General features: G+C 44.2%; 1 protein-coding gene across 1 annotated transcript; it reads right to left on the bottom strand.

Annotated features, from left to right (window-relative positions):
* Positions 1 to 122,919: 122,919 nt before the first annotated feature.
* MAPKAP1 (MAPK associated protein 1) lies at positions 122,920 to 445,672 on the bottom strand. Its single transcript, XM_040323013.1, has 12 exons — positions 445,570 to 445,672; positions 414,537 to 414,856; positions 371,083 to 371,172; positions 360,679 to 360,827; positions 309,566 to 309,738; positions 283,137 to 283,313; positions 261,545 to 261,654; positions 216,890 to 216,997; positions 196,309 to 196,449; positions 165,856 to 165,993; positions 133,113 to 133,210; positions 122,920 to 123,503 (listed from the first exon to the last, which is right to left on the bottom strand). Exons 2-12 carry the CDS (start codon positions 414,790 to 414,792, stop codon positions 123,384 to 123,386), a joined length of 1,560 nt encoding a protein of 519 aa, XP_040178947.1. The 5' UTR covers positions 414,793 to 414,856; positions 445,570 to 445,672; the 3' UTR covers positions 122,920 to 123,383.
* Positions 445,673 to 563,898: the final 118,226 nt, after the last annotated feature.

Genomic DNA, 563,898 nt, shown 5'->3' with positions numbered 1-563,898 from the left:
CATTCATGTAACTGCTCCACATGTTCCTTTCTATTGTTCCCTGGGCCATGTTTAATGCTGCCCTAGGTACGTGTGAATGATGACACTCTGCCTTCGTGGCTCCACCTCTTTTATTGGTTCATAAATACACCTGCAAAAATGAAAAAGACCATAAAAGAGAACGGTAGCATTATGTTAAAGGAGAACTCCAGTTGGAAAAAACATACACTATATTGTCAAAAGTATTGGAACACCTGCCTTTACATGCACATGAACTTTAATGGCATCCCAGTCTTAGTCCGTAGGGTTCAATATTGAGTTGGCCCACCCTTTGCAGCTATAACAGCTTCAACTCTTCTGGGAAGGCCGTCCACAAGGTTTAGGAGTGTGTCTATGGGAATGTTTGACCATTCTTCCAGAAATGTGAGATCAGGCACTGATGTGGGCGAGTATGCCTGGCTCACAGTCTCCGCTCTAATTCATCCGAAAGGTGTTGAGGTCAGGAATCTGTGCAGGCTGGTCAAGTTTCTCTACCCCAAACCCATTCATCCACACTATATGGCAAATGTATTGGGCCACCCATCATTTGGCGGAGGGGTAATTACGGCGTGGGGTTGTTTTTCAGGGGTTGTGCTTGGCCCCCTAGTTCCATTGAAGGGAACTCTTAAGGCATCAGCATACCAACACATTTTGGACAATTTCATGCTCCTAACTTGGTGGGAACAGTTTGGGGACGGCCCTTTCCGGTTCCAACATGACTGTGCACCAGTGCACAAAGCAAAGCCCATAAAGACATAGATGAGCAAGTTTGTCAGTGCCTGACCTCACTAAATGCACTTCTGGAAGAATGGCCAAACATTCCCATAGACACACTCCTAAACCTTGTGGACAGCCTTCCCGGAAGAGTTGAAGCTGCAAAGGGTGGGCCAACTTAATATTGAACCCTACAGACTAAGACTGGGATGCTATTAAAGTTCATGCACGTGTAAAGGCAGGTGTCTCAATACTTTTGGCAATATAGTGTATCTAATATGGTATGTATTCTTCTGTTCCTTTGCGGGTTCATTGAAAAAGTTTAGGGCCCATTCACAACACTAAAGGATTACTGTTCGCGTTTTGGCTTATCCAAAGGAAAGGCTCATTTACACTTTTGTTGGCCTTCTGAAGAGCGACATCCACTGGGTGGCTTTTCAGAGGGCATTTTACAAACGATGAGGTGGCATTATGTTGGCTCCTTACCGCCATGTGTAACCCCTAAAAGCCTGCAGAACCACATTGCAACCACGTGTATTGCAAACGATTACAGTGCAGTTTCTTCCATTCACTTGAGCAGTACCACCAGCTGAATGCGGCAGTGGAATAAATGTTGCCATGTATGGCTTCCTTTCTAACGATAAGTGGTTGGGGGAGGTAAAAATATGCAGTTAAATGTGTGGCCCTGCTGGCTTGACAAAAGTTGATTGCTTAAAGGGGTTATAAAAAATGTATGTTTTTTCTTCTTAATGCATTCTATGCCTTAAGGTGAAAAAACACCCGGCAATCACCGCCCCCCCTCCCCCCAGCCCCCACGTTTTACTTACCTGAGCCCGTTCACCTGCTCTGCGTGTCCCAGATGTCCCCTTCTCCATGGAGTCCTGGCGTCAATTGGATTAATTGATAGCATTGACTGCCGCTGCTGTCAATCAGATCCAATGACGTTGGCGCTGGGGGTCGGGGCCAAGTCATACACTATGGACGCCAAGTGTATGACTCAGGAGCGCGCCCGCAAGGTAACCCCCTCAGGAGAGAGCTTCCCAGAGGGGGTTATTAATGCTGGGAGGAGCCGCCGTGGGACCCCAGAAGAGGATGTTTGGGGCCACTCTGTGCAAAACGAGCTGCACAGTGGAGGTAAGTATGACATGTTTGTTATTTTTTATTTAAAAAAACAGGGGTTTCTCTGCATTTCCCCGTTGCGTCAGAGGGGGGCGGGGTCACCCGCACATGTGACGGGTGGCCCCGCCCTCAGCTATTTAAGAGCTTTCACGGCGGGTGTAGTGTAATTCGCCGGGCGTCTCCCATGGAGGCGGATCGAGTCAGCATTTTTCTTCTTTCTTTTTTTTTTCATATCCTCCACTCGAATATGGATTTACATCGCTAGATTTATTTATTTATTTTTTTTGATAAAGAACTTGTCCCAAGCAGACTATTGTGTTTTTTTTTTACACTTCTTTTTGTGAAATGGTAGGGGTACCCTCGTTACCAATTCACATGGGGGGGGCCGGGATCTGTTAAAGGGGGCTTCCAGATTCCGATAAGCCCCCCTCCCGCAGACCCCCACAACCACGGGGCAAGGGTTGTGGGGAAGAGGCCCTTGTCCCCATCCTCCCCATGTTGAGGGCATGTGGCCTGGTACGGTTCAGGAGGAGGGGTGCTCTCTCGCCTCCCCCTCTTTTCTTGCGGCCTGCCAGGTTGCGTGCTCGGATAAGGGTCTGTTATGGATTTTTGGGCGAACCCCCACACCATTTTTTTTTTATTTCCGAGCGGGGTTCCCCTTCAGATCCATACCAGACCTGAACTCGCATTGGATTCACACAAAAAAGGTGCAGGGACTTTTTTTCTCCGCACTGGAATCGAATAGCACAGTTCACACTGTGATCTGAGAACCGACCTGGGGGTTGTATCAACTTTGTAATGACATCCACAGCGGTTTGCAGCGGGCTTTGTGAACTTCCTGCGGGAGAAATGCAATGTGGGAACCGACGCTAGGATCGCACTGGTTCCCGCATCGCTATAATGTGAACCTGGGCTAAAAGACAGGCGAGAAAATTTCCTACCGAAGCATGTGTACACCACCGGACACTGTCACGTTTGATGGTCACTACCACCCACCAAATGCAACCCATTCAAATGAATGGGGCGGTGCAGCAAATGCATATAATGCATGTGGTTGCAGCAGAGTCATCCAGCCTTTGGGGGTTTAAAACAGGCAATGAGGAGGCGATACAACACCTCCTCACTACCTGTCAAATGTTCCCTGAAGAGTAATCCCCATGTGGATCGCTCATCAGAAAGGAATGCAAGTGTAAACGAGGTGTTAGGGCTCTTTCACACAGACAGTACATTTTAAAGCAGCCGTTAACACGCATTCATGCACCTATAGTGTTAATGAGTGTTTTGGATGTGTTGCACAGGCAACGCTCCTTTAAAGATTTTTTTTCACATTTTTTTTTTTGGCAAACTATCACTTTTGGTGGTTTGCAAACTACACCTTAAAAGGTTGGTAAATGATATGGGTGCTTGCCGAACGTTTTTAATAGAAGCAAATGGCAGTAGCTGCAAAGCATCAGTGCCTGCCTCACCGCGACATGAGGCAATGCTAACCCTGCAGTGTGTACACCTCCATCCGCTCCATATTTGAACAATTGTGAGTGGCGTTAATAGCGATAAAAACATAACCCAGCTGCCTATTTTTAATTGCTGTTTGAAAGAGCCTTCGATCAATATAAATCATTGAAATATACAGTAAGGAGTATTTTTTTAAAATACAAATATAATGTAAATGTGATTTTTTTATATTTTTTATTATTGATACTATAGGCTCACTTGAAAATGTTTAGGCTGGATTCACACCTATGCATTTTTTGTGCTTTTTGCATTTTGCAGATTTGCACTACAATCCATTTAACTATGGAACACCTTCTGTAGTGCAAATATACAAAATGCAAAACACACTAAAAAAGCAAAGGTGTGAATCCAGCCTTAATGAGAACACATTGGTGAAGGTAATGGTAGATTTTATGATTCTACGTAGACAGAGACAACATTTTTATCTTCTGCTTTAGCCATAAAAATATATGCCACATACTTACGTACACAAGGTTTTAATTGCATCAAAACTGGTCTTCCTCTATACATGCAAGTAGGAGTGCAAAAGCACCTGGATGCAAATTAGAAGGTCAAATGTAGATCAGAAGGAGCTCAGAATCACCTGTGAAGAAACTCAGAAGCATCCATGCAAGCTGAAGGCACCTAAAGCATACTACATTGGCCAATCTTCACAAGCCTAAGGGTGGCCGGAGACCCCCCAAAGAATGTCTTTGGTTTCATCATACTGGGATCCTCTCATAGAAGCCAACCTACATCCATGAACCAAAAAAGGCACAAAGGTAAATAACTTTTTATTTTGCATATTGATGGCTGATATTTGAAATTTGCATGAAGTTCTGGTACATCTGAAAATAAAAAAACAAATCGTATTATTTTAAAGCTCAACTTCTGGTTTAGACCCACAGCGGCTGGATGCCCCCAACCCACATTACCCTCTGGAGGCCCTCTGCCAGTATTTATGCTTTTTTTTTTTTTCTTTTATACCTGCTTTTTAAGGAGCTCTTCGGGCCAGAGTAAGAGAATGTATACAACCCCAATTCCGCAGACTGCCTCCTGCAGGGGGTGGTCCTCAATGATCAGAGTAATGTGATGAAGTCAGTGCTGCCTGTGCATCATTACAGTGCATGGTGACAGGATGTCCTCAGTTTTCTGGGTTGAATGACATTTATTGCAGAAGATTGAGGGCATCTTGTAATATAAAAGAAGCTGCATGAGACGGCTCTGAAGTGTAAGGGAGAGCCGCTTTCCTATTTTAAATCCAGCAGTGGGACCATTTAAAAAAAAAAAAAAAAAGGACTTTGGCTTTAAATGTATTCATTTTCAGTTTTCCATTCTTGCATTGAAACAAAAGATAAAATAAATGTTTTCACAAATGTGATAGGTTCAGAATGTGACAGTTTATATAACGCTAAAGTTGCAGCCTTGTGTTAACCCTTTCATATTCACAACCAATTGGTCAGAAAGGGATTACTTTGATGCAGTTGGCCAGCTGTATTGCTAAGTGATGTTTCACACAGGGGTAACCCGACTTACAGCATGACTTTGCAAGGTGATTTCAGTGCAACTTAAAGTTGCCTCCAGGACAGGCGACTTTGGCTGTGGCCAATCACAGAATAATCAGCTCTGTGGGTGGGAGGGGTTTGCCTGAGTAAACTATTTTCTCTTCCTGTAAAGTTGCTTCAGTTAAGACAGAGATCCGACTTTGGAGGTAACTTCCATTGAAATCAATGGGTAAAAGTTGCCTAGAAGTCGCCTTGAAGTAGTATAGGAACCTTTTCTGAAGTCGGAGCGTACATTAAGAGGGCTCTCATTCACTTCAATGGAATTTCTCATGTCGTGCGACTTGGGGCGACACAAGTCGGATCCCAAGTCGCTGTAGTGTGAACCAGCACTAAGGCTGCTTTCACACTGCAGGCGCCTGAGAGTTAACGTTAAAGCGCCACTCGTTTTAGCGTTGCTTTAACACTGTTATAGCAGCAATTTGGCGCCACTATTCTGGCGGTAGGGGTTAAAAGCTCATGTTGAGGTGCTTCCAAAGCATTTTTCAGCTGCTTTGGAAGCGCTGCACATTCATTCCAATGGACAGGGGCGGTCTGAGAGCAGTGTATACATCCCTCCTAAACCACCCCATAGATGCTGCTTGCAGGACTTATTTTTCTAATGTCCTGCAAGCGCCCCACTGTGAAGGAAGTTTTCAGATGCTTTGCAGGCAGTATTTCTAGCGTGAAAACACCTGAAAACTGCCCCAGTGTGAAAGGGATCTTATAATCCCTGTTTGCTTTTTCACAGTCATATCTCCATTTCTACCGCACAGTGTAGGCCAGTAGTTAAAAGGCAGGGATGCCTGAATTTGCTTAATAGATACATTCATGGTCTGTACTGTTACCCCCTTCAGGGGCAGATCCAGAGTCTAGTCTCGGGAGGGGCACTATCAGATTTTTTTTTGGGGGGGGGGGGCAATTTATCAGGGAAATCACTGGTGTTAGCGCATTATTTCTATTATTACATTGTTATATAGAATGAAATAGTTCAACTCACCATAATGCAGAATAAGTGGAAGCCCCGAGTGTGTCACTTGCCACGTCACCTGCCACAATATGCAGATTGTCACTTGCCACGTCACCTGCCGCACGTTGCGGATTGTCACTTGCAATGTCACCGGCCGCACGTTGCGGATTGTCATATGCCACGTCATCTGCCACATGTTGCGGATTGTCACTTGCCACGTCATCTGCCACACGTTGCAGATTGTTACTTGCCACCTTACCTGCCACACCTTGCAGATTGTCACCTGCTAAGGTGGTGTTTTGCTTGTCAGAGTCAGGCAGCAGAGAGATGATGTAATCGCTCTACTGCCTGCACAGTGAGGGCGGAAGTTACTGCAGGCTTGTTGATTGGTCAGCCTCCCGCACACCCACAGAGCACAGAGCCAACCAGCTTGACCGCTCACTCGCTGCAGCGGAGCCGCCCACGAATTCTGCAACTAAAATTAATTTCTCGGGGGTGGCAATTGCCCTGTTGCCCCCCCTGGATCCGCCCCTGACCCCCTTCAATTTCTATTTCTATTTTATATATTAAAAAACAATGATATTGGTTGCCTTTGGTATCCCTTAAATTGGTGGCTGGCGGGAAAAAATAATGTCCCTCACGCTGATGGTCAGGGGGAGCAAGAATGCCTTGTACATTAGTTTCAATGGGAGCAAGAATGCCCCTTACGTTGATGGTTTGCAGGAGAATGAATGCCCCCTACATTTGTGGTTCGCTGGAAGAATCTTAGGTAATACCTTTTTATATTCTCTAAATGTTTTTATGCTAGTAGCTTGAACATCAATGAATTCAAATAGATTTCAGTGCATGGATTAGTAATTTTAATCAATTCCTTGTATGAAAGCATCGTTGATATCAAGTAAACACAATGGTGAAGATAGGGCTAACAGGGTCTGAGTAGAGATGGGCTCGGGCATGTTCAAATGCCCCATCCCGCCAGGAAGCCGATACTGCACAGGGCTAATCATAGGCAGTGAGACATTTCCCGGTCCTCAGCTGCAGTGATCGGGAAATGTCTCCCTGCCTATGATAAGCCCTGTGCAGTGATGGATTCCTGGCGGCATCTAGGTCTCAGTTGTGTACCTGGGTGGAGGGGGAACCCATCCCAGGTACCGCCAGCTGAGGGTGCTCTATGTCTGCTCCAACACATGAACGCTACATGAATGCTTATTTTGTTCTCCTCCTCTCTGCCGCCATCTTAAATAAAAGAACTATTGATACCAACAGAATGCCAGTGCTGTCCTGTGTTCTGTGTACTCTGCAGTTTCTCTCAAGCAATGTTATCAGCATTTCCCAGTTCACCCCTGTGGACTATAGAACACCTCCCCTTTGCTAAAAAGATGAGGAGAGGCTCTCTGTAGTCGTAACACTGTCCTGGTCTGATCACCTGTATACCTCGGCTGCTGATCACAGCCATAGTGACCTTTCAGACTGAATCTGGGCCACAGATAAGAAACTTGCACCAGGTGTGATAGGAGCACTGCATCTAAAAGGGAAAACACATTTGATCACCAATTGATGGCTGGCAGGCAGCTCTCTGGTATGCAGACCCTGGGGGTCCCTAATAAAGTTCAAGGAACGTGTAAGTAATGAGAGTGACACATGTTATTTCTAGTCAAGTTAAAGGCTATTATCTTTGCTGGAAATTCAGATGACAAAATTATTGTATTTTGGGGCTCAGGGATCCCCCTTTATCAGGGCCAAGAAACAAGAAGCAAAATCCTATAACACAGAATACCTAAAAACTGCAAGCACATAATAAATATACCATACAGCTAAGACAGCTGATTGGAGGAAAGACACGTGCCTTTCCTCCAATCAGCTGTCTTGGCTGTATAGCCATCTCTGTGTATCACCTTAGGCTGTTCACTTCGCTGGGTATACGTGAGAGTTTACATTCACTTTAAAGAAATAGCGCATGTGGTATTTTAGTTGTGTTTTTAGTGAAAAACACTGAAAAACACTGAACTTTTTTACTGCTGATCTTAAAGCGGTAGACAACATTTTGTGAATTGAGCCCATTGCCATTGGCTGGGTGAGTGAGTGAGTGACTTGTATAGCGCAACAAATGCAAACTTAATCGCCTCAAGGCGCTTTCCGTCCAGAGTCGTACCGGTCCTTCAGAAGAGGTGGGTCTTTAGTTTTTTCCTAAAGCCAATTAGCAAGCCCATAGTCTTCTATGGGAGTAATAGTTTGAGACATCAGCCATATAATATTTACACTATAATGGATGGTTATACTACAGATCCCAATATGCACTGTGCAGTAGGAGGAGTGGAGAGATACATTTGATTAAACTGTCAGAGAAAGTTCCACCTCATGGCACCGAGCGAGTAAGAGAGCACCTCTGAATATTCTTTGCCTGCCAGTTGGAAACTATACCAGTGGAGATCCAAATCTGGGACTGTAAATGAGGACACCCGGGCAGCACAGCATTGTCCACATCACAACTTCTGTACCACTCCCGTAAGGAGACTAGAGTGTCCACTCACCCTCTGCTTCCCACTGCTGATCATCAGAGGCTTTTGTTGAGAGACCAAGGGGAACCCCCTAATACAGCGAAAGGTCACTGCAGCATCCTGGGGACTGGTGAGAGGGATTATTTGGCTATTGCTGATACTGCTATCAGGGACTGAGCTGCTCAGAGTGGGACACAGGGTGTCCATACCTATACTGCACTCTATATCATACCTATTCCAAACCTAGACTATACTGCACTCTATACAGCACTTATTCCAAACCTAGCTTGCACCTATACCACACCTTCACCACATCTACCTTACACCTCTTCACTCCAGTACCTATACTGTATGCAGATTAACTGGAGCTGTCATTAAGTGCATCAATGCTCTTAAAGGGCCCCAATGATTGCTATCAGAGGAACATCTCCAATCACTGCCACCCTCTTAATAATTATTCTGTGAACCCTCTTTGTTCTCCTGCCCCCTCCGCTACCATCCCCCTTCTTTTGGATAGTGCATAGCTTGTCGGTGTAGGACTAGCATTGCCACCATAAATGCGCTCTGGCAGTATAGTTTCAGCACTTTAAACTTTACTACTGCTCACTGCTGAACTACAGTTGGTCTTGCAACTGTTTATGCTGATCTGGATGCCAAATGTCATCTTATGCCTAGTCCTTACTGTTCATCACTTTGTATGCAACATTGTTACTCCATTTTTATGCTTGCCTAGTTACCAACCATATTGGATGGCAATATATTAAAGGGAAGGTTCACCCTAAAACGACTTTCTAGTATTACAATGTCCCGACACATTACAATACAATTATGCCTATTTTGTTTTTTTTTATGCTGTACATACCTCGGTACAGTTAATTCACCCACGGCTTCCGGGTTGCGAATTCCGCGGGAGTGGGCGTTCCTAACTTGCTGGTGATTGACGTGATGACCAAAAACAAGCTCCTCCCCCGTCACGTAAGCTGCGTCACGATTGCCGAAAGGAGTCGAACGGCGGTGCGCAGGCGCAGTATAGCGCCGACTCGCCGTTCGGCTTCTTTCGGCAATCGTGACGCAGCTTATGCGACGGGGGAGAAGCTTGTTTTTGGTCATCGCGTCAATCACCGGCAAGTTAGGAACGCCCACTCCTGCGGGATTCGCAACCCGGAAGCCGTGGGTGAATTAGCTGTACCGAAGTATGTACAGCATAAAAAATAAAAAAAAAATAGGCATAATTGTATTGTAATGTGTCGGGACATTGTAATACTAGAAAGTAGTTTTGGGGTGAACCCCCGCTTTAAGTTTGCTTTTTACTACCTGATTTGGTGCCTGTTTTTTTTTGATATAGCGCTACTATTTTCTGTCCTCCGTTTTTTTTTTTTCTTTTTTCAATACTGTTTTTTCTTTTAAATACGGTAGCATTATTAAGTATTACTTTCAGTTATTTCCTGTGATAGTGAATGTTTGTACACTCTGATGTGTCAGAGGGGGTGGGGTTCTAGAGAAGGTCAAGGCAAAGAACAGAGGGCCCATCCTATACAGCGGTTCCTATGGGGTTAGCGCTCCACTTCATTAAAAAAACGACTACACTATTGCAGCGCTCTTTGCTGTTTTTAAAAAAAAAAATCTGGGATATTATTTAAAGCGTGGGAACCCTATAAACTGTTTTTTTTTTTTTTTTTTAAAGTGTTTTCTTAACGGTTGTATTTCCATTTTAAAATAATGCTTAATGGAGCCATTAAGTACTGCAAATAGCTTAGAAAGCCTTTCACCTGGGAAGAAAAAGTTCATGTGACATTGAGCGTAAAAGGCTAAAATAAGAAAAATGTAACTAAAAGAGTGTGTAATTTTAGATTTCCAGACAAAAATAATGTGATTTTTTTTTTGTTCGTCTCTGAGACTAGCACATCAGGCCAGTATTTCTCTCCCGCCTGCCTTGTACACTTCTTCAGCGCTCTGCGTATAACTAATCACCTTTCATTTCTCCACCCTGGGAATTTGCTCTGCCAAACTGGGGCAGGAAAGTGGGAGCATTGTTGACAATTTGCATTTTGTATGCAGCCAGTCATTAAAATTGGTATCTCCTGAATCATTACCAGCCTAGCTTTCACCAGACGATACCAGACTGTTCTTTTCTAAATGTGTTAAGGAGCCCCGGCAGGGAGCAGGTAAAGTCAGTCAGTGAGCTACTAATTCTATCAACGAAACATTGCAACCGCGCTAAGGTCAGAAAGTCCTCTCAATTTGCCTTTGATCTGTATTGTGTACAGCTTTTGAGTCCCATACAATTTCTTTCAAGCCAGAATCACAGGGCTTCTAACAGGCCTTTTTTGGCGGAGAAAATACACTATATGACATTGGCACAGGATTCCTTTTTTTTTTTTTTTTGTCATTCAGCCCATGTTTAGGCTATACATTTTTGCTATAAATTTTTGTTTTACTTTGTGCAATTTCTTTAAAAGCAATGTGAAGCCTCGTACACACGTTCAGTCCATCCGATGACAACGGTCTGAAGGACCGGTGTCATAGGTTAACTGATGAAGCTGACTGATGGTCCGTCGCGCCTACACACCATCGGTTAAAAAAACGATTGTGTCAGAACGCGGTGACGTAAAACACGACGTGCTGAAAAAAACGAATTTCAATGCTTCCAAGCATGCGTCGACTTGATTCTGAGCATGCGTGGATTTTTAACCGATGGTTGTGCCTACTAACGATCGGTTTTGACCTATCGGTTAGGAATCCATCATTTAAATTTAAAGCAAGTTGGCTTTTTTTTAACCGATGGTTAAATAACCTATGGGGCCCACACACGATCGATTTTGACCGATGAAAACGGTCCATCAGACCGTTGTCCTCTGGTTAACCTATCGTGTGTACGAGGCCTGACAGGTACCAGGCTGTCTTGTGATTATTATAGTATCATTTAATGAACATCAGGTAATGAGCAACGGAAAGAGCAACAAATTAAAGAAGGGTCGCTGGATATGGATAAAATTGTTACTTGATCCTGATGGGTTTGTGTTCAACAATTCAGCAGATAAATGGGGACCCCAAGAGAGGGGGTTCATCTGAATCAAGAAGAAGTACAATGTGACTTGTTAGTGAGCGTGCAGACAAAGGGTTCACACTGCTTCGACATGAAAGTCACGTGACTTTGCTGGGCCTTCAACGTAACTTCAGGGAATGCCTGTGTAATCTTCCTGTGATGTTGGATCCAACTTCCATTCAATTCTATGGGCTGAAATTGTACAGAAGTCGGACCAAAGTAGTGCAGGAACTTTTTCCAAAGTCGGACCAACACAAGTCGGACCAGCTAAGACGGCTCTCATAGGGAAAAATTGATTTTTAAGTCGGAAGGTGAAGTCGCACCAGTGTGAACCAAGCCTAAGGCCAGGTTCACACTGCTTCGAAATAAAAATCGCCCGACTTTGCCAGGCGACTGCCTCGACTTTGAAGCCGCTTAGAAGCAACTTAAGGAAATGCCTGTATAATATTCCTGTGATGTCGGATCCAAATCACCTCAATTATGATGAGAAACTGAATTGGATGCAACTTCCATTTAATTCTGAGGGGGTGAAATTGAACAGAAGTCAGACCAAAGTAGTGAAGGAACCTTTTTCAAAGTCGAACCAACACAAGTCGGACCAGTTAAGATGGCTCTGAGCCACAAGGCTTCACTTCCTGATTCCCTTACTAAAGATGGTGGCGGCAGCACCCGAGAGCCGAGGGAGAGATCGGCTTCGGGTGCCGACATCGCGGATGCCCAGGACAGCTTCAGGATTTGTAGCTGCTGACTTTTTTTAATATTTATTTTATCGGCAAAACTCCGCTTTAACCCAATTTCACATGTTAACATAATCCATTTTGTCTCCTAATACAAAAAATAGAACACCACTCCTAAAGCCACATCTGTATAGGTTAAAGACTCTGGATTGGACTTTGTAGGCACAATGGACAAGAGTATAGTAAAAAAATATATATATTTTATTAACAACAGATCATATACAAACAAATCAAGTAGAGAGAATTAAAAAATATATACTTAACACAACAAAATACATAAAACTATGGTGTAAACAGGAGGCTGACAATACAGTCCCCCCCCCCCAATACAGTGGCCCCCTGTCTCTGTGTTTTATGAAAAAAATCCTCCTTTACCGTATCTCACGGCCAGGGCCGCCATCAGGGGGGTACAGGCATTACACCTGTAAGGGGCCCAAATGTTCCCAGGGGTCCGGTTACCCCCTTCTCAGCTCGCGGCTGAGAGGAGAAAACTTTCATTTCTGTAGCCCCCTCATGACGTGGCGAGAGGGGACAAAAGACTTTCACTTACAGCTCGCGGCCAGAGAAAGAGGTGAGCGAGTGTCATTTTCGGCAACCCCAGCCCCCCCCCCCTGGTTTCTTAATTCGTGGCACCACCCCCCCCCCCCACCCGGTTCTCAATTCATAGGCAGCTTCCCCCACCCGGTTCTCAATTTGCAGCAGCGACCCCCCCCCCCCCCACCCCCGGTTCTCAATTGGCAATGTGCTTGTTTTTGCTCCCTGAAAAAAAGAAAAAAATGGGCGCATTGCTGCTGTATGTAGAGAGCACTGAATTATTGGCTGAGACCTGCTGATTGGCTTGTGCTGTAGAGAATGACAGCACAGTCTTCTGGGTCCATGTGAGCATGACCTGGAATAAAGTTGCAACATACATGTTTGTGATTGTGCCTGTACGAGCCGACCTGCCGCAGTAAATGCCTGTATGAGCCAACCTGCTGCTGCAATGGGCCAGCAAGCAGCTAAAGACAACATGAGTAAGCAGGCAAAACACATTTATTTTATATCTTATGAGATTTATATTCAACTGTAGGTCATAACAGAATGGCACAATCATAAAATAAACATAGTTACATAGTAGGTGAGGTCGAAAAAAGTCCATCAAGACTAACCTATGTGTGTGATTATATGTCAGTATTACATTGTATATCCCTGTATGTTGTGGTCGTTCGTGTGCTCATCTAATAGTTTTTTGAAACCATAGATGCTCCCCACTGAGACCACTGCCTGTGGAAGGGAATTCCAAATCCTTGCCGCTCTTACAGTAAAGAACCCTCTACGTAGTTTAAGGTTAAACCTCTTTTCCTCTAATTTTAATGAGTGGCCATGTTTCTTGTTAAACTCCCTTCTGCGAAAAAGTTATATCCCTATTGTGGGGTCACCAGTGCAGTATTTGTAAATTGAAATCAAATCCCCTCTCAATCGTCTCTTCTCCAGAGAGAATAAGTTCAGTGCTCCCAACCTTTCCTCCATAACTAATATCCTCCAGACCCTTTATTAGCTTTGTTGCAACAAGTAGACAAATGAAATAACCTCATTCAAAAGTCTGCCTACACCAGGGGCCAGATCCACAAAAACCTGGCACAACTTAAAAAATCCCATTAAGTTACACTGCCTTAAAATTTCTACCTAAGTGCCCGATCCACAAAGCACTTACCTAGAAATTTCAGGCTGTGTAACTTAAATCCGGCCGGCGCAAGGCGTTCCTATTCAAATGGGGCGAGTCCCATTTAAATGAGGCGCGCTCCCGCGCCGGCCGTACTGTGCATGCGCGAAGTTACGTTACGCCGAGTTTTGTGGATCGCGCCGGCTTAAAAAAGTTGCGTCGGGGGAAAAAAAAATTTGACAGCGTCGCTCGGCATGCATTCCTGAGGGAGAACTCCATGCCAATTTTCAAATAAAAAACCGGCATGGGTTCCCCCCCCCCAGGAGCATACCAGGCCCTTAGGTCTGTTATGGGTTGTAAGGAGACCCCCCCTACGCCGAAAAATCGACGTAGGGGGTCCCCCTACAATCCATACCAGACCCGTATCCAAAGCACGCTACCCGGCCGGCCAGGAATGGGAGTGGGGACGAGCGAGCGCCCCCCCCTCCTGAGCCGTACCAGGCCGCATGCCCTCAACATGGGGGGGTTGGGTGCTCTGGGGCAGGGGGCGCACTTCCCGACAACCCTGGCCGTTGGTTGTCGGGGTCTGCGGGCGGGGTGCTTATCGGAATCTGGGAGTCCCCTCAAATAAGGGGGCCCCCAAATACCGGCCCCCCACCCTAAGTGAATGGATATGGGGTACATCGTACCCCTACCCATTCACCTGGAGGAAAAGTGATAGTTGGTAAACACACAACACAAGGGTTTTTAAAATAATTTATTAGTCTGCTCCGGAGGCCCCCCCTGTCTTCTTTATTAGCTCTAATACCAGGGGGGGCTGCTTCTTCCTCTCTCCGGGGGTCTTCTCCGCTCTCCGGGGGTCTTCTCCGCTCTCCCGGGGGGGGGCTTCTTCTTCCGCTCTCCGGGGGGGGGTCTTCTCCGCTCTCCGGGGGTCTTCTTCTATCTTCGCCGCTCTCCGCTGTTGACTCGGCGCACCCCGGTTCTTCTGCAGCTGTCCGGTGCCCTCTCCTTCAGCGCTGGCTGCCTGCTATCTTCGTGTGTTAGCTCAATTACTAGCAGGCAGCCAGCGCGGTCTTCTGTGACGTCATGTTCTTCTCTTCTGTTCTTCTCCCCTCTTCCGATGTTGACTCGACGCCTCTTCTCACTGCAATGATGGAAGCGCGCCTTGCATCCCATTTATATAGGCATCACCGTCCCATCATGCTCCGGTAGGGTGCCTACCCACGTGCACCCACCACATGGGTACCTACCGGAGCATGACCCCCGGAGAGCAGAGAAGACCCCCCCTGGAGAGCGGAAGAAGAAGCCCCCCCACGGAGAGCGGAGAAGACCCCCGGAGAGCGGAGAAGACCCCCGGAGAGCGGAAGAAGAAGCCCCCCCTGGTATTAGAGCTAATAAAGAAGACAGGGGGGGTCTCCGGAGCAGACTAATAAATTATTTTAAAAACCCTTGTGTTGTGTGTTTACTAACTATCACTTTTCCTCCAGGTGAATGGGTAGGGGTACGATGTACCCCATATCCATTCACTTAGGGTGGGGGGCCGGTATCTGGGGGCCCCCTTATTTGAGGGGACTCCCAGATTCCGATAAGCACCCCGCCCGCAGACCCCGACAACCAACGGCCAGGGTTGTCGGGAAGAGGTCCTGTCCTCATCAACATGGGGACAGGGTGCTCTGGGGTGGGGGGGCCCGCAGTGCGCCCCCCTGCCCCAGAGCACCCAACCCCCCCATGTTGAGGGCATGCGGCCTGGTACGGCTCAGGAGGGGGGGGCACTCGCTCGTCCCCACTCCCATTCCTGGCCGGCCGGGTAGCGTGCTTTGGATACGGGTCTGGTATGGATTGTAGGGGGACCCCCTATGTCGATTTTTCGGCGTAGGGGGGGGTCTCCTTACAACCCATAACAGACCTAAGGGCCTGGTATGCTCCTGGGGGGGGGGAACCCATGACGGTTTTGATTTTACAAATTGCCGTGGAGTTCTCCCTCAGGAATGCATACCAAATGCCGTCGCTTGAATGGGCATTTACATGGTGTGACTAACTTTACACTTTGTAACACCAGCCCTAGTTTTACACTTGCAAACTAAAACTTACGGCGAAAAAACGAAGCTGAAAAGCTTTGTGGATCGCCCTAAGTGCTAATTTGCATACTAGAAGCGGCATTTCGACTCGAAATGCCCCCAGCGGCGGATGCGGTACTGCATCCTAAGATTCGGCAGTGTAATTCAATTACACATGCCGGATCTTCTGCCTAACTTTGGAAAACTGCTTCTGTGGATCAGTTCCAAAGTTAGGACCAGGGATACGATGGAGTAACAGCAGTTACTCCGTCGTATCTCTTTTGTGGATCTGGCCCCAGGTTCTTAAAGTGGACCTTCAGTAATTTTTCATCTATTAAATCTTCTGCCCTTGTTGTTTTTAACTTTTTTTTTTGCCAGTAAATACCTTATACAGCCCACTTCCTGTTTCTTGTCTGGTAAAAAGCCTAGGCTTATGACATCATGCACAGCTCTCTCCCTCACTCGTGTGAGAGTTTGCCAGGAAGGGAGGGGGGATGAGTCATAATAGGGCCAATGACAGTTGCAGAGCTAGAGGTGTGTCTGTGTAAATCCAGGAAGTGAACAGGCAGCAGCTTCAGCTGCCCACAGTTAAAATGGATGCAGCCAAACTCAGTGGAGGGAGATTTATGCAGCATATTTTGGCAAGTACAGAATCACAGTATATATAAAATAATATGCAATGGGGTTAGAGGGAAGCTTCAGATTGGCAAAGATGTTTTTATTACAAATTATGTGAGCAGACTGCAGTTCCTTTTTGATACTGTGTGTTGCCCCCTTTTTAGCATCAATGGCAGCATGCAGTCTTTTGTAATAGTGGTCTATGAGGCCCCCAAATTTTTGCAGGTGGTATAGCTGCCCCTTCATCTTGACAAATGCTTCCAGGTCCTGCAAAGTCTTTTGATCATCTTGCATGAACCGCACATTTGAGATCTCCCCAGAATGGCTTAATGATATTACGGTCAGGACACTGTGATGCCCACTCCAGAACCTTCATTTTCTGCTGTAACCACTGGAGGGGCAACTTGACCTTGTGCTTAGGGTCATTGTTGTGCTGAAAATTCCAAGAGGGTCCCATGCGCATCTTTTGTGCAGGAGAATGCAAATTGTCTGCCAGTATTTTCTGATAACCTTTCAGCTACAACTTACCCACCAACTTTGGTGATGGTACCGTATGCCGGACAGTATTTGCATCATTTATGATTTGTACATTGTATATTTATGTAATTTTTGATATATTTTTGTATATGCTTAATCGATTTTTGTAATAAATTGATATAATTTTTTATATATTTTGAAACTTTTTTGTGTGTTGCCTACATAATCCCACTCCATGAGGTATATTCGAATATTTTCAAGTACTATGGGATGATGGCAACTACATGCCGTCATATATGAGTTGGTCCTTTTTCAGTATTTTCTGATAACCTGCCGCATTCATCTTGCCATCAATTTTCACAAGATTCCCCATGTCTTCACGGGACTGGATCAGTTAAAGCGACGCTGTGCTGTATCACAAAAAAAATGCTCTGGTCATTAAGGGGGTAGAATCTTCCGGGGCTGAAGTGGTTAAAGCCCCTTGGACAGCAAGGTGATCAAACCAGTCAATCCTGAAGGAACTCAACCATGAATATTCACTGGAAGGACAGATCCTGAAGCTGTAATTCGTATACTTTGGCCACCTAATGCAAAGAGGGGACTCAGTGGAAAAGACCCTGATGCTGGGAAACATGTAAGGAAAAAGAAGAGGACGACAGAAAACAAGGGGGTAGATTCAGATAGCAGATACAACGGCGTATCTACTGATACGCCGTCGTATCTCTGAGTCCGGCCGTCGTATCTATGCGCCTGATTCATAGAATTCAGAGAATCAGGTTAGGCATAGATATCTCTAAGATCCGACAGGTGTAAGTGACTTACACCGTCCGTATCTTAGGCTGCAATATCACGCTGGCCGCTAGGTGGCGCTTCCGTATTTTTACGCAAGGAATATGCAAATGAGGATTTATGCCGATTCACAAACTAACGACCACCCGGCGCTTTTTTTTTTTTCGTCGTTTGCGTTCGGCTTTTTTCCGGCGTATAGTTACCCCTGCTATATGATGCGTAGCTAATGTTAAGTATGGCCGTCGTTCCCGCGCCGAGTTTTGAATTTTTTACGTCGTTTGCGAATACGGATGGACGTAATTTACGTTCACGTCGAAAGCATGACGATTTGCCGACGTCATTTGGAGCATGCGCACTTGGATTCAGTCGCGGCCGGCGCATGCGCAGTTCATTGGCGCAACTTTACAGGCAAGTGCTTTGTGAATAAAGCACTTGCCTGCAAAAACTTGCGGCGGCGTAATGTAAATAAGATACGTTACGCCAGCAGAAAGATTCGCTGATCTTTCTGAATCTGGCCCAAGATGGATAGATGGCAGCATCAAAACAATGAACAAGGAGTTAAGCAAGCTTCGGGAGGTCAGAAAAGCCTGGCGCGCTATGGTACATGAGGTCACAAAGAGATGGACACGACTGAACAACAACTAAATATAAATAAATTATATATATATATATATATATATATATATATATATATATATATATATATATATATATATATATATATATAAATTCCTTTTTAAAATGTTGACGTTGCACCATCATTATTCTTTCCCGCTGTTGACAGGTAGCACTATACAGCAGCTCAGCCTAATTAGTGTGGAGCTGATCAGTGCTTATGGTAAATGAGCTCTTGCAGGAAATACTTTGTAATAAATATGTTACATTTACACTTAGCATTGACCTTTTGCCATAGGAAACTAGATTTTCCTTGCTGGGAATGGTGAAGAAGGTCAAAAGGTGGTGGAGTCACCATACAGGGAGCCGTGTGCAATACATTAAAATGACTTACTATACCCTGGCTGTATTTATAGAGGCACTGATTGGCTGGCCCATAGCAAGAGCAGAGTTATTACCTCAGAGCAATGACTAGGAGGATTAAGAGGTATTTATGGCAAATGTTTAGTAGACTTGGGAACTTGATACCAGCTTCATTTTTAAACTTTAAAATAATGGACACAATGAACTGCAATTATGACCTAGAGAACATGGAATTTTAGCATCTGGATTTCATTGTGCGTTTTTTTTTATTATTTTTTTATTTTACAACGTGCAAAATGAGTAAATTAGCAAGGATGTGAAAGTGGAAACTGCTTAGCGTTAGGTAAATGAAATGGATAAGGTGAGAGATGATTACTTCCTTTATTAAACATTGAGATATTGTTATTAAATTCTCACAAAATTATTGTTATTATGTTTTGTTCTCAATGAACAGCTTTACAAGGCAGGGGCTGAATCCCAGGGTGAATATTGGTTACTTATAATCACAGAAGAGTTTGAGCTGCTGTGAGAAAAATGCAAGCATTGTATTAGTTCCCGCCATTTATCTGTCTAATGGAGGACTCAAGTTTACTTTGCCCAGCTAACCCAGGGGATTTGAAACTGACAAGTGGAGCTGGCTAGCCAAGAAACATTGAATAAGGATTGTTGAGCGGCCAACGCTACCCCAGAGCTATTCGTTGTTGATGAAACAGTGCACTAATTTTCTGTGTTTTTAACACTCCGTTTGCAGAGATACCTAATTTGTTGACATTACCAGTTTTCTCTAACCTAATTTTTAAACTGGCAAACATTTAATATTATGAGTATTCTGTTATTTATGGTCTGTAAGTTCTACTCCACCAAAAACAAGTGCTATAGTATAAGTGGACACCAGTTTGTTAAAATTCCCATCAATATTTATATTCCTGTAGGTTGTTGAGTTTATTCAAAATGGTTGCAGTTTTGGAACATGTTTCCACTGGAGGTATTTAAAAATTCGCAATTTCAATCAACTTTCATCTACCAAACTAAAATGAGATCAGTTTAGACTAGGGTTAGCTTGACTGGCAATCAGTGGCGGCTGGTGCTCAAAATTTTTAGGGGGTGCAAACGAAAAAAAAACAAAAAAACAATTGCAGCCTCACTGTGCCCATCAAATGCAGCCACTGTGCCCATCAAATGCAACCACTGGGCCCATCAAATGCAGCCACTGTGCCATCAATTGTCACCACTGTGCCATGCCATCAAACGCAGCCACTGTGCCATGCCATCAAACGCAGCCACTGTGCCATCAATTGTCACCACTGTGCCATGCCATCAAACGCAGCCACTGTGCCGTGCCATCAAACGCAGCTACTGTGCCATCAATTGTCACCACTGTGCCATGCCATCAAATGCAGTCACTGTGCCATGCCATCAAACGCAGCCACTGTGCCATCAATTGTCACCACTGTGCCATGCCATCAAACACAGCCACTGTGCCATCAATTGTCACCACTGTGCCATGACATCAAACGCAGCCACTGTGCCATGCCATCAAACACAGCCACTGTGCCAATTGTCGCCACTGTGCTCTTTGTCGCCACTGTGCCCATTGATGCCACTGTTCCCATTGTCGCCGCTGTGCCCTGTAAAATGCCCCTCCCCGCCCGGCACTTACCTTTCTGGGGGTCAGCCATCCTCCTTTCACGTCCCTCGATGTCTTCTCCCGCCCTCGATGACGCTTCAGCCAATCAGGTTACCGGTAACCAGAACCGGTGAACCTGATTGGCTGAGACGCCTGTCAGTCTTATCCAAGGAATGCACCCTCCGTACGTCCCTTAGATAAGTTTCCTGAAAGCGGACTACAGCCTGAGGGCTGTACTCGGAAAGCCTTTGGCTCTGATAGGCACTTCCACACAGCCAACCAGCTGCCGTTATTCAGGTGGCCGGCGCTCACCATTTGGCCATCTGAATAATCAGCGGCAGCGGCAACAATAACCTAGATTCATGCAATGCATGAATCTATTTTATTGTAATCAGTGGCAGTGCGAGAGCCAGAGGGAGCGGCGCTCCCGGGCCCTCTATAGATGCACCGCCACTGCTGGCGTTTGGTGTCAGACCTTTTTTTTTTAATTCTCTTTATTACAAAATTCTTAACTGGAAGCAATTGTTATAGTTCCTTGAAATGACAATTGCAGTTTGGGAGTTAACCACAAGGGGGTGCTGAAGGGGTTAAGTGTGACCTCATTTGTGTTTCTAATTGTAGGGGGGGTGTGGCTGTAGGTGTGACGTCATTGATTGTGTTTCCCTATAAAAGGGAACACACGATCAATGACGGCACCACAGTGAAGAACGGGGGTCCCGCAGTCACAGAGCTTGGGACCGGGTCGCAGGCGCGCGTCCGCGACCAATGGCTAGGCACTTGAAGAGGACGAACCAGTACGTGCTTGTGCCCAGCCTGCCATTCTGCCGACGTATATGTGCAGGAGGCGGTCCTTAAGTGGTTAAAATGTATTTATGCATTCGTTTGTAAATTTGCGTTAAAAAAAAAACTGCTGCGCAAATACCGTATGACATTAAAATTACAAAAACCCATCATTTTATTCTCTAGTACCTCTTCTACAAAAATATATAGGGGTAGATTCACGTAGATCGGCGTTTCTTTGTGCGGGCGTAACGTATCCTATTTACGCTACGCCTCCGCAACTTTTACAGGCAAGTGCCGTATTCTTAAAAGAAAGTTGTGGCGGCGTAGCGTAAATAGGCCGGCGTAAGCCCGCCTAATTCAAATAGTGAAGAGGTGGGCGTGTGTTATGTAAATTAGGCTTGACCCGACGTGATTGACGTTTTTCCCGAACGGCGCATGCGCCGTCCGTGGAATTTCCCAGTGTGCTTTGCTCCAAAGTACGCCGCAAGGACGTCATTGGTTTCGACGTGAACGTAAATGACGTCCAGCCCCATTCACGGACGAATTACGCAAACGACTTAAAATTTTTTAAATTTGACGCGGGAATGACGGCCATACTTAACATTGGTACGCCGCACTTACGCCACCATATAGCAGGGGTAACTATACCCCGGGAAAAGCCTAGCGTAAATGTACTGCGTCAGCCTGGCGTACGTTCGTGAATTTGCGTATCTTGCTGATTTACATATTTCGACACGTAACTCGGCATACACGCCCCTAGCGGTCAGCGGAAAAATGCAGTTACGATCCGACGGCGTAAGAGACTTACGCCGGTCTGATCTAATAGAAATATATGCGTAACTGGTTCTATGAATCTGGCGCATAGATACGACCGGCCGGACTCAGAGATACGACGGCTTATCTCCAAATACGCCATCGTATCTTGTCTGTGAATCTACCCCATAATGTTTGGGATTTCTAAGTAATTTTCTAGCAAAAATACAGATTTTTACTAGAAAAATTGCATATAGATTGCATACTCCTTGGATGTTGCATACTCCTTGGATGTTGCGCCTCTCTATGTGGCTGGGCTGTGAAAAAGTCTCACACATGGTATCGCAATACTCAGGATGAGTAGCAGAATGTGTTTTGGTGTGTAGTTACATGTATGCGCATGCCGTGTGTGAGAAATAACTTGTTATTTTGACATGTTTGTGAAAAATAAATAAATGGATTTCTTAATTTTCCAAATGTAGCACTACCCCCGAAGGAGCTGCTGGTTTGTTTTGGGTGGCATGTTACCTCTATTCCTTCGCCGTATACGACGAGAGTTGAGAAGAACTGCAATGTTCACACTTTAGGTGTTTTTTTTCTGTGCTTTATTACCCAACAGGGTAGAAGAATAAAAGTAGTGGCTGAAGAGATAGAAGGGTCATAGATTCAAGTGTATAACTTTTTTCGGAAACAATCTTGCTTCCAGCATTGTAGCTTTCGTCGCCACTCTAGCCAGAGTTTGTATTGTGCACCTGGATAGGCCTCTCTCACTAGCCTAGCAGCCAGGGTGTCACACGGAAACTTTAGCAAAATCTCTGCCACAGACCTTCCCAAAGGTGGAGATGTATTCGGTCCAGAATCCTTCTCAACACAGGATTAAGCACCCGGATCTCTCTTGAATAAACTTTTTGTGAATTCAGAACTGAAAACAAAACAATACAGTCAGCGGTAGCTAAATCTCTGACTACCCTCTAAATTTAAGGCAGCACCAGCTATGAAAGTAGCGGGCCGCTCCACAAAGAATTGTAGGAAAAAATTACAAATAAAAAAAACTCACCATGCCTCTTACTAAATACATTGGTCTACTTTCCAAAAAGGGGTAATTTGGGGCATGTGTGCTGTCCTGGCATGTTGGGGCCTCAGAAAATAATATAGGCCCCCAGTAAATCAGGTGTGATCAATTTTCAAAGATTAGCACCATAGCTTGTAGACTCTATGGCCCAGATTCACGTAGATGGGCGTAACGTATCTGATTTACGTTACGCCGCCACAAGTTTTTCAGGCAAGTGCTTTATTCACAAAGCACTTGCGTGTAAAGTTGCGTCGGCGTAGCGTAAATCACCCGGCGGAAATTCAAATTCGGCGGGTAGGGGGCATGTATCATTTAAATGAAGCGCGTCCCCGCGCCGAACGAACTGTGCATGCGCCGTCCCTAAAATATCCCAGCGTGCATTGCTCTAAATGACGTCATTGGTTTTGACGTGGACGTCCAGCACCATTCACGGATGACTTACGCAAACAACGTAATTTTTTTAATTTTCGACGCGGGAACGACTGCCATACTTAACATTGACTGCGCCTCATAGACCCAGGAGCAACTTTACGCCGGGAAAAGCCTAACGTAAATGTCGTAACTTTACTGCGTCGGCCGCGTGTACGTTCGGGAATTTGCGTATCTAGCTAATTTGCATACTCGACAGGGAAATCGACGGAAGCGCCATCTAGCGGGCAAAAAAAATTGCAGTTCAGATCCGACAGGGTAAGAGACTTAAGCCTGTTGGATCTAATGGATATCTATGCGTAACTGATTCTAAGAATCAGTCGCATAGATACTGTACGACGGCACAACGCTGAGATACGACGGCGTATCTGAAAATACGCCTGGTCTCCGTGCACTAATGAAAGGATAACCTTGTTAAGGCGGATGGCAAGTACCTTTGCAAGTATCTTGACATCCACCTGGAGCAGGGAAATGGGACGATAAGACTCCGGGAGGTGAGGATCTTTACCTGGCTTGGGTATTAAAACAATGGTAGCCTCCCGCATGGAAACTGGCATTTCAGAGGTCTCAAAAATGGAGTTGTACAACGCCAGTAACCTAGGCAACCACATGCTCTTACAACTCCTCTGCTCCCCTATACTTTATCCTCCCTCTGAGAGCGGGCAAGGAACTGCATACTGACATTGCTCACTGTTTCCACAGCCCCTTAGTCCAGAGATATGAGATAACTCCCTCATATGGGCAATGATGTTTCTGTGTTCCCACTTCTGCTCACAGCATTGACCAGCCTGTGCACATTCTGTTCCATTGCTCCTGTGTGTCCCTTTGCATGGAGGGGAGGGCACAAGATATGTCCACCTTCACCTCTTCAATCCTTGCTGTAAGGGTGGTCTGGCAGGACATGACTGCTTCCTGGCAGGCTGTTATGGCTTGAGCTACCTCCTCCCCTCGTGCAGTGGCGCCATCTTGGTCCACAGGATCAGCCTCCGCATGGCAGTATTGCGATAGCTTAGCGATCGCTCCGGAGGTTTTTTTTGGCGGCGACATGGTCCCCTGGGGTGCCCGGTCCAGGGGGTGTCCACAGAGGTCGTTTGTGAGACGTTAGGATCCAAGGATATTCGTGCAGGATTTTCGGCCAGCGGAGCTCAGCTCACTCGCGTCCTATCCTATCCTATGTATCCCATGCCGTGGATATATAGGATATTGTCAGATCGGTTTCTACTGAACTGTCCCATCCAGGTTTGGGGTCCCTTTTTTTTCTTGAGTTGTGTTTTGTTTAATGTGATTCTGTTTGTATAATTTGTCTGTATTGTCTCAATGTTGTTTGCATATAAAAATACTAAAAAGGATCTGATTTAAACAAAAAATATACGTTGATCTGTGATGATTCTAGCTGGTTTCTGCAGAACCCACTAATGCTGAACCTATTTCCAGCAGTGTGTGCGATGGTAATATGGACAATAACACCTGCTAAAGGCCCAGCAGCAGTAACCTCTCTGTATGTATCACACGTACTCCTTCTTTTTTTACCAGTGGTTGGGGGCATGTGGCCGGGTTCAGGTGGGGGGGGGGGGGTGGCATTCGTCCACCCCTCCTTTTCCTGGCTTGTCGGGCTGCATTATCCAGATAAGGGTCTGGTATTGATTTTGGGGGAGGGCCCCCATACTGTGCTTTTTCTTGCTGGCAATTGTTTAGTTTACATTCAGCTGTCATGCGTTGTTAAGAACGCGGCGGCTGGCCCGCTCCTTAACAACCAGATATTCACTGAATTTTAGGGACGCTACTCTTCCTAAAAACTTTTGAATATTTTACTAAACCTTGCAAAAAGGCTGGCAAAAAACACGAAATGTTACCATCTTTCCCTCCAGTGTTTTTGTGGCGGTTTTTGAGCGTCTAGTGTGTATGGAGCCTTTAAAAGTAAATTGCAGCACAACTGAGCTATAGCAAAGCTATAGAGCTATATACTAAATTTAGCCAGAGCAGGGGCACTACATCTATTTGCTCTTGGGAATAATATTTTATATTCCGTTTTTATGTTTTGCATATCAATAAAATATATTAAGTGTAGGAGCCCTTTAAATTTTCGAATAAGTGTTCCACCTGCTTAAAACTTTCAAGGCTCTAGACTTGGTAAATAAATAAATAAAATTATACCTGCTTATATTAAAATGACAGGTAATATTTTAATTAAAAAAAACTGCAATTGTTGCAGAAGTCCATCTTGTTTTCAGTTGTCTGGCAACATTTACCGTTTACCATTCTCTCTATTATATTTTTTTTCTTTTTACGTATAATCCATGTGCAGGTTTGGAACACAGCATAACCTGATAAATTGCAGATTAAATGACTGCTATAGAGCACTTCAGTCCCCCAGCTGTTAATTTCACACACTGTACAATTCGCCGCTTCTCAAGCTCTGTCAATTCCGGCTAATAGCAGTAGGCAGTAAAATACTCTGGCCCTGACAGTCCCAGATCAGGCGCTTCTAAGTCCTAACTCAGGTGGATTGCACTCATCACTTATGCACAAATCAGCAATGTCCCAGGGAGAAGGATTATGTCAGGTGACGGCGCAGACATGTGCTGCAGATAGAAGTCGGGCCTGGTGTCAGCTCGCCCTGACAGATTACATGGAGGTGCTACGCCATTTATAAGGAGCCTGGCGTCTCTTCCTCTCCCTTACCAATAATACCCCTCCTGGGAAAAGTATATAAAATGCTGATTTGTTCCCTGGTTCTTCTGGTAAATTTAACAATTCCTCTGAACAACGTGAAGGTTTGGGATGAAGTGCTTTGCGATCTGTGCCCAGAGCAAAAAAAGGCCAAACCCAGTCTAGAAAAAGCTATTTTTTATTTACTTTTTTGTAATGTAGATTTTTGCATGTAAAATTAATTGTTACCCTGTGCATAGCAACCGATTTCTAACCAAATCATAATATTTAACCTACAAAGAAAATGCCAGTATCTGTCCCTCTTTATTTATTTTATTTCTGAAAACTTTGGTCCAAAATTACTTCACATTTTATCTACTGCGCTTCTTGCTGCTGAAAATGGGTATCAATACACAACTATGTAAAGTGGACCTTCACACTGAAATCAAAGGGCCAGATCCACATACAATTGGATCGGCGCAGCGTATCAGAGATACACTACGCCGCCGTACCTTACCTGGCGTATATTTGAATCCTCAGCGAGTTTGTGCCTTAAGTTACGGCGGCGTAGTGTATTTCTGGCGGCGGATTTCGAATTGGGCGAGTTGGGGGCGGGTTTCATTTAAATGAAGCGCGTCCCCGCGCCGATTGAACTCATGCTCCGTTTTGAAATTTCCCGCCGTGCTTTGCGTGAAATGACGTTGCAACGACGTAATTTTTTGAACTTAGACGTGAGTTACGTTCATCCCTATTCACGGAAGACTTACGCAAAAAAAAATTTACATTTCGACGCGGGAACGACGGCCATACTTAACATGGCAAGTCTATGTATACGCCGCAAAATACCAGCTTTAACTATATGCTGGAAAAAGCCGACTACAGACGACGTTGGAAAATGTGACGGCCGCGCGTACGTTCGTGGATCGTCGGAAATCGCTAATTTGCATACCCGACGCGGAAAACTACGCAAACTCCACCCAGCGGGCGACAAAGTATTGCATCTAAGATCCGAAGGCGTACGAAGCCGTATGCCTGTAGGATCTTACCCAGATACTGTCGTATCTTGGTTTGAGGATTCAAACTAAAGATACGCCCGTGTACTTTCAAATTTCCCGTGTCGTATCAGTAGATACGCCGGCGTACTTCGTCTGTGGATCTGGCCCAAACTTTCCACCTCACCAACCCTCCACACTGCATGAAAATACTCCCATACATTTTTTTTTTTTTTTTTACCTTTTTTTTTTCTTATTTATTTTTTGCATGTTCTGTACACACACACACATTCTCCATTCTTGCATAGGCAAGAATGGTGACTTGCTACATTTCCAGTACCTCCAGAGACCTGTGTCGCACATATCCAAGGGGCTATCGGCTTCTAACTATGGGAGGAGGAGGAGGGATTAATAGAAAATAAAAAATAGTGAAGTCCTTCTTTGAATAGAAAAGTTAAGCATTTCTGTTAAATTGGTGTATGTTGTTTCGTCATACTTAATGCTGCTTTTGTAAGACCAAATAGGCTCAATATTCTTAATGGTGTTCAGTACTGCAATCTCAGTGAATAGAGGGAATTTTTAGTGAAGATAGTTTTAGTATATGAAAAGGTCAGTGCAAGTTTGTAGGGAGTTAATAGTTTTAAGGGTTAGGTTAAGGTTAGCGTTGCTGCATTAAGTGTTAGGTTAAATTGTAGGGTTTAAAGACATTTTTATTTTTTTTAAATAACAAACATGTTATACTTACCTCTACTGTGCAGCTCGTTTTGCACAGAGTGGCCCCGATCCACGTCTTCTGGGGTCCCTCGGTGGCTGTCTCTGGTCCTCCCCGCAAGAACTACACACATTCATGCGAGAGAGCTTGCATTGTGTGTAGTCCTTGCGGGCACGCTCCCGTGATACAGCGAACGGCCATAGCCGCTCACTGTATCACTCAGCCCCGAACCTCGGTGTGCCGCATCACTGGATGTGATTGACAGCAGCGCCAGCCAATGGCTGCGCTGCTTTCAATCCATCCGCTCTAGCCAATCAGTGGCCAGGCTGAGCGGCGAAGAGGATGTCGGGACCGAGCGCGGGACTTTCGAGGGGTCAGGTAAGTATAACGGGGGGCCGGTGGAGGAGGGGGTGGCGGTATACTCTGAAGTTTTTTCACCATGATGCATAGAATGCATTAAGGTGAAAAAATGTTTTCCTTTACAACTCCTTTTTAAAGTTGTAATTTGTAAGGAGATATTTATCAAAACCAACCAATATGACTAAATAATAGGTAAGGTGAGGTTTAAAAAGCTATTAATATGACTACAAAGACCACCATTTTAAAACAATACAAAAATAAATGAATAATCGGCATTCTCAAATGTCCCCCTACATAAAGCTTCTGTGCAGGGGAGACAATGTTTAACCTATCCATATATAATGTAGGAGCTTAACCAATAAATATAAAATGTAAGAAGGCAGTGCACCATACATTATAATCCATAATACAAAACATGGGTAAAATTTTATAGCGTTATACTAAACTAACCCCCCCCCCCCCCCAAAAGCCATCTTTTGTGACTACTACATCTGTCAATCACAGAAACCATTTGAGGCGAGTGGTACTGTTGAATTTGACTCCTTAACATCTGAGTAGCAACTGCATTTCAGGAATCTGAATTCCCTTCATCAGGGCTAACACCAAGCGTATTGATATTAATAAAATAGAAATATGTAATTCTAAAGAAAAATGGGATGCAGATACCTGAAACACAATGGCTCTCCTGGGATCCTCACTATACAGTATGGCCCACCCATGCCCTTCTTTGTACTTTCTCCAGTTCACCAATATCCTCTTTGTGAACAGGTCCCCAAAACTGAACCAGATGAGATGTTAACATTGATTTTTACAAAATTCTCTCTCTCTCTCTCTCTCTCCCTCTCCCTTTAATACAGGTGCTCTCACACTTTGAATGACAATTACAGTCATGCAACACTGTACCCATATGAAATTTGCATCCTTTTTTTTCACACAAATAGCGTTTTCTTTTGGTGGTATTTAATCACTAGTGGGTTTTAATTTTTTTGTGCTATAAATAAAAAAGCCAAAATATTGTGAAAAAAAACGCATTTTTCTTTGTTTCTGTCATAAAATTTTGCAAATTAGTAGTTTTTCTTCATAAATTTTGGCCAAAATGTATACTGCTACATATCTTTGGTAAAAATAACCCAAATTACACATCTCATTTCTCAACCACCTATTGAAGGCCCTGGAGCACCAGGACAATGGAATTTCCCACAAACTGACCCAATTTTGGAAAGCAAACAAGTATAATCTATGAGGCATAATGAGTCTTTTGAACGGTTTATTTATTTATTTTTTTCAGGAAAAAATGAACACTTTTTTTTTTTTTTTTTTTTTTACACAAAGTTGTCTATCTATAGATATTTCCAATACATAGCAAAAATGACACCCCAAAATACATTTTGCTACTCCTCCTGAGTATGGAGATACCACATGTGTGAGACTTTTACACAGCTTGGCCACATACAGAGGCCCAACATCCAAGTAGCACCATCAGGTGTTCTAGAAGAATAAATTACATATATAATTTCCTGGCAACCTATCATTTTTGAAGGCCCTTCATATTTCTAACACATAGCATGAATTGCAATCCAAAATAAATTCTATTGCGGAAGGGGTAAAAAGAAAAGTATTACCTATGCTTTTAGTAGTGTCCACAGAGGAGAGAACTGGTCCAGGCAGCAGGCAGGGATGTGCTTAGTGACAGCAATAGTAATTATCCAGGCAGGCAGCAGGCAGGAATATTGTCTATATTCAGCACAAGGAAATTGTCAGCACAACCAAAGCATTTGTCCATATAAATTCTCCGGGAGACAGCCAGCACAGCCATAATATTGGTCCTGGTACACGGTTTCCTGCAGACACTCATTATTATACCGCTTACCAGCCCTTCATAAACATACTGCCTCCTGCTACAGCTAATTATTTGCATAGTCCAGGTAGCAGGCAGAGGTGTGGTTTGTTCATGTGGCAGGCAGAGGCATGATGGCAGTTAGGCTACTTTCACACTGAGGCATCGTCGGCAAATAAAGGGTTAAAACCGCCCACAAAGCACCGCTGCAGTGCTATAGCGCCTGCAAAGTGCCTTAGTGTGAAAGTAGCCTATGCCAGCAGCAGGCTGAGGGCCGCAATCAGGTAAGACCTGAGCACAGGGGTAGAGGCTTTGCCCACCCAAATGTCTATGAAGCCTCCGGAATCCAGACCCTAATCACAAAATTGCCAAACCCAGAGAAAACAAAAAAAAAAATTCTCTTATCGTCCATGGACGGACACAGCCTCTTCAAGTCTTGACACGTGGGTTATGTTCCTGTTGTTTACAGGAGAGGACTAGGTAGAAACATGTTAGATATTCAAATACATGTTATTTTAACTGAGTTGAACAGCCCCGCCTTTGGGGCGGTCCCTCCGGGCATAGCCCACCTCCCTGCAGTATGCAGCCTCAGTTTATTTCTACCTAGCAAAGGAGAAGGACGTATGGCTCCCTTTGGGCCCAGCGCACTAAGGAACATTTTTATTTTATTTTTTCTTGAAAGAATCTTCTATCAACTGTCGATTAAGGGTCAGCACAATAGCTTACTGTATACCGTATTTATCGGGGTATTGCGCGCTCCGGCGTATAGCGCACCCCTAAAGTGGACCCGCATTCCTGTAAAAAAAACATTTTAGTACTTACAGTTTTGGTGTCTTGCGCGGCGGCCTCGTCGGGTCCGGTGTCCTCGTCGGGTCCGGCGTCCTTCTGCGGTGTCCTCCCCGCTTCCTGCGCTGAGTTTGAACCACTGCGCCGGCATATACCGAGCGCAGTACACTCGGGTATAGTCGGGTAGGCTCGGCTCCTCTCCCGGTCACGTCCTGTACGTCCTGTACGTCCAGGACGTGAGCGCAGTGGTTCAAACTCGGCGCGGGAAGCGGGTATCGGCGTATATCCTGCACTCACGATTTTGCCCTGATTTTCAGGGCAAAAAAGTGCGCGGTATACGCCGATAAATCTGGTATTTACTTTACTGGAGTCCGGTCAGTGCATGTGGTTGAGAATGTAGTCACATACATAGGAGAGTGTTTGTTTTCTGTACATGTCTCAGGATTTTGTTTTCATAAATTGTATACATATACAAATTTATTTTATTCTCATTTCTACTCTCGAGACATGTTTACTTCGTTCTACTTACGGATGACATGTATGGAGGTACTGCACACAAATTTTCAGTATTTGGTCTATACATCCATATAAACACAGATTATATCAGAATAAATATATGCTACATCTTTAATACATGCACTGTATATGGATACCCATACCTGTGAGTAGATGGACTCCAGTATGCCATGGGCAAACAAATATCCTATATGTGAGGTATGCTCAGGAAAATACTGCATACACGCAGGTATGTGATCTGTGACTCTGAAGTCAAAGATAGAAAAACACACAACACAAACATTTATAGTCTGCACACTATAAATAAGGCCAGCATCCATCGCTGCCCCCGTGTACAGCGCGAGGCTGTCTCCTGGGGGTCACACTACGCAAGTTCACTGGCTTAGTAAGTACCACTAACGATCTTAGGCTCTTGCTCTGGTTTGTCTTTATATATTTTTTTTCATATATACTTTATATATCTAGATTTTCCCGGCTGCATCCACTCAATAGGCGGACTCCCTGATACTAGCCTGGTTTGGTTTCATTTGACACCGGATGTTTTATCCTGTAAGGGTGCGGACCTTATGTTTCTTTGTGGACTTTTACCCCCATAAAGCGATCTACCGTCATTGACTAAGTAGGTATTCCATCTGTCCTTATATGGCTAGAATCTTTATTGCTGGTATAACATGGATGCTTATGTACTCCCCTTTGTTGTGTGTGTGTGTGTGTGTGTGTGTGTGTGTGTGTGTGTTTTTCTGCCTTTGACTTCAGAGTCACGGATCATATACCGGCATGTATGCAGTATTTTCCTGAGGATACCTCACATATAGGGTATTTGTTTGCCCTTGGCATACTGGATTCCATCTACTCACAGGTATGGGTGTCCATGTACAGTGGGGCAAAAAAGTATTTAGTCAGCCACCAATTGTGCAAGTTCTCCCACTTAAAAAGATGAGAGAGGCCTGTAATTGCCATCATAGGTATACCTCAACTATGAGAGACAAAATGTGAAAACAAATCCAGACAATCACATTGTCTGATTTGGAAAGAATTTATTTGCATATTTGCAACGGTCTGAGTCAACTAACTCTCAGACTACCCTCTAAATTTAAAGCAGCGCCAGCTAAAAAGTAGCAGGCCGATACATACATAAAGAGGTAAATGAAAAATAACAATGAAAATATAATAATGTTTTTTTTATTAAAGCGGTTGTATACCCTCTCTGCCCGCTTGCACCTACAGGTAAGCCTACATTAAGGTTAAGGAGATATTTGCAGAAAAGCGGGCCTCACTGAGCGCAGCGGCTCTTGATTGGGAGCCTGCCGGAAAGTGCCAGAAATGTGCACATGCGCGGGGATCGTGCCGTTCCGCGGGCATGCGTGGGAGTGACGTCATTGCCGCTCCGGCCAGTCACAGCGCCGGAGCGGTGATACCCAGAAGTCACTCCAGGTATCATGGCGGCGACAGAGGACGTGTCCGAGGACTGCTGCAGGGTTTTGATCCAAGGTAAGTAATTGATAATGAGCTAGTATGCTAGTCATACTAGCTCAGGGCCGCTGTTAGAAATCATGGGGCCCCCTACAGCCTATCTGATGGGGCCCCATTAACCCCACCCACACCACTGACCACGCCCCCTGTCCCCACCCACTGACTCGTATGCATTCAGAGACACGGGCACACCCACATTATATATTGGATACAGTGGCTGTGTCCCAATAGAAATGGACAATAGGACATGCCAGAGGGACTCAACCGAGACAACTGTCAGTGTGTTACTCCTATGGCGCCAAAGCCTGGTGGTCCAGGCATACCCTTCACAACTGGTAGCTGCCTTCATGGCCCTGGTCATGGTAAGCTCCCAGGAATGGCAGAGTACCATCTCTGCCTTGCCATAATCCAGATGTAATTGGTACAGCTCCGAGTGTACTAGGGGACCCGGGTCGGGTAACCAGTGCCTCAGAGAGACCTAGGTGGCTTTTGATGTGCTGAAAATCAGGCAAGCTACTTGCCTGGGTTCCGGTATTGCCACATGAAGCCAGCGCTAAGTCTACAGATAACTCATGGAACCCCTGCATTGAAGTACCTGCTGTTTTGAGGGACGTGAAGTACAGAATGCTGTAGATCTCAGAGAATCTGGCCAGCAAGAGACCCAGCTAGTTGCTTGACCCCAGTCAGTCACCTGACCCAGGCTATTGGACACTTTGGATCTTGGTATTTCACTTGGAACTCGGCACTTCAGCCTATGAGACTTTTCCTCTGGGCTCATGTAATTCATGACTGTCTGTCTTTTATGGACTGGTTCAGCTATGGCTGTTTGGAGTGTCTGGAGGCCGCTCCTTAAGGGGGGAGTCTGTTTGAGTTCACCTGCTGGTGGCACCGTGCTGCTCTGGGCTGTTTGCTGCAGCTCCAGTGCCCACCAGCAGGTGTCTCCCAAGAGCCAGCAGGCTGGAATTATTAGTGACACCAGTGTTCAACTGCCAGGTGGATATTTAAGAGCCGGTTCACACTGGGGCGACTCGTCGGGCGACTCAGCCGCCTCACAAGTCGCGTCCTATTCTATTCAATAGAACCGTTCTAATAGGAGCGACGCAAGTCGCTCCGACTTAGAAAAAGGTTATTGTACGACTTTGGGGGAGACTTACATTGACTTCTATACAGAAGTCATTTTGCAAGTCGCCTCTGAAGTCGTCTTTAGGACGCCTTGCCTAGTCGCCCCCGCAGTCGTGCCGCCCCAGTGTGAACCGGCTCTGAGGCTGATGCTCCTTTCCCCCAGCTGGTCACAATCCTGTTGATTGCTCCCTTGCTACCAGATCCTTGTGCTTCCTGTATCCCGATCCTTCCTGCACCCCTCTGCCTTGCTCCTGTTCCCTGCTCTTGTACCCAGTCATGATTCTCTTCCTTGCATCCCGGTTACCTCTTATATTGTACGTATATAGTTAGTAGTTAGATTTATTATTTATTTTTTGTTATTGTTTGCTGGAGTGGTTTATGTTTTCACTGGTTGCTGGTGTGTTCACCAATAATACATATCACTTTAAGGATATATACATTGTTTGGTCTCGGTTTCTGGGTGTAAATACGTGTCTGGTCTCCTTGCTGCTTATTCCTGACACTTATTGGCTTTTGGGTGACAAAATACAGCTTGATGGTTGAGTTCCAAGTACTGCCACAGTGGCAAGCACGGCTTGTGGTAATTGGGGGAATGCTGGGCTTGTAGGGGTTAACTGGAGATCAATAAAGAAGAGAAATGTCACTGCTGGCATACTGATCTGCTCAGTGAGAAGGCTGAAGCAGGTTTTACCAATTCATAATGTGAGTGAGGAAGTTTAGGTGCCTAACCACTAATTGTCAAGGCTCTGGTACTAAATTCATGGATCTCCTTGTTTTCTCATGCTGATTGTAAAAGCTCCATTCAAGGCTGATCTCATTGTTGCTTACACTGGAGCTGGAGCTCAAACTATCTATGTAGCAGATGGTCACCTATTATAAAGCTTTTCCACTGCATTTGATGTGTTATTAAAATGACCAGATGTTTGTTCTGCAATAGGTGCCATGTAGTGAAATGAATGACCTAGGTATTAATAACTCATTTGTCACTGTGTTTTTTTACCGTTTGCCATTCATTTCTATTACTTTGTCTCTTGCCAATTATTTCATCCATAAAACAGTAAACCTAATGTATTTCAGCTGTGTATTAAGCTGATTTGCCCAGAGTTTCACATTATGTTTCTATTCCTGCTTTTTTGACTGCAGCCACTTACCTGCAGAACTGACCAACATGTGGAGCTGGTTGAAGTGGGTCTCCAACATGTGGTGGTTGTTAATTTCTGCACATCATTTGTCAGCATGTGTGAGCCCAGCAGTTAGGAAGCAGAGAATTTAAAGAGGGATGTTTCAGGCAGTGCAGAGACAAGATCATCAAGTGTGAAATGGACAAACTGCACAATTCCCCCTTCCCATGATGTACGTGCCTGGTGGTCTTCTGGAGCTGGGATCCCATTCCCAGCTGCCATCACATATGTCTGTTTCACTAAGCAACTCAAGTACTGATTACTTTTGGATATGCCTGAAACCTGATTGATTTCTTTGCTGTGTGTTCTCTGCTCCTGTTAGGCTCCATGTGCTGACTGTGAATAGTATCGGACCAGTCAGAGGAAAAACATAAGACGGGGCCTCACATAACCAGCCCAACCCCCATGAAAACACTGTGCCTGGGAAGCTTCCCCTCCTGCCCCCAACTTTGTAATGGCCCTTGAATCCTATCTGACTTAGGCAGCGTACACACGATCGGTCATAACCGATGAAAACGGACTGAAGGACCGTTTCATCGGTTAACCGATGAAGCTGACTGATGGTCTGATGTGCCTGCACACCATCGGTTAAATAAACCGATCGTGTCAGAACGCGGTGACGCAAAACACACGACGTGCTGAAAAAAACTAAGTTCAATGCTTCCAAGCATGCGTTGACTTGATGCTGAGCATGCACGGCCTTTTGACCGATGCTTTTGCATACTAACGATCAGTTTTTACCCATCGGTTAGGTGTCCATCGGTCAAATTTTAAAGCAAGTTCTCTTTTTTTTGACCGAAGGATAACTGACCAATGGGGCCCACACACGATCGGTTTGGACCTATGAAACGGTCCTTCAGTCCGTTTTCATCGGTTTTGACTGATCGTGTGTACACGGCCTTAGAGTGAACTTACAGTACATACAGTTGGGGAAGTACTGTGTGTTCTGTCTCTGAATATGCATACTGCCATTTTTTGTTGTCACACCAGAAATTCTTCCTTTACATAGGGGATTAATGGCACTTCTCCATAGACTGCGCTGTATCAGCCACCTTGCCTTGTGATAATTGAGGTTCTGCAAATCTTTTCGCAGTGGAGGTCTTGATCTCCATTCCTTGGCTCTCCTCTTCTTTGTTGCCCATGTGAGATTTCTCCCTAGCCGGAGCCTGGGAGATTACCCCTGGGCATCCAGTGTTACTATTTCTACCACCTCTCTGTCCCACACTTAGAAAGTCAAAATATGTGGTCTAGTATTTAAATGTTGCCTCCACATTGCGGAACATACCTTCATACCCCATCTAGAGCATTCAGTCTGTGGTGCTAGGTGGACTAAGCAGGGTTGCCATTATAAATTATGGGGCCTTCTACAGCCTACCTGACAGCCCTTCCCCCGTACATGAAGTGTTGCAAGTGGCCTGTTCACTGTCTGATTGACAAAGCAGGTCTAACAAAAATATTTCTTCATCTGGGCATTTTGAAAGAATAATTATGTTTTGTTATTTTATACATCCACTATAAAGTACACCTTTAGGCAGGTGCAATTTGACCTCCATTAGGTGGCACTGTGCCACTATACAGATGGAGCTCAATCTTTAGAGTAAAATTCTTCTGTAAAAGATGCCATAGTTGTTTTAAAGGTTACAGCTGTTTGATTGGATGCGGCAACTTCTGATGACCTCTGTCAGCCATTGTGGTGTTCCTGCGCCAGTCTCTGGCTGGCCAGCTATAGTGGTTGCATTTAGGGGTAGGGTGAAGAGTTGGCCTAAGGATTGGGTCCAAGCAGGAGTTCTTCTGTATTCAGACCCCGTTCATTCAGCATCTGGTGCCTTTTTGTACCTTTCTAAAATGTTGTATTTGAAGGGGACTAGGTTCAACTCCACTCTACAGAAACATATGACATCTGGTTGCATGCAAGTTCAGTATTTTTTAGGGTCTTCCAAGGTGGCTTGGGAGATCATTTGCACGTGTATTTTGCTGAAAGAAACAAACAGCTTCTGCCACAAAGGTTTTCTAAATGGGTCCCTTTAAGCTAGTGCATTGTTGGTTCACTTAACTTTTTCTTCAATTTCCCTTCTAAATGTTTTTTTCTTTGTTTGAATTTCTCACTTCCTGTTTCTCCTCAGTAAGCTTTCCACCATAATCCGAGTGGTGGAAAGTCATTTCGAACACCTTACTGTGGAGGAACAGGAAGTGAGAAATTCAGACAAAGAAAAAAACATTAAAGAAGGGAAATCGAAGGAAAAGGTAAGTGAACCAACAATGCACTAGCTTAAAGTAACCTATTTAGAAAATAAAAAACTAACCTTTACAACCCCTTTAAAGGGTCACTAAAGGATTTTTCTTTTTTTAGCTAAATAGCTTCCTTTACCTTGCTGCAGTCCTGGTTTCATGTCCTCCTTGTTCGTTTTTGCTGTAATCCTTCTCTGTTCTGAACACTTCCTGGTTGTCTGTTTCCTGATGAAAAAGTCATGGAAGCTTTCTCTCTGTGGTCACTAATCAAGGAGGTGTGATTACTGTGTGTCTAAAACCCCTCAACACCAATCAGTTTCGTTTTCCAAACCATCACTGCCCTGTATTGGCTCTGTGCAGCAGAGAAGCAGGAAACATGCAAAAACGAAACTGAAACTGTAGGTACATTATATGATTGATTTTTATCTATCAGTTAACTATTATGTCTCTATACCCTGTAAACAGTAATTTCAGCAAAAAAAAAAATTCCTTTACAACTCATTTAAGTATTGGACAGAACATCTGCAGAAGGATCTGTGATTCTCATAAACGTGCACAATTGTTTCAGCCAAGCATGTAAACTTTTACACTTAGAAGATTGCAACCTTTTCTTAGAGAAATAATAAAAAATCTTATAGGAAAATGACCCTTGGATCACCTGGCCAGGAATTGCAGGAGCTAAAGCGTACCCGTACAAAAACACTTGTTTTTTGATCTGACGATACTCATACCTCCCAATTTTTTGAGATGGGAACAAAGGACACCTATTAGCAAAAGTATGTAGGCATAGGACACACACCCTGCTACGCCAAATTAAAGAAGAGTTCTACAAAAAAATATTACCAGTAGTTAAAGCCCTATGTACCGTATTTATCGGCGTATACCGCGCAGTTTTTTCCCCTTATAATAAGGGGAAAATCGTGGGTGCGTGATATACGCCGATACCCGCTTCGGTGGTGTCCCGGCTTCTGCCACGCTGTCTCCCTGTCGCTTTCCGCGCTCAGTTTGAATGCCTGCGCCGACATATATACCGAGTGCTGTACACTCGTCTACATTCGGCCAGGCTCGGCTTCGCTCGTGCTCACGCATAAACGTCACAGAGCGTGAGCACGAGCGAAGCCGAGCCTGGCCGAATGTAGCCGAGTGTACTGCACTCGGTATATGTCGGCGCAGGCATTCCAACTGAGCGCGGAAAGCGACAGGGAGACAGCGTGGCAGAAGCCGGGACACCACCGAAGCTGCAGACGGACGCCGGACCCGACGAGGCCGCCGATGGATGCAATCTTTTTGAAAGATTAGTAGCATTTTATATACAACTATATAGATCAGACCACTATGAGGGACAAACAAGGAGGAAGGAAATCCCCTGTTTCCTCGAAATCGGTGACAGTTGGGAGCTATGCATACTGCATAATTGGTAATGTTGAAAAAAGTCCATCTAGTAAATAGAAAAAAATATAAATATAAATAGAAACCATCAATATACAGAATCCATGATTGATCCAGAAGAAGGCAAAAATAAAAAACTACGAAGCCTGGTCCAAGTTGCTGCAGCAACGGAAAAACATTCCTGCCTAACCCCTCAGAAGGCAATTGCATATTTTCTGAATCAACAATCTAGGATGTTATTACGTATAAATGTTAATTATCCAGTTATATTTTATGTATTTAGCTCTTTTTTTATAACTATATACTGAGCTGACTAGAACTTTTTTTTTTTCCTGAATGGTCATGCCATGTCACTAAGTAACCAGTTTGGACTGACAGATCACAAAATATTAATATTATTTCCACACTAATTATCAATAGCCAGCTCTTTTGCCTAATGCCTTGTGCCCCGTATCTATACAAGCATTTTCCCTCCTGTGCAGCAAAACAGTGAACATGTAGCTTCCGTTGCCACAAGAGTGGGATTTTATTTTCCAGCCTTTCTTCTGAAATTGCAATGTTTTGGAGGATTTTACGGTTTTATGTACTGTACAAACCAGTTTGATTACTTGAGACAATTTAAAAATAAATATTTTTCCAACAGTTTGGGTGCACATTTGGGGGAATGCAATCTAAACAAGACACAGCAGTTTTTGATAGTGTGAACGATTGGCAAATAAGAGAAAAATTACTACTTCACAAAATATGGCTTAGTCGGCAGTATTAGGCATTCTTCATAATTTTTCATTTAAATTAAAAAAAAAAAAAATATGCGATGCAAATTTATTCAAGCAGCATGGAAAAAAATGTGGACATGTCTGATTAGGTATAATTTTAGCTCTTCGGCTCTTGTGTTAACACTAAGCTATGGCTTATTCTGTGTTCGTTAAAAGTAAAATTAATGGCAGGCAGGCAGCTTCTCATTTATAATTGCTTCATTATGCTGTTGCATACTCTAGACAATTATGACTTGCTGCTATTGTACGGGTACAATGCATACAGAGACAAAGCAGAAATGTGTACGTAGGTCTCTGTGTATACAAAACAACAAACTATACACTTATCATGTGATATGATCATTAAAAAAAACGCAATGTATATTTTATACACACATTTGTTGGTGTGATATATGTGTATATGAGGCTGCCCAGTCAACATGTTTGCTAAACTCCTGCTTTTGCAATCTGGAAAGATTTGCTCAAGGACATATTTTCATTTTCAGTCCAAGCTGCCCTGCCCTGACCTGATTTTTACACTATGAAAAGTCTAGAAAGAGCTGGGAAGGAAAAAACTGCCTACAAATTACCATGACGGCCACTCAGGTCTGTGCATATTGCCGCAAGCCACAATGCTTTGAGGCAAAAATGTACTTGGTATGTCTTTTTTGGCAGGTGGTGCTACATGCCAAAAGTTCCCATTGGAATCAATATATGACATTACAGTTGCACAGCATTTAAATAAAATCGCCCTTGAGATTTGGATGAAAAACGCATTTAGTATGCCTGAGGGACTGTTGTGGAAGGTGACAATCCTTACAGTAGTCAGCGCTACTACAGGGATATCCGCAATGTTCCAGATCCTGTGCAGGGCCGGTTCTACCACTAGGCAAACTAGGAAACCGCCTAGGGCGCACTGCTGCCTAGGGGCGCCCGGCCACTGGTTTCCCTCCGCAACTGCATGATCTGCAGGCTGCAGCATGTAACTAACTCATTCTCAGGCAGCTGCTCTATCCGACCGGTAGTGTAATTAGAGGCGCAGTGCAGCACTGGAGCCAGCACTAGAGGAAGCAGAGCCGATGCTTCCTGAATAGTGCCACCTCCTGTCACATGGGCAGGGCAAATGGGTGGAGTCAATGGGGTGGCAAACTTAGGTTCTGCCTAGGGTGTCAAAAATCCTTACACTGACCCTGATCCTGTGCTGAGTGGTTTCCCTTCTGCATATTGACCACAGGGTCTTGCTTACTTGCTACTGCCTCCATTTACAGAAAACCTTTGTATTTTTTCAATAAATACTAAGTGATCTCTGGACAAGGTGGAGATCATGACTGCCCTGCTTCTCCACTTCATCCAATCAGAAAATGCCTTGTGTACATAAAAAAAAATTGTGTTTTGTAACTGCAGGGTGTACTAAATGAACAACCACTTGTAGTCACTATGCAGAATGGAAGCTGCTTAGCACAAGGCCTGGCGTAGTAGCAACGACTACAATTGTCACCATCTACAACAATGGTTCTTAACCTCAGGCCTCAAGTACCCCCAACAGACCATGTTTTGGGAATTTCTCTTAGGCCTCGTACAGACGAGGGGACAGTCCGCTGAAAACTGTCCGCCGGACCGTTTTCAGCAGACATGTCCCCTCGGAGATTTCTGTCTGATGGTTGTACACACCATCAGACAGAAATCCCCGCGTACACGATATGCGGGGACGTGGCCGCGCCGTCGCCACGACGACGTGCGCGGCCCTGGAAGTTCAAAGCTTCCACGGATGCGTCGAATCACTTTGACGCATGCGAGGGATGGCGGCCGATCGGTTATACGCAGGAGGCTGTGGATTTTTTTTTCCTGAACCTGCCCTATCAAAGGGGTTGTAAAGGTTCGTCTTTTATTTTATAAATTGGTTCCTTTAAGCTAGTGCATTGTTGGTTCACTAACCTTTTCTTTCAATTTTCCTTCTAAATGCTTTTTTTCTTTGTTTGAATTTCTCACTTCCTGTTTGTCCTCAGTAAGCTTTCCACCATCATCTGAGCGGTGGAAAGTCATTTAGAACAGCTTACTGAGGGTGAACAGGAAGTGAGAAATTTAGACAAAGAAAACAAAGAAAAAAAACATTTAGAAGGGTAATTGAAGGAAAAGGTAAGTGAACCAACAATGCACTAGCTCAACTACTTGCCGAGTGGACGTCTTTGGACGTCCTATTGTTGTCATTCCCTGTGCGCGCCGCTGGGGGCGCGCAGCGGGGAAACAACATGCCCGGCGCATCGCTCGGGAGCCGATGCGTGTGCCTGGCAGCCGCGATGTCCGCCAGACACCCGCGATCGTCGGTGACAGCAGGGACATGGAGCTCTGTGTGTAATGATGGGGTGTAAACACAGAGCTCCACGTGCTGTCAGGGAGAGAGGAGACCGATCTGTGTCCCTTTACATAGGGACACAGCATCAGTCACCTCCCCCAGTCAGTCCCCTCCCCCCACACAGTAAGAACACACCCAGGGAATACATTTAACCCCTTCCTCACCCCCTAGTGTTAACCCCTTCATTGCCAGTCACATTTATACAGTAATTAGTGCATTTTTTATAGCACTGGTCGCTGTATAAATGTGAATGGTCCTAAAATTGTGTCAAAAGTGTCCGATACGTCCGCCGCAATATCGCAGGCCTAACAAAAAAAACGCAAATCGCCGCCATTACTAGTAAAAAATAAAAAAATAAAAAAATCATAAATCTATCCCCTATTTTGTAGGCGCTATAACTTTTGCACAAACCAATCAATATACGCTTATTGCGATTTTTTTTTTTTTTTTAACAAAAATATGTAGAAGAATACGTATCGTCCTAAACCGAGGGAAATTTTTATTTTTTTTTAAAAAAAAATGGGATATTATTATAACAAAAATTAAAAAATATTGTTTTTTTTTTTTTCAAAATTTTCTTTATTTTTATGTTTATAGCGCAAAAAATAAAAATCTCAGAGGTGATCAAATACCACCAAAAGAAAGCTCTATTTGTGGGAAAAAAATTATAAAAATATAATTTGGGTACAGTGTTGTATGACCGCGCAATTGTCATTCAAAATGCATCAGCGCTGAAAGCTGAAAATTTGGCCTGGGCATGAAGGGGGTTTAAGTGCCCAGTAAGGAAGTGGTTAAAGCAACATATTTAGAAAATAAAAAACGAACCTTTACAACCCCTTTAAAGTTAGGGTGCGTGTTATACGCCGATAAATACGGTAATTTCATAATCGATTAGTTGTTTCGGCCCTAGTCTGAATACACTGTTCCAAGTTGTGATTTTATGTGTCACTAAGCTTTAGTAATGGTAAGAAACCTAAATGTTGTTTTTCCTACACAATGTTTGACCACATCCATACTGGGCACTATTGCCCCCGTTCCTTCCCAGACCAATTTTCTGCTTTCATCGCTCTCGTACTTTCAATGCCAATGCGTGGTCATGCAACGCTGTACCCAAATGACTTTTTTATCATTTTGTTCACACAAATAGAGCTTTCTTTGGTGGTATTCATTCATGTATTGTATTTTTTGCAATATAAGTAAAAAAATTGCGGAAATTTGGAAAAAAATACAATATTTTCTTCTTTCTATTTTAAAAGGAAATCCAATAAAAATCGAATTTTGTCATAAATTTAAGCCAAAATGTATTCTGCTACATGTTTTTGGCAAAAAATCCTGTTAAAGTGGAGTTCCACCCTGAATTTAGCGGTTGCTATGCGGAAGTCCCTAATCTGCCTCTTCATCCTCCGTGGCTGGTCTTCTTCCCCGTCCTAGTCGCGGTGTCTTCTGGTCAATGGGGCGCGCTGCCTTCTGGGAACTGTGTGTTTCCCAGAGAGCAGCCGGCCCATTCACAAAGCGCCGTGTGACTCGCGCATGCGCAGTAGGAAATGGGAAGCTTCGCTGCCTGTTTTCATTAGTGAGGATGACGGCACGGGGACCTGCCATGATCAAGCGTTCGGCCTCTGGGGGGCCAAATTCACAGGCGCCTAGGACAAGTAAGTGTCCTTATTAAAAGTCAGCAGCTACAGTGTTTGTAGCTGCTGACTTTTAAAAAATAAATAAATCACGGGTGGAACCCCGCTTTTAAGTGTATAATTGGTTTATGTGATCTCGGACATATGTACGCAGATGATCATGTACAGATGTGCGCAGGTGATCATGGACATATGTGGGCAGATAATCATTGGGACATGTGATTTTTGCTGTTATATATGTGGGGGGAACGGGTGTTTTTACTGTGTTGGGACGTGTGGGGACATGTGTTTTGGGGACTTATGTGTTAACATTGTGGGGACACAGGCTTGTGATCAGTGTGTAAAAAGCTGTGAAAAAACAGCTCATACTCACTGATCACCAGCCGGCTGCAGCGATCCCTCTCCACTCCTCACTGACAACTTCTGTGTGAGGAGAGGAGAGCCGATCGCCTAGCATCCGGCTCTCTATTTACATCACATGACGGCTGTGATTGGACACAACCGTCATGTGATCAGGAGGACCAATCACAGAGCCCTCCTGCCGATTGGAGATGTACCGTGTCTATGTGACACGAGCGCATAGGGATCGCTCTGTTGCGCGGACACGCACGCAACCCCCCTCCTTCTGAGGGACGTTCCTGAATGTCCACTCAGGAGGAAGCAACCACCCAGCCGTATGTGCACAGTGGACAGGTGGGAAGTGGTTATTGTGGTACTATAGGTAAACCTTTTTTTTTCATTTTGGATAGAGTTAGTAGAGTAAGCCCGGTCAGTTTATTTGTTGCCATCTATGTCCCATCCTGGATATTTACCTTCACTTTCTGTCCCATAGCCAAAACAGGAAGTGAGAAAAATCTCTACAAAATAAGGGAATTCATTGGGGACCTCTAGGTCACCAGAACTAGTTCTCCCATTGGTAGCTTAATCCACTACTACTTTTCTGGGAACAATTGAAAATTTGGGATTTTCTTTTACTTTCACTTTCGATAATCATAGTAAACAGGACAAACAGAGAGGGTGAATCTCCCTATTGGGGGCACAAACTGCAAAAAAAAAGCCTAATAGGTTTTCTAATCCTTTTTAACTATATCCAAAACTAAAAGTATATAAATCAAAATATCATTCTGCACAATCTAATATAATAGTGCAAAATAAATGAATAAATCAAATAATAATAGCTGCTATCACGGCTTAACAAAAGTAGAAGTAACGAAAACAGTGCTGCGCTATTAATGCAAATAAATAATCAATGCATACATCTAAGTACCCAATCAATAATCCTTTAAGGAAATATATGTGCTGTAAAGTTCATATGTTATATCCAGTGACTGATTGAAGTGAATTCAGAAACATCGATAAATCAATAGTGCAAAAAATTCAAAGTGATCCACCAGTATCACAGCCTGTTCACCTCACCCCACCGCACCATGGTGCTGGTAATCGCCTCCTCCACCTACTCCCATGGGACATGAACCCCGATCGTCTCGCCAAATAGGATGGGTATGCAAGAGAAGGAAAGGCAAAATCTAGTGTTCTCTGTGTTAAAAATATTTGTATATGAAAAAGGTAGGTATACAACTCACAAGGATGGCACTGTAAGCTGTGCAAGCTAGAAATACATTCAGACACAATAGGTATCAAGACGGCCACGATGTGATGTCAATACTCAAGCTCCGCCTCCTTCTTGTGAGTTGTATACCTACCTTTTTTATATACATATAAATATTTTAAATGGAGAGCACTTTATTTTTTCCTTTCTTCTCTCGCATACCCTCTCTCTCTCGCATACCCATTCTATTTGGCGAGATGTTCAGGGTTCATGTCCCATGGGAGTAAGTGTAGCGGCCTTCTCCTGTTGAACAGGCGCTGCTGTAAATTTAGTGGGGGTCTGAGCTGCTATTTGGCTCAGACTAATATGATAATGGCAAATTTAGCCTCTGTTCCAGCCATGGCTGTGCTGAGAGTTCCACCATTGTTCGCCTGGGGGTGTCATTACCACCCCAGGCCAAGGGTGGCAGCAGCAAGGTCAGGGTGTATTGGGTGTTCCCCTCAGCAGCGAATCGGAAATGGTTGCCCCGCTGTGCATGCTGGGGAGGGGTACTTAAGGGACAGACGCCATTGGCGGGGGGTCCGTTGTTCACGCCTTGTGGCCCACCTGGCCTGAGGTGCGTGTCCTGAATCCTGACTACAGGACCATGTTGGTCCGGGGTCTCAGCTTCGCCTGGTAGGCCCAGTAGTCAGACTGGGGCCTGCTTTTGCAGAGGTGATCCTGTATCGTCCGTCCTGCGGGAGGAGGTCGCTTGATGAAGGAAGCCAGGGGAAGACCTATCCTGAAGGGGGCCATGCAAGAGGCTGGTACCTTGGGAGAAAGCCTGGAAACTACATCAAAGGATGCACCAGACACTGAGAGGCTTGACGGTGTCGCCTGCTGGGCTTAAAGTTCTATCAGAGTTAGGCTGGAGAGATCCGGGTGCTGAATCCTGTGGCAGGGGACTCTGGACCAAAAGTGTCTCCTCATGGAGGAAGGTCTGTGGCAGAGACTGTACTTTATTCCTTGCGCCATCTTGGCTGCTGGGCTAGTGAGAGGGACCTATCCGGGTGAGCAATGCCCACTCTGGCTAGAGCAGCAATGAGAACTGTTTGCTGGAAGCAGGAGTGTTTCCCATTTGTGATTATACATCTGAACCTACCTATCCTTCCACCCCTTTCCACTTCTTTCTATTGAAGTTCTACAAATAAATCCCAGAAAAAGAAGTGCATTTTGTGGACATTGAAATTCTTTGGACTCTCCTTTCACTCGGGACAGCGAGAACATAGAGGTAACGTGCCACCCAAAAAATACTCAGCAGCTCCTCCGGGGTAGTGCTACATAAGTATCTTGGAAGAAGCTTTCTCTATTATCCCCAGGGGGATCACTGCTGATTTAACTCAGATGAGAGGTGAGCAGCCTGTGATACTGGTGGAGGAAAGCACAATAACTTTGGATTTTTTGCACTATTGATTTATCAATGTTTCTGAATTCACTTCAATCAGTCAGAGGATACAACATGAGCTTTAAAAAAAAATATGTGCTGTAAAGGATTATTGATTGGGTACTTGGATGTATTCATTGATTATTTATTTGAATTAATAGAGCAACACTGTTTTTGTTATTTCCATATCCAAAATGAAATACAAATAATTGCCTTTAGGTGTACTTTAATATCATTTTCTGAAGCTCATTGAGAGCCAAACACAGAATGAACAGTCTGAATGTAACTTTTAGAACATTCCACTCAAGTTTTAACACAGCTGGCTTTTTTTAAAGGAGTTGTTAAGGAAACATTTTTTTTGCTGAAAAGTTTACAGGGTATAGAGACATAATAGTTAACTGATTCATTTTAAAAATGATTAACCTCCCTGGCGGTATGATTCTTTCAGAAAAAACATGCTGAAAGCGGTACCATTATTTGCAAGGAAATTTGGCGTTTTATATTGTAGGTCTGTCATTTTTAGAAATAACTCACTTAAATCTGACCAAACAAGCTTCTAATAGGCATCCCGGGTATGACATTTTTTTTAAAACAAAATTATAAATTATAATATAATAAATAATTATAAATAATTATAACAAATAATAATATAATGTAATCAAATCAAAATCACTGAAATTTGCTCAGTTGCAGAATTGTTGCTGTCATTATTTTTATTTTTTTATGACGAATTTCCCCACAAATTGCTATCGCACAATTCTGCAAGTGATTATAATTTATTATCGCTGTTTTTTAGCTGATCTAAAACTATTTTTGACATAAAGGGACACTTTTGGTTGCTATGGACAATCTACAGTTTGCAGGGAGAAAGAAACGTTTTTATTATATAAAATGACATGCATGACACAGGACAGACCACTAGGGACAAGGGGGGTGTGTTTTTTTTACATACAGTACTGTAATCTATAAGATTACAGTATACTGTATGTATAGTGTTTGTTTACTTTTTTGAATTTGGCGCCGTTCTCCGTCCCCGTGCGTCGTAACGTCGCAGGGAACGGAGATCAGCGTCACACGGAGGCACTGTGTGAATCGAGCGAGGTCCTGCTCGCTCACACAGCGCGGTGGCATCGCTGGATCCAGGGACAAGGTAAGTAAAACTCCCTGTACATCCAGCGAGGCGAGCCCGAGTCTGACTCGGGGTTACCGATCCTAGCCCAAAAATCTCACCCCGAGTCAGACTCGGGAACACCGCCCAGGAGGTTAAAAATAGATAAAAATCAATCATATAATGTACCTGCAGTTTCTAGTTTCGTTTTTGCATGTTGTTTCCTGCTCTGTGATGTACAGAGCCACAGAGCCAATACAGGGCAGTGATGGTTTGGAAAACGAAACTGATTGGTGCTGTGGGGTTTAAGACACACAGTAATCACACCTCCTTGATTAGTGACCACAGAGAGAAAGCTCCCAGTACTGTGGTCATCAGGAAACCAGGAAGTGTGGAGATCAGAGAAGAATTACAGCAACTCGAGAGCAAAAACGAACAATGAGGACATGAAAACAGCACTGCATTAAGGTAAAGGAAGCTATTTAGATAAAAAAAAATCCTTTACAAACCCTTTAAGTGATTGACTTTACTCTATAGCAGTGGTTCTCAACCTTCCTAGTGCCGTGACCCCTTGATAAAATTTCACAGGTTGTGGGGACCCCTAACAGTAAAATTATTTTCGTAGCGTGGATTGTGAGCACCCAAGGCAAGACAAGCCATTAACATTTAGAGCTCCTTGAGTTCCTTCTACTTGTACAATATTAAAACCCCTTTGTGGTGTCTCGTAGCAGTGACACTTTCGCCGAAATCAGGAGATAGGGTCTTCTCCAGCCCCTCCCACTTCACATTCATCACCAGTCAGCTGACCTCTAGTCTCTGCCCCCCCAGCCATGCTGAATTGGCGCCTGCGAAGAGGCAAAAAGGCTGGGAGAGCGGTGCAAGCTTTTGGAACAGCCCAGGATTTGGTGACCCCTGGCAAATCATCCTTCGACCCCCGAGGGGGTCCCGACCCCCCAGGTTGAGAAGCACTGCTCTATAGGCTGCAATGTCTTTTTATGGTTTCTTTAGTCTTTCTCTCTCTAACATGGTTCATTTTCCCAATGTTTGGCAAAACAGGAACATGGGCTAATAGTGAGTAAACCGCATATCTCTGACCATAATGAAAACCCTAAACAATCCACTGGTTTTACCCTGACACTTTACATTTTATAATTATGAACCAGACTATAAATCTATAAAGTCATGTTTTATTCCCCTTTCCAAAAATGTACAGGACAAAACTGATACTTTTATTTTACAATCTACATAACAAGTTTGTTCACATCATATACAAGGCACCTTTTTACACAATACTTGGGTCTCTGTAAGAAGAGATAGCAGCACAGACATTTTCAGACTCAGAAAAAAAAAACGAGATATGATCCTACACACATTACATCAAGTGTTTGCTGCTGTCGGAGAGAGTTGCTTAAAACAAAAGCCTTGTAGAGAATCCCCAGGAGGCTCTCCAGCTAGTTATAAAACAGAAACACAGTTCCACATTTCAGCAGCAACGTCTCTGCTCCAGCATCTCCCTCGCCATACCCTGTGATCCTTAAAAAGTTTAAATTAATGACAACCCTGGAGTAGCTCATTAATAATTGCTTCATTATGCAATTGCACACTCTTGACAATAACGGTGTTTGGTGGTGTATTTCTAATTATGTGGCATTTTCAGCTCGCTAATAAGGCCTGGATAATTCCGTGATGGAAAAGGGTTTGCTCCCCCGAGTGTCAATTTTCAAACTCCGCTCATAATACAACACTGCTGCCATCCCCCCGCTCAAGGAAATTTGAATCCCACTTGGATGATGTGACCTGCTAATATTATTTATTCTAAAAGGTTTGGAATTCCTAACTGCATTGTAATGTAGCCATTCAATTTTTCTTTTTGCAAGGAGACAAATTAAAGCACACCTCATTTTAGACCCGTGTTTTAAGCTGACGTTGGTCCAGGCAGTGAGGAAAATACATTGAGTTAGTAAATGGACAGCAAACACGCTTTTGCTACCTGAACAAAATGGAAAATAACTTGTGAAAACTGCATTGCATATGCAACGTTAAAAGCTGCTAAATACTATTTAGTCAATAATATTCCTGTAAAAACAATAGCTAAAGCAGAACTAATGGATAAGTAAACCCGTATGTAATAATGTCTGTGTGGCACCCTCCTAGTTAAGAGTAGGCTGCTAGAAATATTTAGTTGGCTCCTTTTAGGCAGAGGAACATAGGTTGATTACTTTGGGCTGTTCCGTGTCTTACAGGATGCGGTTATGCTACTTCTCCCTGTGTTCTGGATATTTCTGGAAGTATAGTGAGAAGGAGAGCAGAACAAGCTGCTTGAATATTCATGGGTCTCTAGCCAATTCCTGGAGAGTGTTGTCCAGTATGTGGCCGGGTCAGTCTATACATTTTTTGAGGCCTGGTAGCCAAGGTGGAGAGTTTCAAGTTCGAGCCATCTGGAGAAGACCCCTCTCCTGGAAGCTCTGCCTCAGGGGCGGATGCAAGAGAGGGAGAAGCCTCAGGAGTCTGGTGCAGACTTCAAGGTCCCAGCTAAGCTTAGATGTGGATCCTACCAGAGAGAGAGAGAGAGAGAGAGAGAGAGAGAGGGAATGAGTCTGAATAGAGGCCAGGAGGTCAAGTGTGAGCAAGCTCCACTATTCTCAGACTGAGTGAGTTCTTGATTCTGTTACACAGTGGAGAAGTGACTGTGGGGTGATTCACAGTACAAGTCGGTGCTTGGAGCAGCCAAGAGTGCAAGACAACCAGGAGTGTGCCATATGGAGACAGTGCTTGGTAGAGTCAGGAACTGTGCAAAACAGCCAGGTGTTGTACTGAATGACCAGGAGAAAGTACATTCTAGCTTAAAGTTGTGCAATGCAGCTTGGACAGAGCAGTCAGAAACCTAGTAGTTCTACAGTTTCACAGTTAGGGGTATCCCATGATCACCATCCCTATCCAAGTTCCTGTTAAATGAAAACCCTAAAAAGAAACCCCTAGACTGATTGAGCCAGTGAAAGAATGCCAGAAAATGCCATGTGCCTGCTTGTGCATGCTGTGGATGGGGCAAGTAGGCCCAATTACCAGTGGCTCCTGCAGGGGTAGCACTACATCTGTGAAGGTTTTTATTTATGAAGGTAATAATATATATACTGTAGTATAGTAGTAGATACACCTTCAACTATAGTTGTTCTGTAATGCGTAGCGTAGATTACCATGTCCCGTTGCACATCAGGAAGATACCCCAGCATTTATAGCTATTATTGGACAATCAACATCTACAGATTACATGATGACTGAATTAAGGCATGTTAAAATGTGGGTATAGAAAAGAATCCCCTCCCTGCAAAATAATCACGTTTTGCAGCCTGGAATGAAGACGGACACATTTTTGTTTTATACAGCTGTATTTACTCAGTACAACTTATATATTTCACTTGGATGTTATAACATTAACATGTCAGAAAAAAACCCTCAAAAACAGAATCACTGAGATGAAAAAAGGATCACCTCCCTCATAAAAATTACTTGTAAACTCAATCAGGTGTAGCTAATCACATTCTCAATGGCACACAAAGCCATTTGACTTTCAACTGTGATCAGCTGTGGTAATTTTGATTAGCTCAGCATGCAAAGAGCTTTCCTGGATCATTGCAGTCCCTGGTAGTGTAACTGAAGCAAACAATCCACTATGGGTGGCAAGGCACTGTCCCGGGGATCTCTGGGATAAAGTTGTGGATAGGCACAAGTCCGACTTCACTGTTCTTCTTGGCATTGATAAAGCCTTTAACATGTTTTTGTACCCAACTTAACTAACTATTATTAAGAAGTGGTTTTTGGTACAACACAGACCCACCCTGGATCAGGACGTCGCTCCAAACTGGATGAAAGAGCCAGGAGGATACTGGTCAGAGAGGCTACTAAGAGACCTACAGCAACTCTGAAGCCGTTGCAGGAATTTTTTGACAGAGTGGTCATTGTGTGCATGTGACAACAATATCACAAATTCTCCACAAATGTGGCTTGTATGGGAGGATTGCAAGAAAAAACCCACTCCTCCAGAAAGGCCACATGCAGCCATGACTGAGCTTTGTCAAAACCACACTTTTGAATATTCTGTGGCCATTGGAAAAAGGTATTATGGTCAGATGAGTCTAAAATTTTATTATTTGGCCTCAACATCAAACGATATGTCTGGCATGAATCCACTTAAGCTCATCATCCAAATAACACCATTCCTACAGTAAGGCATGGAGGTGGTAATATCCTGTTATGGGGGTGTTTCTCTGCAGTAGAGACTGGAGCACTTGTCAGGATACAAGGAAAAATAGACAGGGTCATCTTCTCCGAATTACTGGCGTTGCAACCACCCGATGGGAGAATTCATTCACATGTTTTGGTCTTGTCTGGAAGTTACCCAATACTGGAACTCCGTGATCTCATTGACAACATCTCGGGCATTATGTTCTTACCCTCTCTACGGATATGTTTGCTGGGCTTGGTAGAAGAGTTTGCTCCCACACTTGCAGAACGGACTCTACTTCTACTGTTTTATCCCAGGAAAGCCATCACTCTCACTTGGAAAAAAACATCCTCTCCAATGATCACATTCTGGCAACAACTAGTTAATAGAGCTCTATCTATGTACAAAGATACCTATTGTGACAGGTCACCCAAAAAAGTTTGATAAAGTCTGGTCTAAGTGGCTCCAGGACTACTCGTACTGCTCATATGTAGGTGACCGTTTAAAGTATGTATTCATTACTGCTGGTGTCTTGTTATTGGAGTAGTGCAGGGGGGGGGGGGTGTCTCAGGACAGGCTTGGCACACACACACACATGGGAAAAGCTACTTTTGGTTAAGTTCTTATTTTCTTTTGTTGGATGTTGTAAATTGGCAGTGGCTATACTCTGCCAACTTAGCGGGCATATTTTATGTACTCTTCTTGAAATTGATGATCAAAAGAATAAAATTGGATGGGGCAAAATACCATCAAATTCTTGAGGAAAATCTGCTGCCCTCTGCCAGAAAGTTGTCAATGGGAATAAAGTTTATATCCTGCAACAGGCCCACACATTAATGGGTCTTCTAACCATTGGAAAAGTTGCTCTTTCTGCACGATTCCTTGATTTTAAAATTGTCTCATGCCCCTAATGTCCCCCACACGTGCACGCAAATTATGGTGGCAGACAGCTCACGATGCACACCTTATTTGCATCATCCTAAATTTTTCATAAATGTTGGGAGAAATGCGTAATAATCCAAACACAAAAAGAAGGCATAGGTAGATTTTTAAAATATTGAACAGTTTTCCATGTGTTCCTTGTTTTGTTGGCATTAGTTGTGTGTGTGTGTGTGTGTGTGTGTGTGTGTGTGTGTGTGTATCAGGGGTGCCCAACCTTTTACACTGATGCACTGCAGTTTACCCTCACCAAGGGGGCAGGGCAGTGCACCTGTAGCTTTGCTGCAGGTTAGCTGTACTTTGCCATAGACTTCTATTATATCCTTCTGGAGTGGTGCACTTTCAGAACGCGCACCAAAATCACAGGTAATAACAGAAGTGTATGGCTCAGTGCAGGTAACCTGCAGGTGCACTGCTCTGCACCTGTGGATCAGTTTGAAAGCAGCCCAGTAACCATTGCAGAACAGATATGCCCATATATACACTATGATTTTAGTAATAAACGTACCTTTAATAACAGTACTCTATTCCATCTCAGAGCAGGAGGTCGTGGGCCACATCAGAGGGCTCTGCGGGCCACTGGTTGGGCACCCCTGGTGTATATAGAGCAACATTTTAAATGGCTACAAAGCATTCATATTCCATATGCGTAAACATGCCAACTAACATGGTCCTTCTCGAAAGTACTATGCATTAGGGTTTAAAACGCCTGTATTGTAGCAAATGTTCCTGGAAAATATTTTGAACTGAAACATCACTGACCACTGATTTATCAGCTTGGTATGGAGTGGAGCATGGATTAATCTCATGCAAAATATTTATTGGAGTTTAGTTAATACCATGGTAATTAACTATAAACTCCTATAGTGTAGCCACAGGAATTGTCGTAACAGAGAAATAATTTATCTATCATGTGACCCACTAAGGCCTCGTACACACGATAGGTTAACCAGCGAACAGCAGTCTGAAGGACCGTTTTCATCGGTCAAAACCAATCGTGTGTGGGCCCCATAGGTTACTTAACCATAGGTTAAGAAAAAGACAACTTGCTTTAAAATTAACCTATGGATTGGTAACCGATAGGTCAAAACCGATCGTTAGTAAGCACAACCATCGGTTAAAAATCCACGCATGCTCAGAATCAAGTCGACGCATGCTTGGAAGCATTGAACTTCGTTTTTTTTCAGCATGTCATTGTGTTTTACGTCACCGCGTTCTGACACGATCGGTTATTTAACCTATGGTGTGTAGACGTGACGGACCATCAGTCCGCTTCATCGGTTAACCTAGGACAACGGTCGTTCAGACTGTTGTCCTCTGGTTAACCTATCGTGTGTATGAGGCTTAAGACCTTATGGAGATCGACTCCTCCTCTCTACCCAAAATGTTTCTTTTTAAGATCCAAGCAATTATAGGGCAAAATATGTCATTTTGCCCTATAATTGCTTGGATCTTAAAAAGAAACATTTTGGATAATGAAATTTGAGGTAAATGTCACATAGTGCTTTTGAGTATCCAGACCCATTTCCTTTACTGGTAAAAATGTTAAAAAAAACTTGGTATAGGCAGAACATTGTTATTGTAAAAGGATGAAGGGAAGTGGGGTGTCCTACAATAATTGTGCTTTTTGCATAAACATGCTGAAGTCAGTTACACAAAGAACTGAGGTTAATGTTAACTTTACAATAAGGAACCACAATTCTTCACAAACCCCTTTTCCCTTCTCTTATTATAATTTGATAGTCAAACTAATTAAAATATTGAAGCTGTTGGGGAGGGCACGTAATGTGCTAATCAGGACTGAGCAATTCTACCTATTGTGCTAGAAAATGGAGTTTCTCTAAGAATATCCGCTAGTTTATAGCCTTATGAACTTAAAGCTCTATTAAGATCATTAATAAAAGTGCTTTCTGTAGTGGGTTTAATTAAAATCCCTAACGTTGTAGTAATTTATTAAAAGACTGCAATCCGCCTACAATACCTTTTTGTAAAAGAGATACAATTACACTTCTCTTCAGCGCAATATGATTATTTAATATTATTTTAATCAAGGCTATTTCATGGAGTCTGCCAAGCAAGATAATGTGACTAAACACATGAAGATGCCACGTTGTCTTTGAACGATAATATCAAAGTTGTCAAATATCTGGCCTTACACAGCATAACAATGGGGATGGGAAATCTGCATGCTGTTGCATGGCCTTTCTACCAATTTCCCCAATGCTTTGCTCTATTGTATGAATAGATCAGAGATTGACCATCTTTTATCAGCTGAAGACATCACGCATTTGTTATGGTTCACAGTGCTGCCCCTATGCGACCTGATTATCTCACAGGTTAAAAATGTAATCCAATGAAATGTATTAATTATAGGTGGTGTCTTCAATATTCCAACAGCAAGATCTCCATGCTATGGGGCAGATCCACAAATAAATTACGCCGGCGTATCTATTGATACGCCGGCGTAATTTCAAATTGCCCGCGCCGTAGCTTTGTTTTGTATCTACAAAACAAGATACGACTGCATCTGGGCTCGATCTGACAGGCGTACGTCTTAGTACCCCGTCGGATCGTAGGTGCATTTTTCCTCCGGGCCGCTAGGTGGCGTTTCCGTCGAATTACGCGTCGAGTATGCAAATTAGCTAGATACGGCGATCCACGAACGTACGTCCGGCCGGCGCTTTTTTTTACATCGTTTGCGTTCGGCTTTTTCCGGCGTATAGTTATAGCTGCTATAATGAGGCGTACTCAATGTTAAGTATGGCCGTCGTTCCCGCGTCCAATTTTGAATTTTTTACGTTGTTTGCGTAAGTCGTTCACGAATAGGGATTTGCGTAGAATGACATCACCGTCGTAAGCATTGGCTTGTTCCGGTTTAATTTCGAGCATGCGCACTGGGATACCCCCCACGGACGGCGCATGCGCAGTTAAAAAAAAACATAATTTACGCTGGGTCATGACGTATTTACATAAAACACGCCCCCATCACAACGATTTGAATTGCGCGCCCTTACGCCGACAAAGATACACTACGCCGCCGTAACTTACGGCGCGGATTATTTAAGGATTCGAAAAAAAAAGTAAGTTACGGCGGTGTAGTGTATCTTAGATACGCTACGCCCGGCGGAATAATGCGCCGCTGACTGTGGATCTGGCCCTATAAGTCCAAACTTTACCCATGTCCGGCTTGGAATTCTGAATGTAACTTATTCAAACCACACCTGCTTCATTTTCATGGTATAACATAAAGCAATGATTTACATTGTTCCAACTATGGTCTTGAATGAAAAATAATCCTCCTATTTGTGCAATATATAATGGAAAGAGATATGTGAATACCTTCTGTTTTAAGAAGGCTTTGCCGTGATTCAGTTGGAGGTCTTTTTAATTACTTTAGTCCCTTCTCACCATAACATGTATGGTAACACAGTTTCATAACATAAATAATGTAATCTTATGGGCAACAAAGGTCATTAAGGTACTCGACCATATATGTGGGGACGGGGCTATCCTGCCCTTTAACACTCTCAAACAGAACCATGACTTACCCAATAGTTACTTCTTTAGATATCTGCAGCTTAGGCACGCCTTCTCTTCCCAATTTGGGTCTCAATCATTATTACTTTTTCACTCCGCTTTAGAATCCCTCCCCTGAAATGACGGGCTGGTAAAACCCCTATCCACCATATACAGGGCACTACTACCATCAATGCATTTTGGGCTTGAAACTCTCCAGGCTAAATGGAGGGTGGACTTTCCTGAACTAGACACAGAAGATTGGGAGGATATGTGGGAATACCCCTTTCTCCAATTAGTGGCCGTTAAGGATCGCTTAATTCAATTCAGGATTCTACACCGGGTGTTTTTATTTCAAATAGTTTTTATTGAAATTTTCAATGTACAGTAATACAAACACATTTGCAAGGTTTAAAGTTTTCCATAGAAATGGCAGTGAACTTGCCTTGAACAGTGGGTGGGTACTAAGTATGTGCCAAGGTTCACTTGTGTGAAGGTGGCAAAGCATTTGTAACTACAGAAAGAACAGACCAGACCAAGAGGAAGGGTCTCGATGTTAACACATTATGCTTAGTGTCAGAAACATAACATAACATAGAGGGGGGGGGAGGCAGGGGAGAAAGGAGCGGGTGGACTCAAGTCAAGGGGAGAGGGGAGGTAGGAAGGGGAGGGGGGGGAAGGGAGGGAAGAGCACCAGTAAAGATCACAATATAATACATCAAGGGTGTGTCACTTGGCGTGTCACTTGGTGTAGGTGTTCGTGTACCAAGTGGTCCAAGGGTTCCAGAGGGCGAGCAGTTTAGAATAAGTGGGTTTCCCCCGGGCTAAGATAGTTTCGTATGTGTGGTGGGTTTGCACTAGGTTAATTACTTCAGTGAGTGTGGGGGCATCTTTTGTTTTCCATTTTCTAGCAATCAGTAGTTTCGTCGCTAGAAGAACGTGTGTGGTCACCAGTCGGTGAGTCGGTGGTAGGTCGTCAATAGTAAGGTTGAGAATGGCTAGGTGGGATGACAGGAGTATGGGGGAGTGTAGGATGTCTCGTAGGGTCTTCTCAACTGCAGACCATAGCTGCCGAATGCGTGGACATGTCCAAAAAATGTGTAAGAGTGTGCCAGGTAGGTTACATTCTCTCCAGCACGTGTCAGATGTGTGTGCATAAAACTTGGCTATCTTGTGGGGTGTCATGTACCATCTCATTAGTATCTTCTGGGTCAGTTCCCATAGGGAGGTACAAGAGGTGTATTTGTAGACAGATTTAATTGCCGTTTGCCATTGCTCGTCAGTAAAGAGAGCTCGGACATCGGTCTCCCAGTCACCCAGGGGTTTAGTTTTGTGGAATAGGGTCTTGTCTTGAAGAGTGGAGTACAGTATGGAGGTGCCTCTAGGTTTAGTAGCATCACCTAGGAAGTAGTTCCATATGTGGATTGGTAAAGAGCCTTCTAGTGAGGGGTTAGCCGTTAGGCATTTTTGCAGTCTATAGTATGTAAAGTAATCCTTGGTCGGAGCAAAGAATTGTTGTTGTAATTGTAAGAAGGAGGTAGTAGCCACAAGGGAACGTAGGTCGGAAGTGGAGTGCACGTGTGCTGCAAGCCACGTTGGAATGGTCAGGTCGGGTGACAGTAGTTTCAGTGTGTCTAAGGGGACCGGTATAGGTTTGGTCAAGGAATTCGGCCATCGTGTGGTGTGAAGGATTTTCCATGCCTTAACAGAGGCCTGTATGGTAGGAGAGTATGGAGTCAGCGGTGTGTTTTTGGTGGTCGTACTGAACAGCCAACTGGTTAGGTTGGGTCCCGGTGTCGCAGTGTTTTCTATGTCTCCCCATAGTGTAGATGGAACAGTGGAGAACCAGTCTCTCATTTGGGAAAGTATTGAGGACAGATAGTAGTCCCTAATGTCTATGTGGCCCATCCCGCCCACTGACCTGTGTTTAATGAGTTTGGAGTGGCTACATCGAGATTTTTTACCTTGCCACACAAATCGATTCAAGATGGATTGTAGAGAAGTGAGATAGGAGCGTGGAAGAGGCATGGGTAGCGTGCGGAAAATGTACAACAGTCTGGGGAGCAACATCATCTTGAACGCCGCGAGGCGACCTGCCCATGAGAATTCATGTTTAGATAGGTTACTTGTTTCTTTGATCAATGTTTGTTTGATGTTAGTGTAGTTGTGTTTTGAAGTATCTTTCAGTGATTTACATAGTGTTACGCCCAGGTATTGTATGCCCTTGTCTGCCCAGGAGTACGGGTAAGTGTTTCTAAGTAAGTTGCTAGTAATGGCGTCCAATCCTAGGTCTAAAATATGAGATTTTTGTTCATTCACCTTATAATACGAAACATTACTAAATCTTTGTAACAGCAATTGTACCGAAGCCAGGGAGGATATTGGGTCTGTAAGCAATAATATCACGTCGTCCGCGAAAAGACTAATTTTATGGTCTTTTGTGCCAAAGCGGAAGCCCGCTATGGCGGGGTGATTCCTGACATGTTCCGCAAGCGGTTCCATGACCAGGTTGAATATGAGCGGGGACAGAGGGCAGCCTTGGCGGGTGCCATTGGTTATGGAAAATGGTCGTGACAGCTTTTCTGAGGTGTACACTTGGGCCGAAGGGGAGGAGTACAGTGCCATTATGGCCGATAATATGGGGCCTTGGAAGCCAAATTTAACAAGAGTCGCTCTCATATATTCCCAGTGGACTCTGTCGAACGCCTTCTCCGCGTCCAGGGAAAGGAGCAGAGAAGGCGTTCGCGCGGATCCTGCATCATGTATGATGTTGAGAATCCTGCGGGTGGCGTCAAACGTTTGTCTCCCTTTCGTGAATCCTGATTGGTCCTTGTGGATGAGTAAGGGCATCAGGTCAATCAGCCGGTTGGCTATGAGTTTGGCATAGATTTTGGTGTCCATGTTGAGTAAAGATATAGGACGAAAGTTTTGCGCGTGGGTGGGTTCCTTGCCTGGCTTCGGCAATGTAACAATCAATGCGGACAGCATTTCTGGAGGGAGAGAGGAGGACGAGGCAGCGTCATTGCATACATTAGAGAGGAAGGGCGCTAGAGTGTGTCCAAAGATCTTGTAGTATTCACTAGTGAGCCCATCAGGGCCCGGGGATTTGTTAGAGGGCAATTTTGTGATAATTTGTAGGATCTCTTGAGGGGTAAACGGGGCGTTCAAAGTCAGAAGTTGATCGTCAGATAGCTGGGGAAGGTTAATTTCTCCCAGAAATGATGATATATCTTGGGGGGAGGGTTGTGGGACAGAGGAGTCCTCTTTTAAGTTGTAGAGGGTATTGTAATAGTGGCGAAATGCATCGGCAATGGCAGAGGGGTCTATCAGTTTTTGTTTAGAGGCGGGATGGTACAGGTGGGCGATCCTGGTTTTGGCATAATGCCCTTTGATCCTAGCTGCCATGGCCTTACCGGCTTTATTGCCCGTGGAGTAGTGCTTAGCCCCAAAGCGGGTGTGAGCTTTCTCATAGGAGTCTAGAAGATGGGATCTCAATTCTTGTCTAAGGATGCCTAGCTTATGTTTGAGGGCACTGTCGGGGTGGGATTGGTTTTGTGTTTCTAGTGCTTGGATGTCTGCTGTCAGGGAGTCTAGACGCTGTGATCTCCTCCTCCTCTCCCTAGCTCCCAATTGGATAAGAATTCCTCGTACGAACGCTTTATGAGCATTCCAGAGGACTGAGTTATCTGTAACAGAGTCTGCATTTAATGCAAAAAATTCCTCTAAGCAGTTCTTGATATGTTCCGAATACAGAGGTGAGTTCATGAGAGTTGAATTAGCCCTCCAAATCCTTGTGGCGGAGGCGGAGGGAGAGTCACTAGTAACCAAGGCAATAGGTGCGTGGTCTGACCAAGTGATGGTACCTATCTCAGAAGCTGAGGCAGTGGGCAGGGTCCATTTGTCGACCAAAAAATAGTCAATTCGAGTGTAGGAATTGTGACACGGAGAGAAAAATGTGTAGTCCCTTTCAGTAGTGTGGTGGCATCGCCACACGTCGTACAGATCGTGTGAGCGTATGAAGGTTCCCATAGGTGACAAGGTTCTGTTGGGTCTGGAGGAGGCATCGATTGAATTGTCTGGAACAACGTTGAAGTCCCCGCAGATGACAAGGCGGCCTTGTTTAAAGCGGTCTATTTGTTTCATCAGTTTAGACAGAAAGGGGATTTGGCCCTTGTTTGGTGCATATACTGACACGATGGTGTATCTGACACCATTCAGAGAGCAGTCTAGTGCTAAGTATCTTCCATTAGGGTCGATGAGGGTATTATGGATATCAAGAGACACTGTGTTCTTGAAGGCCATCAGTATGCCATTCTTTTTGTCAGGTCCGGAGGCTTTAAGTATGGTGGGAAAGTCCTTATTTGTACATTTGGGTTCAGCAGAAATCTGGAAGTGTGTCTCTTGTACACAGAGGATATCGCATCTGGAGTCACGAGCTGTTTTCCAGAGCGATGCCCGTTTGGCGGGGTGGTTTAGGCCCTTCACATTAAGTGAAATAAACTTCGGCATCTTTCAATGTGGTGTTGTGTATAGCTGGAAGAGGGAGTACTCACAGTTCGGTGGCGTATGATCAGGACCGAGCAGGAACTTGCAAGCCCTTAGGTTCCGGAGGGTCACGAGGATGGATTCTTCAGTAAAGGCTGTGAAGTGGTAGAGATGTGCTCTTCCGGTATCAGGATGGGTAAGGGGGAAAAGAGGATAACAGTTATTGCAATAGAACACAAATGCAACAGGGTCAGATAGGAAAACTGGGTGAAGGAACAACAAAAACGAACAAGGGTCAGTGGTATATCAGCAGAACCACTGATCGTTGGTGGAGGGTATAAGTTCGTGAACTAACTGCACGAGCAGGCACTGGACCGGAGTGCGTACTGAAAACTTGAGCTAGGACAGCACTGAAACCTGGTCACTTGATCCCATTGGAGTGAGGACTTTTATTGAGGGGCAGATGTTTCTCTGCAGTAGGCATGTGGAGCAATGGTTCCCCATCCGGGATGATTTTCCATTTTTTAAGTAGTTGTATTCCTTCGTCCACTGTGTGTATGGCATGTTTCACCCCGTTTGTGGTCACTAGGAGTTTGGTCGGGAACCCCCATTGGTAGGGTATCTTGTGGTTGTTGAGCGGCTTGGTGATGGTTTGCAATTGCTTGCGCTGTTGTCTGGTGTATTGGGAAATGTCCGCATAGAGTTGTAGTTTGGAGTACGGTGGCGGCAGCTGTTCTAGGCGCTTATTTTTTGCCAGGAGCATGTCTTTGGTGTGAAAAAAATGTATTTTCATCAGCGTGTCACGGGGAATTTCCGCTGGCAAGTGGGGGGGCTTAGGGAGGCGGTGTATGCGGTCTATTATAGTTTCCACTGGGGGAAGGTCTGGTAGTAAAGTGGAGATCATTTTTCTGGCATAGGTATTAAGGTCAGCGGGAATGATCGATTTGGGTATTCCGCGAATTTTGATGTTGTTGCGTCTCGATCTGTCTTCGAGGTCCGCCATTTTGGCCCTCACCCACTGTTGTTCACTTCTGACATGATCATGGGCATCGACTAGGTCATTCACTGTTTCTGTCATGGCGCTCATCTGATTCTCAATGTGCCCCATTCTGTTTCCTACATGACCCATTTCCAATTTAAATGCAGCGAGCATTGTGGATATGTCACTGTGCAGGGAGCTATGTATGGAGGTGAGCATGTCCTTGAGCTGCGTATCCACTACAGGCAGGCCTGAGGTGGGGAAGGCCGCAATGGGGGATGGTGCGGGGGGTAGCGTGAGGAGAGTGTCTTGTGCAGGCCTTACCTCCGGTGGCTGCAGGCCCGAGTCGAGCCGCATCCGCGTTTTCGCCGGACTGCTGGATGTGGATGGGGGCCCAGGAGCGGAGGAGGGATCCGGGGATGTCGCTTGTGGCCGGGTGAACAGTTCCTCCTCGTCTGGCAGGTCAGTGTAGGCCCGATCCCCTCGCGGGGAGCGGTCGCGGGCGCCATCTTGGATTTGTCCTCCAGGCGCTGCGGCGAAGAAATCCGTGAGTTTCCGAGGGATCCGGTATTCCTTCCGTTTGCGGGAGGGTCCGGGCTGGTTCCCCACTGTGTGGGGGTCCTGTTGATGCATTTCTGCGGTCGGGAGCAGTGCTTTGTCGGGTCGAATCTCCGGTCAGTGCAGGAGCTGCAGAGTCAGCCGTCCATTCAGCTCGATGGCTAGCCACGCCCTCCCACCGGGTGTTTTTAATGCCACAACGGCTGAACAAAATTTATCCTGGGGCCGATCCTAGCTGTTGGAAATGTGGTAGTCTAGAAGCCGGTTTCTGTCACATGTTGTGGTCCTGTCCCAAAGTGCGCTCTTTCTGGGTAGAGGTGATGCAATTTATAGCCTCGGTGTTGACAATCCCAATCCCGCAGACTGTACCAGTCTGCTTGCTGGGCCTGGTGGGCTCTTAAGCACACCGCACGGCAACTAAGAATAGGACTTTTGCTCTTTTACGCCAGTAAAGCAAAATTACTAAAATGGAAGCAATCAGATGCGCCCTCTCTGAACCCTTGGAAAGCCTTGGTCGATTCTACAATACCATTATATAAAGCCACATATGACTCCCGTGGGTGTATTGCTAAATTTGACAAAGTGTGGAAACTATGGCTTGACTTTGCCTCCACTAATGCTGCTCAAGAATAGATGGTTTATCTGATACACGTTAACTACTCCTTCCATGCCAACACCTTCTAAGATCCTCCTGATGCCCCTATAGTTGACCCTTAGTATTCTAGGCCTAGTGCCGGAGCTCCCTATTTGGAAACCTTATCTCTATCGAAGACAAGTAGCACATTCTCCTTTTTCATAATTTCTCAGAATGGAGTGGCTGAGCAATGATGTTTTATTGTTTAAACCTTGTTTTTGTTCTTTGTTTTTTTGGTTTGTTTTATTGTTGCTTACAACACTGTTTAGGCAGATAAACTGTTATGTACTGATTTATTTGGTACTTTTTTGAGCCGGGGAATGCCCCAAGGTTCTGTTTTTGTAAAATTATTAAATCAATAAAGAGAATTAAAACAAAAAATAACCTATCTAACAGGATGCTTGGAGGCTCCTCATAGTGGCCAAAGCAAGTGTACAAACCTTGAAATACAAGCACAGATATCTCGCAAATCCCTGAGCGTTAGATAGAAACTCCTAGGTGGCCCAAATGAACTTAAGGTTTGAATCTGTTTTATATTTCTCCAGTGCATTAAAACAAAATGCATGCAAAGTATTTATATTTTTTAGAAAACAGACACTTCCTGAGTAGAAAAGCCTGTTCCATCCCATATGCTGCAGAGAATAAGGGGCAGATCCACATACAATGAGATACGCTATGCCGCTGTAACTTACTTTTGGCTGGTTCGAATCCACAAAGAATTTGCGCCGTAAGTTACGGCGGCGTAGTCTATCTCTCGCGGCGTAATGGCGCGCAATTCAAATGCGGCGAGAAGGGGGCGTGTTTCATTTAAATGAAGCGCGTCCCCACGCCAAACGAACTGCGCATGCGCCGTCCCTAAATTTCCTGCCGTGCATTGCGCTAAATGACGTCGCAAGGAGGTCATTGTTTTGACCTGGATGTAAATTACGTCCATTCCCGATTTCATGGACAACTTACGCAAAAATAAAAAATAAATTCAAATTAAACGTGGGAACAACGGCCATACTTAACATAGCAGGTCTAACTATACGCCACGAAAAAGCAGCTTTAACTATACGCCGGAAAAAGCCAACTAGAGACGACGTAAAAGAATGCGACGGCCGCACGTACGTTCGTGGATCGTCGGAAATAGCTAATTTGCATACTCAATGCGGATTACAACGTGAACGCCACCCAGCGGACGCCGAAGTATTGCATCTTAGATCCGAAGGCGTACGCCTGTCGGATCTAACCCAGATGCCGTTGGTTATTCAAACAAAGGAGGATTCAAAACAAAGATACGACGCAGGAAATTTGAAAGTACGCCGGCGTACTTCCTTTGTGGATCTGCCCCTATATCTGCTGTTTGTGTGAAAGCAGTGGTCTCTCTGCAAAGATGTATATCTATCAACATCTTGATATATCTCAGATGAAGATTTCAAGTAATGTAAGTCTATCTTTCCGCCCACAAAGCAAAAACAAATTGATCTATGTGTGTGGGACCTACTTTGCTGTTCTGGCTAAGTGACAGAACCATTTCTTATCAAACACAAGCTGTTATGTATCAAGTTGTGAAATAAGCTGACATTTCTGTAGGCTTTTGTATGCACATCAAGGACATCACAGAGGTACAGTGGAGTTCTAGGAGATGTTGGTCCAGATATTTATTTAATGGATCATATAAATATTTCACAGCTGGCATGACTAGGGTCTGATGTGATCTTTATACTGTTTAACGTAGTTGTTTTAATAACACCTATCGGCAGGATTGTCAGTGTGACAATTAAGGCTGGGTTGGGGGATTCATAAAAAAATAGTAGTTTCCCCAGGGTTCCGATGAACCTAAGGGTTCAACAAGTGGTGGACCAGGTCAGGGTTTAAGGGTTTTAGTAGCTTATGTTCCATTTTAGCAGCACAAACACATTGCTTTCATCTGCAAAAGGGAGGTGTGATAGATCTGCTGTGCAAATTAAATTGCACAATCTGACAAAACGTTGAGTATATATTCCATTTGTAAAAGAGCGTATGTAAGGCCGGGTACTAACGAGCAAACATGTACGATGAAACCGGTCCGTCGGACCGTTTTCACCGTACATGTCTGCCAGAGGGCTTCTGTACGGTGGCTGTACTAACCATCGTACAGAAGTCCGCACGTAAACAATACGCGGGGCGTGTCCGCGTCGTCGCCGCGACGATGACGCAGCGACGTGGGCGGGCCTGCCATTTAAAGGCTTCCACGCATGCGTCGAAGTCATTCGACGCATGCGAGGGATGGCGGGCGCTCGGACATGTACAGTAGGTCTGTACTGACGACCATACATGTCCGAGCGGGCAGGATTCCAGCGGACGGTTTTAAAACACGTCCAGGAATATTTGTCCCGCTGGGAAAAGGCCCGGCGGGCAAATGTTTGCTGGAATTCGGCCCACTCGCGCCTACACACGACCGAACATGTATGAGCATACATGTTTGGTCGTGTGTACGGGGCCTAAGGGTTTTGATTTGATTTTTTATATGTATGTGCATCTCCAACCACATCTGAACTTCCTATGGGTGTCCCAGGTTAATTTGGAATCTTAAGCCAGCCATAGACTGTTTTTTTTTTTGTTTTTTTTTTTTCAATCTCGGCCAGTTCAGCAAGAACCGTCTGAGATTCGAGCCATGTATGGACAGGCTGAATGTATGTACCCAAGTACATGTGATTCTTGTTAGCGGCTGTTATAGCTGATAGCAATAATCACTGCCCTCACAGCTCACATGATACCACAATGCCCAGGGCAGTCTTCCCTCCTGCCCACCCCTTGTCCCAGCCCTGCTTATGTCATGTACTGTATAGGCATGAAATACCTTCTCCTATTAAGCTGGAAGAATGATTGAGAGAGTGAACTTCTTCTTTAACTGTAAAGAGGAATCATCTATCTGGCTGTGTTGTATGAGGGACCTGTGTACGTTTCAGGAATGGATGGACAAAGGTACAACTGTTATGGCAGGTAAACAGTTACTTTTTATTTGTATTTCATCTGTGTGTTAGGCTGGAATTTAGCTTTAAAGTGTAAGTTTAGGCAAAACCTAAAACCTGCTCTCTGCCACATTCTAAACCTAATCTATCTAACCCTGTAAAGCAAAAATCACTGTACTCACCTATTCTGCAGTTGGTCCGGTCCCAGCATCAGCTGTCAGAAGCGGCTTCAGTGTGGAGGTGGGTGCAGGAGAGCCAGCCCCATAGCAAGTCTTTGGGTAATGTAACTTCTCGGGGCATTTCACAGTCATTTTCGGTCCTCTCCTGCACACAGCTTCCGCCACTGAAAACCTGACTGGATCAGCTATGTTAAGCAATTTTTGCTTTACAGGGTTAGATGGATTAGGTTATAACTGTGGCAGAGAGTGGGTTTAGCATGTGTTTGTGTTAGTTTTTGCCTGAACTTACACTTTAACCGCTTCCAGACTGCCCAACGTACATGTACTGCGACAAGGCGGCCCTTCAGTGCGAAATCGTGTACATGCACGCCTTTTTCAGTTCTGGGGCATGCATGTGCGCCACGGCTGACCCGCTCCCGCTGTGATTGGACACAGTGGGAGCCAATCAACGGGTCAGGCGGACCCAATGTTCGCTGAGACCAGGTGATCTTTCCAGAGAGAGGCAGAACGGCGGTCTACCTATGTAAACAAGGCAGATTGCCATTCTGTGAGAGGGAAAGATGGAGGTCTTGTGTTTCCACTAAGCAGGAACATGAATCTGTCTTTCCCCAGTCAAAGCATCTCCCACACAGTTAGCAAGCACTCCCAGGCAACACATTTAACACTTTGATCTCACATGATGTTAACTCCTTCCCTGCCAGTGTCATTTATACAATAACAGTGCATATTTTTTAGCACTGATCACTGTATTGCTGTCACTGGTCCCCAAAAAAGTGTCACTCCATTTCAGCGGACATGTCCGCCCGGAGATTTCTGTCTGATGGTTGTACACACCATCAGACAGAAATCCGCGCGTACACCATCCGTACACCATCCGCGGTGACGTGGCCGTGCCGTCGCCGCGGCGACGTGCGCGGCCCTGGAAGTTCAATGCTTCCACGCATGCGTCGAAGTGATTCGACGCATGCGAGGGATGGCGGCCGCTCGGACATGTACGGTGAGTCTGTACAGACGACCGAACATGTCCGACGGACAGGATTCCAGCGGACATGTTTCTTAGCATGCTAAGAAACATTTGTCCGCCGCAAAACGGTCGGCTGGACAAATGTCCGCTGGAAACCTGTCCGCTCGGCCGTACAGACGAACGAACATGTCTGCTGAAACTGGTCCGCGGACCAGTTTCAGCAGACATGTTCGGTCGTCTGTACGAGGCCTGAGGCCCCGTACACACGAGAGGATCGATCCGCTGGAATTGATCCGCGGACCGGCTCCAGCGGATAGATCCCCTGGTGTGTACGATCCAGCGGATCTGTTTCCGCGGATTTTTGTCCCCGGGGATGGATTTCCAGCGGATCAAAATTTCTTGACATGCTAAGAAATCGATCCGCTGGAACCCAGTCCAACGGATTGATCCGCTGGTCTGTACAGACTCACCGGATCAATCCGTCCGAATCCATCCCCCGCATGTGTCGTAATGATTCGACGCATGCGTGGAATTCCTTATATGACAGCGTTGCGCACGTCGCCGCGGCGACGGCGCGACACGTCACCGCGGACGGAATTCCGCGGGGATTTTGATCTCATGGTTAGTACAACCATGAGATCAAAATCCGCCAGGGGACCGTTTCCGCGGATAAATCCTCTCGTGTGTACCCGGCCTAAGTGTCCAATTTGTCCACCGCAATGTCGCAGTTCCACTATAAGTCTCTGGTCGTTGCCATTCCTAAAAAAGTAAATAAAAAATCCATAAATTTATCCTGTGATTTTTGCGTAAAAACCAATCTATATACGCTTATTGTGTTTTTTTTTTTTACCAAAAATATGTAGAAGAATACATATTGATCTAAATTGATGAAGAAATTTGATTTAAACCACATTTTTTTCAATTTTTTTTGTTTATAGTGCAAAAAAATTTAAAAAACGAAGAGGTGGTCAAATACCACCAAACTAAAGCTTTATTTGTGGGGGAGAAAAGGACCTCAATTTTATTTGGGTACAGCGTCGCATGATCGCGCAGATGTCGGTTAAATAATTGTATTGCAAAAACTGGCCTGGTCACGAAGGGGGTAAAACCTTCTGTGGCTGAAGTGGTTAATGTTAACAGTAGTTTTTTTGCAGGTGACTGTTGCAGTAATTGCAAAATGGGACTTGAATAGGTGTCCCCCTCCTCACCCTCTTCTAAGCAATGGAGGGTACCTCATTATCCACAAAGTGCAGGAAAGTGATGTAGACTTAATTATGCAGAAGATCTGCTGTCATTAATGCCATGGCCAAACCATTAACCTGCTAACTGGCATTTATAGAATATCACAGGCAAAACTTAAGCAGACTTCAGTAAGAAAGGAAAAGCAAAAAGGAAATAATTGTAACAACTGTTTCAGCACTGCATTATTGTACGACGAGTATTATTACACCTCGAAGAGAACATTTGTTTTCATTTGTCTTGTGAGACGGTTTCTCCAAATATTGTAGGAGTGTTGAACCATAAGTAATTTTTTTTTTTTATTAACCATTTTAATATTGGATATTTTTTACCCTCTTCCTTGCCCAGGCCAATTTGAATGACAATAGCGTGGTCATGCAACACTGTACCCAAACTACATTTTTAACATTTTGTTCACAACGATCTTTCTTTTGGTGGTATTGAATTGCCACAGGCTTTTTTTTTTTTTGCTAAATAAGTTGTGAAAAGACGAAATACTTACCTCGGAACGAGGAGAAGAGAACTTACCTGGTCCACACCGAGCGAAATGTCATCTTGACTCGGCGTGTCTTCCGGGTATCGCCGCTCCATCGCTGTGATTGGCTGGAGCGGCGATGTCGTCACTCCCGCGCGTGCGCGCGGGAGACTTAAATTCGGCAAGGTCCGGCGGCTGCCGGTCCTTTAGCCGAGGATTCCCCCTGCAAATGCTTATTATAGGCTTACCTGTAGGTAAAAGTAAAAAAAAAGGCTATACAACCACTTTAATTTACAGCGCTAAATGCTGCTATGTTCATGGATGCAGGAGTTGGACACAAATATGAAAACGCTACATAATTTGCAGGTGTGAAAGCGACGACATGTTTCGTGTTGAAAGCAGAAGTGATGTAATATATTTTGCTTCTGCTGTGTGATGAGACACCTAGCTAACAGGTGGGAAGCCTCACTTTCGCCATTCACTGCGTGCGCTGCTAGTAATACAGAGTCATGTCAGAGCTTATGGAGTTTCAAAGAGAGCAAATTGTTGGTGTTTCTGTGAATGAAGTTGCCATTTTATTTGCGGTGTCGTGAGGTACAATTTTAAAGGTTATGACAGCATATACAGTTTCGGGGAAACCTCGCCTGATAAGGATAAGCTTAGTCAACATGATCAACTGTCTCTACAAAAAGGACATTGCGCAGGATTGTGACCCAGATTTTTAGAGTGGTATTAGATTCCATTTTCCACCATCCAAGACTTCTAATTGTCAATTCCCAGTAGAATTTAGGATGTCTTGGATGCCAAAGGCAGTTCAACAGGATAATAACCTCTTGCCGACCGCCTGCTGCAGATATTCTGTAGCAGGTCGGTTCTATTACGCGAAACGATGTACCTGTACGTAATTTTGTCCAATAGACGGTGGGAGTGCATGCGACGATTGGACAGAGAGGGAGCCAATTGGCGGGTCCAGTGGACGCCATGACCCTCTGATCGTTCCCCAGAAAGGCAGAATGTAAACAGGGCAGATCGCCATTCTGACGGGGGAGAACATGGAGATCTTGGGCCAGATTCACAAAGAGATACGACGGTGTATCTCCTGATACGCCGTCGTATCTGACTTACACTGGTCGTATCTATGCGCCTGATTCATAGAATCAGTTACGCATAGATATGGCTAAGATCCGACAGGTGTAACTGTGTTACACCGTCGGATCTTGTTTGTAATTTAAAAATGGCGCGGGGGGCGTTCCTGCTGATTTACGCTGAATAATATGTAAATCGGCGAGATACGCAAATTCACGAACGTACGCGGACCCGACGCAGTGTTACGACGTTTCCGTAGCGGCTTTCCCGGCGTATACTTACCCCTGCTTTTATGAGGCGCAGCCAATGTTAGGTATAGCCGTCGTTCCCGCGTCGATTTTGAATTTTTTTTACATCGTTTGCGTAAATCGTTCTGTAATACGGATGGACGTCATTAACATAAGCGTCGAAACCACTGACGTCCTAGCGACGTCAGTGGGAGCAATGCACGCCGGGAAAATTCTCGGACTGCGCATGCTCATTTAAATAGTACACTCCCCCTAGCCGCAGAATTTGAATTCCGCCGGGGGATTTACGATCCGCCGCCGCAAGTTTGGAGGTAAGTGGTTTGTGAATTACCCACTTGCCTCTAAAACTTGCGGCAGCGTATCTTAAAACAGATAGATTTTGCGGATCTAAAGATCAGCTGATCTTTCTGAATCTAGCCCCCAGTGTTCCTGCTAAGCAGGAACACCGATCTGTTTTCCCCAATCAGACCATTCCCCACACAGTTAGCAAGCATCCCCTAGGGAAGGGGTAGACAACCTGGGGCCCTCCAGCTGTTGTGGAACTACATTTCCTATAAGGAATTACAAGGCTGGCAGTTACAATTACTCAGAGAGGCGTGATGGGACTTGTAGTTCTGCAACAGCTGGAGGGCCCCAGGTTGCTTACCCAAGCCCTAGGGACACACTTAACACTTTGATCACCCCTGGCGTTAACCCCTTTCCTGCCAATGTCATTAGTACAGTAACAGTGCATATTTTTTTAGCAGTGATGACTGGAATAATGTCACTGGTCCCAAAAAAGTCTCAAAAGTGTCAGCTAGGTGTCTAATTTGTCCACTGCAATGTCGCAAGTCCCGATAAAAATTGCTGATCGCTGCCATATCCCATAGTTTGTAGACACGATAACTTTGGCGCAAACCAATCAATATACGCTTATTGGGATTTGTTTTACCAAAAATATGTATCAGAATACATATTGGACTAAACTGATGAAGAAATTGCATTTTTTATTGTATATGTTTTATAGTAAAAAAAATGGGCCAGATTCAGAGAAGAGATACAACGGTGTATCTCCTGATACGCCGGTGTATCTCTGAGATAGGATTGTCGTATCTATGCGGCTGATTCATAGAATCAGTTACGCATAGATAGCCCTAAGATCTGACAGGTGTAACTTGTGTTACACCGTCGGATCTTAGGCTGCAATTCTAGGCCGGCCGCTAGGTGGCGAGGCCATTGCGGTCGGCGTAGAATATGCAAATGATTAGTTACGGCGATTCACGAACGTCCGCGATGCCCGTCGATCTAAATTTACGTAGTTTCCGTAGCGATACGCGTCGTAAAGTTAAGGCTGCCTCCTAGGTGGTCTAAGCAATGTTAAGTATGGCCGTCGTTCCCGCGTCGAAATTTTAAATTTCACGTTGTTTGCGTAAGTTGTCCGTGAATGGCACTGGACGCCATTTACGTTAACGGCAAACCAATGACGTCCTTGCGACGTCATTTAGCGCAATACACGTCGTTTAATTTGACGGACGGAGCATGCGCAGTACGCTCGGCGCGGGAACGCGCCTAGTTTAAATGGTGCCCGCCCCATTTGAATTAGGCGGGCTTGCGCCGAGCGGATTTACGTTACACCACCGCAAGTTCACAGGTAAGTGCTTTGTGAACCAGGAACTTGCGCTGTAAACCTGCGGCGGTGTAATGTAAATGGGATACGTTACGCCGCCACTGTGCAACGTAATTCTTTCTGAATCTGGCTATATATATATACATACATATATATATATATATTATTTATATATATTATTTTTTTTATTTTTTTTTCAAAATTGGTGCTATTTTTTGTTTCTAGCACAAAAAATAAAAACTGCAGAGGTGGTCAAATACCACCACAAGAAATCTCTATTTGTGGATAAAAAGGACATAAACTTTCTTTGGGTACAACGTTGCGTTACCACGCAATTGTCAGTTAAAATAACGCAGTGCCGTATCGCAAAAAAATGGCCTGGTCATTATGGGGGTAAAACCTTTTGGGGCTGAAGTGGTTAACGATTTTGTTCTTTTGCCATGCTTGTTTCCATCATTTTTTTCCAACCCCTGTTGTGTTTTTGGCGCCCATGTGCATGAGTCCAAAATGTTATTTCTCTTATTTGCCGTCTACCTACAGAAATCCCCATGCACTACTGAAAACCTATTACATATTTCCATCCTGAGCGTTGCATAAAAAAAATGCATGCAAATCTTATTTCATTAAAAGCAACACTTGCACGTGTATTGCTCCTGTTTTTTTTTATATAAGAACCACATGCACATGCAGTTCCAACAGACATGTTAAATAAAAGCTCATTCTGCAGTTTATTATAAACACACAGGCTCGTTAAATGAAGCCCATTCTGCAGTGTATAATGTACGCTCCGCTCAATCGCAAGGTAATGATGTGGAACAGCTGCTGTACACCGAACACCTCTAAAATACATTAATCCATAGTTCATACATCACACTCCAGCCAGCTGACTATACATAATACACAAAAATATACATTTATATACCTATGCTGGCATGCAACATTAAATCCACTAAGTGTGATTTAAAAATGATGGCTAGCAAGGACGTCGTAGGAATTTCTGTGGATTTATTAGATATGGAGTATTTTGCTCTCAGCCTTCAATAAGCAAAAACAAATGATTATAATAACAAATTATAGTAGATCCCAGGAAAGGTGTGCCTTAAAAGTCAACTCGGCTGTTTGACAAACGCATTGTTCCATGATATGACACTAAAATTATAGATCTCTTATTAAATTAACAAATATGAAGGAAGCTGCAAGGTTGTGCCACACATGCTAAAATACTTCAGTGACATACATGACTAATTTCCAGCCTATTCTATATTTTTTGAATCTTTATTTTTTACATTTATTATACAAAAGGGCTTAACCACTTAAGGACCCCTTCACGCCGATATACGTTGGCAGAATGGCACGGCTGGGCACATCCACATACCTGTACGTGGCCCTTTAAGACCAGCCGTGGGGTCGCGCGTGCTGACGGCCCAAAGCTCCGTGACCGCGGACCCGATCCCTGCCGGTGTCCCGCAATCGGTCCTCCGGAGCTGAAGAACGGAGAGAGGTGTGTGTAAACACACCTTCCCTGTTCTTCGTTGTGGCAGTGTCATTGATCGTGTGTTCCCTAATATGATGTCACACGTCCAGCCCCGCCCCCTACAGTTAGAAACACATATGAGGACACACTTAACCCCTTCAGCACCCCCTAGTGGTTAATTCCAAAACTGCAATGGTCATTTTCACAGTAAAAAAAAAAACATTTTTATAGCATTTTTTGCTGTGAAAATTACAATGGTCCTAAAAATGTGTCAAAATTGTCCGATGTGTCCGCCATAATGTCGTGGTCACAAAAAAAATCGCTGAATCTACGATACGTTACGCCGCCAAACTTCTATGTGAATCTGGCCATTAGTCTCTTGAGAAGAGGAGATTGATATGATCAATACATAACTATTCAACACAATATGTCACTTCTGAAGTTGTTACGAAAGTTTTCGTATGGTGAGTAACCTCTTCACTTTCGACATGAGACTAGCATGCAACACAACTCGGTATAGTACTTGGTGTTGAATTATCCACTTTTGTCATTACAGAGGAAAAAAGGGGCACGCATTACATCTAGAGGAAAATAGATTTAACCTCCACGTACGGAAAGGTTCGTCACTTAAGAGCTGTGAAAATGTGGAATAGACTCCTCCACGATCTATGTCTGACCAGCTCAGTATATTGTTTTAAAAAAAAAACGTTGGATGCATTCCTAAATGCACAAAATATAACCGGATATTAAAATTAGGAGGTAGTAACGACAGGGAATATCCGATTGCCTCATGGGGGAAGGAATCTGTTTTTCCCCTATGCGGTGAGTTGGATAATGCTTTGTTTGTTTTTTTATTTCCTCTGGATCAATTGTGGGTATAGTATTTTGTATATAGAGAGAGTGTGTGCGTTTCTTCTTTTTCTATTGGCTGCTAGTGTCTTTTCAACCTGACTAACTATGTAACGATTGATAGCCAGCCTGGCTATGTTGGGTCAAGCATTTTACAGATTGTCCTGCAAGCCACTTATCACTTGATCATGGGATGTCTGTAGGCTACAATCACTGCAAGCCTTGTTACTATACTCATAGTTTTTGAACTATCACAGTAACAGCCAGTACAGTTAATGGCCAAGAACAGTCTAGGTAACATAGGTTACAAGGCTAATGCGAAAACCTGCAGCAGTCACCACTAACACCTGTATATAGTGCACAAACCCTTTCACTACCATAAACAAACTCCAAGCTAAGCCAAGGGGTTAAAGCTGTGCGCCCCAGGCTTCAGTGCACAAACTTTCCCAAGTGTGAAGGGAATAATAACCCCCGAGGCACCAGTGTTGCTTTCACAGGGTTAGCTCTGCTGTGACAGCAATCACTGCCGACTGAAAATCTTAATTAGTTGCAGAGAAGAGTTGCGCTCAGATAAGTCCTAAGTTTGCTAATTACCAGGTAGCTATGTAATTTTCTGTCTCGCCCCATGAGGGCTATGGGATTCAGGGCTGTGATTTTAGCTGAGTCTCAAGGATACGATAGAAATACAGCTCTGTCTGAAATCCTTCGAATGTTAACTGGGAGTTTTGGGCCTGAGCCTTCGCTGGCATAGATTGCAGTGCTGGAGAGAGTTCCTCTGTGTATTAGAAGCTACATTGTGCACCTCGCAGTAGTGTGCAGTAATTACCGTTTAACTTTATATCCACACTCCAAAAGCAAAGCTCTTAATCTCTTCTAATTTTACATTCATTCCTAGCCGATTTGCATACACATTGATACTCCCAATAAACTGATTAAAAACGCCAGTTAAATTAAAAAATGAAAGCAACTTTCCACTAGATTAGCATGGAAAAAAAAATCATTCTAGTATTGTTATTGTAGTTTATACGATTATATAGGTTGCATGAGGCTCAATTCACAATGCTAAAAAAAAACAAACGCATTAGGATTCTTATTTTGAAAGGGACAGGCTAGGTTCACACTGGCAACAGTCTCTACGGTTGATTGTTTTTCAGGGGAAGTTTGCAGGCATTCATGTGGTGATACTGTTGCAGCCTGAATCCCATTTTATTCTTTTTTTACAACCCAGCAGGGATTTTACATTGAACTACTGTGCCATAGTTATGGCTTGGTCCCATTGACTTCAAAAGGCACCGCTTGCCAAACTCTGCGGAGTTAAAATTGCCGCACCACAAAGTGAATCATTACAGGTGCTACGTTGTGTATTCACCCGCCACCATGGAGGTGAGCGGTCAGGGAGAAGTAAAAATGGTTAGTTAATGAGTCCTTATTGTAGCCAATAAAGTTTAAAAATGACAGGCATATATTAAAATAAAGATCAAAATGCCGTGTACAAATGATCATTTTTCGGCATGAAAAAAAACCTTGTTTTTCAGCATGTCCAAAAAACGAAGTTTTCCCGACTTCATCATTAAAACGACGTTGCCCACACACCATCGTTTTTAAAAAATGATCTAGCAAAGCGCGGTGACGTACAACACGTACGACGGAAGTTGCATTCGCCTTTGGGCTGCTTTAGCTGATTCCGTGTTAGTAAAAGACGATTTGCGCTTTTCTGTCTGTTACCGAGTGATGAATGTGCTTACTCCATTATGAACGGTAGTTTTACCAGAACGAGAGCTCCCGTCTCATAACTTGCTTCTGAGCATGCGCGGGTTTTTTACGTTGTTTTAGCCCACACACGATCATTTTTTACAACCCGAAAAACGACATAGTTTAAAACGACGTTTAAAAATGCAGCATGTTTGAATTTTTTTTTTTTTCGTTTTTCAGAACCTGAAAAATGATGTGTAGCCCCCACACGATCATTTTAAATAACGTTTTTGAAAAACTACGTTTTCTTCATTTCGAAAAATGATCGTGTGTATGCGGCATTAGTCTTGTGTTCAAGATTTTTGAATTAAGCTTATTCACACATATGTAATGATAAAATATTATACCGATTATTTTTAGATTGATAACGCTCTTCAGGCTTGGGTAGAAGCCTAGATGTTGTATAGTACATTAATTATAAACTTTGGAAACACAGGAGGAAAATCTCTTAACTCTAAGATTAGCCATACACAGCTCTGGGCTCATGGGCTGAACAAGAGAAATATATTCATTCATCTATTCTAAACAGATGGAGGAATCCCATGTTGTGTTCAGACAGTCACAACACCCACAGTTTTCTGATTACCTGAACACCGAATGCATCTGATCAGATTTAGTCACTGAATGGCCAACAATTTTCCACCCTGCTCAGTCAATTTTTAAATCCACTTTTGTCATGTCAGATGAAATTGGTGGGGCCACCTATAACTAGCATAAAGGAATGTTAATTTTTTTCAATATTCATAAATACATTTTCCCCTTAAGGGGGAGTAATGTCAGGTGGTGTAGGGAGGTATGTTGGATACAAGAATCCAAAATTTTACTTCAAATAATACCACTGATTATGTTCAGGAACCTCAAGAATGTCAAATGGAGCAAACTTCATGAGAGCAACATGGGAGATGTTATGAATTCTCGGAGATGAAGGAGGTTTCACATTGTGAGGAAATGGAAAATAGGCCTGTAGGTCTGAAGGTAGCAAAACAGAGGCATGTTTGGGCTTAAGCTGGAATGATATCGCCAACCTGGAAGATTAGACCTAATTTGTGTTTTATAGTGCACAAATCAGACCTGTTGAAACATTATTCATAGAGTCACGGAAATAAAAGGGTGGACCAGGGAGGAGGAAAGCATATTTAAAGGAGACATCCCAGATGAGAAAGTTTATTATGGACAAATTCAGAGAAAATTGAGTACTGTCCGTGATACTTTTTTTAACATACAATTTTTCAGGACAAGCTTTCAGGGTATGTCCCCTTCTTCAAGGTCCAAGCAGTACTCCCTGAAAGCTTGTCCTAAAAAATTGTATGTTCTGCAAATAAAAAAAAGTATCACGGACAGTACTCAATGTTTTCTGTCACAATTGCACAATACGGCTACAATCACGTCAAGGACAAATTCAGAAAAGACAAGGGACTGAGCTCACTCATTTTGATGACTGGAAAAATAATGTCTCAAAAACTGGTCTAATAAAAGGTCTGTATGCTCCTTCTGGCCATTTTGTATTTGGATGATAAGCAGAGGAAAAGGATGACCCAAATTTGAAACAAAATGCCCAGGTCTTTAACCATGTTATCAGCTGTATCCAATCACAGCCGGTCACATGGAGATGACGGTAATTGGCTCTCATCGCCTCACACTGACGGTGTTTGACGAGGAGAGCCAATCAGCGGCATCTCCTCGCAGGGGACATCCAAACATGTAATCAGGGCACTGATCATCAGTACCCTGATTACAATACAGCACCACCAGTGTCAGCAATCAGTGCCCACAAATGCCAACAATCAGCGGCCATTAGCCAGTCCGTGCCACCCATCAATGCTGCCCATCAAGGCTGCCATCAGGGGGGTACAGGCAGTACACCTGTAAGGGACCCAGAGGTCCCCAGGGCCCCGGATGGCAACCCCCCCTTTTTTTGTTTTTTTTATTAAAGGGCCCCAGAGGTCCTCAGGGCCCCCGGATGGCAACACCCCCTTTTTTAAACATATTTTTTATCTTATTAATGGGCCCAGAGGTCCCCAGCCCCCCCCCCCCCCCCGATGGCTACCCCATTTTTTTTATAATTTTTTTTATATATATTCTTTGTAAGGGGCCCGGAGGTCCTCAGGGCAACCCCCCCACCCCTTTGTTTTTGTTCGTCAGCACCCAAAGCTACACGACCTCAATTTGAGGCGGCAGCACTCCCCGCTTCTCAATTTGAGGTGGCAGCACCCCCCCCCTGTTCTCTGCTCCAGGGGGCCCATGCCTGAAGCTGTGTAAGGGGCCCTATAATTCCTGATATCGGCCCTGCTTTCCATCAGTGCCACCTATCAGTGCCCATAAGTGCTGCCTCATTAGTGCCCATCAGTGCCGCCTCATCAGCGCACATCAGTGAAGGCAAAAAATCCTTTATTTACAACATTTACTGACAGAGAAACTAAAACTTTTATTTTCAAAATTTTCGGTCTTTGTTTTTTTGTAAAAAAAAAACACAAAAAAACAGCAGTGATTAAATACCAACAAAAGAAAGATCTATTCGTATGAAGAAAATTATAAAAAAAATCCTATGGTTACAGTATAGCATGACTGCGCAATTGTCATTCAAAGTGTGACCGTGCTAAAAGCTGAAAATTGGCCTGGGCAGGAAGGGGGTGAAAGTGCCCTGTAGGCAAGTGGTTAAAGATGTGATCAATAACTAAAGGAGGAGTCCAGGGATTGCTGCACTTGAAATGTATTAATTTCACATGTATTAAATTACATATTTTTCATGTTGCTCCAAATAACCGCTTCGGACTACAAAGCTTACGCCCTTCTTCAGATGTGAACAGACTGACATTATTCCCACTTCATTTTATATTGTTACATTACACACTAGAAATCCATTAGGCATCAATTAATTATTATATACATATACAGTGCCTTGAAAAAGTATTTACACCCCTTGAAATTTTCCCCATTTTGTCATGTTACAACCAAAAACTGTAATGTATTTTTTGAGGATTTTATGTGATCGACCAAAACAAAGTGACACATAGGGGCAGATCCACATACCTCGGCGCATATATAAGGCTGGCGTAGCATATCTCAGATACACTACGCCGCCGTAACTTACAGCGTATTTTCTGTATCCACAAAGAATTTGCGCCGTAAGTTGCTGTCTTTTAAGTATGAGGTTAGATCAAGAAAAGATGAGACGTGCCTAATGTGGGTTTAATTACTTGGCTCCTTTTTAATATACTTTAAATTATTGGGGTCAGTAAAGACTGCAATGAGCTGAGGTATTAGCTCTTCCTTGGGCTCCCCAGTACTTCAAAATTTCAAAGGACAATTTAACAGCCAGTTGTTACCAGATGCTAAAACCATGGTTTCTGTTAGCAAGAGATCACTTCCAAGAGAAGTAAGCATAAGGGTGGAGGAGCTCTGGGTTACCTGAATCATTGCTTTAAGAGTATCTGGCCCAATCCAATTATAAAGCTTCCTCCACCGTGGCACAGGTTTAGTGCCATGGAAGAGGAAGCATTATAATCAACATCAGCAATATGGAGGAATATAATTAGTTAATTCTTTAGAGTATAGCTCAGTAAAATCTTGATGTTGAGATGGCAACACAGGTGACAAGCATTATCGTAGTAGACAGAGGTGACTTAACAATTCCCCAAGCAAACAGTGGGCTGTGCTTCCACTGATACTGTTGTGAGTGCAGAACTGTGACCAACTCCAGAACCATTTGCAGCATCAGGGCCTTCAATTCAGGGCGTTCAATTCAGAGCGCAAAACAGCTTTGACGTACATGATCCCCTTCTATAGCAAGTGGTATTATTTTAAGTTTAAAGACATTGGGCCAGATCCACATACATTTAGATTGGCGCAGCGTATCAGAGATACACTACGCCGCCGTAACTTACCTGGCATATATTTGAATACTCAGCGAGTTCGTGCCGTAAGTTACGGCGGCGTAGTGTATTTCTGGTGCCGGATTTGAAATTGGGCGGGTTGGGGGCGGGTTTCATTTAAATGAAGCGCGTCCCTGCGCCGAATGAACTGCGCATGCGTCGTCCCGAAATTTCCCGCCGTGCATTGCGCTAAATGACGTCGCTAGGACGTCATTTTTTTTAACTTAGACGTGAGTTACGTCCATCCCTATTCACGGACGACTTACGCAAAAAATATACGCCGGAAAAAGCCGACTACAGACGACGTTAGAAAATGCGACGGCCGCGCGTACGTTCGTGGATCGTCGTAAATCGCTAATTTGCATACTCGACGCAGAAAACGCCACCCAGCGGACGCCGAAGTATTGCATCTTAGATCCGAAGGCGTACGAAGACGTACACCTGTCGGATCTAACCCAGAAGCCGTTGTATCTTGTTTGGAGGATTCAAAACAACGATACGACGCGGGTAATTTGAAAGTATGCCCGCGTATCAGTAGATACGCCGGCGTACTTCGTCTGTGGATCTGACCCATTGTATACTTTATCTAGTTTAGCCAATGGTTCGAAAGGTACACTCAAAAATGTAGTAAACGACACATTCATAAAATTCATACTGCCAGAAAAGTCATACAATGCGGTAGCAGAATGCATCAAAGATTAAAATGTAATGTCCTAGCAGTAGGCAATACACTTGCACTTATTTGCCAAGAGATATCTCAGGAGACAGAATTTATACAGTACAACATACTAAAAATAATTGATTTTAAAGGCTCCCCTCTCCACCTGGTGTTAGTCATTGGTAATGCAGCTTTTTATGTGTTGGAGAAGGCTATGTCACAGAGCAGTAATATGGACACATACAGACGTATTCAGAAGAAAAATGGAATGAGCAAAGATAATGTTCAATGCAATGAGCAATGACCATGTGCAAAGTGTGCTAATCCTTTGCATATGCATTAGCTAAAACAAAGAAAGATGGCTTTTTTTTTGTGAGACACTGCACAATGCTTGTTGGCCTTTGCCTATTTGGATAGCAAGGACCAATGTAAGTCCGCTTTAAATATATTCATGGTGGATAATGGATAATACATTAAATATTTAGGGCCAGATCCACAACGAAGTTACGTTGGTGTATCTATTGATACGCCGCGTAACTTCTAGGTTGCTCCGGCGTATCTTTGTTTTGTATCCACAAAACAAGATACGCCTGAAGCTGGGCTAGATCCGACTGGCGTACGTCTTAGTACGCCGTTGGATCTAAGGTGCATATTTACGCTGGCCGCTAGGTGGCGCTTCCGTCGATTTCCACGTCGAGTATGCAAATTAGCTAGCTACGCCAATCCACAAACGTCCGTCCGTAGGTAAGTTGTTACCGTTAAAGCCCCACCCTGGGGGATTTCTCCTTTTCCTATTCAATATAGGGGTGTTGGTAACACACACAGGTCTTCCTTTTTGATGTGTTTTTTTTTTGTAGTCATTCTCATTGGGGACTCAACCAGTGGGATGTGCAGTTACCATTATGTTTTTATGAATATAATAATACTATAAGAAATGCATGTTTTTACCAGATTTATTATATTTTCTGTTTTTGCTTTGTGGGCACTAAATCTCCCATTTTCTCATGAATTTTCCTTATATTCGTGTACATGAGGAAATCTCTATATTTACTAATCATTTTTTTATTGATCATTATGCCGCAAAAATCACTGTTAAGTTTGCTAAGACTCTAATGCTATTATTATTTGTCTGTATGCCCGGGGAGCACTTTATAAACAAAGTGGGGAATTAATTATCAATGGATCATCCAATATTCACAGATCTCCTCAGGCTACAAATCAGCTCATGTCAAATCTGATTGATTTGCTGCTCACCTCTGCTTAATATTCTAACATGAACTTATTTTATCTATATGACAATTTTGCTTCCTTTTGTCTAAGAGCTTACATCTGAGATGCATTTGATTTATCCTATCTCAGGTGATGTTGCTGCAGAGCCTGAATGGCTAGATAACTTGAGCCATTCAGGCTCTGCAGCAACTTCACACGAGATAGGATAAATTAGGCATGTGCCTATTATTTAGCCATCATCAGTAGAAATACCTGTACAGGTATCTCCTATATTTACACATTGTGACAATTTTCAAAGACAGACCAGGATCTAAAAAATATATTATATATATATATATATGTGTGAAGATGGTTATCCTTGGTGAGGGGTGCTGCTTTGTGTGCCTGCAGGTTCCAGCTCTGGAAAGCAAGTTTTGAATAGCCATGTGGCCGCAGTGTACTTAGACTTATGCCGCGTACACACGATCATTTTTCGGGATGAAAAAAACATAGTTTTTAAAAAATTTCATTCAAAACGATCGTGTGGGGGCTTCACATTATTTTTCGGGTTCTGAAAAACGAAAAAAATTTTTTTCGAACATGCTGCATTTTTTAACAACGTTTTAAACGATATCGTTTTTCTGGTTGTAAAAAATGATCGTGTGTGTGCTAAAACGACGTTAAAAACCTGCGCATGCTCAGAAGCAAGTTATGAGACGGGAGCGCTCGTTCTGGTAAAACTACCGTTCATAATGGAGTAAGCACATTCATCACGCTGTAACAGACAGAAAAGCGTGAATCGTCTCTTACTCACATGGAATCAGCTAAAGCAGCCCCAAGGGTGGCGTAAATCCGCATGGAACTTCCCCTTTATAGTGCCGTCGTACGTGTTGTACGTCACCGCGCTTTGCTAGAGCATTTTTTTAAAACGATGGTGTGTGGGCAACGTCGTTTCAATGATGAAGTTGGAAAAACGTCGTTTTTTTCTACATGCCGGAAAACTTTGTTTTTTTTTCATGCTGAAAAATGATCGTGTGTACGCGGCATAAGTCTAAGTACACTGCAGCCACATGGCTATTCAAAACTTGCTTTCCAGAGCTGGAATCTGCAGGCACACAAAGCAGCACCCCTCACCAAGGATAACTACCTTCACACATCATAGGCGTGCGCAAGGGGTGTGCCAGGGGTGCCTGGGCACACCCTAATCCTGGGGTTGGCAACCTGTCAATGGTGGGCAGGCGACAGGTAAACCACAATCCTTCCTTGACGGTCCTCAGAACCTTGACAGGAGAGGCGGCGAGGGTGGAACCGATCTGTATTTTCCTCCTGCAGCAGCTGAAAGTAGGCTTGTCCTCCTCTCCCTTTTGTCAACATTCAGCTTCCACAGGTGGAAAATATAGGGGATCAGTGCTAATATATGCCACCCCTCCTTTCACTGTTCCTCTTCCTTCTGTTGCACGGGTCTCCCATGTACTTCCTTGCTCCCCCTTTCTCCCATTGTTTCAGGGTGGAGATTGGGGAAGAGGCCGGTAAATATGTCAAACGCATATGTGTTGTATGTTTGGGGTGCACACCCTAATGCATTAGGCTGCGCACACCTATGTCACACACATATATATATATATATATATATATATATATATATATATATATATATATATATATATATATATATATATATATATTTTTAGATCCTGGTCTGTCTTTGAAAATTGTCACAATGTGTATATATAGGAGATACCTGTACAGGTATTTCTACTGATGATGGCTAAATAATAGGCACATGCCTAATTTATCCTATCTCAGGTGAAGTTGCTGCAGAGCCTGAATGGCTCGAGTTATCTAGGATAAATCAAATGCATCTCAGATGTAAGCTCTTGGACAAAAGGAAGCAAAATTGTCATATAGATAAAATAAGTTCATGTTAGAATATTAAGCAGAGGTGAGCAGCAAATCAATCAGATTTGACATGAGCTGATTTGTAGCCTGAGGAGATCTGTGAATATTGGATGATCCATTGATAATTAATTCCCCACTTTGTTTATAAAGTGCTCCCCGGGCATACAGACAAATACCTCCATGATTGCATGGCCGAGTAAGAGAAGTATGGAGGAAAATATAGAAGGAAGGGATACAAGTGAGACCTCTTTATGGTGTTGTATTTTGAGGAATTATTTGATGGTACCCGGAGTAAAACCACAGTAATGCCTCGTACATACGTACGAGATTTCCAACGGGAAAAGTTCCCGTCGGAAATCCCGAGGGGAAAGCTGAGAACCTGCTCGGTTCAGTATTTCCCCTACACACGGTTGGTTTTCCCGATTTTTCCGGTTTTGTCCGCCGAATTTTGGGCAGTTTTCCCGTCGGAGGAGCATACACATGGCCGGGATTCCCAGTCAAAATCTCTCCTCACAGTTTTCCCGTTGGGCAATTTCGATTTGCATGCAAATGTAAATATTGGATGCTGACCCTCAGTCATTTTAAGAAACCTGACAGATGTAAGTACATTTACTAAGACTAAGCCGAGATATCCAGGCCTAATTTACCACCACCAATTTGCGTTGGTTAAAACTCCATGACTAATTTGCACAAATACATTTTTTTTATATATATTTTTAAACAAAACAAAGCAGGATTTTATACATTTGATAAATAAACAAATATTTTAAAATCAAGAAAAAAAAAACATTTAGAAGGGAAATCGAAGGAAAAGGTAAGTGAACCAACAATGCACTAGCTTAAAGGAACCTATTTAGAAAATAAAAAACAAACCTTTAGAACCCCTTTAACCACTTAAGGACCGACTAACGCCGATATACGTCAGCAGAATGGCACCGCTGGGCACAATCACGTACCTGTATGTGATTGTATAAAGCCCAGCGGTGGGACACGGGCGCGCTCCCGCGACCCGGTCCGAAACTCTGTGACTGGGACCACGGGACTCGGGGACCCGATCGCTGCTAGAGTCCCGCGATCGGTCCCCGGAGCTGAAGAACGAGGAGAGCTGTGTATAAACACGGCTTCCCCATTCTTCACTGTGGCGCTGTCATCGATTGTGTGTTCCCTGATATAGGGACGCACAATCAATGATGTCAGACCTACAGCCACACCCCCCTACAGTTGTAAACACACTTATGGTCACGCATAACCCCATCAGCGCCCCCTGTGGTTAACTCCCAAACTGCAATTGTCATTTTCACAGTAAAACAATGCATTTTAAATGCATATTTTGTTGTAAAAATGACAATGGTCCCAAAAATGTGTCAAAATTGTCCGAAGTGTCCGCCATAATGTCGCAGTCACTAAAAAAAAAAATCGCTGATCGCCGCCATTAGTAGTAAAAAAAATGTTTTTTTATAAAAATGCAATAAAACTATCCCCTATTTTGTAAACACTATAAATTTTGCGCAAACCAATCGATAAACGCTTATTGCGATTTTTTTTTTACCAAAAATAGGTAGAAGAATACGTATCGGCCTAAACTGTGGAAAAAAAATGTTTTATGTTTTTGGTAGGGCTGTTACTGATCAAAATTTTTGTGCTCGATTAATCGATTTTTTTTTTTTAATCGATTAATCGACTAATTCCAATTAATTATAACGCACATACAGATCCAACTACTTTTAGCTGATCTCCTTGCAGGCTGATTCCCAGTGCAGCTTCCAAGCACTGGAAAAATGAATAGCAGGATACAAAAAACACACAAAGGCAGCGCTCGATGGGAATAGCATTAAAACTTTTATAGTCTTCAAGTAGGTAACAAAATAAATATTGCACTGGAGATAAAATCGATGTAGCTACATAAACTGTAAAAATGGTGCGAGTAATACCAAACGGTAGCAAAAGCAGTCATAAAAACATGTAGCCAAGTATGATACTGGTATAAAAATGTGTACAACGATACCACTGCTGAATCCAAATGCAGAGAGGTTAACATCAGTACATCGGCATGTAGATGTCCCGTGAAGGGAACTATCACAACTCCCACTTGATGGTTGTAGAATCCCAGGTTGATAAAGGGAAGTGATAGAGGGAAGTGTAACAGCCCTCTATGTGGCAGATAGTAAGGTCCCGCTGGCATGCAGAGATGAAGGCACAGCAAAGGAGCCCTTTAGATGGACACGGCAAGCCCCGCCGGTGTCTGTGACGTCACCGGATCTGCGACAGAACTTCCTGAAGCCGGCGGAGAGGTGAGTACCAATCAAAAAAATTTTGATCGATCAAAAAAATTAAAGATTAATCGATGAATTAATAGTTAATTTCCACAGCCCTAGTTTTTGGGGATGTTTATTATAGCAAAAAGTAAAAAATATTGAATTTTTCTCAAAATTGTCGCTCTATTTTTGTTTATAGCGAAAAAAATAAAAACCGCAGAGGTGATCAAATACCACCAAAAGAAAGCTCTATTTGTGGGGAAAAAAGGACGCCAATTTGGTTTGGGAGCCATGTCGCACGACCGCGCAATTGTCAGTTAAAGCGACGCAGTGCCGAATCGCAAAAAGGGGCCTGGTCCTTTACCTGTATTTTGGTCCGGGTCTTAAGTGGTTAAGGTAAAAAAAAAACTTCAGTATGCAGCTCCCCGCCTCCCCCAATCCCTCTGGGCTCCTGAAAGTACAAATCCTGATCCAGCAATGTACACGGGAGCAGAGGTTACTGTCTGCACTTTCTCCTTGTTGGCTTAGATACAGTAGCGGGAGCAGGGGGCGGGACTGATCGCCACTTTGCCTGTCTTATGGACACAGAGAGTGGGTTGCAGGAGTGACACTAGTGAAAATTTAATGAAGAGTAAGTTTGGCCTTCAGTTCTATTTTAATATCTCTTCTAATATGTGAAGTTGTACTCCAGCTTTCTGCACCAGTCACGGGATATTGAAGTGAAGAGGCGGAGCATAGTGGAAGCGGGGTGCGGTTTTGTACACATCAAATAAATGTCCCAGCGCGGTTGCCATCACATTTTGGAAATGGGGCTCTTTCCTTGACATTGGCCTCCTTAGATTAGATTAGTTGCACGCAAATCTAAATTGCCCAAAAGACCTATAGGTAGATTCAGTAAGAGTTAGGCCGACTTATCAGTAGATAAGCCGACCTAACTCAGAATCTACGCCGACTTATGTTTAAGCGTATGCTGAAACAGAGATACGCTTAAACATATCTAAGATACGACGGCTTGCGCCGTCCTATCTTAGATTGCAATATTTTGGATGGCCGCTAGGTGGCGCTCCCATTGCGGTCGGCGTAGAATATGTAAATGAGGAGATACGCCGATTCACGAACGTACGCCCGGCCGACGCAGTACGTTTACGCCGTTTACGTAAGAGATAGGCCGCGTAAAGTTACAGCAAGGCCCTATTGGAATAGTAATGTCAAGTATGGCCGCCGTTCCCGCGTTGAAATTCAAATTTTTTACGTTGTTTGCATAAGTCGTCCGTGAATCGGGATTTACGTCGTTTACGTCCACGTCAAAATCAATAGGCCCGTGCGGCGTACTTAGCCGCAATGCACACTGGGAAATGTAGGCGCCCGACGCATGCGCAGTAAAAGAAAACGTAAAAAACGTGAGGTCAAGCGCATTAACATAAAACACACCCCCTCAAACACATTTGAATTAGGCGCCCTTACGCCCGCCGATTTAGGCTACGCCGACGTAACTTAGCAGGCAAGTACATTGTGAATCATGTACTTGCCTCGCTAACTTATGGCGGCGCAGCTTAAATTCGTTAAGCTACGCCGCCGCAAAGTTACGCCAATGTACCTGAATCTACCTACTATTGTAGGCACAGATTTCAAATACTGTATATATAGTAAGCTCCTTGCCTCACATCGTGGCGTTCCTAAATTTAGTGCATCTTGCTTTATAGCCAATTCTAAAACTTGTGCTATGCAGACATTTTTAAATCTGTTAAGTGCAATCGAATATAGGAATTTTACAAATAATTAAAATCGCCATATTGGCATTGCAGAGCGAACAGACACATACACTTCATTACATTGCATAACATACAACAGTGACAACTCTCTTCTCCCGCTGTGTAATGAATGAACTGGCAGAGCACCAGACGTCCAGGTGACATTGTCGGCACAGCACCCAGATTCTAAACACGGCGTGTTTGTGTACAGAAAGGCACAGCTTATCTTAACCTCTTCCTATGATAGATGTGTGTGTGTGTGTGTGTGTGTGTGTGTGTATATATGTAGATAGATAGATATACACACACACACACACGCACAAATCAGACTAGAAAATTGGTCAAGATGGTAAATATTATTATGAATGGATTAGAATTATTTTAAGAAGTGCACAATGTACTGTTAAATACAGGCTCATTCACTAACCTACTATACAAATATATGGTTTTAACTAATGAGGGATGACTTGGCAATATTAATTTATTAGTGTCCTAAAATATAATGACAGCGTGATGCAATTGTTTTAATGAGGAGGATTGAGGTGATTCAGTGCCTGATAAGATGAGCCGGGTTTCTGGGGACGATTAGGTTATAAAAGGGTTTAGGTATAATTTATAGTTAAGGTTACAGCTGAACTCTAGGTAGATAGAAAAACCAATAATTAATCTAGATATTTATTCATTACAAAATCATTAACGAAGAAATCTTGCTTCCTTATTTTTTATGTGTCTTCTGTTCCCAAGGAGAAAAAGTGCATATAGGACGATGCATCGTCCTTTCTTCCTATGTGCTGTCTAAAGCTAGGAACACATGGGCTAAAAAACGGTCAGTTCGGCAGTTACCAACCAATTTTCGGGCCATGTGTGCAGCTCATCGACCGGCTTCTGTCGAACGAGCATGCTGGAAAACCTGTGCTGGTCGGTCAGTCCCCCTGTCAGAACACAATAGCTCAGTGGGGAGATCACCACACTATTATCAGATAGTTATTACAGCGATCTGTACATTTTTTTTTTCGTATTTAACCCACTGGGTTAAACCAAAAAATACTTACCGTGTTAACCTGGCTAGCTGTGAGGTCAGAAAGGGCAACCTCCTCCCTCCATGACTATCCAACAACACAGCTAGCAAGGAGAGGGCTGCTCTGATGAACAGAAGTTTTCTCAGATTTTAATTCCCTGTACACACGATCAGAATTGTGGACCTACACAAGGCTGAAATGGGCTACAAGACCATCACCAAGCAGCTTGATAAGAGGATGACAACAGTTAGTGTGACTATTCGCAAATGGAAGAAACACAAAATAACTCAATTTCCCTCGGTCTGGGGCTCCATGCAAGATCTCACCAATGATCTCAAGGCAGCTGGGACCATAGTCACCAAGAAAACAATTGGTAACATTACGCCATGAAGGACTGAAATCTTGCAGAGTTCACAAGGTCCCCCTGCTCAAGAAAGCACATGTACAGGCCAGTCTGAAGTTTGCTAATGAAAATCTAAATGATTCAGAGGAGAACTGGGTGAAAAGCCTTGTACAGACGACCGGTTTTCCCGGCAGGAAAACTGCCAGGAGAGCATTTGGCCGAGAATCCCAGCGGTGTGTGTGCTCCCTAGCCGTTTTCCCATCAGGAAAACAGCCGAGAATCCCGATGGGAAAATAGAGAACCCGGCAGAGTGTTTCCTGCTGAGAAAACCATTCGTCTGTATGCTTACCTGTCCCAGGTAAACCTGTGCATGCTCGATAAGAGTTTGACACATACGCGGTAGCATACACGTTTAGTGTGGGGTGTAGCAAGATGGCGGCGACAGCATCGAATGTGACGAGCGCCGGCTCGTCGTAGTCTATGACGTCACTGCATTCTTGCCATTCAAAAGAATGGCGGTTCTTTTGAATGGCCATCTGTATGCACGGCTTTGCAAGACAAGCTTGCCAGGAATCCCATCAGGAAAACCAAAGTTTTTTTTTTCCTGACTGGTTTCCCGGCTGTGTGTACAGGGCCAAAGTGTTGCGGTCACTAGGGATGAGCCGAACACCCCCCCCCCCCCCCGTTCGGTTCGCACCAGAACCTTCAAACGGACCAAACGTGCGATTATTTAGAACCCCATTGACGTCTATGGGACTCGAACAATCGAATTCAAAAGTGCTCATTTTAAAGCCTAATATGGAAGTTATTGTCGTAAAACGTCTTTGAGAACCCGGGTCTTGCCCCAGGGAACATGTATCAATGGAAAAAAAGTTTTAAAAGAAGTCGTTTTTTCAGGAGCAGTGATTTTAATGATGCTTAAATTTAAAAAAAATAAATAAATGAAAAATTCCTTTAAATATTGTACCTGCTGGGTGTCTATAGTATGCCTGTGATATCGTCTTTAAATAGCACAAACACCTGCCTGCCAGTAAATTAGGAAGAACTGATCTAGCTAAACTATACAGTGTATAAATATATGTACAACACCTGGGATGTATATATATCCTCTACACACTATAACATTAACTGGCCTACCTGCCTGCTCTATCTTCCTGCAAAAAATTACACTCTGTCTCTGTTAACTGCCAACACACTACACAAGGCTGCCCTGCAGGCGGCCTTTTATAGTGTGGGGCGTTTACTAAACCCCCTGAGCTATAATTGGCCAAAGCCACCCTGGCTTTGGCCAATTACGGCTCTCTGTTTTTTGCAAGCTGTGATTGCCCAAGCATGCGGGTCATAGTGCATACTTGGCCAATCATCAGCCAGCGATGCCGTAGTTGAATGATGGTCTGTGAAAACGTAACTCGAATTTGGCGCGAACGACCCGCTTTGTTCGTATTTCGACGAACATACGATGTTCGAGTCGAACATGAGTTCGACTCGAATACGAAGCTCATCCCTAGCGGTCACATGAGACCAAAATCAAGCTCTTTGGCATCAACTCAACTTGCCGTGTTTGGAGGAGGAATGCTGACTATGACCCCAAAAACACCATCCCCACCGTCAAACGTGGAGGTGGAAAAATTATGCTTTGCAGTGTTTTTCTGCTATGGGGACAGATTGACGCTGCATCAAAGGGACGATGGACGGGGCTATGTACCATCAAATCTTGGGTGAGAACCTCCTTCCCTCAGCCAGGGCATTGAAAATGGGCCGTAGATGGGTATTCCAGCATGTCAATGACCCAAAACACACAGGCAAGGCAACAAAGGAGTGGCTCAAGAAGAAGCACAATAAGGTCCTGGAGTGGCCTAGCCAGTCTCCAGACCTTTAATCTTATAGAAAATATGTGGAGGGAGCTGAAGCTTCGAGTTACCGAACGGCATCTATGAAACCTTAATGACTTGGAGAAGAGTGGGACAAAATCTCTCCTGATGTGTGTGTGTGCAAACCTGGTGGCCAACTCCAAAAAACTTCTGACCTGTGTGATTGCCAACAGGGGTTTTGCCATCAAGTACTAAGTCTTTTTGTTTTGCAAAGGGGTCAAATACTTATTTTACTTGCTGAACTGTAACTCTGTTTATAACTTTTTTGAAATGCGTTTTTCTGGATTTTTATGTTGTTCTGTCTCTCACTGCTAAAATAAACCTACAGTTAAAATTATAGACTGATCATTTCTTGGTCCGTGGGCAAACGTACAAAATCGGCTGGGGATCAAATACATTTCTTCCCTCACTCTAGTGAGGGAACTCTCCTTATAGGCTGTTGACACTGTAACAGGTGTCCCCATTGGAACAGTTGTAACCCCACTGGAAGATTTCTCCTGCTACCTGCCAGTCCAGTGACAAATGTAGAGTTTTGGATGACCTGTCTGGTCATCGGATAGAAGTAAATAAGATAAGTTGAAGTATTTAGGGAAAATGGTTTCAGATATTTCTTCTTCACCATGCGTCCTGGCACTGGCTGCATATTGCTGCATTTTTATATTAGTCAGGCAGTAATAACACCCATGTTATGACAGACACTCTGTCTGCGTGTGCCGGTCCTTGGAGTATGCGATGCACCCGCTGGGACTTGCAGCCAGCAGACCCCAATCTCCCAGAAATCTCATTAGTTTGCTGAGCAATCCTTTACCGTAATGAAAACAATAGCTTGCAGTAAGTACTAAATCAATCCTAATTCCATTCATTTTTTGCATAACTCACATCTTGGTCTTTATTTCTCTCTTGCATAAATTAACCATTTATTTACAAGAAATGGTTATAGAATAGTTATCGGCTACAGATTTCTAGTGATGACTGTTGCGGCTGTAAGCATCATTTGTTGATAGATGACGGTCATTTGCTCTATATGAATTTGACAGGAATGAGCATTGATCTGTATCTCTTGGGTACCCGCAGACCTTACCAGACATCCTAATCTGACAGATATCAGATTTGATAACTTGTTACCTTGAGATAAGGGATCGGTGTGCATACCTTTTGTCTACTACTAGCTAATAAACAAACCTGCCAATGGTTGACTGGAATCCAACTGTATACATTTTTTTTTATTATATTATACTCTGTTTTAAAGGGGTTGTAAAGGTAATTTTTCCCTAAATATCTTCCTTTACCTTAGTGCAGTCCTCCTTCACCTACCTCATCCTTCCATTTTGCTTTTAAATGTCCTAATTTCTTCTGAGAAATCCTCACTTCCTGTTCTTCTGTCTGTAACTCCACACAGTAATGTGAGGCTTTCTCCCTGGTGTGGAGTGTTGTGCTTGCCCCCTCCCTTGAGGGGGGAGGGGCGAGCAGGAGAGTCAGGACGCCCACTAACACACAGCTCCTTTCTCTATCTGCAACCTCTTTCTTATGGCTCCTCTGACGTACAATACTGCTCTATGTTGGCCTTTTTGTTTTTCACTCTCGGGTTTGAATGTGTGCGGGGAGACCTGGCAAGTCACTGTCAAGTGAAACCTAATGGAGGAGTACATCAGAGGAGCCATAAGAAAGAGCTTGCTATAGAGCCACATGCGCATTTGATCTTTTTAAGATCCACCGGAGTCGGTAAGCAGATCTTTTATTAAAGGTGGAGGTGTCTTTCGTTCTGCCATATGACTCTGCTCCCTGGACTGTCTTCAACACACTATGGGTGTATCTGTGATTCGTATGGGATATCCACAAGTTTTATAGCTGTGAATGTCACGATACTTTGGACTTTATCTATATTAGTGTTTAGCACATTTTTTTGTACATTATGCACATTGAATATATCACCATTGGTATATCTGTGAACTAACCTATATGTCAATATTTGGTTGGTTATGTCATTTTGTCCACTATATTTTATATTTTATACTTGCAGCGCAGCTTACCTCCATATAGTTATTCTTATTTATGTTTATCTGACATATTTTTGCTGCAGCAGCTAATTTCACCTTATGTGTAATATTTGATATTGTATCAATATTACCAACCTTATATAGACCTGCGCAGTATTTCTTCCATATATAGTGCTTCCAAGGCACCTGAAAAGTGCTTTGGAAGTGCAGCAACATGGGTGTTTTTAAATCCATGAAAAGTGCTGCTAAAGCGCTGCTAAAATGAGTGGTGCTTTAGCCCCATTGTGAAAGGGGACTGAGTTCTACATTTGTGCGTTTGTTTTAATTGTCAATGCACATAGAGTTTAAAAAACAAAATTGTCTACGCACATTAGGATGTTAATACAAGAAGAAAATATGTTCTTTCTTCTACCAAAACAACAGACATTTTTAAGCCCAGTCTGCATAGGCCCTAAATGACACTGCAGCAGTTCATCTGTAGTTATAGGGAAGATTGCGCTGCATGTAATCCAGATTGTGGATGTGAATCGGAGGTGATGATGGAAATCCAGATTTCACGCATCACAGAATAGCAGCTTCTATCTAATGTTTCTTACAAACGTTTTGCAGACGTCAGAAGGCTTACATGCAAAATAGAAAGACTTAGTTAGACTTACCAATGACGCTATTTCTAAGAAAGAGCCTTGCAGGACAACCTTGGAGAGAGCGTTGCTTCGCCCATTTTCCAGGAAAAACATGCAGCCTTTAAATCCCTCCTCTTCCACCATGGCCTCAGTTATTGTGTGGTCTCTGACATGGTGAAAGGCAAAGCACAGAAAAGCAACAAACAACCATGACAGATACTTAACCCACTTCTAAGATAACAGGGTGGGTAGTAACGGTTGTCGTGAAAGCCTCTTAGACTTCATTGGACTTACCGGTGACCTTATTTCTTTCTCAAATCGCCTTTTGGGACAACTTTGGAGAGGATAACTGAAAAACTTACCCTAGGGTGGGACCACTTCCTGCAGCACATTCCTACCGAAGGCTTGATCTGTGGAGGACAGCAGGTCCAAACTATAGTGCTGGAGAAATGTAGAGAAGTTGGACCAGGTGGCAGCTTTGCATATTTGTTCAGGCCTGGCACCAGCCTTTTCAGCTCAGGAAACTGCCGTTGATCTCGTAGAGTGAGCAGCGATACCTGAATGGGGTACTTCTCCCTTTGGCTTTGTAGGCCTCTGTGATTGCCAATTTTAGCCACCTACCCAGAGTGCTCTTGGAAGCTTTCTCCCATTTACGAGGTCCTGAGAAGATTACGAAGAGAGCATTTGATTTCCTAAACTCTTTGGTGACTTTTGTGTAGCAGGCATCTTTTTGCATTCAGTGTATGAAAAGCTTCTTCTCCTGGATTGGCTGGAGCTGAGGAGAAAGTGGGTAAATCTATTTCTTGTGAACGGTAAAAAGTTGTGGAAACCTTGGGGAGAAATAGGATAATCCGATCTGAAAAAACCTGCAGAGAGGTTCTGTGACTACCAAGGCCTGAAGCTTACTGACCCTTCTGGCTGACGTGATGGCTACTAGAAAAATCTTTTTAAGAACTACATTTTTTAAGGATGCTTTCTGTAGGGGTTCAAACGGAGCTTCTGTGAGACCCTACAAAACAATAGACTGATCCTAACTGGGAAAAACTTTAAGGGCTACCCCTTAGCTGAAAGGGGGGAAAAGCGTAGGACAGCTGTTAATGCCAGGGAGGGCGAAAGCATCTATGCATATGGTGCGATCTTCCCGGTGGAGTGAGAAAAACATCCGCACTCTTGAGTTCTGCTGGCTCGCAAACAGATCTATTTGAGGTTGTCCCCTCGCTTCGGTGACCATCAAGAAGACCTCTTGATTCAAACGCCACCCTGCTTCTACCACTCTCCTTCTGCGCAGGTCTGCTAGCAGATTCTGAGACCTGATTTGTTTTTCTAGAGGCTCCTGGTGTGACCATAGTTCAAAGATGTTCACCTGGAGCGGTTGGGAATGTAGTCTGGCCCTGAACTGGAGATGCCATATTGAACTCCCCAGGTTGAAAGCTAGACGTAGATGTGCAGATAGGCATCCCTTAGGTCCAGGGTTGACATAAAGCAACTTGTGTTCAATAGCTTTGGTATCGAATAGATCGTGTCTATCCTGGTGGAGGAGGTTTAGACTTTGCTGACACTTTGACCTAGAAAAGACAAAACCAGAATCACCCAAGCGTCCTCACTGTATAAATACACCACCATCTCCTTAGTGAGACAGCCCTCCACCAGGACAAAAGGAGACCCGTGTGCCCCCAAAAGGTGCCAGACCCTTAGAAAACGCCCCCTGTCCAGGCTGCAGGGTCCAAGCGGAGCCGAGAGACTCCCCAATGGGAGGTACACATACAAAAAAACATAAACCCATAAGGAAAATATAGAGGCACCACCATACCCCGCTTACCTGGGCCTGACCTGTGCATGGGGCGCCTGCTTCTGCCAAGACTGCGGGTCTCTTGTGCATCTTGCATAGAGCACAGCATCTGGTTTGTTAAATACCCGGTTCCGGTGTCATCCACGAGGGCCGAACCGTAAGTGCCGGCCGGAAGATCCGCCCCTGACCTCTGTGTTCCAGATGACTGGAACCACTGTCACCCCGCCAAGAAGATGCACTGCCAGATGTGACGTCACCTGCAGCAAGCCACCTGAGCCCATACTCTGCGGAACCAGGATGTGCCACCTACTGCATGCCATTGCTCCTCTGAGCTGGAGAGGCTGGGAAAACTGGAGCAACCCCCTGCCAGTACTGGGAGGGGGGGGTAGCTGGGCTTGTCGCTGGAAGAAAAAAAAGAACAACGCCTTAAGGTCAGCCGTCCACCTTGGAGAGAGCGCAGCACTATTTGATTCCTGCAGCGCTTCCACCATGGTGGAAGAAACATAATAACTGAGGCCATGGTGGAAGAGACGAGGGTACAGGGGCGCTCTACATGTGTTTTTTTTATTTTATTTCCGTTCTAATTTTTTATGTTATTTTTTGCTCACTTTTATTCCTATTACAAGAAATGTAAACATCCCTTGTAATAAGAATAGTGCATGACGGGTCCTCTAGACTGGAAAGCCTGAGATTCCAAAGAATAAATAAAAAATGATCAGGGTCAAGGGTTTAAGGGCTTGCTTACTCTAGCTATTTTAAGAGTGATCTGCAGTGGATTGCTTTTCAGAGCTTGTTTGACAGGCTTTATTTTGCCTCTTAATTGCCTGTTTTAACCCCTAAAACTCTGCACCACTGTGCAGCAACTGTGTGCATTGCTTGCAGTTACGGGGAGCCCTGTTCACTTGAATATGTTGTGTTCAGTGGGTGTCACTGCTGAGAGAGAAGGTTTTTTTTTGCGGTGCCACAATGCAAAACATGTGTATACCCCCTGCATGGCTGCCTTTCCAGCTTAGAAGGGGCAGTAAAAAAAAAACTGCTCAACTTCAAGTGTAAACTATTACCTCTGGCGATCCTGAGCTGTCAGCACCTCTGAAGCATGTCCAGCAGTTTGGAGGTTTGAAATCGCCACTTTTCACTGTGCAGCACTTCCAGGGCGGACCAGATTGATTCACTGTGACAGCTCTGACCAATCAGAATCAATCTTGTCGGTCCTGGAAGAGCGGCACAGAGAAGAGCAGTAATTTCAAATCCCGGGACCTCTAGGTTGGCTGCGGTGGCACTGACGGCTCAGGATCTTTGGAGGCAATAACACCAAGGAGTGGGGAGAGTGTACGTTGTTCACTTTTACATTTTTTCTGTATGAAATATAGCTAAAGCCAATTTTGTTCTATTTTTATATTATCTCACCTTTATTTTTTGGGGGCTATCTTTATCCCATCGGGGGAATGTCCCTTCACTTCTCGTAAACGCAATAGGAAGTGGGAGGAAATCTCCACTTACAGTTGTCACCAATACAAATGTCCTCCATAGAAGACTTGCCCTATATTAGGGCCTGTTCACACTTCCAGAACAGTTTAGTGTGTAGGCAGCTGTCTGTTGTGGCTGCAGTGAGCTGGCAGTAGGGGTGGGGTGATGTGTTTTTTTTTTGGGTGGGGGGGTGTCACTAGGTACTTTATCACATCATTCATTTCACCACACAGTGTGACATGCGGAGCCAACCAGTGTTGTGCGACATCATCCAAACATGCTACATAACATTGCAGATCTTTGGAATGCAGCGAAACATTGCGTTCTGTTGTGAACACGGCATATTAAAATGTTTTTGTTTTCAACGTGTTATTGCAGTTACTACCTGTGTTTATTCAAATATAGCATGCAATATGAAAAAGCTCAATTTACTATAGGTTAATGTGGTATTTTCCTCAAAACATTGACAAATACTGCCTAATTCTACTTCAAAACAAACTAATGTAAAAAAAAAAAAAAAAAAATGTAACCCAAATCTTTGTTAAAGATTAGGGTTACCAAGTGCTATTTAACAAATACTAGCTGGTTGGAAAGAAACTAGCATCAGAGGGCAAAAAAAAAGAAGCTTGCAGTTTCCGTCCAAACCATACTCTTGTTGCTCCCATTAGGATTTGTGTTTAACATTTACAAACTAGCGTTGAACGGGACTTTAAAAGCTTTAACAAAGCTTGCTGTTCACATTGCCTCTGATGACGTGTGTGTGTGTGACGAAATGCATTGGGGGGAGTCTGGTCATGTGATGTTGCTATGCTTGCGGTTGAAAACATTCCTAGTTATACAAGGATTTACACTTGATTTTAACTACTATGGCCCGGATTCACAAAGCACTTGCGCTGACGTATCTCCAGATACGCCGCGTAAGTGCAAATATGCACCGGACCCACATACTAAGATACGCCTAAAAACAGGCTTCATCCGACCGACGTAACTTGCCTACGCCGGCATATAGTGGGCGCATATTTACGCTGGACGCATTTGGCGCTCCCATTGATTTTCTATTCAAATATGCAAATGAGGGAGATACGCCGATTCACGAACGTACTTGCGACCGTGCCTTAGTTTGTGAGTATTTTGTCTTTTTTTTTTATTAATACTTTTATCAGTAATACTGCCCAATGAAGTCTCTCCTTGCCTATTCCCATATGCTTATGCTGTGAAACCTTGTCTTTGCTGGATCAGTGCTTAAGGAAATTCTCATCTTACATGTGTGGCGAGCTGGAGTTAAAACATTTCAATCACATTTGACTAAAGGAGTCGACCCATTTAGGGTAAGGGTCAGTATTAAATTGTGTTCTTGGTGACCAATCCTTCTCAGCACCCTTTGTGTGGACCAGCACTTATTGGCCCTTTATACGTATGAGATGTTTTACTCTCCACATGGACTATAATTAGTGTATAAGCACTGCACTTATATTGTCTTATACAAGCTAAAGACCATGTGAAACAGGCCTAAATGCCTGTCCTTATGAGGTATGGGCAGACAGGTAACACTGATTCTGCAGGAGCCTGAAATAGCAACTGTGATCTTCTGATCATGGATGAAATGGTTTACAGGCTCTGAATGAAAAAAATACATGCATTTTTTTTTTTACATGCAAAAAGATGTGCATTTTTTTTTTTACAAAGATGAACGTATCCTCTTACACATTTCTCATGAGGTAAAATGGAGATGGTAGTTCTCCCAAAGACCCCTTTCACACTGGAGCGGTTTGCAGGCGCTATTGTGCTGCTGTTTCTACAGTGTGAAAGCCTGAGGGCTTTCACACTGGAGCGGTGCGCTAGCAGGATGCGAAAAAAAAGTCCTGCTACAGTAGCTGTATCTTTGGAGCGGTGAAGGAGCAGTGTCACTGCTCCCGCCCATTGAAATCAATGGGCCAGCGCGGCTATACCGCCAGCAATGTGCCTTTTCAGAGGCGCATTGTGAGCAGTTATAACTCTTTCTTGGCCGCTAGCGGGTTAAAACCGCGATGCTAGTGGCCGAATAGCGCCGAAAAATTAGCAATAAAGCACTGCTAAAAATAGCGGCGCTTTACCGCCACTGCACCTCCCGCCCCAGAGTGTAAAAGGGGTCTAAGAGGAACAGTAATAGGAACCCAGCAGAGGTTCTTAACGTGAGGACCTCCGCTAAATAGGTGCACTTTTTTTGTTCCTGCAAAAATATTTGCATTTCTTATTACTGTGAGCTGCATGTCAATTAACCTGTGCAAAACGAAAATAAAAAATAAACAAAAAGAAGAGTTTTGGCATTAAAGACAAAAAAGTACAAGTATTCCATGCATTTTAAACTGCGAGGCTGATTTCACAAGCAGGAAACATGACTGATCTAAGCAGACGTTGCTCACAAAAAAATAATAAATAAAAATATGAAATGATGTGTTTACCATTCAGTATAACAATGTAGCATAACTTAATTTGTTTAATTAGGAAAAGGATGTTCGGCAGACACATTCCAAAGGTCAGTAAATTAATTTTACATTACAGCGAGGACAAAAATAAAAAAGTTTGTGAACCCTTTTGTATTTTCAGAATTTCTGTGTGAAAAGCTCCCAAGATGTGATCAGCTCTTCATACAACTCATAATGACACATTGAGGCTAATTTACTAAAGGGGCTGAAAATGTTCACACAAATTGTGAAAAAATTAATTTTAATTAGCTAATTGTGTGGAGATAAAATAAGTAAACAGGAATTCGCTTTTCACATCATTGCCTAATTGAAATGAATAGTCCCACAATTTATTTAGTGAACATCATCAACTCCTTTAGAAAATCTGCCTTATTGTTTCCACAGTTGGTGGCCGTCAAGTAGCTCTCTGTTTGTTTTGATAAGACAAAGTGCTAGACATATTTTGCGTCCAGAAAATCTTATGCAACTGATGAGTTTTAATTCTTAAAATGAATTAAAAAATCCCTGATCTTCATTCTTGTGTGCATTGGTGAGACAGCTGCTTTGGAATAATAAGGGCTTAATTTGTCGGCACAGTAAACATTAAACTTTTTAATAAGGGCTTTTATAACAGCACATTGTGCATTGTAGGGCATGTGTATTTTGGGGGTTCTATTGAGAATAGATTTGCAGCAATGCATTTAACCAGTGGCGCCAGGTGATCAATGAATTGCCCCCCGCATAAAGGTTTGGACCAGCGAATGGGAGGCTAAAGGCCTTGGAAAAGGGACAATGCCAAAATCTGACCCCTGATTGTACTCAAAGCCAATCTGATTTCCACAGCCGACTGTAGAAAAGTGAGAATTCTCCCAATCGTGTATTACCGAGTGTAGCGAAACGTCCCACACGAGTGCTTTCACCATATCCCGCTTCCTCCTAGTCTGAATATAGATATCAGATATTTCAACCGCTAACAACAACACAAGACAATACTTGTTTGGCTGCTGAACAAGAAGTGATTTATTTGAGATAACACGCAAATATATACAGCAGGCTTACAATACAAACTGTAACCAGAAACCTAATTAACAACCTAGTTTACTAAATCATTTTCCCAAACTAGGTGACTCAGAGATATAACCTTTTAGGGTAGACTTCATGTCTCCTAGCTCATAGGCTATACAATACACATTATCATACCTATCAACACAGAGCTCCTTCATACAATAGCAGGGTTAATTGGCACAAACAACAATGGGTGAAATACGCTTACACTAGTAGACAACGGGAGACACAGGGCTTTCCAGATCTCATTAAACAGCATTACTTTCACATACATCTACTATATGAGTCTCAAGCATGCAGAGACCATCATAGCCTCCTTAATAATGTCCTTTTGCATTACATAACAGAACATCTTCCAAAATGCTTGTAGCTCCCTCAAATGCCAGGGCCCATAGTCGGTAGGCAAGAGGCTATCATTCAGTCCCCTCCAAAAGCCTCTGTCCCGAGTGAGTCTGTCACACCGAGGATGCTATTTTCTGGCTTCACATCAAGCAATATAAGTTTTCCAGATGTTATAATAGATCTTCTTAGTGACCGCTTTTGTGGCAGTCACAAGGGTAGACGCCACAATCCTTCAACACCCTGGCTTCAATAGCCATGCTGTCAAATTTGGAGACTGTAAATTGAGGTGGAATATAGGACCTTGAGACCGTAGATCGGGGCGGTGCGGAAGCATCCACGGCCCGTCTATTGCTAATCTCACAATCTCTGGGAACCAGGGCCTTCTGGGCCAGGCCGGTGCCACCAGGATGACTGGAATCCCCTCTCTCTGAATCCTGCTCAACAAATGTGGAAGGAGAGGGATTGGGGGAAAGTCTAAACCAGGGAGAACTGGCTCAGTGGAACTACCAGAGTGTCTGCTCTGATTGCCAAGGAATCTCTTGTTTGAGTTACAAAGTGATGTAGTTTGGTTTTGAACCCGGATGCCAATAAATAGACATCTGGCCATCCCAAATGCTGGGAAAATTCTGGGAACACGTTTGGGTGTAGGAACCATTCCCCTGGACAGATCTGCTGGTGGCTGAGATAATCTTCTTTCAAGTTCTGTACCCCTGGGATATGGACTACTGATAGAACCGGCACATGTCCCACCACCCAGGCTAATGTGTGATTCACCTCCTCCTGAGATGAATGGCTCCCGGTACTGCCCTTGTGGTTGATATAGGCCACTGCAGTGGCATTGTTGGACAGAACCCTGAAGCTCCACCTTTTATGACCGTGTAGGGCCAGACGTACTGCCCGCAACTCTAGGATGCTGACGGGCAGGCTCTGCTCTGCCCTTGACCATCTCCTCTGAGCTTTGAGCCCCTCTAGGGTCGCTTCTTAGCTTGAGAGACTGGCGTCTGTGGTCAGCGCACTCCAAGACACTGGGAGGAAGGATCTTCCCCTTTGCAGGTTCTGATCGCGCAACCACCAGCTTAAGCACGCCTGGGGAGATAAAGACATTGGGCAATCCAGGGCTTGCGCGCTCTTACTTCAAGCTGACAAGATGTCTTGTTATATAGGCCTGGAATGGAATTGGACATAGGGAACTGCCTCGAAAGGAGGACACCATGCTTCCCAGAATACTAATACAGAGCTGAATGGAGGCTTATCTGGTGCTCCTTACCTGGCGAACCTGATCCTTCAGGGCACAGATCTTTATGGTGTCAAAAATATTCTTGCCTGCACCGTATCTAGGACCAGACCTAAATGCTTCGGACTCTCAGCTGGTCTCAAGGCTGAATTTTTGGTATTTATGACACGGTCCAGGTTTTCTAAATACTGCACTGGGCAGGCAATGCTCTGTTCTAGGGCCTGATGCGAGTGATCTCTGAGTAGGAGGTTATCCAAGTATCCAAGCACCAGGATTCCCTGAGTCCTTAAGAGACCTAGTACTGGAACTAGAACCTTTTGTATATGCCTGGGGTGCTGTGGCAAGCCTGAAGGGCAGAGCCACAAACTGGAAATTAAGTTTCTCCACTGCAAACCACAGGAACCCCTGATAAGGTTGAACGATAGGTATGTATCCTTGATACTGATGGCGGCTAAGTGTCCCATCTGGAGTGAGGCTACTACAGAGTGGATTATTAATCCAGTCCTTTTGGATGGAGTCGGATAGCAGTTTCAGGGATCTTAGATCCAAAATGGGCCTTGTGTCCCTATTTGTTTTTTTAACCGTGAACAGGTTTGGAAAAAAACCTGCACCCTTTTCGGTTACAGGGACCTGTATAATCACTCCCCGATGCACTAAATGATCTAGTGCTTGAAATAATTCTCAAGAAACAAGTCTCTTTTTTGAAGATCTGAAGGAATGCTGGATTTTAGAAACCTCTGAGGAGGAAACTCCTGCAATTCCAGCTTGTAACTGCAGGATGCTGTTGAGGTGGCACACTCTTCCTGAACCATTGTTCTCCAAATGTCCACAAAGTGAAGCAGCCTCCCCCCCCACACACACCTGATAGAGTGGGGGTGTCCCCTCAAAAGGAGGGCTCGGTGCTGGGTTTCGAAGAGTTTTGGACTCTGGGTTTCTTCTGGCTCTAGTGCCTGCGGCTTGCCCCTGGCTCTAGTGCCCTGTTGGTGGCGGAACTGCTTTGACGCTGAGACACAAGGAATCGGTCCCTTAGGTTTTTAAATCAGGGACACCTGGTCCTTCCATTCACTGCAAGTATAGAGCTCTTCCCTCCTGAATTCTTTGGTAATGATTTAGACAAATATATCCAAAGCAGGCATTCCCCATGGAAGGGGAACCCAGCCAAGGACGTCTTCCAGGGAAGCTTGGCTGACCAGTTCTTAAGCCACAGAGGTCTGGATCTCATGTCTGTACAAGCGTGCAAATGAGAGACTTGGTGTATTGAATCCTTCTTCCAGGCATCTACAGCAAAACACAGTGCTCGAGGTATATCTGCCCTACTTTCAGCAGGATCATCCTCCTCGTTAGATCTGTCAGGCTGTCTGATCTGATCCTTTAAGCACTGGCCAAAGAAAAGAAAGTCCTTAATAGTGACTCCAGTTTCTTGTCAACCGGGTCCTTCAAGCCCTGTTCGCAATCCACTGGGCAAGTTAAGTTCTCGTTTAAGGAAAAGACTGCCGCATCTACAGCTGGCATGTTCCATTTCTTAACAAACTTTTCCTCCATGGGATATACTGTAAAAGTGAAAACCTCTTAGGAGGCCCAAAAATCCTGTTGGGATGTTCCCAATCGGCATACATTGCCTGTGCCAACAGTGGGTGCAAGGGGAATACCTGTGCAGCCTGAGGAGGCTTCAGGGACCAGGGAGGTTCAGAAACCTTCTGCAGAAGGTAACTTAAAGGCAGAATGAACCATCTTGGTAAGAGTATGGATCAAAAGCATCTGCGACTGAGAGGCTGATACCAACTGGACATCTTCTGGCCCAGATTCCTCCAAAGCAGGTACATCTGCATGGCCCTCCACAGAATCCTTAGCATCAACCCATTCCTGCTCCAAGTTAGGGAAATCAAGGGAGGGGTATCTGTCATGCTTCTTGTCCCCCTGTGAGACGGAGGCATCAATCCTGTATTGTAACCCGGCTAGAGCTAAGGACAGATCATTCCTGGTGACAAAGGCTGAAGCAGCAGTGTTGGCAGTAGGCACAACAGACAGCTGCAGTGGCTCAGATTGCCTGGAAGTCTCTGGTCTCTCAGGGGATGAAACACTAGGGATTTGACTAGGCTTCTCAGGAGCTGCTGACAAAATAGATGTGCCCTGCAGCATCTTTTTTGAAGACCTTGCCAGCCACAAAAAGGAAGTACCTAGGTTTAGTATCTACACCACCCCAAAAGGGAGACCTTTTAATAGGGCTCACCAAGCCCTGATGCAACAAAACACCTTAGCCTGCCAACCAACACCCGGAGGGCTCATGAGACCTGGGTAAGGAGGAATGGACTGCTGAAAGTGAATGCTTCAGACCCCGCTCTGTGTCCCACAGCTGTCCTTTGGAAGAGCTGAATGTGAGTCGCCTTCTGTATAAAGTTAGGACCCCAGATACCAGGGTGCCGTGACGAGGCTCTGTGGCTTACGCATGTATTTGCAAATGTGTGCAGACTAAATCCCTGTTTTAATGCATACTGTTAGATAGGTTGATTTGGTTGTCAGTGGGCTGGCTGGTGAGTAAAGCTTGGATCTTTCCTTGGTTTTGTTTATATCATATGTTGTCCTCCTATGTGTGCCACAGTGAATCTTTGCACGCACACAGCCACATGTGCACTGTAGCACTTAGTATGACGCACACTGTTCTGCATGGCCAAGATGTGTGTGCCATGGCCAATCGGCAAAGCTGCAGACCTGTGCGCTCTATGGTGAACTATTGTGTGCAATGGTAAACCCCTATGTGCGGACTCATCTGTCAAATTGGCAGCCAAAGCACTAAGAGAAAGCTATTCCTACCCAAACACCTGCAGCTAGCCCAAGCTCCCTCTGTGGTTACTGCCACACAGGTGTCCAGCCTTTTGCTAGTTTGACAGATTGTTCCAACACGCGGGGCACCCCACAATAAGTGAATTAGGAGGTTACACTTTGCTGTCCAGGTGCAGGGCAACCTTCGAAACTAAGAGTCCAACCCATTACAGTGGGTTCTGTCACCTGGGGACCCTCAAGGGCTGGGTACCCATTTAATGTTTTAGGGTCAACTCCCTTGGACCTGTACCAGCACCCTGTCTTAGCTCTGTAGTGTTCAGGATTCCACTATGCAGGATCCAGTGCATAAAGTCTGTGTTACAGGCAAAACTTAATGCAGGATCCTTGCGTCTTCTTGGGGCTTGGGTACCATTGTTGTTTGACCAATTCAATCCATTTGAAAAAAGCTCAGAGGCTTAATCTTTTGATTCATTTAAGAATTGTTTTGGGACCTGGAGCTTGAGAGAGCTCCGTCAAATGTGCCTATCCACCTTGCAAACACTGTTAAAAAAAAAATGGAAGTACTTCCCATATGGGAGGGGTTATATAGGGGTGGACTTCCTGTTTAAGACTTTGGTTTACCAGTGTACATTCACCTAGAGATGTCATATGACCTAGTAATTAAGGATCAATAGCTTAACTCTGTGTCCTGTGATGCATAATGAAGAAAAAAATGTTTTCAGGAATCTCTTAAAGGTGGACAGGGTAGGGGCTCATTGGACAAACCAGGGCAAGGAGTTTCAGAGGATTTAAGAGGCTCTGGTGAAGTACGGGAGGTAAGCATGGGAGGAGGCAACAAGGGAGTTTGAGAGGATGATTTGGTTGATATCTGAAGATGAGGTTGGTAAAGTAGTTGTGGGTAATGTTGTGGATGCCCTTGTATGTTGCGATTAGTATTTTGAAATTTTATATTGGGGGGTAGTAGAAGCCAGTGAAAAGCTTGGCAAGATTGGTTAGTGAGGTGTATGAGTCTAGCAGCATTCATAATAAATGGAAGGGCCTGTGTAAAGGTAGGCCATTAAGGAGAGAGTTGCAGTTGTTGAGGTGGGAAATAGGCAAGGAGTGACTAAGTTGCTTTGTGGTGTTCACCTAGGGGTGCGTTCTGGTTATGTTTTGGAAGTTAAGGTGGCAATATTTAGCCAGCAATTAGATGTGGGGGCTGAAGGAGAGTTCCGAGTTGAGGATTACACCCAGCATCTTGGCACGTGCTGCTGTTCCTAATGGTAAAGTCATGGGGAGGGGCCTGGGAAGGAGGGGATATAACAAGCTCAGTTTTAGAAAGATTGAGTTTGAGAAAGTGGTGTGGCATCTATACCGATATGTTATTCAGTAAGTTTGTGATCTGTGAGGAGGTTGAGGCATGGAGAGATAGATCTGGTTGTTATAGAGGTAGTATTGTAAGCCATGAGAGGTTATCAACTGGCCCAGGGAAGAGGTATAGAGAGAAAATAGGAGGGGCCAAAGAATGGAGCTTTGGTGCACTCCAACAGAAAGAGGAAGAGGAATGGAGGAGATGGAGTTGTAAGTGACACTGAAAGCGTGCCGAGATAGGTAGGAGGTGAACCAGGATAAAGGTGAATCTTGGGGGCCAAGGGAAGTGGTTTGCCGAGGAGGAGCAGGTTGTCAACTGTGTTGAATGTGGCAGGGAGGTCCAAGAGTATGGAGTACTGGCTGTTGGTTTTAGCAGGTAGTAGGTTGTTGGTGAGTTTTAGTAGGGCAGTTTCAGTGGAATGTTGTGGGTGGAAGCTGAATTGTAGGAGATAGACAGTTTGTTGTCGGTGAGGTAGCAACTCATTTGGTTTTGGACAAGGTGTTTGATTAGCTTGGAGGCAAATGGGAGCAAGGAGATGGGTCTTAAGGTATTTCAACAGTTGTGGTCTGTTGAGGGTTTTTTAAGTATTGGGTTAATCTGTGGCTGTTTGAGCGGGGAGGGAGAGGTTGAAGATGTGGGTTAGAGAGTTTAGGATAGATTGGGGAAGGTGTTTGCAGTAATTGTAAGGAGAGGGGTCCAGGGGACATGTGGTGAGGTGGGCCACGGAGAGGAGTTTATCAACTTTCTCAGTGGTAACTGGGTTGAAGGAGGAGAGTTTGGTTTGTGTTGTTTCGTTTTGTTGTTTTGGTTTGGGGGAGGGTGGAGTTGGATGCTGGATATCTCCTTGTGAATTTTGTTGATTTTTGCTTTTGAAATGGTTGGCAATCTTCTGATTGGTAAGCAAGTTGGTGGGGTCTGAAGTAAGGAATTGGGGGTATAAAAGCATTGATGAGGTTTGGATGAGAGCGTTTTCGTCAGAGCGTTTCAGTAGGTTTTTTTAGCGGCCTGGAGGCAGGAGTTGTATTTGAGAAGGGAATATTTGTAGAGGGTAAAGTTTAGCGGGAATTTAAATTTATGCCACGTTTTCTCAAGAGCATGACTGTGTCTCTTGAGATTTCTGGTGTTGTCTGTTTACCAGAAAAAGAAAGTGTGTGTTTGAGAGGTTGCAGGGAGTGCAGCGATGGGAGCACTCGAGGTCAAGAGTGTTGCCATTGGAGCGAGTGGTGGTTTGTGTGAGTGAGTGAGAAACTTATATAGCGCAACACATGCAAACTGAATCGCCTCTAGGCGCTTGGTATCCATTCCCTGGGCCCTCAGAAGAGGTGTCTATTGCATTAGGTTAAAAGGGGAGATTAGGTTAAGTAGTTGTGGTGTCAACATTGATTGGAATGTTAAAGTAACCTAGGATGACGGTAGGTACTTCAGAGGAGAGAAAAAAGCTTAGCCATGTGGAAAAGTTGTCCATAAAGTGTAACACTGGTCCGGGAGGCTAATAAATGACAGTGACCTTCAGACAAGTTGTAGAGAAAAGATGAATGCAGTGCCCTTTGAAAGAGTGAGAGGGAGGTGTGGGAAAAGGAGAAGTCTCCTTTTTGTCCACTGGGTCTGGGTGAGCGAGTCTAGCGAAGGCCATTGTGGGAGAGGGCAGCTGGAGAGGTAGCGTTGAATTCCTGGAGCCAGGTTTTGTTAATGGAAAATAGATTAGCTACCCTGGGGGTATGATTGTGTCAGCTTTTTGTGTCTCCAAGCGGTACATTGTTTTGCCTAGAAATTGTGCGTTTTATATTGTAGGGCCAAATCCACAAATATCGGGCGCAACTTAAATCTTCCGATTTTAGTTACACCGCCGCAAAATTTCTCCCTAAGTGCCCGATCCACAAAGCACTTACCTTGAAATTTGCGGCGGTGTAACTTAAATGTGTCCAGCGCAAGGCGTGCCGAATCTAATGGGGCCATTTAAATTAGGCGCGCTCCCGCGCCGGACGTACTGCGCATGCTCTGTCGGGTAACTTACCCGATGTGCATTGCGCTAACTGACGTCGCTCCGACGTCATTTGCTTAGACGGTAACGTAAATGACGTCCAGCGCCATTCACGGACGTCTTACGCAAACGACGTAGAGTTTGAATTTTCGACGCGGGAACGACGGCCATACTTAATAGGGCTTAGTCAAATAGGACTCAGCCCTATTTTTACACGGCGTAACTCGACATAAACGACATAGCATTAGAGCGACGGGCCCGTCGGAGCGTTAGTGGATCGCCGTAAGTGTTCATTTGCATATTCTAGGCCGGCCGCAATGGCCTCACCACCTAGCGGCCGGCCTAGAATTGCATCCTTAAGATCCGACAGTGTAATTCAATTACACATGTCGGATCTTCTGTCTATCTCTTGGAAACTGATTCTGTGGATCAGTTCCAAAGATAGAAACAGGGATACGACGGCGTATCAGTAGATACGCCGGCGTATCCCTTTTGTGGATTACCCCCGTAATTCTTAGTAATAACACACACATTTGTCCAAACAAGAGTCTAGTAGACATTCCAGGTATGATCAAGTTTGAAACACAAAATCTTTAATTTTAATCTTATAAATGATTTAAAAAGAAGAATAATAATAATATTAAACTTAATTTGCCCATGAATCATTCTTGCTCATTTGTGCAAGTGTTCTAATTTATTATTGCTGTTTTCTAGCTGGTCTAAAGCCACTTTTGGTGTAAAGGGACACTTTTCTTTTTCATACATCATGGGACACAGAGTCAGTCCAATATTCATTACCTGCTGAGTTATATGCCATCATCAGGTGAATGGACACTGGTAGACCAAGGTCTTTAGACAGGAAGTGATCCCCTATAATAAGCTCTACCATACAGGAAGTTAATTCTGTTTTTTACCAGTGTCTACAAGGTGGATGGCACGTTGGTTTGAGCTTGCCGAGCTCCAGGTCTCTATTCCCACAAACGATTCCAAAAATGAATCAAGGGTTTGACTGATTGGATCCATTTGACACAGGCTATATGCTTAGATAAACGGTACCTGAAACATGCAAAGAAGACTCAAGATCCTGTGAGGTTTTGCCTGTAAGCTGCCTTTGGGCACTGGACCCTGCAAAGTGGAATCATGGACATTACAGCGCTAAGGTGTTCCTGCAGAGTTCTGTACAGGTCCAAGGGAGTGGACCCTAAACATGAAAAGGCTACCCAGTCCTTGAAGATCCTTACGTGACAGCAACCTGCTGTGATGGGTATGTGAAACCCCTTTATATATATATAATATATTGTGGGGTGTCCCAGTGATTGTAACAATCAGTCAAGTTAGCTAGAGGCTGGACATGTGTGTGGTGACCATATGGGGGGGGGGGGGGGTTTAGGGCTAGCTGTGGGTGTTTGCAATGTGTATCTTATTGCTTGTGTCTGTCTGTTTTTTTTACCTGTATAATGGCGCACAATGCTGTGCCATTTTTGCCTTGGTTTTACTATGGCGCACATGTTTACAAAAGTAATCATAGTGCAAGCGCATTTGCAAAGGTGCTGCTGAAACTTACAGTTTATTTGTTTGACAGCCAGGGTGCATGTGCAAGAGTGCTGCTATTTTCGCCAGTTGTTGCCTCACAGCCATGGCACACATCTTTTTGCAAGAGCGCTGCTATACTCGTGAGTGTTTGCTGGCAGCCATGGCGCATGTGGCTTTGCTGCATTGGCACAGTAGCCTGATTGGGTGCATGAAGGTTTGTGTCATGCCAAATGTGGTGCTTCCAGGAGACAGCTGTGGGACACAGAGATAAGGTATCTCTGAAGCTATCCAGCCGGTATCTGCCTCTCAATCACAGAGGCTCTTGATCCTGACTCTTATCAAAATGGTTCGCTCTGCTTTTAAGTTGCTTCTTAGTCAGGTTGAAAAAAGACACAAGCCCATCAAGTTCAACCATAAAGACTTTTTATAGAAGTCACTGAGCCTCCCTGGTCCTCTTTGGGATCCCTGAGGCCACTTCAGGCCACACAGGCTTTCCCCCTACACCCCCTGTTGGATAGAGGCGGTGTATGCCGATTGGGAACATCCTGACTTTTTGTTCCTCCTAAGAGGTTTTGCCTTTCATATCCCATGGATGAAAAGTTCACTGAGAAATGGAGCATGCCAGCCATAGATGTGGCAGTCTCTTCCTTAAACAAGAACGTAACTTGTCTGGTGGACAATGCACAGGGTGTGAAGGACCCTGTTAATCAGAAATTGGGGTCATTATTCAAAGTTGTTTTTTTCCTTAGGCAATTTTTTTTGTTATTCAGCCAGCTGTTGCAGCAATTGGTATCTGCCAATCTGTAAAGGATTCGATCAGATGGCCTGACAGGCCTAACAAGTAGGATGATTAGTCTGAAAATAAGGCAGATATTCCTTGAGCTCTGTGTATTGCTGTTGATGCCTCAAAGGATTCAATCCAGCAGGTTTCTTGTTTGGCTCTCATGTATGTACATATGCGCTGACTTTTGTGGCTTAAGAACTGGTCAGCTGAGCTTCCTTGTAAGAAGTTATTGGTAGGTTTCCCCTTTTAGGGGGAATGTTGTTTTTTGTGATCCCTTGGACAAATATATCGAAAAGATTTCTGGAGGGAAGGGTTCTCTACTACTTGTGAAGAAAAGTAGCAAATGTCCTTTGTTTCAAACCGCAGGGAATGCTTCCTCCAATGTCTGAGCACCAGGGTGGTTCTCCTGTCAACAGAGTGCTAGAGCCAGAGGCAAGTTGCAAAGCCAGGGCCAGAAAAAGCCCTGGGTCCCAGACTCTTCTAAACCCAGCATCAAGCCCTCCTTTTGAGGAGATGCCTCCACTCCATTGGGTGGGGGGGGGGAAGGCTGTTGCATTTTGTGGACATTTGGAGAACACTAGTTTGGGACGAGTGGGTTGCCCCAACTATATCCTGCGGTTACAAGCTGGAGTTTCGGGGGGGGGGGGGGTTCCCTCTCAGAGGTTTTTAAGATCCAACATTCTTTTGGAATCCTCCAAAACGAGACTTACAGTATTACTTCAAACACTGTATCAGTTAGTGCATCAAGGAGTGATTGTAGAGGTACCTGTACTGGACTGGGGCATGGGGTTTTACTCAAACCTTTTTACAGTTTGAAGACCAAATGGGGACACAAAGCCCATCTTGGACCTAAGATCCCTGAACCAATATCTACTGATCAAGTCTTTTTGGATGGAGTCTGTCTCCTCAGAAGTAGCCTCACTCCAGATGGGAAACTTTCTAGCCTCCATTGATATAAAGGACATGTATCTCCACGTACCTATCTTTCAACCTCATCAGACCTTTCTGTGGTTTGCAGCAGAGGGACGTCCCTTTCAGTTTGTGGCTCTACCCCTTGGGCTTGCTACAGCCCCCTGGGTGTTCACAAAGGTCCTAGCACCAGTACTGGGTCTTTTAATGGCCCAAGGGATTCTGGTGCTCAGGTATATCTGGACAACCTTCTACTCTTAGATCACTCACTACAAGCCCTAGAACAGAGCATACTTTGTACAGTGTGGTATATTTCAAGCTTAGGCTGGATCATAAATCCTGCAAAGTCAAACTTGAGACCAGCTCAAAGTCTAAAGTATCTAGGTCTGATCCTAGATCCAGTCTAGCCAAGAGTATTCTTGCCAGCCACCCGTGTGAGTCTGTGCCCTGAACACTCAGGTGTTTTAGATAAGAGCCACCAGACACCCCTCCATTTGACTTTGTATGAATCTTCTAGGGAGGATGGTCTCCTCATTTGAGGTGGTGCTTATGTCCAGTGCATCTTGTTGGCTTGGAACAGGAGAGGCATGCTTAAGTCTATGATGGTGGTTACAGGTTTAGAACCTGCAAAAGGGAAGATCCTTCCTCCTGGTAACTTGGAGAGTACTGACTACAGATGCCAGTTTCTCAGGCTGAGGAGCGACCCTAGAGGGGCTCACAGCTCAACAGAAATTGTCAAGGACAGAACAGATCTTGCCCATCAACATCCTGGAATTATGGGCAGTATGTCTGACTGGCACTACGGTCCTGGATGATGGAGCTTCAGGACTACCCTATTGGGGTTCAGTCAAATGATGCCACTCCAGTGGCTTATATAAACAACCAAGTTGGTATCAGGAGTTGTTCAGCTGTAAAGGAGGTGAACCACATACTAGCCTGGGCAGAGGGATATGTGCCAATTGTATCAGCAGTCCATATCCTGGGCATAGAGAAGTGTAAGGCAGATTATCTCAGCTGCTAGCAGATCTGCCTGGGGGAATGGTCCCTACACCCAGGGGTGTTTCTGGAAATTTGCCAGTGTTGGGGATGGCCAGAGGTTGACCTACTGGCATCGTTTCACTAACAAGCTACAGCAATTTGTGTCCCGAACAAGAAATCCTCTGACAATTGGAGCAGATGCTCTGATAGTTCCATGGTGCCAATACTTACTGGTTTATGCTTTCCCTCTGATCCCTCTCCTTCCACATTTGTTATGCAGGATTTGGAAAGAGGGAGTTCCAGTTATTCTGATGGCACCAGTCTGGCCCAGAAGGCATTGGTTTCTGGAGCTTGTGAGACTAACAATGGATGTGTGGCCCACAAAAGTTTAATAAAGTGTGGACATGTTGGCTAGAAGATGCCACCACAGCAAGTGAAGTACACAAGACCTAAATTGGTATTATATTTAAAAGTGAATTGAGCCCAGATATTCTTATTTTTAAGTATCCTGATAACACCAGTTTGAGCACAGATTCCCCCTGAACTGAACCTCTCCCCACATTGGGGTAGTAGTTAGTAGTCTGTGTTAAGTTGTACCTACAATTCAAGTTCTCTTATGTTGCTGTAACAGGTTTTACCCCTGTGTGGGCTAATATTGTTTTGTATGGAACTGAAAATTCAATAAAAATTATTCTTCCATAAAAAATAAACCATGGATGGGTGATGGATGCTTCCACAGTGCCCCGATCTACTGTCTTTGGGTCCCATATTGCAGCCCTCAAAATTTCCACTCGCCTACTAGCATTTGGCGAGTAGATTTAAGCTGGGGGAGAGTGATGACAGGGCTGCATGACCAATCTCCCTCCAATCTGTGCCTACACTTCGAGTCCAGATGAGATTGGTGGCTCAAGAGGAAAGGTGCATGCTCGGGAAAAGTAGTCTGGTGAGCCATGCACAGGCAGAGCAGTACACCCGTGCTCTCCTTACAATTCTCATTAAGCCATGGGACCTAACAGTATGACCTCTCTGAACCTGCCCCCCTCCCCCGGGCCCCGACCAATGTAGCTGGAGAGCAGAAAGTAATGAGTGAGGTGGAGGATTTTCAAAAATTACCACTCTGGTGCAGCACTCACTGAAAGTTGCCCTGACATGAGAGCGGCAGCCTTCTAGTTTGCAGTTTTCTTCTCCTTGTGCTCTATGTAAGTGTCCAACAGTTTAGCCTGAGCACTGTGAACAGACTGGTCTCAATGTGTGCTGTCAGTGTGCGCTGTGCTATGGTGTCAATGGCTGTGCAGTTGTGTGGATCTCAGCGCTGGATTGTACTCCCTCCCGCTGTGCTGCAGCTCCTCTCCTCTCTGCCAGCCTGATTAAAAGGGGGAAGTGGGGACATGCAAGTGTGGAGCCGCACACACAGGCTCCTGAAGATGAGATGAATAGGAGAGGGAGAGAGAGAGAGAGAGGATGGATGGGAGTTGCAGAGGAGACAGCAAGAGAATGGGGGAAGAGACCCAGTTCTAGTGCCCTGTCCCTCTGGTCTGCCCCCAGTGCCCTGTCCCATTTTATTAAAGTTGTTGTTGGTAATATTTAATTTTGTAACTTGATTCTGCATAATACATTGTCATTCCATGAGATAATCTACGAGGGCGTGTTTACGGGTGCAATTGGGCGCAGGGCAGTGTATGAATTAGGCGGGGCAACTGGTGGCGAGTAACTTTTGAGGCCTGGCTAGTAGCTCAGGACTTGAAATTTTGAGCCCTGCCATATTGTACCCTGGTTTACAGTCTCTGAAATTTGATGGCATTGCTATTGGACTGTGGCTTCCTGGGACCAGTAGTGTCTATCCTAGTAAATGCTAGAAAAGCTGTTACTAGGAAGATCTATCATAAGGTCTGGAAGATGTGTATTGCTTGGTGTGAAGCCCAAAAAATGGCATCTTTGAAAATATGTGATTGGGAGAGTTCTCTTTTTTCTACTGTTGGCTGTGGAAATTTTAATTGGCTTTGCGTACACATTTTTAATTGGCTTTGCGTACACATTTTTAATTGGCTTTGTGTACACAGGTCAAGTTTTGGCTGTATCAGTATTCTTCTGAAGCCCTTTTATGCTCACATTGACTGATTTGAGCCTTTATGCAGTAGGAAACTTGTTTTCTTCCCCCCATTAGGTCACCTATGTGTTCTTGGGTCTTAAACTTCTAAAAATTTCAAAAATATGTGGAAAAATGTCTCTGTGTCTTATTGTCTGAATGTACATCAGGCACTGCCCCTTGCCGCAGCTGGTAACTCCCCCTCACCACTGCAAGAAAGCTGCCCCCCGCACTAAACCAGCCCCCCACGAGTTCTGACGGCCGCACAAATAGAGTCCTATAAAGTGGATGTCCTGGGGTGGTCCACACTCACCTGGGCTTGGCTATACTCAGGCAGGAGGGGGCGGTCCCCGCTCAGATGGGCTTGGCAATACTTGGTGACCCTTTTGGGAGGGGGACGGTCCCTGCTCAGCTGGGCTTGGGTGGGAGGCGGTGGTCCCCGCTTAGTTCACTTTGGCTGTGCTTGGGTGGGAGGGGCCAGTCCCTGTTAAGCTCACTGTGGCTGTTCTTGGCTATGCTTGGGTGGTTGGTCTTGATGTCGGCTTGGCTCAGTCACAGTGATGTAACATGTAAGTAATGACTGACAAATGTATTAGAAGTATGCTGACTATGTCTGCAGCCCCTGTCCATGTCCATAGCAAATATTTTAGTAGATTTAAAGTAGCAAATATTTTAGTACACCATTTGGTTTTCAATATATATTTTCTTGTTTTCCTCCTCTAAAACCTAGGTGTGTCTTATGGTCAGGTGCGTCTTCTAGAGCGAAAAATATGGTAATCTCTTGTCATGACAGGGTTGTATTACAACCTGTTCCATCCTTTTATAGTAAAAGTGGTGTTGACTTTTCATTGATTGGGATAGTGGGAGGAGTGATAACTGCATTCTTTGGATGTTGTCTTGACAGTCAAGGTTTGTCTATTTCAATTTGTGGAGATCTGAGGATCAGGCTTTTTTTTTTTTTACCAAAGGGACCCAAGACAGGGCAGGCAGCTTCCATTGTCAAATGGGTCTGTCATTTTGTCATTCAGACCTATGGTCTGAAACCAAAAGCTCCTCCTTTTAGGGTGAGAGCTCAATTTACCAGGGGTGCAGGAACCTCCTGGGCTTTTTGCCATCAGGTATATATGGTCAGATTTGTAAGGCTGCTACCTGGTCTTCAGGGCATATGTTCACCAAATGTTATCAAGTGGATGTTCAAGTAGCTGAGGATTTGGCTTTTAACTGCACTGCTGTATCAAAACTGATGGCTACTGTTTGGCAGGGTGTCTCCCTCCACTCAAGGCTTTTGCTTTGGCATGTCCCAGTAGTTAACGAATATTAGTCTGATTGTGTGTCCCATGAGTACTCAAAGAAAGGGATTTTACAGGTAAGTATGATTAAAAAGAATCCTATTTTTGGTTGCCATAAATAATCTAAAGTTTCCAGACCGAAAGGGTTGTATATATAAATCTAATAATGCATGTGGGGCACTGGACAAAGCATTGGGGACAACAGGGAGGTGTCATTTTTATATGCAGTACACTGTAATCTTACATTACTGTATGTGTTTAGTAGTTTTTGAATGTGTGTTGTGATGCTTGCAGGGAATGGAGCCCAGTACACAGAGCATTGGGTGGAGGGCACAGCCTGCAGACATAGTGGGGGCATATTGCAGAATCCTGATGACAAGGTTTGTATATTGCACTAGGATCCTGCAATCAATCCCAGGTGTGGTTTGGGGTTATTGCTAATGGGATTGAAATGTAACTGTTAATCTAAGAGAGTTGGAGAGGAAAAAGGTACTACAAAGTAGTAGGAGGGGAGAGTGTTAAGGTGGGAGTGGGCTTGATATGAGGGAAGATACTGTAGTGGAGTGGGAGTGGTGACATTGTGTGGGCTTAAAGTTTTTGAAAAAGTCTATTCCACCACTTTTACTACAGGTGAGTCAATAAACTAGGTTTACTTGTAGTTACTTTGAATATCTCCTAAACTTTAATTTTTTGGAGATATTCAGTAGATTTGTTGGTGGTGATATTATTGGTGTATGTGCAATGAAGTGGGCTGCTGGTGCCTTTTACTGTGTAGCTGTGTTGTGACTTGTGTCTCCTGTGTGCACTTGTATGATTGATGTCATCATGTATTGGGTCACTGGCAGTGCTGGAGGTGCAAACCTGGAAGTTATTCTGGGGGACGATGTGTTTGCTTTTTTTCTTTGGCTGATGCTGATTTGAGCATTGCATACTAGATTTTTGTTTCCTTTTAACATTCTGGTCGTATGGAGGATGTGTGGCCTGGGCTCTTGTGATTGTGCTTTAATATGCACAACTGATGGCCATTCTAATCTGACCTATCAAGCACTTGGTTTACCAGGATGTTCCATATATATGTAGGCGTGCTTGTGTCATTGGCCATGTCTCTGATGAAACTTGTCAGGCTGGCTGATACAAGCACTTTGTGAGCTGCAGATTATTTATGTCATGATGATCTTTGTCCACCTATTGCACAATATATCTATTGTCTGAGTCTGTGAATTTCTTGATGTTATGTTGATCGATTTATCTGGCTTTGAATATTGTTTTCTCATTAACCCTCTGCATTGTATGATTACAACGCCTGTTGCCTTTATCATCTGGTAAGCAGATTATTAGCATGGTGGTGTTGTGTGTTCTGCCTATGTTTACCTTGAAGCTGTGGTGGAGGTCTTTTATCAGCTCTATTAACTGTCCCTTGCATTGATGATACTTGGACTGTCACTTTATACCATTTGAGTGCAGCACTATTTATTTACGTACTAGACTAATGTTGACTAGATCATTCTGTCTTTTATCATCTGTTGTTTTTGTGGTTTACAACTTCTTTAATATGACTATATTGATCAACTCCTGCTATATATATATATATATATATATATATATAAACACAAAATATATATATATATAAATAGTTTGTGGGATGGGGAGGTAATGAAAGGACATTTTGAGGAGAAAGGATGGTATAGGAGATGAGGTCAGCATAGTCATATTTGAGGCTAGTGTATTGCAAATATAAGGTTTTCTATGAACATATAACTGAATTTCCCTTTCCCTCAACTAATGACAACTTCATTTACTTACCATTTCCAGAAGTGCCTTAGTCTAAGTGCGCTTGTTTAAGTGCCAGACACTTAACGCCAGAGTGACACTTTACACAAGGAGTGACCAGCCTTACCCTCGCCAGTCGTCCCTAAAACTAATCCAAATTTATACTAACAGGATGTTGGGGAAGGCAACTCATTATTTCAATTAGAAAGAGATAAAACCTGGTTCATGGAAAACATGGAATTTGAAATCTAAATTGAACACAAGGAAATGTAAGAGGAGACAATATTGCGTAGATAATTGAGCTTAACCGAGACAAAAATTGACAAAGTAAGTGTCACTTTCTAACTAAGAAACACATCTAGACAGTAAGTTCACATTCTTATCAAGGCAAGAGATGGAGTTCAGATAAGCAATGTAGCCTAGTGTTGAAAACAAAAGTCAAGTCTGCACAGTTCTCAGAAGGTAGGGAAAGGCAGGTGAAAAATTCTTGAGTCAAAAAATAAACAAATTGCAAATTGCCCATTTCTTGACTATAGGAGCTGCATTAATAATTTTCAGCCTTTTCCCTAAACTATACTTCCAATCTCTCCAGGTAATCTTTTCATTTACACATTACTTTAGGCTAGACTCACACTGAAACACATACCAGAGCCCCAGTACACCTCCATTCACCATTTCAAGTCTAAATTCAGCCAAACTTGTGGCCAGAATTCAAGCGTGAAACTAATCACACGACACACATGACTCCTATACAATTCACACCAAAGCCAATGCTGAGATGTGCAAACCAGCTACACATATATATATATATATATATTGTACAAATGCATAACTGTGACAGTTTTGCACTTGATTCTTTATTAGGGTGACAATTATTGTTTCACACACTTGCAACAACATAAACAGCCATTCTAAATCTACTGCTACACAAATTGAATGCAGAGAAACCCACATCCAAATCACATAGTTGTGAACCCAGCCTTAAAGTGGTTCTCAACTCCTGTCCTCAGGAAACACTAACAAGCCACATTTTACATATTGCCCTAGGGGATGAAGACTAGAATCCTACAATAACTAAGCAGCAAATGAAATCACCTGTGATATGTTTTTTCACCTTGCAAACTTGGCCTAGTAGTGGGTCCTAAAGACATGAGTTAAGAAGCACAACTAGAAAAATAACCCCATCCATCTTTAGCAGCATGGTATAAACCTGCATGTACAATGTAACATGTTGCCAAGCATCCCCTGCCATAGCTGTCACTTTTTAACTTAACACAAGTGCTTTAGTCATTGCCATTTAGACAAATGGACCTGCAGTTCTTAATTGACTTTGAGCACAAGATTTTACAATTGACACTTCCTCCAACTCTACAACTTAAAGCCTGTACAGAGGTCCATAAAGAGAGCTGGAAGAAAAGTCAAAAAAGAGCCACACATTGCACCAATGATCCACCAATTGTGAATGAATGAATGAATGAATGAATGAATGAAAAACTTATAAAGCGCGGCGCATGCGAACTGAATCGCTTCTGGGCGCTAGTTGTTCGTGTCTCATGACATCAAAAGAGCAGAGTTTTGATCCGTCTTCTGAAAGTCAGGTGGTTTTCCTCCAACCGAATGCTGGTTGGTAAAGCGTTCCATAGTCTAGGACCCTGAAAAGCAAACCTTCTTTCTCCTTTGGACTTGTATTTGGTTTTTGGTACCCTGACCAGATTTTGGTCGGTGGATCGCAGAACGTGGATGAAATGCTCTGTGGAGAAAAAAAAATGCACTCTAGTTTCAGAAAAAATATGTGCATTTAGTATTCTTTTTGAGCTTAACCATTAACAAACCAAGCTGGTCCACAAAAGTGACACTTAAATGATTTGTCTCAACATCCTTAACATTGACAGGATGCCTGTTTTATGTAAAAACATTTTCCACAAATTAAATACAAAAATTGGTAGCTAGAGTTTGATGCCTTAACAAATTAAGATGAACCTCAATACAAATTCTAAGCAAAACACTTTTCTCTCCCCAGTTTCAAATTATTACTCATCCATAGAGTGAAGATGTCTATACAAGACGTGTGTTACTAACTGAATCATGAAATATTAGGCAGCCACCATATGTAAAGACTGGTAAGTTGTAGTGTGTTCTAAATGTGAGCTTTTGGCCTTAGACAAGCTTTATGTGGTCACACACACTAAACATATACACCATTATGTGTGCCCAAACTTTCACACATCAGAAAGCCACCAAGCAGATCTTTTACAATCTTAGCCATTACCTCATGGCACATCGCGATTGAACAAATGGCTGAAGTGTACATAGAACCACAAGAAATCCTTCAAATGCAGGCTGTCAAACTGAAGTTTCTATGTGGGGAGTAAAATTAAATCACAGCAGGACCACACCGATCATTACACTTCAGGAGAAAAATATTGCCCCACAAAGGACAACTCTTTAGACAGTCAATTTGCCAGTGCTACCCTACTTCTTGTTATTCTCTTATAACTGATGGTACCTATATAAGGAAGCATGTAACCTCTTCACCCTAGAACAATGCTTAAGTCTATTAGGAAAACCAAATACTGTACTGTAACACAATAATTGAGTGACATCAACACTCCCCCCCCCCCTGGTCCCAAACACTTACGATTTAAATTGCAAGAGAATTACAAGCAAAGTAGGCAGAAAACGCACTCCTTTGCAAAGAAACTTAAGTTGATTTGCTAAAGACAGGTTGGATTTTCTGTCTGCTTGGATTTTCTCCAGATAATCCAGTTTCCTCCTCCACTCCAAAAATATACAGGCAAGTTAACTGGTTCTTGTCTAAAATGACCCCAAATATATGTATGGGTTAGGAACCTTGGATTATAAACACCTTGAAGGCCAGGACTGATGTGAATGTACAATATATATGTAAAGCACTGCATAAATTGACAGCAATACACAAATACCTGGAATCTATATAATAGTATCTTGACATTTTCTACATTTTGTCATGTTACAACCAAAAACATAACATTTTGTATCACATAAATGGTTTGACAACTATCATGTTCCTTCCCTCGTTTACAAATATGTGAAAAATATGATTTGTATAAATCCCCCCCTGAATTAATACTTTGTATAACCACCTTTGCCTGCAATTCTTTTTGGGGATGTCTCTACCAGCTTTGCTCATCTAGAGAGGGACATGTTTGCCCAATAGCCCCAAGCACTGTGAGATTGGATGGAGAGTGTCTGTGAACAACAATTTTCAAGTCTTACCAAATTCACAATTGAATTTAGGTCTGGACTTGTGACTGGGCCATTCTAACACATGGATATTCTTTGATCTAAACCAGGGATCTCAAACTTGTGGCGCTCCAGCTGTTGATAAACTACAAGTGCCATGAGGCATTGCAAGGCTGGCAGTTACAAACATGACTCCCACAGACTGAGGCATGATGGGACTTGTAGTTTTGCAAAAGCTGGAGGGCCGCCAGTTTGAGACCCCTGATCTAAACCATTCCATTGTAGCTCTGGCTGTATGTTTAGGGCCATTAGTTCTGCTGTAAGGTGAACCTCCGCCCCAAACTCAAGTATTTTGCAGACTTCAACAGGTTGTCTTCTAAGATTGTCCTCATCCATTTTCCAGGTCCCTGCTGAAGAAAAACATCCCTGCAATATTATGCTTCCACCACGTCTCAGGGTGATGTATGGAATTATTTTTTCACCACACATAGTTTTTGCTTTTAGGCCAAAAATACCAATTTTGGTCTCATCTGACCAGAGCACCTTCTTCCTGAGTCCCCCACATGGCTTCTCACAAACTGCAAACAGGACTTCTTATGGCTTTCTTCTTGCCCCTCCTCTATAAAGGCCAGATTTGTAGAGTGCACGATTAATGGTTATCCCATGGACAGATTATCCCACCTGAGCTGTGGATCTCTGCAGCTCCTCCAGAGTTACCATGAGCCTCATGGCTGCTTCTCTGATGAATGCTCTCCCTGCCCAGCCTGTCAATTGAGGTAGATGCCCATATCTTATTAGGTTTGCACCTGTGCCATACGCTTTCCATTTTCACATGATGAATTGAACAGTGTCCCGTGAGATGTTCAAAGCTTGAGAGATATTTTGGGATAACATTACCCATCTTTAAAATTCTCCACAACTTTATCCCTGAGCTGTCTGGTGTGTTCCTTGGCCTTTATGATGCAGTTTGTCCACTAATGTTCTCTATCAAACTTCTGAAGGCTTCACAAAATGGCTGCATTTATACTGAGATTAAATTACACACAGGTGGACTCTGTTAACTAATTATGTGACTTTTGAAGGCAATTGATACCACTAGATTTTAGTTATGGGTATCAGAGTAAAGGAAGCTGAATAGAAATGTACACCACACATTTCACATATTTATTTAAAACAAAAACAAAAAATATGGAAAAAACATTTAACATTTTCCTTCTACTTCACAATTACGTGCCACCTTGTGTTGGTCTATCACATAAAATATATTGACATTTTTGGTTGTAACATAACAAAATGTGTAAATATTTCAAGAGGTACTATGAATTTCACATTATAACACCTTTTAGGCCTTAGTTGACATTTGGATTTAAAAGAGAGAGCGTTTTTTTTTTAATCTTAATGCATTTTATGTGCAGCTGCCCCCCTAATACCTTACTTGAGTCCCCTCTCAACCCAGGACTGTTGCACAAAATAGTTAGCTGGCCAGGACTCTCCTTCCTCCTTGGCTGAGACAGCAGCAAAGCACCATTGGATTCCACTGCTGCAAATCAAAATCAGTGAGACACTGAGGAGAAAGAGCTGTGGTGTGGTGCCTTGATAGCAAGCTGCTTGTCGTGGGGGCACTTAACAGGAAGGAGGGGCTAAGAGCACCGAAGAGCAACCCAAAAGGACAATCAGGACTGCTCTGTTTATTTATTCAAGAAAAAATAAAGAAACATATTTTAGTATCACTTTAAGCTGCAAAGGCAACTGTGAAAATGCTGCAACCATGATGCTTTGCATCACAGCAAAAATGATCGTGCTTGTTGAGTTCAGCCCGCAGAAAACAACCCCCTTAAGCTTCAAGAGCCATTCAAGTGAATAGGGCCACATGCAATAACAACACAACTGTGTTAAATCTGTGCAATGTGGTGTAGTAGGTTCTAAGGGGTTAAAAACAGGCAGTGCAGAGGTGACAGAATTCCTCCTCACCGCTTCACAAACTGATCTCTGAAAAAGAGATCTATTATGGATCGCGCCTCAGAAGGTTGTTGTCAGTTTAAGCAAGTCCTTGAAAGTTAGACATCCATTTACTAGGGATGGATGGATGAATGAAAACTGTGAAACATTCCAACACGTACTTTGTATGTTACTAAGAATTTATTATTCAAGATTGATTGGTGATGATTGATCGTACTATAATTCAGATATCAATGCCAGAAACTGTAGATGGGGAAAGAAGAATCTAGATTACTGCACAGTTTATTCAGGAACTACAATGGCAGAAAAATAATATTAGATTGTATAAGTGTGTCCCTCTGAGACAAAATGTATTACTTTAGTTTACAAAGAGGTCACAAGCAGATCTTCTTTTTTATTGTTATGAATAAACAGGTTTCTAGGACAGCATTTCTCAACCTTCCCCTTTAAAATTAAGCACAATCCTGAGGTAGCCCATTCTTAAATGCAAAAAAAATAAATAAACAAAGCTAATAGTTTGACATAACACAGCAACATCCACACATGTATGTAGGACACTCAACGTTAGAGGTGATTTAGTCCTCTAAAGCAAATACACATTTGCACACCAATATTCCAATGTTTCTTTTCTTCACTCAGTGAATGTGACCCCAATGCTGGCAGAGAGGGTGGCAAATATGGATGCTGTGTAGGCAGATGATCGGGATGCCAGTGGCTGGAATGTTGTAATGGTGCCCAAAGAAAACCCGTGGCTTCATGCACCCACTTGGCTTGTATACAATTTTATAGCTGGATGAAAAAGGCTGAGCTACAAAGTGTAATATACCTGAGGTTCAAATGATATGATTTCCCCAAGAAATAAGACTGCAGACAGAAGTTTGACATTTCTTTATTTTAAAAAGCTTAACAATCTGTAACCAAATCTCACACATCTCCATACTGTACAAAATTCTTCTTTCTTAAAGAACTGCATAAGTCCCAGCCTGTTAGCCACAAGAAGACCTAGCTAGTCTATAACGAGACAGACTTAACACATTGGACCTACTTTTCTCCTTTACTTACATCTATGGCCCATTCATAATTTCAACTAAAATGGGATCACGGGAATGGATGGCATCTGCCCTGCACTTTGCAAGCATACAAGCTTTGGAAAGAAAATGCAAAGTAAGAATAATTAAACATTAAAGGTGGACTGAGGACAATTCATAGGGGGCAAAATCCTCAGGGCCAGAGCCTCTGCCTATGAATGTCTGTTTAGACGTGACGATAGGAGGCCCACTGGCCAACCATAGCCAAGGTTTTGTATGTTTACCTACTACTACCACATCCCCTCCACTTTAACCCGGTTTCTTCTCTTTCTGGAAGCTGAAACTGGTCCTTCTTGTTAATTTCCTTTGTTTCTGTGCAAAGTAATCAGCCCTTGCCGTGCTGGCTCTGGATTCCAAGATGTAATTGACCTTTAGAAGAAAAACAAAATTGATGCAATTATTAAAACATATGCAAGCCTTTGCTTTTTAACTCCCACTTTTTTAGCAAGCTTTCCCAAAAATAGGTTTAAAGGTAAGATTAAAATAGTTGGAATCCTAAACAATTGATCCAATTTCCTTTAAAGAATAAATAAAAGCACATTGTGAAGGTTGTTTGACAAAAACATGTAAGCTTTTCGTGCTGCAATTTTACCAGTTTTGTAAATAAAAGCTAGATTTAAGCAAGAACAAATATCGGGTGCACACCTTTCTATTGTGGATTAATACATGGGAAACAGACTGCCAAATTCCTATTGAACTGAACCACCACCTAACCCTACTCTGAAAATTTCCTAGCCTTTCAAAAAAATTAGAACATATGAACACATTTTGCCTATTTGCATATGTGGTGGATCTGTTTTCCTGTGGAAAAGACTTTAGAAAATGTAAGATATGCTACTAAGGCACCACCCCCTGTCCCTTCCATGTGAGGCACTACTTTATCTAAAACCTGATGGCATCTCAAAACACTTGTTTAAACTGATGACATGTTTCAATGGCCACAAAGCAAACTAGAGCAGAAGATTGGTCCTGCAACTAACTTTCAATGAATGAAGTTCACATGGCTTCACTGGGCAATTTCAAAAGAGAAACTGACAGCAAAAATTTGAGAAACTATGACTAAAGGTTAAAGTGGTTGTACACCCATTACAACCACTTGCACCTACAGCCTAGAATAAGGCTTACTTGTAGGTGCAACATCTCCCAAACCTAAAAGGTTTAGGAGATATTTGCAAAAAATGCAGCACAGATGTGTACAGCGCATGCAGGTGCACCACTTTTAACAGCGATCATGCAGTTAGTTGCGGCGCATGTGCAGGAGTGAAGTCATCACTGCTCCACCCAGTCACAGCACCTGGAAGTTACTCCGAGCATCACGGCAGCGACAGAGGAGGTGACCAAGGACCGCTGCGGGGGCTTCGATCTCAGTTAAGTAGTTAATAATGAGCTAGTATGCTATCTAGGGCTGCAACTAACGATTATTTTCATAATCGATTAGTTGGCCGATTATTGTTTCGATTAATCGGATAATTGCCTTAAAAAAATAAAATTTGGGGCAATTTGTTGTTGGGCAGATTACAAAACACAAATTGCCACAAAAACACATTACATGCTTTTCTGCAGCTTCTCCATTGAAGTATATTGAACCAAAAAAAAAATGGCACCATTTTGCGTTAAAACTCCTCGCCCTTTCCAAATACGCAGCAGCTGAAAAAAAAAATCATGGATGTGAACGTGTCCCATAGGAAAACATGTAAATGAACTGTAGTGTGTTTCTGCAAAAAGCATCAAAAAACAGAGGTGTGAACCCCGGCCTGAGATGTTTAGTAACATAATGGGGTTAAAAAACAAAAATAAGTACAAAAAGAGCAAATAAATCGCTACTCTAAGGGGTTCATTTTTTTACTGTGGGACAGTGAAAGTAATATTTACAGTAGCGATTTGCTTTTTTGTACTATAAAAGGGCTAATTTTAGTTTTTTTAACCCCATTATGTTACTGGCCGATTAATTGATTATGAAATTAATCGATTACAATTTTCATAATCGATTAGTTGTTTCGGTCCTAATGCTATCCATACTAGCACATTATGCCTTGCAGGGAGTTTTTTTAATTTCGTTTTTTTAGAGAGGGTTTACTTCCTCTTTAACCACTTGAGATCCGCGCTATAGACAAAAGACGTCCACAGTGCGGCTCTCAAGTGCTGAGTGGACGTCTTTTACTGTGCATTACCCGCGCGCGCAGCAGGTAAACACTGTGCCGGCGCATCGCTGGGAAGCCGATGCGTGTACCTGACGGCCGCGATGTCCGCCGGGTACACGCGATCGGCGGTGACAGCAGGGACGTGGAGCTCTGTGTGTAAACACAGAGCTCCACGTCCTGTCAGGGAGAGAGGAGACCGATCTGTGTCTCTTGTACATAGGGACACAGCATCGGTCACCTCCCCCAGTCATTCCCCTCCCCCCACACAGTTAGAACACACCCCAGGGAATACATTTAACCCCTTCCTCACCCCCTAGTGTTAACCCCTTCTCTGCCAGTCACATTTATACAGTAATTAGTGCATTTTTATAGCACTGATCGCTGTATAAATTGGAATGGTCCCAAATTTGGGTCAAAAGTGTCCGATATGTCCGTCGCAATATCGCAGGCCTGACAAAAAAAACTAAAGAAAAAAAACGCAGATCGCCGCCATTACTAGTAAAAAAAAAAAAAAATCATAAATCTATCGCCTATTTTGCAGTTGCTATAACTTTTGCGCAAACCAATCAAATACGCTTATTGCGATTTTTTTTTTTTAACAAAAATATGTAGAAGAATACGTATCAGCCGAAACCAAGGAAAACATTTAAAAAAAAAAAATTGGGATATTATTATAACAAAAAGTAAACAATATTGTGTTTTTTTTTTTTGGAAATTTTCTGTCTTTTTTTGTTTATATCGCAAAAAAAAAAAAATCACAGAGATGATCAAATACCACCAAAAGAAAGCTCTATTTGTTGGAAAAAAATGATAAAAATATAATTTGGGTACAGTGTTGTATGACCGCGCAATTGTCATTCAAAATGCGTCAGCGCTGAAAGCTGAAAATTGGTCTGGGAACGAAGGGGGTTTAAGTGCCCAGTAATGAAGTGGTTAAGAAAACCTGGGACCCATGGGTCTCGCAATACATAACAGTAGACTTTGAATGCTACCTGACAGACCTGTGCCCTCTGACTATTTTAGTCTAAGGGACAGACCCACCTTGGATCCCAGGTACTCACCTTAAACCCTTTCGTTTACGATTACCCCCTCCTGTTGCTTTCTTACCAACATTTAATTGCTCCAAACCGTATAAATTTCAACTGTGCAAGATTTCATAACCACATCAGCTTTTCAAATAATTGTAATCTCTATATATATATATATATATATATATATATATATATATATATATATATATATATACATATACACACACACAGCACTTCTCTTACTTTGGCCATATACTTGTGAAGTGACAAAAACCTAAATAAAGTTTGGCTAGAGTTGACCTTTCATTTATTAGTCAAATCCATCCAAACACAATCAATTCTCCAGAATGACAATGCTGCTCCTCTATCCAGAGCAGAGACACTCTCAGACAGCAAATTGTATTTACTGGCCAGATCACCTGGTGAAAAAGAAAACAAAGCAGCCGCCACATTGACAGATTGGAAACTACAATATGCTACTTTGATTAATTTGGTTTTAGTGATAGCACTGGTCGGGAAACACATTTCTGTAATGCTGGAACTTTTTTAAGTTTGCCTTTTAATATATCTCAAGAGGAAAGATGTTCTGTTAGAAAACCAAGCAACAGCCAACCATTAAGAATCCGGACTCAACGGTACATAAACCCAAGACCAAAAATACACCACAAAATATTTAGACTACCGCAGAAAGGTAGTCAAACAAATTGAAAAATTGCAATGTTTAGTCATGTGGTTAAATTGCATCCATTTATTAAACAAAGGATTAAACGTGTAACAAAACATAAAATGAGGCCCACCATGTTTTTCCCAAGAGAGCCTCAAAGATCAATGAACCCATTTGAATGGTTTGCAGTGCTGTCTCATCTAGACTAGGGATCGGGAGTAAGTAGTTCACCCTCGCAGATAAAGATGCATTGCGTAACATATTGCCAAAGCGTCCGTCCAGATCTCATATTGTCGCCATCAATAATGACATATTGATCATTTTTCTCTTAGGAAGCTAAAGAACTGAGAGAATGGTCCCATATTAAAATTGCTCAACGTAGAAAAGAAAAAAATTGTATTTGTCCTACAGCTTACCTGTAAAATCCTTTTCTTGGAGTACATCACGGGACACAAAGCAACCATAGTAATTACTATCTGGGTTATACGCCACCTATAGGTGAATGGACACTGGCACATCAAAAGAGAGGAAGTCCCCCTCTATATAACCCCTCCCATACGGATGTACCTCAGTTTTGGAGCAAAGCAAGCAAGAGGGGAGAGACCTCCAAGAAAAGGATTTTACAGGTAAGCTGTAGGAAAAATCCTATTTTCTTTAATCGTACATCACAGGACACAGAGCAGCTATAGTAATAACTATCTGGGACATCCCAAAGCAATGCCTCTGAGGGGAGGGGGACACATACAAAGCAGACAGCCAACAGGCAAGAGGATCTAAATTGCTGCCTGTAGCACAGAGCGCCCAAAGGCAGTCTCCTCCTACAGCCTTACATCTATCTGATAGAATTTAGTAAATGTATACTGATGCACTGCCCATAAGGCGCTTACACCCCTGGTAGAGTGAGCTCTCACCCGAAAAGGGTGGAACCTTCCTCTTTAAACCGTAAGCCTGAATTATAACTTGGCGAATGCATGGTGAAATAGTTGATTTCCATGCCGCTTGACCCTTCCTGGGCCCATCTGGCAGCACAAACAAGGAGTCGGTCTTTCAAACCTGAGCTGTCATCTTTGGATATACCTTGACCACTCTGACCACATCAAGAGAATGCAACAACCTTTCTTCCGCAGAACGAAATTCTAGGAAAAACAAAGGCAAAGTGACATCTTGGTTGAGGTGAAAACTAGACACCATCTTAGCCAAGAAAGCCAGGTTAGGCCATAACACCACCCTTTCTGATGAATAATCAGAAAAGGCTCTTTACAAGAGAAAACTGCCAAAAGGCTGTCTTTGCAAAGCGGACAAGACTAGATTCAAATCCCAAGGACACAAAGATAAGGCTGAGATCTGACCCTTAAAGTGGTTGCAAACCCTTTTTGTTGACTTTTACCCATAGGTAAGCCTAGAATAAAAACACTGTCACGTGACATTAAAAAAAAGTATCGGTATCGGTGAGTATTGGTACTTGTACTCGGTCTTAAAGGGGTAGCGGGACAACCCTAGTAATTACTATGGCTGCTCTGTCTACCGTGATGTACAATAAAGAAATATAAACAGTCCAAAGACCTTTCAGTGATGGTGACACCGTCGCACACCACAAAAGAATTGACACCTCCATCGCAAGAAATGCCTGCTTACCAGCTAATGTGGACGACCTATCACAAAAGGTGTTTCTTGCTTGTACCCAATTACCCAGTCAGTAAGGAGATATGTATATGGCCTTCCCACCATACATCAACTTCTGAGGTCAAAGGTATAGCGACTAGTAAGGCTCAATCTTTAACAGGAAGCTTTCACAGGTGTCTTCCAAGTGTTCATGCTCAGAGAATTTCCGCAAAAAAAGATAAAAGCTTGCCACAGTGTAAAACATTTATTAAATCAAAAAAGGTAATACACTTACCGTATTTTCCGACGTATAAGACGACTTTTTGGATGCAAAAAAAATGCATCCAAAGTCGGGGGTCGTCTTATACGCCGGGTACGGTCTCCGTGCAGCTGCGATCGTTCATGATTTCAAAGCCGCGCCGTCTTCTCAGTGTGTCCTGTGATTGGCGGAACACAAATCTTCCCAGTAGCGCCTCTGTTCCGCCAATCACGTATGCCTTCTCATCTCGTCCAAGGATGAGAAGGCATTCGTGATAGGCGGAACACAGAACAGAGACGCTACTGGGAAAATTTGTGTTCAGCCATTCACAGGACACGCTGAGAAGACGGCGCGGCTTTGAAATCATGGACGCTCGCAGCAGACGGAGACTGTCACTGGCCTGCAAAACGTGAGTGATGGCACAGTGGGGGGGAAAGTGGGGGCAAGTGATGGCACTGTGGGGGCAAGTAATGTGATGGCACTGTGGGGGCATGTAATGTGATGGCACAGTGGGGGCATGTAATGTGATGGCACTGTGGGGGCATGTAATGTGATGGCACAGTGGGGGCATGTGATGGCACAGTGGGGGCATGTAATGGCACAGTGGGGGCATGTAATGGCACAGTGGGGGCATGTAATGTAATGGCACAGTGGGGGCATGTAATGGCATAGTGAGGCTTGAAAAAAGCCTGTTTCTGTCAGCGGTTGTTCTGGCTAACCCTCAGCTTCCAGAAAGACTAGTAGGAAGGGGGTAGTCTTATACGGCGAGTATATCCCAAAACCAAAATTTTTCCTGGAAAATTAGGGGGTCATCTTATACGCCGAGTCGTCTTATACGCCGGAAAATACGGTACATCAAGTTTGCATTAAAACGCATAGAAAATTACAAGCCGGTCAGCTCTAGTGGAACACCCATTCTTCGTGGTCGGTGATAACACTCCACATATAATCAAAGGACACACATTGATGAACTGGTGTTTTTCAAAGCACTGAAGCAATGCATAAGAGGATTTTCATTTTACATGCTTTTTCCACTTGGTTCTATTTATTTTAGTTTTAGTAGTGCACAGGAGGACATTTATTTTTCACCTTTGTTCACGGAGATTATATTTTTTTCATTTTATCACGTTATTAATTTAAAGTGTTAAGTGAATAAATACAGGACAACTATTATTATTTGGAACACCACATATATATGATCCTGTCTAAGTGAACTACCTATCTACTTACTCAGTGCAATGTTATATACCTATCACTAAACAAGGGACCGTGGTCCAGACCACATGACCATCTTATCTGGACTGCCCTGCGCCACTTAGCAGCCTGGGTGCCCCATCTGGGTAATAGCGGGTGGGAGATGCATAACAAGCTGTGAACAAAGCAGTGATTTGCTGTTGGACGTGGGGCAGTGCTAGCAACAAATCACCAACCCGTAAACGTGAACATTTATGCAGCTCCCGCCCCCTTGTCCACATGTGCCACACCTCCTGTCCTGTGCCTGCTGATCATAAGAGATCTTTTTATGTAAAGAAGGGGGCATTCATGTAAAGTGAACTGGGATGTAAGGAAAGGTGAGGTGTGATACAAACTAAGGGCTTCAGTCTGATATGTGAAGGAAACTGTAAAGAGGGGGGACTGTGATGTGAAGGAGAGTCCAAAGACACTGCTGTAAAGTGTGGGTGGGATGTTGTAAAGGGGAAAACTGTGATGTAAAGGGAGTCCATATTCTTAAGGGGGAGACTGAAGCAAAGAGGGGCTGTGATGGAAAAGGCAGGATTGTAATGTAAAGGGGAAATGGTGATGTAAAGGGAGCACCGTGGTGTAAATGTGGGGACTGCAAGATAAAAAGGGGCACTGTGGTATAAAGGGAAGGATGGATGTAAAGATTGCACTGTGGTGTAAATGTGGGGACTGAAATATAAAAAGGGGCACTGTGGTATAAAGGGAAGGATGGATGTAAAGGGGGAACTGTGATGTGAAGGAGGCGGCTGAGCCATCACACAAACTAGAGACTCGGACCTCTGTTGGAAAGTGTTTTTACAGACCGGGCCTTCCTGAATTTTTATTCAATACACTTTCTATTATATACTATCAGATAATTTATTCAATAAAACTATTCTCATTCAGCTCATGTTCTAATTTAGTCTATGTTAATATTAATTTTCATGATCACCTGCTGCACCTGTGTGTACGACAGCGGAGCCAGCACCGACAGGTGAAGCGGCATTTTCCACACATTTTCCTGTACACCGGCACAAAGAAAACAAAACAAACAGACTTGCGATATTAAGAAGCAAAGTACGCCGCCCAAAACACTAATTACACATGTGCTTAAAAATTTATGGCAGTTTTGCTAATCAACACTATTGTGTCTATAGTGGACTGAAACATATTGGCAAGCATACACTTTGCACGTGGGAAGTGGTTAAATTAACAAGGTGTACTCATTACCGCTATATCCAAATTGAAATGGCAGCACTTAACTCGGTAGATAATGAAGTCTGCTTTATGCTGGCTATTAATATCTGTTCAGTGCATCTAAAAGCTGCAATTAACCATTCGATTAGATCTGTTGCTAATTATCTCGTATTCAGTTTGTACACATGATCTGCATAGCTTGCATTACCAGTTAAGAGCCCCCGACACATTGCTTATCATTGCCCTCTCGGCTCCGAGAACATTGACAGGATATGTCCAATCTAAACGCATTGCCGAAAGACACTCTGACCCCAGAACACAGCGATTCTCCAGCCTCTGCACCCTCCTTACAAACATGCCTACAATAAGTACTACTGGCTTAAGCATCGGGATAACACTGAATGACCGGAAATGGCACACAGCATCGACCAAAGAAAAAATCCGAATCAAAACGCATTTAGCGAAATCTGTCCTAAACCTAGTCTGGGCTTCCTAAAGAACATGGAAACCCAACATTATATGTACCTGATAACTGCCTGCTGTACCATGTCCTTGTATGAAAAAAGTATCCCATTCTCTTTGTATTGCTTCCTGTGTGTTTAATCCCTGGTGTCCCTCTGCTTTTCAATATAAAACTTACCACACTAGGCATGGGAGCACAGTCTGGTCAGTTGTCTTGCTGTGCTGGGAACTCCGCCTGCTCTCCTCCAATGAGCAGACTTGTCTTGACACCCCCCACCTCTTGCACAGCCTTTCATTGGGAAGCTATGTGTGCTGCTGTTTCTCCTCCTCCAGCAATTATGCAGCTAAGCACAAAGGTATTTAGAATGTTTTTTGATGTCCATACACAAATGTTTTACTTTGAATGTTTTTTTCTATTTTAAAACAAATTGGTTGTTTTACAAGATGATGGTTTTTTCCCCTTCACCCACCTTGAGTCTATGTGCTTTTTTGGGTTTTGTTATGCAGATGCCTTGGTTCTACATAATTATACCCATACATTTAGCTTTAGTCTACCAAACAAGGGGTTTAAGTAACATAAACTGATAAGATTTACATACATACTTTCTGATTAAAGTGGTACTAAACCACTAATAAAATAAAATAAATACAAGACGCATACTAGCACATTATTAAATACTTATCTTAGAATGAAGCCCCCCGCAGTGGCACCCGGTCACCGCTGAGGGGGCTGACATGCTCCCTTAGCGTTTCTTCCGGGTTTTGCAAGCTTCAGCACTGTGTCCGGAGTCATGATAATGTCACTCCCACACATGCGCCTGGGAGCACTCCATTCAGCAGGAGCTCTAAAGTTCCGGCACGCAGGGTAAAGATCCCCTAAACCGCGCACATTTAGGAGATATTCATTTTACCTACAGGTAAGCCTTAGTCAACTTGTTGAGAAAAGGGAAACTGCCGCTCTAGGTGAGTGCATTCAGCAATCAGTGTCCTCTCAGAAGCGTGGGTGCTGGCAATGCACAAAGCGAAGACAGGAGAAAAGACTGGACAGCCGCACTTCCACAAAATTCTTAAAAAGTTGCTTTTAAATGGTAAAGAACTGGAAACAGCACTACAAATCACAGCAGACAGTGGGGTGGATAGCGGACGCGTTTTGCACTGGGGTATCAGCGCTTAGCACTCAGCCTGCCCATACACTACACTGCTATACCCGCTAGCAATAATTACTGTCTTCTCCTGGTGGGAGAATACAATGTCTCGGCCGGAGGGTTTCCTGTCAGCGCTGTCTGGGTTGATGGAGGAATTGTGCAAATTTAATTGGTTGCAGGAAAGAAATTTGCACAGTCTGTGGCCTACCTAAGCTTCGTTTTGTAAAAGCAGGATGTGTAGCAACAGAGAACTCACCTTTAGAACAATCTCGTTAACGGTAGCTGCATCAGATTCAAAATACAGGTGCTTGTAATCATGATTATTGAGGTAGGTCAGCTTGAACATTGCATGGCCTGTAATGGAGAGCACAACTTCATTAGACACATACACTTCAAACAAGATAACACGCTGAAATGTATACAATAAGAAATACGTGTAATTCATGGGTAGCATAACTTTCATGCCGGATATGCCAAGAACTTAAGTGATATTACATTTTATTTTTTTGTCTTGTTTAAAAAAAAAAAAAAAAAAAAAAAAAAAATGTATACTTACCTGCTTGGTTGCACAGAACAGCCCAGATCCTCCTCTTTTCGGGTCCCTCTTTAGTGCTCCTGGCCCCTCCCTCCTGCCAAGAGGCCACACAGCAAGCAGCTTGCTATGGGGGCACCCAAGCAGGCTCACTCCCGAATTGATGCTCGATGTGTCCATTTAGCCCCCCCTCTCTCTCTCTCCTCATTGGCTCACTGATTTTTTTTTTATGTTTATTGGGTTTTGTACAATACATGGTATATAGCAAATAAATCTGAGACATGTACAATCATATTAAAAGTAAACAATTGAAGATTCAGCAAGGGGGAAATATAGGGAAAGGGGAGGATGACTATGAAAACATATTTACCTGTATAACAATAATACAACAAATTGTCTCAGGAGGAAACGACAACTGAAACTTTAGTACCCTCAGGAGTGGAAGCAACATTTGGGTTATTGAAATAGTACTCTCAGAGACTGACTTAGTAATAACAGTGGGGGTGGGTGAGATTAATGGTTGCGAATAGGAAATAGTCATGGTTGTCAAAGAGCTTCATGGGTTTGTGGATGATCCTCAGGGCGGTATGAAAGCAGATGGGTCAGACAAATTAGTTTGAGGTTACCTAGAAAATGTGTAATATCTTGTTTTAGATACCAGTTTGTGTAGCGAATAAGTGCATGAATTCCTTCCTGTAACTCCTTTTGAGTGAATGTGAGTTCCATATACTTGCACCATTTTGCGAAGGAGCGTGGTGTTGAGCGAAAGTGCAAAGTAATGGTGTCTAGTCTTTCCAGGTAAATGAATGATAAGAGGGCTTTTTTATCTGCTGGTAGGTTGGGCAGAGTGAATTTGATCCAATGCGACATGATATGAATGAATGAATGAATGAAGAACTTGTATAGCGCGGCACATGAGAACCAAATCGCCTCTGGGCGCTTGTTGTTCCTGTCTCCTTTGATATCAAAAGAGATGAGTTTTGATCTTTCTCCTGAACGCCAAGTGATTTTCCTCCAACCGAATGCTGGTTGGTAAAGCGTTCCATAGTCTGGGACCCTGGACCGCGAATCTTCTCCTTTGGACTTGTAATTGGCTTTTGGTATTTGGAGCAAATTTTGTTTGGTGGATCGCAGAACGCGATTGGAGTTGTGAGCTTTTATTTTTTCGCATAGATAATGGAGAGCATTCCCATGGATACATCTATGCGTTAGACAGAGAGTGCTTTAAAAACAATTCTGTCTGTTACTGGCAACCAATGAACGGTTCTCAGTGAAGGTGAGATTGATTCCCAGGGTTTTTCCCAGTCACTAGTCTGGCGGCCGTATTTTGATACGACTTGCAGACAGGTGATTTGGTACTTTGGGAGTCCCAGGTAAAGGGCGTTTGCATAATCCAATCTGGAGTTTACAATTGCTCCCACCACGGCCGCTATGTCTTCTTTGGGAATAAAAGAAGTTTGCGTAGTAGGCGCAGCAGATGGTGAGATCCGCTGACTACTGACCCTATTTGTGCGTCCATTGTCATGTAGGAGTCGAAGATGACCCGGAGACTTTTGACTTTGGCGCTAGGGGAGATGATTTTGCCCAGAATGGGCGGGGGTATCCAAGTTGTTGCAGGTTGATTCATACGCTTGACGTGAAACCGGAGAAGTTCTGTTTTCGCTCCGTTGAGTTTAAGATAACTCTTTGTCATCCAGTTCTCTATCGAAGAGAGGCATGTCTCTAGATTGAGGTGGTGATCCTTTTTGTTGCAAATGCGGAAGTACAGTTGCGCGTCGTCTGCATATGAGTGATAAAGCAGTTTTTGGCTGCTAATGATTTCAAAAAGAGGGGACGAAGATAGATGTTAAACAGCACTGGCGATAGGGGCGATCCTTGAGGGACTCCGTACGATACCGTGCGTTTCTCAGAAGTGAAAGGTCCCAATTTCACTGTTTGTGATTCGTTTTCCAAAAAAAGAGGAGAACCAAGGTAAATCACCTTCTGCGACTTTGGCTACGTCAGCTAACCGAGTCAGTAATAGTTTGTGGTCTACAGTGTCGAAGGCAGCGCTTAGGTCCAGCAGAACCAGGAGACAAGATTCTCCTTCGTCTGCGGCCTCGAGAGCGTCGTCCCATATTTTGAGCAATGCGGTTTCTGTACCGTGTCCGTGGCGGAAACCCGATTGAAATGGATCAAGTAGGTTATGGGTATCTAGATGCTGTTGCAGCTGTTGTACCACTACTTTCTCCATTACCTTGGAGAGGACGTTTAGGCCTGTTATTGGACGGCGGTGAAGTGGGTCCTTGGGGTCTAGGGTGAGTTTCTTCAAGATGGGTTGAATTATGCCCTCCTTCAACTGGGAGGGCACTATGCCTTCCTTGAAAGACTGGTTTATAAGCTGCGCAATAGGAGGTGCCAGGATGTCGGCGCATTCCTTCAGCAGTTTGGTGGGAATGATATCATTTGGCGCTGTGCTGTTTCGCAAAGTACCGATGATATTTTTAGTAGCATCAATGGAGATCGGTTCTAGAGTGAACTTTCCTAATTGTGGTGAATTTCTGTGGGTATTGTGGAAACACACAGATCCACCTCCTGTCAGAGGTGAGGAGACCGATTCTGTGTTCCCAGTACAGAGCAACACACATCGGTCTCCTCCCCTTGTGAGTCCCCTCCCCTCTACAGTTAGAACACACTTTAGGGAAGATAATAACTCCTTCAGCGCCCCCTAGTGTTAACCCCTTCCCTGCCAGTCACATTTGCACAGTAATCAGTGCAGTTTTATAGCACTAATTGCTGTATAAATGTGAATGGTCCCAAAAACGTGCCAAAAGTGTCCGATGTGTTCACCGCAATGTCACAGTCACAATAAAAATCACAGTTCGCCATTACTAGTAAAAATATATATAAATAAAAATGCCAGAAATCTATCCCCTATTTTGTATACGCTATAACTGTTGCACAAACCAATCAATATACGCTTATTGCGATTTTTTTCACCAAAAATATGTAGAAGAATACGTATCGGTCTAAACTGAGCAAAAAAAATTTTGTTTTTTAAAAAAAAATTGTGGTAATTATTAAATCAAAAATTAAAAAATAGTGTGGTTTTTTTAAATTGTCACTCTACTTTTGTTTATAGCGCAAAGAATAAAAACCGCAGAGATGATCAAATACCACCAAACGAAAGCTCTATTTGTGGGGGTGAAAAAACAAAGATTTCATTTGGGTACAGTGTTGCATGACCGCGCAATTGTCATTCAAAGTGCAACAGCGCTGAAAAATAAAAATTGGTCTGGGCAGGAAGGGGTTGAAAATGCCCTGTATGGAAGGGGTTAAACATACACATTAAACCTTTACAATGGAGGAAAAAGTAAGTGAACCCATAGACTAATTGGAATAAGTATTTTGCACATCTGGAGTTTAATAAAATGATTTTGGAGGTGTGGTTTAGAGCTATTTGGATTGATCTTCTAGATCATAGGTGGCAAACACAAGGCCCGCGGACCGAATGCGGCCCTCCAGATCATTTCATGTGGCCCTCGCACCTCTCCTGCAGCTGCAGCCCTCCTCTGGTCTTCCTCAAGATCCTTACTTTCTGCTTTTAAGCAATGCATCCAGCTTCTTCCCAGCAGCAGCATAAGGAAATGGGTGTGCACTGTGATGTATGGGAGAGTGGGGAACTCAACTTCTGATGGGGGGGGCTCTTGGCATCTAATGTAAGGGGGGGATGCGCTGGACATCTAATCTTACACATACAACCGGCCCTTTTGAGGGCAATCATAATGCTGTTGTGGCCCACAATGAAATTGAGCTTGACACCCCTGTTCTAGATGTTGGCGATATACAAAACCTGTATAGTAATAATAATAGACACTCAATCATTTTAAGATTGCTGTACATAAGAAGCATTAGGTAATGTGAACCAAATTACTGGCAAAAAAATAAACACACACAGTTCAAAGGGGTTCGCATTCTTTTTCTTGCCACTTTATGCGTCTTGGGTCTATGTCTAAAAATATTGAAGCAGGTCACCATGATAGAAAACAAACCAGCATTGTCAGGTGAAGAATAGAAGCCTCCATGCTAGGTGTTCTGTAAGGCTCATCTCACCCAGATAAAGACCTACTACCAACAGGTTAATTATGTGGGTGGAGACTATTTCTATGTCGTGTCGCTGTTTAAAATGATATAAAAACAAAATGTCTACCTCTAGAAGTTTTCACATAATAATGCTGCATTTTACTGCCGATGCTCCAAATTTACAACAATCTGTGAACTGCTGGGTGTTAGTGTCGTGTTTGTACTCCTATCATATGTACACATCCACTTTGATCAATTTATCCCAGGTATAGTTTTATAGAGGGTCATTTTATTACATTTGGCCATCTCTGAACATGAGACATTTTATCTTGGAAATGTATAATTAAATATAATTACAAAGCATTAATCTTCCCCTGGTAGCATGTCTAATGATTTGAAGTGAGGGAACAAACATATAACTTCCTTAAATCATTCAGCAAATTAAACTTGTTTGGTACATATATTAGTAGATGCCTGCAGCGGGATAATTTGTTTCTATAATCAGAAGGCCAGAAGGGTTCAGGGGGGAGGAGGGATACTTTGCAATTACTGTATACTGTATTGTTATTCTCTGAGATTTACGTTTTACAGATTAAGGGGAATCTGTAAGCTGACTCAGGTGACCCCTCCTTCTGAAAATGCTAGTTTCCAGGCTGTCATGCTGATACAATGACTTGTGTAGTATCGGACTCACTTCTCCAGAAAAAATTAGGATCAGCTTTTCTGACTTGACTTGCTGTTTTTGGGGCAATGACTCAGGCAGTAATGAGGTCAGAGAAAGCCAGATAGCGAGCATTTTCAGAAGGTCAGTAATGGCAGCCTAAATATCCCTTTAAAGTATAAATGGTAAGCGATTGCATGAAAAGATTGCTGTATAGTATAAATGACAGTGGACAAATACTCATGCGCTCTATTGGAAAGCCAAAATACATTTCTGCAGAAGCCTTTTAAAAGTGTAACTAATGCCGCGTACACACGGTCGTTTTTTGTGATGAAAAAAAAAAACTACATTTTTAAAAACGTCAGTTAAAATGACGGTGTATGGGCAAAACGTTGTTTTATGTCTTCTGAAAAACGACAAAAAAAAAAGTTTTTCAAAAAGCCGTTTTTTTGTATCATAAAAAATTATCGTGTGTGGGCTAAAACGACGTTTAAAACAACGTTTTTAAACCCGCGCATGCTCATAAGCAAGTTATGACGCAAGCTTGAATGGAACAGAGTGCCGCCGTACGTGCTGAACGTAAGCGCGCTTTGCTAGAGCATTTTGAAAAAACGATGGTGTGTAGGCAACGTCATTTTTTAAAATGAAGTTTGAAAAACGCTGTTTTTTTTTCATGAGAAAAAACAACGTTTTTTTTACAAGACAAAAAACGACTGTGTGTACGCGGAATAAGTGTACACCATTCAAAACAAAATAGGGCAAAAGCGTATCTATTCATGGAATGTGTAACATTTCTAAATCCAATAAAAAGCCAGTGGTATTTCTATGACTCTATGATGATTAGCAGTAGGGAGTATATTACATACAGCCAATAGCGTGCGCAGCCTATTGCATTAGGGTGTGCACTGAAAAGCTAAAACATACATACATGTGTGTGTATATACTGTATAGGGCTGTAGGGCAATGGGCAGCGTTGGTAGAGCAGTGTATGAGGTCAGTAGAGCAGAGATAGCTTATTTTTTATATATTATTTTATATATTATATATTTTTTTATTACTACTTTTTTTTTTTTTTACAATTTTATTATTTTTACAATGTTTTTTTACAGGTTTTTGTATTATTGTTTTTTACAATTTAGGAACCCCGTTGGGGGGGCTTTGGTAAAATATTAGGGGTCTAAACAGACCCCTAATGTCTCACTTTATAGACAGAGAAAGGGACTGAGGATTGAGATTCTCCAGTCCCTTTCTCTGCAGCCAAGCAGCAGGGGGAATCTGCTCAGCACAGGATGATTAGGTTGTGCCCAGGCACACCTGGCATAACCTGTGTGCACGCCTAGGCATACAGCACAGTACATAGAGTAGTATTGACCATAATGTATCAAGCGTAGTGGGGTATAATGTACTGTTCAGAATACGGAACAAAGCAGAGTGTGGTGATAAAGAGCATGTGTGTATAACACAACATAGATTGTGGCATACCAGTGTATGTAATGTACATCACAATGTATGGAACATGACCGTGCAGAGTATCTAATGTACATCACAATGTAAACTATAGCCTTGTTAAAATAAATGCATCTATTTTTCAATCTGGCTTCAGCAGTCAAAATGTTACTGAAACCCATGAGTCCTAAGGCTTTCCCTACACAACTGAAACCCCTACAGTAGAATCAAGTAAAGAAGGGATGTATCTAACAAACACAGAACTCTTCTCTCCTTTGTTTAAAGGTTAAGTTCACCTTTGGGAACATGTAATATCTTCCCAGTGCTACAGCCACCACCCACACCCCCCTTTCTGTGGCAGCAGTATGGGGAGAAGTTCCCTGTACCACGTGTCACTGTTTGAAAAACAGCGTGGCTGTGCGTGGCCCCACCCACACGGCTGCATCATTCAGACACACAGCTCTGTCCCAACATCCTTGGCAACAGTGAGCTTGTAGTTCTCAATGAATTACCATGGTTCCCTGGTAGTTCATTGAGTCTTCCTGTCGGGAGTATCGGCTTACTCATACAGGATGTACGGCTAAGCCGATGCACTGAGCTTTCCAGGCTCCATCAACAAAAAATAATAAATGCAAATTTTTTTACTTGCAAAAAGAAAATGTATATTTTCTTTTTTTTTTTTTACAAAAGTTAACTTATCTTTTAATATTACTTGCTGTTTTACAGTATTTGAAATTCTGGTCAATACAGTGATTTGCATATCTGCCACACTGTAAGCCTAGAGTAGTAGAGAAGAATATACATACAATAGTTACAGTCAGGTCCATAAAAATTGGGACATCGACACAATTCTAGTCTTTTTTACACCACCATTTGAAATGAAACGAACAAGATGTACTTTAACTGCAGACTTTCATCTTTAATTTACATCCAAATCAGGTGAACGGTGCAGGAATTACAACAGTTTGTATATGTGCCTTCCACTTTTAAAGGGACCAAAAGTAATGGAACAATTGGCTGCTCAGCTGTTCCATGGCCAGGTGTGTGTTATTCCCTCATTATCCCATTTACAAGGAGCAGATAAAGGTCCAGAGTTAATTTCAAGTGTGCTATTTGCATTTGGAATCTGTTGCTGTCAACTCTTAATGATCCAAAAAGCTGTCACTATCAGTGAAGCAAGCCATCATTAGGCTGAAAAAAACAAAACAAATCCATCAGAGAGATAGCAAAAACATTAGGTGTGGCCAAATCAACTGTTTGGAACATCCTTAAAAGAAAGAACGCATCGGTGAGCTCAGCAACACCAAAAGACCCGGAAGACCACGGAAAACAACTGTGGTGGATGGCCGAAATTTTTTTTCCCTGGTGAAGAAAATACCCTTCACAACAGTTGGCCAGATCAAGAACACTCTCCAGGAGGTAGGTGTGTGTTTATGTGTTTATCAAAGTCAACAATAAAGAGAATACTTCACCAGAGTGAATACAGAGGGTTCACCAAAACATGGAAACCATTGATGAGCCTCAAAAACAGGAAGGTCAGATTAGAATTTGCCAAACAACATCTAAAAAAGCCTTCACAGTTCTGGAACAAAATCCTATAGACAGATGAGACCAAGATCAACTTGTACCAGAGTGATGAGAAGAAAAGAGTATGGAAAAGGAAAGGAACTGCTCATGATCCAAAGCATACCACCTCATCAGTGAAGCATGGTGGTGGTAGTGTCATGGCGTGGGCATGTATGGCTGAATGAATGAATGAATGAAAAACTTATATAGCGCAGCACATGCGAACTAAATCGCCTCTGGGCGCTGGTTGTTCCTGTCTCCTTTAATATCAAAAGAGATGAGTTTTGATCTTTCTCCTGAACGCTAAGTGATTTTCCTCCAACCGAATGCTGGTTGGTAAAGCGTTCCATAGTCTGGGACCCTGGACCGCGAATCTTCTTTCTCCTTTGGACTTGTATTTGGCTTTTGGAGCAAATTTTGGTTGGTGGATCGCAGAACGCGATTGGAGTTGTGAGCTTTTATTTTTTCGCATAGATAATGGAGAGCATTCCCATGGATACATCTATGCGTTAGACAGAGTGCTTTGAAAACGATTCTGTCTTTAATTGGCAACCAATGAAGGGCTCTCAGTGAAGGTGAGATTGATTCCCATGTTTTTTTCCCAGTCACTAGTCTGGCGGCCGTATTTTGAACGACTTGCAGACGAGCGATTTGGTACTTTGGGAGTCCGAGGTAAAGGGCGTTTGCATAATCCAATCTGGAGTTTACAATCGCTCCCACCACGGCCGCTATGTCTTCTTTCGGAATGAAAGGAGTGAGTTTACGTAGTAGGTGCAGCAGATGGTGAGATCCGCTGACTACTGACCCTATTTGTGCATCCATTGTCATGTAGGAGTCAAAGATGACCCCGAGACTTTTGACTTTGGCGCTAGGGGTGATGTTTTTGCCCAGAATGGGCGGGGGTATCCAAGTTGTTGCAGGTTGATTCATACGCTTGGCGTGAAACAGGAGAAGTTCTGTTTTCGCTCCGTTGAGTTTAAGATAACTCTTTGTCATCCAGTTCTCTATCGAAGAGAGGCATGTCTCTAGATTGAGATGGTGATCCTTGTTGTTGCAAATGCGAAACTACAGTTGCGTGTCGTCTGCATATGAGTGATAAAGCAGTTTATGGCTGCTGATGATTTCAAAAAGAGGACGAAGATAGATGTTGAACAGCACTGGCGATAGAGGCGATCCTTGAGGGACTCCGTACGATACCGTGCGTTTCTCAGAGGTGAAAGGTCCCAGTTTCACTGTTTGTGATCGGTTTTCCAAGAAAGAGGAGAACCAAGATAAATCACCTTCTGCGACTTTGGCTACATCAGCTAACCGAGTCAGTAACAGTTTGTGGTCTACAGTGTCGAAGGCAGCGCTCAGGTCCAATAGAACCAGGAGACAAGGTTCTCCTTCGTCTGCGGCCTCTAGAGCATCGTCCCATATTTTGAGCAATGCTGTTTCCGTACCGTATCCGGGGCGGAAACCCGATTGGAATGGGTCAAGTAGGTTATGGGTATCTAGATGCTGTTGCAGCTGTTGTACCACTACTTTCTCCATTACCTTGGAGAGGACATTTAGGCCTGTTATGGGACGGCGATGAAGGGGGTCCTTGGGGTCTAGGGTGGGTTTCTTCAAGATGGGCTGAATTATGCCCTCCTTCAACTGGGAGGGCACTATCCCTTCCTTGAAGGACTGATTTATAAGCTGCGTGATAGGAGGTGCCAAGATGTCGGCGCATTCCTTCAGCAGTTTGGTGGGGATAATATCATTAGGCGCTGTGCTGTTTCGCAGAGCACCGATGATATTTTTTGTGGCATCGATGGAGATCGGTTCTAGAGTGAACTTTCCTAATTGTGGTGAATTTCTGTGGGTATTATGTGAATGATTGCAAGGGGGGTTGAGGGGGGTATTGTTTTGTTGAATGCTTTCCCGGATTCCCTCAATTTTATTAATGAAGTAATCCGACAATTCATTGCAGAACTCTTGGGTGTCTGAATTGGGGGCTTCAAGACAGACGGGATTCATGGTCTGAGTGACCATCTTGAAGAGTTCACGGGGGCGGTTGAGGGCGCTGTTGATAGCCTTGGAAAAGTAATTTTTCTTGGCTATGAAAATTTCTTTATGGTATTTTCTTGTTATGGCCTTGTAGATATTGAGGTTTTCTTCTGAAGCGTTTCTTTTCCAGGCGGCTTCCGCCCTTCTGCGCTCTTGCTTCAGTAACGATAGCGGGTTGTTGAACCAGCTAGAGGTGTTTTTCCGGATGCAGGTTTTCCGTTTCGGCGCTATTAAGTCTGCTGACTGTGACAGGGCTGCATTTATGGCATTCAGAGTTTCTGAGACCGTTTGATGTGGTTGGATTGTCTTTATTTTTTCCCTTAATGTGGTTTTGAAGAGTTCCGAGTGGAGCTTCTTCTGACATCTAGTCCAGTGTGTTGACACTGGTTTTGATGTTTTTGTTAAGGGGGGGATTTTGGAAATTACAAAAATATGTAGAAAAATACGTATCGGCCTAACCCGAGGGAAATTTTTATTTTTTTTAAAAAAATTGGGATATTATTATAACAAAAAGTAAAAAATATAGTTTTTTTTCAAAATTTACATTTTTTTTATGTTTATAGCGCAAAAAATAAAAATCGCAGAGGTGATCAAATACAACCAAAAGAAAGCTCTATTTGTGGGAAAAAAATGATAAAAATATAATTTGGGTACAGTGTTGTATGACCGCGCAATGGTCATTCAAAATGCGTCAGCGCTGAAAGCTGAAAATTGGTCTGGGCACGAAAGGGGGTTTAAGTGCCCAGTAATGAAGTGGTTAAAGTTTAGTCCATGAAATCACTAGCCAGATATAAAATCTCTGCCGGTTTTATCAGCTGTTGTGACAGAGTGACACAGAGAGTCACAATATGGCGTATCATGTATGTCAGGAGTCAAGGCAGCTAACATATCCCATTATTCTAATAGGACGAGTTGAGACTTTTCTCGCAGACAGTCCAAAAAGTTTACTGGTAGCAGATGTGATGGATAGTTGTGGGGTGTGAGTAGATAAAAGAGGGGAGGGAAGGAGAGAAAATGGAAAGACTGGCAAATGAACTAGACTTGACTAGATTTATCTGATAAAACAGGCAGAGACAAGAAATAGGGAGGGGTGTGATGGAAAGGGTGATGTTCCTAAAATAGGTCAGCATAAGCATCATGTCCATATCAGTCTTTATCTTATGTCTTGTCCTAGGCTTCCTGTCACTATTGTCTGTGACTGTCCCTAGCTGCACCCAACTTAAAGGCACATCATTAAGCGTCCTATAGGCAGGTATATTATGTCTTTCCAAATATATTAGACATCTAAGTCAGCCTTTACCAAACCAGAGGTCATAGGGTAACAAAAAAATCATAATTAATTAAAGCAGTAAGGGGCGCTTACAATGATAAGCTTTTATTTATGTAAGACCCCAAAAGGAAATAAGCAGTTTGCTAATACATCCAACACTCCCTTCCCCTCAAAAAGACAATGCTGCTGTCCAAAAGATATCTCTGTTGCTCCAGAGTGTAGGCACTCTAATACAGGAGGCAATTTACTGGGTGGATCACTAGGTGTTATTTGTTAGGGGTCATCTGAGCAGGTGGTGGAAATGGGATTTACTGTCTGCCAGTACCAGGTCACTGTCCTCAGGATCGCCCCACCAGGAGGTGAGTAAGCCATAGTCCAGTAGCAGATATAGCTGGTAGGGTTCAAGCAGAAACGTAGTCCATAAACAAGCGATTGCAGGTTGGTACGCAAAGGAGCAAAATATCAGTTGGAGCAGAGCACAATAATCTGTCAAACAGGAAGTGCACAGGCATAGCTAAAATCAGGAAGTTGGTGGGAGGAGCAAAGAGTTCAAGGTTCACCAGAAGCAGGAGACAAGGAAAGATTTTCCTAAGAGATCAGACAGGGAGCTGTCCAGCATCTCGGGTGGCACAGTGAGAAAAGTCACAGCCAGACACCACAGAAGTCACAGGTTCAGATCTGGACCCTGACAAAAGGTGCAAACAGAGGGGGAAAATAAATGCAGCCACCATATCAAATAATTGGTAAAATGCAATTTTTGGTTTGGGGTTTATTACCAATTTAATGCAACTTTGTAATGTGCTGTATTTCGCTGGTGCTGGTCGGCTTCATTATGGTCTCTGCACTGCTACAAAACATATTGTAGGGGGGATAGCTGATCCAAAATGTATATTTTAGTTACAGATGTCCCAAGTTAGTCCCTGTTTTTTTCAATTTCTGGGATACTTCAACTGTGAGATCCCCCCTATCATCATTCTCCACCCTGTTCCTGTCCAAATCGAAGTTTAGCATGCCAAAGCCAACAAAAGCTGTGTTTCAGCTCCCCCTACTGCTATGTCCAAACAATCAAAATCAATGGGAACCGTGTGGGTCCTTCATAAAGGCTTCAGCAGGATTTGAGCACTCTAGAAACACAAAAATGTCACTAAGAGTTTGCAAGAAAAAGCATCTGCCATAAAGAAAAAAATAGCTTTGGCCAGACTGACCCTATACAGCAAAAAACTGCACCTGGCTGTCTCCCAAGCTACATGCCAGTGGTTGCTGGGATCTTCATATTATGAATCTGAGTACGTAAACATGCAGGGCAGATTGTTCTGTCGTTGTGTGTATCATTTTCTTTCTGAATTAAAGACAGCCTTGCACAAAACTTAATTCTCAATCATGTAATCCTCTGTACAGGAGTACTCAGATGGAGTGCAGCCAAGCACTAGGCAGGACAATTCCAGCAGCGTGCGGCTGCCTATTCAATGTCAAATCAGCAGTCGGTGGTGTATTCTTGACCGTGATATACTGCCACAGTGAAAGTCCAGAACCTGGCTGAGTTGTCTGGCGGAGGTGCCAGGATCACTAAGCTGGTGTAAAAGTCTCATCTGTTTTTCCAGTAGCTTGCCAAAAGTTGACTTTTAATAGGTCTATGTAAGCCTTTTTAGATTAGCCCTTCTCAACTCTTTTATACAAGGAGAGCATTTGAATTTATTTTCAGGTCTCAGGGAACACCTGTTAAAATAATTCATAGTTACATAGTTAATCTGGAAAAAAAAAAGACACAAGTCCATCCAGTTCAATCAATAAAAGAGGGGGGAAAAATGATGATCCTATATACATAATCCTATACTAAGGCCTTGTACACACGATCAGTCCAAACTGATGAAAACGAACTGAAGGCTGAAGACTGATGGACTTATGGTCTGATGTGCCTACATACCATCAGTTCAAAATCCAATCGAGTCCAACGCGGTGATGTAAAACACGACAACGTGCTAAAAAAAACAAAGTTCAATGCTTCCAAGCATGGGTCGACTTGATTCTGAGCATGCACGGGTTTTGAACCGATGCTTTTGCGTACTAACCATCGGTTTTGACCATCAGTCCGATTTTAAAGCAAGTTTTAAAACTTTGGTCTGAAGGACAAAAGTCTGATGGGCCATACACACGGTAGGTTTGGACTGATGAAACTGAACTTCAGTCCGTTTTCATCAGTTTTGACTGATCGTGTGTATGGGGCCTAACAGCTCCACCAGGGGGAAAAAAAATCCTCCTGATCCCCTAAGAGGCAATCAGATATTCCCTGGATCAACTTTATCTATAAATATTAGTACGCATATATGTGTATTTAGGAAAGAATCCAGACCCTTTTTTAAAGCAATCTACTTAGCTGGACAGAACCACCTCTGGAGGGAGTCTATTCCACATTTTCACAGCTCTTACTGTGAAGAAACCTTTCCGTATTTGGAGATGAAAACTCTTTTCCTCTAGATGTAAAGAGTGCCCCCTTGTCCTCAGTGTTGACCGTAAAGTGAATAACTCAACACTAAGTTCACTAATCAGACCACTTATGTATTTGTACATGTTGATCATATCCCCCCTAATTTTCCTCTTCCCAAGAGAGAATACATTCAGTTCCTCTAATCTTTCCTCATAGCTGAGCTCCTCCACGAATCTTATCAGTTTGGTTGCCCTTTTCTGCACTTTCTCCAGTTCCCTGATATCCTTTTTGAGAACTGGTGATCAAAACTGAACTGCATATTCCAGATGAGGTCTTACTAATGATTTGTACAGGGGGGCAAAATGATATCTCTCTCTCTGGAGTCCATACCTCTCTTAATACAAGAAAGGACTTTGCTCGCTTTGGAAACCGCTGCTTGGCATTGCATGCTATTATTAAGCTTATGATCTAGCAAAACACCCAGATCCTTCTCCACCTTTGATTCCCCCAGTTGTTCTACTCCTAGTATGTATGATGCATGTATATTCTTAGCCTCCAAGTGCATAACTTTACATTTATCAACATTAAACCTCATCTGCCACATAGTCACCCAATTAGACAGAGCATTGAGGTCGGCATGTAAGTTAGAGACATACTGTAAGGACGTTATTCCACTGCATAGCTTGGTGTCATCTGCACAGACAGAAATAGTACTTTTAATCCCAGACCCAATATCATTTATAAAGTTATTAAAAAGTATGGGTCTCCACACTAAACCTTGGGGTACCCCATTGATACCTTAGACCAGGGGTCTCCAAACTTTTCAAACAAAGCGCCACTTTATTGTCATCCAGACTTTAGGAGGGCTGGATTGTGGCCAGCAGGGGCAGAAAATGTCACAGGCCCAGCATCAGTGAAAATAAATATGGCCTCAGGGTTGGTGGTCAATAGGAGGAGTATTCCCCCTTTTAGAAGGAGGAATAGTATTCCATAATTGGAATCGGTAAAAGATATAGTGCCCCATTGTTGGCGTCAGTGGGAGAAATAGTGCCTCATATCAGTGGAAGGAATTGTGCCCCAAGGGCTGCATAAAGGCTAGCAAAGGGCCACATCTGGCCCTCGGTCCACAGTTTGGAGACCCCTGCCTTACACCATTCAGAGTATGAATCATTAACCACTACTCTCTGAATACAGACTTTTAGCCAGTTTTCTATCCATTTACAAACTGATTTGTCCAAGCCTGTATATTTAACCATATACGGTACTTCATTGTTACACTACCAATTCATTGGTGGGTCAGTGCCCTTACACTGGTAGCCAGTAAGAAGAATGACTCCGTCACATGGAAACAGAGGATTTCATTCATGAAAAAGCCTGAAACAAGAACTGTGTTGCTCAGAGCAACCAAACAATCCTCTTCATTTTCCAAGTGCAGTACAGGAAGAAAAAGAACAATGCTTATGTAAATGAAAAAAAAAACTGATATTAAGTGCAGTATGGGGTAATTAATCTTCACATATCTGTGTCAACTTGATGTATAGACAGAAGGAATAACCTACTGAAGATAAAGCCTACCTAATGACTGTGATAGGACAAATCCAGCTGAAAATCAACAAAGCACAGAGAAGAAAACAATAAGAATCACACAAAAGTGGTCAAGGATCAAATGGGGAGTGATGTTTTTCCAAACCAGTGGAGATCCCTCTGGCAACATTGCTTGAAACGTTCCAGAAAACACTCTGTATACTTATTATTGCAATATATTTTCGGGCAGTGAATATAACAGCTGTTCTGTCTGATGTGACATGAAATGGCTCCGTTTGCAAAAGGGCACCTCTTATATTTACACGAGAGTCGCGCCGAGAAACATCTCTGTGTTCAGAGGCGACACGATAGGGTGTAAATGGGTCTGATGGCAGGTAACTCTATGTCACAATGGTGACAGGGACATGCTGGGAAATCCAGTGACCTTTTACATACAGCTAATTAAAAAGAAATTACACAGTGTTCTCCATTCACTGGTGAGACACGGGAACAGCGGCTTTTACACATGAATAGTTCGATTCCATCTATTGCAGCCTTTTTCTCATCTTTTAACTCTTCAGTTCCTGGGATGGGGGAATATTCTGTGGCTGCCCTGGTTTCCACCGTGGAAGCACAAAGGGAAGAATCGTGAGATAAAACATGATGGATTCATGAAGATCCAGATTTCTAGCATCCAAACTGAAATTCTGCATAGTGCAAGTGACAATAGGAGCAGATTTTTAGGATCGCAGACGTCTACGGTGTGTGCTGTGCGATGATGGATGTAAAAGCCTCGGGTGTGGTGTGTCTGACATATAAAGACCTATTCATTTTTCGACAAATTAGGTTACATAGGGTTATGAAGGGACACCACCAAACCACAAAGGAAAAATCTGCGGGTGAGAAGGCTTTCACGGACACAATCCAAGTCTACCTACACCTAACTTTCCACTGGCAAGGGATCAGACGCAAACAGAGTTGTGAAGTCGTTTAAAAAAATTCAATTTTTGTTCAGGTTAAAGCGGGGGTTCACCCTTAGAGGGCACTTTTTCCCCTTAGATTCCTGCTCGTTTTCTCTAGGGGAATCGGCAATTTGTTTTAAAATATGTGCAGTACTTACCCGTTTACGAGATGCATCCTCTCCGTCGCTTCCGGGTATGGGCTGCGGGAATGGGCGTTCCTTCTTGATTGACAGTCTTCCGAGAGGCTTCCGACGGTCGCATCCATCGCGTCACGATTTTCCGAAAGAAGCCGAACGTCGGTGCGCAGGCGCAGTATACAGCCGCACCGACGTTCGGCTTCTTTCGGCTACGAGTGACGCGATGGATGCGACCGTCGGAAGCCTGTCAATCAAGAAGGAACGCCCGCTCCCGAAGACCCATACCCGGAAGCGACGGAAGAAGATGCAGCTCGAAAACGGGTAAGTACTGCACATATTTTAATACAAATAGCCGATTCCCCTAGACCGAACGAGCAGGAATCTAAGGGGAGAAAAAAAAAATGTTAGAAATGGGTGAACTCCCGCTTTAAGTTACGCGTACACAAGACTTTCATGTGTATGTCTTAACAAAACAATGCCAGGAGCGAGAGAAAAAAAATAGAACCACTGAAAAATCATTTTATGCTCCGTACCCACATATTCTTCAATGAGTATCCTACGTTTGGAACGCATACTGTGAACAGCAAAGCTGGCAGGGATAGTGGATAACACTGCTGGCAGCAAAGGCAGACAACACCGCTACTAGTGCACTGGACCAAGAAGTTGGGTTGGCAAATGCAATAAAAGAGGCTTAGCTGCCAATATGTATGTAACAGATAATTCAAGATTATCGGTATGTATTTAAAATGATCCAAAGCTATGCAATCTTCCTGTGTCAAATGCCTGAAAACGCCAAGTCCTGCAAGAGTGATCAGCAGACACGAGGTTAATAATCCAAGAGAAGAGAAAAGGAAATACAATGCAGACACAGGGTTCTTCTCAATCTGGCACTTTATTATTGCTTCTGTGGTTTTGTCAGACAAGCTATTTTCTGTTCACGTTTGATGCACATCTGTGTATTGCTGCATCTACTTAGCCTGTGTGTTTGCGTAGATTTGTACACTTGTTTGTAAGTGTTTGTGTGCAGTGTCTGGCACCGAAACACTTCTGTGGCCAGAGACATCAATCAAACTGTCAAAGTCGATGACAGCTACCGACAGACGGCCGGTGTCAAAGGTTACGGCGTAGAAGAAGAGGCAGGAAAGGTTTCTGAAGAAGAAAGCTGCCGAGCCCCCACCTTTCTTAACACAGACGGAGGCAGGAGCCCCAGAATTCATCGTCTTCATCAATCTTCTTGCCGCCTCCCTCTGATCGGCCGTGTGGAAATACAAAAGGTGTAGCTGGATAAGATGGGACTGATGGTCTCCACTCACCGTCTGGCACCTTGCACAAAGCTTTGTACTACTCTACAGAACAGACTTGTCGATAAGAAGCTCAGTCCTTTTCCCAAGACATTTCAAAAGAGCTCTTGTGTCAGTATAGTACCAAACAAAAACGTATAATATATTTGAATGGTGGCATAAATACAGATTGTCCATTGAAAACAAACAATGCTATAATGTGTTAGGCTAAACAGTGTATACAATGTTCTCTACACACAGTCAAATGCATTCATAATGATAAGGATGTGTCAACAAAATCAGATGCTTAAGGTCTAATAATTCTCACAGGCATGTGATTAAGCCCCAGTTCACATTGATTACGGCTTGGAAATTGTGCGACTTCATCTGAAATCGCACGATTCCAAAGCCGCATATCAATGCAACTTCAGGTTTGACTTGGAAGACATCTGCGGCTTCATGCACAGACATCTATGCAAGTCGTAACTGAAATCACCAGAAGTAGTGCAGGAACTACTTTTTTCAAATCGGTGCGCCACTACAAAGTTGGCGGTGCACAGAGTGATTGGCCACAATAGGCACGACAAGTCGCTCCAATGTGAATGGGGGCTAAATGCATTAGATAGATGTGGTGAGGCTGCCCTTTCCAACTCAACCCCAACTCAAAGACAAGGCAAAACGTCTTGTTTCTAATTGTGTCCAGTCACACCACAGCATTGCTGTGCATGCTGTTCGCTTTTTCAATGCAGTGAGTTGCAACACAAACCACCGCTTTGCAACACTGCTCCAGTACAATAAATATGAGAAAAACTTGCACGATTATTCATGCAAAAAATAGTATATAACACAGATAACAGAATTGGAAGCTGCTCCCACCCAAGTGTGCAATCAACACACTAATATATCAGATTATATACAAACATGCAGGTGAAGCGCTACCCAGAATGACTCAAATTTTAAATGTGTCATAAACAAACCAAATAAAGGTTAGCATGGCTCAGCCTTTGAGAAAGCCAATCACGGCACAACACATCAGGCTGGCAGTGACAACTTCACGCTGGGCAGAGCCAGGATGCCATTTTGTTGAGTCTTTCCACACATTGGGGATTATTTACGAAAGGCAAATCCACTTTGCACTACAAATGCACTTGGAAGTGCAGTCGCTGTAGATCTGAGGGGGACATGCAAGAAAAATAAAAAACAGCATTTTTGCTTGTACATGATTGGATGATAAAATCTGCAGAGCTTCCCCTCATTTCAGATTTCAGATATTCACCTCAGATCTACAGCGACTGCACTTCCAAGTGCACTTGCAGTGCAAAGTGGATGTGCCTTTTGTAAATAACCCCATGGTGATTTATATGCGATTTTATACTTTGTAAATGAATTTTTCTTTCAATTTCAATAAAAAAGGAATTGCAGTTTGCACTATCGAGTCACTATTCTATGCCTTTCCATGCTGTGTTGTCCACGAGAGGCTGGTGACCAGGCGTTAAAGGGGTTGTAAAGGAATTTTTTTTTTTTTCATAATAAGCATTCTTTACCTGCAGACATTCCTCTTTTCACTTCCTCATTGTTTTTTTTTGCTCAGAAGTTGCTCTATTTCTTCTCTGTTCTGTTCACTTCCTGCTTGTCTGATTGTTACTCACCACCGTGAAGGGAGGCTTTACTGCGGTGGTCAGTAAAGTGCTCGCCCCCTCCTAGGAACTACATCTGTGCGGCAGGACGCTCTCTACACGTTAGAGACTTCAAGGAGGTGTGAATTACTGGGCGTGTCGCAATGCATACTGGGAAATGTAGTTCTTGCATGAACGAGCGCCGCAAACCAGGAAGTGAATGAGAGAACAGAAACTAAAATGCCGGAGGTGATATAGATGAAGGAATTTAATAGATATTTACTCATTTTTTTAACAGAATCATTACACTATTCTGTCTGTCTACCTTGCAGACATTAATTTTAGCCAAAATTTTTTTTTCCTTTACAACTACTTTAAGTTAAGGAGTTCTTTGATTGTAAATAAAGCTAATTCGACCTCCATTATTGCAGTGTGGTCCATCTAAAAAGGTGAGAAGACATCCATAAGGTGTGGTGATGGGCACATCGGTGTGTTTTTTTATGGTGACTATTAACTTTTTTACTTCAGAGCATGGCAAGATTATCAAAGCTATTGAGAATCTCACAGAAAGGTTGGATGGTGTATGTGACTGAACATTTTTGTTTGAGGAACAATTTAGCACTTTTGTGTTTTTTTTTTCCACATAGTTATATAAACATTTGACTGTTTACGATATTGTTTGTGTTTTGTTAACCACTTAAGACCCGGACCAAAATGCATCTAAAAGACCAGGCCAGGTTTTGCGAGTCGGCACTGTGTCGCTTTAACAGACAATTGCGCGGTCGTGCGACGTGGCTCCCAAACAAAATTGGCGTCCTTTTTTCCCCACAAATAGAGCTTTCTTTTGGTGGTATTTGATCACCTCTGCGGTTTTTATTTTTTGCGCTATAAACAAAAATAGAGCGACAATTTTGAAAAAAATTCAATATTTTTTACTTTTTTCTATAATAAATATCCCCCAAAAATATATAAAAAAAAATGTTTTCCTCAGGTTCGGCCAAAACTTATTTTTCTACGTATTTTTGGTAAATAAAAATCACAAAAAGCGTTTATCGGTTGGTTTGCGCAAAATTTATAGCGTTTACAAAATAGGGGATAGTTTTATTGCATTTTTATTAATTATTTTTTTTTTACTAATGGCGGCTATCAGCGTTTTTTTTCGTGACTGCGACATTATGGCGGACACTTCGGACAATTTTGACACATTATTGGGTCCATTGTAATTTTCACAGCAAAAAATGCATTTAAATTGCATTGTTTATTGTGAAAATGACAGTTGCAGTTTGGGAGTTAACCACAGGGGGCGCTGAAGGAGTTGTGTTTCACCTAGGGTGTGTTTACAACTGTAGGGGGGTGTGGCTGTAGGTCTCACATCATCGATTGTGTCTCCCTATAAAAGGGATCACACGATCGATGCAGCCACCACAGTGAAGCACGGGGAAGCCGTGTTTACATACGGCTCTCCCCGTTCTTCAGCTCCGGGGAGCGATCGCGAGGGGGCGGCTAGAAACGAATAGCCGCCCCCTCATCCCGGATCGCTCCCAGACGATTTCCGACCGCCTCATGTACCGGGGGGGGCGTCGGGTCCCGATCGGACCCACGTCTAGGCAGGGACGTACGGGTACTGGCAGAAAAAAAAGTACTATCCAAAGTTAAAACAAGGGCAGAAGATTTAAGCGATAGAAAGTTAAAAAAAAAAGTCTGACAGTCCACTTTAATGAAATTTGATTTATGACACGAGATTGAGTGATTGTGGGTAGCGCTTCACCTGCATTTTGTATATAACACTGCTGCAGTGCCTAGAATTGTATTGAAATAACAAAAACATGGGGTATTTAACAAATAGGTATACTGCTGATACTCAAACTGCACGGGCAAAGGAATGTGTCCATGCCAACCATTGCACTTACTGAATAGTAACATCAGCAAGTTCTAAACAATGACAAAATGGCTCAAACTGACCCAATTGTGTGTCCGTGTGGTTCTGGTAGGGACATTAAAAACTAAGCTTGGTCTGTGAAGAAGTGTCAGTGCAACAGTCATGTGAAAAATAGGTACTGCCCAAAAAAATGGTAGACTTTTTCAACATATTTGAACAAGCAAATATTTGAACAGGTGGATAATACAGATAATGGCCAATTAAGAATGCCAAGAAAATTTGCCCTTTCCACCATGTAATCAACAAATCTATCAATAGAAGTGCTAGTGTACTGTGGCAAAAAATAAGCACACCCTTGGCCTCAGAAGCTGGTATTGTCCTTTGTAAGCGTTTTCCATACATGCCCACTAGTCTCTGACATTGAAATGTTTAACCAGTCTTTCATGCAAAATTCCTTGAGTTGAAAATTGTTTGTGGGCATCCTTGCATGACTTTCAAATCCCTTCACACAATTTCAGGGGGCTTTAAATCCGGACTCAAGGCCAATCCATAATCTTCCATTTCTTTTTCCTTTTTAGCCATTTCTTGCTGGAACTGCTAATACACCTTATTATTATAATAATCACTAGTGAAAATCCTTATCGTGTTGAAAGATTGATTTCCAGTTAAACTTCACCTTCCAGGTAGGTGGCCTCACATTCTCATCAAGCACATTTTGATGCAGAATTCATAGTTTAATCGACTGCAAATTGCCCAGGCCCTAAAGCAGCAAAGTGACCCCAAACAATACCATTACCGTCACCATGCTTCACAATTGGTAAGTTCAATGGAAACTGTCGTCTTGTCCTAATGTTTTTTTGGACAGCAAACATTGTATATACAGTGGGTATAGAAAAGAATTACCCCCATTTCTAATAGTCCCATTTTGTTACTTTGCAGCCTAAAATGAAGACAGACACTGTTTTTTTTCATCTAGCTGTGTTTACTCAGTGCAACTTATAACATCCAAGTAAAAGATATAGAACTAACATGTCAGTGATTCTGTTTTTAATTAGATTTATTCTAAGTTGGAAAAATAATTACTCCCTTTGTCTCAGTATTTTGTTGAACCACCTTTTGTTCAAGTTACAGCCTTTAGTCTGTTGGGATTTGTCTCTTCTAAATTTGCACATCTAGACTTTGCAATATTTGCCCTCTTCTTTGCAGAACTGCTCAAGTTCAGCTGACCTATAGTCTCCGCCCCCATCCATGCCATGAACTGGGCAGCTGCGAATAGGCTGAGTGGGTGGCCATGAAAAGGCTGGGAGAGTGGTGCACGCTTCAGGAACAGCCCAGGGTTTGGTGACCCCTGGCAAATCGTAAATTCGACCCCCAGGTTGAGAACTACTGCTGTAAGGATATAGCAGCAGAGAGCTGCAGGTCAAACAATCAGAGCAAAGGAAGGTTCAGCGTGTAGTGCACTAGTACTGGGACTGTGTGCTAGATGGTCTGGAGGACCAAGGAAGGAGGCCTATGCAAAGATACTGCTGAGAAGAGGCACATATCAAATTGAATCAATGTGAACCAGGGCTTAAACCAACTTTGTGTAGTGGCCCCCAAATCATCACAATAAACACACACACACGTATATTTTTTTTCAACTGTCAGCCTAAAAAAAAAGAGAAAAAAAATTGATACTTTTTTTTTTATTATGACCATGTATCAAATTAAAAGCCCACAACCTCTATCTACCATGATAAACGACAACCCGTCCGATACATGGATCATATGATTGACATTGGATCTACACTGTGGGACATTATTTGAGGATTTTTTTTATAAATGTCTTTCTCAAATATGTTTTCATCTTTTTTTAATGCATGAGTAACCAGGGGGGGGGGGATTATGTTAAAAGAGGGTTCCAGATTCCCCCAAAAAATCCCCCTGCAGACCCCCACGTCAAGGATGAGAAGAAAAGGTCCCATCAGGGGTACCCTCCCCTCGCGTTGAAGGGTCAAGTTGCCGGTTCAGGATTGTGGGAAAAGGTTGCTACACTACCTTTGCTCCATCATCCTTGGAAAAGGCATAGATTTTGGGAGGGGGGACCCCCCAAGCATTTTTTTCTGCTTGGAGCTTCCCTTTAAAATACGTACCAGATCTGCGTCAAGGATAGGGATCTTGTCTGGATTTCGGGAGGCACACATTTTTGCATTACAAACAGAACAAAGTGGCCAGGAAATGTAAATTAACAGAAGATTAATTTATTTTTTTCTTTCTTTTGCTTTAGATTTTTAAACCATATTTATTTTTGATCTTGGTGCACACTTGATCAAGGACTCAAAATCCCTACTTAACAAAAAATCTAGATACCCTAAAGCAGGATCACTGGATAGACTGAGCAATCCGTATCAACTTATTTGAAAGGTTCAGTCTTTAATCCCACAACGATTTCTATGTTTTAGCAGCAACTTATTTTTCTAAATTTCACGCACTTCCCTTTACTTATGTCACAAAATGGGAATACATAGAACTGGTGGGGCTTGGCACCAAACATGGGCAGACATTTATTTCTGCTTCATTACACTCATACACTAGAAAATGCCTTCAAAGGCCTCCTTTGGTGCTACTTAACGAAAGGAACAATAGCTAATTTCTTCCCTATTCAAGCAACTTCCTTTGAAACTGTGGTCACCTTGGTAACATGATACATATATGTTGGTTGCAGTACAAATAAACATTGTAGTTTTTCATCTAAAAACTACAACCTTATGTTTTCCTTATTCCATCAACATATACTGTAGACCAGAATGCTTGGACCACCCGCCTACATTTTTAGAGTCGAAACACTCAGTAAAATAGAACAGAAACAGCTCACCTTTCTAGCCATCAAGCAGGCCATAGCAAAGGACCATCTGGCTCATACAATACAGTTGAATTCAGACTAGACATTTTTTTTGGTGAATGAAGTTAAGGAGCATTCCGTCACTCACAAGAAATGTTTAAAAGTCTATTTAAAAGACATCCCAATTTTTAGTCTGTTTACAGATGTACCATATACATTTTCGCAGAGCGTTCTCACTCCAAACCCCCATTCCTTATTTCTTAACCCCTCACTTGCCCTATACACGTACGTTTTTTTTTCCTTTACCACTGTATGGTTTTACTCACTGCTAGTATTTTTCTTAAAGCGGAGTTCCGCTGTAAAAAACATATTAAAAGCCAGCAGCTACAAATACTGCAGCTGCTGACTTTTATTATTAGGACTAGAGTTGAGCAGACACCTGGATGTTTGGGTTCGATGGGTTTGGCCGAACTTCGGAAAAAAGGTTGGGTTCCGGGACCCCGAACCCCATTGAAGTCAATAGGGACCCGGACTTTTGACTACTAAAATGTCTCTAAAAAACTAATGGAAAGGGCTAGAGGGCAGCAAATGGCAGCAAAATGTCGATAAGAGCATGGCAAGTACTCTGCAAATAAATGTGGATCGGAAAATAACTTAAAATAACATAAAAAAAATAAAAATAATCTTGACCTAGGAGGACGAGGTCCATATGGAGTAGGAGGTTGAGGGTTAGGGTTAGGGTTGGCTAGAGGGCTGCACATGGCAGCAAAATGTCGGGAAGAGCATGGCAATATAATTCTCTCCCTATAAGAACAAGCAGGAACCTTGCCCTAAACTATCTAATGCAGAGTATGCAATGGCACGGCAGGAACGACTTCCCGGCCCGAAGCACCGGAGATGTCAGCCAGGCGCTGAGACGATACCAACACCGACTTCTGAACATTTAGCAGCCAACCAAATTCCCGGAGGGTCTGGCAGGTGATAGACACATCCACCTCTAACTCTGAGCTTGAAGAAGCTCGCAGAAGAAGATCGTCAGGTATCCTACAATAGCGATCCCGCGATGCCTCAGCAGGGCCAGAATCGGAACGAGCACCTTGGTGAAAACCCTTGGCGCCGAAGCCAAGCCGAAAGGGAGGGCCACAAATTGAAAATGGTCCTCCCCGACCGCAAAGCGCAGAAATGTCTGGTGCTTTGCGCAAATGGGGATATACAAGTACGCTTCCTTGATATCCAAGGACGCCAGGAAGTCCCCTTGATGGAGTGCCGCTACTACAGAGCGAACCGACTCCATCCTGAACTTTTTCACTCTGACAAAACAGTTGAGGGCCTTGAGATCCAGGATTGGACGGACCCCTTCCTTCTTAGGGACTACAAACAGATTGGAGTAAAACCCCTGAAACTGTTCCAGTAAAGGAACCGGCACGATCACCCCCCTGACCAGCAGATCCTGAACAGCCCCAAACAGGGCCTCACGACGACCCGGAGGAAGCTGGAGGTTGGAAGGAAAAAATCTGTTTGGCGGACAAGAGAGAAACTCTATCTTGTACCCCGAGGAAACAACTTCGCAAACCCAGCGGTCGGAAAGAAGAGACCTCCACCGAGCCGCGAATTTGCGAAGCCTGCCCCCCACCCGAGAGACGGGCGGGGGCAGAACTTCATGCGGAAGCAGGTTTTTCCGCAGGCTTGTTGGGCTTGCGGAACCAGGGGCGGTTCTGCCCTTCAGCGGATGCCTTAACGCCCTGGGAACATTTACCTGCCACACCGGGCGGACGAAAAAAACGCTTGGGGGCGGTAAAGGAGGGCCCCTGCTTACGACGAGGCTCCTTACCTTTACAAGATTGTGGGAGCAGAGTGCTCTTACCTCCCGTGGCATCTTTTATGATGTCATCTAGAGAAGCCCCAAAAAGCCTTTCACCCTTAAAGGGTAAGTCCACCAAGGCCTTCTTAGAAGACACTTCAGCCAGACAAGGCGGCGCAACACCACCGCGTAGGCCGAGGCCCTGGAGAGCAAGGGAAGCGTATGCAGGGCTGACTCACAGACATTTTAGGCCCTGCACCAACTGGTCGGCCAGCGCCACACAGTTCGGAGAGGCTTGATGCTCCTCCAACTCCTGAAGCAACAACTTTGCCCGTTCAGTAAGTGTCTGTGACACTAGAGCGCCGGCCAAGACCGGTCTCACCGCCGACCCCACCACCGTGAACATGGAGCGGGCCACAGCCTCAGCTCTCCTATCTGCTGGGTCCTTGAAAGCGGGAGCCCCTTCCAGAGGCAACGTGGTCGCCTTGTTCAGTCTGGACACAGGGGGGTCCACTGACGGAGGAGAGGTCCACTTTTTTAGGAAGTCCTCCTCAAAAGGATAACGGACCGCAAAGCATTTTGGAACAGCAAAAACCTTTTGCGGCCGATCCCATTCCTTGTACAAAAAACTTCCCAGATAAGGAACACAAGGAAACACTTTCGCAGTGCAAGCCGGAACCCAAAAGGGACCGACACCTCTGATGTCTCCGCCGAATCCTCAATTTTTTGCAGTGATAAGAGCTCCCACTAGCGCCCTATCATGCACTGACCCTGAAGCAGAGTCATCCTCACTGTCCGTGTGGACTAGGCCTGCATCCTCTGACACCTCGGAACCAGGGCCGGGAGCAGTAGCTGGGCCCGATTCTGTGTCAGAGGCATCCCCAGAAGAAGGCAGGGGGAACACACATACAGTGAAAACACCTGGGCCCCCCGGGCAGGCCCCCCCCCGCACACACACCAGCAAAACAGCACCGCTAGCAGACACAGCCCCCAGCCACTGGATGGAGCCCCCCAGGCGGACCCCCCACCTCATGGCCGACCCCGCCACCCAGAACGTGGGGAAAGGAGCGTGAGAGGAAAGCAGGGCGGACCCCCAATCGACCTCCCCAGGAATGCACTAGCCTGCCAAAGCAGGGGGACTGCTACTTACCCGTCCTGCGACCACTGTCTGGAGACATCCCGGACAGAACCAACGTCCGCGCAGTTACGGCATGGCTGTCGGCCCGACACACTGTGAGCCCGGTCATATGTGTGCCCTGGAGCGTATAGCTCACTGGCCACCCCTGGAGCAACGGGGCATGTCCTGGACAGCCCAGCGCGCAGCTAAAGGCCGGCACATGCTCGATGGCCGAACTTGGGGGGACTACAAGGATCGAGGATCCAGCCTGTCACCCAGTCGGCAGTTGATTGTAGATCTCAGGATCCAAAAATGTAGGAAAACAAAAAGAAAATAGCAAAAAAATTCCCAGAGCACATGGGCCCAGAGGAGCCATGTCATCTCCTTTGCTAGGCAGAAAAAAACTGAGGCTGCAGAGCAGAGGATGGGGGATGTACCCGAGGGAACTGCCCCCTGGGAGAGACTATACTGTGTGGAGTGTTTAACACTTAACATGCTGTTTTTCTGCCTAGTCAATCTCCTAGAAAGGAGCATAATACCCTAAGGTCAATTGCTGCTGTGTCCATCCATGAACGGAAGAGAAAAATTAACGTATTCATCAGTTTAGGGCAAAATATATTCTTCTACATATTTATGGTAAGAAAAAAAAAATCGCAACAGGGGTATATTGATTGGTTTGCGCAAAAGTTATCGCCTCTACAAACTATGGGGTAGATTTAGGGACTTTTATCACTGATCAATGTAAAAGGGGTTAACTGTGTTCCATAGGTGTGTTATAACTGTAGGGAGGATGGGCTCACTGGGACATGACAGATCGCTGTTCCTGATCACTGTGAACAGTAGATCTCTGTCATGTCCTCTGTCAGAACAGGTCCCCATTCTGCCTCTGTACTAGGTGATCATGGGTCACCGGCGGACATCGAGAATGCTCGTGCAGTGTGCGCAAGCCCACCCGCAACTGCAACTGCGTGAGGTGCCGTACAGCTACGCTGATTTGCGCAGGAGAGCCAACCGGTCGCCGTGTAACGACGGCAGCTGGTTGGCAAGTGGTTAATGTACATAATATAATAGGTATTGATAGGCAACGTTGATCCAGGGAATATCTGATTGGCTCTTGGGGGGGGGGGGGGGGTGGTCAGGAAGAATTTTTTCCCCCTGCTGGAGCAAACTGGATAATGATTTGCTGTTTTTTTTGTCTTCCTCTGGATTGATTATGTGTATAGGATTGTATATATTTTTCCCTTTTATTGGTTGAACTAGTTGGATTTGTGTCTTTTTTTCATTCAAACTAACTATGTAACGGGGTATTCTTTGTGAAGTGAATTTTGATCTAGCTTAACATCGGTTAGTAAGCTAGGTGAAAAAGAACTTCTCAAACTGTAAATTCATTTATGAAAATGAACATGCTTGAATTCTTTAGAAAATCTGAAGTTGGTGATAACATCATAGATCACCTTGCAGCAATTCCACCCCTACTGAAAACCCTATAAAAGGACTACAAGCACAGCAACAGAATTGATCCCTGATTGCCTGTAATTTCAGCACCATTTCCCACTGGGATAAACCACACTGAGTGAGATTAGGTCAGACAAGTGCTGTTGCAGAAAAGCACATTGGTGTCAATATGTGTAACGCCTGGCCAGGAGGCTAAAAACTCACAGGTGAAACTTTTGATCTCATCAAAAGCAAAAGAAAATGTTTGAGCAATACATGGAGAACAACAGATTCCAAGTTCTAAAATAGTTTTTTTTTTAATCATATTGATATAAAGCAAGAGTTAGGTTGACTAATTCTGTGGAGAGACTGTGGATCAAGTAATGGTCAAATTCTATTAAAGGGAAGCCTTGAAATTCGACGATAAACAGATCCTAAGGGGTTAGGTGAGTTCCGAAAAGAAACGATAAATATTTCAGTGGTTCTTTTAGCCAAGGGTTTTGTTAAATGTAAATTAATTTGGGGAGTCATGCCTGAAATGTTAGTTGTGGTCCCACTATTATAGCCTGTGGATTCCACTGCCTGTGATCAAAATCCCAAGGCAATGAACCTCATATGGCCCGTGGTAGAGTTGGACAGAGTGAAGTGGTATATGCTCGTGGTCATGGAATAGGACATGTGAAGTCCAAGGTTTACCCAGCCAGACAAACAGCAAAATGTCTCACATGCACTTGATTAAGCCCCAGAAAAATAGGTCCTCTAGGCAGTAGAACCCCTTTATAAGACAAAAGAGGGCTGAATGCGTCTTTACTTTGGCTTGTACAAGAGTGAGGTGTGTTCAAGAATGGCTACTATAATCTGTTTGCTGCTTTCATAGGATAAAAGCTTTTCTAAAACATACGGTAATTCTTTTAAAATCAAAAAGAAAAAATATCCAACACAAAATTTTTGTAACTGGATTTGCTCATAGCTTTTTTTTATTTTCTCCTGTGTAGATCCAACTTCAGGCACGCCTGCTCTAAAAAAAAAAAAAGAGAGAAAAAGAAAAAAAGGTGTGCCACAATGCTCTAATTCCCCATCTTCCCTAGTCTTTGCAGGGGTGACAGTATAAATGGCTTTTGTGCAAGATAAAAAAAAACCTTTGTCTGAATCTTCCATAGAATATATATGGTCCTCTAGGTAGCAGCTATGCCCTGCATGGTTTGATCCGGTGGTGACGTAATTGAAAGGTCTTGGTAGCCAAGCTGTTAGATAAAACCTTTAACGCTAGGCCATCATTTTTGGGAAATAAAGTAATTATGTAGCACTTTCAATTCCACTCTATTTCCAAGGCAGATAGCCCTGGCTGTCAGATTCGCAGAAAGAATCGCACAGGATGCTGATTGATTTACTCGAGAGAGTGAAACTCGCGGGGCACATAATAGTGTGAGTTTAGAAGGCTAATGTTTCAATACCAGCAATTCTGGGGTCGGCAGACTGATACAATCACATTATTGCCATATCCACTGAATGACTCTTCTGTATATTGTCCCCCTGGAAATGCTAGCATATGTACTTACTGATATTACATTCGTACTATGACAGCAGCACAAAATGTGTGTATGTATATATTGTAATTATATATATCGATACCGGGAAATGCAATTACAGATTGAACATGCAATGTGATTTGGTATAAAATGGAGTACGGTGTACCTCTGAATGAATCGACCTGGTAATATAATTAATTGTGAGACAAGGGTTCCTCAGTTGCTTATGAGGGTGCTGTGAGAAGGGCAGGGGTATAAAGAAGATGAGTGGATTCCCAATAAGAAACGGAAATCCTGAAGTTTGCAAGCTTTTGAAGCAAATGTACAAGACACGTATTTAATCAAGGTTAGAGAAAAGTTAAAAGTAATAAATAACATGCTAACTCGTAAGGGCACGTGACCTTGCAGGACAAGCTGAAACTGATGGGTCATTACATAAGCAGGATTCTAGAATACGCTCCCAGAACCAGGCAGCCATCTCTTATTGGGCTGACATCTTCATTCTGACAGCCATACAATTGACCCTGCTCTGCCTGCTTGCATAAGTACAATTTATAATATCTCCCTGCACTAAGATAGTCTGAGCTTGTGTTACCAGAGATAAAACACAGGAAAGAGGATATATTGCACAAGTCTGAACTCTTATCTGTTCCCTATCCTCTCCTTCTCCCTCATAATTCATTCAAGGAGGACCCCAGGATTCATTTTTTTCTATGTAAGCTGTGCAGTAAGACATATATCACAGACTGATAAAAATCGCACTCAAAACTTGCGCAAAGGGCAGTCTGGAAACAAGCAGGGAGAGTGTATCCCTCCCCAGTAAGAAGAGGCAGGCCGAAGCCTAACAAAGGAACCCTGCTAGTAAAAGGTATTTCCTTGAACATTAAGAACAATATGACATTGGGAAAGACAATTCAGAGGAATGTATTCAGGATTTTTGCTCCGGCAATTTTGCTTTAAAGAAAACATTCCCTTATTCAACACACAGCTTTACTATACACGGATCAGCCATATCTTTATGACCACTGACAGGTTAAAGGGGTTGTGAAGGTTTAATATTTTTTTTTTAAATAACAAACATGTCATACTTACCTCCAGTGTGCAGCTCGTTTTGCACAGTGGCCCAAACGGCTTTTCTGGGGTCCCACAGCAGCTGTCTCGGCTCCTCCTCGCCTCAGATAACTCCTCTGGGAAGCGCTCTCGCAAGGGGGTTACCTTGCGGGTGCGCTCCCAAATCCTGTATTCAGCGTCCATACTACAGGACTCAGATATACGATTTAAGCCATACAAAATGAATGCTTTAAATCGCACCACACAGACATCACATGTGATTTGAAAAGAAATGCGGTGCGATCCCCGTGTGCGAATCACATGCTGTGTCCTGCATCCCACAAGTGTGAACCCAAGCTTAGAGGCTCAGAGATAAGCTTAGAGGCAGAAAAAAAAACCTCTTCTCGGCCGTGTTTTAGAAAGGAACTTTAAGTTAGAAAAAAACAATTAAAGTGGATCTGCACCCAAAAGGGGAAGTTCCACTTTAAGCATTCCTCCCCCCTCCTATGCCACATTTGGCATGTCATCTTCTTGGGGGGGGGGAGAGGGGAGAGCAGGTGTCTGGTTTTGACAGGTACCTGTTCCCACTTCCGCTCGGGCCACCTCCCTCCCTGTAATCTTCTGGAACATGTCACAGGTCGCAGCAGATTGGAGGAGGCGCAGCGCATAGTGCGCACCTGGCTGTGAAGCCGCAAGCTATCCCAGCCAGATGCCCAGCACTGAGGAAAGGCGAGGGTGCCAACGGCCGCATCGCTAGATCCTGTGAGTGTTTGTCTATTAAAAGTCAGCAGCTATACTTTTTGTAGCTGCTGACTTTTAATAAACACAAAAACAAGTTGAGCTCCACTTTAACGCTCATAAATGTGTTTTTAAGGTATGTTGAAAAATTACCAGAGGTAATTTTCCAAATGTTTGGTCATTTCCCCCCCAAAAAAATTGGGGGAAAAAAATGCTTGTAAAAGCAAATGCCCATAAACTTTCCTAAACTCTAGTTCAATATGAAGAGCAGTTTTGCTGCCAGAGGTTCTGGCATTTGTTTTTCTCCTAGTGTGCATGGACCCTTAGGATGTGGTAACCCTACTATATTAGCCCACTTCCTGCCAAATTATTCACAGGACGCTACATGTCAGCGCAGATCTGTAAATTAGCATATTAAAAAATAGACAAAACTACATTGCTGATTAGTGGATGTGTTCTGATATGCACACGAACCTGCGGTAACTGCCATTCATATACAGTATGATCAGAAACATCTCAGTTCATTGTCAACTCCAAATTTATCCTTACGGTATTCACATGTGCAACCATAGAAGCAACAATACCCAAAAAACAGGTTTGTTCTACAGATGAAAACATGGTAATCCGAGCACCCAGGAACAGTAGAACCTTGGTTTCTTCCAGGATGGAGATTCTGTTTCTTTTCTCTGTAAAGAACCTTTTTAAATTGTTGGATTTTTATGGATTTTATTTTTCTTTAACTGGCAGATGCCTGTTGATTGTACTTCTAACAGGATGCAACTGGAAGCAAGGGACACTTTTACAAACTGGGGGGAATTCCCCTCTTAGATGGTTGTCACTGAAAAGATTTACACTCTCTACCTGTTTTGGTGACAACTCTAAACCTTTGGATTTCCCAACACTTTCAGTCTTGGGGACAATGATGCTCAATTCAAACATAAAGGTATATTGACCAGGTGGGGGCGCAAAGAGAATTCAAATTTGACAACCCTCCCCTACTCTATCCAAATATAACAAAAAAATAATATAAAATATGTTTTAGCTATACGTACACATTAATATATAATCTTAGTAAACATCAACCATAGTTTTTTCTTAATTTTGCATCCGTTACTTACTTGGACTTTTTTCTTCTGCAAGGTCACACCCACAAAGCAAATCTGAATCAATAGAGATTGGTTTCTGTTTGATCCAAAATTTTGTGCTGGTCTTCTGGTTGGTCACTGGGTCAATCTCCACCTTTTCTCCAGAGATCCCTAAAGAATAAATTAACACAATTCATAGTGCTGCGATAACACCTCTGTTATGACCATAGAAACCAATCACAGGATCATTGACAAATTCCAATAATAATGCTGTAGTTCTCATCCACCAACTTATATTACACAAACTGATAAAAAAAGGTCTCAACATGGTTGCACATATGACAAAACAAAATGGCTGATATATCAAACTTCCCCTAAAGCAAAAGGTTTTGCTAAATCATATCAGGTTAGATTAAAGGGGTTGTAAAGGTTTGTGTTTTTTCACCGTAATGCATCCTATGCATTAAGGTGAAAAAACACCTGGCAATGATGGCCCCCCAGCCCCCCGTTTACTTACCTGAACCCGTTCACCTGCTGTGCGCGTCCCCGGCATCCTCTTCTCCACTGAGTCTGGCCGTTGATTGGATAGATTGATAGCAGCGCAGCCATTGGCTCGCGCTGCTGTCAATCACATCTAATGATGCGGCCGCCGGGGGGCGGGACCGAGTCATACACACTGAAAGATAGCTTAGCAGACGGGGTTAGATAATGCGGGGAGGAGCCGAGGCAGTTGCAGAGGGCCCCGAGAACAGCAGGTTCGGGGCCACTCTGTGCAAAACAAACTGCACAGTGGAGGTAAGTATGACATGTATTTAGGGGTGATAATAACCCCACAGGTTAACAATTATATAGATAACAATATTTTACCCCTTGTAGCAAGATTTAGGCAACAAGGTAAAATCTGGTGCAGGTTTCCATTGACAATGATTGGAAGGGCAAATTTGGTGAAAATGGTGTGGCTGCCCCAATTGCTATATTTTCTACACAATTGCCCAGTTTGGCTAACATTAAAACTATTTAGAAAAAATGATGCAACCTTTAGAGATCTCATATGGAAAACCAAGAATCAAATTGGAAACTCTACAACAAGCAAAGATAAAGTAAGAATAGCAATCCCCAATTCAAAATGTTATTATATGGCAGCACAACTTCAGCATTAGAGTGGATGGGAGGAGGTAGATAATCAAGACCCTATACAAAATATTATAATGACTCAATTTAAACCACTTCCATTGGTACAACAAATAGTATCCCATCAATTTTATAGGAAGAGAAAAATTCCAACTTTTTTCTTAATCCATAGGCTTTGGGAAACGATTCGTATAATAATTACACATCATATGGGATATGCTAAATACATGCCATTATGGGACAACTATTGTCTACCTGAGCTAAACAAATTGCCGGAATTTGTTGAATGGAAAAGTGCAGGACTAATGTTTTTACACCAATTGTTTGAGGGAGATGTGTTGTTATATTTTGATATATTGAAAGAACCCTTCCGATTGTCAAATAAGAACTTCTACCAGTATCTTCAAATACGACACGATTTACAAAGTCAGACATCAACTTTCCTTCTACAATATAAACCATCAGAGATATTGATGAAGGCAACTTCGTCACGATCTATGAAACAAGGATTAATAAGAGATCTCTACATGATGCTCCTAAATCTGGAAAGGGTAGATCTACAGGTCAATAGCCTTATACGCTGGCAAAAAGACTTGGTAGATCTTAGTGAGGAGGAATGGAAGGAGGCTGTGGAGGTTCTACCTAAAGTTTCTATCTCACTATCGCAGCAATTAACACAACTTTTTATAATACATAGAACACACTATACTCCACAAATATTATATGCTTGGGGAAAATACACATCCCCTCTATGTCCGCGATGCTCTATATCTAATGGATCTTTAATCCATATGCTTTGACGTTGTCCGAAGCTCCATAAGTACTGGGTGAAAGTATTCCAGACACTGAATACATTATGCCGCACAGAAATACCTTGTACACCCAAAATAGCTATATTGGGCATAGTCCCAGTTGGAACTTTGCCTATAGAGATGAATAGGATGTGTTCTAGAACCCTCTATTTAGCTCGTAAACTTATCTGACAGGAATGGAATGATACAGCACCACCAACCCACAAGCAATGGTGTAATAAGGTTAACTTTATATTAAAAAGAGAAAAATTGGCATATAAACAGAGGGGAGTTACGCATAAATTTGATAGGATATGGTCCTTGTTTTACGATGGTATGTGCAGGGTGCAGGGAGTTGGGGGAGGAGGGGGGAGAGGGCGAACGGAGGTAAGAGATAAGACCTGTAATAGATTTAGAAGTAAAGATTGAAATTAATGATATATAGAGGTGTATGTTTATTGTTGTATTGTCTTGTTAGATGTTTAATGTTGTTGAGTTATTGGTCTTTTTTCCCTTTTCCTCCTTTTTTGACTATTCTTATTCTGTCGGAATATATAACTGCTGTAAAAATAGTATGCATTAAGATTTTAGTATTTTCTATTATATAATGTAAATGGGAAAATTTTCCTTTTCCTCACTATGTTTATAAAGAGCAATAACAAAATAAAAATAAAAATAATAATAATAATAATAATAATAAAAAAAAAAAAGTATGACATGTTTGTTAAAAAAAAAAAAGGAACACCAATTTTGACGGCGAGTATTCACATCCAAAATAAAAGGCTGTACCTAAATAAAATGTATTCCATGGTTAAAAAAAATAAAACATGCATAGTGGCATGCGTTCATCAGTGTCCTGCTTCTCATTTCACTGTCTAAACACAGGGTGAGTGTAGAGCTGATCCTCTCACCTGCTAGACAGGATGGAGCTATGTGGCAGATCTGTCTAAATCTGGACTGGATGGACAAAAATACAACTTTTGTTGGCATGTGAAACCGCACCCATGTACAGTATGTATTTTAGCAGTAGTTAGCGGTTTGCCTCACCCTTTCCAATTACATGTCTAGCTTTCTGCTTGAATGATCCATTATCTTTTATTTTTATTTTAACCTGGTGATACTGTCAGTAACACACCTCCTGTTCCAGAGTTTGATGGGATCTGCCTGGGCATGGATCTTGATCTGCTGAGAAACACTAAACCTCCTGGCATACATACAGTATATTGCTATTGTGGATAAGGATCTGGGCATGCTGTTGCATCCCCTCTGTGGATGGCAGGATTGACTAATTTTGATTTTTTATTATTATAATACCTGGAATACATACTGTATATTGCTATTGTGGTCAAGGATCTGAGGGTGCTGTGCTGGTGGATGGCAGAATTGCAAACTGTATGGAAACTGTTGATTTTACATTACTTGGCTTTTCCTATACGGATACTGTTCACATGTTCTCCCGATGAAGATGTTTAAAGCATTCGAAATACATTGAGCTAAAATGTGGATGTTGAATTGAACAAAAATTTGTGAACTTTGCAAACTCTGTATATGGTGCTATATATACGTGATGTGATGTGACACTGAATGGTACCCTATCATTTGCACAGACCGAGCACTGCCTTTGTCAGCGAGTGCGCTCTCAGAAAATAATCCTCTGCTGCCCATAGATGTTTGTGTGCACCACGTGGGCATCAAAACTCACCCACTCTGCCACCGCACATATGCTTTACATGGGTGGCAGGAGGCTGCATGACTATAAGACCCCTTTAAAACATCTGTGCGTTTTGATGGACTCCGTTTGCTCAGCAGGGATTACTATGTTGATCCCTGCTGAGCCGGCAGATGACAGGTCCGTCTCTGCTCACTGTGGAGATACGGACCTGTCAGATCTCCACTCTCCGCTATGTAGGATCGAATGAAAACCGATTCATCTGTCAGTTTTCATCCGATCCGACAGACGCAAAATAGGGTTTCTATCCATCTGAATTTAGTGGATTGGAGCAGATTGGATGTCAGCGGAAATGTCACCGCTGACAGCCGTTGCTCCATAGAACTGTATGAAGCGTCTGTTCAGGTCCGCCTAAAAAAATAACAGTAGGACCTGAATGGTCTGCCCATGTGAAAGGGGCCTAAGAGTGAAAATTAAAGCAGTTTATTGTTAGGGATTACATATGCTTTAAATGTTGGATTTTGTCCTTTGTTCAATATGTAGATACAGTACACAGAGGGTTAGAATGAAATTAAGGTAGCTAACTATTGCCTTGCCTATAACAACATACACTTGTCTGTACTCACCCTGGAAGGGAACACATTTGTTCCATTGGTAAACAAGGGATGGTTCAGTCTAACGGTTTCTGGAAATGAGCCATTAAGCTTCCCGATTGTATCAAACCTATAACTGTGCACGCCGCTCTTCATATTTCTCTACCTAGCCATGAAAATTGTTGTGCTTAAAGTGAAACATCAAGTAGAACTGACTGATGATTTCACTGAAATGTGCCTTCACATTCTCATACTGCAAAGAACACAGGCCGTGCCAATCACAGATTACAAATCCACTTCAGTCAGCGGATTAATAAAAATTGGACTGAAAAGGGGCCATTGCCCATAGCAGCCAAATTAAATTTTTCATGCTCTCCCCAATTTTTAGTACAAGGGCCACATTGTATATTTTACAGATACTTACGAACCAAAAAAAAAAAAAAAATCAGTTTTATAAATTAACAATTCTAACTTATATACTTTTATTTGTAATCAGCATGATAGAATTTAGAACAAAGAAAAAAAAAATCAGTAAACAAAGCTAATAACTTCCATATAAGGCTGCGTCCATCATCAAAACCCCCTTATATCAGAATCCCCATCCAAGTTCCACGTACATCAGAGCCCCAATTATATCAGAGATGCCACTATAAGCCCCATATATCAGAGTTCCCTCTTACATAAGAGGGCAGGAAAAAAATCTTGCAGTGGGCTGGATAATGAACACAACATCTGGTTGCTACGGGCTAATCCCTATTTAATTGGCTGTGGTCTTTATAAACAAATTTATCAATGTGCCTTAGGTAAGTACTGTCTCAAACAGACTGCACTGCCTAGAGCACACAGTCAGAAAATCTTTCTTCTTCCAGCAGGTACTCTAAAAACTATTCGTTCATCAGACTAAAGGCCAGACAGATGCAGAAGCTGGGAGCTAAAGCTGAGACACGTTGGGGGGAATAGCGGTCAGGCAGGTTTACAAATCTTGTCGGAGCGCTATTTTTCCCCACCGATAAGCTGGTGCAGGGACTGTTTGGAATGCAGCTCTGCTACAGCTTATTGTATACATACATGTCATTTTCCAAATTGTAATGCCAAATCGGTACATAGTTACATAGTCAGTAAGGCTGAAAAAAAGACAATAGTCCATTCAGTTCAATCTGTGAAGGTGTACAGTAGGTGCACGCGATATTGTGTCAATCACGCTCCCTTTCTCGGCGAGATTGAGCACCTACGAGCCCCATCGCGGGAGCCAGCGCCGAGCTGGCTTGCCGCGATGGAGACAGAGCCGTCATAGAAGCGACGGGAGATCCGACTTGGATTCCCGCCAATTCTACACGTGTGCGGCGTTTGTTATGAATCATGGGGGGGAAGTCCCCGCCGGATTTTAAATAAAAATTCGGCATGGGTTCCCCCCTCAGGAGCATACCGGGCCCTTAGGTCTGTTATGGGTTGTAAGGAGAGCCCCCCTACGCCGAAAAAACGGCGTAGGGGGTGCCCCTACAATCCATACCAGACCCGTATCCAAAGCACGCTACCCGGCCGGTCAGGAAAGGAGTGGGGACGAGCGAGCGGCCCCCCCCTCCTGAGCCGTACCAGGCTGCATGAACTCAACATGGGGGGGTTGGGTGCTCTGGGGCAGGGGGGGGGGAATGCGGGGCCCCCCCACCCCAGAGCACCCTGTCCCCATGTTGATGAGGACAGGGCCCCTTCCCGACAACCCTGGCCGTTGGTTGTCGGGGTATGCGGGCGGGAGGCTTATCGGAATCTGGGAGCCCCCTTTAATAAGGGGGCCCCCAGATACCGGCCCCCCACCCTAAGTGAATGGATATGGGGTACATCGTACCCCTACCCATTCACCTGGAGGAAAAGTGGTAAAAACACAAATAAAAAACACAGGGTATTAAAATATTTTATTAGTCTGCTCCGGAGGCTCCCCCTGTCTTCTTTAGCTCTTTTACCAGGGGGAGCTTCTTCTTCCGATTTCCGGGGGTCTTCTCCTGCTCTCCGGGGTCTTCACCGCTCTTCTGTGATGTCTTCTCCGCTCCGGGGGGTCTTCTTCTATGTTCGCAGCTCTCCGCTCTTGACTCGGCGCACCCCGGTTCTTCCTCCCGCTGTCCGGTGCCTTCTCCTTCTTCCGCTGTTCTGTGACGTCTTCTCCTCTTCTTCCGCTGTTCTGTGACGTCTTCTACTTCTCCCTTCAGGCCGCTGTGCTGTGACGTCTTCTCTTCTCCCGATGCTGACACGTCGCCTCTTCTCGCTGCAATGACGGGTGCGTGGCTTGCATCGGATTTATATAGGCCTCACAGTCCCATCATGCTCTGGTACCTACCCATGTGATACCTACCCACGTGGTACCTACCGGAGCATGATGGGACTGTGAGGCCTATATAAGTCCGACGCAAGCCGCGCACCCGTCATTGCAGCAAGAAGAGCCCGGCGTGTCAGCATCGGGAGAAGAGAAGACGTCACAGCACAGCGGCCTGAAGGGAGAAGTAGAAGACGTCACAGAACAGCGGAAGAAGAGGAGAAGACGTCACAGAACAGCGGAAGAAGGAGAAGGCACCGGACAGCGGGAGGAAGAACCGGGGTGCGCCGAGTCAAGAGCGGCGAACATAGAAGAAGACCCCCCGGAGCGGAGAAGACGTCACAGAAGAGCGGTGAAGACCCCGGAGAGCAGGAGAAGACCCCCGGAAATCGGAAGAAGAAGCTCCCCCTGGTAAAAGAGCTAAAGAAGACAGGGGGAGCCTCCGGAGCAGACTAATAAAATATTTTAATACCCTGTGTTTTTTATTTGTGTTTTTACCACTTTTCCTCCAGGTGAATGGGTAGGGGTACGATGTACCCCATATACATTCACTTAGGGTGGGGGGCCGGTATCTGGGGGCCCCTTATTAAAGGGGGCTCCCAGATTCCGATAAGCCTTCCGCCCGCATACCCCGACAACCAACGGCCAGGGTTGTCGGGAAGGGGCCCTGTCCTCATCAACATGGGGACAGGGTGCTCTGGGGTGGGGGGGCCCCGCAGTGTGCCCCCCCTGCCCCAGAGCACCCAACCCTCCCATGTTGAGGGCATGCAGCCTGGTACGGCTCAGGAGGGGGGGGGCGCTCACTCGTCCCCACTCCTTTCCTGACCAGCCGGGTAGCGTGCTTTGGATACGGGTCTGGTATGGATTGTCGGGGCACCCCCTACGCCGTTTTTTCGGCGTAGGGGGGCTCTCCTTACAACCCATAACAGACCTAAGGGCCCGGTATGCTCCTGAGGGGGGAACCCATGCCGAATTTTTATTTAAAATCCGGCGGGGACTTCCCCCTCAGGATTCATAACAAACGCCGCACACGTGTAGAATTGGCGGGAATCCAAGTCGGATCTCCCGTCGCTTCTATGACGCGCACGTTGGAATGTGCTGTCACTATTCCAGTGAGTGCGAGATGTCGGCGAGATCTCGGCACCATGTCGCCGAGAATCAGCGCGATGATGTCGTGCTAAAAACACAATATCACAAACACCTACTGTATGTGTATCAGTGTGTAGAATGATTTACCATATCCCTGTATGTTGTGTGCTTTTAGATGTACGTCTAAGGCCTCGTACACATGATAGGTTAAACAGAGGACAACGGTCTGATGGACCGTTTTCATCGGTCAAAACCGATCGTGTGTGGGCCCCATAGGTTATTTAACCATCGGTTAAAAAAAAGCCAACTTGCTTTAAATTTAACCGATGGATTCCTAACCGATAGGACAAAACCGATCATTAGTAGACACGACCATCGGTTAAAAATCCACGCATGCTCAGAATCAAGTCGATGCATGCTTGGAAGCATTGAACTTCGTTTTTTTCAGTACGTCGTTGTGTTTTACGTCACCGCGTTCTGACACGATCGTTTTTTTAACCGATGGTGTGTAGCCGCGACAGACCATCAGTCAGCTTCATCGGTTAACCGATAAAAACGGTCCATCGGTCCGTTCTCATCGGATGGACCGATCGTGTGTACGCGGCAAAAGTCTTTTAAAAGTATCCACATCCTTATAGCCCTAACAGTGAAGAACACCCTACGCAGTTTAATGTTAAACCGCTTCTCCTCCAGTCTCATTGTGTGCCCCCCGTGTGCTCATACACTCCCTAGAACTGAATCGTTTAATTCCTATGCTGGGATCCCCATTGAGATATCTGTAGATGGCCATCATGTCTCCTCTCAAGCGTCTCATCTCCAGCGAAAATACATTTAGTCGTTCCTCGTAATTAAGGTCCTCCAGTCCCATTATTAGTTTTGTTGCCCTTCTTTGGACATCATCTGAAACTGGACTGGACTGAAAATTCCAGAAGAGGCCTAACTAAAGTTTTATAAAGTGGCAGAATTATAGTTTTGTCCCTGAAGTATATCCCTTTTTTTATGCATACTAATATTTTGCCTGCTTTGGTAGCTGCAGCTTGGCAATGCATACTGTTGCTCAATCTGTCATTTATTAGCACCCCTAGATCCTTCTCCATCCTTGAGTCTCCCATCGGTTCTCCCCCTAGTGAATATTTTGAATTTATGTTTTTTGCCCCCAAGTGCATTACTTTACATTTCTCCACATTAAACCTCATTTGCCATTTGTCTGCCCCGCTGGTTGCTGTGACCAGTTGCAGAGTAGCATGCTATCTCCTGTCTCCTTAGAAGAATATCTTTATATTGTCCCACCGGAGCCATCACTGACCCCAGTATAGAAGATGTGAGACCTGTATTTGTCCCCGAAAGATCTGCTGTTTCTCTTTCGGGGGGGCAAGTACAGATCTCAGATCCAAGGAGCGCAAAAAAAACAGCATCAAGGATCACAAAGCTGTAAGCACTGGAACAAACCCACCATAATGTGCAGGTATGATGTGAATACTGGCTGATTAAGACAAGAGCTGTTTACCCTGTCCTATGCTACAGTACCACTTTAAGCATTCTTTTTATTTAATTTTGGAGATTTGACAATTTTTTTTGTAGTCTTCCTATATAGGTTATATTTTTTATTTGTTTCTGTACGGCCTTAATTTGGTAACAGATTGGGATACAAATATTTAATTTCCCAGGTTTTAAACCAGGAAGAAATAGGGAAATATTAAAAAGTAAGCTTTCCTGTAATTTTTACCAATGCTAAACATTGATGCAGCTGCAGATAATTAGCAAAAGGCTGAAAAATAGTACATATATTATGAAATTCTATGTAGTACAGCAAAATGCTTAAAGCGTTAATTGCTCATTTAGTCTCGGGGCAGAGGATTAAGGTATTAATGCTTACCTCATTCCTCGCTCCAGCAGGTGCCCTCCAGCGATGCGACTGGTCTCCCGTAGCTGCTCTGTAAGCTGTGACCGGCTCCGTTGGCACTCCAGCCTCAGAATACCATAGATATACTCCACAGACTGGACCAAGGATTGAGCCTCTTCACCTCTCCTTTAGACTTAATAAGCAATTAACAAGACAAGTATTTTTTTTAATTTTCCAGGCGTTGGGCTTCAAAGGAAAAATACAGTTTTTACATTTATTTTATATTTTTTTTTTCCTGGGGGGCGGGGGGGCTTGGCTTAGGTCAGAAGAGCTATTCTACATGCACCTCTACAGCATAAAACCTTTTATAATAATGATCTATTGCTTGCTGTTATCACCAAGCTTTGAACCTTAATACAGAGATCTGCTGTTACAATTGTAGGCAAGGCAGTTCATAGTTACATAGTTAGTCAGGTTGAAAAGAGACACAAGTTGATCTAGTCCAACCATAAAAATAAATAAATAAAAAATAATAATAAAAACAATCCCACATACCCAATCCTATACCCACAGTTGATCCAAATGAAGGCGCAAAGCATGATTTAATTTGCTACAGCAGAAGAAAAAATTCCTTCCTGACCCCCGAGAGGCAATCGGATTTTCCCCGGATCAACTTTACCTATAAATGTCAGTACCCAGTTATAGTATGTACATTTAGGAAATAATCCAGGCCTTTCTTAAAGCAATCTACTGAGCTGACCAGAATCACCTCTGGAGGGAGTCCATTCCACATTTCCACAGCTCTTACTGTGAAGAAACCTTTCAGTATTTGGAGATAAAATTGAAAAATTCACTATATGGACCACTCATATTTGTACATGTTGATCATACCCCCCCCCCCCTTTATCTCCTCTTCAAGAGTGAATACATTCAGTTCCTCTAATCTTTCCTCATCCTCCATGCGCCTTATCAGTTTGGTTGCCCTTCTCTGCACTTTCTCCAGTTCCCCAATATTCTTTTTGACAACTGGTGCCCAAAACTGAACTGCATATTCCAGATGGGGTCTTACTAATGATTTGTACAGGGGGAAAAATGATATCTCTCTCTCTGGAGTCCATACCTCTCTTAATACAAGAAAGGACTTTGTTCGCTTTGGAAACCGCAGCTTGGCATTGCATGCTATTATTGAGCTTATGATCTACCAAGACCCCCAGATCCTTCTCCATTACAGATCCCCCCAGTTGTACTCCCTCTAGTATGTATGATGCATGCATATTCTTAGCCCCCAAGTGCATAACTTTACATTTATAAACATTAAACCTCATCTGCCACATAATCGCCCAATTAGACAGAGCATTGAGGTTGGCTTGTAAATTGGAGACATCCTGTAAGGACGTTATTCCACTGCATTGCTTGACAGAAATGCTACTTTTGATCTCAGACCCAATAATATTTATAAAGATATTAAAAAGTAAGGGTCCCAGCACTGAACCTTGGGGTACACCACTGATAACCATAGACCATTCAGAGTAAGAATCATAAACCACGACTCTCTGAATTCTGTCTTTTAGAACCCTGACCAGGATATACTTAGACTAAGCATTGATTTATTACATCTCTTACACAGAAATGTAATCTTGGTACTGGGACATAAGACACCTGGGACTAAAGTGGTTAATCAAGCTATGGTCCTTTGGCAGTGGAGCTAAAGGACCTTGCTAAGCTCTGTGCCAGGGGTGCCTGTAACACAAAACTGGAATCCCAGAATTACAAATCCTTTGGCAGACACAACAATGCATAGAAATGTATTTCATCTCTGTATTTAGCTGCTTTCCTGGAATTTAGCGTTAACATTTTTTTTTAACTCCTCCAGTCACTTGACATATGTCATATCATAGATCACATGTCCCGTACCAACAAGCTGGGAGGAAGCTGGAGGCGGCATGTCTTGTGTTATTAGCATGCATCTAATAAAATGAGCTGAAGGCAAATGCGGTGCAGCTATGTAGGCCAACGCAAGCGTAAGAAATATTAAATGGTTTAAGGGGTTGTAAAGACAGAAGGTTTATCTTAATGCCTTTAATGCATTAAGATAAAAAGCCTTCTGTGTGCAGGAGAACCCCTCAGCCCCCCTAATACTTACCTGAGGTCCATCTAGAACCAGCGATGTTGCAGGAGTGTCTCGGCTGCCCGGGACTCCCCTCCTAACTGGCTGAGACAGCAGCGCGGCACCATTGGCTCCCGCTGCTGTCAAAATCAGTCAACCAATGAGGAGAGAAAAAGGATGGGGCCATGCCGTGGCTCCGAGTCTGAATGGACACAGTGAGCTGTGGCTCGGTTCGGTCACCCCTATAGCAAGCTGCTTGCTATGGGGGCACTTAACAGAAGGGAGGAGAAGAGAAGGATCTGGACTGCTCTGTGCAAAACCACTGCACAGAGCAGGTAAGTATAGACTTTTTTTTTATTAAAAATAATAAACACAAGACTTTAGTATCACTTTCAAGTTTTAATTTATGCCAACATAATGTATTTTTCATTTTAAAATAATGGACACAAAAAATGTTATGTTCATCTGGACATTAATGGCTGGTCTTCTTCAAACCCTCTAGACTCATAATGGCTAGGTGTCATGTCACCTGTGGCCAGGTGACAGATGCACCTGGTTGGAGACAGGAGTGCACCGCAAAGTAGTGAACCTAATAGCCGACTGCTGCAGATGGACAGGAAACGTGAACCCAAGATTCCCCAGGGCGCGGAGTCTAAGGTCCAGCAGGTGTTCACCAGAGCCTCTAGTGGGGAGGATGGCCTTTGCTGCAGCTGAACCCAGGCCGCGACCCCTGGGGTCCCCCAGGTCACGCTCCGTAGGGAGAGAAGGGAAGCAGCCACCGAGAACACAAGGGATAGTGATGGGTAAGCCGAGGTCGGGGCAACAGGCAGACAAGGGTAACCAGGGGACAGGCCAAAAGGTCAGGGTCACAGGCAAACAAGAGTAGTCAGGGACGAGCCAAAATCGGTACACAGAAAGGTTAACGTATAACACGGCAGACAGGAACAGATAACAAACAAAGTTGAACAGCAAAGCAGACCTGCAGTGCAACGGTTAATATAGACTTCCTGGGATGGCCTGGGGTGGGGCCATACAGGAAGGAGAGATGATAAAAAGGCAGCCAGAAGAGAGTCAGGCCTCTAATGAAGACATGAGGAGAAGGTAAGCTGCCAGACATTATTGCATGTCCATGACAGGCTACTGCTAATACTAGTTTCGAGCAGTATTAAACCCAAAAGAAAACATTTATTGTATTGCAGCTTACAAATGTGATGGCCACATTCGTTTTCTTTTTTAGGCTTTCTTCTATTCTCATCTGGTGATCCAATCAGCACAAGCTCAAGCTCTCTAGGAGAATGCATCAATTTACATGGATGAGACAATCCATTTACCACTGGCAGTGGTGATTAAAATTATCAGCTTTTATTTATTCATGTAAAACCTTTACCTAAAAAGGAGCCAAATGGTTTGCTTTAACTGATGAAAGTGTGAGCTGGAGTTTAGCTTCAATTTGTTAGTGTATCTAAATCTGCTACAACATCTAACACTGCCCTCCCACCCAGACTGACAATGTTGTTATCCAAAGGTGCCCCCAGTGCTCCTTCATCCTGAGTGGGAGCACTCTAATACAGGAGGTGAGTTACAGGCCAGATCACCAGGTGAAAACAGAGGGAAAAATTATTGGTAAGCTGCAGTAGATTACGTTTTTGGTTTTGAGTTCAATACTGCTTTAATAGAATGGTATAGATAGGTGTACTGTAAGTTTAAATTAGAACTTGTATATAGTTTTTAACTGCTTCCCGCCCACTGTATAGTGAAATGACAGACGGGAGCACTCTTGTTCTGGGAGGACATCACAGCCTTCCCAATCTTGCTGCACATCGTGGCGATCGGTGGTGCGCCATGTCTCTTGAACACAGCACATCACCGTTCATGCTAAAGAGCCTATGACGTAGACATTGGTGATCACGTGACATGCCACTTCTCTCTTCTATAGCAAGACAGCTGCAACAGGCCGGGGCCGTCTCTCCTCCTCTGCTTCTGAACGGCGTCAGCAGGGGATCCTCGGCCCCGCCCCCTGCATCTGTCAGGCCGAGAGAAGAGAGAGGTGGCATGTCACGTGATCGCCGATCTGCAATCAGTAAGGTATATAGCTACATTTTTAATAAAGCACAGTCACAGGGGGACATTAGATAAATGAACAAAGAGGATAATTTACAGTTAACCCTGTGGTTAACAAACACTTTAACCACTTAAGACCCGGACCAATATGCAGGCTAAGGACCTTGCCCCTTTTTGCGATTCGGCACTTCAGCGCTTTAACTGACAATTGCGCAGTCATGCTATGTAGCTGCCAAACAAAATTGGCATCCTTTTTTTCCCACAAATAGAGCTTTCTTTTGGTGGTATTTGATCACCTCTGCGGTTTTTATTTTTTGGCTTTAACCACTTGACAACTGGGCACTTAAACACCCTTAATAACCAGACCAATTTTCAGCTTTTGGTGCTCTCACATTTTGAATGACAATAACTCAGTCATACAACACTGTAACCAAATGAAATTTTTGTCCTTTTTTTCCCACAAATAGAGCTTTCTTTTGGTGGTATTTGATCACCTCTGCGGTTTTTATTTTTTCCGCTAATAATGAAAAAAGAACGAAAATTTTGTAAAAAAATGAATTTTTCTTCATTTCTATTATAAAATTTTGCAAAAAATGAATTTTTCTTCATAAATTTGGCCTAAAATGTATACTGCTACATATCTTTGGTAAAAAAAAAAAAAAAAAAATTGGGTTATTATTTAGTCTGGGTGAAAGTTATAGGGTCTACAAGCTATGGTACCAATTACTGAAAATTGATCAATTTGATCACACCCGATGTACTGACAGCCTCTCTCATTTCTTGAGACCCTAACATGCCAGAAAAGTACAAATACCCCCCAAATGACCCCTTTTTGGAAAGAAGACATTCCAAGGTATTTAGAAAGAGGCATGGTGAGTTTTTAGAAGTTGTAATTTTTTCCCACAATTCTTTGCAAAATCAAGATTTTTTTTTTTTTTTTCACAAAATGTTCATATTCGCCGGTTATTTCTCACACACAGCATATGCATAACACTAATTACACCCCAAAACACATTCTGCTATTCCTCCCGAGTATGGCGATACCAAATGTGTGAGACTTTTACACAGCGTGGCCACATACAGAGGCACAACATGCAGGGAGCACCATCAGGCGTTCTGGAGCACCGAGACCAATTCTGACATTTCTCTCCTACATGGAAAAATCATCATTTATTTGCTAGAAAATTGCATAGAACCCCAAAACATTATATATGCTTTTTTAGCAAAAACCCTAGAGAATACAATGGCGGTCGTTGCAACTTTTTATCGCGCACGTTATTTTCGCAGCAATTGTTCGAATGCGTTTTTTTGGAAATAAAACGGTTTTGTGCTTTTAAAAAAAAAAAAAACATTAAAGTTAGCCCAATGTTTTTGCATAATATGAAAGATGAAGTTACGCCGAGTCAATAGATACCCAACATGTCACCCTTCAATATTGCACACGCTTGTGGAATGGCGCCAAACTTCGCTACTTAAAAATCCCCATAGGCGACGCTTTAAATATTTTTACTGGTTACATCTTTTTAGTTGGAGAAGAGCTCTAGGGCCAAAAGTATTGCTCTTGCTCCAACGTTCGCAGCGATACCTCACATGTGTGGTTTGAACACCGTTTTCATATGTGGGCGGGACTTGCGTGTGCGTTCGCTTCTGTATACGAGCACGCAGGAACAGGGGCGCTTTAAAAAAAAAAAATATTTTTATTGTTCATTTCACTTTATTTATTTTAGTTTGATACTTTTTTCCCCAAAAATAAATGTTTTGATCACTTTTATTCCTATTACAAGGAATGTAAACATCCCTTGTAATAGGAATATAGCATGACAGGTCCTCTTTACAGTGAGATGTGGGGTCAATAAGACCCCACATCTCACCTCTAGGCTGGGAAGCCTGAAAAAAAATAAAAACAAATAAAACGATCCTGGTTTCGATCGTAGCGGTGAGTCAGAAGAGGCACCAGAGGGAGAAGGGAGGGGAGACGTCCCCTTTCGCCTCCCGTAAGAACGATCAAGAGGCGGAACAGCCGACATGATCGTTCTTATGGTGTAGGGAATCGCCGGCTGAAAAAAATGATATCTGAATGATGCCTGTAGCTGCAGGCATCATTCAGATATCCCTGCACAAAGTCAAGGACGTCATGACGGCCGGCGGGCGGGAAGTGGTTAAAACGCATTTTTTTCCCAGAGTATTTTCTGGGTACTGCAGAGTATTAGCCGGGGTATTGCAGAGTATTGGTGCGGGGGTATTGCAGAGTATTGGTGTTGGGGTATTGCAGAGTATTGGTGTTGGGGTATTGCAGAGTATTGGTGCGGGGGTATTGCAGAGTATTGGTGCGGGGGTATTGCAGAGTATTGGTGCGGGGGTATTGCAGAGTATTGGTGCGGGGGTATTGCAGAGTATTGGTGTTGGGGTATTGCAGAGTATTGGTGCGGGGGTATTGCAGAGTATTGGTGTTGGGGTATTGCAGAGTATTGGTGCGGGGGTATTGCAGAGTATTGGTGCGGGGGTATTGCAGAGTATTGGTGCGGGGGTATTGCAGAGTATTGGTGCGGGGGTATTGCAGAGTATTGGTGCGGGGGTATTGCAGAGTATTGGTGCGGGGGTATTGCAGAGTAATTGCGCAGAGTAATTGTGCAGGGGTATTGCAGAGTATTGCCGGGGAGTAATGCAGAGTATTGCCGGGGAGTAATGCAGAGTATTGCCGGGGAGTAATGCAGAGTATTGCCGGGGAGTAATGCAGAGTATTGCCGGGGAGTAATGCAGAGTATTGCCGGGGAGTAATGCAGAGTATTGCGCAGGGGGGTATGCAGAGTATTGCGCAGGGGGGTATGCAGAGTATTGCGCAGGGGGTGGTATGCAGAGTATTGCGCAGGGGGGTATGCAGAGTATTGCGCAGGGGGGTATGCAGAGTATTTCGCAGGGGGGTATGCAGAGTATTGCGCAGGGGGGTATGCAGAGTATTGCGCAGGGGGGTATGCAGAGTATTTCGCAGGGGGGTATGCAGAGTATTGCGCAGGGGGGTATGCAGAGTATTGCGAAGGGGGGTATGCAGAGTATTGCGCAGGGGAGGTATGCAAAGTATTGCGCAGGGGGGTATGCAGAGTATTGCGCAGGGGGGGTATGCAGAGTATTTCGCAGGGGGGGGGTATGCAGAGTATTTCGCAGGGGGGTATGCAGAGTATTTCGCAGGGGGGTATGCAGAGTATTGCGCAGGGGGGTATGCAGAGTATTGCGAAGGGGGGTATGCAGAGTATTGCGCAGGGGAGGTATGCAGAGTATTGCGCAGGGGGGTATGCAGAGTATTGCGCAGGGGGGGTATGCAGAGTATTTCGTAGGGGGGGGTATGCAGAGTATTGCGCAGGGGGGTATGCAGAGTATTGCGCAGGGGGGGTATGCAGAGTATTGCGCAGGGGGGTATGCAGAGTATTGCGCAGGGGGGTATGCAGAGTATTGCGCAGGGGGGTATGCAGAGTATTGCGCAGGGAGGTATGCAGAGTATTGCCGGGGGTATGCAGAGTATTGTATGGGGGGGTATTGCAGAGTGTATTGCACAGTATTGGGGCGGGGGTTTCAGGGATGGCTGAGCAGGGATGGATGGATCTGTGACTGCAATAGTCACAGATCCATCCACAGCGCTGCTGACACCCGCGCTCCCCCCTCTCACACTGTACCGCTCGGTACAGAGAGAGGAGGGAGGAACCGGCGTCATCAAAAGACGCCGGTTTGTTTACATGTGATCGCTCCGTCATTGGACGGAGCGATCACATGGTAAACGGCCGCTATCAGCGGCCGTTTACCGCGATTCGTGATCGGCCGGGTCCTCTGGACCCGGCGGTCACGGATGTTCCCGTGTGCGCGTCCCAGGGGACGCGCGGGAGACGGACTCTGGGAGGACGTACATTGACGCCCTCCTAGAGTTAACCACCCGCCCTGTAGACGTATATTGTCTATAGGGCGGTTACCAAGTGGTTAAACAAAAATAGAGTGACAATTTTAAAAACAAAATGCAATATTTTTTACTTTTTGCTATAATAAATATCCCCAAAAAGATATAAAAAAAATTGTTTTCCTCAGTTTAGGCCGATGTATTCTTCTACTTATTTTTGGTAAAAAAAAAAAAAAAAATCGCAATAAGCGTTTAACGATTGGTTTGCGCAAAATGTATAGCGTTTATAAAATAGGGGATAGTTTTATGGCATTTTTATTAATATTTTTTTTACTACTAATGGCGGCGACCAGCGATTTTTTTGTGACTGCGACATTATGGCGGACACATCGGACAATTTTGACACATTTTTGGGACCATTGTCATTTTCACAGCAAAAAGTGCTATAAAAATGCATCGTTTACACACGTTTACACACACCTCTCCCTGTTCTTCAGCTCCTGTGACCTCTCGCCGGACACCGGCTGCGATCGGGGCCGCTGTCTCATGGCTGGGCTCTTAAAGGCGACGTACCTGTACATGCCTGTGCCCAGCCGTGCCATTCTGCCGACGTATATGTGCATGAGGCGGTCCTTAAAGCGGAGGTTCACCCAAAAAAAAAACACTTTGGACCATCCAAACGAGCATACTAGCATCAGCTAAAGTATGCCTTTTTTTTTTTTTTATGCGCTGTACTTACGGTTTCATCCGTAAGTTTCGTTTCAGACACCCGCGGGGAATGAGCGTTCCTATGAAGAGTGGAACATGATTGATGGCCGGCTATGGCGCGTCCCACGTTCCGAAAATAGCCGGAGTAGGACTCGGCTCTTCACGGCGCTATACGGCGCCTGCGCATCACACTAGAAGATGACTGCGCAGGGGCCGTATATGTCGGCGTCCTATTTAGGAACGCCCATTTCCCGGCCGGAGTCTGAAACGAAAGTTACGGATTAAACCGTAAGTACAGCTCAACGCTAGTATGCTCGTTTGTATGGTAGATCAAGAATTATTTTTTTTCAGGGTGAACCCCTGCTTTAAGTGGTTAAATACCACCAAAAGAAAGCTCTATCTGCCTCAAAAAAAAGTATATCATTTGTTTGGCGACAGCAATGAAAAAAGGAAAATTGGGCAGAAAGAGGGTGAAAATGCCCAGTGGCAAGTGGTTAAACATAGAATAATGAAGTTATTGCCAACTAACACTTTTATCGCAATAACAGAGGAACTTATGTAGCCCGGGATCTTCTACCCTGAAACATTGGTGAAGGATATTTTTTTTAGGTCCATATTAGAAGCATTTTTTTTTTAAATCTTTTACATGCATCTAACTTTTAGAGGTATACAAATCTACCAAGGTTGTAGCTTGCAGCCTTTTTAGTTGTAGATAATGCAGCGTTCTTCAAATATTGTGGTTCCCCAGTACACTAAATGTAGATAGGGACATTACAATAAAAAAATAACTAATTCATTGCCAGGAGCCATCAATTATCTTATGATCCGTTAGGAAGAGAAGGTGTTAAGAACTGTTAAATTGACATCTGCTGATAATAGAGTAGAAAATAAAGGTATGACACCAAATTCTTCCAGATGATGCCAGAGGTTTGAACCTAGAGTGATTTTCCAACAGTAACCGAACATAAACCAGCAGTGACACCTAAAGTGGCTGCTGATTTATAGCCGTGGTGAGTTTGGGCCTGCGTCCCCATGAATATTAGCACTACAAATCTGGGCCCATTTAGCAGAGAGAGCCTGGTACATACATCACCAGCTCCTGCTCCTAGCCAAGGTCACCCTCAGAGCCATCAATCTTTCCTACTAGGGGCAAGTGGGCCAGGCGTGGAGTTGTGCAAAGGGAGAAAGCAGCGTTGCCGGTGCTTCTCATCTGCCTTTTTATCATGTAAAGAGCGTGCAAACCTCTATTATATTTATCTGCTGGATAGTCCCTGCCTTGTCCATCCATTACTGCCTCTGTGTACATGAGAAAAGCCTCTCTTTCACCTACTCGATTCTCATCTCTGAATATAGATTCCTTATTTGCACAGATCATCACATACTGGGAAATGTAGCCAAGTAAACAGATACACATATATAGTTTTCATCCTACTTACTGGAAAAAATAGGAGACGAAGCAAAGTAATTTCCTATGGCAGCCTGATTTTTGGTTTCTTATTCCCACTAAACACTAAAAAAAAGATGAAACCTAGGCCATATTTATACACCAGCCTTCCTAACTAGCCATTTTGTGCATTTACTGTTGATATATATATATTCGTTCAAATATACATGTAAAAAATATAATTGTGCATTCAAGAGGATTCATTTATCTTGTATATCTGGTTGCCCTGCGCAATAAATCCTAATGACATAATTAACCATTTACAATGAATACTCAATCTAGGCCTATTTTATCCTCATCCATACCCAATGGAGCATAATGAGGAGGCAGAAGGTTCTATAGTGGAGATTAAAGTGACAAGAGGCTGCAGTCCCACTCAAAAGAAACCATAAAACATTTGGTTGCAATGGATTATATACATTTCAGACGAAAATAATCAAGAGTAGAGGTCGACCGATATGGGTTTTTCTATGGCCAATGCCGATATTTAGAAATCAGGGCGGCCGAAGGCCGATATACAATGCCGATTTTTGCGGCCGATATTTTAGGCCGATTTATTTATTCTCACCCCCCCCCCCCATTTAGTAAAATGTAACAATTTAGTTAAATAATAAAAAAGGGATACAGAAAATTACATCAGGTGTCCCCATCACAGTGCCCCTTTACATCAGATGCCCCCATCACAGTGCCCCTTTACATCAGATGCCCCCATCACAGTGCCCTCTTACATCAGGTGTCTCCATCACAGTGCCCCTTTACATAAGGTCATGTGTCCCCAACACAGTGCCCCTTTACATCAGATGTCCCCATCACAGTGCCCCTTTAAATCAGATGTCCCCATCACACTGCCCCTTTACATCAGATGTCCCCATCACACTGCCCCTTTTACAGTATCCCCGTACGGTATGTACGGAAAAAAACCCCAAAAAAAAACAGCCGATTGTCATTAGGACAACTCGGCTGAATGTAATGTTAAAAATGTATTTTTTGGGTGAACCTCCACTTTAACATAAAATTTGCAGAGAGCTCCTTAACATACAATATGCCCACCTACACATTAAAAATATACCCATCAGCGTGCCCCTTAACATAAAAGTTTTGTTGTGCCCCTTATCATAAAATTTGCCCAGAGTGTCCCTTAATAACATAAAATGTGCCCATACCTAGAATGCAGGGGCGGATGCTGCAAGATAAGGAGCCGGGAACGAGTAGCAGGGGGCGGGGCGCACACTGGACGTCACGCCTCTACTGGCAAGGAGAGCCAGAAGACCCGGGAACCAGGAGCAGCAGGGAGCGGGGCACACAAGTGACGTGGAGAGACAGGCATGGCTCCTACTCACATTGTGAGCAAGGAGTGGACCGTGAGCTGCTGGGGGAAGGAACATGAGGTCACGCCCCTACTCGCCGCCGTACGCTTGGACTTCCAGGACCTGCGGTGAGGTGCAGGGGCCATGCGGAGGAAGGATACATGATGAATGCGGGAGCAGGGCCACTCGTTTACTGGTCAGTACAGTACTGCAGGGCAGGCGGCCATGCAGGCCGGATATTGAAGCCGCGAATCGGCCAAATTTTTCACAATAATCGGCCGATGCCGATTTCACAAAAACAGCCAAATATCGGCTGATATATCGGTCGACCTCTAATCAAGAGGATACTTTCTAGCATAATGCAAACCTGTGACAGCTATGAAGTTTGTGACCTGGCTGCTGGATTATACTACAGGTACCTCCAGAAGTCTACAATCAGCTAAACAGACTGATAGGGAGGACCATAGCAAATAAGGTTACTGGTTTTACAACACAGCAAGGGTCCCAGGGTGCCCAGAAACCATGCATGCAGTTTCCTGGAGGTCATATAAAATAATTTCTATCGGCAGGCATTATCTCTTTTCACACATGCGGTCTCTCCGGAACTTTGAACTAAATTGGGTGGGGTGTGAAGTGGCACTGCTCTGACTCAACTTGTGTGTGTAAATTGTAGCTTCACTCACTGAGCTCTAGAGAACAAGGTAAACAAACATTGCAAAACATGAACAAATAAATGTAATGCTTCTCCTGTTGGCTAAAAAGGAGACTACAAAAAAGTTATGTGCAATATTTTGTAATTACCCAAAAAAGGGACATTTTGACTTGATCTGTAAATGACATATCTAGGGAGTACAGTGCCAGAAACAGTATAGTTCTTTATTTTGATCAGAACTAAAAAAAGATCTTAAAGTTTTTAACTTAATTACACAGTACAGGACACAGGCTGAGTAGTCACAGACCTTGGCTTGAACCTTTAGGCGACTAGACACTAGCAAAGCTTTTGATGACATGCCCCGGGCACCTCCCTCCATAACCCCACCCCACTCTATGAGTCCTCAGTTTTGTAGCAAGCAATGCCGCATAATCAAGGAATTAGAAGGGAGGGTGGCCAGTGTCCTGTACTGTACTCCAAGAAATGTAATTTACAGGCAAAAGTCCCCTTATCTTAACCATACAATACAGAGCAGACTAGGTAGATTGCACACAGGAGAGAAAAGCATATATCAGCCTAAACTACTACCAGTGCTAGCGGAGCTTGTTGAATCTGAAAGCCAGGGTATTCAAATCTGGGGTACAAAATTTCAGACATATTGGGGGAAGATGTTGGGGTGAAGGATCCATTTCTCACGAACCAGGCAGTAGGCACAGAGCCAATTTGCTTTCTAGTTGTCCACTCCTGGGTGGTGGACCTCAGAGATTGTTGGACAGTGAGATGATATGGCTTTCTTCATTTAAAGCTGCCTGACCTCTGGTGCCCCCTTGGTGGATGACATAGGCCATAGCTGTTGCACTGTCTGACTGCACCCTGATTGGGTGTCTTTGCAGAAAGGGGGTTTGAAGTTGCAGATACATTCATATTGCTCTAAGTTCCCAACTGAAATACTGGCATCTGTTGCCATCACTTTCCAGTGATCAGGAAGGAAAAACTTCATTGTTGGGACTAGACAGGTGATCCACCAAGCTAGGGAAATCCTTGTCTGGCAAGACAGGAGCATGGGTAGGTCATGAGAAGTATTGTGCTTGTTCCAGGTTGACATATGTTGTGCTGGGGTGAGATCTCAAATGAAATTGGGCTACCATGCAGGCCAGGACGCTCATGGAGATGGATCTCACTGAGGGATATGTCTATGATCTCAGTTTACAAGCGTAACCTCTGGGAGAGGGCATTTTCTTCTCTGGAAGGAAAGCCTTTGCTTGGGATGTTTCCAGGATCAGATTCAAGTTTTCTAGGTGAAAAGAAGGCTGAAGAGCAAATTTTACAAAGTTTTCACCCAACCGAAAGCCTAAAGCACCTGAAATTATCCTGTGGGCGTTTGAAGATAGCTGGAAGGGAGTTGAGTCCTTCAAGAGAAGGTTGACTAGATAACCTATGACCTGCATGCCCTGAGTTCTTAGAAGGGCAAAAAGAGGTGCTAGGACCTTTGTAAACACTCTGGGAGCAGAGGATAGGTCAAAAGGAAATGCGATGAACTGGATATGATTGCCTTTCACTGCAAAGCACAGAAAACGCTGATGAGGTGAATCAAGACTGCAAAAATGTAAAAAAAACAACAGGTTGCAGAGGACAGTAGGAAAATTCTTCATATACAGTTAGGTCCATTTATATTTGGACACAGGCACACATTTATTTCAGGTATTTACCAAAGCATATTCAAGCTATAATTATACAATGGATATGGACTGAAAGTGGTTTCTTCTCAGGTTTATTTTGAGGGTATGTACATCTAAATTGGAGGAAGGGTTTAGGAATTACAGCTCTTAAGACTAGCCATCGCCTCTTTTTCAAGGGCCCAAAAGTAATTGGACAATTGAATCAAAAGCGGTTTCATGACCAGGTGTGGGCTACTACTCCGTTATTTCTTCATCGATTAGGCAGGAAAAGGGTCTGGAGTTAATTCTAATTGTGGTATATATATATATATATATATATATATATATATATATATATATATATATATATATATATATATATATATATATATATGGAATCTATTGCTGTGAACCTACATCATGCGTTCAAAGGAGCTGTCCATGCAAGTGAAACAGGCTAATGCAAGGCTTAAAAAATAAATAAAAATCCATTGGAGAGATAGCAGCAACATTAGGAGTGGCCAAATCAACAGTTTTGTACATTCTAAGGAAAGAACGCACTGGTGAGCTCAGCAACATAAAAGAAGACACGCACTAGTAACTCGAAACCTCTAGTATCAAATATTTCTTACAAATGTGTGTTTGCCTTTGCCAACCAACCAGGTATAAAAGTAAATTTCTTGACCTTTACTAAAAATGTAATCTGGATTCAGACCAGATGCTATGTGCAATGCATTTACTTGTGCACGTTTGGTGGGAGATTTATAAATGATCCTACTCCAAAAGAAAGGTAGGTAGAAAGGAGTGTCTGGTGTTCAATAATGTGCAAGTCGGAAGGGGAGTTAGAAGGCGTTTATTGAAAATAGCAGCAAGTACATTGAGTCAGCGCATTTCAGGGGAACAAGATCTTCCCCTTCTCTGCCACCAAAGCCGACACTCTGACCATTATCGTTCTGATTTTATTGCTTTGAACACACCCGATTGGGAACCTTCTTTAAGCATGCAGAAACAGTCCTGAAGGCGGGGAAGTCTTTGTTGTCCTGAAATGCGTTGGCTCAATGTATTTGTTGCTATTTTTAATAAACAGAGAATGACATAAAGCAGCACTGAATCCAAAAAAGGCAATATTAAGAAAATGAAATACTGTACACATACTGTATACATGTGAATAAAGAATAAAATGTTTAATACTTAATTAATAAGCAAATAGTCTGTGAAATAATAATATTGAATCACAAGCTATAAGTGAGAACCATATAAAATATAAAAAAGTCTAAAATGCAATCCGTGACAGATAACTCATGTGACAACCAATATGTTGCTATAAGTTTCCCCACACTCCTACTTTCTGTTGGAAAAGACGTGCCTCCACTACCAGGTAACACCATTTAACCACTTAAGGACCCCTTCAAGCCGATATACGTCGGCAGAATGGCACGGCTGGGCACAATCACAGTCTCTTTAAGCTCAGCCGTTGGGTCGCGAGCGCGCCGCCGCTGGCGCGCTCGCCACCCGGTTCGAAGCTCCGTGACTGCGCCCGTGGGACCTGATCGCCGCCAGTGTCCCACGATCGGTCACCGGAGCTGAAGAACGGGGAGAGGTGGGTGCAACCCACCTTCCCTGTTCTTCATTGTGGCAGTGTCAGTGATCGTCTGTTCCCTGATATAGGGAAAGATGATCACCGACGTCACACGTCCAGCCCCGCCCCCCTACAGTTAGAAACACATATGAGGTCACACTTAACCCCTACAGTGCCCCCTAGTGGTTAACTCCTAAACGGCAATTGTAATTTTCACAGTAAACTGTGCATTTGTATAGCACTTTTTGCTGTGAAAATGACAATGGTCCCAAAAAATTTGTCAAAATTGTCTGATGTGTCCGCCATAATGTTGCAGTTACCAAAAAAAATCGCTGATCGCTGCCATTAGTAGTATAAAAAAAAAATGCAATAAAACTATCCCCTATTTTGTAAATTTTGCTCAAACCAATCGATAAACTCTTATTGCGGTAGAAGAATACGTATCGACCTAAACTTTTATATTTTTGGGGGATATTTATTATAGCAGAAAGTAAAAAATATTGAATTTTATAGAACAAAAAATAAAAACCGCAGAGGTGATCAAATAACACCAAAAGAAAGCTCTATTTGTGGGGAAAAAAGAACGCCAATTTTGTTTGGGAGCCACTTTGCACGACCGTGCAATTGACAGTTAAAGCGAAACAGTGCCAAATCGCAAAAAGGGGCAAGGTCCTTAACCTGCATAATGGTCCGGGTCTTAAGTGGTTAAATTGGCCTCTCACCAGACAGAAGGGGCAATCAAATTATAAATGGTCACACAGCGCTCAAACACTTTCCATAATGTACGATCCTCTAGGCATAAGATGCATCCCTTCAACGGGATCTCTCTGCCAGCATTAGATGTTTGCTAAATTGCACATATTTTTATTTTGTTTGATATTCAATAAAAGTCTTCTAACTCACCTTCCAACTTGCATATTATTGGACAGCGGGACCACACTGTGGAAAACAAACTGCACGGTGGAGGTAAGGTTTACAATAGATATATAGCAGGGCTTGACAAATTTGCTTGGAATCTAGGAGCCAGCTAAAAAAGTTAGGAGCCAGGAACGCGCCCCGTCCCGCCTAGCTCGCACACAGAAGTGAACGCATACATCAGTAGCGCCCGCATATGAAAGTGGTGTTCGCGAGGTATTGCCACGATTGGTAGAGTGAGAGCAATAATTCTAGCCCTAGACCTCCTCTAACTCAAAATATGCATCGCGCGGCAGAGGCACTCGGAGATGAAGGATACCCCAGCTGTACCGCCCCAGGTCGCTAATTCTAATTCGTTAATTCTAGTCGCAATTGCGGCCTCGCACCCGGGTTTCGTTGAACCCTGATATATCTATCTATCTATCTATCTATCTATCTATATATATATATATATATATATATATATATATATATATATATATATATATATATATATATATACACACACAGGGCTCAAAATTTCAAGTCCTGAGCTACTAGCCAGGCCTCAAGGCGTACTCGCCACCAGTTGCCCCGTCCAACCCCTACCATGTCCCGCCCCTAATCCCGCCCCTAGACACGCCCTTATAAATCTCATGAAATGGCACTTAAATGTTTTATGCAGAATGAAGTTAAAAAAATAAAATATTAACAACAACTTTATCCGTGCCCAAAAATACAGCCTGCCCATGTCTACCAATTCAGCATGTGTCCCCAGTGCAGCAAAATGTCCCCACATTACAGTCAGGAGTCACCCCACATTACAGCCTACCTGTGCTGAGTAGGGTAGGAGAGGAGCCGGAGCCGCCGTTCAAACCGCGGGGAACATTTCAGCTTTCAAATCAATAGCTGCTGCAGCCGCGAGCGTCATATACAACCCCTCCCCCTTGTCCGGGAAACTTTGATAGACAGATCACCCATCCAATCCTGGGATGGGTGATCTGTCTATGAAAAAAGTGCCCGGAAAAGGGGGAGGCGCTGACACGTGCGGCGGAGAACACAGCTATTGAATTGAAAGCTGTAATGTTCCCCGCGCTATTAACAAACAGGCGGCGGCGACAGCAGCAGCTGCAGCGGCGACGCGACTCTCCTCGCTCGCCCCCCCTGCTCCCAGGCAGCCCACACTTGCCAACCCTCAAAATTTACTCGCAAAATGCGAGCAGGCGAGTGAAATTTTGAGGGCTGTATATATATATATATATATATATATATATATAATTATTATTTTTTTTATTATTGGTTGAACTAGATGGACTTCTGTCTTTTTTCAACCTGACTAACCATGTAACGAATCCCAGCCTTGCACGATAAAAGCATTCATTTGGAGAATGGTTTGATCTTTTTGCACTGTATCATTATATACAGTAAAAGAGGAAAACATGGATGCAATTCACACACAAATTTGGGTACTTGTCTAGCTCTGACCTCAGTGTAGCTGTGTTTAAGATCAGACAACATAACAAAGATAATCATATTATATAATGAAACATTAGATGAGATCTGCCATTTATGACACAGAAATGTGACAAGATCAAGCACAGTATTATAGTGCAGGTATGCACCCACTGGAACTCGCTCGGCAGTGCTGTCCATTCTATACACACTGTCCTTCACACAACTCCCTCGTGAGATCAATATGATCAATAAAGCTTCAGGCTTGCAATCAATGGCTTTTGGGAAGTGGATATCTCAGATATAATTGTCTCTACTCTTTGACAGGCAACCTGCAGCAGCCCATACCTGAGGATATCTACAAAAGAAAAAGCTGTTTGAGAAAGTGTTTTACAAATGTTCCAACCCCTTCCGCTATATTGTAAATCTCACGCGTACTGATGTGCTGCACAGCTAGCATGAACATGGGCATAAAGAAAAAAAATTAAAGGAAAGATCCACCCCATATTTTAGTTATGGGAGGACACTGGATAGTTACACTGCAAATGTCTTGCAAATCTCTGGGCCCCCAGCACACAATGCTCTCCTTAGATTTTCCAGTTCTACAGTACACCCCCCCCCCCCCCAAAAAAAAAAACCTCTAACCGACTTGAATGCCAAACTGTTTCACCCGTTCCAGACAAGGCCATTTTTCAGTTTATAGCGCCATTTGAATGACAATTACTTATTGATGCAATACCGTACCCTAATAGTTTTTTTTTGACAGATATTTTTTTGTTTTACTCCTGGAATGGGTTGTGTTCTGGTGCAATCTATTAGGATCACTGTACCAGGCCACTGTCGCTACCATGTGATCGCTGTGACCAATCACAGCAGATCACATGACAATTGTACACAATGGATGTCTGTACTGGTGTTTTCAGGCCTCAAGATAGGATTGATCAATTTTATGATATACATATACTGTATATACCGTGTATATAAAAAGTCTACACACCCCTGTTAAAATGTCAGGTTTCTGTGATGTAAAAAAATGAGACAAAGATAAATAATTTCAGAACTTTTTCCACCTTTAATGTGACCTCTAAACGGTACAACTCAATTGAAAAACAAACTGAGTAAAAATAAAATAATGTGGTTGCATAAGTGTGCACACCCTCTTATAACTGGGGATGTAGCTGTGTTCAGAACAAAGCAATCACATTCAAACTCATGTTAAATAAAAGTCAGTACACACCTGCCATTATTTAAAGTACCTCTGATTAACCCCAAATAAAGTTCAGCTGTTCTAGTAGGTCTTTCCTGACATTTTCTTAGCCGCATCCTACAGCAAAAACCATGGTCCACAGAGAGCTTCCAAAGCATCAGAGGGATCTCATTGTAAAAAGGAATTAGTCAGGAGAAGGGTACAAAAGGATTTCCAAGGCATTAGATATACCATGGAACAACAGTGACATTACAAAGTCCCTCCAAAATTGATGAAAAGACGCAAATGAAAACTGCCAAGAGGTCTAAAGAAATATTAAAGTGCTACAGGAATATCTGGCAAGTGCTGCCCGTAGTCTTCATTCTGTACATCAAAAGCCATGGTGAAAAACAGGGGGGGGGGGGGGAGTAAAAATAAAATAAAAATAATGTGGTTGTATACGTGTGCACGGGTATTTAGTAAGAGGCATTGTACGTTTTTTGAAGTTGTGATTTTTTTTGTCACAATTTTGGGGAAAATACATTTTTTTTCCTACAAACTTGTCATTTTAAGTTTTCTCACACATGGCATAGGCATACTTAATTAAATGGCAAAACATATTCTGTATACTTCTGAGTATGGGGATACCACATGTTCAAATGCATGCAAATGTAACTCACTGCGAGACAAATCAAGACAAACTAGGCAAAAAACAACCAAAAATACCTTAACCACTTGCCTCCCGCTGTATAGCAAAATGACGGCAGCAAAGTGGTTTAGTTATCCTGATCGGACGCCATATGACGTGATCGAGATAACAGAGCCGCAGGGGGCGCGCAGTGTGGCAATCAGAGGTCCTGTGTGTCGATCTGACACAGGCTTCATACCATGTGATCAGCTGTGACCAATCACGGCTTATCATCACGTGAACCAGGAAGTGCTGGTAAACAGCTTTCCTTGGTTCACGCTGACAGGGAGAGCCGATCAGCGGCTTTCCCTGTCAGAGGGGATGGTCTGTGCTGATAATCAGTACATTGATTATCAGCACAGCCCCCATCAAAAGGTGCCAATCAGTGCCCATCACCTGCCAGCCTGTCCCCCTCTATAAAGCCTACCAGTGCCCATAAAAGTGCAGATCAATAGATATGATGACTGCATCAGTTTCATTTTTTTAGGCATTTTTTCCCACGTTGTCACCTGCTGATCTGGCCAGTAACACACCTCCTGTATTAGACTGCCCCCAACCAGGGCCGCTGATAGGCCAGTACAACTGGCCCTGTTGTACCGGGAAACCTGAACAGATAACTTATGTAGGGGTAAAAAAAATCCTCCAGCCATGACCGAACATCGTCGCATCACATCCCCCTCTACGTTTTTTTTTCTTCTGACATCTGTCTGCAGACTATCTATTCTAGTAGGTGGCGGCAGGGGGAGGGACTATTCTATTTCGGGCACGGGGGAGGGGTGGATTCAAGATCTACTACTGCATCAGCATCTATACATTACAGCATGGGTGGCACTGTATGCAGGTAGCACATATGCATTATGGGCCATAACGCATGTGCTACCTGCAGAAACAGTGCCACCAATGCCGTAATGTGCTGCAGACAGTGCCACCCATGATACTAATGCCGTAACACATGTTCTGCCTGCAGAGACAGTGCCTCCCATGCTGCCATTGGCCATATGTGTAGCACTGTCTGCAGCACAATATGGCATTGGCGGCATGGGTGGCACTGTCTGCAGCACATTACAGATGCAGCACATATGATGCATTAAGGTGGAAAAACTGGAAGCTTTACAACCCCTTTAACGTTCCAGGTGGGTAGCATTGTCCTCCCCCCACGACATGGTGTGTTACCATAGGGGGTGTCCAGGGGTGTTGGACAATAATCCCTACCTTATGCTTAACCCTCATTACAATGTTTACTACTGTTTCGTCATATGTTTCCCGTGTTTCCTGTCTCCTAATGTATGGCTAACACTGTTCATCTCCTTTACTGTTTTTACAGAAACTTCAATAAAAACTTTGAACAAGAAAATCCAAAGCTGGAAAACGCAATATCTGAACGAGTCCTAAAATCCCATAAAAATAAATGTAGGTAGGCACCAGGAGACAGGAGGACACACTTACCCAGCTGCACATCTGTGGTGAATCGTAGCCTGTGGATCATGCTGACCTTGAATGATTTGTAATGATGACTGCTAAGCATGTCCTGCACTGTGGCTATGTCTATCTGGGTTTCTTCCTCCTGGGGCTCTTCCCCTCTTGAACCTTAAAAAAAAAAAAAAAAAAAAAAGGAAAGAAGATGTATTTAAGTACATACAGTTTAAATCATGTACAATGTATTTATTACCCTTCATTGTTTACAATATACACAGTGATGGATGTGGATTCTAATAATTCTAGTGGCTACACCACATGAACCTAGGCTACTATCGAGACCCTTGACCCATAGCTACAAAGTACACGATTAGTCATGCAAAATCATCATGTATTCTTTAAAGTGATATTAAACTTACAAACATGTTATACTTACCTGCTCTGTGTTTTCTCAAGTCTTCTGCCGGAGCTCCTTCCTTCTGAGTACCCTCAGAGCAAGCAGATTGCTATGGGGGCACCCAGGCAGGCTCTCTCCCGAGCCACTGCTCCGTGTCCATTCACACATGGAACAGAGCTTGTCCCTCGTCTCCTTTCTTCCCTCATTGGCTCACTGGCTGTGATATACTACGGTGGGAGCCAATGACTCCTGCTGCTGTCTCAGCCAATTAGGAGGGAGAAAGTCGTGCACAACACTGGAGAAAGATCAAGCTCAGGTAAGTATTGGGGGGCTACTGCACAGAGAAGGTTTTTTACCTTCATGCATAAAATGCATGAAGGTAAAAAACCTTGAGCCTTTAGAACCACTTTAAGGGTAAAAAACATGCTAGCAATAACGAATCTACTCATGTACAATGTAATGCTACCAAAAACCTATATTAACCCTTTCATTCCTAAGCCTATTTCTGACATTTGGTGTTTACAAGTTAAAATCCGTATTTTTTGCTAGAAAATTACTTAGAACCTATATATATTTTTAGCAGAGAATCTAGAGATTAAATGGTGATTGTTGCAATATTTTATGTCACTCGGTACTTGTGCAGCGGTGTTTTAAACGCAACTTTTTGGGAAAAAAGACACTCTCATGAATAAAAAAAAAACGAAACAGTAAAGTTAGCCCAATTTGTTTGTATAATGTGAAAGATGATGTTATGCCAAGTAAATAGATACCAAACATGTCATGCTTTATAATTATACACACCCGTGGAATGGCGACAAACTACGGTACCTAAAAATCTCCATAGGCGATGCTTTAATTTTTTTTACGGTTACCAGGTTAGAGTATTGCCACGTACACACTCTCGGAATTTCCGACAACAAATGTTCGATGTGAGCTTTTGGCCGGAAATTCCGACCGTGTGTAGGCCCCATCGGACCTGTTGGAATTTCCGGCAGCAAAAATTTGAGAGCTGGTTGTCAAATTTTCCGACAACAAAATCTGTTCTCTTAAATTCCGATCGTGTGTGGACAATTCCGACGCATAAAATTCCACGCATGCTCTGAATCAAGTACGAGACGGAAGCGATCGGTCTGGTAAAACTATCGTTCGTAATGGAGATAGCACATTCATCACGCTGTAACGGACTAAAAAAAGCACGAGGCTGAAAAGCAACAATCGTCTCTCACCAAACTTCTACTAACACGACTGGTATTGAACTTTCCTTTAATAGTGCTGTCGTAGGTGTTGTACGTCACCGCGTTCTTGGCGATCGGAGTTTCCGCCAAGATTTGTGCGACCGTGTGTATGCAAGACAAGTTTGAGACAACATCCGTTGGAAACAAATGCACGGTTTTGTTGTCGGAATGGCACTACAGACGAGGTCTAGTACTAAAATTATTGCTCTCACTCGGACGATCGCAGTGATACCTCACATGTGTGATTTGAACACTGTTTACATATGCAGGCACGACTTCCGTATGCGTTTTGTTTGCTGCGCGTGCTCGCGGGGACGGGGCGCTTTAAAAAGAAAATCTCATTTATTTTATATATTTTTTTTTAAATTAAATTGTGTTTTAACAAAAAAACTGCAGCTGCAGGCATCATCCTGGCATAACCCCGAAAGCAGAGGACACATATGTGCGTACGCTCGGCGGGAAGGGGTTAAAGTGGTTGTAAATGCTAAAGCCTCTTTATCTTCTCTTAAAAAACCTTCTGTGTTCAGCAGCGCCCCCCCCCCCCCTAAAACGTAGCTGATCCCCATCCCGATCCAGCGATATGCACCAGAGCCTTAGCTCTCCCGATTCTCTCTCTTCACTTTGGCCAAGGCAGCAGCAGTAGCCATTGGTTCCCGCTACTATCAATCACAGCCAGTGAGACAATACGAAGAGAGTGGGGCAGGGACGAGCTGCGCTCCATATGTAAGTGGACACAGGGAGCAGCGGCTCGGAAGTGAGCCAGCTCCGGTGCCCCCCCCCCCCCCCCGAGGGAGGGACCAGGAGAGCCGATGGGGGATACGAGAAGAGAAGGATCAGGGCTGCTCTGTGCAAAACCACTTCACAGAGCAGGTATGCATAACATGTTTTTTTTTCCAAAACAAACTTTTAATATCATTTTAACCAGAATCTGAAAGCATGTTATATGCAGTACACCAGTTTTATAAATGTCAAATATCTTAGTTTCTCTACTTATATGGCAAGTTATTAGTATGGGGGCTTCTTGATTCATCTGCTATTGCAAATATTGTCTAGTCCAGCTCACAATCTGTTTATTTTGAACAATTTGCCTAATGCTATGCTGCTTCCCACAGCACCTAATATACAGTGACCAGAGAGATGCAAGTAGTAATAGAAAAGTATAGTATACAGTCCCAATTATTTTTCCTTGTTTTATACATGTTTCATAGGGATGGAGGTTTGTTAATGCGGGTGTGTCAGGTCACATCTCTCTTTTTTGTAGAAAGCAAAAGGGGTTTTAGGACTTTAAATGAGGTGCAAGATAACATGCACCTCCATCCCTAAATCATAAATAAGAACAGTGGTTTTGGGACTTTGAATGAGGCACAGGACACGTGGCAGGAGAATTATAAAATTGTTTAATTCGCATATAAACAAAGCATACCTCATAAACAAAAAATACATGGTTGAACATAAGTATTTGTATCTATATACAAAAGGATGGCATACAGAAAAGAATTTTTTTTTATATATATATATATATATATATATATATATATATATATATATATATATATATATATATACATACATCTAAAATCACATAGGAAGTAATTAGTATAAAAAGCCACATTCTTCTCGAGTAATGGATACAAATGAGTTACAAGATACAAATGAATGACAGTTGAGGTCTCGTGGCCAATCGTCACTCATTAGAGATAACGCATAGCATAACTGAAAAAAGGTACCAAATAGGATCTAATGTTTTGTTAATGTTCGGCAAAACATTAGATCCTATTTGGTACCTTTTTAAAAAAAAAACAGTTATTTTTTCTCCTGATGAGTGGCGAATGGCCATGAAACACGTCGAGCGTATCAATGTCATCATGTTTCCAACACATAGCTTGACCTCAACTGTGATTCGTTTGTATCTTATAACCCATTTGTATCTTATAACCCATTTGTATCCATTACTCAAGAAGCATTTGGCTTTTTATACTAATTACTTCCATAGGATACAATGCGATTTTAGATGTGTGTATGTTTATATATACAGTATATATATTTATAAATTCTTCTTTTTCTGTATGCCATCATCTTGTATATAGATAAAAATACTTGTGTTCAACCATGTATTATATGTATATGAAGTATGCTTTTTTTTATGCCAATTAAACAATTTCATAATTTCTCCTGCCACGTGTCTTGTGCCTCACTCAAAGTCCCAAAAACCCTTTTCTTATCTCTCTTTTTTATTTCTCATATTGGGTGGAAGACACCCGTTTTTTTTCCAGGTGACCTGCCATGCCATTTTATCATTTTTATGACATACCATATACCCCCTATTATACCCAACCTATTGTAGGGGGGAGGGAGGGTTCCCTTGACCGCGTTCTGTTTCCGGAGCTGCGAGTCAAAGCACCACCTCCTTTCCTTTGAGATGTGGGCGGGGAGTGTCCTTTTGTGCATTAGCGTCATGCACACACGCCCCGCTCGTGGCATCATATGATGCCGGACGTGGGGTAGTGTTTTTATCATCTGACAATGGAGATTGGGTGGGTGTGATCCCGCGTCTGTCATGCCAGACGTGGTATCCTCTGCCTCCCCTTGCCTCTATTGACATTTCAGCATGAGATTGGCAGGAACCCGCCACGACTGGGGGGTACTTATACAGCCAGGACTAACCAGCAGGCTATATCTGATACATCCATCACCAGATAGACATTTTTTTTAAGGTTCTTCTCATGTCTTCACACATGTAAGTCACATCTGACTCCATTCACCATTTCACCTATCTACATACACATTGTTTTTTCTAAAACACACACACAAGGTGGCTACTTTGAAGAACCTAGAATATGAAATATATTTTCAGTTGTTTCACACTTTTTTGTTATGTATAATTCCACATGTGTTAATTCATAGTTTTTTTTTTTTTTTTTTTCTCTTTTTTTTTTTTTTTCCACCTCAGCTTTTACCAAATTCTAGAGACCAGCTCATGAATCGATGCTTCTTACGTCTCTTATTTGCGGTGGTTTGCATCATGCGTGGTATTTTTTCATAGCCAAAGTAGGGCAAAAGTAGCCGTTACTTCCGATAAGCTTCAAACGATTTTTTTTTTTTTTCACATGTAATAAGTGTAAGTGTCAACATCCGGCAAGGGGCTAAAATCTTATCCATGCTCTTGTATTGTTTTACAGCCCCTCTGGGATATCTACACCTCGCTACCATATAATGCAACCCCCCCCCCCCCCCCCCTCCTCGTGGCGCCCAGGGATCTTATCTTTTTCCATCGCTAAAATATCTATGAGATTTTACAAAAAATGCGTAAGATTCGAAAATAACAGTCGAAACAATCGGGCTTTGTTACGGGGTCGATCAAACCCCATTATCTCAGAATCAAAAGACTTAAAGTACTCTTAAACTCTCTACATAACTCCCAGTTTTTTTGTACTCCTTCCATTTTTCCCATTTTTTCTTAAAGTCGTTGTTTGTCTCTGATAGACTTTCCTTGAGCTCTTCCAACCTATAAGTTTCCTCCACAGCGTCTATCCAATTCCACAGGAGTGGACTTTCCTTTTCCTGCCACCTTTTTGGTATGATTCTCTTCGCTGCATTTAACAGGTGTGGTAATAAAGACTGCTTGTATTTTTTTATACCCTCTTGACTCCCGTGAAAGAGCACTACCCAGGGATCTTTCTTTATCTCCCTACCCGTAATCTCTTTTATTTGACTTATTATTGTATCCCAATAAATTTGGATTTTCGGGCATGTCCACCAAATATGTGCCATCGTTCCTCTCTCCGTACAACCTCGCCAACACTCGGCGGACTGGTCAGATCTGACATTGTTAGCTTTGTCGGGGGTAATATACCAGCCCGAAATGCACTTATAATTTGCCTCGGCGGTTCGTGTATCTATTGCGGAGGAGTGTGTTAATTGCATGATCCTCTGAAAAGTGTTTGTCCCTCTCGTGATTTCTAACTCCCTTTCCCATTTATGTACAAACGGTGCTTCATCCCGTGCACCTATCTTAACCAGTATCCCATATAATTTAGTGATTGTGCCTTTAGAATTTTCTGATTGACATAGCTTCTCGAGTGGTGTCAACTCCGCCCTCGTCCGTAGAGGACGAGGGAGGTGCCGCACAAAATGATGTAGCTGGGAGTAATGCCACCTATCGAGATTCCAATATTCTGTTCTAGCTTTCAATTCTTCAATTCATAGTTTTGATGCCTTCAGTGTGAATCTACAATTTTCATAGTCATGAAAATAAAGAAAACTCTTTGAATGAAAAGGTGTCCAAACTTTTGGTCTGTACTTTATATATATATAAATTTTCATCCAATTTTTCACATACACCTATTTATTTTATTTTTCACATTTTAGATTCATGTTGTTGAGGCACGATCACAATATGCACCCAATAACATGTAATGTGTAGTGGCATTCTGGCACATATCTGTCTGTTTCCTTGATTTGGGCGAGATTCCTGCCTCGGCCCCGGACCAGACATTTTGTCTAGGGCCCTGTGCTTCCCTTTTTAACAGGCTGAGCAGGGGTTTAGAGCCTATTTCGTAATTAATAGATCCGTTGCCCCCTATTAGTCCCTGTCCCCCTTAGAGGAAGATTTAATAACACATTTTATGATGATTTTTTTTTACTACTTTTGCATCTAACTCCTGACGATTGGTCGTGAGTCATGAAACGCGTAGAGTTTACAGGGTGCACAGACAAGTTTGATTCATATTTTTGCTCAACTGGCTCGTGCTTGCTATTTATAGAGTAACCATTTATTATATGCCAATTCTGTAAATGACATGTGTATCTCTATCAGTTTTGGCATGTGGCTTTGAAATTTAACCTGTATATAATATGTATTTTATATCATTCATGTTTACATATGTGTTTGAACAAATAAACTATTGATACCTATGCATTGTTAATAGCATTGACATCACTCATTTAAAGTCCCAATCTTTTTTTCCTTTTTTATACATGTTTTATAGGGATGGAGGTTTGTTACTGCGGATGTCTCGGGTCACATCTCTCTTTTTATTTATAATATACAGTATTACTTTTCATGACAGACTGACCAGTTCTGGGAAGAAGAGTGCAGCAATTACACACCTGCTGTGCTGGCAGTCACACGTACAATACAGTCTTTAAGATAATTAATGTATGGCAGGTCTCATCACTCACATCTATAGGGTGTAATGTGGTCAATATCAAGCCCATACTACACCAGTTACCATTATTTAAAGTTGAAAAGTATGAATTACATTGACACATCAAGGAATGCAACCTTGACATATATAGAAAATCACCCCATAGCATTTTTTTTTCTCTTAAAGTGTAATTTTTTTCTGAGATTGATCAGTTAAGTTGGGTCTCAATAAAGCTTGAGTTTTCTTTGAGTGATATGATCAACCGATTGTCTAATGTCTATTGTCAACTTTATAGTAAAACCTAATAAAAAATAAAAATAAAAAATGGAAAGACATTATCATCAACCGATGGACATGGAATTTTAACATGTTTGGCCTGTGAGATGTAGTTTGTCTATTTCCAGCAAGGACAGGTTGTCTTTTTAGGTTGTTGCTGCTACAATAACCGCAAATTCCTATTCGCGAACGACTTACGCAAACTACGTAAAAAATTCAAAATTGTACGCGGGAAGGACGGCCATACTTAACATTGAGTACACCTCAGTATAGCAGCTTTAACTATACGCCGGAAAAATCCAAACGCAAATGACGGGAAAAAAAAGCGTCAGGCCGACGTACGTTCGTGGATCGCCGTAAATAGCTAATTTGCATACTCAACGCGGATTACGACGGGAACGCCACCTAGCGGCCGCCGAAAAATTGCATCTTAGATCCGACGGCGTACGAAGACGTACGCCTGTCGGATCTAGCCGAGATGCCGTCGTATCTTGTTTTGAGGATTTAAAAAAAAAACAAAGATACGACGCAGGAATTTTGAAATTACGCCGGCGTATCAATAGATACGCCGGCATAATTTCTTAGTGGATCTACCCCCTCCTCTGTAACTCAAAACTGGTAGAAATTTTTAAACATCGCCTATGGAGATTTTTGAAGGGTCAAAGTTGAAGCATGACATGTTGGGTATCAATTTACTCGGCGTAACATTACCTTTCACAATATAAAAAAAATTGGGCTAACTTTACTGTAGTCCTATTTTTTTATTCAAAAACGTATATTTATTTTTCATACATCACGGGACACAGAGCCATAGTAATAACTATGTGGGTATATAGACCACCTTCAGGTGATGGACACTGGCACACCCAAGACAGGAAGTCACCTCGTCTATATAACCCCTCCCATACCGGGAGTACCTCAGGTTTTGGTGTTGGTCATGGTTAAAGAAGTTCTGCTGGAGGATCCTCCAGGATCAAGCGAACTATGCTACCAGATCCATCCAAAGTGCCATTGTGGCCAAAGTATGGTACCCGGGCCTCGGAGAAGAAGAACAAGGTTTTGCCTGTAATGTTTCACTTAGGACTGGACTGGATCCTGGGAACCAGTGCTTTGGTTATGCACCAGATACCAAAGATCTTTCTGGCAGGATGCGATAAAGGTCCAGGGAAGTGGAAACCCTATTAAAAAGGTACACGGTCCCTGAAGTTCTTTAGGCATGGCCCGCCGTGATGGGTGAAGGTTGGGTCTGTTTTTATCAGCAAAATCCTGCGGTGGGAGAGGTAAGTGAAGATTCCTAAGGAACTTTTAAAGTTCACTTATGGATTTCTTCTTTTAGTAAAGTGTCATGCCTAAATTTCGCCACAAGAGGGTGTGAAAGCAACATATCTGGTCCATGCCTTACAGTGTGTTGCTGAAGTTCAGCAGGCTTGTGTGCAGGCTTCCTCCTGGGTGCAGTCCAGCCATATGGGTAATGTTGAAGGGGGAATTGCTGGTAAAGCAGCAGGCTGTGCATGCAGTCTCACACCCCCCACCCCCGGCAGGCTGCGCAGTCCAAAAAGCTTTGGGCGCTCTATTGTCCTCCCCCTTGGGGGTCCTGGAGAGTTTTCCCTCCCTCCTTCCCCACCCCGAGACCCAAGCAGCATGCGCGGGAGATGCACATTTAAATGTCGGTGGGTGTTCCAGGAGGAGGAGGAGCTTGACCTAGTGCGGCAGCATGTGCGTGGTCCGGTGTCTATGTTTTTTTACACGGAGCAGGACTGTTCACCCCATAAAAACAGTTCCTTGTAGGAGGTATGGCTGACAGAGGGACACAAGAGCGATGGGGGCACGCGAGTGGTTGATACAGGCACTCCCAATAACACATTTACTTGCATCAGGCTGAACGGTGGAGAGGCAGCATTACTTTGCTGGACTATATTTCAGCAGTAGATGCATTTCTTCTATAGTACCTCTGCCTTTGTGCTTAGGATTATGCCTTCCAGGAATCCAGGAGCAAAGGCTGCTAAAACAGGGGGCCAATTCTTCAAAAAAGTCTCCAAAGGCATCACCATCAGGCCCTGAGGATCCTGGTCATGCCTCCACTGTGACATCCTCTCCGGAAGTACCAGATGTGGCTGACCAGGGTGAGTCATCAGGACTGACAGGTGTTGCAGCTGCCTCCAACCTCCCAGACCCTGCCTATATTTACTGAGGAAGTTTTTTTCTCAGCCCTCATAGGTTTGGAAAAGCGGTTAGGGACTTTAATCACATTTTCTTCCCAAGTTGGAAGGAAACATGGTAGGTCTCCCTCTCCTTCCCCAGATCCTCGGGCTACAGAGCAGCAGTGGCCAATGGAGGAGGAGTCACCCTCAGGAGATTAAGAGGAGGGACAGACTGACGATTCCTCTTCGGAGGAATCAACTGTAGAGGAACCCTTTTCAGCAATCGGAGAAGTTGCTAATGCAATATCTTACAGAAATGGTTCATTCAGCATTTAAAGCGGAGCTCCACCAAGAAAAAAAAATAAAAATCTAAAATGCTGCACAAAAAAATAAAAAAAAAATAACATAAAATAGTGCAGCAGATGGAATGGCCTTGAATTACTTGCAGAGACAGAAGTAGTAAGACAGCCAAAATCTAACTATGGTAAGCTATCCAGGATTCTTGTACCAACCTGATCTTGTGAGTACTTAAAAAAAAAGTAATGTAACTGTACCTATGGTAATTACGGCTGTGTTGATGCCAAGGGTGGTCACACCAAACACTGATTTGATTTACCGTATATACTCGAGTATAAGCTGAGTTTTTCAGCCCTTTTTTTAGGGCTGAAAATACCCCCCTCAGCTTATACTCGAGCCAGTGTACCTGAATTCTTGACAGGCGTCCATTTTAAAAAAAAATCGCGGCTTCCTCCTGTCGTTCCGTTCCGTGATAGGCATTTGACACTGTGTTCCGCCTATCACGGAGGTCCTCTCATCCTCAGACAGTTTCACAGCAGACACTGTGTTCAGTGTCCCACCAATCACGGACGTCTTCTTGTCTGAGGATGAAACAATGTCCATGATTGGCGGAACACTGAACACAGTGTCTGCTGGGAAACTGAGTCTGAGGGTGAGAGGACCACCGTGATAGGTGAAACACAGTGTCAAATGTCTATCACGGAACGGAACGCCAGGAGGAAGCCGCGACTTTAAAAAAATGGACGCCTGTCAAGAATTCAGGTACTCGGGCACAGTGAGACTGCAATGGGCACAGTGAGGTTGCAATGAGCACAGTGAGGTTGCAAATGGGCACAGTGAGGAGTGCAAATGGGCACAGTGAGGAGTGCAAATGGGCATCGTTGACCCTTGTTTCCGCTTACAGTAGCGGCTGCATTGTCACCCTAGGCTTATACTTGAGTCAATACATTTTCCCATTTTTTTGTGGTAAAATTAGGTCCTTGGCTTATACTCGGGTCGGCTTATACTCGAGTTACTGCACAGAATCAAAGTCCAGTAGAAAATTAGCCATCATACAGGTAGACTGCATTCCTTTGTGTATACAATTGTGTATACAATTGGCGAATTGTCATACCTGTGTACCTGTTTCATACCTCAAAGTAACATACATGGTTTTTGATCAACTAATGTGAACACTGAACCCCGACACTCCCTCAAAGTCATACAGTTGAGTGACTGCAGCTCCTTCCAGTACACAAGAGGTTAATTCCAGTATTCACTCCCTAATGATTTAGGCACAGGGACATTTTTAACAACTTTTTCCCATAAAACTGCCATTAGCCCTATTATCAAACTCATATATCCTTCTTTACTAACACCCTGTTTTTCCTTAAAGCCATTAGTTATAATGAAGGTAACTGCTCATTAGGCGAAAAACGTCTATTACTTTAAAAAATAACACGCCGGAACACCAGACATTTGCTGCCCTTTTATGATATTTTGGATCACAACCAATTTGGAAATGAAGGTTTCTGACGGATTTTGTTTAAATATAGCCCCCATGATGCCAGCATTGGGAGCCGGGAAATAATCAGTCAGATGCTTTTAAATAAAGTGCTGCATAAAATATGGCAGAAACGGTGATTTAGCCTCTTGCGGAGACAGCATGACATGCAGCTTACTGCACTTGCTAATGCAGGACCTAAAAAGCCATAGACTTGGGATTTCAGAGACAGATTAATGAAGACGTCATTGTTTTGTTTAAATGGAAGTGCCTTGTGATACGAGAGGAAATAAACTTGCCTTTATGTAGATAATTAATATAAATTAGAGAAAATGCCACCATATTCCAACAAGGCTGAGCAAGCAAGGACTAATAAATGTACAAGCATAAATATCGAAGTAAAAAAAAAAAAAAACACAGACACAAAGTGCAATGTGTCATAGCTGAACTACCTGCTGCAGCAAGGAGACGTAACCAAGTTCACAGTATCAGATTTTATTCCTGAATAGGTAAATAAATCAATGGAAACATGTTTTACCACTTGTGTCCATCCAGATTGTATGCATTAGATCCTATATTTAAGTTATCTGCATTTCACGTCTACTGACCTGAGTTTTTTCCTAAGTTTAAAGGCAGAAGGTTTTTTTTTATCTTAAAGTGGAGGTTCACCCAGAAATGACAATTTTTAAGATTAGATTGATGCTCGTTTTGTCAAGGGGAATCGGGTAGTTTTTTTTAAATCGAAGCCTCATATAGCAGGGGTAACTTTACGCCAACAAAAGCCTTACGTAAACGACGTATATCAATGCGCCGGGCGCACGTACGTTTCTGAATCGGCGTATCTAGCTCATTTGCATATTCTACACGTAAATCTACGGAAGCGCCCCTAGCGGCCAGCGTAAATATGCAACTAAGACAAATTCTGGTGTATCTGATTCTTTGAATCAGGCGCCAAGATACGACGCCTCACACTCAGAGTTACGACGGTGTATCTGGAGATACGCCATTGTAACTCCTTTCTGAATCTGGCCCTATGTGTGCTTCTTTCACTAGGGGAAGACAGAGATTCTAGTCCCTGCTTTGCAGAGACACAGAATCCATGTCTTCCACTGTCTGTGCAGAATATCAAATGCCGACACCTGCAGCTCGGCTCCTGCTTTGAAATTTCACAGAAGAACCTCCCCGGTGCGCAAGCGCTGCCTGCAGGCGGAAGTCCGAAATCACGTATAAATATGCGATCTGGTACACAGCTACTGCCCTGTAGCAGTAAAACTGTTATAAAGCAGTCACTAAATGGTTAATTTAAATAGTCAAGTAGCTTCAATTGATGGAATTACTGGCATTTCCTAATGGAATCGACAATAATTTGGCTTATATATTGCAAGTGGATATCTTACAGGGGTGCAGATGTAGAATTTGTAGCAGTAGTTTGCTGTGTGTAGACTTCGCTAAAGGGATGGCCCTTACAGGACAGGCCTCATAACAGATCCGTACTCACTGTAGGCAGAAACAAATCCTTCCTGGTGTGTCTCCCTTCTAGTCAGCTCTACAGAACATCGGAGTTGCAGCTTTTCTCAGATACAGGCCCTCAGGTCAACAACCTGGGGCCATATAGCAGCCTGTACAGAGGAGGGGCAGCCACACCCTCCACCCCGGGACCCTGCGCACATGTGCCCTTGGCATATATACAGTCACCCAGCATGCACTGAGGCACTTTCCTCTGCCAACTTTAACTATGCCAACTTTAACTATGCCTGTGCTCTCATTTGTCAGATTTCTTTCCACTGTCCAATATGCCCAGTCCTATTGGACCAGTTGTGAAACATTCATGAGCAGCACCTGGTAGGCAGAGAGCATCTACATTTACCTGGCAGCCTTCCCTGTAAACAGAAAGACTCAAAAACTATACTCGCTTCTAGCACCCACCTAGGAGGGTGCTACATAGGCAAATGTCCTTAAAAAAATGGCAGTGGGAGGCATATGAAAACAACCAGCGATGGTCAGTACAACACAAGGCCTTTAGTAAAAATGGTGGCTGCCACAACACAAGACGCACTCCTTGAGATCAGGAAAAAAAAAATCAGTGAAGCGCAGCCACATTTCCCATAGGCAAATCTTTAGAGCTGTTGCTCTTTGGATCGCTTTTGGTAGGCCAGGAACATCCCACATGAGCTGCAGTTTTGGAGATGCTCTGACCCAATTACTTTATATATATTTTTTTTACTTTAACTAAAACATTTCTGCATGTTGATTCCTTGTAGGAAGTTGGAGGTCTTGTTGTTATTTTATAAACCTCTGTTTACTTTTGCTTGCATTTGCACAAAGGCTCAATGTGCCAAGTTCTAAGCTGGAGGCAGAGACTGCCCCCTAATATCACATGTGTCAAACACAAGGCCTGCGGGGCCAAATCCACCCCTCCAGGCCATTTTGCGAAACCCTCGCAACCAGGGATAGAAATTGAAGTGACATATTAACAGTCTGTGAAAGAGAGCTGAACACTGCACACAGCCCACCCCTAAGCCTGCAGTCTGTATGTAGCGCGCTCCTCAACCCTGCACTCTGTACACAGTACAGTGCACCCCTGAACCCTACATTCAGTATGTAGCGCACCCCTGAGCTCTTCACTCTGTAGCCTCATAGCAGCTATATATCTTTAGTGCGAGATCTGAGGCATTTCTTCCTCTGCCTGTTAGTCTCAGGAGCATTGGATGTGAGATTTGGTGATATGACTTCAATGTTGCTCAATGTTCTCCGCTGAATGCTTTGGTATAAGGAAGCAAAACCCTGCCTCTATCAAGATGGCAGCCTTCACACAGTAAGAGTGCGCAGATTGTGTCATAGTATGTCAGCAATAGGGGAATAATCAGCTGCATGGAGAACACAGACAATGCTACTGACCAGTCCTTTGCCCTCTACCTGTCTTTTTGGGTACAGCTTCCAAAGTTCAGTTCCTCTTTAATGTGAAGACTTTAATTTATATTCTCGATTAACAAGATTGGATAATAATTCCTGAACATTTTATTGCTGCCTGTGGCCCTGTTCAGAAGATATCCCCTGCTTTGGTGACCACCACCAGAAAAGGTTGATGTTAATCAAAAGTTTAATTGGAGACAAAACCTTGTTTCGGTTTTAGGTAGAGTTATGGAAAGATTTTGAAATTGTGAGTATTTTTTCCACAATTTTTCCCAGTTCTTTAAAAAATATTGGAGAACACACATTCACCTGATAAACTCTTATGTCAACAAATTTTCTTCTCTGATCTAGTTTTATATGCACTCATCCTAATTTTTAAAATGGAATAGGTGAAAATTCTCCATCATTCACTTAGAGAGACGGCACTGTAGATTCATAACCTGTAGGTATCTGTCACCTGCAAGGCAATTTGGACACTATGTAAAAAGGGTAAAGTGGTCGGCTAAAACATACCTCTCCAGCTCTGCTTGATCAAGACTTCTCATACTGGAATTTTGAACTCAGGATGTTGCTGGTATTTTCATGCCAGATCCTTGATATCGTAATTGTCTCTCTAGCAGCCAACAAGCATGGTGTCTTCTGGATTAGCTGGTAATCGGGTATTTCACGTTGACAGCCTTGAACTTTAATCGGTCTCTGTAGAGGCATACTTGAGTATTGAAGCTATTTGCACTGCATGTCATGCCAGAATCTATTCTGGGAATCCACTGCAACAGCTCAGATTCCCAGAAACCCAGTTCCAAGGCTGGCTCCAAAGATCTGCCTATGAACTGGCAAAATGGTCATGGGCGGACCAAAGCTCACTGCATGAAGGGAGCGCACGCTGCCCCATGTAGTTTGATCCAATAAAAGAGCTATTGTAGCTCAAATTGCTGAAAAAGTTAATGCAGGTTCTGATAGAAAGATGTCAGAAAACACAGTGCATCACAGTTTTTTTTTTATGTATGGGGCTGCATAGTTGCAGACCAGTTAGGGTGCCCATGTTGTCCTGTGTCCACAGCTAAAAGCACTTGAACTTGGCAAATGAGCATCAGAACTAGACCACGAAGCAATGGAAATAGGTAGCCTGGTCTGATGAATTCAAGTTTGAAGAACATAAAAAGTTTGAGGTATTGACTTTAAATTCTCCAGATCTCAATTAAGCATCAGTAGGATATGATGGAAAAACAAGTTGGATCCATGGAGGCACAACTTACAGGACTTAAAGTGGAAGTTTAGTCAAAACTAGGGCTGCAACTAACGATTATTTTCATAATCGATTAGTTGGCCGATTGTTGTTTCGATTAATCGAATAATCGGTTAATAACCTTAAAAAAAACCCAATATTTTGCTGCGATTTGCATTTCTTATTTATTTTTGGCCAATTTGTTGTTGGGCAGATTAGAAAAACACAAATTGCCACAAAAAAAAATTTCTGCAGCTTCTCCATTGAAGTATATTGAACAAAAAGTAAATAAAAAGCACCGTTTTGCGTTAAAAAAAAGTCCTTGCCCTTTCCAAATACACAGCAGCTAAAAAAATCATGGATTTGAAACCATGTAAATGAACGTAGTGTGTGACCCCGGCCTGGGATGTTTAGTAACATAATGGGGGTTAAAAAACTAAAATTAACGTGAGGACAGTGCCCCTTCCCTCTCTGGTGGGAGACCGTTCCCGGGTCTGTGAGCCCTCCCTCCCTTCCTCTCCCTCCCTGTGCTTGCCCCCCCCCTTTTTTTTTCTTTCTTTTTTCTTCTTTCTTTCCCTCTCTGTGTCTGGGCGATCTCGCCCACTCTCTTCTACTCTACTCATCTCTTCTAACCTGCCTTTCTTTCCTTTTTTAACACCTTTTAGACGAAAAAGGAAAAAGAAGTGGCTGGCCCCGGCGGGTTGCGGTATAATTCCTTAATATACGGGGGTTCCCGTCATTGCTGCTGCACCATTTCTACAGGAGAACCCTTCCTGAGTATAGGTTGTGTTGCAATGCTATGGATATGTATGTTGTGAAATGATATGTATTTGCTGCGGCCCATCCGGGCCAGTTTCTTTGATAAAAAAAAAAAAAAAAAAAAAAAAAAACTAAAATTAGTACACAAAGAGCAAATCGCTACTGTAAGGGGTTAATTTTTTACTGTGGGACAGTGAAAGTAATATTTACAGTTGAGATTTGCTGTTTTTGTACTATAAAGGGCTATTTTTTTTATTTTTTTAACCCCATTATGTTACGTAGAATGTGGCAGAGAGTACATTTAGCGTTAGTTAAATTTTGTCTTTACTTTCACTTTAAGGGATCTGCTACTGACGGCTTAGTGCCAGATACCACAGTATACCTTCAGCGGTCTAGTGGGATCCATGCCTCAACAGGTTTGCATTGTTTTGGAGTGGTCATAAAATGATGGCTAATCAGTATATATAAAGTACAGGACTTAAAGGTTCTGCTACTAATGGCTTGGTGGAAGATACCACAGCATACCTTCAGAGGTCTAGTAGAGTTCCATGCCTCAAAGGGTTATGGTAGGTGGTCATAATATTATGGCTGATTGGTGTATATACACGATATTCCTCAATGACATGACTGAGGCCTACAGGTAAAGATACAAAAGATCGCCTATTGTATCACTGTTGGTAATGATACAAAATATACACTAGAGAGCAAATTACACACATTCTTGTTTGTAGCAAAAGCAGAAGTTTAGCATGCAGATCCATATTGCTGTATCATTTTTATGGAGTAGTATTTTGCTTAATGAAATTTTTTAATTGTAATTCAATTAATTACATACACAAAGTCCCTCATTACGGCCCCCAATAAGACACTGGCTTTTCATACAGGTCTGAAAGCACTTAACCAATTTTAATATATTAAGAGCAATTTCCTCTGAATACTAATTAGTTCTTAATGATAAGATAAGGAGGGGAGCATCATAGAAAGCAAGCGGCAGGATATAAAATTAAATTAGCCGTGGAAAGGCCGTGCGCTCGCACAACTTGCATTTTAGAGGGTGGATAAGGCAGGAATGCGAGCTTATAAATCTTTAAGATATTTGGAAAAGAGTATAGAAGCAAATGTAGGGGTAACAATGTTCCCTGTGTTTATTACAAGATCTGTTCTACATTTTAATGATCTGGATAGATACCTCTACTATGTACAGTAGTATTCAAAGCTGAACTCCAAGCAAATGAAAAACACAATTTTATCCAGTTATATTTTTTTCAAGAAAAAAATAAATGTATTCAATACAGCTTTTGACAGGCCCAACTGGGACAGGGGCATTTGGAGAAGACTGCAGGGTAGCATCTTGCCCACTGACTATGGGCCCTGAGGGAGTTATGAGCATTCAGGAAGATGTCCTATTTTATGATGCAAGATGACATTCTATTACCACATTTAACAGTCAAGGGAGCCATGATGATCTCTGCCAACTTGAAACTTCGTGAGAAGACGAATGTGAAAAGAAAGTTGGTGAATTAAATTTTGACAGTCCTTCTTGAGTGCTGGTCCTGAACTGTCTGGGTAGGCACTAACCTAGGCGTGTCCAGGTGACAAGTTGTGAATTAGCTAACTGTTAATTAGTTAGTTACTAGCTGTTGAGTAGCTTATAGTTTATTTTAGCTGTACTGTTAGATGTACTATGAAATTACTGTTTGAAGTTTGCATTGTTTAGGATAATGTGATCAAGCTCTAATCTGACTTTGTGTGGTATAAATTCTGTATGAGTTTTCAATAAAGAGTTTCAGTTTGCACCTAAGCTAGTGGTGTCTAGTTCTTGGGTGCAATGCTATAATACCTGGTTCCAGAGTGGAGTAAGCTCTTGGTGGAAGCCCTGAGCTGGGGGGTGCCAGGCAGTCTGTCACACAGCCATTATAAGTATCTTAAATCAGCCTTAATGTTGGTCTTAGGAAATCCTTTGCACACTAGGTCTGGTAGTTTGGGAAAAGGAAGCCCAGCAGTGGAAGCCCAGCAGGGATCTGTTGCATTGCACTGCATGGTACTATTAGTCTAAAGCCCCATACACACGATTAGATTTTCTTCAGATTTACCAAAACCATGTAGTGCAAGGGCCTGCCTGATTGCATACAAATTGAAATTTCTTACTTTTTGGTGCATTAAACTGTCATAGATTAAGAAACATTAAATAACAGTAAAATATACCAAAAAAAAAATAAAAAATCCCTACAGCAGCCTCTCTCAGCTTTTACCTTCAGAATCCTTGAAATCATTTTCAGGTCTCAGGGAACCCCCTGCTAAAACAAGTTAATTGGGGCTCGGTAGGAAGAACACATCCTTACAATGGTGGTCAGAATGCCACCCTTATAGATAGTTAAAAAGATCATAGGTATCATGCCGTTGCCTTTTCCATTTGGCACTGGTCCTGGACCTACATAGGCACCTACCAATAAGAGGCCAATTAAGTCACAGCTCAAGGAACCCTGGCTGAGAATGGCAGCCCTACAAATGTACTGACTCCTATGTTACACATTGCCATTTTCATACATATTGTGAAGGGGAAATTTCCGTGCCAATTGTTCAACAACTGTTTGTCCAGCAGCCCTTTACAGGGCCAATCAAAACCCATTCTCTATTGACTTCAATGTCATTTGAGGTGAATTTTTTTTTATTTTTTTGGGTGGCACCAAGAAGATCCACTCATTTATTTCTGTTACAGTATACTGCATGTTTGCTATTAGATCTTCGTGCATCTCAGGTACACATTAGGAGCTGGTGCTGATGTCCTAAGCAGCTGTAGGCAAGAGACCTGCAGAAGGAAACTTGGAAGGAGACTCAAGCTAGATATCAGGTGATACATCTTCTATCAGTTTTTCTATTCAACTTTCTTCCTCTGCCCAACCAACTACTTAAAGCGGGAGTTCACCCAATTCGTTTTTTTTTCTATTTTCCCCTTAGCTTCATGCTCGTTTTGTCTAGGGGAATCGGCTATTTGTTTTAAAATATGATCCGTACTTACCCGTTTTCGATGATGCATCTTCTCCGCCGCTTCCGGGTATGGGTCTTCGGGAGCGGGCGTTCCTTCTTGATTGACAGTCTTCCGAGAGGCTTCCGACGGTCGCATCCATCGCGATCGGTGCGGCTCTATACTGCGCCTGCGCACCGACGTTCGGCTTCTTTCGGAAAATCGTGACGCGATGGATGCGACCGTCGGAAGCCTCTCGGAAGACTGTCAATCAAGAAGGAACGCCCAGTCCCGCAGCCCATACCCGGAAGCGGCGGAGAAGATGCATCTCGTAAATGGGTAAGTACGGATCATATTTTAAAACAAATAGCCGATTCCCCTAGACAAAACGAGCAGGAATCTAAGGCTAAAAAGTGTAAGCTATGGGTGAACCTCCGCTTTAAAGCTGAACTAAGCTCTATCAACATTAACTATTTGTAATACTTATGCTGCTAGCATTAGTAAATAGATAGGAAGGTATATCATATTTACTTGTTTTAAACGGTTTTCTTTTTTTAATACATTTTATCAGTTGATTCCTGGTTTCTAGCCTAGGCAAAAATGAAGTCATTTCCATTCACAGGGGTTTGCTTAGCTAAGCACGCCCTCTTGCCTGCATGCCTGGGCTAAGGGCATATGGATTCCAGGAAGTAAATGCTACATGAATCATTTGCCCTTACTCAAGACACTATAATGGTATCATTGAAACTTTACTGGAACAGGACCTATATAGGACCTACGTTTTACACACTTAAAGTGGAGGTTCACCCAAAAACCTTTTTTTTAACATTAGATTGAGGCTAGTTTTGTGAAGGGGAATCGGGTGTTTTTCTTACAATCGAAGCCGTACTTACCGTTTTAGAGAGCGATCTTCTCCGCCGCTTCCGGGTACGGGCTGCGGGACTGGGCGTTCCTACTTGATTGACAGGCTTCCGACGGTCGCATACATCGCGTCACGATTTTACGAAAGTAGCCGAACGTCGGTGCGCAGGCGCCGTATAAAGCCGCACCGACGTTCGGCTTCTTTTGGCTACTCGTGACGCGATGTATGCGACCGTCGGAAGCCTGTCAATCAAATAGGAACGCCCAGTCCCGAAGACCATACCCGGAAGCGGCGGAGAAGATCTATCTCTAAAACGGTAAGTACTGCTTCGATTTAAAAAAAAACACCCGATTCCCCTTGACAAAATGAGCATCAATCTAATGTTAAAAAAAAAAATTCGGGTGAACTCCCGCTTTAATATGCTAAAATCGTTGCCCCCTTAAGGGAACCAAGAGTGATATCTAGCATTTTCTATAATCCTAGCACTATATGCACTTTTAAAAGACAGGTTCATATTTATGTGTGTTACTGTCAACAGTGTCCCACTTACTGCCATTTTTGTAGCATCTGTCCATCTATAGCAAGCCATATTATGTTTTATTGTCCAACACATAATGCAAATGAATTCTACGTAAGTGAAGGAAGGCATGCATTTGAGTTAATGCATAATATATTCTGTTTCTTCAACTCATGACCCTTTCATCAGTTATCTAGAGAGTCTCATTTCAGCAATGCTGGAGTCAGACCCTCCACACAGATTTGTCATAACTGAGATAAACAGGATGCTGATACTTAGAGAGAGTGAGTCAATCTATCACAGTTCTTGGGCACATTGCCTGAGCAGAGAAATAAGGGAGCCGTCAGTTGTCTGAACTATCACGTGTATGTGAGGGCACAATGGAGACACTTACTGTTTTCTCTTACTAGGCAGAACTCCAAGGAATTCTGACTCTCCAGGCTGCTGTCCAGATCCACCGGGACATTTGGCTGGCTCTGTTTCTCTAGTCGATATTGAGGACCTACAACACACAAACCAGGTTGTTATATGATCATATCATATATTGAATAGAAGTGATAATTTTATGCAAACTATGCGCAATATAATTAGTATTTTATACAATGGTGTACAACATTTCAGCCCCTCAATAGTTACAATGTGTTTGGAAAATGAAACACATTGTGTCCAACAAGCTATAAAAAAAAAACGTTGCAATCTTAGATGTAATTCAATTTTCGTTCATTTCCAACAACCTATAAATCCATGGAAAAGTCTGGGTCCCCAATGGTGAGATTCACCCTTTCTATTGGTCTAGTTTTCTTAGTGTCTGGCACAAGAGGTGATTAAAAAATCCATAATTTCATTATGCCTGCTTTAGGCACTGTGGCTAATTGGGGACCATATATCAAATCCGGTGGCAATACCACAAAGTATCCAGATTCTGAATTAGAATGTTTAACCTCATCCATTGGGTGATGGAAGTGAATATTTGCAGATCTCCTGAGCTAGCCTTATTTCAGAAAATTCCTCCGGAGGTCACAAAGAATTCCTCAAGGTTGATTCTGTATATGACTTTGGCAGCCAGGATCACTATTGAGAAATATTGGAAGCAGCCTATGACACTATTTGATTACGTCAAATGAAAACTTAATTAGATTATGGTTAACAGGCTCACCTGCACCCTCCAAAATAACAGTACGAAATTTGTGAAGATGTGGGATCCATGAATTAAGTATTTGTACAAAGACTAGTGAGTCTTGGGGGACCCTCTTTACTTTGCCTTTCGTCATTTTTTTCTCACAAATTAACCTTTTCTTATTTTACATTACTCTTTACTTTATTTCAGGGATAGGCAATTAGTGGACCTCCAGCTGTTGCAAAACTACAAGTTTCATGAGGCATAGCAAGACTCTCACAGCCACAAGCATGACAACCAGAGGCAGAGACATGATGTGACTTGTAGTTTTGCAACCGCTGGGGGTCCACTAATTGCATATCACTGCTTTATTTCCTTTTGCCAAAGTTGGCAAACATCCTTTTCCTTTTCTCACTTATTAACTTATGTAGTGCTCCCAGGTATCCCAATAGGGCCACTAATGCCTACATGGCATACACAATGAAATTATCGGACAATAATTGTCAGTTTTTATTTTTTTTGCATGCTAATCTTATATTGAAAAGGTTTACTCAAAAGAGTTTACTGAAGTTACGAAAATTCTCATACGACAGAATAAAAAATCGAAAGTGATTTAATGTGTTGTAGTGCATTTGTATTGTATTTTTGGACAACAATTGTACTGCTAAAACTAAAACCGTATGATCTGGTATCATACGAGAAACATTTTCGTGCATGTCCCATCAGATAAATTTGCATGAATTGTCGTGATCGGTTCTGGAAAGCTCTGTACTAATGATCTGATTATCATAAGATCGGTATTTCCCGTACGATTTTCTAATCGCGTGTACGAGCCATTAGGCTTTGAACCCCCCTCCACCCCTATACGGATTATGGTTTGTGCCTATTTGGGATCAAATTAGGATAAAACACTTCTATTATGTTCACCAATATAGATATTATTGATTGCTATGTACCTAAATCCATCTGACATCTCTACGACAAGAAATATCCATGTTTGGTAAAAACTGATCAAATTTTTTCCTCAGATTATTGGTGTACATGTTTTCTGAGAATTTTTTGATGCTTGTTCACTACCCACTTCAGCCCCGGAAGAATTGGCTGCTGAATGACCAGGCCATTTTTTGCGATTCGGCACTGCGTCGCTTTAACTGACGTGCGACGTTGTACCCAAACAAAATTTACGTCCTTTTTCCCCACAAATATAGCTTTCTTTTGATGGAATTTGATCACCTCTGTGTTTTTTTTTTTTTACGCTATAAAGAAAAAAAAGTACTAAGGAGTGATTCTTACTGTTAGGGGGCGTGGCTACACGTGACACATCACTGATGACTAGACATGTGCACTGTAGAAAAAAAATAATTCTGTTTTCGTTTTATCTGTTTTTTTGCTTTTTATTTTAAATTGAAAATTCGTAAATTCGAAAATTTGTAAATTCGAAATTCGTAAATTCATAAATTTGAAAATTTGGGAATTCGGAATTCAGAAATGATAAAATTCGGAAATGATAAAATCTCGAATTTTCAAAATGTCCAATTTTCAAAACTTCCAATTTCCGAAATTTCAAAATTCTGAAATTCGAAAATTAATCTCCCCCAAAAATATATATAAAAAACAATTTTTTCCTTAGTTTAGGCCGATACGTATTCTTCTACATATTTTTGGTAAAGAAAATCGTAATTAGCGTTTATTTATTGGTTTGCGCAAAAGTTATAGCGGCTAAAATATGGCATAGTTTTATGGCATTTTTATTATTCTTTTTTTACTAGTAATGGTGGCGATCTTTTTACAGTGACTGCGATATTGCGGCGGACACATCGGACACTTTTACACTTTTGACGCTTGTTTGGGACCATTGTCATTTATACAGCGATCAGTGCTATAAAAATGCACTGATTATTGTGTAAATGACACCGACAGTGAAGGGGTTAAATAGGAGGGGGCGAGGAAGGGGTTAAGTGTGTCCTAGGGAGTGATTCTAACTGTGAGAGGGCTGGGCTACAAGTGACATGACACTGATCACTGCTCCCAATTACAGGGAGCAGTAGATCAGTGTCCTGTCACTAGGCAGAACAGGGAAATGCCTTGTTTACAAAGGAATCCCCCCGTTCTGCCTCTTTGTGACACGATAGCGGGACACCATAGGACAGATAGATTCCGCGGGTCTGGTGGATAAGGTCACGGAGACCGCGGCGGGCGGGCGTGCGCCCACTAGGTGGCAGATTCAAAGCAACGTACCTGTACGTTGCTTTGCCTGCCCATGCCATTCTGCCAACGTATATCTACGTGAGGCAAGCGGCTACTATACTTGTTGTGGATGACCCATGTGCCTTACCGTTTTGTGTATCTTTGAGACTTTGCCAGTATTTGCATTGCTGTTCTTGACTACTTAAAAAAGCAAGAACTCCAGAAATCCAAAAATGTTGAGGTGTTACAGGAACGCGAGGTGAAGGAAAATGGTGCAAAATATGGAAACCTGTTCTAGTGACAACTGTCTAGAAGGGAATATGGCTTTGCTTTGTCAGTGAGACAGAAAGCGAATTGACAATTCCCAAAACAAAAAAAAACGAAAAAAAAAAAAAGAAAAAAAACCTGACTGGGGTCTTCTTAACCTTTAACTACTTTACAAAACTATCCAAACCATACAGAAAATGTGGGTTTATGTACCTTTTAAATATACAATTTGAAAGCATTTTGTTATATCTCTTATTAAAGATAATTTCCAGGCATTTCTGTGTTTTTTTAAAGTCAGCAGCTACAAAAACTGTGGCTTCTGACTTTTAATATAAACTCATCTGTCCCGGAATCCAGCAATGTGCTGTCCTTTTCCCTCCATCTTTCTGTCACTGGCATCTCAACTGTAGGCACCCGGCTGTGACAGCTTGTGGCTTCATAGCGAGCTGCTCACTGCGCATTCGCAAGCCGTGCTGCGCATTGTAAAAGGTCCTGCAGTCTTCTGGGACCTGTGACATGTTTCAGATGATTGCAGGGAGGGAGGGAGAGAACTTCCGCTATGATCGCCTAGGTGATCCGAGCGGAAGTGGGAGCGGGTACTTGTCAACAATATGTACTTTTTTGAGTGGAGCTGTGCTTTAATAAAACATAAAAATCCTACCAGAAATCTAGTGAGCTCATTGTACAACACTGTTTTTAGATAGCATTGTTCCCAGCTCTCTCTTTCTATGGACTATAGAACACCTCCTCCCTATGTTATGAAGAGGAGAAAGTAAAGTGCTCTGTAATCCCATCCTAGGGTAATGACCCTGCTCCTTCAAAGATACACAACAGTGAGTAAGCAAAGTCATCTTAAAGTCTCATACATACAATCGCACTTCCATCTGACTTTTTAATGGATTTCTGTCCGAAGGGCGTTGGCCGTGAACTTGTTCTGCATACACACGGCAGAACATTGTCAGCCAACATTCACCAAATCCAGTGTTTTTTCAGCTCTTTACCGCCACCATTTGGGCAACTTCTGCTATTGTTGTCTGATGTTTAGCATTGGTTCTGAGCATGCGTGTTTGTACTTCGGATTTTAGTCTGATGGACTTGTGTACACACAATCGGATGATCCGACGAAACACATTTGTTGACGGAAAGTTTGAGAGCATGCACAGCAAACATTTGTCCGTGGAAATTCCAACAACAATTGTCCGATGGAACTAACAGAAGGTCAGATTGTCCAATAAAACACGTCTGTCGGACCGCTGTTGTCGAAAAGTCCGATTGTGTGTATGGGCCTTAAGACAGAGGTATGTTACTGGTAAGACCATCTAGTGTAAATAAAAAGAAAAAAGGTTGGAACAAAAAGCAAAACGGATGGAGCCACCACATCTGAGGACTGATAATCTGCAATATATAACACTGTTATTCTCCGGTTTCAATACACTTTAATAATAAAGACAATATTGCACATTCTACCCTTTCAACAACAGCAACCAATCAGATGCCAGATATATTTTATTTATTGCTTGTGCACTAGAAGAATGTTAGTATTAATATTCTGCTTGCATGTGTGGGGGGTGAATAGCTCAAGCAGTTCAGACCTCTTCTGATCTACCACTAATTAAGAGGGTCTCTCACACAAACAATAAATCAGTGCTAATGGAGAATGTGAGTTATAGGTTTGGAACGGCTCTCCTAAATTATGATGCTGGATAAGCAAAAGACAAGTGGATCTTTCCTACTTTATTCATTTTTAACATCCTATAGCTTAGATGTTATGGCAATTTTGTAATTTTAAATTAAAAACGATACAGTTTAATATAGAATTTTAGCTTTAAATTAATGATAGAGACTTGACACAATCCATTATAAACTATAAAAAGATGTCTTGAAATATAGATACACACGTGCAACTTTAGTTCCTACAAGTACACATAGGGCTCTTTCACACGTCCGTTCAGTTTTTCAGATCAGTTTTTTTTTCATCAGTTGATCCGTTTTTCCATCAGTTTTTGCATCCGTTTTTTTTTATTTTTTTGGGGCTTTTTACATAGAAAAACGGATGTTAGCGGAACGGATGATAAACGGTTCATCCGTTAACGTCCGTTTTTCGTCCGTTCCGTTTTTTAGACGGAAGAAAAATAGGGTTTTCTTCCGTCCAAAAAAACGGAACTGAACGCAGACGGACGCTAGCCCATAGGGAAGCATTGCGGTCCGTTAACGGACGTCCAAAAAACGGACGAACGGAACGGACGTGTGAAAGAGCCCTTAGGGGGGAGATCTAAAACTGGAGCACTCAGAATCTGGTGCAGCTGTGCATGGTTTCCAATCAGCTTCTAACCTCAGCTTGTTCAATTAAGCTTTGGCAATAAAACATGGAAGCCGATTGGTTTCTATGTAGAAGTGAGTTTGATTTTGCCCTCTCCAGCTTTAGTAAATCAACCCCACAGGTTTGTAACCAGGAAACCACGATCTTCATTATTCCCAGATTGTAAGCTCTAATGAGCAGGGCACTCGGATTCCTCCTGTATTAACCACTTCACATCCCGTCCATGTACATATGATGTCCACAGGAGGGAACTAGCATCCTGGGTGGACGTCATATGACGTCCTTGGGCTTCCCGGCCATCTAGGGGGCACGCACGGGCCGCATCGCTCGGAACCCGGTACGCAAATGTTTACCTTTAAAATAAAGTCAACGCAATAGGTAAACTTAAAGGGGTTGTAAAGAAATATTTTTTTCCTAAATAGCTTCCTTTACCTTAGTGCAGTCCTCATTCACTTACCTCATCCTTCCATTTTGCTTTTAAATGTCCTTATTTCTTCTGAGAAATCCTCACTTCCTGTTCTTCTGTCTGTAACTCCACACAGGAATTCGAGGCTTTCTCCCTGGTGTGGAGAAAGCCTCTTGAGGGGGGAGGGGGCGAGCAGGAGGGTCAGGATGCTATCTACTTTGCAGATAAAAGAAAAGAACTGTGTGTTAGTGGGCGTCCTGACACTCCTGCTCGCCCCCTTCCCCCTCAAGAGGCTTTCTCCACACCAGGGAGAAAGCCTTGCATTACTGTGTGTAGTTACAGACAGAAGAACAGGAAGTGAGCATTTCTCAGAAGAAATGAGGACATTTAAAAGCAAAATGGAAGGATGAGGTAAGTGAAGGAGGACTGCACTAAGGTAAAGGGAGCTATTTAGGAAAAAAAAAAATTCCTTTAGCCCAGGTTCACACTGGGCTGCGGGAGTGAAGCCGTACGAGTTCAGCTGAACTCGCACGATTTCACTCCTGCTGGCAGTCCCTGATTTTGGCCGCGATTTCAGAGAAGTCAATGTAAATCGCAGGCCCCAAATCGCAAAAAGTAGTACAGGAACTACTTTTTGAAATCGGTGCAGCGCCACACCGATTAGGACGGTGCCATTGCCGGCAAATGCCACCGATTTGAGATGCGATTTCACATCTCAAATCGCATCTCAAATCGTACCAGTGTGAACCAGGCCGGACAACCCCTTTAACATTTCTTAAAAAATTGAATTGTTAGAATTGTGAATGTTTGGAATTAGGGAGGATTAACATGTAAATTTACACTAAAACAGAAAATGATATATCATGTGATCAGAAGCATGACATAGGTTTTTGCTGTGTACTGTTTTTGAACCTTCTTTTCCTGTCTACTTTTTACAACCAGTTATTAAATGTCACAAAAAGTAAGGAAATACCAATAATCTCAAAAAGACACAAACCTTGAAATGATTCTGTATAGTATAAGGTCATATTTATCTGCTAAAATATTGCTGTGAGCCTGACCCGAAAGCCACTCGCACTGACCACAAACATAATGAAACCTTTTAAAAAGCAGCACAGATGGAAAAGGTTAAATATCTCACAGTATAAGCGATGCCTCCAGGGAATTCCTATTTTGTAGCATTTATTTCTGGAATTGGACTGGGGTCTCCCTATGACACCATGCACAGGGCTGCAGGCCTCCTGTACCCTTTACAGAGACCTTAAAAATGTCAGCGGCCTGAGAGGAAACACGTTTGTTTATGTGGCAGCGGGAGACGTTTATGTGAAGCAGTAATACGGCCGTCAAGAGAGAGCTAGGCGGAATGATTGATCTACTGTGCAAACACGCCATGTAATGGACCACAAACAGAATTGGCTGTGGGCTCATAGAGCCAATGTCCGAATGTGACAGTCTTTTACAATAAAGAGGCTGAACAACTGTCACAAAGCAATCAACAGACTGCCATTATTGCTTGTAAAGAATAAACTTAGTCTTGGATTAGAACGCCAACTAATTTATCTAATCACACTAGGGCAGAAATGTATAAGCATTCTCAGGCATCTGAAAAGCACCAAAGCAAACCACCGCTGGTGTGACAATGCAACCGGCCAATGTTCATGCATGCATAGAGGTTAATGGGGGTTAAGGTTCGCAATAGGCCAAGGAAATTTAGTCCAGGCAATGACTTTCCTCTGTGACTGGTCAACGAAGAGAGGCCTTCTTCCAGTTGCAAAGTATCCACAGACAAAGCAAGCATGCTCAAATCCGCTGTAGCCAAACCTAGTATCCTTGGAACTTATTATGCATAGAGGTTAATGGAGGTTAAGGTTAGTAATTGGCAATGGAAATTTAGTTCCGTCAATGATTTTCTTGTGTGACTGGTCAACACACAGAGGCAGTTGCAAGGTATCCACAGACACAGCAAGTAAACTCTAAGGCCGCGTACACACGGTCGTCCCAAACTGATGAGAATGGTCCGACGGGCCATTTCCATCGGTTCACCGCTGAAGTGGCCTGGTGGTCTGATGTGCGTACACACCATCGTTCCAAAAACCGATTGGGTCAGAACGCGGTGACGTCAAACACACAACGTGCTGAATAAAACGAAGTTCAATGCTTCCAAGCATGCGTCGACTTGATTCTGAGCATGCGCAGGTTTTGAACCGATGCTTTCTGTACTAACCATCGGTTTGGACCGATCGGGCAGCGGGCCATCGGTTCGATTTTAAAGCATGTTTTAAAATTTTGGACCGAAGGACAACAAACAGATGGGCTATACACACGGTCGGTTTGGACCGATGAAACTGAACCTCAGTCCATCCTCATCGGTTTTGTCCGACCGTGTGTACGCGGCCTAATCCTCTGGTGTCCAAACTACTGTCCTTGGTACTTACTGTGAATAGAGATTAATGGGAGTTTGGGTCTCAACTGGCCAAGGGAAAATAACCCAGCCAATGACGTTCCTCTGTGACTGGTCAACAAGGACAATCCTTCAATCCAATTACAAGGTATTCAAAGACAGAGCAAGAATGCACAATGATGCCCAACCTACTGTCCTTAGAACTTGTATATAGGTTAATGGGGGTTAAAGTGGAGCTCCATCCAAAAGGGGACTCTCAGATGATCTGTCCCCCCCCCCCCACCTGCCACATTTGGCACCTTTTGAGCGGGAACCTGGTTTTGACAGGAACCCGCTTCCACCTCCGGCCGAGTTGGCCACAGCGAACTCAGTCAGAAGTTTGGCCCCCCTCCTCCTTCAACCGCAGCTGGCCAAAATAGAGAGAGCACTTCACGCAAGTAGGGAACTGGCTGTGACGCCGCACAGCTTTACTGCTGGTTTCCCATAGTGGAGATGGCGGAGGCAGCACCTGATAGCCAAATGAAAAATTGGCCCGGGTGAAGACACCGCTGGATTCCTGGACAGATAAGTGCCCCAATAATAAAGGCCTTTTAAAGACTTAAAGGGGTTGTAAACCTCCGTGTTTTTTCACCTTAATGCATCCAGATAAAAAAAACACTTTGCGGTGATAGCCCCCCCCCCCATTTTACTCACCTGAGCCCCGTATTTTCGTGGGCGTGTCCCTGCTGTCCTTCTCTCCACGGAGTCCCGGCTTTGATGAGATAGATTGATAGCGGGGACCGCCCTGTCAGCTGCCAGCTCAGCGGGGATTTTACGGAGGATCCCCGCTGAGCAAAGCGGATACACTTTTCGATGTTTCTAAACCTATAACCTTCTGTTCACATCTATGTGTCATACATTGCACGACAATAGCTATCCAATCTTTTTCTAAGGCACATCAATGTAGTATTCACTTTTTTTAAAATTTCCTGCACATCCTTTTATGCTGTGACTTTGGCCTCATAGACTTTAATGGAATTGCATTAACAATGCATGTACATCATTTTTTTTTACACTCTTTTGCCATAACAATGGGATTCTTTCCCTATACAGACATTAGATATTACCAGTGACAGCAGCTCCATTAGGGGCACTGCCCCCTAATCAATGTGTCCGGGTCCTAATCTTCATGCAGGGTGTCGAGACTCAAGAATTGTTATGTTTTTTTTTTTAGAAGCACATGATTAGAGCCCGAGACTCCAATTGGCTTCAAAAAAGCACACCCAGTTGTGTGACATTAGCGAATTAACCACTTGCCGAGCAGCCGCCGCAGTTTTACTGTGGCAGCATGGCACAGCTGGTCGAAACTACATTATGTTGCGTCACTTTGCCCTGTGGCCACTAGCGACGTGCGCTTGTGACACAGCGAGAACACACACAGATCCTGGTTCTTTCCCGAGAGAAATGACTGATCGTGTGTTCATAAAAATATGAACAGCGATCTGTCATTTCCGTTAGTAAGTCCCACCCCCCTTCAGTTAGAACACAGTTAACACAGATCACCCCTAGTGTTAACCCCTTCCCTGCCAGTGACATTTTTACAGTAATCAGTGCATTTTTATAGCACTGATCGCTGTAAATTTGTCAATGGTCCCAAAAATGTGTCAAAAGTGCCCAATCTGTCCACCATAATGTTGCAGTCCCGATAAAAATCACAGAACGCTGCCATTACTAGTTAAAAAAAAAACAAAAAAAAAAACATACTTCTATCCCCTATTTTGTAGACGCTATAACTTTTGCACAAACCAATCAATATACGCTTATTGCGATTTTTATTTTACCAAAAATATGTAGAATACATATCAGCCTAAACTGAGGGAAAAAAATATATTTTTTTGAAAAAAAACGTGGGATATTTATTATAGCAAAATGTAAAAGGTAGTGTTTTTTCGCAAAATTGGCGATGTTCTTTTGTTTAAAGCGAGAGAAAAAAAAAAACGTAGAGGTGATGAAATATCACCAAAAGAAAAAAGAAAGCTCTATTTTTGGGAAAAAAAGATGCAAACTTTGTTTGGGTACAGCGTCGCACGACGCGCAATTGTCAGTTAAAGCGACGCAGTGCCAAATTGTAAAAGGTGCTCTGGTCAGGAAGGGGGTAAAAACTTCCGAGGCTGAAGCAGTTAATATATGCTAATGTCTTCCTGCTTCTCCCCCCAGCCAACCAGAAAGCGGGTCCCGAGATTGGCCAGGGAGTCTCAGGACACCCTTCCCGTTTGACCGGGAGGAGAAGCAATGGCCTGGCTCTTCAATCGGCAAGCTGCGGGCGGAGGAGCAGCAACAGTGGCTACCAGAAGTCCTACCCAGGCCCCCCGGGGAGAGGAGCCATGTTGTATGGGGGAATGAACTGGGGAGAGGAGCCATGTGTACGGAGGAAGGTACCTGGGGAGAGGAGCCATGTGTACGGAGGAAGGTACCGGGGAGAGGAGCCATGTGTAAGGAGGAAGGTACCGGGGGGAGGAGCCATGTCTATGGAGGATTGTACCAGGTAGAAAATGGGAGAAGCTGCCACCCCATCACTCACCGAGCTCCAAGTAAGTACTGGCGTGTCTCCTGTCCGGGCTGCTCCTCCCCACACTGATCCCACCTCACTGCATAATGTGTCCAGACCTTCTGTGTTCTGTCAGAATTTCCTTTATTATGTGCTATGAGCTCATTTCACCCTCCCATTCCCCTATATACAGATATAGGGTCCACTGATTCCTGTGTATGGTGTTATCCCTGTTCTAGGGAAGGAAATGCATGTGTGTGTGTGTGGGTGGGGGGGGGGGGTGTGGAGCAGGTATTGCACACAGGTTGGGGGGGTTGTTTGCGGGAGACAACTACGCAAATGTACGAAAACACATCAAAAACACATTAAAAATGCACCAGATAGGTGAAAAAATGTATAGAAAATAGAGTGTAACATAGGCATAATATTAAAAAATCATATTAAATGAAAGAAAAAATAAATATTAACATAATAAAAATAACTGCCATTTTATATGGAGATGTCCCTTTGGGGGAGATTTACTAAAACTGAGGCACACAGAATCTGGTGCACATGTGCATGGTAGTCAATCAGCTTCTAACAGCAGCTTATTTAAAGGAGTTGTAAAGAAAAAAATGTTTTGCCTAAAATTAATGTCTGCACGGTAGACAGACAGAATAGTGTAATGATTCTGTTAAAAAAACAAGTAAATACCTATTAAATTTCTTCATCTATATCACCTCCGGTGTTCAAGTTTCTGTTCTCTCATTCACTTCCTGGTTTGCGGCGCTCGTTCATGCAAGAACTACATTTCCCAGTATGAATTGCGGCACGCCCAGTAATTCACACCTCCTTAAAGTCTCTAACATGTAGAGAGCGTCCTGCCGCACAGATGTAGTTCCCAGGAGGGGGTGAGCATGTTACTGACCACCGCAGTAAAGCCTCCCTTCACGGTGGTCAGTAAAATCAGACAAGCAGGAAGTGAACAGAACAGAGAAGAAATAGAGCAATTTCTGAGCAAAAACAAACAATGAGGAAGTGAAAAGAGGAATGTCTGCAAATTTCCTTTACAACCCCTTTAACGAAACTTTGACAATAAAACTTGGAAGCCAATTGGTTTCTATGCAAAGCCGCGCCAGATTTTGAACGCTCCAGTTTTAGTAAATCTCCCCATTTCTGTCTATTCTAGCTGGACATATACACAAACAGGTTTGAAAACAGTATTATTGTATAGATACAGGTTAAGAAACAATCACCTTCTGTAAATTAAAAACAGCTTTTAAAAACGATATCCAGCAGGGTGACTTTGCTTTAAATACCTTGGCCAGCTGTCAGGAATCACACTGAAAAATCCACCACTGTCGCTTCTTATTTGGAGCAAAAAAGTTATCCCTTCAGTCAAGGTTTAAAGGGAAAAAAATAAATAAAAAAATCGGGAAGAAAGGCCCTAACTTTTATCTGAGATAGTGATGTCTGTAAACTCTATCTCTCTTTTCTGCTGACAAGCGGCGGCTGAGATAAGATTGGAAGCGAGGCTCACTTTACTGGGATAAATAAATAATCAATACTCATCTAAATGGAAATGAGGAACAGCAGCCCCCACACCCCCCTTCACACCACCACCTTCTGATAACAGGACCCCTTATCAGGGATCCAATTTTTCAGGCCTGGGCCTTATCAACATCACTCAGCTCTGAGGTAATGTGCAGGAGGGAAGGGGGGAAAAAATCCTGCTGCTAAATTAAAGCGATTGAATGAGATCAGTTTAGTGAGGTGTTGGTTACCCGCAGTTCAAATGTTTAGAAATGCAATTTTGCTCCCATTATGTAGCAGTGGAGGTGAGAGATACGCAGGGAAATGCTTGGGGCATTAACGTGACAGCAACTTAACTCTTCAGCCCGGAGAGGCCAGCAAAAACATTGTTGATTTCACAAGCGCATTGCCTTTCAACTTGCTGCGTTTCCTTATAACCCTTGGACCACCCTGTAATAACAGTACCGAGCAAGGCTGCACAGAAATGTGCACAAACAGCAATTTGGTCAATCTACACTCTTATTAGTTCTTGGTGGCAAAGCCACGGCACAAAGAGAAAAGTTGATATGAAATAATTAAGGGTTCTTTCACGCTAACTAGCAATTGAAAGCATGTTGCTGCTTTTTTCTATTGCTAGCAAATTGCACATAAGGAAATGCATTGTTTTCAAATAAGTAATCAAGAGAGGATTAGACTTCGGGGCATTTGCCAGTACTAATAAGATAAGCTGGGTTGGTGGCCTTGAGATAAGATCCTCCCACATTCAGACATCGATAAGAGTTGAAACTATAGACATACAGAAAGAACTACCAGACCAAAACCAGATGAAAATGGCCGGAATTTTTTCAACTGTTGGTAAAGTAAACAAAACAAATTAAATATGACTTTCTTTTTACCAACAATTAAAATGATCGTTCCGTTTTTGTCTGGCTACTGTTGGGTTCCCATCGAGGGAAGTCTTACTTTGGAAGCTGTCTTCCCAGAGCTTTTGATCTTGTTTGAAGTTTTCCTTCACCTGACTAAGGCTGACCATGCACGAGAGAGAGAGAGAGAGAGAGAGAGACTTGTAAAGCGCAACACATGCGAACTGAATCGCCTCTGGGCACTGTATCCATTTCATGGGTAAGGAACCCCTTGACCTCAGAAGAGATGGGTTTTAATCCTTCTCCTGAAGGCCAAGTGGTCCGACTCCAGTCGGATGGTGGTTGGTAGTGCATTCCACAGGCAAGGTCCTTGGACTGCAAATCTTCGATCTCCTTTGGACTTGTATCTGGAGGAGGTTTTGATTGGTGGATCGCAGAATGCGATTGGGGTTATGGGCCTTTATTTTTTCGCATAGATATTGGGGGGCGTTGCCTTGAATACACTTATGTATTAGGCAGAGTGCCTTGAAAGTGATTCTGTCTTTTACTGGTAACCAATGAAGGGATCTCAGTGAAGGTGAGATTGATTCCCAAGGTTTTTTCCCAGTCACTAGTCGAGCGGCCGTATTTTGAACGACTTGCAGACGAGTGATTTGGTATTTGGGGAGTCCTAGATAGAGGGCATTTGCGTAGTCAAGTCTGGAATTGATGATTGTTCCCACCACGACTGCAATGTCCTCTTTCGGGATAAAGGGCGTGAGTCTGCGTAGTAGGCGCAGCAGATGGTGGGATCCGCTGACTACTGACCCTATTTGTGCATCCATTGTCATGTAGGTATCGAAAATGACTCCGAGACTTTTGACTTTGGTGCTAGGGGTAATAGTTTTACCCAGAATGGGTGGGGGAGTCCATGTTGACGCGGGGTGATTTTTCCAGTTAGCGTCCCTTTGTTTGTTCGACCGGCGAATGGAACAAAATAAAATTACTTGATTCTCCATCCGAACACTCAATCTGAATGGGGGAATCTTCCTGCCAAGTCTCTGCATTCTGACAGCAGGGAGACTTCTCCGCCTTAGGAATACATTGATCAGCACTGCTGGGTATATCCAGTGGCATTGATTGACAATAACATTTCCAACAAGCTGGTTTGATCGGTACTTTTCATTTTACAGGTATCGTGGCGGGACTACACGCAGTAGTAAGTGTCAAGTGTGTCCTATTACAGATAGGCAGTGCATATGTCCCAGCCCAGTCCAGACACGATTAATCGAGATGACAGACAACAGTGTGTGGTGATGCAGTTTCTTGTGAACAAAGGTGTAAAACCCAGATATCTACAGAAGACTTCAAGCACAGTAAGATGATGAGACGCTCAGCCGCAGTAAGACATTTTAATGGCGTAAACGATTTACAGATGGTTGTGGTGGTTCCCAGCCCACAGCACTCATTTCTGTGAACATTCAGCACGTTGAACACCTGATCCTGGATAGTTGACGCATAACCTGTTCTGAAATTGAACAAAAGACTAATCTTTCTGTGTGAACAAAAAAATACAATCACTCACGAACATTTGCATTTTCAAAAAGTTAGCGTACGCTGGGTACCAAGATAGCTTTCCACTTTTGACCAGCACAGAAGAGTTTAAATCTGACCTGTGTTGAAGGAACGTTTTGACAGGGAGGGCAAGGATTTATCAGGATTACATGTTACGAAACTTGAGCACATCTTTTTACTCCGGAATGAAAACAAACATCATTGCAGTGGAAGCATGTGGGCTCAAGACCACCAAAAAGATTTGAACAATTGCATCTGCAGGTGGTGATGGAAAGTGTTTTATGGGACAAACAAGGCGTAATTCATGTGGATTTTCCAACCCGTAGTGCCACTATCAACAGTGAATATAACCATTGTGTTCTAAATGATGTGCATCTGCAGAAAAAATTGCCTGGTTTGATCACTAAGAGTGTCCTGTTTTTCCAAGACAAAGCACAAGTTCATACTGCTCCTTGCACTACGTGCACATTACAGCAACTCGGCTGGAGTGTATTGCCACCACACTCCGAATGATTTCCATCCATTTGGGCCCCTAAAAGTGTTTCTCGGAGGTCAGCATTTCAGCACTGATGACTAAGTTAAGCCGGCTGCCCTAGCATGGTTCAGGCATGCTGACAAATCTTTCGATGCTGAAGTTTTCCAGACTTTAGTAACACTGGGATCAGTGAATAAATCTAGCAGGGGATTATGTTGAAAAATAAATGCAGTTTCCACTCCTTGAAATGTGTTCTTTTATTATATAAACTCAAAAGTCCAGGTTTGACTTGAACGCCCCTCGAAGATCGAAATTCGTCCAGTCCCTGCTGAACCTGCCAAATTTAGATTCATGTATGGCCGGCTTAAGGGTGCAAGTCTAAAAGGACTTGCACATGTAGTCAATTTATTAACATAATTGTGCTGTAATCAGCCTAGGACTAAACTTGGGGGTATGTACTCCCCCTGCCATTACTAATAAGATGTGTTAAGTTGGTGGCCTTGAGTTGAGATACTGCTCCCAATTCAGACACCGATAAGAGTCGAAGACATAGAATTGCAGAAAGAAGCACCAGACAAAAACCAGATAAGAGTCCAAAATTATTTTAATTCTTGATTTAAAAAAAAAAAGTAATTTTAGGACTTTTATACCAGCAGTTAAAATTATTTTGGGCTACGTCTATGGTTTGAGCTACTGTTGGGTGCCCATTGAGAGAAACCATGCTTTGTGGAAGCCCCCTCAGCATAGTATTTGGGTTTGATTGACATTTTCCTTCATCCAACTACAAAAGCAAATCTAAACGTTCCAAAAGTTGTTCTGGAATCGTTCAGAATTCAACACGTGCTGGGCAGAGTATTAAATAAGTATTCCAGCACCAATTTATTTTGGCGCTCTGAGAGGCCATGTGACCGAAGGCTAGGAGCCAAAAAAGAAGTCAATGCAGGAGAAGAAAAGGTGCGTCACAATTAGGGCTTTAATAGGCCAAAAAAAAAATGAGGGTTTTGACGTCAGTATGAGAAGCTTCTCAGATCGTTCTGAATTTACTGCATGTGCAGTTGACCTTCAATTAACCTACTTCAGCTGTTTTTGCATCCGTCAACGCTGGCTTTTAACCATATCCCATCATTCCCCATGTCCAATCACTGTGCCACTAAGCCACACTTTGTGCGGTACATTTTTAGTCCACAGAGATCTATCCCGTAAAAGAAAAGACTAGCTGGTTGTGTTTTCTCTCTAGGACAAGCATTCCCAGTCCTCCCCTGGCTGTAATGAGGTATAGTGAAAAAGTCCTCCATTTAAGATTTTTCAGGATATCATATCATCTCATGAAGTTGTGAACAAAGTGCTCCAATTAGCTTGTAAAAACGGCAAACAAAATGCGATGGAAAGCAAAAAAAGTCTCATGCATTAATGTACAATATTGCTAGGCATTTTCAAGCACTGCTGGCAGGAAGATGTTAAAGGCCTAGCGATATTGTAATAAACCTTATATGGGTTACAGTATATACATTTTCATACAATTTGTTAATTATGTCATCAAGTATCTTTAGATAATAATTCCTGTCAGATTGTTGTATTATATAGGTCATTGGAGACCTCTGTTAACTGAGTTTTCTGGCTCCACGGCCAAATTCACACACATTTTAATCATAACGGCGATTTAATTTCATAATATAAAATATATTTCTATTCAACCATCGTTATACAGGGAAAATCACTGAGTGCCATGTATACATAATGATATATATATATATATATATATATATATATATATATATACACACACACACACACACAGGATATACATAAAACATACACACATATACACACAAAAGCAGAACTCTGGGCAATTTTTTTTTTTACATGTCCTTGTTGCCGATCTTGTACCTTCACCAACTATGTCACCCATGTTCTTCTGAGCTCTGTAGATCCTCTGTAATAGGCTGCTCATCTTGCTGAAGAAACTTTAATGTTTGGTGACTTCCTGTTTGTAAGACCGCTGGCTGCTAGTCCTCCCGTATCCTCAGCCAGCGGTCTGACATGCCCAGTTGTAGTCCTCTGAAAGCGAGCAGGGAGGAAGCAGACATGTAGTGGGCGGAAGGGGTCTCACAGCCCTTGGTCTGTGCCACCCATGGAGAAGGTGTCCTCCTCCTCTCTCCACTGCTCCTGCCAGTCACAGCACCTCCTGCCACACCACCCCCCGCCTGCCATCTTCGTGCAAAGCGGGGATTATGATCACAAATCACTTGTATGACACAGCAGGGATCTCCTGCTGTGTCAGGTATTGTATATGAGAACACCAATCGCTGATGTCCCGCCTCCTGCCGGTATTGGAACAGTGCGCTGTCAATCCCAAGACTGGTGGGAGGTGGGACATCAGCGATCAGTGTTCTCATATACAATACCCGACACCGCTGTGTCATACAAGTGATTTCTGATAATAATCCTGACTCTACACTGGTGGTCCCTAACATTCGGCACTGGTGATCCCTAACATTCGGCACTGGTGGTCCCTGACATTCGGCACTGGTGGTCCCTGACATTCGGCACTGGTGTTCATCCCTGATGGTGCCTGACATTCGGCACTGGTGTTCGTCCCTGGTGGTGCCTGACATTCGGCACTGGTGTTCGTCCCTGACATTTGGCACTGGTTTGCATTTATATTAAATTAATATTGTATTAATATGCATTTATACTAAAATGCTTTGCATTTATAAGGCTTTAACCTATCATACTATGCTGTGAATGAGAGTGGCATTTGTATCCGACTACCCAAAGGTCATTCCCAGAGTCATACAAGGTGAAGGCACAGTGAACGAGGGGGAGCGCCCATCCGGGCGGCAACCGCTAAAATAAAAAAACCTTCTGTCTTTACAACCACTTTAGTGTGCCCCCTTCAGCTAATACTGTTTGAGAACCTAAGTAAACCAAGGCATAAAGACATTAGTCAGACAAAAAAGAGACTCGACTGTAGGGCATCTACCCACCAGTGAACCAGAGGCTCCAGGGAAGGCTCAGAGATGATCGAAGAGGTGGGCAGCTGATACAAGGACATGTAATGTCAGAGAGAGTCAGCCCATGCCCTGACAAAGCTAGGAATACAAACAGCTGTCACCAGTGGCGACATAACATTTGATATTAAAACCCAGAAACATTTGCAGCACAACCAATTTGTATCGCACCTATAATCAGTATAGTGCAAATCTATACTTCAACACATACACAAATATATATTACAATATGTGCATACAAATACAAAATAAATGCGCATATAAGAAGAGTGCATTCAGTGCCTTGAAAAAGTATTCATACCCATGGAAATTTTACACATTTTGTTGTTACAACAAAAAATGTTAATGTCATTTATTGGGATTTTATGTGATAGACCAACACAAAGTGGCACATAATTGTGAAGTGGAAGGAAAATGATAAATGGTTTTCAAGATTTTTTACATATAAATATGTGAAAAGTGTGGTGTGCATTTGTATTCAGCCCCCCTGAGTCAATACTTTGTAGAACCTCCTTTCACTGCAATTACAGCTGCAAGTCTTTTTGGGGATGTCTCCACCAGCTTTGCACATCTAGAGAGAGTGAAGATTTTGCCCATTCTTCTTTGCAAAATAGCTCAAGCTCTGTCAGATTGGATGGACCGCATGTGAACAGCAATTTTCAAGTCTTGCCACAGATTCTCTATTGGATTTAGGTCTGGACTTTGACTGGGCTATTCTAACACATTAACATACTTTGATCTAAACCAGGGATCTCCAAACTATGGCCCTCCAGCTGTTGCGGAACTACGGAGGCATTGTAAAAGTCTGACATTCACAGACATGATGAGGCATGATGGGAATTTTAGTTACTGAACAACTGGAGGGCCATAGTTTGGAGACTCCTGATCTAAACCATTCCATCGCTGCTCTGGCTGTATGTTTAGGGTCGTTGTCCTACTGGAAGGTGAACCTGCGCTCCAGTCTCAAGTCTTTTGCAGACTCCAACAGATTTTGTTCCAAGTTTTCCCTGTATTTTGGCTCCATCCATCTTCCCATCAACATTATGCTGCCACCACCATGTTTCACGGTGGGGATGATGTGTTCAGGGTGATGTGCAGTGCTTGTTTTCCGCCACACACAGCGTTTTGCTTTTAGCCCAAAGTATAATTTTGGTCTCCATCTGACCAGAGCACCTTCTTTCACATTCGCTGTGTCCCCCACATGGCTTCTCGCAAACTGCAAACGAGACTTCTTATTGCTCTCTTTCATCAATGGCTTTCTTCTTGCCACTCTTCGATAAAGGCCCGATTTGTGGAGAGCACGACTAATAGTTGTCCTGTGGACAGATTCTCCCACCTGAGCTGTGGATCTCTGCCACTCTTTCAGAGTTACCATGGACCTTTTGGCTGCTTCTCTGATTAATGTTTTCCTTGCCCGGCCTGTCAGTTTAGGTGGACAGTCATGTCTTGGTAGGTTTGCAGTTGTGCCATACTCTTTCCATTTCTGGATGATGGATTGAACAGAGCTCCGTGAGATGTTTAAAACTTGGGATTTTTTTTATAACCTAACCCTGCTTTACACTTCTCCACAACTTTATTCCTGACCTGTCTGATATGTTCATTGGCTTTAATGATGCTGTTTGTTCACTAAGGTTCTCTAACAAACATCTGAGGGCTTCACAGAACAGCTGTATTTATACTGAGATTAAATTACACACAGGTGGATTCTATTTACTACTTATGTGACTTCTTAAAGTGGTTGTAAACCTTTTTTTTTGGACTTTTACCTATAGTTAGTGGAAATATCCCCTAAACGTGCGCCGTTTAGGAGGTATTTCACTTGTTTTCTTTTAACAGAGAAGTTTTTTTTAGCATTACAGTACAGTCAGCTTTCGACAATAAAATATTGCATAGTACAGTATGAATTTGAAACCTCCATGCTGAGCATCCTACTAATACAAAAAAAAATATCATTTCTACCAATACTCAACCAGTGAGAAGTCACCGGTATATATCCAACTAGGTCCGGGTCATGGTAACCTTAGGGTACTCGATCTCCGTCCCCGATTGGGGGGGGGAGAGGCCATTAGCCGCCCAATCTATGTAAAAAAAAAATATATATATATAGTTTTATTAAAGCATGGTTGAGTGCCACCCGGTGGGCGGGGGAGTGATATATCCCCATCTGGAAAAGGGGGGGGGAATACATCAGTAGGTCCACCTCCTCTCCGGCTCCTCACCTACTTGCGTCCACCCATGCAGCCCACACCTTATCAAATTTAGCCGGGCATTGCCTGTTCTCGTATGTGAGCTTGTACAGAGGAAGTACTAAATCAACTGCCATTTGCCAGGCTTTAAATGTAGGGGGTTCAGCCGCCTTCCAGTGGAGCATTACCTCCCTCCTGGCATAGAATAGTGAGAATGTAACACAGAGTTTAGCATACCTGTCTCCCTCCACGTCTCCCAAATAGCTCAGGAGGAGCACCATAGGTTCCCTTGGCACCAGAGTTTCCAAGAGTTCGCTCAGTTTCCCAGCTACGTGTTCCCAGTATGTTTGGATTTTGCGCAGGCCCACACCATATGCCAGAATGTGCCTATTTTCGTGTGGCATCTGGGGCATGACGGGTCTAAGTTCGGGTAGATGCTGGCCATCCTATGTGGGGTGTAGTAGGCCCTGTGAATAAACTGGATATTTCACTTGTAGTCTGCCGAAAATGTTAACAGTGCATTCGCGGGGAAGAAACAAAACTCTGTGCCGATTCTTCCCTAGCCTGTGCAGTTAATGGCGGCTCCTGTGCGCATGCACGGGATTGACGTCACGCGGCTCCGGCAAATCACAGAGCCGGAGTCCATGGCCCGGAAGGAAGATGGGCCAGAAGATGGATGCTGCCTACACATGGGACATCGCTGGATTCTTTTGCAGGTAAGTGTCACATAATGGGCTAGTATGCGATGCATACTAGTCCATTATGCTTTTCATTTGCAGGCTTTGCAGCGAACAAAAAAGGAAGTAAAACCCATCAGGGTTTACTTCCTCTTTAAGGCAATTGGTTCAACCTGTTTTTAGTTAGGGGTATCAGAGTAAAGGGGGCTGAATACAAATACAAGCCACACTTTTCACATATTTATTTGTAAATTACCATTTATCATTTTCCTTCCACTTCACAATTATGTGCCATTTTGCGTTGGTCTATCACATAAAATCCCAATAAAATACATTTAAGTTTTTGGTTGCAACATGAAAAAATTTGGAAAATTTCAAGGGGTACGAATACAGGGCCTTGCAAAAGTATTCACTCCCTTGGCTTTTTACCTATTTTGTTACATTACAGCCTTTAGTTCAATGTTTTTTTAATCTGAATTATATGTGATGGATCAGAACACAATAGTCTAAGTTGGTTAAGTAAAATTAGAAAAATAAATACATAAAACTATTTTTCAGAAAAAAAAAAAAATGATAATTGTCATGTGCGTATGTATTCACCCCCTTTGTTATGAAGCCTGTAAAAAGCTCTGGTGCAACCAATTACCTTCAGAAGTCACATAATTAGTAAAATGATGTCACCTGTGTGCCAGAGGCTGAAACACCTAAGCAAGAGGCACCACTAACCAAACACTGCCATGAAGACCAAGGAACTCTCCAAACAAGTAAGCAACAATGTTGTCAGGGTTAGGTTATAAAAAAATATCCAAATCTTTGATGATCCCTAGGAGCACCATCAAATCTATCAGAACCAAATGGAAGGAACATGGCACAACAGCAAACCTGCCAAGAGACGGCCGCACACCAAAACTCACAGACCGGGCAAGGAAGGCATTAATCAGAGAGGCAGCACCGAAACCTAAGGTAACCCTGGAGTAGTTGCAGAGTTCCACAGCAGAGACTGGAGTATCTGAACATAAGACTACAATAAGCCGTACGTTCCACAGAGTTGGGCTTTATGGCAGAGAGGCCAGAAAAAAGCCATTACATGGCACATTTTGAGTTTGCTAAAAGGCATGTGGGAGAATCCCAAAATGTATGGAAGGAAGGTGCTCTGGTCTGATGAGACTAAAATTTAACTTTTTGCCCATCAAAGAAAACACTGTCTAGGGCAAACCCAACATATCACATCACCCAAAGAACACCATCCCCACAGTGAAACATGGTGGTGGCAGCATCATGCAGTGGGGATGTATTTCAGCAGTTGGGACCGGGAAACTGGTCAGAGTTGAGGGAAAGATGGATGGTGCTAAATATAGGGATATTCTTGTGCAAAACCTGTACCACTCTGTGTGTGATTTGAGGCTAGGTCGGAGGTTCACCTTCCAGCAGGACAATGACCCCAAACACACTTCTAAAGCAACACTTGAGTGGTTTAAAGGGAATACATGTAAATGTGTTGGAATGGCCTAGTCAAAGCCCAGACCTCAATCCAATAGAAAATCTGTGATTAGACTTAAAGATTGCTGTTCACAAGTGCAAACCATTCAACTTGGAACAGGAACAGTTTTGCAAGGAGGAATGGGTAAAAATCCCAGTGGTAAGGTGTGGCAAGCTCATAGAGACTTATCCAAAGTGACTTGGAGCTGTGATAGCCGCAAAAGGTGGCTCTACAAAGTATTGACTTTAGGGGGTTATGCACATTGACTTCTTCAAAGTTATGGGCATGTTTTGTAAATAAAGACTTAGGGAACACTGTCACTTCAAAGCATAAATCACTACATGATTTGCGGATGTGAAAGTGGTGACATGTTTCACATTGAAAGTGGAAAGCCATGTAACATGGGACACTAGTCAGCATAAACTCCAAACATACAAAGAACACACCAAACTGGATTAAAAACAGCTGAGGCCTTGTTTGTTGTTTTTCACAAATAGAAACAATTAACAATTCACCATAACTTGTAACCACTTGCCGCCCACCCGCAATGTACTGTGGGCGAGAGACAGCAGTAGGCAAAGTGGGAAACTCAATAAAGGGGTGGGATGGACCAACCTGTTGACCTTAGAAGGAAGGTTACTGGTGTGTCCAATATTTAAGGCAGGTGGACCTGCTAAGTGAGAGATAAGAGAAGTGTTGTGGGTCAACGTTAAAGGGGTTGTAAACACTCATGTTTTTTCACCTTAATGCATCCTAAGCATTAAGGTGAAAAAACTTCTGCCATTCACAGACCCCCCAGCCCCCCTGTTCTACTTACCTGAGCCATGGAAAGTCCCCCGACAGTCTTTCTGCCCGGGGTTCTCGGCTGTTGATTGAATAGATTGATAGCAGCCATTGGCTCCCGCCACTGTCAATAAAATTCCAATGACAGGGGCGCCAGTGGCGAAGCCGAGTCTGGCATTCGTGTCCATAGACGCATAATTCTGACTCGGGAGCGAGGCCGCAAGGTAACCCCCTCGGAAGAGCTCTTTTCCAAGGGGGGTTATCGGATGCGGGGAGGAGTCGGGAGAGCCGCCGAGGGACCCCAAAACAGGTGGATTGGGGCCACTCTGTGCAAAACGAGCTGCACAGTGGAGGTAGGTATGACATTTTTCTTATTTAAAAAAAAAAAATTTAATATCCTTTACAGTCACTTTAAGGTGATGTGTGGCAGTAGAAGTAGTGCAGAATGAAGATTTCACCCAACACAGCAGAGCTCTTGCAGCAGGGAGAAGCAGAATCCAAGACTGCTGACCTAGCATCTGGCAAATCCCGCTGTCATGGATATGCAATAGTCTGGCAGCTTACCTGTTTCCATCTGTCCATTAAGAGGCCTGACTCTGTTCTGGTTACCTTCTTATTTCCTCTCCTTCCTGTATGGCCCCACCCAGGCCATCCCAGGAAGTCTATATTAACCATTGCACTACAGGCCTGCAGTGCTGTTCAACAGTGTTGTTTGCTCAAGTTCCTGTCTGCAGTGTGCTACGATTATCTTCCTGTGTACCGTTTTTGGCTTGTCCCTGACTTCTCCTGTTTGCCTGTGCCCTTGACCTTTTGCCTGTCCCTCGGTTACCCTAGTCTGCCTGTTGCTCTGACCTCGGCTTACCATCACTACCGTTTGTCCTGCCTGCTGCTTCCTCTCTCTCCCTGCGGAGCGTGACCTATGGGATCCCAGGGGTCGCGACCTGGATCCAGCTGCAGCGAAGGCCATCCTCACCACTAGAGGCTCTGGTGAACACAAAGCTGGGTCTTAGACTCTGTGCCCTGGGCGATCTTGGGTTCGCTTCCTCTCTGATTGCAGCAGTCAGCTATAGGGTTCACTACTCTGTGGTTCATCCCTGACCCCCACGGGGTGCACTTGTCACCTGGCCACAGGTGACCTGACACCCACCCACTTCCTGAAATTTGCTTAGCCTAGGGGGCAACCCAGGAAACGGGTCATGAAAGGATATTTTTCCCTTTTACTTAAAAAAAAATCATAAAAAAATGCACATATTTTTGCAGGTAAAAAAATGTGCATTTGTTATTTTATATTATATATATAGATCTATCTATCTATCTATATTTTAACAGTAGCCTGCAAGGTAGTGCACCTATGATCAGTGGATGAAACTGCTAGCAGCTGCTTGATTAGACAAATCCAACAGAAGACATTTTGATTCAGTACAGCGTTTGATGTTCTACCTTCTTAGAACACTTGGCTAAACTGAGCAGGTATAGGGGTATAATTAAAGGGAGCTGAACCATTTTAGTTTTAAGTGACTACATTTTCTGTAGGTGGCAGTGTATCCACACATACTTAAATATACAGTGCTGTGTCCTTTAATGAAAGTTTGTATTAGATGTTAGTTACTGATATAGCCTGTCTGTAAATATTTTTTTCCCAAATCTTAAGCCTGAGAGTATCTGCTCAGCATTTCTCTTGGGGCTTAGACAAAAAGTCAAGCAATGAAGCTCTTAGAAATAAAATGAAATTATGTTTTTGGGGGGACGGATACAATAAAATATGCTTTTTTGGCTAAAAAAAGCAACACCAAGTATACTGACAGGTTCACGTTAACGTCTCATTTGTTAAACAATGGAGGCTTATTCTTTATGTAGTAACGCCACAAATGTGATTCTCTATATTACAATTCTGGCATCCTGTTTTTGTTCTAGAGATTTGTAAATCACTCACATTAATAAATCATTCAAGATTATTTAAGGCCATTTAGAAAAAGTCAGTTTTCTCATTTTAGAACGTTACGTATTTCCTTTTCTAGGTTTAATGCCAACAAAGTCTTGTTCCAGATGGATGTTTAAGAGGAGGAAATACCTACATTACTTAATACAAATTATAAACAAACATTTTGGGTAAATATATTAGCTAGGGTTATTTGGAAACATGTGAAATATATCAGCTTTTGAGAACACACCATATTTTATAAAATGCCGATGACAAAAAGCAAATGTTTATGAAAGAACATAATGGGAAAAAATAGTCCAGAGTGAAAATAGAAGTAGAAAAAGTACAGTGGGCATCAGAAACCATAAGAATATTCTGGATTGCCTATTAAAACCAGGCTATTTTGTTGATGTTTATAATGCATAAAAGGAACAGCTTGATTGGTCATTATGGACAACAAATTTTATTAGATTATAAAGTATTTTTCAAAATGCAATGTTCCTGCCTCACAAAGAACTGTCAGGGTCCATTAGCAGCAACATGTCAGATTATGTCCGTTCAGACCATATCATCCTAGGCTAATGGATAGTTTTTAATATACAGGAAAAAAATTACTAGTGGTATTAAACCTCCAAAGTTTTTTTTTTACCACGTTAAGCACAATATAATAAAAATTCAAAAGTACACGATTTGGTAAGTTCTTAGCCCACCATATGCAGTGTACAACTTTCAATGCTGCTGGCTCCTGCTCTCTCTGTCTTTCTTCCCTGAACAGGAAAGATTAGGCAGTATACAGTACAGTCTCCAGCCAGCTTGTTCGCTTAAAGTGGTTGTAAACCCTTACACACCACTTTTACCTACAGGTAAGCTTGCACAGTTTAGGAGATATTTACCATATACGCTTGCGCCAATGTCATCGGCGCTTGCACACTGAAGAAAGGGCATGATCGTGCAGTTCCTATAGGGCCCGTGCCATGATCGACTCTGGCCAGTCACAGAGCTGGAGTCAACGGCCCCGAAAGGAAGAGGGGTGAAGATGGATGTGGCCACCAGCAGGGACATTGCAGGCTTTGTTTGCAGGCAAGTGTCGCATAAAGGGCTAGTGTGCAATGCATACTAGCCCATTATGCTTTTACTTTGCAAAGGAATAAAGAGGAAGTAAAACCCATCGGGGTTTACTTCCTCTTTATTGTTGTTTATTGTTTATTGCTTATTGCTTGTATAGCGTAGAATCACCGAAGGTATCAAAACGCTTCCAGACCTTAACAATTCACAACAGGACCGAGTGTTACAGGCATAAATTAACATAGTAACAATATAAAATATGTACCACAATTAAAATCAAATAATAAAACAACAATATAACACCATAAAACCAATACAGTACAAAACCATAGAAATCACATAAGACCAAAGGAGAGACAACACACAATTCCCAACAGATCTAGCAGTGCTTCCCGCCAGAATGACCCTAACCTCACTCTTCCTATCAATCTGCCTCTGCCCACAGATAGGTTTTTAGATCCCTCCTGAATGTGGGTAGGTCAGGACTCTGTCTAAGACTTAGGGGAAGTAGATTCCATTCTCTTGGGCCAAGGACAGAAAAAGCCCTGCCCCCCCATTTTTTCAGCCGACTCTTTGGCTGTTCCAAACGGAATTGGCAGCTCCATCTAAGGGAGCGGCCAGTAACATGTCTATTCAATTTCTCACAGAGATAGGCAGGTCCTAGCCCGTGAAACGCTTTAAAAACAAGTGTTAGAATTTTAAAACGCACCCTCTGACCAACTGGCAGCCAATGCAGGGCAGCTTGATGTCTTGCGGTGGGGGGGGGGGGGGGGGAGGAGTGCCTTGCTATCCTAGGATGCAGGGCTGTGTCTTTCTATTAAAGCATACTGTGAAGGCAGACACAACTATAGCCCCCTGCATGTAAGGGTCACTCCATAGCAGGGGTAGGCAACCTTAAAGAGGCAGAGATCTACCTGAACAACACAAGAGAAGTCAGAGATCACCGGGCACAGAGTTGCCTCCTCACACCCGATTTAAACCTCTAAGTGCTGTACTACCGAGTCACAATCACATTCAGTGTGCAGCAATCATGGGTTTGAATCAGGTGGTGAGGAAGGACCCCCTGTCAACACATACTCGGATCCCTTTGCCTGTTGCACTTGTCAATGAGCCCTTAGTTGCATTAGGCAACATCACACTTAGGGCTCATTCAAACCAAGTTGGGGGTTGGTAAAACAGCAGGACATAATAGAAGTCTATGGCTAAGTGCAGCAACCCCACAGGAAAGCTGCAGATACACTGCACCCACGGTGTATGTAAACCACAGCACATCAGTGTGAAAGCAGCCCTATACTATTATTGCTTCACACTGACCTGAAGATCTCTTCTTATCTGCTGCTGGCACCACTCTGGAGTCCACGAGCCGGCATAAGATGTGGAGTGCAGTTGATAATCGTCAAGGGACAGGAGGCGGCTCTACAGAGGTTTATGCGCCTCTTGCTCCCTACTACAGCTCCAACTTTACAAGTAGTTCCTCTGCAATGCACTCTGTTTGATGGTCTGTAATGGTAGGTCAGCAAGCCCAGACCGCTATATACCAGTCACCTGTCTGAGATCTACAGGTTGCTGACCCCTGCTCTAAAGGATACCGCAGGAGAAAGAAGCCACCCTGAAGTTATGCTGGTGCAATGATTTCAAGATAAAAAAAAATGCATACTTAGTAAGTGATTAAATCAGTTGCTAATCAGGCCTTTACTCAAAAGTACATTCAAAAACACACCAAATTTTGAGCATCACAATAAAAAAATTAATTTCAAAGTCCCAGAGCCTCTGAGTCTCTGCAGAGACTTGCCACGTTAAGCCATTCAGCCTTGTGACAAATTGCCCAACTTGGGCTTGAAAGGCTCCTGCCTAATTACCTACAGTCTTTAATACCACTCTCAGGCAATGGCCTGCTCAGATTGCCTCTTCTTGACAAACACAACTTCTGCAACAGCTTGCCTCGAGGGAAGAACCCCTGAATCATGGACAGCCCCTTGATCAAGAGGCTTGTGCATGCCTGCACAATCAAGATGCTGGTTTCCTGTACAATGTGGACCCAAGCCAGGAGTTCTACTAGCTCAGAGCACTGCTCTAAGTGCCAATGTACCCACTCCAGTGTTCAATGTTAGTGCTGGTGCCAACATCCAAGATACTCAGCAAGAAATCAAGACCTCTATGACCAAGTCTGGGGGCAGAGGAATGGCTCGTTTTTCACCCTTATTACACATTGGTCTGTCAGGAGTGAAGCGTCTACACATTACACATGTACCAAATCTGGGAAAAACTGCAAAACTCATTTTCTCCATTCAGAACAGACATCCCAGAGCTCCTCGCCCTGCATAAGTAGGAACGCTGGATGACACCCTCCTGACACCGTCACAAGGCCTAGCAGGGTTCTGGAATTCCCCCCGGCCACCAACCTGATATGATACCTGCATGTAAAAAAAGATGGAATACTGTCTGTGAACTAATTAATGTACGATTTAGACCTCCTATAATATTAAGAGGTCTGCAGCGGAGGTGAGAGTGTGCGCCGACACATGGTGGAGGATCTGGCATGTTTTGGTTTGGGCACACAGTGCACATATTTTTTATTACGTAGTAGGTAAGGTTGAAGAAAGACACCAGTCTATCCAGTTAAACCTGTGTTGTGTGCATTATGTCTCTACCACTTCCCATATCCCTTATTTTGTATTCAATATGATATACCAATAAAATGCAGCACTATATATTCAAATGAAATTCTAAGGATAGATACTGTATATAGTCCATAATGACGTGGATCAAAGTTCCAAAAAGAGTCCAGTGATGATAATCCCAAACAGTTGGTGTTGCAACGGAAACCACCACTGATAAAAAGGACACAAACTGACCCTTACCCTAAACGTTGGACTACCCGAAAAAAGTAGTCAATACAACATTGTTTTCAATTTGGGCTTGAGGCTCCTTTGAATCCACAGTGAATGTGACCATCAGGTTACATCTCCTTTCCAGAAATTAATCAAATAAACATTAAATGTAAAGTAGCATTTGTGTCCACTGACAACAATGATAGAAAAGAAGCGACAGTTTCCAACCAGCAAAATGTCTGATCGTCAAACGTGGCGACGTCATGTAACTCAGCACCTCCCTATGCATTTCATCATCTAGACATCATCAGGAGCGTGTGAATGATGAAACACGTAGGGAGGGGCTGAGCTACGTGACGTCGCCACGCTTGACGATCAGACATGTTTCTGGTTGGAAACGTTCGCTTCTTATCTCACACTGTTGTCAGTGGACACAAATGCAACTTTACAGTCGATGTCTAGTCAACTAATTTCTGGAAATAAGACTTTACCTGATGGTCACATCACTGTGGTATCCACAGAGGAGCCTCAAGCCCATATTGTAAACATTGCTGTATTGACTACTTTATTCGGGTAGTCCAACGTTTAGGGTAAGGGTCAGTGTGTGTCTTTTTCACCAGTGGTAGTGTCTGTTGCAACACCTACTGTTTAGGATTATCATCACTGGACTCTTTTTGGAACTTTGATCCATGTCATTATGGACTATATATCTATCCTTACCATTGCATTTTAATAATACACTATTCACTTGGTGTTTTTGTTTCTTTATAGCTGCATTTTATTGGTATATTTGGTTTTCTAGGAAACTTTGTGCTGGCCGGTTATATGAATATCTATAATAATTAATTTATTTAACTATTAGTTCTTTAACGAGTGCAGATATTTTTGTGCATACTATATGCCAAAAAAGAACTCCTTCAAATGTTCTAACAGAGCTTCCGTATCAAAAGCATTACCTAAAACAATTCTATTGCCTTTATTTAGAACCCATAACACCCTATTTGTGTATGTAGTAATACAAATTTAATTAAAAGACTTTACTTTCAGCAGATTTTTCCCAGTCCATCCAAAAAAAAAAAAAAAAACTGGCTGGAGTTAAAGGGTCACTAAAGGATTTTTTTTTTTTTTTTTTGCTAAATAGCTTCCTTTACCTTACTGCAGTCCTGGTTTCATGTCCTCATTGTTCGTTTTTGCTCTGATGTTGCTGTAATCCTTCTCTGTTTTGAACAGTTTGTTTCCTGATGAAAAAAGTCATGGGAGCTTTCTCTCTGTGGTCACTAATCAAGGAGGTGTGATTACCGTGTGTCTAAAACCCCACAGCACCAATCAGTTTCGTTTTCCAAACCATCACTGCCCTGTTTTGGCTCTTTGTCTCTGTTCATCACAGAAGCAGGAAACAACATCCAAAAACGAAACTGAAACTGTAGGTACATTATATGATTGATTTTTATCTATTTTTAATCGTTTTTAAAAGGAATCAGTTAACTGTTATGTCTCTATACCCTGTAAACAGTCATTTCAGCAAAAAAAAAAAAAAATCCTTTACAACTCCTTTAATCTCAAGAAGAACCTACCGCAATCATTATCTTGTAAAATTCTTAAGTGGTAAGAACAAAAATGTTACCGCCCTTCAGTTTTTTTCTTTAAAAGTTCAATTTCATAGAAGCTTCTCTTTTAACCACTTCCCGACGGCTGTACGACTTTATACGGCCGCAGGGTGGTTGTAATTCTCTGACTCGCCGTCTTTTTTTGGCCTCCGCTCCTCCTGGCCACTGGAGATGCCGATGCGCGTGCCTGGCGGCCGCGATGTCCGCCAGGCACCCGCGATCGGCGGTTACAGAGACAAGGACGTGGATCTGTGTGTGTAAACACACAGATCCATGTCCTGTCAGGGAGAGAGGAGACCGATCTGTGTCCCTTGTACATAGGGACACAGATCGGTCACCTCCCCCAGTCAGTCCCCTCCCCCCACAGTTAGTAACACTAGGCAGGGTACACATTTAACCCCCCCCCCCCTCACCCCCTAGTGTTAACCCCTCCAATGCCAGTCACATTTATACAGTAATTAGTGCATATGTATAGCACTGATCGCAGTATAAATGTGAATGGTGCCAAAAATGTGTCCACCATAATGTCGCAGTCCCAATAAAAATCGCAGATCGCCACCATTACTAGTAAAAAAAAAATAATAAAAAAATTATAATTCTGTCCCATATTTTGTAGGCGCTATGACTTTTGCGCAAACCAGTCGCTTATTGCGATTTTTTTAATTTTTTACCAAAAATATGTAGAATACGTATCAGCCTAGACTGAGAATTTTTTATTTTTTTTTAAATTGGGGATATTTATTATAGCAACAAGTAAAAAATATTATTATTTTTTTCAAAATTGTCGCTTTATTTTTGTTTATAGTGCAAAAAATAAAAACCGCAGAGGTGATCAAATACCACCAAAAGAAAACTATTTGTGGGAAAAAAAGGACGTCTATTTTGTTTGGGAGCCACGTCGCACGACCGCACAATTATCAGTTAAAGCGACGCAGTGCCGAATCGCAAAAAGTCCTCTGTTCAGGAAGGGGGTATATGTGCCCAGTAAGCAAGTGGTTAAAGAAAACTTTTCTTATAAACTTTGGAGTAGACTGCAGCAGTGATGTGGTTAAGCCAATTTTATTAATTTGGAAACATTTACATGCCAGACATCAGCCATCTGATCGTATTGCCGACTCTCCCATTTCCTGTCTGGCTGAGATAATATGCTTACTCAATGGTGCAGACATTTTTTGGCTATTTTGTGTCACTTTAGACAATTTAAGATGCAAAGTCTGACAGCTGTGACATGGCTTATAAACAGATGTTTTCATTTACACTGAAAGGTATTAGCTACTCTGTGGCTGTGCCTTAATAACTCTTCAGGGCCTGTGGAAAATTCAGGTCATTCTGGAGAAGCATTGGCAAGGAGCTTTGTTTAACAATTAGGATAGGAGAGCAGTTTGTACTAGATGGGATTAAGTATTCTTAGCTCTAGAAGTTTACACACTGAAGCTGCCTGAGGACGTTGCATTAGTTTTGTAAGGAATATAATTGTATTGTGGTTTTAGACCTCTTTCACACGGGGCGGATCCGCTCAGCGGACTCCACCAGCTCAGCAGGCGATCACTCCATTGTTCCCTGCCAAAGCAGCAGATAACAGGTCCATCTCTCACTGTGGAGGGACGGACCTATCAGAGCCCCACTGTCCTCTATTGGAGATCGGACGACAAACTGATCCACCTGTCTGTTTTCATTCAATCCCATCCAATTCAATCCACTGGACAGATGGCGACGTATCGCCATATGTCTGTTTTGAGCGGATCTTATCGGAAAGGATGGCAGGCAAATGATCTTGCCTTGAACCCTGTTTTTCTTGAACCTTGAACAATCTGCTCATCCCATGACCATTCTGAATTCAGCCACGTCTGTGCACTTCCTGTTTCCCAGATTATTGTGCTCTCTCCAGCCAAAATCATGCTCATCACCTCTTCACTACCACTCATTGCCAACATTTGACTTGTTCCTCGATTAAAGGATCTGTAAAGGAAATTTTTGTTTTTGCTGAAATGACTGTTTACAGGGTATAGAGACAATAGTTAACCGATTCCTTTTAAAAATGATTAAAAATAGATAAAAATCAATCATATAATGTACCTGCAGTTTCTAGTTTTGTTTTTGCATGTTGTTTCCTGCGTCTGTGATGTACAGAGCCACAGAGCCAATACAGGGCAGTGATGGTTTGGAAAACGAAACTGATTGGTGCTGTGGGGTTTTAGACACACAGTAATCACATCTCCTTGATTAGTCACCACACAGAGAAAGCTCCCAGTACTGTGGTTATCAGGAAACAGACAACCAGGAAGTGTGGAGATCAGAGAAGAATTACAGCAACTTTAGAGCAAAAACTAACAATGAGAACATGAAAACAGCACTACATTAAGGTAAAGGAAGCTATTAAGATAAAAAAAATAATTCCTTTACAAACCCTTTAAGCTTCTGCTTGAACCCAACCTGCAATCACTCGTTACGGACCTTTGGCTTGTGTACTGACAATACTTCTGCTTGATCCCTACCTGCTATATCTGCTACTGGACCCCGGCTTGCTCACCTCCTGGTAAAGCAATCCTGAGAAACGCGACCTGATATTAACATGCAGCAATCCTCATCTCCACCATCAGGAGCTCTGGTGAACACCAGTTAGTACTTAGACTCTGCACCTCAGGTGAGCCTGTATCATTTGCCAGGGTGACCTGCTTCTGTACTTATCCAGCTGGTCGCTTGGCGCCTCTCCACTGCTAATGGCCTGACTCTAGACCATGACATCCTCACTGATAACCGTCAGGGCCCATAGAATCTTATAAACCATTGGGAGGCCCAGTAATGTAATGAAGCCTAATGGCAAAACAAACATATGTTGCCAAACTGAAATATTATGGCTGTACACCAAGCTAAAGAAAGCTGGGGCCTATTTCTGCATGCCAAAGGCAATTTATCAACTCCCAAAATATGTATCAAGGTAAACAGGAGATGAGCTGCATTATGTATGCATCAAAGGTAAGCTTCCCATATCCCCTACCTGACTGTGACCCTTGAGATTAGCATAAAATTGAGGGTAGGAAGGCTGGCCTTCAGGGTTGGGTAAACTTTATAACTAATAATAATAATTATAAGTACATTTTAATGCAGCACAGTCCTTAAGCATTCTCCAACTATAGCTAATAAAAAATTCTGGTAAGGAATATGGTATCTTAATTTGCCGCACATTACAACACAATACAATTTCAGGACTGCAGCTGGTTATATTTATGAGGCCTTCATGCATACTGTATTCGAAAAAAGTTTAAACAATTGGACCTGTGTGGTCACATTAAGGTTGTATGAATCAGGAAAAAAGCTCTAATCCCATAGGGCGTTTCCTTGATATCAGTAAGAATGTTATAGTGAAATGGAAGGGACGGACATATTTGTAGTGTAACACTGAACTGTATATAAACTGCTCCCATACTGAATGAAAACAATTGTATTAGTTGGTATTAATTAGAAAGGTTAACAACGGCTTATTAATAAAAAAATAAAAATGACTTTTACATTAGTCTAGAGTTTTTCCCTAGCAATAGGGGAAAGTTGCCATGAAACCACAAAGGCCCAGGATGGTTAAGTGGGTGCAGTAACCAGAAAAGTGGACAACAAACCACAGGTCGCTTAAATCAACTGCTTATAAATTTTGTCATTGGTTCTGTCTTAATCACAGACCAGAACTGAGTTTATTAACAGCCATGTCCTGTCATGCCATGTACTAAGGACCCTGGAGAGATATCATTTCTAATTACTGAAACCAGCCAGATCTTCATTGTAGATGTACATGCCTTTGCTTAGCAAGGCTCGCTTGGCAGCTATATTCTTTGGTTACTGTCATGGGATTACATAAATGTCAACCTCCTGCCCTTTGCAATAGCAATAAGTGGACACCAGCAGCAAAGCTGGCCTTGTATTTATAAAGCTGGATTCTAAAGTAGTTAGAACTCGTTTCGACCTTGAGAAAGACTCAAGAACAAGCAGCGGGTTCCTGGGCGGTGATTAATTGACCTGGTCTCACTTTCCTGCGAGCAGCAGCATGGAGAGATAATTCACAGATACACCAGATAAAGGAGAGTTGAAAAAAAGTGCACAAAAGACCAGATAGAGAAAAGGCAAAAGGAAGAGAAGAAATAGGGGGAGAAAAGCAGCCCAGCCCAGCAGACCATTTGCAGCAGCTAACGACTTGTTCATTATGAGTGATGATGGATAAAGACTTCTCACGCTGCGATGGGATGGAGATTTATATGCATAGTTCTGTCTCCCAACTTGGGAGAGAGATCATCATCATTTAATTCTATCTCAGCGGTCAGAGATGGGCGTCCGGAGGAGCTAGGTACCACAGCGTGCTGTCAGCTGGCACAATCTGAGCGCGTGCAGCTGGAACATCTGGAGCAGGCTGCCCAAGGCCCAGGCTGAACAATAGAGTCTGGAGCTCTGCCAAATTGCTTGCAGACGTTGGCAGCAGAATGAGGCTCCTGTCCCCTCTGCCTCTCGCTCATTCTTTATGAGGATCTGATCTCTCCCAGGCTTCCTTATCTGTCCCTGGGAATATGGCCTTGAGATTGCTCTCCCGTGTCCTTCACCACCTTATCTCTCACCACTTTTATTAAAAACTTGCTCCCCCTTTACTCACGGCTGTCAATAGCTTGTTAAACCTTGTGATGAATGGGATGCTAGTTGTTGGGTGAGGCATAACAGCTAAAAAGGGTTTTTGGGAACAGTTTAAACTTTATTACATTTCTAGGATAGCAGAAAATTCTGTTCCCTGAGACTTAAAAAGGAACAAGAAATGATAAACGTGTCAACATAGTCAAAACTTTTTTTTTCTTTTTGCTAGAGTGGGGAAATGAACCCCCCGTGGAGGTTTTATTGCTGTCCCTGATAGGTCGATTTACCCATTCTGCTTGTCATGGTGGCCATTGTCACTAAGACAGAAAATGAGGGGAAATCTAAAATGTTATGGTTGTTACCAGGAAACAAGGTGAGAACAATGGAGACACCTGTTCCAGAGAGGGGAATTTTTCTCACTCTGCAGAGATATATTTCCAGTTCCTGTTGTATCTATGGGGTTGGGAAATAAAGGGAAATCTTTCCAAAGGGACTGCAGGTGTTTTTAACACTTCCCCAAACTGCCCAAAACTTAACGCAATATTAAAACCAGGCTATAAAAAACTCCCATTACATGCTATATAACAGTCTGCATACTTACAATGCCACTAAAGCATTTGTTTTGTGTAAAGTAAAATATACCTGGTTGATGTTGCCTTTATCTGTCCTATCTTCTCTATGTCCCCACTGCAGGTTAGGATTGTATAGACCAGCTGGTGTCCTCTACTGAGCATGTTCAATTTTAGTTCCCTTCTAAGCTTGTCCTCCTTTTTCCTATTAGTTTAGCCCATATGACTAAAAAAATCACACACGTGGGCCTACAAACAGTGGCAAATGACAATCTCCTCCATGTCCTCCTATTGCTAAACACTACGCAAGGTGGGATATAGGATTATGATTGAATGCATTCACTAAAAAACTCATAAAAAGCTTAAAGCGGGAGTTCACCCAATGTTGTTTTTTTTTTCTCTTTTCCCCTTAGATGGATGCTCGTTTTGTCTAGGGGAATCGGCTAATTGTTTTAAAATATGATCCGTACTTACCGTTTTCGAGATGCATCTTCTCTGTCACTTCCGGGTATGGGCTGCGGGACTGGGCGTTCCTTCTTGATTGACAGTCTTCTGAGAGGCTTCCGACGGTCGCATCCATCGCGTCACTAGTAGCCGAAAGAAGCCGAACTTCGGTGCAGCTCTATACTGCGCCTGCGCATCGACGTTCGGCTTCTTTCGGAAAATCGTGACGCGATGGATGCGACCGTCGGAAGCCTCTTGGAAGACTGTCAATCAAAATAGGAACACCCAGTCCCGCAGCCCATACCCGGAAGCGGCGGAGAAGATGCATCTCGTAAACGGTAAGTACAGCTCATATTTTAAAACAACTAGCCGATTCCCCTAGACAAAACGAGCATCCATCTAAAGGGAAAAAGTGTTATGTACGGGTGAACCCCCGCTTTAATTTTAATAATAAGTATTAAATATATTAAATGTAATTGCTAACACCTGTAAAGGGAAGAAAAGGAGCTTTGGATGCTGATGCTGTCAGAATAAAAGCTGGTGTCAATCATAATTTATGTTCAATAAAAAATTATAGGGAGCTGTAAAATTGTGGGCATACAAACAGTGGTAAATGCCAATCCCCTCCCTATTCATCCTCCGTGTCCTCATAAAACTATTTTTTTATATCTATATTTTTTTTTTTTTTGGTCATGCGACCAGCATAGCACCAATCATACTGCACTAATAGAAGCCCTTCCCAAAGGATCTCTCACCGTAGATCCCAAGGAACAGGGAAAGATCATGTGACCACACAAAAGAGCTGCAGAGATCAGGATTAAAAAAATAGGATTTTTATAACAGCTTACCTGTAAAATCCTTTTCTTGGAGTACATCACGGGACACAGAGCTGCATATTCATTACTATGTGGGTTATAGAGTCTACCTTCAGGTGATGGACACTGGTGTAATCAATTAAACAGGAAGTTCCCTCCCTATATAACCCCTCCCCTACTGGGAGTTCCTCAGTTTTTGTAGCAAAGCAATAAGTGTCCCAATATCCCCAAACAAGAGGGGTGGGAGCTCTGTGTCCCGTGATGTACTCCAAGAAAAGGATTTTACAGGTAAGCTGTTATAAAAATCCTATTTTCTTTATCGTACATCACGGGACACAGAGCTGCATATTCATTACTATGTGGGATGTCCCAAAGCAATGCTTACTGAGGGGAGGGAGACACCAACAACGCAGACCGCCATCAGACGTGAGGACCTATAATGCTGCCTGCAGCATACTGCGCCAAAAAGCTGCATCCTCTTGCCGTCTTATGTTCACCTGATAGGAGTTAGTGAACGTAAGCACAGATGACCAAGTTGTGACCTTGAAAATCTGCGTCATAAAGGCTTGGAAATGCATTGCGCATAAAGCGCTTACCATCCTGGTAGGGAGCACCCTCACAAAAAAACAGGGGGAATCCTACTCTAACCACAAGCCTGAATAATAACCTGATGAATCAACCTTAAAAACAGTTGATTTTAGACGCTGCCTGCCCTTTCCTGGGGCCTCCTGGTAGCGCAACAACATCAGTTTTCCGTATCCGAGCAGCCGCTTCAGATAGGCCTAGACCCTTCTTACTCCAACGAGAGAGAGAGTGTAACCATTTTAATAGCTGACCTGAACACTGCCTGCCCATCTAGGGTCTTCTGGCAGCCCAATAAAAACGTCAGCTTTCTATATCTGAAACCTTCAGATAGGTATTTAACTGCTCTCATCTCAATTGAGAGAAAAGCAATAACCTTTCACTCCGTGAAACAAGGTTTTGAAAAAAGGGAAGGTAAGAATATCTAGATTCAAATGAATACTAGATCCTTCTAGTAAATAAGGTTGGGTGAGGATGAAAATCACTCTACTTGTAAGAATAATTGAGTATGGCTCTATACCAAGAAAGTTGCCAATACTGAAACTCTTGGAGGCTACCACAACCAAGAACACCAATTCCCTTGTTAAAGGATGAAGGGAAATATGGTGCATCGGCCCAAGGAGCTGACCCTGTAAGCCGACAAAACTAGAGCCAATCCTCCGAGCACAAGGGCGACCTAACTGGTGGACTTATACAAGGGGTGACGTGCATAACAGCCCGGACCAAAGAGTGTGAAGTAATCGACCTTTGGAAGCAAGGCCGAGATCGGATCCTTGATATAACTTAAGGCTAGCTCCGTCTCCTTTCCAAATGTAGGAAGGCAGGAATTTTACCTTTGACAAACTTCCACGGATGCCACCATCTGGTTTCACACCAGGAACATGGGCCTTCCAGACCGTAGGCTATCTGGTCCTGGAGGCCAGCTCTCTTGTATGAATAAAGGGAATTGCCGCTGATTCTGAAAGCCCCGATCCTCGAGAATGTGGTCTATAATAGCCAGACCATTAATTCACCTGTTGCAAGGCAGAATGTAATACCCCCTGCAAAGTAGGCCTGGACAAGATGTAAGGGACTGTGGGTCCTCTACTACCACCCTTACTGTCCCTGCACCGAGAGTTTGTCAGGGTTATGCCGGAGTAATCAGGCCAGCTTCCGTTCTCCTCTAAATGTTGCATAGAAGCCACAAAAGTCGCGGCACTGGGGGAGAGACACAACCAGTGACAACTGGTCCCCCCCTCGGATTAAAAACACATCTGCCCCGCATGCGGGTGGATCCTTTATCCTTGACCCCAAGCTGTTCAATCTCTTGTTGAGCCTGGACGCCAATACATCTTATGTACAGGGTACTATTTCTGTGACATTTGGTCAGGAAAACAGTCGGGGTGTAGAGGTCATTCTCCCGGAGACACTTGTTGACGGCTCCAGCGAATCGCCTGCCAATTCTGCATTTCATGAAATGACGAATGCCAATAGGCAAGGCACAAGCTCCTCCTAGGTAAATTAAGTAAATCACTAGTATGGCATAGTCTGATTGTACTCTGACAGAACCAACCTGCCACCTGAACGTTCAGGCCCCTAAGCCAGATGCTCCATCGGTAGCTCTAGCTGACAGATAAGGCTCCCTTGGAGCTTGACTACTTCCCCTGGGCCATGGTCTCTTCCTGACCTGGCAAACCCTTTTAGTTAAGAATCACCAAGAGGAATTCCAGCATATCTCTGGGACCGGGTTCTTTGGATAATGCTAGGTCAAGATCCACTCTTTCTAGGCCGACAAAATACTGTTTATAACAGCCCTGAATAAAAGTTAGTATAGGGAACTGTCTTGAATGAAGCCAGCATCTTCCCTAGTGCCTTAATCAAAAGGCCAAAAGTAAGGAACTGTTCCTTGCCGTGACCACATAGACCAGTTTTCTTATAGCGATGGTCTTGTCTGAGGCCAAAACTCTCCTTTTTGGACTGTGCCAAACATACCCAGCTTCTTGTCAAATGAAAGAATGTATCTTTAGAGTTCCAGATACTTGACCATGCTGGACACCCTTAGGTCCAGCCATGCTACTGACGGACCCATCAGCAGGAGTTTGCTTCGGTATGCCATTACTGCTATACCCTGGGCCTACAGACCTGCTAGAGGCGGGCCCTAGCACCCTGACAACCCAGGCACGGAGGCTAACCCAAAAGGGCAAGACCACCAACTGGAGATAGTGCTGTTCCCCTGCTAAACGCAGACAACCTCTGCAGACCCAAGTAAATAAACACATTTGCAACTGGCTCCCCATGTGTGTATGTGGCAAGTGTTAAAGCCATATGCCTCAATGGAAGTGTGTGTACATGGCAGCGTGTGTTCCTGGAAGCATGAATTCATATAAATATGTTTTAAGAAAAACATGCATATAGCATGTGTGCTCTGGAACAAGCATCTTGCAAGCAAGCATGCGATATAAACGTGTTATGCAACAATGTGCAACATGAACCCATGCAGACACGTATTTCTATGCAAACACAAGGAATCCTGTATTGCTTAATTAGGCCGCCATGTACAACTTTAAAGTAATCATGCATCCTTATGCGATTCAGCATCTTCCATGCGATCAACATCTTATGCATTTTAAGCACTACTGTGCGGACAAGAACCCTTGTGTGACCAAGGACTCTTGTGTGACCAAGCACCCCTGTGCGATCCAGCATCCTTATGCACTCAAGCATCTTAATGCGACTTTAGGCATTTCTGTGAAACAAGCCTCTCTATGTGATCAAGTATCCTTGGGTAATCCAGGACGCTGTTGATCCGACAACCATGTGTGATCCAGCTTATTTTTGCATTCAAGCATCTTTAAGCGATCTTTAGGCATTCTTGTAGAAACAAGCCTCTCTGTGCGACCAAAATATCCTCGAGTAATCAAGGACTTGGGTGATCGGGTAATCATGTGTGATTCAGCATTTTTATGCCTTCAAGCCTCTTTATGCGATTCTAGGCATTTCTGTGGAAACAAGCCTCTTTGTGTGACCAAATATCCTTGGGGAATCAAGGGCTTGGGTGATCAGGTAATCATGTGTGATTCCAGCATTTTTATGCCTTCGAGCCTCTTTATGCGATTCTAGGCATTTCTGTGGAAACAAGCCTCTTTGTGTGACAAAATATCCTTGGGGAATCAAGGACTTGGGTGATCAGGTAATCATGTGTGATTCCAGCATTTTTATGCATACAAGCATCTTTATGCGAACTTAGGCACTTCTGTGGAAACAAGCCTCTCTGTGTGACCAAATATCCTTGGGTAATCCAGGACGCAGATGATCAGGTAACCATGTGTGATGCAGCATCTTTTTTGCATCCAAGCAACTTTATGCGATTTTAGGCATTTCTGTGGAAACAAACCACTTCTGTGTGACCAAACATCCTTGGGTAATCAAGGATTTGGGTGATCAGGTAACCATGTGTGTGTGATCCAGCATTTTTATACATACAAACGTCTTTATGCGATTTTAGGCCTTTCTGTGGAAACAAGTCTCTCTGTGTGACCCAATATCCTTGGGTAATCCAGGACTTGAGTGATCAGGTAACTAGCATCTTTATGCACTCAAGCATTTCTATGCAACTCTAACAAACATGCAACACCATACAGACAGAAACATGTATCCTTATGCGATCCACAATAAAACATGCTTTGTTACTTGTTTTTATCCCACATGCATTCCAAACTCATGTATCTTGTGCAACATGCGGACTGGTAAAAAGGAAGTTATCCTCTGTAGATGTGCGTTTCCTCAATTAAGAGACGTTAGCTCAGATGTGCATTTGGTTAGCCTGAAGCCGACACCAGGCTGAGGACCATATGGAGGTCTTACTAGTCACCTATAGGAAAACCTCTCTTTACACTCTAAGGAGAAGATAGAGGCTTTGGCCGAGTAGGCAGAGGGAAATTATATGCAGCATGAATCTCTGAAAAGACTGCAGGTGCAATCAGAACCTGTAGAGCTATTGATAGCTTCTCCTCGTTAGGCTGCAGCTCCTGTCTCCTGTCCTCTGACAGTGAACCTTCATCCCCAGCTCTTCTAATCCCTTTGTTTAAGGATTAAAGCAGGAAAAGGGACACACCCTGCTTTTTTTTTTTTTGCTTCTTGTGAGGATGCTGCGAACATAGCAGTTAACCTCTTGTAGAACAACAAATGTGATGCAAAAAACAAAACACATGCAGAGTGGCTGCAATGTTGGGGGAGGCTGCATTGATTGCCTGACAGGTCTGATGGCTCAATCTGTGAGCTGTCTCTACAGGGGAGAATAAGGGGCCACCAGGTTCAGGTGGCGATTCCTTTTTATATTCCTACCCCTGACCTTATTCAATGGGGAGACCAAAGTCCTAAGCTAAAAGCAGAGGAGCTTAACCCAGGTGCATCAACAGCTGAACATAGTCTGGCAGCAACAATGCCTGCTAATCTGCACAGCTAGATGCGGAGTAGGCGTCTTAGATGAATCTGTATCCAACTCACACAAGGTGCTTGCGTTTGTGTCTCCCTAGCTTTACAGAGCTCTGACGTCTGGGCCTTTTTGAAGAGCCCTCTCTGCGACTGCACTGAGCCGGTGAGCACGTGCGACATGGTAGAGCCTGAAGCTGAGGAAGTGGGACGCACAATAGACCAGCTAACAGTTAAGCTTCCGTCTTTGGAAAGTATGGTAAGCGAAAACATCAGGCATGTCTTTCACTGCCCATAGTAGTGGAAAAACAGATAAGACTTGCAGCTACTCATGGAAGACAATGCTTTGCATAGGATTAAGGGCATTTTTTTTTTTTTTTTTTATGTACCAGCCCCTTCAAGGGGAGATATATGGGTACTACAGCCATCCTGTCTGAACAGACATAGTGGCCCAGGCTACATGCCGGCTAGGTGAGGTATATGGGTGCCCTGAGCCATCCCGTCTCAAAAGACATTGTGGTTTACATTGCCCATGCATAAAAACATAATATAGGCGAGACCCATAGTCCCCTACAGAAGACCTACTGTCGAACCAAGTCCCGTAGGTCCCTCTCTTACCTTTCCACGCTGCAGGGTATTGCCAAGCAAGAGGCCCAATCTTCCCCCTTCACCGTGGGTATAGTCCTAGACCTTCAGGGACCGGGGTCCATGGCAGGAACACCACACCCCTGGACCTATATAGCACCCTGGCAGCAGAAAAAACATTTGGTCCTTAGAAGGCACAAAGTTCTGGAACCCAGGATCCAGCCCTCCGCAGAGAGGCATTATAGGCTAAACCTCGTTCTTCGTACCGAGGCCGGGGTACCGTCCACTTTGGCTATGAAGCACCTTGGACGGATCCGGATTTATGGAGGCTTTTTACATCCAGCATGGATCCCTCCAGTGGAGCTCCTAAGAGCACATGTTAACTCGTGACCAACACCTTAGACACTGATGAAAAAACTGAGGAACTCCCAGTAGGGGAGGGGTTATATAGGGAGGGAACTTCCTGTTTAATTGATTACACCAGTGTCCATCACCTGAAGGTAGACTCTATAACCCACATAGTAATGAATATGCAGCTCTGTGTCCCGTGATGTACGATAAAGAAAAGACAAACATTTTGTTTGCTCTATCTACTAATCTAAGTGCCTTCAAGCGCACCTCTCTTCCTATTCCTTTCCTTCTTTTTCGCTCTATACCTGTTATCTACTCGAAGGAAAATAAAAAACACGGCGTGCCGGGCCCCTCGGATCACACCGTTTTGACTTTAGAGGCGAGTAGGAAATGACGCATATACACTTTATCCCTATAGGCCCTAACGCAGGGGCTATTACACATTATCCTACCAGCCATTTTGTCACGCTATCAAGTATATGCACACCTTGAAATATTATGTAACTGCCGTTCAGGATACCCTGTATGTTTCAGATAAGTGCCTTGATTTGTATTCTATCGTGTTGTTTTATTACTCTGTATGTGGTCTGTCGGGACCGGTTTCCTGATATAAATAAAACAAAAAACAATGTACTATATGTTGTATGTTAATTATGCCCATTAACACTTCTCTGTTTAGTATTACCTTAAAATAGTTTGTAGACACATTTTAATATAAGGCAGAAAACAAAGTAAAACACCAAGAAAACAAAATGTGCGGTGAGTGTTTCCCAATCCTACTCTTATTTTGTAGCTGCAGTGCATACCCCATGCCTGGTTTCTTCTGTTTGGCAGGGGTGCCTAGAGGCCAAGGCAGTTTGCAGAGAACTACAATTCTAGGTAATTAAAGTGGAAGTCCATGCAATATCTAAAGTCCCTGCATCTATAGACACCAGGCATCCAACACTAACCTCTCTATCCCTGTAAAGAAAAGATGAGTATACATACATTTTTGGAAGCCGATCTGACCCACTCTGATCGGATCCCACGCTGAGCTGTCAGCCGCGGCTTCTCTGTGTAGGTGGGTGCAGAGGAGAGAGGACAATGGAAGCCCCATACTAAATCTATGGGTGACATCACTTCCCATTAATTTCACAGTCGTTGTCCTTTGTGTCCTCTGCAGAGCTTCTGGCGCTGGAGATCGGGTCAGAGTGGGTCAGATCGGCTTCCAAAAAGGTATGTACACTCATCTTTTCTTTACAGGGCTAGAAAAGTTAGTGTTGGATGCCTGGTGTCTATAGATGCAGGGATTTTAGATTTTGCATGGACTTCCACTTTAAGGAAAAACAGTACACATGTATGTGTTTTAAGTGCGTATTTAGTGATTTGCTTGGAGTTCAGATTTTATCCTTGACTTTGAACTGAAAGTGTTAGCCCACCTAAAAAAATACAGGAGTCAGACCTTGGCTGAGGACTGGATCAATAAAAGGATTTTTCCCCATAATGTCTCACACACCTGAGTTTCTTTGAGAACCCCTCCTGCGTTTCAGAGCTTTCTCCAAGATCTCACGCATGGTTACACTGGTACTGTCCACCTGGATCAAAGAGAATCCATGGGCCGCATTTCTGTAGAGAAAGAAGAATTATTTTAATGTACAATATTAACAAAAAACTTGGTAATAAAAAATATATTGGTTACTAAACAAAAACACATAAAAAAAATGCAGAGCTTAGCAATATTTTGTTCAGAGGAATGTTAGAGGTTAAAGGAGAGCTGTCTGCTGAGGTTACAGAGCCGGTCGAGGTTCGGGCAAGATCGCAACACTAGGGTCAGGATCTGTCCACGTACCTGGACCAGCACCCCGGCACTGCTGGTGGGGGACTGATGCGGCATCCACCAAGGCAAGTATAAATCTGCAAAAAACCCAAATACCATACTTCTCTTTTAAACTGGGTGAAGAACAGCCAAACTCTGCTACTAAGGTAAGGTTGTGGAATACAGTCTTATGTCACCGGTCATGCACCATGGCAAGACTAAGCACCCATCAAGACACAAGAAAGTTATATTTCACCAGCAAGGTATCTCCCAAGCAAATATTTTAAAGCAGACTGGGGTTTCAAGATGTGCTGTTCAAGCTCTTTTGAAAAAGCACAATGAAATGGGCAGCGTTGACGAACGCAGATGTAGTGTTTGACCAATGAAATTTAATGCAGCAGATGAGACACCTCATGCTTTCTTCCCTTCCACATCACAAGATGTTCAGCAGTGCCATCAGCACAGACCTGGCGGAAACCACTGGGTTCCCAGTTACACCCATCTTCCCTCCGGAGAAAGTCTGGCCAGAAGTGGTCTTCATGGAAGCATAGCGGCCAAAAAGCCATACCTACAACATGGAAACCAGGCTAAGCGACTCAACTATGCATGAAATCATCTTTCATATTATACAAAAAAAATTGAAAAACCACTGCGCGCAAATACAGTGTGACATAAAATATTGCAAAAAACACAATATTTTTCTCTAGGGTCTCTGCTAAAAACAAATATATATAATGTTTTGGGGTTCTAGGTCATTTTCTAGCAAAAAATAATGATTTTAACTTGAAACCAACAAGTGTCCGAAAAAGGTTAAGTCTTTAAGTCAGGGGTCTTTAAAGCGGGAGTTCACCCAATTCTTTTTTTTTTCTCTTCTCCCCTTAGATTCCTGCTCGTTTTGTCTAGGGGAATCGGCTATTTGTTTTAAAATATGATCCGTACTTACCTGTTTTCGAGATGCATCCTCTCCGTCGCTTCCGGGTATGGGTCTTCGGGAGCGGGCGTTCCTTCTTGATTGACAGTCTTCCGAGAGGCTTCCGACGGTCGCATCCATCGCGTCACTCGTAGCTGAAAGAAGCCGAACGTCGGTGCGGCTCTATACTGCGCCTGCACACCGACGTTCGGCTTCTTTCGGAAAATCGTGACGCGATGGATGCGACCGTCGGAAGCCTCTCGGAAGACTGTCAATCAAGAAGGAACGCCCAGTCCCGCAGCCCATACCCGGAAGCGGCGGAGAAGATGCATCTCGAAAACGGGTAAGTACAGATCATATTTTAAAACAAATTGCCGATTACCCTAGACAAAATGAGCATGAAGCTAAGGGGAAAAGGTGTTGGCTGTGGGTGAACCTTCGCTTTAAACTGTGGCCCAAGGGCCAGATGTGGCCCTTTGCTAGCCCTTATCCGGCCCTTGGGGCACTATTCCTCCAACTGACACCAACAAGGGGGCACCATGTCTTCTACTGACATCAATGATGGGACAAAAGAATGGCTTTATCAACACAGGGGTCTCTTCATACAGCAGTGATGTGTAGGTAAAAACCGGCACATTGCTTAGTAAAACACCACACAGTAAACACACTAATTGTGTGTGTGTGTGTGTGTGTGTGTGTGTGTGTGTGTGTGTGTTTTTATAGCAGAAAATCCTGTTTTTTTTTTTTTTTACTTTTAATTTGTGATTTTTCATAAAAATTAAGATTGCAAAATATTGATCAAATACCACCAGAATAAAGCTCTAATTGTGTTTTCGTACAGCATTGCATGACTGCACAATTGCCAGTTAAAGTAGCACAGTGCTGAACTGCAAAAAATGACCTGGTTATGAAGGAGGTAAAATCTTCTGGAGCTCAAGTGGTTAAAGATGGTACATTTAAAACTCTATCATTAATATTGTTACACTTAACATCAGCACCACTGGGTTCTTTTGTATATTAAATGCTAAAGAATGTTTGCTTCTTCCTATTCCCCAGTGACCAGCTCAGGGATTTTCCAATGTTAGAGGGCTACAAAGTCTTTGACCCCTTGATGCATATTATAGAAATAAAAAAACATACAAAAATGTATCAAAAGCATTCCATATATACACATCATATAGTGTATATATATACACACACACACACACACACACACACACACACACACACACACAGATCCATCTTATTCTCTTTAGCTTGCTATTCTTTTAGATTTATTTCCACTCGATTATCTTTTCATACAATTTGTTTTATTATATCAAGTTATCTAATAATAGGTGTTTTTCCAGTATTTTCTGTTATTTTTATATACCCCTTTCTTACTGACAGTCTTTTGTTACATTGGCAGTAAGCCACATGGGGTTAATTTTTAGCCTTTTATAACTTATTGCCCAAATGAACAAATTTCATAATGTGTTTAGATAAAAATGATTTGAGACGCTGCTATTTATGTTTTGCGTCTTTTGCGGACAATATTTTCTCCCAATCTATATGTTGGAGAGCGGCCTATTGCCATTGAAAAAAATTGTCTCCCTTAAAATTAAGTGTTTTTGTCGTTTTGTATTTTTATAGCTTAGATTAAATGAAATAATGTTATGGTCACTGTTACCGAGTTTTCTCTTAACATCTGTAATAAGCTCTACATTGTGTGAAATTAACAGATTCAGCAAAGCATCATTTCTATTTGGGCCTTCTATAAACTGTCCCATAAAATGTTCCTGTAATACGTTAATAAATGTCCACCCTTTTGCTGTACCAGCAGTGCCATTACACCAAACAATTTCAGGGGTAGTTAAAATCTTCCATTATTACAATAGTCCCAAGTCTCTGCAAACCTTACAATTTAAGGAGTCGCGTCTCTCCCTACTCATGAATATTAGGGGTTCTGTAACATACTCTGGTAATTCAGGCAACCCTGTTAGTAATCTCAAATTCCAAATAAAAACGGCCCCTGTAATAAGTATTGCATGAACTACTGTGCATGGTTTATTATTCATTTCTGTACAACTATGTTGACCAATATATGAATATAGGTCAACTGCATTAGAAAATACGTAACACAAAATTACATGTTCTTGTATGAAAATGTATCCATTTCACTTTGTATTGCTTCCTTTGTGTGAAATACCTGGTGTTCCTGTCATTCTCTTTGCACTCCTATTAAAAACTGACCACACTAGGCATGACAACACAGGATGATTGGTTTTCTAACTGTGCTGGGAAATCAGCCTTTTCTCCTCCAATGATCATACTTGTCCCGAGACCCCCCCCCCCCCTCTCTGCCTCCGTTTACAGCCTTTCACTGGGAAGACCTGCTGTTTCTCCTCCCGTATGCTGCTGAGAACAAAGGGAATGTGATCACTTGTAAAAAGGGAAAAATAAGATATATATATATACCTTATTTTTCCCTTTTTACAAGTGATCACATTGTAAAACAACCCATTTAGTTTAATATAAAAAAATGAAAGGCAAAACATGTTTATATATATATATATATATATATATATATATACCTTATTTTTCCCTTTTTACAAGTGATCACCTTGTAAAACAACCCATTTAGTTTAATATAAAAAAATGAAAGGCAAAACATGTTTATATATATATATATATATATATATATATATATATATATAAACATGTTTTGCCTTTCATTTTTTTATATTAAACTAAATGGGTTGTTTTACAAGGTGAAGGATTACAATCACTTTAACCGCTTCAGGTTGGATATCACTTGTGTTGCTTTCTGCACTATTAAATACATATTGCTTAATACTTCCCCTTTCCGGATTTAGGTGGGTGGATGCAGCATCTGTCCCCCGCCGGCTCTAAGGTTAAGAACTGAGAGATCAAACAACGCTGATCACTCGATCCTCAGAGGTACGTGAGCAGAGAGCTGGTGACCGTCAGTCACTACTGTCTTTCACATACACCTCAAGCTGTGGCATAAGCTCCTAGCTCGCTGAGAGGCCAAGCCAACTGACAGAATGGCACGGCTGGGCACATCCGCGTACAGGTACGTCCTGTACTAGTACCCAGCCGTGGGTCGCGGGCGCGCGCCCACGGCTCGCTCCGGTTCGAAGCTCCGTGACCGGGGCCGCGGGACTTGCGGACCCGATCGCCGCTGGAGTCCCGCGATCGGTCCCTGGAGCTGAAGAACAGGGAGAGCCGTTCTTCACTGTGGCGGCTGCATCGATCGTGTGATCCCTTTTATAGGGGGACACAATCGATGACATCACACCTACAGCCACACCCCCCTACAGTTGTAAACACACTTCAGGTCACACATAACTCCATCAGCGCCCCCTGTGGTTAACTCCCAAACTGCAATTGTAATTTTCACAATAAACAATGCATTTTAAATGCATTTTTTGCTGTGAAAATGACAATGGTCCCAAAAATGTGTCAAAATTGTCCGAAGTGTCCGCCATAATGTCGCAGTCACGAAAAAAAACGTTGATCGCCGCCATTAGTAGTAAAAAAAAAAATAATTAATAAAATGCAATAAAACTATCCCCTACCCTGTATTTTGTAAACGCTATAAATTTTGCGCAAACCAACCGATAAACGCTTATTGCGATTTTTTTACCAAAAATAGGTAGAAGAATACAGCCTAAACTAAGGAAAACATATTTTTTTTATATATTTTTGGGGGATATTTATTATAGCAAAAAGTAAAAAATATTGCATTTTTTTCAAAATTGTTGCTCTATTTTTGTTTATAGCGCAAAAAATAAAAACCGCAGAGGTGATCAAATACCACCAAAAGAAAGCTCTATTTGTGGGGAAAAAAGGACGCCAATTTTGTTTGGGAGCCACGTCGCACGACCGCGCAATTGTCCGTTAAATCGACGCAGTGCCGAATCGCAAAAAGGGCCTGGTCTTTCACCTGCATTTGGTCCGGGTCTTAAGTGGTTAAAGTTAACATTTGGAATTATGGACAATCCACCCATGGATATTTAATGTGGTTATACATTTTCAGTATGCTGACCCACCCACCTCCTTGCGCAATAAAAAAAATCTGCTGGTATGAATATATCCTTAGAGGCAGGCTTCAGTTGGGATCAAGGCTTAATCGTGACTTGGGCAGAAACAAAGGGCCCATGCATACCCTGGGCCTAGGATCCATGATGGCTCTACAGTGACATAGGCATTCAAGAAACGCAGGTACTTGAAGTCTCTAAGATACCTGCACCTTTCCATTGATCCAACCTTGGAAACATTTCAAGAAGATCAGATTCAATTTCACCTTGCCCACAGTAGTGTAGGCCACACAAATGCATTTCTCATTCCTGTATATTTTCAATAACTAAACTTAACAATAACTATCTTTAAAATATGAACGTATTAATCATTAGAAACAAACTCGAATAAAAAATTTGGGAGCTGAAGTACCATTAGAGGTATACAAAGGAAGACAAAAGACACCCACTTATCAAAAACGTCATCAATCTAATTGCAACGTTCCTCCTTAATTCTGACAATGTTAAATATGAGCACTTATGAGAGAATGCATGCTCAGTATGACCTAACTGGTAACTTTGCCTGTAAATATCTGAATATGTATGTCTACCCTTAGAAGTCTTATTTCATAATATGTATCTGTCCTTTCTGTTTAAAAAGCACAAGACAGGCCGTTGTTGATGGATGGTGTAGGACACAGATAAAGGATGGTCTACTGTGTTCGTTCATTATACTGTGCGTTTTTACTTAATGCACAGACTGGCTGTAGGACCTTCGCAATTTGTTCTACCTGTGGAAAGCCACATCCAGTCTGCCATGTAGAAAAGCCGGCAGTGATAAGTGAAGCCTCCTCCCGTCTTTAATGATAGCGATCATTCTTGACTAACAGGTCTCTCTATCTTCCTTTATGGCCACTGCCTATTTCAGCCAGGGCAAGGAGGGAAAGGATGGCGGGGGTGGGGGGTTGGAGGAGAAGAAATGTTACTGCAACATGCCTCATAGACCAAGTTCAGATATTACTAATGTACAGGACGACAGAATAGAGATACAATGGCAGGCAATCTCTTTTTAGTCAGCACCTTCTCATCAGTGGAGGACCACTGTAGCTTATACAAATATATCTAATATATACATGACAAGAAATCTACAATGTGCCTTTTTCCTAATTGTACCCTTTAATATTTAATATCTTACCTGGTAATTCTGCCAAAAAAAGCCTTCACCTATACTTTTTGAACTGGGGAGACAATGCTTGCTTCCAGAGTCTCAAAGGAGGAGGATCAGTGTCACCCTACTAGTATGTTCCTACACTGAACTATAACCTGATGTTCAGGTAAGTCTTACATGCAGTGTAAGTGTGGGCTATTCCTGGCTCCTTTCCTTCTGTAATCCCCTCACTGCTGCTTTGCAAATGCGCGCTGACTAAACCCCTGTTTTTAACGCAGACTGATGGACAGGTTCACTAACACACAGCTCCTTTCTCTATCTGCAACATAGAGAGCATCCTGACTCTCCTGTAGTCCAAGGGAGGGGGCGAGCATGACACTCCACACCAGGGAGAAAGCCTTGCATTACTGTGTGGAGTTAGAGACAGAAGAACAGGAAGTGAGGATTTCTCAGAAGAAATAAGGACATTTAAAAGCAAAATGGAAGGATGAGGTAAGTGAAGGAGGACTCCACTAAGATAAAGGAAGCTATTTAGGGGGAACAAAAATCTTTACAACCCCTTTAACTCTATTGTCAGCAGGACATTACAATGTGTTCTAGTTTTCCAAAACATCCCGTGCAAAAATGTAACATTACCTTTTTTTCAGCTTACACCAATGCAGAATGTTGGTGTGAACTGAAGCAATAGGACATAAGGCACATCATGCTGGAACTGCATTGGGCAATGCTGCCCAATGGGGCTGTGTGAATGAGCCCTTAGCCATCAGCTCTGATCAGCTGCTTCCAACACATGATGATTCGCAGTCTGTCCAGCTGCTCTTGTGAGTTTAAATCTTTTCCCTTGTGTGTTATAAAGAGAGATTGAACATTTCACTTATGTTACTGGAGTATTCTGCCACTAGGAATTAATGTAGCAGAAAACCACATGTGCCTCTTCAGACTCGATCCCGTCCGGGTTTTCATTGCATCACTGACAGCTCACCTGCAGACACATTGTTCACAGAGTAGTGCACACACTTTTGTAGAGTTATTTGATCAATAGTGTCTATGGGCCAGATTCACAAAAGAGATACGACGGCGTATCTCCTGATACGCCGTCGTATCTCTGTGATCCGCCCGTCCTAACTATGCGACTGATTCATAGAATCAGTTACGCATAGATAGCCCTAAGATCCGACAGGTGTAATTGACTTACACTGTCGGATCTTAGGATGCAATTCTATGCCGGCCGCTAGGTGGCGAGGCCATTGCGGTCGGCGTAGAATATGCAAATGACTAGTTACGGCGATCCACGAACGTCCGCGTTACCCGTCGCTCTATCTTTACGTCGTTTCCGTCGAGATACGCGTCGTAAAATTAGGGCTGAGCCCAAGGTGTTCTAAGCCATGTTAAGTATGGCCGTCGTTCCCGCGTCAAAATTAAAAAAATCACGTCGTTTGCGTAAGTCGTCCGTGAATGGCGCTGGACGCCATTTACGTTAACGTCTAAACAAATGATGTCCGTGCGACATCATTTAGCGCAATGCACGTCGGGTAATTTTCCCGACGGAGAATGCGCAGTACGTTTGGCGCGGGAACGCGCCTAATTTAAATGGTGCCCACCCCATTTGAATTAGGCGGGCTTGCGCCGAGCGGATTTACGTTACACCGCCGCAAGTTTACAGGTAAGAGCTTTGTGAATCAGGCACTTACGCTGTAAACCTGCGGCGGTGTAACGTAAATGGGATACGTTACGCTGCCGTGGAGCAATGTAAATGTATCAGAATCTGGCCCTATGACCCTGGTACACACTTACCTATGCAGTGTGCACATCGAAACATAATGTCCCCTTGAGTTGTACCAGCTTCTGTCTCAGCTCTCTTTCACTTTCTGAACTGCACTGTCAGATATATCCCCCTATTCTCCACACTGCATTATCTGCCCCTTTATGCAAGCAGACCCTTTTGGCTACCTCCATCCACTAGATAGAAGTGTGTATTTGGCTGCTACAAACAGATATACTATGACTTAAATAAGATGGGCCAAAGCACTTTTGGCCCTACTTCTACTGGAGATCTCAGGTGTGCACTTCATTCTGCACTCCCGTGACCAGTATTTAGCCAACAATGGGCTAAAGCCAGCCCAGGCTCTGGAGAGTGAAAGGAAATAAATGTATATAAAAAAAGCAAACATGTCATACTTATCTGCTCTGTGCAGTGGTTTTGCACAGAGCAGCCCCGATCCTCCTCTTTTTCTTGGGTACCCCACCGGCGCTCTGGGCCCCTCCCTCTTGCCCCCATAGGAAGTCGCTTGTGCAAGCACTCGTGTGTGCTGGCTTCTGAGCCTTCTCTCTGTGTCCATAACTCACAGAGAGCATGGCTCAACCCCACCCACACCTCGCTGGCTGGGATTGACAGCAGTGGAAAATCAATGGTGCCTGCTGCTACATCTCAGCCAATCACTAGGGCGAGCCTTGGGTCTTGCGCACATCACTGGACCGAGATCGTGCTTAGAATAAGCATTAGGGGGGCTGAGGAGGGAGCTGCACACTGAAGGTTTTGTTACCTTCATGCATAGAATGCATGAAAGTAAAAAACCTTCAGCCTTTACAACCACTTTATCAGGATCCACTTAGATGACTGACAGACAGCTGGCTCGGCCTCTAAGAGAACCTCGGAGAGCCTGAGCCAGCTTCTCCTGCCCCCCTCCACAGCTAGGCGCTCCAGTGAGCACTGGAGGGGCAGAGCAGGGAAACAGTACCATTCTGTTCTCAAAGCGGACCCTAAAACTGAACGACAAGTGGAATTCGATTGCTCATGAATTAATGTTTTTATTTTTTCCTTAATCCTGTACTTCTCTTTTGATGCATCAGGACAAAGTGTCAAAACAACTATTGTGTCCCAGGAGGAAGAAAAGACGATGTCACCCCCTGACCAAAATCTCCATCCTTATCTCCTTTCTTTTCACTCTTCAATCCATGGCAACCATTTCCTCTGCATTCTTTCCCAATGAAATATCATTAGCTGGTGCTCCTCTCTATACGCCACCTCTTAGTCACAATCCATTTTCACTTTGCATCCTCTATGTCAGGGATATGCAATCAGCGGACCTCCAGCTGTTGCAGAACTACAAGTCCCATGAGGCATAGCAAGACTCTGACAGCCACAAGCATGACACCCAGAGTCTGAGGCATGATGGGAATTGTAGTTTTGCAACATCTGGAGGTCCGCTAATTGCATATCCCTGCTCTATGTCATGCCTTAAATAAGCTCCACAATCATCTTCCAGTTTGTCCACCAACCATTCTCAGTTCCACTAACTATACCTATTTTCTTTTTTAAAAAGATATGTACTTATTTTTCAAAAACAAACAAACCCTCACCACCCCCCCACTTCCAACCCTCCCCGAAACGTATACAAAAGGACAGCAAGTAACAACTGGTAGGGTTTCGACCACACTACTACATTATTAACTTTGTCACATACATTAAAAATAGAAGTATGGGCAAAACTTTTTTGGTCATACTCTGATTCTGGGTCACAGGAGAGCACTTAGAATCCGCATCACCTAAAGCCTATTGTCAGCTAATGTCAAAGAGCCACTACAGGCTCTAGAAAAATGCTAACAGAAATATCAGGATCCACCTAGATGACTGATCGGCAACTGGCTGAGGCCCCATACACACCTCCGAGGAACTCGACGTGCCAAACACATCGAGTTCCTCGCCGAGTTCAGTGTTGAAGCCGCCAAGGATCTCGGCGGGCCGACTTTCCTCATTGAACAACGAGGAAATAGAGAAAATGTTCTTTATTTGGCCCGACGAGTTCCTCGTCGGCTTCCTCGCTGAAAAGTGTACACACGACCGAGTTTCTCGGCAGAATACAGCTCAGATCGAGTTTCTGGCTGAATTCTGCCGAGATACTCGGTCGTGTGTACGGGGCCTCAGACTCTCAGCATGCTGCTGACACCTTGAGCCAGCTGCTCCTACCCTCTCCACAGACTGGAGCTCCAGAGGAGCAGAACGAAGACTAACAAGCACAGCCACACTTCTCCTTAAGGGCCATTTCACACCAGACGCAGTTCCATACAGTTTTGTGTGGATTTTTTCTGCACTAAAAATGCATGCACAGTGTTTTCCATGTATTCCAATGGCTCTAGTTCACACCATGCAGTCAGTTTCCGGTGCAGAAACTGACCGGAAACTGACTGCACGGTGTGAACTAGAGCCATTGGAATGCATGGAAAACACGTTGCATGCATTTTGTGCAGAAAAAAAGCACACGGAACTGAACGGAACTGCGTCTGGTGTGAACTTGCCCTTAAGTAATGAAAATCTTTCTTGTAGCCTGATAACACGAAGCTCATGGTTCAAAACGTTGCTCAATGACATTTTTGAATATGTCAATGTCCCACTTCTGGGCGTGACAATCACTTTTGCTTTTTTTTTAAATGGTTCATGATCAGATCATGCTCAGCCAACTCTATTTCCTATGCAAACCCACAAGAAAAAAAGAAAGCTGGTCACCATTAAAAACCCTTGTTACTTTGTTATTAAATTCTCCAATATACAGGCTGTCCCACCTGATTCTCTCCTTCTGAAACTTACTCACAGAATCCTATGAGTAAACTCGGGAAGGAGAGAAACGCGTTAACATTCATGTTAACCAGGTGGAACAGCTTGTATATTGGAGAATTGAATTGAGTCCAACAAGGATTTTAATGGTTAGCAGATCCCTCTTTTTCCTTTTCTTGATAACTCTTGCCAGCAGAGTTTATGGAGTGGCCCGGCGGCCACTCGAAACTGGCTCCCTGATTCGGAGGATTAGCTGGAGCAAAACCTGCAGCAGAACACTGTCTTTTGCATCACAAATCTATTCCTTGTTCATGCTTCTTTACTTTCCCAATCCAAGTTTCTCTTTCACCCTCCCTGGTTCTTGATCAACTTGTGTTCTGTCTGTTTTCTCTTTCCCCTGTCCATGATCATTCGTCTCGCTATCTGAACCCACCCGATACTCATTCTCCACCTCTCCCTTTCCTCTATTTTCAGCTACTATTCTACATTCTCAGCTTGTCACATAAAATACTTCATGGCCTGCTGTCCATCCCCTGCCATGAACAGCTTCCACTTTGCCTCTCCCATGCCTGCCCCCAAACCCCCTCATCCCATATATCCGTGTATTGCCACCATCTACGCTTCCTCTTTCTTTCCTCATAGACCATGATTGATTTCTGTTCGTCTTCTACACATCACTATGCTCCATTGTCAGCTTACTCTCAATTCATTTAATAAGATTAAACTACCAATATTTCCTGCTAAAATGTTGTATTGGGCATTACTTCTTACCAATGAGATATGAATTCCTCAAATGCCCAAAAAAAACAGCCTAAATGAACCTGTTCACAAACGGACAAGCATTTGCTAGTCATTTTTTAAATCCAAGTGTAATGAATAGGCCAAAATGGTAATCCAATGTTTGAAGAAAACCAACATTGTTACTGTAGCTTTCTACTATGTATGGTGGTGCCAAACCCAGTAGGTCATCTACTTCCCAGCTGTCTTCATCCAATATTGAAATGAAAACATTTGAACTTAACAATAAATGCATGTAAAGGAATGTACACACTGAACCAATGATAAGATTTCCCAGTTAATCCCGCTTTTGACAGGTTGTTGTAACATTGTCAAAACACTAAGAAAAGTATGTGACAATAGACCTGGATCGATATGGAAATGTATGGAAGTTGCCAGCCCTGGTTATGCCTGTTCGCTCGGCTGGAGCACAAATGAGACACAGATGTATTTCAGCTCTTGGCACAAAAGAGACAGCTAATGGCTTTATTCTGTGCCCTGCCATCCCAGTTGGGCACAGGTACTCAGGGTGTGAACTGGCTGCCCCCTCCCCCTGCCTAGACTCAAACAGTTATTGATTGCCCTTGCGGATAGCCGCTACTGATGCCTAGCAATCCGCTTCCAGCCAAGGGCTGCTGGGTATTCATAGCAAGTTGTAGCCAGTGCTCTGTTTGCGTTGGCAGCGGCTGGTGTGGGCAACATGACTGCAAACACTAGCGGCTGTTAGGTCTCAGAAGAAAAGACAGGCATGCAGCACTTTGCTAGGGAGAACGTGGCCAAACCAACTGTTTCACGCTACGGGAACACAGGCTGGGGCACTGGAAGCTGTACTGACAGCGTGGTGCTTTTCTGACTCCTTATTTAATTCAGCCATTATCTAATGCATAAAAAAAAAGAACATTTCAATGAAAGACAATATCTGTCTAATCATGCAGATGCAAAAATGTTTAACATGACTAACATCAGAGAGTTCAATTATATTACAAGTTATTATTAATTATTTTCTGAATCAGTGCCCGCAAAGCTTTCACGTAAGCATTGTATAATTATAATGTCTTGTGCATTATAATTATAGCAAAAAAAAACTGTTAAAAATTCTGCATGCGTATTTCACATACAAAAGTTATTCATTTATAAGAAAGGGAATTTTAAGTAATACGAGAAAATGTTTTTGGTCCCACATAACTTGTCCTTCACTCAGTACAACTGTGCGCATAAGCCAGGGTTTGACAAATTTGCTTGGAATCTAGGAGCCAGCTAAAAAAGTTAGGAGCCAGAAAACGCACCCTGTCCCGACGAGCTTGCGCGCAGAAGTGAACACATACGTGAGCAGCGCCCGCATATGTAAACGGTGTTCAAACCACACATGTGAGGTATCGCCGTGATTGGTAGAGCGAGAGCAATACTTCTAGCCCTAGACCTCCTCTGTAACTCAAAACATGCAACCTGTAGATTTTTTTTAAACGTCGCCAATGAAGATTTTAAAGGGTAAAAGTTTGTCGGCATTCCACGAGCGGACGCAATTTTGAAGCGTGACATGTTGGGTATGAATTTACTCGGCGTAACATTATCTTTCATAATATTAAAAAAAATGGGGATAACTTTACTGTTGTCTTATTTTTTAATTTAAAAAAGTGTAATTTTTTCCCAAAAAAGTGCGCTTGTAAGACCGCTGCGCAAATAAGGCGTGACAGAAAGTATTGCAACGATCGCCATTTTATTCTCTAGGGTGTTAGGATAAAAAATATATATAATGTTTGGGGGTTCTAATTAGAGGGAAGAAGATGGCAGTGAAAAATTGTGAAAAATTACATTAGAATTGCTGTTTAACTTGTAATGCTTAACTTGTAATACCAACGGCCACCACCAGATGGCGCCAGCTCACATCTGGTGGTAATAACTTGTAATACCAACGGCTCACCACCAGATGGCGCCAGCTCACAAAGAAAAAGCCAAGTCGCCAGGACACCATTTCTAGTCGCCATGGCGACCTGGCGACCGGGATTTGTCGAGCCCTGGCATAAGCAACATAGGGCACAGCTCACTAAAGCTTATCGCATGCGTTATGACGATCACGTGATCACTTACCACATGCGATAACGAAAATGTCATATCACTATCGCTCGTATGCGGTATTTAATGGAAACACCAAAAAGTTTGTTAAATAACGCATTAAAAAGGCATTAATGGAAATTCACTAAAGGAAATACATTTAAAAAATACTGCTTCGAGCTTGCAAAAAACTATTTGGTAACTATGCAGTAACCATGGCAATGTCAGACCCCCCTATTGATTGGTTGAAGCAAGAAAGTGCAAGCTGGAGGTGTGTGGAGTGTAAAAGGAGTGAGGAGTGTTATCTGGAGGCTATCTTATTGACATGGAGCCCTTTGCATTCAGTCTCCTGGAATTTAGGGCAATACAGAAGAGGAGGAGAAGTGGTCCTTTTAAAGGAAAGAACCTTCAAGGAGAACACACTTCTGAACCAATTGTCTGAAGCTGAGACCCTGCAGAAGTTCAGGTTATCCAAGCAACTGATAATGGAGCTCAATATCCAAGTGATTGGGTACCTTGAGCCCTCTACACCAGTGGTTCTCAACCCTGTCCTTAAGTACCCCTAACAGGCCATGTTTGCAGGTTTTTCTTTATGTTGCACATGTGCTTTAAATCAGAGTCAATGGCTTGGTATTTTGGACAGCTATTTTATCTAAGAGAAATTCCCAAACATGACCTGTTGGGGGTACTTGAGGACAGGGTTGAGAACCACTGCTCTACACAGAGAAGTCATGCCATACCAGCCATGACCAAGTTGCTGTCAGCCTCCCATTTCTATTTGGAAAGGCGTCATACCAGATGGTAGCAGGTGAGATTGTGGGAATTTCCCAGTCCTCCCATCCCCCCCCCCCCCCGTCTCCTCACCCAAGTTCTAATTGGATTCCATGAAATAGCACCAAAATACATATTTTTCCCTGATTTTCGCCAGGAGTGGGATGAGATAAAAAAAGATTTCTATAGTATTGCCGGAATACCCAATGTGCTTGGTGCAATTGACTGTACCCATGTTGCTTATTTTGCACCATAATTTAAGGAGCACAAATACAAGAACAGGAAAGGTTACCACTCCTTAAACATCCAGGTGGTTTGTGATGCCAATCTGATCATCAGGAAGGTGGTCACAGGATTTACGGGATCTGGGCATAAAACACAAATATTTCGCCAATCCCTAATCTATAAGAATTTTGAAGCACAAAATATATCCACAGGTTGCCTGATAGGTAAGACACCTACATGTTTCATCCTTTTTTTTTAAAGCTTGTGTTCTTACCCTCAATACATTCTTTTGAAATTGAACAATTTCAAAAGACTTAAAAAAATGCATAGTACAAATAAAATAATAATTATCTGCCTTAAAAGTCCCATGGGGATCATGCATATTTTTTTAGTAAAGTGAGGGATGTTAGCAGTAATATCCACCCATTTATTTATTTTTTAAATACAGTATAAATATCTACAATGCTATGTTTTAACATATAACACACATTATGCAGGAATAAAATTCCTCTTTAAATTATTTTCTGTTTCCCCTACTGAAGACCTGTCTACCACTGGGTGGGCCTGGGTTATCCATTGATGAAAACATTCAGGCCACTGGAAAAAGGGCTAAAATGGCTGTTAATTTCAGACATTAGTAACCAAAGATTCCAGGTTCACTCTAAATAAACATGCATGTTACCATTTAAAGCCTGAAATGATCCTAATCGTCCTCAGTGTCACACATCAAAAACAGAACACCATGCACAGAGCTAATGGTCGTTTTAAATTTCAGTCCTAGTTATCACTGCAAGTTTTGTAATTTTGCAAAAGGCTCAAAACACAAGGATAGGATTTTTATTTTAGTCATATGATTACTTTTTCGTATCTCATTAGACTCAGCATTCTCATAGCGATTTATCCATCTGTGTTAGCTTTGTGAACTTAGCCTAGTGCGTGTACTCAGTCATGAGCCCCGCTAATACTCCAAAACCTATTCTCTTAGAGCCCTTTCACACTGGGGCGGTGGGGGCGTCGGCGGTAAAGCGCCGCTATTTTTAGCGGCACTTTACCGATGTTTTGCCGGCGAAATTTGGCCACTAGGTTTTAACCCCCGCCAGCAGCCAAAAAACAATTAAAACCACCCGCAAAGCACTGCTCCTACAGCGCCTCAAAGGACTTTTTTTTTTTACCGTCCTGCCAGCGCACCGCTCCAGTGTGAAAGCTCTCGGACTTTCACATTGGGGTGAAAGAGCGGCTCTTTCAGGGTGCTTTGCAGGCGCTATTTTTAGCGTTATAGCGCCTGCAAAGCACCTCAGTGTGAAAGGGGTCTTAATAACTGCAGACCACCTAAAAACAATCTTTCCAACTAATTTGAACACTAAATAGTGAAAGTAAATAACTCACGACATGGTATTTACAAAATGACAGATGCAGTCAAGCAGTTCAGTTTACATCTCCTTATTTAATATCCAAAAATTGCCTGCAATTATAAATTGATATCAAGTGTAGCTTACTCTCCCTTATTGTTGCAAATTCAAGAGGGTACAAGCTTATGCTGCTCATTTACTAAGGTGTTAAACCCTGGATAATGGTGTAACATCTAACATTTTATGAAACTTATACTTATACTACAGGGCACTTTCACCCCCCTCATGCCCAGGCCAATTTTCAGCTTAAGCACTGTCACACTTTAAATGACAAATGACATGAAACAAATTAGTTTGTTATAATTTTCTTCACACAAATAGAGCTTTCTTTTGGTGGTATTTAATCACTGCTGGGCACTAATATGCTGCAATGATGGGCACTGATTGGTGGCACTAATAAGCGGCACGGATATACGGCACTGATGGTTTACTGAAAGGCAGCAGTGACTGATATCACTAATGGGCACTGATTGGTGTCATTGATGGGCACTGATAAGTGGCACAGGGGGGGCTTTACTGTAATCAGGGCACTGTGCTAAATATACTAAGTTGTGCCCTGTTCCAGCGGATGCCCCAGCAACAGCTAATCTGTGTTTTAAATAGAGTCATTTGCTTTGGTTCCTCTACCACTCAGGAGACGCCTTGATATTTTTTTGGTTAGTGATCACAAGGCTTCTTCTAATAGGATGAAGTGGAGATTTTGATATCATATGCCCTCCACTCCACCTCAGCCAATCAGTGGAAGCATAGCATTCATGAAAAAATACAAAGCTTCTCTTGACTATTCAGTCCACAGAGGGGAAGTCAATGGAGGTGTTAACAGTAAATTACAATTTAACCATTTGCCAGAATTCTCTGAATAGAGCCTGTGCTGAGCGGCCAACCGCCTGTGTTAACAATGCATCAGGACAGCCACTCAGCAAGGGACCAAAAAGCAAGTGGGGATCCCTGGAGTAGTGGTGTCTCCTTCAGTAATTTTCAGCTTCCAATGGAATCAGCCAGGTATGGTATATACATTCCATAATCACATTGGTCCAATGCAACTATGTAAAAATATACTATACCTGGAATTCTTCTTTCATTTGTTGGTTTTAGATGTTTAAATTTCAGCTTTAACCTATCTGGAGAGCAGAAGTATAATTCATAGACTGTTTGTTGTTTACAAATGTAATTAATTTAGTAAACGATCAAATAGATGAGTTTTGTGGACGTGATATACTTGGATTATGCAAACTCGTTCGATACAGTTCCCCACACACGGCTCATGTGTAAGGTAAAGTCTACAGGCTTGGAAAAATCTGTTTGTAAAGGCTAGAAAACTGTCTAAAAGACCAAATTCAGAGTAGTGGTTAATGATTCTTACTCTGAATCGTCTAACGTTCAGTATTGGGACCGTTATTTTTTTATATCTTTATAAATTATATTGGGTCTGGGATTAAAAGTACCATTTCAGTCTTTGCAGATGACACCAAGCTATGCAGTGGAATAAAGTCCTTACAGGATCTCTCCAATTTACTTACAAGCCGATCTCAATGTACTGTTTAATTGGGCAACTATGTGGCAAATGTTGATGAATGTAAAGTTATGCACCTGGGGGCAGATCCTCAAAGAAATTACGCCGGCGTATCACTTGATACGCCACGCAATTTCAAATTACCCGCGTCGTATCTTTAGTATGAATCCTCAAACCAAGATACGACGGCATCTGGGTTCGATCCGACAGGCGTATGGCTTCGTACGTCTTTGGATCTTAGATGCAATACTTCGGCGTCCGCTGGGTGGAGTTTGCATAGTTTTCCGCGTCGGGTATGCAAATTAGCGATTTACCACGATCCACGAACGGACGCGCGGCCGTTGCATTCTCTTACGTCGTCTCTAGTCGGCTTTTTCCGGCATATAGTTAAAGCTGCTATTTTGCGGCGTATAGATAGAATTGCCATGTTAAGTATGGCCGTCGTTCCCGCGTCGAAATTAGATTTTTTTTTTTTTTGCGTAAGTCGTCCGTGAATCGGGATGGACGTAACTCACGTCTAAGTAAAAAAAATGACGTCCTAGCACTGTCATTTAGCGCAATGCACGGCGGGAAATTTAGAAACGAAGCATGCGCAGTACATTCGGCGCGGGGACGCGCTTCATTTAAATGAAACACGCCCCCCAATCTCCGATTTGAATTCCACACCGTTACGCCGCTTGAGATACACTACGCCGCCGTAACTTACGGCGCAAATTCTTTGGGGATTCGAACCATCAAAAAGTAAGTTACAGCGGCGTAGCGTATCTCACATACGCTGCGCCGATCTAAATGTATGTGAATCTACCCCTTGGGGGTTAAATATATTCATGTATCATACATACTAGGGGGAGTACAACTGGGGGAATCAATGGTGGAGAGGGATCTGGGTGTTCTGGTAGATCATAAGCTTATTAATGGCACACAATGCCAAATTTCCAAAGCGAACAAAGTCCTTTCTTGTATTAAAAGAGGTATGGACTCCAGAGAGGAAGTTATCATTTTGCCCCTGTACAAATCATTAGTAAGACCTCTTTAGGAACGTGTTGTTTAGTTTTGGGCATCAGTTCACAAAAAGAGTATTGGGGAACTGGAGAAAACACAGAAAGGGCAACCAGTGGAATAGAGGAGCTGAATGTATTCTCTCTTGTGGGGTATTGTCAAGAGAAAGATGAGAGACACCAGACCCAACATTTATGTATTAAAAATCCTTTAATGGTTATGTAATATTCACATTTTCGGAAATACTGAATTTTAGGTTTTTCACCAGCCATATTCATAAAAAAAAAAAAAAAAAAAAAAAGAAGAAATGCTTGAAATATATCACTGTGTGTAAGGAATCTATATAATATACGGTGGGAGTTTCTCTCTTTGAATTGATTTAGTAAATTGAGTACTGTATCACGGACAGTACTCAATTTTCTCTGTCACAATTGCACTAATACGGCCACAATCACGTCAAGTATAATTGATTTAGTGAAATAAATACATTTTTTGATGATATTGTAATTTTTTTTAAGATGCACCTATATGTAACTGTATGTTGTGTAATAATCCAATACCTTAGCTACACACACACAGACATGCATATTTATTCAAAACAGTGGGGTAGATTCAGGTAGATTTGCGCAGTTTTTACGGAGGCGCAGCGCACCGTTTTGCCGCTGCGCCTCCGCAAATTACCTGCGCTACCCTTGACTCCGTAAATTGCGTGGGCGCTCCGGCAAAATGCCCGGCGTAAGCGCGCGCAATTTAAATGATCCCATAGGGGGCGTGGATCATTTAAATTAGGCACGTTCCCGCGCCAAGCGTAGTGCGCATGCTCCGTCGGGAAACTTTCCCGACGTGCATTGCGGTAAATGACGTCGCAAGGACGTCATTTGCTTCAAAGTGAACGTGAATGGCGTCCAGCGCCATTCACGATTCACTTACGCAAACAACGTAAATTTCAAATTTCGCGACGTGGGAACGACGGGTATACATAGCATTGGCTACCCCTGCTAATAGCAGAAGCAGCCTTACGCAAAAAGCGACGTACGCAAACGACGTAAACTGCGTACGCAGAGCTCGCGTAGGGTTGTGAATCGGCGTTAGTATGCAATTTGCATACTATACGCTGACCACAACGGGAACGCCACCTAGCGGCCTGCGTAAGAATGCAGCCTAAGATATGACGGCATAAGGAGCCTTATGCCAGTCATTTCTTAGGCTGCAGTCGGCGTATCGAGGTTCCTGAATCAGGAGCATTCAATACGCCGGGGCAAGTAAGCAATTGCGCTGCGTAACTATGGTTACGCAGACGCAATTGCTCTTTGAATCTACCCCAGTGGTGATGAAGCTTGATAACTTTTAAAGCACTGATCTGCAATATCATGTGCCCAAAGGTCCCTAATTCTCTTTATTGACAAACTGGCTGGAATGCATCGAAAATGCAGGATTGCTTTGTGTAGGCTGTGTACAGGGAAGTGCTATTTACAGTACTCATTTGCCAAAGATATTGAGGCACGTCAACAAAGATCTGTGCTATGAAATTTACAGGAGACCAGCTGTGTCCATACCATGTAGCTCTACAAAGTGTACACAGACTCTAAACTGACAATATTTGACTATATAGAAAGATCAGTGATCCCTGAGTGGAAAAAAATAGTTCCTTTTATTCTATCCAAACTAAATTTCAATTTTATTTTATTCAAATAATGACAAAAAGCTCCCTTTGGGTATAAGCTTACAAAATATCAGGTACTTGCAACATCAGATCAACACAGAAAATATGTACAAACTAAATTAGTAGTCAAGCAAGCTTCATATACCAAGGATCAGCTTGAGCACCCTGGTAGGAATGGTAGTCATGGCAAAAGCATAATTGGCAAAAGACTTTGTTGGTAAAAAACTAAAATAGGCCACTATTCAAAATATATTCAGCTTGGCCCACATTGTCATCGCCGTGAAGAGGACTTGCCTCTTCACGGCGCCTGCGCACAGACATCGGAGCTGACTGCGCAGGCGCCGTGAAGAGGCAAGTCCTATTTCGGCTATCTTCGGGCAGCGTGACGCGCCATAGCCGGCCATCAATCATCTTCCCAGTGCATAGGAACGCCCATTCCCCGCGGGGAGTCTGAAACTTCACTGCTGTAGTAAACCATAAGTACGGCGCCAAAAAATAAAAGAAAGGCGTACTGTAGATCGCGCTAATATGCTTGATGGCATGCTAGAAAAAAAATAAAAAAGTTTTTTTAGGGTGAACCCCCGCTTTAAGGAAGGTTTCTATTTAACATGATTATTATTTTATTTTTTGTAGAGAACGTATTACCTCTGAAATGGGATGAAAGGCCAATTTGTGAAATCTTGGGCACAGAAAACAAACGAGTTGGCTTCCAACTATAAATCTCCAGGATTTTCATTGCTTACTGTGAACAGCTAACACTTCTTCAAACCAGTATTCATAATTCAGCTTAGATTATTTATCAGAATATAATTTTCTTTCCTACTTTCCAGGAATTCCACGAGCACTGAACTTATTCTCTCTGGAGAAGAGACGCTTAAGAGGGGATATGATTTCAATTTACAAATACCATACTGGTGACTCCATAATAGGGATTAAGCAGAAGGAAGTTTAACAAGACATGTGGCCACTCATTAAAATTAGAAGAAAAGAGGTTTAACCTTAAACTGCGTAGAGGGTTCTTTACTGTAAGAGCGGCAAGGATGTGGAATTTCCTTCCACAGGCGGTGGTCTCAGCAGTGAGCATCGATAGTTTAAAAAAAACGAATAGATAAGCACACGAACGACCACAACATACAGGGATATACAAGGTAATACTGACATATAATCACACACATAGGTTGGACTTGTGTCTTTTCTCAACCTCACCTACTATGTAACTATGAATACTTACATCCGTACAAAGAGAGACTGCTTGGCAGCCAGATTAGGAGAGGAATACTTTTCCACCAGAGCCAGGGTGCTAAAACCAAACTTATGAATAGGCTCATTAGAATCCAAAGGTGGGAAATCTGTGTCAACTTCTCCATCATCCTCCGCAATATGCAGGCAGTAAGCGTCCACATTATCACTGCAAAAAAACACAGCAAAGCAGACATGGTCAGCAAAGTAAAAAAAATAACTATATATATATCTATTAGTACTTGTATTAATGACCCTGAAGTATATGTGAACCCTCACTGTGTAGAAAAACCCATTTAGTTTAAAATAGAAATGCAAATGTGTAAAATATGTAAAATGTGTTTGTATATAGAAGTAAACATTCTAAATTCTTTTTTATTTATTTTTTTAACCAGAGCAGGTCTTTTCTGGCACTTTTTGTTTAGAGGTTTAAAGTGGATGTTTTTTTTTGTTTTTTTTATGTCACAATGTAGAGTATAATATTTCCTATCATCTGTGCCCAGTCTTGCCACACAGAGTTAATCCAGCTCTGAGCAATCCTCTTTTATTGTTCAGTGAAAATTAACAGACTTCCAGATAAAACCCTGTCTAAATACAAAGTCCTTTCCTCTCTCCTTGCGTTGAGTGACAGGTTATTTACATATCTAGCTTGGACATGTTTATCATATGTTATGTTATGTTTATTATAATATGAGGTGATCCACAGGTCATTGTATATTACCAGGATGTGTTATGTGGGGGAGGGGCGGATTTCTCGCTTTTTATACTGTGGATCACTTCATATTATGATAAACATAACATATGATAAACATGTCCAAGCTAGATATGTAAATAACCTGTCACTCAACGCAAGGAGAGAGGAAAGGACTTTGTATTTAGACAGGGTTTTATCTGGAAGTCTGTTAATTTTCACTGAACAATAAAAGAGGAATGCTCAGAGCTGGATTAACTCTGTGTGGCAAGACTGGGCACAGATGATAGGAAATCTTATACTCTACATTGTGACATTAAAAATAAAAAAAAACAATATCTTTTTGCTACAAGATGACCTATATTACAACCCCAAACATCATATTTTTTTTTTTTTTAGCAGAGACCCTAGGGAATAAAACAGCAATCATTGCAATTTTTTACTTCACAGGGTATTTGTGCAGTGGTTTTTCAGACACAATTTTTGGGAAAATATAAACTTTAATGAATTAAAAAAAATTAAAAATAAAACACAATATACACCCCAATTTTCTTGTAAAATATTAAAGATTATGTTACACTGAATAAATAGATACCTAACACGTCATGCTTTAAATTACGCACGCTCGTGGAATGGTGACAAACAAAGGTACTTAAAAAAATCTCCATAGGTGATTGTGTAATTTTTTTTTACAGGTTACCCGTTTTGAATTAAAGCGAGGAAAGAGCTAGAAATTATTGCTCTCATGCTAACGTTCAGGACGATAGCTCATGTGTGGTGTGAACACCGTATGCGTGCTGCTGTGCACAGAGGGATGGAGGCGCTTACATTTTTTTTTTTTTTGTACACTGTACCTTTAATATTTATTTACTTATTTATTTTTTATCACTTTTATTCCTATTACAAGGAAAGTAAACATCCCTTGTAATAGAAATAAGGATGACAGGTCCTCTTTATGGAGAGATCTGGGGTCAAAAAGACTTCTGCCCTACACTGGAAGTGACTTCTGAAAGCTATCCAGTGGGTAATGTGCCCACTGGATCATGTTCATTAGGAAGCCAGACGCCAGCTAAAAAAAAAAATCTGGGATTTTGGCGGATAGCTGACAGCCATACCCGGGTAAACCACTTGCAAACCACAATGTATATATATATTGGGGCTGTTACTGATTAAAATTTTTGTGTTCGATTAATCGTTTTGTTTTTTTAATCGATTAATCTACTAATTTCGATTAATTATAACGCACATACAGATCCAACTACTTTTAGCTGATCTCCTTGCAGGCTGATCCCCAGTGCAGCTCCCAACCACTGGAAAAATGGATAGCAGGATACAAAAAACACACAAAGGCAGCGCTCGATGGGAATAGTATTAAAACTTTTATAGTCTTCAAGTAGGTAACAAAAAAAATATTGTACTGGAGATAAAATCGATGTAGCTACATAAACTGTAAAAATGGTGCGAGTAATACCAAACGGTAGCAAAAGCAGTCATAAAAACATGTAACTAAGTATGATACTGGTATAAAAATGGGTAAAACGATGCCATTGCTGAATCCAGATGAGGAGAGGTTAACATCAGTCCATCGGCATGTAGATGTCCCATGAAGAGAACTATCACAACAGTGGATGGCTGCAGAATCCCAGGGTGATAGAGGGAAGTGATAGAGGAAAGTGTAACAGCCCTTGCGTGTGGCAGACAGTAAGGTCCCGCCGGCATGCAGATATGAAGGCACAGCAAAGGAGCCCTTCAGATGGACACGGCAAGCCCCGCCGGTGTCCGTGACGTCACCGGATCTCCGACGGAACTCCCTAAAGGCCCGGAAGCCGGCGGAGAGGTGAGTACCAATCAAAACATTTTTGATCGAGCAAAAAAATTTAAGATTAATCGATGAATTAATAGTTAATTTCCACAGCCCTAATATATATATAATATATACGTATATATATATATATATATATATATATATATATATGTGTATTGCGATCCACAAGTGGTTAATGATCAGTTGCATAAGTGCCCATCCACACTAGCGATTGAAAACCTGTGGTTCAGCCACATTTTTACTACTATATTCCCTCAATCAAAAATCTCTGGTGATATTATCTATAATCGTTTAAAAAAAGGGATTTTTAATACAGCTTACCTGTAAAATCCTTTTCTTGGAGTACATCACGGGACACAGAGCGGCATATTCATTACTATATGGGTTATATGGAGTACCTTCAGGTGTTGACACTGGCAATCTCAAACAGGAAATGCCCCTCCCTATATAACCCCCTTCCATAGGAGGAGTACCTCAGTTTTGTAGCAAGCAGTATGCCTCCCAAAATGGTCCCCAAAAAGAGGGGTGGGAGCTCTGTGTCCCGTGATGTACTCCAAGAAAAGGATTTTACAGGTAAGCTGTATTAAAAATCCCTTTTTCTTTATCGTACATCACGGGACACAGAGCGGCATATTCATTACTATATGGGATGTCCCAAAGCAATGCTCACAATGAGGGGAGGGAGAACATCTCCAAGAAAAAAGGATTTAATTTAGAGAAATACTCAAATCATAATAAATCCAACTTAGTTGAGAAAAATAATCTTGATGAAAGAACCCACTGTAGTAAATTATGAGATGGACAGAGTGCATAGGGCCTTAGGTCCTAAATCAAAGGACAATAGCCGCCCCCGGGACGTGATATGCCGCCTACACTATTTTTCCCACAGGGAGGCGATTTTACGGAAGGCTTGGGAGGTCGGATCGATTGACTTTCAAGGGGCCTCTGTGAAGATTTTACCTGATTTATCCAATGCTACCCTTCACAGAAGGGCGCTGCTTCGCCCGGTCTTGGACCATGTGAAAGCCTGGGGAGGGTCGTATAGATGGAGGTTCCCTATATCAGTGCTTATTAAAAAAGGACAATCATCTTTTTGGCTGCGCTCAAGAGGCGACCTCCCAAGTCTTTTTTCATTTTTGGAAATGGAACCATTTGCAGTCCCCGATTGGCTACAGTTGAACCCCAGAATGGTGGACTTTAAGGGATCCTGAGTTCCGAGGGGGAGGGGGGGTGGGGTGTAATTGGGTCACCTTTTGACCCCGCTGGAACCCCCTCCCCTCTCTCTCTCGAGTTTCTCTTGGTTCTTTTTGCGCTTTTCCTTGGGACTTCTCCCCTTGGGGGGGGGGGGGGGGGGGGGTGGGGGGGGGGTGGGGAGGGAAGTGGAGAGATCAAAGGCAAACATGGTTCTATTTGGGATTAAAGAAACGGCAGAATCTGGTATAATCTGGTAAAGTTTAAGACGGAACTGTCATTTAGATAATTGATATATAGATATGTCAAAACCTTTTTTTTTTTGTTGTTTGGTTTTTTTACATACATATTTTGGGTGTGTTCTTTTTTTATATTTTTTTTTTTTTTTAGAGGCACCGGGGATGAAGTAAATAGGGTTGGGGACGTAGCTGAAGCCACGTCACTTAATGGGGGAGGGGGGGGGAGGGAATTGGAACTGTAAAGGGATAAGAGGGATACCACTCAATATAAACACATATAAGGGGATGAAGGGGAGGGGGGGTTAGGGGGGGGGCTTATATGCTCTGCTCCTTTTTTTTTATTTAATTTTTTTTTTTTTTTTTTTTTTTTTGCGACATGTTGATAAAGTGACATGGGGGTGAAGGATGGGTTGGGGGGGGGGAGTGCATAATATAATGTACAGTAGGGGAGGGGGGGGGGCACTAAGGACATAGGTCTCAAGGATATCTGGATCTGCCTGTTGGTATGCTTGAAGATTGTTCGGGGTTATAGGGGGGTTGGGAGGGAGGGAGGATAGGAGGGGAGGTTTAAGGAAGGGTATGAGGGTAATGTCATATTATGTTACAAAATGGTATATTTCATGGCTCCATTTTAAGACGTATACGCCTTGACGGTAGGGGAAAGTATTCCCCTTGCATCTTTTTATTTTACACTGGCTAGAGGTGTCTTATTTTCCTCCTTCTCTCTGTGGTACCCCAAATCACACTAAGGAATTAGTGGCTGGGGAAGGATTTAGGGAAGGGTTAAGGGAGGGGGTTCCCCCCTTTCCCTTTTTTTTTTTTTTTTTTTTTTTAGAGGCACCGGGGATGAAGTAAATAGGGTTGGGGACGTAGTTGAAGTCACGTCACTTAATAGGGGAGGGGGGGGGGAGGGAATTGGAACTGTAAAGGGATAAGAGGGTTATCACTCAAAATAGCACATATAAGGAGATGAATGGGAGGGGGGGCGGGGCCTATATGCTTTAGGGGAGGGGGGGGAGGGAATTGGAACTGTAAAGGGATAAGAGGGCTATCACTCAATATAGCACATATAAGGAGATGAATGGGAGGGGGGCGGGGCTTATATGCTCTGCCTCCTTTTTTTTTTTTTTTTTTTTTTTACACTAATTTATTCCAGTTTAATTTTGTAACCTGGTCATAAAGAACAGCACATGAAGGTCACGGGGAGATCAGGGAGGGGGGGGGTGGATAGGGTGGGAGGTTGCTAGGGAAAGATGGGGGGAGAGAAGGAGGGAGATGGGACAGATGCAGTGCGGTTAGTGTGTCCCTTCCCAGGACTCCCCGGGACTCTCCCTCCTCACCAACTGACTGGCAAATAATATAGATATACCAAGAGGGAGCACAGGGAAGCTTGGTTGGAAATGACTGGTTTGAAAATACTAATGAGATAGATAAGTATTGATCTTTATTCATTAAGTATTGTTTTAACACCGAAGGAAGAAGGAAGAATCTAAAAGAACAGGCAGAATTAGTCCAAGGGGATTCTAGTTCAGAGGTTAAGACACAAGGCCAAACACAAGGCGTAAAAGTCGAATTTAGGGGAACTTAGGGGTAGGGGGGATTTGGGGTAATTGGGGAGGGGGCGGGCACTATAAGGGGACACCAAAATCCTTTTTTTTTTTTTTTTTTTTTTTTTTTTTTTTTTGTCAGATTTTATAAAGTAAAGTTGGTGGATGCCAGAGGTGGTTGTTTTGCCGCTGTATTTTTTCTTTTCTTTTCTTTTTTTTTCTTCCCTCTCCCTCCTGCTCCTCTCTCCTCAGGGAGGAAGGCTATAATTTCTGGGGGGATTAATCTCCCAATATCAGAAGAAGTGGATGGAAGGAGCTGGGTAGGGGGGCGAGGAGGATCCCTCACTGGGGTCCGCGCAAGTAATCTTCCCCTGTTAGGCCAACACTCATAGGGGCTAGGGGTTGAGAGTGTCTAAAGCTTTGGCTTTGTGGTACACCTGAGGGGGGGAGGGAGGTATAAGATCTCCCGCCCGCCGCTCGGTGATATCAGTTTAGAAGAGGGGTTTTTTTTTTTTATTTATTTATTTTTTTTTTTTTTTTTTTCTCTTCTTCTCTTTTTCTTCTTATTTTAATTTTTTTATTTTGGGAGGTTGGGAGGGGGGTGGTATTTAAATTTTTTTTTTTTTTCTTTTCTCTCTTTTTTCTTTCTTTTTTCCTCTCTTTCTGTGTCTCCCCCGCGGCCCCCACGGTTGTGCTTTGATCTGACCTGGTGGGTCCTGAGGGATCCTCTGGGGGCTCGTTTCTGGTTTCAGAGATGGACCCACTGGTAGTGATTTCAATTAATGCTAAGGGCCTAAACATACCCGAAAAAAGGAGGATCTTGGTTCAGGACCTGAAGAAAAAGGGTTGTAATATCGCTTTGGTACAAGAGACCCATTTTAGGACAGGGGGGCCATCCTTCCTTGCAAGTAGACCCTTCCCGGTGGCATACCACGCGACGAACCCAGAGGCTAGAAAGGGGGGAGTGTCTATTCTAATCTCAAACAATACCCCATGGTCACTGACAGAGTCTTTGGTTGACCCGGGAGGTCAATACCTGGCCCTGAAAGGGACCATAGGTGGTACGATAATAACCCTTGCCACTTTTTACTCCCCTAATACATCTCAAGACCGCTTCCTGAGAAGATTTTTAGACAAACTGGCAGACTTTCAGGAAGGACAGTTGATAATGGGAGGAGATCTGAACGTGCCATTGTATCCAGAGTTAGATACTTCTTCTGGTGGTTCATCAGTTACGGGGGGAACCCGTAAGAGAGTCCTACAGATGTTGCAACAGGCAAGGCTGATAGATATATGGCGATTGATGCATCCAGGGGAACGAGATTACTCCTTCTATTCTATCCCACATAAATGGTATTCGCGTATAGACTATTATCTCATTCCACACAACCAACTGCACTCTGTAAAGGAGGTTGTAATTGGAGAAATCACATGGACAGACCATGCCCCAATTATTTTAAAATATGCGTTAGGGGACTCACGTCCAGTGGGTGCCGGGTCATGGAGATTGAATGAAAGTTTGTTGCAGGAGGAGGTTGTACTAGAAGAGGTGCGGAAGGAACTAAAGTGGTACTTTGAGGCAAATGTGACCCCCAACTGTGACTTGGGAGTGGTGTGGGAGGCCCATAAGGCGGTGATAAGGGGGATACTAATGAAGCATGGGGCGAGGATAAAAAGAGAGAGGGAGACAAAGATAACAACTCTTATGACAGAAATTGTAAACCTGGAGACAAAACACAAACAGAACCCTAACCCTGCGTTGGAACGGGATCTACGGGGAGCGCGTAGACAAATCACAGAACTACTTTTAAAACGGGCCAAATGGGCAATACAAAATGGCAGAAGACAGAATTACGAATTTGGTAATAAAAGTGGGAAACAACTGGCCAGGGCTCTAAAGGAACAACAGACTAAAACCTATATCCCGATGATACAGGGCACAGAGGGGGAGAAAATTGTGCTGCCTAGAGAGATAGCAGGGAGATTTGGGGATTTTTATGGCTCCCTATATAATTTGCAAACAAGCTCTCAAGACCAGGTGAAAATGGGTGACTATATAGCAACCTCAGGTACCCCCAGCTTAACATCAGAAATGAGCCAGGAAATGGAAAAACCTATCACAATAGAAGAATTACAGGAGGTAGTGAAAAAGGGGAAGGGAGGGAAAGCACCTGGGCCAGACGGTTATAACATTCATTATTATAGAGTTTTTATGCCCAAACTGGGTTTATTTATGGTGAGACTGTTCAATGGTTTAGGGGACTCTGGTTCCTTCCATAACGATTCGCTAAAAGCAGTGATAGCTGTGATCCCCAAGGAAGGAAAGGATCCTTCCCAATGTGGGAGTTATAGACCAATTTCTTTACTGAATGAAGACATGAAGCTCTTTGCCAAGATTTTGGCAGGGCGGATACAGCAGAAGATATCAGGACTTGTCCATAAAGATCAGGTGGGATTCGTGCAGACGCGGGAAGCCCGAGACAATACGGTCAAGACCCTGAATCTGATCCACCTGGTGGGTACCACCCGAAACCCCTTGTGTCTTTCTAGGAACAGATGCAGAGAAAGCATTTGACCGGATTAACTGGCAATTTATGTTTGCGGTACTAAGACACATGGGGTTCGGGAGGAAGATGCAGCGATGGATCGCAAGTAATTATACACAACCAACGGCCCAGGTTAGAGTGAATGGAACACTATCACCTCCCTTTAAACTCTCAAACGGGACAAGGCAGGGTTGCCCCCTATCACCGTTATTGTTCGCCCTGACTGTTGAACCGCTGCTGAGCCGGATTCGACTGAACCCTGATATTAAGGGGGTGTCTTTGAAAGGTACAGAATACAAAATTTCAGCCTATGCTGACGACATGATGTTTAGTGTGACCAGCCCGATGGAATCCCTTCCTAACCTGGAACAAGAGCTAAGTGTGTATGGAGAGCTGTCAAATTTCAAGATTAACTACGATAAATCAGAGGCGATGGGAGTGGCGATCCCGGAGAGAGAATTAAGGATATTGAAATCAAAATTTAGATTTAAATGGTCCGATACCTCTCTTACGTACTTGGGGACCTCTATTCCGGCGGACTTAACACAAGTTTTTAAACTTAACTTTCTGCCCTTGCTGGTCAAAACACGGGCCCTCCTGGATGGTTGGCGGAGGGGATTCCATTCATGGCTTGGAAGATCTAGCATCATTAAAATGAGCATACTACCTAAATTTCTGTACCTTTTTCAGACCCTCCCGATTGAAATACCCAGATCTTTTTTTAGGCAAGCACAGTCCCTTATTAGTGGGTTTATATGGGCAAACAAACGTCCAAGAATTAGGGCCCGTATAATCTCACTGGCCAAACGGGATGGAGGAATAGCTGCACCAGACATCTATCGCTATTATCAAGCGGCATTACTGTGCCGACTTATTGATTGGAGTCGGCATGCTGGAGAAAAGTTATGGCCGGGGCTGGAGCAGGATCAATGCGACAGTAACTTGCAGCGGGCGGCATGGTGTTACCGGGGGCTTCCATCAGATACCAAGAGCCATCCGTTGATAGGCCCCACCCTGCGGGTAGCACATAGGCTGTTCGTGAGGGGGGTACTGTCCACGGAGGACTCACCACTTTTTCCAATTTTGGGAAACCCGCAGTTTGAATCGGGGTTAATGAACGGACCTTTTAGTAAACTGATGGAGCAAGGGTGGTTCCAAGCATCGCACTTTTTGAGGGAAGGTGGATGGATTACCAGGCAGGAGTTGGAAGGGGAAGTCTTTCCTTACCAGTTGGATTTCTGGAGATCTCTCCAATTGCGTCATTTTCTGGACTCTCTAAAACCGGCAGCTAGATATGGTCGAAGAATGACACGGTTCGAGAGATACTGTAGTGGGGGAGGGATCTTACGACACTCCCTATCAAGAATTGGTGAATTATTAAATACCCCAACAGAGGATGATCAAATGCCCTTCTTTAATAGGTGGGAACGGGATTTGGGAAAACCCTTCACAGAAGATCAAAAGACTAAGATAGTAAGAAATATCTTTGAAACATCCATGTGTATAAAGACACAAGAGATGAACTATAAAATACTATCTCAGTGGTATCGGACCCCGGAGATACTGAATAAATGTTTCCCAGAAACAACAGACAGGTGCTGGAGATGTGGTAAGAAAGGAGGAACCCTGATGCATATCTTTTGGGCCTGTCCCAAGATTCTAAGCTATTGGAGAAAGGTCAGGGAAATAACCCAAAGATTTTGTAGGGAACAATTACCAGAGGAGTGGTCTTTTTTTATATTACAAAATGTGGAGATATCAGTGAGGCAATACAGGAAATCAGTTGTGTGCCATCTATTGAATGCGGCCCGGGCTTGCATCCCAGGACTGTGGAAGCGGGCACGGGCTCCATCCGTAAAGATGTGGCTTACTAGAGTGGAAGACCTGAATAGAATGGAGGACCTAGTATGGACTTCAAGGCAGAAGCGGAAGATATATCTAGAAACATGGGAGGAATGGAATATATTTAGATATTCGGAGGAGGGAAAGGCCCTGATGGATGCGGATTGAGAAGGGGGGGCCGCTGTGGGGTCAGGGGGGGAGACAAACTTTCTTCTTTGCTTTCCTTTTATTTTTTTTATTTTTTTTTTTTTGTTTTTGTTTTTAGTGTGTTTTTTTTGGAGGGACAGATTACGGAAGGGGGGTATAAGGGAGGTAAAGTAAAGCGAAACAGAGAGAGACAGTTTAACTGCCCTGATTCTGGCGGGACATGGGGATCCCGCTAGGAAAGGGACAAATAGTATTATTTCAAAGAAGGTGTTATCAGATTAAAGAACGGCCCTCAAATAACAGATAGAGGGGAAGGGAATTAGGATAAGATAAGAATACCTAAAATGTATGGCGATTGTTTTCTTCCTTGTGTATTCATGGGAATGATATGTTGGGGAAATGTTTCTTTGAGTTCTATTTTTTTTGTTTTGACGAATTGTATGTTGATATCCCTGACTTATGTAAATGAGAGGGTTAAACCAGAGGAATGCCTCTCGGGTCTTTGTGAATTTCTGTTTTTCGCTGTTTAAAATCAAATAAAGGATGATTGAAAGAGAAAAATAATCTTAAATTTTAAATTTAACTCAAAAAAGAGGAGCCCCCGGAATCCGAGGGTCTCAAACTGCAGCCTGCAGCACTGCCTGCCCAAAGGCTGTATCAGACTTCCTTCTTACGTCCAACTGGTAGAATTTTGTAAACGTGTGGACAGAAGACCAGGTTGCCGCCTTGCAAACTTGAGCCATAGAGATCTGGTGGTGTGCTGCCCAGGAGGCGCCCATGGCCCTAGTAGAATGAGCCTTTAATGATACTGGAGGAGGCAACCCTTTCAAGCCGTAGGCCTGAGTGATTAATTGCTTAATCCACCTAGAAATGGTGGACTTTGCAGCTGCCTGCCCCTTCTTGGGCCCATCCGGTAATATGAACAGCACATCTGTTTTCCGGATCTTCTTTGTAGCTTTAAGATAGGCCTTCATGGCCCTGACGATATCCAAGGTATGCAGCAACCCTTCCTTTCTGGAAGTAGGTTTAGGGAAGAAGGATGGTAATACCAAATCCTGGTTCAAATGAAAACTGGATATAACCTTTGGTAGGAAGGAAGGATGAGGGCGGAGAACGACCTTGTCCTTATGAAAAATAAGATATGGTTCCTTACAGGATAAGGCCGCCAGTTCCGATACTCTTCTTGCGGAAACTATGGCGACCAAAAATACTAACTTCCTTGTCAGTAAAACCAAAGGAATTTCAGCCAACGGCTCAAACGGTTGTTTCTGTAAACTTGACAGAACAAGGTTTAAATCCCACGGACAAAGCGGGGATTTAACTGGAGGTTTAATACGCAAGACCCCTTGAAGGAAGGTCTTAACCAGCGAGTGGGTGGCCAGCGGCCGCTGAAACCACACTGACAGAGCAGAAATCTGTCCTTTGATTGTGCTTAATGCCAATCCTTTATCCACTCCTAGCTGGAGAAAACGTAATACTCTATCGATGGTAAATTTGCGAGAAAGCCATCGCTTGGACTCACACCAGCCTACATAGGCCTTCCAGACCCTGTAATAAATCACCCTAGAGACCGGTTTCCTGGCTCTGATTAGGGTAGAGATTACTTTCTGAGACAGACCTCTACCCCTGAGAATCAGGGATTCAGCTTCCAGGCCGTCAAATTTAGATGCCGTAAGGCAGGGTGGAGGATCGGACCTTGCGATAGCAGGTCTGGCCGTAGAGGAAGAGTCCAAGGGTCTCCCACTACCATCCTTAAGATTAGTGAGTACCATGCCCTTCTGGGCCATGCTGGAGCTACCAGGATGACTGGTATGTGCTCCACCCGGATCCTGCGCAGCAGGCGGGGTAGTAACTGGAGCGGGGGAAACGCATAAAGAAGTTTGAACTGATGCCAAGGGCAAACCAACGCATCGGTTCCGCAGGCCATCGGATCCCTTGAGCGGGACATGAACCTGTCTAGCTTCTTGTTGAGTCTCGATGCCATGATATCCACGTCCGGCACTCCCCATCTTTGGCAGAGTGCTTGAAAGATTTGTGGATGCAGAGACCATTCCCCCGGCAATAGAGTCTGGCGGCTTAAGAAGTCCGCCTGAAAGTTGTCCACTCCTGGAATGAATATTGCCGATATGCAGGGCATATGAGCCTCTGCCCATAGGAGAATCAAGCTCACCTCTCTCTGAGCGGCTTGACTCCTGGTTCCCCCTTGGTGATTTATGTATGCCACGGCCGTGGCATTGTCTGATTGAATTCTCACCGGGAATCCCTGCAATTTTGACGTCCAAGCCCTGAGGGCTAGTCGAGCAGCTCTGAGCTCCAAGATGTTGATGGGCAACTGCTTCTCTGGCGTTGCCCAAGTACCTTGGCGAGTGCAACCATCCAAAATTGCTCCCCAGCCCGTCAGGCTGGCGTCTGTGGTCACTATCTTCCAAGCCACTGGGCTGAAAGACTTCCCCTTCAGTAGATTCTGAGGGTCTAACCACCAACACAGACTTTGTCGGACTCTTGATGAGAGCGGCAACGGGATATCCAAGGCCTGTGGCCTTCTGCTGCCTGCTGACAGGATGGCTGCCTGCAGGATGCGAGTGTGGCTCTGGGCGTATGGTACCGCCTCGAATGTGGCCACCATCTTGCCTAGTAACCTCATACATAGGCGAATAGTCGGTTCCTTCTTGCTTAGAACCAGTAGGATTAATTCCTTGATGGCTTTGACCTTCCTCAGAGGTAGAAACACTCTTTGTTGTTCTGTGTCTAATCTCATGCCGAGATATTCCAACTGCCTTGTGGGCAGGAAAGCTGACTTTTCTCGATTTAGGACCCAGCCGAACTTCTCGAGGTATTGGACCGTGAGGGCCACTGCTCGCTCCAAGCCGGGAGACGAGTGATCTATGACTAGGAGGTCGTCCAGGTATGCTAGGATCGTGACCCCTTGGATCCTTAGTTTGGCTAGGATTGGAGCTAGGACCTTCGTGAACACCCGGGGGGCCGTAGCCAACCCGAAGGGAAGCGCCACGAATTGGAAGTGACGCGAAGCCACCATGAAGCGTAGATATCTTTGATGTGGCTGATAAATTGGAAGATGAAGGTAGGCATCCTTTATGTCTATGGACGCCATGAAGTCGTCCTTTTGGAGTGTGGTAGCTGCTGACCGCACGGATTCCATCCGAAATGAGCGGATCTTTAGGTATGTATTTACCATCTTTAGGTCCAAAATTGGCCTGACATCTCCATTGGCCTTCGGGATAATGAATAGGTTGGAGTAGAAACCTAGCCCCTGTTCCAGGACTGGTACCTCTACTATTACTTCCTGGGAAAGTAGATGATTTAATGCCGACATTAATGCGGCTCCTTTCTCCGGATCGTTTGGAATCCTCGACTCCTGGAAATGAAGAGGAGGAAACCTTAGGAAATCTAATTTGTAGCCCGTGGCCACGGAAGACCGTACCCACTCGTCGGGAATGCTGGCTTCCCAAACCTCTGAAAAGAGTCGCAGCCTTCCCCCCACCTTCGTGGGTGGGGGCGCCCCTTCATAAGGTCGGCTTGGGGGCTGGTTTTGCTGGTTTGCGAACCCACTGCTTTCTGCCTCTAGCAGCCTGTCCTTGTGACTTGCTGTTGAAGCCGAAGTTTGCTTTCGCAGGAGGCCGTCGATACTGTTTGGCATTAGAGGGCCCCTGCCCAGGGGAGTACTGTCGTTTAAACGCAGGCCCCTGAAACTTCCTCTTAGTTGGCAAGAGAGTACTTTTGCCATTTGAAATGGTTTGAATGTATTTATCTAGGTCTTCTCCGAAGAGTCGTCCTCCATGGAAGGGGAACCCTACCAGGAGCTTCTTGCATGGGGGCTCGGCCTCCCAGCTTTTTAACCATAAGAGTCTTCTCATATGGATAAGGGATAATGATAAACGTGACGCTTGCTGGATAGAATCCTTAATTGCGTCTACTGTAAAACATATGGCCCTAGGGACATCCGAAAATTCTTCTGCCTGCTGGGCAGGAATAAGTTTAAGCATCTGCTTAACTTGATCCGATAATGCTTGAGCAACCCCAATCGCAGCCACAGCTGGCTGTACTACTGCCCCTGCAGTAGTGAAGGAGTTCTTAAGTAGTGCTTCCAAGCGTTTATCAACTGGATCCTTGAATACCTGTATGTTTTCTACAGGGCATGTTAATGATTTGTTAATACATGAGATGGCTGCGTCCACTGCAGGAGTAGCCCATTTCTTGGAAAAATTATCTTCCATAGGATATAGGGCAGAGAATCTTTTAGGTGGTAAGAAGATTTTATCTGGCTTGTTCCAATCTTGGAACAAAACTCCCTCTAGTAGAGGGTGGATCGGAAATACTGCATTGCTTTGAGGCGCCCTCAGTGAGCCCAAAGCTGAAACCGTAGATACCTGGAGATCTGGTACTGGCAAGTTGAATGCATTATGGACCAAGTCCGTTAAGGCTTGAATCCACCAGCTCTCCCCTTGGGAGACTGCTCCAGACTCCTCTGTATCCGGATCTTCGATCCCTGAACCTACTTGGTCCTTGTCCAAGAGGTCGTCCAATTCCCTTGAGGAAAGGACCTCCTCTTCTGAGGGTCCGCGCTCGGGCGACGGAGATCTAATCCGTTTACTGCCCCGCATAGCTGTGGCTATCATTTTTTCCATTCTTTTCTCCATCTCTCTTAAAGAGGTGAGTAATACCTCGTCCCTGACCATCTTAGGGTTGGACTGACCCGCGCCAGCTCCAGCCCCAGATCCCGATGGCCCCAAGGCTCCCTGTGGGGAAAGCAGCGGCATAGCTTTGTCCGAGACCTCAGACTCTCTGGGGGAATCCCCACCTCTTGTACCCTCTGACCCGGATGCCATGGTACAATACCGAGGTACACCTGCTACCTATTGGTATTTGGAACTATAAAAGTTAATTGCCCAAACACCTGTTTGGGGGATAAAAAATGCTTCCTCTCCCCTAGATGACTTTTTTTTTTTTTTCAATCTTTTTTTTTTTTTTTTCGTTTTTGTTTCAAATCCAGGAAAGAAAAAACATTCTGTCCCCCTGAGTAGTATTGCAAAGAAAAACTATGAGATGGAAAAGAAACAGCCTATTTCTAGGCTTAAAAACAGTCTTCTGAAGACTGCAATATCCTTTCTGGCCACTGTGTGTCCTCGGCGCCCCGTGCTGCCGCTCTGGTCTTTCCTCCCCAGTTCCAATATATAGAATGAGCTGTTTGGAACGAAAAAGGAAGGGCCGCCCCTTCCTTAAACCACTGACCCGCCCTTCCCCCCTCAGCTAAACGGCGCGAATTGCGCCTATAACACGTGAACGCGCGCTCTCCCCTCCGATAGGGGGGGGGGGTTGGTTGGGGGGAAGGGAGCCTCTCTGCTCCAGCCTGGAACCACGAGGAGGTCAGCGTTTTGCCTGCTTGCAGGCTCTGAGGAGGAAGACTGATGGAGCATCGCCTGGAGGCTTGCAGGTAAGCACAGCTCTCTGACACACACATACACTTTATATCACACAGGCCCCACTCAATGCTTTTCCAACACTACAAGGGAGGTCACTTCTTATGGGGAATAATACACATAGAGCCATCCTATCATTAAGATATGTGACTAGTTTGCCAGATGCAGCGCATAACTTTAGGCATGTCCCCTGTGACCCCCCAGAAAAAACCTGCTAAGAACCAAGTTCCGCAAGTTTTCCCCTCACTTACCTGCTCCATGCCGCAGGACTTTGCCAAGCAAGAGGCCCAATCTTCCCCCATCTCCGTGGGGATGTCTAGACCTTCAGGCCCTGGGTTCCTATGAAGGATCCACTGTCCTGGGCCCATATAGCACTCTGGCAACAGAAACATTAGGCACCCAAAGGTTTCTAAGTTCTGGGCCCAGGGTCCAGCTCTCTAAAAAGAAAAGCATTATGGGCTATACCCCAAGGGTTTGGGGTCCGGTTACTGACCACTTTAGCGCTGAGGCCTTTGGACAGAACCGGTAGCTCACCTAATCCCAAGGATGCGGAGGCAAGCTAAACCATGACCAACACCTAAGACACTGGCGTAAAAACTGAGGTACTCCTCCTATGGGAGGGGGTTATATAGGGAGGGGCATTTCCTGTTTGAGATTGCCAGTGTCAACACCTGAAGGTACTCCATATAACCCATATAGTAATGAATATGCCGCTCTGTGTCCCGTGATGTACGATAAAGAAAACAATCTACTGATCTGTTCAGAACTAGTTCTTGAGGGAGTCTATTACACATTTTCGCAGGTCTTACTGTGAAGAAACATTTCCGTGGTTAAAGGGATTGTAAAGGTTTCTTTTTTTTTTTTAACAAACATACATGTCATACTTTCCTCCTCTGTGCTAAGGTTTTGCACAGAGTGTCCCCAAGCCTCCTTATCTGGGGTCCCCAAATGGCGCTCCTGGCTCCTCCCTGCATCGAGTGCCCCTTCTGAGACTCGCATTCCAAGGGGACACTCATGCGAGCGCGCTCCCAGATCCTGCTGCTGCGTCCATTGACACAGACAGCAGGACTCGGCCCCGCCCCGTAACACTGGATTTGATTGACGTCAGCGGTAGCAAACGTCTTCCCTCCCGCTGCCCTCCGATGCTTCTACCGGGTCACTCATGCGATCGGCGAGCCCGAGAAGGAATCCACTGGTGCCGGAAGTTGACCATAGAGATATCTGAGAAACAGATGGTCCGTGGTCATCTCTATGACTCTCGGAGGCCCGGGCGTGATGTCATAACATGTAAATACTTCCCTATACTTGACTGGAAAACCAAGGACCTGAATTATTATTATTTTTTTTTTAAAGCATTGCCCATGGAGTATTTTAAGTAAAGAGGAAGTAAACAACGTTTTCCTGTAAAAAAAAAAAAAACCTGCACGAACAAGGCATAATGAGCTAGTATGCATAGAATACTAGCTCATTATTTTACACTTACTCAAAATCGAAGCGCTCCTCGTTCCCCTCCGCCACCATGTCCCCTCGGAGCGTCTTCTCTGTATCGCCGATGTGACTGTCCAGAGCGGCGATGACGTCACTCCCGCATGGGACCAGCATGATCCCCGTGCATGCGCGGGTTTCCGGCATTATCCCATTGATAAAACCGGCATGCACGGTGCGCCTGCGCCGTTGTCTATGGCGCGCATGCGCCTTAGACATTGGTGCAGTGTTTTCTGCACATATCTGCATATCTGCACATGTAGGTTAAGGAGCTATTTCTTGCACCTACAGGTAAGCCTTAATCTAGGCTCACATGTAGGTGCAAGTTGTCTGGTTGGGTTTACAACCACTTTAAAGCGGAGGTTCACCCAAAAAAAATTGTTTTAACATTACATTCAGCCGAGTTGTCCTAATGACAATCGGCTGTTTTTTTTTTTTTTTTATCCCCGTACATACCGTATTTTCACCGCCGCTTCCGGGTATGTCTTCTGCGGGACTGGGCATTCCTAAGTGATTGACAGGCTTCCGACCGTCGCATATTGCACGTCACGAGTTGCCGAAAGAAGCCGAACGTCGGTGCGCAGGCGCCGTATAGAGCCGCACCGACGTTCGGCTTCTTTCGGCAAACTCGTGACGCGCAGTATGCGACGGTCGGAAGCCTGTCAATCAATTAGCAACGCCCAGTCCCGCAGAAGACATACCCGGAAGCGGCGGTGAAAATACGGTATGTACGGGGGAAAAAAACAAAAAACAGCCGATTGTCATTAGGACAACTCGGCTGAATGTAATGTTAAAAATGTATTTTTGGGTGAACCCCCACTTTAAGTTTTTGTTTACTCGGCATAACATTAGCTTTCACATTATACAAAAAAATTGGGCTAACTTCAGAGTTTTTTTTTTCTTAATTCATGAAACAGTCCCCCCCCTCAAAAAAAAAGTGTTGCGCAAATACCATGTGACATAAAAAGTTGCAACGACTGTCATTTTATTCCCTAGGGTCTGATGATCTTTACATGTAGGAGCAAAGTTCCAGAATTGGCCCAGATGGAAAGAGGTTAAGGCAGTTCTGAAGGCAAAAGGGGGTCCAACCCGGTACTAGCAAGGTGTACCTAATAAAGTGGCCGGTGAGTATATATGTAAAATTCTGCAAAAACTGACAGCGCTATACAAGTACATGTAATAATAAACCCAGACAGGTTCTGTAAATACGACTAGCTTCTATGTGCTGCACTTTCAAATAGCTTCCTTCAGTTTGAATTTTTTTTTTAAAGCAAAAAAATAAATAAAAAAATCACATTAAAATGTATTTGAAGGGTAGAAGAGTAGATGCTGCAAATTTAAAACTCAGCATTTGTCCAAGATCAGCTCCCGACTGGAAATGCAGGACTTGCTGTTATATGCCCAGTCAAACATAAGGACGGGCCAGAGAGTGCCCGAGGCGCCAGCCACAAGTGGCCATAAAAGCAGCAGTTCAAACTCTCTTTGCGTGCTTGTGAGAGACAATGGGGACATGATCATAATGTGGATAAAATCAGCTGCGCTGAAGAGACAGAGCCATAACTCAGTGATGCAGAGTGTCGGGGGAAACATCCGCTGCTAAACATTCCATGGAAATGCTTCATCCAAATAAAAGAGAGAGGTTCAAAAGGTTTCATTAAAATGATATATGCTGTGCTCAGCATCTCAATCATACATGCTACAGAAACAATGTGCTCCGTAATCTCTGCAGAGAGCTAGCCTCAGAAAACACCGGCTGGCAAGGCTTACAAACACAGCCGCTTGCCGGGATGCCAGCAGAACTTCTACTGTGATAAAAACTATTTGAAGTGTGATGCCAAGCAGCAAAGGTGGCTGAAAAAAAAACATACTTGAAAGAGTAGAAGTATTGCCAAATTGCGCTCAAGTCACAGATAATGTATTAATTGTATTGCTATTCAGTCTTAACCCCTTGACGCTGACGTAACAACGTAACATGAGAGGTTGTACCGGGGTGAGGTGTGCATCCGCGGGCATCACCCTGGTACTGTTTTTTAGAGTGGGCAGTCGGCTTTCTTGTAATAACAACAGATGCGGCTAATCAGCCGCTCGACTGTTATTACCAGTAATTTTGGTGTCTTAACCAAAACTGTAGGACGCACTTGGCCGAAAACCGAAACTGAAAATTACAGTTTTAAAAAAAAATATTACAGTATCTCACAAAAGTGAGTACACCCCTCACATTTTTGTGACATGAAGAGCAGTAGAGGCAGAGGCTGAAGATCTAGGCCCAGATTCTCGTAGGAGATACGACGGCGTATCTCCAGATACGCCGTCGTATCTCTGAGTCTGAGCCGTCGTATCTATGCGACTGATTCATAGAATCAGTTACGCATAGATTTCCCTAAGATCCGACCGGCGTAAGTCTCTTACACCGTCGTATCTTAGGCTGCATATTTACGCTGGCCGCTAGGTGGCGCTTCCGTTGTTTGCAGCGTCGAATATGCAAATGAGCAAGATACGCAAATTCACGAACGTACGCCCGGCCGACGCAGTACAGATATGCCGTTTACGTTAGGCTTTTCCCGGCGTAAAGTTACCCCTGCTATTTGAGGCGTACCAATGTTACGTAATGACGTCGTTCCTGCGTCGAATTTTGAAAATTTTATGTCGTTTGCGTAAGTCGTTCGGGAATAGGGCTGGGCGTCATTTACGTTCACGTCAAAAGCTTTGTTTTCTAGCGGGTTAATTTGGAGCATGCGCACTGGGATACTTTCACGGACAGCGCATGCGCCGTTCGTAAAAAGCGCCATTTACGTGGGGTCACAGTAAATTAACATAACACACCCTCACATCTACCATATTTGAATTAGGCGGGCTTACGCCGGCCTATTTACGCTACGCCATCGCAACTTTCTTTTGAGAATACGGCACTTGCCTGTAAAAGTTGCGGAGGCGTAACGTAAATAGGATACGTTACGCCCGCACAAAGTTACGCGCATCTACGTGAATCCGGGCCCTAGTTCGCAACCCCCCTGAACAACCTTCTGAACCCAAGTGTCTTAAATGTTTTGGGACCCGATAAGATACAAAAGCCAGAAGACACCCCCCCCCCCCACTTTTACATATAAAAGGGGACCTCTCATTGTAAGCAAGGCTTGTCATCGGTCTGTGGATTTGGGGATTCAGGCCTTACAACACTACTGGGTTCCAAGCTTGAAGTCTGAAGCAATACAAAAGAGCTCTTTTTACTTTCAAGAGAAAGGGCTTTGACAGCCAGAGAGGTTGCCTTCTTTTTCTGGGAAAAATATACTTTTTTTCCCCCCATGATTTCCTTGATAAAGGTGTTTAGAGATTCATCAAAGAGGTGTTACCCTGTAAAAGACATCAAGATGCTTCTTCCACTGAAGTTCCACAGACCAACATTTAAGTGTTTTTCACATATCCAAAATAAGGCCCATTATGGATATTTGGCAGATTGTCTTTCCCTAGCTCATCTAAACAAACGTGCAGGGCCATGTGAGCTCCAGATGTTGGGATGACAGAAGGATAGGCAAGTATAAAACCAGGATCCACAAAAAGGGACACCCCATTATTTTTAGAAAACTGTCTTCAATAGGACTGCTTAGCAAAGGGAAGACCTACTCAGGTTGAGGCCAATCCCAGTACAACACAAGCCGTAAAAGCAAGGGGTAAAGGAAAGGAAAGGTTAGCAGACTAAAGGATTTTTGGGAAGCCCATGCTACTTTTCTTTGGCAAGGTAAGCGCGGGCAGCTCAAAGTCAGGGCGCAGATGCACTACGTCAATAAGGACTTAAATGGTGCACCTAAGCTATGAAGATATGTCAGCATTTTGACCCTCCTCATGTGCAGAGTCCTTTACAACTTGACAAAACATCGGCCCGGATTTAGAGAGCAGTTACGACGGCGTATCTCCGGATACGCCGTCGTAACTCTGAGTTGCGGGGTCGTATCTATGCGACTGATTCATAGAATCAGTTACGCATAGATTTCCCTAAGATCCGACCGGCGAAAGTGTCTTACACCGTCGTATCTTAGGCTTCCGTAGATTTACGCGAGGAATATGCTAATTAGGTAGATACGCCGATCCAGAAACGTACGTCCGCCCGGCGCATTTTTTTACGTTGTTTACCCCTGCTATATGAGGCGTATCTATGGTAACTATGGACATCGTTCCCGCATCGAATTTTGAAAATGTTACGTCGTTTGCGTAAGTCGTTCGCAAATAGGGCTGTACGTAAGTTACGTTCACGTCTAAAGCATTGACGATTTGCGGCGTAATTTTGAGCATGCGCACTGGGATTCTTTCACGAGCATGCGCCGTTCGTAAAAAACTTCAAATACGCGGGGTCACATGTAATTTAAATGAAACACGCCCACATCATCCACATTTGAATTAGCCGGGCTTACGCTGGACCACATACGTTACGCCGCCGTAACTTAGGGCGCAAGTTCTTTCTGAATACGGAACTTGCGCCCTAATTTACGGCGGCGTAACGTATCTGAGATACGTTACGCCCGCCGATAGATACACCAATGTATCTGAATCCGGGCCATCATCTTTATCTTCCACACATTAATGAGAAAAAGCAGCTGCTGCTAGAGGAAGACCAGAGGTAAACTCTGAGAAAGAGGTGGCCCCTGTGGAGTGAGGACACAAAAGCTGAACAATTACGTGTGACACGTTGGAAGAACATTTCTCTACCAACAAACAAGACTGGGTCAACCCAGAAAGGCAGGAGGGGTTAACACCTCCTGCGACTGCCACTGAAGGCAGCAGGGGAGGCCAAAAGACATGTCCCAAGGGATTGCAGATACAGATGATGGAGAAGGCAGGAGAAGTTGAGCCGGGTCTGTGCATATGTCCCAAAATGGCCCACCCAAGTGCTGCAAGTCAGCTGTAGAAAGAGGCTACAGAGGTTCAATGAGGAAAAAAAGAATGGCACCAATTTTAAAACGGTAAGCGATTATTTCCTGCCACCCTTGGCAGAGAGGCAGGGTGATAAAAACAATCCCTATACAGTAATCTTTACCCATCTGGCTGGCATATCTAGGGGTCTTCTGAGACCGAGTTCTGCGAGACCTCGGCCTTAGACCTGTAAAGTACTCTGCAGCTAACTCAACACATTGCACAATGGGCCTAGGTTAGTGTCAAACGCAGGATCCAGTGCCCACGGGGTGACATGACAGGTCAATCCAGTATCTCCTTCCTAGCGGGGTCTGGATATGGTTCCCCAAGGCAAATCAAGAACTGACCAATCTGAAAGCTGCCAACAAAAGCCCCAGTGGCTCTACAGCAAATGAAAAACCTTAATAGAAGAAAAACTGTTGGAAAAAAAAAAGAAAAAGTATTTGCCTCTCTCAGAACAGAGAGAAGATGTCTGTTCTTTTAAGAACACCAGCAAAAAATGAAGGCACACAGAATGGCAGAGGATATTCTGGGCTGTCTTAAGGCTCCATTCACACCTAGGCGTATATACGCCTGAAGCGCGACGCCGCAGCAGCCCCTAATACGCTGGAGGGGTGATTTTACATTGCCCTCTATGGAGATGGTTCACATCTCCACGCCAAATGCCGAAACGCCGTACGCCTGAAGCTCAAAACAAGTCCCGGACCCTTTTTTTCAGGCGGCTTCGGCGTTCGGCATAGGAGATGTGGAACTGGGGGTAAGGCTGCATTCACAATCGCTGCGTTTTGTCGCCGCAAATCGCGGTACAAAACGCCACAATTTGTCGCTGCAATTCGCGGGACAAAACGCCGCGATTGGGTACGCCAAGGTGTGAATGCAGCCTAATAGTTTTGCTTTGCTGGTGTCTAATTCTCCTGAAGGTTGCAGTATAACCCATTGGTTCCAGAAAACGTTATCCCATGTCCAATAATGTTTATACAAAGTATAAACTCCAATGAGAAACAATAGGCAGAAATCCTGGGTTGCATGAATTAGCCTCATTAATGCTATTTAAACACTGATGTACCAAAATAACCGACATTAGATCTCTACAGTATTATCAAGATCTTACAAATTCCAGCAGTCTTGCATGCCTAAATATGCAATAATGAGAACTTACTTTAAATTACACCTTTTGTTTACCAGGTAAACAAACCAATAACAAGCACAAATGTAATCACTCACGGTTGTGGCATGCATAGCACATAAGCAGGGACCTCTACCCACAGCAGCCTCCCATCTCCCCCTTTTAGAATTCCAAGTTTTAACTGCATGATTGATGTGGAAATTAATTAATCTCAAAGTGCATGCTAATTGTTTAATTGCTTGCTTGATCTATATGGATCATTTTCGGGAATTAAAAGTAGCTGATTTACTCTGGCTATTGATTGAATGTGGCACTGAGTTATTTTGCTTGCAACCTGATTTGAAATTCCCTCAATTAATTCCCAAAACCTTTTGCTTCTGAGGCGGCTGGGTGCGTTTGCCCCTTCTGGCTGATCTATACTAACTTGTCATGCTTAAGAGATATTTATTATTAGATCCGGCAAGTAATAATGACACATTAATATTAGCGGGGGCTGTACATTTCTACGGAATGGATTGCTAACGTGGAATTAAAACCGATATATTTGTCAGTATCAATTTTCTCAAATTCTTTGGTGACCTGGGTGGACTAATTATTGGGCATTCCCTTCTCACGCAGTCAGCACTACAGAAGTCATTGTCAACGTTAAAATGTTCCACCATGGGACAGCTTTTACTTTGCCTTTCAGTACCCTGCGTAGTTATGAGCATGCAAAATAATACATTTTTATTGGATTTTCTTCTCTTCTAGGCTTCTTTCACAAAGTGCAGTGATGATTACTTCCCACGTTCAAGAAAGTTGAAACCTCATCTGCTGTGAAATTATGCTGATTAATATGAATTGGTGATCACTCCCTCATACTCATCATAACCAACTTCTATAAGACTACCGTATTTGCCGGCGTATAAGACAACTGGGCGTATAAGACGACCCCCTATTTTTCCATGAAAAATGTTGGTTTTGGGATATACTCGCCGTAAAAGACGACCCCCTTCCTACTAGTCTGTCTGGAAGCTGAGGGGTAGCCAGACAGAAACAGGCATTTTTCAAATCTCACTGTGCCATTCCATTACATGCCCCACTGTGCCATTCCATTACATGCCCCACTGTGCCGTGCCATTACATGCACCACTGTGCCGTGCCATTACATGCCCCACTGTGCCGTGCCATTACATGCCCCACTGTGCCATTTCATGCCCCACTGTGCCATTTCATGCCCCACTGTGCCATTTCATGCCCCCACTGTGCCATTCCATGCCCCCACTGTGCCATTCCATGCCTCCACTGTGCCATTCCATGCCTCCACTGTGCCATTCCATGCCCCCACTGTGCCATTCCATGCCCCCACTGTGCCATTCCATGCCCCCACTGTCCATCACATACCTCCACTGTCCATTACATGCCTCTACTATGCCGGCCAAGACGATCTCCCTACCTTATTTTTTTGCTGCGGACATCCATGTTTTAGGCTGCGGGCATCCATGATTCAAAAGCCGCGCCTCCTCCTCAGACTGTTCCGTGATAGGCGGAACAGTAATTTTCCCAGTGGGGCCTCTGTTCAGTGTTCTGCCTATCACGGACGTCCTCTCGTCCGAGGATGAGAAGGCATCCGTGATAGGCGGAACACTAAACAGAGGCCCTGCTGGGAAAATTAGTGTTCCGCCTATCACAGAACAGTCTGAGGAGGAGGCGCGGCTTTTAAATCATGGATGCCCGCAGCCTGAAACATGGATGTCCGCAGCCTGACAGAGACAGATCCGGCGTACAAGACGACCCCCGACTTTGGATGCATTTTTTTTGCATCCAAAAGGTCGTCGTATACGCCGGCAAATACGGTACTTGGAAACCACTTTTGGGTTGTACAAGGGCAACGATTTGTTTAGCTCTTTTCATCACAACACTGCTCCAGCATGAAAGAATTTTTGACTTATCCATAAAAACACTGGCAAACAGAACTGTAAAGCCGTGTACACACGATCGGTTTGTCTGATGAAAACAGACCGATGGACTGTTTTCATCGGACAAACCGATCGTGTGTGCGCCCCATCGGTTTTTTTTTCCAGTCAGTGAAAAAAAATAGAACATGTTTTAAATTTTTCCTATGGATAAAAAAAACGATAGAAAAATCTGATTGTCTGTGTGGAACGCCATCGGACAAAAATCCACGCATGCTCAGAATCAAGTCGACGCATGCTCGGAAGCATTGAACTTAATTTTTTTCGGCTCGTCGTAGTGTTGTACGTCACCGTGTTTTGGCACGGTCGGATTTTTGACTGATGGTGTGTAGGCAAGACTGATGAAAGTCAGCTTATCTGACGAAAACATCCAACTGATTAGATTCCATCAGATATCCGATCGTGTGTACAGGGCTTTAGAATCCCCATGAAAGTCATCCCACTTTACAGCAATTCCTAGTTTTTTTTAGTAAGCAATAAAGGGTTAACTGAATAAGCAAAAGGTGCTATATCAAATACTGTCAACTAAGAAAAATGTATGTCACAGATCTCTCTGTAAAGAGGATCTGTCATGCCCAATTCCTATTACAAGGGATGTTTGTAATAGGAATAAAAGTGAACACATACGCAGGTCAAGCCCGCATATGCAAATGACGTTCAAACCACACATGTGCGATATTGCTGTGAGCAAGAGCAATAATTCTGGTGCAAGACCTCCTTTGTAACTCTAATCTGGTAACCTGTAAAAAAAAAAAAACGTAAGCGTTGCCTAAGGAGATTTTTAAGTACCAAAGGTTGGTGCCATTCCACCAGTGCACGCAATTTTAAAAGCGTGACGTGTTAGCGTATTTATTTAGTCGCGCAGCATCATCTTTCACATTATACAAAAAACATTGGACTAACTTAAGTGTTTTGTTTTTATTTCATGAAAATAAAAATTTCCCCCAAAAAATCATGTTTGAAAAATTCTTGCACAAATACAAATAAATTGCAACGACCACCATTTTATTCCCTAGAGCAGGAGTAGGCAACCTCGGCACTCCAGTTGTGGTGAAACTACAAATCCCTTCATGCCTCTGCCTCTAAAAGTCATGCCTCTGATTGTCAGGGTCGGGCAATGTCTCATGGGACTTGTAGTTTCACCACAGTTGGAGGGCAGAGGTTGCCTACCCTTGCCCTAGGGCAGGGAAAAGCAATTAGCGGAGCTCCAGCTGTTGCAGAACTACAAATCCCATGAGGCATAGCAAGACTCTGACAGCAACAAGCATGACACCCAAAGGCAGAGGCATGATGGGACTTGTAGTTTTGGAACAGCTGGAGGTCCGCTAATTGCATATCCCTGCCCTAGGGTCTCTACTAAAATATATATATAATGTTTTGGGTTCTGATGATTTTTACATGGAGGAGATGAATGCCAGAATTGACCCAGATGGAAGTGGTTGAATGATTTCAAAGCAGCCATTAATAATAAAATATTTAGTTACTTTAGTTTTGGTTCCCGTCCGTCCGTTGTATACTGCCAGCAGATAAGTCCGATGAGGTCATGAACCTTGGCATTGGCAATCGTAACTACAGTCATAGGTAAATGCTTGTCTTGACTGGTTTGCATTGAGAGATAAACATCAATTTTCTTGGTGGCAGTCGTACCCACATGGCCCTGGAAAAAAAAATTATAATAATGTCACATCAGGTAAGGAAAAGCACTGGATGTATGAGTTTACATGTCTCTGATTTTTGCTTGTGCTATTTAACAGAATTTAAAGCAGGACCCAACTGTATCTGAGCACCAAAAACGAAATGCTAATTAATTAATTTTTAATATTCAACGCAAACTTGTCCATCCTTCTGCGTCTCCATGCTTTATTTTCTTGAGAAATCACGTTAACATTTCAGGATTCCATGAAGTAAATGCTATATGAATCGTCTACCCTTACTCAAGATGGCCCTAACATTTCTAGCTGGGGCCATCTTGAGTAAGGGCAGGCAATTCATGTAGCATTTGCTTCCTGGAATCCATCTGCCTTAGCTCAGGTATGCAGACAGTAGGGTGTGCTTAGCTGGGAAATCCCCTCCTTCCCTACATCAGATAAAAGAAAAAGATGCCCATGCAGACCCCTGGGATGATGTATGATATAATTTTGGACCAAGGCCCGAAACCAGCAAAAAAAAAAAAAAAAAAAAATGCATAAAAGTACCGTAAATATAATACACCTTCCCATCTATTTTCTGTATCTATTTCATCTTAGGATTAAAATAGGTAATGTTAAATGAGAGAGAGTAAAGTTCTGCTTAAAAGGGATTGTAAAGGTTCATTTTTTATTTTCGAAATAGGTTCCTTTAAGCCAGTGCATTGTTGGTTCACTTTCCTTTTCCTTCGATTTCCCTTCTAGATGTTTTTTTTTTCTTTGTGAATTTCTCACTTCCTGTTCCTGTTCCTCCTCAGTAAGCTTGCCCCCATCATCCGAGGAGGGGGGGGGGGGGCGAGCACGCTGACTAACCCCCAGCCAACGGCTTGGATGATGGTGGATAGCTTACTGAGGAGTAAGGATGAGCTCCAGCGTGTTTTTGCAAACCCCACGTGCAGAGCCTGCCAGGAAGTCGGCACTGCGCTGTGCTAATCACAGGCAGTGAGACATTGTCTCGATGCACGGCTGTAGAGATGGGAAAATGTCTCACTGCCTGTGATAAGTGCAGCACCGACTTTCTGGCCGGCTCTACACTCGGGCTTTGCAAACACGCCGGAGCTCATCCTTACTGAGGAGAAACAGGAAGTTTGAAATTCAGACAAAGAAAAAAACATTTATGGGTAGATTCAGGTAGGGGCGCGCAAAACTAGGTCGGCGTAGCCTAGCGTGTTTACACTACGCGACCTTAAGTAAGAGAGGCAAGTACATGATTCACAAAGTACTTGCCTCCTTACTTAGGGCGGCGTAGTGTAAATGCGGCGGGCGTAAGGGGGCCTAATTCAAATGGGTTGGGGGGGGGGCGTGTTTAATGGGAATGAGGCTTGACCTCACGTTTTTGAAGTTTTTTTGTCACAGCGCATGCGCCGGGCGACTACATTTCCCAGTGTGCATTGCGGTTACGTACGCTGCACGGGCCTATTGATTTCGACGTGGACGTAAACTATGTAAATCCCGATTCGCGGACGACTTACGCAAACGACGTTAAAATTTTGAATCTCACGGCGGGAACGGCGGCCATACTTTAACATTGTTATTCCACCTAATAGGTGGAATAACTTTAGGCCTCCTAAGGCCTTACGGAAACGGCGTAAATCGTACAAACTCATTTACATAATCTACGCCGACCGCAATGGAAGCGCCACCTAGCGGCCATCCGAAAAATTGCAATCTAAGATAGGACGGCGCAAGCCGTCCTATCTTACATATGTTTAAGCGTATCTCTGTTTGAGCATACGCTTAAACATACGTCGGCGTAGATTCTGAGTTAGGCCGGCTTATCTACTGATAAGTCGGCCTAACTCTTACTGAATCTACCTATGTGAAGGGAAATCGAAGGAAAAGGTAAGTGAACCAACAATGCACAAGCCTAAAGGAAAATATTTAGAAAATAAAAAATGAACCTTTACAGCCCCTTTAATACCAATATAATTTTGCCAGATAATTTTAGAAAGTCATTTACTAACTGGCGACCATTGAGGCTGACTGATATATATAATATGCACAAATTAGATTCAACTACAGAGTCTGTGCTCTTAGTTTTGAGTCCCAAACTATTGCAGGAACCAATCACTCTTTGATTTCATCTAGCTGGGTAAATAAGAATTTTCAAAAAGATTTTGTGTGCCGACACCTGGTGGAAGCAAATGGAAATGCAGAGCAAAAACGGGCTGCAAGGCCAACGCCTCATAAAAATGATTCTCTGATTATATTTGCCTAGGCAGGGAGAACACATAATTCCAATACAGACAGTGTCCCTGGGGAGACCTAAAACCAGGAACCCAGTGATGTAAGGCTAGAGTGACAAGCCACCTTGCTGCGAAGTATAAAGTACGGCACCCTGAGGAGAACACTATAAAATCAGCAAAAAATAACTACACTGTACATAGGCAGAGCAAGGACTGTGTTAAAATCCAAATCACTACCTATTTGGGAACTCTGCCCCGCTCTATATTGCTCCTGTTTAGTTGTGGCGGCTTTATTTGCTCATACAAGTATCGGCATCCAATGCAACCCACTTTGTGGCTTGTACTCAACGCCTTTGTTCCGTGCGGTTATTTACGCCCCGAGATGATATCACGCTGTGAAATAAAGTGCAAGTCGCTTTTTTTTTCCCTCGTCTCTTTTACAGGCTTGTAAATAAACTTGCATCGGGAGTAAGCGGGTTCATTAGGGATCTGGACATTAAACCAAAGGAAAACAGCCACATAAAAATTGATTTGTTGCTTATCTACATGGCCAAACAAGGCTGAGTTTATTTTTTTTAACTCTTTCTGAGAACCAGTACTGGCAAAACGACAAAGGCAGTGACATGCAACTTACCCAAAATAACGCTGGAATATTAGTATATTGAAAATTAACCATTTAAGAATCATTCATGTGAACATTTATAGTAAAACCTTAGACTGCGAGCATAATTCATTCCGGAAGCATGCTTGTAATCCAAAGCACTTGTATATCAAAGCAAATTTTCCCATAAGAAATAATGGAAACTCAGATGATTCGTTCCACAACCCTTTATTTTATATCTTTCAGTTTATAGTCCATATAAAAAGATTATAGCAATATGATAGGTTGCGTAACCATAAAATGTCCATCCACAAATGGAAGCCTCCCCAAGGGGATAAGAAGCAAAATCCAGCAGGAGCTACAGAGTATAAAAGAGAAGAGAGGCGACTCTAAAGGCGGCCATACACGGTTCGAATTTCGAAAGAATTTTCTTTCGAAAATCGTATCAAAGAATTTTCGTACGAATTTCGCACCGTTAGTGGGCTGCAGCAACAGCCGATTTTCGTGCGGCAAACAAATTTGAGGAATCCGACATGTTGGAAATTTTTTGAAAAACAAACGATTTTCTGATCAATGATGGGAGAATCTTGCGAGAAATGTAATAGAAAAAAAATGCGCATGTACAAGAAAAGAATATTCCTGGAGAGAAAAGAATATTCCTGGCAACATGAAGGTTTGGTCGGCCGAATTTCGAAAGTCAATGGCGGCATCATCGGATCACAAAAAAAAACGAACTTTCTGATTTTGAAAATAAAATTTGTTCGAAATTTGACCGTGTATGGCCTGCTTAAGTGTAGCAATATGGTTACATTTAATGAAGGTACAACATTTAGCAGCTCACATGGTTGATGATTAAAACAGGTACATCTAAGTATGCAGGCATCCGGGGTAAAGCGATCCACATAGACCATCCGCCTCACTGCTGGATCTTGCCACTGTCAAGTCATGACCGGGAAGACTACCCTGAAAGCAAGACTTGAAGAGCTCATGGCATGACATCGATTGCAGTGTGGAGAATGGTCTGTGGACAAGCTTTACCCCCCGGATGCCTGCATACTTAGATGTGTCTGTTTTATACTCAGTTGTGACGCGACGCTACTTGTATATCAAAACATTGCTTGTGTATCGGTTTTTAAAAACAGGAAAGTCCTTTCTTGTATAAGAGAGGTATGGACTCCAGAGAGAGAGAGATCATGTTGCCCCCCTGTACAAATCAATAGTAAGACTTCATCTGGAATACACAGTTGAGTTTTGGTCACCAGTTCTCAAAAAGGATATCGGGGAACTGGAGAAAGTGCAGAGAAGGGCAACCAAACTGATAAGAGGCATGGAGGAGGAGCTCAGCTATGAGGAAAGATTAGAGGAACTGAATTTATTCACTCTTGAGAAGAGATTAAGGGGGGGCTATGATCAACATGTACAAATACATAAGTGGTCCATACAGTGAACTTGTTATTCACTTTAAGGGGGCGCTCTTTACGTCTAGAGGAAAAGAGATTTCATCTCCAAATATGGAAAGTTTTCTTTACAGTAAGAGCTGTGAAAATGTGGAACAGACTCCCTCCAGAGGTGGTTCTGGGCAGTTCAGTAGATTGCTTTAAGAAAGGCCTGGATACTTTCCTAAATGTACATAATATAATATAATAATGGGTACTGACATTTATAGGTAAAGTTGATCCATGGAAAAACCGATTACCTCTCGGGGGATCAGGAAGGAATTTTTTCCCCTGCTGTAGCAAATTGGATCATGCTCCGCTGGGGTTTTTTGCCTTCCTCTGGATCAACTGTGGGTGAAGGATTGTGTATATGGGATTGTATTTTTTTAATGGTTGAACTAGATGGGACTTGTGTCTTTTTTCAACCTATGTAACTATTCATTAGGTTAGTACCAATACTCTTCCCTCATCCATTTGGTATTCCAAAGTGGCAACTTCTTTCTCTATCTGTACTTTATATCTCTCCACTTCTAATCCTCCTTCCCTCCTCATCCCCCAGGCTTCACCATCCAATGCTGGAGATCTGTCTCAGACCTGAAGTCATTCGAGTGATTAGATTGCATAGTAAATGTCAAAGGCCACCACAACCAGGTCCTAAATATGACATCACCTTCATAAAGAAAGCATTAGGTGGGCTCATTTCAAGAACAGATTTTCACGCAATCAGTAAACCTTCTTGGAAAAGACAACGGATCGGTAAGGATCGGTTTCGCAGTCCTAATACAGCTAAAATGAAATAAATCTTTATAGCACATATACCTCACATTCAGAAAGAAGGAAATAACTCTCTGGGCAGGCATATCTCTCTCATTCACATGTTATTTTCAGTCGACGCCCCCATATTTAGTAGCCTGCTCCCAGGTACAATTTCACGTATTGGTAAGATTTGAAGATTGAATACGGATTGTTCGCTATGTGCTGGGCAGATTAAGAAAGCCATCTGCAACTTTGTACAAGATCATAAGGGTAATGAAATAGGAGGCACTAAAATGTGTTTTATGGGGAATATTCATAGCACATGGAGCCAGACTAAAGAAAAAGAGAATGTCTCAAATAGCTAATCTGTTTCATCACATAACTAAACGAGACATAGCCCATAAAAAAGCATTACTCCATAAATCATACTTTGACTGTGGAGACAAATGTGGCCACCTTTTGTCCCCAGCCTTATACCATCACTTCCAAAAAAAAAAAAAAACTCCTAAAAAGGGACTAGTCCAAAATTTTCAGACACATACGAGGAGTTGTATGCTTCCTTTTACAGTCCAAAGATCTTAGAGAAGAGGAAATGGACAATAATATCAGAAAGCTATATCAGAGACTCAGGTCACCCCTTTATAAAACCATAGCCAACCTTGATACTACGTTTAAAGTGATTGTAAATGATCACCTTGTAAAACAATCACTTGCCCTCCAGGGGATTTTACCCCCTCCATGACCAGACAATTTTTTGCTATTCAGCACTGCGCTACTTTAAAGGGGTTGTGAAGGTTTGTTTTTTTATTTTCTAAATAGGTTCCTTTAACCACTTAAGACCCGGACCAAAATGCAGGTAAAAGACCAGGACCCTTTTTGCGATTCGGCACTGCGTCGCTTTAACTGACAATTGTGCGGTCGTGCAACATGGCTCCCAAACAAAATTGGCGTCCTTTTTTTCCCACAAATAGAGCTTTCTTTTGGTGGTATTTGATCACCCCTGCGGTTTTTATTTTTTGCGCTATAAACAAAAATAGAGCGACAATTTTGAAAAAAAATTCAATATTTTTTACTTTTTGCTATAATAAATATCCCCAAAAACATATATAAAAATGTTTTCTTTCCTCAGTTTAGGCCGATACGTATTCTTCCACCTATTTTTGGTAAAAAAAAATCTCAATAAGCGTTTATCGATTGGTTTGGAGGACATCAATAGACATCCTTCCCTTTGCACGCACTATGATCACCGAGTCACTGATACTCGGGTAATAACAGATCCGTGTAAGGGGCCGGTCACATGACGTAAACAAGGGATCGGTGATAGCGTGAGGAGAAAAAAAAGCTGATCACTGGCTTGTGTACAAGGGACATCGGTCCCGAAGAGGAAGAGGCAATTCTGCTCCATCTGTGCCCGCCTGACAGTGCCTCCTGCCACCTGTGCCGCCTGCCAGTGCCCACAGTGCCACCTATCAATGCCCACCAGTGGTGCCATTAAGTGCCTTATCAGTGGCACCTAGTAATGCTTCCTATCAGTGTAACCTACCAGTGCCGATCAGTGCCCAATATTGCCACCCATCAGTGCCAATCACTGCCACTCATCAGTGCCCATCAATACCACCTATTAGTGCCACTTCTCAGTGCCCATCAGTGCCACCTATCAATGCCCTTCAGTGCTACCTCTCAGTGCCCACCAGTACAGCCCATCAGAGCCCATGAGTGCAGCCCATCAGTGCCTAACAGTGAAGCCCATAAGTGCAGCCTCATCAGCGTACATCAATGGAGGAAAAAAATTACCTGTTTGCAAAATGTTATAACAAAATATAAAAATATATATATATACCCCCCTCCTGCCCAGACCAATTTTCAGTGCTGTCGCACTTTGAATGACAATTGCGCAGTCATACAACACTGTACCCAATTTTTTCCCACATATAGAGCTTTTTTTTTGTGGTATTTGATCACCTCTGTGGTTTTTATTTTTTGTTAAAAAAAATTAAAAGACAGATTTAAAAAATATATATATATATATATATATACCGTATTTATCACGGTATAACGCGCTCCCGCGTATACCGCGCACCCCTAAAGTGGCCCCCAATCCTGTGGAAAAAAAGTTTTTGTTTTTTTTGTACTTACAGTTTTGGTGTCTTGCGCGGCGTCCATCGGCGGCCTCGTCGGGTCCGGCGTCCTTCTGCGGCTTCGGGTGTCCTCTTCCGTCTTCCGGCGTCCCTCTTCGGCGGGTCGGGTGTCCTCTTCGGCGGGTCGGGTGTCCTCTTCGGCGGGTCGGGTGTCCTCTTCGGTGGGTCGGGTGTCCTCCTCGGGGGGTCCGGCGTCCTTCCCGCTCGTTTCCCGCCACGAGTTTGAATACTGCGCCGGCATATACCGAGCGCAGTACACTCGTGAATCCTCGGGCAGGCTCGGCAACTGTCGCGCTGACGTCCTGTACGCTCAGGACGTCAGTGCGAGAGGCGCCGAGACTGCCCGAAGATTCACGAGTGTACTGCGCTCGGTATATGCCGGCGCAGTATTCAAACTCGTGGCGGGGAAAGCGGGTATCGGCGTATATCGCGCACCCACGATTTTGCCCTGATTTTCAGGGCAAAATAGTGCGCGGTATACGCCGATAAATACGGTATATATATATATATATATATATATTTATTTATTTATTTTTCATCTGTCATTTAATTTTTTTTAACAAAAAATAAAAACCACAGAGGTGATCAAATTGTCATTCAAAGTGCGACAGCGCTGAATATTGGTCTGGGCAGGAGGGGGGTTTAAGTGCCCAGTAAGCAAGTGGTTAAAAGGAACCTATTTAGAAAATAAAAACAAACCTTTACAACCCCTTTAATTCTTCTTTCCTGTGTTTTTTTCACCAAAAAAGGGAAAAGAAAGAAATAATATTACTGGTTCGGAAATGTGTCTAGTTAAAAAGTCGTGTTTCAAAATTTGCAAAAGCCATTGCTTAGAGTAACCTGCATATTAGTGGGTGATGTGAAGAATGGGGGCATAGATCTGTTCAGCACCCCCCTCCTCTACAAATCCTGTGTGTGTACGTGTGGCAGGATTTAATGAAAGTCTACTGGGGAATGTGTTCCTCTTCTCCATTACTGGCTGATGGGGCTTGTGGAAAGGTTACGGTGTAGTCATTAACATGCTCCTAAATTATACAGCAAATTTGAAGCACTCTTGAAATGACCTCCAAGACAATTTAATTCTAGACTTGCTGGGAAAGTGCTCTCTTAATGCGGCTTCAAAGTGCTGATGTCCATGCAAAACGGAGAAGCACTTTCAGGTTACAAAGAGATATATACACAAAAATGTATGGAACCCAAGTATAAATATGTACAATAAAAGATGGAAATCAAAGCCAAGGGGCCTTTTTAAGACTATTCTGCCTTTATGGTCATGGGCCATTACTTCCGGTCCGTCCGCTCACACCAAAGAGTGGAGAGCGTACAATGGACCATGAACTAGACGCTTAGATTCTCCCAGTTAATGGAGGCACACGAGGTCTGTCTAGGTTACGAGAAGGATTCAGCAAAAATCTTATCCGACGCAGAAGATTTCCAGGCAAATCAAATAATTTGTTATCAATTAGAATTCTGCACTGTAAAGTGGGGTGGGGACTCCGCATCGCTCAGTACTACGGCTATTATTTAATTATGAGGCCAGATGGTTTAAGGCTTCGCTAGGCAGAATGTGCCGTTAGAAATGCTTTATCTTCATTGCAATCATCACTATAACATCAGCTCCAGGGCTGAACTAACGCTCATGTTTTATTCCAGCCGTTTGTAGTGTAGACGTTAATTATGTAACAAAAGAGAGGGTAAACGGGCCTGCACCACCTTACATTACACCACTCTCTCATCATCCTTTTCAGAAATTCAACCACACTGGAAAAACAAAGCGTTTGGCAGATCTGAATTTTTACTACTATAACTATTCAAAATACACCATAATTCAGACACTTTAAAGCGGAGGTTCACCCTAAAAACTATTTTCTAACATTACATTGTGCTCACTCTCGACATTGACATTTTTTTTTTTTTGCCGTACATACCGTTGTATCGCTATTTTCTCTGCCGGCTTCCGGGTAGTGGCTCCCAAGGGAGTGGGCATTCCTATGCACAGGCTAAGTGATTGATGTGATGACAAAAGCTTCCCCCCCGGCGCATAAGGCGCGTCACAAGTCGCTGAAAGAAGCCGAACTGCGAGTCGGCGCTATACGGCGCCTGCGCACTGACGTTCGGCTTCTTTTGGCAACTCGTGACGCGCCTTATGCGCCGGGGGGAAGCTTTTGTCATCACGTCAATCACTTAGCCTGTGCATAGGAATGCCCACTCCCGTGGGAGCCACTTCCCTGGAAGCCGGCAGAGAAAATAGCGTTACAACGGTATGTACGGCAAACAAAAAAAAAAACATCAGCGTACTCTCAATGTAATGTTAGAATTTTTTTTTAGGGTGAACCTCCGCTTTTAAGTGGATGTAAACGCACTCTCATCTTTTCTAAACTACTGCCATGGTGCTGATCTATAAGGATATAGATGCCTCCTGTATGTATCCTTACCTGTCAAATGTCTCCCCTCTGTCTGTTATAAGAACTGAAAAACTGCAGATTCTGTGTGTGGATCTGTTGTCTGGAGCTCGGTGGGTGGAGTCGTGACGTCAGTAGACTCCACACCCTCCTCTACACTCCCCTTGTCAACATGCATTTTCTCCTGTGTATTCCTTACACTAAATTCTGCTATGATCACTAACATCCAGTCAAAATCCAGAAAAGTAACCACATGACTTCAGAAAAGGAGTGGGGGTGGCAATCAGTGGTCAAGTCCTGGGGAAAAAAAAGTGTGGGAATTCCCACCCAAGATCCACTCCCCCACCGAAAAAAAAAATGATACGCTCATATGCATAAACACTAAACCGCATGTTTTTGTTTTTTTTCGATCCACTGTACCTTAGTAATCCTTTATGTTACTGGCCGCTTCCTGTATATGGATTCATCGGGTAGTGTGCGGGTATTCCGTCACTTCCTCGATGACGCAATGTCTCCTGGGAGCTTTTGTCATTGTTCCCAGGAGACATTGCGGAGGTCTGCCGCGAGTTATCGTGGGATTTAGAAAGAACTTTAAAGCGGAGGTTACATTCAGCCGAGTTGTCATAATGACAATCGGCTGTTTTTTTTTTTTATTATATCCCTGTACATACCGTATTTTCACCGCCGCTTCCGGGTATGTCTTCTGCGGGACTGGGCGTTCCTAATTGATTGACAGGCTTCCGACCGTCGCATTCTGCGTGTCACGAGTTGCCGAAAGAAGCCAAACGTCGGTGCGCAGGCGCCGTATAGAGCCGCACCGACGTTTGGCTTCTTTCGGCAACTCGTGACAGGCTATATGCGACGGTCGGAAGCCTATCAATCAATTAGGAACGCCCAGTCCCGCAGAAGACATACCCGGAAGCGGTGGTGAAAATACGGTATGTACGAGGATAAAAAAAAAAAAACAGCCGATTGTCATTAGGACAACTCAGCTGAATGTAATGTTAACATTTTTTGGGGGGTGAACCCCCGCTTTAAGCATCCATCTACAGGGAGCGGCCAGTAACATAAAGGATTACTAAGGTTTGCCTGCCCCTGACAGTGACTCGAGCTGGGCATCGCCGCTTAGTGAAGGATTGGCTCGGGCGGCTCGGCTGCTCTCTGCTGCTCTAGTCCTGCAAAGGAAACTGCGTTCCTGGTGTGACAAAAGTGCAGGGACTCCGTTCCCACGCGTTCCCGCAGGACTTGAGCCCTGGTGGGAATTAAAAAATAATGTCTGTCTCCAGGCTAGTGCATGAGATATGTAAATAACCTGTCACTCACAGCAAGGGGGCGGAACGGACTAAGGTTTTTCTCTGTAAGTTTTATTTCACTGAACAATAAAAGAGGATTGCTCAGAGCTTGATTAACTCTATGTGGCAAGACTGGGCACAGATGATAGGAAATATTATACTGTACATTGTGACATCAGAAAAAAAAAAATATTTGGGTTTACATCCACTTTAATGGATGCACAAAACAACAAAATAAATGTAACTTTTTAAACATAGGCCCAGATTCAGAGAGATCGGCGTATCTTTAGAGCGGCGTAGCGCATCTGAAATGCGCTACGCCGACGTAACATAGAGAGGCTCGTACTGTATTCACAAAGCACTTTCTCCCTTTCTTGCGCCGGCGTAACGTAAAATGGCCGGCGTAAGCCCGCCTAATTCAAAGTAGCAAGGCAGTGGGCGTGTTGTATTAAAATTAACCGTGACCCCATGTAATTGCATGGCCGAACGAACAGCGCATGCGCGCGCATGCTCAGAATCACGTTGCATATACTCCCTAAGATACGTCGGCTCAATGCTTTCAACGTGAACGTAACCTACGCCCAGCCCCCTTTTACGTACGACTTACGCAAACAACGTAAAATTCGACGCTGTTCCCGCACCCATACCTTAACATGACTTACCACTGCTTTATGAAGGGTAAACTTACAACGGACTTACGCCTTACGTAAACGGCGTAGCTTACTGCGACGGGCGCAAGTACGTACGTGAATCGGCGTATCTAGGTAATTTACATATTCGACACGTAAATCAACGGAAAAGCCCCTAGCGGCCAGCGTAAATATGCACCCAAGATACAATGGTGTATGGAGACTTACATCGGTCGGATCAAGCTGAAATTCAGGCGTATCTGTTTTCAAGAATACGGCACAGAGATACGACGGCGCATCCTAGAACTTACGCGACGTATCAACAGATACGTCGGCGTAAGTTCTCTCTGAATCTGGCCCACTGTTTTCACAACAAGTTATAACACAGAGGAGCAAAAGAGGTTTAACTTCGATATACGAAAAGGCTTTTTCACAGTTATGCCGCGTACACACGATCGGAATTTCGGATGGAATTTTCTGTCAGAATTCCGATGAAGCTGACTTTCATCAGTCTTGCATACACACTGTCAGACTAAATTCCGACCGTCCAAAACACGGTGACGTGAAACACTACGACGAGCCGAGAAAAATGAATTTCAATGCTTCCGAGCATGCGTCGACTTGATCCTGAGCATGCGTGGGTTTTTTCTCCGTCGGAGTAGCACACAGACGATAGGAATTTCCTATCGTTTTTTTTTTTCATCGGAAAAATAAATAAAACATGTTCTATTTCTAAACACAGACGCAAAAAAAGTCCGATGGGGCCCACACACAATCGGAATTTCCGATGAAAAAGGTCCATCAGATTTTTTTTTCATCAAAAATTCCGATCGCGTGTACGCGCCATAAGAGCTGTGAAGATGCAGAATAGACTCCCTGAAGAAATAGTTCTGGCCGGCTCAGTAGATTGTTTTAAAAAAAAAAAAAAAGAGCTGGACACATTCCTAAATGCACAAAATATAACTGGATAATAACATTTATAGGTAATACCACCAGGGGTTATTGATCCAGGAAACATCATATTAGCTCCTGGGGAATCAGGTAGCAATCCCTGATTCAACAGCCCAATGCAAACCTCAAAAGAGGATCGGCTAAATAGGGCCAAAGAGGAGACAAACACTTCCAACTGTCAGAAGTGCAGAGAAAGGAGAGCGAGGTGCCAGGCAAATCCTTAACCACTTCAGCCCCGCACCATTTGGCTGGCTAAACACCAGACCACTTTTTGCGATTTGGCACTGTGTCGCTTTAACTGACAATTGCGGAGTCGTGCGACGTGGCTCCCCAACAAGATTGACGACCATTTTTTCCCACAAATAGAGCTTTCTTTTGGTGGTATTTGATCACCACTGCGGGTTTTTATTTTTTGCGCTATAAACAAAAATAGAGCGACACTTTTGAAAAAAATTCAATATTTATTAATTTTTGCTATAATAAATATATATAAAAAAATAAATTTCCTTAGTTTAGGCCGATACGTATTCTTTTGCATATTTTTGGTAAAAAAAAAAAATTGCAATAAGTGTTTATTGATTGGTTTGCGCAAAAGTTATAGGGCCAGATTCACAGAAAAAGTACGCCGGAGTATCTGCTGAAACTCCGGCGTACTTTCAAATTTGCCGCGTCGTATCTTTATTTTGAATTCACAAACCAAGATACAACGGCATTTGGCTAAGACCCGACAGGTATACGTCCTCGTACGCCTTCGGATCTTAGGATGCAATACTTCGGCGCCCGCTGGGTGGAGTTCGCGTAGTCTTCCGCGTCGGGTATGCAAATTAGCTGTTTACGGCGATCCACAAAGGTACGCGCGTTCGTCGCATTCTCTTACGTCGTCGCTAGTCGGCTTTTCCCATCGCAAAGTTACGGCTGCTATTTAGGTGGTGTAAAATTAGACAGCCCATGTTAAAGTATGGCCGTCGTTCCCGCGTCGAATTTCAAATTTTTTTTTTTTTGCGTAAGTCGTCCGGGAATACGAAAGGACGTAACGCACGTCGCCATTACGTCGGGGCGACGTCATTCCGCGCCAAGCACGGTGGGAAATTTCAAAACGGAGCATGCGCAGTACGTTCGGTGCGGGAACGCGCCTAATTTAAATGATACACGCCCCATTTGAATTAGGCGGGCTTGCGCCAGACGGCTTTACGCTACGCCGCCGCAAGTTTACAGGCAAGTGCTTTGTGAATCAAGCACTTACGCTGAAAACTTGCGGCGGTGTAACGTAAACGGGATACGTTACGCCGCCGTAAAAGTACATGAATCTGGAACATAGCGTCTACAAAATAGGGGGTCGTTTTATGGCATTTTTATTAATATTTTTTTTTTACTAGTAATGGCAGCAATCACCGATTTTTCATTCGTGACTGCGACATTATGGCGGACACTTCGGACACTTTTGACACCATTTTGGGACCATTGTCATTTTTACAGTGATCAGTGCTATAAAAATGTGCGGATTACTGTAAAAATTACACTGGCGATGAAGGGGTTAACCTGTAGGGGCGCTGAAGGGGTTAAGTGTGTCCTAGGGAGTGATTCCAACTGTTAGGGGGCGTGGCAAGAGTGGCACGTCACTGATCGCTGTTTCCGATGACAGGGAACAGACGATCAGTGACATGTCACTATGAAGAACGGGGAGATGTGTTTACACTGACATCTTCTCGTTCTTCAGCTCTTTGACCCGATCGCGGGACATCGAGTCCGCGGTTCCCGTGGGCACGGTCACGGAGCTCGCAACAGGGGTGCAGGCACCCCGCCTGCGGCACGCGCGCAACGACACAGCGGCAAATTAAAGGGGGCGTATACATACACGCCCATTTGCGCAGCCGTGCCATTCTTTTGACGTAAAAACTTGTGCGGCGGTCGGCAAGTGGCTAAGCAGCACAGGATTATGTGAACAATGTAGGGTGCAAAAGCGGGTAGGTCCTTCCACACTCAGCTTCACAGGATGTCCCGGCAGCTCTCCTGTGAAGCTGCATGTGGAAGCACCTACCCGCAAATGTGGATGTCTCGGTGGCTCTCCTGTGAAGCTGCATGTGGAAGCACCTACCCGCAAATGTGGATGTCTCGGTGGCTCTCCTGTGAAGCTGCATGTGGAAGCACCTACCCGCAAATGTGGATGTCTCGGTGGCTCTCCTGTGACGCTGCATGTTGAAGCACCTACCGGCTTTAGCACTCTGCCTCTCTCGCCTTTCTCTCCCCATAGTGATAATCTCCCCCAGCCCGTGCCTGATGCAGCCTTGCTCCCTCTGCAGCATTTATTCAAAGACTTTACCTACAGACTTCAATCTATAGGGGCTCATCCCCGAGAATTTTTCTTTTCATTCCTGTCTTTAGGATTTTGATCCATTTTCTTACATTTAATTTGTATTCTTTATATTTCCTTGCAAACATTGTTTTTATTTTTTATTATTGTGCCCTCCCATGTACCAGCATGCAGATGCATGCTTTCTTATGTATTCCTAATCATGGTTTCATGGATGGTTTAGCGCTGAACATTATACCAATCATTGTCTATGAGTTTTTTTCCCCAACTGTCAGAAGTGCTTGTTATACTACGAAGCCGTTTGAAATACATTTCTGTGCAATAGGCCTAATCTATTTTCTTTTACTCAAGAGGTGAGTATTTCCCTCCAAGTGCACTTCAACTCGGCAGCTCGGCTGTAAGGTAGACTGCAATGGATTCCAGGGTAATCCAGGACAGGGCAAGTATCTTTTTTATTTTTTATTTAATCAAGGAAAAAAAGAAACCGAACTGTTTTATACTTTTTTTTTAAAAAAACAATTACAAAAAAAAAGCAAACATGATAAACATAAATAATATACTACTTAAAGGTTATGTTTAACTTTTAAAAAAAATTAATGCAACTTATTTTTGCTGGTAACATTTTTTTTGAGAATTTTGGGCCAGATTCACAGAAGAGATACGCCGGAGTATCTTCTGATACTCCGGCGTATTTTCAAATTTGCCGCGTCGTATCTTAATGTGTGATTCACAAACAAGATACGACGGCATTTGGCTAAGATCCGACAGGCTTACGGCTTCGTACGCCTTCGGATCTTAGATCTTAGGCTGCAATACTTCGGCCGCCGCTGGGTGGAGTTTGCGTCGTTTTCCAGCTTCGGGTATGCAAATGAGCTTTTACGCCGATCCACGAAGGTTTTCGCGTTCGTTACGTCGTCGCTAGTCATTTTTTCCCGTCGCAAAGTTAAGCCTGCTTTTACATGGCTTAACTTTAGACGAGCCATGTTAAAGTATGGCCGTCGTTCCCGTGTCGAATAAAAAAAAAAAAAATGTTTGCATAAGACGTCCGGGAATACGAAAGTATGTTACGCACGTCGCCGTTCAAAAAAATGACGTCACTTCACACAAAGCACGGCGGGAATTTCAAAACGGAGCATGCGCAGTACGTCCGGCGCGGGAGCGCGCCTAATTTAAATGGTACACGCCCCATTTGAATTAGGCGGGCTTGCGCCGGACGCCTTTACGTTACACCGCCGTAAGTTTACAGGCAAGTGCTTTGTGAGTCAAGCACTTACGCTGAAAACTTGCGGCGATGTAACATAAACGGGATACGTTACGGCGCGGCGCAGGTACCTGAATCTGGCCCTTTGAGCCTATGGAGCATTGTACCAGCAGATCAGCAGATTGCAGGTGTAATGTCAGGCTCCTGAAGAATCTCAATATCTGCAGGCTCCTGCTGAATCTCAGACTGTTTGCCCATATGCAAGTGACGATCAATAAACTTGAAGTGTGTTCACCAGCGCCCTTTGCAGTTCATTGAGAACTACAGGCCATCTGCCTTTATAGTAAAAAGGGGTTGTAATTCACAGATAAATGAATGACGTGGCCGTGTGGGCAGAGCCCTGCATTACTGTGCTTTTTTTTAATTGTGACAGCTGGTGTGGGGAGAAGATCCTCCGCCTGCTGTCACAGCAAGCGATCGGAAGGGCACAGTCAGATGTTCTTTGGTAACATGTTACGCGTTACCCCCTAAATATGGGTGTAACATGTTATCAAAGGTGAACTTGTCTTTTAACCCTTTCGCTGCCAGGCCATGTGCTCCATTTTGTACACTCAGGTGGCCAGACCATTTTTGCAATTTTTCCTTTGCTTTATTTTATTTTTCACTTTCAGCTTTCAAAGTTTGTAAAAGATCCCCCAAACCATATATTTTCTGAAAGCACATGACCAGTAGAATAAAAAGAAGGTGCTATTAATTTCTAAGGGCCCACAATATTTGCACAAATGTTTATTAAAACAAAATATTTTTGCTAAAAATCCACTAAATCATGATTAGCAGATAAATACACAGCAGATTTTTTTCAAAATCTCTTACTAAATATAAAATCTTAACCTGTATGGAGTTAATAAATAACAAATATGCAACAAAAAAAGGGGTGACTAAAGCGCTAGCCAATACTAACAAAGTGGGGGTGAAAAATTACAAACAAACTAAATGTAAATTAATGCAGCTCAAATCTGAATTGTACTAACAACAAATAAAGAAAATGAATAAAGGAAATGATGAGCGCAAACTTTCTAAACATAAGTTCTAATCCCTGTGTCTGCTTTTGCCTATGAAGGGGCCACAACTCGCAGGTGGGAGGAGCCTATCTCTCTGTAAGCCGTCCTGGAAGATTCCTGGAAAAAGTAGTTATCAGTATATGGATACGGCGCGGCCATCTTTGTGAAGCCTAGGAACCTGTACTCAGTGGCAAGGACACGTCTCTGGAGAGAGTGCTTGGACATCGCAGACCATCCATTGGGAGAGGAGATCGAACTGCAGGCTTTCCATTTGAGGATTTCTAAGGCTGATTACCCTTTATGGGGGAGGTAAGCGCATTGTGAGCCCACCTATCGTGTGGATGTGTTCATCATTGTACAAGAGATACAGCACATCGCTTCCTTATTTCACTTAGGAATCACTGCAATTGTTTTGCCATTTTGGGACATTATATTTATCAACATTTTTTCATCACTTATTGGACACTATTCACTTTTATCCTTGATTGCACACCCCAGCCACCACTAGCTTAGTGGATTTTTTGTGTGTTCATGTCAGGCCCTCCACTTAGGAGGATCACATTCACTGTTTAATTTTCACTTATCATTCACATTATCGATGTGGTTTTTGCACCATTCATTTATATTTTTGCGCTCATCATTTCCTTTATTCAATAAATAACAAATATTTGTCATTTTTACATTGCGCCTTTTTGCAAAATGGTGAAAAATCGAACATACGCAAAAATGTAAATATCCAAATTTCTCAAAAAATCTGAAGGTTTTAATTTTTCCCTTATACATTTCAGAATTTGTGAAAGACCTTCAATTGTAACCACATTCCCTCCGTCACGATCTCGAGCCTGTCAGCTCAGTTTAGGGAGAAGACAAAAACGGCGGGGGGGAAGGAGAGATGCACTCGGAGCAGGGATGGGATCTGGGGTGCGGGGCAGTACGACAGGCCGGGGGGGGGGGGGAACTCATCTGGGTTCCCCCAAGCCCCCAGCAGCACCTGAAGCCGACAGGAGCAGCAGAAAAGAAATGGCTGCTAATGATGGCAGCTGCGGGGGTCCGGTTTGGGAGGGGGTCGGATAGGGCTTGGGGGGGGGGGGGGTCGAACTGGGTTTATCAGTGCTGGGAGGGAGGGAGGTAGGATGAAGGGGATAGGAGATGAGAGTGGGGGGGGGCACTTTTAGGTGGAACAGAGTGGCGGGGGTGGAGAAGCAGGGGGCAGGGAAGTGGCGGCATGGAGAGGAAGGTCACATTAGAGGTTAATAACTCTGATCAGCGGGTTGTAATACGCTGATCAAGAGTTATAGAATTGTTCAGCAGAGTCTGCTGAACAATTCTGATATATGGTTATGGTCATTAAAGTGACCTTAAAGCGGGGGTTCACCCTAAAAAAAATTCTAACATTGCATGGAGCCGACCTATGAGACCGACAGTATGCTGTTGTTTTTTTTTTTCTTCTTTCGTACATACCATTTTAGGGCTATTTTCACCCCCGGCTTTCCTGCGGGAGTAGGCATTCCTAATCACAGGCTGTGATTGACGTGCTTCCGACCGGTGCATACTGCGCGTCACGAGTTGCCAAAAGAAGCCGAACGTCGGTGCGCAGGCGCCGTATAGAGCTGCACCGACGTTCGGCTTCTTCCGGCAACTCGTGAGGCGCAGTACGCGCCGGTCGTAAGCACGTCAATCACAGCCTGTGATTAGGAACGCCCACTCCCGCGGGGAAGCCGGGGGTGAAAATAGCCCTAAAATGGTATGTACGAAAAAAAACAAAAAAAACAACAGCATACTGTCGGTCTCATAGGTCAGCTCCATGCAATGTTAGAAATTTTTATTAGGGTGAACCCCCACTTTAAGCTTATAGGAGAGGGAGAAATGAGGTCCGTACACCGTACTGACCTGGCCACCCGCGGGCACTTCTGTAGGTCCGTACATTCTACGGAATTGGCCGTGAAAGGGTTAAATAAAGAAGAACCTGCAAACAAATTAAAAATATACTGGGGGATTGGGGGGGGGGGTAAAGCAGAGGGAGATAGAACAAGGGAATGATAGACTGCCCCAATGCCTCAGGGATATAAGGAGGCCCGGAGGCACAGGGGTTTATTTGCCCATCTGAGGGTAGAAGTGGAACCCAGAGACTTATGCCTAGTACACACGAGAGGATTTATCCGCGGAAACGGTCGGATTTTGATCTCATGGTTGTACTAACCATGAGATCAAAATCCCCGCGGAATTCCGTCCGCGGTGACGCGTCACGCCGTCGCCGCGATGATGACGCGGCGACGTGCGCGACGCTGTCATATAAGGACTTCCACGCATGCGTCGAATCATTACGACGCATGCGGGGGATGGATTCGGACGGATTGATCCAGTGAGTCTGTACAGACCAGCGGATCAATCCGTTGGAATGGATTCCAGCGGATCGATTTCTTAGCATGTTAAGAGATTTTGATCCGCTGGAAATCCATCCCCGGGGGAAAAAATCAGCGGAAAAATATCCGCTGGATTGTACACACCAGGGGATCTATCCGCTGAAACCGGTCCGCGGATCAATTTCAGCGGATCGATCCTCTCGTGTGTACGGGGCCTAAGAGGGGGTATTAGTTGATTAGGTTCTGGGCTATTGATGTCAAATAAGAAGACAAGAAATGTACAAATTATAATTTGAGAGATGATACTGAGAGACACTCGCAATGTTTGTTTATAGCGCTTGTTTTATTATGTGTTAACTGTAATACCAGGATATGTGCCTTCCTGGTTTCTGTAACCTATTTGCTTGAAAATCAAATAAAGGAGATTGAAAATATATATATACAGGCATACCCCGCTTTAAGTACACTCACTTTACATACACTCGCGAGTAAGGACATACCCACGAGTGTATGTAAAGTGGCTTACAAGTACTGTACAGACATTTTGCAGCCGCAGTAGAAGGAGCTGAAGCTCCGAGAGCATAGCATGCCCTGTTCAAGTGTGCCCCTGACACCCCCACTACAGCCCCTGGGACCTCAACTACAGATCCTGACACCCCTACTACAGTCCCTGACCCCCCCACTATACCCTAGAAGTGAAAAAAGGTATTGTTTCACTTTAAGTACATTTTCGTTTTACATACATGCTCTGGTCCCATTGTGTACTTAAAAGTGGGGTATGCCTGTATATACATATACATATATATATATATATATATATATATATATACATACACACTATTTAAAAAATCAGGTTAGCACTTCTACCTGAATCTGGCCCCCACTTTTTAAGCAATTTTCTTTAAATTGAGGTTTTGAATTTCATATTACAAGCAGTATAAAAAAAACTTTACTCAATGTTATCATATTTGCAAGGTACTTTATCTAAAAAAAAATATTATTCACCCACACACAAATGCAAATTTCTAAATTAATGTCAAATGGAACATACTGTAACTAAGATTTTAAGCATCACAAATTTTACATATGAAAAAATAATATTTTTATCATGTGATGAAACAGATTTCATGACAACGTTGCAAGTTCATTCACATACGGTTCTAAATTGTATGATTTTTCATTTTTGCATTTGTTTTTGTCATAATAAGTACAAACTACAATCATTGTATGTCTATATCGCGTTACAATAATGCTAGCAACATTAGACGCTGCACATTTGTAAAAGCTGGCCACTTTACAATCAGATTTTAATAGGCATCACAGGACTTTCAACTTAATATGAAATTAAAACAAACCTGTCTTCCAATAACACAAATACTGTAAATAATAAAAAAAAAAAAATAGAAATCCAGTGTTGCTTTGCTACATTGTCTTTTTCGCTATAATTAAGAGACGCGTGTTTAATTCCTCAACACTTCCAGTTTCTCTAATGACATAAATCTGCTCAGCTGTTTCACCGATGTGCTAAATAAATATTCAGCAGCTCACACATCATTGTGTTAATTAACCAGTGGTGTGGTGGACCCTCTGGATGGAGATGGAGCAACTTGGGGCAGCGAGGTACAGGTGCTGTCTAAGCTGGATAACCAGTTCCAGCTGTCAGATAAAGATGGTCTTGCTCTTAGTATTCTGTTAGAGCATAATATTTTAGGGCAAAACACAATAGACAGACTTTGCACAATGATCGTCTATGAGCACAACAAGAGGTGGGAAAAAACTGACTTCAAAATAAATATAACCGTCACATTTTCACACACTAGAACTTGTAAGGGAGATAAAATCGTTAAAAATGAAAGCCATTTAAAATTTCTTTACAATTTACCGTATTTTTCGGACTATAAGACGCACTTTTTTCCCCCAAATGTATGGGGGAAAAGGTCTCTGCGTCTTATAGTCCGAATACTGATTGGACAGAATACTGAAATGTAACTGAATTCTGGTAACACACTGACCAGGTGTCAGCTCAGCCACCCAGTTTAGGGACCAGGTGCCAGCCACCCACTTTAGGGACCCAGAAAACTAGAAGAGTACTCAAACCTTAAAGTCTCTCCTTATTTGTTAATGACAGTGATGATGGTTCTTAATGTCATTGTTGACTTCTGTTCACTTTAATATAATTGTGTTATAGTTTATTAAATATGTCAGTACATATTTGGGTCAGAATCTTTTTTTTCTAATTTTTCTCCTCTAAAACCTAGGTGCATCTTATGGTCACGTGTGTCTTATTTTCCGAAAAATACGGTATATTTCAGACTTTTTATACTTGTTTGCATCACGGTCTGGGATCAGGCTTGAACGGCAGTGGCTGTAGCAGTAGAGAAGTCCGGTAATCAGCTGGGGAAAAACATAAGCAGATCTCCCAACGGATGTCTAAGCACTAGCTGGTCCTCACCAGAGCTCCTGATGGTGGCGATACATTTCACTGCGTGCCAATGCCAGGTCGTGACCCTCTGGATTTTCCCCACCATGAAAAGAGCAAGCAGGGGTCAGGTAGCGGATAGTAGGACAAGCAGAAGCAACATTGATAAACAAGCCAAAAGGTCGGCAACAAATGGTAACTGGCTGGCATCAGGAGGAAGCATAGTCTATAAACAAGCCAGGGGTTGGTAATGAGTGGTAACAAAGATAAGGACAGCAGCAGGAATGCAAGGAGCAAGATATCGTCTGTAGAGAGCACATTAAACTGGCAATCAGGAAGTGCAAGGACGTGGCTTAAATAGGAAGTTCATGGGAGTCGCAAAAAATTCAACAGAGACAGGGTATAAAGCAGGAATATCCCACCTTTATACCTTGAAGTAAAAATGTTTGGGAAGAATTTTACTAGTCTGAGGGGCTTGGAGTACCACCACTGCGATATTTTAACATAATTTCCCAGTGGTTTGTGCAGTGAGAGAATCTGTGGACTGACTGAAAGGCCATTAGCCAATGCTTCGGGTGTATGAGTTCCTTTTTTGTTTCTTAATTGAGGAAGACTGGAGTGGTTGTACCGTCGCCCATACTTTTATGGATTACTTAAGACAAAACAGCTATTCAATTCTGGGCAGATTTAAAAGACACCATTGTAGCCCTATATTCATTAAAGTGACACTAAACTCTGGCTTTAAATATTATATATATACACCATTTACAAGATAATAACAAAGAAATATCACAAAGAAATCTTCACGGCCAGAAAAAAAAAATTCTCCAACATCATCGCAAATGCCCTTAACCGCCCCTGAGAACTCTTCAGGCTGGTCACTCAGACTATGAATCCAGCTTGTTTAGAGGCCCCCAATTCTGATTCACAAGAATTTTGCAACGAATTATCGGATTATTTCATTAATAAAATTTTTAAAAATCCGTGAAAGTATTCAGCAAAATTGAACCGTCACCAACTCCCCCCCCAAATCACAAACCTAATACCCACATTAATCCGTCGCAACCACCAAAATTCACTCCAAAACCCATTTCCATCGATACCACTAAAAACATCATCGGGACTCTGCGTAATAGGAAAGCACCCAATGATATCATCCCCACTAAACTGCTGAAAGAAAGTGCAGATATACTGGCACCAGCTATCACGCAGCTCATTAACCAATCATTCAAGGAGGGCATGGTGCCCACCTTGCTAAAACAAGGTACAATAAAACCAATTCTAAAAAAAACTACCCTTGACCCCAAAGACCCAAACAACCGGAGGCCCATAACAGCTCTAAATGTCTTCTCCAAGGTAATGGAGAAAGTAGTTGTACAACAGCTGCAACTGCATTTAGACACCCATAAATTACTCGATCCGTTTCAATCAGGCTTCCGTCCGGGTCACAGAACAGAAACGGCGCTGCTTAAAATATGGGATGACGCTCTAGAGGCCGCAGACGAAGGAGAATCTTGTCTCCTGATACTGCTGGACCTAAGCGCGGCTTTTGACACTGTAGACCACGGACTACTACTGGCTAGGCTAGCTGAAGTAGCCGGAGTCACTGAATGTGTTTTACCCTGGTTCTCCTCCTTCTTGGAAAACCGATCACAAATAGTGAAACTGGGGTCTTTCACTTCTGAAAAACGTACGGTGTCATGCGGAGTCCCTCAGGGATCTCCCTTATCGCCCGTATTGTTTAATATCTATCTCCGCCCTCTCTTTGAAATAAATAGTAACCAGAAGTTACTTTACCACTCCTATGCAGACGACACACAACTGTATTTCCGCATCTGCAACAAAAAGGATCATTCTCTTGGACTAGAGAAATGCCTCACTCTAATAGATAGCTGGATGACAAAAAGTTATCTTAAACTCAATGGTTCGAAAACAGAACTTCTCCTGTTTCACGCTAACCGGAAAAATCACCCTGCGTCAAAATGGACTCCCCCACCCATTCTGGGTAAAACTATCACCCCTAGCACCAAAGTCAAAAGTCTCGGAGTCATTTTCGATACCTACATGACAATAGATGCACAAATAGGGTCAGTAGTCAGCGGATCCCACCATCTGCTGCGCCTACTACGCACACTCACGCCCTTTATCCCGAAAGAGGACATTGCAGTCGTGGTGGGAACAATCATCAATTCCAGACTCGACTACGCAAATGCCCTCTATCTAGGACTCCCCAAATACCAAATCACTCGTCTGCAAGTCGTTCAAAATACGGCCGCTCGACTAGTGACTGGGAAAAAACCATGGGAATCAATCTCACCTTCACTGAGATCCCTTCATTGGTTGCCAGTAAAAGACAGAATCACTTTCAAGGCACTCTGCCTAATACATAAGTGTATTCAAGGAAACGCCCCCCAATATCTATGCGAAAAAATAAAAGCCCATAACCCCAATTGCATTCTGCGATCCACCAATCAAAACCTCCTCCAGATACCCAAGGCCAGATACAAGTCCAAAGGAAATCGAAGATTTGCAGTCCAGGGACCTCGTCTGTGGAATGCACTACCAACCACCATCCGACTGGAGCCGGACCACTTGGCCTTCAGGAGAAAGATTAAAACCCATCTCTTCTGAGGTCAAGGGGTTCCTTACCCATGAAATGGATACAGCGCCCAGAGGCGATTCAGTTCGCATGTGTTGCGCTTTACAAGTCTCTCTCACTCTCTCTCTCTCTATATATATATATATATTATTTATTTACCCTTTATTGGTACCTTCTAAGTCTGCACATTCCTTTTTTTTCTTTAAATGTAACCAATGGATTCCTAACCAATAGGTCAAAACCGATCGTTAGTAGGCACAACCATCGGTTAAAAATCCACGCATACTCAGAATCAAGTCGACGCATGCTTGGAAGCATTGAACTTAATTTTTTTCAGCATGTCGTTGTGTTTTACATCACCGCGCTCTGACACGATCGGTTATTTAACCGATGGTGTGTAGGCGCGACAGACCATCAGTTAGGTTCATCCGTTAACCGATGACAACAGTCCTTCTGACCGTTCTCATCGGATGGACTGATTGTGTGTACGAGTCTTAAGAGATGGCAGAAAGATAACAGGGATGACTTCTCTAGTCTGCTGCTGCTCTCAAAGGTGCATAAGCCCAACCAATGGATATAACCCTGCAGATGGTGCTACATAGGTTCAGGGGTAGCAAGCAGTGAGCAAATGGAAAGCAACCTTAACTGCACCAACAGACCAACAAAGCAAAATGGCAACCCCAAAAAGAGAGAAAGGTGTGCTCTGTCATTTAATGAGCTTTTGGAGAAAAATGTTCTGCTACAAAATAAAATCCCATTTCCTCCCAGGACTTAGGCCTCATTCACACTACGGGCCATTCGGGTCCGTCTGTCACAGACCTGAGCGGCTGCTCCATGCATTGCTATGGAGCGTCGGATGTCAGCGGAGAGATGTCCGCTGACATCCGACCCGATCCGATAAAAACAGACGTATGGGGACCACGTCCCCATCCGTCCATGCGGATCGGATCGGTTAAGATCTGATGAAAACGGACATGCTGTCCGTTTTCATCAGATCGCTCCATAGGACACAGCGGTGCCCGACATGCCCCTCCCCGCTCAGTGAGCAGAGAGGAGCTTGTCATCCGTCGGCTCAGCGGAGACCTGTGGACAGATCTCCCGCTGAGCTGATGGGAGCAGGCGGACTCCATAGCGACGGAGTCCGCCTGTGTGAATGAGGCCTAAAAGCGGAGGTCCACACAAAAAGTGAACCTCCGCTTTTCGGAACCCTCCCTCCGGTGTCACTTGGCACCTTTCAGGGGGAGGGGGGTACAGATACCTGTATAATACAAATATTTGCACCCACTTCCAGGAATAGACTCCCGCGGGAGTCACGCCCCTTCCCCCCCCCCGCTGTCTTCTGAGAAACACATTGGTCCCAGGAGACAGAGGGGACCAGTGAGGACGCGCTCGAGCATGCGCAGTAGGGAACCCGGGCAGTGAACCTGCAACGCTTTACTTCCTGATTTCTTCACCCTGGATGGTCGCAGGGGCAGCCGAGAGACAAGTGATTGCTCGGCTTCGGCTGCCGACATCGTGGGCGAGCTGGACAGGCAAGCGTCCATTTATTAAAAGTCAGCAGCCATTTTATGTATACAATACTCGCAAGAAGCCAAGTCAGTGACAAAAATGAAAGTCACCTTGCTGAGGCAAAACACAGGCAAACGTACTACGAAAAATGTAGACCAAATTCTTAACCAATTTTTCAAGAAAGGTATAAAGGGTGTAAAACAGCTTAGGAATGGAGAAAGGTCAATCGAGCCGTTTTCACTTTTTAGACAGCAAATCAACAAACTATGAATAATTTGGGAATAGGTTTGCAGTGTGTTTGGTCAGCTGGATCCCAGAATAACCTCCAAACCTTGGGAGAAGGTCTTGGGGATCATTCACCTTAAGAAACTCAATAGCTACTTAAAGAAGGCAAACCAAGGCTTCTCTCTATTGAGAGGAAGAGTTCTCAGAGTTGCACCCAATTTGTATGCAGAAGTCAATGCTCCTGATGAGGTAGGTAAAACTGCTATGAATCAAAGTCAAGCATGTGAGAAAGAAAATAGTAGGGGAAGAGGGGATCATGCAAGTCAAGCAATAAACACTGGGTAGAGGTTATAGCAGGGTTCGACAAAATCCGGGGCCCAGTCACAATTGCGACTAGAATTAGCGACGAGATGGGCTACCCTATCCTGTGTCTCCGTGCGCCCTCACCTCCCCCGCCGCACGATCGCGTGGGGCGGCAGCGGCCGGTAATTGAGGCTGCGGCTTTACGGCCTTCTGCAGGCCTATGCTTCCTTCTGTGATCTGGCACCATCTTGTGGTGGCCGTTGGCATGACAAATAAACCAGCAATGCTAATGGAGCTTCCCCAGTGTTTTCACTGCCATCTCCTTCCCTCTAATTAGAGCCCCCAAACATTATATATATTTTTTATTCTAACATCCTAGAGAATAAAATGGTGGTCGCTGCAATACTTTCTGTCACACCGTATTTGCAAAGCGGTCCTACAAACTCACTTTTTTGGGGAAAAATACACCTTTTTAATTAAAAAATAAGACAACAGTAAAGTTAGCCTAATTTTTTTTATTGTGAAAGATAATGTTACGCCGAGTAAATTGATACCCAACATGTCACGCTTCAAAACTGCGTCCGCTCGTGGAATGGCGACAAACTTTTACTCTTTAAAATCTCCATAGGCGACGTTTAAAAAAATTCTACAGGTTACAGAGGAGTTCTAGAGCTAGAATTATTGCTCTTGCTCTACCAATCGCCGCGATACCTCACATGTGTGGTTTGAACACCATTTACATATGCGGGCGCTACTCACGTATGCTTTCGCTTCTGCGTGCGAGCTCGGCTGGACAGGGCACGTTTTCTGGCTCCTAACTTTTTAGGCTGGCTCCTAGATTCCAAGCAAATTTGTCAAACCCTGGGTTATAGCATATTATAATCATGAGTCTGCAGCACCACCATAAAGGGGAGTAAGGGGGTGTTCTTATTATTCTAGAAAATCTCCATAGGGATGGCGACATAATACTGCAATTCATCCTTTACCCATCTCTGGCGACTGGTGTGAATGAGACAGCCAGGTAAACAAAAGGGATTTACCAGGAGACCTGTGGGACAACTTTTCAATTGCAATACAGAGACTCATACAAAGTACAGCCTAATGGCATGTACAACTGAAATCCAAGAAAGTTAAAATGACTATATAACTTTAATAACCACTTGAGACCCGCACTGACAAAAGACGTCAACAGCGCGGCTCTCAGGTGCCAACTGGACGTCTTCGGACGTCATTTAAAGTGCATCACCCGCGCGTGCCTCTGGGGGGCGCGCAGCGGGTAAACACTGTCCCGGCGCATCGCTGGGAAGCCGATGCGTGTACCTGGCGGCCGCGATGTCCGCCGGGTACACGCGATCGTCAGGAACACAGCAGGGACGTGGAGCTCTGTGTGTAAACACAGAGCTCCATGTGCTGTCAGAGGAGAGGAGACCGATCTGTGTCCCTTGTACATAGGGACACAGCATTGGTCACCTCCCCCAGTCACCCCCCTCCCCCCACACAGTTAGAACACACCCAGGATACATATTTAACCCCTTCCTCACCCCCTAGTGTTAACCCTTTCACTGCCAGTCACATTTATACAGTAATTAGTGCATTTTTATAGCACTGATCGCTGTATAAATGTCCCAAATTTGTGTCAAAAGTGTCTGATACTTCCGTCGCAATATCGCAGTCCCAATAAAAATCGCAGATCGCCGCCATTACTAGTAAAAAAAAAAATAATAAAAAATAGGCGCTATAACTTTTGCACAAACCAGTCGCTTATTGCGATTTTTTTTATTTTTTTACAAAAATACGTCGAAAAATACATATCGGCCTTAACTGAGAAAAAAAAACATTATTTTTTTTAAAAAAATGGAATATTTATTATAGCAACAAGTAAAAAAAATATATATATTTTTTAAATTGTCGCTCTTTTTTTGTTTATAGCGCAAAAAATAAAAACCGCAGAGGTGATCTAATACCACCAAAATAAAGCTCTATTTGTGGGGGAAAAAGGACGTCAATTTTGTTTGGGAGCCACGTCGCACGACCGCGCAAATGTCAGTTAAAGCGACGCAGTGCCGGAAGCTGAAATTTTGCCTGGGCACGAAGGGGGTTTATGTGCCCAGTAAGCAAGTGGTTAATGAAATGGGCTCACATATATAAGCTCCCTTTGCAGCTGACAGGGAAAGAGTTATTAATGGGCTGTTTGCAAGTATCGCTTTAAAAATAAATAAAAAATAAATGATCATCTAAAGAGAAACCTGCTTTTAAAAGAAATGTTCACTGGTCAATATCTCACTACAAATTCACATTAGACTTGAATATAAAATGCTTCACAAAATTTTAACCCTACAAAACGGCTATGCTTAAATATATAAATTAATTATTAGCCAAGAGGATAGCATTTCAGGTTTTTCCTGCACATCTATGAGCAAACGTCTCGCTGAAGTGTTTTAATTGCATTTTTCCATTTGCACAATGGCCTGCTTTGCCCTAACAATCAGGTGAAACTTTGCATTAATATGCCTGGATCCGATGTGTTAATTTGATGTAACTTTTTCGCCTTGACAATGTGTCATTAATTTGTTTGTGGGCCGGTCTAGCTCCGGAGCAGTGACAGACTCAAATGCTGGGTTTCTTTATCCTGATCTTTTTTTTTTTTTTCGGCACGCCCCAGCCTGCTGCTTTCCTATGGACTGCTGTTAATTTGTAATGAAGTGGCATTCAGGAGGGCGCCTTGATTTTTAATTCTGACTGTGTCAGATCCTTCAGGAAAATTACAAGTTTCTCTCGTTGCAATTACTGCCAAGCTCCACTGATGAAAGGTTTACGAAAACTGCGCCTTTGTGAAGCAGGCTGGATGTAATCGGCTGAAACGGGTTTATCTCGACAGAAAAACAGAATGTGGGTTTTTTTCTTCTTTATATAAAAGGCATCTCTTAACCCTTGGAAGCTTACAAACTCCCCCTCTGCCGTAAAATCTCAATTTTGCTGTCAACTTAATTAGCGAGTACTGTAGAATAAGAATGGTAAATAGCTCGACATTAGCATAACATGCCACAAATACTGTAATGTGGAAAATAGAAAGAGGTTGTGAACAAAGGTACAGCTCAAAGGGCTCTGAACCCTACAGTCACAACTGCTAGAGTACTCCCTTTTTCTACAATGTGTTCAATCAAAAAATTATTGAAGTTCATTGATATTGAAGGAATAACAATTGTTAGTATCTATAGCTTTCTAGTCGGGAAATCTTTCAAGAATCGGCTTTCAAATGCAGGATTAGCACAAGTGTTCTGGATGATGGCCATACAAACCTGGTAAACTGAAAAATGTATCCTTTGCCTACATAACTTATTCCCAATCATTGCCTTTACAAATAAAATCCATCATAGGTTTTAGTTAAAGGGGAGTTCCAGCCTTTTTTTATGTTTATTAAAAGTCAGCAGCTACAAAAAGTGTAGCTGCTGGCTTTTAATAAACAGACACTTACCTGCTCCACGGTTCCAGTGACGTGCCGGCCGGGGCTCCGCTCCTCTCCCCCCCTCTCCGGCCGGCATCTTCATTCCAAGTGTGGGCACCCAGCCGTGACAGCTTTCGTCCATAGCCACCGATTGTATGACTCGGCCCCGCCCCGGCGGCCGCATCATTGGATTTGATGGACAGCAGCGGGAGCCCATGGCTGTGCTGCTTTCTATCCAATGAAAAGCCGATTATGCATGGGGAGAACGGCGCGGGATCACGCCCTCGGAAATTCAGGGCTCAGGTAAGTAAAACGGGAGCTGGGGGGGGGGGGGGGGGGGCAGTGACTGCAAGAAGTTTTTTCATCTTGATACATAGCATGCATTAAGGTGAAAAAATACGGTTTACAACCCCTTTAATATTTAGCAACCACCTGTTGTACATATGGATCACAAGCTTCCCATATGTGAAAGTATGCAAACGTTAGGTGCTATGTGTTCCCACTACTTCTACTCACGCTATTTAACCACTTCCATACAGGGCATTTTCACCCCCTTCCTGCCCAGACCAATTTTTAGTTTTCAGCGCTGTCGCACTTTGAATGACAATTGCGCGGTCGTGCGACGTGGCTCCCAAACAGAATTGACACCCTTTTTTCCCCACAAATAGAGGTTTCTTTTGGTGGTATTTGATCACCTCTGCGGTTTTTATTTTTTGCGCTCTAAACAAAAGAAGAGACAATTTTGAAAAAAAAACACAATGGGGTGGATTCAGTAAGCAATTGCGTCTGCGTAACCATAGTTATATATCAGACAGGAGGCTCATATCTTATGCATTAACTTTCTTTATTTAATGCCCATAGCAGACATTTTTTAAAAACTTTTCTATTAACTTTTAATGAAAGAATTTTTTAGTCAGTGAACTACGACTCCCAGCAGTCCTTGTAATCCGTAACCACGCCCAGGTCGGTGACCTCTATATAACTGACTGCCCGACTAAGATCCTCCTCTTTCTTTCTGCTCATAGCAAAGATAAGTACTCACGTTGTATATTTTCTCTTATATTGTTAGATATTCAGATTGCTCTTGTGATCATCTTAATCAACTATTGGTAACATATATATTCTTGGGTACCATATCCTATCCCTTAAGATAATATTGATTTTAGAGCAGCAGCATGTCTGACCTCCCTGCCCCTACCGATCCTATTGAGGATGACACCAATAGGGATTCAGCCCCAGCCCTGAATGCTGCCCAAATTCAGGAGCTAATTAATAAGTCTATCCTGGCTGCCCTGACCTCTGCTGCTTCCTCCAGGGTCCATATACCCATGACCCCATATTTACCGACGCCACAGGGCGACGAACCACCGACCAAGAAGGGCAAAGCCACTCAAAAAAGAAAACACACTCTGGCGGTGATGGACTCCCCGGCAGGGGAAGGAAACAATATGCCTCAGGTAAACCCTAACACGGCTTACCAACCCCAGCATCATACGCACTCAAATAGACCCCTGGACCCCAGGGAGATACAATTTAAAGGGTTTAAGGCCGTAAGAAGGGCCAAGCCGGACTCATATATTGACTCTCCACAAGAGGATTCTGATGACCCCTTAGAGGGATCGGATGAGTCAGAGCCGGATTCTTATGAGGACGATGCTGGGGAGACGGCGCTCACTACAGCTGCCACCCCTGCCACGCAGGGAGATGTTCTCCTAGACTCCCTAGGAGAACCGTTCTTTGATCCAAACGCTATCAGTCACCCGCGTTCTGGAGAATGGACCCCTCTACCAGAGGTAAACCAATACATTGAACTATGGGCTAGGAAATCCCTTGACAGGGTTTGCCGCAACAAACTTAGGGCTGAATGTCCCAGGCCCCTCATACCCAATAAGGTGGTGGCTACCCCTGAGATAGACCCTATTTTAAGTAAATATTTAATGAAATCTGGCAAATTCCAGAGAAAAGGGGTAGAACGATCATTCCGATCCATTCAAGATCGTGTCCTAGACATGATGGGACCCCTGACCAAGATTCTTAATCTCTCGGAACAGGCGGCAGCATCCTGGCAACCGGTCGATTTACAACAGCTGAGAGGCTGGGCGCAAAGGGCAATATGCCTGGCAGGCACTGCCAATACGGCATGCTCGACCGAAAGACGCCGATCCATCCTGATGCGTCTCGACCCCCAACTAGCCCATCTGGCTGAATCAGAACCCGGACCGTCGGCTGACGGCATGTTATTTGGAGACTCCTTACTAAAGGATGTCAACAAATTTGTGGGCCTCTTTACAAGCCTGGACAAGGCTCAAAATTCCTTGAGGAAAGCCGGGACCCCCAAGGTTTTTAACAGGGCCGGCAGAAATAGAGGCCGCTCTGCCGGCCGTGCCCCATTCTACAGGCCACAAAATAGAGCACCAGTACACTACCAGTACCAGCAGAATCAATCCTACGCCGCTCCAGTGGCACAACCTGCGCCTTTTTTTCCACCGCGAGGCAGACCATGGCGAGGACGAGGTGGACGAGGTTACCCACGATCCCGACCTCCCACCGGTGAGTATGATGCACACACCACTCAGTCACATTCCCGTGGGGGGACGTCTCAGGTTTTTTACCCACGCTTGGTCTGCGATTACGGCAGACGCGTGGATATTACACACTGTAACAGGGTTCATCGTGGATATCATGACACCCCCACCACTCAACGTTATGCCCCCACCCATTCGCTTCGCAAACCAGAACGTTGCTCTAATAGACAACGAACTGCGAGACTTACTGGCCAAACAGGCGGTCATAGAGGTGGACCATTGCTCCCCAGGATTCATCAGCAATATATTCCTGGTACACAAAAAAGACGGCGGCTATCGCCCAGTAATCAACCTCAGAGAGCTGAACCAATATGTCGCATACCGACATTTCAAAATGGAGGGTATTCACTACCTCCGAGACCTTCTACACCCAGGGGACTGGCTAGTGAAATTAGACTTGAAGGATGCCTACCTCACGGTTCCCATACATCCAGAATCGCAACACCTCTTACGATTCCCATGGAGGAGCAGGATGTGGCAATTCACCTGCCTTCCATTCAGACTGTCGTCCGCCCCCTGGTGTTTCACCAAACTTCTGAAACCAGTGGTGGCGGCATTAAGGAGCAGGGGGGTACGTCTGGTCATCTACCTAGACGACATCCTCATCCTAGCCTTCTCGGAGACTCAAGCCCATCTTCACATGTCATGGACTGTGTCATTATTACAACAACTGGGTTTCATTGTCAACCAGGACAAATCGATATTGATTCCTTCTCAAACGATGGAATTTTTGGGTTTTACGGTGGACACCATCCAGTCCACCCTCAGTCTTCCCAACTCCAAACTCGCTCTAATCCGCAAAGAGATTCGGGCTACACTGCTAAAAGGTTGCCTATCCCTACGCACGCTAGCGCGTCTCGTGGGCCTCTTGCCAGCTTCCATACAAGCTATCTTCCCGGCCCCATTACACTACAGAGCCCTCCAGAGGCTCAAAATCATGCACCTGAGACAAGGGCTCAGGTATACCGACGAGGTTCCCCTATGGCGGGACACGACCGAGGAGTTGAAATGGTGGCTTCGCCATGCCGTAGAATGGAACGGCAGGACCATATTCAACCCCTACCCGGATGTGGTCATAGAATCGGACGCCAGCCGCAGGGGCTGGGGCGCCAGATGCGGCAGGGCGTCCACCGGAGGAACTTGGTCAGTAGAGGAAACCAAGCTCCATATCAACGCCCTAGAACTCCTGGCAGCTTTGTTCGCCCTCAGGAGCTTTATGCCACGTACCTCTACATGTTGTATTCTCTTTCGCATGGACAACGTGGCGGCGGTCCAGTACGTCAACCGCCTGGGGGGTACCAAATCCAAAGTCTTAGCGACCATCGCGAAGGACTTCTGGCACTACTGCTTAGACCACAATATAACCCCTGTCGCGGAATATATTCCGGGCGTTTCCAATTCAGTGGCCGACTGGAACTCTCGATACCTGAGGGACTCCAGCGACTGGAGATTGGACCGTGCAGTATTTCTTCATCTGCAACGGATCTGGGGCCCATTTTCCATAGACCTTTTCGCCTCACGACTCAATCATCAACTGCCCCGCTTCTACAGCTGGAGGCCGGACCCAGAGGCCTATGCGGTCGACGCTCTGCACCAACCTTGGCCGGAGGGCACGCACTACACATTCCCTCCTTTCCAATTAATTCCCAGACTACTTATTCGGATTGCCACCCTGGAAGCAACGGTAGTGTTGATCACACCGTGGTGGCCGACCCAACCGTGGTTTCCCCTCCTGCTGGGGATGACCGCGGACCGTCCCAGGCTCCTGCCTCACTCTCCTCACCTTCTCACCAACCCGAGCGGGGAGCTACATCCCCTGATCTTGGAGGACAACCTGCCACTCTTGGCGTGGCTGTTTTCAGGATCACGGACGCTGACTGCATCCTTTCACAGTCGGCTCGGGAGCTCCTCGCCCTGGCCTGGGCCCCCGGGACTCGATCGGCATATCGATCAGCCTGGGGACTCTGGGTGCGTTGGTGTGATCGACGGCAAGTCGATCCCATACGAGCCCCTGTATCTTTAGTGGTGAATTATTTGGCAGACTCCTTTGAATCTGGCAAATCGTTCAGCTCCATAAACGTCTACCGATCAGCTATCTCGGCATATCACTGCCCGGTAGATTCCCTACCGATCGGCAAACACCTGTTAGTCTGTCGACTTCTAAGAGGCATAAGATTTCAACGTCCCCCACGGCCTAGATATCAAGCAACCTGGGATGTTTCCAAGGTGCTGGATATGTTCGCCAGGTGGGAGGATAACCCAGATCTTCCTTTGAGACTCCTTTCCATTAAACTGACAGTCCTTCTCTGCCTAGTGTCCATCAAAAGGGTATCCGATGTCAGGGCTTTGGATATATCGAGATGACAATTCTCACCGCAAGGAGTCAAGTTCTCGGTGGTGCGCAGGACTAAGACCGGTATCCAATCGGTCTTCTACCCGTGTTTTCCTGCTCACCCACTTCTCTGCGTGGTTCAATGCCTTCAGGCATATGAACTACAAACCACTAGTTTACGTTCCCCGGGTTTGTCACAACTACTGGTGTCTTACGTCAAGCCACACTTTCCAGTCTCGTCGGCCACACTAGCACGCTGGGTGCGAGTTGCCATGGACATGGCTGGTATTGACGTGTCCCTCTTCGGAGCCCACTCCGCTAGAGGGGCCATGGCCACTAAGGTGGTCACGGCAGGAGGCTCACTTTCCGATCTTCTAGTGGCGGCTGACTGGTCTTCAGAGACCACCTTCCGTCACTTTTACTTTAGACCGCAAGATCATGTATCCATGGCGGTCTTACCCTGAATGTTGAATATGCAATGTATTATGTAAGGTATGCATATTATGTCTGCAGAATTAACTGTTAGCTTTAAACTTGCATAAGATATGAGCCTCCTGTCTGATATATAAATCTAGATTTTCCTAGCTTGTGACGGAAAATATAAGTTATATGAAGACAGGAGGCGAGTATCTTCCCTCCCTTCCCACCCTGTTATGTATATTTCTGTTTCTTCGCAGGTTACTGAAAATCGGACCAGGTTACTACCCCAGATTGGGATATTTTGAAGAGTAACTGCCTCCTTACCCCTGTTGGGTCGGAACGCCTGTTAGACCCTTGTTGGGTTGAAATCTCCCTCGGCGTCCCCGTCGGGACTCGACGAACTATTCTGAACCAAGTTCTGGATTCATCGGACCTCGGCCGGCCGGCCCACAGTTCAAGAGGTTGACATCCGACGGACAAGACGACGACTTCCGACAGACAAGACCTTCGCAGCAAGAAAGAGGAGGATCTTAGTCGGGCAGTCAGTTATATAGAGGTCACCGACCTGGGCGTGGTTACGGATTACAAGGACTGCTGGGAGTCGTAGTTCACTGACTAAAAAATTCTTTCATTAAAAGTTAATAGAAAAGTTTTTAAAAAATGTCTGCTATGGGCATTAAATAAAGAAAGTTAATGCATAAGATACTCGCCTCCTGTCTTCATATAACTTATATTTTCCGTCACAAGCTAGGAAAATCTAGATTTACGCAGCGCAATTGCTTAGTTGCGCCGGCGTAGCGACTTTTCTGTATTCAGAAAGCTTGTTACGCCGACTGCAGCTTAAGATATGACTGGCATTAGGCTCTTATGCCGTCGTATCTTAGGCTGCATTCTTACGATGGCCGCTAGGTGGCGTTCCCGTAGTGGTCAGAGTAGAGTATGCAAATTGCATACTAACGCCGATTCACAACCGTACGCGCGCCCTGCGTACGCATTTTACGCTATTAGCAGGGGCAGCCAATGCTAAGTATACCCGTCGTTCCCGCGTCGCGATGTTTGAAAATTACGTTGTTTGCGTAAGTGAATGGTGAATGGCGCTGGACGCCATTTACGTTCACGTTGAAGCAAATGACGTCCTTGCGATGTCATTTGCCGCAATGCACGTCGGGAAAGTTTCCCAACGGAGCATGCGCACTACGTTCGGCGCGGGAACGCACCTAATTTAAATGATCCACGCCCCCTACGGGATCATTTAAATTACGCGCCCTTACGCCGGGCAGTTTTAGGGAGCACCCGCGCAAATTACGGAGCTACTGCTTCATGAATGAAGCGTAGCGCAGGTAATTTACGGAGGCGCAGCGTTAAAACGGTACGCTGCGCCTCCGTAAGAGGGCGCAAGTCGTACCTGAATCCACCCCACAATCTTTTATTTTTTGATTTAATAAATATCATAATTTTTTTTAAAAAAACGTTTTTTTTCCTCAGTTTAGACCGATCCGTATTCCACATATTTTTGGTAAAAAAAAAAAAAAAAAATGCAATAAGCGTATTTGATCAGTTTGCGCAAAAGTTATAGCGTCAACAAAATAGGAAATAGAATTATGGCATTTTTCTTTTTCTTTATTTTTTACTAGTAATAGCGGCGATCTGCGTTTTTTTTTTTTTTTTATTGTGACCGTGACATTGTGGCGGACATATCGGACACTTTTGACACATTTTTGGGGCCATTCACATTTACACAGCGAATAGTGCTATAAAATGCACTGATTACTGTGTAAATGTGACTGGCAGAGAAGGGGTTAACACTAGGGGGCGCTGAAGGGGTTAAATATGTTCCCCAAAGTGTGTTCTAACTGTTAGTGTCCATTCACACCTAGGCGTATATACGCCTGTAGCGCGACGCCGCAGCAGCCCCTGATACGCTGGAGGGGTGAGTTTACATTGTCGGCTATGGAGATGGTTCACATCTCCACGCCGAACGCCGTACGCCTGAAAAAAAGTCCCGGACCTTTTTTTCAGGCGGCGTTCGGCCATAGCTGACAATGTTGTCACCCCTCCTGTGTATGTTACGCGGCGTATTTTACCGCGTTTTGTCGCGACAAATCGCGGGACAAAACACGCCGCGGTAACATACGTCTAGGTGTGAATGCAGCCTTAGGGGGAGGGGGACCCACAAGGGGAGGAGATCGATGTGTGTTCCTCTGTACTGGGAACACACATCAGTCTCCTTACCGCTGACAGGGCATGGATCTGTGTGTTTACACACACAGATCCATGGTCCTGCCGTGATTGTGGGTAATCGCGGGTGCCCGGCGGACATCGCGGCCACCGGGCATGCGCACCGGGTCCCGAGGAATGCGGCAGGCGCGCGCGCCCCCTAGCAGCCAGAAAAGCCAGGATGTCATATGACGTCCAGTCTGAAGGACAAGAGGTCCCCACCTACGTCATTTTACTATGGCTCGGTGGGGAAGAGGTTAAAGAAGCGTTTGTCGTACAGCCAGAAAAACATACTGTAGTTGGGGGGGTGGGCATTTACAGAAAACATTTTATTGTGGTAAGTACTGTGCTGCATTTTAGTTGATATATCAATGCAGGGAAGCATGTTAAAATGTTAAGCACTTGCATTTATAGGAAAAAAAAGTTAATTATTTCAGAACAATATCCTACTTTTCCCCCCAATAAAATGGAACAAGGGTAAAAGATTTGGCCCTAGATAAGTGAACCTTGCCTAGGGTCAATTTTGTTTAAAATCTACAAATCACTTTTGTGACCTCAAGCGGAAATTAATTCCAATAAAAGCATTAAGAGCACCTAGTATATTTTACTATGCAGTTCCTTTAAGCAGATGACAAGTTCTCCGAAATGCTCCTGTTCTCCTAAGAATGTGGAGTCCCCGTCTGGCTGTATTTCACTCGGTGACAAAAAAAAAATCATGCTTCAGTTTTTTTTCCCCCAGCCGAACCATCTTCTTATATTCATTGCCAATTTTTAAAAGCGCAATAAAGAATTATTAGCTGCATTAATGTAATATCCAGGTAACACCTTACACATATTTTTTTTTTTTGGTCAAGGGGTATGGGGGGGGGGGGTGGAGGGGTGACGGAAAATGATTCTTAATTTTCCAATTGTCCTGCTCTATTAAAGCTCATTATAATTCCTCTTGTTATAAGAGCTTTTTAAAACCATTACCTGCAGGGAAGTTAAAGACAGAACTATTAAAAGGTTACTTTAATGTGAATAATAGCCTCCCCGATATACTCCAGTTAATTACTATTGGAAACTGGTTCTATTTTAATTTAGGGCTGAGCGTTTAATGAAGGATATGCTAGGCTAGCAATAATGACAACAAAAAAATTATTCATGGTCAACAGACCCATTACGGCTGTCTCGTTTAAAGAGATAATATCCTTTCCTGGTTCCGCATAACTGCGTTCCACAATCAAAAATGACATTTTTTTTTGCCATTTCTCCTCGTGTCTGTCAAATTAGAAAGGAGAGAACTGATTGATATCGCAGCCTTTCAGATTGTACAAATTGATTTCCGATGCCATAGTGAAGGCTGTTCTGAAATTAAGAAAACCGGTAAAAGGGACAGGACACGCTATAAAGCTGTTACGGGGCGCAACATGGGCACCGGATTCTCCTTCTTTGCACAGTCAAACCTCATTAATGAGCGGCGCATATGCAGTAAGTGTTTTAATGATCTCTCCTGTCTTAGCGTAATTCACATTATAAAACTCAACTGTGGCGTGTGCCCATTATTTCAATTTATACTTTGGAATACTTAACCCCCAATTGAATTTCAAAAGACCCGAGTGATAATAATATACTTGTACATCTGCATTAATGGCATCTGCAATTTATATGGCCTTTTTTATGCATTTCATAGATCTGGAGCCCAAATGCCAGGTCGGCGCATGTCTGTGGCAATTAAGAGGTTAATAAAGAAGAATTTCTGGAGGGTAATTGTGCAGAACGTTAACGGCCGCTGGTAGAATACATAATAATGAAGATTAGGAGTATTTGGGTCAGAAATTGCAGATTTTCTACAGTTTTTACAGCTCAAATCAATCTGCATTTTCACCTTTCTAGTGGTGCCATGCTTCGCTACATCACTTTGAATTTTGTATTTTATGGTTTTTGAAAGCACTACAGGAAAAATGACCAATTAAAGTTGAATACTGCAACTCATAAATAAAACAGGTCAGCGTTTTTATCCAAGATGTACAGGTAACTCTTTCGAAACCTTCATGGAATGTGGCACATTTCGAAAAAATATGCACCTCTAAGAATTATTTTGACAATGACAAACAATCCCTTACAGATTTGTTAAACCTTGGAAAAGCAAGGACCCCCCCAAAAGGTAAGGGCCAATTCTGATTCTGTTGACACCACACTAGTGGCACGATCTCTGGGGTGCAACTGATCCCCTCCCTAAAATACTCTCCTACTCAACAAAATGCCTGAGAACCATGCTCACTAGCAAGGGGGTCGCCTTCATCACTTGCTCTTTAAGTTTGATGCGGTTGCTGGTGTGTTGTTGACAGTGATAGGATCATTCTGGATAACGGGGGCGACCACGCTGTGTACTCACTTCAGTAAGTGTTCTGTGTCCTGAGATATTCTTATTGGACTGACTGGGATTGTTTTGTCCTTCTGTCTCTTTGATAATACAACTTTACGGTCGCCTCACAAATTTGTTTCCATGTAGCATCGAGCATACTTGGTCTTTATCTACCGCCTGTGGTTGGGCACGGCCTCCTTTCACTCGACCTTGGCTTCTGGGCCTTTCACCCTTGTGGGGGTACCTCATCTATCTTCCTTTCGTCTTGGCTAGGTGAAAAGCTGGGTTATGGATTGGTGGTCCCAGAACAAAAGAAAAACCTGAAGAAGCCACCTTGTCGAAACATGTAGGGATAAAAAATAAAAATTTGCCCTTGGGACTTTGCGTGTGTCATGGATATGCAATAGCCTGGCAGCTTACCTTTGTTTTCCATCTGTTCATTAGAGGCCTGACCCTGTTCTGGTTCCCTTTTTATCACTTCCTCTTCCTGTATGGCCCAACCCAGGCCATTCCAGGAAGACTATATTAACTATTGCACTGCAGGTTTGCCTTGCTGTTCAACAGTGTCGTTTGCTAGTTCCTGTTTGCAGTGTGCTACGATTATCTTTCCTTGTACCGTTTTGGCTTGTTCCTGACTTCTGCTGTTTGCCTGTGCCCCTGACCATTTGCCTGTCCCACGGTTATCCTTGTCTGCCTGTTGCCCTGACCTCGGCCTACCTATCACCACCGTTTGTCCTGCTGGCTGATTTCCCTCTCTCCCTGCGGAGCGTGACCTAGGGAATCTCGGGGACGCGACCTGGATCCAGTTGCGGCCAAGACCATTCCCGCCTTTAGGGGCCCTGGTGAATACAAAACTGGGTCTTAGACTCCGCACCCTGGGTGATCTTGGGTTCACACTTCGTTCCTGCTAGCAGTAGTCGGCTATAGGGTTCACCACCCTGTAGTGCATTCCGGACCCCAACGGGGTGCACTTGTCGCCTGGCCACAGGTGACCTGACAGAGTGAGGTGAGCACTGTGGAGCCAATAAAATAACAGGAGTAATTACAGTATATATTTAATTCAAGTGACACCAGACCTTTATCTATTTTTCTCAAACATGTAGGGATAGGACATTCTCCTGTGACCACCACATTTTGCATTTTGGAAACCAGCGACCCATAATTTCCAGTATATGCTTGGATAATCAATTGTAATCTAATCTTTTTGTATATTCTCTGTATTAATAAAGTAATATATATATATATATTTATATATTTCTCTGATGTACTATTTGTTTTCAGCACCGCTATAATCCCATCCTCTCTCCCTTTGCTACTATTAATAACTGGGATGAGGTGCGTACTCTTTTAGAGTCAGTCGGATCCTTCCCATCTGATAGGATCATTAGTGTGACATGGCCCTAGCTGTGAACATTTTCTTACACCCCAACTGGCAGTTTGAATTTATACTGAGACCACAACAGGCATGGAGAAACCTCAATAAGCTTTCCTGACAATGTTTCAAGAATTGGAGAGAGTGCATCAGTGGGGAATTCCAGAAGAGGAGGTAAAAGACTGCTCTGTGCAATACCAATGCACAGAGCAGGTAAGTATAACATGTTTGTTTTTTAGGAAAAAAATAGCCTTTATAACTACTTTAATGCAACACTTACCTTGTGCTTGGCTTCTGGTTACAGAAGTTTCAACAGTCCAGGAACTTTCCTCTACACTTGGTGGGATTATTCCATACGAAAACGCTTTTGGATCCAACTTTATCAGCTCATCAACAAATCTCCTGGGATACTCAAGCAATACCCAATAGAGACACTCTTGCATAAGAAAGCAGGAAGTTGCTCTAAACTAGTAATTCGCCCAATCACACATCTTTGCAGCCACTAAGCAAATTGATAAACGCTTAAAACAACCAACCATACTGTGTTTCCCCGAAAATAAACCCGGGTCTTATATTAATTTTAGCAACAAAAGACACAGTAGGGTTTATTTTTGGGGTAGGTCTTACCATGTAATGTCTTCGTCTTCTCTCCCCCACTCTCTCCCTGCCTGACAGGAATCCCTAGTGTGAACCGATTTAAAGTGGTTGTAAAATCCTATAAACCACTCTATTACAGTACAATGTGTGTATTTCTGTAATATAATTGTGCCAAATACCTTTGTTATAGCGTCGCTCTGCGCTTTTTGACCCGTCAGGACTCTCTTTCCTGCAAAAATATTACAGAAACGCACACATTGTACATTATATACTCCTGTAATAGAGTGGATTATAGTATTTAACAAGCATTTTAAATTAGGGCTTATTTTCGGGGTAGGGCTTATATTGCAGCCCTCCTGGAAAATAACAGTAGGTCTTATTTTTGGGGAAACACGGTACATATCATTTAGTGAATTTCTCTCTCGCATGAAGAAGACAGCACAAGAAGACAGATCGGGGAGAAGACGGCATTGGGAGAAACCGGCACCGGGCTTCTTTTTTAATAAAGGACTTGTCAAAAAAACAGGTCTTGTTTTTTTTTTTTTTCACTGCTTTTTGGGGTGAATGGGTAAGGGTACGATGTACCCAATATACCCATTCACATTAGCCCCACAGACCTTGACAACCACAGCCTAGGGTTTGAATTATTTAGATGTTCATTGGCATGACTGTACATGCCCTTCTTTAGAAAGGGGGACTCACTGTGTTTGAAGAAAAATGCAGACTATGACCCTAAGAACACCATCTCTACAGTCCAGCACAGAGGTGGAAACATTATGCTTTGGAGCGATTTTTCTGCGAAAGGTACATACCGACTTTGACACATTGAGGGGCGAATGGACAGGGCCATGTATTCTAAAATGTAGGATGAGAGCTTTCTTCTCTCAGCCAGAACACTGAAGATGGGTCGTGGATGGGTCTTTCAGCATGACAATGACCCAAAACATACCGCCAAGGTAAAAGTGGAGTGCTTCAAGAAGTAGCACATTAAGGTCATGGAGTGGCCTAGCCAGTCTCCAGACCTTAATCCTATAGAAAATGTATGAAGGAAGCTGAAACTTTGAATTGCTAAATGACAGCCAATAAACCTTAGAGATTTAGAGAAGATCTGTAAAGAAGAGTGGACCAAAATCCCTCCTGAGGTGTGTGCAAACCTGGGGTCAGATTCACGTACATCGGCGCATATTTGCGTCGGGCGTAGCGTATCTAAGATACACTACGCCGCCGTAACTTACTTTTTTTTGGGGAATCCTCAAAGAATTTGCGCTGTAAGTTACGGCGGCGTAGTGTATCTTTGGCGGCGTAAGGGCGCGCAATTCAAATGGATGTGATGGGGGCGTGTTTTATGTAAATACGTCGTGACCCGACGTAAACAACATTTTTTTTATTGGCGCATGGGCCGTCCGTGGGGGGTTCCCAGTGCGCATGCTCGAAATTAAACCGAAAAAAAAAAAATGTTTACGCCGGTGACGTCATTTTACGCAAATCCCTATTCGCGAAGCGACTTACGCAAGCGACGTAGAAAATTCAAAATTCGACGCAGGAACGACGGCCATACTTAACATTGAGTACGCCTCATAATAGCAGGGGTTACTATACGCCAGAAAAAGCCGAACGCAAACGATGTAAAAAAATGCGCCGACCGGACGTACGTTCGTGGATCGCCGTAACTAGCTAATTTGCATACTCGCCGCGGAATTCGACGGAAACGCCACCTAGCGGCCGCCGAAAAAATGCACCTAAGATCCGACGGCGTACTAAGACGTGCGCCTGTCGGATTGATCCCAGATGCAGTCGTATCTTGCTTTGTAGATACAAAACAAAGATACGACGTGGGCACTTTAAAATTATGCCGGCGTATCAATAGATACGCCTGCGTAATTCTTTTGTGGATCTGCCCCCTGGACATCAACCAGAAAAAAAAAAACATTTTACCGCTGTGTTTGCCAACAACGGCTTCTCCACCAAGTACCAAGTCATGTTTTGCTTGGCAATCAAATACTTATTTTACTCATTGAACTGGAACGTAATTTATAGCATTTGTTTTATGTGTTTTTTCTGAATTTTTGGTTAATATTCTGTCTCTATAATTTAAAATACACCCATGATAAAAATTATAGACCCTTCATTTCTTTGTAAGTGGGCAAACTTTCAAAAACTGCAGGGGATCAATTATTTTCTCCACTGTACCTAACTGTAAGTGAAATTTTATCATTTATTAAAAGCTTTTTTAACTGTGCTGGTACACTGCGTTTTGCCTTTTTTATGTTTCACCAAGAGCTGGATAATAATGGGTTTACGAAACGTGGCTGTAATGTCTAGAGAAGTAGCCTTGGAGCTGCTCTATAGGATATATGTAAAGGGTAGTGCGCATAATAGGAGCTGCATAACCTAGACTTCTTAGTCCATAATGTCCATAGTATCACTAAAGCTGCTCATTGCAGAAATTCCAAGAGAAATCTCTCTGCCGATTCAGAAGCAAGGTATAAGCTGTAGATATTCTGAAAACTTCTATTAGCATTTACTGACAATGATAGGACAGATCTGTGCCTGTTACAGATGCGTTTCTGGAACTGCAGTCGCTGAACACAATGCTTTCACTATGGCGAAAAGAAAACAATCTCTGTACAAGCCAGCGCTTCAGACATTTCTTTGTTCTTTGCTTTAATCTCTCACATCAGCACTAAAACCTGGAGCATGTATAGTTGCTTTTTAGGAGACAACACAATAAATGATACAAATCAATTTCTCCTCTCTCTACTTTACTGCATTAAAAAAAAAAAAAAAAAAATGATTAAGCATGTATGGTGGTAGATAGCATTTATCACAACACAAAGTAACTCCCTATATTGTCCATGAATGTGAGCCAAGTACGGTGGGCCAGATTCACAAAAGAGATACGACGGCGTATCTCCTGATACGCCTCCGTATCTCTGTGATCCGCCCGTCCTAACTATGCGGCTGATTCATAGAATCAGTTACGCATAGCTAGCCCTAAGATCCGACAGGTGTAATTGACTTACACTGTCGGATCTTAGGATGCAATTCTATGCCGGCCACTAGGTGGCAAGGCCATTGCAGTCGGCGTAGAATATGCAAATGACTAGTTACGGCGATCCCCGAACGTCCGCGTTACCCGTCGCTCTAACTTTACGTTGTTTCCGTCAAGATACGCGTCGTAAAATAAGGGCTGAGCCCTAGGTGTTCTAAGCCATGTTAAGTATGGCCGTCGTTCCCGCGTCGAAATTTAAAACATCACGTCGTTTGCGTAAGACGTCCGTGAATGGCGCTGGATGCCATTTACGTTAACGCCGAAACCAATGACGTCCTTGCGACGTCATTTAGCGCAATGCACGTCGGGTAATTTACCCGACGGAGCATGCGCAGTACGCTCGGCGCGGGAACGCGCCTAATTTAAATGGTGCCTGCCCCATTTGAATTGGGCGGGCTTGCGCCGAGCACATTTACGTTTTACCGCCGAAAGTTTACAGGTAAGTGCTTTGTGAATCAGGCACTTACGCTGCAAACTTGCGGCGGTGTAACGTAAATGGATTACGTTACGCCGCCGCTGCGTAGAGGAAATGTATGTGAATCTGGCCCTGTATGTGCGAATCACAGGGAAAAGTTAGGTCTAAAATTTGCCTGAAAGATGCCTTTCCTACCCCAGTCCTCTGGGCTGATTTATGAGGAATGGACTAGAGCTGTTGCCAGTAACAACCACATTTAACTGTCCAACGGTGGTCTGCTACTGTCAATGCAAATGACTATGACACATTAGTTTCTCTTTATTTGCACCCTAAAAATGCTTCTGTAATAAAAAGATGAGGAGACAGTTGGATGGTTTTTCCGACGGAATTCCGCACAAGCTTGTCTTGCATACACACGGTCACACAAAAGTTTGAGCGTTAAGAACGCGTTGACGTACAACACTACGACGAGGCGAGAAAAAGAAGTTCAATGCTTCCGAGCATGTGTCGAATCATTTCCAAGCATGCATGTTTTTTTCCCCCGAACGGAACGGATTTTCCGAATTTTTCCTGTGCCAAATCAGTGCCGATTGTAGACGCCAATAAGTGCCATGCAATAAAGCCTGCCAGTGCCTCCTCATCAGTGCTGCCTATCAGAGCCATCTATCAGTACCACCTATCAGTGCCCACTAGTGGCACCTATGAGTGTCCATCAGTGCCGCATATCAGTGCCTCATCATTGCCACCTTACCAGTGCCCATTAATGCCCATCAGTGCAGTCTCATCAGTGCCCATCAGTGAAGGAGAAAAAGGACTTATTTACACAATTTTATAACAATAACAAAGAAAAACTTTTTTTTCCAATACTTTGTCTTTTTTTTCAGCAAAAAAAAACAAAAAACCCAGTGGTGATCAAATACCACCACCAAAAAAAAAAAAAAGCTCTAATTGTGGGAACAAAATGATAAACATTTTTGTTTGGGTACAGTGTAGCATTACCGCGCAATTGTCATTTAAAGTGCGACAGTGCTGAAAATTGTTTTGGGCAGGAAGGGGGCAAAGTGCCCGATATTGAAGTGGTTAAAAAAGACCATACTGCCAATCATCACAGTGCAGTTATTAGAAACTGTTTATACCACTGGCACGCCCACTCCATTCAATGAACAAGAATATTTTTTCTGGTTATTAAATAAACTCAAAAGTGTTTACAATAATTAGAAAGGCAAAAAAAAAAAAAAAAGAAGTAGCTGGCAGCTGTACCAGCATCACTTGGCAAACTTGCTGTTAATACCATATGTAAGATATAACAAGCATAGTTTGATACTTTCCCTACTTACAAGCCTTTCCGCTTTGGCAGCCAAACAGTTAAACCTGTCACCCTGCTCTTGTTTTTGTGTAATGCCGCGTACACACGGTCGTTTTTTGTCTTGTAAAAAAACGTTGTTTTTCTCATGAAAAAAAACGACGTTTTTCAAACTTCATTTTAAAAAACGAGGTTGCCTACACACCATCGTTTTTTCAAAATGCTCTAGCAAAGCGTGGTTACGTTCAGCACGTACGGCGCCACTCTGTTCCATTCAAGCTTGCGTTAAAACTTGCTTCTGAGCATGCGTGGGTTTAAAAACGTGGTTTTTAAACGTCGTTTTAACCTACACACGATCATTTTTTATGACACAAAAAATGACATAAAAAATTGAAGCATGTTCGAATTTTTTGGGGTCGTTTTTCAGAAGACATAAAACAACGTTTTCCCCACACACGGTCATTTTAAATGACGTTTTTAAAAATGTCATTTTTTTTCCATCACAAAAAACGACCGTGTGTACGTGGCATAAGAGTAAACGGTCATTATTCTAAATTTAATGAAAAATGCCATATGTTTTGGGGGGTGGGGGGGAAAATAGCCACAAAGCGCAGTGACTACTGCGGAGCTAATAGTGATGTCTCATTCAAGTTCCTCTAAAATGGCTCTGCGTATCCCTAATTATCTGAATGGTGCTCAATGTAAGAGCAGCAGGCAAAAAAAAAAAAAATTGGTATTTAAGGACTGCGCATCCCAAAATGCTGCTAAAAGCCATTAACCAGCGAGTGTTAATTGGAGCCATATTCATATTCATTTGCACTCCAGGCCCTGATAAAATATTTCCCAAGGTACGCTTTAAAAGGAGTCTTAATTTAAGGAACTGCTACAATCAACACTTATGAAAATTAACAGCTGAGTAATTAGCGCTCATGAATTATGCCACAGACCACGCTCGCAGGCATGGGGATGTCTGAGCTGATGATTCGGCTGGGTCTTTCTGGGGTCTCTGGATTAACCCTTTGCTGATACGAAGTGATGGGAAAACAAGACAGGTTTGGGCATCACTGGGTTACAAATGGTCCAAATTGACTTTCTGCAATTCGGCTTAAATGGTTTTAGACCGTTATATCGTTAGCCTCCAAGGCCGGAATGTCCTACAAGCTTTATCTTGTTTTGGTTACTTTGGGACAACCATTATTCGGAACTGTAGTCGGGCAAAGCTCATGTGCCTCCTTAGGAAGCCTGGTATCACATCTGTATGCCTGTCCATAGATGGAGAAATTGCCAGGGTAGCTCAACTGTTTCAATTCTGCAGGCCTTGCCAACAGAGCAGGTCAGATCAGGTAACCGTGAAGGACTTTGTTCCACATTGCTCCAGAGGAGAGGGGCGCCGCTTAATGAGGTACAGTTACCTCAGAGTGATCCTTCTATGAAAGCCAGAAGATGAAGCACATCTGTCATGTACTAATCAACAGAATTCTGCGAGGAGAAGGCTAGGGAAAGGAAAAAGTGTCCTAGAATTCATTGGACAAATTTAGGTTTGTGGTATATTTTGGAAATGTCAAATTATAAAAGAAAAAATTGCATCTAAACATGGTGACTGGCATTAGTTATATATGATAAGTAGGGGTGCAACGGATCAAAAAACTCACAGTTTGGATCGTTCCTCGGATCAGGAGTCACAGATCGGATAATTTTTCGGATCGACAATAAGAATAAAAAAAATCTTCCCCACTGTAATATCCACATCTCCCCCACTGCAGTGGCGTCACTAGGGTTGGTGTCACCCGGTGCAGAAAAAAATGGTGACACCCCCCCTCCCACCAACTATAGTCCCCCCTCAGTGCAGACACCCCCCCCCCAGGTAGTACAGACACCCCCCCCCCCCAGGTAGTAACAGGCAGACCCCCCTCCCAGGTAGTAACAGGCAGACACCCACCCCAGGTAGTAACAGGCAGACAGCCCCCCAGGTAGTAACAGGCAGACACCCCCCCAGGTAGTAACAGGCAGACAACCCCCCAGGTAGTACAGGCAGACAAGCCCCCCCAGGTAGTAACAGGCAGACAAGCCCCCCCCCAGGTAGTGCAGACAGACCCCCCCAGGTAGTACTCCCAGCGGTGTGTCCCACGAGTGCTGGCTCCTCCTCCTCCTGTGGGTGTAAACAGAGAGGAGGGCCACAGCCGGGTGTACCAAGATGGCCGTGGCGGCTCCGGAGCTAGGCCGAAGCCGCTGCCTTTCCTAATGTTATGGACGCGGCTTTGGCCTAGCTCCAAGCCGCGGCTATAACATTAGGAAAGGCCGCAGGCTTCGGCCTAGCTCCGGAGCCGCGGCAATCCGCGGGTCACAGTGTGTGCCGATCCAAATGGGGTGACCCGTTCGGATCACGGATCAACTGTGATCCGTTGCACCACTAATGATAAGCTTAACCACTTCCCTACCGTAGGACTTCATATGACGTCCTGGATTTTGGGGGGGGGGGGGTATATCTGAATGATGCCTGCAGCTACTGGCATCATTCAGATGTCCATTTTTTCTGCCTGCGATTCTGTGCATAAGAATGATCATAACAGCAGTTCTACCGCTTGACCGTTCTTATAGGGGATGTCCCCCCCTCCTGCCGCCATCTGGTGCTTCTTCGGGCTCTCCTGTGCCATCGGGGGCCCGGAGAACGAATTGGCCGGCGCCGGATGAGATAAAAAAGCTGCCATCGCAGCTGTCGGCATGAGATCAGTGCATTTTTTTTCCCGATCTCATGCTTTCCAGCCTGGCGGAGAGATGTGGGGTCTTATTGACCCCTCCTCTCTCCATAAAGAGGACCTGTCACTAACAATTCTTATTACAAGGGATAAGGGCCGAAACAACTAATCGATTAATCGACAACTAATCGATTATGAAATTAATCGATTACAATTTTCATAATCAATTAATCGGCCAGTAACATAATGTGGTTTAAAAAACTAAAATTAGCCTTTTATAGTCCAAAAAGCAAATCGCTACAGTTAATATTACTTTCACTGTAGGATGAAGGAAAAAAGCTGGGACAGCCGCACTCCAAAAAAACTCCTCCTTTAAAAGAAAAGCTGACGTTTCGCAATATGCCTTAGTGCTTCTTCATGAAGCTATGAAGAAGCACTAAGGCATAGTGCGAAACGTCAGCTTTTCTTTTGTTGTGCTGTTTTTTGCTGTGGCATGTATTTTGTGATTTTTAATTAAAGGAGGAGTTTTTTTGGAGTGCGGCTGTCCCAGCTTTTTTCCTTCATCCTAACCTGCATTTTGATTGCACTGCCTGCACCCTTGGCTCGGACCACAGGAATCAGATTACCTGGTTCTCTTTGAGCGGTTACCCACTCTCTCATTACTTTCACTGTCCCACTGTAAAAAAATGAACCCCTTACAATAGCGATTATCTGCTCTTTTTGTACATATTTTTGTTTTTTTAACCCCATTATGTTACTAAACATCTCAGGCCTGGGGTCACACCTCTCTGTTTTTTGGTGCTTTTTGCAGAAACACACTACAGTTCATTTACATGTTTTCCTATGGGACACGTTCACATCCATGATTTTTTTTTCGGCTGTTGCATATTTGGAAAGGGCAAGGAGTTTTTAAACGCAAAACGGTGCTATTTTTTTTTTTTTTTTGGTTCAATATACTTCAATGGAGAAGCTGCAGAAAAGCATGTAATGTGTTTTTGCGGCAATTTGTATTTTGTAATCTGCCCGACAACAAATTGGCCCAAAAAAAAAAAAAAAGCCGTCGTATCTTGGTTTGAGGATTCAAACTAAAGATACGACGCGGCAAATTTGAAAGTACGCCGGAGTATCAGTAGATACGCCGGCGTAATTCTTCTGTGAATCCGGCCCAAAAAATGTAATTTTATATTTACTCCAAAAAAGTCCTTAAAGGCCTAGAGGCGGAAAGTGACGTCAGACATCGCTCCGGTCCTCCAAGGGCAGAGTCAACTGGGGGCAATCTTGCCCTCACTTGACTTCCTGCCCATTTCTCCAGGGGATCGGATCGTTTCCCCCTATTACATCCCCCGGAAGCAGGGAAACAACCGGGAAGCGGCAGGAGGGGGGCACCTCTCCCGCCATCCATAAATGTGATCCTGTAGCGAATCCACTGCCGGGACCACTTTTATGTCAAAGAGGATCGCCCACTGTATAAAAATATACAGAGGTTATGGCATCTAGCTGCTGCCATAACAACGGTATAGAACATCAAACTAATGACGTATATATACAGTGGGCGGTCCGGAAGAGAGGGCCGCTTGTTTTATGCGACATTCACATACACTTGGAAACTACGTTCAACAAGTCTACAGCGAGAAATATGGAAAAGAATACTAAAACAGAAGAGGATTACATCCCAACGTGAAAATGAATTTGGACAACTGTGGATAAAATATGCAAATCTCAACATAAAAAAAATAAGATGTTTCTCACCTTGCCATCAAATTTCGAGTACTCATTGAAGGGATTGTTTAGCTGCAGAGGACACTGCTCCAGGCGTACGGATAATATAGATGGTTTCCCGCTATAAGGGGTGATTTCCCTAAAAGCTTTTTTTTCAAACAGCGAACTTAATTCTTCGGCTGCAAGTAAAGTTTAGAAAAATATAAATGAGATTAAAAAAATAAATAAAAAAAACATTGTGCTTTAATACTTTACATAAGTAAGCAAAGTGTGTTACACAGAAGAACAAAAGGCTCAGGCAATGTGCAATATTCCAATCAAAGAGCAATGTAAAGGCCTGTTGATAGTCCTTTTGTTCACTTCAGATTGGTTTTGCATACGGGAGCTGCGGTGGCTCAACGCGATTGGCACTGCGCTGACACACCTCTGCAGCTAGGGGTTCAGATCCCGGTCTCGGCTACATGTGAATTGAGTTTGGTGGTCTCAGCCCGGCTCCCGGTGGGTGTGCTATGCGAGGTAAGCCTGCGCTTAGTACGCCCACCCCCCTCCCACAAAAACCACCACACTTACATGCACTCGAAATTGGGTTAACATGCACGCACTTTGACCACGCAGTCTCTAAAAAGAGAGGCGAAGGACTAACGGGGCTGGTTGAGTGGGCTAGATCCTCTCACTCCCTTATAGGGAGTCCCTCTGCCCCGTTGGGCTTCAAAGCGGAGCAGGTAGGGCGGGCTATGTGGGAGGACCCTCTCACGCACCCGCCATTGCCACTCGGGGCATAGAGAAAGGTGGCAGATTGCCTCTGGGGGAGGCCTGCCTACTCCCAACTCCTCTCTCGAGTACACGCACAAAATACACTTAAAAAAAAAAAAAAGAGAGAACAAAAAAAAAAGATTGGTTTTGCATTCCTATACAAGTCAATGAGAATTCAAGGCACCCTTGAAGCAGGTCAAATGCACCTGTATTGAACTCTGAATTATCTCAGAAGCATTTCATGTCAATGTCAAACTGATTCCGTTAAAGCTGGCCATAGACGGTTCAAATCTCAGGCGGTTCAGCAGGGGCCGGCTGGGATTCTAACCATGTATGGGCAGGCTGAATCTACCCAAGTTGATTGATCGATCAGGTAGAGAAAGGGAGTGACAGCTCCAGATTAATTCACTTGGCAATTAGTCTCCGCTCTGGCAATGCATAGAGCAAAAATGGAAGGAAATGTTTGGACAGTCGCACCTTTACAACCTCTTGAAAGCGGAGGTTCACCCTAAAAACAGTGGGCGTTCCTATGCACAGGCTAAGTGATTGACGTGATGACAAAAGCTTCCCCCCCGACGCATAAAGCGCGTCACGAGTTGCCGGAAAAAGGCGAACGTCGGTGCGCAGGCGCCGTATAGCGCCGACTCGCAGTTCGGCTTCTTTCGGCAACTCGTGACGCGCCTTATGCGTCGGAGGGAAGCTTTTGTCATTACGTCAACCACTTAGCCTGTGCATAGGAACGCCCACTCCCGCGGGAGCCACTTCCCTGGAAGCCGGCGGGGTAAATAGCGATACAACGGTACATACGAAAAAAAAAAAAAACATCAACGTACAGTCAATGTCGAGAGTGAGCATAATGTAATGTTAGAAAATTGTTTTTAGGGTGAACCTCCGCTTTAAGGTCCCAGGGGACCAGAAAAATTATTGACAGGAGAAATAATGTGAGTGACACCGTGGATGAGGGACTGCACCAGAGAAAGAGAGGCCAAGGGCCATTGGAATAGCATAGACAATTTGATATCTGTTTCTTACTGGTACCCAGCATCAATCACTGATCCACAACCAACCAATGAAAGCTCAGAACCCAAGTGACAGAGTAGATAAAATGGTTAACACAGAGACTCTCACAACCTAAAGCGGAGTTCCGGCCACAATTTCACTTTTTAAATATAAATACCCCTGTAATACACAAGCTTGATGTATTCTAGTAAAGTTAGTCTGTAAACTAAGGTCCGTTTTGTTAGGTTGTTACAGCATTTAGACACTTTATAAAATAGAAATTGACTGGGGCCATCTTAAGTGTGGGCATCATGAAGCCAGACTGTATGACTTCCTGGATTTCAGCCTTGCAGGTCTCGCACATGCTCAGTGCTGCACAAGCAGTGTAATAGGTTTCAGATCAGGTTTCAGCACCTGTACTGTCCAAGTCACATGATTCTTCGAGACTGGGGAGTGCACAGACTCCTGGAAAGTTACACCCACTACATTCCCAGGAGTCTGTGCGGTGTAGGTTAGGAAGCTTAAGCACCTAGGTGCAGGAAGTGGGAAGATTAACTATTCTGCCTAGCAACAACACTTTGAAGGCATCTAAAAAAAAAAATGTTTTTCTTAAAGGACTAATGACATTTTTTTAAAACTACTGATGTAATGTTATATTTATGGGTGGAACTCCACTTAATATAGGTCTTCCACATGTAGTGTTACACCTTGTGAAAAGAGGGCTTGCAGGCCTGTCGTTCGGTAAGTATCACCCTCTGAAATGACCTTGCTCTCTCAGAACCTCTAAGATCTCTCTCAGAACCTGTGCTTCAATAGGCAAAAGTCAGCAACTGGGATGCAGCATGCAAAATTGGGCTGTGAAACAGAAGGCCCAACCAAGATGAAAGCAGGCTCTTCTTGGGCCGTGCAGACTTTTCAGAATAGTGGGAAACCTTTCTAACTGGATCTTCCACAATGCTCAAGAAGCTTCAGTGGAAGAAACACGGGAGAGACTTTTGTGACATGGAAGCAACCATTGCATCCTCCAGTGGGTCTCTTGCTCTGGCTATGAACCTGTTCACCTTGTGAATGTGACAGGGTGCCTTTAAATCCACATCTGGTCTTCCCTGCTGTTGACAGATCTAATTAAACAGATAAAGGGACCATTTTCAGGAATCAAGATGCTGTCGATTTAAGATACAAGATGCTGAAAGAGACACGATTTGACTTTTCACCCAGTACAGTTTTTCCTTAGAACAGGCTTCTTGCCGCCTTGATGTTTTTTCTGTATGCTACAGCTGTGACATTGTCAGTCTGGATTTTCATAAGGTGGCCTTGCAGCTTCTGTACCCAATGCAGGTGTGACAGACATAGCCTTGATCTACAGTCCAGCATCAGGAATCCCTGCAACAGGTGTGGAGATCACTTACCCATCCAAAAAGGTTTTGAATCATTAAAGGTGTGCCCTATAATACCATCGGCAATCAATGCTACCACAGTTGGGTTTACATTAGATGGGAAGTGTCCCTGTCTATGACAGGGTTTGACAAATTTGCTTGGAATCTAGGAGCCAGATAAAAAAGTTAGGAGCCAGAAAACGCGCCCCGTCCCGACGAGCTTGCGCGCAGAAGCGAACACATACGTGAGCAGCGCCCGCATATGTAAACGGTGTTCAAACCACACATGTGAGGTATCGCTGCAATTGGTAGAGCGAGAGCAATAATTCTAGCCCTAGACCTCCTCTGTAACTCAAAACATGCAACCTGTAGAATTTTTTAAACGTCGCCTATGGAGATTTTAAAGGGTAAAAGTTTGTCGCCATTCCACGAGCGGACGTAATTTTGAAGCGTGACATGTTGGGTATCAATTTACTCGGCATAACATTATCTTTCATAATATTAAAAAAAATGGGGATAACTTTACTGTTGTCTTATTTTTTAATTAAAAAAAGTGTAATTTTTTCCCAAAAAAGTGCGCTTGTAAGACCGCTGTGCAAATACGGCATGACAGAAAGTATTGCAACGATCGCCATTTTATTCTCTAGGGTGTTAGGATAAAAAATATATATAATGTTTGGGGGTTCTAATTAGAGGGAAGGAGATGGCAGTGAAAATAGTGAAAAATTACATTAGAATTGCTGTTTAAAGGAACACTAAAGGTTCGTTTTTTATTAGATCAATTGATTGCTGTAAGCTAGAGCATTTAAATATCACTTACCTCGTTTTTCCTTTTGACCTCCAAAATACAGTAATCCAGGTTTGAAAATGCCATTTCCTGTCACTCCTCTTCTTGCTTTCCACCAGCATCTGAGCCGTTTTGCATGGTGGAAAGCAGAATGTGCTCACCCCCTCCCTATGACTACAGCCCTGTGTGAAGATGCTCTCTTATCCCTCACAGGCATGGAGGCTAAGCCTTATGGGAACTGTAATTCCCATTAGGCCGTGATGTAGCAAGAATGAATGCGCACCGCAAACCAGGAAGTCAGTGAGGATAATGATTCAGGAGTGCTGGAGGTGAATAAAACAGCTCGATTTCAACAAGTATCAAACTAGTTATAATGCAAAACATTACTTTTTACTTTATCAGCTACTGTCAGACTTTAATTTAAGAGGAAAATATTTTTGTCTTTACAACCCCTTTAACTTGTAATGCTTAACTTGTAATACCAACGGCCACCACCAGATGGCGCCAGCTTACACATCTGGTGGTAATAACTCGTAACTTTTTTTTTGCCCCCCTTCCAAGCCAAGTCGCCAGGACCCTATTTCTAGTTGCCACGGCGACCTGGTGCCCTGGATTTGTCGAGCCCTGCACAGAAAGGAGATCTGTCCAACATTGATAGTATATCCCTCTGCTGAATTCTGGTGTGACATGCAATGGACAGACTGTGCTACATCTGAATATGGATCTGAAGCTGCAGAGCCTTCTGCTTACCCCATGTAAAAAAAACCTTTGCCGACACAGCGCCCAGGATAAGGCTAAGGTACTCCAGACTTGCATCAGGAACAGGGAAAAAGCTTTGCATATTACATAGGGTTATTTGCAAAGGATACCTTGATGAACTGGTAGCTAAGATAGGCAATCGCCAATATGTTCCCAGTCCTCAGCTTTGCCAGGACCAGAGCTAGAATGATGATAAAACACTCTGGGAGCAGTGGTGAAACCAAAATGTGGGGCCACCACCTGGAATTTTGATCCCCAAAAGGAAAACGCAGGCGATCATCTTCAACATTCACTGAAAACAATACATTTCTCTGATGGCAGACGTTATCAATGAAGACATTCGGAATTCTTGGGTTTGCTTCAGTATGGTATAAAGATTTACACAGAACCCCTGGTAATGTTTCTGATGTGACACAGATATTACCACCTTGACCTACAAGCCCTTAAACAGACATAAGCAGAGCCACAAGAGAAATCCGAAATAAAAAACTTCCAGAAGGAGATAGAAACTATCTTGTGTGCCAAGGACACCATCTTCTATACCTTAGATGTCATTCTTTCTAGAATAGTCACACCAGAGGGAACCAAAGGTGGATCGGGGTGGTTGCAGAAGCAAGTAGCTCTGAGGGGGAAAGGCAAGCCTCACTTGAGGGTGCACATAGCACAAGCTGAGCACATCCCCCATGTTCACTTGTGTTAGAATGATAACTAGTCCCTTCTCTGGTGATGTACATGATGACAAAAAAAAGTTAATAGTCTCAAGGGAGGGTGGAGGTGATGCTCCTTTATGAGTCTCTCTGAAGTCAAAGCTGAACTGCAAGCTCTTCACTTGGGCTCTAGCTACTACATAAAGGTACAATACAACTGAATATTATACCTTTGGCGAGGCTCTAGTTTGCCAGGCTGTATAGAACTCACTAAGGCAGAATATGCTCCTACATCAAAACCAAAAGTAATGCCGCGTACACACGATCATTTTTCGGCATGAAAGAAAACGTTGTTTTTCAGCATGTCCAAAAAACGAAGTTTTTCCACCTTCAGCATTAAAAAAGACGTTGCCCACACACCATCGTTTAAAAAAAATGATGAACAAAGCGCGGTGACGTAAAACACGTACAACGGCACTCTAAAGGGGAAGTTCTATTCGCCTTTGGGCTGCTTTAGCCAATTCCTTGTTAGTAAAAGACGAATTGCGCTTTTTTGTCTGTTACAGCGTGATGAATGTGCTTACTCCATTATGAACGGTAGTTTTACCAGAATGAGCGCTCCCGTCTCATAACTTGCTTCTGAGCATGCGCGGGTTTAAAACATTGTTTAAGCCCACACACGATAATTTGTGATAAATAATTTGTGATAAATGTGACTGGCAGGGAAGGGATTAACCACTAGGGGGCGGGGAAGGGGTTGAATGTGAAGCCTAGTGAGTGTTTTAACTGTGTGGGGGAGGGGGACTGACTGGGGGAGGTGACCGATCTGTGTCCCTATGTACAAGGGACACAGCATCGGTCTCCTCTCCCTGACAGGACATGGATCTCTGTGTTTACACACACAGATCCACGGTCCTGCTCCCACGGTCCTGCTCAGTTACTGGGCAATCGCGGGTGCCCGGCGGCCATCGCGGCCGCCGGGCACGTGCATTGTGTTCCCAGTAATGCGACGCGCGCCCCCTAGCGGCTTTAAATGACAGGACGTCATATGATGCCCTGTCAGAACAATAGGGCAATCCAAATGACGGCGGGCGGTTGTTAAGTGGTTAAGTTCATTTTTTTCCTCATTCATGTACACACAGCACCCCATATTCACAGAAATCACAGAATAGTTGACATTTTTGCAGATTTATTAAAAAAGAAAAACTAAAATATCACAAGGTCTTAAGTAGGGTTGTCCCGATACCACTTTTTTAGGACTGAGTACAAGTACCGATACTTTTTTTCAAGTACTCACCGATACCGAAACTTTTTTTAAATGTGTCCCCAAATGCAGCCATGTCTCCCCACAAATGCAGCCATGTCCCCCCACAGATGCAGCCATGTCCCCCCACAGATGCAGCCATGTCCCCCCAGATGCAGCCATGTCCCCCCAGATGCAGCCATGTCCCCCCCAGATGCAGCCATGTCCCCCCTAAATGCAGCCATGTCCCCCCCATATGTAGCCATGTCCCCCCCATATGCAGCCATGTCTCCCCATATCCAGTCATGTCCCCCCATATGCAGCCATGTCCCCCCCATATGCAGCCATGTCCCCCCCATTATCCAGCCATGTCCCCCCATATGCAGCCATGTCCCCCCCATTATCCAGCCATGTCCCCCCATATGTAGCCATGTCTCCCCCCATATGTAGCCATGTCTCCCCCCATATGTAGCCATGTCCCCCCCATGTAGCCAGCCATGTCTCCTCCCCATGTAGCCAGCCATGTCTCCCCCCCATGTATCCAGCCATGTCTCCCCCCCCCCATGTATCCAGCCATGTCTCCCCCCCCCCATGTATCCAGCCATGTCTCCCCCCCCCCATGTATCCAGCCATGTCTCCCCCCCCATGTCTCCCCCCCATGTATCCAGCCATGTCTCCCCCCCATGTATCCAGCCATGTCTCCCCCCCATGTATCCAGCCATGTCTCCCCCCCCATGTATCCAGCCATGTCTCCCCCCCCCCATGTATCCAGCCATGTCTCGCTTACCTGCATCCCCGCTACCGCCGACTGTGTAATACGCGCCGGGAACATTACAGCTTTGGATAGCTGTAATGATTGGCGCCGCGCTGCGTATAGACACTCCCCCTCGCTCGGGATTGGACAGTTCACCCGAGCAAGGGGGAGTGTCTATGCGCGGCGCGAATCATTGCAGCTATTCAAAGCTGTAATATTCCCGGCACGTATTACACAGTCGGCGGTAGCGGGAATGCGGCGGGAAGCGGCGTAACGGCGGCGGGATGCGGCGTAACGGCGACGGCGGCAGCGGGGGGGGGGGGGGAAGTATTCTATTCCAGGATCGGGGGTATTTGCAGGAGTACGAGTACTCCCGCAAATACTCGGAATCGGTCCAGATACCGATACTAGTATCGGTATCGGGACAACCCTAGTCTTAAGTATTCAGACCCTTTTCTGTGACACTCATATATTTAACTCAGGTGCTGTCCATTTCTTCTGATCATCCTTGAGATGGCTCTACACCAGGGATATGCAATTAGCGGACCTCCAGCTGTTCCAAAACTACAAATCCCATCATGCCTCTGCCTCTGGGTGTCATGCTTGTTGCTGTCAGAGACTTGCTATGCCTCATGGGACTTGTAGTTCTGCAACAGCTGGAGGTCCGCTAATTGCTTATCCCTGCTCTACACCTTCATTTGAGTCCAGCTGTTTGATTATACTGATTGGACTTGATTAGGAAAGCCACACACCTGTCTATATAGGACCTTACAGCTCACAGTGCATGTCAGAGCAAATGAGAATCGTGAGGTCAAAGGAACTGCCTGAAGAGCTCAGAGACAGAATTGTGGCAAGGCACAGATCTTGGCAAGGTTACAAAAAAAATTCTGCTGCACTTAAGGTTCCTAAGAGCACAGTGGCCTACATAATCCCTAAATGGAAGACATTTGGGACGACCAGAACCCTTCCTAGAGATGGCCGTCCGGCCAAACTGAGCTATCGGAGGAGAAAAGCCTTGGTGAGAGAGGTAAAGAAGAACCCAAAGATCACTGTGGCTGAGCTCCTGAGATGCAGTCGGGGGTTTATGGCAAAGTGGCCCAACGGAAGCCTCTCCTCAGTGCAAGACACATGAAAGCCCACATGGAGTTTGCTAAAAAAAACACCTGAAGGACTCCAAGATGGAGAGAAATAAGATTCTCTGGTCTGATGAGACCAAGATAGAACTTTTTGGCCTTAATTCTAAGCGGTATGTCTGGAGAAAACCAGGCACTGCTCATCACCTGTCCAATACAGTCCCAACAGTGAAGCATGGTGGTGGCAGCATTATGCTGTGTGTGGGTGTTTTTCAGCTGCAGGGACAGGACGAATGGTTGCAATCGAGGGAAAGATGAATGCGGCCAAGTACAGGGATATCCTGGACGAAAACCTCCAGAGTGCTCAGGACCTCAGACTGACCCGAAGGTTTACCTTCCAACAAGACAATGACCCTAAGCACACAGCTAAAATAATGAAGGAGTGGCTTCACAACAACTCTGTGACTGTTCTTGAATGACCCAGCCAGAGCCCTGACCTAAACCCAATTGAGCATCTGTCCACTAGAGCTGCACGATTAATCGTCAAGAATCGTTATCGCAATCTTTTTCCGTTGCAATTCTTGACACAGGGTTTTGTGATCTTTGACATGAAAATAATTTTCTCTCTGCACTTTGGTATGCAAAGAATTTCCTCTCTGCTCTCAGCCAAAAGTCAGTCTGGGCAATCTGCCAAGTCTGGGCAGCCTGCCAAGTTTTAAAAACATTCTTTATCAGTGTAAAGTTAAGTCTAAACATTGTATCACTTCAAAGGAATAAACTTCTGTATGTAAATTAGGGAACGTTTAACCACTTAAACACCAAACCTTTTTCTGACAGCTCTTTTCAAGTTAAAATCATTATTTTTGTTGCTAGAAAATTACTTAGAACCCCCAAACATTATATATTTTTTTTAGTAGAGACCCTAGAGAATTAAATGGCGGTTGTTGCAATATTTTATGTTGCACTGTATTTGTGCAGCAGTCTTTTTAAATGCAAGTTAGCCCATTTTTTTTTTTTTGTATAAATGTAAAATATTTTACGCCGTGAGAATCGTGATCTTCATTCTAACCAAAAAATTGTGATTCTCATTTTGGCCAGAATCGTGCAGCTCTACTGTCCACCAACGTTTACCATCCAACCTGACAGAACTGGAGAGGCTCTGCAAGGAGGAAAGGCAGAAGATCCCCAAATCCAGGTGTGAAAAACTTGTTGCATCTTTCCCAAAAAGACTCATGGCTGTATTAGATCAAAAGGGGCTTCTACTAAATACTGAGCAAAGGGTCTGAATACTTAGGACCATGTGATATTTCAGTTTTTCTTTTTTAAAAAATCTGCAAACAAAAATTCGGTCAATATGGGGTGCTGTGTGTACATTGAGGACAAAAAATGAACTTAAAGCGGTGGTTCACCCTAAAAAAACAAGTTTCTACCATGAAATCCAGCATACTAGCGTGAGCTACAGTATGCCTTTATTTTATTTTTTTATGCGCCGTACTCACTGTTTAATCCCGTAGTTAGGTTTCAGACTCCCCGCGGGGAATGGGCGTTCCTATGCAGAGGGGAACATGATTGACGGCCGGCTATGGCGCGTCACGCTTCCCGAGTAGGACTCGGCCCTTCACGGCGCTATACGGCGCCTGCGCACAGACTAGGAGCTGACTGCGCAGGCGCCGTGAAGAGCCAAGTCCTATTTCGGCTATTTCCGGGAAGCGTGACGCGCCATAGCCGGCCGTCAATCATGTTCCCCTCTGCATAGGAACGCCTACTAGTCTGAAACTTAACTACGGGATTAAACAGTGAGTACGGCGCAAAAAAATAAAATAAAGGCATACTGTAGCTCGCGCTAGTATGCTGGATGGCATGTTAGAAACAATTTTTTTTTTTTTTTAGGGTGAACCCCCGCTTTAAATGATTTTAGCAAATGGCTGCAATAAAAACAAAGAGTGAAACATTTAAGGGGGTCTGAATACTTTCAGTACCCACTGTATATACCAAGTAGACTTCTTTTAGCCACAGAAAAAGACTTTGTCAGTGCAAGGGTACCTGAAAGGCTCGTGTTTCTGTCTTTCCACTGCACATTCTTACACTTGATCTGGTTTTGCCTTTCCTTGCGAAGACGCTCCAGTTTTTGCGCTAGAAAAACAGACAGGAAAACGATAAAAATTACTTTGTTGGTGAAACTTTCCTGAGAGAAGAGATCACAATTAATTCCAATGTCATGAATATTTCATAATGCATGTATGGAAAGATGGGGAACAGGGGCAGGAGAAAGGGGAGGGGGGACTTTCAGAAAAGAGAGAGCGGCGTGCATAAAATTTTTAAAGCTGACACGAAGTTCAGAAAATACCAACAAAAACAGAAAAATGTGCTTGATTTATAATTGAAATTAGGGGACATAAAACATTAATACAGACCATAAAGATAGTATTAACATAGAAGGGAATCATAAAATGTGAAAACTAGTGTGATTAATAGGACAGTTCGTTATATAAATCATTAATAACGGTCTTAAAGGAATTTTAATGTACAAATGAAGTCCCATGAATGTTACGGAGTGTGCATAAAATTATAGATATGAATTACGTGCCCCCGTTTCAAAAATTAAAGATAAATGAACTCGGGCTCAACTATTAAAGTTTTAAATATAGAATCCTTTATCTGAAAATCAGGAAAAATTATAAAATGTCAGGGCCATATAAATTAGTAGCGTTTTTCTATGGTAGGACGGAACAGTTTATAGGTAATAAAGGAGGTGATTTGTATCTGCTGCAACATTAGTCAAATGTGTAGGGGAAGAGATATGAATGGGGATAGTTTTATTTTACCGGGTTTTTTTTTTCCCTCTCCTTCTTAAAGATGCAGAGAAAAATATTAATTAATTCCTAGGGATTTACTGCAGACCTAAAAATTCTTTGAATATCAAATATAACTACGTGGTACAAGTCCACTAATATTCTGTGTTCGAGAAAGTAAAATGGGTAAACGGAAATGCATGCCCGTAAATGTAATAATCATCATCATAATGGCTTGTATCAAACTTTTATTGCATTCATATACCGTATTTATTGGCGTATACCGCACAGTTTTTTCCCCTTAAATTAAGAGGAAAAATGTGGGTGCGAGATATACGCCGATACCCGCGCTGTGTTTGAACCTTGCCGCTGACATATATCGAGTGCAGTACACTCGGCTCCCCTCGCGGTCACGCCCTGTGCCGCCTCCTATGAAAGAGTAGCCGAGCCGTGCCGAGTGTACTGCGCTCGGTATATGTCGGCGGCGGCGTTCAAACACAGCGCGGGAAGCAAGGATCGGCTCAGAAACAGCGCGGGAGAAGCAGGGAGGACACCACCGAGGCCGCAAACGGACGACAAGGCCGCCGGGCAAGACACCGACGAGGGGCATTCAAACTGTAAGTATTTTCTTTTTTCCTCAAATTTCCCTTCTAGGTTGGGTGTGTGCGCTATACGGCGGTGCACGCTTTACCCCGATAAATACGGTAAATGTGATTTTTTCTAAATAAGTAAAATCTTAAAAAAATTAATAATAATTATTTTATTCATAGCCATTTATACCTTCACTCACATGTTTCATTTATAAGAGAAAACTACTGTTATTGTGTTATTTCAGTAAATACTGTATTTGCTGGCATATAAAACTACCTTTTACACTTTAAAAAAAATGGCCAAAAAGCAGTGGTCGTCTTATACGCCGGGTCAGCTACTCTGATGCCTCCTGGATGTGCGGTAATACTGTATTTAGCTTCGGCTACATACAGTATTACCGCTTAGCCAATCCCGGTGAGCGATGTATTCAAATGAATACAGAGCCTGCTCGGATTGGAGTAACAACCTCTGCCAATCCGAACAGGCTACATACAGTATATACCCCCAAACATTACTTACCATGTCACAAAAATCCCCATAGGCAATGCTTCAAATTTTTTTTACTGGTTACATGTTTTGAGTTACAGATAACAGAGGAGGTCTAGTGCTGGAATTATTGCTCTCGCTCTAACGTTCGCGGCCATACCTCACATGTGTGATTTGAACACCGTTTTCATATGTGGGCGGGACTTACGTATGCGTTTGCTTCTGCAAGCACACAGGGACAGTGGCGCCTAAAAAAATATATTTTTCTTGTTAATTTTACTTTTATTATTTTAGTTTTGAAACAACATTTATCACTTTTTTTCCTATCACAAGGACATCCCTTGTAATAGGAATTTGGCATGACAGATCCTCTTTACAATGAGATATGAGGTCAATAAGACCCCACATCTCACCTCTAGGCTGGGAAGCCTAAAATAAAAATAATTTAAAAAACTGCGCCATCTGTTTGAATGCAGAGGCCGGGCGTGACTTCAAACCATTGCGCCCGGCCTCTGTGCGATTATAGAGACTCCGGCGACCATCTGGTGCGCCAGAAATCACTATGGTAAAGATCTGGAGCCGGTGGATCCGTTCTCCAACTCATCGACGGCAGGGGTGAGTCGGTAGAAGCATCAGAGGGCAGTGGGAGGAGGGGGGACATCCCCTCTCGCCACCCGTAAGAACGATCAAGCGGCTAAAAAGCCGATATGATCATTTTTATGGTGAAGGGAATCGCCGGCTGAAAAAGATGACATCTGAATGGTGCCTGTAGCTGCACCCATCATTCAGATATCCCCCACTCAAAGTCAAGGAATGCCATATGACGGCCGGCGGGAGGGAAGTGGTTAAAGGGTTAAAACCAATGAACAATATAGTTTGGTAGTGAAAGGGTTAAATCTCGTTCACAATAACCGTCACTTCAAGAAAAACATGTTATTACAGGAGGCATATCCCTATTACATCTGTATACTGAGCCTACGGGCTGAATTCACAAAGCTCACAAAAAAAGGACGAGTCTCCTTTAAGAAAAAACGTCAGTTATTTTTTTTGCTGAGTCATCATGAGTTAACTGCCAATGAGAGAGTGAAAAAAAGTTCTTTGTGATGTCATAGCATGTGGACCCAATATAAGGCCGAGCGGAGGTGAGGAATCAGTAGCTGAGTTGTTTGCTGTACAGTGAAGACGTGTTCTTCTCTCTGTCCAGTGTTGCTGTTTGATTGAATTCGGATTTATTCGATTCAGTTTTATTGCGATTTCTCAGACTTAAAAGCGTGTTTTATTATATCTTCATAATGAAACTATTTAAAAGTGAACAGATTGTTTCTCAAAATAATAACATTGAGAAACCAACCAGAGGAAGCCCCGCTATGGAAGGCGCTATCAACCAACAACAGCTTGTAGATCCTACAAGCAAGAAGCCCACCAAAATGCGGAGGGCACGGCGATGCCTCAGATCCGTTATCAGATGTTTTGATGCCGACAGTAAAGCCGATGGAACGCGCCGGAACAAGGAACGCGGCGCTGGTAAGTTTTATAGATATTGATAAATACAAAACACTTTCATTGGATTCGTTTTTCCCCCATTGATGACAATCACCCCCCCCCCCCCATATGTACACTTGTATAGGAATGGCCATAGACATTGCTGGTAAACACCATTATGAGGATTTTTTAAATCAAGAGAAGCAAGCAGCTATTTTTAGATTTGTTTACTCTGAGCCAAGTAGCCCCCCCCCCCCTTCTATTTCCAACTGTCGCCTTCTAACTGACTTTTTTTAACAAATCTTGCATGCCACTTATTACAGGCTGGACCAGGGGTCTCCAAACTGCGGCCCGAGGGCCGGATGTGGCCCTTTGCTATCCTTTTTGCGGCCCTTGGGGCAGTATTACTCCCAACCATATGAGGCACTATTCCTCCCAATGACACCAACAATGGGGCACTATTTCTTCCACTAATAGCAATGATGGAGCACTATTCCTCCTCCAACTGCCAACCAACACTGGGGGCCATGTTAATGCTCACTGATGCTCGGCCCTGGGGCATTTTCTATCCCCATTGGTCAGAATCTGGCCCCCCTGAAGTCCGAAAGACAGTAAACTGGCCCTTTGCTTGAAAAGTATGGAGACCCCTGGGCTGGACTGATGACCTCAGTGCCACCCAGCAAGATGGCAGAGGATTTACAATATACAAAGAAAAGAACCCCACATACATGTTTAATCCCTTGTTACCCACATAAGACATATACATAGTTGCCAACATTTAAAAAACATTTCTAAAGAAACTGTTTTTAAGCTGAACATGTAGCAAGCCATTGTAGGCAGAGAATGTATTTCCATTTACAATAGGAGTCATTCTACAAGACGCAGATCCAGGGCCGCCATCAGGGGGGTACAGGCAGTACACCTGTAAGGGGCCCGGATGGCAACCCCCTTTTTTATATATATATTATTTATTTTTTTGGTTTTTATTAAATGGCCCAAAGGTCCCCCTTTTTTTTTTATTATAAAAAATGTTTTATATAATTTTTTTTCTTTTTATTAAAGTGCACAAAAGGTCCCCAGGGCCCCGGGTGGCAACCCCCCCCCCCTTTTGTTTTATACATTTTTTTTATATATTTTTTCTTTTTATTAAAGGGCCCAAAGGTCCCCGGATGGCTACCCCCCTTTTCAATTCACGCCCCCCCCTTTTCAATTCACGCCCCCCGCTTCTCAATGTGAAGCGGCAGCTCCAGGGGGCCTATGCCTGAAGCTGTGTAAGGGGCCCCATAATTAAACCAATGACATACATTACAGTGATGGTAATGCTTGTTCTTTTATTTTTTACCTGCTCTGTGCAATGCTGAGAATGAAAAAAACCAAGCTGCCTCATGCATACTAGACGTTATAATAACGTTATAAAAACGCCAGTAGCTTTGCAGTTAAGTTTTTCAACGTTTTTGCAATAGCGTTTTTTTTTTACAGCGTTGGTGTTTTTAAGCGTATTTTTTTTACTGAGCCAGTGAGGAGCAAGAGAGCCTTGGCTCTTGTGCACATTGCTGGATCGGGATCAGGTTTAGGTATGTTTTTAGGGGGAGCTGCATATACAAGTTTTTTTTTTAGAAATGCAGCAAGATAAAATCCCTCTGCCTTTACAAGCACTTTAATTGAACCCGTATAAGGGAGCTGAAGTTGTCATGGCTAAATAAAAACAAAAAAACACACTTGTAGGAAGCATGTCCACTGATCCCAAGGTTTTGCAAGGTTTTGCAAGGTGCACTTTGAAGAGGCGCTCCAGTCTCCCCCCCAATTTTTTTTAAGTCAGCAGCTACAAATGCTATAGCTGCTAACTTTTAATATAAGGACACTTACCTGGGAACAGCATCTACCAAACATAGGTTAAAAGTAAATAGTGGCGCTAGGTAATGCAATAACATAAGCAATACACATATAATAACAAACAATACACATATATATTACACACCCAGTGAATAGCAATGTGCAAACAATAAATATGCAAAAACAGAGAGAGTCCATAAGCTGTGATATTATGTGTGATAGATATTCAGTTGATAGAATGATCTGACACCCCACCCAAGCACTGTGTAATTGCTTACCTGCCCACACTTTGGGCCTGATCCTCAAAAGGGATACGCCGGCGTATCTACTGATACGCCGTCGTATCCCTGTTTCTATCTATGGAACTGATCCACAGAATCAGTTTCACATAGATAGGGAGAAGATCCGACATGTGTAAGGGACTTACACTGTCGGATCTTAGGATGCAGTACCGCAGCCGCCGCTGGGGGCATTTCTCGTCGAAATGCCGCTTCGGGTATGCAAATTAGCACTTACGGAGATCCACAAAGCTTTTACGCTTCGTTTTTTCTCCTTAAGTATTAGTTTGCCGTCGCAATATTAGGGCTGCTTTTACAAAGCCTAAACTGTTTAGACCTTGTAAAAGTAGACCCTTCTATCCCGCGTCGCTGTCTTTTTTTTTTTTTTAATCTTTTTTTTCCCGCCGCAACTCGATTTTTTTTTTTACGCCCGTCGCGATTCTCAAAACCCGGCGCAACGTAAAACCGCGCAAAGCACGTTGGAAAAATGACGTCGGGAGCATGCGCAGTACATCCGGCGCGGGAGCGTGCCTAATTTAAATGGGACTCGCCCTATTAAATTAGGAACGCCTTGCGCCGGACGGATTTAAGTTACACCGCAGAAAATTTCTAGGTAAGTGCTTTGTGGATCGGGCACTTAGGTAGAAATTTTCCGGCGGTGTAACTTAAATCCGAATATTTAAGTTACACCCGCTGGCTGTGGATCAGGCCCAATGTGCCCAAAGCAATTACCTATGTTTGGTAGATGCTGTTTTATTATACTGCTAAAAATACTTGTTGTTGGCTTCCAATCATGGAATTTAGTGGGTCAGCCAGGCAACCAGCATTTTTATACAAAGGCCAACAACAGTTTTTCCTGTGTCACTGTCATGTCGGGTTTACTATTTGTTCCTGGCAGTGGAGCTTTGAACTTTTTTCTTCATAATTTGATGTTGTATAAAGAAAAATATATAAATAGTAGGTATAGATGCTAAATCCAATTTCTCTTTCTATATTGCAGATGAAGGCGAGATTAACTGCAGACCCAGCTCACACGGCAGGCCTGCCACAGTGAGCAGTATTGAAAGGGACGTTCAAACTGCAGAAGAGTGTGTTGCCCACGTTCAGACTCCAGAAGAGTGCGTCGCCCACGTTCAGACTCCAGAAGAGTGCGTCGCCCACGTTCAGACTCCAGAAGAGTGCGTCGCCCAAGTTCAGACTTCAGAAGAGTGTGTCGCCCAGGCTCCAGCAGAGTGCGACACTCCCGTTCAGGCTCCAGCAGAGTGCGACACTCCCGTTCAGGCTCCAGCAGGGTGGGCCGTTCAGGCTCCAGTAGGTTGGGACGTTCAGGCTCCAGAAGGGTGGGCCGTTCAGGCTCCAGCAGGGTGGGCCGTTCAGGCTCCAGCCGGGTGGGCCTTTCAGGCTCCAGCAGGGTGGGCCGTTCAGGCTCCAGCAAAGTGGGCCGTTCTGGCTCCAGGAGAGTGGGCCGTTCTGGCTCCAGAAGAGTCGGCCGTTCAGGCTCCAGGAGAGTGGGCCTTTCAGGTTCCAGAAGGGTGGGCCTTTCAGGTTCCAGAAGGGTGGGCCGTTCTGGCTCCAGAAGAGTGGGCCGTTCAGGCGCCAGCAGAGTGCGACACTCCTGTTCAGGCTCCAGCAGAGTGCGACACTCCCGTTCAGGCTCCAGCAGAGTGCGACACTCCCGTTCAGGCTCCAGCAGAGTGCGACACTCCCGTTCAGGCTCCAGCAGAGTGCGACACTCCCGTTCAGGCTCCAGCAGAGTGCGACACTCCCGATCAGGCTCCAGAAGAGTGGGCCGTTCAGGCTCCAGCAGGGTGGGCCGTTCAGGCTCCAGCAGGGTGGGCCGTTCAGGCTCCAGCAGGGTGGGCGGTTCCGGCTCCAGTAGGGTGGGCCATTCAGGCACCAGCAGGGTGGGCCTTTCAGGCTCCAGCAGGATGGGCCCTTCAGGCTCCAGCAAAGTGGGCCGTTTTGGCTCCAGGAGAGTGGGCCGTTCTGGCTCCAGAAGAGTGGGCCGTTCAGGCTCCAGAAGACCGGGCCGTTCAGGTTCCAGAAGGGAGGGCCGTTCCGGCTCCAGAAGGGTGGGCCGTTCCGGCTCCAGAAGGGAGGGCCGTTCAGGCTCCAGAAGGGTGGGCCGTTCCGGCTCCAGAAGGGTGGGCCGTTCCGGCTCCAGAAGGGAGGGCCGTTCAGGCTCCAGAAGGGTGGGCCGTTCCGGCTCCAGAAGGGTGGGCCGTTCCGGCTCCAGAAGGGTGGGCCGTCCAGGCTCCAGAAGGGTGGGCCGTCCAGGCTCCAGAAGGGTGGGCCGTCCAGGCTCCAGAAGGGTGGGCCGTCCAGGCTCCAGAAGGGTGGGCCGTCCAGGCTCCAGAAGGGTGGGCCGTCCAGGCTCCAGAAGGGTGGGCCGTCCAGGCTCCAGAAGGGTGGGCCGTCCAGGTTCCAGAAGAGTGGGCCGTTCCCGCTCCAGAAGAGTGGGCCGTTCCGGCTCCAGAAGAGTGGGCCGTCCAGGCTCCAGAAGAGTGGGCCGTCCAGGCTCCAGAAGGGTGGGCCGTTCCGGCTCCAGAAGGGTGGGCCGTCCAGGCTCCAGAAGGGTGGGCCGTTCCGGCTCCAGAAGAGTGGGCCGTCCAGGTTCCAGAAGAGTGGGCCGTTCCCGCTCCAGAAGAGTGGGCCGTCCAGGCTCCAGAAGAGTGGGCCGTCCAGGCTCCAGAAGGGTGGGCCGTTCCGGCTCCAGAAGAGTGGGCCGTCCAGGTTCCAGAAGAGTGGGCCGTTCCCGCTCCAGAAGAGTGGGCCGTCCAGGCTCCAGAAGAGTGGGCCGTCCAGGTTCCAGAAGAGTGGGCCGTTCCCGCTCCAGAAGAGTGGGCCGTTCCCGCTCCAGAAGAGTGGGCCGTCCAGGCTCCAGAAGGGTGGGCCGTCCAGGCTCCAGAAGGGTGGGCCGTCCAGGCTCCAGAAGAGTGGGCCGTTCCGGCTCCAGAAGGGTGGGCCGTTCCGGCTCCAGAAGGGTGGGCCGTTCCGGCTCCAGAAGGGTGGGCCGTTCCGGCTCCAGAAGGGTGGGCCGCTCCGGCTCCAGAAGGGTGGGCCGCTCCGGCTCCAGAAGGGTGGGCCGTTCCGGCTCCAGAAGGGTGGGCCGTTCAGGCTCCAGAAGGGTGGGCCGTTCCGGCTCCAGAAGGGTGGGCCGTTCCGGCTCCAGAAGGGTGGGCCGTCCAGGCTCCAGAAGGGTGGGCCGTCCAGGCTCCAGAAGGGTGGGCCGTCCAGGCTCCAGAAGAGTGGGCCGTCCAGGTTCCAGAAGAGTGGGCCGTTCCCGCTCCAGAAGAGTGGGCCGTTCCCGCTCCAGAAGAGTGGGCCGTCCAGGCTCCAGAAGGGTGGGCCGTCCAGGCTCCAGAAGGGTGGGCCGTCCAGGCTCCAGAAGGGTGGGCCGTCCAGGCTCCAGAAGAGTGGGCCGTTCCGGCTCCAGAAGGGTGGTCCGTTCCGGCTCCAGAAGGGTGGGCCGTTCCGGCTCCAGAAGGGTGGGCCGCTCCGGCTCCAGAAGGGTGGGCCGCTCCGGCTCCAGAAGGGTGGGCCGTTCCGGCTCCAGAAGGGTGGGCCGTCCAGGCTCCAGAAGGGTGGGCCGTCCAGGCTCCAGAAGGGTGGGCCGTCCAGGTTCCAGAAGAGTGGGCCGTTCCCGCTCCAGAAGAGTGGGCCGTTCCGGCTCCAGAAGAGTGGGCCGTCCAGGCTCCAGAAGAGTGGGCCGTCCAGGCTCCAGAAGGGTGGGCCGTTCCGGCTCCAGAAGGGTGGGCCGTCCAGGCTCCAGAAGGGTGGGCCGTTCCGGCTCCAGAAGAGTGGGCCGTCCAGGTTCCAGAAGAGTGGGCCGTTCCCGCTCCAGAAGAGTGGGCCGTCCAGGCTCCAGAAGAGTGGGCCGTCCAGGCTCCAGAAGGGTGGGCCGTTCCGGCTCCAGAAGGGTGGGCCGTCCAGGTTCCAGAAGAGTGGGCCGTTCCCGCTCCAGAAGAGTGGGCCGTCCAGGCTCCAGAAGAGTGGGCCGTCCAGGTTCCAGAAGAGTGGGCCGTTCCCGCTCCAGAAGAGTGGGCCGTTCCCGCTCCAGAAGAGTGGGCCGTCCAGGCTCCAGAAGGGTGGGCCGTCCAGGCTCCAGAAGGGTGGGCCGTCCAGGCTCCAGAAGAGTGGGCCGTTCCGGCTCCAGAAGGGTGGGCAGTTCCGGCTCCAGAAGGGTGGGCTGTTCCGGCTCCAGAAGGGTGGGCCGTTCCGGCTCCAGAAGGGTGGGCCGCTCCGGCTCCAGAAGGGTGGGCCGCTCCGGCTCCAGAAGGGTGGGCCGTTCCGGCTCCAGAAGGGAGGGCCGTTCAGGCTCCAGAAGGGTGGGCCGTTCCGGCTCCAGAAGGGTGGGCCGTTCCGGCTCCAGAAGGGTGGGCCGTCCAGGCTCCAGAAGGGTGGGCCGTCCAGGCTCCAGAAGGGTGGGCCGTCCAGGCTCCAGAAGAGTGGGCCGTCCAGGTTCCAGAAGAGTGGGCCGTTCCCGCTCCAGAAGAGTGGGCCGTTCCCGCTCCAGAAGGGTGGGCCGTCCAGGCTCCAGAAGGGTGGGCCGTCCAGGCTCCAGAAGGGTGGGCCGTCCAGGCTCCAGAAGGGTGGGCCGTCCAGGCTCCAGAAGAGTGGGCCGTTCCGGCTCCAGAAGGGTGGTCCGTTCCGGCTCCAGAAGGGTGGGCCGCTCCGGCTCCAGAAGGGTGGGCCGCTCCGGCTCCAGAAGGGTGGGCCGTTCCGGCTCCAGAAGGGAGGGCCGTTCAGGCTCCAGAAGGGTGGGCCGTTCCGGCTCCAGAAGGGTGGGCCGTTCCGGCTCCAGAAGGGTGGGCCGTCCAGGCTCCAGAAGGGTGGGCCGTCCAGGCTCCAGAAGGGTGGGCCGTCCAGGCTCCAGAAGGGTGGGCCGTCCAGGCTCCAGAAGGGTGGGCCGTCCAGGCTCCAGAAGGGTGGGCCGTCCAGGCTCCAGAAGGGTGGGCCGTCCAGGCTCCAGAAGGGTGGGCCGTCCAGGCTCCAGAAGGGTGGGCCGTCCAGGCTCCAGAAGAGTGGGCCGTCCAGGCTCCAGAAGAGTGGGCCGTCCAGGCTCCAGAAGGGTGGGCCGTTCCGGCTCCAGAAGGGTGGGCCGTCCAGGCTCCAGAAGGGTGGGCCGTTCCGGCTCCAGAAGAGTGGGCCGTCCAGGTTCCAGAAGAGTGGGCCGTTCCCGCTCCAGAAGAGTGGGCCGTTCCGGCTCCAGAAGAGTGGGCCGTCCAGGCTCCAGAAGAGTGGGCCGTTCCGGCTCCAGAAGGGTGGGCCGTCCAGGCTCCAGAAGGGTGGGCCGTCCAGGCTCCAGAAGAGTGGGCCGTTCCGGCTCCAGAAGAGTGGGCCGTTCCGGCTCCAGAAGAGTGGGCCGTCCAGGTTCCAGAAGAGTGGGCCGTTCCCGCTCCAGAAGAGTGGGCCGTTCCGGCTCCAGAAGAGTGGGCCGTCCAGGCTCCAGAAGGGTGGGCCGTCCAGGCTCCAGAAGGGTGGGCCGTCCAGGCTCCAGAAGGGTGGGCCGTCCAGGCTCCAGAAGGGTGGGCCGTCCAGGCTCCAGAAGAGTGGGCCGTTCCGGCTCCAGAAGAGTGGGCCGTCCAGGCTCCAGAAGAGTGGGCCGTCCAGGCTCCAGAAGAGTGGGCCGTCCAGGCTCCAGAAGAGTGGGCCGTCCAGGCTCCAGAAGAGTGGGCCGTCCAGGCTCCAAAAGAGTTGGCCGTTCCGGCTCCAGAAGAGTGGGCCGTTCCGGCTCCAGAAGAGTGGGCCGTCCAGGTTCCAGAAGAGTGGGCCGTTCCCGCTCCAGAAGAGTGGGCCGTTCCCGCTCCAGAAGAGTGGGCCGTCCAGGCTCCAGAAGGGTGGGCCGTCCAGGCTCCAGAAGGGTGGGCCGTCCAGGCTCCAGAAGGGTGGGCCGTCCAGGCTCCAGAAGAGTGGGCCGTTCCGGCTCCAGAAGGGTGGTCCGTTCCGGCTCCAGAAGGGTGGGCCGCTCCGGCTCCAGAAGGGTGGGCCGCTCCGGCTCCAGAAGGGTGGGCCGTTCCGGCTCCAGAAGGGAGGGCCGTTCAGGCTCCAGAAGGGTGGGCCGTTCCGGCTCCAGAAGGGTGGGCCGTTCCGGCTCCAGAAGGGTGGGCCGTCCCGGCTCCAGAAGGGTGGGCCGTCCAGGCTCCAGAAGGGTGGGCCGTCCAGGCTCCAGAAGGGTGGGCCGTCCAGGCTCCAGAAGGGTGGGCCGTCCAGGCTCCAGAAGGGTGGGCCGTCCAGGCTCCAGAAGGGTGGGCCGTCCAGGTTCCAGAAGAGTGGGCCGTTCCCGCTCCAGAAGAGTGGGCCGTTCCGGCTCCAGAAGAGTGGGCCGTCCAGGCTCCAGAAGAGTGGGCCGTCCAGGCTCCAGAAGAGTGGGCCGTCCAGGCTCCAGAAGGGTGGGCCGTTCCGGCTCCAGAAGGGTGGGCCGTCCAGGCTCCAGAAGGGTGGGCCGTTCCGGCTCCAGAAGAGTGGGCCGTCCAGGTTCCAGAAGAGTGGGCCATTCCCGCTCCAGAAGAGTGGGCCGTTCCGGCTCCAGAAGAGTGGGCCGTCCAGGCTCCAGAAGAGTGGGCCGTCCAGGCTCCAGAAGAGTGGGCCGTTCCCGCTCCAGAAGAGTGGGCCGTTCCCGCTCCAGAAGAGTGGGCCGTTCCGGCTCCAGAAGAGTGGGCCGTCCAGGCTCCAGAAGGGTGGGCCGTCCAGGCTCCAGAAGGGTGGGCCGTCCAGGCTCCAGAAGAGTGGGCCGTTCCGGCTCCAGAAGAGTGGGCCGTCCAGGCTCCAGAAGAGTGGGCCGTCCAGGCTCCAGAAGAGTGGGCCGTCCAGGCTCCAGAAGAGTGGGCCGTCCAGGCTCCAAAAGAGTTGGCCGTTCCGGCTCCAGAAGAGTGGGCCGTTCCGGCTCCAGAAGAGTGGGCCGTCCAGGTTCCAGAAGAGTGGGCCGTTCCCGCTCCAGAAGGGTGGGCCGTCCAGGCTCCAGAAGGGTGGGCCGTCCAGGCTCCAGAAGGGTGGGCCGTCCAGGCTCCAGAAGGGTGGGCCGTCCAGGCTCCAGAAGGGTGGGCCGTCCAGGCTCCAGAAGAGTGGGCCGTCCAGGCTCCAGAAGAGTGGGCCGTCCAGGCTCCAGAAGAGTGGGCCGTCCAGGCTCCAGAAGGGTGGGCCGTTCCGGCTCCAGAAGAGTGGGCCGTCCAGGCTCCAGAAGGGTGGGCCGTTCCGGCTCCAGAAGAGTGGGCCGTCCAGGTTCCAGAAGAGTGGGCCGTTCCCGCTCCAGAAGAGTGGGCCGTTCCCGCTCCAGAAGAGTGGGCCGTTCCGGCTCCAGAAGAGTGGGCCGTCCAGGCTCCAGCAGGGTGGGCCGTCCAGGCTCCAGCAGGGTGGGCCGTTCAGGCTCCAGCAGGGTGGGCCGTTCCGGCTCCAGTAGGGTGGGCCATTCAGGCTCCAGCAGGATGGGCCTTTCAGGCTCCAGCAGGATGGGCCCTTCAGGCTCCAGCAAAGTGGGCCGTTTTGGCTCCAGGAGAGTGGGCCGTTCTGGCTCCAGAAGAGTGGGCCGTTCAGGCTCCAGGAGACCGGGCCGTTCAGCTACCACCTTGAGTATAGGGTGAGTGTGGCCAGTGGAACTTCCCCCCAAGTTTCATCTGTCCACACTCCCCCACGCCCAGCGTAATATTACTACCCCCTGGCCCCACCTATATGCACTCATCTACCACCAAGAGGAGACGCTACCACCTTGAGTATAGGGTGAGTGTGGCCAGTGGAAATTCCCCCCAAGTTTCATCTGTCCACACTCCTCCACGCCCAGCGTAATGGTACTACCCCCTGGCCCCACCTATATGCACTCATCTACCACCAAGAGGGGACGCTACCACCCTGGGTATGGGGTGAGTGTGGCCAGTGGAACTTCCCCCCAAGTTTCATCTGCCCTCACTCCCCCACGCCCAGCATACTGGTAATACCACCTGCCCTCACCTATATGCACTCATCTACCACCAAGAGGAGACGCTACCACCTTGAGTATAGGGTGAGTGTGGCCAGTGGAACTTCCCCCCAAGTTTCATCTGTCCACACTCCCCCCACGCCCAGCGTAATGGTACTACCCCCTGGCCCCACCTATATGCACTCATCTACCACCAAGAGGGGACGCTACCACCCTGGGTATGGGGTGAGTGTGGCCAGTGGAACTTCCCCCCAAGTTTCATCTGCCCTCACTCCCCCACGCCCAGCATACTGGTAATACCACCTGCCCTCACCTATATGCACTCATCTACCACCAAGAGGGGACGCTACCACCCTGAGTATAGGGTGAGTGTGGCCAGTGGAACTTCCCCCCAAGTTTCATCTGTCCACACTCCCCCACGCCCAGCGTAATGGTACTACCCCCTGGCCCAAACTATATGCACTCATCTACCACCAAGATGGGACGCTACCACCCTGAGTATAGGGTGAGTGTGGCCAGTGGAACTTCCCCCCAAGTTTCATCTGTCCAAACTCCCCCACGCCCAGCGTAATGGTACTACCCCCTGGCCCCACCTATATGCACTCATCTACCACCAAGAGGAGACGCTACCACCTTGAGTATAGGGTGAGTGTGGCCAGTGGAACTTCCCCCCAAGTTTCATCTGTCCACACTCCCCCACGCCCAGCGTAATATTACTACCCCCTGGCCCAACCTATATGCACTCATCTACCACCAAGAGGGGACGCTACCACCCTGGGTATGGGGTGAGTGTGGCCAGTGGAACTTCCCCCCAAGTTTCATCTGCCCTCACTCCCCCACGCCCAGCATACTGGTAATACCACCTGCCCTCACCTATATGCACTCATCTACCACCAAGAGGGGACGCTACCACCCTGAGTATAGGGTGAGTGTGGCCAGTGGAACTTCCCCCCAAGTTTCATCTGTCCACACTCCCCCACGCCCAGCGTAATGGTACTACCCCCTGGCCCAAACTATATGCACTCATCTACCACCAAGATGGGACGCTACCACCCTGAGTATAGGGTGAGTGTGGCCAGTGGAACTTCCCCCCAAGTTTCATCTGTCCATACTCCCCCACGCCCAGCGTAATGGTACTACCCCCTGGCCCCACCTATATGCACTCATCTACCACCAAGAGGAGACGCTACCACCTTGAGTATAGGGTGAGTGTGGCCAGTGGAACTTCCCCCCAAGTTTCATCTGTCCACACTCCCCCACGCCCAGCGTAATGGTACTACCCCCTGGCCCCACCTATATGCACTCATCTACCACCAAGAGGGGACGCTACCACCTTGAGTATAGGGTGAGTGTGGCCAGTGGAACTTCCCCCCAAGTTTCATCTGTCCACACTCCCCCACGCCCAGCGTAATATTACTACCCCCTGGCCCAACCTATATGCACTCATCTACCAACAAGAGGAGACGCTACCACCTTGAGTATAGGGTGAGTTTGGCCAGTGGAACTTCCCCCCAAGTTTCATCTGCCCTCACTCCCCCATGCCCAGCATACTGGTAATACTACCTGCCCTCACCTATATGCACTCATCTACCACCAAGAGGAGACGCTACCACCTTGAGTATAAGGTGAGTGTGGCCAGTGGAACTTCCCCCCAAGTTTCATCTGTCAACACTCCCCCACGCCCAGCGTAATGGTACTACCCCCTGGCCCAAACTATATGCACTCATCTACCACCAAGATGGGACGCTACCACCCTGAGTATAGGGTGAGTGTGGCCAGTGGAACTTCCCCCCAAGTTTCATCTGTCCATACTCCCCCACGCCCAGCGTAATGGTACTACCCCCTGGCCCCACCTATATGCACTCATCTACCACCAAAAGGAGACGCTACCACCTTGAGTATAGGGTGAGTGTGGCCAGTGGAACTTCCCCCCAAGTTTCATCTGTCCACACTCCCCCACGCCCAGCGTAATATTACTACCCCCTGGCCCAACCTATATGCACTCATCTACCACCAAGAGGAGACGCTACCACCTTGAGTATAGGGTGAGTGTGGCCAGTGGAACTTCCCCTCAAGTTTCATCTGTCCACACTCCCCCACGCCCAGCGTAATGGTACTACCCCCTGGCCCCACCTATATGCACTCATCTACCACCAAAAGGAGACGCTACCACCTTGAGTATAGGGTGAGTGTGGCCAGTGGAACTTCCCCCCAAGTTTCATCTGTCCACACTCCCCCACGCCCAGCGTAATATTACTACCCCCTGGCCCAACCTATATGCACTCATCTACCACCAAGAGGAGACGCTACCACCTTGAGTATAAGGTGAGTGTGGCCAGTGGAACTTCCCCCCAAGTTTCATCTGTCCACACTCCCCCACGCCCAGCGTAATGGTACTACCCCCTGGCCCAAACTATATGCACTCATCTACCACCAAGATGGGACGCTACCACCCTGAGTATAGGGTGAGTGTGGCCAGTGGAACTTCCCCCCGAGTTTCATCTGTCCACACTCCCCCACGCCCAGCGTAATGGTACTACCCCCTGGCCCCACCTATATGCACTCATCTACCACCAAGAGGAGACGCTACCACCTTGAGTATAGGGTGAGTGTGGCCAGTGGAACTTCCCCCCAAGTTTCATCTGTCCACACTCCCCCACGCCCAGCGTAATGGTACTACCCCCTGGCCCCACCTATATGCACTCATCTACCACCAAGAGGGGACGCTACCACCCTGGGTATGGGGTGAGTGTGGCCAGTGGAACTTCCCCCCAAGTTTCATCTGCCCTCACTCCCCCACGCCCAGCATACTGGTAATACCACCTGCCCTCACCTATATGCACTCATCTACCACCAAGAGGAGACGCTACCACCTTGAGTATAGGGTGAGTGTGGCCAGTGGAACTTCCCCCCAAGTTTCATCTGTCCACACTCCCCCACGCCCAGCGTAATATTACTACCCTCTGGCCCAACCTATATGCACTCATCTACCACCAAGAGGAGACGCTACCACCTTGAGTATAGGGTGAGTGTGGCCAGTGGAACTTCCCCCCAAGTTCATCTGTCCACACTCCCCCACGCCCAGCGTAATGGTACTATCCCCTGGCCCCACCTATATGCACTCATCTGCCACCAAGAGGGGACGCTACCACCCTCGGTATGGGGTGAGTGTGGCCAGTGGAACTTCCCCCCAAGTTTCATCTGCCCTCACTCCTCCACTCCCAGCATACTGGTAATACCACCTGCCCTCACCTATATGCACTCATCTACCACCAAGAGGAGACGCTACCACCCTGAGTATAGGGTGAGTGTGGCCAGTGGAACTTCCCCCCAAGTTTCATCTGTCCACACTCCCCCACGCCCAGCGTAATGGTACTACCCACTGGCCTCACCTATGTGCACTAATCTACCACCAAGAGGAGACACTACCACCTTGAGTATAGGGTGAGTGTGGCCAGTGGAACTTCCCCCCAAGTTTCATCTGCCCTCACTCCCCCACGCCCAGCATACTGGTAATACCACCTGCCCTCACCTATATGCACTCATCTACCACCAAGAGGAGACGCTACCACCTTGAGTATAGGGTGAGTGTGGCCAGTGGAACTTCCCCCCAAGTTTCATCTGTTCACACTCCCCCACGCCCAGCGTAATGGTACTACCCCCTGGCCCCACCTATATGCACTCATCTACCACCAAGAGGAGACGCTACCACCTTGAGTATAGGGTGAGTGTGGCCAGTGGAACTTCCCCCCAAGTTTCATCTGTCCACACTCCCCCACGCCCAGCGTAATGGTACTTCCCCCTGGCCCCACCTATATGCACTCATCTACCACCAAGAGGGGACGCTACCACCTTGAGTATAGGGTGAGTGTGGCCAGTGGAACTTCCCCCCAAGTTTCATCTGTCCACACTCCCCCACGCCCAGCGTAATATTACTACCCCCTGGCCCAACCTATATGCACTCATCTACCACCAAGAGGAGACGCTACCACCTTGAGTATAGGGTGAGTGTGGCCAGTGGAACTTCCCCCCAAGTTTCATCTGCCCTCACTCCCCCACGCCCAGCATACTGGTAATACCACCTGCCCTCACCTATATGCACTCATCTACCACCAAGAGGAGACGCTACCACCAAGAGGAGACGCTACCACCTTGAGTATAGGGTGAGTGTGGCCAGTGGAACTTCCCCCCAAGTTTCATCTGTCCACACTCCTCCACGCCCAGCGTAATGGTACTACCCCCTGGCCCCACCTATATGCACTCATCTACCACCAAGAGGGGACGCTACCACCCTGGGTATGGGGTGAGTGTGGCCAGTGGAACTTCCCCCCAAGTTTCATCTGCCCTCACTCCCCCACGCCCAGCATACTGGTAATACCACCTGCCCTCACCTATATGCACTCATCTACCACCAAGAGGAGACGCTACCACCTTGAGTATAGGGTGAGTGTGGCCAGTGGAACTTCCCCCCAAGTTTCATCTGTCCACACTCCCCCACGCCCAGCGTAAAATTACTACCCCCTGGCCCCACCTATATGCACTCATCTACCACCAAGAGGAGACGCTACCACCTTGATTATAGGGTGAGTGTGCCCAGTGGAACTTCCCCCCAAGTTTCATCTGGCCACACTCCCCCACGCCCAGCGTAATGGTACTACCCCCTGGCCTCACCTATATGCACTCATCTACCATCAAGAGGAGACGCTACCACCTTGAGTATAGGGTGAGTGTGGCCAGTGGAACTTCCCCCCAAGTTTCATCTGGCCACACTCCCCCACGCCCAGCGTAATGGTACTACCCCCTGGCCTCACCTATATGCACTCATCTACCATCAAGAGGAGACGCTACCACCTTGAGTATAGGGTGAGTGTGGCCAGTGGAACTTCCCCCCAAGTTTCATCTGTCAACACTCCCCCACGCCCAGCGTAATGGTACTACCCCCTGGCCTCACCTATATGCACTCATCTACCATCAAGAGGAGACGCTACCACCTTGAGTATAGGGTGAGTGTGGCCAGTGGAACTTCCCCCCCAAGTTTCATCTGTCCACACTCCCCCACGCCCAGCGTAATGGTACTACCCCCTGGCCCCACCTATATGCACTCATCTGCCACCAAGAGGAGACGCTACCACCTTGAGTATAGGGTGAGTGTGGCCAGTGGAACTTCCCCCCAAGTTTCATCTGCCCTCACTCCCCCACACCCAGCATACTGGTAATACTTCCTGCCCTCACCTATATGCACTCATCTACCACCAAAAGGAGACGCTACCACTTTGAGTATAAGGTGAGTGTGGCCAGTGGAACTTCCCCCCAAGTTTCATCTGTCAACACTCCCCCACGCCCAGCGTAATGGTACTACCCCCTGGCCCAAACTATATGCACTCATCTACCACCAAGATGGGACGCTATTACCCTGAGTATAGGGTGAGTGTGGCCAGTGGAACTTCCCCCCAAGTTTCATCTGTCCACACTCCCCCACGCCCAGCGTAATGGTACTACCCCCTGGCCCCACCTATATGCACTCATCTACCACCAAGAGGGTCCAGAGAAAATGGGGTGCCTTGCAGATAAGTTGGGCTACATGCCCAGGTAAAAACAGGACTAATATTTATTTACTAACACACTGGTCAACATACAATGACTGGCATGCACTGACCTACACTAACAGACAACGTCCAGATGTACATAAACTGACCGCTCCATGCTTTAGATAGATGCACACAGACAGACAGGCTCCAATTGCCCGCCCTCCCCCACACACAGGGCTGATCCAGGAAATACTCGATTGCCTCTCGGGGGATCAGGAAGGAATTTTTTCCCCAGCTGGAGCACATTGATCATGCTTTGCTGGGGTTTTTCGCCTTCCTCTGGATCAACTGCCTCACAACCCAATACACCCACTCATCTACCACCAAGAGGGGACGCTACCACCCTGGGTATGGGGTGAGTGTGGCCAGTGGAACTTCCCCCCAAGTTTCATCTGCCCTCACTCCCCCACGCCCAGCATACTGGTAATACTACCTGTCCTCACCTATATGCACTCATCTACCACCAAGAGGAGACGCTACCACCTTGAGTATAGGGTGAGTGTGGCCAGTGGAACTTCCCCCCGAGTTTCATCTGTCCACACTCCCCCACGCCCAGCGTAATGGTACTACCCCCTGGCCCCACCTATATGCACTCATCTACCACCAAGAGGGGACGCTACCACCCTGGGTATGGGGTGAGTGTGGCCAGTGGAACTTCCCCCCAAGTTTCATCTGTCCACACTCCCCCACGCCCAGCGTAATGGTACTACCCCCTGGCCCCACCTATATGCACTCATCTACAACCAAGAGGGGACGCTACCACCCTGGATATGGGGTGAGTGTGGCCAGTGGAACTTCCCCCCAAGTTTCATCTGCCCTCACTCCCCCACGCCCAGCATACTGGTAATACTACCTGCCCTCACCTATATGCACTCATCTACCACCAAGAGGAGACGCTACCACCCTGAGTATAGGGTGAGTGTGGCCAGTGGAACTTCCCCCCAAGTTTCATCTGTCAACACTCCCCCACGCCCAGCGTAATGGTACTACCCCCTGGCCTCACCTATATGCACTCATCTACCACCAAGAGGAGACGCTACCACCTTGAGTATAGGGTGAGTGTGGCCAGTGGAACTTCCCCCCAAGTTTCATCTGTCCACACTCCCCCACGCCCAGCGTAATGTTACTACCCCCTGGCCCCACCTATATGCACTCATCTACCACCAAGAGGAGACGCTACCACCTTGAGTATAGGGTGAGTGTGGCCAGTGGAACTTCCCCCCAAGTTTCATCTGTCCACACTCCCCCACGCCCAGCGTAATGTTACTACCCCCTGGCCCCACCTATATGCACTCATCTACCACCAAGAGGAGACGCTACCACCTTGAGTATAGGGTGAGTGTGGCCAGTGGAACTTCCCCCCAAGTTTCATCTGTCCACACTCCCCCACGCCCAGCGTAATGGTACTACCCCCTGGCCTCACCTATATGCACTCATCTACCACCAAGATGGGACGCTACCACCCTGAGTATAGGGTGAGTGTGGCCAGTGGAACTTCCCCCCAAGTTTCATCTGTCCACACTCCCCCACGCCCAGCGTAATGGTACTACCCCCTGGCCCCACCTATATGCACTCATCTACCACCAAGAGGAGACGCTACCACCTTGAGTATAGGGTGAGTGTGGCCAGTGGAACTTCCCCCCAAGTTTCATCTGTCCACACTCCCCCACGCCCAGCGTAATGGTACTACCCCCTGGCCCAAACTATATGCACTCATCTACCACCAAGATGGGACGCTACCACCCTGAGTATAGGGTGAGTGTGGCCAGTGGAACTTCCCCCCAAGTTTCATCTGTCCACACTCCCCCACGCCCAGCGTAATGGTACTACCCCCTGGCCCCACCTATATGCACTCATCTACCACCAAGAGGAGACGCTACCACCTTGAGTATAGGGTGAGTGTGGCCAGTGGAACTTCCCCCCAAGTTTCATCTGTCCACACTCCCCAACGCCCAGCGTAATGGTACTACCCCCTGGCCCCACCTATATGCACTCATCTACCACCAAGAGGAGACGCTACCACCTTGAGTATAGGGTGAGTGTGGCCAGTGGAACTTCCCCCCAAGTTTCATCTGCCCTCACTCCCCCACGCCCAGCGTAATGGTACTATCCCCTGGCCCCACCTATATGCACTCATCTACCACCAAGAGGGGACGCTACCACCCTGGGTATGGGGTGAGTGTGGCCAGTGGAACTTCCCCCCAAGTTTCATCTGCCCTCACTCCCCCACGCCCAGCATACTGGTAATACCACCTGCCCTCACCTATATGCACTCATCTACCACCAAGAGGAGACGCTACCACCTTGAGTATAGGGTGAGTGTGGCCAGTGGAACTTCCCCCCAAGTTTCATCTGTCCACACTCCCCCACGCCCAGCGTAATGGTACTACCCACTGGCCTCGCCTATATGCACTCATCTACCACCAAGAGGAGACACTACCACCTTGAGTATAGGGTGAGTGTGGCCAGTGGAACTTCCCCCCAAGTTTCATCTGTCCACACTCCCCCACGCCCAGCGTAATATTACTACCCCCTGGCCCAACCTATATGCACTCATCTACCACCAAGAGGAGACGCTACCACCTTGAGTATAGGGTGAGTGTGGCCAGTGGAACTTCCCCCCAAGTTTCATCTGTCCACACTCCCCCACGCCCAGCGTAATGGTACTACCCCCTGGCCCCACCTATATGCACGCATCTACCACCAAGAGGGGACGCTACCACCCTGGGTATGGGGTGAGTGTGGCCAGTGGAACTTCCCCCCAAGTTTCATCTGCCCTCACTCCCCCACGCCCAGCATACTGGTAATACCACCTGCCCTCACCTATATGCACTCATCTACCACCAAGAGGAGACGCTGCCACCTTGAGTATAGGGTGAGTGTGGCCAGTGGAACTTCCCCCCAAGTTTCATCTGTCCACACTCCCACACGCCCAGCGTAATGGTACTACCCCCTGGCCCAACCTATATGCACTCATCTACCACCAAGAGGGTCCAGAGAAAATGGGGTGCCTTGCAGATAAGTTGGGCTACATGCCCAGGTAAAAACAGGACTAATATTTATTTACTAACACACTGGTCAACATACAATGACTGGCATGCACTGACCTACACTAACAGACAACGTCCAGATGTACATAAACTGACCGCTCCATGCTTTAGATAGATGCACACAGACAGACAACCAAATTAGGAGAGGGTAGATCACACACACAGATTATAGGATGAGGCCTACTACAAACATACATCAAACATTAGAAAAAGGATGAATAGCATCCAGTAGGGTAGCTTAGTGTAGTCAGTGTAGGTCCTGCCCTAGAAGAGTCTACCTTGCCGTGGTGGGCAGGCTTGGAATCTCTTGGTCAACAGTGTGCCAGCAAACGGGCGATCTTCACTTCTGGCCAATGGATTTTACCAAAGGACTCTTGGTTTAATCAGAGTATATATAGTTGGAAAAGTAAAAAATGTATATAGGTCCAGGGCTGGACAGGGACAGAAATTTGGCCCTAGACTTCATCCAGACCGGCCCACTTTAATTTTAAGTGTCCCCCTTGCATCAGAGTCCCCCTTACATCAGTGTCCCCCCATCAGAGCCCCCCTTGCATCAGAGAGTCCCCCTTGCATCAGAGAGTCCCCCTTGCATCAGAGCCCCCCTTGCATCAGAGCCCCCCTTGTATCAGAGTATCCCCCATCAGAGTCTCCCTTGCATCAGAGTGTCCCCCTTGCATCAGAGAGTCCCCCTTGCATCAGAGTGCCCCCCTTGAACCAGAGAGCCCCCTTTGCATTAGAGTGTCCCCCCTTACATCAGTGTTCCCCCTTGCATCAGACTTCCCCCCTTGCATTAGAGTGTCCCCCCTTGCATCATTGCATTAGAGTGTCCCTCATCAGAGTTTCCCCCTTGCATCAAAGTGTCCCCCATTGCACCAGGGTGTCCCCCATCAGTGTGTCCCCCTCCCCCTTGAATCAGAGTGCCCCCCTCTCCTCCCCCTCCCACATGTACTCATTCACAGCTCTCCAGAAAGGCAGCATTGTTCCTCTCTCCAGTAATGTGATAAGTGACAAGTGATAAGGGGAGAGAGGAAGGAAAGTCTGCCGGCTGTCTATCTCCCCCTATAGGGCGGGAGGGAGCAGAAAGGCTAATACTTACTCCAGCAAGTGACGGCTGCTGCTTCTCTTGACACAAGTGAAATCGCGATTACTCACTGTCAGAGAGGAGCGGCTCAAGGACTGCACCTGACTGGCCCACTGAGCCATCGGCCCACCGGGAAACTCCCGGTAGTCCCAATGGCCAGTCCGTGCCTGTATAGGTCCATAATTATAATTTCATAAACACACAATAAAAATGTGGTATATTTACATTTGAATTGCTTCCTCTTTTATTTATTCCTTTCATGACCGGGGGTCATTACCACTTGGATGCACAGGCCCACATTTGCAAAGCTGGAAGGGGCTCTATGGCTACTTCTTCCACTTCTGGTGTGTATAGGGATGTGTAATAGGTGTTTATGTATTAACGTGTGTCCTAACCATGTATATATGTATGTACTGACAAGCCCCTTATGTGACAAGGTCCTCTCAATGGAGACATCAGGGGTCTTCTAGCTTCACCCCAAGAACAGGATATATGATTAAATCCTGTAACGAAACATTCCCCTTTACTAGGAAAAGATATCACGTTCTTAGGGAATTTTATATTATTTTTTTATTAATTTTATATTCCTACACATTCCACTCATAAAATATATAGGGAATTCTTTCCTGTTATCCAGGGCTAGAGCATCTGCTCTATTCAGAAAATTTGTTTTTCTGCCCTCTCAATCTATACTTTAGACTTTAAGCAATCTAAGCCTCTCTCTAGTCTCCAAAATAATTGTAAAATTCTCAATTTTAAAAAGTGACCGTGAGGCCCGGTTCACACTTGTGCGATGCCAGACATCGCATGTGATTCGCAGCGCACTGCTGTTCACATTACATGCAATGTCAGTGCGATGCAATTTCAGCCATACAGATAGTATGGCTGGTATCGCACCGCATTCGGTACAAACGCGCACAGGACCCTTTTTTCTGTTTGGACCAGAATCGGATGTCGGACATATGTGATCCGATTCATGTCCGAACAGTCAGTTCGCAGTACGATACGCGAGCTGAAATGGGGGTGTCGTTAACATTTAATGACACTCCCCAGCAGTTCGCATATGGCAGTGTGAACTGTCGTGCAAGTGAGGTGGCAGTGAAGGGGTTAACCACTAGGTGGCACTGAAGGGGTTAAGTGTGTCCTAGGGAGTGATTCTCACTGTTAGGGGGAGGAGCTACCAGTGACACGTCACTGATCACTGTTCCCGATCACAGGGAACAGTAGACCAGTGACATGTCACTAGGCAGAACAGGGGAATGCCTTGTTTAGGCCGGATTCACACTAGCGAATTTCAGCTCTCTTATCTCTGCAGAGAGATAAGAGAACTGTTCAGCAGATCATCTCCGTTTTAGCTGCGAATTTGGAGACCTGGGAGAGGGGAGGGGGGAAGTGTATTGAGGTGAATGAGAAAAATCCTGAAGAGAAATGAACACATCTGCGAATCAGATGGGTGCCCATAGAAGATAATGGGCCTGAATTCGCACCTGAGCCGCACCGTAATGCCTAGAAAACGCACAAGTTTTTTCGGCAATGCGCAGTGCGAATGCATCGCACATATGTGAACCAGCCTCATTGAAATCAATGTATTTTATAATGTTATGCGAATTGGATGCGGTTTAAGCCGCAACCAATTTGCATAGGTGTGAACCCGGCCTTACAAAGGCATCCCACTGTTCTGCCTTTGCCGACCGCAATCGCAGGCCACCCGAGAACATTCAGTTCCCGGGACCCGCGAGCACACGCTGGGTGGCAAATTTAAAGGGGGCGTACAGGTACGCCCATTTGCCTTCCGGTGCTATTGTGTCAACATATATGTGTGTGCGCCGGTCGGCAAGTGGTTAAATACATTAACACCCAAAGAAATGTCACTATAGCTGGTTGGGTGCGCTGTCGCTTTTAAATTGTTACATGGATATGAAAAGCTTAATTGACAATGACAGAATGACAGTGGGACCAGGCCCTGCCCCCAGGCTGTGCTCACAGCTTTTGACTGACAGCAGCTGGAGCCAATGGCTCCCAATGCTCTAATCCAAGCCTGTGATAGCGGGGAGAGGGGAGAAGAGCTGCTTCAGATGTGCATATCGCTGGATCTAAATTGGGCTCAGATGAGTATTAAGGGGGGGCTGGGCACTTTTAAAAGGTTTTTACCTTAACCACTTCCCGACCTCCTCATGTACATATACGTCAGCAGAATGGCACGGACAGGCACATGTACGTACCTGTACGTCCTCTGCTAGACGTGGGTGGGGGGTCCGATCGGGACCCCCCCCGGTACATGCGGAGGTCGGGTCCGCTCGGGGAGCGATCCGGGAAGACGGCGCGGCTATTTGTTTATAGCCGCTCCGTCGCGATCGCTCCCCGAAGCTGAAGAACGGGGAGAGCCGCGTGTAAACACGGCTTCCCCGTGCTTCACTGTGTCGGCGCATCGATCGGGTCATTCCCTTTATAGGGAAGACACGATCGATGACGTCATTCCTACAGCCACACCCCCCTACACTAGTAAACACACACAAAGTAAACCCTAACTCCTACAGCGCCCCCTGTGGTTAACTCCCAAACTGCAACTGTCATTTTCACAATAAACAATGCAATTTAAATGCATTTTTTGCTGTGAAAATGACAATTGTCCCAAAAATGTGTCAAAATTGTCCGAAGTGTCCGCCATAATGTCGCAGTCACGAAAAAAATCACTGATCGCCGCCATTAGTAGTAAAAAAATAAAAATGCAAAAAAACTATCCCCCATTTTGTAAACGCTAGAAATTTTGCGCAAACCAACCGATAAACGATTATTGCGATTTGCTTTACCAAAAATAAGTAGAAGAATACGTATCGGCCTAAACTGAGGAAAAAAAATGTTTATATATGTTTTTGGGGGATATTTATTACAGCAAAAAGTAAAAAATATTGCATTTTTTTCAAAATTGTCGCTCCATTTTTGTTTATAGCGCAAAAAATAAAAACCGCAGAGGTGATCAAATACCACCAAAAGAAAGCTCTATTTGTGGGGAAAAAAGGACGCCAATTTTGTTTGGGAGCCAGGTCGCACGACCGCGCAATTGTCTATTAAAGCGACGCAGTCCCGAACTGTAAAAACCCCTTGGGTCTTTAGGCAGCAATATGGTCCGGGGCTTAAGTGGTTAAAGGAGTTGTAAAGGAAAAAACATTTTTGCCTAAAATTAATGTCTGCAAGGTAGACAGACAGAATAGTGTAACGATTCTGTTAAAAAATGAGTAAATACCTATTAAATTTCTTCATCTATATCACCTCCGGCATTCTAGTTTCTGTTCTCTCATTCACTTCCTGGTTTGCATCGCTCGTTCATGTAAGAAATACATTTCCCAGTATGAATTGCGGCACGCCCAGTAATTCACACCTCCTTGAAGTCTCCAACACGTAGAGAGCGTCCTGCCGCACAGATGTAGTTCCCAGGAGGGTGTGAGCACGTCACTGACCACCGCAGTAAAGCCTCCCTTCACGGTGGTCAGTACAATCAGACAAGCAGGAAGTGAACAGAACAGAGAAGAAATAGAGCAACTTCTGAGCAAAAACGAACAATGAGGAAATGAAAAGAGGAATGTCCGCAGGTAAAGGATGCTTATTATGAAAAAAAAATGTTTCCTTTACAACCCCTTTAATGCACTTTCTTTTAAAAAAAAAAAAAAACTCCAATAGTACAATGGTAACCAATAACATTTTGCTTCTCAGGTTAACAACTCAGGTTATTTACTTTTATCTATATCCTGTACAGTATGTCCTCGGTCTCTTTGTCATTCAACTTTTACCAGAGAGGAGTCAAGCATTACAGCCAGAAATATTTTTTTCTATTTGCCAGGACTGAGCATTTACTGCTTTCACACGGAAGCATCAGAAATATTTCTGTTGAGCTTGACTTATTTCCCTGATCACCGTTCTTTATTAGAAGGGACTTCTCCATCTTGGCTAGCATATGTGGTGTGACTAAATAGGGTTCTGAACTAAGCTTTTCCTTAACTTCTTGAGACCCGCGCTATACCCGAATGACGGCTACAGCGCAGACCTGAATATCCAACTGGACGTCAATTGACGTCCGCCCCTTTGGGCCTTCCCCGCGCGCAGCGGGAAAACTCTGTGTTGGCCGCGTCCCTTGGACACAGCCAATTACAGATCGCCGCGAACGGCCAATCAGAGTGGCCGTTTGCGATGCGATCGGTGCGGCCAATGAGAGATGATCTCATATGTAAACATATGAGATCATCTCTCATTGCCGGCTCACACAGAGACAGCGTCCTGTCTCTGGAGAGGAGACCGATCTGTGTCTCTTGTACATAGGTACACAGATCGGTCACCCCCCCCCCCCCACCTACAGTTAGAACACTATATAGGGAACATATTTAACCCCTTCCTCACCCCCTAGTGTTAACCCCTTCAATGCCAGTCACATTTATACAGTAATTAGTGCATATTTATAGCACTGATCGCAGTATAAATGTGAATGGCGCCAAAAATGTGTCAAAAGTGTCCGATGTGTCCGCCATAACGTCGCAGTCCCAATAAAAATCGCAGATCGCCGCCATTTCTAGTAAAAAAAAAATAATAATAATTATGTCCCCTATTTTGTAGGCGCTATAACTTTTGCGCTTATTGCGATTTTTTTTTTACCAAAAATATGTAGAAGAATACGTATCGGCCTAAACTGAGAAAAAAAAAATGTGTGTGTTTTTTTTTTAAATTGGCATATTTATTATAGCAACAAGTAAAAAATATTGTATTTTTTTTTCAAAATTGTCGCTCTTTTTTGTTTATAGCGCAAAAAATAAAAACCGCACAGGCGATCAAATACCACCAAAAGAAAGCTCTACTTGTGGGGAAAAAAGGACGTCAATTTTGTTTGGGAGCCACATCGCACGACCGCACAATTGTCAATTAAAGCGACGCAGTGCCGGAAGCTGAAATTTCACCTGGGCAGGAGGGGGTATATGTGTCCAGTAAGCAAGTGGTTAAAGTGGTTCTAAAGCAGGGGTCTCAAACTCAAATTACCTGAGGGCCACAAGACAAGTTTTCATATGCCATTGGGGGGCCGCATGCAAACTTGCAAACTTTCAAAAACAACAGTACTGGTGTCAGCGAACACATTATTAACCCCCAGCACTGGTGTCAGCGAGCGCATTATTACCACCAGCACTGGTGTAAGTCAGGGTTTGACAAATTTGCTTGGAATCTAGGAGCCAGCTAAAAAAGTTAGGAGCCAGAAAACGCACCCCGTCCCGACGAGCTTGCGCACAGAAGCGAACACATACGTGAGCAGCGCCCGCATATGTAAACGGTGTTCAAACCACACATGTGAGGTATCGCCGCGATTGGTAGAGTGAGAGCAATAATTCTAGCTCCTCTGTAACTTAAAACATGCAACCTGTAGATTTTTTTAAACGTCGCCTATGAAGATTTTAAAGGGTAAAAAAGTTTGTCGGCATTCCACAAGCGGACACAATTTTGAAGCGTGACATGTTGGGTATGAATTTACTCGGCGTAACATTATCTTTCATAATATTAAAAAAAATGGGGATAACTTTACTGTTGTCTTATTTTTTAATTAAAAAAAGTGTAATTTTTTCCCAAAAAAGTGCGCTTGTAAGACCGCTGCGCAAATACGGCGTAACAGAAAGTATTGCAACGATCGCTATTTTATTCTCTAGGGTGTTAGGATAAAAAATATATATAATGTTTGGGGGTTCTAATTAGAGGGAAGAAGATGGCAGTGAAAATAGTGTAAAATGACATTAGAATTGCTGTTTAACTTGTAATGCTTAACTTGTAATACCAACGGCCACCACCAAATGGCGCCAGCTCACATCTGGTGGTAATAACTTGTAATACCAACGGCTCACCACCAGATGGCGCCAGCTCAAAAAAAAAAATGTTTTTTTTTTTTTTTGCTCCCCTCACTTCCACCCTGCCTGCGGGCCATTTATGCCGCAAATGGGGCCGCAAATGGCCCGCGGGCCGGTACTTTGAGACCACTGTTCTAAAGTCTTAAAGTATTTGTAATTTTTTTTTATTTTTTTATTTAATAACAAACATCTCTATACTTACCTGCTCTGTGCATCGGAAATTGCACAAAGCGCTGGTGAACCTCCTCTTTTTGGGTCCCTGTCAGCGCTCCTGGCCCCTCCTCTCTGTCCAGTGCCCCATAAGAAGCTGCTTCCCATGGGGGCACTCGTACATGCTTGCATCCGAGTCTGCATCCATTGACACAGACAGCGGGACACGGCCCTGCCCCCTGCTCCCTCGTCACGGGTATGGATTGACAGCACTGGAAGACAAGGGCACAGCAAAGCCAGCGAGACTCAGAATTGAGGGGAGAGAAGAGCAGCAGGCATGCACGGCGCTGGATCGAATGAGGATATCATCTTGGCATCATTCTTTTCAGCCATCGGTCGGCTTTTGTGCAAAAAAAATCCTAGAGGCTAATTAGCCTTTAGACTGCTTTTACAAGCAGTGGGAGGGAACGTTCCCCCCACCGTCTTCCATTGTTTTCTCAGGGAGTCTGAGAATGCAGCTGCAACAAAATGTTACCTCGGCAAGGCAAGGAAGAGAAATGCAGTTGCTATGGGTAACCAAGTGAAGGAACAAGCAACCAGTCCTTAGACGTGGTACCTGGTAAGGTAGCAGGTCCCCGGTAGTGAGGGGGTCAGTGTTCTGGCTCCTGCCCTAGCAATCCTTTTCCCATGGCAACCGGAAAGCAGACTAGTATCACAGAGCTCTATGGCCTGGTCAAGGTACGGGAAGGAAGGATTTAGGTGAGAGCACGCATGAGGTCCGGGAGGGACCATATTCTGTTACTGGGAGTGAGGTAACAGAGGTACACTGGATTGGTGGAGTGGGTGCAGGCTCAGCACATCCCTTTCAATGCAAACATTCAAGTTGCAGTGTGTAGTGACAGATTATTACTTAAGTCCCCACCTGGTCATGGGCATTGATGAGTGCCTCCGTGAGACTACAAGGAAGCAGGTAGAGGCAGTGGCGTAGCGTTGGGGGGCCAGGGGGGTGGTTGCCCCGGGGGCCAAACTTAGAGGGGCGGCAGGTTACCTGCAGCGCTTCTCTTGCACTGTGCAGTCTAAGAGACTGTGAGCTCTTCCGCTTCGCTATGAGAAATAAGTTGCGGTGCAGTCCCGGCTTAGGCTCCAGCGGTGACACTGACACAGCAGTGAGTAAATGTACACTGAAGACCATCCATGATGATCCCAGGGATTGTGACTGGGGGAAGGAGGAGGGCAGTTTAGTATAGGAATCAGGTAGGTCAGTGTAGTGGTCAGTATAGGAATCAGGTAGGTCAGTGTAGTGGTCAGTATAGCAATCAGATAGGTCAGTTTAGTGGTCAGTGTAGCAATCAGGTAGGTTAGTATAGTGATCAGGTAGGTCAGTGTAGGAATCAGGTTGGTCAGTACTACTGTACTAATGGAAGGGAGTGCTAAAAAATCCACGGGTTAGGGGGCGCAAATTTCTTGCCCTGCCCCGGGGGGCGTTGACAACCCTGACAACCCACGCTACGCCACTGCACACACACGTATATTGCGCATCAATCAATTTGCCTGGAGTACTACTTGTAAATTAGTAAAAATTTCTCCTAATAACAATCTCTAATTTTTACCCTGGTATTTATTTGAAAGCCTTGGCTATTACTAAACACTACACAACAGCACATAGAATACTACTTTCTACTAATTACACCCCTAGTTGCAGTGGTCGGGGTCTGAGGGAGGACAAAAAAAAGGGACTGGAGGGAAGTCAGGACAGTCATTGACTCAGCAGCCTAGACTGCACATATCACAGAGGATCGCAAGTGCCCTTACTTTACCACCACATTACCAATATGACAGTAGCTCTAAACTACCAAGCCCATAGCAATGCCACGCTTATGCCCTGTACACACGATCAGTTTTTCCGGCACGAAAAACCGTGTTTTTTTTTTTCAGCATGAAAACGTCTGAGACTTGTGTTGCATACACACGGTCACACAAATCTTCTCTGAAATTCCGAAAACGTCAAGAAAACGGTGACGTACAACACGTATGACGAGCCGAAATCAATGAAGTTCAATAGGCAGTTCGGCTCTTCTGCTTGATTTTGAGCATGCACGGGTTTTTGCGTGTCGTAATTGCATACAGACGAACGCGATTCGTGACAGGAATTTTTCCTGTCACGAAAATTGAGATCCTGCTCTCAATCTTTTCTTTGCAGGAATTCTGACAGAAAAAGTGTGATGGAGCATACACACGGTTGGAATGCCTGACAAAAAGCTTACATCACACTTTTCTTGTCGGGAAAACTGATCGTGTGTACGAGGCATTAGAGTGAAGCAATGTTCCAACCTTCTGTGTTTTTTATTGTTATATTATTTTAACAAAACCATGTCTTGGCATGAATATTTTTTTTTTACTAGTAATGGCGGCGATCAGCGATTTTTATCGGTACTGCGACATTATGGCGGACAATTTGAACACTTTTGACACATTTTTAGGACCATTGGCATTTTTATAGCGATCAGTGCTATAAAAATGCATTGATTACTATAAAAATGCCACTGGCAGAGAAGGGGTTAACACTAGGGGGCGAGGAAGGGGTTAAGTATGTTCCCTGGGTGTGTTCTGACTGACATGGGGAAATGACAAATCGCTGTTCATACATTGTACGAACAGACCATAGGTAATTTCTCCCCCTGACAGGACCGGGAGCTGTGTGCCCGACAGTGATCTCGCCCGCCGGGCACATACGTCGGGACATGCGCCCCTATTGGCTGATTCGCGAGATGACGTAATATTACGTGATCTCGCGCAGCCGAGCCGATCTGCCGCCGGAAAACTGCAGTGGCTGGTCGGCAAGCGGTTAAAGAGGGGTTCCACTCACAATTTGAATTTTTTTAAATTAGCAGCTACAAACACTGTAGCTGCTGATTTTTAATAATGACACTTACCTGTCCTAGGCGCCCGTGATGTCGCCCCCCCCCAAGGCCAATCGCTTGATCCTGGCAGCTCACAGCACCTCCATCCTTACTGAGGGCTGCTTTCTGGGATACACACAGTTCCCAGAAGGCAGCGCGCCCCATTCCTCAGAAGACAATGCGGGATCGGACGAGGAAGAAGACCTGCCGCGGTATGGCAAGAGGCAGATTAGGAACTTCCACATAGCAACCGCCCTGTCTGGTAAGTAAAAATATACCAATATATATATATATTTTTGTAGTTTTTGTGGGGTTTTTTTCCGGGTGGAACTCCACTTTAATGCATTCTATGCATTACAGTGAAAAAACATCAGAGGGTCAGCGGCCCCCCAGCCCCCCCATTTACTTACCTGACCCCTCAAAAGTCCCGTACCATGAACGCGCTGGCTTCTCGGCTCATTCATCGGTTGATTGATAGCAGCGCAGCCATTGGCTCCAGCTGCTGTCAATCAAATCAATGACACGGTGCCGAGTGAAAGTCAGCAGCTATAGCAAAACTGCATTTTTACATTTTTTTGGGGCCAATTTGTTGTTGGGCAGATTACTAAACACAATTTGCAGCTTGTCCATTGAAGTATATTGAACCAAAAAAAACAAAATAGCACCGCTTTGCGTTAAAAAGTCCTTTCCAAATACGCAGCAGCTGAAAAAAAATCATGGATGTGAACGTGTCCCATAGGAAAACATGTAAATGAACTGTAGTGTGTTTCTGCAACAAGCACCAAAAAAAGAGGTGTGACCCGGCCTGAGATGTTTAGTAACATAATGGGGTTAAAAAAACAAAAATAAGTACAAAAAGAGCAAATAATCGCTATTGTAAGGCCCCGTACACACGGTAGGACAAAACCGATGAGAATGGTCCGACGGACCGTTTTCATCGGTTCACCTCTGAAGTGGCCGTACAGTCCAAAATCCGATCGGGTCAGAACGCGGTGACCTCAAACACACGACGTGCTGAATAAAACGAAGTTCAATGCTTCCAAGCATGCGTCGACTTGATTCTGAGCATGTGCGGGTTTTGAACCGATGCTTTTCTGTACTAACCATCGGTTTGGTCCGATCGGGCAGCAGGCCATCGGTTCGGTTTTGAAGCATGTTTTAAAATTTTGGACCGAAGGACAACAGACCGATGGGCTATACACACGGTCGGTTTGGTCCGATGAAACTGAACCTCGGTCCATTCTCATCGGACCGAACCGACCGTGTGTATGCGGCCTAAGGGGTTCATTTTTTTACTGTGGGACAGTGAAAGTAATATTTACAGTAGCGATTTGCTCTTTTGTACTATAAAGTGCTAATTTTAGTTTTTTTAACCCCATTATGTTACTGGCCGATTAATCGATTATGAAAATTGTAATCGATTCATTTCATAATCGATTAGTTGTCTCGGCCCTATACGAGTCTATACCTCGATGTATACATAGCGACTGTTTTTCGCAGTGATTCTGCACAGTACAGCCCGTTGTCATGTTATACTCCACTATGTAAAAATTCTAATAACTCCACAAGTTACAGAATCTGGAAACACTCAGCCTCAGAGGTTTAATAAGCAAAGTAAGCAGCGCCACAAGATAAATGTGAAGATAAAATGTTCTTGTTTCACTTGAGCGTACCTGTAAAAAAGGGATCCCCTGCAGATTTCAGTGATTTGCAGATAAATGTTTATTTTCATTCTCATTATATAAAGCGCCACACTGCAGCAGATAACAATGTGCTAATATCACCGTGGTATACTGATGGTACGTGGAATCATTTTGCATTTGTGAGCTCCTGAGGTCACCTCTGTTGCTCCTAACATATACTAGATATCCTAGATAAATCCATGCAATACTAAGACTCCTTTCACACTGGAGGCAATTTTCATGCATTTAGCGCTAAAAATAGCACCTGAAAAACGTCTCCCATGCCGAAGTGCTTTGCAAGCGCTTCGGCAGCGCCGCTTTTTCGGGCGCAGTTAACCATTTCTTTGGCCGCTAGCGGGGGTTAAAAGCACCCCGCTAGCGCCCGAATAGCGCCACTTAAACTATGGTAAAGCGCCGCTAAAACTAGCGGCCCTTTAGCACTGTAGCGGCCCGCCGCTCAATGTGAAAGGCCAGTAAATGTTCACAGGTATCTAGGCTGACAGAAAACTATGAAATGAATTGATTGACTATGGAAAATGTCTGTGAAACGTGCCGACAAATTTCCTTTATTTTTACTGTGCACACTTCAATTAAAGGGATAGTAAACACTCCGGGCCAGATTCAGAGAGAGATACGACGGTGTATCTCCTGATACGCCATCGTATCTCTGAGTTAGGCCGGTCGTATCTATGTGCCTGATTCATAGAATCAGTTACGCATAGATATGCCTAAGATCCGACAGGTGTAATTGTGTTACACCGTCGGATCTTAGGCTGCAATTCCAGGCCGGCCGCTAGGTGGCGTTTCGCTATTTACGCGACGATTATGCAAATGAGGAGATACGCCGATTCCGAAACGAACGACCGGCGCTTTTTTTTTATGTCGTTTGCCTTCGTCTTTTTCCGGTGTATATTTACCCCTGCTTCTATGAGGCGCAGCCAATGTTAAGTATGGCCGTGATTCCCGCGACGAAATTGGAATTTTTTACGTTGTTTGCGTAAGTCGTTCGCGCATACGGATGGACGTAATTTACGTAAACGTTGAAACCAATGACGTCCTTGCGACGTCATTTGGAGCAATGCCCGCTGGGAAAATTTCCGGACGGCGCATGCGCTATTCCATCGGCGCGGGAACGCGCCTGATTTGAATAGTACACTCCCCCTAGCCGCGGAATTTGAATTCCGCCGGGGGATTTACGATACGCCGCCGCAAGTTTTGAGGTAAGTGTTTTGTGAATTACCCACTTGCCTCAAAAACTTGCGGTGGCGGATCTTAAATCACCTAGGTTACGCGGATCTAAAGATCCGCTAACCTATGTGAATCTGGCCCTCCGTTTTTAAGCACTTTCAGCAGCTGATTTAATCACTTACTGAGGACGCAGCTTCTTTATTTTGAAATCACTGGCTTTGTTTTAGTTGAATCTGGTGCCAGGATCCTCACCCCAGGTTTCTGGTTTAAGGGTGGCTCCTTTCTCTTGCATACACACACACTAGTTTTTTCTCTCCCCACACTATGTGCATTAATAGAAACACACAGCCCCACTGCCAAGGATGGCAAGGCACTCCCCTGCTTCCTTCTCCAAAAAAACTGGAGACTGCACTGTCCAGTGTCCACTTTTAAAGTGGTAAACAACAAGACAAGGGCGCACCGATCTAGCGCAGTACCAGAATCCATGTTTAGTAAAGGATAAAAAGCAGTGTAAGTGTTATACTCACAAACGCATAGCATAAGTATGCATGTCATAACAATTGAGGGAAAATCGCCTTCAGGCCTCCAGTAGTCAGTCAGTATTACGGGAAGACTAGACATAATGGCTGACACGTTTCAAGGGAGAACGTCCATAATGGCTGACACGTTTCAAGGGAGAACGTCCATAATGGCTGACACGTTTCAAGGGAGAACCCTCTTCATCAGCGCCCCTGATGAAGGCTCTGGGCTCTGATGAAAAGTGTTCTCCCTTGAAACACGTCAGTCATTACGGACACTGTCTGGTCTTCTGGTTGACTACACCAGACCTGGAGGTGATTCCCTTCACTTGTTATGACATGCATACTTATTCTATGCGTTTGTGAGTATAACAATGGCTTGCTTTTTATCCTTAAGGCCCCTTTCACACTGGGAAGGGAGGTGAGTCGGCAGTAAAGCGCCGCTATTTTTAGCTGGAAAAAGGGTTAAAAACCGCCTCTGCAGAGGCACATTGCAGGCGGTATAGCCGCGGTGTTCCATTGATTTCAATGGCCAGGAGAGGTGGAAGAGTGGTATACACACCGCTCCTTCACCACGCCAAAGATGCGGCAAGCAGGACTCATTTTACCATTCTGCTAGCGCACCGCTCCAGTGTGAAAGCCCTCGGGCCTTTCACACTGGAGACACAGCAGTGGCTGTTTAGGGTCGGTTTTCAGGTGCTATTTTTAGCGCAATAGCACCTGCAAACCACTTCAGTGTGAAAGGGGTCTTATGGTAATGCACTAGGCCGGTGCCACCCTTCCCTTGTTGTTTTGCAGTATATAAGGATACCCATTATTCTGAGGGGGCAGCAAGTCTACTGGCACTGAAAGAATTGAAACTATAAACCTTTAACCACTTCCCACCAGCAGTATGTCATATGACGTCCTGGGCTTTGCATTTTGATATAGCGCGGTCATTTACCCCGTAGGATCCCGACGTGCTAGTACATATATACTAGGGCCAAATTAGACGGGAACCAATTAACTTACCAGCATGTCTTTAATCGTTTTTTCACATGGCAAAATGTGTGTTCGCTTCTGTGTTTTGTGTGCTGTTAACAATTAATGTCACAGAAAGCGCAACTAGTCATTTTAAATGTATAAACATGGCCATACACTATGCAATCTGATTGAATATTTTGTGAGAAAGGTGATCACTGATTTATTACATTTCATCTACAAAACATGCACCTGGGAATGGGAGGGTGGATGATGCAGGGTGTGTGCTAAAGAGGTCAGCTGGTCAACTCCTTCCTGTGTCATGACCTAAAGTCTGATCAGGAAGAAAGACATTACAAATGGAAATGTCTGGAAACATGGATTAGGACAAGAAATGGAAATGACTGTAAATTTAACCACCTGAGGCCCGTGCTATAGCCGAATGACGGCTACAGCGTGGACCTGAAAATCCAACAGGACGTCAATTGACGTCTGCCCCTTTCCTTGTTCCCAGCGCGCGCTCCCGAGCGCGCAGCGGGGAAACTCTGTGCTGGCCGTGTCCCTTGGACACAGCCAATCACAGATCGCTGTGAACGGCCAATCGGAGTGGCTGTTTGGTAGGCGATCTGTGCGGCCAATGAGAGATGATCTCATATGTAAACATATGAGATCATTTCTCATTGCCGGCTCTCACAGAGACAGCGTCCTGTCAGGGAGAGAGACCGATCTGTGTCTCTTGTACATAGGGACACAGATCGGTCACCTCCCCCAGTCACCCCCCTTCCCCCACAGTTAGAACACTATATAGGGAATACATTTAACCCCTTCCTCACCCCCTAGTGTTAACCCCTTCCCTGCCAGTCACATTTATACAGTAATTAGTGCATTTTTATAGCACTGATCGCAGTATAAATGTGAATGGTGCCAAAAATGTCCGATGTGTCCGCCATAACGTCGCAGTCCCAATAAAAATCGCCGATCACCGCCATTACTAGTAAAAAAAAAAAACAATAAAAAATAATAATTCTGTCCCCTATTTTGTAGGTGCTAAAACTTTTGCGTAAACTAGTCGCTTATCGCGATTTTTTTTTTCTCCCAAAAATATGTAGAAGAATACGTATCGGCCTAGACTGAAAAAAAAATGTTTTTTTTTTTAAAAAAAATTGGGATATTTATTATAGCAACAAGTAAAAAATATTGTATTTTTTTTCAAAATTGTCGTTCTTTTTTGTTTATAGCGCAAAAAATAAAAACCGCAGAGGTTATCAAATACCACCAAAAGAAAGCTCTACTTGTGGGAAAAAAGGACATCAATTTAGTTTGGGAGCCACGTCGCACGACCGCGCAATTGTCAGTTAAAGCAACGCAGTGCCGGAAGCTGAAATTTCACCTGGGCAGGAGGGGGTATATGTGCCCAGTAAGCAAGTGGTTAATGGAAAGCTTTGATATGTTTGCAAAAAAAGTACATAAATGCTATATTGGTGCATAGGGGAGCTGGAAAAGAAGAAAAAAATGTACAAAGTTGAACATACCCTAAAAGGTCATACTGCATACTATTTAACCCTTTCACGCCGACGGATCGCATATATGCGTCCTCGGCTTTCAGGGGTTATACCGGGATGATGCCTGCAGCCGCAGGCATCATCCCGGTACCGTTGTTTAGAGCGGGCGATCGGCTTTCCAAACATAACAACCGATGCGGCTAAAAGCCGCTCGGTTGTTATGCCGGAGGAGCGGGAGGGGACATCCCCCCCTCCCGCCGCCTCTCGCCGCTCTGACCGGGCCTCCCGTCCCACCGGGAGACCCGATCCACGATCCGGCGCCTCCAGCGTCTCGGCGAGCTCTGAAACAAAGCCGTAAACGGCTTTGATTCAGTGTCCGCATTGAAACCACGGAAGCGGCGTCATGACGTCACTTCCGGGTTTCTCAGATGCCAATGGCGCCGGATTTAAAAAAGTACACAGTATTCAGAATCGCCGTTTTCGGCGATCTGAATACTTTGAAGTGCAAAGGAGGGCTCGGGGGTCTTTTAGACCCCCGATCCCTCCATAAAGAGTACCTGTCACCACCTATTGCTGTCACAAGGGATGTTTACATTCCTTGTGACAGCAATAAAAGTGATCAAAATGTAAAAAAAAAAAAAAAAAATTTAATATTAGAAAAAATAAATAAATAAATAAATAAGAAAACAAAAAAAAAATTTTTAAAGCGCCCCCCTCCCCGCGAGCTTGCGCAGCAAAGAAAGCGCATACGGAAGTCGCGCCCGCATATGAAAACGGTGTTCAAATAACACATGTGAGGTATCGCCGCGATCGTAAGAGCGAGAGCAATAATTATAGCACTAGGCCTACTCTGTAACTCTAACATGGTAACCGTAAAAAAAGATTAAAGCGTCGCCTATGGAGATTTTTAGTTACCGTAGTTTGTCGCCATTCCACGAATGCGTGCAATTATAAAGCGTGTCATGCTTGGTATCTATTTACTCGGCATAACATCATCTTTCACATTATGCAAAAAAATTGGGCTAATTTTACTTTTTAATTTTTTTAAAATTCATGAAAGTAAATTTTTCCCCAAAAGTTGTGTTTAAAACACCGCCGCACAAATAGCGTATGACATAAAATATTGCAACAATCGCCATTTTATTCTCTAGATTCTCTGTTAAAAATATATATATATATAATGTTTGGGGGTTCTAAGTAATTTTCTAGCCAAAAATATGGATTTTAACTTGTAAACACCAAATGTCATACATAGGCATAGGCATGAAAGGGTTAAAAAGAGCATAGAAATGACTTCCTCTTGGAATTAATATAAAATGGACTTTAAATAAAAATAAATAAATAAAATACTGGCAAAAAAAAACAACATTTTTTTTCTTTCAGGTTTCATGTGCCCGTGCCATTTTTTTCAGAGCAGCCACTGTGCCAGAATGCCACCAAATTTTGAAATGATTAACTAGGTAATGCTTTCCTAAAAGATTTTGTATGCACAACATTCCTACCTAAGCCGTACTAAACTAATTAGCATCCATTCTTTTGGTATATTTATCTCTGTGAATCTATGCAAAACAGGGCATAAATCATGTTCTATTAACATTTGACAGACTGTAAGCAAGGAACGCGGCGGAGATTATCAGAGTTGTGTTAATAAGACTCAGGCTACGCTTCCATTAGGAGACGCTACAACAGTGCGCTTTATAGCCTAAAATGTTAGAACAGCAAAGTCTTTCTATACCAGAACCAGCTTCTGGCATTCTGGAAATGAAAGATTAAAGCAGCTTTAAACCCAAAAACAAAAATGTAACATACTGTATATCTTACCAATCTGCATTTGTTTGCTTTTGTTATTTTTTTCCCTTTCAGTGCCAGGTCCGTACACTGTACGGACCTAAAAAGTGCATGCAGGTGGCCAAGTCCATACGCTGTACGGACCTCATTTCTCCCTCTCCTATAAGCTTATGGTCCCTTCAATGACCTTAAGCTTATATCAGAATTGTTCATTAGCAGACTCTGCTGAACAATTCTATAACTTTGATCAGCAGATTACAGCCCGCTGATCAGTTATTAACCCCTAATGTTACCGCCCCCCCACTAATGACATCACTTCCCCGCCCCTTGCTTCTCCACCTCTCACTTCTCCTTTCCACCTAAAACTGCCCGCCCCCACTCTTCTTTCCTATCTCCTTCACCCCCAGCACTGATTACCCCCCCCCCTCAACACACACACACACGCCTTATCCCCACAGCTACCAACATTAGCCTGCCTCCCTCCTCTTCCCTTCCCTTCCCTTTCCTGCCAACTTCATGTGCTGCATGGGGATTGGGGAGATCCAGATGTGTCTCCCCCCTCCCATCACTCAGATCGTCCCCTGTGATGCCCCCACACCACCAAACAATCCCTGGTCCAAGCGGCATCCCTCCTTCCCTCCCGCCGCCTGCAGCTTCTCCCTGCACCGATCTGTTGGGGAGCGCTGCTGGAGAAACAGTGCAGGTGAGAGAGAAGTTGGTGCTTGGGGGGGGGGGGGGGGCTTGGTACACATGTGCTTACCAAGCCCCCCCGTAGTACAGTGGATATAGGCAGCAATCACTCCTACCATGGGCTTTACTACGTATCAAACTGTCATTTTATGAATGAATGAGAAATCTCTATACAGATTCATTATTCAAGTAAAGTGCTGCAGAGAAAATTGACTTCTTCAGTCCCTTTATCTCAAAACAGATATGGGGGTCTGTATAGACCTCAGATTCCTCCCCAAAGACCCGCACTCATCCCTCCACAGTCTAACCGCACTCATCCCTCCACATATATTTTTTTTAAATAACAAACATGTCATACTTACCTCCACTGTGCAGCTCGTTTTGCACAGATGGGCCCGATGCTGGTCTTCTGGAATCCCTAGACGGCTGTCTCGGCTCCTCCCTGCAAGCGCTAACCCCCTTCATGGGAAGCTCTCTCCCAAGGGGGTTAGCTTGCGGGCATACTCCCGTGATACAGCCGGCGGCCACAGCCGCTGACTGTATCACTCGGCCACAACCCCCCCCCCCCTCGAGCGCCGCGTCATTGATTAGATTGGATTAGATTGACAGCAGCGAGAACCAGCCTGAAGACAGGGGCAAGTGACGCAGGACTTTCGAGGGCTCAGGTAAGTAAACCGGGGGGCTTGTAAGCATCGGATGTTTTTTCACAACCCCTTTAACTGTGGCTGCAGTTTAATAATGCATGGTAAGCCCGTGAGGGCCCAGACCAGCCTTTATCAACCTTTTTAACATAGAGGAATCCTTGAAACAACCTGCTGGACTTGGGGAACCCCTGCAAATAATGACTAGATTTCCAGTTCATAGTACATTAGCATAAAGCTCAAGAAAAATCCCCCTTACAGATAGCTAAAAGGATCCCTGCACCTTTTCTGAAAGCGTGGCCAGCACAGAAACTGCAAGTGCAATGCGGTTTCCAGTGCGTGTGGGGTGGCATTTGGATTAATGGCACCCACACACATCTCCTAATCCGCAGTGCATTTTTGTCTGTGGGTGGTTGCAGATGCAGCCCCAAAGTGGCAACCACCCACACAAGTGTGAACCTAGCCTAAGGTGTCATTATGTCCTGTTGTACATATACATTTCCATCAGTGACCTATTTAAAGTACAGAAGTCTCATTGTTGATTCACAAAGGCGCACACAACCACCAGAGAACCTCACATACGAGTACACAAAGAAAATGTGGACCGAAAACAGCCAATCCATCCTGGTTTCTTTCTCTGTTGTTAAATTATAGCCATGAGATTGGAAAGCATAAGAGACTCTTTGGGTACCTCTCCAAAAGACCAAGTGAAATAAAAAATCAGGACATCTCTGTTCTAAGCTGGGGCAATTGTAAGGTAGGAGAGTCCTGGTGACTATGAAAGGACAGGGCACACCATTCAAACAATCGCCGGCATCGCCGGACCCTGCCGATTTTAAATCTCCCTCGCGCACGCGCGGGAGTGACGTCATCGCCGCTCCAGCCAATCACAGCGCTGGAGCGGCGATACCCGGAAGACACGCCGGAGCAAGATGACATCCTGCTCGGCGTGGACCAGGTAAGTGGTACACACCTCGTTCCGAGGTAAGTATTTCATAATAGGCTAGTATGCGGTGCATACTAGCCTATTATGCCTTTTGCATTGCAGGTTTGGGGGGAAAAAAAAAAAGTTTATGCGGTTTACAACCGCTTTAAAAAATCGTTGTTGACAAGCCACAGTGAACAAACGCAAGTAAAAACACTTGATGCATTCCTTAGTCATATCCAAGGTGGTTATGACTAAGGCCTTATAGGCTGAAACGCATCAACTGTTTTTACTTGCGTTTGTTCACTGTGGCTTGTCAATAAAAACAAACGCAAGTAAAAATAGTTGATGCACTTCAGCCTATAAGGCCTTGTACACACGATAGGATAGCCAGAGGACTGTTTTCATTGGTCAAAACCGATCGTGTGTGGGCCCCATAGGTTATTTAACCTTCAGTTAAAAAAATAGGAACTTGCTTTAAAATGTAACCGATGGACGCCTAACCGATAGGTCAAAACCGATCGTTAGTATGCAAAAGCATCGGTTAAAAACCTGCACATGCTCAGAATCAAGTCGACGCATGCTTGGAAGCATTGAACTTTGTTTTTTTCAGCACATCGTTGTGTTTTACGTCACCGCGTTCTGACACGATCGTTTATTTAACCTATGGTGTGTAGGCGCGACGGACCATCAGTTAGCTTCATCAGTTAACCGATGACAACGGTCCTTCAGACCGTTGTCCTCCGGCTATCCTATCGTGTGTACGAGGCCTAAGTCCTTAGTCACATCCATATGGTTATGACTAAGGCCTTATAGGCTGAAACGCGTTTTTACTTGCGTTTGTTCACTGTGGCTTATAAAAACTAAACATTTTTAAAGACCAACGACTATAATTTTTTCTTCATTACCCTACTCAGCCAGCGACTGTGGATCGAGCACCCGGGAGCTCTGCTCTCTATGTGGTGTATGGGTAGTAGCACCGACTTTTTTGCTAATACTTTGGATGGACTGATGTCTTTATTCAACCTTACCAATTATGTAACTACATAAGATTCTATGAATGGCAGAGCTGGGCGGAAAGAGCGGGCATAGTAGGGCAATCTTGACGAGTGCCTGTCAGAGCTCCCTTAGTTCTTTTATCTCTGCTACACCAGAAGATTATGGTGGCAGAGATAGGGAGGGGGTCTTAAGATGAAGCTCCCAAGACATCCAGAAGCACAAAGGACACTCTAGAATAATAGTAAGCCTTTGTGTTTTTTTTTTTTTTATGCTTTTAGTGTTTCTTCAGCAACTCGTGCATAAAAAAAACTCAGATATTTTGGAGTCAGTCGCCTACAGAGCCACAACTAGCTACAATGTATCAACATTTATTTCCATTTTAACAAGCATCGGAACGGATTCTACAAGCAGCTGTGATACATAAACCAATACTTCAAACTGACAGCAGATCCCAACAGCTCCACACATGGGCTCAGCAGGAACAGCCTCTAAGTGGGCATACCAAGTACGCCAGTAATCTACTGGTAAAGAACAAAAACATTTATTACAGTGAATTATTCACTCCAAAATTAACAGTCTAGTTCCTACCTGTGTTTGATCTTCTTCTTATGCCAAAATCCCAGCTAGACGTAATATCGACGGACTGAGAATAAATGTAGCCTTGAGTTTCTCCATTTCCTTGCGGCTGCGAGAGGTTCTCCCCAGAGACAGACGATGGGTACAGTTTTTCTATGTCTACATCATGGTCAATGAGAACCATCTCACACATGCCAGTGTCATCGCTGGTCACATGGGACTGCCGGATATGTGCCAAGATAATCAAGGGATTGTCCAGAAAAGCCATTCTCTTCTCCTGAGCTACATGGGCTTATCACAGGAAAATCCAGCCCTTCATAGAGAACCGCGTCCTGCCAAACAAAACAGAGGAGAGAAAATTAACTATTACATCATTTATTATTACTAGTTTAATTAACAGATAAGGATTTTCTGATAACAGGAACATTTTGGTACAGTACTGCAAGGGTTCTTTCACGCTAAGCCGCGTTCGCGCTAAAACGCTTGTGACGGAGCTGCGGTGGCTCAACGCGATTGGCACTGCGCTGAAAAGCCATTCACCTCTGCAGCTAGGGGTTCGGATCCCGGTCTCGGCTACATGTGAATTGAGTTTGGTGGTCTCAGCCCGGCTCCCGGTGGGTGTGCTATGCGAGGTAAGCCTGCGCTTAGTACGCCCACCCCCCTCCCACAAAAACCACCACACTTACACGCACTCGAAATTGGGTTAACATGCACGCACTTTGACCACGCGGTCTCTAAAAAAAGAGAGGCGAAGGACTAACGGGGCTGGTTGAGCGGGCAAATCCTCTCACTCCCTTATAGGGAGTCCCTCTGCCCTGTTGGGCTTCAAAGCGGAGCAGGTAGGGTGGGCTGTGTGGGAGGACCCCCTCACACACCTGCCATTGCCACCCGGGGCATGGAGAAAGGTGGCAGATTGCCTCTGGGGGAGGCCTGCCTACTCCCAACTCCTGCAGTCCGGCTCCTCTCTCGAGTACACGCACAAAATACACTTAAAAAAAAACAAAAAAAACGCTTCTCGTTTTATAGGCACTTTATCGCTGTTTAAGCCAGGGCTGTGGAGTCGGAGGAAATTTTGCGTACCTGGAGTCGGAGTCAGCAAACAATGCACCAACTCCAATTCCGACTCCAACTAAATTTAGATTGTCGGAACATTTAGGAGTCGAAACATTTATCTACCGACTCCACAGCCCTGGTTTAAGCGGCGCTTTTTGGCCCAAAGATGGGGTTAAAAACTCCTGCGTTACGGCGCTTCCGAAGTGCTTTTCTGGCACTTCAGAAGCGCTACCTATTCATTTTAATGTATACTAAAAAAAGGGAGAAACCGCACTAGACTAGTGAAAATATACAAACCAAACCAACAAAAGGCAGCAGCTCAATGTGGGATACACACATACATTTTAAAAAAAAGGGGGAAAGAACTGCGCCACATTAACACAAATTAAATTGGGTATGAATTGATAAATTATGCAAGCAAATAGTCCATGTGAAGAACCAGTCCTCTTTAAATTGGCACCACAGTGATTCCACACAAGTGCCCAACCACTGTAATATAGACCTGCTTACCGAATGCCAAGCATGAAGGGCGTTTGGTTATAACCACGCCACGGCCTTTATATTGCAATGCTGACCACTGGAACACACATAATGCAGACTGGATGGCTAAAAATCCCCCTAGGCGTTACTTGTGACGAAACACGTCTGGGAGGGCACGTATTGACGTTTTAGAGGAGAATGGGCTCCTGTATTTGCCGGCCGGCATTGTTTGTATATGTGATCTTTTATCCAATAACATGTAAGTGCAGTACTATTTTTTAATAAACTATATGAGACTGTATCATGCTATGGTCAGCTTTCTTTCCATTTGAGCATATCTCTGAATCACGAATACATACTTTATGAGACGCCTAGGGGGATTTTTAGCCATCCAGTCTGCTTCCTGTGTGTTTCAGTGGTCAACATTGCAAGCTAAAGGCCCACAAGAAGCAGACTGTGATTGAGAGATATACTCAAAGGGAAAGAAAGCTGACTATAGTGTGATACAGTCTCATATAGTTTATTAAAAAATTGTATTGCACTTGCATGTTATTAGATAAAAGATCGCATATACAAACAATTGCGGCCGACAAATACAGGAGCCCCTCCTCCTCTAAAACGACATGGTGACGTCAATACGTGCCCTCTCAAACGCGTTTCGTCACACTGTGTGTTCCAGTGGTCTGCATTGCAAGCTAAAGGCTGTGGCTGGGTTATAGCCAAACGCCCTTTATGCTTGCCATTTGGTAAGCAGGTCTATGTTATGGTGATTGGGCACTTTGTCTTTGTGTGGAGTCACTGTGGTGCCAATTTAAAGAGGACTGGTTCTTCACATGGACTATTTGCTTGCATAATCATTTATCAATTCATACCCAATTTAATTTGTGTTAATTTGGCAAAGTTCTTCCCCCCTTTTTTTCCTATTCATTTCAATGGACAGGGTTGTTTTGGGCGCTCTAAATACAGCGCTCCCAAACCTTTCCTAGCATTCCACAAGCGCACCGCCCCAGTGTGAAAAGACACACCAAAATGAATGGGAGGCAGTTTTCAGGCGTTATTTAGACCTTCTTTGGGGTTAAAAGTGGCCCGCTAGCGGCTGAAATGCGCAGCTAAAGTGAGCGGCGCTTTAGCGCTAATGCAGCTTTGGCCCCAGTGTGAAAGGGGTCTTAAAGCGGGGGTTCCACCCACAATTATTTTTTTTTTTTTTTAAGTCAGCAGCTACAAAGACTGTAGCTGCTGACTTTTAATAAGGACACTTACCTGTCCTAGGCACCCGTGATTGTCGGTCCCCCGAGGCCGATCACTTGATTCTGGCAGCTCCCGGCGCCACCATCCTTACTGAGGGAAACAGGCAGTGGAGCCTTGCGGCTTCACTGCCCATTTCCTACTGCGCATGCACGAGTCTCGCGGCACTTTTGTGAATGGGCGGCTGCTTTCTGGGATACACACAGTTCACAGAAAGCAGTACGCCCCTTCCCCCAGAAGACAGTGCGGAGAGGACGAGGAAGAAGACCTGCCGCAGTATGGGAAGAGCCAGATTAGGAAGTTCCGCATAGCAACCGCCATTTCGGGTAAGTAAAAAAATGTTTTTTCATTTTTTTTGCAGGATTTTGGTGTATTCTTTTTTTTTTTTTTTTTTTTTTTAGGGTGGACCTCCACTTTAAGCTGCAAAGGCAGCGGATAGGGGTGGACACCTGCTGCATCACTTTCTAAAAATTATTATCTCCCTGCAACCTGTCACTGCAAACCATTCACCTGAATGCGGGCAAACCGCTGGCATAGTGGCGTGAGCTTTTAGTAATTAAAACAGGGGGTGAGGAGGCATATTACCTCCTCACTGCCTGTCGAACACTGAGTAGTAATCCAACTTAGATCGCTCTTTACAGGGCGCCATACGTGTAATCAAAAGGAAAGTTGGCATGTTTCTGACCGTCTAAAAGTCGCTGTACATTTATGTACATGTGGGTACAGAGGGAGCCCCGCATTTCTTTTTTCCCCTTTCTCATCTCGTAATGCAGCACACTGCGTTAGGTAGGCCATTCAAAATTAATGGGTAACAATGAACCTCAACGCATGAAAAAACAGGTCTTGCTGAATGTTCCTGAAGCACATCACAACGCACATCGTTACAGCACAGATGTCTTCTGGCTCTGCACTAAGGTGCCATAAAATGTGTAAATGGTGCTTTACTGCGCGTTGTGGTGACCCACACATTTATCGCAATGTAGTGGATGTGAATGGGCCCTAAGAGTAGCTGGCCCCACAGAAAATCATTTTCAAATCCTTACAAGGTGAGCTTTACACAATTCACATAGAACTGCAGAAGCTGTAAACAGGCTGTACATGGAAAATATACAGATCGTTTAAAGGGTTAATTGACCTTCTTAGAAAATAATGAATAGGTGAACACCCTACACCCCCAGGGTCCCTGCTGCACCCACTTCCATGGGTGGCACAGTTTCACCATCCACACAGACTGTTGCAACAGTCCTGGGGTTTTAAAACCATACTGTTATGCCATCTACCCACCTCTCCATGTCAGCCAATCAAAGGATACTTTTGGGTAGATTCAAATACGGGAGCGCAATTTTAAGACGGCGTAGCCTAGCGTGTTTACACTACGCCGCCTTAAGTAAGAGAGGCAAGTACATGATTCTCAAAGCACTTACCTCCTTACTTAGGGTGGCGTAGTGTAAACACGGCGGGCGTAAGGGCGCCTAATTCAAATGGGTTGGAGGGGGTGTGTTTAATGGTAATGAGGCTTGACCTCACGTTTTTGACGTTTTTTGGCTACTGCGCATGCGCCGGGCGCCTACATTTCCCAGTGCGCATTGCGGCTAAGTACGCCGTATGGGCATATAGATTTTGACGTGGACGTAAACGACATAACTCCCGATTCGGACGACTTACGTAAACGACGTAAAAAATTCGAACCTCGCGGCGGGAACGGCGGCCATACTTTAACATTGTTATTCCACCTAATAGGTGGAATAACTTTAGGCCGCCTAAGGCCTTACGGAAACGGCGTAAATCGACTGCGGCGGCCGGGCGTACGTTCGTGAATCGGCGTACAAACTCATTTACATATTCTACGCCGACCGCAATGGAAGCGCCATCTAGCGGCCATCCGAAAAATTGCAATCTAAGATAGGATGGCGCAAGCCGTCGTATCTTAGATATGTTTAAGCGTATCTCTGTTTGAGCATACGCTTAAACATAGGTCGGCGTAGATTCTGAGTTAGGTCGACTTATCTACTGATAAGTCGGCCTAACTCTACCTGAATCTACCTATTTGTATTCATTCAGAAAACATTGGCTTCCTGTGAATGACTGAGCAGTGTGCAGCCCTACTCGATTTCTTTTTGGGATCAGGATGGGAAGATTCGCGGTCCACTGCGGAATACGGCTCTGTACACTAGAAATGCACTGAAATTTCCTCCACCGAAACATTTTGGGCGGGTTATGGTGTTATCGGCATTTGGCCAATAAGAGGAAAAATGTACAGATAATGGCACCGAAAACTCACGCGATTCTACCGCCAACTTGTGGCGATGTTGCTGGGATTTTATGCCAATTTTACCACAATGTTACTGCTATATAGTTACATAGTAGGTGAGCTTGAAAAAGACACAAGTCCAACCTATGTGTGTGATTATATGTCAGTATTACATTGTATATCCATGTATGTTGTGGTCATTCAGGTGCCCATCTAATCGTTTTTTGAAACGTTCGATGCTCCCCGCTGAGACCACCGCCTGTGGAAGGAAATTCCACACCCTTGTCGCTCACAGTACTCCTACTGTGCTTATGAGGTGTTTTTCATAGGTCGTGTGACTCAAACTGCATGAAAAACGTAACATGGGTGCGTCAATGATACGTTCTTGCTGTGTTTTCAATGCATTTGAACTGGGAAGTGTGTTTTTTTTAACTGACCAAAAATGCAGCAAGCAGGATTTTTAACACCACAGTGAAAGCCTGACAGACCAGTGTAAAGACATACATAGAATAATCAACACATTGATTATCAGCACAGCCCCCCATCAAATGTACCCATCAGCTGCCAATCAGTGCCCAGTAACTGCCAGTCAGTGCCCCATCATAACCTCCTGTCAGTGCCCAATAAAGTGCAAATCAGTGCCCACCACAATGCCACTCAGTGTCCATCACTGTGCCAATCAGTCACCAGCACAACCAAATTCGTTTTCGCTTTCGTTGTCACTCCTGTCAGTGAAACACCAGGGTGATGTCGCTTCAAATGCGTAGCCATGCTTGATGTGTTTCCACTGTCATATGGCTTTCTCGTGCCACAGTGCCTACACACCTTCACGGTTTTATCCACTAACCTCTTTCCTTTATCATATTTGACAGGGAAGCCAAAATGCTTCCATACAGGGGGTTTAAATGACGCAGGGCGTTCAAGCTCCTCCCATTCCTCCGCTCGCCATGATCATGCTGTGTGTGAACTGAACATGCACACAATTTTTTTTTCAGAAATCAATCCGCGGATCAAGAGTGCGGTTCGGATCAATATCTTCGGTTCGGATCAAGGATCAATGATGATCCGTTGCACCACTACTTCTCAGTGCCCACCAGTGCCACCTATCAATGCCCTTCAGTGCCACCCATCAGTGTCACCTCTCAGTGCCGCCTTATCAGTGCCCATCAATGCAGCCCCATCAGTGTACATCAATGAAGGAGAAAAATTACCCATTTGCAAAATTTTATAACAAAATATAAAACATTTTAGTATTTTAATTTTTTTTAACAAAAAATAAAAAACCGCAGAGGTGATCAAATACCACCAAGAAAAAGCTCTATTTGTGGGGAAAAAATGATAAAAATTACATTTGGGTACAGTGTTGTACGGCGCAATTGTCATTTAAAGAGTGAGAGCGCGAAAATTGGTCTGGGCAGGAGGGGGGTTTAAGTGCCCAGTAAGCAAGTGGTTAATGCATCCTATGCATTAGGTGAAAAAACACCTTGCAGTGTCCGGCCCCCCAGCCCCCCAGCTTTACTTACCTGAGCCCCTTTATCTCCTTGGCGCGTCCCTGCCGTCCTTCTCTCCATGGAGTCCCGGCTTTGATAAGATTGATAGCAGCGCTGCCATTGGCTCCCGCTGCTGTCAATCAAATCTAATGACAGGGTGCGGGGCCGAGTCATACACGCATACACGCAGCATCTATGGACGCCGCGTGTATGACTCAGGAGCGTACCTGCAAGGTAACCCCCTCGGGAGAGCTCTTCTCCTACAGTGTTATCTAATGCAGGGAGGAGTCGCCGAGGGCCACTCTGTGCAAAACGAGCTGCACAGTGGAGGCAAGTATGACACGTTTGTTGTATTTTTTAATTATTTTTTAACCACTTAAGGACCCCTTCAGGCCGATATACGTCGGCAGAATGGCACGGCTGGGCACATCAACGTACCTGTACGTTGCCCTTTAAGCCCAGCCGTGGGGTCGCATGCACGCGACCCGGTCCGAAGCTCGGTGACCGATGACGTCACACCTACAGCCACACCCCCTTACAGTTAGAAACACAGATGAGATCATACATAACCCCATCAGCGCCCCCTTGTGGTTAACTCCTAAACTGCAATAGTCATTATCACAATAAACAATGCATTTTTTGCTGTGAAAATTACAATGGTCCCAAAAATGTGTCAAAATTGTCTGAAGTGTCCGCCATAATGTCGCAGTCACGAAAAAAAATCGCTGATCGCCGCTATTAGTAGTAAAAAAAATAATTAATAAAAATGCATGAAAACTATCCCCTATTTTGTAAACGCTATAAATTTTGCGCAAACCAATCGATAAACGCTTATTGCGATTTTTTTTTACCAAAAATAGGTAGAAGAATACGTATCGGCCTAAACTGAGGTAAAAAAAAAAATTATATATGTTTTTGGGGGATATTTATTATAGCAAAAAGTTAAAAATATAGAATTTTTTTCAAAATTGTCGCTCTATTTTTGCTTATAGCGCAAAAAATAAAAACCGCAGAGGTGATCAAATACCACCAAAAGAAAGCTCTATTTGTGGGGAAAAAAGGACGCCAATTTTGTTTGGGAGCCACGTCGCACGACCGCGCAATTGTCTGTTAAAGCGACGCAGTGCCGAATCGCAAAAACTGGTCGGGTCCTTTAGCTGCCTAAAGGTCCGGGTCTTAAAGTGGGGGTTCACCCTATAAAAAATGTCTAACACTACATCCAGCCCAGTTCTGCAAATAAAATGACACTGACCTTTTTTTTTTTTTTTTTTTCGTCGTAGATAGCGTTTAGCCTTAGAATTCAACCTGGCTTCCGGGTAGGGAATCCCGCGGGAGTAGGCGTTCCTATTGACATGCCAAATGATTGACATGCTAAACGACGGCGCACACAGCGCGTCACGACTTCCCAAAAGAAGCTCGGGTTGGCTCTATTCGGCGCCGGTGCGCAGGCGCCGAATAGAGCCGAGCCGACCCGAGCTTCCTTCGGGAAGTCGTGATGCGCTGTGTGCGCCGTCGTTTAGCATGTCAATCAATTGGCATGTCAATAGGAACGCCCACTCCCGCGGGATTCCCTACCCGGAAGCCGCGGTGAATTCCACGGCTAAACGCTATCTTCGGATAAGAAAAAAAAAAGGTCAGTGTCATTTTATATGCACAACTGGGCTGGATGTAGTGTTAGATTTTTTTTATAGGGTGAACCTCCACTTTAAACAAAGCTTTAGTATCACTTTAATAAATAACAAATCTTTGTCATTTTTACATTGCGCCCTTTTGCAAAATGGTGAAAAATCGAACGTACGCAAAAATGAAATATCCAAATTTCTCAAAAAATCGGAAGGTTTTCATTTTTCCCTTACAGCTTTTAGAATTTGTGAAAGGCCCACAAAAAAAAAAGAAAAACAATAACAATAAAAAGAGAAATATATATTTAATCAATCATCCTAAAGCCAGTAAACAGGAAGATCACATAACTCATTCATGATCCAGTCCACATTGTGTCTCCTTTCCCATGGCTCAAGTTAGAACGCAAGTATGATAGACACACAAATCCTAAATTAAAGTAGACAAACGCGCCCAGCTTGCATGCCGCCTTCTATCAATACGGCAAAATGCTAATTTCCTAATTAACAACCTAATTAGGTAATTATGGTGTTGCAGAAGGATGCCGCAATGAAATATGACAACATGGTCACCTCTTTATATGGCACCTGTGGGGCTTTTTCAGCTGTTACCCGCAAAGCCTGCAGTATCAATCGGAGAGCAGATGTCAAAAAGACCTTGGCATTTCCCAGCCTGGTGGATGACTGAGTGCTTCAGACAGCAATTGTTTAACTCCTTCAGAGCAGAGATCTGGTGCGCTTTCCAGGAAGACAGAGAGAGACACTTTCTGCTGTATTTAAGTTTTTACATTAAGATTTATTTGCATATTAGAATAAATTGTTCCATAATGTGATAAAGAAACAATAAGTACCGTATATACTCGAGTAGAAGACAACCCGAATATAAGCCAAGGCACCTAATTTTACCATAAAAAAACGGGAAAATGTATTGACTCGAGTATAAGCCTAGGGTGTCCATCTGCATGCCTCACTGACTGTGCCCATGCCTCACTGTGCCCATGACTAGACTGCCGTTTAACCACTTAACCCCCGGACCATATTGCTGGTCAAAGACCAGAGCACTTTTTACGAAATTCAGCACTGCGTCGCTTTAACTGACAATTGCGCGGTCGCGCGACGTGTCTCCAAAACAAAATTGGCGTCCTTTTTTTCCCACGAAGAGAGCTTTCTTTTGGTGGTATTTGATGACCTCTGCGGTTTTTAGTTTTTGCGCTATAAACAAAAATAGAGCGACAATTTTGAAAAAAAAATCAATATATTTTAACTTTTTGCTATAATGAATATCCCCCAAAAAATATATATAAAAAAATGTTTTGCGCAAAATTTATAGCGTTTACAAAATAGGCGCTATAAACAAAAATAGAGCGACATTTTTGAAAAAAAAATGAATATTTTTTACTTTTTAATAATAACTAATAAATATCCCCCAAAAATATATAAAAAAAAACATTTTTTTTCCTCAGTTTAGGCCGATACGTATTCTTCTACATATTTTTCGTAAAAAGAAAAAAAAAATCGCAATAAGCGTTTATTGATTGGTTTGCGCAAAAGTTATAGCGTTTACAAAATAGGGGGTATTTTTATGGCATTTTTATTAATATTTTTTTTTTTTACTAGTAATGGCGGCGATCGGTGATTTTTTTTCGGTACTGCGACATTATGGTGGACACTTTGACACATTTTTGGGACCATTGGCATTTTTATAGCGATCAGTGCTATAAAAATGCATTCAATTACTATAAAAATGCCACTGCCAGGGAAGGGGTTAACACTAGGGGGCAGGGAAGGGGTTAAGTATGTTCCCTGGGTGTGTTCTAACTGTAGGGGGGGGGTGGACTGACATGGGGAAATGACTGATCTTCTGTTCATACATTGTATGAACAGAAGATCAGCATTTCTCTCCCTGACAGGACCGGGAGCTGTGTGCGATCGCGTGTGGCCAGCGGCGATCGCACCCGCCGGGCACGCACACGGGAGTCGGGGGCGAGCGCCCCTATTGGCTGCTGGGCGAGGTGACGTATAGCTACGTGCCCTCGCCCAGCAGAGCCGACCTGCCGCCGTATAACTGGGAGTCTATGGAAGGGGTGCCCAGCTTTGAAAAATCGGTGCTCCCCGGCCGTAGGTCTCCCAGTCAACAAACTTTGCACACTTCTAGAGGAAGAGGGGCTACATGTGTGCCAAGTTTGGGGTCCAGGGGACCTACGGCCGGCCGGTACCGGGTCCCCAAAGTCCGGGCGATCAGGCGCAAAAAGGTGACTCGAGTATAAGCCGAGGGGGGCATTTTCAGCACAAAAAAATGGGCTGAAAACTCGGCTTATACTTGAGTATATATGGTACTCAACCAAAAAAGCAGAAAATATTAACTTCCCAATAGACAGAGTGGGAGAAAAATATGGGAATTTATAGTGTGAGGTTTCCTTTCTTACATGTTAAATGATACGGCCAGGTATTAAAGTTTTCTAATAGCGTATGAATTTTCTATTTTATGTTAGAGACGGGACAGCTTTTAAGAACCAGGAAGCCAACTTTACAACTTGGTCTTAACCACTTCAGCCCCGGAGGATTTGGTTGCCCAATGATCAAGCCATTTTTTTGCAATTCGGCACTGTGCCGCTTTAACTGACAATTGCGTGGTCGTGCAACGTCATACCCAAACAAAATTGACATATTTTTTTCCCCACAAATAGAGCTTTCTTTTGGTGGTATTTGATCACCTCTGCAGTTTTTATTTTTTGCGCTATGAACAAAACAAAAAAAGACCTACAATGACGAAAAAAACCACAATATTTTGTACTTTTTGCTATAATAAATATCCCCATTTTTTTTTCAAAAAGTTAATTTTTTCTCAGTTTAGGGCTAGGCCGAGGAAGGAGAGATGGCCGCTCTAGAGACCTAGGCAATAATTCACCCCACAGAGATCCCAGGTGCAGGCAATGCAATCAGCAAGGCAGGAATAAGGGCCCTTTCACACGGGCGGGCGAACGGTACGTTTTTTACAAGTCCGTTTACGGACTCACAATGCATCCCTATGGGATTGTGGACGTTAGCGGATGAGCATCCGCTAACGTCCGTAAAGATCTGCCTCCGCAAAGATTCGCTTTTTCAGATGGAAGAAAACCCTATTTTTCCGTCTGGCGGAACGGATCGGATGAATACGGACCCACGGTCCGTCTTCATCCGATTCCCCATAGGGGAGAGCGGAGGAAAGACAGGGCGGTCTCTGCACAGTGTGCGGGGACCGTCCTGTCCGCCGACAGCTCAGCTGGGATTTACGGATGATCCCCGCTGAGCAGACGGACACACACGGGGCGGATCAATACGGATCCGCTCCGTGTGAAAGAACCCTTACAAAGACGTATTTCTGGACAGCGGCACTCCTGGACAATAGTTGCCCTTATTAAAATAGGAACGGCACTACAAGTCACAGCTGTCCGAGGTTCGATTGCTGTGACTTGTAGTGCTGTTCCTATTTTAATAAGGGCAACTCTTGTTCAGGAGTGCGGCTGTCCAGAAATACGTCTTTGATATTCCTGCTTCACTGGTTTAGGTCGATATGTATTCTACATATTTTTGGTAATAGAAATCGCAATAGGCGTATATTGATTGGTTTGAGCAAAAGTTATTGCGTCTACAAAATAGGGGATATTTTTATAGCATTTTTATTATTATTAATTTTTTTACTAGTAATCGCGCGATTTTTATCGGGACTGCGACATTATGGCGGACACATCGGACACTTTTGACATTTTTGGGACCTTTGTCATTTATACAGCGATCAGTGCTATAAAAATGCACTGATTACTGTAAAATGTCACTGACAGGGAAGGGGTTAGCACTAGGGGGCAATCAAGGGGTTAATTGTGTTCCCTAATTAGTGTTCTAACTGAAGGGGGAGGGGACTGACCTAGAGGAAATTACAGATCATATAGGTAGATTCACAAAGAGTTAGGCCGGCTTATCAGTAGATAAACCGACCTAACTCCGAATCTACGCCGCCGTATGTTTAAGCGTATGCTCAAACAGAGATACGCTTAAACAAAGCTAAGATAGGACGGCTTGCGCGGTTCTATCTTAGCTTACAATTTTTCGGATGGCCGCTAGGTGGCGCTTCCATTGCGGCCGGCGTAGATTATGTAAATGAGCTTGTACGCCGATTCCCGAATGTACGCCAGCCTGCCGCAGTCGAATTACGTCGTTTCCGTAAGGCCTTAGGCGGCCTAAAGTTATTCCACCTATGAGGTGGAATAACAATGTTAAAGTATGGCTGCCGTTTCCGCCGCGAGGTTCGAATTTTTTACGTCGGAGAAGAGAGGGGGACACGGAGAAGAGAGGGGGACACGGAGAAGAGAGGGGGACACGGAGAAGAGAGGGGGACACGGAGAAGAGAGGGGGACACGGAGAAGAGAGGGGGACACGGAGAAGAGAGGGGGACACGGAGAAGAGAGGGGGACACGGAGAAGAGAGGGGGACACGGAGAAGAGAGGGGGACACGGAGAAGAGAGGGGGACACGGAGAAGAGAGGGGGACACGGAGAAGAGAGGGGGACACGGAGAAGAGAGGGGGACACAGAGAAGAGAGGGGGACACAGAGAAGAGAGGGGGACACAGAGGGTGAGAGCAGCATGGAGGGGGACAGCAGCAGAACGGAGGGGGGCTGGAGGAGGATGCGGGGAAAGTCAGCAGTGATCGTGTGTGGGAGAGTTACAAGCACCTATCAATGCTGATTTCATTAAAGCAGCTGAAACCCGGGGGGGGGGGGGGGGTGTACTGTACTGTAAGAGCGGCAAGGATGTGGAAATCCCTTCCACAGGCAGTGGTCTCAGCAGGGAGCATCGATAGTTTCAAGAAACTATTAGCTAAGCACCTGAACGACCACACCATACAGGGATATACAATGTAATAATGACACACATAGGTTGGACTTGTGTCTTTTTTCAACCTCACCTATTATGCAACATCGGTACCGATCACTCACTGTGCTCATTTATAACTGAAGTATAGAAAACTGTTTACAACAATTGTCCAATGAAGCATACAAACGGTCGGATTTTTCGCCAACAGCCCGTCATCACACAATTCCCGTCGGATAATCCGTTTGTGTGTACGAGGCTACACACTATTAGATTTCCTGCAGATTTTTGTCTTCAGATTTACCAAAACCATATCGTGTGTATGAGACTATAGAGACTGATGCCGCGTACACACCATCACTTTATGTGATGAAAAAAAATGACGTTTTTAAAAACGTCACTTTAATTGACTGTGTGTGGGGGAAAACGTTGTTTTATGTCTTGTAAAAAACGACCAAAAAAAAATTGAAGCATGCTTCAATTTTATGTGTCGTTTTTCAAAAGTGCACTTTTTACTTCACAGAAATTGACCGTGTGTAGCAAAAAACGTCGTTTTCTAAGATGTTTTTTCATCCACGCATGCCCAGAAGCTACTTATGAAGCAAGCTTCAATGGAAAAACGTGGTGGAACGTAACCTCACTTTGCAAGATCATTGTGAGAAAAACGATGGTGTGTAGGCAACTTCGTCTTTGAAAATTGAAGTTTCAAAAACGTCATTTTTTACTTCACAGAAAGTGTCGTTTTTTTTCATCACATAAAGTGATGGTGTGTACGCGGCATGAGGGGTATGTCATTTCGCGCTCTCAAAAGTGACACATTAGAGGTCTGTTATTTCACCAAAGCTCCCCAACAGGGCTGCTAAAAAATAAATAAATAACAAAAAAAAAGTAAAAAATAATAAAAATATAATTGAAAAAAAATAATAAAAAAAATGAAAATAAACACAAAAAGGTAAAAAATAATAAAAATATCATTGTAAAAAAATAATAAAAAAAATGAAAATAAACACAAAAAGGTAAAAAATAATAAAAATATCATTGCAAAAAAATAATAAAAAAAATGAAAATAAACACAAAGAGGTAAAAAATAATAAAAATATCATTGTAAAAAAAATAATAAAAAAATGAAAACACAAAAAGGTAAAAAATAATAAAAATATCATTGTAAAAAAATAATAAAAAAATGAAAATAACAAAAACAAAAAGGTAAAAAAATTATATATATATATATATATATATATATATATATATATATATATATATATATATATATATATATATATATATATATATATATATATATATATATAAAGACTGACACCATAAAAATCAAAACAATAAACCAGCATCCTATATAACCAGCGTCAACAATACAGATCCAGAAGAAGAGTCTATAGAAATCCACACATCTCAATAAGATCCATGAGCAGGATGCACTCTTTTTGCTGTAGCCTCCTTTCACAATACCTGACAATTCATTTCACCAACATGATATCTGAACACATAAACATGTCTTGCTAAAGACACATTTTTTTCCTGAGAATCATTCTTAACAGATTTAGACTGCATTCTCTCTGGGGAGGACATTAATACACACAAGATCACTATATCCATTTAATCTGGATGTGAACTCTTGCATGTCTGTCTAACGCAGGCAAGATCACAAAGGTATTTAGTGTAATAAATAGCCTCCTGTTTCTCTGCGTCCAGACATCACCAAAGGTCAGATTACCATCAAATGCAATGAAAGCACGATATGTACTTATGGCATGTCTCTTCTTGGACAGTATCCAGTCCTTGAAGAATACCTCTCAAAAAAGGATTTGCTTCTTGCAAGGCACTTTTATGAGTTTGAGACATCACTTAGTTAAAATTCATTGGCAGGTATTGAAAAACCAATGTTCCAAATGGCATGATTCCATTATGATTGAGAAATTAGGTTTTAATGAGGAGTTAACACATTTTTATTGAATGCGTGACACTATGGTTGAATATCATAAGGATAACATGTCTTAAAGCGATTGTAAAGTCTCTTTTTTTTTTCCAACCACTTCCTGGCTAAGCAGCCACTCGATCGTTACCATAGGCAACCAGTCGGAACATCCCCCCCTCCCACAGCTCCCCTGGGCTCTCCCATCCCAACTGAAGGCCTGAGCGACCAGCTGGAACATCCCACCCTCCCACAGCTCGCCTGGGCTCTCCCATCCCAACGGAAGGCCTGAGCGACCAGCTGGAACATTCCCCCCTCCCGCAGCTCGCCCGGGCTCTCCCATCCCAACGGAAGGCCAGAGCAACCACCTGAAACATTCCCCCTCCCATATCTCGCCTGGGCTCTTCCTTCAGAAACTTTCCCCCTCCCATATCTCGCCTGAGCTCTTCGATCCCAACAAAAAGGCCCAAGCGACCAGCCGGAACGTCCACCCCCCCCTCCCACGGCTCTTCTATCCCAACGGAACTCCCAAGCCACCAGACGGAACGTCTCCCCCCTCCCGCGGCTCGCCCGGGCACTTCCATTCCAACAGAAGGCCCAAGCGACCAGCCAGAACGCCCCCCCCCCCTTCCGCAGCTAATCCGGGCTCTCCCATTCCAACGGAAGGCCCAAGTAACCAGCCGTAACGTCCCCCCCTCCCGCAGTTCGCCTGGGCTCTCCTATCCCAACGGAAGGCCCAAGTGACCAGCCGGAATGTCCTCCCCTTCCCGTGGCTCACCCGGGCTCTTCCATCCCAACGGAAGGGCCAAGCGACCAGCCGGTATTTCCCCCCCTCCCACGGCTCGTCCGGGCTCTTCCATCCCAATGGAAGGCCCAAGCGACCAGCTGCAACGTCCCCCCCTCCCGCAGCTGTCCCGGGCTCTTCCATTCCAACAGAAGGCCCAAGCGACCAGCCGCAACGTCCCCCCCTCCCGCAGCTGTCCCGGGCTCTTCCATTCCAACAGAAGGCCCAAGCGACCAGCCGGAACATCCCCCCCTCCCGCAGCTGTCCCGGGCTCTTCCATTCCAACAGAAGGCCCAAGTGACCAGCCGGAACGTCCCCCCCTCCCGCAGCTGTCCCGGGCTCTTCCATTCCAACAGAAGGCCCAAGCGACCAGCCGCAACGTCCCCCCCTCCCGCAGCTGTCCCGGGCTCTTCCATTCCAACAGAAGGCCCAAGCGACCAGCCGGAACATCCCCCCCTCCCGCAGCTTGCCCGGGCTCTTCCATTCCAACAGAAGGCCCAAGCGACCAGCCGGAACGTCCGTCCCTCCCGCAGCTCGCCTGGGCTCTCCCATCCCAACGGAAGGCCCGAGCGACCAGCCAGTTCTGGACAGCCGCACTCCAAAATAGATTTTTGCCTTTTATTCAAAAAATTTAATCAGCTATGACTAAGCACTGTTTGTTAGTGTAAAACCCGTCAGCTCTCCTGTCTGTTCTGTTCTGCTGTGGCATGTATTTTTGATTCCATTTTTTGAATAAAAGGCAAAAACGTTTTTGGAGTGCGGCCTTCCTATTTCATTGCTAAATGCATTGCCAGCACCTGGGCTTCCAAACTGGAGGAGCGGTTTTGCCTTTGTCTGACCAACGTGGAGCGGTGATATCTAGGGCTGCAACCAACGATTATTTTCACAATCGATTAGTTGGCCGATTATTGTTTCGATTAATCGGATAATAGCCTTAAAAAAAAATTGAATTTTCACGTTTTTTTGGGTCCAATTTCTTGTTGGGCAGATTACAAAACACAAATTGCCGCAAAAACACGACATGCTTTTCTGCAGCTTCTCCATTGAAGTATATTGAACGTTAAAAAGTCCTTGCCCTTTCAAAATACGCAACAGACGAAAATAAATCATGGATGTGAACGTGTCCCATAGGAAAACATGTAAATGAACTGTAGTGTGTTTTTGAAAAAAGCACCAGTGTGACCCCCGGCCTGAGATGTTTAGTAACATAATGGGGTTAAAAAAACAAAAATAAGTACAAAAAGAGCAAATAATCGCTACTGTAAGGCAGTGTTCCCCAACCCCCGGGCCGCGGACCGGTACCGGTCCATGGATCAAACGGTACTGGGCCGCCCGAGGAACTTTAAATAATTTCACTCTGGCGGCCGAGGCGCAGAGCATTGCCCTCCCGAGCCCGCCCATTGTGTGACAATAGCGAATGAAAATTCGCTATTGTTACACTGATCCTCCTGGCCAATCAGGGAGCGGACATAATACAAGCTGCCCGAGCAGAGAGATGGCGTCATCTCTCTGCGCTACGCAGAGGCGCGCCGCTGTCCCCCCTAACATACGGGGCTGCAAGGCTACGCTACACAGCGTCGCAGCCGCCCGATGAGAGCAGAGAGAGAATTAAGTCATCTCTCCGCCCTCCCCCTCTATGCATTCCTGCAAGCGAACGGCTCCCCTCACATTCCCGCCCTGAGACTGTAAGTACAGTGGGCACTGCGGAGGGACATGCATATTGTTTTATACTGGGACATTTAATCATTTTTTTTTATTATGGGACATTAAATGTCCCAGTATAAAAAAATTATTAAGTGTTCCAGTATAAAAAAAAAATATTTTTACACTGGGACATTTAGGGCCGGTTCACACTGCACCAATGTCAGAGTTCGGATGTGATGTGCACCGCACTGCAGTGCACATCACATGCGATCTCTGTGCGATGCGATTTCAGCCATAAAAATTGTATGGCTGAATTCACATCAAACTTGCACAGGACCCTTTTTTTTCGTAGCAGAAACGGATCGCATGGGTGTTAACACCCATGCGATCCGATTTCTGTCCAAGTTTGCAGAATGCACTGCGATATGAGAACTGATTTGGGGTTGTTAACTTTTAAATGACACTCCCAGCAGTTCGCATAGGGCAATGTGAACTGCCGCAAAACATGTGATGCGGGAACCTGCAATGGATTTGCAGGGTTCCCGCACTAACCGCTAACGCAACACATCGCGATTCCTCCTACCGGGCCTTGGAAAAATATTCTTCCACAAACCGGTCCTTGGTGCCAAAAAGGTTGGGGACCACTGCTGTAAGGGGTTCATTTTTTTACTGTGGGACAGTGAAAGTAATATTTACAATAGCGATTTGCTTTTTTGTACTATAAAAGGCTAATTGTTGTTTTTTTAACCCCATTATGTTACTGGCCGATTGATCGATTATGAAAATTGTAATCGATAGATTTCATAATCAATTAGTTGTCGATTAATCGATTAGTTGTTTCGGCCCTACTTTTGACTGACAGCGACAAGTTATACGGATTGGAAATATCCCCTATAGAAAAAAACAGAATCTATAGCAGCAGCAGCAACAGCAATCTGACAGTTAAAAGAACACTTACCCTGTCAATTTCTAAACTGTATTTGGGCAGTCTTGCATGGTGTAGTGGCCAGGGAGCCGCACTCCCAGTGCACAAAGTCACGGGTTCGACTCACCATGGGGCTGCTACCTGAGTAGCATTTATTTATTTATTTTTGTTGTAAAAAAAAAATGAAGGTACCCTATTTTAGAATGTTTAAAAATACCCCTTATTTTTAAATAAAGAATTCTTTAACCTCTTCCCACCGGCCCACTGTACATATACGGCCGGGCGGGCGCTCTCTCCTTCTCAGTGGACGTTCAGGAATGTCCCTCAGAAGGAGGGGGATTGCACGCATGCGTTCCCGATGCACTCGTGTCACCCGGACACGGCGCATCTCAGATCAGTAGGAGGGCTCTGTGATAGGCCCTCCTGGTCACATGACGGCCGTGTCCAATCACAGCCATCATGTGATGTAAACACAGAGCCGGTTGCTAGGCGATAGGCTCTCCTCTCCTCACACAGAAGTTGTCGGTGAGGAGAGGAGAGGGATCGCTGAAGCCCAACTGCTGATCAGCGAGTATGAGCTGTTTTTACAGCTTTGTACTCACTGATCACCAGCCTAGTGTCACACACAATGTAAAATACACACAGTAAACACACATGTCCCCACATAGTAAAAACACCTGGTCCCCACATATGTAACAGTAAAATCACATGTCCCAATGATCTCCTGCGCACATCTGTACATGATCATTTGCGTACATATGTCCGTGATCACACAAACCAATTATTATACACTTAACGGGATTTTTTTTTTTACCAAAAACACGTAGCAGAATGCATTTTGGCTTAAATTTATGATAAAATTAGATCTTATTGGATTTCTTTTCAAATAGAAAGAAGAAAATATATTTTTTTCATATTTCTGCTCTTTTTTTGCTTATATCGCAAAAAAAATAAAAAACGGAGTCATGAATAAATACCACCAAAAGAAAGCTCTATTTGTGCAAACAAAATGCTAAAAATTTCATTTGGGTACAGTGTAGCATGACCGCGCAATTGTCATTGAAAGTGCGGGAGCGCTGTAAGCTGAAAATTGGTCTGGGAAGGAAGGGGGCGACAGTGCCCAGTATTGATGTGCTTAAAAAGGGAGTTGTGCAATATTTCTCCCCAAGTAGAAAAAATAAGTTATGCCATAACCACTTGTCACTGGTTGTGCATGCTGTTGTGGCAGCCCCATGGGGATTCGATCTATGTTAAAAGAATTCTTTATTTAAAAATAAGGTGTATTTTTAAACATTCTATTATAGGGTACCTTCAACTTTTTTTTTACTACAAAAATAAATAAATAAATGACTGGGCCACCTCTCTGGACCCCGCTCTTGTAGCAGCCAATTGCAGATTGCTGCTAATGCGTCTGTTTTTTTCTATAGGGGATATACTGAATCAGTATAACTTGTCAGGGCCGGCCCTACCCTGGGACCCGATGGGACCATTGGTCCCAGGCGGCAGGTTCTGAGGGGGGCACATTGATACCCATAAATACAGTGATCCCGCCCAATCAGACTCCGCCCACCCACTATGTGGATGGCCCAGCGCCGCTGCTATTGGAGGTATTGGCAGAGCACTCGTTGCCATACCGGCACAGCTGGCCACCCGCCCATCCTCTCCGCGCCCCCCTTTGCTGCCGAAGAAAAAAGTCAGCTGACAGGCTAACGGCCAACAGCGGGAGGAGCTTTCGGCTGAGCAGAGACCCCATGATGGAAGAGGGATCGCTATAAGCGTGGCTGACACTGAGAGAAAGTAAGTGTCACTAATCCCATCTCCACCACCTCTGCCTGTGTCTTACCTCTCCTACCACCTCTGCCTGTGTCTAACCTCTCCTACCACCTCTGCCTGTGTCTAACCTCTCCTACCACCTCTGCCTGTGTCTACCCTCTCCTACCACCTCTGCCTGTGTCTTACCTCTCCTACCACCGCTGCCTGTGTCTAACCTCTCCTACTACCTCTGCCTGTGTCTACCCTCTCCTACCACCTCTGCCTGTGTCTTACCTCTCCTACCACCTCTGCCTGTGTCTAACCTCTCCTACCACCTCTGCCTGTGTCTAACCTCTCCTACCACCTCTGCCTGTGTCTAACCTCTCCTACTACCTCTGCCTGTGTCTAACCTCTCCTACTACCTCTGCCTGTGTCTACCCTCTCCTACCACCGCTGCCTGTGTCTAACCCAGTGTTTCTCAATTCCAGTCCTCAGGCCCCCCCAACAGGTCAGGTTTTCAGGATTTCCATTATTTTGCACAGGTGATTTGATCAATTTTACTGCCTTAGTAATCACCACAGCCTTTTCATCTGAGGGAAATCCTGAAAACCTGACCTGTTGGGGGGCCTGATGACTGGAATTGAGAAACACTGGTCTAACCTCTCCTACCACCTCTGCCTGTGTATTACCTCCCCAACCACCTCTGCCTGTGTCTAACCTCTCCTACCACCTCTGCCTGTGTATTACCTCCCCAACCACCTCTGCCTGTGTCTAACCTCTCCTACCACCTCTGTCTGTGTCTAACCTCTCCTACCACCTCTGCCTGTGTCTAACCTCTCCTACCACCTCTGCCTGTGTATTACCTCCCCAACCACCTCTGCCTGTGTATTACATCCCCAACCACCTCTGCCTGTGTATTACATCCCCAACCACCTCTGCCTGTGTATTACATCCCCAACCACCTCTGCCTGTGTATTACCTCCCCAACCACCTCTGCCTGTGTATTACCTCCCCAACCACCTCTGCCTGTGTATTACCTCCCCAACCACCTCTGCCTGTGTATTACATCCCCAACCACCTCTGCCTGTGTATTACCTCCCCAACCACCTCTGCCTGTGTATTACCTCCCCAACCACCTCTGCCTGTGTATTACCTCTCCTACCACCTCTGCCTGTGTATTACCTCCCCAACCACCTCTGCCTGTGTATTACATCCCCAACCACCTCTGCCTGTGTATTACATCCCCAACCACCTCTGCCTGTGTATTACATCCCCAACCACCTCTGCCTGTGTATTACCTCCCCAACCACCTCTGCCTGTGTCTAACCTCTCCTACCACCGCTGCCTGTGTCTTACCTCTCCTACCACCTCTGCCTGTGTCTAACCTCTCCTACCACCTCTGCCTGTGTCTAACCTCTCCTACTACCTCTGCCTGTGTCTACCCTCTCCTACCACCGCTGCCTGTGTCTAACCCAGTGTTTCTCAATTCCAGTCCTCAGGCCCCCCCAACAGGTCAGGTTTTCAGGATTTCCATTATTTTGCACAGGTGATTTGATCAATTTTACTGCCTTAGTAATCACCACAGCCTTTTCATCTGAGGGAAATCCTGAAAACCTGACCTGTTGGGGGGCCTGATGACTGGAATTGAGAAACACTGGTCTAACCTCTCCTACCACCTCTGCCTGTGTATTACCTCCCCAACCACCTCTGCCTGTGTCTAACCTCTCCTACCACCTCTGCCTGTGTATTACCTCCCCAACCACCTCTGCCTGTGTATTACCTCCCCAACCACCTCTGCCTGTGTATTACATCCCCAACCACCTCTGCCTGTGTATTACATCCCCAACCACCTCTGCCTGTGTATTACATCCCCAACCACCTCTGCCTGTGTATTACCTCCCCAACCACCTCTGCCTGTGTATTACCTCCCCAACCACCTCTGCCTGTGTATTACATCCCCAACCACCTCTGCCTGTGTATTACATCCCCAACCACCTCTGCCTGTGTATTACATCCCCAACCACCTCTGCCTGTGTATTACATCCCCAACCACCTCTGCCTGTGTATTACCTCCCCAACCACCTCTGCCTGTGTATTACCTCCCCAACCACCTCTGCCTGTGTATTACCTCCCCAACCACCTCTGCCTGTGTATTACATCCCCAACCACCTCTGCCTGTGTATTACCTCCCCAACCACCTCTGCCTGTGTATTACCTCCCCAACCACCTCTGCCTGTGTATTACCTCTCCTACCACCTCTGCCTGTGTATTACCTCCCCAACCACCTCTGCCTGTGTATTACCTCTCCTACCACCTCTGCCTGTGTATTACCTCCCCAACCACCTCTGCCTGTGTATTACATCCCCAACCACCTCTGCCTGTGTATTACATCCCCAACCACCTCTGCCTGTGTATTACCTCCCCAACCACCTCTGCCTGTGTATTACCTCCCCAACCACCTCTGCCTGTGTCTAACCTCTCCTACCACCGCTGCCTGTGTCTAACCTCTCCTACCACCTCTGCCTGTGTATTACATCCCCAACCACCTCTGCCTGTGTATTACCTCCCCAACCACCTCTGCCTGTGTATTACCTCCCCAACCACCTCTGCCTGTGTATTACATCCCCAACCACCTCTGCCTGTGTATTACATCCCCAACCACCTCTGCCTGTGTATTACATCCCCAACCACCTCTGCCTGTGTATTACCTCCCCAACCACCTCTGCCTGTGTCTAACCTCTCCTACCACCTCTGCCTGTGTATTACCTCCCCAACCACCTCTGCCTGTGTATTACCTCCCCAACCACCTCTGCCTGTGTATTACCTCCCCAACCACCTCTGCCTGTGTATTACCTCCCCAACCACCTCTGCCTGTGTATTACCTCCCCAACCACCTCTGCCTGTGTATTACATCCCCAACCACCTCTGCCTGTGTATTACATCCCCAACCACCTCTGCCTGTGTATTACATCCCCAACCACCTCTGCCTGTGTATTACATCCCCAACCACCTCTGCCTGTGTATTACATCCCCAACCACCTCTGCCTGTGTATTACATCCCCAACCACCTCTGCCTGTGTATTACCTCCCCAACCACCTCTGCCTGTGTATTACCTCCCCAACCACCTCTGCCTGTGTATTACATCCCCAACCACCTCTGCCTGTGTATTACCTCCCCAACCACCTCTGCCTGTGTATTACCTCCCCAACCACCTCTGCCTGTGTATTACCTCCCCAACCACCTCTGCCTGTGTCTAACCTCTCCTACCACCTCTGCCTGTGTATTACCTCCCCAACCACCTCTGCCTGTGTATTACATCCCCAACCACCTCTGCCTGTGTATTACCTCCCCAACCACCTCTGCCTGTGTATTACCTCCCCAACCACCTCTGCCTGTGTATTACCTCCCCAACCACCTCTGCCTGTGTCTAACCTCTCCTACCACCTCTGCCTGTGTATTACCTCCCCAACCACCTCTGCCTGTGTATTACATCCCCAACCACCTCTGCCTGTGTATTACATCCCCAACCACCTCTGCCTGTGTATTACATCCCCAACCACCTCTGCCTGTGTATTACATCCCCAACCACCTCTGCCTGTGTATTACCTCCCCAACCACCTCTGCCTGTGTATTACCTCCCCAACCACCTCTGCCTGTGTATTACCTCCCCAACCACCTCTGCCTGTGTCTAACCTCTCCTACCACCTCTGCCTGTGTATTACCTCCCCAACCACCTCTGCCTGTGTATTACCTCCCCAACCACCTCTGCCTGTGTATTACCTCCCCAACCACCTCTGCCTGTGTCTAACCTCTCCTACCACTGCTGCCTGTGTCTAACCTCTCCTACCACCTCTGTCTGTGTCTAACCTCTCCTACCACCTCTGCCTGTGTCTAACCTCTCCTACCACCTCTGCCTGTGTATTACCTCCCCAACCACCTCTGCCTGTGTCTAACCTCTCCTACCACCTCTGCCTGTGTCTAACCTCTCCTACCACCTCTGCCTGTGTCTAACCTCTCCTACCACCTCTGCCTGTGTCTAACCTCTCCTACCACCTCTGCCTGTGTCTAACCTCTCCTACCACCTCTGCCTGTGTCTAACCTCTCCTACCACCTCTGCCTGTGTCTAATCTCTCCTACCACCACTGCCTGTGTCTAACCTCCCCAACCACCTTTGCCTGTGTATTACCTCCCCAACCACCTCTGCCTGTGTCTAACCTCTCCTACCACCTCTGCCTGTGTCTAACCTCTCCTACCACCTCTGCCTGTGTCTAACCTCTCCTCTGCCTGTGTCTAACCTCTCCTACCACCTCTGCCTGTGTCAAATGCCCTATCCGAAAATATACTGTGACCCCCCATCTGAAAATATATTGTGATCCCCTATCTGCAAATATACCATGACCCCCTAACTGAAAATATACTGTGACCCCCTATCTGAAAATATACTGTGACCCCCCCTATCCGAAAATATACTGTGACCCCCCCTATCTGAAAATAAACTATGACCTAGAGCTGAGCGATTTTGGCCCAAAAAAAAAAATCTGAGATTTAAAAAAAAAAAATCCCCTAAATAGCTTCCTTTACCTTAGTGCCGTCCTCCTTCACTTACCTCATCCTTCCATTTTGCTTTTAAATGTCCTTATTTCTTCTGAGAAATCCTCACTTCCTGTTCTTCTGTCTGTAACTCCACACCGTAATGCACGGCTTTCTCCCTGATATGGAGAAAGCCTCTTGAGGGGGGAGGGGGCGAGCAGAAGAGTCAGGACGCCCACTAACACACAGCTCCTTTCTCTATCTGCAAAGTAGAGAATGTCCTGATCCTATAAGGACATTAAAAAGCAAAATCGAAGGATGAAGTAAGTGAAGGAGGACTGCACTAAGGTAAAGGAAGCCATTTAGGGAAAAAAATGTTTTACCTTTACAACCCCTTTAATCTCTCCGCCCCCCTTTTTTTTTCAAACAGCTCAAACAAGCTGTATACATTATGTAGTCTGAACAGCTGTAGAAGAGAGAGGATTGCAGACAAACAGGTACGACGTACATAGGAGGATTTGTTTAATTTTATCTCTCTTCACTAGGTATATGTAAGGGATTACAACCACAAAGTACACAATAGTGGGAGTTCAGCAATCAGGTTAGAGCCAAGTTTGGAGGATGACAGAGCTCATCTCTAAGCACCATATATAATAACAACAACTACAGAATTCAACCCATTATACATAAAGATTTATCAAACTGCTGACAAGAGCTGTCACTCTAGAAGAAATAACTTTAAAGGTCCAGTTCAATGTTTATCTATTCACATTGGCCCAGATTCAAGTAGCAATTGAGCCTGTGTAACCATAGGTTACACAGCGCAATTGCTTACTTGCCCCGGCGTTACGAATGCTCCTGATTCAGGAACATCGTAACGCCGACTGCAGCCTAAAATCTGCGTGGCATAAGGCTCTTATGCCACGCATATCTAGGCTGCATTCTTGCGATGACCGCTAGGGGGCGCTCCCATTGTGGTCAGCGTATAGTATGCAAATTGCATACTAACACCGATTCACAATGTTGCGCGAGCCCTGCGTACGCAATTTACGTCGTTTCCGTACGGCATGTTTAGCGTAAGGCTGCCCCTTCTAATAGCAGGGGCAGCCAATGCTAAAGTATACGCGAGGTTCGAATTTTACGTAATTTGCGTAAGTGATTCGTGAATGGCGCTGGACGCCATTCACGTTCACTTTGAAGCAAATGACGTCCTTGCGTTTATAAGATAGGGGAAAGATTTCAGGCATTTCTATTGTGCTTTTTTTTTTTTTACTAGTAATTGCGGTGATCGGCTAATTATTGGTGGGACTGCGGCATTGCGGCGGACAGATCTGACACTTTTTTGGGACCAGTGAAATTATACAGCGATCAGAGCTAAAAATAGCCACTGATTACTGTATAAATGTCACTGGCAGGTAAGGGGTCAACACTAGTGGTGATGAAGGGGTTAAAGTGATACTAAAGGTTTCATACTTACCTCCACTGTGCAGTTCTTTTTGCACAAAGTGGCCCCGAACGCCATCTTCTGGGGTCCCCCGTCAGCTCCTCCCTGCATCAGATAACCCCCTGGAAGAAGTGCTCTCCCTGGGGGTTACCTTGCGGGCATCCATAGCCGCTGAATGCAGGACTCGGCCCGCCGCCCGCGCCATTGGATTTGATTGACAGCAGCGGGAGCCAATGGCTGCGCTGCTGTCAACTATCCAATCAAGAGCCAAGAACCCCGGGCAGAGAGACGGCGCCTCCTCGCCATGAGACATTCCAGGGCTTAGGTAAATACAATAGGGGGGGGCTGGGGGGCCGGTGACTGCCAGTAGTTTGTTACACCTTAATGCATAGGATGCATTAAAGTGGAGTTTCACCCTATAAAAAAATTCTAACACTACATCCAGCCCAGTTCTGCAAATAAAATGACACTGACCTTTTTTTTTTTTCCTGTAGATAGTGTTTAGCCGTGGAATTCACCGCGGCTTCCGGGTAGGGAATCCCGCGGGAGTGGGCGTTCCTATTGACATGCCAATTGATTGACATGCTAAACGACGGTGCACACAGCGCGTCACGACTTCCCAAAAGAAGTTCGGGTCGGCTCGGCTCTATCCGGTGCGCAGGCGCCGAATAGAGCCGAGCCGACCCGAGCTTCCTTCGGGAAGTCGTGACGCGCTGTGTGCGCCGTCGTTTAGCATGTCAATCAATTGGCATGTCAATAGGAACGCCCACTCCCGCGGGATTCCCTACCCGGAAGCCGCGGTGAATTCCACGGCTAAACACTATCTACAGGAAAAAAAAAAAAGGTCAGTGTCATTTGATATGCAGAACTGGGCTGGATGTAGTGTTAGAAATGTTTTATAGGGTGAACCTCCACTTTAAGGTGAAAAAACAGGATGTTTACAACCCCTTTAAATGCGTTCCCTGGGAGGTGTTTCTAACTGTGGGGGGAGGGGACTGATTGGTAGTAGAGAGAGATCACTGTTTCCGATTACTAGGAACAGATAATCTCACTCTACTCCCCTTTCAGAACGGGGATCTGTTTGTTTACATTGACAGATACTAATTCTGGCTCTTTGTGGAGCGATCACCGGCCACGTGCATCAGCTCCCCCACCGTGCCCGCTATAACTGTTAAAGGAACCGCCGTACCGGTACGGTGATTCATGGGAACGAGCCGACCTGCCGCAGTATACTGACGGCGGCTGATCAGCAAGTGGTTAAAATCAAGTCTCAAGTCACCCAATTCTAAAATATTAAAAACGATTCTAATCGTTTTACACAATACAGCAGAATTGACACACGTAGGACACCCAACATTCAAGGCGATTTATTCTTTCAAAACAGATTTTGCACACTAGTACCGACTAGTATTCTATTGTTTCTCCTCTTCCTTAGTTTCTCTCCATCACTCATTATTGATGGAGAGAGGCAAACAAAGAGGCTGTGCAGACAATCAACACCCTGACACTATTGGTTGTTAGGATGCCGGTGGCTGGAAGGTTGTAATGGCGCCCAATAAAAACCTGTGGCATTGTGTAAATAAAAAGGGAGGCTTGATCCACCTGCTGGTTTGTATACATTTTTTGGGCAATTTCCAGGCATTTTGCCAAGGCGCCCCAGGTAAAGTTGATCCGGGGAATATCTGATTGCCTCTCGGGGGATCGGGAAGGAATTTTTTCCCCTGCTGTAGCAAATTGGATCATGCTCTGCTGGGCTTTTTCGTTTTCCTCTGGATCAACTGTGGGTGAAGGATTGTGTATATGGGATTTGTTTTTATTTATTTTTTTGGTTGAACTGGATGGACTTGTGTCTTTTTTTCAACCATTATGTGTAGCACCCTCTACCATAGGTAGGTGCTAGAGGTAAGGTGTTTTGGGTGATAGCTGCCAGGCAGGTAAATTTAGGCAGGCTTATGCTGCATGCAAGGCCTGTTTGTTTTGATCTAGGGGGGCAGGGAGTGGTTAGTGTAGCAGTGGGTGTGACAGTTCTGGGGCACCTCCCCTGCTTCCAGGGAGAATGTTCTGGAAGATGGGCAGGGCTGGGAATTGGAGTGACAGGGAGTTCATTTGAGGAGCCCTGACCAATCCCCAAACTAGGATTGGCAGGGGGCAGGCCTCCTACTTAAACTCAGGTCCAGCCTACTGGAGGGGAGTTGTCGGCTGGGTGAATTGAGTTAAGTTGAGAGGTAATTTAATATAGCGCGGTCTTCCCCCGAAGGGTCCCGACACGCATAGCAGAGTTCCTGGGAAAAGAGGACCCATGAACCAAAAGCAGCAAAGAGCGGCAGAAAGGGTGGAAGAGAGAGGCTACGCAGGAAAGGCTTGCGTGAAAAGCCAAGTCTTCAGTAACCCGCGGAAGACCGGGATAGTAGGGGCCATTAAAGAATGGAGTGTTAGACTGCAGCAGGAGGCTGGGGAGGGTGGGGGTGCAGGCCTCAGGGGAGGAGCTGGGAGGGAGCCTCTCCCGGTCATGGAGAGGTGTCCTGGAACAGGAGCTGGAGAAGCAGTCGGTACACACGGTCCGGGTAAATTTTTCAAGAAGGACTCAGGGCAGGAGAAGTTTGGTGAATGAGTCTCAGTGGATATCTGGAAGAGGCATGCCAGGGGAGCTGGGTGCAAGGCCAGGGGAGAGACTGTGGGGTTTTGTGACAAATCAATGTGGCCGGAGGAAATAGGATTTGCAAGTCGGGCTGGCTGGGATCAGTAGTCCATCTATCCTTTATTTGTGCTAATCGACTAGGCCGTCAAGAAGGGGTACTGCAAGCCCCTGGCCTATCAGAAATCAGCAAGTTCTGAAACAGCCAGGCATTATTCAGAGTGATCCTTGGTGCAGTTTAAGATGATGGGGTGGAAAGATTAATGCTGTGACAGGGAAGTTTGTGCAGGAGGAGAAGAGTCCCAGGAGTAACAGTCTGCAGGAGGAGAAGAGTACTGGGAGTAACAGTCTGCAGGAAGAGAAGAGTCCTGGGAGTAACAGTCTGCAGGAAGAGAAGAGTCCTGGGAGTAACAGTCTGCAGGAAGAGAAGAGTCCTGGGAGTAACAGTCTGCAGGAAGAGAAGAGTCCTGGGAGTAACAGTCTGCAGGAAGAGAAGAGTCCTGGGAGTAACAGTCTGCAGGAAGAGAAGAGTCCTGGGAGTAACAGTCTGCAGGAGTAGAAGAGTCCTGGGAGTAACCTTCTGCAGGAAGAGAAGAGTCCCGGGAGTAACAGTCTGGAGGATGAGAAGAGTCCCGGGAGTAACAGTCTGCAGGAAGAGAAGAATCCTGGGAGTAACAGTCTGCAGGAGGAGAAGAGTCCTGGGAGTAACAGTCTGCAGGAGGAGAAGAGTCCTGGGAGTAACAGTCTGCAGGAGGAGAAGAGTCCTGGGAGTAAAAGTCTGCAGGAGGAGAAGAGTCCTGGGAGTAAAAGTCTGCAGGAGGAGAAGAGTCCTGGGAGTAAAAGTCTGCAGGAGGAGAAGAGTCCTGGGAGTAAGTCTGCAGGAGGAGAAGAGTCCTGGGAGTAACAGTCTGCAGGAAGAGAAGAGTCCTGGGAGTAACAGTCTGCAGGAAGAGAAGAATCCTGGGAGTAACAGTCTGCAGGAAGAGAAGAATCCTGGGAGTAACAGTCGGCAGGAGGAGAAGAATCCTGGGAGTAACAGTCTGCAGGAAGAGAAGAGTCCTGGGAGTAACAGTCTGCAGGAGGAGAAGAGTCCTGGGAGTAACAGTCTGCAGGAAGAGAAGAGTCCTGGGAGTAACAGTCTGCAGGAGGAGAAGAGTCCTGGGAGTAACAGTCGGCAGGAGGAGAAGAATCCTGGGAGTAACAGTCTGCAGGAAGATAAGAGTCCTGGGAGTAACAGTCTGCAGGAGGAGAAGAGTCCTGGGAGTAACAGTCTGCAGGAGTTGTGCAGGGAAGTGTAAAGTTTTAGGTTTGTAGAGTCCATCATTTTTCTAAGTGCTCTATTCATAATATGGCAAAATGTAATGTTCTTCTATGGGCTTCCCATACCCCTTCCTTCCCCCAACCAAGTTAAATCCCTCAAATAAACAAAACAACGCAAATGACTGTTCATTGTCTACTGGAGAGTGATGTGTGGAGGTCTGGCAGCAGGGTGAACGTGTGTGGATGATGATAGTAACTAATAGCAACCATCCGCTACATAAGTGACCCCTGAAGAAACCTCAAGGCTCCTTGGTAAGTAAGGATGAGCTCCGGCGTGTTCGCATAGAACACGTGCAGAGCCCGCCAGAAAGTGTGCACGGCGCTGCGCTAATCACAGCCAGGCAGACATTTCACGATCCCTGCAGCCGAGCATCGGGACAATGTCTCCCTGGCTGTGATTAGCGCAGCGCCGTGCACACTTCCTGGCGGGCTCTGTGCGAACACGCCGGAGCTCATCCTTACTCCTTGGCTGAACAAGGCTGGTCTAGTATGTGGCTTGCGCTTTGGGGTGGCCTGACCGGGTGACATTCGTTGGGGGTTCTGCCTGCGGAATGAGATGGGGGGTAATTTTTTTCTGCGCTGTGAAGCAATATGTGTACACCCCACCCTGCTGCCCAATGTGAAGCGTATGTGCGGTGATAAAGAGGGCGGTAATTTACCACTCTCACACACGTCCATGGACAGCGTCGGGTTCCAGGACAGACCCCGAGCTCTCAAAGACCACGCTCAGTCTCTAAAAACGGTCGCCAGCCAGCGGAAAAGGCTCCTGATCATGTGATCACTGCTGCGACAGCCAATCACATGATCAGATTGACCTTCCCAGGGGCTGGGGCAGGACAGGAAGGGGTTAAGGGGCCCACGGTTCCTGTGTATACAATCCCTGACTCCAGGTAGGAGAACACAGGCGGTGTACTCCGGGGTCAGGTCACCAATATGAGCCCCACAGGGGAGAGTGCTGGGCTGTGTTGTGTTGACATGAGCTGAGAGCTGCGCTGTCACTGACAGGCTGTGTCTCTGTACTGTACAGCCTGTGACTGGTATAGAACACTTCCGTCCACACATGACCACAGGGCCGCCCGTTCCCTCAGCTCACCTCCGCCCGTCACCGGAACCGACCCCGGTCCTCAATAAGCGACGAGAAACACCACCGGAGAGGATTGATGACATCACAGTCATGTGACCGCGCTCACGTGTGACGTGGACAGTCATGTGACTGAGAAGTGTGTGTGTGTGTGTGTGTGTGTGTGTGTGTGTGTGTAGGGTGTACGAGGTCACATGACTCTGTATGTGGATCAGTCCAGTCCGCTCACTGCAAACTTCTGTCTTCCAATGAACTCATTATTCCCGGGGAGGGTTTACTGCAAGTGTCCCCCAGTCCCTAAATGTGTCACCAGTCCCTGCAATCAGTGTCCCCCAGTCCCTAAATGTTTCCCCAGTCCCTGCAATCAGTGTCCCTAGTTCCTAAATGTGTCACCAGTTCCTGCAATCAGTGTCCCTAGTTCCTAAATGTGTCACCAGTTCCTGCAATCAGTGTCCCCCAGTCCCTGCAATCAGTGTCCACCAATCCCTGCAAGTGTCCCCCAGTCCCTAAATGTGTCCCCAATCCCTGCAATCAGTGTCTCCCAGTCCCTAAATATGTCACCAGTCCCTGCAATCAGTGTCCCTCAATCCCTGCAAGTGTCCTTAGTCCCTAAATGTGTCCTAATTCCCTGCAATCAGTGTTCCCCAATCCCTGCAAGTGTCCCTAGTCCCTAAATGTGTCACCAGTCCCTGCAATCAGTGTTCCCCAATCCCTGCAAGTGTCCCTAGTCCCTAAATGTGTCCCAATTCCCTGCAAGTCAGTGGCCCCCAATCCCTGCAACTGTCCCCCAGTCTATGCAAATGTTCCTAGTCCCTAAATGTGTCCCAAGTCCCCGCGAGTCAGTGTCCCCAAATCCCTGCAAGTGTCCCCCAGTCCCTAAATGTGTCCCAAGTCCCTGCAAGTGTCCCCCAGTCCCTAAATGTGTCACCAGTCCCTGCATTCAGTGTCCCCCAATCCCTAAAAGTGTCCCTAGTCCTTAAATGTGTCCCAATTCCCTGCACGTCAGTGTCCCCCAATCCCTGCAAGTGTCCCCCAGTCCCTAAATATGTCCCAAGTCCCTGCGAGTCAGTGTCCCCCAATCCCTGCAAGTGTCCCCCAGTCCCTAAATGTGTCACCAGTCCCTGCAATCAGTGTCCCCCAATCCCTGCAACTGTCCCCCAGTCTATGCAAATGTTCCTAGTCCCTAAATGTGTCCCAAGTCCCCACGAGTCAGTGTCCCCAAATCCCTGCAAGTGTCCCCCAGTCTCTAAATGTGTCCCAAGTCCCTGCAAGTGTCCCCCAGTCCCCAAATGTGTCATCAGTCCCTGCATTCAGTGTCCCCCAATCCCTAAAAGTGTCCCTAGTCCTTAAATGTGTCCCAATTCCCTGCACGTCAGTGTCCCCCAATCCCTGCAAGTCAATGTCCCCCAATCCCTTCAAGTGTCCCCCAGTCCCTGCGAGTCAGTGTCCCCCAATCCCTGCAAGTGTCCCCCAGTCCCTAAATATGTCCCAAGTCCCTGCGAGTCAGTGTCCCCCAATCCCTGCAAGTGTCCCCCAGTCCCTAAATGTGTCCCCAAATCCCTGCAAGTGTCCCCCAATCCCTGCAAGTGTCCCTAGTCCCTAAATTTGTCCCAATTCCCTGCAAGTCAGTGTCCCCCAATCCCTCCAACTGTCCCCCAGTCTATGCAAGTGTCCCTAGTCCCTAAATATGTCCCAAGTCCCTGCAAGTCAGTGACCCCCAATCCCTGCAACTGTCCCCCCAGTCTATGCAAATGTTCCTAGTCCATAAATGTGTCCCAAGTCCCTGCGAGTCAGTGTCCCCAAATCCCTGCAAGTGTCCCCCAGTCCCTAAATGTGTCCCAAGTCCCTGCAAGTGTCCCCCAGTCCCTAAATGTGTCATCAGTCCCTGCACGTCAGTGTCCCCCAATCCCTGAAAGTGTCCCTAGTCCTTAAATGTGTCCCAAGTCCCTGCGAGTCAGTGTCCCCCAATTCCTGCAAGTGTCCCCCAATCCTTAAATGTGTCACCAGTCCCTGCAATCAGTGTCCCCCCAATCCCTAAAGTAAAGTTACGGCGGCGTAGTGTATCGGAGACACGCTACGCCGGACGGAACAATGCGCCGAGGTACGTGGATCTGGCCCTGTGTCTCCAACTTTGTGGTGTCTCATAGCAGTGACACCTATGCTGAAACCAGGAGATAGGGTCTCCTCAAGCCCCTCCCACTTCACATTCCTAACCAGTCAGCGGGCTCCAGGAACAGCCCAGCTGGGTGGCCACAAAAAGGCTGGCAGAGCGGTGTGGGCTTCAGGAACAGCCCAGGATATGGTGACCCCTGGCAAATCATCATTTGACCCCCAGGTTGAGAACCACTGCTTTAGAGCATGCGTCGACTTGATACTGAGCACGCTCCTTCACCGCTCCAAAGATGCGGCTAGCAGGACTTTTGGAGCGGTCCTGCTAGCGCACTGGTTCAGTGTGAAAGTCTTCGGGCTTTTACACTGAAGACTGCAGGGCACGATTTTTTCAGGCAGTATAGCAGCGCTTTTTTTAGCGATAAACCGCCTGAAAAACGTATCCGTGTGAAAGGGGCCTTACAGTTCACAGACTACATAATCAGAAACAATGAGGTTTTGTAGCACTGTGATTTATAATGCACAATCTAAAATATTGATGCAATTCTAACACGCAAGCTGACCATATTGTTTTAGCAATTACCTACCGCATAACTAAGATCGTGCTTCTTTTTTTTTTTTTTTTTTACCGGTTACATTATGAAAAGAAGAAATTGACTAATGCCTTGATACGTTGGCTGGCATCTCATAAATATGGTAATTGATGTGTAAGTTTAAGCCATCGAAATGCCAATTAAGCAAAGCTGTCATTTAGGAAAAACGCACAGCGTAACACTTTTGGGGGGTTAATGGTCGACTTGCACAAGGCAGACCCGTCTTCTTGTTTTAACTCTTTACAATGCCACATCTATTAAAAAAGATTTCAAATACAATTTTGGTTAGTGGTATTAAAGCCGTATTAACCACTTCAGCCCCGGAAAGATTTACCCCCTTCATGACCAGGTTATATATTTTTTTTGAGATACGGCACTGCATTGCTTTAACTGACAAATGCACGTCGTGCACTGCTGTACCCATTATATATTTTTTATTAGAGATGAAGGCGATCCGCGATTTGTAGCGGGACTGCGACATTGCGGCAGACAAATCTGAAACAAATTGAAAAATTTTTGGGACACCAATATCAGTGCTAAAAAAATGCACGGTCACTATAGAAGTTACACTGGCAGGGAAGGGGTTAAAGGGGTTGTAAAGGTTTGTTTTTTATTTTCTAAATAGGTTCCTTTAAGCTAGTGTATTGTTGGTTCACTTACCTTTTCCTTCCATTTCCCTTCTAAATGTTTTTTTTCTTTGTCTGAATTTCTCACTTCCTGTTTCTCCTCAGTAAGCTTGCCCCCATCATCCGAGCCGTTCTGGCTGGGGGTTAGTCAGTGTGCTCGCCCCCTCCCTTGGGACTACATCCCTGCGGGGAGAACACGATTGGAGCATATGTGAACACAGCGTCTCCCTGCAGGAATGTAGTCCCAAGGGAGGGGGCGAGCACACTGACTAACCCCCAGATGATGGAAAGCTTACTGAGGAGAAACAGGAAGTGAGAAATTCAGACAAAGAAAAAAAAACATTTAGAAGGGAAATTGAAGGAAAAGGTAAGTGAACCAACAATGCACTAGCTTATAGGAACCTATTTAGAACAAACCTTTACAACCCCTTTAAGCCTGTCACATACCTGATGGTGGTGAGCCCGATATAGCAGAGGGAGGCCTCCTTTACGGCTCCTACTCTCGGCCCCATGTAAAGTAACAGGAGGCGCAGGAGTGAGGAGTGGTACGAGTGCCTGGCAGGATCAACAGAGGTAGAGGCTATGCCCGCCGCTGTATCACGGAGCGCGCTCGCAAAAGCTTTCCACCATGCGAGCTCGCTCGCATGAAGGTAGAAAGCTTTTGCGAGGAGGAGCCGATACAGCCGCCGAGGGACCCCAGAGGACAGGGTTAGGAGACACTCTGTGCAAAAACGAGCTGCACAGTGGAGGTAAGTATAACATGTTTGTTATTTAAAAAAAAATTCTGCCTTTAGTGACCCTTTGGCCCCGTACACACGATAGAATCTATCCGCAGATAAATCCCAGCAAATGGGTTTCTGCGGATAGATCCTATGGTGTGTACACGCCAGCGGATCTGTTTCCGCGGAGAAATCTCCTCTGGGATGGATTCCAGCAGATCGAATATTTGTTGTGCTGCACAACATATCCATCTGCTGGAATCCATTCCAACGGATGGATCCGCTCGTCTGTACAGACTTACCGGATCCATCCGTCCAAAGGGATTCCCCGCACGCGTCGTAATGATTTGACGCATGCGTGGAATTCCTTATATGACAGCGTCGCGCCCGTCGCCGCGTCATAATCGCGGCGACGGCGCGACACGTCATCGGCAGAGGATTTCCGCGCGGATTTCAATGGGATGGTGTGTACACTCCATCCCATCGAAATCAGCGGATTTCTTTGAGAGGATTTATCCGTGGAAACGGTCCGCTGGACCGTATCTGCGGATAAATCCTCTCGTGTGTATGGGGCCTTTAAGTCACAGATCAGGTTTCAGATACACAAACGCTGTAGAGCAGACAGCGGGGATGGTGTGTGAGAGGCCAGCTTAAATAACCCGCCTGGCTCCAACAGAGGTGCGCACACGTGAACGCATGCGCGGTTTCAGCCGCGATCGGGAACCGCAAAGTCTGAGGCGCCTGTTTCGTGCAGGATCTTCATGACAAAGCCTCAGCAAGTCATATGGTTGAAGGCCCGAATGAAGGACACTTGCTGAAGGACACTACCTGTTGAAGCTGTGCTGGAGAGGGAAACCTTTCACTGAATGGTGTTACAGGGGAACTAGTTTGGAGCTGCCATAGTCTGGACATTGTGAGTAGGACCTTTTGCCTATAGCTCCAGGTATGCAAGTGTTACGAGGGTTAGACACCTGAGGTTGCTAAGGACTGTAACTGTTCATGTAGTTTTAGATTAACTGGCTGTCTCCTCTACTACCAGAATTACTCCCAGGCTGTTACTGAAGGGCCCAATACTCCTGAAACAGCACTTTTCACGTGTGTAGGCTCCATTAGACTTTTGCTGTGGGAATTTCCGTCAGCAAAAGTTTGAGAGCAGGTTCTCAGATTTTCCAACGGAACAAAATCTGTTCGCCTGTATGGAATTCTGACGGAAAAAAAAAAGCATGCATGCTTAGAAACAAATCGACGCTCGGAAGCATTGAACTTCTTTTTCTCGCCATGTCGTAGTGTTGTACGTCACTGTGTTCTTAACGCTCGAAAGTTCAAAGAACTTTTGTGTGATTGTGTGTATGCAAGCCAAGCTTGAGCGCAATCCGATCGGAAAAATCATGCAACTTTTATCCGACGGAAATTCCACTCGTGTGTACAGGGCATAAGACCTGTGTGTGTTTTTGAGTATCCTGCACCCTCACCCCTCCTTCCTGCCAATGTTCAAGATCTGCAATAAAACTTCAAAAAACACTCCAGGTGACCAGATTATTAAAATGAAATCCGGGGACATATTTTTTCTTTCCTAGTAATGGCAACAATCAGCGACTCTCTGCCCGTCGCCGCCCGCCTCACAGCCTCTCAAGTCTTACTCTCCAGGCCCTCGGCTACTACTGGATGGGGAGCGGAGGAAGATCACTCCGCCAGGGAAGGCAAGGAGATAGGCAGGTGGCTGGCCAGGATTTGAGCCAAGGCAGAAGAACATGCGAGCGAAGCTGAATGGGCATGCACCCGAAACTGAAGAAATATTCCCTCCGCTCCGACCAACACATGATCATCAGAAAGGGGCACAGATAATGGGAAAAATACAACGCCCCTATGCTAGTAGGCACGGCGGAGTGGGGGTGTGTAATTCTAATTTTTTTATTTTAATTCTGCACTGACTGTCTTTGAAATTTCCCCTGTCCCTTATTAAATCCAATCTGGGGACAAAGCCAGGGACAGACTTGGTCCGGGGGCAGTGTCTTCAATCAGGGGACTGTCCCCTGAAACTGGGGGACTGATGTCTGGTCACCCTATCCTAAATTGAATTATGTTGGTGTGCTTCTGTAGTTGGTAAGGGAGATCTGTTTTTTTCCCTGAAGCCCTTCCAGATTTTGAGGTTATATTTTACATAGTTAATGAATATGTCATTACCCAGTGTCCCTAGATTACCGCACTGGAAGCTTAATCTGTGACTAGTAAGATATATATATATGTATATCTGAAAACAAGCCCAGAATGCATTATTTCTGTTTTATAATTTCTAGAATTTTTTTTATTTGACAAACCGTATTACAATCGTGGTATATTTCTGTTTTTGACAACTGTATGCAAATAATATCTTCATGTTCAAGTCAATAAACAAGACATGGCATTATGATATATTTATTTCTAGTACTGTCTGTTATTCATACCTTGTGGGTACTGGCTGGAAGAATAAATTAAGTCGCTTATATGGGTGCTACCAACCAAATTTCCATGATTATCATGATGATTAGATTCCGTCATGTATGTCTTTCATGTGTGGATTTCTCATATATAATAAAGTCCTGAAAAAATACCATAATAAGTGAGGAAGGTAGTTGGTTTAAGGAATATGGTTATATCTCCGACTGGGGATTCACTGTTCTCAAGAAGCCATCAACTTAATTAGTGCCATTATAGAAGGCGAGCATCATGCAACATAATTAGGACATAATTAATATTTGACTCAAGGTTCCCATATTTCCCATCAAAAATGAAGATATGGTGTCAGTTAGTTTTGCATTCAGTTCTTCATTTATCATCTTCAAGATATGTGTGTCTTTACATCAGCAAACTGCAAAGTATTTTTTTTTTCAATGCAGTCTTTCTCAACTCTTGAACTGATATGTGATTGTAAACAAAGCAGAAGAGCCAACTTAAAGCGGAGGTTCACCCTAAAAACATGCATTTAACATTCCATTCAGCATAATTCCAACATTTACACTATGCCGTATAGAGCCGACTAGCAGTTCGGCTACTTTGGGAAAACTGGTGACGCGCCTTATGCGCCAGGAGGAAGTTTTTCACAAGGCGTCAATCATCTAGCCTCCGCATAACCTATGTTTTTTTCCCCTTGTTTGTTTACATTGCTGTTTTTAACCTATTATTGATGTATTGTTTAATAATTTTTAGAGCTTTCTCCTGATGAAGCGGTACAAATCCGCGAAACTAGTTGAGATACTGTCACAACCCTCAACTCATCGCAATGTTTTCCCCTCTGGGGACCTCTGTTTTGGTGCTGTTGTTCGGTTGTCACTATTTTAATTATGTAATTGTCTTGTATGTATTCTGAAATAAAAATTATCAATTTTTTACATATTCTTATTTTATTTTGGAACTTTACACCGGTACCGCGATAGTCCTAATTGGCCCGTATTTTCCCCCCTCTTGGCTCTTCGGTCCGGGGACCCTAGACCCAAGTACCCTATATTCTAGCCTCTGCATAGGAACGTCTACTCCCGCGGGAGTGAGAACCCGGAAGCCGGGTGGAAAATAACAATAAGACTGTATGTACAGCAAAAAAAAAAAAAAAGAAACGGCATAGTGTAAATGTTGGAATTATGCTGAATGGAATGTTAAATACATGCTTTTAGGGTGAACCCCCGCTTTAATAGTAACTTTGCAAATTTTGAGTACTTTTATTGACATGGTCTATCGCCATCATTTTACTAAAACACCTGCAAAACGCTGTAAGGGCTTATAATAAGCATATTTGATATGTATGGGATGCCAAGGGCAGATAACAAGGGCACCACATTCTATTATCAATACCAAAACATTGTATCCTCAGAGCCGGTTCACACTGGGGCGACTTGTCAGGCGACTCAGCCGCCTGACAAGTCGCGTCCCATTCTTTTCACCAGAACCGTTCTAATAGGAGCGACGCAAGTCGCTCCGACTTAGAAAAAGGTTCTTGTACGACTTCGGGGGCGACTCGGGACGACTTGCATTGACTTCCATACAGAAGTCATTTTGCAAGTCGCCTCTGAAGTCGTGCCACCCCAGTGTGAACCGACTCTCACAAGTGGACTTTTTAGGTTCTGCAGGGAAAACCACAATACAAAGTATAAAATTAGTGGGGAATACACACCCCTTTGTAATTTGTATTCATACAAAATCTAAAATCAAACATATAAAAGGTTTGTGCACATATGATCCAAAAAAAAAAGCTGTGCACTGTGGTACCCCACCAGTGTACAGGGGGCTAGATTCACATAGATTATGCGGATCTAAAGATCCGCTAATCTATGTGATTTACGATCCGCCGGCGCAATTTTGCGAGGCTAGTGCAGTATTCACAAAGCACTTACCACCAAACTTGCGCCAGCGGATCGTAACTCCCCCGGCGGAATTCAAATTCCGCGGCTAGGGGGAGTGTACAATTTAAATCAGGCGCGTCCCCGCACCGATTTAACTGCGCATGCGCCGCGGGCGAAATTTCCCAGTGTGCATGCTCCAAATGACGTCACTAGGACGTCATTATTTTCGGCGTGAACGTAAATTACGGCCATCCGTATTCGCGACCGACTTACGCAAACAACGTAAAAATTCAAAACTCGGCGCGGGAACGACGGCCATACTTAACATTAGCTACCCCTCATATAGCAGGGGTAACTATCCGCCGGAAAAAGCCGAACGCAAACGACGTAAAAAAAAAGCGACGGGCGGGCGTTCGTTTCTGAATCGGCGTATCTCCTCATTTGCATATTCGTCGCGAGTAAAACACGAAACGCCACCTAGCGGACAGCAGGAGATTGCAGCCTAAGATCCGACGGTGTAAGTCACTTACACCTGTTGGATCTAAGGGAGATCTATGCGTAACTGATTCTTATGAATCAGTCGCATAGATCCGACCGTCGGATCTCAGAAATACGACGGCGTATCAGGAGATACGCCGTCATATCTCTTTGTGAATCTGTCCCAGGGTTCTCAACCGGGCAGGTTGAGGGGCTCCAGTGTATTTGCTTGTTTGGGAAGAAACTGGCTTTTCAGTTCCCTCATTATTTACAAAAGTCCACTTTGGGACCTGGAGCCTGGGGATTTCTTAGAGATCCGGGTGTGATGAAATCCCCAGTCCTGGATCCGGGTTTTCATAGCAAAGTTAATCTTTAGTCTTACAGGGAAGTAGCACTTGGAGGGATTATTATATATATTTTTAGATTAGATTGTGAAAAGCTACAATGTGAAAGGTATAACAGGGAAAATTAAAGATAACACCAGCCGTGTTAAAGGATAGGAGATGCAAAGTGTCCTATTTTTATGAATCGATAAACAAGTTTATTATTACCATCATGCTCCTGTAGATTTCTCCTTATAAATGGATTTGTCATTTGTCATGAAGCTGGCTGCCATAATGTGATCACACTGTTTAGCCGGGCATACTGGGGTTTCAGCTTAGTGCATCTAGAACTATGCTGGGGAATATCTGCTTTTACAGCAAGAAGTACCAACTGTGTCAAATGAAAGCTGCTATTAAAATTCATGTAGTTCAGCATTTTTCGGCATCCACCTGTGTGGAATAAGAGATGCACAGCTGCATATGTGAAACTTTGGTCTTTTCTTGAAAAAAATAGAAAAAACCTTGCAAGCCTAGTTTGCTTTCAGCTTCATAATGCTGAACGCTGTGGTTATCAATGTACTATTTTAATGTAAAACGTCTAAAATTCTAGTTTTGCTGAAGAAAAAAACAAACTAACAAAACTAAATTATGGTACGTTGATTTTAGCGTTATTGTTGTAATAATCATTGTGCTCCTTGCATCACTTTAGACTTTGAGGTAGCTCATCAAAAGTAAAACTCTATTCAGTAAGCTTATTGGGATACCATCATTCATGTAAGATCTAAAATAGCTTAACTAGCAATTATATGTGTTGTATTTTTTTTTTTTTTACTTCATTTACCCACTTTAAAGGGGTTGTAAAGGTTCCTGTTATTTCACCTTAAAGTGGAGTTCTACCCAAAAATGGAACTTCCACTTTTTGGAAACCTCCCCCCCTCCAGTGTCACATTTGGCACCTTTCAGGAGGGAAGGGGGAGCAGATACCTGTCTAATACACCCGAGTGACCTACTCCACTTCCTGCGCCTACATTGTCCGCCCCTGCTGTCTTCTGGGAACAAAGAAGAGAAGCCACAAGGGGGCAGCCGAGAGCCGAGCGACTGATCGGCTTCGGCCGCCAACATCGTGGGCACCCTGGACAGGTAAGGGCCCTTTCACAAGGGGCGGATCTGTGTGCAGGCTCCGCTTTGCTCAGCAGGGATCGCTCCGTCGATCCCTGCTGAGCAGGCAGATGACAAGTCTGTCTCTGCACACTGTGCAGGGACCGACCTGCAAGAGTGCCGTTCTCCCCTATGGTGGATTGGATGAGGACGGACCGCAGAGTCCGTTGTCACCCGATCCGCCAGACGGAAGGAAAAGTAGGGTTTTCCTCCATCACACTTTGGTGGATCGAAGCAGGTCGGATGTCAGCGGGCATGTCACCGTTGACATCTGTGGCTCCATAGTGGAGTACGGTCCGCCCGTGTGAAAGGGCCCTAAGTTTCCATATATTAAAATTCAGCAGCTGCAGTATTTGTAGCTGATGATTACAGCCGCAAACCCCCCCCCCCCCCCCAATGCTTAAATTTTATGTGCCGTTTTCAAAACGTCGTCTTTTACTCCACAGAAATTGACCGTGTGTAGCAAAGAACGTTGTTTAAAACAACGTTTTTACACCCGCGCATGCCCAGAAGTTAGTTATGAAGCAAGCTTCAATGGAAAAACGTGGTGAACGTAACCTCGCTTTGCTAGAGCATTGTGAAAAAACGATGGTGTGTAGGCAACTTCGTCTTTGAAAATTGAAGTTTCAAAAACGTCGTTTTTTACTTCACAGAAAATGTCGTTTTTTTTCATCACATAAAGTGATGGTGTGTATGCGGCATAATAGATAGAGCAGCGTGTTTACTGCACGCTGTTCCTTTTATTGTCGGCCGTAGCCGGACCACGCTACAAACAAATTACTGGCACAAATCCCCCTCAACTGAAGATCATCACAGCCGTCTCCTTGCAACACTAAAAGCTACAAGTTAATTCTTCTAACTGAGCACTACCTGGATCCACGCTGCCATTCAAACTACAGTTGCTGGGGACACCCTAAGATATCCCCCCCCCAGGAGTCCCTGCATGACAGAATCCCATTGCTGCTACAATACTCTGCTTACTGATGAACATTCATCCTCTGCAAACGGATGGGTACCATTACTATGTTACATGTATTGCTCTAGAATTACCCGATTCACATATAGCTTTTTTTGATTCTGGTTCTACTTAATACTACTTTGCAGCTTGGGATTACTTATTATGCTTTCCTGTAACAGTTCTGGAGAATCTTAAGCGGACTTACACTCATAAACCATTTAATCTACACTTGCCACTCTCAAGTAAATGATATCGGCATAGAGTATTTTCATATGCTACGTGCTTGACATTTGTTGTTAATTCTATACGGCCTTTTTTAGGCTAAGGGTTGAAGGTATCTTATACGTCCTCCCTTAGTAGCTTAATGCGTTCTTGTATGTGAGTGATATGATGTAGTGAACCCCCAAACTCTTTTTCTCTGATTAGAGTGACGCCTGGGGTCCCGTACTGATAATCACTTTACATAGAGTTGTGCATTGAGATCCTTTCCTTAATGCAGTTGTGCTTTACTCACGTTCATCGTAACCTTTTAAGGCTAGGGGTTGATGGTATGTTGTAATACCTCCACCCTTAGTAGCTCAACGCATTCCTATATGCGAGACAGATGATGTGGAGAACCCCAAAACTCTTTTTCTCTGATTAGAGTGACGCCTGGGGTCCAATACTGAAAAATCACATTGCATAGAGAAGTGCATTGAAATCTTTCCTTAAACCGCAGTTGTGGTTCACTCTCGTTCACCGTAGTTTGTGACACCAAATTAAATTTTTTGCATTATTTTAGATAGATGGAGCTTTCTTTTGTTGTTATTTAATCACTGCTGTTTTTTTTTTTTTTTTTTATTTCTATATAAACAATAATTACAGAATTATTGACCCCACAATAGGGATAAAACTTTTTTGTGGAAGGGAGTTTAACAAGACACGTGGCCACTCATTAAAATGAGAAGAAAAGAGGTTTAACCTTAAACTATGCAGAGGGTCCTTTACTGTAAGAGCGGCAAGGATGTGGAATTCCCTTCCACAGGCTGTGGTTTCAGCGGGGAGCATCGATAGTTTCAAAAAACTATTAAATAAGCACCTGAATGACCACAACATACAGGGATATACAATGTAATACTGACATATAATCACACACATAGGTTGGACTTGATGGACTTGTGTCTTTTTTCAACCTCACCTACTATGTAACTTTGTAAGAACATTTTGAAAAAATATATATATTTTTTTTAGTTTTTGTTATAAAATTTTGCAAATAAACAACCTTTCTTTATTAAATTACACCAAAATGTATTCTGCTACATCGTTTTTAGTATAAAATAAACCATAAGACCTGGTTCACACACAGGCGACCCGACTTTGGAGGCGACTCGGCAAGGCGATCTCAAGGCGTCTTGAGAGGCAACTTGCAAAATGACTTCAGTATTGAAGTCAATGCAAGTCGCCCTAAATCGCCCCCAAAGTAGTACAGGAACCTTTTTCTAAGTCGGAGCGACTTGCGTCGCTCCTATTAGAACGGTTCCATTCACTACAATGGGACGCGACTTGTCAGGCGGCTGTGTCGCCTGAAGAGTCGCCCCAGTGTGAACCGGGTCTTACAGTTTATATTATTTAGTTTGTGAGAAAGTTTTAGAGTTTAGAAACTATGGTGTGGCAGTGATCAGGAAACTGGTATGACAAAGCAGAGAAGAAGGCGCTTCTAAATGCAGTAATAAAACACTAATGACATGGAGGGGTTGAAAACCCTTACAAGATGGAAGTGAAAAACGGGCATTTCAATGAATCCATAATGTCAAGCGGGATGCATTAATCACATCTCCAGAGCCAGTCATGTACTGTTTGTCAAAGTCTCCTTGTTATCCAGAACGCCCTATACTCCACTCTCTAGGATACTGGAATGGGTTATGGTGGTGACCAGGACACTGGTATGGCATATGGTGGTGATCAGAACGCTGGTTTAGCAAAAGGTGATAATCAGGACGCTGGTTTAGGGTATGACAGTGATCAGGACGCTGGTATGGCATATGACAGTGATCAGGATGATTGAATAATGTATGGCAGTGATCATAGTGGTGATCAGGACGCTTTTCAAAGAAAACACAAAAAATACACAAAGAAAAACAATTACGTTAATGTTTTTAGATTTGATTTGAATGAGTTTACAGAAGATGACTCTCTGGTGTTTGTTGGAAGTGAATTCCAGAGTTTTGGAACATATCAGGAGAAGGCTCTGTCTCCGTCAAGTGTAGGTGAGTACGACACACAGAAGACCAGAATTTGAGGAGCGGAGGTTACAAAGGGGGAAATAATTTAATAAAATTCAGACAGATATCCGGGTGTCAAGCCATGAAGAGCCTTGTAGGTGAGCAAGAGGATCTTTAAGTCTATGCGAAACGTGATGGGTAGCAAGTGTATGGACTCCAAGATAGGGGTAATATAACTTAAATAGTAAATGGAATTGTGGAATATTACTCAATAAATGCGTGCTGAAGATTAAAACAAACACATGTAGTGTTAGAGCCGGTTCACACTGGGGCGACTCGTCAGGCGACTCAGCCGCCTGACAAGTCGCGTCCCATTATAATCAATAGAACCGTTCTAATAGGAGCAACGCAAGTCGCTCCGACTTAGAAAAGGGTTATTGTACAACTTTGGGGGCGACTCGGGGCGACTTGCATTGACTTCTATACAGAAGTCATTTTGCAAGTCGCCTCTGAAGTCGTCTTCAGGACGCCTTGCCGAGTCGCCCCCGAAGTCGTGCCGCCCCAGTGTGAACGGCTCTTAATGTGACGCAAGTGACAGATGTGATATGACCAAAAATTAAAACAATAAATATGTCAATTAAAACATTAATAATAAAGTGCTCATGTGCATCCAAGTGCTTTGTAACACAGATATAAGTGTCCGGTGGTATATAGGGAACAACACTAGTCCCACTTTAAATAGCAAAAAGTGCTATTGTCCAAAAACAAGTTTTTTTATAAAAACAATGCTGTCACAGTCCTGTTGAGTGCACTTTTTCCAACAGGACTGTCACAGCATTGTTTTTATAAAAAAAATACTGGTACTTATTTTTGCACAATATCAATTTACTGCTTCTCCTCTACCACTCGCAGCGTCTCATCTAGCTCCTCCCTCCTTAATGTTTCCGTCCCCCCCCGGCTTGTTTTAAACATGTTAACACTTTAGTGATTGAAGTTAGATCTGCTTTAAGAAGGACATTTTTAAACCAGGTATTTCTACAGGTATTTCTACAGTACTGAATCTGAGAATAACACACCTCTACACAAACAACAAAGAAAAAAAATAGTTATCTGGCTGACATGTATTGCCGCATACACACCATCACCTTATGTGATGAAAAAAAACGACATTTTCTGTGAAGTAAAAAACGACAATTTTCGAAGACGAAGTTGCCTACACACCATCGTTTTTCTCACAATGTTCTAGCAAAGCGAGGTTACGTTCACCACGTTTTTCCATTGAAGCTCGCTTCATAACTAGCTTCTGGGCATGCGCGGGTGTAAAAACGTAGTTTTAAACAACGTTTTTTGCTACACACGGTCAATTTCTGTGAAGTAAAAAACAACGTTTTGAAAAACGACACATAAAATTGAAGCATGCTTCAATTTTTTTTGGTCGTTTTTCACAAGACATAAAACGACGTTTTCCCCCACACACGGTCATTTAAAGTGACGTTTTTAAAAACTTCGTTTTTTTTCCCTCACATAAAGTGATGGTGTGTACGCGGTATTTGAGTTGTATTGGCTCTTGTAAAATTTTAGAATTTGCAGATAGTGGTCAGGGCTCAGTTAGATGGCTGAGGAATTGACACTTGGTTTGAAGATAAGCGGTCCTGACACACTTAACTTCTAAGTGCGAACTGGTGATAGTGAAAGCCTTTTCTAAAATATCTGTATTCCATTCATCTTAGGCCTTAAAGGAAACAAGTCTCCTTGACATAATTTCAAAATTGTAGTGACACATAACATCTCAATCTCGATTTAGAGCACAGTCCATAGTTCCACATCTCTGTATAAGTTCACACTCCCATTCTTCTTTGTGATTTGATCGGATTGGACAGGATTACAGCACTGTAATTCTGAGATCATTTAGGTTATGGCTTCTGCATGAATGGACCTTTACAGAAACATTGGCTATGTAGCTGTTAATCGTGAAGCTACAAGTTCCTTACCTGGCACAGAGTCTGTCCCATTTCCCCTATGTATAGTTTTGTAAGGCATTTTACATATATAAAAGTAATTGGGGCACATTTTTAGCCAAGTTCCTGCAAATACAACAGACAGGTAAAATACCTACCTTTCTAGAAGAGTGGAAGCTGAATGGATATGGCCCCACCCGTTTGTACCCAATGGGGGTGTTCGGGTGGACTAGAGGCATGTCCGGCATCTCCAGCAGAATGCCACAGAGCTCCACATACCCATTGTTTTATTCTTTTCGTGGTCCAGCTCTAATTGTTCTTTAACGATTACACTGTTTAAGTTCAACATTGTACCTATGTTCTTACCATCACATGTACAAGCGATGTAATATATCCTATCTGAATGTTTGTACACTTTCTTTTTCATGAAAAACGTAATAAAAACTGTGAAACAAAAATACCTACCTTTCTAAAGTAGTAGTTCCCAAACTGCAGCCTGCTGTCCAGATGTGGCCCTTTGCATGCCTTTATCTGTCCCTTGACACACCTTCCATTGACTGATACCAATGGTGGGGCATCATTCCATTGACTGACACCAATGATGGGGGACAATTTCTCCCACAGACACCAGTGATGGAGTACCATTCCTCTGACACCAGTGATAGGGCACTATTCCTCCCACAGACACCAATGATGGGGGACAATTTCTCCCACAGACACCAGTGATGGAGGACCATTCCCCTGACATCAGTGATAGGGCACTATTCCTCCCACAGACACCAATGATGGGGCATCATTGCTCCCACAGAGAATAATGTTGAGACACTATTCCTCCCATGAATACCAACAATCGAACAGTATTCCTCTCACTAAAACCTAATGTTTACTCCCACTGACTCAGTGGCATTTTCTTCTCACATTGGCCACGGTCTGGACCCTCTAAATACTCTTACCGGATCCAGAGGATCTGCCTGTCAGCGACAGCAGATCGTGAAAGCATGGACTATCCTTGGCAGGATAAACTCGACTGGTCTGGAGGCTAGGTGATGAAAACCACACGCTTGACCAAGATGTAACCCGATAGTCCTTGACTGGAACCTCTGAGTGGATATGGAACGATCTGAATCAAACAAGGGTGAACCCAAAGGGGAAGGGAGGGTGGAGCCCCACTTCAAGCCGGTGTAACGTGATGGAAGGAAACAACCCCTTAAGGGTAAAGGAGCACGATGGTGAAGCTTACAACTAAATCCAGCAGGTAATGCAAGGAAAAAATAAAAAATGCTCCAAATGGTGCAAAAATGATAAGGTTTTATTGAAATAAAACCAACACAATAATGACATAAAAGTGATCACGAAAATGTATAAAAGAAGGATAAAAGCAATATGAGGAGTAGGCGTACCAAGCCCTACGCGGTTCGTCCTAAGAGACTTCAACTGGGGCATCTGACCCGTCCTAATCTATTTTCTAACAAAAACAAAAAACATTTTTTTAAGGTATCTGGAGGTGGTCCCATGTGAGCTCACAAAGCGCAGGGAAAGAAAACCCTTGGATGTCTCCCTAACTATTCAAATTACTGTCAAGGAGAGTTACTCCCTCATCTGAAGACCAGTAGGCATTCTAAGGTAACCAAGTCTTGGAGTATAATTCCTGCTGATGTCGTGGAGAGTACCAAATCTTCTAATCTACTAATCTTTTACTTTGCATAGCCACATCCCAACTGTCTGCGGTAATGATGATTTCCACATCAGGGGGATGTAAGCCTTAGCTGCATCTAGAAGATGACAAATAATAGATTCCCTTATATACTGTACCTTTTCTGGTATATGAGACTCGTGAAGAAGAAAAAAGGCCGGATATTCCGGTAACGTGTAGTCTGTAAAATTTTGAAGAATAGGTCCAAAAATGTTTTAGTGTAGGACAGTTCCAAAATATATGTAGGATGGTGCCTTTACTTCCTTGGCATCTCCAGCACAAATCCGAACATTCAGGGAATAATCTCTTCAGTCTCTGGTGACTGGTGAGCATATATATTTGGAGTACTTTCCGCATTAGCTGTATATCCCACTGTCTGCTGTGATTTGTAGTGCTTTTGTGCTTTTTTACAAATAAAAGCAACCGTCAAGGTTTTTTGGAGTGCGGCTGTCCATACATTTCTTTTCCTATTTTTGCTTTCTGCATTGCCAGCACCTGTGGTCTCTGAGAGGACACCGATTGCCCATTGCATCCATCTGGAGCGGTAACTACCCTTTTCTTTGGTGTTCTGTATCAGCGAGTGAGAATCTTAAAATTAGTCTCTTGTGTTTTTGCACAAATCGATGTTTTGTGCGCAAGCCTAAAAATAGGCTGTCGCTGTACTGTACTGAAGGATTTACCCAAGTCCTGTTCCCATTCCCGAAAAAATTCCGCAGGCATAATTAGTTTTTCCGCAGGCATAATTAGTAATTCATAATTAGCCAATAATGTGTGAGGCATTGCTTCTGTCTCTGAACAATATTTGTTAAAGGTGTTAGGGGGTCGGGTAAACAATCCTGGGGCCGGGTGAGTGTTAAAAAAGTGGGTGATCTGAAGAGCACTCAAAAATCTTAGTTTAACCACACCTGATTGCTTTAAGATTGCTGGCCATCTACCGTCCTTTATATAGCAGGACACTTGTGTACAGCCCGCGCTTAATAAGTGTTTGAAGGCAGCATCTTTGAACCACGGTGGAGAAAGGATTCCCAATTATCGGTATAAGGGAGAGGTCTTAGGTTCTATACCCATTGAGGGTAGCAAGTCCGAATAGAGTTTTGCAGTATTTCCTATTAAAGGATGATTAGTTTACCTCTTTTGGAAGGGAGGTATAACACTAAATGGCTCTGCCCAAAGATACAGAGGATTGGGCGTGTTCAATCTGCACCCATAATTTAATATCTTTATGTCTGTTCCAATCGATTACTCTTCTAAAATGTATTGCTTGATAATATTTACGTAAATCCGGCACTGCCAATCCTCTGTACTCTTTGGGAAGCATTAGTTCTTTACGTTGTATGAAGTCAAATAATAACTTCTGGCTCTGCTTAAAATAGGTAGACGGGATATGGATCGGTAGGGCCTGTAACAGGTAGAGAAATGTTGGAAGGATTTTTATTTTGATGATATTGCACTTCCCTAGCCAAGAATGAAAACCTATATTTCATCTATCCAATAGTATCTTAACTTTTTGCAGCAATGGGGGACATTTTTACTCAAAGATTTTTGCTATTTTAGGTGGAAGCAAAGTGCCCAGATACATTAACGCTTTGTCAGTCCATTTGGACTTAAAATTCTGCTTGAGTTGCATGATAAATTTTTGAGGAAAGTTAACCCCCATTGTCTCTGACTTAGTAAAGTTAATACGAAGATTAGAGAGCGAGCCATATTTCTCAAATTCCCTCATCAGATTTGGAAGAGTAATCAGAGGGTTCACGAAAGAGATCATCGGCATAAAAATATCATCGGCATAAGCCGAAATTTTATGTTGATGACAATGACAAGGCGAAAAGAAGAGGCGAGAGGGGACACCCCTGTCGTGTCCCATTTGTAATTTGAAAAGTGTCTGAAAATATTCCGTAGACTCATAACCGGGCCATTGGATGGGAGTAAATGGAGGTAATCCACTGTAACATTGCACACCAACCTCTGCCATACTGACACATCCACTGCTCTACTGACATCCTCCGATTCCCTACTGAACCCATCCATGTTTTAATACATTATGAAAGGTGTGTTATACAGTGATACAGATATTCTACATTCATGGGGGCCAGGGTGGTTCCCTCAGGTATAGAGCTTTTGGCATCAAGCCTGGTCACTATTTACATCTAAAATTTTACAAAACCAGTCACTTGCGTGTTAAGGACATGATTACATTCCTTTTATTGTGTATAAACAATGGGTTTCCACAGTGTGTGTATACCATAGATATACTGTATATTATTATTGAAATCCCTTATTCATTTTGTAGCCTGTTGTGGATAGATTTGATGTCAAAAGATAAGTAACTGTCATTGGCGGTAGTAGAGAAACCATTAATTTGTATCAGGTGGACATGGCTAGAAACCTTTCATTAAGTGGGCTTGATTTATTTTCATATAGATTTTCTCCATATATACAGAAAAACAATCCAGTACAGTGGGATATTGAAAACCAGTAAGCTCTTTATTAAAGGATTAAGCTATACAGCAATCACCATACTTGGTACATAGTATGTGAGGGTTAATTTAATTCAGGATCCACTCACTCTCCTGTCCAACCTGGGGGGCTTACCATGGGTACTCGTGAATAGATCAGAAACACTGTAGTATTCCAAATCTATTCAGAGCCCTATTCTATGTGTACAAACTTATTTGTGAAAGCAAGTGGGGAGGTATAATATCCCCTTTAACCAATATTGTTAATACATTTACAAAAGGAGTATACATTTTAAAATATTCATAAGTCATGAGTAAATCATCTAAAACACCATTAGCCATTAGTCTAGCTTTTGTTGTGAGAAATTGTGCCTTTATTAGAAGTTACTTGCATTCACACAATACTTGTCCGGGGGCACTTTACCCACCCTGATTGGGGTGGCGACGTATTGAGCTATATCATTGCTGAGAGCAGGCTTGCTCTCTCTTCATATCCAAGGCCTGATACTAAAGTTTTCTCTATGCTCATCAACCTTTCTCTGTTGTGTGTCATGTTGATGTTGGCCGTGTTGGGCCTTGGAATAAAGCATTGAAAACTGAATTGATGTCTGAACACTTGCTCTTTATTCACAATCACAGAAATCACCCCTAGACCAAGTCAAGAAGGTAACTCAGCAAGCCGATCCCAAACGAATCAGCGGCTCCTTCGGTGGTGAGCGCTACACATGTAGTATGAGCATTTAGATTAAATGAATACATACATTGGCCTTTAATTGAAAACATGAATATAGATCCAGTATAAATACGATTTAATATATATACACATAACATACACAAGTTATTAGTGTATAATAATAGATAAGTATATACATTGATACATAGTCATGGCAGGTGCATATAGGTCAATATAAATGCATGAAGTGACATGGCCCACATGACCGGCGGCAACATGCCTGATGAATTAAATGAATTCTTAACTAACTGCACCTCCGCATTTCAATTAATAATTCAAAGTCCCAATTTCCTTTCCCTATTTTCTTGAACCAGGGATGGAGGCACTTAATTGTGCTTCATTCAAAGTCTCAAAACTTCCCCTTTTCTACAAAAGTACTGAAAAGCCAGTTTCCTCTGAATAATAAAAGCCCCCTGAAGCCTCTCAACCTGCCTGGATGAGAATCCTGGGTTATACGCACTGTTTACACCATGGCAGAGCACAGCACTGTCACACTGGAGATATGCAAAACTTTACAAATATGCTCATGACAAACCCCAAGCAATTGGAGGTGATGTTCTTTGCTCGCAGAGGTTCTCAGAAGAAGCATAGAAGAAGTTAAAGGGGTTGTAAAGGATTTTTTTTTTCCCTAAATAGCTTCCTTTACCTTAGTGCAGTCCTCCTTCACTTACCTCATCCTTCCATTTTGCTTTTAAATGTCCTTATTTCTTCTGAGAAATCCTCACTTCCTATTCTTCTGTCTGTAACTCCACACAGTAATGCAAGGCTTTTTCCCTGGTGTGGAGAAAGACTCTTACGGGGGGGCGAGCAGGCAAGTCAGGACACTCTCTACTTCTCTGCAGATAGAGAAAGGAGCTGTGTGTTAGTGGGCGTCCTGACACTCCTGCTCACCCCCGTCCCTCCTCAAGAGGCTTTCTCCACAACAGGAAGAAAACCTTGCATTATGGTGTGTAGTTACAGACAGAAGAACAAGAAGTGAGGATTTCTCAGAAGAAATAAGCACATTTAAAAGCAAAATGGAAGGATGAGGTAAGTGAAGGAGGACTGCACTAAGGAAAAGGAAGCTATTTTTCCTTTACAACCCCTTTAAAAAAGGATATAAATCCATAGGAGAGATTAAAAACAACAAAGGATGTCTGCACTAATAAGATTTAAACAAACTACATTTCAGCAGTTGGCATTCAGGATTGATCTACTGTATAAATCCACCAAACATCAGCAGTAAATATAATGCAGAGCTTTATACAAACATCATAAAAACAACCTGTGCAAAACTAAAAAAAAAAGAAGCCCCAAGTTACTCTAACTTTTCTAGGGAAATCCAAGTACCTCTAAAGACATCCTATTGGATTAAACATGTTGGGTGAAATCTAAAATTCTTGTGTGGCAAAAATCGGAGGCTCCTCTGTTGAGGCATATGCTCTGTGCTGGAAAACCGATTCCTCTACCTGACATGCTCTCTTCCTGCCACAACCCTTCTATGGCTTGGCTTGAACACACTCTCAATTAACACATTTTGCCAAACATTGACAATTTGACTAGACCACTTACAACCTTTGAGTCATTGTTATCCCAGTCAGACAGACCAGAGCATTCGCTATCCCTGATATATCAATTACTGATTCAGGTCTCCTATCCAAACTCACCACCATTCCTTTCAAAATGGAAAGGAGAAATGAATATATCTCCAGAGAGCAAATGGGGCAAAACAATAGCATTTTCTTTTAAATTATCTATCTCATGTCTAGGGATGACCCGAACACCCGTTCGTTTCACACCAGAACTTGCGAACACACCAAACGTTTGTGTGAACTTTAGAACCCCGTTAAAGTCTATGGGACTCGAACATTTGAAATCTAATGTGCTAATTTTAAAGGCTAATATGCAAGTTATTGTCCTAAAAAGTGTTTGGGGACCCGGGTCCTGCCCCAGGGGACATGTATCAATGCAAAAAAAAAGTTTTAAAAACGGCCGTTTTTTCGGGAGCAGTGAATTTAATAATGCCAAAAGTGAAACAATAAAAGTGAAATATTCCTTTTAATTTCGTACCTGGGGGGGGTGTAAAGTTAGCATGTGAAATATCTCATGTTTACCGTACATAGAACTGTCCCTGCACAAAGTGTGATTTCTGAAAGGAAAAAAATACATTTAAAACCAGACTTGCAGCTATAATGAATTGTCGGCCTCGGCAATTCAGAGAGAATTCATTCATAAAAAAAAAAAAAAGCGTGGGGGTCCCCCCAAATTCAATTACAAGGCCCTTCAGGTCTGGTATGGATATTAAGGGGAACCCCGCCGTCAATTAAAAAAAAAAATGATGTGGGGTTCCCCCCAAATATCCATTCCAGACCCTTCAGGTCTGGTGTGGATTTTAAGGGGAACTCCACCCCAATTTTTTTTTAAAAATGGCATGGAGTTAAAATCCACACCAGACCCCTTATACGAGCATGTTAACCTGGCCGGCCGCAGAAAAGAGGGGGGGACAGAGTGCGCCCCCCCCTCTCCTGAACCGTACCAGGCCACATGCCCTCAACATGGGGAGGATGTCCCCATGTTGATGGGGACAAGGGCCTCATCCCCACAACCCTTGCCCGGTGGTTGTGGGGGTCTGCGGGCGGGGGGCTTATCAGAATCTGGAAGACCCCTTTAACAAAGGGGACCCCCAGATCCTGCCCCCCCTATGTGAATTGGTAATGGGGTACAAATGGGGTGTGAAATGGACAGGATCGAACATATTGAAAGGATGTTAGCGTGGGATGCTGATAAGAGTAAGACCCACACTATTATGTGGACCGTTTGGCTACTCTCTGCTGATTTGGACTCTTATAGCAGATACAGCTCCTACCGTTTCCCCTGGGCCCTCTCATGAGTAGCGTGATATATATTTTCCCCACTTTCCCTTTCTTTCTCATATCCTACCCTACACATACCCACCCCCCCTCTTTTTTTTTGTTCTCCCTTATTTCTCCTCCTCATGTACCTTTATAAAGATTATAGTAATCTTACTGGTAGATTTACCACACTTTCAGGCCATATGTGTTGAGCCTTGTTTTTTTTTCCTGTTTTCTACAACACTGTTCATAGTGGTCTACTGGTTAATTGATTTATAAGTACTTGGTTTATCTCACCTATTTCTACATCCCTTAACAATATCTACCTGACTATGCTTATGTGATACATGTTTTATGGCATTTCTATTAGTGTCCTTCCGATCCTAATGTATACTTGTACACTCAATGGAATTATGTTATTTCCTGCCTGTGTTTATTTGATATGTTTAACCGCTTCAGCCCCGGACCATTTTGGTGGTCAAAGACCAGGCCTTTTTTTGCGATTCAGCACTGCATCGCTTTAACTGACAATTGCGCTGTCGTGCGACGTGGCTCTCAAACAAGATTGGCGTCCTTTCTTTCCCACAAATAGAACTTTCATTTGGTGGTATTTGATCACCTCTGCGATTTTTATTTTTTGCGCTATAAACAAAAAAATAGCGACAATTTTGAAAAAATAAATAATTTTTACTTTTGCTATTATAAATATCCCCCAAAAAAAATATATATATATTTTTCCCACAGTTTAGGCCAATACGTATTCTTCTACCTATTTATGGTAAAAAAAAATCGCAATAAGCGATTATTGATTGGTTTGCACAAAAGTTATAGCGTCTACAAAATAGGGGACTGTTTTATGGCATTTTTATTAATTTTTTATTACTACTTATGGCGACGATCAGCGATTTTTATCAGGACTGCGACATTATGGCGGACACATCGGACACGTTTGACACTATTTTGGGACCATTGTCCCAAAACAGTGATCAGTGCTATAAAAATGCACTGATTACTGTAAAAATGTCACTGGCAGTGAAGGGGTTAACCACTAGGTGGCAGAATAGGGCAATATCTTGTTTATAAAGGCATTCCCCTGTTCTGCCCTTGTCGACCGCAATCGCGGGACTCCCGGGAACATCGGGTTCCCGGGACCCGCGGCCCCACTTGTGAGGCACGCGGCGGGCACGCATGCCCGCTGGGCTGCAGATTTAAAGGGACATACCTGTACGCCAATCTGCCTGCCCGTGCCATTCTGTCTCCGTAAATAGTCGTGCGGCGGTCGGCAAGCAGTTAAAAATGCTTGAAACGTAATAAAACAGATTCAACATAAACATGTTGGGTGGAATTTGTTATGCCCAATGATGTATATGGCTGCTGTCTCTTATGGACTTTTCAGTGATAATGGATCATAGTTTCCTTTGAAAATTTAGGATTACTTGGCCCTGAGGGCTATTTTGCATGGTTATACTATAACCGTATTGACCACAAGCGAATAAGGAAGTGCAATATTTGGATCTTGTTAACCTCTTCCATACAGGGCTTTTATACACACCTCCATACCGGGCCTATTCTGGCACTTCTCTCCTACATGTACAAATCATAATTTTTTTGCTAGAAAATTACGCAGAACCCCCAAACATTATATATGTTTTTTTAGCAGACACCCTAGCCACTTAACGACCGCCCACTGTATATATACGTCCTATTTTTAAAGCTGAATATCTCGGTAACGGCAGCAGCTGCTGCCAGAACCGGGATATCCACCTTTACAGTGGGCTGCCGTGTAAACGATAACGGCGGTCTCCGCGGCGGATTCGCCGCGAGATCGCCGTTATCGGTGGCGGGAGAGGGCCCCCCCCCCCCCTCCCGCCGCTTTTCCGCGCCCTCCGCCGCTTACCGGAGCCGTCGGTAGCGGCGGAGGAGATCGGATGTTGCCGCCTGGAGAGTGAGGACTGTAGTGAGGGCAAGATGGCCCCCACCCGTCCTCATAGCTCTGCTGGGCGGAAGTGACGTCAAAACGTCAGTCCCGCCCAGTCTCTTAAAGAGACAATTTTTTTTTTGTCATTTTTTTAAATGACAAATTTTCCTTTTTTTTTTTTTTTGCATTGAAGCCTAAATATGAGATCTGAGGTCTTTTTGACCCCAGATCTCATATTTAAGAGGACCTGTCATGCTTTTTTCTATTACAAGGGATGTTTACATTCCTTGTAATAGGAATAAAAGTGATAATTTTTTTTTATTTTATCTCAGTGTAAAAAATAATAAAATGAATAAAAATACATAAGAAAACAAAAAAAATTTTTTTTTAAAGCGCCCCGTCCCGACGAGCTCGCGCGCAGAAGTGAACGCATACGCGAGTAGCGCCGCCATATGAAAACGGTATTCAAACCACACAAGTGAGGTATCGCCGCGATCGTTAGAGCGAGAGCAATAATTATAGCCCTAGAGCTACTCTGTAGCTCAAAAAATGCAACCTATAGAATTTTTTAAACGTCGCCTATCAAGATTTTTAAGGGTAAAAGTTTGACGCCATGCCACGAGCGGGCGCAATTTTAAAGCGTGACATGATAGGTATCATTTTACTCAGCGTAACATTATCTTTCACAATATATAAAAAAATTGGGCCAAATTTATTGTTGTCTTATTTTTTAATTCAAAAAAGTATTTTTTTTCCAAAAAAAGTGCGCTTGTAAGACCGCTGCGAAAATACGGTGTGACAAAAAGTATTGCGATGACCGCCATTTTATTCTCTAGGGTGTTAGAAAAAATATATATATAATTTTTGGGGGTTTTAAGTAATTTTCTAGCAAAAAAAACTGTTTTAGTCTTGTAAATCCCGAATCTGAAAAACAGGCTTGGGGCTTAAGTGGTTAGGGAATAAAACGACGGTCATTGAAACCTTTTATTCTGCATGGTATTTGCGCAATAATTTTTCAAACGCCTTTTTTTTGGAAAAAAATTGTTTCATGAATTCAAAAAATAACAAAACAGTAAAGTTAGCCCAATTTTTTTGTAAAATATGAAAGATTATGTTACACCGAGTAGATACCCAACATGTCACGCTTTAAAATTGCGCACACTCGTGGAATGGCGCCAAACTTCGTTACTTAAAAATCTCCATAGGCAAAGCTTTGAAAATTTTTACAGGTTACCAGTTTAGATTTACAGAGGAGATCTAGTGCTAGAATTGTTGCTGGCACTCTAGCGCACACGGCGATACCTCACATATGTGGTTTAAACGGCGTTTACATATGGCGGCGGGACTTGCGTGTGCGTTCGCTTCTGCGCGCAAGCTACTGGGGACAGGGGCGTTAAAAAATGTTTTTATTTCTTTTTTTTTTTTTACATATTTATTTCTTTTTTTACACTTTTTTTTTATTTTTTATTATCACTTTTATTCCTATTACAAGGAATGTTAACATCCATTGTAATAGGAATCAGTGTGACAGGTACTCTTTATGGAGAGATGCGGGGTCAATAAGACCCCACATCTCTCCTCCAGGCCTGAAAGCATGAGATCGTGAAAAAAAATTCACAGATCTCATGTTTACCGTTGCTTAGCAGCCGCAATCGCGGCTTTGTTTACTTACGGGGACCCGGGTGTGACGTCATCACATCGCGCCCGGGTCCTCCGACGGTCATAGAGATGACTGGTGACCATCTGGTCACCAGTCATCTCTATGCTTCCTGCGAGCGCCGGACGATTCGTTCTCCGGGCCCCCGATGGCACGGGAGAGCCCGGAGAAGCACCGGATGGCGGCGGGAGGGGGGGATGTCCCCTCCCGCCGCCTGTAAGAACGATCTAGCGGCGGAACCGCCGCTATGATCGTTCTTACGCTGTGCAGAATCGCCGGCACAAGAGAAGGATATCTGAATGATGCCTCTAGCTGCAGGCATCATTCAGATATCCCCCCCACAAAGCCCAGGACGTCATATGACGTCCACTCTGAACGGCAGAGGTTCTTTGTGGACGTCATTTTACTATGGGCCGGTAGGGAAGTGGTTAAAAGCGATACAAATTATTTGTAAGGTAAAGATTGCAAAAAAGGAATTATGGTGGTTTCTTTCGATGTATGAGACCGTTCCTCATACCACAAATGGTAGATGGCATGACAAATGTTAGAAATAAAGTAGATTTTGGTCACAAATGACAATACTATTATTATTATACAGGATTTACAGTATCTCACAAAAGTGAGTACACCCTTCACATTTTTGTAAATATTTTATTATATCTTTTATGTGACAACACTGAAGAAATGACACTTTGCTACAATGTTGTGTAGTGAGTGTACAGCTTGTATAACAGAGTAAATTTGCTGTCCCCTCAAAATAACTCAACACACAGCCATTAATGTCTAAACCGCTGGCAACAAAAGTGAGTACACCCCTAATTGAAAATGTCCAAATTGGGCCCAAAGTGTCAATTTTTTATGTGGCCAATTATTTTTCAGCACTGCCTTAACCTTCTTGTCATAAACAGTGGTGGCTGGTGGGTCAGTTTAGCTTCTCCTTTTGGCCAATATGGTGGCTGGGAGGAGAATTAGGAAGACAATATTGAATATCCATTCTAGGGCTGCAACTAACGATTATTTTCATAATCGATTAGTTGGCCGATTATTGTTTCGATTAATCGATTAATCGGATAATGGCCTTAAAAAACAAAAAAAAATTGCATTTTGAATTTTTTTTGGGCCAATTTGTTGTTGGGCAGATTACAAAACACAAATTGCCTCAAAAACACATTACATGCTTTTCTGCAGCTTCTCTATTGAAGTATATTAAACCCCCAAAAAAATAGCACGTTTTGCGTTAAAAAGTCCTTGCCCTTTCCAAATATGCAGCAGCTGAAAAAAATCATGGATGTGAACGTGTCCCATAGGAAAACATGTAAATGAACTGTAGTGTGTTTCTGCAAAAAGCACCAAAAAACAGAGGTGTGACCCCGGCCTGAGATGTAACATAATGGGTTTAAAAAAACAAAAATAAGTACAAAAAGAGTAAATAATCGCTACTCTAAGGGGTTCATTTTTTTACTGTTGGACAGTGAAAGTAATATTTACAGTAGCGATTTGCTTTTTTGTACTAAAAGGGCTAATTTTAGTTTTTTTAACCCCATTATGTTACTGGCCGATTAATCGATTATGAAAATTGTAATCGATTATTTTCATAATCGATTAGTTGTCGATTAATTGATTAGTTGTTTCGGCCCTAATCCATTTGCTGTTGTCACAGAACTGGGTGGGCTTTGCGCCCACTCTTTTTTGAAGCCTATTAGAGCTCTGGCTCTAATCATGTTCTTAAAAAAAAAGCAAAAAAAAAAAAAAAACCTTATTGGAGTCCATGCGTCTGGCGCCCTGCATGTAGAATTGGGGGCCGGGTGCATGGATGGGGGCGGTGCCCGTGGGTTCTGCATTACAGGCCGCCACTGGTCATAAAACAGATTCTTGCAAATTTCACATTTGAAGTCTCTAATAGGTACAACGTAATGTAGACCCAGATGTAACGTCCTGTATATGAAATCAAGGAGCTCCCAGTCTAATAGTGTCTTCTTCACAGGAACAGTAGAGGAGAGGTACAGTATAAGCCATGTATAAACACTTGTGGGTGGCTCAGCTTACATGCTAATGCTGCTATCTTAACGTTAATAATCACATCCACCTTTCATTATTGCTATTAAATCTGTCGCCTGGGCTCTTCTCTTTTTTTGCATGCTGGAAAAGCTAAAAGCTTTACAAATGTGCGAGCGCTCTGTGTGTATCCATCTGCCTTAATAGCTTCAGCACTGAGGTGAGACAGCGCCTCAGCTTAAAATCTTCTCTGCAGCCTTAATTAACAGCAGGGACGTCACAATTTCTCTTTCCCTGTAAATCCTCCGGGGTGTTTTAATAAACAAAAGGCGCACAGGCTTTTTGTCTGGTTGCTGATTATCTGACTGCGGTATATTGCATGTCACCGAAAGCACTCAGGCATGTAACACGGAGCAAAATACTGTTTCGAGATATAGTTAACCCATTAGCATCTCCTTGGCATCACAAATGGTAGAGTAGTTCATGAATGGCCAAGGTTCTCCTTGAGCTGGTAATGGTTCGGACTAAAAGCTAAAGGCTTCCGAGACCAGCCTGAGAGGGTTACATTTTTTTTTAGATGGTTTTTAGAAGACATTAGAGATCTATTTATCCTCATAATAGGAGCTGTTATCTTGGATTTAATTTTTGTGTGGACAGTTAAAGGTTGGCTCTTCACAGGTATGCCTCAAAATCTTTGTCAGCAATACAACTGTCCTTTGCTTGTTAACTGTTATGCCGCGTACAGACGAGCACACAAGTACGATGAAACCGGTCCGCCGGACCGTTTTCACCGTACATGTATGCCCGGGGATTTCTGTATGGTGGCTGTACTCACCATCATACAGAAATCCGCGCGTAAACAATACGCGGGGCGTGTCCGCGCCGTCGCCGCGGCGACGTGGGCGGCCCTGCCAGTTAAATGCTTCCACGCATGTGTCGAAGTCATTCGACGCATGCGAGGGATGGCGGGCGCTCGGACATGTACGGTAGGTCTGTACAGACGACCGAACATGTCCGAGGGGACAGGATTCCAGCGGGCTGTTTTAAAACAAGTCCGGAAATATTTGCCCACTGGGAAAAGGCCCGGCGGGCAAATGTTTGCTGGAATCCTGCCCGCTCGGGCCTACACACGACCGAACATGTCTGCTGAAACTGGTCCGCGGACCAGTTTCAGCAGACATGTTCGGTCGTCTGTACAGGGCCTTAGGCCCCTTTCACATTAGCGGACCGTTCGTCTGTTTATTACAAGTCCGTTTACGGACTTGTAATGCATCCCTATGGGATCGCGTCCGTTAGCGGATGGAGCATCCGCTAACGTCCGCAACCATCCGCGTCCGTCAGGATCCGGTTTTTCGGACGGAAGAAAACCCTATTTTTCTTCCGTCCGGCAGAACGGATCGGATGAAGACGGACAGACAGTCCGTCTTCACCCGATTCCCCATAGGGGAGAGTGGAGGAGAGACAGGGCGGTCTCTGCACTGTGTGCGGGGACCGCCCTGTCCGCCGACAGCTCAGCGGGCATCCCCGCTGAGCCAACGGACACACACGGAGCAGACACAAAAACGCTCCGTGTGAAAGAGGCCTTACAGAGATCAGTTATCATAAATGCTTCCCCATAGCATTGTTATTTACATCAGTCTGAGGTCACTGACTATATAGGAGGCTGGTTTGTAGGTAGCTAATGACTCAATTATACTCTATATAGTTATATATACATTCCCTGTCTTGGAGTATAGAATCATTCCTGCTAAGACCATATAGAGGAAATCCTGGCATAGATGGCAAGTGTGGGAAATCTTAGCGCTAATATTGTAAGAAAATAAATGGCTGCACATCCAGGAATTGCGATTGCCTTTTATTGTTCAAAGTCATTGGGATATAGTCCACTAAATATTGCAAATTTTCAACCAATAAGTAATACCATTGTATCACCTTGTTTATTCTCTGCCTGACAACACATTATTGTATACCCCATTTTATCTACCCATTACCGTACAATCTTGTTACTCTGTACTGTAAATTTCTTTTTTTGTAATTTTCCTGTCTTCCAAATAAAGCTTTTTGTAAACAAAGTGATAACACCAAAGACACAAACACCAGGTCACGTAGACGTGTTTTAAACATATATCTAGTGCTTAATCATTTGGTAATGATTAAGTACAAAATGTATGTGTGAAACGCATCTATGTGACCTTGTGTTGGTGTCTTTGGTGTTATCACTTTGAACAATAAAAGGCAATCGAAATTCCTGGATGTGCAGCCATTTATTTTCTTACAAGTTTCCTATGGAGGCATGCCGGGGCTGGCACTCTATAAGACATTCCACCTCAGGTTCTCATTATATATATTAGAGAGAGATTTTATATATATATATATATATATATATATATATATATATATATATATATATATATATATATATACACACACACAGTACAGACCAAAAGTTTGGACACACCTTCTCATTCAAAGAGTTTTCTTTATTTTCATGACTATGACAATTGTAGATTCACACTGAAGGCATCAAAACTATGAATGAACACATGTGGAATTATACATAACAAAAAAGTGTGAAACAACTGAAAATATATTTCATATTCTAGGTTCTTCAAAGTAGCCACCTTTTGCTTTGATTACTGCTTGGCACACTCTTGGCATTCTCTTGATGAGCTTCAAGAGGTAGTCACCTGGTGCAGCACCCCATCACTCTCCTTCTTGGTCAAATAGCCCTTACACAGCCTGGAGGTGTGTTTGGGGTCATTGTCCTGTTGAAAAATAAATGATGGTCCAACTAAAGGCAAACCGAATGGAATAGCATGCCGCTGCAAGATGCTGTGGTAGCCATGCTGGTTCAGTATGCCTTCAATGTTGATTAAATCCCCAACAGTGTCACCAGCAAAGCACCCCCACACCATCACACCTCCTCCTCCATGCTTCACGGTGGGAACCAGGCATGTTGAGTCCATCCGTTCACCTTTTCTGCGTCGCACAAAGACACGGGGGTTGGAACCAAAGATCTCAAGTTTGGACTCATCAGACCAAAGCACAGATTTCCACTGGTCTAATGTCCATTCCTTGTGTTCTTTGGCCCAAACAAGTCTCTTCTGCTTGTTGCCTTTCTTTAGCAGTGGTTTCCTAGCAGATATTCTACCATGAAGGCCTGATTCACACAGTCTCCTCTTACCAGTTCTAGAGATGTGTCTGCTGCAAAAGGTGGCTACTTTGAAGAACCTAGAATATGAAATATATTTTCAGTTGTTTCACACTTTTTTGTTATGTATAATTCCACATGTGTTAATTCATAGTTTTGATAGCCTTCAGTGTGAATCTACAATTTTCATAGTCATGAAAATAAAGAAAACTCTTTGAATGAGAAGGTGGCCAAACTTTTGGTCTGTACTGTATATATAATATATTAGAATAACGCTGATATATGTCTAAAACAGTACACTTTTTGTGTGAAGGACTACTGCTCCTTTTTATTACCTAGTCTACCTTTTTAGAATCAACATTCGAAAAGCAGGTCATCTATGGCCTACGGTACATAATTCAAGTTGAGTTGTATCTTATAGAAAATAATGTGCTCTCTTTCCCCATGTGAACTACTTGATTTCATAGGTTGCAGGTCCTCCCCTCTTGCTGAAGCACCCAAGGTAGCCACCCCATCTGCCTACCCTTTCTAGTCCTACCAAGTTTTATTGTTTAGTTGACACCCCACATTACACATAACTGTTATATGAGTGAGCTTGGTGGGCTTAATTAACTCATAAGGACCTGGCTGTGAAAATAGTAACTTTAGATGGATAAAAGCAAAGCAAAGGGATATACAAGCCCTGACCTGTCACTTCATTATAGGGATCACTACCTACAGAGTGCTTATGAGTAATCACAAAGATTCTTTTTGCCCAAGTGCGCATTTAAAATAGCCCAAAAATGGTTCATGGCCAGAATATTGTAAAGCATAAGGTAGAAAAATAGACCATCCTATCAACATAATCTCATATACGGCAAGAAATACACAGTACGGTAATAGCCTCTAGTTCTACGAACATAAACTCTCCAAATATTCAGCCGAGGGCAGGGAACTGAGTTATTCCGATTTGCATCATTTGTCCACTCAGAAAATATTGCAAGTGTTGAGGGATTTATTGCTTTTCGGAAATAAGCTTTTCATTTTAAATGATGTGTTTTTTTTTTTTGCTGGTCCTGTAAATATTTGAATGTGGAAATGTGAGCTTCTGCTTTTTTGCATTTTCGGGATAGAAATGGACAAGGTGATACGATCTCCATTTTAAATGACAACAGATAAACTTAAAGCTGCTCCGTATTCAGTGAGCATTGTAGAGTAAGAAAGCATATGGAAATATTCAGAGAGAAGTCACTTGCCTGGCTTAACTAAGAAAATAAATCAATATTAATAAAACAACATTGTTATGTTTGCTTTTTTAGAAAAAGACCAATGTTGTGATGGCCTCTGCTATTTGTATGGCAAAGGGTCGAGCCGGTTATTCCCATTTGCATCATTTATCCACTCAGAAAATATTCCAAGTGTTTAGGGATTTTTTGCTTTTTGGAAATAAGGATTTAATTTTAAATACTTGTTTTTTTTTGCTGGCCCAGTAAATATTTGGATGTGGAGATTTAAGCGTCTGCTTTTTGGCATTTCAGGACAGCAATTAGAATGGTGATATAAAGTCAATTTTAAATGACAACAGATAAAATTAAGCTGATCAATATTCAGTGAGCACTGTAGTTAAAGAAAATTAAGATATTTATAACAAAGTCACTTGCCTGGCTGAAAAGCATAGTCCACTTTTGTGACATTATTTCAATTTACACCCATATTTAGGTCACATTCCCCAGTCCCACTCCTTTAAAGCACCCCCTACCATGTGCCCTGGAGTGTCTTGTTTTCTTTTGAATTTAGCGTGGCTCCACCTGCACAGCCAAATCATCTATTCACAGTTCCAAGTATCCCAATGAAGCTGGAGAAAGAGTTGCAGGAGCCTGTGTATTGCCTCTGTGATGCACTGATAGTGGTTGCAATGCTATGCTGGCTTCGGTGAAAAAAATGTAAAAAACACAATTTTTTTATTTTGTTAACCAGTCGTGCAACGTGGCTCCCAAACAAAATTAAAGTCCTTTTTCCCCATAAATAGAGCTTTCTTTTGGTGGTATTTGATCACCTCTGCAGTTTTTATTTTTTGCGGTATAAACTAAAAAGGAGCGACAATTTTGAAATAAAAACAATTAGGTAGATTCACAAAGAGTTACGCCGGCTTATCAGTAGATAAGCCGACCTAACTCTGAATCTACGCCGGCGTTTGTTTAAGTGTATTCTCTAACAGAGATACACGTAAACAAAGCTAAGATAGGCCGGCTTGCGCCGTTCTATCTTAGCTTGCAATGTTTCTGATGGCCGCTAGATGGCGCTTCCATTGCGGCCGGCGTAGATTATGTAAATGAGGGGATATGCCGATTCACGAACGTACGCCAGGCCTACGCCGTCGAATTACGTAGTTTCCGTAAGGCCTTAGGCGGCCTAAAGTTATTCCACCTATGAGGTGGAATAACAATGTTAAAGTATGGCCGCCGTTCCTGCCGCGAGGTTTGAATTGTTTACGTCGTTTGCGTAAGTCGTCCGCGAATCGGGAGTTACGTCGTTTACGTCCGCGTCGAAATCAATAGGCCCGTACGGCCTACTTAGCCGCAATGCACACTGGGAAATGTAGTCGCCCGGCGCATGCGCAGTGTCAAAAAACGACAAAAAACGTGAGGTCAAGCCTCATTTCCATACCACACACCCCCCTCCAAGCAATTTCAATCAGGCGCCCTTACGCCCGCTCGTTTTAGGCTACGCCGCTGTAGATTAGCAGGTAAGTAGATTGTGAATCACTACTAGCCTAACTAATTTACGGCAGTGTAGCCTAAAAAGGCTAGGCTTGGCCGCCCTAAAGTTAGGCCAATGTGTGTGAATCTACCTAAATATCTTTTACTTTGTGCTATAATAAATATCACCAAATATATATATAAAAAATATATTTTTTTCTCAGTTAAGCCGAAATGTATTCTTCTACATATTTTTGGCAAAAAAAAAATATCGCAATAAGCGTATATTGATTGTTTTGCGCAAAGGTTATAGCGTCTACAAAATAGGGGATAGTTTTATGGCATTTTTATAAAAAAAAAAAATTGTATTAGAAATGGCGGTGATCTGCGATTTTTATCATGACTGCGACATTATGGCGGACACATCAGACACTTTTGACGCTATTTTAGGACCATTGGCACTTATACAGCGATCACTGCTATAAAAATGCACTGATTACTGTGTAATTGACACTGGCAGGGAAGGGGTTAACCAGTAGGGGTTAAGTGTATCTTAGGGAGTGATTCTAACTGTGAGGGGGCTGGGCTACATGTGACACGACACTGTTCACTGCCACCATGACAGGGAGCAGTAGATCAGTGTCCTGTCACAAGGCAGAACAGGGAAATGCCTTGTTTACACAGGCATCCCCCTGTTCTGCAGCTCCATGACACGATCGCGGGACACCAGCAGACATCAAGTCCACAGGTCCTGCGTACAGGTACGTCCCTTTGCGCAGCCGTGTCATTCTGCCGATGTAAATGTTCGTGCGGCGGTCGGCAAGCGGTTAATGTGGGTGCATTTATTACATTTTTGCAACAGTGGATGTCCTTTAAAAAAGAAAAAAGAAAATTATTAATACACAACATTATTTTGTTTGCTTTGTTACACAGTTAGAAATATTGCGATGGCCTTTGCAGTTTGTATGGCAAAGTGCCAAGCTAGTCAAAGCTTACATTTTAAATACTAATTGGTTCTGAAAAACCCATTCGCCTTTTATGGGTTCCATTAGTAAAATCACCCAGCCATAGTTTCTCACTCTACCCTACAATAAAATGCAATGCAATATCCATGATGTAGAATACGGACATGGTCAGTGAATTGACGGAAAAGCAGAAATGTTGCTAGCTCAATCAAGAACCATAAAAAGCCTTTTACATTACTCAGATCTAAAATACAAATTTTAAGTGGACTAACCCCCAGAAAGTTAACTTCTTCCTACATGTGTGTCTTTGGAAGATCTCTGGTAGCCTTGTCTGCCATGGGACCCACTTGGATAAAACTTGGTAACCCTACAAAGTAAAATGAAGAATTACACCAATGTGATCCCACCTCAGGTTTGAATGTCCCAGGGACATTTTATGAAATAATGACTTGATTTGATTAAATATAGTCTCATATAAATAGGAACTTCCCAAGTGAACAGGGAAATAATGTGTGGTGCATATAGCACTCCAGGGTCAAGGATCCAGAAGAGAAGAAACATTGATAGTGATGTTGTCCATTACACATATAGGGCAATATTTAAGCAGATAAAGGGTTATCAAAACATCCCAGTTTTAAGGGCTATCGAGGTGCTTTGCAGGAAAGAAAAATAAAATGGTGGTAGCTGCAGGTCCTTGCTTTACGATATAATGCCTCGTACACACGGCCGGACTTTCCGAGAAAAAAAAGTCAGACGTTTTGTTTTTTTCAGAAAGTCCGGCCGTGTGTAGCCTCCGCCCTGGTTCACACTGGGCTGCGGGAGTGAAGCCGTGCGAGTTCAGCTGAACTCGCACGATTTCACTCCCGCCGGCAGTCCCGATTTCGGCCGCGATTTAAGAGACATCTGTGCAGGTTTCTGCACAGATGTCAATGTAAATCGCGGCCAGAAATCGCAAAAAAGTAGTACAGGAACTACTTTTTGAAATCGGTGCAGCGCAGCAGATGCGGCGTCGCACCGATTAGGACGGTGTCATTGCCGACAATTGCCGGCAAATGCCGCCGATTTGAGATGCGATTTCACACGTGAAATCGCATCTCAAATCGAAGCAAAACGTACCCAGTGTAAACCTGGGCTCCATCTGACTTTTTTTTGTCAGAAGTCCGAAGGACCTTAGATAGAGAACCTGTTCTCTTTCTTTCCGTCGGACTTCCAACAAACTCACTGCAGACTTTTGTGTAGCGCCCCTTTACCTTCAGAAAGGACGCTATGTTAAATTTAGTGGGGGAATGAGAGAGTTATGTTGCTCTCATTCTTGATTTTGTTAAATTTGGCTGTCGCCAAATCTGGATTGTTCTGTGGGTCAGTCTGCGTTCCAGGGATGTGGTCTCATCCCTGGGTGGCAGGTGGCGCCGGAGCGATCCAGGCGGAGCCGCTTCCTCCCAGCAGCCAATTAGAGGAGTTTTTCCCTCGGGGGGCATGCTGGGGAGGGGTATTTCTGTGGCGGAGGCCGTTGTTCTGGGTTCTTTGCGGGTTCCGGGTGCGGCACCCACCTTTAGGGTGTGCGCATATCACGGGCCCCACCACATGGCCGACCTGGCCTGGTGTCGCGTGCTACGCGAAGTTCCTGACTTTGGGCCCTCCTGGCCTGGAGCAACTGATGCTACCAAGGGGCCCCAGTGACTTACTGGGTCCCCACTTCTACTGAGGAGATCCCAGGCTGTATGCCGTTCGGTGGGGGATCGGCTTGAGGAGAACCCGTAGGCAGGTGATCCAAAAGGGCTTGAACGAACCATCGGGGATCTGGTGACCGGACATAGACAGATACTTTTACACTGTCAACCGGTGACCATAGCATGATTTACTGGGAGGATTCGCTCTATCATTCAACTTAACCTTGCGCTAGGCCTGTGGCAGAGGCATCAACATTTAATCAGAGTCAAGTCTGTGGCAGAGACTTGTTCCTCCTAGAAACCTCAAGTGACGCTCTGGCTGCCAGGCCTGTGTGGCAGGGGTCTATCCAGGGGCACTTTACCCATTTTGGCTATGACTAAGCATTGAGGTTCAATGTGAAACGCGTCAGCTGTTTATTTCCCACTGTATGCTGTTTTTTTGTAGTGCATTTTCTTTTTACCCAATAAAGGGCACGTCTTTTTTAGAATTATTGGAGTGCGGCTGTCCATATACGATTCTTCTTTTGCTGGCTAGAGTGGCGACGTACTGATACAATTACAGAAGGCAGGACTGCTTTCCTTATCCAAAGCCTGATACTGCAAAATTATTCTATTTTTATCAACCTATCCTGTCTACCTCAAGTTCATGTGTTGGTCGTTTTTGACCAGGAAAATAAAGCATTCAGAAAACTTTATCTACAGATTGGACATTCGATTACTGCTCTGCTCACTACCTTCACCCCTAGACACTACGTAGAGGTAACTTAATACGCCGATCCCAAATCAATCAGCGGCTCCTTCGGGGGTAGCGCTATATTTGCATGGTCAAAAGTCCAACCGTGTGTACAAGGCATTAGGGACACTTTACTACTTCTCCAAACCCAGATGCAGGGATCTTGCCCCCAGTGTCTCATGGCCATTTAGGAAGCCATAACTTGATTTGATCAGATGCCAATTACCCAAAAATGTAATATCAGCACTGGGGGACTGACCTTTTAATATAGCAATGGCAAAACTAGAGCTGGTATAAAAAAAAAAGCACCAATAAAGTCGTTTAAAACCCTCACTTAGCAGGTCATCCTGCAACATAAGGAGCCAAAATTACATGACCTTGTCCCAGATAGTCTTTAGTCTGTCATCTAATAATATATAAAAGTCCATTCTAAAATGACCCTGGGAAAGAAAAATTAACTGAGCTATAATATAAATCATTGAAAACATCTATTTTTGTAGAAATAATCTGCCTGCGTGCACATTTCCAGGCAGCGCGGCACATTGTCTCATCAGACTAAGCTGACTTTACACTAAACTGTCTCCATGGTACAGAGTTATCCACATTTCTCTGAGGTGACTTGTTGACGATCTCATTAGCGCTCCCATTCTGCCTAATTAATCCTGATATTTTTCAAGTTATAATGAGGTGACTTTCTTAGCAAAAGAGAGAAGAGAGCAAATGATCTCCTTGAAACAAAAGAATAAAACGCTTAAAAGGAGCGAGGGGGAAATGCCTGGTGCTTTGCCTAACTCCCGGTGTGTGTTCTCTTGGATGCTGAACTTTGTGTGATATCCAAGGCCTTATATTTTATTAATAATACCCTTGTAATCCTGAGCATCAAACGGCCTCATTGCTAAACATCAAATGATTATTTCATTTGTTCAATGGAAAGCGATAATGGTGGGAACAATAATCTAAAAATTAAAAATTTCCTATAAATAGAAGAAAATAGTGAGATGCATATTAATTGAAAATCGTATTGCCAGTCAGCTTCTATGATTGCCGTTGTGCACATTTGTAAATTGTTTTTGGAAAGTAATTAACCCATTTATAACAAAACAGTTGAGTACTATCCGTGATAATTTTTTATTTGCCCTACCTTTCCTCCATTTTATGAAAATTCCAGGGCTGTTACTGATCAGAATTTTTCTGTTTGATTAATCGTTTTTTTTTAAATCGATTAATCGACTAATTTCGATTAATTATAACGCACATACAGATCCAACTACTTTTAGCTGATCTCCTTGCAGGCTAATTCCCAGTGCAGCTACCAACCACTGGAAAAATGGATAGCAGGATACATAATACACACAAAGGCAGCGCTCGATGGGAATAGCATTAAAACTTTTATAGTCTTCAAGTAGGTAACCAAATAAATATTGCACTGGAGATAAAATCGATGTAGCTACATAAACTGTAAAAATGGTGCGAGTAATACCAAACGGTACCAAAAGCAGTCATAAAAACATGTAGCTAAGTATGATACTGGTATAAAAATGTGTACAACGATACCACTGCTGAATCCAGATGAGGAGAGGTTAACATCAGTCCGTCGGCATGTTGATGTCCCATGAAGGGAACTATCACAACTCCCAGTGGATGGTTGTAGAGTCCCAGGTTGATAGAGGGAAGTGATAGAGGGAAGTGTAACAGCCCTTGCGTGTGGCAGACAGTAAGGTCCCGCCGGCATGCAGATATGAAGGCACAGCAAAGGAGCCCTTCAGATGGACACGGCAAGCCCCGCTGGTGTCCATGACGTTACTGGATCTCCGACGGAACTCCCTGAAGGCCCAGAAGCCGGCGGAGAGGCGAGTACTAATCAAAATATATTTAATCGATCAAAAAGATTTTGATCGATCAAAAAAATTTAAGTTTAATCGATTAATTAAAAGTTAAAGTGGTTGTAAACCCACTATTTGGACTTTTACTTACAGGTAAGCCTATAATAAGGCTTACCTGTAGGTAAGGAGAATATCTCCTAAACCTGCACGGTTTAGGAGATATTCCCCCCGCAATGCGGGCAGCGCATGCACAGGGGGGAATCCACGGCTGAAGGACTGGCATCCGCCGGACCCTGCCGCTTTTAAATCTCCCGCGCGCACGCGCGGGAGTGACGTCATCGCCGCTCCAGCCAATCACAGCGCTGGAGCGGCGATACCCGGAAGACACGCCGGAGCAAGATGACATCCTGCTCGGCGTGGACCAGGTAAGTGGTACACACCTCGTTCCGAGGTAAGTATTTCATAATAGGCTAGTATGCGGTGCATACTAGCCTATTATGCCTTTTGCATTGCAGGTTTGGGGGAACAAAAAAAAAGTTTATGCGGTTTACAACCGCTTTAATTTGCACAGCCCTATAAAATTCATACCAGCATGCATCTCTGCATGCTATTAGGAAATCACCTATCACATTTTTTTTTTTACTTTATGGATTACCATACCTATTTGTGTCCACTGCCTGGTTTCCCTATGGGCAGCGATGATGTACAACTGGCCGCACAAATGCCCCCTGAGAAGGCAACATTGTCAGTGGCTTCAGGTAGATCGCTTACCTAATCTGCCAAATCTTGCAATATTGTTGTACTGGGCATGCATTAGGTGGAGTGCATGATGTCCGACATGTCAAAAGTGTCCGATCTGTCCGCCACAATGCCACAGTCCCGTTAAAAATCACTGATCACTGCCATCACTTGTAAAAAAATTAATAATAATAAAAATGCCAAAAATCTAGTCCTTATTTTTGTAGATGCTATAACTTTTGCGCAAACCAATCAATGTACGCTTATTGCGATTTTTTTTTTTTTTACCGAAAATATGTAAAAGGATACATATTGGCTTAAACTGATAAAGACTTTTTTTTTTTTTTTTTTTGATATTTATTATAGCAAAAAGAAAAAAAATATATATATTTTTTCAAAATTATTTTTTTTGGTCTATAGCGCAAAAAATAACAAACGCAAAGGTGATTAAATACCACCAAAAGAAAGCTCTATTTGAAGGAAAAGAAGGACGTCAATTTTGTTTAGGTACAGCGTCGCACGCCCGCGCAATTATCAGTTCAAAATAACAGACCTGGTCATTTAAGGGGATGTAAAAGTTTTTTTTTTTTTCTAAATAGGTTCCTTTAAGCTAGTGCATTGTTGGTTCACCTTTTCCTTCGATTTCCCTTCTGTTAGGTAGATTCACAAAGAGTTAGGCCGGCTTATCTACAGATAAGCCGACCTAACTCTGAGGCCTCGTACACACGACAGAGTTTCTCGGCAGAATTCGCAGAGAAACTCGGTCAAAACCCGGATTCTGCCGAGAATCTCTGTCGTGTGTACACTTTTGGCTCGATGGAGCCGCCGAGGAGCTCGTCGAGAAAATAGAGAACATGTTCTCTATTTTCTCGTTGTTCTATGGGAGAAGGCGGCCCGCCGAGCTCCTCGGCGGCTTCATCCCAAAACTCGACGAGGAACTCGACGTGCCAAGCACGTCGAGTTTCTCTGTCGTGTGTACGAGGCCTGAATCTAAGCCGGCCTATGTTTAAGTGTATTCTCAAACAGAGATACACTTAAACATACCTAAGATAGGCTGGCTTGCGCCATTCTATCTTAGGCTGCAATGTTTCTTTTGCCCGCTAGATGGCGCTGCCATTGCGGCCGGCCTAGATTATGTAAATGAGGGGATACGCCGATTCCCGACGATTTACGAGCGTACGCCGGGCCTACACCGTCGAGTTACGTCATTTCCGTACGCGATAGGCCGCCTAAAGTTATTCCACCTATGAGGTGGAATAACAATGTTAAGTATGGCTGCCGTTCCCGCCGCGAGATTCGAATTTTTTACGTTGTGTGCGCAAGTCGTCCGCGAATCGGGATTTACGTTGTTTACGTATGCGTCGAAATCAATAGGCCCGTACGGCCTACTTAGCCGCAATGCGCACTGGGAAATGTAGTCGCCCGGCGCATGCGCAGTGTAAAAAACATAAAAAAACGTGAGGTCAAGCCTCATTTCAATAATTCACGCCCCCCTCCCAGTCATTTGAATTAGGCGCGCTTACGCCCGCTCGTTTTAGGCTACGCCGCCGAAAATTTGAAGGTAAGTGTTTTGAGAATCACTTCTAACCTAAATAATTTTCGGCGGTGTAGCCTAAAAAAAGTAGGCTAGGCCGTCCTAATTTTAGGCCATTGTGTGTGAATCTACCCATATATGTTTTTTTTTCTTTGTCTGAATTGCTCACTTCCTGTTTCTCCTCAGTAAGCGTCCTGACTCTCCTGTAGTCCAAGGGAGGGGACGAGCACGACACTCCACACCAGGGAGAAAGCTTTGCATTACTGTGTGGAGTTACAGACAGAAGAACAGGAAGTGAGGATTTCTCAGAAGAAATAAGGTAATTTAAAAGCAAAATCGAAGGATGAGGTAAGTGAAGGAGGACTGCACTAAGGTAAAGGAAGCTATTTAGGAAAAACAAATTGTACCTTTACAATCCCTAAAAATAAGAAACAAACCTTTACAACCCCTTTAAGAGGGAAAATCTTTAAAGTGGTTAAAGTGTATTTTCCCCCCAAAAAAATGTGTTTGAAAGACTGCTACGCAAATACAGTGTGAAATAAAATATTGCAATGTGAACTTCCGCTAGGTGCCGCGGAGCCAGGAAAGGAAGTGGGAGTTGGGTTCCCATGAAAACTAGGTACCCGCTCCTCCCCCAAAAAATGACATGCCAAATGTGGCATGTCAGGGGGTCACAAGCACTTAAAGTGGAAATTCCATTTTTGGGTGGAACTCCGCTTTAGACATGTGCACTGCCGAAAAAATAGGATTTTTTGTACTCACCGTAAAATCCTTTTCTCTGTCATCCATGGACGGACACAGCCTTCTCAAGTCTTGACATATGGGTTATGTTCCTGTTCATAGGAGAGGACTAGGCAGAACATGTTAGATATTTAAACACTTGTTACTTTAACAGAGTTGAACATCCCTCCGGACATAACCCTCCCCCTGCAGACAGCAGCTCAGTTTGTAACAACCAGTACAAATCTAAAAAGGAGGGGTGGGTGCTGTGTCCGTCCATGGACGACAGAGAAAAGGATTTTTCTCTTTTCGTCCATGGACAGGCACAGCCTTCTCAAGTCTTGACATATGGGACGTCCCCAAGCAGTGTAAAAAAAAAATGAGGGGTGGGAACAGCATGAAAATTGTTTTTACTTCATCCCAAACAAGCAGAGCTCCTCAACGGAGGAGTTGCAACTTTAAACAGCCGCCTGCAAAACCCTGCTTTGCACACCTGTGAGACAGACGCTTGATGTTGCAAAGCTCAGGAAGCACCAATTGCCCTGGTTGAAACAGCGAGTCAGATCTCCGAAACAGAGCCGTAGCAGACAAGGCCGCCAATTCAGAAACACGTCTGACAGATGTAATGGCCACTAAAAAGGCCACCTTCTGAGATCGTGTCAAGAGAGGAATCTCTCTGATGTTTTCAAAGGGAGGTTCCTCCTAAAGAACTGAGAGCACCAGATTCAAATCCCATGGAGGAAGAGGTGGTCCAATAGGTGGAAGCACATGACGAACCCCATGTACAAAGGTACCCACCAGGAAATGGGCTGCCAAAGGCCATTGAAAGAACACAGCCAAGGCTGAAATCTGTCCCTTAATGGTGCTTAAGGCAAGTTTCTGATCTACCCCACGCTGTAGAAACAGCAGGACCCTGGAAACTGAATACGTCCGTGGACGCCACCCCATCCCTTCGCAAATAGAGATGTAGGCCTTCCAGGTGCGATGGTAGATCTTCCTGGAAGAAGACTTCTGTGCCCTCAGCATGGTTGGGATGACCGAGACGAAAGACCTTAGTCCCTTAGTACCTGGCTTTCAATAGCTATGCCGTTAAAGCCAGCGACTAAAGCAGGATGAAGTATGGGACCTTGAGACAGAAGGTACTTCCGCATTGGCAGCCGACAGGGTGCATCCGCCACCAGGCGCACAATGTCGGTGTACCAAGGACGCCGGGGGCCAATCTGGAGCGATTAGAACAACCGGGATCCCCTCGATCTCCGGAGCAGACGAGGAAGCAACTTCAGTGGGGGAAAGGCATAAATTAGCCGATACTGACCCCACAAGGTCACCAATGCATCTGATGCGTCTGCCCAGGGATCTCTGGACCTGGCCACGAACCTCAACACTTTGCGATTGAGACGAGAAGCCAGGAGATTCACATCCAGTGTGCCCCACCTCTTGCAAAGGAGTTGAAACACCTCTGGATGCAATGACCATTTCCCCTGGTCCAGCATCTGGCGACTTAGGTACTCCGCCTGACAGTTTTCTACGCCCGGAATGTAGACGGCCGACAGAGCCAGCACGTTTCTTTCCGCCCACCGCAGGATGTGAGCAACCTCGGACGCTGCAGCCGAGCTCCGTGTTCCCCCCTGATGGTTGACATAAGTCACCGCCGTGGCGTTGTCCGACTGGATCCTGATTGGGCGTCCTTGCAACCTCCTTGACCACGAGAAGAGACACAGCCTGATCGCCCGAAGATCCAGGACATTGCTCGGCAGACAGGATTCTTCCAGAGTCCAGCGACCCTGGGCCGACTGGACCCCCCACACTCCCCCCCAACCTGTGAGGCTGGCGTCCGTTGTAATCACCGTACACTGTAAGGGAAGGAACAACTTCCCGGACTGAAGAGCCGGGGGATCTCAGCCAACTCAGAGAGACTCTGACCAGGTGACCTACCTGAATCTGACGATCCAGAGACAATGAAGATTTGTTCCACTTGGACAGGATCTCCTTCTGCAATACTCAAGTGTGGAATTGGGCATACGGTACCGCCTCGAAGGAGGCAACCATGAGGCCCAGGACTCGCATGCAAAAATGGAGAGATGACCATTTGCGGAATGCCAACAACTTCACTGCAGACTGGAGAGTCTGCAATTTTTCCAAGGGAAGGAAGACTCTCGTCGCCGAAGAGTCCAAAATCAACCCTAGGTACTCCAAACGCTGAGTCGGTATCAGGGCCGACTTATGGATGTTTAACACCCAACCGAATTCTCGTAGGGTCTGACTGGCTTTAGACACATCTACCTCTAATTCTGAGATAGAAGCTGCTCTCAGAAGCAGATCGTCTGACAGCTCTCAGGGACCAATTCAAAGACCTGAAAAGTCCACCCTCCTTGCTGCACTGACCGGGGGGGTTACCCAGGGGACTCACCACCCAGAAAGAAACCGCTCAGTGCCGCTGCCCGCCTGTACACAACAAGTGTGAGGAAAATCCGTGAGGAGAAAAATGCTGCGCGCCGTTCAGGAAGCCAGCACTAGAGGCCAAAAACCCACACCAAAAGGGCTGCCAGACGCCTCAGAGAAAAAAGGGCACGACCACAAGAAAATGGCCGCCCGCAATATCAACCTGCGCCACAGCGCGGCCACGACAAAATGTCCGCCAATGGGAAAATACAATAGAAAGCAGCAGGCAAACTAACAATGGCGTTGGTGCCTGAGCACCGCGATGGGGACGAGAAGGCCGAGGTACGGACTTCCCTGAGGCAGAGCACCCCCCACAGAAAAACAGGCCCTGACACCCCACAGTCCCCCACTGGGACCCGGAGTACTATAACACAGGTCCGCTCCGGTTGCAGGGAGCCCGCTAGAGCAAAAGGGGAAATGTGACAGAGAGCAGGGAAAGGGAGGATAGGAGAACCCCCTATCCCAGGAATGCCCAGCTATTCCATCCCGCCGAGGCAGGAGGAATCGTACTTACCCATCCATGCGAGGACCCGCTGGTGCATCCCTGACAAACCTACAACCGAGTTGGAGTAGCTGTCGGCCCGGTCCACTGTGAGTGAGACAGCAAGCAGCCCAGTCATATGTGGACCCTGGAGCAAAAAGCCCACCGGCCACCCCTGGAGCCATGGGGTATGTTGTGGCCGACCCAGCACGTAGCTAAGGTCTGCTCACGCTCGATGGCCGGACTGGGGAGACTAAAAGGATCTATATTATCCAGCCTGTCACCCAGCCGGCAGTTGATAGAAGAATCACAAAAATAAAATAAAATAAAATAAAACATTTCTTCAGGGCTTTGGGCCCAATGGGAGCCACGTCCTTCTCCTCTGCTGAGCAGAAGAAAACTGAGCTGCTGTCTGCAGGGCGGAGGGTTACGTTCCGAAGGGACCGCCCCCTGTTCAACTCTGTTAAAGTAACATGTTCTGCCTAGTCCTCTCCTATGAACAGGAACATAACCCATATGTCAAGACTTATGAAGGCTGTGTCCGTCCACGGACGAAAAGAGAAATTTGTTTGTTTTTGTTTAAATCGTTTTTTTGCTTTTTCGTAAATTTGGGAAATTTGTAAATTCGAAATTCAGAATTCCGAAATTCGAATATTCAGAATTCCGAAATTTGGAATGACTTAGAAGAGGCTTTGAGGAACTGGTCATTTATTGGATGGAACCTTCCTGAGCGAGGCGTTTTGGTGGGAAAAAAGCCCCCTTCATTACTTGAGTAGTTACTGTAAATAGAATATACACATCTAATTATCCAGAAAAAGCACTTGAAGCTAAATGAAGTACCAATTATGAAAACTCCACCAGTGATTATTTATGCAATATCGTGTCAATAAAATGTTGTTAATTATGTAGAATTAAGATTAATTTAATTAGAATAGTCTCGGTGCATGAAAAAGATAAAAAAAAAATATATAAACAATAAATTCATAGGAATGGCATCTGATGATTCATCTGTACATAAGTTGGGTGGTAAAACACACACACTGGGCTAGATTCAGAGAGAATTTACGCCGGCGTATCTATAGATACGCCGCGTAAATTCAAATCTGCGCCGGCGTATCTTCTTTCTGTATTCAGAAAGCAAGATACGGCGACATTAGCCTAAGATACGACTGGCATAAGTCTCTTACGCAGTCGTCTCTTAGGGTGCATTCTCACGCTGGCCGCTAGGTGGCGCTCCCATCGTTTTCGGCGTAGATTATGCAAATTACCTAGTTACGCCGATTCACAAACGTACGTGCGCCCGGCGGTAGTTTTTTACGTCGTTTGCGTAAGTCGTTTTCGGCGTAACGTTGCTCCTGCTATTGCAGTGGCGCAGCCAAAGTTAAGTATGGACGTCGTTCCCGCTTCGAAATTTGAATTGTTTGCGTAAGTCGTTCGTGAATAGGGCTAGACGTAATTTACGTTCACGTTGAAACCAATGACGTCCTTGCGACGTCATTTGAAGCAATGCACACTGGGATAAGTACACAGACGGCACATGCGCCGTTCGTAAATCACGTCAATCACATCAGGTCATCACATATTAGCATAAAACACGCCCCCCTTCCACATTTAAATTACGCTGGCTTACGCCGGCCCCATTTACGCTACGCCGCCGCAACTTATGGAGCAAGTGCTTTGTGAATACTGCACTTGCTCCTGTAAGTTGCGTCGGCGTAGTGTAAATACAATACACTGCGCCGCCATAACTAGGCGCGCAGGTACCTGAATCTGCCCCAATACCTATAAGTCTTACCCAAAGAGATGTCACGTATGCCTTCTAGCCTGCTCGAGTGTTTTCTTCTCCGGTTTTGGGGATGGTAAGGAGATGAGCCATCGGTGTCGGGACTGTCACTGACTGCTGAAGTGTGGAAGCCGGGGCTTCCACACTTCAGTTGGGACACGGCCAGCGGGCTCAAAGCCGGAGATGATGTCACTGAAGCCGCGCCAATGAGCAGGCTCGAATGCCAGGGATCACGTCATCAGGAAGTGCCAGATGGAGTGAGCGGTTCCATTTTAACCACTTGCCGACCGCCTACCGTACATGTACTGCGTCAGGTCGGCTCTATTGCGTGAAATCACATAATTCCTGCAATAGCCACTAGGGGCGCGCGCAAAACAGAGGTGGAGCCAATCAGCGGGTCCGGCGGACCGGATGTCCACCGGTCACTCACGATCGTTCCTGAGAAAGAAAGAATGGGGATCTGCCTATGTAAACAAGGCAGATCGCTGTTCTGACAGGGGAGGACAGGGGAGAGCAACCCCCACACAGTAAATGAACACCCTCTAGGGACATGTTTAACCCTTTGATAGCCCCTGATTAACCCTTCCCTGCCATTAGTACAGTAACAGTGCATATTTTTAGCACTGATCACTGTAATAATGTCATTGGTCCCCCCCAAAAAAATTCAAAAAAGTGTTCGTTATGTGTCTGATTATGTCAGTTATGTGTCTGATTTGTCCGCCACAATGTTGCAGTCCTGCTAAAAATCGCTGATCGTCATTACTAGTAAAAAAAAAAAAAAGATGCCATAAAAATATCCTAAAGTTTGTAGAAGCGATAACATTTGTGCAAACCATACAATATATTGGGATTTTTTTCCCCAAATATATGTAGCAGAATATATATTGACCTAAATTGATGAAGAAATTCAAATTTAAATTTTTTTTTATTGGATGTGTATTATAGCAGAAAGTAAAAGATATTTTTTCAAAATTATCGCTCTTTTTTGTTCATAGCGCCAAAAATAAAAGAGCAGAAATGATTAAACACCACGAAAAGAAAGCTCTTTTTGTGGGAAAAAAAGGACATACATTTTATTTGGGTACAGCATCGCACGACCGCGCGATTGTCAGTTAAAGTAACGCAAAACAATGGCCTGGTCATTAAAGGGGTAAAACCTTCCAGGGCTGAAGTGGTTAAATACCGGAACATTGCACAGTGTTGCATGACTTCATAAGGCGCAGGCACGCGAAACGCGTTGTCATAGTGACATCAATACATGCTGGTGTGCGCTTCAACCAAGCTTTACCCACTACGACCTCCCTTCCGGGTTCGTCCCCTGACGGTGATGTTGGTTCCGGCCCTGTGTCTGGCCCTGGCCTTCCATCTGGCACTTCCTGATGACGTGATCCCTGGCATCCGAGCCTGACATCGGCCTGCTCATTGGCACGGCTTCAGTGATGTCATCTCCACCTTCAAGCCTGCTGGCCGTGTCCCCACTCTGGTGTTTATGCCAAAAACCCTGGCTCTGAATTCCACACTGCAGCAAGTGACAGTCCCGACGCAGATGGCTCATCTCCTTACCATCCCCACCATTAGAGCAGAGGCCACTAGAACAGGCTAGAAGGCATACCAGACTTCTCTTTGGGTAGGACCTATGGGTATTGCGAGAGTTTTACCACTAAGATTATGTACAGATGAATCATTAGAGGCCATTCATATTAAGTTATTGTTGTCATTTTTTTAATCTTTTTCATGCACCGAGACTATTCTAATTAAATGAATCTTAATTATGCATAATTAACTGAATTTTATTGACACAATATTGCAAACATAATCACTGGTGAAGTTTTCATAATTGATACTTCATCTAGTTCCAAGTGCTTTTTGTGGATAATTAGATGTGTATTTTCTCTTTTGCTAAACCCTCCCAGGGTTTTATCCCTATAATCTTCTATCTTCGATCTATAGTTGAAAACCCATTTGATCAATATGCCACACACAAGGAAGTGGATTTCGATCAATAATTAAGCTACGATTGTAAGTTATCAATCACCTCTCTGTTTACACCATGTAACCTCATATTCTGATCAATCAAAATTCAATCGTATTCCTGAACAAAGTATCTCAGTGCTGCCAATTGATGCAAAACAATCGATAATATTCCCCTCTGGCCAATTTACTTAGTTTGATTGATTTTGATTGAAAGTGAATCTAAATCAAACGGAAGGAAATTTATGGCTATTCAATTGTTTGCAGGATTTGATCATTTTGATTAATTGAAAGTCGAATCTCAGGCATGATATATTTTTACATAGTAATATTGGTCCAGCTCAGATCAATGTAACTATGTATACCTGGCCGATGCCCCTGTAAGCTGGAAATTACCGAAGTAGCCACTACTACCCCAGTAAACTCCATTTTCTGCCAGGTCCTGTGCTGAACAGCCTGGTGCATTCAGAACACAAAAGGGCTGGCGGCAAAGCATTCTCTGATTGGACGAAGTGGGGAGGCGGAGCAGTGAATCACTCTCTCCACTTCGCCCAATCTGAGAAGGCTTTGCAATTATTAAGATATTGCAAAGCATTTTCTGAACAGTGCCCATGCCGAGGGGTCAACCTCCTGCATTCAGAACACAGCAGGGCAGCCTCTTGGCATGAGACCCAGAAGCTAGTGATTTCCACGTTCAAGGGGCATTGGCCATGTATGGTATAGAACAGTGGTTGTCAACTTATCAGCTAAAGGGGGCCTTAAAATGCAGCCCCTGACATCACCAAAGGGCTGCACATAATGTGCAAAATATGTAACGCTTAGGAGGACTGTCAGAAACTGCAGACCTAAGAGTCGGTTCACACTGGGGCGACTTGGGATCCGACTTGAGGTTGCCTCAAGTCGTCTCAAGTCGCGCTGTAAAGAAAAACAATGGAAGTGAATGAGAGCGGTGTTAATACACACTACTCAAGTCGCTTCGACTTCAGAAGAAGTTCCTGTACTACTTCAATCCGACTTGTAAGCGATTTGTACCCATTGATTTCAATGGAAGTCGCCTCCAAGTCTGATCACTGTCTTAACTGAAGCGACTTTCCAGGAAGATAACATACATTTCTCAGGCAAACCTCTCCCTCCCCCTCCCTCCCCTAGAGCTGATTGTTGTTTGATTGGCCACTGGAAAGTCTCCTGTCCTGGAGACGACTTCAAGTCGTGTTGTAAATCGCCCCAGATCGCCCTGTGGTTCATGCTCAAGTCGTGTCGGAGTTGCCTCTGAAAGTCGCGCGGGAAGTCGTGTCGCCCTAGTGTGAACCGACTCTAATAGAGGAAATGAGGGTTAGAGAGTGTGGAAAGGCTACATTTTTTGGGCTGGGGATATGCTGCAGAAGACATAGTTAGACAGGTTGAAAAAAAAAAGATACCAGTCCATCTAGTTCAACCTATAAAAGGGAAGAAAAAAATATATCACAATATATAAAACACAATATGAATCTGGGAACATGTTACATGGGGTTAGTAGCAGGGACGTGCAGTCAGGGAAAGCAGGTGAGGCAGAACCATGAACATAACCCCCCCCCCCCCCAGATAGCCGAAGTCCTACCCCACCACTGGTCAAAATTTGGGGCTCCTACGACCTATAGTTCGAGATATGGGGCTCCATGTTCAGCCTGTCAGAAGCTACATTCATCAAAGCCAGTTTAAATACAAGCTGGCACACTCTGCAGCAGACTTGTCAGAGGCACTGAGCTCAATGGACAGCTTGTCAGAGGCCACGATGTAAGTGGATGGCCTAATGCAACCCTTCTTCAAATTGTCGTTTAGATAGACCTTGAGATGACCAAGTTCTGGTTGGGAGAGAGGGTAAATCCTAGCAGTTGGGATTGGACAGCCAGGAACAAGATCAATTGGACAGTCATAAATTTGGTGTGGGGGTAGGATATCGGCCTTGGTTTTGCTGAAGACGTCTGCGAAGTCCTGTAGATGGAATGGTAGGTCTGGTGAGTGAGGCTCAGCTATGAGGATGGGGGATATAGGATAACAGGTATCTGTACAGTAGGTGGACTGTAGATGGAGAGTCATGTCGATTATACAACAGATCTTCCTGGTATGTGCTCACAGAGCAAAATGATGTGTGACTGGCCTCTCTGGATCAGCGTGGTGCTTGTGTGGGCATCAGCTGAACGCTGAGCAGGGCTCCACAAAGATGGTGGCTTGCAGACGAGTCCAGGACAGTAGCAGCTCGAGCCAGGAAAAATAAGTGAATATTGCAGATGGTGAAGTACGTTTTGTTAAAATTTATTATAAAAATGCTTACACAGAAGCCGAAAGCAAAAATAAACATCCAGGGAGCAGTTGTAACTTAATAACACGGACTAGACGGTGGACCGACGTCACTTCCGGTCACGTGTATCAATCCTAATTCTTGACGCGTATCGTCACGTGACTTCATCAGAGGACTAACATGTCATGCTTTAAAATTTCGCACACTTGTGGAATGGCGCCAAACTTCAGTACTTAAAAATCTCCAGCGACGCTTAATTTTTTTTTACAGGTTACCCGTTTAGAGTTACAGAGGAGGTCTAGTACTAGAAATATTGTTCCAACGTTCGCGGCGTATGTAACCTGTGTGTATCTGGCTCTGATACTAGCCAGTGCCTCACCAGCCACTGACCTCACCGCACGTCCCTGGCTGGTTAGTAGAAATCAATGCTATTACCCAGATCAATATTCCCACTATAGGCTGCTGAGGTACAAGGGGCTCACATCATATATCAAATGGCCGCATCTGGCCATCAGGCCGAAGGTTGAGAACCAGGGGAATACATTGTTCAGTTACATTGGTTCAAGCTAAAAGTATATATATATCTCTATCTATCTATCTATCTATATATATATATATATATATATATATATATATAAAAAAGTATAACATGCCTGGAATCCTTCTTTAACCCTTGCAGTATGGGGAAAAGGGGGAAGGGGGCACAGCGAAAGTAGTTTTTTTTTTTTTTTTTAATTCTCAGAGTTGGCCTTTAACTCACTCCCCCTCCATTCAAAACTGATGAGTGGATCCGGGACTAAAAACTAACCTATATTTTAAAGCAAAAGAAAAAAAATGATTCAAGCCCAGCTGTGGCACCGCAGATCTATTTTATTCCCGTTTCCTATGTAATAAATGTTACAATATCCATTTTTTAAATACTGCTCAGGTTTCTCGTGCGGCATAATAATCATTTATATTTTCACGCAGTGATTCAAATATATTACGCCGCAGAATGAAACACCTGCCTACTGCTAAATTGATAAACCTGTGTGATCCATCTGGGTGTATTCCTTCTGTCTTTACCAGTGATATGATACAAATGTCACAACATTCCATTCTATTTCTCAGGGTAAACGGGAAGCCGCGGCAATATGTTTAGCGAGTGCCTTGATATACTGTGTGGCAGAGGGTTTAATGCATCTCGTAATGTCATGTCTATGTGCGTCCTTCACTGAGAAGTATCGTGCGGTCCCGTAGTTCTTTTTCTACAATGGGAAGGTCATGGGGGCTGTGTGACAATACCGAATGAATCTTTTGCGAAATGACAGATGCTTCGCCCCAAAATCTATCACCCGAAGGCTCGGCGTTGCATTAAAAGCTTGTAGTTTTTGATGGAGTTTATTATTTTTATCATATATTTATGAGACGTTGATGTGTTCCGAAAGCTTCGCACCGCGGAATGAATTTGATTTATTGTGTTCTAGCACAGAGCGGCCTCTGCCTTTCTTTTATTTTAATCTGGACTTATTATAGCATGCTGCTTGTGTACATCCACATTAGAATAACGCGCAGCGCTCTGACAGTGACAGGACGAGGAATCGGTGGGAAATGGAAATGTTCTACAGATGGTACATCTCAATAAATTGTGTAATTAGTCTGAATTACCATCAACAATTATTATTGACCAAAATACGGGAAGGAAATTGATAAAAAAAAGATTAATGATGATTAAAAATGATGATACACTATAAACACCAAGTTGGAGAAGAATGTACAAATTGTAGCCCATTAAGCTGAGACTAAACTTTGCCCTTGTATCATATGTCTCATAGACGTCTTTTCTGTGTTATTATTATTTTATGTATCACTTTGGATTATTTTCACTCTTTATGCAGCGTACACACGCGACAAGAAAAATGCATTTTTTTAAATTGGTCATTTAAAATGATCTTGTGTAGGCTCCAGAGCATTTTTCTCGACCAGGCCATTTGAAGGAATTTGGGGGCCCCAAGCAAAATGGACATGGAGGCCCACCAACCCCCCCCCCCCCCCAGCACGCACAGGGAGGGAGGGGGGGATAAAAAGAACATGGGGGGAGTAGAAAAAAAACATAGGGGGGGGAGTAAAAAGAATATAGTGGGAAGGAGGGGAGTAAGAAGGACACAGGGAGGTCCTCCTTGTGTCCTTCTTACTCCCCTCCTCCCCCCTCCCTTTGTTCTTTTTACCCCCCCCCCCCATGTTTTTTTACTCCCCCCTCTCTATGTTTGTTTTTACTCCCACATGATCTTTTAACTCCCCCCCCCGGGCCCCCCCTCCCTATGTTCTTTTTACCCCCGGGCCCCCCCCTACCGGGTATGAACTGCGCGCCAGGAGAATCAGTTTCCTGTTCCTGGCCAGACTGAAAGGAAGTAAGCACTTCCTGTCAGTCCGGCCGGGAACATGAAACTGAATCTCCTGTACCGATGTCCGGACTGACAGAAGGAAGATAAAGGAGCTGTTCGGCCACGCTACACAGAAAAGGGGAAGTGACGACTCGAGGCAGGATGGCAGAAGTGCTGCATGCTCTCTGTAGAGCGCTCAGGTGACTGTAGGACGGCAAGCAAGGGCACTGCTTGGGGCCCCAGGCCAGCTCGGGGCCCCAAGCACTTGCTTGGTTTGCCTGCCTTGTAGTGACGGGCCTGTTCTCGACGTGAAAAATGGGCATTAAAAATTTAGAACATGCTCTAATTTTTCTCGTAGTTTTTCACGAAAAAAACGCACATGCTCAGAAGCAAGTTATGAGACGGGAGCGCTCGTTCTGGTAAAACTAGCGTTTGTAATGGACATAGCACATTCATCACGCTGTAAGACTGAAAAGCACGAAGACTGAAAAGCGTGAATCGTCTCTCACCAAACTTTTACTAACCCGAAATCAGCAAAAGCAGCCCAAAGGGTGGCGCCATCCGAATGGAACTTCCCCTTTATAGTGCCGTCGTACGTGTGTTGTACGTCACCGCTCTTTGCTCGAACATTTTTTTTTTCACGATCGTGTGAGCGCAAGACAGGCTTGACAAGTATCACGTTGAGAAAAACGTCTTTTTTTTCTATGACATTAAAAAAAGTCATGTGTACGCGGCATTACAGTATATGAATCCATGTCTAAAATATTTTTCAAATTTGGGTATTACACACCTCCCAACATTTTGAGATGGGAATGAGGGACACCTACTAACAAACCTATGTAGGCATAAGACACGCCCCCTGCCACATCCCCTTAAAGGAGAATTAACCAAAAAAAAAGGTTAATTAAATACACAAGGACTTTTTTTTACCACTACTTTTCCTTTTTCCTTGGCTTTTAAAATGTACAAATGCAGAATTGGGATGAAAGGTTTAGCACTGGGAAACACCTTTTGAAAGATAAAATATTTTATTATACAACTATATAGATCAGACCAAAATAAGGTACAAATGAGGGGGGAAGAGGGACAGAGGGACATTGCTCCAAATCAGGGACAGTCCCTTGAAATCAGGGACAGTTGGGAGCTATGGTATTATGTGGACTGGGCTTAAAGGAGAAGTATGGCCAAAGTTCCTTTGGCTATACTTCTCCTGTGGGTCTCAGAAGGGCACTTAGTTCTGCACTCCTGTGATCCAGAATCGGCAGACAATGTAATAAAGTCTGTCAGTTGATGTCACAGAGCCAGTCAAGGCTCTGCAGAGATTCAGACAATAACGTCCGGAGCTGCCCAGATGTCTGACCGGCAACTGTCTCAGGCTCTCAGCATGTCACTCCTTCACAATTCGGCACTTTAGTTAGCATTTAGTGAGTCCAGTCCAGTTAGACTGACAGTCACCACCCTGTGCTCAGAGCAGACCCGAGTACTGAGCGATCAGCAGATTTTGATCGCTTATGCCTCGTTTCCACTGAGCGGATCGGTTCGGTATGGTTCGGTTCGGTTCGGTACGCTATTTTGGGTGTTTCCATTAATAAAGTGTGCCATAAAAGTGGACCGTACCGGACCATTCTGGGTCCTGCTTCAGATGTGGGGCCATAGAAATGGAACGGTTCCATTAGGGCGGACCTACAAATACATCTCACTGATTGGTGGACGCGCTAGGCATTTTTCCTAAATCCTGTATGGCCCCGATGTTCCGATTTGCAGTGGAAACACTCACGAGAATAGACCGGTCCATTCTAAACCGTTCCAAACATACTGACCCGAACCGTTCCGTTCAGTGGAAACAAGGCATTAGTTTGTGGTGTAGAGCTGGCAGGGGACAGCTGCAGCATAGAATCGGGTTTTAATCCCACACTTCTCTTTTAAAGCTAAACTAAACGGTATCTCAGCACCACAAACTTAAAGGAGTTGTAAACCTTTAAGGTTTTTCAGCTTAATGCATTCTATGCATTAAGCTGAAAAGCCTCCTATGATGTAGCAGCCCCCCAAAGCCCCCCCTTTTACTTACCTGAACCTGGTCTTTCCAGCGACTGGGATGAGCCCAACAGCTCCAGCCAGTGTCTTGGGTCCAGATTGGATAGATTGATAGCAGTGCAGCCATTGGCTCAAGTTGCTGTCAATCAAATACAATGACACGGGAGCCGGGGGTGGGGCCGAGTCCTGCTTTCTGTGTCAATTGATGCAGCAGCAGGACATGGAAGCACGCCTGCATGAGTGCCCAGAGGAAAAGTGGCTCTCCAACAGGGCCCTCGAGAAGAGGAGGAGCCAAGAGCGTCGCTGAGGGACTCCAGAAGAGGAGAATCGAGGCCACTCTGTACAAGACCAACTGCACAGAGGAGGTAAGTATGACATGTTTGTTTTTAAAAACAAACCTTTACATATCCTTTAAACCACTTGTAGACAGGTGGCCTACTGTAGTTAGCTTGGGCTGCCCAGGTAGGAGGAAGTGGTTAACGTTTTATGGCCTTCCCGTTGTGTCTGTTTACAGGCATTTTGCTGGGGTCCAGCCCAAGATATATAAAAAGGAAGATATCCAGATCCCAAGGTTGAAACTGGGACCTTAAGAGAAGACTGGACATCTGCAAGAGTTCTCTGGAACCTGTGGTCCAACACTGGACACCGTTTCCCCGGGTCATCCCAAGGACATGGACTCCACAGGAGCCTTTCAAAGAATGGACTATTCCCAATTCAGTTCAGGTAACCTGGGGCAGCCTTCGCTAGGTGTAGTTAGGTTGAGGACATATTGTGCATGTTATACATGTCCTACTGAACTTTCAGTAAAGCTGAGTCTGAAGTCAATAAAAAGGCTTCATGTTGGGTCTTGGCTTATCCCTTGGGTTATGTGTAACACCCAGGGCTTTTTTTCATAGAAAATAGGTGCAGGAACTGGAGCACAACCCCCCAAAAATGCCCCCCCCCCCCAGGATGCGCTATGTGCAGAGTTCCAGGGTGCGCTTGGTACACAGTACAGAGTTTAGGGATTCACTACATGCAGAGTTTGGCGGTGTTCTATGTACAGTTTAGGAGTTGCGCTGCATACAGAGAGCAGAGTTTAGGGTGTGCTACACAAAAAGCACAGAGTTCAGCCTTCTTCCACAGCTGCCTACGTCTGCATTTCCCATCCACATCTTACTTTCTCCCCTCTACAGCACTGACCTCTGCATGCGACTCTACCTCCACTTCGCCCATCCCCTCCCCTTAAAAACTCCACCATCTTCCACAATTCTTATTTTTGTTGTTGTATTAAGCTAAAGTACCTCTCCACACAATGTAGATGACCATCCCTCTCTCACTTGCAAGGAGATCATCTAGTGGGGGTGTCAGCATCCACAGTGAACCCTGGACACCTGCATCTATCTTGTTCCCATCCTGCTCTCAGTGGAAGCTGCTCAGGGGATCAGATCTCTGGGAACCTTTGGGAGACAGGCTACCACTAGTACACCGAAACCGGACTTCTGTGTTTACAAACGTTAGTGGTGAGCAGAGAGCAGAAGGTCTGAACCAGAGGTGGTGGAACTGAGTTCCACCAAGTTCCAGCTGAAAAAAAGCCCTGGCAACACCACTACAAAAGGTAAACTTGCAAGGCAAAGAAGAGGAGGTAGTTGACATTGGTAGTTGTTTGGCGTGGTACCTGGTTAGGTGACAGATCTTTCAGTAGTGAGGGGGTCGTGTTCTGCCTCCCTCCCTAGCTGTCCATCTCCTCTGGTTACTAGGAGCAGACTACCATTAAGGAGGCCTGATCACTGGGTACGGGAAGGAAAGGGTTAACAAGCATGAATGGGGCCAGCTATGTGCTCAGCAGGATTCCATTCTGTTACTAGGAGTGAAGCAACAGAGGTACGCAGGACTGGTGAAGTAGGCAATGGCCCCACTTGTCCCTCTGACTGCATGGGACATCTTAAAGCGGAGGTCCACCCGTTTTTTATTTTTTTTAAATCCAGCAGCTATAAATACTGCATCTGCTGACTTTTAAAAAATTGACACTTACCTGTCCAGCGAGCCCGCGATGTCAGCAGACGAGGCTGAGCAATTGCTCGGTCCTCGGCTGCTTCCGCCACCATCCTCGGTGAGGGAATTACCTTGCGGCTTCACTGCCCGATTCCCTACTGCGCATGCGCGAGGTTTGCGGCGAGTCGTCACTGGTCCCTGCTCTCTCCTGGGAACAGTGTTTCCCAGAAGACAGAGGGGGGGGTAAAGTGACGAGGCTGGACTCCCATGGGAGTCAGAACCCGGAAGTGGTGCAAATACCTGTCTTAGACAGTTATCTGCACCCCCTCTCCCCTGAAAGGTGCCAAATGTGACACCGGAGGGAACCAAAAAGCAGAGGTTCACTTTTAGTGTGAACCTCCGCTTTAAGGAGGAACTCTGTATATACACTACACACAAGTGGCTGATCTCCGAGTCGGGACTTCCTTAATGTTTGATTCTTCATAGCCTCCGCTTGGTCCTGGTAAATGGTGAGCACGCCTTTGGGCGAGGTGTTACCCCACATGCAGCCAGACGCTGCCCAATATGCTATTTAATTCATTTTTAATATTCACAGAAAACTCACCCACCTATCCTATCCATTCTTTACTTTGAAAAAAAAACACCCCCTAGCATTTTTAGCTGCCCCTCTCATACACTCCTCCATATGAAAGAGAAAAATGACCATGAAAACCAGGAAGCAACTAAAAAAAAGTAAAAAATAAATACAAATAATATAGCTTCCTATCTATTTACTAATGCTAGCAGCATAAGGATTAACATGGCCCGATGCCCTGTAGGCGTATATGCGGAAGGTGAGTGGATGGTCTTTAAAGAGGAGTTCCACCCAAATTTGGAACTTCCTCTTAACCCACTCCTCTCCCCCTTACATGCCACATTTGGCATGTAATTTTTTTGGGGGGGGAGTGGGGGCTTCAGGAGGAGTGGGACTTCCTGTCCCACTTCCTCCTTCCGGGTAGACGATTAAGCCTAATCGCCTAGGCGATTAAGCTTAATCACCTACAGGAAGGGGCTGCTGTAGGCGATCGCCCAAGACACGTGACAGGTCCTCGGCGATCGCCTGTCCAATCAGACGGCGCCTCGCCGGGCCGCGCCGCTCGCGCATGCGCAGTGCCGCTCGCGCATGCGCAGTGGGTGCCCGGCCGTGAAGCCGAAAGCTGTCACGGCCGGGTGCCCACACTGAGCATGAGGACGCCGGCCGGCGAGGGGGGGCGAGGAGCGGAGCCCCGTCCGGCGCGTCGCTGGAGCCGTGGAGCAGGTAAGTGTTGGTTTATTAAAAGCTGACTTTTAATAAACATACAAAATGGGCGGAAAACCCCTTTAACGCCTAGTGGCCGCATATATGCATTCACGGGAAATTGATTTTCTGCGCAGAGAGTGCACTACTTGTGATCGGAAGCTTCCAATTATGCGACAGCCAATCCCAGCAGTTACATGATCAGAATGCCTGTCTCTGCCTCCTGGCGTTTATATTTTCTTCAAGAGCCAAGGGGTGGCATCGGCAAGGGGTTAAAAATTGTTAAAATTTATTGATAGAGTTTAATTACACTTTAAAGGGTTAGTCCATTTATTTATGCTCCTCCCATACCTGTAGGCATGTAGTAGCCTGCCCTAAATGCTTTTGATAATTTTCTTTAGGACAGACCAGCTGTTGGGGCGAGTGCCCCCTAGTGGTACAAGAGCAAGTGGTCATCATTCTGAGCCCCACATATGCAATTGCTCTATATTGCTTGACGTTGACGTCACAGATGACCCCAGCAGCTCTCTCTCCTGTCACAGCTGCTGAGCTCATCTGCTCAGCGAAGAGCACAAAGAGCACAATGCACATGTGCAGGGCTCAGAAGGACAGCATGTAGGAGTGGGCTACGCTAGGCACCTAGAACAGGGTCACTTTCTTGGCACCTTTATTTGTGCGGAGCATCGTATAGACTTGAGAAAAACAAACTGGTCTCCATGCATGCACTTAACCACTTGCCGACCGCCGCATGTATATGTACGTCCACAGAATGGCACATACAGGCAAATGGGCGTACAGGTACGTCGTTGCCTTTCCGCGGGTCGGGGGTCCGATCGGGACACCCCCCGCTACATGCGGCGGTCGGATTCCCGCGGGGAGCGATCCGGGACGACAGCGCGGCTATTCGTTTATAGCCGCTCCATCGCGATTGCTCCCCGGAGCTGAAGAACGGGGAGAGCCGTATGTAAACACGGCTTCCCCGTGCTTCACTGTGGCGGCGGCATCGATCGAGTGATCCCTTTTATACAGAGACTCGATCGATGATGTCAGTCCTACAGCCACACCCCCCTACAGTTGTAAACACACACTAGGTGAACCCCAACTCCTACAGCGCCCCCTGTGGTTAACTCCCAAACTGCAACTGTCATTTTCACAATAAACAATGCAATTTAAATGCATTTTTTGCTGTGAAAATTACAATGGTCCCAAAAATGTGTCAAAATTGTCGCAGTCACGAAAAAAATCGCTGATCGCCGCCATTAGTAGTAAAAAAAATAATAATAATAAAACTATCCCCTATTTTGTAAACGCTATAAATTTTGCGCAAACCAACCGATAAACGTTAATTGCGATTTTTTTTTACCAAAAATCGGTAGAAGAATACGTATCGGCCTAAACTGAGGAAAAAAAATGTTTGATATATGTTTTTGGGGGATATTTATTACAGCAAAAAGTAAAAAATATTGCATTTTTTTCAAAATTGTCGCTCTATTTTTGTTTATAGCGCAAAAAAAAAAAAACGCAGAGGTGATCAAATACCACCAAAATAAAGCTCTATTTGTGGGGAAAAAAGGAAAAAAGGACGTCAATTTTGTTTGGGAGCGACCGCGCAATTGTCTGTTAAAGCGACGCAGTGCAGAATTGTAAAAACGCCTTTGGGCATTTAGCAGCATATTGGTCCGGGGCTTAAGTGGTTAATAAACTACTCTTCCATACCTGTGCACAGGCTTATGCTGCGTACACACGACCGTTATTCATATCATGCAAAAAAACAACGTTTTTCCCAACGTGATTCCTTGTGATTCCTCTCAAGCCTGCCTTGCATACAGACTTTGGTGGGAAAAAAAATGCTTGAGCAAAGCGCGTTGACGTACAAAATGTACGACAACACGTACAATGGCACTATAAAGGGGAAGTTCCATTCGAATGGCGCCACCCTTTGGGCTGCTTTTGCTAATTTCGTGTTACTGCGTGTTAGTAAAAGTTTGGTGAGAGACGATTCGTGCTTTTCAGTCTTCGTGCTTTTCAGTCTGTTACAGCGTGACGAATGTGCTATCTCCATTACAAACGCTAGTTTTACCAGAACAAGCGCTCCCGTCTCATAACTTGCTTCCGAGCATGCATTTAATTTATTTATTTATTACTATTTGTTTGTGAAGCGCACATATACCACCAGTCGGTGGTGCCAAAGCGCTTTGTTTTTTCCCCCTCGTAAAAGCGTACACATGACCATTTTTCACGACGTGAAAAACGACTAAAAAATAGAGCAGGTTCTAAAAAAAAATTGGGCATTTTTCTCGTCGAGAAAAATGCTCTGGAGCCTATACACGACCGTTTTTCACGACCAATTAAAAGGGCCCTGGTGGTGAAGATCTACTCCCATTGCTATGGGATACAGATCCCTGCAGGGAGTGCATGCAACATCTCCCTCCCTGCAAGAGGCTATTTCACCAGCCAAATGAACATGCTTACAGGCTGCTTGCCAATCCTTTGTTATCCTTGGTACTGCATCTTCACACTACAGTATATTAACTCTTTGTACTGATGTCTTCACACCCCAACGTACTAGTGCCCAGAGTTGTAGACTATTAGCTAGATTCAGGTACATGTGTGTATCTTTGCGGCAGCGTAGCGTATCGTATTTACGCTACGCCACCGTAAGTCAGAGAGGCAAGTGCTGTATTCACAAAGCACTTGCCTCCTAGGTTACGGCGGCGTAGCGTAAATGGGGCCGGCGTAAGCGCGCCTAATTCAAATGCGGATGAGGGGGCATGTTTTATGTAAATGGTGGTGACCCGACGTGATTGACGTTTTTTTACGAACGGCGCATGCGCCGTCCGTGTACATATCCCAGTGTGCATTGCTCCAAAGTACGCCGCAAGGACATATTGGCTTTGACGTGAACGTAAATTACGTCCAGCCCCATTCACGGACGACTTACGCAAATGACGTAAAAATTTCAAATTTCGACACGGGAACGACGTCCATACTTACGTCGGCAGCGGCGGAGGCGATCGGGTCCTTCTTCCTCTGTGGCATGGATACGAGTGAGGGCAAGATGGCCCCCACCCGTCGCCATACCATAGAAGGGCAGAAGCGGTGTCAAAACGTCACTTCCGCCCATACGTCTTAAAGGGCCAATTTATTTTAGTAATTTTTTCAAATGACAACATTTTTATTTATTTATTTTTATTTATTTTTATTGCATTTTAGCCTAAATATGAGATCTGAGGTCTCAGAGCTTATATTTAAGAGGACCTGTTACGGTTTTTTCCTATTACAAGGGATGTTTACATTCCCTGTAATAGAAATAAAAGTGATCCAATTTTTTTTTTTTTTTTAGAAACTGTGTAAAAATAAATAAAATCAATTAAAATAAATAAGAATTTTTCTTTTTAAAGCGCCCCTGTCCCGACGAGCTTGTGTGCAGAAGCGAATGCATATGTGAGTAGCGCCCACATGTGTTAAAACCACACATGTGAGGTATCGCCGCGATCGTTAGAGCGAGAGCAATAATTCTAGCCCTAGACCTTCTCTGTAACTCAAAATATGCAACCTGTAGAATTTATTTACTAGGTGAAGCATTATCTTTCACAATATAAAAAAATAAATTGGGCTAACTTTACTGTTGTCTTATTTTTTAATTAAAAAAAGTGAATTTTTTCCCCAAAAAAGTGCGCTTGTAAGACTGCTGTACAAATAGGGTGTGACAAAAAGTATTGCAATGACCGCCATTTTATTATCTAGGGTGTTAGAATTTTTACTATAATGTTTGTGGGTTCTAAGTAATTTTCTGGCAAAAAAATGTTTTAAACTTGTAAACACCGAGTCTTAAAAACAGGCAAGGTCCTTAAGTGGTTAATGGAAATAGGTTTTCGTGAGCTTTTCAGGTGCATTTTTTTTAGCTTTAAAACACCTGAAAAGTGCCTTAGAGTGAAAGGGGTCTAAAGCCTCGTACACACCATCGGATTTTCAAACGGGAATTGTGTGTTTTGGCCAAAAATCCAATTGTTTGTACGCTCCATCAGGCGATTGCTGTCAGATTTTCCACGGACAAATGTTGGATGGCAGGCTTTAAAATTTTCCGCAGACAACGGTCTGTTAGACAAAAAGTCAGAAGCAATGCTCACCAAACATAACATTAGCAAAAGGTGCCCAAAGGGTGGCGCTAAAGAGCTGAAAAACCATGTAGTACGTCACTACGTTCGTGTGCCGTTTGTATGCAAGACAAGTTCCTGGCCAACGCCTTTTGGACAAAAGTCTGACGCTTTGTCTGCGGAAAATCTGATCGTGTGTACGAGGCTTTACTTAAAGGGTTTGTAAAGGAATTATTTTTTTCATAATAAGCATCCTTTACCTGCCTTTACCTGCAGACATTCCTCTTTTCACTTCCTCATTGTTCGTTTTTGCTCAGAAGTTGCTCTATTTCTTCTCTGTTCTGTTCACTTCTTGCTTGTCTGATTTTACTGACCACCGTGACGGGAGGCTTTACTGCGGTGGTCAGTAACGTGCTCACCCCCTCCTGGGAACTACATCTGTGCGGCAGGACGCTCTCTACGTGTTAGGCCTCGTACACATGGGCAAACATGTCCGATGAAAACGGTCCGCCGGACCGTTTTCAGCGGACATGTCCGCCCGGAGATTTCTGTATGATGGTTGTACACACCATCATACAGAAATCCGCGCATACACGAATCGCGGTGACGAGGCCGCGCCGTCGCCGCGACGATGACGCCCTGGAAGTTCAATGCTTCCATGCATGTGTCGAAGTGATTCGACGCATGCGAGGGATGGCGGCCGCTCGGACATGTACGGTAAGTCTGTACAGACGACCGAACATGTCCGATGGACATGATTCCAGCGGACATGTTTCTTAGCATGCTAAGAAACATTTGTACGCTCGAAAACGGTCAGGTGGACAAATGTCCGCTGGAAACCTGTCCGCTCGGCTGTACAGACGACCGAACATGTCTGCTGAAACTGGTCCGCGGACCAGTTTCAGCAGACATGTTCGGTCGTCTGTACGGGGCCTTAGAGACCTCAAGGAGGTGTGAATTACTGGGCGTGCCGCAATTCATACTGGGAAATGTAGTTCTTACATGAACGAACGATGCAAACCGGGAAGTGAATGAGAGAACATAAACTAGCTGGAGGTGATATAGATGAAGGAATTTAATAGGTATTTACTTGTTTTTTTAACAGAATCATTACACTATTCTGTATGTCTACCTTGCAGACATTCATTTTAGGCAAAAATTTTTTTTCCTTTACAACTCCTTTAATACAGCTTATATCCCATTGCAGCCTCATTTGCATAACACATTATAAATGTTACAAACTGGTCTATTTGACACTGAGTGTTCATAGGTTTTGTTGTGTTTGAAAAAATGTGGATAAGTTGCATATTTTCATAATAATCTAATACTGATTAATTTTTGTGTTTTTCTTTAGCTAACTTATGGCCATATTATAGCTATGCTATAGCATTTATGAATGCTGTTTTAGTCTAAATGCTTTTATCAAGTTACTATTGACCTTTAGTAAGTGAATTTGCAGAGAAACTAGTAGCACATTTTTTATAGTTGTGGCTTGCAGGCCATGGCAATCTGCCACCTCTTCTGATTTAGGTCTCTACCTGTTTTATGTGCTGAAATGTTGTATGGTACAAGATAATTTTATCGCAATGTACTGTATTTCAGACACTAGTAGATATCATGTGGAGGTTTTGTCCAGTCTAACTAATTAACCATTTTCCTGCAAGGTTTTCTACTAAATCATAATAAAAAGCAAGAAGCAATGGAGTTAATTTACTAAAGGCAAATAAACTTTGCAAGTGAATCTTCCCCAGAGCTTAGTGAATAAGGTGATGCTCTGGTGACTTGCATCATCCAACAATTTGTGTGGGGTGCTGGTCCTCAGTATGAGATGTGGATGTAAAAAACTCTAGAATGTCCTTCTGGTGTACCAAGTTTGCAACATTATTGGATATGTAGGTGAAAAAGGTAAAAAATGACTTGTGGTTTCTAGTAGACACAACTTTCCAATTAGGTGTGCATTGAATACCCACTCCACCCAGAAAGTAGGCAATTGCACTTGATACCTCAGAGAACCCAACCTTAGATCGATTAAGGGGGCATCCAGATGGTGGGCAGAACTCGCTAGCTGAAGGAAAAATCCATGAACGGCAGAGGCACCCATAGTAGTGTGTGGTAGTGACCAGGTTGAAGTCAAAGTCATCATATTTATTGAGCAAACATATATTAGTGTAGCACTACCCCCGAAGGAGCTGCTGGTTTAGATTAGGGCCTGCGCTCTGCCTGTCAACCCGCCAGAATTTGTCTCGATCCCCCCTTGGCACAAATGGATGATTGTGGACCCCGAATGGTTATAGGAGCCCACAATAATAACACACAACAATGAATGTAGTCAAATATTGTTACTTTGGTGTTGTTCACCTGCCACAGAGCTGCTAAAAACAGAGTCCCACACAAGGTATGGCTTAACCAGTGATAAGGTGTTTGCTTGGCAAAGAATAGAACAATAGTTATGCAAGGAACATTAATTACATACGGCTGGTATCCCTGCAATCAGACCCAAATAACGTAAACTGAGCGAGAGTATGGTGGAGGAATCTCTCAATGCAATGATGTCAGCACTGGGACACCTCTCCACCAGGTCTCGCATAAAAAAACTAAAATCACAATGTGATGCGAGCAATTAGGATAAACACAGACTCTCAACTGTATGGCTCCCCCTAGTGGACAGTTCAACTGGTGCGTGTCCTGTAGTAGCAGATTGTGAGAATAGAGAAACGGGTAGCTGTTTCCTTTAAGAGTAAGTTAATCTTCGGCTAGCTCCGTTGGTGCACTTATTTATTTGTATTCCAATAACAGGGTGAAAGAAAAGGCAAACACCTGATGCACGAAATGTAGTGGTAAAACTGAACGCTAATTCTCCCAAGGCGTCGTATCGCTCTCAGGTGGTAGTGTATCCCTGCTTGCGGTGCTATAGATGCCAGCAAGCACAAGTGAAATCTCTGAAAGTCACACTCCTGTGAGTCAGTTAACTATGTTGATGGGCAAGTGCCCGCTTACCAAACAAGGCCTCGCTTCGCTGGCTTTCCTCAGTCCGGAACCTTCCTTCAGTGATCAGTCTCACTTTAGCGTGGGCCCCTGGTCCTCCGCACGTCATACTTCATATTCCCATCACACACATTCCTGGATAAGGTCTTGGGTTTGGGTGCTCATAGCAACAACCAGCTGGATACTGGTGCACGTTACAGTAGAAATATTTTAAATAAGACCTCCCATCAAGCAATGCGCGGCTGTTGCACTTCGGTAGTACAGTGGCCTTGTGGGCAGTTCTACCCACAGCAAATAGAGTCTGTCTTTGATACCACAATACCCATAGTGCTATGTCCATGAATGACTGAACCAATTCTCTGCTCGGCTGCGGGTTTATAGTAAATACCACCTTCCAATTAGGGCTGTAGAGAATACTCCACAGAGGAAATAGGCAGTTGCACTTGATACCTTGGGGCATGTAGAGAATACCCTGTCTCCACACAGGAAGTAAGCAGTCGCACATAATACCTTGGGGGAACACAAACTCAGGTTCTCATTAGGAGCATCAGGGTGGTGGGCAGAACTCAGCGGCAGAGGTGCCATTGGTAGCATGTTGTAGTGATCATGGTGAAGTCAAGTTCATTGTAATTTTTGAGAAAGCATTTATAAGTTGCACCAAAAGATGTATTCAGTGCTTCTTTTCTGGGCAATTCTTTGGCATATGTGCATATGTGCCTGCATCCAGGAAGCACTGATTCTCTGTGTAACACTGAAACCTGAAGAAGTGACGTATCGGCCAAGAAATGCGTCTTTTGGTGTACCTCATAAACGCTTTCTCAGTCATTGCGATGACTTTGAATTCTCCATGATCACTACTAAAGATGAGCCGAACCCCCCCCCCCCCCCCCGTTCGGTTCGCACCAGAACCTGCGAACAGAGCAAAAGTTTGTGTGAACTTTAGAACCCTGTTAAAGTCTATGGGACTTGAACGTTTGAAATCTAAAGTGCTAATTTTAAAGGCTAATATGCAAGTTATTGTCCTAAAAAGTATTTGGGGACCCGGGTCCTGCCCCATGGAACATGTATCAATGCAAAAAAAGTTTTAAAAACTGACGTTTTTTCGGGAGCAGTGATTTTAATAATGCCTGAAGGGTCTGGAATTCATATTTTGGGGGAACCCCACGTCTTTTTTTTAAATTGTATGCGGGGTTCCCCTTAATATCCATACCAGACCTGAAAGGCCTGATAATTGAATTTGGGGGGGACCCCCATGCATTTTTATTTTTTTTTTTTTATGTGTGACTTTTCTCTGTATTGCCGGGAGCCGACAATTCATTATAGCTGTGATTGGTTTTAAATGACTTTTTTTCAGAAATTACACTTTGTGCAGGGACAGTTCCAAGCACGGGAAACAAGTGCTACTTTTACAGGCATACTATACACTCCCCCTAGGTACGAAATTTAAAGGAATATTTCACTTTTATTGTTTCACTTTAAGCATTATTAAAAACACTGCTCCCCCAAAAAATGCAGGTTTTAAAACATTTTTTGCATTGATACATATCCCCTGGGACAGGACCCAGGTCCCCAAACACTTTTTATGACAATAACTTGCATATTAGCCTTTAAAATTAGCACTTTAGATTTCAAACGTCCCATAGACTTTAACTGGGTTCTAAAGTACACACGAACTTGCTGTGAACACCCCAAATTGTTCGCTGTTCGGCGAATAGGCAATGTTCGAGTCGAACATGAGTTCGACTCGAACTCAAAGCTCATGCCTAATCACTACCACACACCACCAAGGGCACCTCTGCCATTATTGGGGTTTTTCTTCTACTGATAAAATAATCCAATAATGTGAAAGTAAAAATACTTTTTTTTGTATAGCACATGCTTCTTTGTAGAGTGAATCTTCACCATGTTCACTAAGCTAAATGCAAAGGGACCAGCCTATCTGGCTTTAGTAAATCAACCCCACTTTCTTTCTTAAGACATATTCATAAGGATCCGTTCCTGAACTATGATCACATAGCAGTCATAATAATGATAATTATAACATGACCTGCAAATTGGTCATAGAAATGGGGGGGGGGCTTCTTCCACCATACAGAACTTTGTCCAAATCACTATGAAGTATTGTGTGCACATGAGAACATACTCATAGAACATGTTTAATAAAATGTAAATAATTCTGAGAAAAGCGTTATATGATGCAGTTTCGAGCAAAAAGCGTATCAAAGTGTATCATAAAAAGGCTTGTGGATTTTAATGTGTACAAAAAAAAAAAAAAAGACAAGGCTGAGCTACATTGAGGCTTAAAGTGTAATAATTGCTAAACATACCAGCCTTTTTCCAGCAGGTTGCTGTGGCCTTCTGGGTTCCGCAGAGGTGCTTTGACAAAAATGCTTAAAAATTACCCCAAATTGCCCTAAAAATTTCCACAAGCCAGCAAGAGGATGAAGCCTAAGTTCTTAAGTTCTTATTGCAACCAGCCGCCAGTGTCCTAACAACCAATGACATCATTGGTTGACAAGGAGCGCGTGTGATGCTCCTCGTTTGCCTCTTCCCTGACCCTCTTTGTCAGCAGTTGGTTCAGGTTATTGAGAGAGAGAAAAACTGAGGGAGAAGAGAAGTGTGAAATACGTAAAATTGTAATATTTCATATGCGTCTGGTTTTTCATATAGTTGTTTGTAAAAGTAGTCGTTCTTCATTTGATGTGAAATATCTTGTGATCCTGGTAGTCCCTCTTTAAATATGACAATTCCAAGCATAAAAATAGATCCAAACTTGTGTAATATATTGGCATAGCAGTGTTGCTTGCTTGGAGTTACGGGATGCCATGCCAATGTACAGCATACGTTCTTCAGGCATGGGCCCCCTGGAGCAGAGAACCGGGGGAGGGGGATGCTGCCATCTGAAATTGAGAAGCGGGGGGCTGCCGCAAATTGAGAAGCAGGGGTCCTTTAATAAAAAAAATATATATTTTTAAAAAAAGGGGGGGTTGCCACATGGGGCCCTGGAGACCTCTGAGCCCTTTAATAAAAAAAAAAAAATATATATATATATATATATATATATATATATATATATATATATATATATATATATATATATATATATATATATAAAAGAAGAAAAAGAAATAAAAATCAAATAATATATAGAAAAAAATGTAATTTTTTTTATATAAAAAAAGGGGGGTTGCCATCCGGGGCCCTGGGGACCTCTGGGCCTTTTAATAATAATAATAATAAAAAAAATACATATACATACATAGATATATATATATACCTCTGGGCCATTTAAAAAAAAATAAAAAAAATATATATTAAAGGGGGTTGCCATCCGGGCCCCTTACAGGTGTACTGCCTGTACCCCCCTGATGGCGGCCCTGTCTATTGTAGTCAGTTTAGCTGTCATGCCCAACCTCACATCTAACCTTGGACAGCACATAGGTAGATGGGACAAAGTACTACACAGACTTTGTCCCCCGGGGAACAGAACACATCAGCAAAAATTGAAGTAAAATTTTAAATAAATAAAAGTTGAACCTATTCTGTCAGGGGTGCATAATGCACAGAGTGCAGGGGACAGATTGGAAGTATGTAATGCACAGAGTACAGAGGTCAAAAGGAAGAAATGCTAGAAAGTACTGTATGCAGCTTTTCATTAAGGATTTTTTTACTGATATTTTTTGCTACAGAGATGAGCTCAGCAACCATATGCTGATTTTAACTTTTGAACCTGAACTAAGAAAAAAGCAAAGCTGTAAACTGGTTGCTACTAGCAACTCTGGGAGCTTGTCTCTGTAACAAAAAATGTTTCTCAGCTTTTCATTTTATGTTTGGAGCCCCTTGCTGAGTCCATTAGATCCCATCCAGACATTCGTGGGGTGGTGATGCGACAGGGGGAATATAAATTGTCGCTTTTTGCGGACGACATTCTGCTCACTATTACCAACCCACTGATCTCTCTCCCTTCTCTACATAAATTATTGTCTTCCTTTGGTGCCATTTCCGGTTACAAAGTTAACACTTCCAAAACTGAAGCGCTCCCCATACATATCCCGCCCGCACTGCTGTCTCAACTTAAGGGATCATATCCCTACAGGTGGTGTACTGAGTCCCTTAAATACCTGGGTATTCTCCTGACTCCCTCCTATTCATCTCTTTATTCTGTTAATTATCCCTCCTTAGTTTTAGACATTAATAAATCTCTGATGACCTGGACAAAATATCCCCTCTCCCTTCTTGGCAGAATTAACGTTCTAAAGATGTCAGTCCTACCCAGATTGCTCTACCACTTTGAAACGCTACCGGTCGCAATACCTTCTCCCCAGCTGAAAGCGCTACGACGGAGTTTCTTAAGGTTCATATGGGGCGGCGGGGCTCATCGCATAGCGAGCTCAGTGGTATTTGCTCCCACATGTAGGGGTGGTCTGGGAGCCCCAGATATTGTTAAATATTATTATGCCTCACACTTGAGAGCGGTTGTTTCCTGGTCCTCTCTACACGCTCCGAATCAATGGGCCGCCATTGAAAAGGGGGTGTTGTATCCGGTCCACCTTTGCTCGTTGATTTGGGGCGCCCCTTTATCCCTAGATCCCATTTTCAAACGACAATGCACGGCCCCAATGGCTTTTACTTTAGCCATCTGGCATAAGTGTCTCAAAAGCCACTCCCTTGCCTCACCCTGTCCTCCATTGGCGAATGTTTTGTTTAATCCAGTTATACCTGATAGCATCTCATTAGGTAGGATATCTCCGTGGCTCAGTGCACCACTATTTCAACTTCGAAGTCTGGTCCATCCTGTCACACGGAGATTGTATAGCTTTGATATTTTACACAAAAAATTCAACATACCCAATCATCTTTTTTATTTTTACCTGCAGGTTAGACATTTCTTTCAATCCAAATCTTCTACCCTGACTCTCGATAAACCAACGGCTTTTGAGTATTTATGTGCCCAGGGCCCTCACCAATTGCACCTAATATCCTCTATCCACCGTATCCTCCATGAGTCAATCCCTCTTTCTGAAACCACACATCTTTACATGAGAAAGTGGTCCCACATATTGGGTAAGCCTATTACGGTCCAATCCTGGGATAAGATTTGGTCTTCTACCTTTAAATCCTCTAAATGTGTGATCCATCGGGAAACGTCTATTAAAATTCTCATGTTTTGGTATAAGACTCCTGATGTCATACACACATATGTTCCCTCCGTTCTGCCGCATTGTTGGCGTTGTGGAAATGATATTGGCACTTTGTTTCATATTTTTTGGAAATGTTCCCGAGTTCAACCCTTTTGGCAAGAGGTGAGATTGCTGGCACAGGAGGTGATAGAAGTGTCCCTTCCATTTGATCCATTGCACTTTCTTTTGGGCCTCCCGTTCCCAGGTCTAACCAAAGGTGCTAACCGCTTGGCCGCCTATATTTTATTGGCCGCCAGGAGGCTCATACCGTTGTGTTGGTTGTCTGATGCCCCGCCTCCATGGACCAGATTTCTGCACCTGGTTGCTGAAATCCGGAGGATGGAATATTTGACAGCCTCTGTTAACGATTCCATACCACAATTTGATAAAATCTGGGAACCTTGGGATCTCTCGAGATACGGGACCCCTGTGTCGTTGCCCTCGCCTTAGTATATGTATTCTGCTTGCTCCTCCAATATATGCCTAAGAGTTGTTTGTTTTGTATGATCTTGTTGAATCATGCAGACCACTCCTGTGTTCTGCATCCTTGGACACTATGTATATGTTATTTACTTTCATGTTCTTTCTTTGTACAATCTCGGTATCGTCATTGTGTTGATCTTTTCAATACTTTGTATCTTATAATACTGTGATGTCTTACTTGTTTTTTTCTCTATAACTCAATAAAAATACAATTTTGAAAAAAAAAAAAAAAATGTTTCTCTGCTTTTGTGAACCAGGTAGATAATCACAATATAATCCATTTATTGATCACTTGAGATCTCTCTGTATCCTGTCACGATTCATGTTCTCAGTAGCTTAGGATGCTCAGCACTGCAACCCCCCAATATACCACTGCTAGCCTTTATATTCAAATGCACATATGTGGCAATACTCAGTGGTGGTCTGGATTTCCACCTTTTGAATTCCAAAAGTCAAAAAAAGAAGGTGGACTGTTGTCCAACAACTTCTGCACATGCACAATGAACTGCAGAAAGCAGCAGCACCATATTGGGGTGGCTGCAGGGCCTGTGCATTGAAGGGTTGGACTGCCAGACTACCAAGGGAATTATAATTTTTTTGGGGCTGAGGACAGATCCCTCCAAGTGGGGACTGTCCCAAGCAAATGCGGAGGAATGAAAATAATAATGTAGACATGCCCCCAGCCAGGGCTGGACTGACCCACCGGGATAGCGGAAAATTTCCCAGTAGGTCACCTGCCCTGGGGCTGCTTTGAGCTGTGGCTGCGACCGCCCAGCTGTCGGCCCAGTGTTGCCAACCGCCCGTTAATTTATGGTCAGCCCGTAAATTTGAGCCTATTTTAGGGCTGCATGTAAATGCCCATTACAGGCAGCGGCGCCTGTAAAAATATGGTTGCGGGCCGACAAGTAAACTGTATGCACCGTTCCGAAGCTAGCCTGGCTCAGCAAAGCTTGTACATGCTCTGCCATTTTTGGGCAGGCACCTGCGCAGTCACATAATGGCGCCAGACTGGGCCATATTTAAATGTAAGCCACTTCTCTCGGCGGTGGCGTTTGTCTCTCCACATCATGGCTGGGTAAGATCTGACCCCTCCGCAGCCTCTGACCACCTCCTGCTACTCTCCTGTACCATGTCTGCACAGCCTATGACCACCTCCTGTTACTCTCCTTTACCATGTCCGCACAGCCTATGACCACCTCCTGTACCATGTCCGCACAGCCTATGACCACCTCCTGTACCATGTCCGCACAGCCTATGACCATCTCCTGTACCATGTCCGCATAGCCTATGACCACCTCCTGTACCATGTCCGCACAGCCTATGACCACCTCCTGTACCATGTCCGCACAGCCTATGACCACCTCCTTTACCATGTCCGCACAGCCTATGACCACCTCCTGTACCATGTCCGCATAGCCTATGACCACCTCCTGTACCATGTCTGCACAACCTATGACCACCTCCTGTACCATGTCCGCACAGCCTCTGTGACGTTATGCTGTTGGGCTGGTATAATAATTCTATGGGGCTGGTATGAAATTTTCTCCAGGGCTGTTTTTTATTCCCAGTTCCGCCCTGTTCCAACTATGGGGAAGAGGGATGTAAAGGGAAACTGCAGTCACAACTGCCAAATAAAACATAAAAATTGGAAATACTAATTATAGTACAAAAATATTTGTTGTATTATAACGCACACTGTTTAAACAAGAAGCTATTTGGCACTTGTGATGCGGCTGGTAAGGAAAATACGTCGTAGTGATGTTAGTGAGCCAGAATGTGTGTATATATTTTGTGTGCTATGGGCCAGATTCACAGAGGAAATACGCCGGAGTATCTACTGATACTCCGGCGTATTTTTAAATTTGCCGCGTCGTATCTTTATTTGTAATTCACAAAAAAGATACAATGGCTTTTGGCTAAGATCCGACAGGCGTACGGCTTCGTACGCCTTCGGATCCTAGGTGTAATTTTCCGGCGGCCGCTGGGTGGAGTTCGCGTCGTTTTCCAGCGTCGGGTATGCAAATTAGCTGATTACGGCGATCCACTAAGATACGCGCGTTCGTCGCAATCTCTTACGTCGTCGCTAGTCGGTTTTTCCCGTCGCAAACTTAGGCCTGCTTTTTCATGGCTTACATTTAGAACAACCATGTTAAAGTATGGCCGTCGTTCCCGCGTCGAATTTCTATTTTTTTTCTTTTTGCGTAAGACGTCTGGGAATACGAAACGATGTAAGGCACGTCGCCGTTCAAAAAAATACGTTGGAGCGGCGTAATTTCGCGCAAAGCACGTCGGGAAATTTTCACACGGAGCGTGCGCAGAACGTTCGGCGAGGGAACGCGCCTAATTTAAATGGTACACGTCCCATTTGAATTAGGCGGGCTTGCGCTGGACGGCTTCACGCTACGCCGCTGCAAGTTTACACGTAAGTGCTTTGTGGATCAAGCACTTACGACGAAAACTTGCGGCAGCGTAACATAAAGGGGATACGTTACGCCGCCGTAAATATTTGTGAATCTGGCCCAATGTTTTAATACATAAAATAGACTTGTATACATTTTTTTTCTTATTCTACATATTTATTGCTATTGGTGCTTAAATCACTCACACTGCTTACAAAATTTCGCCGTGTATGGACAACAACATAATGCAATGCTACAAAGGCACCAATAATTACAATACGCAGTCTATACAGGCCTTTTATCTGTTGGCTTTGTTTGTAATTCCATCACAGACGGTACCTTTCAGTATGTACAGAATAGACATGACTGTGTTGACAGTAAGATGCAGATCATTTTTTATGGTGGGAGGAGAACGACAGTGGCAAGACATATTTATACATATCTCAGTAACGATCCAACAGATGAACAAAAGAAAAAAAAAAAAACGCTCTACGGAGACATAACGCAAATTATACCCTATAACACAGCCACCTTGTCCGAAGTGTTTGTCCATGACTTAAAAAAAAAAAACATCTTGGAGATGTCCCGGAGTGACTGACTTTACTACAAGAGCAGTTAACTGCAGCACGCTGACCCTTTCAATTTAGGATTTTTCAAAGGACATCACAAAAGACCGAAGTGTTTCACAAGGGCACTTGCCATTTTATCGGAATGATCATGAAAGAATTTTTCTTGCTTAAGGGCAGCAGACGCTAATGTGCCATTGTTCTGTAAACAGACAAAAAAAAAGTGGAATTCGGGATTCTTTGTACTCCGTCACTGCCATCTACAGGCCCGAGCTTGTAGTAACATTATTTCCGCTTTGGGTTTTCAAGCTTAGTCCCATGAATAAATGAACGTAAGCTCTCGGATTACTTATAGTACACGTCCATGTAGCAACTAATAATGTCTACTCTTATTTTGAAATGCTTCGTTATAGAAAAACGTCTACATCACAAATAAAATCTTTTCCTGGAAGATGCTTTTTTTCTGTTACGTAAAAAAAATGTTGCGTGTTTACTTATTGTAGGGATCAATTGGAGCCGATCTTACCAGCCTCCGTCTACCACACCAATATTGTTGCTGGCCTTTATGATTTAATAAAATGCATGCTACAATAGATTATTATTGGGGGGGTAGAAGGGTTACAATAACGAAGGTAGAAAAGTTTAAAGATGTTGTAATAGTAAACAATATATATACTTGTCCCTTTTTGGATATGGGGGGGGGAAAAAAAAAAAAAAGAAGAAAGAAAGGAAAAAAATTCCATATACAAAAACTTCCATATATGATGCGAAACCAGGAAGGAGACATGGCGGGCAAATGAATGGTGGGCAAGCCTCTCTACCTTCTCTCGGTAAATGGTTACGTCTGAAGTGGAAAAAAAATTATAATATTGACTTTAATAATTAGGATCCCATGAAACCAAAGGAAGTGGCTGTCCCCTTTAAATAATAATGATGCTGATATTAACGACGACATAAATAGAATCAGGATAACGATTATTATTTGATTTAATAATGAAGATGCATGCATTATCTGTCTATGCAAAATCACACTGCTTCTAAATGGCTTAAGTCCATATCTGACCCTCCTAACCCACTTGCCTTGAATTATATTGTAACTATATTAGATTGTAAGCCTTCCCGAGCAGGGTCCTCCTAACCCATTTATTGAATTGTATTGTTTCTGTACTGTCTCTTATATTGTAAAGTGCTATGCAAACTGTTGGCGCTATATAAATCATGTATTATATAATAATTTATCCTTTTATTTTATAAAGTGCTGTGCAAACTGTTGGCGCTATATAAATCATGTATTATATAATAATTTCTCCTTTTATTTAATAAAGTGCTGTGCAAACCGTTGGCGCTATATAAATCACGTATCATATAATAATTTCTCCTTTTATTTTATAAAGTGCTGTGCAAACTGTTGGCGCTATATAAATCATGTATTATATAATAATTTCTCCTTTTATTTAATAAAGTGCTGTGCAAACCGTTGGCGCTATATAAATCACGTATCATATAATAATTTCTCCTTTTATTTTATAAAGTGCTGTGCAAACTGTTGGCGCTATATAAATCACGTATTATATAATAATTTATCCTTTTATTTTATAAAGTGCTGTGCAAACTGTTGGCGCTATATACCGTATTTATCGGCGTATACCGCACACTTTTTTCCCCTTAAAATAAGGGGAAAATCGTGATTGCGCGATATACGCCGATACCCGCTTCCTGCGCTCAGTTTGAATGCCTGCGCCGACATATACCTAGTGCAGTACACTACTTTCGGCCAGGCTCGGCTTTGCTCGTGCTCACGCATAAACGTCACAGAGCGTGAGCACAAGCGAAGCCGAGCCTGGCCGAATGTAGCCAAGTGTACTGCACTCGGTATATGTCAGCGCAGGCATTCAAACTGAGCGCGGGAAGCGGCGATTCGACGGGGAGACAGCGCGGGAGAAGCCAGGAGGACACCACCAAAGCCGCAGACGGACACCGGACCCGACGAGGCCGCCGATGGACGCCGCGCAAGACACCAAAACTGTAAGTACTAAAATGTTTTTTTTACAAGAAATTGCGGGTCCACATTAGGGGTGCGCGCTATACGCCGGAGCGCGCAATACACCGATAAATACGGTAAATCATGTATTATATAATAATTTCTCCTTTTATTTAATAAAGTTCTGTGCAAACTGTTGGCGCTACATAAATCATGTATTATATAATAATTTCTCCTTTTATTTAATAAAGTGCTGTGCAAACTGTTGGCGCTATATAAATCATGTATTAAATAATAATTGCTCTTTTTATTTTATAAAGTGCTGTGCAAACTGTTGGCGCTATATACCGTATTTATCGGCGTATACCGCGCACTTTTTTCCCCTTAAAATAAGGGGAAAATCGTGATTGCGCGATATACGCCGATACCCGCTTCCCGCGCTCAGTTTGAATGCCTGCGCCGACATATACCTAGTGCAGTACACTCGGCTACATTCGGCCAGGCTCGTCTTCGCTCGTGCTCACGCATAAACGTCACAGAGCGTGAGCACGAGCGAAGCCGAGCCTGGCCAAATGTAGCCGAGTGTACTGCACTCGGTATATGTCGGCGCAGGCATTCAAACTGAGCGCGGGAAGCGGCGATTCGACGGGGAGACAGCGCGGGAGAAGCCAGGAGGACACCACCAAAGCCGCAGACGGACACCGGACCCGACGAGGCCGCCGATGGACGCCGCGCAAGACACCAAAACTGTAAGTACTAAAATGTTTTTTTTACAGGAATTGCGGGTCCACATTAGGGGTGCGCGCTATACGCCGGAGCGCGCAATACACCGTTAAATACGGTAAATCATGTATTATATAATAATTTCTCCTTTTATTTAATAAAGTGCTGTGCAAACTGTTGGCGCTACATAAATCATGTATTATATAATAATTTCTCCTTTTATTTAATAAAGTGCTGTGCAAACTGTTGGCGCTATATAAATCATGTATTAAATAATAATTGCTCTTTTTATTTTATAAAGTGCTGTGCAAACTGTTGGCGCTATATACCGTATTTATCGGCGTATACCGCGCACTTTTTTCCCCTTAAAATAAGGGGAAAATCGTGATTGCGCGATATACGCCGATACCCGCTTCCCGCGCTCAGTTTGAATGCCTGCGCCGACATATACCTAGTGCAGTACACTCGGCTACATTCGGCCAGGCTCGTCTTCGCTCGTGCTCACGCATAAACGTCACAGAGCGTGAGCACGAGCGAAGCCGAGCCTGGCCGAATGTAGCCGAGTGTACTGCACTCGGTATATGTCGGCGCAGGCATTCAAACTGAGCGCGGGAAGCGGCGATTCGACGGGGAGACAGCGCGGGAGAAGCCAGGAGGACACCACCAAAGCCGCAGATGGACACCGGACCTGACGAGGCCGCCGATGGACGCCGCGCAAGACACCAAAACTGTAAGTACTAAAATGTTTTTTTTACAGGAATTGCGGGTCCACATTAGGGGTGCGCGCTATACGCCGGAGCGCGCAATACCCCGATAAATACGGAAAATCATGTATTATATAATAATTTCTCCTTTTATTTTATAAAGTAATGTGCAAACTGTTGGCGCTATATAAATCATTTATTGTATAATAATTTCTCCTTTTATTTTATAAAGTGCTGTGCAAACTGTTGGCGCTACATAAATTATTTATTGTATAATCATTTCTCTTTTCATTTTATAAAGTGCTGCGCAAACTGTTGGAACTATAAAAATCCTGTGTTATATTAATAATCTGATTACATAGCCAAGTTTCTTTATGCCTTTCTATGCATATCACAAAGGGCCAGATCCACATAGAAATAGATCGGCGCAGCGTATCAGAGATACGCTACGTCACCGTACCTTACCTGGCGTAATTTCGAATCCTTAAAGATTTCGCGCCGTAAGTTACGGCGGCGTAGTGTATCTTTGGCGGCAGAATTAAAATCGGCGTTTAGGGGGCGTGTTTCATTTAAATGAAGCGCGTCCCCGCGCCGAATGAACTGCGCATGCTCCGTTTCTAAATTTCCCGCCGTGCATTGCGCTAAATGACGTCGCAACAACGTAATTTTTTTAACTTAGATGTGAATTACGTCCATCCCGATTCACGGACGACTTACGCAAAAAAAAAAAATCAAATTTCGACGCAGGAACGACGGCCATACTTTAACATGGCAAGTCTAACTATACGCCGCAAAATACCAGCTTTAACTATACACCGGAAAAAGCCGACTAGAGACGCCGTAAAAAAATGCGCCGGCCGCTCGTACGTTCGTGGATCGACGGAAATAGCTAATTTGCATACCCGACGTGGAAAACGACGTGAACGCCACCCAGCGGACGCCAAAGTATTGCATCTTAGATCCGAAAGGCGTACGAGGACGTATACCTGTTGGATCTAACCCAGATGCCGTTGTATCTTGGTTTGAGGATTCAAACCAAAGATACGACGCAGGCAATTTGAAAGTACGCCGGCGCATCATTAGATACGCCGGCGTACTCTGTCTGTGGATCTGCCCCAAAGTATTTAATTAGCCACATTACCAATCCTACTGGGAAAAAAAAATTGAATAGCATACTGCATATAAGTAAATATATTCATCCATAGTACATTTGTATGTAGTATACAGTAGATCAGTTAGTACTTACAGGAAGAACATGAGAGGTGAGTATAATCTGTGAATAAAACTCACATCTATGCTTGCTTAACATCAACTGATCAAGTACAAGCCCAAGGAATTAGCATTAAATGATCCCCTTTTCCTGGAATAGGAAAATGCTAAATAAAATGAATATTTTAAGTTATCTACAAAAAAACAAAAAAAACAACAACAATATTTAAATCAACACAAATATTCATATTCTTCTTTAAAAAAAATCTACAGCTACTGCTTTATATTCACTTTATACATCTCCGGGGATGTATTGTATCTTGGCTGCTGAACGGGTATTATCAGCCACAGAATACAATCTGGCCATGGCCTTTGGGAGGCGACAGGTCCCAACAGGGATGGCACTTTGAATAACATATTGAACTGGTCACCCTTTGTAATTGCGTGAAAGATTTTTATTTTAGAGAATACTGTAATTTTTGGGTGGAGAAAGATATAGATTGTTGTATTTAAAAAAAAAAAAAGTAATAATTTCATAATTTAATTTTAACAATTTTATAAAAGGTTAGATAGTTACATAGGCCCGGATTCACGTACCTCAGTGCATAGTTATGCCGGCGTAGCGTATCGAATATACGCTACACCGACGTAGCGCAGAGCGGCGAGCACAGTATTCACAAAGCACTTGCTCCCAACGTTGCGCCGGCGTAACGTAAATTCGACGGCGTAAACCCGCCTAATTCAAAGTAGGTGGAAGTGGGCGTTATCTATTTAAATGAAGCGTGACCCCATGCAAATGATGGGCCGAACGAACGGCGCATGCGCCGTCCCGTGGACGCATCCCAGTGCGCATGCTCAGAATCACGTCGAAAATACTCCATAAGATACGTCAAATCACTGCCTACGACGTGACGCCCAGCCCTATTCACGTACTACTACGTAAACGACTTAAAATACGACGGCTGTTCCCTGGTCCATACCTTAACATGACTTACCCCTGCTTTATGAGGCTTAACTTTACGCCGGACGTAAGCCTTACGTAAACCGCGTATATGAATGCGCCGGGTGCAAGTACTTCGTGAAGCAGCGTATCTCCCTCATTTGCATATTCGATTGGTAAATCAATGGAAGCGCCCCTTGCGGCCAGCGTAAATATGCGCCCACGATACAACGGCGTAGGAAACTTACGTCGGTCGTAGAGAAGCCTATTTTCAGGCGTATTTAGTTCTGTGGGTATGGGCGCACAGATACGAAGGCGCACATTTACACTTACGCGGCGTATCTCGAGGTACATCGAGATACGCCGAAGTGCTACGTGAATCCGGGCCATAGTTGAGTTGAATAAAAGAAAAAAGTCCATCTAGCTCAATCCTATGCAATAAATACATAGAAAACCTTCATATACAGAACCCTATGCCGAAAGCTGGCAATCAGATATTCTCTGGATCAACAATCTCTGGTGTTATTAACTATAAATGTTAATATAAGGTTACTCATTGAACGTACTTACTATTGTTTAAGTGGCTACATCATGTCAGAAGTCTGTCTTTTCCTAAGCAAAGGGCCAGACTGTGGCCAGCGGGAGTAGAAAATGTCTGTTGACTGTGGCCAGTGGGAGTAGAAGTTACCCCAACATCAGTGGCCCATCATTGGTGCCAAATTTTCACTATCAAAGGAAGAATTGTGACCCATTGATGGTGCCAGTAGGAAAAATGGTGCCGGTTGTTGAAACGCAGATCAGTGACCAGACCTGAACCTAGTAGCTTTCCTCCACCTTGTGTCTTTATGCCCCATGTTGGCATGGTGCCCACCGTAGCATTTGCAATGGCAGAGCAGTGTAGGACTGGCCGTAGGAGGGATTACTTTGACGCAGTTGGCCAGCTTAACCCTTTCATGCCTAAGCCTATTTCTGACATTTGTTGCTTACAAAGTAAAATCCATATTTTTTGCTAGAATATTACTTAGAATTATATAGTGACTGGCTGTAACAGGCGCTCCACGCGCCTGTTACTTCCTGTAATGCGTTCTGCGCTGGAACGCATTACGGCGACCGCGCGATTACGTCATCGCGCAGTGCCCCGTGCGTTCCACCGTGGAACGCGGAAGTGCACCGCCGCAAACGGCGCTCCTTTTTGAATTAGTGCTTATGCACTACAGCTGGCCCTATCCTTTAAACAAAGCGGTGTGCCTCCTGCACACCGTTCTATTATTGTCGGCAGTAGCTCGGCCACGCTACACATACTGCAACCATCGCTCCCCATGCTGCAACACCGCTCAGGCAACAACTACTACTTTGGTGCTGCTTCACCTACAACAACACAGAGCATTGCTGGGGACAACCTTGAGGTCCTTTGCTCAACACCCTACACCACGGAATCTCTATCTCATACAAAGAAGCCTACAAACGGAAAAGTAGCTATTCTATCACTTGTAGTCCTATAAGAAGATCTATTGCAAGTGTTCCATCTAATAGATTTGTTGTTACTAAATATGCCGTGTGGGGAGCTGCGGTGGCTCAACGCGATTGGCACTGCACTGACAAGCTAGGGGTTCGGATCCCGGTCTCAGCTACATGTGAATTGAGTTTGGTGGTCTCAGCCCGGCTTCCGGTGGGTGTGCTATGTGAGGTAAGCCTGCGCTTAGTACGCCCACCCCCCTCCCACAAAAACCACCACACTTACACGCACTCGAAATTGGGTTAACATGCACGCACTTTGACCACGCAGTCTCTAAAAAGAGAGGCGAAGGACTAACGGGGCTGGTTGAGCGGGCTAGATCCTCTCACTCCCTTATATGGAGTCCCTCTGCCCCGTTGGGCTTCAAAGCGGAGCAGGTAGGGCGGGCTGTGTGGGAGGACCCCCTCACACACCCACCATTGCCACCCGGGGCATGGAGAAAGGTGGCAGATTGCCTCTGGGGGAGGCCTGCCTACTCCCAACTCCTGCAGTCCGGCTCCTCTCTCGAGTACACTTTAAAAAAATAAAAATAAAAAATGCCGTGTGGATATCAACATACTATTTGGGAGATACTGCTGTGCTAAGAACTGTTTGCTACCGAGTACCTTAAAGGGTCAGCTACCCTCAAATTACTTGAGAAATATTCATCTCATTTATGCAACTATAATAACCTGAGCTATATTGCCTCTCACATGCAACTACTATTACGTGTGCAATATTCATCTCATGTATGCAACTATAATAACCTGAGCTATATTGCCTCTCACATACAACTACTATTACATGTGCAATATTCATCTCATATATAGGCAACTATAATAACCTGAGCTATATTGTCTTTTATAAGCAACTAGTATTACCTGAGCTATATTGCCTCTCATACGCAATTACTAGTTGTCATTACAACTTCTATTTACTACGAGCTTGACATAAGTACAAATCCCTTATAGGCCTTGTCCTAATTGTTTGAACATGTTCGCTCTAACTTTTCTATGCTAGGGGTTGATGCTAATTTATCGCATCTCCCTTAGTGGCCTAATACATCCCTATATGCTCAAGGTGATATGATGTAGAGAACCCCCAAACTCCTGTTTGTGTGGAGTGACGCCTGGGGTCCCGTACTGATAATCACTTGCATATAGAGGTGTATTGGAATCTTGATCTCTGAAGTACATTATATAATTTTAAACGCTAAGCTCTGTTCGCATGTTGTAATGCGTCTATCCTTAGTAGCTCAACGCCTTTCTTTATGTGACAGAGAGATGATGTAGAGATCCCCCAAACTCCTATTTGTGAGGAGTGACGCCTGGGGCCCAATACTGAGTTGTCACATAAAGAAGCGCATTGAAATCCTTGCTAACCAGTTGTGGTTCACTCCATTCACCAGTGCTGTTACACTGGCCTTAGGGGATAACCAGAGATCAAAAAAATGTATCCTACATAAGTTGTACCTGTTTATCTGCAGTCCCTTCTTCTCTACAACCAGGGTTGAGAGAGCTGGTGTTACACTCTGAAGAACTCAGTGACAGCAGATTGGAGAGAAGGGACACAACCCCTTCACACAGCACACAAAAACAGAGCTGGAGCTGTCAATCACAGGTCAGGTGCTGGAGACCTCTCCTATCACCTTTTTGTGTCAGGAAAATCTATATGAAAATGCTTGTACGACATTGTTATTTATTCTTTCTGATCATGCGCAGTCTTTTGTATCTGATATTTCTTGTATGAAAATTGTATGAAAACACAGCAAACAAAAATCTTTCATTCTGTTCATGTATGAGAAACATTTTGAAGTTTGTCCCTTTTGAAATTCGGCTTTCGAAAGTTGTGTACACACTATAAGAACATTGTACGTTTGTTCCTCGGACAAAAATGTTCGCACTGTTTTCTTATGGTGTGTACAGAACTTTAGAATGTTCAGGAGAGGGGGGGCCGCACTCTATCCCCCTCTCTTTTCTGCGGCCGGCCAGGTTAACGTGCTCGGATAAGGGGTCTGGTGTGAATTTTTGGGGGAACTCCACGCCATTTTTTTTTTAAATTTGGGGTGGAGTTCCCCTTAAAATCCACACCAGACCTGAAGGGTCTGGAATGTATATTTGGGGGGAACCCCACGTCATTTTTTTTTTAAATTGACGGCGGGGTTCCCCTTAATATCCATTCCAGACCTGAAGGGCCTGGTAATGGAATTTGGGGGGACCCCCACGCTATTTTTTTAATTTTTTTATGAATTAATTCGCTCTGAATTGCCAGAGCCGACAATTCATTAGAGCCGCAAGTCCGGTTTTAAAAGACTTTTTTTCCTTTCAGAAATGACACTTTGTGCAGAGACAGTTCTAAGTACTGGAAACATGCACTATTTCACATGCTGACTTTACACCCCCCCTAAGTACGAAATTTAAAGGAATATTTCACTTTTATTGTTTCACTTTTAGCATTATTAAATTCACTGCTCCTGAAAAAACTGACGTTTTTAAAACTTTTTTTGCATTGATACATGTTTCCTGGGATAGGACCCAGGTCCCCAAACACTTTTTAGGACAATAACTTGCATATTAGCCTTTAAAATTAACACTTTAGATTTCAAATGTTCGAGTCCCATAGACTTTAACAGGGTTCTAAAGTTCACACGAACATTTGGTGTGTTCGCAAGTTCTGGTGCGAACCGAACAGGGGGGTGTTCGGCTCATCCCTAGGTGCTACACACAAATACTGTCAGTTTAGGGGAAGGGTAGTATTAGAAAAGCAAATTTAGATGGCATTGATGAACAAACTGAAGCTGAACTCCAGCTATCACTTGTTAAAGTGGACCTTCAGTAATTCTTTTCAACTTTCCATCTATCAAAGAGGAACTGCAGTCTGCTCACATAATTTGTAATAAAAACATGTTTGCCATTCTGAAGCTTCCCTACAACCACTTTGCATAATATTTTATATATACCGTGATTCGGTACTTGCCAAATATGCTGCAGAAATCCCCCTCCACTAAAGGCGGCCATACACTGTTCGAATTTAGAAAATCGTATGAAAGAATTTTCATTCGTATTTCGCACCGTTAGTGGGCTGCAGCAACAGCCGATTTTCGTGCAGCAAGCAAATTTGAGAAATCCGACATTTTGGAAATTTTTTGAAAAACGAACGATTTTCTGATCAATGATGGAAGAATCGTGCGAGAAATGTAATAGAAAAAAAAACGCGCATGTGCATGTTCGAAATTCGACCGTGTATGGCCTGCTTAAAGAGGAGTTCCACCTAAAAATGGAACTTCCTCTTAATCCACTCCTCGCCCCCTTACATGCCACATTTGGCATGTCATTTTTTTGGGGGGGAGTGGGGGCTTCAGGAGAAGGGGACTTCCTGTCCCACTTCCTCCTTCCGCCGAGGGGCTGGAAAGGCGATTAGCTTAATCGCCTTTTCACAGCCCCTCCCTGTAGGCGAGCGCCTGTCCATTCGGACGGCGCCGCGCCGCTCGCGCATGCGCAGTGCCGCTCGCGCATGCACAGTGGGTGCCCGGCCGTGAAGCCGAAAGCTGTCACTGCCGGGTGCCCACACTAGAAATGAAGACGCCAGCCGGCGAGGGGGGGCGAGGAGCGGAGCCCCTGCCGGCGCGTCGCTGGAGCCATGGAGCAGGTAAGTGTCAGTTTATTAAAAGCCAGCAGCTACACTTTTTGTAGCTGCTGACTTTTAATAAACTTAAAAAATGGGTGGAAAACCCCTTTAAGTCTGGCTGCAGCCATTTTAACTGTGGGCAGCTGAAGCTGCTGCCTGTTTACTTCCTGGATTTTATGACATCATGCACAGCTCTCTCTCTCTTAAGCCTCGTACACACGATCGTATTTTCTGACGAGAATTGTGTGATGACAGGCTGTTGGCAGAAAATCCGACCGACATCGGTCAGATTTTCCACGGACAAATGTGGGATAGCATGCTTTAAAACTGTCCACCAACAATTGTGTGTTGTCGGATTTTCCGATCGTGTGTAGACAAGTCCGTCTGACAAAACTCCAAACTACAAACACGCATGCTCAGAAGCAATGCTCACCATAACACAACATCAACAGAAGTTGCCCGAAGGGTGGCGCTAAAGAACTGAAAAAAACACATATTTGTTGGCCGACAATTTTTTGCCGTTTGTATGCAAGACAATTCCTGGCCAACGGCCTTTGGACAAAAGTCCTACGCTTTGTCCGCAGAAAATCGGATCGTGTGTACGAGGATTTACTCTCATGACAGTTTGCCAGTAAATCCAGGAAGTGAACATGCCCTAGCTTCAGCTGCCCACAGTTAAAATGGATGCAGCCAGACTTAGTGGAGGGAGATTTCTGCAGCATATTTGGCAAGTACAGAATCACAGTACAGTGGAACCTCGGAACGCAGTTAACGAGCGTTTCGCAATACGAGCACTGTATTTGAAAAAATCCTAACTCAATGTTATCTCTCAAAGCGAGCAGGATTCAGGCCAAAGTGGTGTGCAGTACCGCGTTTGGCCTGAGGTGGGGGGGCGCCGGAGCCGAGTGGAGACGAATGGTGGCGTTCGAAAATGCACTGAAAGACCAGAGGACCGCTCGGCTGACCTGGCAAACCTCGGGAACGGAGTCTTTCCGAGGTTTGCCGAGGTATCCTCGGGCCTTTTCGTCCGTTTCCGAGGCTCTCCAGCGCCCCCCACCTCTGGCCGCATGCGCTATTGCATGCCATTGAAGTCAATGCGGAACAAATTATTTTCGTTTACATTGACTTCAATGGGGAAACTTGCTTTGATATGCGAGTACTTTGGATTACGAGCATTCTCCTGAAACGGATTGTGCTCGTAATCCGAGGTTCTACTGTATATATAAAAAAATATGCAAAAGTGGTTGGAGGGAAGCTTCAGAATGGCAAAGATGTTTTTATTACAAATTATGTGAGAAGACTCCAGTTCCTCTTTAAGCAGTTATAGCAAACATTTTTCTCATTTATTTTACATTAAGAAATAAAAGCTGATCACTGTAAGCACTCCTGTCGGAGGTAAATGGTTTGTCTCAACCCTCTAACTCAGGGTTCTCAAAGTACCGGCCCGCGGGCCATTTGCAGGCAGTGCGGGGGGTGCCGCGGAAGTGTAGATGCAGAGTAGCGGAGGAAGCGTCTGTCATAAGTTTACTTGTCTCTCATGTCATGCTTGCGCTGCTACTCCCCAGGGGCCCTCCCCTCTCTTCTCGTCCATCCCCAGTAGCTTGTGACATCATCTGAGATGGACGAGAAGAGAGGGGGGAGGGGCCGCCGGGGAGTAGCAGCGTGACATGAGAGACAAGTGAACAACTTATGACCGACGCTTCCTGCGCTACTCTGCCTTTGAAGAAAACAACAGGTACATGCTGACCTGTGCCCTGATGTGCTACCATGTGCCCTCATGTGCCCTGATTGTGTCCTGGTGTGCTCTCATGTGCCCTGATTGTGTCCTGATGTGCTCCTATGTGCCCTGGTGTGCCCTGATTGTGCTCTCATGTGTCCTGATTGTGCCCTGATTGTGTCCTGATGTGGTCCCATGTGCCCTGATGTGCCCTGATTGTGCCCTGATGGGTTCTGATTGTGCCCCATGTACCCTGATGTGCCCCATGTACCCTGATGTGCTGGGCTCTGTACATCAGGGTACCATGTGCCCTGTACCCTGATCTGCCATGTGCCCTGTCAGGGCACATGGGGCACAGCACATCAGGACAGGGCACAGCACATCAGGACAGGGCACATGGCACATCAGGGTACAGGACATGGCACATCAGGGCACAGCACATCTGGACAGAGCACATGGCACATCAGGGTACAGGGCACATGAAACAGCACATCAGGGTACAAAGCCCAGCACATCAGGGCACGTGGCACATCAGGGTACAGGGCACATGAAACAGCACATCTGGGTACAAAGCCCAGCACATTAGGGTACATGGGGTACCCTAATGTGCTGGGCTTTGTACCCTGATGTGTTGTTTCATGTGCCCTGTCCTGTACCCTGTCCTGATGTGCTGTGCCCTGATGTGCTCTCATGTGCCCCATGTGCCCCATGTGCCCTGGTGTGCTCGTATGTGCCCTGTTATGCCCCATGTGCCCTGGTGTGCTCGTGTGTGCCCTGATTGTGCCCTGATGTGCTCTGATTGTGCCCCATGTACCCTGATGTGGCCCATGTACCCTGATGTGCCATGTGCCCCATGTATCCTGATGTGCCATGTGCCCTGTCCTGATGTGCTGTGCCCTGATGTGCCATACCCTGATGGTGAGTGGTCAGTGTGCAGTGTAGTGGTCAGGGTTAATAATGCGTTCGCTGACACCAGTGCTGTTGTTTTTAAAGTTGGAAAGTTTGCATGCGGCCCCCCCATGGGATATGAAAACTTGTCTTGTGGCCCTCAGGTAATTTGAGTTTGAGACCCCTGTTCTAACTGCTATATCTGCGGGACAGCTTGGTTTATTAAAATAATTTTAAAAACAACATACTTGCTGGATTACCAGATGAAAAAAAAAAAAATATCTAATATAGCCATCACATCTAATAATTGGGAAGCTGCCATTTAGTAAATGTTTGTTTTTGAGTTAAACGAGTTGTTAAAAATGATATGAAAAATGTTGTGCAGTATAAACAACTTTGGTAATTAAACAGTACGTTAATTTATGTAAAGCTCTACCCCAGAGACAAAAGAGGGGCATTATGAGGGGTACGGATTTGTATAGGTTGTCCCTTCAAATGTGGTAGATTTGTTTGATCAATTTAAAGAGTATGTAAACTGAACATTTCCCGATCCTGATATGTGCCTGTTGTACTTGTATGAAAAAAAGTATCCTGTTCTCTTTGTAATGCTTCCTTCATGTGAAATCCCTGGTGTTCCTGCTAATCCCTCTGCTTTCTTATCAAAAACTGAACACACTAGGCATGAGAGCACAGCATGGTCAGTTCTCTAGCTGTGCTGGGAACTAAGCCTGTCCTCCTCCAATGATCAGACTTGTCCTGACATTCCCTTTCACTGGGAAGACCAGTGTCCTGCTGTTTCTCCTCTCCTGTTATAATGTTTTTTATATCTATACACACATGTTTTGCCTTTCATTTCTATTTTAACCACTTAAGGACCGCCTCCTGCACATTTCTGTTGGCAGAATGTCACGGCTGGGCACAAGCACGTACAGGTACGTCCTCTTTAAGTGCCCACCCGGTCCAAAGCTCCTTGACCGCGGCCGCGGGACCCGTGGACCCGATCGCCGCTGGAGTCCAGCGATCGGTCCCCGGAGCTGAAGAACGGGGAAGCTGTGTGTAAACACAACTTCCCCGTTCTTCACTGTGGCACCGTCATCGATCGTGTGACGTCACACCTACAGCCACACCCCCCTACAGTTAGAAACACAGATGAGGTCACACATAACCCCTTCAGCGCCCCCTTGTGGTTAACTCCCAAACTGCAATTGTCATTTTCACAGTAAACAGTGCATTTTTTGCTGTGAAAATGACAATGGTCCCAAAAATGTGTCAAAATTGTCCGAAGTGTCCGCCATAATATCGCAGTCACGAAAAAAAAATCGCTGATCGCCGCCATTAGTAGTAAAAAAAAAAAAAATAATAAAAATGCAATAAAACTATCCCCTATTTTGTAAACGCTATAAATTTTGCGCAAACCAATCGATAAACGCGTATTGCGATTTTTTTTTACCAAAAATAGGTAGAAGAATACGTATCGGCCTAATCTGAGGAAACATTTTTTTTTATTTATTATAGCAAAAAGTAAAATCAAAATTGTCGCTCTATTTTTGTTTATAGCGCAAAAAATAAAAACCGCAGAGGTGATCAAATACCACCAAAAGAAAGCTCTATTTGTGGGAAAAAAAGGACGACAATCTTGTTTGGGAGCCACGTCGCACGACCGCGCAATTGTCAGTTAAAGCGACGCAGTGCCTAATCGCAAATACTGGCCAGGTCCTTTACCTGCCTAAAGGTCCGGGTCTTAAGTGGTTAAACAGTATGGGTTGTTTTACAAGGTAAGGATTTAGATATACTAAAGTGTTGCTGAACCCAGGACCCTGCATTTATTATATCCGGTCTCCCACAGTACACAGAAAATGGAAATGCAATTATTTTAGTAAATATAAACTGCTAAATGCCTTTTCTCATCAGCAGTATGTATATAGAAGTCTTGTGACTTCTATCAGTGTCCAGGCGAGCACTGGTTAAAGCTTGCAGGAGGAGTTTTCATTCTCCTCTGACTGTCCTATGAGGCTGCATGACCCCTGACCCTCTGTCTGGACAGTGTTGATTGGCCCTGTGCTGATCACATGCACCCTACCAAAAAAATAAAAATAAACTTTCTAGGAATACACATTAAAATTGACAATGTGCAGAGTGCCCCCCAAGGCCCAGGACTCTGCATTCATTATATCTGGTCTCCCATAGTGCACAGAACATGGACATGCAATTATTTTTGTAAATATAAACTGCTAGATACCTTTTCTCATCAGCGATATATAGCAGTCTTTTTATCGGTGTCCAGCCGAGCAATGGTTAAAGCTTGTAGGAGGAGTTTTCATTATCCTCTGAATGTCCTATGAGGCTGCATGACCCCCAACCCTCTGTCTGGACAGTGCCGATTGGCCCTGTGCTGATCACATGCACCCTACCAAAAGAAAAAAAAAAAAACTTTCTAGCAATACACATCAAACTGCATTCATTATATCCGGTCTCCCACAGTACACAGAACATGGAAATGCAATAATTTTAGTAAATATAAACTGCTAGATACCTTTTCTCATCAGTGATATATAGCAGTCTTTTTATCACTGTCCAGCTGAGCGCCACTAAAAATATCTAGCAATGCACGCCAAACTGAGCATGTGCAGAGTGCCTCCAAGGCTCTGTACTATCAGGAGATGGGCTTTGGACAGTAAAGGTAGAGGAAGATCAGAGAAGACAGGATCAAACAGCCTTTTTACACAATGCAGAGGATTAACCCCTTAGGTTCCACAGTGAGTATGATGCCGCGTACACGCGACCATTTTTTGGTCTAGAAGAAACAACCTTTTTTTCAACCCGATTATTGATAAGCCTGCCTTGCATACACACGATCGTGAAAAAAAAATGCTCTAGCAAAGCGCGGTGACGTACAACACGTACGACGGCACTATAAAGGGGAATTTCCATTCGGATGGCGCCACCCTTGGGGCTGCTTTTGCTGATTTCGTGTTAGTAAAAGTTTGGTGAGAGACAATTCACGCTTTTCAGTCTTCGTGCTTTTCAGTCTGTTACAGTGCTCCCGTCTCATAACTTGCTTCTGAGCATGTGCGTTTTTTTCACGCCGTTAAAGCCCACACACAACCATTTTTTTACGACTTTACAAAAACGACAACGTTAAAAACATAAAAATTTAGAGCATGTTCTGAATTTTTAATGCCCATTTTTTATGTTGTGAAAAATGCTCTGGAGCCCACACACAATTATTTTTAATGACATAAAAAAAACCGAAATTTTTTACATCCCGAAAAACGGTTATGTGTACGCGGCATGACAAGCATGCTTCACTGCATATGCAGACTGATTTTATTGTTGTGGGTTTAGTAACACTTTAACCACTTGCCGACCTGCCGCCGTAGTTTTACGGCGGCAGGTCGGCTCCCCTGCGCGAGAGCACGTAATATAACGTTGGCTCTCGTGCCCGGCGGGCGAGCTCGCCGCCGGGCACCCGCAATTGCTCGTTACAGAGCGGGGACCGGTCCTGTCAGGGAGAGAAATGCTGATCTTCTGTTCATACAATGTATGAACAGAAGATCAGTCATTTCCCCTAGTGAGGCCACCCCCCCTACAGTTAGAACATACTTACAGGGAACATACTTAACCCCTTCCCCGCCCCCTAGTGTTAACCCCTTCACTGCCAGTGGCATTTTTATAGTAATCCAATGCATTTTTATAGCACTGATCGCTATAAAAATGCCAATGGTCCCAAAAATTTGTCAAAAGTGTCTGAAGTGTCCGCCATAATGTCGCAGTACCGAAAAAAAATCGCTGATCGCCGCCATTACTAGTAAAAAAAAAAAATATTAATAAAAATGCCATAATAATACCCCCTATTTTGTAAACGCTATAACTTTTGCGCAAACCAATCAATAAACGCTTATTGCGATTTTTTTTTACGAAAAATATGTAGAAGAATACGTATCGGCCTAAACTGAGGAAAAAAAATATTTTTTTTTTATATATTTTTGGGGGATATTTATTATAGCAAAAAGGAAAAAATATTATTTTTTTGCAAAATTGTCACTCTATTTTTGTTTATAGCGCAAAAACTAAAAACCGCAGAGGTGATCAAATACTACCAAAAGAAAGCTCTATTTGTGGGGAAAAAAGGACACCAATTTTGTTTGGGAGCCACGTCGCACGACCGCGCAATTGTCAGTTAAAGCGACGCAGTGCTCTGGTCTTTGACCAGCAATATGGTTGGGGGGTTATGTGGTTAAAGGGGTTGTAAACCTTCGTGTTTTTTCACCTTTTTTCACCTTTCTTCATCCTATGCATTAAGGTGAAAAAACCTTGCAGTGACCGGCCCCCCAGCCTCCCCGTTTTACTTACCTGAGCCCCGAATATACGTAGGCCCATCCCCGCCATCCACATAGTCCCGGCTTTGATTGGATAGATTGATAGCAGCGCAGCCATTGGCTCTCGCTGCTGTCAATCAAATCCAATGACGTGAGTGCCAGGGGCGGGGCCGAGTCACAAGGTAACCCCCCTGGGAGAGAGCTTCCCAGAAGGGGTTATCTAATGCGGGGAGGAGCCACGAGAGCCGCCGTGGGACCCCAGAGCAGGTGGGTCGGGGCCACGAACTGCACAGCGGAGGTAAGTATAACATGTTTGTTATTTAAAAAAATAAAATGCGAACCTTTAGTATTACTTTAACTCATATATAGTCTTTTTCCTCCCAATTGTATGCTCCCAGTCAGTTTAGGACTGTAAAATCTTTTTGGAAATCAGTTTTTATAAGCCAACAATGATACATTTTTTTTACCTATCTCAATGAAAATACATACCCAAAGAAATGGCTTTCATTTTGAAATGCTTGAACCCCGCAGATCGTATGTAGTTTATTATAGTACTATAGTAAAATTGTAAAAGAACCCATACAAAAAAAAATCCCAAGAATGATGATAATCCTTTGCCAAATTTTGCTGCTCTGCAATGTAAATCTTGGGCACACGGAAATGTGCGCGCAATTAACATTTCTGAGACGACAGGCTCTTTGGCGCTATCTCCGCACCTTGTTGATATACCTGTGCTGACCTTTCCAACTGCACAACCATCTGTTCATGCGACATATTTAGTAGATTTATTACAGTATGACTTAGGGCCATGGACACATGTCTACACCGTTGCCCTGCACATACCTCTGTGAGCGGCTGATTGTAGAGCGCTGTAGCTGCACACACTACATAAACTCTCCCGATAGTCCCATGTTAATTGGTGATGTGCTAGTTATCCTTAGATCAGTATAGAAACTTTCATAATTAACATTATTAGTTGGCCACAGCCAGCAGTCAATTGGCTTCATCTTAATCTGGGGCAGTATTTATGACACCAGAATAACCAAAATATTTTTCCCATCTAATGCATTCGCTTAACTAAATTGTAAAGGGCAATAATCTCACAATGTTATATTTTATATTATTTTAATCACTTCAATACAGGGCATTTTCACCCACTTCCTGCCCAGACCAATTTTTAGTTTTCAGCGCTGTCGCAATTTGAATGACAGTTGCGCGGTCATGCAACACTACCCAAATAAAATCTTTATGTTTTTTTCCCCCACAAATAGAGCTTTCGTTTGGTGGTATTTGATCACCTCTGCAGTTTCTATTTTTTGCGCTATAAACAAAAGAAGAAGAGCGTAAATAAAAAAATATATATATTTTTTACTTTTTGATTTAATACATTTCTAAATTAAAAAAAAATAAAAAATAAATTTCCTCAGTTTAGGCCGATACGTATTATTCTAAATATTTTTGGTAAAAAAATTGCAATAAGTGTATTTGATCGGTTTGCGCAAAAGTTCTAGCATCTACAAAATAGGGGATAGATTTATGGCATTTTTTTTTTACTAATAATGGCGGCGATCTGCAATTTTTATTGTGACCGTGACATTGCGACGGACATATCGGACACTTTTGACATGTTTTTGGGACCATTCACATTTATACAGCGATTAGTGCTATAAAACTGCACTGATTACTGTGTAAATGTGACTGGCAGGGAAGGGGTTTACACTAGGGGGCACTGAAAGGGTTAAATATGTTCCCTGGGAGTGATTCTTACTGTAGGGGGGAGGGGACTCACAAGGGGAGGAGAACGATCTGTGTTCCTCTGTACTGGGAACACACATCGGTCTCCTCCACCTCCGACAGGATGTGGATCTGTGTGTTTACACACACAGATTCATGGTCCTGCTGTGATTGCGGGCAATTGCGGGTGACCGGTGGATATCGCGGCTGCCGGGCGCGCGCACTGGGTCCCGAGCAATGAGGCCGGTGGCGAGCGCCCCCCTGGGCAGCCGGGAATCCCCGGACGTCATATGATGTCCGCCCGGAGGGACGAGAGGTTCCTGCGGACGTCATATTAGTATACGCCAGGCAGGAAGGCAGGACGTTTTTTACATTTTTAATTGCACTACAGATAGTAAAAGCTGTTATACATTACCAATTTATAGTAATAAGTAATTAGTATGCAGAAATTTAAGTGAATATGTTGATATTAATATATTCATATTTTAACGCTAAGACCCCATTCACATCTAGGCGTTTTTACGCCTGTAGCGCTACGCCTCTGCCGCCAGAGGGCTGGAAATACATGTCCCTCTATGGAGATGGTTCACATCTCCACGCCGAACGCCGGACGCCTGTCGCCTGCGGCGTGAAAAAAGGTCCCGGACCTTTTTTTCAGGCGTCTTCGAGCGTTCGGCTAGGAGATGGCAATCATCTCCATAGAGGGGGTCATCTTGGGACACATCTAGGCGGACAATACCCGCGTTTTGTCGCCGCAAATCGCGGTACAAAACGCCGCTATTTTTACCGCGATTTGCGGCGACAAAACGCCGCGATTTCGTCCGTCTAGATGTAAATGCAGCCTAAAGTGCAAGAATGAATTTAGACACAAGTAAAAATAAGGAGAAATAAATAACAACACAAGTACAAAATAATAAAAGTATTGTTTATATGTTTTTGTTACAACTGAATTTTTAGTTCTTGAATAAAGAATTATATTATATATTAAAGAAAATAATAATAAAAGTACAAATAAACAATAAAAATGGCATTTCTTAAAATAATCATTATAAGGATAATAGCAATGATGTTAAGACATCTAAAAGTAAACCTTCCTTTTTTTTCACTTTTCTCTTTACTCTTTCTTTTCTATCTTTTTATTTTATTTTATCTATCTAATGTCTCTTTTGTTTTATTTTTCAGTCAGTCATGTCTGTGTCTCATGCTTGCTATCTGTATTTCCATCACTCTCCATCAGGTGAGGATCTACTGCTTTATGTATCTATCTATATATCTGTCAGGTTTTTTTTTTTTTATCGCTCGACTATTTATCTGTCTTGCCATCTCACTTTGTACATTTGTCGTTCTATCTGCAGGCAATTGGCAGTCTTCAGTAATTCTGCAGTATTAAATAAAACCCGGGACATTGTATCTTGCCTTTGCCTGTAAATATTCCATGTGTTTTGAAGACCGTAAATTTCTATAAGAAATTACCTCTGTCTCTAATTTACGGCTAATTTTGTTACAAGATTAAAGCCTCATTTCCCGCTGATCATCTACTAAGGTACTTCTTGTACTGAAGAAGAGAAATTATTCAGCCACATATATCTAATTATGAAACATTTATTGTATTGTTTGTTTTTTTCTAAGGGAATGTAGGATTTTAAAATAGCTTGCCTGTTGCTAATGACCTTATTTTTTTTATTATTATTTTTTTACAAATAATTGCTTTATAGATAGAATCTCCCAGGATTGTGCTTGAAAATTAGAAGGTAAACTGTAATGTCTGGAAGATGCTAAGGAATTGTACTGAAAAATCCTAAAATGTTTGAAAAAGTGTGAATTGTCCTTTGTACTTATTCGGTCTTTCACATACAGGATTAAGTAATATACAAAAAGGAAATTAACCCTAAAGCTTATAAGAACAATTCATTATTTTATTGTCCTTGCTTTTCTCTTTTTATGAAATCTAAAATGTTATTTCATGGATGTTTTAGATCCCTTTTAGATTAAAAAAAAAGACTTCTGAAAGCCCTGTTTAAATTTTTTTTTAGAATATAATGCATGTTGTTTCTTATTAAAAACAAAACAAAACAAAAAAAAAACGAATGTGTTTCACTAAAACCTGAAATTCCAAAAACAGCAATAACATCCTTACCTTTTATGCTTTTCTATGTGAAACTTCCATGCTAGGAGAAAGGCCATAAATAGACCCCATGATTCCCTAGGCACAGGAAAAGGATGACCACCTTTTGCACAAGTTAATTTCTGCTTGGAATAAAAGGTAAAGTGCTGAATTGGCTAAAGTCCTTTCTCACATGCTTAGGAGATTAAAGATCTCTCCCTCGCCATCTACATTGTGGAGTTCCTCAAGGCCGTGCCATTTCACCACTGGCCTTTAACTGTTAGGCCCCGTACACGTGGTCGGACAAAACCAATGAGAATGGACCGAGGTTCAGTTTCATCGGTCCAAACCGACCGTGTGTATAGCCCATCGGTCTGTTGTCCTTCGGGCCAAAATTTTAAAACATGCTTCAAAATCGAACCGATGGACCGCTGCCCGATCGGTTAAAACCGATGGTTAGTACAAAAAGCATTGGTTCAAAACTGCGCATGCTCAGAATCAAGTCGACGCATGCTTGGAAGCATTGAACTTCGTTTTATTCGGCACGTCGTGTGTTTGACGTCACCGCGTTCTGACCCTATCAGTTTTTGGAACGATGGTGTGTACGCACTTCAGACCATCAGGCCACTTCAGCGGTGAACCGATGGAAATGGCCCGTCGGACCATTCTCATTGGTTTGGAACAACCGTGTGTACGCGGCCTCACATGCGGCCATTGCCAGACATTATAAATAAATATGGCTTGGAGGCTCAAATTTACGCAGATGACACACAAATTCTGGTAGATATGGCTAGCGGTACAGACATGCAATTAAAACCCCAACTTAGTTTAGCTGAAATACATCAATGGATGCTTACCAGTAGACTTGGTATTAACACTGCTAAGACTGAAGTTCTTTTAATCGGTAAAATGACATCTATATCACCAATTTCTAACTGGCCTATATCATTTGGCACTATTCCAACGCCTGCCAAAAAGATTAAGAACTTAAGGGTCTGGTTCGATTCAGAACTCACATTTATACCACATGTCATAAATATCGTGAAAAATGCAAGCTACTATCTACATTTTCTTCGGAAGTTGAAAAATCTGTTTACCGAAGTAAATTGGAAAAAAATAGTACAAGCCCGCCTTATCAAAGGACTAAGGGCCAGATTCACAAAGGAGATACGACGGAGTATCTCAGATACTCCGTCGTATCTCTCAGAGTATCTATGCAACTGATTCATAGAATCAGTTACGCATAGATATCCCTAAGATCCGACAGGTGTAATTGTTTTACACTGTCGGATCTTATTATGCAGTACCGCGGCCCCCGCTGGGGGGAGTTTGCGTCGTAAACCAGCGTCGGGTATGCAAATTAGCAGTTACGGCGATCCACAAAGGTTTTTCCCGTCGTTACGTCGGCGCAAGTCTTAGATTCCCGTCGCAAAGATAGGGCTGCTATTAACATGGTGTAAAATTACTCCACCATGTTAAAGTATGGCCGTCTTTCCCGCGTCGCTTTTGAATTTTTTTGTTTTCCCGACGTAAGTACGTTACACACGTCGTGATTCTCAACACGTCGGCGCGTCGTAATTTCACGCAAAGCACGTCGGGACATTCGAGAACGGAGCATGCGCAGTACGTCCGGCGCGGGAGTGCGCCTAATTTAAATGGTACCCGCCCCATTCGATTTGGACCGCCCTGCGCCGGACGTGTTTACGATACACCGCCGCAAGTTTCCAGGAAAGTGCTTTGTGGATCGGGCACTAAAACTGAAAACTTGCGGCGGTGTAACGTAAACGGCTTACGTTACACGGGCGCAATTGTACCTGAATCTGGCCCAAAATTACAGAGAACACGTCACAAGCTCTCTTTGAGAGCTTCACTGGCCCTTTGCCTTGTTTTTAAGGCATACTGGAGTCAAGGTCCAATCTATTTATCGGGTATAGTTTTACACTATACTCCCACAAGATCTTTACGTTCGGTGAATCAAAACCGCCTTATGCCTAAACCATATCATTTTGCAGCAGCTGGTGGAAAAACTCTCCAAGTCTTTGGTGTATTTCTATGGATTAATCTTCCTTTTTCGCAAGGTATTGAAGACTCACTTACTGTCCAATGTATATGGATAAGGGGCGTGAGCTATCTACTATTAACCATCTGATCAGCCCGCCCTGACTTGTTGCTGCTTATTTAAATGTGGACTGTTATTCTGTGCCTTCAACCCTTCATTTCTTTTTTCCTTTGATTAGATGATTCTTACGTTTTCTCAGTTGTTATTTATTATTAATCTATTCTGTACGTGATATCTATTATGCTTATTTTGAATGTCAGTATATGTATTTGGTCTGTCTAGCTCTTAGGCGCAGTTACCGAACTAAACACTAATAAGTGACTTTGCATACATCTCTCCCTGGAGTCTCCTGAATTTAGCCACAAATGTTGAGAGGCAGCCATATGTCGGAAGGAGAATAAAGAAAAAGTTAGAAAAGTGTGAACATGTTAAAACTTCTCTAGGAACTGGCCAACACTTTGCCGTAAAAAAAAACACAGCCCTAGCTAGGACTGTTGGTGGATAACAGATAAAGTTAGGTCAAGGTAAGAAAAATCCTGAATTATTTGGTACAAGGAGAGAGCAGGAAAATGTATCATTGGGCTCCCTAACTTCATTGGCTTTGAAATAACCATGACCTTTCTAGAGCTTGAATAGACAACCAAGTCTAAATTTTGGCTATTTATCAAGTTTGCTCAAATACATAAATGTTGGCCGGGTTTGCCAGAATCTTCCAGTGGCTGAAAGATAGATTTGTTTTAAAGACTTAACATAATGGTTTTAGGTAAGTTCTTTATTTTAAGTAAATATTTGTAACTATTTTTTATAGTATACCATATGTTTTTTTTTTAAATACACATTGAGCTACGGCTCTGCTCAGGTGCCCCCATAGCAAGCTGCTTGGGAGGGGTCAGGAGCACCGAAGATAATTCGAGAATCTGGGCTGCTCTGTGCAAAACCACTGCACAGAGCAGGTAAGTATAGACATATTTGTTATTTTTAATCGGGGCAAAACGAACATGTTTGTTATTTAAAAAAAAAAAAGACGTAGTATCAAATAACATTTTCACAATCCCCCAAAATTCATATATATACATACACTATTCAGAGTAATACCTGCATGACTATGGCCTCACTGATCACTGTCATAATTGGTAAGGGTGTGTACATAACTACATGATAACCTACGTTTTTTTATATATTTTTGGGGGATATTTATTATAGCAAAAAGTCAAAAATATTCATTTTTTTCAAAATTGTCGCTCTATTTTTGTTTATAGCGCAAAAACAAAAAACCGTAGACGTGATCAAATACCACCAAAAGAAAGCTCTATTTGTGGGGGGAAAAAGGACGCCAATTTTGTTTGGAAGCCACGTCGCACGACCGCACAATTGTCAGTTAAAGCGACGCAGTGCCGAATGGCAAAAAGTACTCTGGTCTTTGACCAGCAATATGGTCCGGGGGTTAAGTGGTTAAGAAATATATATATATATATATTTTACGCAATTATCAAAACAACACGTTATTTCTCACACAGACAGCATTAGCATACTTCCAATTACACCCCAAAATACATTCTGCTGCTTCTTCTGATTATGACCATACCACATGTGTGAGACTTTTTCACAGCCTCTTTCTAGGAGCATAAATTACACATCTAATGCCGCGTACACACCATCACTTTATGTGATAAAAAAAAATGACATTTTTTGTGAAGTAAAAAAACAACGTTTTTGAAACTTCAATTTTCAAAAACTACGTTGCCTACACACCATAGTTTTTTCAAAATGCTCTAGCAAAGCGCCGTTACGTTCAGCACTATTTTCCATTGAAGCTTGCTTCATAACTTGCTTCTGAGCATGCGCGGGTTTAAAAACCTAGTTTTCAAACGTCGTTTTAGCCTACACACGGTGATTTTTTGTGACACAAAAAACAACGTTTTGAAAAACGACACAAAAAATTGAAGCATGCTTCAATTTTTTTTTGTCGTTTTTCACAAGACATAAAACAACGTTTTCCCCCACACACGGTCATTTTAACCACTTAAGCCCCGGACCAATATGCAGCCTAAAGACCCAAGGTGTTTTTACAGTTCGGGACTGCGTCGCTTTAACAGACAATTGTGCGGTCGTGCGACGTGGCTCCCAAACAAAATTGGCGTCCTTTTTTCCCCACAAATAGAGCTTTCTTTTGGTGGTATTTGATCACATCTGCGGTTTTTAGTTTTTGCGCTATAAACAAAAATAGAGCGACAATTTTGAAAAAAAAGCAATATTTTTTACTTTTTGCTGTAATAAATATCCCCCAAAAACATATATAAAAACATTTTTTTTCCTCAGTTTAGGCCGATACGTATTCTTCTACCTATTTTTAGTAAAAAAAAATCGCAATAAGCGTTTATCGATTGGTTTGCGCAAAATTTATAGTGTTTACAAAATAGGGGATAGTTTTATTGCATTTTTTTTTTTTATTTTTTTTTTACTACTAATGGCGGCGATCAGCAATTTTTTTCGTGACTGCGACATTATGGCGGACACTTCGGACAATTTTGACACATTTTTGGGACCATTGTCATTTTCACAGCAAAAAATGCATTTAAATTGCATTCTTTATTGTGAAAATGACAGTTGCAGTTTGGGAGTTAACCACAGGTGGCGCTGTAGGAGTTAGGGTGCACCTAGTATGTGTTTACAACTGTTTGGGGGTGTGGCTGTAGGAATGACGTCATCGATCGTGTCTTCCCTATAAAGGGAATGACGCGATCGATGCGCCGCCATAGTGAAGGACGGGGAAGCCGTGTTTACACACGGCTCTCCCCGTTCTTCAGCTCCGGGGAGCGATCGCGACGGAGCGGCTATAAACAAATAGCCGCGCCGTGGTCCCGGATCGCTCCCCGAGCGGACCCGACCTCCGCATGTAGCGGGGGGGGTCCCGATCGGACCCCCCACCCGCTAATAGGCGAGGACGTACCTATACGCCCATGTGCCTGTACGTGCCATATTGTGGACGTATATGTACATGGGCTGGTCCTTAAGTGGTTAATTGACGTTTTTCAAAACGTCGTTTTTTTTCATCACATAAAGTGATGGTGTGTACGCGGCATAAATTTCATTGCTACCCATCACATTTGTGAAGGTCCTGGAGCACCAGGACAGTCGAATTACCCATAAAATTACCCCATTTTGGGAAGAAGACGCCCCAACGTATAATCTATGAGGCATTGTGAGTCTTTTGAACATGTCATTTTTTTCCAAAAGTTTTTGGAAAATGTTGAAAGAAAATGAAAATCTATGATTTCTTACACAGTTGTCAATTTATAAGATATTTCTAAGCCATAGCATGTACACCCCAAAATACATTCTGCGACTCGTCCTAAATATGGCGATACCACATGTGTGAGACTTTTACAGCATGCGTTGAATTCCGAGCATTGGTCGAATTGATTCCGAGCATGTGTGTTGTTTTTTTGCGGAATTTTTCGACAATAACTTTTCCCATCGGAAAATTTGAGAACCAGCTCTCAACTTTTTGCTGTCAGAATGGTCTACTCCTTTCCTCAGGGCCCACTAACAGGCCAGGTTTAAATAAGATAACAGAAATACATTACAGGTGATATCATTTGCTGCTCAGTGATTGAAGTATTCTAGTCTGCATCTCCCCAAGGTAATACATAAAACCTGGCCTGTTAGTGGGCCCTGAGGACAGGGTTGATGACCACTGCAAGAAGAGACAGAAGGAATTGAGACAGCCTACATCCACAGAAGATCTGTGATAAGCTCTCCAAGATGTTTGGAACAACCTTCCTTCATAAACTTTGTGCAAGTGTTCCTAGAAGAATTGATGCTGTTTTGAAGGCAAAGGGTGGTCACAGCAAATTTTGATTTGATTGTAACTTCTGTTTATTTACTTTCCATTTTGTTAATTGATAAAATTACGATTTTCAGCGTCAGCTGTGACAGATGAAAGAGCAAAGAAAAGAGCAATGTATAAGCCAACCCGAATATAAGCCGAGGCACCTAATTTTACCACAAAAAAATGGGAAAACGTATTGACTCGAGTATAAGCCTAGGGTGGGAAATGCAGCAGCTACAGGTACATACTACTGGTCTTATCAGAGTGTCCCCATCAGTTTTTTTTTTGTGTGTTCCCATCAGTGTCTGATAAGACTTTGATAAAACACTGATGGGGACACTCTGAAAAAAAAACTGATTGAGACAACACTAATGGGGACATTCTGATTGGACACTAATGGGGACACTGATAAAACACTGACGGGGACACTCTGATAAGAGTGTCCCCATCAATGTCTTATCAGTGTGTCCCCATCAGTGTTTTATCAGTGTCCCCATTAGTGTCCAATCAGAGTGTCCCCATTAGTGTTGTCCCCATTAGTGTCCAATCAGAGTGTCCCCATCATTGTCCAATGAGGCTCTGTACACACAAGAGGATTATCCGCTGGGAACGGTCCTCCGGACCGTTCCCGCGGATAAATCCTCTGGCGGATTTTGATCTGATGGTTGCACTAACCATCAGATCGAAATCCGCGCGGAATCCATCTGCAGTGACGTGTCGCGCCGTCGCCGCGATGACGCGGCGACGTGCGCGACGCTGGAAGGTAAAGACTTCCCACGCATGCGTCGAATCATTACGACGCATGCGAGGGAGGTGATCGGACGGATTGATCCGGTGAGTCTGTACAGACCACCGGATCAATCCGATGGACAGGATTCCAGCGGATGGATTTCTTAGCATGCTAAGAAATTTTTATCCGCTGGAAATCCATCGGCCCGAAAAAAATCCGCGGATAAATATCCGCTGGGCCGTACACACCACAGGATCTATCCGCTGGAACTGATCTGTGGATAAATACCAGCGGATAGATCCTCTCGTGTGTACGGGGCCTCAGAGTGTCCCCATCAGTGTCCAGTGTCCCATCAGTGTCCTCATTATCTGTGTATGTCTGTCCACACTGTACTGTATTGCTTGCCTTGTTATTAGAGCGGACTTCCGCTCTCTTTCATCTCCCGACTCCCGCCATAAAATGCAGTGCAATACAAACAGTGGGCGGGTAGCCGGGAGGTGCCGAGCCAACGATGTCACTGACTGCTAGGACATGGCAGTTCCAGCAGGCAATCGTAATGCCAATCGTAGCGCAGAGCATCATGGCATGGGCGGGAGTGGGCAGGATACAAGTTGACAGTGGGGCAGATTTACTAAATGCACATAAGCTGGTCACTGAACAAGGGACGTTACACTATGAAGAGAATTTCCCCCAGAGCATAGTCAATGTGGTGAAGTTTAACTTTGCAAAGTATACCCAATCACATGCAAGGAAAAAAAAAAAGAAAAACATTTTTGCACGTGATTGTATGATGGAAGTCAGCAAAACTTCAGTTCATTCACTAAGCTCTGGGGCCATTTCCCTTCAAAGTGCAACTTCCCCTTGCAAAGTTAACAGCCTATTTTTTTTTGTAAATGAACCCCAATTATTCTGTAAACTGATCTGATCTGCCTATTGTGCTAAGAAAATGTTGCTATATATTTGTGAAAATTAAAAAAAAAAAAAAAATATTTATATATTTTTTGTTTCTGTTAGAAAAATGCAAATATTTGTTCTTTATAACTTTAGCCCACAATGTATTCTGCTACATTTCTTTGGTGAAAATAACCCAAATCGGTGTATATATTTTTTAATGTGTAGGAATGTTATAGAGTGAAAATGTATTAATCCTGATCTACTGACTGCTCTCATTTATGAGGCCCTGAAATGCCAAGACAGTACAAATATCCCCCAAATGACTTATTTTTGGAAAGTAGACAGTCCAGGGTATTTAGTAAGAGGCATGGCGGGTTTTTTGAAGTAGACATTTGTCATAATGTTTTCGAAAATTAAGAAATGAAAAAAATATTTTTCACTATTTATTTTGTGTCACCAGTGCAGAACAGCATCATCATTTAACTGGTGTGGCGGTGATCAGGGACACTGACTGGTGACAGTATGGAAAATTAATATAATATATAATTTTTATTTTTTAAGAGTTTTATTCTTTTTATATTTTGTTCCTTTTTTTATGATTTTTTTTTTTTTTAACAACACCGTGTCACCAGAGCAATATAATATTACCTTAGTAACGTTATACTATTCTGGGGAAGTGATCATGATTTTTTTTTTTACATTATATTTGCTCATAGCAGTGAATCACATTGCTATAAACAAGCATTTTACTGAATGAAACTTTGTTTTGTTGTGATTAGCTGTGATTGGTTAAAGTTAAGCACAGATGGGCTATAATTGGCCTTGTGTGTACCATGTGATCAAATCGACCAATCACAACAATTTCACTCAATGGATGGCATGAAAGGAAGCCATTCATTGTGTACAACTGTCATGTGACCTGCAGTGATTGCTCGCTGCCGGTCTTCTCGTCCAACATTGGTCAAACATTTACATAGACACTCTCCTAAACCTTGTGGACGGCCTTCCCAGAAGAGTTGAAGCGGTTATAGCTGCAAAGGGCGGGGCCAACTCAATATTAAACCCTACGGACTAAGGCCCCGTACAGACAAACGGACAGTCCGATGAAAACGGTCCGCCGGACCGTTTTCATCGGACTGTCCGCTCGGAGATTTCGGTCTGATGGTTGTACACACCATCAAACCGAAATCCGCGCGGACAGACAGCGCGGTGATGTGGCCGCGCCGTCGCCACGACGATGGTGCGCGACCCTGAAAGGTACTAACCAGGAGATCAAAATCCCCACGGAATTCCGTCCGCGGTGACGTGTCGCGCCGTCGCCGCGATGATGACGCGGTGACGTGCGCGACGCTGTCATATAAGGATATCCACACATGCGTCGAATCATTACGACGCATGCGAGGGATGTGTTCGGACGGATCGATCCGGTGAGTCTGTACAGACCACCGGATCGATCCGCTGGAGCCGATTCCAGCGGATAGATTTCTTAGCATGCTAAGAAATTTTTATCCGCTGGAAATCGGTCGGCCCGAAAAAAATCAGCGGAAAAAGATCCGCTGGGTTTTACACACCAGCGGATCTATCCGCTGGAACTGATCCGCAGATCAATTCCAGCGGATAGATCCTCTCGTGTGTACGGGGCCTTAGACTGGGATGCCATTAAAGTTCATGTGCGTGTAAAGGCAGATGTCCCAATACTTTGGGTAATATAGTGTATAGCACAGCATGTGGACTTTTTAACACTTTTGTATACCTGTTTTATTGTTTAATATTGTATACAGTGGTGAAAATAATTATTTGATCCCCTGCAGATTTTGTAGGTTTGCCCACTTACAAAGAAATGAAGGGTCTATAATTTTTTATCATATGTTTACTTTAAATGATAGAGACAGAATATCAACCAAAAATCCCCAAAAAAAAAAAAACATAAAACAAATGCTATAAATGAAGTTGCAATTCAGTGAGTAAAAGACGTATTTGACCCCCAAGCAAAACATGGCTTTTGGTGGAGAAACCCTTGTTGGCAATCAGAGGTAAGATGCTTCTTGAGGTTGGTGATCGGGTTTTCACACATCTCAGGAGGGATTGTGGTCCACTGTTCTTTACAGATCTCCTCTAAATCCTGTCTCTTGGCAACTCAAAATTTCAGCTCCCTCCATAAATTTTCTATAGGACTAAATTCTGGAGACTAACTAGGCCACTCCATGATCTTAATGTGCTTTTTCTTGAGCCACTCCTTTGTTGTCTTGTCGGTATGTTTTGGTTCATTGTCATGCTGAAAGACCAATTTATGACCTATCTTCAGTTATGTAGCTGAGGGAAGAAGGCTCTTATCCAAGATTTTACAATACATGACTCTGTCCATTGGCCCCTCAATGCTGCAAAGTCGGCCTGTACCCAGCATAGAAACAGCCCCAAAGCATAATGTTTCCACCTCCGTGCTTTACTGTAGGGATGGTGTTCTTATGCCGCGTACACACGATCATTTTTCGGGTTGTAAAAAATGAAGTTTTTCAGGCTCTAGCAAAAACGATGTTTTTTTCAACTCGATCATTAAAACGGCCTTGCCTACACACGCTCGTGAAAAAAAATGCTCTAGCAAAGCGCGGTGACGTACAACACGTACGACAACACTACAAAGGTGAAGTTCCATGCGGATGGCGCCACCCTTGGCGCTGCTTTTGCTGATTTCATGTTAGTATAAGACGATTCGCGCTTTTCAGTCTGTTACAGCGTGATGAATGTGCTTACTCCATTACGAACGCTGGTTTTACCAGAACGAGCGCTCCCATCTCATAACTTGCTTTTGAGCATGCGCGGGGTTTTCACGTCGTTAAAGCCCACACACGACCATTTTTTACAACCTTAAAAACGTAGTGAAAAAATAGAGCATGTTCGAATTTTTTTTTGCCCATTTTTTAGAACCCGAAAAATGCTCTGAAGCCCACACACGATTGTTTTTAATGACATTAAAAAAAGTAATTTTTTACAACCCGAAAAACTATCGTGTATACGATTCTTCCTGAACAGTGGTGGAGATAAAACTCAATACAGTAAAACCTTGGTTTCCGAGCATAATTTGTTCCAGAAACATGCTTGTAATCCAAATATATCAAAGCATTTTTTTTACAGGGTATAAAAGAGAAGAGAGGCACCTCTAATGCCCTGTACACACGATCGGTTCGTCTGATCGGACGAACCGATCGTGTGTGGGCCCCATCGTTTTTTTTCCCATCAGTGAAAAAACTTAGAACCAGTTTTAAAATTATCTGATGGTTAAAAAAACGATAGAAAAAAATGATCGTCTGTGGGCAAGTCCATCGGTAAAAATCGACGCATGTTCAGAATCAAGTCGACGCATGCTTGGAAGCATTGAACTTAATTTTTCTCAGCACGTCGTAGTGTTTTACGTTACCGCGTTCTGACACAAACAAATTTTTAACTGATGGTGTGTAGGCACGACTGATGAAAGTCAGCTTCATTGGATATCTGATGAAAAAATCCATCGGTCCGTTTTCATCGGATGAACCGATCGTGTGTACCTTGCATAAGTGTAGCAATAAGTTGCTAAATGTTGTACCTTCAATAAATGTAACCATATTACTACACTTAGAGGCTCCTCTTTTCTTTTTTATACTCAGTTGTGACATGACGCTACTCTTATATCAAGACATCGCTTGTATATCAAGGCAAAATTTATTAAAACATTTTGCTTGTCTTGCAAAACGCTCTCAAACCAAGTTACTCTCAAACCAAGGTTTTACTGTATAAGATATACCACCAAGAGTGTAAAAGGCAAACATCTTAATACATTTATGAAACACATAGGCCAAGATTCACATACCTCGGCGCATCTTTATGTGGGCGTAGCGTATCGAATATACGCTGCGCAGAGCGGCGAGCACAGTATTCACAAAGGAAATGCTCCCAACGTTGTGCCGGCATAACGTAAATTCATAGGCTTAAGCCGGCCTAATTCAAAGTAGGTGGAAGTGGGCGTGATCTATTTAAATGAACCGTGACCCCATGCAAATGATGGGCCGAACGAACAGCGCATGCGCCGTCCCGTGGACGCTTCCCAATGCGCATGCTCAGAATCACTTCGGAACGAACGCCTAAAATACGTTGAATCACTGCCTACGACGTGAACGTAACCTACGCCCAGCCCTATTCACGTACTACGTAAACTACGTAAAATACGGCGGCTGTGTTCCCTGGTGCATTAATGCTGCTGATTTACACCTGCTTTATGAGGCATAACTTTACGCCGGACGTACGACTTACGTAAACCGCGTATATTACTGCGACGGGCGCAAGTATCGGCGTATTTCAGTCATTTGCATATTCGAAGCGTAAATCAATAGGAGCGCCCCTTGCGGCCAGCGTAAATATGCGCCCACGATACGACGGCGTAGGAAACTTACGTTGGTCGGATGAAGCCTAATTTCAGGCGTATCTTGCTTTCAAAGTCAGGCGCATAGATACGACGGCGCATCTGTGCACTTACGTGGCGTATCTCGAGATACGTCGGCGTAAGTGCTACGTGAATCCGACATAGACTCACATAGACTGTATGTGATTTGCTTTACCTGCATGTATAGTAATTTCCATGATTACACTTTTGTAGTATTATACAAAAGAAGTCCCTGCCATTGCTTCCACAAACATCTTGACCACAATATTAAAGAAATCCTATTTTAAAAGAAGCAATGGGAATATTATATTTCACCGCTCGCTAACTGAACCGCCTGGAAGCCGCCAGCCGGGGTTTTTTTTTCTAATACATACCAACTTACTATATATTTTGTTTAAAAGCCATTTAGGTCCCTGCATTAAGGCTATGGCTGTTAGCTTGCAGAGTTCACGCGTTCTTAAGTGATGCGGATTTCCAGCATGTGATTTCAATGTCACGAGAGTAACTGCCTCAAGCTATTTTTACATCTTTATGCATTAACTCAACATGAATACATAAGAAATATTGCAATGCTAATTCATTTTAAAATGATAAAATTTGTCTATATTATAATATTTAAGCCCCTGGGTTTCTGGGAGCTAAAAATATTTTAATGTCATATTCCCATGTAAATTTTGCTTGGAAATTTAATACCCTTTTAACATACATTAAATTTTCAGTATTTTCCAGACAGCTGAGTGTTTTAACGGATTCATTTGCCGCGTGTTAGATGGGGGAAAGTATTGTCTGAGAGCTGTAAATTGAAAAACAAAATCCCTCGTAATGTGAGAAAATAGCTTACTGTCCAGAAAGGTGAAACCTTCTTACTTTTTTTGTGTGATTGTATATTTCTCTGTAATTTTAAAGGGACACATTTAATACAGGCTTGTCAACTACAAAGGTAAAAAGGTCATCTTTCTCTAAGCTGGGAGTAAGGACAGGAAGATTGTAAAGGTGTGCGGAGACCAGCATGGAGCAATTACAAAATGCATTTAATCTGACATCGAAGAGAGACACTTGACCCCAACAAATAATATCATTGCCATTATGGACACTGCAAAGTTTTCTGAGTTAAGTAAAAATCTGTCTAATTTCGGCTGTTCACTTCATTAAATATTTTTTTTTATAACAAGATAGTGGATGTATTGGAATGAGAACTAGTGGTTTGGGCTTTAAAGGCACACGATACAATTTATATGAAAATACTAGAAAATTTATTGGTATGAAATATCATAAAATCAGTTATGATGCTCCTGAGGAAGCGCTATTCCCATGCGCGCAACATGTAGAGCAAGCCCTCCATATCCTCCGGATGACTACTCGGGTTACACAATATAAGATTGTATCTTTAACTCTGCTTTACACTTAAGCCTATGTATACTAAGATTATATAAGTACTGTGTTAACCTCTGTAGAACCAGCTATTCATTTAGGGCCAGATTCACAAATGAGATACAACGGCGTTTCTCCTGATACGCCGTCGTATCTCTGTTTCTATCTATGCGACTGATTCATAGAACCAGTTACGCATAGATAGCCAGAAGATCCGACAGGTGTAATTGTTTTACACTGTCGGATCTTAAGATGCAGTACCGCGGCCGCCGCTGGGGGGAGTTTGCGTCGTAAACCAGCGTCGGGTATGCAAATTAGGAGTTACGGCGGATCCACGACGGTTTTTCGCGTTCGCTACGTCGCCGCTAGTCAAGTTTCCCGTTGCAAAGTTACACTTTTTTTTTGGTGCCTTAACTTTAGTCAGCAAGTGTATTGTTGTCTAAAGTATGGCCGTCGTTCCCGCGTCGAAATGTAAAAATCAACGTCGTTTGCGTAAGCCGTCCGGGAATACGGAAGTACGCTACACGCGTCGCCGTTCAAAAAAATGACGTCACGGCGCGCAAAGCACGGCGGGAGTTCGGAAACGGAGCATGCGCGGTAGGTCCGGTGCGGGAGCGCGCCTAATTTAAATGGCGCACGCCCATTTGAATTGGCCCGCCTTGCGCCGGAGGCCGCGGGCGTAGTTTTCATCGCAAGTGCTTGGTGAATCAGGCACTTGCGATGAAAAATTGCGGCGATGTAACTTATCTAGGATAAGTTACGCCGCCGCGATTCTACGTGAATCTGGCCCTTAATTTCTATGTTGATTTTATGTTTATAACTGATTTTATGATATTTCATACCAATACATTTTCTAGTATTTTCATATAAATTGTATCGTGTGCCTTTAAAGCCCAAACCACTAGTTCTCATTCCAATTCCTCTGATATCGGGGCGGTGGCACACTCTTAGATCGGTGCATCCGCAATATCACCCTGCGACTAATGCCATCTACTGGAGGTAATATAATCCAACTATGGGCAAAATCATAAATCACATACATGGTCAAGTGGCCAGTATCATTAGAAGAACAATTTTTGTGTTTCTATTTCTAACCTGTAACATAACTGTTTTACTTGTTGATCCTTCTGCTGCGCCTACACGCGATCGGAAATCCCGACAAGAAAACCGTGGATTTTTTCTGACGGAATGTTGGCTCAAATCAATCAAATCAATACACACAAATCTTGTTGGTAATTCCGACCGTCAAGAACGCAGTGACATACAACGCGCTGAGATCAATGAAGGCAGTTTGGCTCTTCTGCTTGATTCTGAGCATGCGTTTTTTTGTGGAATTGCATACAGACGAGTGGATTTTACGATAGGAACTTTTTCCATCTGAAAAATAGAGAACCAGCTCTCAATCTTTTGTTGGCGGAAATTCTGACAGCAAAAGTCCGATGGAGCATACACACGGTCGGAATTTCCGACCAAAAGCTCACATCAGACTTTTCTTGCCGGAATTTCCGATTGTGTCTATGCGGCATTCCAGTAGATCCATTTTGTTTTCCAACTTCCTGTAACAGGCCACGCAAAAGGTTTCAGTCAGGCCTCGTACACACGGCCGAGGAACTCGACGTGCCAAACACATCGAGTTCCTCGGCCAGTTCAGCACTGAAGCCGCCGAGGACCTCGGCGGGCCGAGAGCTCCCATAGAACAACGAGGAAATAGAGAACATGTTCTCTATTTCCTCGCCGAGGTCCTCGTCGGCTTCCTCGGCCGAAAGTGTACACACGGCCGGGTTTCTCGGCAGAATTCAGCCAGAAACTCGGTCGGAAGCTGAATTCTGCCGAGGAAACTGGTCGTGTGTACGGGGCCTCACAGTGGTTGGGACTTACAGGAGTAGATTTATTAAAACAGGTGCAATCAAAATCTGGTGCAGTTGTGTATGGTAGCCAATCAGCTTCTAACCTCAGCTTGCTCAATCAAGCTTTGACAATAAAACCTGGAAGCTGATTGGTTTCTTTGCAGAAATTAGCCTGATTTTGCACTCTCCAGGTTTAGTGAATAAACCCTACAGTAAAGCCCCGTACACACGGTCGGACTTTTGCCCAACCAACTTCAAAATTCGGCACTTTTCTTATTTGTCCGACCGTTTGTACGTTCCATCGGACCAACTTTTTTGGCTTTCATCGGACAAAAAGTTGGGTCTGCGAACGGTCCAACTTTCTGGCAACAAAAGTCCGATGGTGCCTTGTCCGACCGTGTGTACAGCAAACCATCGGACTTTTGGACAAAGTACAAATGCGCATGCTCAGAACCAAAGTTAAACTCAACCAACAATAGCAGAAGTTAACCAAAGGGTGGCGGTAAAGAGCAAGTAAAACCACGTGATGTTGGGAAATTGTTAGAAAAGTTTGCAGAAAAGTCCGAACGTGTGTATGCTATGGGTGTGATCGGACAAATCAATTAAGACAAAAATCCAAGGGAAATTTTGTTGGATGTCCGACCGTGTGTACGAACCTTTGCACAGACAGCAATGCTTACAACAGTAAGGCTTAAATTTTTTTCTGGCGTAACCATCTAAAAAGTTAAAGCGGAACTATACCCATTAAATTAACAGTTTCAAAAAACAGTGACGGGAATGCAACATTCGTTGTGCTCTCAACCAAACTGTAAAACTGAATCTGAATTTCTAAATTCTGAATTTAAAAACTAATTGGGTGGGGCTTTAAATGAAGCTGTGGCCATCCGGCACACAGGCCTCCACCCCTGACAATATGGAAAAGGAAGGGAAAACTAGGGGAAGAATAAAGGGAGGTAGTGGGACTTTAAATGAAACAAAACATTTGGGCAGAATGAATCAATCAATATAGTATACAAATATAGGGCCAGATTCATGTAGAAATCCGGCGGTGTAACGTAAACCCGTCCGGCGCAAGCCCGCCTAATTCAAATGGGGCGTGTATCATTTAAATTAGGCGTGTTCCCGCCGAACGTACTGCGCATGCTCCGTTTTGAAATTTCCCGCCGTGCTTTGCGCAAAATGACGTCGCACCAACGTAATTTTTTGAACGGCGACGTGCGTTACGTCCTTTCCTATTCCCAAACGTCTTACGCAAAAAAAATAAAAAATTAAATTTGACGCGGGAACGACGCCCATACTTTAACATGGATGATCTAAATATAAGACATTGAAATAGCATCCGTAACTTTACGACGGGAAAAACCGACGTAAGAGAATGCGACGAGCGCACGTAGCTTCGTGGATCGCCGTAAACAGCTAATTAGCATACCCGACGCGGAAAACGACGTAAACTCCACCCATCGGGCGCCGAAGTATTGCATCCTAAGATCCGACGGTGTAAGTCACTTACACCTGTCGGATCTTAGGGAGATCTATGCGTAACCTGATTCTATGAATCAGGCGCATAGATACGACCGTCGTATCTCTGAGATACGACGGCGTATCAGGAGATACGCCGTCGTATCTCCTACCTGAATCTGGCCCATAATGTTTAATAATAACATGCTTGGGCCTAGTGCAATATAGGTTTACATAATAGATCAATAAATATGTTACAATGTATAATAGAAACATGATTGGTATCCCCACATATTATTTATAGAATGTGTTTCTCGGTTATTTTTATGCAGTGACAAAGGCTCTTTAGCCGAAACGCGTCTGCTCTTTTGTTTTCCTATATGTGCCAATAAATATATCTTACGGATTGGAGTTGCCGGCTATTTTTCTATTCTATCTACCTATTTGGGTGTTGTGTGGAGGACACCGCTGCCTGAGCACCCACCTGTGGACTCCGCCCTCCCTGTTGTATTCCCCTATTTAGAGCGCTACACTTTTCTGTTTGTTTATCAGGGGCAAACAAAGGGTTAAATGTGTTCCCTGGGAGTGCTTTCCAACTGTGTGGGGGATGCTTTAACTGGGGGAAGTCAGAGATCCGTGTTCGTGCTAAGCATTTCCATCTTTCCAATATATTTATGTAAGAAGGTCCTTAATCTAGGACATTTATTCAGCGTAACCTATACAAAGATGACAGTACACTGGCCCCTTAAAGTGAATCTGTTCTTGGGGAAAAGTATTGAGACCACAGTAATAGACAGCAATAGGCACCGGTCTGTCTAAGTAAAAGGAAAACTCCAGCCAACATTGAATCGAGGTTTAAAACATTTGTCATGGTTTAATTTAGGGTTGTCCCGATACCACTTTTTTGAGACCGAGTACAAGTACCGATACTTTTTTTTAATGTCATGTGACAGTGGCAGTATTTTTTTTTTTTTTACTATTTTATTTTTTACTTTTTTTTTTCAATTTTGTTTTACTTTTTTTTAGGGGGGGTGGATTATCAGTGTTTTTTTTTTATTATTTACATTTTTTTTTTATTATTATTTATTGCAATGTTTTTTTTTTTATCAGCCCTGTTGGGGGTCTTTGAAGAGATATCAGGGGTCTTAACAGACCTCTGACATCTCCTCTTTGAGACAGAGAAAGGGACTAAGGATACAGATTCCCAAGTCCCTTTCTCTGCAGCCTCAGCTAAAATGAATGGAGAGAAGCTTCCTCCATTCATAAACGGAAGCATCGTAAACATAGGTTACGATGCTCAGTTATGTGAATCACTGACTCTGTCCATTTGGAAAAGGTAGGAGCCGGTCTTAGCGGCTCCTACCTCTGGCACGGAGGGGGAGAAGACGGCACGGAGGGGGCAGCGCACGGGGGGGGGGGGGAAGGAGAAGGCAGCATACGGAGCACAGGGGGGGGGGGGGAAGGAGAAGGCAGCACATGGAGCACGGGGGGAGAAGGAGAAGGCAGCACATGGAGCACATGGAGCATGGGGGGAGAAGGAGAAGGCAGCACACGGAGCACAGGGGGGGGAGAAGGAGAAGGCAGCACACGGAGTACGGGGGGAGGGGAGAAGGAGAAGGCAGCACGCAGAGGAGAAGGAGATGGCAGCATACCAATACTTCAGTTAATTACTTCCATTTGCATTATTTAGTTTTCGAAAAGTGTCTCTATTATGAACTACCGTATTTATCGGCGTATAACGCGCACTTTTTTCCGCCTTTAAATCAGGGGAAAATCGTGGGTGCGCGTTATACGCCGATCCTTGCTGTTTCTGAGCGCCGCCGACAAAGACCGAGCCGAGCCGAGTGTACTGCGCGCTCGGCTTGGCCACGCTCGGCTCCGCCTGCAGCCACGGGAGAGGAGCCGAACACACCGGAAATCCGGCTCTGCACAGCTCGACCGAGGCGCCAAATTCAAACACACAATGCTGCAACCCCCGGCAGACGGATGCGACGGACACCGACAAGGCTGGACGGACCGGCATACGGACACCGACAAGGCTGGACGGACCCCGGCAAGGCCGCAGACGGACGCCGGACAAGGCCGTCGATGGACACCAGGCAAGACAGCAGACGGACACCGACAAGGCTGGACGGATCCCGCACAAGGCTGCAGACGGACGCCGGACAAGGCGGCCAATGGACACCGACAGCAGACGGCCACCGACAAGGCTGAGCATCCAAAATGTATGTTTTTTCCTAAACTTCCCTTCTAAGCTTGGGGTGCGCGTTATACGCCGGGGCGCGCTATACCCCGATAAATACGGGTACCTAAATCTGCCTCACGTGTCGGAAAAGTTACCAAAACGAGGGTCATACAACCTGGAAAGTTTTGTTACATCTTTATTGATTTTACACCTGTGTATAAAATTGCAAAAAACACTGCATGTAACTATAGAGAACAAGATGTCAAAACCCCACTAATGATTTATAATCCCAAGAAAAGAATAGAAAAAAAAGTCTAAAGTCTAAAAAATTTTTTTTTTCTATGTGTCAGTTTGATGATTTTTTGTTTGATGTGTTAGTTTGTGATATAGGTAAGGACAGAGGCTTATAATATAAGTCTACGCTAAGAGTGCTGAGGAGAGCAGGTGCAAAGCTCCCCACAGATCTCAGAAATGAGTCTCTCTGCTAGCCAGCTGTTCCAAGTATTTGAGTCTGAAGCAGGTCAATAGACAGCCTGGAGGTTTCAGCATCTGCTGCCCTATACGTGTCTGTAAGATGCCTTCACATATAACAAGGCAGCCAGGGAAATGACCCCACAAGATTTTTACTACTTTGCTGCCGGAAACAAATGGTAACAGATCCCTTTCCCTATCCCTTTTTTTAATCATATAGATATAAACTGGGACAAAAAAAATACATGAAGGGTGACCTATAAAAGTGAGAGGCTCCACAGGGCCTGTACGGTTTTGTTAAGAATCACATGACTATTTTACAGTAAATACGACCATATGCTTTTTATTGGAAACAGGAGCATCTGCTTGGCAAAATTGTGGCATATAACATGGATGGAAAAATCATATTCTGGAAAGTAGTAAGAAAGTCTCAAGCACTCGCACAGCCATCACAAATAATCCCTGTAATTTGGCAAATACATTTATTGCCTATAATTGTCAGTTCCAACTAGTGGCCACTATGCGGTATTTTCCTTAAAGTGGTTTGTAAACCCGAAAACAAAGACAAAAAAAAAAACCCTGTAAGACAAAGGCATAATGAGCTAGTATGCACTTGAGATCGAAGCTGTTGCAGTGCCCCCCGACACCGATGTGACTGGCGACATGCCTCCCGAAGTTATTTCTGGCTGTCTTAGACAGGTATCTGCACCCTCCTCCCCCTGAAAGGTGCCAAATGTGACACCGGAGGGGGGGGGGGGTTCCGAAAAGCGGAAGTTTCATTTTTGGGAGGAACTCCGCTTTAAAGTGAAACAATAAAAGTTTAATATTCCTTTAAATTTCGTACCTGGGGGGGTGTCTATAGTATGCCTGTAAAGTAGAGCATGTTTCCCGTGTTTAGAACAGTCCCTGCACAAAATGACATTTTTAAAGGAAAAAAACAGACAGAGGTACTAAACCTTACCCCTTAAATAAAATGGCTACCAATTCACTTTAATGCTACAAATCTCTGAAAGGCTCTCGAAGTAAGCCTGTCTCAGATTCAGACAGAGCATATGATGAAAAAATAAATTAGCAGAGATTACCTTCAGAGAATCAAGCTAGCGAAGTTATCTTGACTTTATGTATAAAATTTGGGCCTGCCCCTGTCTCTTCCACCTCTTGACCCTCTCTATTGGCCCTTAAATGTGATTGGCACCTTAAAGACCAATAGTCAAAGGTAGAATAGTAAGGGTCAGCTTGACTTTTACAGGAACATTTGAGATTTGCATAAGTGCCGTTTATTACATTGTGTATTCGCTGATGGTAACCTTCCCATCTCGCTGTCCCCATCCCTAGAATAAACGGAATGGTGATAATGTGTCTGAATTCCCCAGCCACAGCTGATTGGTCTGGCACTGACAGCTTCCTTCTGGATTCAGAGCAAACCCAAGATTATCCCCTATGACAGTAGAGTACCAGTTATGCCAAACTATCCCACAGACATACTGTATGGGTCCAGAGGTGTCAATTTCTGATCCTAATTCAAGAATGCTTGTCATATTCCTTTCCCTAACATTAATGAAAGCATCACTTAGCTGTGTTTATCAGATAAACCCAAATGTTTAACCACTTCAGCCCTGGAAGGATTTGTTTGGCAATTGTTTTGTGATACAGCACTGCGCTGCTTTAACTGACAATTGCGCGGTCGTGCGACGCTGTACCCAAACAAAACTGACCCCCTCTTTTACTCACAAATAGAGCTTTCTTTTGGTGCCACCTCTGCAGTTTTTATTTTTTGCGCTATAAACAAAACATTTTTTTTTTACTTTCTGCTATACTGTAATACATATCCAATAATATATATATATATATATATATATATATATTATATATATATATATATATATGTATTTAAAACAAATTCATCATTTTAGGCCAATATATATTCTTCTACATATTTTTGTTAAAAAAAAAAAAAATCTCAATATTGATTGGTTTGCGCAAAAGTTATCGCTTCTACAAACTATGGCATAGATTTTGGGACTTTAGATATTTTTATTGTTTTTACTAGTAATAGCAGCAATCTTCAATTTTTAGTGGGACTGCGACATTGCAGCAGATAAATCTGACCCCAAATGACACTTTTTGGGGACCAGTGATATTACATTGATCAGTGCTATAAAAATGTACTGATCAATGTAAAAATGACACTAGGGGGCGATCAAGGTGTTAAGTGTCTTAACTGTAAGGGGGATGGGCTCACTGGAACATGACAGAGATTACTGTTCCCGATTACTGGGAACAGTAGATCTCTGTCATGTCACTAGGAAAAACGGGGAATTGCCTTGTTTACCATAGACAGTTCCCCTTTCTGCCTCTCCTCAGCCCAATCGCGGGTCGCTGGCAGACATTGAGTCCACGGAACACGTTCCCACTATCCACACTGCACGGAGCGACGTACAGGCAAGTCGATTCGCGCAGGAGAACCAACCTGCAGCAGTATATCTGCGTGAGCTGATCGGCTAGTAGTTAATCCATCAGATTGTTGTTCCAGGGAATATTTAATGGCCTCCTGGGGGATCAAGAATTTATTTTTCCCCTTCTGGAGAAAATCAGAC

Source organism: Rana temporaria, chromosome 9 (assembly GCF_905171775.1).
Source record: "Rana temporaria chromosome 9, aRanTem1.1, whole genome shotgun sequence".
In the NCBI taxonomy this organism is placed as follows: Eukaryota; Metazoa; Chordata; class Amphibia; order Anura; family Ranidae; genus Rana; species Rana temporaria.
This window is presented reverse-complemented; position numbering and strand designations above follow the sequence as displayed.

Bases quoted from the DNA above. Each gene is read 5' to 3' on its own strand.
- MAPKAP1 (XM_040323013.1), bottom strand. From the start codon at position 414,792: ATGGCTTTTCTGGACAATCCCTTGATTATCTTGGCACATATCCGGCAG. The intron at 283,314-309,565 runs GTAACTAAATAT...GTTTTTTTGCAG, and splicing joins GGACGGGAACCAAAACTAAA to TGATAATGTGGACGCTTACT. The intron at 216,998-261,544 runs GTGTGTGAGACA...TGTGTGTTGTAG, and splicing joins GGGTTCTCAAAGAAACTCAG to GTCCTCAATATCGACTAGAG.